This window comes from Rattus norvegicus, chromosome 20 (genome assembly GCF_036323735.1).
Source record: "Rattus norvegicus strain BN/NHsdMcwi chromosome 20, GRCr8, whole genome shotgun sequence".
Taxonomy (NCBI): Eukaryota; Metazoa; Chordata; class Mammalia; order Rodentia; family Muridae; genus Rattus; species Rattus norvegicus.
This window is the reverse complement of record NC_086038.1, coordinates 17,880,455-18,430,676: the sequence shown is the minus strand read 5'-3', so window position 1 is coordinate 18,430,676 and position 550,222 is coordinate 17,880,455. Positions and strand designations below refer to the sequence as shown.

General features: G+C 44.9%; 4 protein-coding genes, 11 long non-coding RNA genes and 1 pseudogene across 68 annotated transcripts; 8 read left to right on the top strand and 8 right to left on the bottom strand.

The window, feature by feature from the left end:
- The first annotated feature begins 7,802 nt into the window (after positions 1-7,802).
- Mrln (myoregulin) lies at positions 7,803-24,819 on the top strand. 3 transcript variants are annotated; one of them, XM_017601528.3, is made up of 4 exons: positions 7,807-7,934; positions 9,730-9,880; positions 22,118-22,233; positions 24,584-24,814. In XM_017601528.3, exon 4 carries the CDS (start codon positions 24,603-24,605, stop codon positions 24,741-24,743), a length of 141 nt encoding a protein of 46 aa, XP_017457017.1. In that variant the 5' UTR covers positions 7,807-7,934; positions 9,730-9,880; positions 22,118-22,233; positions 24,584-24,602; the 3' UTR covers positions 24,744-24,814. The 3 variants fall into 3 exon arrangements, with proteins under 3 accessions (XP_017457018.1, XP_017457017.1, NP_001291670.1); XM_017601529.3 differs by lacking the exon at positions 22,118-22,233 and having other exon boundaries at positions 7,803-7,934; NM_001304741.1 differs by lacking the exon at positions 7,807-7,934 and having other exon boundaries at positions 9,799-9,880; positions 24,584-24,819.
- Positions 24,820-25,533: 714 nt separating this feature from the next.
- Positions 25,534-32,135, bottom strand: LOC102553246 (uncharacterized). 2 transcript variants are annotated; one of them, XR_005497768.2, is made up of 3 exons: positions 31,925-32,135; positions 31,553-31,705; positions 25,534-26,593 (listed from the first exon to the last, which is right to left on the bottom strand). It is a non-coding gene; the product is annotated as an uncharacterized LOC102553246 (long non-coding RNA). The 2 variants fall into 2 exon arrangements; XR_362151.5 differs by having other exon boundaries at positions 31,445-31,705; positions 31,925-32,132.
- A 22,346-nt stretch (positions 32,136-54,481) lies between these two features.
- On the top strand, positions 54,482-95,731 carry Slc16a9 (solute carrier family 16, member 9). 3 transcript variants are annotated; one of them, NM_001421109.1, is made up of 6 exons: positions 54,482-54,753; positions 65,466-65,698; positions 76,702-76,845; positions 83,843-83,938; positions 91,850-92,758; positions 93,467-95,731. In NM_001421109.1, exons 2-6 carry the CDS (start codon positions 65,503-65,505, stop codon positions 93,646-93,648), a joined length of 1,527 nt encoding a protein of 508 aa, NP_001408038.1. In that variant the 5' UTR covers positions 54,482-54,753; positions 65,466-65,502; the 3' UTR covers positions 93,649-95,731. The 3 variants fall into 3 exon arrangements, with proteins under 3 accessions (NP_001408038.1, XP_038955087.1, XP_038955086.1); XM_039099159.2 differs by lacking the exons at positions 54,482-54,753; positions 65,466-65,698; positions 76,702-76,845; positions 83,843-83,938 and adding an exon at positions 87,811-87,948 and having other exon boundaries at positions 93,467-95,720; XM_039099158.2 differs by lacking the exons at positions 54,482-54,753; positions 65,466-65,698; positions 76,702-76,845; positions 83,843-83,938 and adding an exon at positions 91,516-91,755 and having other exon boundaries at positions 93,467-95,720.
- LOC120098837 (uncharacterized) lies at positions 79,032-87,547 on the bottom strand. The gene is made up of 3 exons (XR_005497443.2): positions 85,378-87,547; positions 84,708-84,857; positions 79,032-82,924 (listed from the first exon to the last, which is right to left on the bottom strand). It is a non-coding gene; the product is annotated as an uncharacterized LOC120098837 (long non-coding RNA).
- A 13,778-nt stretch (positions 95,732-109,509) lies between the features above and the next one.
- LOC102552716 (uncharacterized) lies at positions 109,510-129,444 on the bottom strand. Of its 19 annotated transcripts, none has more exons than XR_005497591.2 (8): positions 128,894-129,444; positions 127,872-127,960; positions 126,826-126,922; positions 119,102-119,243; positions 118,270-118,396; positions 117,353-117,482; positions 112,631-112,946; positions 109,510-110,921 (listed from the first exon to the last, which is right to left on the bottom strand). It is a non-coding gene; the product is annotated as an uncharacterized LOC102552716 (long non-coding RNA). The 19 variants fall into 19 exon arrangements; XR_005497594.2 differs by lacking the exons at positions 109,510-110,921; positions 112,631-112,946 and adding exons at positions 116,529-116,922; positions 124,140-124,229 and having other exon boundaries at positions 127,863-127,960; XR_597374.4 differs by lacking the exons at positions 109,510-110,921; positions 112,631-112,946 and adding exons at positions 116,529-116,922; positions 124,140-124,229.
- A 4,425-nt stretch (positions 129,445-133,869) lies between these two features.
- Positions 133,870-137,774, top strand: LOC134483898 (uncharacterized). The gene is made up of 2 exons (XR_010061086.1): positions 133,870-135,029; positions 136,688-137,774. It is a non-coding gene; the product is annotated as an uncharacterized LOC134483898 (long non-coding RNA).
- LOC102549211 (uncharacterized) lies at positions 136,745-138,631 on the bottom strand. Its single transcript, XR_597371.4, has 2 exons — positions 138,495-138,631; positions 136,745-136,976 (listed from the first exon to the last, which is right to left on the bottom strand). It is a non-coding gene; the product is annotated as an uncharacterized LOC102549211 (long non-coding RNA).
- A 2-nt stretch (positions 138,632-138,633) lies between these two features.
- Positions 138,634-187,207, top strand: LOC120098867 (uncharacterized). Of its 7 annotated transcripts, XR_005497529.2 has the most exons (5): positions 139,143-144,108; positions 150,779-150,868; positions 155,110-155,273; positions 176,349-176,564; positions 183,064-187,207. It is a non-coding gene; the product is annotated as an uncharacterized LOC120098867 (long non-coding RNA). The 7 variants fall into 7 exon arrangements; XR_010061083.1 differs by lacking the exons at positions 139,143-144,108; positions 150,779-150,868 and adding an exon at positions 138,634-138,726; XR_005497531.2 differs by lacking the exon at positions 150,779-150,868.
- A 54,332-nt stretch (positions 187,208-241,539) lies between these two features.
- On the bottom strand, positions 241,540-249,743 carry LOC120098902 (uncharacterized). 3 transcript variants are annotated; one of them, XR_005497649.2, is made up of 3 exons: positions 249,590-249,736; positions 242,646-243,024; positions 241,540-242,310 (listed from the first exon to the last, which is right to left on the bottom strand). It is a non-coding gene; the product is annotated as an uncharacterized LOC120098902 (long non-coding RNA). The 3 variants fall into 3 exon arrangements; XR_010061076.1 differs by having other exon boundaries at positions 241,540-243,024; positions 249,590-249,743; XR_010061077.1 differs by lacking the exon at positions 249,590-249,736 and adding an exon at positions 243,156-243,294 and having other exon boundaries at positions 241,540-243,024.
- On the top strand, positions 243,789-365,971 carry Fam13c (family with sequence similarity 13, member C). Of its 11 annotated transcripts, none has more exons than NM_001399503.1 (15): positions 243,789-244,031; positions 244,170-244,208; positions 252,104-252,160; positions 253,812-254,013; positions 282,523-282,641; positions 310,526-310,589; positions 325,838-325,985; positions 341,322-341,532; positions 342,841-342,979; positions 348,842-348,923; positions 350,842-351,044; positions 358,725-358,820; positions 360,271-360,464; positions 361,768-361,869; positions 364,484-365,971. In NM_001399503.1, the coding sequence occupies exons 4-15, from the start codon at positions 253,939-253,941 to the stop codon at positions 364,605-364,607; spliced, it is 1,557 nt and encodes a 518-aa protein (NP_001386432.1). In that variant the 5' UTR covers positions 243,789-244,031; positions 244,170-244,208; positions 252,104-252,160; positions 253,812-253,938; the 3' UTR covers positions 364,608-365,971. The 11 variants fall into 11 exon arrangements, with proteins under 11 accessions (NP_001386432.1, XP_038955168.1, XP_038955166.1 ...); XM_039099240.1 differs by having other exon boundaries at positions 243,928-244,031; positions 360,268-360,464; XM_039099242.2 differs by lacking the exons at positions 243,789-244,031; positions 244,170-244,208 and adding exons at positions 249,784-249,848; positions 251,006-251,179 and having other exon boundaries at positions 360,268-360,464.
- On the bottom strand, positions 256,088-261,764 carry LOC120098904 (uncharacterized). Of its 2 annotated transcripts, none has more exons than XR_005497653.2 (3): positions 261,402-261,764; positions 260,005-260,098; positions 256,088-259,437 (listed from the first exon to the last, which is right to left on the bottom strand). It is a non-coding gene; the product is annotated as an uncharacterized LOC120098904 (long non-coding RNA). The 2 variants fall into 2 exon arrangements; XR_010061078.1 differs by having other exon boundaries at positions 259,702-260,098; positions 261,402-261,739.
- On the bottom strand, positions 365,774-406,846 carry Phyhipl (phytanoyl-CoA 2-hydroxylase interacting protein-like). Of its 3 annotated transcripts, none has more exons than NM_001398984.1 (5): positions 406,554-406,846; positions 377,933-378,129; positions 375,988-376,162; positions 372,243-372,360; positions 365,774-367,003 (listed from the first exon to the last, which is right to left on the bottom strand). In NM_001398984.1, exons 1-5 carry the CDS (start codon positions 406,654-406,656, stop codon positions 366,469-366,471), a joined length of 1,128 nt encoding a protein of 375 aa, NP_001385913.1. In that variant the 5' UTR covers positions 406,657-406,846; the 3' UTR covers positions 365,774-366,468. The 3 variants fall into 3 exon arrangements, with proteins under 3 accessions (NP_001385913.1, NP_001012076.1, XP_063135256.1); NM_001012076.2 differs by lacking the exon at positions 406,554-406,846 and adding an exon at positions 399,644-399,795; XM_063279186.1 differs by lacking the exon at positions 406,554-406,846 and adding an exon at positions 396,801-396,923 and having other exon boundaries at positions 366,115-367,003.
- A 721-nt stretch (positions 406,847-407,567) lies between these two features.
- LOC120098901 (uncharacterized) lies at positions 407,568-515,832 on the top strand. Of its 7 annotated transcripts, none has more exons than XR_005497646.2 (4): positions 407,568-407,707; positions 430,599-430,677; positions 487,538-487,621; positions 515,410-515,832. It is a non-coding gene; the product is annotated as an uncharacterized LOC120098901 (long non-coding RNA). The 7 variants fall into 7 exon arrangements; XR_005497643.2 differs by lacking the exon at positions 515,410-515,832 and adding an exon at positions 487,795-488,364; XR_005497642.2 differs by lacking the exon at positions 487,538-487,621.
- On the bottom strand, positions 444,628-496,029 carry LOC120098903 (uncharacterized). 4 transcript variants are annotated; one of them, XR_005497650.2, is made up of 3 exons: positions 495,953-496,023; positions 494,620-494,723; positions 444,628-444,820 (listed from the first exon to the last, which is right to left on the bottom strand). It is a non-coding gene; the product is annotated as an uncharacterized LOC120098903 (long non-coding RNA). The 4 variants fall into 4 exon arrangements; XR_005497652.2 differs by having other exon boundaries at positions 495,828-495,975; XR_010061075.1 differs by lacking the exon at positions 495,953-496,023 and adding an exon at positions 495,228-495,446.
- Positions 495,510-497,684, top strand: LOC134483897 (uncharacterized). The gene is made up of 2 exons (XR_010061079.1): positions 495,510-496,816; positions 497,362-497,684. It is a non-coding gene; the product is annotated as an uncharacterized LOC134483897 (long non-coding RNA).
- Positions 504,954-515,832, top strand: LOC134483896 (small ribosomal subunit protein eS19-like; annotated as a pseudogene).
- Positions 515,833-550,222: the final 34,390 nt, after the last annotated feature.

The window sequence follows — 550,222 nt, the reverse complement described above, 5'->3', positions numbered from 1 at the left end:
GGTATGGATCAGCCTCTGACATCAACCCAGTGTTAAACATCATCCCATCATTCATACGTAGTAATCGATGATTTCTTAATGTATTCCTACTTATTAAAAAGCTTACTCTTGGGACAGTAAGATTGCCCAGTTCATAAATGTATCCGCTACAGGCCTGACAACCTGAGTTTGAACCCTCAGACCCATGTGAGGATGGGAGAGAGCCAAATCCTGCAGGTGACCTCAGAGCCCCACAGCCCGTCAGTACACATGTGCACAGAATTAATGAAAGATAATAACAATAAGACAGCTTGTATGATCACAGCAGCTACATGGGTACAACTTGTGCCTTATGCATTGCTTCAGCGAGTCAGGAAAACAAATCTGGCGTGATCTGTGTAGGGATGTCTGAGGTCGGCGTCCATGTATTGGATGTGTGCCTTGTCGTCTGCATTTTTATAAGGCCGGGGTCAGCAGTACACAATAGTAGAATCCTCTAAGGAATGTAGTCATACAGAATTCTTGATAGCCATTTCATTGGGTCAGGTCACTTAGATCTACCCCTACCATCCCGACACCTGCCCATTTATTAAATATTAAATATATGCCTTGGTTCAGAGAAGACTTCTTAAGGAATTGACTTTTAGGCAGAGTTTAGAATGGGTGGGTGGAGCTTCCATCCCAATTTCACGAGTTGGGGGTGATTTCAGGAAGTGGGTGTTCAGTGGCAGAAAGGAAGTTGGCACAGGGTGAGCCAATCGGCTGCTTATGTGGCTGCCGCCCAGTGGGAAGCCCCAATATGGCTGCCGCCCAGTGGGAAGCCCCAATATGGCTGCCGCCCAGTGGGAAGCCCCAATATGGCTGCCGCCCAGTGGGAAGCCCCAATATGGCTGCCGCCCAGTGGGAAGCCCCAATATGGCTGCCGCCCAGTGGGAAGCCCCAATATGGCTGCCGCCCAGTGGGAAGCCCCAATATGGCTGCCGCCCAGTGGGAAGCCCCAATATGGCTGCCGCCCAGTGGGAAGCCCCAATATGGCTGCCGCCCAGTGGGAAGCCCCAAGGGAGACCTCCATCAAAGTTTCAGGACTGTCCTACGTGCAAATGAGGCTGCAGAGCCACCTGGTCCTTTGACCCATTGGATAAAAGCAACTCTGAGAAGAAGGTTTCTCCTTCCACCTCCAGGTTCTCTGCAATGTGTTTCCAGAGTCCCGTGAGATGGCAGAGCTGTGAATGTCTACCTCATGCTTTTCGAGAGATTCCGGCACGTCAGGATAGTAAAGTCAGATAGTTGGGGTGGCGGCTAACAATCTCACCATCGCTTGACTTAGCCTGAAGCATGGATGGAGAATTAGAACGCATCTTTAAATGAGGCGTTTTTAATTCAAATAAGACCTAAAAGGCCCTGGGTTCGGTCCCCAGCTCCGAAAAAAAGAGAGAAAAAAAAAATAAGACCTAAAACAGATTACTGATTTCTTTCGAAAAAGTTACTGGCTGGAAGGCTGCAGTCAGCCCGGGCTGAGGGCTCGAGGATGTGCCTGATCCTCTTCTGAAGGCCTCTGTCCAACATTGTAGTTACCAAAGTGTGACCCCTGCAAGCTTTCTGAGTTGGTGACCTACTTGGAGAGGGCATGTGGCGAATACAGGAAGTCAAGCACGGCTAGTTCTTGTGTTTGTTCACAGGAAAGAGGAACAGAAATTAAAGCCTGGTTTGGAGAGAGGTATCCACCAGAAGTTCCTGAACTTGTACAGATAATAGGAAAAGTAAATGTACCCCGGGGACCTTGGTTCCAAAGTAGGAGTGGGGTCCTGAGTTCTCTAGCTCTTGTATCATCTGATGTGGTGGGTCTCAGCCTGTGGGCTCCAGTCCCTTTGGAGGTTGAACAACCTTTCACAGGGGTCACCTAAAACCATCAGAAAACATATTTATATTACATTTCATAGCAGTTACAGTCACGAAGTAGCAAGAAAAATAACTATGGTTGGGGGTTGGGGGAATCACCCCAACATGAACTGTATTTAAGGGTCTTAGGATTAGGAAGGTTGAAAACCACTGATCTAATGTGTTCGTAAGATGGGTCTCTTAGTACGTGTTGAGAAGGCTGAACTGAGACGGGTCTAGCTTCACAGAGAAATCCCAAAACCAGCTTGTTTTATAAAAGTCCAGGTTCTCCGGTGTGCACACCTTTAATCCCAGCACTAGAGGGAGACAGTGGCAAAAGGATTCTCTGTGAGTTCCAGGCCAGTCAGGGCTGTGCAGTGACACACACACACACACACACACACACACACACACACACACACACACACCCCTATCTCAGTCCTACATCTGTAAGAACGGCCCTGATTTTGTATTGCCTGCCAATTTCTTCGGTGTGAAATATTCTATTCACCAGTGACTTCAAGCTGTAAGGTTCCATTGTTTTATTTGCAGTGTGACTGTGTAAGCTATAAATAAAACCTGGTGAACATGAGAAAAGACAGAAGCTGGGGACGTAGTTTAGTGGTAGAGCACTTGTCTAGCTTGCACACAGCCCTGGGTTCTCCTCCCCCATTACCCCACCCCCCACCCCGCCCCAAACCGGAAGTGGTGGTCGAGCCTACAGTTCCAGCACTAGAAGGAGGGACGCAAGTGGGTTAGGACTTCAAGGTCATCTTCAGTACATAATTCCTGTAAGGCCAACCTGGAATAGATGAGACACTGTCTCGGTCTCTGTCTCATAGGTGATTTTTATCCTATAATTTAATTGGAAAGGGTCTATGTGCTACAGCCGGATCACTGTGTTTCTCGATGTTAATAGTTGACTCTTAGGAGCTTTGCCCCAGCACGTCTGGGCTCGAGGTTAGTAGAGGCTCCACTGTCCAGCAAGCATGTCCATCTCTTGGTCCACGGGCCACATGTGACCACGTGTGACTGAGAATGACAGTGAATGCAGCCCGACAGAAAAATCTTAAAACTTCTTTAAACATGATTTTTGCATTTGGGTAAGTAGCTGGTTGGTTTGTGTCTTCACTGCACTGCACTCAAGCGTAGACGTCATAGATGACAGAGGGACAGCATAGTGTTACAAAGTCTGGGCCTGTGGTAACGTGTGGTACTTGGCGACTCCCTCAGTGGACACTGCCGGGCCAGGGCAGTAATTTATGTGGGAAGTTCACTCAGCCCAAGCACAGCTGCTGGCCTGGAGGTGGACGTGGCAGAGGACACTCAGTGACTGAGACTCCCTTGGGAATCTCAGGACCCTGAGACAGCCAACATGTGGAAAATGTCTCAGGTACAAGTATGGTTTTCACATTTGATTTTCCACACTGCCTGCCTTTTCCTTTCCTTCCTATCACCCTGTGCTTCTGCCAGGGCAAGAGGCCAGAAGTTGTAGAAGCAGGAACGTTAATTAACAGGCAGTCAGAGGAGCTCAGGACTCTGGACGTTCTGGATGGGGTTGGCCTGGTCTCTGCCTTGCATCTCACAGACCTCAAATGATGTGCTTGGGATCCTTTGGCCAAGCCACACAATTCCAGAAACATGATCTTAGCCATTTAATGAGCAAAATAAGCCTACCCATACACACACACACACACACACACACACACACACACACACACACACACACACACACCAGTCTAGGTGAGATGCAGGGTGAGGGGTCCACCCTCTGATGATGTGGCCCCTGCTGGCCACATCAGATAGATACTTGGTAGCATCTTTCACCCTCTTGTCAGTATCCCTAGGGCAGTACTTCAGAATAATATGGAAACCTTTGCTAACTGGTCACATTATATCGGCTCCTTTAAATCAACCCTATCCCCTTGTGTATAGAGGCCCAGGAACACAAAGAACAACTATGTTGAGCCTCCCCCTTCTGTCTCCTTTGAAACAAGGTCTCATTGGTTTCCCCCAACAATTTCTATCCCAGCTAGCTGTCTTGTGAGCGCTCACAGATCTCTCCCTACCTCCTATCTTTCCAGAGGATTATTGGAGTCTGTGTGTTTTGGGGGGGAATCCAAGCTCCTTAACACTGTTCCCGACAGACTACTTCCCCAGCTCTGGGCAACACAACTTTGACAACCTGAGCGCCTGTTCTGTGTGGATCAAGTGGCCTTACATCTTGGTCCTTGATGGCTTAGCAAACTGGAAGCAGAGAACCCTGAGACACAGAGACCACCACCCCATCTCCCCGTCCCTCCACCAGGTCTCTGCCGTTCTCACTGTCCACAGGGGCAGAATGTGTTAGGCCTTGGGTTTGACGCCTGACACATCAGAGGGACGATTTCTTTGGGTTCTGAACGTACCCCTCCGAACTCTTAGCTGGTGTTCTCTGCCTCACAATCTGAAGAAAAGTCCTTGGTTTTCCTTGCCTTTAGAACCTTGCTCCACCCAGCACCTCATTACGGTTTTAATGGGAAGGCAAGTCAAACAGCCCAAGCCGGAAGAAGGAGCAGATGCGCTTGTAAAACAATTAAAAGGTGAAACAATGTTTTTATGCTAGACTGTGTGTGCTTTAGGGAAAAAAACAAAACAAAACAAAACAAAACAAAAAAAACCGACTGCTTTAATTGGCAATCAGGTTCCCAGTGGATGAACAAGTTTCATTGCCATTCGGGGAAAGCAAAGGTTATGTATATTATGAGGTCACTTTACACACAGAGACCCCTCCCACCGTACCCCACCCTCACGGGAGCAAGGGAGGGATCTCAGACTTGACCTAGAATGGGTAGGAGCCTGTGCCCGAGGTACATTTTGTTTGTTTTTGGAGGATCCATGGAGTTCTCATCAAGTTTGGATTGGCCTAACCGTGTCTCTAAAGGAAAGTGTCTTCCGTTCACGCCAAGAACCGGGTTAGTTTTGTGAGACTTGGATTTCAGTAGGAGCTGGGTCCTCAGTTATAAGAACCTCGGGAGGGGTTGGGGATTTAGCTTAGCGGTAGAGCACTTGCCTAGCAAGCGCAAGGCCCTGGGTTCGGTCCCCAGCTCCGAAAAAAAAAAAAAAAAAAGAACCTCGGGAATACACAGTTCATGTGGCTCCATCCCTTCCTGCCATCCTTTCCCCCTTTTGTCTTATCACCAAGATGCATGCTTTTGCCACCGACACATGTATTTTGAGATGCTGGGCTTCAGAACGTGGTCTTGGGACCAGAATGTCTTCCTCCAGAGCTGCTAGGTTATTTCTCTGCCAGTGAAATGAGCCAATGGGAGCCAAATTAGATTATATTAAAGGCAGGTTTATTGGGAAGCTGCTCTCAAGAGAGCACCCTTTCACTGCACTGGTCCCAAGGATTGAGGCCAAGGGGAGTCGCCATGGGGGAAGAGGATAAGAGAGAGAAAGAGAAAAAGGACTTGAAGAGAAGGGGAGAGAGAAAGAGGAAGAGTCCAAAATATCTGGATTATGTAGGGAACAGCCTTTGGGGGAAGGGCAGCCCAGCCCCTGAGTTTGAAAGTTTGGGGTTGGGGGCAGGGTATGCCAGGTAGGGTGTGAGGAATTCTGGGAGAATCTAGAGGGCCAGGTCTGCTTTGATATGGTAAGTATGTACCTCAGTCTCTGGTCTGGCAAAACCAAAGGAGGATGTGACCTCTGACCCTGTGTCTCTGGATGAGTGGTGTAGCCACTCCGATTCGGTTGTCTTCCCCACCTGGCTGCACAAGGATATGTGTGACACCCCGAGTGACACTCTGCCAAGCTGGAGCTGAGGACTGTGTCTACACACGTGTGCTTACTGGTTTTCCAGACCCAAGATAGCGGCTTGAATCTCTTGTTTTTGGTTTTAATGAGGCTTCAAATAAACAAATAGTTGTATTCTTCAACAGATTGCCCTGGCACTGACCTAGGAATATTGCAGACGAGATTAACAATAGCACTTTATAGATTTTCCCTGTCTTTTTCTACTGGGCGCAATGGCGCACACCTGCAACCTCAACGCCTGGAAACTGTTGCTGTTGGTAGGGATTTAGGATTGCCATGGAAACAGGCTTCTGGGTGTGTCCGTAAGGGCGATTCCTGAAGGGTTTGACTGAGGAGGGAAGACCTGTCTTAAATAAAGGTGGCAGAGCTCTGTGGGCTGAGGGCCTGAACTGAACTAAAAAAGAGGAAGTGAAATGCTTGCTGACATCTGTCCCTGCTTCTTGACTGTGGGCATAGTGTGACCAGCCACCACACATGCCGGTGCCCATGACATAACCTCCATGATGAGACTTTACCGGCTTTTCGAATAAGAGCCCAGAAAGCTCCCTTCTTTTGAAAGACGTTATTGGTAAAGCAGTCAGAATATTGATCCACAGAGGCAGAGGGATGGTGGGCTACAGGTTGGCATGCCTGTACACACAAAGAAAATACTTTTCGTTTTGGGCTGTGCATGGGGGTACACACCTGTAATCCTCATCCTCCCAGGCTGAGGCAGGAGGATGGAGAGTTTGAGGTCAGCCTCAGCTGCAGAGTAACACTCTACCACATGAAAGAAAAAAGGCAGAAAAGAAGATAACCTGCTGTTTCTCATCTTGAATCATCTGTGGAATGATTTGACTTGTCAAGATTAACTTGCCAAGCCCCCACTATACAGACAAGATGGCCACCATTCAAGATGGCTGACCAGAACACTTCATCTCTAAGGCCCATGTTTCCATCAGTCACAGATGATCCCCGACATGGGCACAGACATCATAGCAGGGCCAAGACAGAGGGGAGAAGGGGGAGCCTTCCGTTGGAGTTCTTCCTTTTTCTTTTTTAAGGTTTATTTATTTAATGTATGTGAGTACACTGTAGCCGTCTTCAGACACACCTGAAGACATCATCAGATCCCATGACAGATGGTTGTGAGCCTCCATGTGGTTGCTGGGATTTGAACTCAGGACTTCTGGAAGAGCAGTGCGTGCTCTTAACCTCTGAGCCATCTCTCCAGCCCCCAGAGTTCTTCCTTAGTTCCTCTCCGTACCCAACATCCTGAAGACGATCCTATCTCTATAAAATGTATATATATGATCAGGTCGATTAAGGGCAGGAAGTTGGTTTCCTGGTAAATATTATTGTGGAAGGCATTCATTTCTATATTTTGCTAATCATCTTCCTGCAATAGGCCTGTCTCTTCCTGCAGTGGAGGCTTCTGCACAGGCGCATGAGAGTTCGGCTAAGGAGACCTCCAGGGGACAGCCACGGGAGCTTTCTCTCTGCCAGTTTGAGGTTCCTGAGAAGAGGAAGGAGTGGCTTGGACCTCGAATTTTCCTGAGGATTTGCTAGGGTGGTTCCCTGACTCATTGGACACTCACCAGGCTTATTATTGTATAATTATCTTCTTTAAACAATGAGGGAGAAATCATTGAAAATGACTTTCATCCTTACCTGCACATAATTCTCAGTATTCCTGATACTCCTTCGGGTGGGGGTGGGGGGTGGGGTTAAGGAAAAAATGAGAACTCTGTCCCTGGCAACAGCAGTGAGTGCTAGAGGCAAAATATGGAAATTTGCTGAGAAATTTAGAGGCTATGTGGAGTGACTGGTCTATCCCAGTTAGGATTGCTAAGTGCCGTCTCTGCCATGTATGCTGGCCACAGAATCACCTGATGATGTGTCTCACCTTTTCTGAACACGCAGCTGTATGTACATAACATCCAATGGATGCTCATAAATGTTAAATTGACCACAGGGTGAAAACTTGAAGTCTCAGAGCCTGTAAGGGTCTACCCGACAGCGTCAAGGAGTTGTTTGTAGTAAAGTATCCACCTGTCCCGGACATAGTATCTAGTTGATCCGAAAGGCTTTGTCTGGAAAAAGAGGAGTCTACAAAAGCAATTTCAGGAAAGCTCTGATCTGCTTCGTTTCTCTCAGAGGGTAGGAAGTCATGGCAACAGGGGCATGAAATGATTGGTCACAATGAACAATGGGTACGCCATTATGAAGCGGAGAGCTGAAGGCTGGTTGGTGATTAGCCTGCTCTCTTCCCTTGATCTCCAGTCCAGTGTGCCCTGTCCTCGGTATGGTATCCCTCACTTTAAGTAAGGCTAGTTCCACCTTAGTTTAACCTCTCTAGAGACTCCCTGACAGCCATGCCATGTATGTTTTCTAGGTGTCTCTAAGTGCAGTCAAATTGATAACAGAAGAGTCCAAGTTGTGGGGTCTGAGCTAGGATAAACGACAACTGGAACCTTAAAAATCAGGCAGCCAATGAGCACCGCCCCAAAGATGGGTGCGGTGCAGTAACTTACTCCAGTAACTGTTAGGTAAATAAATGCAATTCTCCTTAGCATTCAAGACAGCTGTCTTCAATAGAACTGGGTTCTTAAGTTGCTCTGCTGCTGCCCAGGACGATCTGATGTCTACTGGGAGTGAGAGGCTTAGGGGACCATCTGGGCATTTTTGAAATAGAGATTTTTCAGAAGAAGAAAATCTCTCAAGGCAGAAGCCACACCCTGTCTGTTTCCATCTGACCACAGCGGTTCTGCAGGTTGCTCTGCGGATGTAGTGTCGACCTCCTCCCCTCCCCCCAAGATCCAATTCCCTCACCCCTAGACAACAATAATACATTTTTTTTGATTGCTTAAGAATCCTGATGAGAGAGTAAACAAACCCCAGGACATCCAGAACAGAGCTGGGGAGGCGGCCGAGCCAGTGGCTGGCTTGCTTGCAATTCGAGCATGGGCACCTGATCTTCAATCTCTAGAGTGCACACGAGAAAGCCAGCGCGGATAGCAGTGTGTGTGTTCCCAGCCCTGAGGAGGCAGAGACTCGCTCAGACTCCACAGACCGCCTGGTCTCAAAAGCAGTAATTCTCAACCTTCCTAATGCTCCACCCCTCTGATACAATGTCTCATGTCGTTCTGACCTCCAACCATAAAATTATTTTATTGCTCCTTTGCAACTGTAATTTTGCTACTGTTATGAATTGTAATGTAAATAGCTGATCTGCAGGATATCTGAAGCATGCCCCCCCCCACGAGGGGTCATGACCCATACGTTCAGAAACAATACTCTAAAGGAAAGAAACCCATACTTTAACTCGTACCCCCAACATCCAACCACACGTAGACGCCTACACAGGTTCAACAATAGACTTTTTTTTGTTTTTTTGAAACTTTTTTTTAAAGATTTATTCATTTATCATATGTAAGTACACTGTCACTGTCTTCAGACACACCAGAAGAGGAGGGCATCAGATCTCATTACAGATGGTTATGAGCCACCATGTGGTCTCTGGGATTTGAACTCAGGACCTCTGGAAGAGCAGTCAGTGCTCTTAACCGCTGAGCCATCTCTCCAGCCCAATGATAGATGTTTTAAAGGCTACTTGCTGGTGTATTTTGGAAGTGGGAGAATCAAAGTAGACTAGGTTGAATTTATGAGCATGAAAAGATACTCAGGTATCAGAAAGTGGGCTGGAAAGGTGACTCAGTGGTTAATACCACATAATGCTCTCACCAGAGGACCTGGGTCAGGTTTCGCAAGCGGTCACCCTCCTGTAACTATAGCTCCAGCTGGCCTGACATTCTTTATTGCCCTCCTTAAACACCCACATACACGTGACATCACACACTACACACACACACACACACACACACACACACACACACCCGCACACACACACGCACTCGTCCTTAAATAAAACTAAAACAATTTTTTTGTCGCTTGCTAATGTTTTAAAACAGCTATCATGGGGAACCTATCGGTTGTGAAGAAAGGCTTCCCAGCCTAGTGGCTTACTTAAGTCTTAGTATATTTTTGATCGACTCCATCCCACCTGTGTCTGTCAGTTTCTCTTGCCTCCTCCCCCAGGAGTTCCGGCTCAAGTTTCTGCCTACCACTCGAAGCCAGTTACTAATAACAGCCCAGTGAGCTTTGCATGCACGGAGAGCAGATGGTGTTTTTGAAAGGAAGAGTGACCATTCCTGTGACTTTGGACTTGGCTCCGTCGAACCCCTGAACGGTAAGTGCTGGGTTTATATTTTTAAGCAGTGTTGACACAGGGAGAGGTTAGCGAAACTCTCGTTCACTTCTCGTAGGAAATGAGGAAGGGTTAAAAGTTGCTGACTCTTAGAGCCCGCAGTGCCTGCATTTCAACATCTCTCTGAGTTTTACGAGGCTGATGATGAGGGAGATTAGTGGATCAGAATCCTACTCCTTTCAGTTCGGTTTTGGCTCACGGCGGGAGGAGCAGGTGACTAACAACGCTGGATATGAATTGCTTGGCCAACCTGTGGGGACTGCAGCTTGACACATCTTCCTGTGTTTCCTTCTCCAGATAGAATCCCAGTGTGTTTTCAAAGGGAGTTTTTTACATATAGGAGAGCTGGGGGAGACATGGGGCCCTGCTGTCATCCCCCTGTTCTGGGTTTGAGTCAGAGAGGCCCGTCTCATTGCTTACTATCTCCAGAACCAAAGGCTGTGTCTTTGCAACCTCTTTGTGATGGTCACTTCTCAGAGCCCCGAGAAGTAGGTCACTGTGTTTTCTGTCTGGCAAGGGAGGACCCTGGAATTCAGAGAGCTAGACTCCTTGCCCAGAACTGACACCTGCTATTTCAGTTCTTCTTCAAGGCCATATACTAGCATAGCTCTCTGCTTGGGTTGTGTGAGTCTCATTGCCTGGTGTGCGTACACTTCTAGATAGAATCTTTTTTTGTTTTTGTTTTTGTTTTCCCTGTGTAGCCCTGGAACTCTGACTGTAGACCAGGCTGGCCTCAAACTCACAGTGATCCACCTGCCTCTGCCTCCCAAGTGCTGGGAGGGACTACAACTGTGCGCCATCACCGCCCAGCGTAGGTGTGATCTTAACAGAGGCATTAAAGCGAATCCCAGTGGCACAGAAGTAGGCTAGGTAAGGTTGGTTGTAAGACTGTACACAGGGGGCTGGAGAGATGGCTCAGTAGTTAAGAGCACTGACTGCTCTTCCAGAGACCCTGAGTTCAGTTCCCGGCAGCCACATGGCTTACAACCATGTGTCATGGAATCTGATGCCCTCCTCTGGGACATCTAAAGACAGCAACAGTGTACCCATATACAATCAATCAATAAATAAATGAATGAATGAATAAATGAATAAATTAAAAAATCAAATTTTAAAATAAAAAGATTATACACAGGGACTTAGCCCCTCTGAGCCTCAGGTTCCTCACTTATGAAATGAATTACTGCCTGCCTTGCAGGGGTTCAGGTATCTGGCAAGAGTGTATATAAGTGACTGTGAGTACCGACAGCTATTTTAATGCTTTCTATCAAACCCCCCATTCAAGGGATTTAATCTCCAGAGTCATCCACCGTTTTCAATTCAATCGCAAAACTTGCAAGCACTATGCCTGATGGGAAATATCAGTCTGTTGAACTGTCCCACATTAAAGTCTTTAACGCCTTCCTTTTCAGAACGGTCGGTGCACGCCACCACTCTGGGTGAATAGGAAGGTGCTATCCTGTTCACCACCTATAAGGGTACCAGCTAGAATCTGTGATGATGGGGTAGTCCCACCCCTAAGCCTCCCGCTCTGGTACAACCAGCACCCCGCTGTATCCCTTTGTTGTGCCCTTCTGTGGATCTCTCTGCTTACCCAGAATAGAAAGGAAGGTTTCAGAGAACACCTGCTTTCGGCAGTGTGACTCTGGGACTCCAGAGGCAGGGTGGGATGGATCTGTGTTTTCCTCTACAAGCCTATGCTGTGCAACGCCCATAAGCCGGTCACATGACAGGAGAAAAATGGTTATTTTATGAGTAACTCCTATAAGAGAGTGGGCTTCTTTATGATTCTGAACTTGTGGGCCCAACCTGAGTATCACCCTCTTCATAATGACTTAATGAGCTAAGAAAAATGACTTAAAGACGAACCTTGTTGGGTTAGGGCAATGGTTAGTGCTTGGTTCACATGCATGAGGTTCTGCGTTGAGATCTCCAGCATCCATAGAAGACCTGAGTATGGGGGCCAAAGAGATGGCTGGGTGCATAAGATCGTGTGCTGCTCTCCCGGAAGAACCAGGCTCACTTCCTGGCACCCATCTGGTGGCTCACAACTGTCTATAATTTCAGTCCCAGGAATCCAGTGCCCTTTTCTGGTCTCTATGGATACTAAGCAGGCACTTGGCACACAGACATACATGTAGACAGAACACCCATATACATTAATTTATTAAAGCTGCATGGTAGTGCATGCCTGTAACCATGGTGATGTGGGAGCCTGTAGTGAAAAGCAGATCCCGGAGTTCACAGACCAGCCAGATCAGCCAATCAGTGAGTTCCCGGCTCAGAGAGACTTTATTTGCAAAATAAATCAGAGTGGAGAGTGATAGAGGAAGACGAGAGACCTGATGTCAACATCTGGCCTCCATACATACATGCACACATGCATGCACTCATGCACACATTTGTATGCATATATGCACACACATGTGGATGCACACATGTATACACATATACATTCACTCATGCATACACACATGCATGCACACACAAATCCATGGATGCACACATACATGCATACATGCAAACATATGTATGCACATTGGTACATGTGCACATACAAGCACACAAAGATATACCTCACCATCCCTTTAGCCACCAAAATAATTGTTGCCAGTCCTGGGCCTTCTCTGAAGGAAACCATGGTCTCATTTAAACTTGAACTGGTCTTCTTCAACCAGGCCTTCTGCATTCTTAACTAAACTTGCCTCCAGAGAACACCCAGAGGTGCTCAGAGATTACACATACACTGAAAAGTGTTTTACAACAGCAATGGCGGCTCTCAGCCTTCCCAGTGCTGCAGCCCTTCAATATAGTTCCTCATGTTGTAGTGACCCCCAACCATTACTATTTCATAACTGCAATTTTGCTACTGTTATGAATCATAATGTAAACATCTGTGTTTTCCAATGGCCTCCGGTGAAAGGATCATTCAACCCTTAAAGGGGAGTCGAGACCCACAAGTTGAGTACCACTGATCTCCAGCTGTTACCAAATACTTCTGCGTGCTCAACTTCAAGGATTCTCCACTCTCCTCCCCTCATTCCCAACCCAGGGATGACACTCATTTGAGCACCTAAGTTCTGCATAGAACACCCCCACGGCCACGACCATCCAGTCCATTGAAATTCCCATTCCTCGGTCTTCAACTCATCTGAAGGTTAGCTGTTGGGAGCTATTGCATGTTGGGGGCTCTCTCGCCAAGCTCAATGCAGAGGGGAGGCAACCAAAGCTCTGACCATTTCACTAAGCCTTGCAGAGTGTGCACTGTGTCAACCATGAAGACATCTTGATTGGCGAATGCCCCTAATACTGCTGGCCCATATCTAGGTAATTTAAGGGTCACAGTACAGCTTATTTAGTGATGAGAATGTGCTAAAATCCCCAGCCTTCAGGACCCTCGGGAGTAGATGAGGAAGAGGATGCTTCTGTTCGTGAGAACACAAGAGGTTCGTTTTAGGGCCAGGATGCTGGCTTTAAAGCCTCTGAGGGGGGTTGGGGATTTAGCTCAGTGGTAGAGCGCTTGCCTAGCAAGCGCAAGGCCCTGGGTTCGGTCCCCAGCTCCGGGGGCGGGGGGGAAGCCTCTGAGGCATGAATAGCCATGGATGTGGGTGGAAGGCATACATGGCCATAGATGCATGGGACATGGAGGTGATGAGAGAAGAAACAGAGGTACGTGGAGTGGGGGAAGAAAATGGACAGAGATGGTTTGGAATGAGGAGCGTTCTTCTCCTGGTTGGGCACAGAGGAGGGCTGACTTCCTGATGACTCCATGATTCTGGTGCTTCATCTCAGTATTCATTGAGCACAAGGCAGCATGCTAGGCTCTTGACTTTTGTTATCAGTTCTGAGAAGCCACAAAGGTTAAGCCTGCAGCTTTGGTGTCAAACAGATTTCTTTCCAAGTCCCAAGTCACAGCTTGTTCAGCGGATGACCTTGGATGGACTATTGATCTTCTCTGGGCTTCGGTGGTCTCTCCGACTGAGAGAAGATGGTGTTAATTTCCAACTGCTGGTGTTTCGTGAGCCTCACATCAAAGGGAGGAGGGTCAGTTAACTCTAGCAATGAGTCAAGTCATTCAGGACGCCTGCCAGACAGATGTTATTGTCTCTCTTTGCCAGATAAAGTCATATCCCTCTTCCAAGGACTACAGAGCCAGCCAGAATCGAAACCAGTTCCATACAGCTCCAGATCCTACCCTCCTCCCTTCTCCTTGTTCACTGCCCAAATGTGGCCAAATGTGTCTTTGTTTTCAATTGAAGTTTGCCCTGTCAAGTTTGTCATGTAGCCCTGACCCGACAGATATTTTCCTGTGTCCGTTCATGTTTTATGTTACTCAGAACTTTCTGATTATATGTTGGCCTGAGTCGAAGATGCTGGGCAGGGACAGGGTGTGTGTGTGTGTGTGTGTGTGTGTGTGTGTGTGTGTGTGTGTGTGTAAGAGAGAGACAGAGACAGAGACAGAGAGACAGAAAGACAGAGAGACAGAGAGACAGAGACAGAGGCAGAGAGACAAAGACAGAGACAGAGACAGAGGGAGAGGGAGAGGGAGGGGGAAAGACAAATTGTTTACAAATAATGAACTCTGGTGAAACTATTTTAAATGTTCAAAAGGTGCTAAGTGCTTCCAAAGCCCCAGCTCTGAAAACAATGATCCCTGACCCCAACCAAGTCTGTACCTCTTGAAACCTCATGTGTCAAATGAGAGGATGGTAAAAGAAAAAAAAAAAAAGAGCTATCTTTCTAGCTCTGCATCTCTTAAATACTTTCCCTACTAATTATTTCTCTCTGCTAGGAGAGGTAAATCACCTTGAAATTATGTCTTAGTCGGTAAGCAGGTTACAGCAATCAGGACTGCGGGCATTTTAATGGCACAAGTTATTCCTTTATTTTATCCATGTTTTCTCCGATCCACGGTTCTCACTGATAACATCTTTAAGTTCCCTTCCTGATGAGATTCTGCTTTGGGCATCATTGAGCGGAGTCCAGAAACTAGAACTTGAGCTGACAGTTCAGAAGTTTATAGAGCATACAAATTCTATTTCCTATTGAAGGTGCACAGCCTTTCAGTTAATTCCCAAATCACTTCAATTCAGGCCCCTCGGTGGCTTCAAATATAAACAACTTCGGGCCCCGACGGTCCTGTGCCAAATGACTGTGACCTGGCAGCAACTTAATTCAGCTCCCCCATTACCAGCAAGCATTGAAAAAAAAAAAAAAGAGAGCAAAAACATCTCAACAGAACTCTCATAGAATTTGTCAAGTTCAAAAAGACAATGTTAATGAACAGAACCCTCTCTGGAACACGAAGCACTTTCCAAATGGAGACAAGTTGAAAACACTCTGCTTTGAGCTCTCCTTGTTTAGCTTCCTGAGAAAATTAGTCTATGTCTCTCTCATTGTGTTTCGGTTTGAACGAGACCATTGAGTCTTCTAAGAATGTGTCTGTTTGAAACATAATTACAAGTCAATGCTTGTCGAATACCAGTTAGTACCACAGACTTGTCTGGCTTGTCACCCAGGCTCAGTACATTGGCCCCCAACCTTTCAGGAACCTGTACCTGCTGCCCTTGGAGCCACACAGGTGACTGACAGATGGGGCCAGACAAGTGACAGGTGGAGCCAAGCAGGTGACTGACAGATAAGGCCATGCAGGTGACTGACAGATGGGGCCATTCAGGTGACAGGTGGGGACAGGCAGGTGGCGGCTTTGACATGGCATCATGACTTGTGATGTGTCCAGTAAATGCAAGAACGGTTCTGCCTGAGCTCAGGGCAGATCTCAGAAGAAGCAATGCTCAGTCTTGAGGTAGGTAAGAGGTTTTGTGCATTTAGATCCTGCAGGAGCCTGCAGGTGCCTGAAGGCTAGTCTGTAACTAATGTGCATTAAATGTTGACTTTCTAGACACAATGGCCATTGGATCCTCTCATCATCCTAAAAGGAAGATGCTCTCACCCTCTTAGGTTACAAATGTGTTAGCTGATGCCAGGGAGTCAGGGTGAATGGCTAAGGTCCCACAGTAACAGGCAAAACCGATGTTCAAATCTTGTCGGTCTGAATCCAGGTCTTTCTCTCAACCACCAGAGCCTACCATCATTCTTTTATGTCTAGCAAATGCTCAGGAGACGACCAACGAAGAAAACCAATCAGTTGTAAGGGACAATAGAAACAAGTTTATACATACTCCACTGGGAGGCGTACTCATGGGGTGCTACTGTTTGGGAGGTGTGGGAAGACTGTCACTTTGCGGCCATCCTGGGACACATTTTAAGTCCAAGACAAGTCTGGACTCCAACATGAAACCAAGCCAAACTAAACAACTAACTTTCAGCCAACCTCATTGTGAGACCGTGCTCTTGCTCCTGTGACCTGGGGAATGTTTTTTTTTTTACCAGCGGAAGGCAGATTTCCTGCAGTAAAACGATTTTCACTGCTATAAGAATATTCTGGAAAATTCAGGGTTGTCAGGATCCAAGTGCACACCGTCGTCCCATGAGCCAATCACATTTATGGAGAGGAACCTGTTCTGGCAAGGGAATGTGGCTATTAGTATCATCCGATGGGACCAGGTTGCCCTGCAATTACGACCCGTTCTGAAACAACGTCTCATCCAAAAGCATTACCCAGGCAGTCGACTTGGAAGTGTGACATCTGGAGGGGAGAGGCCTGGGTGTGTCTGGCGGGAGGCTCGAAGTTGTCCTGCAACCACCCAAAGTACCCAGAAGGGCCCACCTCCCCACAGACCCTCGGCGAGCAGTACTAAAAACTTACTGTAGCATAGTTTTCAATGGTCTCGCTCCAAACATGCATCTCCAGGGAACTAATGTGAATATTATCTTAACTATTAGATGTCGATGAAGTCATGGAAGAGGTTTAGAAAGCTCTGTCCAAAAAAAAAAAATTTTTTTTTTTTAAGCATGACTCTGGTGTTTAAGTCTCTTCACTGAATCCAAGGAAAACCGTTTTCTTTTGATTGTAAAAGAGAGTCAAAAAGCATGTTCTGTCCTTTGCCTGGACCAAAAAGAAAAAAAGAAAAAAATCCACACCTAAGGGAAGGGAAAGCGTAAGAGAAGCATGAACTAGAACTGCCGTTAGATAATAGATTTTTTTTTTGTTTGCTTGCTTTTTTTTTTTTTTTTTTTTTTTTTGCTGGAGGACCAGAGCAGTTAAAAAAATACACCATACTTGTGGTCCCGGGGAATCAGTATTTATTTCTATATTGCAGGGACTGTTTCCGTCTCCGCTCCCTGCCACTGGATCCCCTTCCCCTACGTGGACTTTCTGGTTGGACCTCAGTAGGAGAGCATGCGTATAGTCCCGCTGAGACCAGATGTCCCAGGGTGGGGTGGTACCCAAGGGGGCTTCCCATTCGCCCAGGAGAAGGGGAGAGGGGAAGGGGAGAGGGGTCAGTACCGGTGAGACTGGGAGGAGAGGGGGAGGGGCCTGTGATGGGGATGTAAAATAAACTTTAAAAAATTGTTGAAAATAAGAAAAAGGTATGCGTGGCTTAGACGCAAGGGCTTGCAAGCAGAGAGCAGCAGGGAGGAGAAGAAACAGCGGTGAAGCTAAGCTTGTGAACCAAGCCGTGCTATCCCTTCCTTCCATCTCCCTCAGTGGGTGAGGCGCCTTGTTGAGCTGCCCGGTCAACAGACAAGCCTGGTGATGAATGACACTCTTTGTAACAATATCTTGATGGAGTCAAAGGAAAACTTGGAAGTTTACAAGACTGAATGCAGATAGCTACTCCCCCCCCCCCCCGGAGCTGGGGACCGAACCCAGGGCCTTGCGCTTGCTAGGCAAGCGCTCTACCACTGAGCTAAATCCCCAACCCCTCTACTCTGTTTTTAATGGAACAGTCTATAAGATGCTCCACAGACTGCCCCTGGCCTCTGAAAATGGGGAAGAGACCAGCCGAAGCATCTGTGTGGGAGGAGGGGTTGTTTTTCCTGCTTCCACGTGAAATCAACTTGACCCCAACTAACCTAGAGTGTGCCACCGGAAATCAAAGGTCCTGTCTTGTGATTAAAAAAAAAAAAAAACAAAACAAAACATGCAGGGGTTGGGGATTTAGCTCAGTGGTAGAGCGCTTGCCTAGCAAGCGTAAGGCCCTGGGTTCTGTCGCCAGCTCCAAAAAAAACAAAAAACAAAAAACAAAACAAAAACAAAAACAAAAAAAAAACATGCAATTGTGATTAGAATGAGGTCTGGATAGGTTGATAAGACATGCGGCAAAAATACACACGCGTTTCACGTAAGTCAGCAAGTTAAAAAACTGCTAGAACTCACGGATTGAGAATGACAACTAAGAAATGCTTTTCCTGAAAATGGACGCTTCTGAATAGCTTGCCACCCACGAATACTCGTTATATCCCAAGGTAGAAAAAAAAAAATGATATCAAAGGAGCGTGATATCCAAATGTTTTAATCGACAGTAAAACCTATGTGTGTTTACACTGACACAGTGGCTACTGGGACAAAGTTGAGACCTGCTTCTACTGGGGATTCAGATCTAGAAATCAAGAGACAAACAGGACATGGCCAAGTTCCTGTTCGTCGTGGTGCTCTGAATGATGTGGGAACATATCTGCTTCTCCAAGCCTTATCAATGATATATCTGAATGGGAGCATTTTAAGGATAAATTTCATGGTTTTTTCCTGTATGTATTATAATGATAATTGTAACCAAACCCGTCACAATGGGTGACTTTTAATTTAGCCGAGCAGGAAGAAGACGACTGTCAACATCTTTACTTCTTCTGACTACGTAAGATTGTAAGCCTTCTGACTGACTGGTCCTTCCGCCCAACCATAGATGTGCTGACCACTGTCAGCACAAATATTTTTTCTTGCCTCTTTCCCCAGTCTCAAGACTTCAACAGGGGTTGGGGATTTAGCTCAGTGGTAGAGCGCTTGCCTAGCAAGCGCAAGGCCCTGGGTTCGGTCCCCAGCTTCGAAAAAAAAAGAAAAAAGAAAAAAAAAAGACTTCAACGACAAAGTCCATGATGAATACAGAAGGGCACACAAACCTCATATGCGCAGGGTTTCCTTATTTCTTTTGAGGGGATTGATTTTGTTTTGTTTCCATTTTGAGAAGAGGTCTAGCTAGCTATACAGGTCAGGCTGACCTGGAGCCTACTATGCAGTCCAAACTAGCTTCAAACTCATGATTTTTCTTCCTTGGCCTGCTGAGATTACAGGTCTATGCCACACAACATCCTGTGTACAGGTTAAGACATGGTTTGAAGGTAATTGTGGATGTATTGACAAGAAATGAAACCTGTCTGGAGGCTCCCTCCTGTTCCCCTTAGTCATCTCTGCCCTGTGATGAGTGATCTTGACTTTTAATAGGAGTGCATTTGGAACCACCCCGGGAACACACCTCTGGGGGGGGGGGGGAATACACACACACACACACACACACACACACACACACACACACACACACACATATTTGAAGGTGCTTTCAAAGAGGGTTAACTGAGGAGAGGAGACCCACCTTGAATAGGGATGGCCATATCCCATGGACTGAATGCAAAGGAGAAGTGAGTTGAAGACCAATATCCATCTCTCTTTGCTTCTTGCCCGCAGCTTCAGTGCGACCAGCCATTTCACGCTGCTGCTTCATCATGGAGGACTGTCTCCCTTCAAACCATGAGCTCAAATAAACCCTGCCCTCTCAAGTTGCTTCTTGTCACATACATTGTTACAAGGAGAATGTTAATTCAGTATCCACTCCCTTTTTCATCCATTGCCCTTTAACCCACATATTGTCCACATACACATTCAACTGGACACAGTGCCCCAACGTTCTACCTTATGTAAAGGTCTCCAAGTGGATGCTGCCTATTTGCTTTTGTGCCTCGCTTAGTGAGATTTGATTTTGTCTGTGTAAAGTCTGTCCTGGTTTTACCTATTGCTGCAGTTTAATTTCTATCATAGTATCCCATTATATCTAGGCCGACATTTTCCTCTGTCCTCCTGAGTTGTAGGGAGCACAGAGAGCCCTGAGTGGATATGTACTGTTGACATAAACGTGGTCATGTTAAAGACCCCAGTGCCTCAGACCTTTGAAGAAAATGGCAAAGACGTCTCCCCTGGGGTGAGGCTCAGAGGGTAACGGTGAATGGTCTGTGTATGGGTGGTGAGTGTGTGCAGAGACTGTCCACCACAGCTTTTCCTCCCTTGATGTTTATGACATGAAGACTGCTCCCCTACAGAGACTACACCTACTAAAATTTGCTAAGCCTGTCCCCTTGCTCCAGCTGTATTCCATAACCCTACCTCCTCATTTATCTGTATGCAGTAACCCCTTGTCCTTTTCTGTGTGTAATAATCTGTCTTTCTTTTCAACTTTATATAATAAGTACACGGAGCTTACAGAATGCTGTGGTTTCTCCAGCTAAGAGCCCAGACCAGCAGATCCTTGCTTGTCTATGTTTCTGTCCATATTTGTCATTTTTTTCATTTCCTTACAGCCCAGTCAGATCCAAGTCCCTAGAAGCCATACATGAACACAACACCTAGGCCATGGTTGTCTCCTAGTTGAAGATGTCATGATCATTTGAATACGTGGCTTTTCTGAAGGAAGCTGTGAGGTTCTTTCAAAGAGAAGGATTCCTAAGAGTATAAGGGACATTGTGACCATTTAAGCATATTTAAGCATTCTATGATTTCATATGTGCACTATCATTTTAATGAATATAATATGTTCTGTCTATGGCTGAGTAATGGTTTTTGATGGCCATTCCTTATCTTCTAATTGATTTAATGTAATAAAATAATTCAAAATTTACCTGTATGTATGTGCTTAGTAAAAATGTTAAGTATGTGATTTATTTCCCATAATCCTCACCTGTTTGCCTGATACAGAGTAGAAATGGAGACACCCCCCCAATCCCACGCTCTCTAACTACCTGTCAGACCCTACAATTGGAAGACTACAAGTTTGATTCTGACAGGCTGAGCTGCAGTAAAAGGGTATTTATGCTCAAAGCACTGTTCATAGGTACTATACATTGAAGCATGAATGAAATTTATGTTGAGACTCAGAGTCCTCACCCCACATATATCACATGCATATGAAGATTTAAAATCAAGAAAAAGAAATTTAAATATTTTACTGGTCCCAATGACTGTTGAAAAGAGACCATTACAACCTGCACAGAGAAATAGCTTATCAGAGAGCTAGGATATGGTGATTGAGGCAGAAAAAAAAAACCCATATTGAGTACGGTTGAGTACAATGTCAACTTTATATTTAAGACAAAAAATGCATGTCTTAGTTTGGGTTTCCATTGTTGGGAAGAGACACCATGACCAAGGCAACTCAAATAAGGGACAACATTTAATTGAAGCTGGCTTATAGGTGCAGCGGTTCAGTCCATTATCATCATGGCAGGAAGCATGGCAGTGTCTAGCCAAGAGGTCTACTTCTTGATTTGAAAGCAGTCAGAACACTGACTTTCAGGCAGGTAGGCAGAGGGTTTCTTCCATAATAAGTGGAGCCTGAGCATAGAAGACCTCCAAAAATCCCACCCCTACAGTGACACACTTCCTCCAACAAAGCCACGCCTCCTAACAGTACCACTCCCGATGGGCCAAGCATATTCAAACCACCACAGTACACAAAGGTTAATTCCATGGCAGAGGGATATGGCAGCCATATTTACTGCCTAGTTGTTGTTGCTGCTGCTATAAATCCACTCCCTTATTTTCTACTCTGTAAAGTTGATAATATTTAAACAACAAACCCTGTAGTCATGGGAGCTGTAGTCTCTTACATGGAGATGTATTTATGTTTTACAGTAAAGATATTGAAGCATTCGTTCAAATTCAATTTCAAGGGAATTGTTTCCTTAGAAAGTATAGTAGAGGGATTGGGGATTTAGCTCAGTGGTAGAGCGCCTGCCTAGCAAGAGCAAGGCCCTGGGTTCGGTCCCCAGCTCTGAAAAAAAGAAAAGAAAAAAAAAAAGAAAAAAGAAAGTGTAGTGGATGTTTACCCCACAAGGAAAATCCTTCAGTTTGGCCTAACATTTCTGTTAAGATTTCAGTTTTTAAGCCACCTAATTCTGTCTTAAATTGGAAATGTCCTGTTCTCCCATCTACAACAGCCTTCCCTGTGTTCTTTAAAGTCCTGTAGCGGTTCCCAGAGCAGGGCGATGTGCCTCTGTTCACCGGACCACTTTGGAGCCCAGTTAAACCTTCTGTATGCTTTGACGCAGGAACCCAGGTTGCTAGGAGAGCATCTGTGCCCCCAGCACTTTGGTCCAGCTAGAGCAGGAGAGGGGAGCTGGAGACTGGGAAAGCTGTGTTAGCTGCCACCTCCTGAGGCTCTCAGGTGAGAACTGGTCTCTCTTGCCATCCCTGTCTCTACCAGGTGTGTGTTACTTTCATTTTCCCGATTTTGGAGAGTGTCTTAGTTAGGGTTGCATTGTTGTGAGGAGATACCATGACCAAGGCAACTCTTACAAAGGACAACATTTCATTGGGGATGGCTTACAGGTTCTGAGGTTCAGTCTGTTATCATCAAGGTGGGAACATGGCAGTGTTCAGGCAGGCATGGTGCAGGAGGAGCTGAGAGTTCTACATCTTCATCCAAAGGAAGCCAGGTATAGACTGTCTCTTCCACACTGGGCGGAGCTTCAAAGCCCACACCCCCAGTGACACACTTCCTCCAACAAGGCCACACCTCCTAATAGTGCCACTCCTAGGTCAAGCATATTCAAACTACCATAGAAAGACTGGAAAGGACCCCAAGGGAGTCATAACTCAGGACACTGAGGCTGAAGGCTAAAGCTATGGGATGGAGGGAAGGTGGCTCACAAACCTGTGTGTCATTCCCGAGCTCCTCCTCCTCCCCCTCTCCCTTCCTCCCTCCTCTTTCCCCTCCCTCTTGGCTGAAACACAGGCAAAAGAAATTGTTGAGTGTAGAAAAGACTCTAGGAGCTTGCTTTGCAGCAGTTGTTGTGAGATTGAAGAACGGAGTCAGTTGTTATGGAAAACAATGAAGATTTCCTCAGAGTGGGAAGATGTCTGAGCACTGTGTTCCTCTGTCTCTCTTACCCCTCACCCTGCATTTTCTGGTTTGAGTGAAGAATGTCAGATGAAGTGTTTCACTGTGCAAACCTTGCCACCTTGTTAAGGCATCTGTGATCATTTGAGAGGATATATATATATATTTTTTCCTCAGTTTAAGTCTTGGAAAAGGATCCATTTGCCTGCTCATTTTCTGGAAAGGAAGTTAAGAAACCTGTTAAATCCCTACTAGACACTTCAGTTAAAAACTGGCTGGAGAGATGACTCAGATGTTAAGAGCACTGGCTGCTCTTCCAGAGGTCCAAAGTTCAATTCCCAGCAACCACATGGTGGCTCACAGCCATCTGTAATAGGATCCGATGTCCTCTTATGGTGTGTCTGAAGACAGCTACAGTGTACTCATATACATAAAATACTTTTTTAAAAATGTTCCTGCAGTGTGGAAAGCCAATCACAGATTAGGACTGTTTAAGATTCCAGCTGTTCAAAACAAAAGTTTCTCCAACCCAGAGACATGGAGGAAAGGATGCTTGATGGTGCTCTACTCAGGGCCCAGAGCATACAGGAGTGGTCCTGAGGAAAGTTAGAGAAGTCAGGAAGACCCTGTGCCACTCATCACTGAAGGATGCTGTCATGACTTGCTTCTCCTATGACTTCATATGCTTCTCTCATGGGAGCACTGGTTGACAAGGTAGACAGCTAAAAAGAGAATGCTCATTGTGGAAGTCTCTTGACCCATTCCTTGTAGAAGGAAAGGCAAGTTTGGCATATGGAAAAATAAATGCCTGGAGATGACTGTGGTGGTTTGTATATGCTTAGCCCAGGGAGTGACACCATTAGGAAGTGTGGTCTTGTTGGAGTGGGTGTGGCCTTGTTGAAGTGGGTGTGGCCTTGTTGGAGTGGGTGTGGCCTTGTTGGAGTGGGTGTGTCACTGTGGCCACGGACTTTAAGACTCTCATTCTAGTTGCTTGGAAGCTAGTCTTCTCCTAGCTGCCTTTGGAACAAAAATGGAACTCTCAGCTCCTCCAGTCCCATGTCTGCCTGGATGATGCCATGTTCCCACCTTGATAATAATGGACTGAACCTCTGAACCTGTAAACCAGCCCCAGTGAAATGGTGTCCTTTATAAGAGTTGCCTTGGTCATGGTGTCTGTTCACAGCAGTAAACTAAGACAATGACTTAGCGGTTAAGAGCAAATACTGCTATTCCAAAGGACCTGAGTTCAGTTCCCAGCACTGCAGGCAGTTCGCAACTGTCTGTAACCCCAGCTACAGGGGATCCAAATCCTTCTCTGACCTCCGAGGACACTGTACTCATGTGCCTATAACCAAACACACACATGCATAAATTAAAAAAAAAATGAAAAGGGGGTTGGAGATTTAGCTCAGTGGTAGAGCGCTTGCCTAGCAAACGCAAGGCCCTGGGTTCGGTCCCTAGCTCTGAAAAAAAGAAAAAGAAAAAAAAAAATGAAAAGAAGCCAAAAAGCTAATGACTATGACATCAAGTCACCAAAGTGGGTGAAAATCGTTTAGTTTACTGATTGGCTATAAGTAGATGGGACATTCCCTGGAAGGTTTGTCTCCATCCACAGAAATATAGAATCCACATGTGCTCACTGCAGGGCGCTTACCACCCCCTTTCTGTTTTCCAGGGAGCAGGAATATCTGACCATGAGCGGCAGAAACTGGATATTAATTTCTACTTCCTCACCCCAGAGCCTGGAAGATGAGATTCTGGGACGGCTTCTGAAAATCCTCTTTGTTTTGTTCGTTGACTTAATGTCCATTATGTACGTTGTCATAACGTCGTAAAGACCAGACTTCCTTTGCTCCGTGTGTGAATCTCAAGCTGAATTTCCAGTGAATAAAGGTCTACATTTTAAGATGGTGTGGGGCGTTCAGTTGGTGTCATCACCCATTCACGATAAATACGTTTCTTAGTTCTTTACCATTTACAAATAGACCCTGGGTGCTCACTCTTTGCTAGTCTGACTACTCAGGGAGTTGTCCAGGGTCATCTGGGCTTCACCTGCCAGTGTTGGGCTCACAGATGGGTCCACCCTGTGGGTCCTGGTATCTTAGATTCTCATGTTTCCACAGCAAGCCTGAGATAACCCATTGCACCTTCTTCCTGGGCCCTGTGTGATGGTTTGAATGAGAAATGGGCCCCACAGGCTTTGTTGGAACACTTGGTGCCCAGCTGGTGGCACTGGTTTCTGGGGTTCCCCAGGGGTCCGTTCTGAATATATATAGTGTCTCACATCTGCACAACTGCTCTCTGCTTCATGGTCTTACCTGAAGGTCTTAATGATCTTAATCTTTTCGCTTCTTTCTCCCATCATTTATACCTGCCTGCTGCCTGCCCGGCCTCCCCATTCATGATGGCTTAAGCCAAGTCAACCCTTCCTCCTCTAAGTTGTCTTGGTTATGATAGTATGCCCCATCCCGGTCTGTTGCTGTATTTTATCACACTGCACACTGGACAGCAGTATAAAAGTAACCACTTGGGGGTTGGGGATTTAGCTCAGTGGTAGAGCGCTTGCCTAGGAAGCGCAAGGCCCTGGGTTGGGTCCCCAGCTCCGGGAAAAAAAAAAGTAACCACTTGTCGTTAATTTTTTTAAGACAAGTTTAAGTAACATCCCCCAAAGCATCACTTTTCTGTGCAATACAACAGATTAAACCCATTAAAAAAAAGAGAGAGATAAACCCACGCACTCATATATGTTTAAGGACTTATAGGAAAATAGTTTCCTCTTAACACTGTGTAATTAGATAAGAAATATTTCCACCAACCTAGACGTAAGGGCTAGGTATAGAAATTCTCGAGAGAAGCAAGCTGGGAAGTGGTAACGCACGCACCCTTTTGATCCTAGAATTCGGGAGGCAGAGGCAGATCTCTGAGTCCGAGGCCAGACAGGGCTACGTAGTGAAACGCTGTCTGGACAAAACAAAAGGCAAAACCCAACCGAACAAAAGGGAAATGCTCGAGAGAGTCTGAGGAAAACAGAACTCCCAGAGAAAGGTGAACAGGCGGAAGTCCGTGCTAATCAGCTGCTGACTTGGTATTTACAGTCACCCAAGGAAACGGGCGTATGCCGCTCCTGTTTAACCAATGAAGAAAGCGAGTCTCGGGGGATGTGTTCCAGCTTGAGACCACAGCGAGGACGTGGCAAGGCAAAGCCTTGAGCCACAATATCATGCTCCCCCCAGTAGTAAATAAAAGTCGATTAATACGGTGAGCTTCTTTTTGTTGTTGTTGTTGTTGTTGTTTGAACCAGTCAGTCACCTTTTACTGGACACTAGCTCTTGGTCCGGGTAAGAAGGTTCAGCCAGTTGAATTCTTCCTAGATTGGAGCGGGCCAGGCGGTTGTGCTCAGCCATTCAGTGCCCTCCACGGTGACTCCTCTTCCGTGGTACTTGCGTCGCCGCTCAAGTTTAGTTCCTTGTAAGAAATGCTGCCATGTTAATCCTTGAGGTGCTGCCTTTCCGAATGTTGATGTACTAGTAGTAATACTGGTCATACCCTCTCTGAAAGGCTCCTGCAGTGCCACCGGGGGTGAAATCCCGCATCAATATCCAGCTCAGCAACTCTCCAAGTTTAACCTCCATGAGCTTCTTTCTCCTTCAATGGCACAAGGGACGCCATCTTGAAGTCCTGGTGTCTGCAGAAATTAAGATGAGCTTATTAGGGGTTGGGGATTTAGCTCAGTGGTAGAGCGCTTGCCTAGCAAGCGCAAGGCCCTGGGTTCGGTCCCCAGCTCCGAAAAAAAGAAAAAAGAAAAAAAAAAAAAAGATGAGCTTATTAAAACCCAGTCAGTGCTTCTCTGTCTCTCTCTGTCTCTCTCTGTCTCTCTCTGTCTCTCTCTGTCTCTCTGTCTCTCTCTCTGTCTCTCTCTGTCTCTCTCTCTCTCTCTCTCTCTCTCTCTCTCTCTCTCTCTCTCTCTACCATAATGCTCCACTCTGGTCTGTTGCTGTATTTATTACTGTCCTGATCTATTGTCCCGTTGCCCATTTGAAAATGCTTCATCAAGAAGAAAGAAAATTTTACCCCTACTCCATGCCCCACCTGACATAGAGTGTCTTTCCTGATTTTCTTAACTCCCACATTTTCTAACTGTTGGTATTAAATTATAACCTTTAAACTGCTTTTTAAAAGCTTATGAAAAGACAAAGGTCTGTCCCTTAGACCCAATGGGGGTGGGGTTTTGTTGTTGTTCTTGTCGTTAGACACCCATCCTTAAAAAAAAAAAAAAAAACAAAAACTGTGATTTCTTCCAAGGGCTGGCTGTCTTCACGGACTTGGTTCAGTCTTTAATTCAAAGTTTCGTAAGAGGCCTAGCGAAGTGTGAAAGGAATTGGACCTTTGAGACATTGTCCTCCGCTTCCCCAACTTACCTAACCTTTCTGAGATGATGGATATTTAACCCGGGGATACATGGGGTCAAACTGAGCATGCAGTGAAAACTAAAAAGGTCTGAGTCTTCCTCAAAACTGTATTTTCAGACTTCTTCAGGTTTCTTTTTGCTTATAAAAGCTACCTCTGGGGTTGGGGATTTAGCTCAGTGGTAGAGCGCTTGCCTAGCAAGCTCAAGGCCCTGGGTTCGGTCCCCAGCTCCAAAAAAAGAAAAGAAAAAAAAAGAAAAAGAAAAAAGCTACATCTGCATAGAAATGCCCTCCTGAATATGAGGACTGCTTTGGTCTCCTGCATATGAGGGCCCTCTCCTGTAAATGTTGTTTCCTCAACCCATCTAACTGGGGTTCCTCAGAGTCCGTATCAGGTCCCTGACAGCCAAGTAAAGCCATATCTATGTTCAAGCATGGCTTCCTGTCCCTTGGATCACCTCTGCATAGGCTAGGTCTCAGTTTGCTTCCTGAGGAATACGTGTCTAGGTCCCAAGATTGTGGCAAAAATGCTAAGACGGGCTGAGTGCTTTCTTAGCACAGGGTCTGGCCTAAGGCAAAATTGTTCAGGGGCGGTCATTACTCTCCCGTAGCACGGCAGTTCTCAACCATGCTTGTGACCCCTACAGAGGTCGCATATCCGATATCCTACCTGTTAGACATTTACACTGCGATTCGTAACAGTAGCAAAGTTATGGTTATGGAGTAGCAAGAAAATAATTCTATGGTTGGAGGGGTCACCACAGCATGAGGAACTGTACTGGGGGGTCGCAGCGTTAGGAAGGTTGAGAACCAGACTGTTCTAGAGGGAGAAGTGATTTGTGCTCCCACAAGGTTCAGTCACCTTGGCTGCTCTATCTTACCCGTATGTTCAGAGTGACTTCCTGTGTCTTAAGTGTAAAGCCCAACTAACTCCATTTTTGAAGCTCCACGGGCTAAATCTCAATTCCAGGAGGAAACCCACAAAGTCCCCTTGAGCTGACACCCTATGGCAATATCCACTCCCCTCAAAGTCCCCCACTAGCCTCACTAGCCAGTCAGGCTACAACAGCAGGGCCAAGGGACATAGAGATAACCTAAGCCGTGCTACAGATAATAGGTAGCCTAGCCATCCTGTCTGTCAGGTGGGTTTGCTCCCATGTTTGGTTCCTGCAGAGTACGCCAGAAATGCAGTTTTTTAAAATATTAACTTGCTGACCTGTATGGAAATTCCCCAAGCTGTAACCACAATAAATACCCTGCACCCCTAGGCTTAGGGCTCTCACTTCGGACCCGCTGCAACAGTGACCGTGAGAGACCTTGCTTGGAATAAAGACCCTTATGTGTTTACACCGGAATTGGCTCCTCGGTGGTCTTTGGGGTCCCTGCGACTTGGGCATTACCGTCGGTTGGTTCTAATATTTTTCTTTGTCTGCCAGCTCTGGACCTAGCAAGTAGGCGTCACGCTGTGCCTTTGGAGGGGAGAATATGCAAGACAAGCTTCCTTCGCCTTCCAACAGTCCCGCTCTTTCTGCTGGGCGTGGTGCTGGTGAGCTAGGTCAGTGTAGTGAAGAAGGCACACGCTTGTTCTCATGGGCTTCACGTCTAGAGGGGCGACAGGACGGAGACTCAGCAGAGCCTCGATCTGGGACTGTTAGGAAATGTACAGCCACGGTGTAAGGAAAACACTGTGGGGACTTCTCACAGACTCACTGGCAGGGCGGTGGCAGCGGTGGTGGCTGAAGCTTCTAGGAGCTTCCAGAGGGTTCTACACCTAACCCTAGAACCTCTGAAACCCTATGAATCCTGAATCTGGACTGTAAAGGGGTCCTCGGTGGTGTGTGTGTGTGTGTGTGTGTGTGTGTGTGTGTGTGTGTGTGTGTGTGTGTATGTGTGCGTGCGCATGCATGCATGTATCTGTCTGTCTCAGTGTGTGTCTCTCTCTGTGTGTGTCTCTGTCTCTCATCTCTCTGTAAGTGTGTCTGTCTCTCTGTGTCTGACTTTCTCTGTGTATTTGTCTGTCTCTCTGTGTGTGTCTCTGTGTGTTTGACTATCTCTGTGTATCTGTCTCTCTGTGTGTCTATCTCTGTGTGTGTCTCTGTATATGTGTCTGTCTGTCTCTCTGTGTGTGTGTGTACAAGCACACATAGATGTATCTGTCTCTCTGTCTCTGTGTGTGTCTGTCTGTCTTTCCATATGTGTCTCCTTCTGTGTGTCTGTCTTTTTCTGTGTATTTGTCTGTCTCTCTGTGTGCCTCTCTCTGTGTCTGACTTTCTCTGTGTATTTGTCTGTCTGTCTGTCTCTGTGTGTGTCTGTCTGTGTGTGTTTGACTGTCTCTGTGTATCTGTCTCTCTGTGTGTCTCTGTATGTGTGTGTGTCTGTCTCTGTCTGTCTCTGTCTCTCTGTCTCTCCCTCCCCTCCCCGTGTGTGTGTGTGTGTGTGTGTGTGTGTGTGTGTGTGTGTGTGTGTGTGTGTGTGTATAGCAAGTGGATTGAGTTGTGCCCACTACTGGGCAGCAGTACTACCCCTGGGCTTAACCACTCTGAGTCTCATGCTTCTCTTATGTTTGACAAAGAAGGAAGGGAGGGAAAAAGGGAGGAAGGAAGGGGGCAGAGGAAGGAAGAAGGGGAGGGAAAGAGGGAGGAAGAAAAGCCATTAATAACATCTGCTTTGTTTATAATATATGTACCATGGCTTCCAAATGTGTACAGTGTATATACCACGGCTATTAAATGCTATATCTCATGTATAAACCGTGGAGAGGAAATGCTGTATATCATGTACATGTCATGAAAGGCTGGAACTTACATAAAACTGAGCAACGTGATGTGGTGATGAGGAGCTGGAGAGATGGCTCAGTGGTTAAAGCACTTGCTATCCAAGCATCAGGACTGGACTTTAGACCCCTGGAGCCCACATAAATGTCAGGTGGGTATGGCTGCCCACCGTAATTCCAGCTTTGGAAATCAGATAGAGGCGATCCCAAGAGCAATATGGCTAGACAGACCAGCTGTATCCATGAGCTCTGGCTTTGACTGAGAGACCCTACCTCAATGAATAGGATGAAGAGGGGCTGAGGAAGATCACTGACATCAACCTCAGGCCACCACAGGCATGATAAAACATATACACATGCACACACTTACTTGAGGACATGCACACACACACACACACACATGTGCACACACGCATGCATGCACGCACGCACAGAAAACTATAAAAAAGCAAAAAGAATAGCTGTGTGAGGTCAGCACCTTCAGTTCCCATCAGTGGCACCGGGACAGGACTGCCTCCATGAATTACCCAAGTACCTGTGACAGAAACGTATGTGTGCAGTCTGGTTTGGGTAGCATGTTGTTTTCTGGTGTGGATTTCTACGGCTGTCCATAGAACTTGGCATCTACCCATGTGGTTGGAGTCAAGCCTGGGTTGAAGCAGACAGTGTTCTTTGACTTGCCACCAGTAAGTTTGAACTCCTGACTAAGCACAGCTATCAGGGTGCTGTTCATTGCGTAATCTCTTGGCACTGATCCAAAGGGCCTTGCGTTCCTTCCAGTTCTGTTTCCCTGGGAAGAAACTATCTTGAATCTGAGAAGTGTTCAGACGCGTGCCTGCAGAAACTTATTTTTATTTTTGAGACAGGATCCCACTGTGTAGTTCTGGATATCCTGGACCTCCCTATATAGAGCAGGTTGGCTTTGAATTCCCAGAAATCCACCTGCCTCTGCCTCTGCCTCCTAAGTTCTGGGATTAAAGGCAGGTGCCACCATGCCTAGCCTACAGTAGCTTTCTTACTTACCAGTGGCCGTGTCTACAACTGGAGTGCCCTGTGTTGTGTGTTTTTACGTACTTCGTGGAGTTTAATATGTACAGACCCGTCAATGAGGAATCCCCATTACACAAGTGAGAAAACACAGGTCCAAAGGGATCAAGCAAAAGGCTGAAGCTCCCACAGGATCTGTGATGGTGCAGCTAGAAGAAGACAAAACCAAGACCCAACTACAGACCACCTGCTCTAGAATCCTGCTCCTGACGGTTTACCAGGACCCTAGCTCCAGACTGCTTCCCCTGCGCCACACTTCTAACCACCATTACTCTGCCCCACATCCAGCCAGACAAGTTCATGAGCTCACCATCAGCTCCCCATTTAGAAGACAAGAGTTGGCCTGGTATGGAAATGAAGGGTCTTCACCCTGAACTCAAGGATCCAAAGAACGAAACCGCAGTCGCGTTGTGGATACCTGCAGCGCAGCGCACTGACCACCTGCTTCAGCCTCGTCTGAGGCTGAGGCTACAGGCCATGGCAAAGTGACGTGCATGTTCTCCAGCTGTCAAGCTCCGTTGCTCTGTGTCCGTCAGTGTGCGGTGAGGCCTTGAAGATAGATGCCTCGGTTCTGCATTGAATAAGTACAAGTAGCCATAAAATGATTTTTAAAAATATTTTTATCTTAGAAAATGTCATACATACATAGAACATACATACATACATACATACATACATACATACATATCATATCATATTCACCCCAGTCCTCCACCGAATTCTTCCCCAGATCCACCCCTCCTATTTTCTTGTCTTTTTAAGACCCCACTGGTTTCAATTTCTCTCTTACTGTTATCTTGGTGACTACAGAGCCGTCCACGGGAGGAGAGTTGGTTGACTTGCCAGGGAGCTCACAATTAAAGAGGATTGGCTTTCTGTTGGGTAGCAGCGTCCTCCAAATATAAACATTCTCTCCACGGGTTGGGGAAGTTCATGAGACGGGAGAGGAAAACAAACGGTCACATGTCCGGGAGAGCAGAAACTTGGAAGATCCTCAAAAACTCTCCTAGACTATAAAAGGATTTTGCTGGAAGAGGCCCTGGCTGCCTCAGCTGCAGAGCAGAGAGCTCTCAGACCGTGGAGCTGTAGGAAGATATGCGGACAGCCCGGGACGCAGCTTTTGAAAGTCGTTACTCACGTTAGGGTGGTGGTTTTGGTGATGCAGCTGGATACATTACTACACCTATCAAAATCTTTTAACCATATGCTTTTTAAAAAGAGAATTATTTATTTATTTTAATGTATCCGAGTATCCTGTAGCTGTCTTCAGACACATCAAATAGGGGCATCAGATCTCATTACAGATAGATAGTTGTGTCACCATGTGGTTACTGGGAATTGAACTCAGGACCTCTGGAAGAGCAGCCGGTGCTCTTAACCACCGAGCCATCTCTCCAACCCCTATTATTTATTTATTTTATGTATGTGAGTGCACTATAGCTGTCTTCAGACACACCAGTAGAGGGCATCAGATCCCATGGCAGATGGTTGTGAGCCACCAGGTGGTGGCTGGGAATTGAACTCAGGACCTCTGGAAGAGTGTTCAGTGCTCTTAACCACTGAGCCATCTCTCCAGCCCTCATGCGCTTGTTAATAACCCCAATAAAAAAATGTATTAATTCACCAAGTTAGACTTTGGTGCAGTTGTTACTTTAGCCTGTCACAGCCTTCCTTTCCGGAATGAGAAGACACACTGTGTGCATGCGTATGTTCATGCATGCTTGTGTGTGTGTGTGTGTGTGTGTGTGTGTGAGAGAGAGAGAGAGAGAGAGAGGGAGAGAGAGAGAGAGAGAGAGAGAAGTGGGAGAGTGAGGGAGAGAGAAGGAGAGAATAAGATAAGCAAGAGAGAGCAAGTGTGTGTGTGTGTGTGTGTGTGTGTGTGTGCGCGCGCGCGCGCTACATCTTTCTCTCTTCCTAAGAAGAGTGCATCACAAAATACTGTCCCCCTTCCAGAAGTCATAAACCATCTACAGCTCGTGAAGCTCTTCCTAGCCAGGTTAGAATGTTGACTGGCTTGATCCTGTATAAGCAACCACGGCTGAGTACAACAGTCTTCTCATGTCCATCAGACACTGTTTCCCTCTGTTACCCCCCCCCCAGATCTCTGACCTTTACAGTCTTTCTGTTCCCTTTCTTCTATAATGGGGGATTGGTATGATATAGATGTCCCATGTGTGTGCCATAGCACTCCTGTGACATGTGTTCTCTGTGTTCTTTGACCATTCATGAGTTTCTGTGTTACTGGCCATCCAGTGCAAAGAGGCTATTCTAACAAGGTCATGGAGCTGTGCTAAGCTATAGCTATAGAGAGATGAACCTAGGAACTATGTTCATTTAACAGAAGAACAGTAGTAGGGTCACCCCTGGGAGCCAGGAGCCCCCAATCATTGATTCTTGCCCAGATTTACAGTACCAACCCTGTGTTTCCTCCTGTGGAGCAATCCTTAAATCCAGTCAGAAAATGGTTGGTTGTCCCCGTAATGGTCATGCCACTACCACACCCATGGGCATAGCTTGCCACGCTGCACTCATGTTACTATTGTGTCCAGGGATATATCTTGCCAAACTGGTCATTATTTTAACTCGCAGGGTTCACAGATGGCTAAGACTGTGACACCTTCCCCCTTTTCCCCAGCAGCCTGCACAACGCCTTCCAGAACCATGAAAACTCACTAGTTTGGAGGAAGCTTCCCAACCAGTACCAACTTGATTTCTCCATGTCCTGGGGCCAAAGTTTTCATCAATGGGGTCTTTCCTTTAAGTTCTGGTATACAAGTCTTATTAGTCAGAGTTCTCTAAAGGAACAGAACTAGCGAAAAGTATACATTAAAGGGAACTTTATTTGACTAGCTTACAGGATATGGCCTGGTTAGTTCCACAGTGGCTGTCTTTCTCACACAGTTGAGTCTAAGAATCTGGCAGTTGCGTAGTCCTCAAGGCTGGATGTTTCAGAAGGATCAGTCTCATGCTGCAGACCTGGAGAATTCATGGAGAGCCGCTATTTTCAGTGTATGTTAGAACCCTGAAGAAGCTGGTTCTAATACCAACGAAGGAACATCCTACCAACAGGACGGATGAACTTGGCACAAAAAGCGAGGCCAAACATGCAACGACCAATATTTCCTTCTTCCCTAGTTATGTCCTTCATCTGGGCAGCTACCAGAAAGTGCCACGTGCCTTAAAGTGGGATGGGAGGTGGGGTGCTCCCATTTTAAATAATATGACCAAGAAAATCCCTCTGTGGGGATCTGCCCAACAGATGTACCACTGTTGCTCATCAGATGTTACCGTTCTTGTTGGCAGCATGAACCTGGGATATTGGACCCTAAAAATAAGGCTGACTAAAGTCTCAAGCAATAGATGATTTTATTCTGGGCATCGGACAGTTTATATTCTGAGGATTAGGCAGGGTCATAGGAGTTTTGGCTGTAATGCAGTCACAAGGGAGAGCCATGCTGAGGAGCAGTTTTTGGCTAATGAAAGCAAGCAGCAATGTCCAGAAGCAAAACACATTCCCATTTACTACTCACGGGAGGGGCGCAAAAGCACGTCCCAGGAACAAATTCATGTTATGGAGAAACAGGTGTAACAAGACTCTTGTCTTGGTTACTTGACGTTTTCTCACAAGCTCTCGGAAATCTCAGATAGCTTCATTCCTGGACCATGTCTGGACACCTCTGTAGAGGTGTCGTTTGAGTGAGAAATGTTCCTCACAGGCTTGAGTATTTGCACAATTGGTCCTCGGTTGGTGGTACTTTTTGAGGTATTTGAGGAGGTTTAAGAGGCGTGTCCTTGGGGTTGGGGATTTAGCTCAGTGGTAGAGTGCTTGCCTAGCAAGCGCGAAAGGCCCTGGGTTCGGTCCCCAGCTCCGGCGGGGGGGGGGGGGGAGGAGGCGTGTCCTTGCAGATTGGAACTACCTCACAGGGTGGGCTTTGAGAGTTTAAACCCTTATGCCACTTCTAGTCTACTCTCTGCTTGATGGTTCCCGTTGAGGACGTGCACTTAACTTTCTACTACGGCCGCCATGCCTCCCCAACATGGTCTCTGGAACCATGAGCCAAAATAGACTCTTTCTTCCATGAGTTACTTTGGGTGTTCTGTCACAGAAACAGAAAAGTAACTACCTGGTCCTCACTCACTGTATTTCATTTGCTTCTGGATACAGTGAAATTGACAACCGAGGTTAGTCACCACAGTCCCTGAGAGCAATCGCAGTGGCTTGTGTTGGTTTTGGGGGGCTTGGAGTCTTGGGAGACCCCTGACCGAAACAAAAGGGGAAGCATCGTCTTACGCTTGACTGGGGCTTTTTGTTTGGTAACCTATGGTTTCTTGCGCAACAGTATCTCCTGTGTAGGGTTACTCCATCTATACTCACACATATATGAAGTTTATCAACATAGGTTTCCACACAGCTGCTTCAAGCATCCTTAGTGTTAGATGTCCCTCCAATTCCTTTCCCCACCCCTTCCCCTACCTTCCCATGTCCTCTGCCCTCTCCTCCCAATCCCTCTCCCCACTCCCTCCTCTCCCCTCCCCCCATCACTTCCTCACTTAAACCTTCATCCCCATTATTTGTCCTCTTCCCTTTCTATCACCTGAGATCTTCTTTTGACCTCTCATATTTAATATAAACATGTTTGGGAGGCAGGGTGGAGAGTTGGTTCAGAGGTTGAGAGCACTTGGTGTTCTTGCAAAGACCACAAGGACGCACATGGAGATTCGTCAAGTCTTCAGGCGCTAAGCATGCATGTAGTACAAATGAAACATTCATTCATACACATGAAGTAAAAAGACAGACAGACACACAGACAGACAGGTAGACACACACACAGAGATTGATTAAGAGAGAGAGATTGAGAGAGAGAGAGAGAGAGAGAGAGAGAGAGAGAGAGAGAGAGAGAGGAACAAGATAAGACTTTGTTGGGCAGTGGCACAGAGGCAGGTGGTTCCAGCCTGGTCTACAGAGTGAGTTCCAGGACAGACAGGGCTACACAGAGAAAATTTGTCTCACCAAACAGAAACAAAAAAGAAAAAAAGATAAAGTATTTTTATATGAAAATGTAAGTACTTTCATATAAAGGTGTTTTTAATATGAAAATTAAATACTTCTCACTGAGAAGTCTCCAGTTTTGATCTGAACAGTTTGTTTCTGGAACCTATGCTGTTGCTTTGAGTTTAAGAATCCTTCTGGGTGACTGGCTCTATGAAGCACTCAGTAAGGTTGGTAGATGCTCTAATGTTTGAATGCCCTCTTAAAGTATCCCCGAGAGAGTCACAGAGCTGTCACAGGAGGTGTGCACAATCCCTAGTGACAGGGGAGGCGTGCTTGGGATAAACCACTTCTGTTGACGCTGGGGACCATGTTTGAGGAGAAGTCTGCATTGCGTGATGGCTGTGTGCTCGCTTGTACCCCAGTTACTGTTCTGGGATGTTGTTTGTATGGCTCCTACCAGGAGCTGTCCTACCTACTGAACAGACTTTGGGCAAGAGGCCATGTGGGCCAGTCCAAGACCAGCTGCAAGCACAGACTTATTTATAAACCACAGGACAGGCCCCAAGCATGCCCTGCTGTGTGACCTGGGACTGAGGTTAGGGGAGATTAACGTGATGTATGAGAAGTCCGTTGTAGCCAACTGGGTTTCCAGTGTAAAGTCATTCGTTCTTCCAGTCAGGAGGTGGCTACCATCGGACCTCCTGCGTGCCATGCCCCAGACGTGTAAGGATGTTGGGCTCTCAGGACACGCAGTTTCACTTTTCCAGCCATGTTTATGAAATTATCTTTCTATTTAGAGATTATTCTCTCAATACATACTGTCACGGTGTGGTGGATCCAGGCACAGATTGAAAAACAAAGCAAAAAGTGGCCCCGTCTCCATGGAGCTGTCTTTCTCATAAACTAACTAATAATGATAGATACTCTATCATAAAAAAACCAATAAGCACATGATGATCCCATGAGCTATAATAAATCAGAGCAATATAGAAAAACTAAAAACCAACAAACAAGCATGGAGAAGACTATTCTAGCTCAAAGAAGCCAAGAACCCTTCCCTGAGAAATGACATTGGAGTGGAGGTTTGGCTGATGACGGGCTACGTACACAGAGGTGTGGAAGAAGAATGGGGACCCAGAGAACAGCAGGTCCAAAGGCCCTGGGGTCTGCAGAATGCATTAAAGCATAGACAGCCTGAAAAGATGGGGAGCCGGGTTGAGAAACGCCAGCTTTGTCACTGCCAACCGCTCTACAGCCATGGTGGGAGATGTCTCCACAGCAGAGGACAGACCACGAGGCTGTGTAAGTGCTGGCCCATGTCCTTTCTGTCAGCTGGCCTCACACATGTGTGCCTTCCATGCAATTTGAAATGTACAGCCCGAGGATCACAGGCCAGCGCCACTCATTTGGGAATATCTTTATCACCCCAGTGAATCCCCTTTCTAGCTCTCACAGCAGCTAAGCCATCTTTCCCCGCATCAGCCGTGTTCTGGGCGTTTGATAGAAATGCAGTGATGTCAATTGTGGTCTTTTCCTACCTGGTTCTTTCTTAACAAAGTCCATCACGGAGTCACACACATCAGCATTTTCTCACGGCAGAAGAGCATTCATCGTACAGCTATCCCATGCTTTATTTACGTATCTACTCATCAGGGTGGACATTTAGATGGCTCAGCTTGCTGCCTGCTGTAAACAATGCTTCTATGAACATTTATATACAAGCCTTTTTTATAAATTTTCATTTTTCTTAGCCAAATCCTCCAGACTGCAATTAAAGTTTCATATGGAAACCCTACATATTTTTTTTTAAAGTGCAATCTGGACTAAATGAATGATCTTTCTTCACTTTTCTTTTTCTTTTTCTTTTTTTTCGGAGCTGGGGACCGAACCCAGGGCCTTGCGTTTGCTAGGCAAGCACTCTACCACTGAGCTAAATCCCCAACCCCCTTTCTTCACTTTTAAAAGGTTAAAAAACAGCTTTAAAACAGTTAAGTAATAACTAGTGTCCCGCTCTGAGTTTTGGAGATGTCAGAGTTAGTAGTGGTAACTATTAAAGGGATGTATTGAGGATGTAGTCACAAAACAGTGCACATGCAATCACTTGTCATAAGTATTCAACATATAAGAGTTTGTATTAAAACATACCAAAATCATAATTATTTTGGAGAAATTTAATTACAGCTTTTTTTCAGAATTCCTGCATACTTCTCATAAATTCTACATGGAAATGTTAAAGATATATGGATATATGTATGTATGCATGCATATGTGTATATATGCATACATGTATATATGTATATGTGCACATATGCATGTATACACACACTAATGTTGACTAAAATTTACCCTTTTATAAATGTTTTATTGTTTTGAAATATATACGTGCCGACATGTTTCTTTTTTTATTAATTTTTTTTATTAACTTGAGTATTTCTTATTTACATTTTGAGTGTTATTCCCTTTCCCGGTTTCCGGGCCAACATCCCCCTAACCCCTCCCCCTCCCCTTCTTTATGGGTGTTCCCTTCCCCATCCTCCCCCCATTGCCGCCCTCCCCCAACAATCACGTTCACTGGGGGTTCAGTCTTAGCAGGACCAAGGGCTTCCCCTTCCACTGGTGCACTTACTAGGATATTCATTGCTACCTATGAGGTCAGAGTCCAGGGTCAGTCCATGTATAGTCTTTGGGTAGTGGCTTAGTCCCTAGAAGCTCTGGTTGCTTGGCATTGTTGTTCATATGGGGTCTCTAGCCCCTTCAAGCTCTTTCAGTCCTTTCTAAGATTCCTTCAACGGGGGTCCTGTTCTCAGTTCAGTGGTTTAATGATGGCATCCGCCTATGTATTTGCTGTATTCTGGGTGTGTCTCTCAGGAGAGATCTACATCCGGCTCCTGTCGGTCTGCACTTCTTTGCTTCATCCATCTTGTCTAATTGGGTGGCTGTATATGTATGGGCCACATGTGGGGCAGGCTCTGAATGGGTGTTCCTTCAGTCTCTGTTTTAATCTTTGCCTCTCTATTCCCTGCCAAGGGTATTCTTTTTCCTCATTTAAAGAAGGAGTGAAGCATTCACATTTTGATCATCCGTCTTGAGTTTCGTTTGTTCTAGGCATCTAGGGTAATTCGAGCATTTGTGCTAATATCCACTTATCAATGAGTGCATGCCATATGTGTTTTTCTGTGATTGGGTTAGCTCACTCAGAACGATATTTTCCAGTTCCATCCGTTTGCCTATGAATTTCATAAAGTCATTGTTTTTGATAACTGAGTAATATTCCATTGTGTAGATGTACCACATTTTCTGTATCCATTCCTCTGTTGAAGGGCATCTGGGTTCTTTCCAGCTTCTGGCTATTATAAATAAGGCTGCGATGAACATAGTGGAGCACGTGTCTTTTTTATATGTTGGGGTATCTTTTGGGTATATGCCCAAGAGAGGTATAGCTGGGTCCTCAGGTAGTTCAATGTCCAATTTTCTGAGGAACCTCCAGACTGATTTCCAGAATGGTGTTACCAGTCTGCAATCCCACCAGCAATGGAGGAGTGTTCCTCTTTCTCCACATCCTCGCCAGCATCTGCTGTCACCTGAGTTTTTGATCTTAGCCATTCTCACTGGTGTGAGGTGATATCTCAGGGTTGTTTTGATTTGCATTTCCCTTATGACTAAAGATGTTGAACATTTCTTTAGGTGTTTCTCAGCCATTCGGCATTCCTCAGCTGTGAATTCTTTGTTTAGCTCTGAACCCCATTTTTTAATAGGATTATTTGTCTCCCTGCGGTCTAACTTCTTGAGTTCTTTGTATATTTTGGATATAAGGCCTCTATCTGTTGTAGGATTGGTAAAGATCTTTTCCCAATCTGTTGGTTGCCGTTTTGTCCTAAGAACAGTGTCCTTTGCCTTACAGAAGCTTTGCAGTTTTATGAGATCCCATTTGTCGATTCTTGATCTTAGAGCATAAGCCATTGGTGTTTTGTTCAGGAAATTTTTTCCAGTGCCCATGTGTTCCAGATGCTTCCCCACTTTTTCTTCTATTAGTTTGAGTATATCTGGTTTGATGTGGAGGTCCTTGATCCACTTGGACTTAAGCTTTGTACAGGGTGATAAGGATGGATCGATCTGCATTCTTCTACATGTTGCCCTCCAGTTGAACCAGCACCATTTGCTGAAAATGCTATCTTTTTTCCATTGGATGGTTTTGGCTCCTTTGTCAAAAATCAAGTGACCATAAGTGTGTGGGTTCATTTCTGGGTCTTCAATTCTATTCCATTGGTCTATCTGTCTGTCTCTGTACCAATACCATGCAGTTTTTATCACTATTGCTCTGTAATACTGCTTGAGTTCAGGGATAGTGATTCCCCCTGAAGTCCTTTTATTGTTGAGGATAGTTTTAGCTATCCTGGGTTTTGTTATTCCAGATGAATTTACAAATTGTTCTGGCAGACATGTTTCTTATGTTACCCACTTCCTGTGCTGCAAACCCTCCCAGACCTCCCTCCCACGTCGTGTCTTTTTTAAATAATTTGCTGAGTCTGCCTTTGAGCAGCTGAAGAGCTGTTAGACTTTTATAAATTTTTTTCTTAACCAGATCATCTGAAGTAGAATGACTCGTCTTAATTCGTGGCCTTGCCCTCTGGGGCAGCTCAGATAAAAAGACATCAAGGAAAGCAGTGGCTTTTTGCCTGCTCGCTCTCACTCTTGCTGGTGAGCTCATCTACTCTGTGGCTGTGGCCTTCCTTCCCTCATATTAGAACCAATTTCTTCGGGGTTCTGATGTTTAGTGACGAGCAGCAGCCCCTCAGGAATCCTCTCGGCCTTCAGTGCCGCAGTGGGACCTGTTGAGACACCCAGCCTTGTGGACTGAACAACTACTGGATGTTCAACCTCCCTACTGTGAGCTAGGCAGGGTTAGACTACCTGGACCACGTCCTGCAATACATATATACATATACATGTGTGTATACATACATGCATATAATATTATGTTATATATAATATATGAGATACACACATACACACACATATATACATATATATGTATACACATACATATGTGTGTGTGTGTGTAAGGGGTGGTGGTGGCACATGCCTTTAAGTCCTAGCACTTTCAAGACAGAGGCCAGTGAATCTCTGAGTTCAAGGCCAGCATGTTCTACAGAGTGAGTGAGTTCCAGGATAGCTAGGGCTATCCAGAAAAACCCTATCTCACAAAACAAACAAACAAACAAACAAAAACAACAACAAAAGTCAATATATATATGTGTGTATATATATATACACACATATGTATATATGTTAGGGTTAGGGTGTATACACACATATGTATGTATATATATGTATAAGTATATATGTGAATATATATGTATATATACAAATAGAGTTATATAATATTATCAGTCCTGTTTCTTTGGAGAACCCTAGCTAATACGTAGAAAGATCATTTTTTTCCACATGGAGAGGTTTAATGAGGGAAGAAGAGGAGAGGAGAGGAAAGGGGGCCGGCCATGGGTGTGTGGAGGGAAGGAGGGGATAGAGAGAAGGGACAGAGAAGGCGGCAAGAGCAGAGAAGAAGAACAAAGAGAGCAAGAGCAAGATTGTTTTTAAAATGGTGAAAATTAAACCCTTTATCTTCAACTTATTAATTTTCTTCGAAGTTTTAAAACTTTCATCAGTTTTCTTAGAATCTCTGTTTTCGTGCCATCCAGAAACCATAGGGGTTCGTTTGCGTTCTTACCCATTTCATGTTATGAGGTCCTAATAATTCCTTCACGTTGCCTTCAAGTACCTTGGGCCAGTCACCAGCTAAGGGCTCCTAAGATATATGTATTTTAATATATATTTTTATCAGTGATGATTTGATTCCAGTACTGAACTTGGAGCATAAGTAAGCACATGTATTATCTGTAAGTTGCACTTTAAGAAAGCAAAGGGGAACAATGAAATGTTCATGCCTACATTAACATGGTTTTGTATGTTTATATAAAATATAAATTAAAGTATGTTGAAGTATGAAATATAAGATAAAGCACATTGCTCAAGAACTTATACTATCCATGTATAATATGATTGCAGATTGCAGGTCTCTCCACGATAAACTGTGTATGAGTTCATAGATTGCCTATTGAAAGAGGCTCGTTGGATTAGTCGAAGGTTAGGAAATGTTGTTCCACTGGCTGACTCTTCATCAGCAGAACCTTCGAGCACCGAGGTTTAGCCTTTTGTTGTTCATCAGCTTTGAAGTTCTTCTCACACACGACAACTGTTGGGACTATGCTATGTCAAACGGATTATACATTATAGTTATCAGCAGCGTTGGGCATTTTTTTCTACCCCAGAGTAATGTTCCTTTCTTGATTTATTAAACAGCATAGTGTAGCCCTATTGGCTGAAGAGCCTGGTGCAGCATGATCGTGACGTGCCAAAGAAGAGCTGAACCAGTGGGCTCTCCAAGAACCACAGCTAAGTCAGAACCTGGCTCTCTAGACCATTTAGAAGACAGTTGACAGACGATATACAGAGCTGTAGGAGAGACTGCCAAGGTGGGGGCTGGAGGGATGGCTCAGTGGTTAAGAGCACTGACTGCTCTTCCAGAGGTCCTGAGTTCAATCCCAGCAACCACATGGTGGCTCACAACCATCTGTAATGGGATCTGATGCCCTCTTCTGGTGTGTCTGAAGCAGCGATGGTGTAGTCATATACATAACATAAATAAATAAGTCTTTTTAAAAAAGAAAGAAAAGAGATGTGGGACTAGGGCAATGCCCAAGCAGAGGTTCGGGTCCACTTAAATCACTAACCATGAGGCTGTTTTTGTTGTTGCTGCTGCTGATGTTATCGAAACAGGGTCTTACTATGTAGCTAGGGTTGGCTTCAAACTCAGAGATTCACCAGGGTCTGCTTCCTGATTGGAGGATTAAAAGGCACCATACCTATTTTTTTTAAATAATGTTTATTCATTTATTATATGAGTCCACTATAGCTGTCTTCAGCCACACCAGAAGAAGGCATCGGATCCCATTACAGATGGTTGTGAGCCACCATGTGAGTGCTGGGAGTTGAACTCAGGATCTCTGCAAGAACAGTCAGCACTCTTAACTGCTGAGCCATCCCTCGAGGCCACCATACCTGTTTTTTTTTTTTTTTTTTGGTTCTTTTTTTTCGGAGCTGGGGACTGAACCCAGGACCTTGCGCTTCCTAGGCAAGCGCTCTACCACTGAGCTAAATCCCCAACCCCTCATACCTAGTTTTTAAGGCCAGTTTTAAGACTCTATTGGTCTTTGGTCTTCGTTGATTATCTGAGCTGATTGCCATGGAGATTTGACAACACAGAGACAATTTGAATTTTGACAGCTGCTGTTCATGTTGTGCCTGGAAGGCTCTTAAGTACAGCATCTGTCCATGGCCGCTGCAGTAGGCACGCCCTCTATGGCATAGCAGAGGCAGGCCAGATTGGACGTCGTGATGGAGTTCTTTGGGGCACACATGACAGTAGGTACGTGCTGTACTTTCTAATGTTAGGCTGTCACATGTACCTTTTCCGGTACAATTCATCCTAGTCACAATGTGAGTTACGTGTTAGAAACGAAGGAACAGGACACTGAAGGTAGAAAACCCAACAGAGGTCATAAAGTTAAGAGGCAGCCATGTTTTTAGCATCCTGTCTTTTGTCCTCTGTGTCCTCTGCCTCTACACTCAACTCCTTGGGACTTCTGTCTCTTCACCTAAAATAGTTGGCAGGTAAAATTCTGTGTGGAGTTGAGGTACTGTGTGTGCGGATGGTGTGTGTCAGTCTCCAGGATGGCTTCTACTTCTAAGCTTCTGATTACACTCCATAATCCCAAATCAATAAATCCAGAAACCCACATAAAGCTAGGTGTGATGCCACATGCCTGCAATCTTAGGACTTGGGAAACTGGAGCTGCTGGATCCAGAGTGGCAGCGTGAGCTACAGAAAGAAGCCCTGGAGGGGATGGGGGGGGGGCGGTAGGGGGAGAAGAGAAAGTCAAGGAAAAATATACTAAGTATCAAACCAGCCAGAAGCAGCCTCCTCATTCTTCCTTTTCCTTCTTTTCTTTCTTTCTTTCTTTCTTTCTTTCTTTCTTTCTTTCTTTCTTTCTTTCCTTCCTTCCTTCCTTCCTTCTTTCTTTCTTTTTTTCTTTCTTTCTTTCTTTTTTTCTTTCTTTCTTTCTTTGTTTTTTTCAGAGCTGGGGACCGAACCCAGGGCCTTGCGCTTGCTAGGCAAGCGCTCTACCACTGAGCTAAATCCCCAACCCCCTCCTCGTTCTTCCAAGGATGCCTGGAGGGTCACATTCGATGGGAAGAAATGTCTCCAGTTATCATTGTACATGATGTTACTGGGTCTTACTTTGGTGAGTGGCTGACTTTGAGTGACAGACCCCAAGCATTTGTCCTCTGATGACGGCCCTCTGTCAAGCTGGAAGTGCAATGGTTTTAATCCAAATAAATAATGATGGATTTATTTGGAAATAAAGGGCGCTGGCGTGTTTCTCTCTGAGGGGGTTATATGTCTGGGTTTGATGGACAGCTGTTTGCTTATTATTGCCAAAGGCTGTCACCCCATTACTTCTTAAGTCTCCTTTCCCTGCTCATCGTCTCTTGATGAGGGAACCTGATTTCTCGGGGAAACTTCACCATCTGCCTTGACAGGTGTCTTAGTTCGGGTTTCCATTGCTGTGCCCAGACACCATGGCCAAGGCAACTCTTAAAAACGCAAACATTTCAGTGGGGTTGGCTCTCAGGTTCAGAGCTTCAGTCCATTATCAGCGTGGCAGTGTCTAGGCAGACGCAGCGTTGAAGAAGGAGCCAGGAGTTCGACATCCTGATCCGAAGACGGTCAGGAGAAGACTCTCTTCCAGGTAGCTAGCAGGAGGGTCTCAAAGACCACACCTACAGTGACACACTTCCTCCAACAAGGCCACGCCCACTCCAACAAGGCCACGCCCGCTCCAACAAGGCCACGCCCACTCTAACAAGGCCACGCCTCCTAGTATTACCACTCCCTGGGCCAAGCACGTGCAAAACACCACACGAACCATTCTCAATCTCCTAAGGTGGAGTAACTTTGCTGCTTTCTACTTTTGGTACATCTGCTGGCACTTCTGTGATCTCGTGTTGGAAACCACACAGACCAGGAAACTGAATCAGAGATGGGAATTGGCACTGTTCCCAGCTGCGAAGGCAATCTTGGAGTCTTTTGTTTTGTTTTCTTAACTCAGTCATGCTGAAGCTCGACAGGATGCTCTGTGAGCTGTGGGAACAATGGGATGGCGTGAGTTGGCCATCTTCTGAACTGGTTTGCAGTTATGAGATATACTTTCATGCTCCCAACAGTCCTCAGTGAACTCTTATCTCTAAAGCCCAAGTTGGTGAGTAAATGAGGTTTTTACTTACAAGAGAGTGGGTGAGGGGTTAGTTACAGGCACATGGATGATCCAAAGGCAGATGCATCATGAAAGTTCATGCCATCAAGGCGGCAGCTCTTGACTGGAACTCTGGAGTTCTGCCCAACTTACTAGTAGCTCTACAGGTTGGAAAGTCTTCTCTTCAGTACCTCTTACTGGCATCTGGGGACTCGGGAGTCGTTAGACTTCCTGAGTCTTCAAAGCCTTTCTCCAGGATGGAAAGCTTTCAATCCAATATCTGCCCTCCTCTGTCCCTGTGTTCCTGGGAGGTGGGCTCCTATGGGCAAAAGTTCCTTTACCCCATTTTACTCCCTTTGCTTGTGTTTGTCCACTGCTGGGCACTTTCAAAAGATTGAAGAACAGAGCCACATCCACCTTGGTACTTTGTCTAGCCATAAAATGGCATCCCTGATTTTGACTCTTAGTATTGGTCCTCTCTTTTAGTCAAGGTTCTCTAGAGGAACAGAACTTAAAGAATGATAGATAGAATACATAGAGAACATATAGAATATATGGAATTCATTAGGTTGGCTTACGGGCTGTGGTCCAGCTAATCCAAAAATGGCTGCCTATCCACAGAAGGTCCAAGAATCTAGTGTTTCAGTTCATGAGGCTCACCTGGTCTTCAGTATACACGGGAATCCTGAAGAAGTAGGCTCTAATGTCAGTGAAGAAGTAGAAGTAGGCAAAGAAAACAGGTTTCCCTCTTCCATGTCCTTCCCACCTCAAAAAATCTGGATTAAAGGAGTATCTTCCCACATGAGAGATCCAAATTAGAAGGTCTTCCCACTTTAAATGATTTAATTATGAAAAGAAATCCCTCCTAGGCGTGCCCAGTCATTTGAGTTTTAGTTAATTCCAAATGTGGTCAACTTGATAACCAAGAATAGCCATCACATTCTCCTTGCATGGGTTATTCCCTCAGGCACTGGGAACACTAAATCTGACCTCCACTTTAGACCCAGAGCGGTTTTATGGCTCTTGGCTGCCCTTTCGAACCATCTCAGACTTCTATAAGTAGGTTTCTCTGCTTCTTTCATTTGACTGTTTACAATACAGTTTGTTTCCTACCTGGATCCTGACTCTATGACCAGTAATTGGCTAATACTGAAAGCTATTGTTATAATATTTATCTTTAGTAGTGTTAGCATGACACTGGATTATTGGGATAGTTCTGGAAGTAGAACAAATAAGTATTAATAACAAATAATATGGCATGATACATATACATATTGAACTGAAGGTGGGTTGATCTTCCAAGGTCATCTGCATCTTCTTTAAAGGTCATCTGCATCTTCCAGGGGCATTTGCATCTTCTAGGGTCATCTGCATCTTTTTCCAGGGTCATCTGCAACTTCTTCCAGGTCATTAGCATCTTCCAGGATCATCTTCATTATCTTCCAAATAAGGCAGAGGCCACACCCTATATTCAGAAGGCTGTTTTACCTACAGTTTCAGTAACTTTCAAGTACAGTCCTGGCTTGTTGTATGTCAACTTGACACAAGCTAGACTTATTTTTGGAAGATGAAACCTCAATTAAGAAAACACCGTCACTAGACTGGCTTGTGGACCAGGCTGTATTCTATTTTCTTGATTGATAACTGATCGTGGAGGGCCCAGTTCACTGTGGCTAGTGCTACCCCTGGACTGGTGGTCAGAGGTGCTCTAAGAAGGTAGGTTGAGCAAACCATGAGAAGCAAGCCAGTGGGCAGCACTCCTTCATGGTTTCTGCATCAGTTCCTACCTCCAGGTTCCTCCAGGTTCCTAACCCTGCTTGAGTTCCATCCCTGGCTGTCTTAGATGATGGACTGTGATGAGGAACTGGAAATGAAATGAACCCTTTCCCCCTCATGTTGCTGTTGGTCATGGTGCTTCATTGCAGCAACAGAAACCCTGACTAAGCAAGAACTGTGATAGAAAAATGTAAGACCTTCTATAGCACAGGGATTAGGGTTTTAGCTCAGTGGTAGAGCACCTACCTAGAAAGAACAAGGTGCTAGGCTTGGCCCCCAGTACTGAGGGGGAAAAAAAATCACAAGGATTTCAACCATGTGGTGCATCATAGGGATAAAGGTGAGAAAATATTTTGATGCTTGTAGTAACGATAAAGATGAGAAAATATTTTGATGCTTGTAGTAACGGAAGGTGTGGTGGTTTGAATATTCTTGGCCCAGGTGGTTTGAATATTCTTGGTGGTTTGAATATACTTGGGGGTGTGGCCTTGTTGGAGTGGGTGTGGCCTTGTTGGGGTGGGTGTGGCCTTGCTGGAGTGGGTGTGGCCTTGTTGGAGTGGGTGTGGCCTTGTTGGAGGAAGTGTGTCACTGCGGGTGTGGGCTTTAAGACTTTAGTCCCAGCTGCCTGAAAGCCAGTCTTCTGTTTGCCTTTGGAATAAGATATTGTACTATCAGCTCCTTCTGTACTATGCCTGCTTGGACGCTGCCATGATCTTGCCTTGATGATACTGGACTGAACCCATGAACCTATAAGCCAGTCCCAAGGAAATGTTGTTCTCATAAGAGTTGCCTTGGTCACGTTCACATGATCAGTTGCTGTGTCTGTTCACAGCAGTAAAACCTTGACCAAGACAGACCTTTAGGTCTGGTCTATATTAATTCAGAGTCTGTTCACAGTTACAGTCCAGCTTAGCTTTCTCATAAGGTAATGGTCCCACCTCAGTTATACCCCAAAAGTTAAAATGGCTGCCATATAGCAGTTCCAAGACCTAGAGTCTTTGAAGTGACCACAAACAACATGGGTTTCTTGACTTTATGTATAGAGTACAGGTCATGTTCTTTCTAGCTCTCTCTCTCTCTCTCTCTCTCTCTCTCTCTCTCTCTCAAACTTGACACTTTGAACTGAGAAAGTACTTGGCAATTTTTCAGCATGTTATATAATGCATGGACGTCTGACCCTGAGGCAGAGGCTCATTTGAAGGAATTGGCACCGTTGAGGAGAAAGATCCGCTTCGCTGGTCTTATGTTTGTTTTAAAATAATATCCATTAATTCCACCTTTATTTTCCCAAGAAGAAAGCAGATCCTTTGGAACATTTGAACCCAGCAGCTTGTCTCTGGGAGGAGAGCCCTTTGCTCCGAGCGTATTATCTAACAAAACTGTACTTTGGGATTACGTCAACTGAATGTATGCGGTCCATGTGGAGAATGACCTTGAATCATCCTAGATACTTGGCTGGATTTTATGCTCCCATCTGAGAACCCATCGTGTGCCAAGGACCGGATCCTGGAGTGTCGCATTAACTTTTCTTGGAGGGCAAATGGACAAACTCTCACTTACCTCAGATAAGGCAACGATGACAGACCAAAGAGATGATTCTTCTCAAGCCTAGTGGCCCGGTGAGGATTGGCATTTACTTAGAGGTGCATGGCTAAGGGGTTACTTACAAGAGTATGCATAACCCTAGCTAGCACAACTGCATCATTAAGAAAGTCCGGTCCCAGTGTGGTGACCTCGTGACCTCTCATATTAGGCATCATCGGAGCTACCCATCCTTTCAGCTAACCCACCCCCCCGGGGACACTAGTGCTTCTGAAGACCTACAGGCAGCTGACACAGAACTACGAGCAGCAGGGAAGGAGAAGCTAGAATTACAGACAAGGAGTCTAAAGGCCCCTCATAGAAGAGGTAACATCAACAGGCTCAATCTCGAGGGTCGCTTGCCCATAATCACAGCTTCTCCAACTACATGGCTAAGACCATAATGGCTGTGTTTGTAGGGCAGCCTCTCAATACATGGGGTCAGCTGTGAATATGTGCACCCTGTGAACGTGGAGGTCGCATGCCATCCGTATCGCTGACTCTTTTCCTTTTTGTTTGGTTTGGGTTTTGTGACTGGTGGTACCTCCATACTCTGAGAAGTTCACTCAATTTTATGGTGACTTGTTTGACTGGTTATTTTTTTATATCTGTGCAACCAGAACGCCAACAGAAAGAATAGATCAGAGTTCCACAGAAATTTCAGTCCCTGGCTGCTGGAAGGCAGGGTGGATAGAGCAGCTTCTCCGGCAGTAGGGGTTTGTCCGTATAGTAGCAGACGGGAAGAGAAGGCAGTCTGGGCTGGTGTAACTTCAAAGGCTTCCCTCCTTGGGGCTGGAGAGATGGGTCAATGGCGAAGGAGAGGACCTAGTTCAGTTCCCAGCAGCCATACAGGATGACTCAAATCATCTGTAACTCCAACTCCAGGAGATTTGATAGCCTTTTCTGACCTGTGTGGCAGCTGCTCACACATGTATACACACACACACACACACACACACACACACACACACACGCATCATACACGCATAAAAATAAAATATATATTTTGCAGAAAGACCCATCCCTAGTGACTCCCTCCTGCTAACTGGGCTACACTTTCTAAAAGTTTCAAGGCTAAATAACAAAACTGGGGATTAAGGGCTCAACATTGGGCCTGTTGGGGTCATTCCAGATCCAAACCTCCACAGTCTCCCCTCTGTCGAAAATGAATAAAAGTTACAGAATTTGCTTTAGAGGATTAAATACTTAGAACAGAGCCTGGTGGAGCTCAGCCGCTAAGGAATTTCAATCACACGTTGCAACAAGACAGTTAACCAACTTTGACGGTTCATTCATTTACTGGATCCCGTGGTCGTCCGGGTTGTCCGGGTCATTCGATGATCTCTCAGCAGGTTTTGGCTCGGCTCCCGCCACTGTGCTGCTAGGAGCGGTGACAAGCAGGCTTCGGTGAGGAGCATCCCATTTTGCTGTGTAGAGACATGATCAGCACATTCCCAGGAAGAGTGACCGTGAGGTGAGCACCTCGAGTCCTGCTTGTGGACATGCACGATCGAGTGCTTCGAACTCAAGCCACTGAGGAGGGCGTTGCTCCAGTTGGCTCTAAAACCATTCATTGCAAGCCCAAGTGACCCGAGATGGAAAACACTCATTTCTGTGCACGAGAGCAATGTACAACTTGGCTCCTGATTTCAGCTCTTGTGACAATGGGGAGTCAACGTTCAGAAGTTCATTCTCTGTACCCAGACTACCCATAGGGAAACCCTAGTTCATCTCTCCCTTCCTGGGAGCAGGGCCAAGGGTTTAGACTTTCTTTATCTCATTTTCATTGTCAGCAAAACACACTTAAGCTTCCAAGGAAGCTGTAGAAGAAGTTTAAACATTGTTGGTCTCGCATGACAGGAGCTGTAGATCCTGGGGTGTTTATTTAACTCATGAGCATGAGTTTACTCCTGTGAGATATGGATTCTGGGTGTTTAAAACTGTTGATCTCAGATGAGTTGGGTCTCAGATGAACTGTGGGTCCTTGATGTGTAAATTCAGGGTTTGTTTCTCACGTCATTTTTTTTCTTGTTAGTGGAAGGACTATGGATCTGCTCCATCACAAACTCACAGAAGATTCAACCAGCCACAGCAACTCTGAACCCCCACATCCTCATCTGTAAGTAGAGACAAGAATGCTTAACCACGGGAGATGGCTCTGAGGATAACCAAGATGTCCGAGTTCTGGGGAATCAACTGACTTTCAGAGAATGGTATCTATTTCTCTTCCTTCACCCTTGAATCTTCAAAAGCATTTGTGCAGAGAGTATAAAAGATCAAAACATAAATCTGCAGAAATGAGTAAAACGTCATGTAATGAACTTTCAAAGGGTCTGGAGGGAGGGGATGACTCAGCAGTTAAGAGCACTGGCTCCTCTTCCAGGGAACTGGGCTTGACTCCCAGAAACTCAAAACTGTCAGTAACTCCAGTTCCTGAGGAGCCTATAGCCTCTTCTGACCTCCTCAGGCACATGGCATGTATGTGGTGTGCCTACATACATGCGGGCAAATCACCCATACACATGAAATAAAAATACATAAACCTAAAATATTTGACTTTAAACAAATACTGCATATGCCTAAGAGAAAATGTCTTACCCACTTTTGTCATTTTCTGTTGTTAATTAGCATGTGAGAAGGAAGTAGAACTCACTTAATGATCGACAGATCTCTCAGGACGCTGAACAAAACCCAAATTGTGTTTTCTTTACTTATTGTCGTTTCAACACGCAGGGTCTTTGCAACTACGCTGTCATTTATAAACACCGGATAAACGTGTCTAATGAAACCTGCCTTTTCTTCATAAGTCAGGAAGAGGAGCTGTGTTGGCAGGTTGAGTGGTGGAGCAGGGTGCTGGTCTCCCTGCTACGACTCCAGTGCCAGCCCGATCCATCCACTGATGCGTCCTCCCAACCCTCTGATGCCTTCCTGCCCTTTTGGTCTCTGCTGCTTCCCTGGGATGAGAACCAAGATGAAGCAATGTCAGGCTGATGTCTCCTCCATCGTAGTCTCTCAACGCTGGTACAGCATCTAGTCAGAACTGGGGCCCCTGAGAATATTTACAAAGCCCTTTCTAAAAGCTTTCGGGGGCGGTAGCAATATTAGGCAAAGCGCAAATCCATCAGTTTGCCTGGGTACCCTCATGAACATGCCTTTCATCACTTTGCTTCAAATTATTTTCTTTCCAGGGCTCCAGCTTCACCCCCATCCTGTCACGTTCTCTCCCTCTGTCAGGTTAAAAGTATATTGACCTCTGGGCCGAGAGCCCTAACTCCGTCTACAGTCCCTGGTTCTTCATGTCTCCGGGGACTGAAAACAGTAGGGACACGAGGAGATGGTTTTAGTTTCCCTTCCTCCAGTCTCTCTGTGCTTCCAGACCCAGTGTGGTGGGGGAGGGACTCCTCCGGCTTCTCTGGGTCCAGTTCTATTTGTAGATACAAGGGCAGGGCTGGCCTAGATCACTGGGTTTTCTTGCTTGTACCACCACAGCATAGCTAAACCGAGGACCTCAAGGGACAGGGGGCAACTTTCACATTGCATCCTGGTGGCATGCCCTTTACTCCCAGAGCTGGCCTCCAAGCACTAGAGCAACCTTCTAGCCACCTCACTCATGGAATGAGCCGGGCCTGGCTGTTGCTTGAGTCTAGCCCACAGGGTTCGGTTTCACTACAGAGCAGGGACGCCATCATTTCACAAGGGCACTCCTTCAGTTTACGTGGACCGGCATAGACTGGCCTGGGTAGACAGTCCTATTTACTGTTATAAGAGACATTGGGTGCAGGAGGGAACAGGCTGTGCCTACTTCACATGGCCAGGGATGCAGGTATGCAGTTTCCCAAACATAGTTTCTCAGACGGTCACCACACGGGAGGGCATCGGAGCGCACTCTGACGGCTGAGGTCTGTGCAGATCAACGAGAGCCTTCTAAAGCACTTTTATTGAAGCACGGATGGGGAAGCGTAGGTTCCAGTAGGTTTCCAGTCAGCTATAGCTACAGTGAGTGAACAGGAGCCAGCCCAAATGAGACCACCACAGGGAGTGAATACGAAGTCCTTTCTTCCTCACGAACACAGTTTTTTTTTTTTTTCCAGAGCTGGGGACCGAACCCAGGGCCTTGCGCTTGCTAGGCAAGCGCTTCTACCACTGAGCTAAATCCCCAACCCCACGAACACAGTTTTAGGATGCTGACAGCATCGTCTCTTTTCCTCCTACAAGGCTTTTGTTTGCTTGTTTTTATACTACCTACCTTCTGTGGATACTGTTTCGTTGTTGTTTTTAATTGATAGTGTTTCTTCTCAGATGAGGTCTTTGTAACCCAGGCTGGCCTAGAATTCATTATGTAGCCCAGGCTGGCCTAGAATTCATTATGTAGCCCAGGGTGGACCTGAACTCCCAGAGATTGGGTATGGGTGTGAGCCACCACAGTGGGCTACTGTTGCTGTTAGGTGTTTTTCTGATTTGTGTGTGTGTGTGTGTGTGTGTGTGTGTGTGTGTGTGTGTGTGTGTGTGTTTCTTGGCAGCAGTCCACATTGGTTTCAAATACAGGGTTCTAAGTGAGACCTGAGGCTTTCTTTTTTCTCTTTGGCGCCATGGTTATGACAGCAACCAGACTCACGCTTATTCATAATTGGGTGCTGGGGATGGCAAGCAAGCTCTCTCTAGGGTCAAGAATAATGTTTGAGGGGACTTCTCCATAACCTGAATAGAAAGGGGTGTGGGGGAGAAGAGCTAAAGTCATTTCTCAGGGTGGTGGGTATGGCCAGATTCTGTACCTTTTCTGAATTCTCAACTCTCCCACACTCCACGATGCAGGTGAGATTCTGAGAATCTCATAGATAAGGAACTAAGCGGAAAAGGGCTAGGAGGCTTAACAAACTTTGCTGGAGGTAATCCTCGCCGTCTAGGTTAGAATGCTGGCTTTGCCTGGTATGAAGGGAATTCTCAAGCTGTTAGATAGACGGAGTCCTCTTCAAGAATTCAACAGACAGAATGTGCACGGGGCTGAAAGTGAGCACACGCCGCAGGGCAGGCATATCCCTGGAGCGAATGGTGTTCGCACATTCGTTAGCCACTGGAACCGCCGGGGTTTTTTTCTGCAGTGGACTTCTGTGACAGAATGGAGGGCAGGGGATGGTAGGTAGCTATGGCGCGGTTGCCTTGTACTGCAGGCTAATGTTAACCTGGTTCTATTTACTTCAGGACACCTGACCATCTTCACACAGCGTCCCCCTCCCTCTTCGTCCTCCTGGATGCCCTCCTTTCCCGCGGAGTTGTCATAAAGAAAAGCCCTTGGCATCTTTACTCCCCACTGCCAAAGGGTACCAACTTCCCAAAGTTCTAGGGCGCTTTCCTCTGGGATCGCTGCCCACATCAGGCCAGGAGACTCCGAGTGACCCCGAGAAGCCAGAGAGACCATGCAACCCCTGTATTCATTTTCACACGGGTTCCTCGCAAATGCATGCGGTGCTCCGCGGGGGGCACGCGGGGGAGCCTCGGGGAACCAAGGGGACTCAGGTCCGGCCCTCCCTCCTCCTAGCGGGGACTGAAGCCACCGGTGTAGAAGCAGCGCCCCTACCGCCGGCTTTTCCACCACCTCCATCTCCTCCTCCTCCACCTCCTCTTCCTTCCCCCAGCGGGCGTGCAGTCTCAGCCGGTTCAGACTGGCCAGGGTGCCCCTGCAGACGAGATCGAGGAGTGGGACCACCCCGGGAGTGACTTCCCGGGGTGGGGGTGGGGAAGGTGGAGCCGGCCGGGCGGGCTGCACTCCATGTGTCCCGGGGGCAGAGGGCGGCGGCTGTATATTGCGCGCAGCGGGACCGGTCGCCCAGCGCAGGGCCGGGATCAGCAGCCGGGGCCGGAGCTGCTCCAGCGGCCCCAGCCGAGTCCGTCACTCAGGTAAAAACCCCCAGGAGCTGAGAAGGTCCCCGCGGGAGCTGTCCTGTCACCTTGCAAACTGCACCGAAAGGAGGAGGCGCTGTCACCCGCGAGCGCGCGGCTACCGGCCGGCTTCTGGTCTGGGCGTCTGCCCGGGCTGAGAGCGCTCTGCACCCCCTTCTAGAAAGAGAGATTGACTCTGCAAAAAAAATACTTCCAGGGCTGCGTTTTGCATGGAGTATGGGGAGAGCAAGGGAGATGAGATCTCGGAAGTAGGGGGGTGCCGCCGGATGAGTCTCCCGGGGTATCTTCTGCGGGTGCTGGTGGCAGATCAGAAAGAGGTGAGTGACCCAAGTGGGTCCTCACTTCCCAGAAGGCCGCTCCAGAGGAGGTGGGCTTAGGTGCTCGGGAGAATCCAGGTTGGGGCGCATAGGTTTGATAAACTGCTCACGGTGCGGGCAGGTCCTGCCGGGTTCAGGGCAGGGCAGCACCCGGGCTGCGCTCCAAAGTGTAGGAGCTCAACTGCCAGGAGGCTTCTCCGCCACCTGAACACTCAGGAACAAAACTTAGAAGGATTTTTGGTGCGCATGCCTCAGCTCTGGTTGGCCCAGGGAACCTACTTTGGTTTTAGCAATTCACAGAGGCTTTAGGGAAAGCAGCAAGCCGTTGAGCCTGACCATCAATCAGGTCAGGATCTGTTTTACCTCGTTCTTGGAATGTCAGGTCTATGCAGCACAAAGGATCCGGAAAGTTTAGGCAGCGTTTACACTACAGATATTATTTACATATTATTATTTATGTTGATATCTTACTAGCCTCATTGGGCCCATCTGATGGGCTACAGCTCAGTGGTAATATTTAGACATCTTGAATTGCCTGGAGTGTCATGTTCACCTAGAACAGGACAGAAACCACTTAGGTACTCTTAGGCAACAGACGGAGCGAGCAAAGGTAGAGAAAGAGAGGGTGTGCCTATTGGTTACAGCCTCCGTTAAACCCTTTGTGAGCGCAGAGACTACTGTTGGTACCCATAACCTCCCTCGACAGGCAAATCGAAATTAGACAATAAAATCATTTCGCCTGCCAACTGGCAACAACTTGTATATTCCGCACCGCCGATGCCCTGAGAGCAGGCTTCTTGTTTCCCACTGTGATTGGATAAGTGGAGAATCCTACTGTCTCTGATGAAGGGACGTGGTAAGGTGAAGAGGGTGAAGAAGGTGAAGAGGGACATTAGGAACTCTGGATGGGCTTTTTAGTATTTTCTTTGCTTGGCTCTGCAATACTGGCTATGACAGTGGGGAGTGGCTGGTGTCTGAATGTCCCGGCGGGTCCTGGGCTTCAGGTAGACTCTAGATCAGGGGTCCTCAACCTTCCTAATGCTGAGACCCTTTAATACAATTCCTCATGTTGTGGTGACCCTCCACCCCAACCATAAAATTATTTTCATTGCTACTTCATAACTGTAATTTTGCTACTGTTAGGGATTGTAAGGTAAATAAAGGATATGTAGGATATCTGATATATGACCCCTGGGAAAGGGTCGTTGGACCCCAAAGGGTTGTGACCCACATGCTGGGAACCATTGAACTAGACCAAGAGGCTAGTGCCTAGACAGATGCTGTGAGATCTATCGTCTTTATTTCCTTCCCTCTTTTGTTTGTTTCTGGTTTTTGGAGCTGAGGACCGAACCCAGGCCCTTGCGCTTGCTAGGCAAGCGCTCTACCACTGAGCTCAATCCCCAACCCCCCTTCCCTCTTTTGAACCCTCCATTTTTTTTGTGTGTATGTGGTCCTTTTCTACATTAAATCTTCCCCCAAATTATACTGATAGACTACTATTGTGTGAAGAAGTTGAGAGGGGGTTAAGGAGACAGGAATCACTGTCTTTCTTGAGGGACCGCAGCTCTCTGGAAAAGAATCATCTGGGGGCTGGGGATTTAGCTCAGTGGTAGAGCGCTTACCTAGGAAGCGCAAGGCCCTGGGTTCGGTCCCCAGCTCCGGAAAAAAAAAAACCAAAAAAAAAAAAAAAAAAAAAAAAAAAAAAAGAATCATCTGGCGATAAGTATCATTCAGTTTCAATTAAAGATTGTCAAAAAGGGAAAGCAGGTGTTCTAAGCCTACAAGTGTCTATGTTTATGTTTTGTGGGTTTTCTTGTAGACACCAGATGATTCTCTATGGACAAAAAGGATAAACTATAATTTATTATTGAGTCCCCCCTCCCAAAAAAAAGGTGCGTCCTCTATTCAGTCTGGTAGGAAAGACAGCATGCTTCTGCGTATGTGTGATGTAAGATGTCGAAAAGGGAGAAGTCCAAAGGCAGCAAGACCAACATCGTACCATTATTAAATAACAAGAACCTAGAGGACTATGATGAGCAAGTGTTTTGTGCTGGGTGCGGGGTCTCAGGCAAGACTCGGATGGAGAGAGGAGTCTCCCTGATGGGAGGGGGTCCTGCTGAATAAGATCCCACCACAGGTGGGGTGAGTGGGCTGTGCTCAGAGGAAAAGCAGCTGCTGGGAGGAGCTGGACCTCGGAATTCACACTAGCCAAGGCTGGGAGATGAGGTGGTGCTAAATGGGGTATCCAATGCTAAGACCCGGAAGCGCATTTGAATATTGCCCTTGCGACGTGTCGTGACAATCTTGGTGTCCTTGACTAAGGTTTTGGCCTCTAGTTTGGTCTTCTGAGTTGCCTCTAAATTAAGGAAATGATTAAAATCTCCATGTTGGTTTCCCATCTGCATTGCTGGGAGGTGGGGGGGGGGGGCGACTACTACCATGTTGGATTCCAATAGCCTTTCACATCCGGTTGTGCTTTTTCTCTAGATCTTCCTGGGCCAGTAGGGTGACAACATGTTCTTATTTCAATCGTTGGTCCTTCTAGTAATCACTGGTGCTTGTCCAAAGGATAGTCATGAGAGCCACCCAACTTTGATTTTAGACTGAGAATTTTGATCACGCCACTGAAGGAAGTAGTCCATCTTGGGGCTAGAGGGATAGCCCAGTAGGTAAGAACAGGCAGAGGACCCAAGTTCAGATCCCAGCACCCACGTCAGGTGGCTGGCAACTGTCTGTCACACTAGCTCCAAGGTGATAGAAAGAAACCTCTGCCCTCCTGAGCACCAGCAGTACACACACACACACACACACACTCAATTAATAATAATTCTTTAAAAGGAAAAAGACAGGCGATCCAGCATTTGGACCTAAGCGTCCTGTCGTCAGAGCTATGGCTTTGTATCACTCGATGATTCCTGCATGGCATCCTCACATCCTCATCCCCATCAATCTGATTAATGACGTTTATTAGTTATTAATACGCACTGTTCTGGGGCATAGTTCAGTGTCTTTGTTCACTTTAAAACTGTTACGCAGAGGTAGGTGTGGTGGGGCAGGAGGATTACATTTTGGAGGCCAGCCCAGCTACACAGCGAAAATCTCCCTTAAGCAAACCAACACACCCTAGTACACGATGCCACGCTCAAAGAAAGTCTTCTTAAGCCTGAGCAGATGTGCGGTACGGAGTAAGGAAAATGTTAGCAAACTGGACAGCCTTAGATATGGAGATGAGAGCAGCCACAGTTTCTGAGGGACCCTTGACCTCCAGAGCTCTCTTTGTTTCCAAGTATCTCCCTTGTTTCTCTCCCATAAGTCACCCGTGTATTTGGCCGTTATGGTGGATACACTTTTGATTTGTTCAGTTACTCCATAAAATACAATGTTTACTTGGTGAAGATAGGGGAGAGTTTAAGTAGCTAGCACACAGGTTGAGCTTTTAAAAGTACTATATTCCAAGGAGAAAGAAAGCTGGGCAGTGGTGGTACATGTCTTCAATCTCAGCACTGCAGAGGCAGGGGCAGGGGCAGAGGCAGAGAAGTCTTAAGTCTCAAGTCTCAAGAGAGTTCAAGGCTAGTCTGCTCTACAAGGCAAGTTCCAGGTAGAGTGGTTTAGACAGAAATCCTGGAGAGAGAGAGAGAGAAAGAGAGAGAGAGAGAGAGAGAGAGAGAGAGAGAGAGGGGGGCAGAGGGGACAGAGAGAAGCAGAGAGTAGCAGAGGGAGACAGAGAGAAGCAGAGAGGCAGAGAAAGACACAGAGAGAGACAGAGAGAAAAAGACAGGGGGGGGGGAGAGACAAGACGAATTACATGTAACCTGGTTTGCACAGAGAAACCCTGTCTGTCTCAAGAGAGAGACAGAGAGACAGAGAGACAGAAAGACAAAGAGACAAAGAGAAGGGAAAGAGGAGAGGAGAGGAGAGGAGAGGAGAGGAGAGGAGAGGAGAGGAGAGGAGAGGAGAGGAGAGGAGAGGAGAGGCACCATACCTGGTAACCCTATGAGCCTATCCTTTGAGGCCTGTATGACTTTGGTTTTCTCATCCCTGTGATATTATTGGTGGACTTGGTGAAAGGGAGAATTCTTTTTTTTTTTTTTTTTTTTGGTTCTTTTTTTTTGGAGCTGGGGACCGAACCCAGGGCCTTGCGCTTCCTAGGCAAGTGCTCTACCACTGAGCTAAATCCCCAACCCCCAAAGGGAGAATTCTTTTCTTTCTTTTTTTTTTTTTTTTTTTTTTTTTTTTTTTTTTTTTTTTTCGGAGCTGGGGGCCGAACCCAGGGCCTTGAGCTTGCTAGGCAAGCGCTCTACCACTGAGCTAAATCCCCAACCCCGGGAGAATTCTTAATTCTGGTGCAAAATTTTGGGTCATATCAAATGGTGTATTCAGATGTCAGATTGGGTTCTAAACAATCACATGTAAGTTGTATAAGCATATGAAACAGAATTGAGGTCTCATAATGGATATCTTTGCCAGGACACTCCCTGGCCAAGCTCTAGGCTGGGCTACAGGAAACAAATGTAGCAAGATCTCGGCAGCACCAAGAACATGGTGAGGGCAGGACCCAGTGGAGGAATCTTGCCAAATGTGGGTAGAGCTGGGCGTGGTGGCTGAGCATTTGTATTCTGTTAAACCTTTTGAGTCCAGATAGCTCACACATCCTGTTCGATATCTTCTCTGAGGTTGGACAGGACTTAAGATAGGTGGTGGCTCCTTACTAGCTCAATGAGCAAAGTCTATGGTATCAGGTGAGACAGACCACAGGTAAATAAAGAAGACAGCAGGGGCAGGGTGGGGTGGGGGAGTGGGCGTGGGAGTGTCTGCCAGGGCATTAGGATAAGTAAGGTGGGACACTAAGCCACTAAGCACACTTAGCATTTCATCTAGGCACGGGAGGGAGGGGGAGGGGGCGGCAGCGGGGGAGGGGGAGGGGAGGGGGCACTTATTAGAGAGTAGAAGAAACCAAAGAGATGTTCATCCAACGGAGGCCAGAGTTACTCAGGTCCAGCTAATTATTCAGAATTTCTCGTCTCTTTTTTTTGGGGGGGGGTGGAGAACCCCGAGATTCGAATTTTGATGGGTAACCTTCCAGATTTTGAAGCATCGGCAATTCGTTCAAATCCACCCAAAACAAGCATAAAAGTTCCCTCGCTGAGCGGGTCAAGCAAAACCATCTTGGGGCCAGATTTGGCCTTAACCTCGACAATGTGTGATTCAGTGACCTTAGCCTGAGTCCGTTGACTCATAGCTGGCCTCTTCCTAGCTAGAATGTGTCACTGCCCCTTTGGTGGTGATTTCTGGCAAGTGCTAGGCTGCTGCCGCCCTGGTGTTGTCTCTGGTGTTGTGATTAAACACCCCCCAAAAGCAACTTAGGGAAGGAAATGACTTATTTAGCTCCCATTTCCAGGCTGCAGTACAGTTACTGAGGAAAGTCACGGCAGAACTCGAGCAGGGACTGAAGCAGACACAGTGCAGGGACACAGTTTGCTGGCCTGCTTGCAGGACTGTTCTAATCCAGCCCAGAACTACCTTCCCAGATAATAGTATCCTGGACCTTCCTACACCATAATTAATCAGGAAAATGCCCCCTAGGCATGTCTGCTGGCCACGTTGGTCTGGGTGATCTCTCTCTGCGAGTCCCCTCCCCAGTGATTCCCGACTGTATCAAACTGACAGGTCATCAGATTCAACTTCAGACAGCCACCAAGCTCGAAGGTCAAAGGGCATTCTCTGCCTATGACCCCTGCTGTGATCACATCAGGGACTTCAGCCGCTGATGACTCCTGTTAATTGCGCCTTCCAGTGATGGTATGGCTGAGTTCCAGGACCCAGAGGTGTTTCTCTGAACATTATCCTTGCTGCTGTTCTGGACTCCGTCCCAGCATGACGTAGTAAACTGGCTGCCTCTTGATCAAGGTGTATTCGGAGGTCAACTCAAGATGTTTGGAACCCTCTGTTGCCTTTGTCCTGCAAGATTTGCCCATACAACCCCCTCCCCTCCCATCTCTCCTCCCCTCACCCTCCCCCTTCCTTCACCTCCTTTTGAGATAGAACCTTACATCTAGCTGGCTCACCATGATCTGCCTACCCCTTCCTCCCAAGTGCTAGGAACAAAGGGACGACATCGTGGTGCCTGCCCCTCAGTAAACTTAGAACAATCTGGGATCTTCTTGAATTTCCACTAAACGAGTTAAAAGATTTTGCTCTTGTGACTTGAATCACAATAGCAGCTTAGATTGTTTTAGAGTGCATTTCTCTGAGTCCAAAGAGGGGAAGGAAAATACGATTGTGGATTTCCTTAATGATTCCAAGAGGAATTGTGCAATGAACTTCTTTAACTGAACTGCATTTTTTAAAAAATTTACTTTATCTATCTATCTATCTATCTATCTATCTATCTATCTATCTATCTATCTATATATCTATCACCTATATCTATCTATCTATCACCTATATCTATCTATCTATCTATCTATCTATCTATCTATCTATCACCTGTCTATCTTTTTTTTTTCTTTTTTTTTTCTGGAGCTGGGGATCAAACTCAGGGCCTTGTGCTTGCTAGGCAAGCGCTCTACCACTGAGCTAAATCCCCAACCCCTCACCTGTCTATCTATCACCTATCTATCTATAGCTATTTATTTGCTAAGACAGGGTCTCACTATGTAGCCTTGGCTAGACTCTCTATACACAAGGCTGTCTCCAAACCCATTGAGCTCCACCTAGCTCTCCCTCCCAAGTGCTGGGATTAGAGTCGCACACCACCCCCACCCAGCTGCAAATCGATTTCAGAAATGGATTCTGGGATTTGCCAGGCATGAGTGTTCTCCTCGGTTCGTGTCAACGAACTATTTTATAAACAAGTGGGCCTGGCTGTAGCTTGAACTTCAGGGCAGACATTGGGGAAGAGAAGAACCCATTTCAACAAACAAAAATGAGACCGGTGCATTCAGAGAGGCCGCAGACCTTATGTGCCTGAGCTGGTCTGGAGACGAGACACAGAGGGTTTGACATGACATACAAACCCACAGCTCTTCTTTATTCTGGGCCCGGATACTAATAAGTCAACCCGGACTAGCACTTTAATGACTCTTAGTTTTAACTGACGGAGTATTTGTACATAGTATTCTTTGTGGAGTATGATTCGATAGTTAAGTTCATGGGTGCACCGTGTAACAGTCAAAGGTCAGATCAGGGCCATTAACGACTTCTATTGCTTCAGATATTTATTTCTGTACGCCTGTTTCGGTCATCTTGACATACGTAATGGAATGTTCCTAAATGCAGTTACCCTACCGCACTAAACAACGTTAGGATGAAGCCTGCCTTAACTGGATCTTGGTAGCTATATTCTAGCCTGTCTCTGGTCTATGCTAGTTTCTGGCAGTGGGTTCTGCTGTGTGTTGAGCTTTTTAGCACCTCAGCAGGCAAGAGATCGCTAAGCCATGAAGGAAAGTGCCGAACGGCATTGTCCTCCATCTCCATCCCGTCGCTCCTGTTGACAGACAGGATGACAATCGTGTAAACTGGGGGATAATGGCGGATCAGCGATCAGGTGTCAGTCAACACCACGAAAACTTGTCTACCAAGCCACAGTTGTTAACCCAATAGGCACTTCCTTTTCTAAAGATTTGCTGTCCCGGACACTTACTGTGAGAGATTACCCTAGTCTTGTCCTGCGTGTTGAAATGTCACCCATGGCAAGGTGGAAGGGTAGTCACTGAAGAAAAGAGTTTCTTACGTTTTTAAGAGGGACACACACAGTCTTTACCTTCCTGAAAATCCAGTTTTCCCTCCTCTGGTCCTGCCTGTCAGCCTGCGCCTTCCCAAAGTGTTATAACTTGGGGATTTACAGGAAGTTGGTTCTCAGTTGGCATTTGTCTTACAGAGCCTGTCCATCCTATAAGATGTTTGCTTGCTCCTGCACTAGGTTTGGGGAAATTAAGACTGTATTTTCCTTAAATTGGATTCTGAGCAGGAATTGTCAGTACAGGCCCTTAGAGAGACTGGGGGGACAGAGGGGCAGACAGTAATGTGTTTGCCAGAGAAGCACAAAGACCTGAATTTGATTCCAGGACCTACATAAATATGGCCGGTTGGTGGATCATACCAGCGCTAAGGGTGGGGTGGGGGAAGACATGTGAATCTGTGGGGCTCACCAGCCAGCCAGTTTGACTTAAGTGATCAATTCTAGGCTGTGTCTCCAACAATGAATCAGGGGCTAGCAAGATGGCTCAGCAGGGAAAGGTGCTTGTCGCCAAGACTTATGACCCGAGTTCAACTCCCTGCACACACTGTGGAGGAAAAGAAATGGCTTCCACAGATCATCCCTCTGATGTCCACGCGTGTGCTGTAGGCATGGATACACGTACACATACAGAGACACACATGATAAAACCAATAAGATAAAATAACAGACATAAAAGAGATGGAATATCTAAGCTTTTATTTTCAATTTTGAACCATTGCACAGTTCTTTACTTTTTTCTAAAGATTTATTTATTTTTATATGAGTACACTGTAGCTGTCAGACACACCAGAAGAGGACACTGAATCCCAGATGGTTGTGAGCCACCATGTGGTCTCTGGGATTTGAACTCAGGACCTCTGGAAGAGCAGTCAGTGCTCTTAACTGTTGAGCCATCTCTCCAGCCCAGTTTTTTTAAAATCAGCACATAAATAGTGCAGGAGTAAGCAGAAAGCCACACAGGGAGCTGCTGTACTGATTTTAAAAGGGTCTAGAATCATGGGAAATTTCAGAGGTTACACATTACATGGAACAATAAAATGTCCAAATGGTGATTTTTGTCAAAAAAAAAAAAAAACAAAAAAACAAAAAAACAAAAAACCCCAAAAACCAAAAAAAAAACAAAACAAAAAAAAAAAAAAAAACCCAACAACTAAAATAAAGAATTTGTGCTTGGTTTTGCTTACTTGAATGTGAGCGTCTTAGTCAGGGTTTGTATTCCTGCACAGACATCATGGCCAAGAAGCAAGTTGGGGAAGAAAGGGTTTATTCAGCTTACACTTCCACACTTCTGTTCATCACCAAGGGAAGTCAGGACAGGAACTCACAGAGGGCAGGAACCTGGAGGCAGGAGCTGATGCAGAGGCCATGGAGGGATGCTGCTTACTGGCTTGCCCCCCCCTGGCTTGCTCAGCCTGCTTTCTTATAGAACCCAGGACCACCAGCCCAGGATGGCGCCGCCCACAATGGGCGGGTCCTTCCCATCCTTGATCACTAGTTGAGAAAATGCCTTACAGCTGCGTCTCATGGAGGCATTTCCTCAAAGGAGGTTCCTTTCTCCATGATAGCTCCTGCTTGTGTTAAGTTCACACACAATACCAGCCAGCACAGTGATGCAGCCCTCGGAGCGTGACTAGGCTTCCAAAGCTGGAGATGTCCCATGGGACTCCAGGAGCCAATGAACACATCCTTACCGATGCTGCAGGAATCGCAGTTGGAAAAAGGCCTTCAGCTGACAACCCTCAGGGACAGAGTGCCTCACCGCAGGTCACCACCACTTCCTATGGTCATCAGGAGTGGGCAGGACTGGTGCTGTAAGGGCCAGCCCCAAGGCGGGACTAAAAACATTTCCCACGTATCTAAGCTTCATCCTTTTCAAAAATTCCATTTTTACTTATGTCTTATGGGGCAGGCATGGGCATAGCACAGCGTGTGTGCGTGAAGGTCAAAGCTTGTCTTCCACCATGTGGGTTCCAGGGAAACTGACTACGTTTGAGGAGGTGGCTTAGCAGGGTAGGGTACCTGTCCCCAAGCCAGAAGACCCGATTCAACCCTCTTTGTTCTGACTGAAGAACACTTTCCTTCCTTATTAATCCATGGGAGGCTAAAATCAGTGGTTTCTTACGATTGGGAAGAGAGCCAGGTGAAGGAGACGAAGGTTGGGGAAGACATTTCACCATCTGCCTTTTTATAATTAGAAGACGTGCTCCCGGGGTTGTGTGACTTATGCAAATTATAAGTGAAGGTGTAAATCTGATAGGGCAGTCGTACTGTATATGTATCCACGCTGTGTGTTTAGAGAATTTTCTTTAAGTCAGGAAACCATAATTGATTTTTATTTATTTTTAAAGATTTATTCTAATTGCGTGCGTGCGTGCGTGCGGCGTGTGTGTGTGTGTGTGTGTGTGTGTGTGTGTGGGTGTGGGTGGGTGGGTGGGTGGGTGTGTGAGATGTGACTGCAGTGCCTGAGGAGTCCAGAAGAGGGCGATAGCTGTGAGCCACCCAACATGGGTCCTAGCAACAAAAGTGGGGTCTTCTGGAAGAACAACCAGTGCTCTTAACGGCTGGGCCATCTCTGCCTTCCAGGAAGAGGGATTTTAACCCCAAACTCTGTACCCACCACCCTCTAAAGACGTTTTTCTCTTGTTTTCTAGACCCGTCAGCGGCCCGCTGCACTGATCTCACCTCACGATGGGGTTTCAGAAGTCACCTGACGGAGGGTGGGGCTGGGTGATAGTGGTTGTCTCCTTCTTCACCCAGTTCCTCTGTTACGGATCCCCGTTAGCTGTCGGGGTCTTGTACGTGGAATGGTTGGATGCCTTTGGCGAAGGAAAAGGAAAAACAGCCTGGGTGGGATCCCTCGCAAGCGGAGTCGGCTTGCTTGCAAGTAAGTGGATCCGTTTTCTTACATTTTAATCATTTATTATGTTTGCCTCCTCATTAACATCGCGCAGGGCACGGAAGGGTTTTACACGGTTTAAGCATAATGAGTATTTTCCTGCTTGTCTTTGAGACTGCTCCAGGGCATGGGACACACTCTTCTGCCTTCTGTGGGCACCCGCATACACATGTGAACACACACACACACACACATACACACATACACACTCGCGTGCACGTGCGCGCGCGCACACACACACACGACTCACCATCTAATGAGGAACACACATATTCCCATCGATGTAAGTACAGAATGTCTACAGTGTGCTGGGATATCTGTGATCGCCGTGACTTCCAAGCTCTGGTTCCCTCTTAGACTCAGCAATAGGGTCAATTCACATGCCTGTCAATCACAGCCACCTCCTCAGAAAAATATCACACAGCAAGGCACTCATATCTCATGTGGTGACATTCTTTGGGCTTTTCCCAGGGGTTATATGAAGATCTATTTTGATAAACAGTTGTTTGTGGGGTGGTAGCAGTTGCTGTGCTTAAAGCAAACAGGAAAGGATTTTTTTTTTTCCTTATTAACCTCTTGACCATGAATATCATATACCACTTTAGTGTCTTGAGTCACGGTTTGAGTTCTGTCGTGATTATTAATGACTGTCACTCCGTCTTATCTGGCACTGTTGAAGCACCAAGTGGGCCAAGGCCAGCATGGGGGAGTACACATGGGGTTTCTTCCTGTGTGCTAAGACCGACATGGGTGGATGGGTTACACATGGAGTCTTCCTGTGTGCTATGAACGTCTCAGGATTCCGGGAGCAAAACCCGATCTCTATCCTGTGAGGAAACTCGGGACATGGGATGCGGTGATTCACAAGGTGTTTTTGAGTTTTAAAACGGGTTTATGAAAGTCTGCTTAAAATAGCCCCGCATTAGTCATCCCTTTTTAAAGATATGTCTGTTTCTCGGCTGTCAATATAGAGCAGTGGTGTCCAGGTGTTAAATCCAAAACAGGATGCATAGATGTGGGGGAAACCCAGCAGGCAGGCTCCTCTGACCTTCTTAGATAAGAAAACTAAGCATGACTAAACAGGTGGAGAAATCTCGGGCTGTTGCAGAGTCAAGAGAAACAGGAAGTTTGCCCGGGACTTGTTTGAAAGTTTTTAAACAACCATTGCTAGGGCTGGAGACATGGCTCACTGGTTAACAGGATTTGCTCTCCTTATAGAAGCTTCCTACCATTGGCAGGTGGCTCACAACTGCCTGTAACATCAGTTCCTGGGGATCCAGTGTCCTCCGGGCTCTGTGGGTACTTGCACACACGTAGTGCAATACACGCACACAGGCACACACCTACGTGTGTGATGGTAAAGTTAAAACTTGTAACATTGTCAAAGCCCAGGCGGCTAGTAAGGGATGCACTCATAAAGGGATCTGAAGTAAATTCATAAAGAGATTGGAGCACATGGCTTTCTGGAGGACAACCTGGTGTGGAGAGGAGATTTTTCGCGGTGAGGTCTTAGACTTCATCACTTCTATTAGCAAGTTCTTAAACAGAACAGTGATTAGTGGGACTCCCAGAAAAGGATCCAAGGGTAATTGCAATGATATGCCCCTTGGCACATGGTAGGAGAACAAGGCTTGTCCCAGAGTTAGTTCAGGAGGGAGGAGATGGTAGGTGGCATCTGGGATGTGGAGCATGGACACAGGTGTAGAAGCTGAAATTGTTGTCCCTTGAAAACTGACTCAGCCCCCCAATATCTCCATGTCTCTAGGTCAACATCTCCATGTCCTTAGGTCAATGTCACCATGTCTCTAACTCAACTTCAAAATGCCTCTAGGTCATCAGCTCCATGTTCTAGGTCAACATCTCCTTGTCCCTAGGTCAACATTTCCATGTCACTAAGTAAATGTCTCCCTCTCCCTAGGTCAACATCTCCATATCCCTAGGTCATCAACTCCATGTCCTAGGTCAACATCATCATGTCCCTAGGTCAATATCTCCATGTCCTAGGTCAATGTCTCCATGTCCCTAGGTCAACATCTCGATGTCCCTAGGTCAACCACATTTGTCTCAAAGGTGAGGATAAACCATCTTTATTTTAATAGGACTGTCTACATAGTTTATCCACCCCAGAGCAATATGATGTAAGAATCCTTGCTTAAGAAGTATTTCATGGGGTTGGGGATTTAGCTCAGTGGTAGAGCGCTTGCCTAGCAAGCTCAAGGCCCTGGGTTTGGTCCCCAGCTCAGAAAAAAAAAAAAAAAAAAAAAAGAAAGAAGTATTTCATGACAATGACAGAAGACCATGGCCCTAAAATCTGGGCCTTATCTAGTCTAAGAAACCAACCTGGCTGAGAAGAACTTGAGAGATGGATGTGAATGGAATTCTGAAAGAGGTTGGATTATAAAAGGGCAGTTGACAGAGTTGTTGCCCAGAGGCAACGTAGGAAATCCTTCTTTTTTTTTTTTTTTGGTTCTTTTTTTTTCAGAGCTAGGGACCAAACCCAGGGCCTTGCGCTTCCTAGGCAAGCGCTGTACCACTGAGCTAAATCCCCAACCTAGGAAATCCTTCTTAATGTTTTCCCCTTGGCCCTTGGAACCATGGGATTGCTTTGACACAGAAGCAAGTCTGACCTCTACTACTACCCACTCGTGCCCGACCTTAGTGGTCCTTCAGGTCTGGGCTTTTGTGATGTTGGAACTACCCTTCTAAGTCTCTTAAGATATTTAGGAATGCCAAGAATTCTGGATGTGCTTGAATGTAGCATTTTGATAATCTCTGTTCAAGAACAACACAGAGAAGAAAGACTCAAGATAAGCTGACTGGTCTTTGGAAAAGTTAAGCACCAACACTATTTGAATATTAGTTATCTGATCCAATTTTTTACTTTTCTTTCAAACGTTTGTACTTCCCAAGCATGAGGTCATTAAAAATTAAAACCACAAAAACTGTTATGAACTTCATTTCTGTATAAGGCAAATCTTTGGCTAGCAAGTACGTTATCTGAGCAGAACCAATTACATAGCACAGTGCTTCCAGGAAATCCTGAGTGGATCTGGAAGCCTCTTTGGCGGTGTCAACTCGTTTCCCACATGTCTCTCTAGCCTCCTTTGTTGTTCTCGAGAGCACCAATAATAAATGTTTAAGTATAACTCGAAGGGCTGTTACTGCACATTCTTCTGATGCCATAAAGTGGAAGGGATAATTAAAGTAAAAATGCATATGTATTCTAAATGAGGCAGTTCCAAATTTCGGTCTCTTTAGATCAATGAATGTCTCACTTCAGGCAAAGGAAGAAAAGAAACAGAAAAAGAGAAAAACTAAAATATATGGAATTTGAAACATTAACAAAATTAGGATGAAAACCTGTACACAAAAGCACTTGGGATAACCTGATTGGAACTTGTGTTGGCTCAACCACCTTTCAGTCAGGTGAGCCAGGGCAGGCTATTCACCTTCCTGGAGCCTGACACCAGCTACTAGAGGAGGAGGCATTTGAACCTGCAGCTCAGAGCTCTTGAGGATGAACACAGAAAAGAGACCAAGAGGAACTCCTTAAAAAGCAGTGGTGGAAGAGAAGGAGCAAACACTTCTGGAAGTCTGTGTGTGTGTGTGTGTGTGTGTGCACACGCGTGCACGCACGTGTGCAAGCAGTACTCGCTGCAGAACCACAGTGACCATCCTCATGACTGTCAGCCAGCATATCTTTTGTTGCTAGAGAGGGCTGGGGAGGTCTCAGATCTAGAGAAACTTAGATAGAGACCTCCTGTCTCCAGGTTTTTGTTAGCATCAAGAAAACATTCAGAGGGGGCTGGAGAGACGGCTCAGAGGTTAAGAGCCCTGGCTGCTCTTCCAGAGGTCCTGAGTTCAATTCCCAGCAACCACATGGTGGCTCACAATCATCTATAGTGAGATCTGGTGCCCTCTTCTGGTGTGTCTGAAGACAGCTGTAGTACTCACATAAAATAAATATTTTTTTAGAAAGTAAGCATTCAGAATAAGAAATTGGGAGATTACATATATGTATATATTACATATATAATATATATTATATTTATGGGAGAGAGAGAGAGAGAGAGAGAGAAATTGTAGCTCTTGTGTACAGGATTCACTGTGTAGACCAAGCTGTTCTTGAACTCACAGATAGCTGATCTATCTCCATAGTGCTGGGGTTAAAGGTTTGCACCATTCTACAATGGTCTGGAAGGTTTTGTTACAGAGTAGAAGTACACCCTCAAGAGGCAGGGTGGGCTTCTGAGCTAACCATAGCCTTCTCTCTTGCTAAATCTGGGGGCGGGGTGAAATATGACATTACTTGGGCTGTTTTTGACTAGCAAGGTTTGACAAGGGGCACAACGTGACATTTGCCATATCGTGGTGCAGAGTTGGAAGGTCAGGCATGGAGCCTGCAGTTGGAGCTCGCTGTCCTCCTATCCAAAGCCATTTCTGGATGTTTTAATTTCTCTTCTCCTGCTGTTTGCCTTGGTCTCCCTGCATCGCAACCAAGCCCTATGTAATGATCTCGGGACCAAGACAAGTACATTTCCTGCTGGTTGGTGACTTAGGGAGACAATTTGAATCATGAAAGCGTACAGTTGTTTAGCTGTTGACTCTTGGTATTCCAATTAAGTTGTCATTAGAGGAGGCCTAGACTCATGATTTTTTTGTTTTGTGTTTGTTCCTTTTCTTCGGTTTGAGGGGTTTAATCCTAGGTCATTGTGCATTGTGCCCAATGCCACACCTGCTACACACAGCCAATGGGTCGTTCCTCCTGAGGTCTCACAAGTGAGTTTAAATTGGGAACAACCACTTCTGTGAGACCTTTGGGTTTAGACTTTCTTTAATTTATTGATATTATTGTTGTTGTTTTGTTAGGCTTTTGTTTGTTTCTTGTCTATCTATCTGTCTGTCTATCTATCTATCTATCTATCTATCTACTTATTTATTATATGAGTACACTGAGCTGTCTTCAGACACACCAGAAGAGGGCATCAGATCTCATTACAGATGGCTGTGAGCCTCCATGTGGTTGCTGGGATTTGAACTCAGGACCTCTGGAAGAACAGTCAGTGCTCTTAACCTCTGAGCCGTCTCTCCAGTCCATGTTTGTTTGTTTCTTTTCTTTTCTTTTCTTTTTTTTTTTTTTTTTTTTTTTTTGGAGCTGAGGACTGAACCCAGGGCGTTGTGCTTGCTAGGCAAGCGCTCTACCACTGAGCTAAATCCTCAACCCCCCATGTTTGTTTCTTTAGCAAGGTTTCTCTATGTTACCCTGACTGTCTTGGAATTTAATGTGTACACTAGGCTGGCCTCTGATTCAGAGATCTTCCACTGACTCTGCCTTTGGAGTACTGGGAGCAAAGGCCTGCGCCACCATGCCCAGATCTATTTCCATTTTAATTTTGCACTCGTGGAGTAACCATGATGTGTAATTTGCTTGAGCATGTGTGTGTGTGTGTGTGTGTGTGTGTGTGTGTGTGTGTGTGTAAGTTCCTGCTTTGTCATGACTTTGCTTCTACCATTAGATCATGAGAAATAAATCATACGGCTCTGGTTCTGGTGTGGCTCTTGTGGTCAAAATTCTACCCAATAAATAGGCATTTTTGCATTCTTTGTATGTGTATGTGTGTATGTGTGTATGTATGTATATGTATAATATATGTATATACATACATACATCTTTTATATTCTTTTTTGGTAAAGATGAATTTATACATGTATGTATATTTTTTACATATATACATCTTTTGTTAAAAGATGGACAGCATAAATATTCATAGATAGTTTTTTTGAGACAGTATCTCTCAAACTACTTCTCCAACTTGCTTGAATTAATTGTCCACAATGAATTAATTCAGATGTTTCCAGATGGCTAGTGCGGGTCCTTCCTTCCTTGGTTATGTGCCACAAATGAACTCAGTACTGTGACACAACCATGGTGTCCTCTCTGTGCTGGTGATGCCGTGAGCACGCTCTACTGGAAACATAGATGAACGTGTCTATGTCTTTCCATAATGTCAGAAATTATTTTTTTTTTTTGGTTCTTTTTTTCGGAGCTGGGGACCGAACCCAGGGCCTTGCGCTTCCTAGGCAAGCGCTCTACCACTGAGCTAAATCCCCAACCCCAATGTCAGAAATTATTGAATGGCGAGTTCACAAACTGTGTTTTGCTGGCTTTAATTATCCATACACTACTGATTAGGCACTCCGTAGTCACTGCTTTGGGGAAGGATGGAGTCTTGCATTCTGGTCTTACCTATACTAATATTACCTCTTAGATGACACATTGCTTATCACACAATTGTCTTTGTCTGTCTGTCTGTCATTGTCTACTTTTCTACCTGCCAATATGACTGAAAAGAATTTCAAAAAGGAGCTGGAGAGCTGGCTCAGCGGTTAAGAGCACTGGCTGCTCTTCCAGAGGTCCTGAGTTCAATTCTCAGCACCCACATGGATCTGATGCCCTCTGCTGGTGTGTCTGAAGACAGGGACAGTGTACTCATATACATAAAATAAATAATTCTAAAGCGGGGGGGGGGGGCATGTCAAGAAGCTACAGAATTCCACAAGTGCTCGATGAAGCCGAGAGCCGACACACACGCAGAGAGTGCCAGCAGGCGGGTGGCTTTAACCTAGGAACCCCGCCACGGAGCAGTTCTGAGACTGCAGTTAGTTCAAGGCATCCAGCTGGAGCAAGACACAGAGCTGGGCCTGTCTGGGTAAATTCCAGTTCACGTGGGCTGCCTCAAGCAGGGGGATCACACTGAGGAGTTGAGGCTGTTGGGGGGGCCGCATTTGAGACTCCATCACCTGTTGATCTTACATGTCCGTGTGTGTTGCCATGCCCCCGGATCCGGTGTCCTTCACTTTTACATGACCCGAGTAAGAGGGCTCCATGTGATGGGGCAGATACACTTACAGGTATGGTTTGTCTGACCTAATCGTCATCCTCCCTGTTCCCGATTCAACCGGGTTAGCTAGTAAGTGAGTAGATGGTTTTTGTTGACCTGTACAAACAAGATGTAGAATCCATTCTCAGCATTTGCCCTGGAGATGGAGCAAAGTTCTGTTTTATAAGGAGTCACTTGGGGCCAAAGCAAAATGACTTAGGCAGGGTGGAGTGAAGTCATGTAGAGTAGGACACTGCCTACGCCCATGGGGATGTCAACAGAGTTTACAAATACTCGCCTACTATGGGCCTTGTAGTCTCAGGGAGTAGATCCAGGGAGAGAAAGCAAACTAGTGAGCTCACACCCCTTAAATACCAAGGTCATTAGCAGGAGTGGGACCATCTCTGCAGTGTCTTGGATAAAGCGAACCCAAGGTGAGACCCAAGAAGGCTGTATTTATTTGGAGACTGGAGGAGATTGTAATCCAGGCAGGCGATCTTAAAACAGCCTTACACATCTGCCCCGGGGTTTCCCAGAATGCAGCCTTATCCACAGCCAAGAGCTTAGAAGTTGCGTGACTTGTGAGTCAGGCGTTCTGATTAGGGCAGAGGGCAGTCAGGCTACCTAGAGAGAAAGGGAAAGTCTGGGAACTTTGTAGGGAGAATCCATTGTACTGAAGGCCAGCAGAGCTTAACAGTGTTTGGAAGGGTCCACTTGTAGCTAAAGTGGGTGTGTCTGGGCTCGTTCAAAAGTTCAGTTGTGTATGGGTGTTACCTGTAGAGTATGTGTGTGTGTGTGTGTGTGCGTGTGTGTGTGCATGTGTGTGTGCATGTGTGTGTATATGTGTGTATGTGTGTGCCTGTGTGTGTGTGTATGTATGTGTATGCATGTGTGTGTATGTGTGTGTGCATGTGTGTATGTGTGTGTATATGTATGTGTGCGCCTGTGTGTGTGTGCATGTGTGTGTATGTATGTGTATACATGTGTGTGTGTGTTCATGTGTGCATTAGTGCATGCGCATTCTGGGCACTCGTAGGTAGAGGTTAGACATCAACCTTGAGTCCTTCCTCAGGTGTCACACACCTCCAGCTCTCAGACTCAGCGAGGTTACCCAAGCAATGAGTCCCCGGAACTCCCCAGGGAACTTCCAGTCCCCCATCTCCCAGCAATGAATTCCAGCCTAGACTACCAAGCCCTTCTTGCTAGAAGGTTCTGGAGAGGAGCTCAGATCTTGGTGCAAAGCAAGTACTTTACCACTGGAGTGGTCTCCTCAGTTCTTGTCTAGTTTTATTGAGATCGTCTGAGGTGGGCTCCCAGGAGGGTGGGTTGTCTCGGGGTAGGGGAGGGGGGCACCAGAAGACCTTGAAGAATCTTTGGATGCTAAGACCTGGAGCAGGCCCTGTTCATGACACATTCCGGAGAGATGAATTTGACCGAAGAAGGCAGCTTATGCTGGGAAAGGAGACGGTTAGTTTTCTGTGTCCATTTGACTAAGCTGCATTCATTCTCTGGTTTCTTAAATCCTGAAGTTGGCATTGCTGGGTTTTTGGGTTGTTTTTTTTTAAGGCGTAAGTATGCAATCGGCTTTCAGAGAAAGAGCTTATCCTAGGTAATCTGGGTGGACTCCAGAGGAGAATGGAACTTCCCCAGAAAGAGCAGTTGTGCCTGCAGCCTGCAGCTTCAGCCTGTGCCTGAGAGTCCCAGCTTGCCTCTCCTGGTGGCTTGCCCTTCTGATCTTAGATTTGCTTACTTAGGCAAGCATTGCCTGGCCCTTCGCCCGCAGATCCCTTACAATAAATCTCTCCATGTGTGTGTGTTTCCTGTCGGTTTTGTTTCTGTGGTTGGTTGATCCAGACAAGCACAGAAGGGGTGGTAGGTCACTGAAGGGGATAATTGCCATACTCAGCACCAGTCTGAGATGTGCTTAAGCAGCTCCCCTCCCCTCCCAACTCCTCCTCCCCCATCCACATGTCATTCTCTAAGTACAAGGAGGGGAATACAGCTAACCCCGTTTGCTGACGCAATGGGGACTCTCTGGTCCTCTGGTTTGAGGCTCAAGGCAAACTTAGCAGCCCCTTCCAACCCCCCCCCCCCGCCCAGTTCGGGTTACCATTCTTCCAGCCTTCTACCTGCCAGTGAGTCAGTAGCCAACTAGGTCGATGCAGGCAAGGTCCCTTGGCTCAACGGGGTTTGAACGCTGCCAGAGCTGTGATGAGGGTGAGCCCTGTGCTGGGAAGTACCCTTTAATGCCTTCAAGGACCGATTTGCATCCTTCTGTGGGAGTCTGTAGCATAGGTGAGTCCCGTGTGCCAGGCCTTTCTGGGCTGGCAACTGAATGGGTTTTGGTTATTGCCTTGCCTGCCACTCACCCCCCTGTACAAATACCAGCAAAGTCAAGCAACACTCACGTGATCAAAGATTGTCTTTCTTAGCGTGAGTTTGAGATTCGTGATGTTAGCTGGTGCAAAGAGGGAGGAGCCAGCCACACTAGACGCCTAGCCACTGAGGAAGACTTAAGGCACTCACGAGACCTGGATCCTTCTGTTAGGAAATCCTTCTTGCACACGAGTCCACCCGTTTGCCGCTGTATTGTTTCTCAGTGTTTGCTAACTTATGGCTTTGTTGTAGCAGATCTCGCTGGCCTTGGATCTTGGGCCCTCAGAAACATTTTAGGAGAGGGAGATGTAACGACCACCGTTTTCCCCAAAGGGCATAATTTCTTTCTTTCTTTCTTTTTTTTTTTTTTGGAGCTGGGGACCGAACCCAGGGCCTTGCGCTTGCTAGGCAAGCACTCTACCACTGAGCTAAATCCCCAACCCCCATCATTTCTTTCTTAAAGCTATATCTTCTACTTGTTTCTTTGGTTTGGGTCTTAATTATTTTGAGATAGAGTCTCACGATGTAGCCTTGGCTGACCTGGAACTTGCTATGTAGCTCAGGCTAGCCTCAAACTCATGGTGATCTGCCTGCCTCACAGTGCTCTGCATTCAGAGTGCTGTGATTAAAACATGTTCATCACTGGGCTCTGCTTACCTACCGGGGTGGTTTGAATTTGAAAGGTCACAAGCTCCTGTCTTAAAGGATTAGTCTCCAGGTGGGAGGGTCTATTTCCTGGCACATGGGGAGATTTGAAGGGGGTCTTAGGAGGAGAAATTAGGTCAGGGTATCCTGTCCTTGCATACTCTCTCTCTCCTTCTCTTGCTCTCTCCTTTTCTGTTTTCTGGCCTCCCATGTCCTCATAGTCTTTGCGGCTATCTCTCTCTCTTTCTCTCCCACCCTCACACACTTAATAAACCACCTTTCCAGGTTTTAAAGGGAAGCCCCTCCTCCCCTTTAAGGCCCTATCACATTTAGATCTCCATTTACTGCAATGGTTTTCAACCTTCCTAATACTGCAACCCTCATGTTCCTCATGCTGTGGTGACCCCCACCACAACCATAAAATTATTTCAGTTGCTACTTCATAACTGTAATTTTGCCACTGTTATGAATCTTAAATGTGAATATCTGATAGCAAGATCCTTCCATGGTGAAATCAGTTTATCGGGCCAAGTAACCCAACAGCCTTCCGTTCCAATTTGCTGGGTGCTGTGATTCTGGGCACTTCTCCTGACATGTCGCCTCCAAGACACAATCTGTCTCAAGTTTTCATATCCACTGTTTTCTTAGGCTGAACGAATTCAGGCACCAATCACCGCGGCCTGCCCGTAAGTGAGCAGTGCTCAGAACTCCAAGAGGTGCCAAGTGTTTGATCTCAATTTTCAGATGAGGAAACTAAGCCTGAGATCCAACAACTCCGTAAGAGGGAAAGCCAAAACTGAGCCAAGCCTGGCTCCGACACTCACCTTTCCCCACAGTGGACTCACCGTTCTTTAATTTCTTAACAAGAAATGGAATAAGATAACTTCCCAGGGCTGCAGTAAGACTAAAGCAGAGCGTGGCTGTCACACGGAGCATCTCCTAGACGAGCTAGCGCACCGCGCATGCTCAGAACCGAAGCTCCTGCCTTTCGTTGTTGTGCTGGAATCTTCTCGAACTGACAGTGGGTAGATCGTGTGGTTATAAGAAAGGGGTCGCTGCTACATAAGTGAAGGTCTCAATTTCTTCCAGGTCCTGTGTGCAGTCTCTTCGTCTCATCTTTTGGAGCGAGACCCGTCACGATCTTTAGTGGCTTCCTGGTGGCTGGAGGCCTGATGCTGAGTAGCCTTGCCCCCAATATCTACTTCCTGTTTTTCTCCTACGGCATCGTTGTAGGTAAGGAGCCGGGTCCCCATGAGCCTTCTGATTCCAGGTCCATATCAGTTCACTGGTACCGTTTATTAAGTCAATCCGAGGAGTAAAAACGTTTCCTAATACCTTCCTTTCAACGACCACCTCCCTCAAAATTGTGGCTCTAGGACATGTGCAGCAGATCCAAGGGCTGCAAGAGATAGCTACATTCGTTTTTGTCGTGGTCCTTTTATGATTTTATGTACACTATTGTTTTGCCTGAGTGGATATCCGTGTACCATGCCTATGCCTGGTGCTCATGGAAGTCGGAAGATGCTAAAGGGCCATTTGGAACTGGGGTTGCAGTTATGAGCTGCCAGGTGGATGCTGGGAAATTGACCCAGGTCTTCTGGGAGAGCAGCCAGTGAGAGAGATGGCTCAGCGGTAAGATTCATCTCTGTAGCACAGGACGAGTGCATTTGGACAGTTCCCTTATGCCCTCTTCAAGGGCTCACGCACAGGAAGATATTTCAAGTTCTCCTCTCTGCCTAGCACCAGCAAGGAAAAGCGAGACCAGAGAACTTTAGCTCGGAGGTTCCTAATGTGGGTCACTTCTTTCTGTTTGTCACCGGGACTTCCGCAACAGTGGACAGGGTTTCAGTTTCTCGCTAGCTCCTCATCCAGCGGTTCGAGTCGATGCACAAAGTGGATTTTAAAAATAAGGCACGAGAGTAAGGAAGACAGCAGAGTGGGGATGCTCGACGAGCAAGGAGTAGAGTCTCAACCCTGAAAATTCCTGAGTCATGAATTGTATTTACACGTGTTTGGTGCTAAAAATCACTAGATAACAGAGTTCCTATCAGGTTCTGTTTACTTTAATTATGCAAATGAAATGATGGCTATTTCCTGTTACATTCACCTTAGAAAGAGTAGCATCATAAGCTTATCCTCAGCCCTCATTTAAATAGTTTTGATATCAAAGATGGTAACCCCCACCATCCCCACCACACACACACACACACACACACACACACACACACACACACACACACTTACTTTGAGACAGGCACTCACTTGCCTTGGGTACTCTGCATCCCGAGTGCTGGGATTAAAGGTATGTGTCACCAATTCCAGCCAAAGACAATTCTGAGTCTCACAAATGTACGGTTGTGCTAAGCAACTGTGATTTTTGGTGGGGTGTTTCAGTTTTGTTTTGTCTTGAAGGAGAATCTCGAGATAAGGCCCATCCTGGCTCTGAACTCTAGATCTTCCTGAATCGGCTTCCCTGGCTGCTTTGGAATTGTGTGTGTGTGTGCTTCAGTAATAAATAATGAAATGAGTTTTATTATGAGGTCGCATATACAATACATATACCATAGGCACAGATGAGAAATAAAAGCGAATACCAAGACCAGGGCTGTTTTCAGTACCGTGTTCTATGTATAGATCACGCATGCTTACATTTCAGTGTCTTTTAATCCTATGCGGTCATGCTAAAGGTCAGAAGTGAGAATCAGGGAGTCAAGTTGCTGGCCATTTAAAGAAGGACAGGCTGAGAAATGTGTAACTTGCCACACAGCAGAAGTGAGGCAGAGGGAAGCCAGTGCCCCGTGCTGGTGATGTATGTGTAGGTGTGCAGAGAGAGACAGGCTGGGGAATTGCAGTGTGACCTTAAAGCACAGGTGGGCTGTGGCTAGTGGATACAGACCGGAAGAGAAAGGAGGGTAGCGGAGGACACACGGAGCCAAACACTCAGAACGGAATACAGTGGATAAGAAACAGTAACTTTAAAAAAAAAAAAAAAAGACTGTGTATGTGTGCATGCGTGCATGTGTGTGTGCATACAGTGCTTGTGGAGGCCAGAAGAGGGCGTCATAGCCCCTGCATCAGGGGTTACAGGAGATTATAGGATGCTTGGGCACTGGTTCTAGGAACCAAATTCAGCCTCCTCAGGAGAGCAGCAAAGTGCTCCAGTCCCCCAGCAGTAGCCTTTTCCTAGATATTTTAAAAATAAGTACACGTCATCTGAGAATCTGCAGCTACGTCAAAGCATCCGACAGAAGCAGCCTGTTGGAAAGTGTTGCATCTTCTGTGGTTTCTATTGCAGAAACACGGAGCGATGCACACCGCAGCTTAGATAGGCAGGCAGTGTGCTGAAGATTCAGGGAGCTGTGAGGAAGTCAGAGTTCCCATGGCCACAGGAGGTCAGAGAGAAAGGCTGAGGTGAACTGGGAGCAGGAGGTGGATCCTTTGGGCAGTGGGCGTGATGAGGAGTTTAGTGTCTGGCCGTGTTACAGATCTCTCTGAAGAAGAGCCAGAGAGTCTTCAGAGGCCATCCATGTTTTCCGAGCCATCGAAGAGAGTAGCAGTGAGAATGCACACACCTTAGGGAATGATGGGTGTGTTTAAAGGCTGTGAAGGTGAGATAAAGAGAATTGTATAAGCTGGTTTGAAGGAGAAATCCTTGGCCACACTGATCTAATCTAAGGCGGCCTTGGTCCAAAATGAAACTAGCTGTAGAGGTCCTTGTTGGAAGTGTGTGCGTACACGCATGCATGCGTGCGTGCGTGAGTAGTGTGTGTGTGTGTGTGTGTGTGTGTGCGCGTGTGTGTTTGCAATGGCTTTTGTGCAGGTCATGGTTTGCAGAGTCATTTGTGAAGGGTTCTTGACAGTTCTCACTTTCAGGGACATATGCCTGAGGTCCTGGTCTTCATAGCTCCTAGCTGTGTGTGTGTATGTATGTATGCATGCATGCATGTATGTATATACATATATGTATGTGCATATAATTTTATGAATGTATATGTGTGAATGTATATATGTATGCATGTATATTTGTATGAATATATATGTATGTATGTATGTATGTATGCCTGCATGTATATTTGTGTGCATATATATGTATTTGTTTATATACTTGTATGTATGTGCATTCATATATGCATAGGTATATATGTACGTATGTATGTGTGTATATATAAATGCATGTATGTGTGTGTATTTTTGTTTTGTTTAATGGCTGGATGACAAGGACTCCATTTGGAGTACACTTTCACAGGGTGGGGTTATATTAAAAAGAAAGATTCTGGAGTTGGGTCTCATCCAGATGGAGATGCAAAAGCGTACAGTGGGTGGAAAGGACTCAGGGCCATTGGATTATATTTCCTGTTCACCCTGTGTTTAAACACAGAGCACAGTTACGTTTTGCTTGTGTCTTAAATACTCAGCAGTGCAGGCTTTAAAGAGTCCATTATGTCTGTTCATTGTCCATGGTACTATGCCACATGAGGTCAAATAAATATAAATATATATACACACATATATAAATATATTATGAATAATACATAATATAATAAAAATACAAATATATATATACACACATACGTACACTTTATACATTCAACCCCCTTTCCCTCCTCCTTCCCCTTTGCCTCCTACTAGTCCCCTAGACCCTCTAGAATCTAGGAGCCACAGTTGAGAGAAAACACAATGTTCCTGACAATGACCGAGTTTGCCTAAATGTGGTTATTCCGTGTCAAAATTATCATGCTTCTTAGACAATTTTCGCTGCTAGAATTTGACCAAAGCTTACCGACCACCAGAGAATGCTTTAAGACAATAGTTTGGAAACTATAATGTCTTAGGACTTTTGAATTTTCTTAGACCTCTAGGGAAGTTTAGATGTATGGACTATATATTTACTTCCTGTATCGTGTTTTAGTATATTACATATAAAATATAATACATTTAGGGCTGAGGAGACAGAGGCCTCGGCCATTAAGAGGACCCATATGTAGCTCCCAACACTCTCGGCAGGCAGAGCACGACTGCCTGTCTGCACCTCTGGGGGACTGGCTGCCCTCTTCCGCCTTCACAGACAACAGGGTTCAGGCAGTTATACTGACATGGCATACCTACGGTGTGCCAGCATACAGACCATGAGCACACAGGATACATATAAATTGAAAACAAAATAAATCTTAACAATTAATAAATACAAATGTAAAAGGTTAATTAATTTTTAAAGTTTTTTTTTAAAATTCATTTATCTTTTTTTTTTCCCTTCCAGACAGAGTCTCTCTATAGAGCCCCGGTTGTCCTAAAACTCACTCTGTAGACCAGGCTGTCCTTGAAATCACAGGGATCCGCCTGCTTCTGCCTCCCAAGTGCTGGGATGAAAGGTGTGCACTACCACACCCGGCTGTTAATTTGTCTTTATTTCGTGTGTGTGTGTGTGTGTGTGTGTGTGTGTGTGTGTGTGTGTGTGTGTATGTGATTGCATGAGCCTTGGCCTTATGTTCACAAACTGCTTTAGTTTATCACAGTTGTGACAAACGTCTGAGCATCACAGATGGCGAAGGATTCCCTTTGGCTCCCATTTTCAGAGGTGTCAGCCCATCATGGTTGAAAGACCAGAGAGCAGAGAGAGAATTCTCTGTCAGTGACTTTCTTAACTCTCCCTTTGGTCCATCCGAGCACCAGCTATGGATGTACCACCCACATTCAGGCTGCGTCTCCCCGCAGGAAAGGCCCACACAGACATAGCCAAGGTCTATGTTCCCTTGGGTGCTTCTTAATGCAATCAAATTGAGAGCCAGGATTCACCACTCGAGTCTGGCTTCCTGAAGACGTGTTCTCCTGTGTCTGTCTTTACTGCCTGCTGCAGGGAGTGCTGTTGAAGCATGCAAGGAAAATATGGACGAACAGACACATACACATACACATACACATACACATACACATACACAAACTACACACACACACACATACACACACACACACCACATACACATATACACACACACACCACACACACATACACACACACCACATATACATACCACACACACATACACACACACCACATACACACCAAACACACATACACACACCACACATACGTACCACACACACATACACACACACACACCACATACACACCAAACACACATACACACACCACACATACATACCACACACACACATACATACATACATACACACACCACACACATACCCCCCCACATACCACACATACACCACACACATACCACACACACATACTGCACACATACACACATACCACACACATACACACATCACACACATATACCATACACACATCACACACATACCACACACATCCCATACAATACATAGCACACACACATATAAATATACACATACACACAATCACACACACATACCACCCCCATACACACATATCACACCCACTTACCACACACAACACATACACACACACATACATCACACATACCACACACATACTACACATATACCACACACATACCACACACATACACACACACACATCACACATACCACACGCATACACACACACACAAGTGCGCACGCGCGCGCACACACACACACACACACACACACACACACACTCATAACTCTATGTGGTTTTTGTGCACATGAGTGGAGGTTCCCACAATGGCCAGCCAAGGGAGTCAGATCCTCTCAGCCTGGATTGGGCAGTTGTAGGCTGGGACCTGGGACCAGACTTGGGTGCGCTGCAAGTGTTGTCTTAACAGCTGAACCATCTTTCCAGCCTCACGAAAGCAGTTATTTGATTTTTCTTTGATATTGAAGCAAAACTTGGTAGGAGGTAGGTTCACCGTGATGCAGAGCCTGATCCCTCGGAGGTACACCTCCATCCGTGGTGATGTGGCGTCTGTTGGTTTATTCTGTGCTTGGAGAAGATCTGTATCCAAACCTGATCCAAACACCGCAAATTGCTTGTTTGAAAAATACTGGTTCTCCAAGAAATAAAAGAACCTTAAAATGCTAACACATTTTATGATAAAACGCCCAAAGTCATTTCTATTATTGTCACCAACTCAGTGGGCATGGCGGTGCATGTGGGCTGTGCCAGAACTCAGGAGGCTCCGGCAGGAGGATTGGAAGTCTGAGGCTGAGGGAGTTTGCAGGGTGTGGTTGAGCACTGAGTTCCCAAAACGCTTACTCTGCGTTTGTTAAAGCCACGTTGTCTATTTACTCGGAGTCTAGGTAGTTAAGCAGTGAAAATTACCTCAGCGCAGTCAATAAGTGGTTTATTTATGTGCTATTCCTCGAGTGGTCATCAAGACCAGATAACCTAGCAGAGAAAGATAAAATGTAAGTGCCGGGAAGCCAAACGAGAGACTAATGGGAAAAAGCAGAGTTTCTGGCCAGAGTTTCCCGGTAGTGATAGAAACTGAGCAATAAAAAGCCAACAAGCTAGAAACAACCAGGAGAAGTCAAAAGGTGGCTGCAAGGCTACTCTTAATTATGGAGATTTTCAAACTTACAGTGAATTGGAGAATATCAACGGATGGACTTAGAGATAAAAGCTTTGTGGGCAGAGCCTTTGTTTTGGTGACTGGGGTGTGAAACAGCAAGGGGAGGAGCTTAAAGGTGTTTAGGGGAGGGCTAAGGAGATGGCTCAGTGGTTAGGAGCACCAGGCTGCTCCTCCAGAGGACCTGGGTTCGATTCCCAGCGCCCACGTTGGGTAATTCACAACCGCCAGCAACTCCAGCTCCAGAGGAATCCAGTTCTCTCTTTTGGGCTCCAGCGGCACCTGCACACATGTGTGCAAACATGTGCATCCACATACATAAAAGAAAAATTTTTTTTTTAAAAAAATTGTTAAGAGGCCGCAGAGGAAGAACAGAGCCACCTCGAGGACTTAGATGAGACAGAGGGCTGGGATGTGGTCACAATTAAGTTTCGATATATGGTGGATGGCTTCATCATTTACTGTGTCTTCCTTGTGTCTCAGTCACACATAAAGTGTTCTCTTATACTTCAGAAATTAGGCCATTTGTTTAAAACTTGACCCTGATGTTAATGGGAGGTGGGGTGGAAAATGGTGTTTTACCCAAATGAATGTTTTCCCAACTATTCATTCAGTCTGTAGTACTGACAAGGAGGGGTTTTGGGACTCTGGAGTTTGTCAACCCGATCCAGAGCTTTCCCTTGTTTTACATTAAAACTGTGCGCCTATCTGAATTCCCACTGTCTTCTTGTGTTCAGGTCTCGGATGTGGCTTACTATACACGGCGACGGTGACCATCACATGCCAGTATTTTGACAGCCGCCGCGGCCTCGCCCTTGGCCTGATTTCAACAGGTACCTTTTCAAAATTAAGTTGAGTATTGTCACACGTTAATGTTCGAAACCAGGTGACTAGGTGTAAAACACGTGTGTGTAAACCAACCCCTACCCACCTGCCAACCAGAAAGCAAGATGGCTTTTTACAGTAAAATTGCTTTCTATAACACTACTAGAGGGTTAGTTTTGTTTTCTACGGTAACTATGGGAATAGCTCTCAAAAACCCCAAGATCCAAACCGGGATCTGGTAGCCCTAGGCTTAAATCCAAGGCAGAGGCAGGCAAATCTTTCTGAGTTTGAGGCCAGGCCAGCCTAGTGTACAGAGCAAGTTCTGGGACAGCCAGAGCCATAGAAACCCTGTCTTGAAAAACAACCCCACAACCTCTCTCTCTCTCTCTCTCCCTCTCTCTCTCTCTCTCTCTCTCTCTCTCTCTCACACACACACACACACACACACACACACACACACACACACATCCCTGCTGCTGAGATCTGTAAATGTCAAATCTGAGTACTATACTTCAGTGCGATGTATGTAGAAGAAGCTTCCAGGTCCAGGGTGCTGGCAGCCATATTCAGGAAGGGGTTTGGATGAAAAGCAGAGAATCCTAAAATCTGCTCTGAGAAGGAAGGAGGGGAAAGAAATGAAACAATTTATCCTCCAGCCACTGCCTGAGAGTCTGAGCTTAGCCTTTCCACAGAATGTAGAACTCACAGCTTGCCTAAGGGCTTGATCTCTGAGCAGGACCTTACTCACTGACTTATCTACACATCCAAACAACACACCCTCTTATCTAGCAGATGATCCCCGAAGGCATAACGTATAAACTTCAAGCCAGGCTCGGGTAGCTCACTTCTTCCAGTTCACACTTGGGTTTGGTGTGGCTGGATCGGATCGTGCCCCTGCAGCCAGTCTGGACTATAGGTAGAGAGGACCTGTCTCAAACAGAGAAAGACATATATAAGACTCGAATATAATTTCTGGGCTCCTCAAGATATTTCGAAGTGCTATTTCATGTGTTAGATGGATTAAAAAAAAAAAAGTTAAGGTAGTTTCAGTTTCTGTGACCAATATTTTATCAGCCTAATCAGGGCAGAGGTTTTCAATCTGTGGGTCGCGACACGACCCCTTTGGGGACTCAACCTACCCTTTTAAAGGGGTCTTATGTCAGAAATCCTGCATATCAGATATTTGCATTATGATTCCCAACAGTAGCAAAATCATAGTTAGGAAATGGCAATGAAAATAATGCTATGGTAGGGAGTCACCATAACTGGATTTATTAAAGGGTCGCAGTGTTAGGAAGGTTGAGAACCATTGGTTTAGGGGGTGAGCTGATAAGTTAGCAACAAGTTCAGTTAACCCAAGCTAGTTAGTTGGTTTTGGGGGGGCGTTGAGGGTAGGGAGGGGTCCCGAGAGGTCTAACTCACCAAGCTGCCACATCTCAACCGTTACCTGGCACTTAGATCTTCAGTAACGCCTTGTTCTTGAGGCTATCCAGGGCCACAAGGAGAAGAACCAACACTGTAGGTAGGAAATGGGAGCTGTGGTCCAGGACGAGAAGAGGCTGGGATCTGAGAAAACGGCTGAGACTAAAACCAGAGAAGGAACACAAAACAGATGGTTAGGATTCCAGAGCAGTGGGAAGGTAGTTTAGAACACTATCACCCAGAAATGTGAAGTAATTGTGGTCCAGAAACCCGAAGGATAAAATAAAGGGCGTGTGTGTGTGTGTGTGTGTGTGTGTGTGTGTGTGTGTGTGTGAAAGTGCTACTTAGTTGCGTGTATGTCTGTGTGTGCGTTTGTGCATGTGAGTGCAGGTACCCACAGATGCCAGTAGAGGGCGTCAGATCCCCTGGAGCTGGAACAACCAATATGTTCTCCACACACTTGAAAATGCAAGTCTTCTACAAGAGCAGGAAGAGTTTTATTCCAAATTAAAGATGGATTTTTTTTTTTTTGGTTCTTTTTTTCGGAGCTGGGGACCGAACCCAGGGCCTTGCGCTTCCTAGGCAAGCGCTCTACCACTGAGCTAAATCCCCAACCCCTGGATTTTTTTTTTAAACAGTATATTCTTGTTATGGGTCCTTCTTCCCTCAACTCCTCCTAGAGTCTCCCTACCTCCCCCACATTCTCATTAGAAAACAAACAGGCATCCAAGAAAATAAATAAATAATCATAAAAGAAGATAAAAATAAAAGCAAATAAACCTGAATATGACAAAACAAAAAAACCAAGAGCCAACGAAGAGCCCAAGAAACGCACATAGACACAGAAAAGCACACATGAGAATGCATAGAAATCACCTCAAAACACAAGCAGAAGATTTGTAGGACAAGAAAACACGGGGAAAAAAACCTGCCCAGAGAAAGCATTATGAAACAACAAACAAAGAACCAACAACAAAACACCTCCAAAAATACCATAGAGTTTCTTTTGTGTTGGCCAGTTGCTAGAGAAAACTTAACTTTTTCTTTTGCAAGTGGTTATCCATTGGAGCCAGCTTCTGGGCTAGGGGTAGGGGATACGGGTGTGACTTGTGCCCACTTCCTCTCTCATTGCTGTAGGAAGTGCTTTTAGCCGTGCTGTGAAACTAGACTTCTGTCATTCGCTGGCTGGTGGTGTTTTGCCTGCCATGTGTGTCTTTGCACCACATTCGTGCAGTGCCTGAGGCCACCAGTAGGGGGCGTTGGATTCCACCTGAAAGTGCAGTGACAGATGGTTGGGAGCCGTCCTGTGGGCGCTGGGAATTGAACCTGGGTCCTCTGCAAGAGCAGCCAGTACCCTTCCTTGCTGCATATCTCTGCTCTGTGCCTCCATTTTCTGAACTGTAAAATGGGAATAGTAAATATCAGACTTGACGCTTGATTGTGCGGACTGCAAAGGCACGCATCGACTGGGGGTGGGGGGCAGCGGTTGCAATTATGATCAAAATATCCCATCCTGTTCAAACTCACTGACGCCGGAGTTACTGAAGGTGTCCTGTTGTTGCGTGACTCTCGCTTTGCACTCTGTGCAGAGGGCAGGGCAGAGGGCCTGCACGGTAGCACAAGTCCAAAAGGCAACACCCGCGGGCAGTCGAGGATTGAAGGGGTTTTCGGTTTCAACCTACGGGAGGCAGGCGATTTGAAAGTGAGGCCAAGGCGCGCGATTCCCTGTTATCTATGGAGATCTCTGCAAAACAGTCACAGTACTCAGCAGGCTGAGGCAGGAGGAATGCGAGTTCAAGCTCTGCTCTGGGTACACTGTGGGGAGCCTGTATCAAAACAGCAGCGAAACCGGGAAGGTTGTGGGCTGTGATCTTCCGGAGCGGTGGGCAGAGGTTAGAGAACTGGCCTCTGGTCCAGTCTGCTTGACTGTCTGTTCTTGTGCATTGCGTAGGCTTGGATTTCTATTTTTAGCCTTATTTTAAAAAGTGAAAAGAACGTTTCACTGTCTGTATACATTCAGGGAAACCAAGTGTCCATAAATAGCTGGCTATCTGCTGTCTGGTGTCTCCGTGTTTCCGGGAGAGTTCAGTACTGAGAACAGACCGGCACTGGATGACTAATGTTGTCTTAAGTGTTTGTTCTCTGGTCTCTTACGGAAAAGCTTGAAACAATTGGTATTGATGAGCTAATTAACGCGCATGCGTGCGTGCGTGCCTCTTACCGTTGGAGGCTCCCTAAGCACCAATTATTTTTTTCCTGTCTGTAGCCGTGTGAGATCCAGACTCCGATGAAAGCGTAATTAGTGTGTTCTCTCACTCTGCTCTTTTACGCCGACTATTTTTTCAATTAAGATGTTCTTGGAGACGATTAAAAATTAGAGCTTTGCGTTTTCCAAAACTCCACGAGGAAACTCTGAGATTGGTTCCGGTCGCCTGGAAGAGTTCCCACATCTTCTCTAAGGCACCGCCATGTTCTCGTGGGATACAGGCTTAGATACCCAATTTGGCCTGCCCGGTCCCACCGGACATTGTAGCAGTTCAGTAGTATCGACTGAAGTGATTTGCTAGTTCAGGATATTGGCAGGCGGATTCTGTTGGTGAGCAATGGCAATTGCTTTTCGACTTAAGAGCAAAGCAGAACTTGGAATTTTAACTTGTATTTCTTTACTCCTCTCTGTCTCTCTCTCTCTGTCTTTCTCTCTGTCTCTCTCTCTGCCTTTCTCTCTGTCTCTCTATCTCTCTGTCTCTCTCTCTGCCTTTCTGTCTCTCTCTGTCTCTGTGTGTGTGTGTGTGTGTGTGTGTGTGCGTGTGCGAGCGTGCATACATGCGTGCATTCGTGGGTGAGTATAGGCACCTACTTGCCACACACAGCTCATTGTGGTCATAAGAAAGAAAACTTGCTGAAGATGGGAGTCACAGGGTTTGAACTCAGATCCTTAGGTGTGCCAGTCCATCTCTCTGCCCCCCAAACAGAACTCGAAAAACACCGAGAACATGCTTAAGGGGCTGGGGGGATGGCTCAGCAGTTAAGAACATAGCTACTTTTCTAGAGAACCCAGGTTCAGTTCCAAGCATCTACATATGGCAAAGCCATATGTAACTGCAGTTCCAGGGGGATCCAATGTCTTCTTTGGGCTCTCTTGTGGTGCACAGACAGGCACGTAAGCAAAACACTATACACAATAAATTTAAATCTTTTAAGAACACCTTTAGTGTGTAACGGTGTGGCATCTTGTTACAATCTGTAGACAGAAGTCACAAACTGTGTGAAGAAACAGAAGATCTGTCTTGAAGTTCTGCTTCATTCTTTGTTTTCTGAACAGCTCTTAGCTGCTGAAAAGTGCACCACTTTTCAAAGACAGAGAAGGGATTGAGTTTGTTTATTAATTATTTTTATTTTCTGTGCATGTGTGTCTTTGCTCCACATTCGTGCAGTGCCTGAGGCGACCAGTAGGGGGCGTTGGATTCCACCTGAACTGCACTTACAGATGGTTGGGAGCCGTGCTGTGGGCGCTGGGAATTGAACCTGGGTCTTCTGCAAGAGCAGCCAGTACCCTTCCTCGCTGCATATCTCTGCTCTATGTTATAGTTTTTGATGCGATGGGTTTTTAGAGCATGTGTACTGTGATCATGTAATGCAGACTTTTAAAATTTAACTTGTCTACATTTTCCTGCTGTTTCAAGACATTTCCTAGTGACATTTAAATTTTTTAAATGCTCATTTAAAAAAAAAAATTGAAATAAGAGCCCAACAAGAACAGCATAAATTAAACAGCACTGCGGTGTGCTTAGGAGATCGATGCTTGAGGAGACTTCTTGTCCCTGTACGATGTATTCTGTAAGTGAAATACTCCATCAATCTCCCCTCAGCCTTTTCTTATACATCTATTAATGCGTTAAGGATATAAATCACGGGTTCCGGTGAGTCTGCAAAGAATTTAAGTGATCAAACCAATATAAATATCCTAAAATTAACCCATCAGCAGTCAGCACGGAGCTCACTACATACATTTGCATTTAATGCAAAATGCAGCCAAAGAACATTTGCTAAGAACACGAGGACCAGCAAGATGACCCAGAGGGTAAAGACACTCCACGGAGTTCAAGTCCTGATACTCTCTTAATAGAAGGAGAGAACGGACTGCCAAAAGTTGTCACACACACACACATACATACACACACACACACACACAGACTTACATAGAAACAGACATAGACAGATACACACATGGACAGATAGACAACAGAGATAGACCAGGCACACAGAGCCAGACAGTCTCACATACACACACACACACACACACACACACACACACACACAATCAGACTTACATAGAAACAGACATAGACAGATACACACATGGACAGATAGACAACAGAGATAGACCAGGCACACAGAGCCAGACAGTCTCACACACACACACACACACACACACACACACACACACACACAATCAGACTTACATAGAAACAGACATAGACAGATACACACATGGACAGATAGACAACAGAGATAGACCAGGCACACAGAGCCAGACAGTCTCACACACACACACACACACACACACACACACACTCACACTAACACTCACATTAACACACTCAGAGACACAGACATACATAGAGACAAACAGACACACAAACACAAAGACACAGAGACAGACACATAGAGACAGACACACACATACACACACTAACACACACAGAAACATACACACACAGAAACATACACACACAAAGAGACAGACACAGACACACATAGAGACAGACAGACACATACTCACACATACAGACACACATAGAGACATACAAAAACACACACATAAATACACTAACACAGACACACAAAGAGACAGACACACACAGACACACTAACACACAGACACACAAACATGCACATATAGACAGAGACATAAATACAATAACACACACAAAGACACACTAACACACACAAGGAGACAGACACACACACAAAGAGACAGACACAGAGACACATACATACACACTAATACACACACAGACAGAGACATAAATACAATAATACACACACAAAGACACTAATACACACAAGGAGACAGACACAGAGACACATACACATAAACACACACACAGACACACATAGAAATAGATACAAAAACACATACACATAAATATACTAACATACAGACACACATAGAGACAGATACATAAATACACTAACACACACACAGAGACAGATACAGACATACATAGAGACAGACAGACACACACACACTCATACTCACACTCTGGAAAGTGCATGGCCATATAAAAATCCATACTCACAAACAAATGTAGTTTTAAAATTAAAAAATCAACTCCAGGGGTTTCTGGAGTTGGGCTGACTGAACAGAGTCCTGCTTATGTTATTTACAACTCTGAGATCTGTGGTAAAATTTTCAGATTCTCTCGCCCTTACTTGCTCTGTGGATTGGGGGGTATAGTAGGATGTTCTCAATAAGGCCATTGAAAATGATAAGGAAGACCGTGTATTCAGAGTATACAACAGGGAGCTGACTCAGGAGGTAAAAGCATCGATGACTTTCACAGAGGACCGAGTTCAGTTCCCAGCACCCGCATCAGGCAGTTCACAGCCGCCTGTAATTCCAGCCACTGGGATCTGATACCTTCATGTGGCCTTTGTAGGCACCCACTACACACACACACACACACACACACACACACACACACACACCATCATCATCACCATCACCACCATCATCATCATCACCATCTAAAAATTAGGCTAAACCCTGGGGCTGAAGAGATGGCTCAGTGGTTAAGAGCATTGGTTGGTCTTGTTGAGGTAGAAATCTCGGCTCACGTCTGGACAAACCATATCAAACCAATATGGTTCCACGTGGAAAGGTTTAATGAGAGAAGAAGAGTAGAAGAGGAGAGGGATAGAGGCTGGCCATGAGTGTGTGGAGGGAAGTGGGGAGGGAAATGAGGAGAGACAGGACAAAGGGGAAAAGGGGAAGAGCAGGGAGCAAGAGAAGAAAGAGCAAAAGAGAATGAAGTGGGGGGAAGCAGCCCCCTTTATAGTGCCAGGCACAGCTGACTGTTGCCAGGTAACTGTGGGGGTGGGGCTTAGACAGAATGCCAACAGGTCTTAAAAAGGATCCGACACTGGTTCCCAGCTCTCACATGGCAACTAACAACTGTCCCTGGAGTTCCAGGGGATCCAGTGCCTTCTACTGGCCTCCATGGGCACTGTGCATGCGTGGCACACATATAACCATGGAAGAAAAACAGGCACACGCATCCTTTAAAAATAAAATAAATCCTAAATGCAGATAGGGTCTTTGAACATTATGAAGATGGACGCCCTATCCATTCTGACGTACTGTCATCCAAGTGTACCTGTATGTTAAAACAAAGACCCCGTGAGTACCAGTGTAAATAATAGGCATAATCATAATGCCACCAATGTGTGTTCTAAAAAGTGATCAAGACTGAACCGGTCTCCCTCTCTTACAGGTTCGAGTGTGGGGCTATTCATCTACGCCGCTCTGCAGAGGATGCTGATTGAGTTCTATGGCTTGGATGGGTGCCTGCTCATCGTGGGAGCTTTAGCTTTAAACATTCTAGCCTGTGGTAGCCTCATGAGGCCCTTACAAACCTCCGACTGTCCTTTTCCTGAAAAGATAGCTCCGGAGAATGTTCCAGACAGATACTCCATATACAACGAGAAAGAGAAGAACCAAGAAGAAACTATGACCTTCCAAGACAAGGGCTACAGTAACGAAGATAAATGCTTGCCCAATGGTGACTGGGGAAGGGAGACTTCCCTTCCTAAAAACCCTACAGGCGCTGCGCACACCAAGGAGCCCGAGCCGTACAAAAAGAAGGTCGTGGAACAGACTAATTTTTGCAAGCAACTTGCCAAGAGGAAATGGCAGGTATATAGGAACTACTGCGGAGAGACCGCGTCTCTTTTTAAAAACAAAGTCTTCTCCGCGCTTTTCGTCGCCATCTTGCTATTTGACATCGGAGGGTTTCCACCGTCGCTGCTCATGGAGGACGTCGCGAGAAGTTACCACGTGCGGGAAGAAGATCTTACCATACCTCTCATCTCCATTTTCGGCATCATGACAGCCGTGGGCAAGCTTCTTTTAGGCATCCTGGCTGACTTCAAGTGGGTCAACACCTTGTATCTCTACGTAGCTACCCTGATCATCACTGGCCTGGCCTTGTGCGCAATCCCTCTTGCCAAGAGTTACGTCACGCTGGCAATCCTTTCTGGGATCTTGGGTTTCCTTACTGGTAATTGGTCCATCTTCCCGTATGTGACCACGAAGACTGTGGGGATTGACAAATTAGCCCACGCCTATGGAATACTCATGTTCTTTGCTGGACTTGGGAACAGCCTCGGGCCACCCATAGTTGGTAAGATGCTCAGTTCACCGTTCTTCCTATACTTCAAGTCAGAAACGTTCTTAGCAATAGCATAGATTTGCTGAAAGCAAAATGGACTATTTCACGGTAGTTAATTCAAGATTATTTTTTGACAGGGCTGGGGATGTAGCCCCACTCGTAGTGTTTGCCTAGCTTGCAGGAAGCCCGTGGTTTATTCTCCCGATCTGTCTAAAACCAGGGGTGGTAGCTCAAACCTGTAACCCTGGCACTTGGGAGGGTCTAAAGTGTGAAGTTCAAGCTCATATTTGGTAGATGGTGAGTTTTAGGTCAGCCTGGGCTACATGAGTCCCTAACTCAGTGTACACACACACACACACACACACACACACACACACACACACGTATTCATACATGCACTTGCACACACATTCACACATACATGTATACACGCGTGCATGTACAGATGCACAAACATGCATGCACACGCACACATGCACATGTATGCGCACACACATACATGCACGCACACTCACACGCACATGCCTGTAATAGAGTCGAATAAGCTGATATACCTCCTCTGACTTTGTTCTCATTCTTTAGTTGGAAGAAATGACAAACACTAGCCTCAAAGATGTAACAGACTCCTCTCTTAAAGCACAGGCAGCCATGTTGGAAGCAGGTGGGAGCATGCACACGGTTTCTATGAAACTTACGTTGTTCTAACCACTCTCTCCTCAGGTTGGTTCTATGACTGGACCCAGACCTATGACATCGCCTTTTATTTCAGTGGCTTCTGTGTCCTGCTGGGGGGCTTCATCCTGCTGTTAGCCATCTTGCCCTGTTGGGGTATGTGCAACCAAAGGCTCCCTAAGCCAGCAGCACCAACAACCTTTTTCTACAAAGTTGCCTCTAATGTTTAGAGGGATATTAAAAGGCCTTATTTTCTCTATTTTTCTACTTTATACCATACAGCAATATTTGTATGTATGTATGAATATATGTATGTAACAAATTGTTAAGCAGGTTCTCAAGAGTCATGATCTTATAGCAAAACGTCTCTGACTGACTCTGAGGGAGAACGTACTCTCGCACACCCTGTCTCTGTGTGCCGTGTGTATAACCTCGATCCCTTGTCTTCCCCTCGCCCCTGAGAAGCGGGACTGTTCCGTTTCACCATTGTTCGTGAGTTCAGGATCTAAGACCGTTGATTAGCTTCACGCACTTTTCTCTGGGTGAAGTTTAAAGTCTCTGCTCTCCCTCTGAGTTCTCCAAGGTGCTCAGTGGGTTCTGTCTTAAACCGTGCACTCCTCATGATTGGACTTGTGTGAAGGAGTAACGACTGTCTCCTCGACGTCAGACCTGCAAGTCCAGAGAAGTCCGTTTCATTTCCGGAAACGAAAGTGGTTGCAACATCACTAAGATGTCGAAGACCTCTTCAGGCAAGACACTTTAAATCACAGCTGTCTGACGTCCGTTTTCTCTTTTACTGTGCTTGATGAAGTACTGTGGGGCAATTTGGTGTCCACTGCCTTCCAACTTGCTCAATTCCTCCAGCAGCCCACCCGCATGGCTGGCTCCTAGGACCTCGCTCCCGGGTGTCGATCGGCATCCGCTCCGCTGAGGTCTCCTAAGAGCTGCTGGTTTGCCGGGTTCCAGCTTGGAAATACACCTTTGAACCATTCCATCTGGCAAATGGGAAGCGCCTGTTTGCTTTGAGTGCCCTGAGAAAGGGTTGCAAGGCTCTCGCATGTCTTCCAAATGAAGCTCGTGGTGGTTTCTCTTGGGCTTTTCCCACTATTGCATTTCTATCCGTGGATGGTGCTAAACCATGATGCTCTCAGTCCATAGATGTAGGAAAGGACAGAGCAAAGAGAAATTGCTACTCTCATCCAACCTTATCTAATCCAAAGAACAATGTTTGAGGGTGAAAATGTTTAATGAATGGGCATTTTTTTTCTCTATATAGAAATGGGTTTCAACTTTGGTATGCCTGAAACGTCTCCTGTAAAAACCTCAGTGCTTGGTACTACGCTGTTTTGTTTTGTTTCATTTTTTGAAACAGGGTTTCTCTACATAGCCTTAGCTATCCAGAACTTGCTTTATAGACCAGGCTGGCCTTGAACTCAGAGCCACCTGCCTCTGCCTCCCCAGGACCATGATTAAAGGCAGGAGCACCTTTCCTGGCTAGGTCTATGTTTTGGATTTTAATTCTGCATGTTGGTCCAAGCATCTGGACTTTAACGAACTCTGCAAGGATTCTGGTGACAGGGCCCGAGGACAGCTTTGGCAACAGTAAGCCTAGGCAGAAGCTCAGGGGAGCAGGGAGGGCAAGCATACCAGGCAGGAAGCCCGGAGTTCATATTCCCAGCACCACAGGGAAAAAGAAATAAATCAGATTGGCGGTAGACAACCATTTTTTTCCCTCTCTTGAGCGATAGGGGAAAATAAAAGATAAACCATGCAGTCAGGTATTAGAAAACAAACAGCCAAGGGTTCTTTAAGTAATGGCTCCCTTTCCGTTGTGCCAAAATTGTCCTCTCATTTTTTTTTTTAAATATGTGAAATTATTTTCTACGTCACCGCCTTCCTTTGCAGGCGCCTGAAGCACTTTATTACGCATCCCCAAGAGCACCACCCGGAAGGCAATAAGCAACTATGTCCAGTGTCATCAAATACAAAGATTTCATAGCATTGTCTTACAATAAATAATGGAGCTCAAAGCACATGGGACTTGTGTTCTGCACTCGGACTTCTGGAAAGTTCTTTGTACCTCATTCTCCAGTCTATCAAAGGCAGTAACTAGAACCTTACTCCAGCTCCAGGCGATCCGACAACTTCTTCTGTCTCTCATAGGCACCGGTATTTTGGTCACACACACACACACACACACACACACACACACACACACACAAATAAAAATAAAAAAGATATCTTTAAAATTTAGAGCTATGATTTTTTAAGCAAAATAAATAAAAAAGAAATAAGCCTTCTACTCTTTTGTATTTAAAGTCTTGTTTTAGTCAATATTGTGTTCATGATTCTGGGCAACCTGAGAGGTTTGATTTTGCTCACGTGTCCACGGTCATCAATGTTGACACTTGTCCTTTGTCATCGATATTACCCGTGTATGCATGAGCCATTGTGTAGGGAATGGGTTTTAAGTTATGATGAAATATTTTTGGCTGGTTTTTTTTTTTTTCTCTACTTACCGTTTTTCTTTCCCACTACGGTGACACGCCACGTGAATTTAAATATATAAATTCTCGGATAGAGTTTAGGTCTACACTGGACCAGAACAGACTCAAAAGTCAACGTCCTGAGCTACTTTGACCCCTGGGTTGGCAGAGCCAGTGTGTCAGAACCACAGGAACCTGGCCTTGAGGAAGAGGGAGACTCAGTAATGACGTCACCAGCCATACAGAACTTTTCCTTTTGAGTCGGGGTCTTGCCATCTTGGCTTAGGCTGGTGTGGGCTCTGAGGCTGGTCTCTACAGTAGTTGAGATGGTTGTCGTGCGGGTACTGACATATCCAGCTTTGTCGTTTGTAAAACCCTCAAAGCATTCTGAACTTAGACTGTTTCTCTCACAACACTGTGATGTGGTAATCAACCACGACTCTGATTTTAGAATGCAACATGAATGTGTCCTGATATAATCACTCTAACACAAAATCTAATATAAAAGCACAGGAAAGTAATTTCCAAGAGCAAAAAAAAAAAAAAAAAAAAAAAAAACAAAAAAAAACCGAGGTCTCTCTCTGAAGAGACCAAAGCCGTCCCTTTGATTCTAACCAGGGATTTGCAGCCAAACCAGACGTCTCAGGGGAGAAGTTATAAAAATAGGAATGCCAGGCAAGAATGAGCATTAAAAATTAACAAGTTTACACCGACCACAAAGAAGCAAGTCTTCTGTGACTGGAGAGATACTGGAAATACCAGGAGCCGAAGGTGGGAAGGGTGTGGACCAGGAGAATTTGTCTGCAATGCCCCATCCTGGTGGTGTTTTGCAAGTCTTCACCTTTCCTTTCTCTGAGGAGTCAGGAGCTGACATAATTCTCTCCAGGGAGTCCTGCTATCAGGAGGGAAGCTTCAGCCTCCAGTGTTTAAAGTCCCTTAGAAGCAACGCTGTGAGGTCATGGCCCAGTGTGTGTGTGTGTGTGTGTGTGTGTGTGTGTGTGTGTGTGTGTGTAAGACTCTCCTTACACTGGAGTCTCTGAGAATGAAATGAAGGAGAGATCCATTTTGGAGAATGCCTCCCTTAGGGAGCCATGTTCTGAGTGCCTGAAACACGCAGTTAACACCCGCAGTGCATTTTCTCCGATGTAATCACCGTCTTGGTATCTTTTGTCATCTAGTCATTGGGTCTGAAGGATGCCACCTCTGAGATCCCTCTCGGAGGCAGGCAGCCAATGAAAGGAAACAGAGATAACATTTGGGGGAGGGAGGGGTACCACTTACATCCTGGTCCTCAGCCATGACCAGATGGCGCATGCTCAGTCAAGCTCCGCCTCTGTGACCATGATCACATTATTGGGGCTACTTCCCACTTTTATAAATGACGCCACAGGGCAATCCTGAGACATAAGTAGAAAGCTATAGGTGCCCTTTAAGAGCTCACTAAGTGTTTTCTCTGTCTCTATTCTCAAGAGTGTGGTTTCTCCTGTGGGAGTCAGCCAGGGTCCAGGCCCAGGTAGGTAATGTTTACGCTGCAGATACAGAGCCTTCCCTAATCCCCTCCTTGTCGAACTACCTCAGCTCTCGCCCTCCCGCAAGCTTGCTCGGGTCAAAATCCTTCCCAGAAGGGAACTGTGACACAGCATATTTTCCTGGCTTTGCCATTCAGGAGCTCTGACAGGCATCAGAGCCACGGAAAGCAAACCGAAGGCCATTCCTCCCAGAATCGAACCGGACTCACCCTGTGAGCCGGATGGTTTCTATTTATTTCTCTTCGAAAGCCAGTTTCCCGGAAGGTGGGCCCAGAACTGGGGAGAGAGCAAAATGATCCGAAGTGTGTATGGAAAGCTAATTGCCATGGCTCTCTGTCCCTATTGATGGCATTCCTTCTAAGCTCCGCCCATTAGTTACCTGGCGACAGCTAGGTAGGCCTGGCTTACCATAAGAGGGTCTCTTAGGCTCTCTCTTGTTCCTGGCCTCCCCCGCCCCCTTCTCCTTCTCTCTCACTCCTCCCCTTCCCTCCTGCCCTCTTCTTAAGTAAACTTTGTTCTATACTATATGTGGGGAAGGGATACCTCAGCATGGGCCCACTGGGGCACCCCTCCCACCTCACCATACCTCACCTCTACAAAACATAGCCTGGCTTTCTTTTTATAAAACACAACACCTACACACACGCACGCACGCACGCACGCACGCACGCACGCACGCACGCACGCATGCACGCACTCACCCAGTCCTTTCCAGGACACCTTTGAGATTGACTGTTGAGGGAGTGAGTGCAGCTCTAGGCCAGAGCTTCTGGGATTCGTTTCTCTCTCGGCAGCCTGAGTTTGCTTCCTACCACATACATTGGCTGTCAGACTCATTTATCTTACATTTCCTCCTTTTAAGAAGAAAAAAGGGGGCTGGAGAGCTGGCTTGGCGGTTAGGAGCACGCGCTCTTCTTGAATGGGGTATGGACTTGGTTCCCAGCACAACTGCCTGTCAGTTCCCAGGGATCCAATACCCTTTCTGCTCTCTGCACCAACATGGTGTTCGTTAACGCACACCTCCACACCTCCAAACATACACACAAGACATTTAAAAGTAAATAAATCTGAGAAACATAATAGAAATAAAATCTTTTAAAACCCTTTATTTATTTATTTTGTTCTTTTCTAAGCGGTATTCCGAAAGCCTTACTAAGCAATCTATCTCGATGAAAGATAACCCCCGGCCTAGGGATAACCCCTCTAGGGTTATCCTAGAAGATAACCCTAGGCCTCTCTTCTTGTAGAATGTTCCTGATATAATAAGAGAAGTTATTTCCAAGACAGAGCTCAGAAAAACCCTGCCACCTGCAGCTTTAATGGGACGCTGTCCACAGGCGACTCCAGGATCCTAGCAGTAAGGGAGACAGGCGCTCAGATTTCCTGTGCGCAAGCTGGGTTTGATGGTTTTCTCACCAGAAGACCTCACCAAAGACGGGAATCCAGTAGTCTTGGATTCTTTCCCTAGTTCCTGATAAGTCAAGATATTTTAGGCTCATTTGTGTGTTTTCTCGGTCAGATAAGGAGTTAGTCATTCCTCCTAGAATCTCCTGGAGGTGTTTTTTGGACCATTAGCAGATGCTAAAGATACTCACTGGTAATCAGCTGGGGGATGCTTCTTTAGGCTAAGTGCTTTTTGTTTTTTTTTAAACAGAATCCACGATGAGTTAGTTCTTCCTGGCCATTTCTAACTGAAATAACTTACATTTGATATACTTGATTTTACACTAAAACTCTCTGTGACTTAAAGTCTTGCCTTGTCTAACAACTGATGTATTTGCTTGTCCTACTGTGTGTGTACTGTATCATTGGAAATGTAATATTACCATCATTTCTGGTGGCATGATCGCAAAAACACGTCTTTGTGGCACATTTGTCCTTAGCATGGCCTGACCAGATTTGGTTTGCATCCTTGAGAAGAGGCTGAGTGACAAAGCCACCCAATTCTTGCCACTTACTGTTTGTGTGTCGTGGTTTCTTATAGGACATTTCTTCTGTTACTGTTGAGCACTGAACATTTTTTTCTTGTATAGGGTTAGGGATAATTGAGTTGATCCCTGTGTGTTTGCATGTGAACATATGTGCATGTTATGTAGATGCCATGAAACAATTCTCTTCCTCCTCCGTGGGCTCTGGGGATTGAACTCAGGTTGCCCGGCTTGCATGGCAACAGCTTTTACTTACTGAAGCCTTTGATTCTTTTTTTTTTTTTAAATCTATCTTTCTATCTATGGTCTGTGTCTTCCTATGTGTCTACAGAAGCCAAAAGAGGGTGTCAAATCCCCCAGGACTGTGGTGATCTAGTTTCCCATCTGTTGCTGGGACAAACATTGCTATCAATGCAAATCGTGAAGGAAAGGATTTACTTGTTTATATTTTCAGGCCACAGTCTGTGACCAAAGGAAGTCAGGGCAAGAGCTCAAGCAGGATCACGGAGGTGAAGGCTGCTTGCTGGTCACTCACTGGCTGGGTTGCAGGCCTTCTTCTCCACCCCAGACCTAGGGAATTGTGCCACCCACAGTGGGCTGGCCATCTTACATCCATCAACAGTCAAGACTGTCTCTCCCAGAATGGCCACAGGCCAATTTGATCTCAGCAGTTCCTTAAGTTCCCTCTTCCCTAGTGAGGTGGCGTCATTGGCAATAAAATCTAACCGCACACTGGCCTCCTGGAAAGCACCCGAGGTTACCCAATAATCCTTTCCTGCCATCCCTTTTCCATGGGTGGTGCCACGATTCGAATCCTAAATGGGTGGTGCCATGATTCGAATCCTAAAGGGAGTCACTCTCCTCTAAACATGATGTGTTTGTAGGTCTGTTGTACAGGCTCCCACGGTCCGCTCCATCCCCCCCATCATGAGGTAAGGTGCTTGTGGAGAAGGCTTCTGCCTCTATGCAGAAGCTTACCTCCCTGCAGCACCAGCTCGCCAGTGCTCTACCTTTGTGCTGGTGCTTAGAAATGACTTAAAGTCGGGGTACAGTAGCAGGCAGAGGGGCCCACAGGCATGGTAGGTCAACAGGGTGACAAAGAGGACAGCAGTGCATTGAGGGAGGTAAAATGACACACACACACACACACACACACACACACACACACACCGTGAGAGTTAGCAAGCGGGAGCCCAGGGCCCTGGCTAGGCATCAGTGGGGTTACTGCTGCCTGACCCATTTCCCTCCCCAGTCCTGGTGGGTCAGGAGCAGGCTCCAACATCAGCTTCTGGTGACCAGGTACCCTAAGTACCTCGTCATACAGTTTCCTATGACAAGTCCTTTATCTTGAGACATATTGAGATTTAAATACTGGCTGATTTGCTTGTTTGACTTCTGGCCAAAAAATAAATAAATAAATAAAAATAAAAGAATTCCTGACTTTGACTACACATGGTACCCACCACTGGGGTTGGCCTAGGGGAGTGTAGACAGGTAGTTATAAATCATTTTCAGATAAGACAGACTGGTTGTGGGCAGGGGGGACAGGGGGAGAAGATGGGGAGACCCCTGGCCTTTTAATCCTATGGAAGCTGCCTTTAGGGCATGGAGTCAAATGGGCAGGGATTACAGTTGAACCTGTTTGGAGGCCTCTGAGTCAGTGAGGCCATAGAATAGCAACCCCTTGGATTCTGCAGCACTTTCTGGTCCAGGAAGCACTTTCTTATTCATTCTCTCACCTGGTCTCCATAGCAACCTTGACCGAGGCTATGCAGATGATGCTACCACCCTTCTTTCCAGGAGGAAACAGAAGAAAACTGAAGATTCCTGTGGCCAAGGGACTGCCTTCTAGTCTCCTGTCTCCTGCCCGGTTGTCCTTAGCTCCAGTGAGCAGTGGCTGGAACTGGCTTTGCTGAAGCAACTTTCTCAGAACAGGAAGGGAAAAGATGTTTGGCTCCCTCTGAGGTAGTCAACAGCCTAGGGGCTGCTTCACCCCGCCCAGTAGGGCAGTCATCTGCTCTAGTCTGAGCTCTCCCTCTCTCCCTCCCTTTTAATCTCTTCTGACTGTTTTCCACAGGTTACACCTCAGATTTGCCTAAGAATTAACTGTAACTCTTACCAGATGGTACTGGATCTGATCTAGGTCTATTAGAATCTCTTTAAAGTCAAGAGATCAAAGGGTTAGATGAAATGACAGAGCATTCCAACAGCTACAGTTTCACTTTGTGCTCCTTGTAGGTGTGAATGGAAATTCTTGAAAAAGAAGCTGTGTTTGGCTGTGAACAAACCAAACCAAACCAAACCAAACCAAACCAAACCAAACCAAACCAAACCAAACTAAACCAAACAAAACCAAACTAAACTAAACCAAATCAAGCCAAATCGAACCAAACTGAACCAAACCAAACAGAACCAAACTAAACCAAACCAAACCACACCAAACCAAACAGAACCAAACTAAACTAAACCAAACTAAACTGAACCAAACCAAACCAAACCAAACGAAATCAAACCAAACCACACAAAACCAAACCAAACCAAACAGAACCAAACTAAACTAAACCAAACTAAACTGAACCAAACCAAACCAAACCAAACGAAATCAAACCAAACCACACAAAACCAAACCAAACCAAACAGAACCAAACTAAACCAAACCAAACCAAACCACATAAACTAAACTAAACTAAACTAAACCAAACCAAACCAAACCAAACCAAACCAAACCAAACCAACACCACTCCCAAAATTCCTGGAAGGAGCATCTGTGTCAGCAGAGGGATTGCTGTGTGTACGAATTGGAGTTTTGTAGGTTCGGAGGCTCCTTTATCTTGGGTTAGTTCTGGGACAGCCATTCCTCCCCCACCCCTTTGTATCTGAACTAACACCTTGTGATAATAAAAACCTCTTAGAAGCTGTACAGTGGTAGCACACACCTTTACTCCCAGCACCCCAAAAGCAGAGGCAAGTGGAGTGGGTTCTTCAGGGATAGCCTAGTTTACAAGAGTGAGTTCCAGGACAGCCAAGGCTACACAGAGAAACTCTTATCTTGAAAGACCAAACCTGGAGTTGGGGATTTAGCTCAGCGGTAGAGCGCTTGCCTAACAAGCGCAAGGCCCTGGGTTCGGTCCCCAGCTCCGAAAAAAGGAAAAAAAAAAAAAAGACCAAACCAAACCAAAAGCAAACAAATAGACAGACAGACAGACAGACAAAACGCCAAAGAAACCTCTTAGAAGCTATTAACTTAGCAGAACACCGGTTCCCACCAACCCAAGACCCAAGAATGTCAGAGAGAAATGCCCAGGTGGTGGTATCACACCCCTTTAAATGTGTTGGCAAAGGACGCTCTGAACAGCCTGTGAGGAAAACAGAGAAATTGGGATGCGTTGAATACAGACTGTGCTTAAGATAGACTACAGGAAGTGTGTGTGCGTGTGTGTGTGTGTGTGTGTGTGTGTGTGTGTGTAGGGGGGTAGGGGTGTATATGAGAGTGCATGTGAGGGTGTATGTGTGAGTCAGAATCCTGTCTAGAAACAGAATTTACCCCTGCTCATTCAGAGGCTATGACGTCAATGGATGGGCCGTGAATACAGGGTGGGCAGGGCAGGTTACACACTCAGACAAGAGCATCAATGGGGAAGCCATTACACCTGCAGGACTGCTCTGCTGTGGCCTTCTTTTCAGTGCCTGGGAATACCCGTCATGCTGTCCCACTGTGCGAGCTCTCCCACTGTGAACTGCCTTGGGTTACCTCAGGGCCAGCACATTCAGGCTCAGACCCTTCCTCTAAGTTGGGACCATTAATGGACCCTGAAGTGCTACCAGGGAAGACCTCACTTCTCAGGTCAGCTTCTCCTGAGCAACCTGCCTTTCTACTAATCTTGCAGTCTGTCTCCCTTGCTTCCTGGAAATCTAAGGGCAGGCCTATGGTGCGGGAGCCAAGGGCCAGAAGGTGTAGGCGCTTGAAGGAAGAGACTGCACACAGAGCTTAGCTGGGAAAGTATCCAGCTCCCACAAGGACACCGGGCCAACGCTGAAAACTGCAAAGTCACCAAATCTCTCTCCCCTCTCCTGTCCCGGCCCCCCCCCCCCCACCCCGCGTCTGTGCCTTAAAACAGGCCAGCATGGCATTGTGGGTAATGAGGTGTTGGGGTGGGGAGCGACTCCTAGGAGGAAAAACGAAACAAAAAGGGCATGAATGAGGGGGAGGGGCAAAGGATGAAGTGCCTCAGTGTTTCCGGTTGACCGGAACAGGAAGGAGACAGAAATACAGACAGGCGCATGTTGTGGTATGGGAGCAGCCATCTTCAGGAATTTAGCTGGGTTTGCTGGGAAAAGATCACCTCGGCAGGGCTTGTTGACTCTCCGGTGTAGAAGGAGAGCCTCACCTGAGGAGTCAGCCCGGCCTCTCTGCCTGTTGTATCCAGTTCTGCCCTAATTACACGCGTCTTGGGAGAGGATGTGGAGAACAGAAGTCAAGGATGAGAGGAGGGGTTCTATCTGTGCAGCCTCAGGGAAGCCAACACCCCTGCTGGGTACAGGCGCTGCAGTATGGCTGCTTTCAGGTTATCTACGCTCAAGTCTGAAACCCCCTCACCCACTGCTCTGTGTGGTGCTTTGAAAGAAAATGGCCCCCATAGGCTTCTAGGGAATGGCGCTATTAGGAGGTGTGGCCTTGTGGGAAGTGTGTGTGTGTGTGTGTGTGTGTGTGTGTAGGACTTTGATATCTCAGATGCTCAAGCCAGGCCCAGCGTGTCTCTTTTCCTGCCACCCGCCAATTCAGAGGTAGAACTCTCAACTCTTTCTCCAGCACCATGTCTGCCTGCATGCCACCATGCTTCCTCCCATGACAGCAATGGACTGAACCTCTAAAACGGTAAACCAGTCCCGATTAAATGTTTTCCTTTATAAGAGTTGCCTTGGTCATGGTGTCTCCTCGCAGCCATAGAAACCCCAAGAAAGACACCTTGTAAGTACCATAAACTCATTTTTTCTCCTCAGCGAACTTTAATGAAATTGTACTGCAGTTTGTCATCAGGACCTTATGAGAAGGGGTAGTTGCTGTTTATGTCTCTTCCAGGGCAGATTGTGTGTGTGTGTGTGTGTGTGTGTGTGTGTGTGTGTATAATTTATGTATTTTGTTTTGGGTTTGATATAGAAGAAAACAGAAGGAACAAGAGTTCTCCTAGGAGAAATCTTACTCTTTATTTTCTTTATATTTTTAAAGATTTACTTATTTTATGTATGTGAGCACACTCTTGCTGTCTTCAGGCACACCAGAAGAAGGCATCATACCATTACAGATGGTTGTGAGCCATTGTGTGATTGCTGGGAATTGAACTCAGGACCTCTGGAAGAGGGGGTCTGTGCTTTTTTTTTTTTTTCGGAGCTGGGGACCAAACCCAGGGCCTTGTGCTTGCAAGGCAAGCGCTCTACCACTGAGCTAAATCCCCAACCCCGGGGGGTCAGTGCTCTTAACCGCTGAGCCGTCTCTCCAGCCCCCTTGAGTATTCTTCCCATGTGCATGCGCACTTCATATTCTGGTAGAAGAAAATGTTAAATGATGGTGTTACCTGTGTAGGCGGAGAGTGGGGGGGGGGACGCTGGAGTGGTTCTTGGTTTACAACATTACAACAGTATGTTAATGTTGCTTGCCAGATAAAATTTAGGATGCTCCATTATAATTTAATTGTCAGATTGAAAAGTTCGGGGTTTTGTGTGTGTGTGTGTGTGTGTGTGTGAAAGTGTGCTTCAGGACCCCTATTATCGTGTAGCCTGACCCGAAAGTGCTGCTGCTGGTGGGGAACCCGAGGACAGGACACTAATCTCAGTATTTCTTGGAGAAAGTCGCCATTCTGATTGGAAAGATGGGCAGAGCCCAGGAGGCCAAGGATGCCAGGCTAGCGTTGGAGGTTGGCATTGTGTGGAGTCCCAGAATGCAATGTGCACTCCCAGGGTACCCTGTGAAGTCTGAGAGTCTGTGCCAGGGCTGCTGGAACCGTTAGCCTATCAAATCTTTCCTCTCAGGAATCTCATCCTAGCAACGAAGAGCTGACCAATACCTATGCAGCAGCCATGACAGGTTAAGGAAGATGTCCCACACTAGAGCCTGACATTTGTCTCCAGGGGTCTGTTGCTACCAGCAAGAATGTCAACCTCTTTTGGGTCCAGGACATTGCCGGCGGCCTTGGAATGGGCACAGGGAACCAAAGGTTCCCCAACCTATCTGGGTAGGACGTCAGGCAGGCCGTTGGGACAGAGGAACCAGTGGGACTAAAGACTATATGTTTCCTCAGTGGACAAGAAGCATTTCAGTATTTCTCAAGCGCCACTGAATGACAGCATCTGAAGAAGAGACATGTACCAAATACACAGCAAAACAGAAGAAACAGGAGGAGTTAATTTTACCATTTCATTTTGCTCAAGATACAATCAATATATAACTAATTAATGAGATTAATGATTCACGAGAGACTTTGACTTTTTTAAAGACTACCTCAAAATCCAGAGAGCACAGAGGCCACATGTGGTGATTCCTCTCCCAGTCTTGTGGTCTTTCCCACACCCCTGTGGTCTCCCCCACACCCCACCCCTATCAGCTTTCTAGGATTTGGGAGCAGCAGCCACACTCTATTCTGGAAACTTCCTGTGGGATTTGCCTCACTCCCAACTCCTGTCCCGCCCCACTCACCTGTCAACCTTCCCAGCCCTTAACATGTGCAGGTTGTGCCAAAATCATATCAGCTGGCTCAGCTCTGGGTGCAATTATATTAGTTACCTGGTCAAGCTGAGCCTTACTAAAGCTTCATTGAGCTCCTGATCGCAGGCGCCTCTGGGTTCCTGAGGATAGGAAGAGGTGTGTGTGGGCTGAGGCCTTACCCGGGCGGCCCCTTTTCAAGCCATCTGAGATGAGGGAGGTCTTTTCCTTCAGTTTTCTCCAGGGAGGCGAGCCCTGCAAGCTAAAGAGCTATTCCCTGTGCTCTAGCGCCTCCCTGTGGTGCAGGAGAGAAATCTGAAAATGGCCTCCTGCGTCTCCGCCTCACTGAGCTTAATGAAAGGCCGGGAAGGACCAGCTGGCTTTTGTTATCTCCTTTAGTCTGAGAGGAAATGAGATTTGTTACTGAATGTCCAGCGTCTCCCGGGGGTCGAGCTGCCTGCTGAGAGTTCAGACGCTGTAGTGACTGCAGCGCGAACTGAGCGGAAGGAAGCATAAATCCAGGCTGCCCCTCTGTCTAAAGGACAGAATCCTGTCCACACCTCACAGGAGACTGAGCCCCAATGTGGTTTTAATGTTGTCTGTCGATCGGAGTTAGCTCTGGCCTCGACCAGTTAAAAACAAACAAAACAGACATCGAAAATAAATTAATAAACGAATAGATAAATAAACGTGATAAAGTCAGAGAAGGCTGGTGGCAGCCTTGTATGTTTGACTAGTGACTGGAAATCTCTGATATCAAGGAAGGTATGTGAGGGCTAGAGAGATGGCTCAGTCAGGCAAGCACTTGCCTTGCCTTGCATGGGGGAACCGGAGCTGGAACCGCGGACCCCACACTGGTGACGGGGACACTTCAGTAATCCCAACTCTGGGTTGGTTTAGACAAGCCAATTCCACTGGCTGGCCAGCCACTCTAGCTTACTTGGTGAGTTCCAGGCCAATGGGAGACTCTCTCTGAAGACAAGGTGGATGGATGGAGCTTCAGTAATGACACCCAAAGTTGTCCCTGGTTTCTGTGCATGGGCACACAGGTGAACACACAGACAGGCGTGTAAGGCAGGACGTTCTTTGGTTGTGTTCCAACGAGGGATAGGACAGTGGTTTTAACCAACAGAGACAAGCAACGAATGCCCTTCTCACCCCCCAAGTCATAAGCCACCTGCAACTTCAGACTGAGAATAAAATCAGCCCCCAAAATCCTGGCTTTGCAGCGTCTTGGAGGAGAAATGACCCCAGAAGTTGAGCCTGCGCCTTGCTTCAAGTTTTTGCCGAGGCTTACGGCTGCCAGGGAGTGTTTCCCCATGGCCACTGTGGCTTTGGGAGGGAGGGGCGTGGCCTTGCTAAATAAAGTACCTCAGATATAGAGAGTCCTCACCCGGTGACCCCAGCACTTAGAGTTCTTAAATGTATTTCTCATTTCCCTTAAGGCATCGATGGCTTTAAAAGTCCAATTTTGCTAGGAGAGCGATTTAAGCTTTTATTTGACATCCTAACAGCCTAAAAGTTCTCGTTGTGTGGGTTCTGTGGGAGATGTTCATCAATGGGAGCCAGCGACAGAACTTGGTCGTTTTTCTGGATGGGTACGTCAACGTCAGCGTCAGCGTCAACGTCAGCGTCAGCATCAGCGTCAGCATCAGCGTCAGCGTGAGGTACTTCAGGAGGTAGGATGTCTGTGCACCATCTGTAGCTTCGTGCATCTGTAATGTTTGCACACGTGTGTCTGAGGGACAGCGGTTAGAGGTCTAGGGACAGAAAGTATCATTGCACGAACCCCGTAAGGAAGACCCGGATGCTTGCCTAGCCTTGACACGTTCCTCAGCTTGAGCTTCCGAACGGTACCTAAGATCTTCTGTTAGTCCTGGCGTCGGGAGAGGAGTTGATAGCTGAGACGTCTAACTCAGGACATGCAAGTTCACATCCTGATGAAGGAGCAGGCTTGGTGACAGCATCGGCCAGTGAGTTACAGAACACAACACTGGAAAGTAAGGCTTCTTCGGGGAGGGAGCTGGAACGGGTGGAGATGGGACAGGGTGGATGGATATCTCAGCAGTTAGGAGGACCCAGGCTTGGTTCCCAGCACCCATGTGCCCATTCACAGCCATCTCCAGCTCAGGGTATCTAATATCAACTTTTGGCCTCTGAGGGCGCTGGTATGCACTTAGTGTAACATACAGTTAAATAGCCATTCATACATACATGTAAAATAAAAATCAATAAATCCCAAAAAGAAAGAAATGAAGGAAGAAAAGAAAGAAAAGACAGACAGAGGCGGATTGCTGACTGCCAGGGACATGTTTTGTAAGACCTGTGGTAGATAGCTCTTGACTCTTGTACTGGCTGGCCTTGTGTATCAACTTGACGTGAGCTACAGTCATCAGAGAGGAAGGAAGGAGCCTCCGTTGAGGAAATGCCTCCATGAGATCCAGCTATAGGGTGTTTTCTCAATTAGTGATCAATGGGGTGGGACCCAGCCCACTGTGGGTGGTGTCATCCCCTGGGCTGGTGGTTCAGGGTTCTATACAAAAGCAGGCTGAACAAAGGAGGAGCAAGCCAGTAAGCAGCATCCCTCCACGGCCTCTGCATTAGCTCCTGCCTCCAGGTTCCTGCCCTGTCCGAGTTCCTGCCCTGATTTCCTTTGATGATGACAGTGGTTTGGAGGCATGAGGTGGATAAAGCCTCTCCTCCCTGTGTTGCTTTTGGTTATTGTGTTTCCTCACAGCAATTGAGACCCTAACTAGGATAACTCTGAATACCTCACTTTCTTCCCTAGCATGGTCAGGATGTGTGGATGGTGCTTACTATTTCCTATGGCAGCGGGTAGGACTTGGGGCAGTTCCAAGGACGGCTGGTCACTGGTGCCATCAAATATTAAAAAATCTGTATCTACTGTACCCTTAAAATGCTGGTCTCTGCCCTTTAAAAGAGTCTAATAGTGAGAAGATGACTATGGGGTTTAGGGCACATATTCTCACAATGTCACATGAAGGAACAGGAGAGGAGAACGGAGAGAAGAAAGTCAGAAGTAGCATTAGAAAGTCAGGCATGGGGGCTGGGGATTTAGCTCAGTGGTAGAGTGCTTACCTAGGAAGCGCAAGGCCCTGGGTTCGGTCCCCAGCTCCGAAAAAAAAGAACCAAAAAAAAAAAAAAAAAAGAAAGTCAGGCATGGGGCAGGGTGGGGCAGGGGTGTTCTGGAGAGATGGCTCAGTGGTTAAGAGTGCTGACTGCTCTTCCAGAGGTCCTGAGTTCAAATCCCAGCAAACACATGGTGGCTCACAACCATCTGCAATGGGATCTGATGCCCTCTTCTGGTGTGTCTGAAGACAGTGACAGTGTACTCATATACATACAATAAATACATTAAAATACAGGCATTAATCTATATGAGGTGTCTTAGTTAGGGTCTTATTGCTGTGAACAGACACTGTGACCAATATAAGTCTTATAAGGACAACATTTAATTGGGGCTGGCTTACAGGTTCAGTTCATTATCATCAAGGCGGGAGCATGGCAGCATCCAGGCAGGCCTGGCGCAGGAGGAGCTGAGAGTTCTACATCTTCACCCGAAGGAAGCCAGGGACAGACTGAGCATCCTCAGGCAGCTAGGAGGAGGGTCTCCAAGCCCACCCGACAGTGACACACTTCCTCCAACAAGGCCACACCTTCTCTGGGCCAAGCATATGCAAACCATCGCATGAGGAAAGAGAATATCTCTGAATTCAGCCTCCGGGAGGCACCTCCAGTGGCCTGAGTGACATGTACCCTTGTGACAATCTAGAACGTAGGAACCATGCCAGAAAGCCTGGCATGAGTACTAACATCTCCATCCTCACTCAGGTTTCTCAGAACTGATTTCTGAAAGAATACCTGATGGGCAACCCAGGCTCCCTGGAAAATGGACCCTTTCTTCTGTTTCCCCCACAAATCAAGATCCATGAGTTTGATACCCCCAGTCACAGCCACAGAATCTTAGGATAGGAGGGTCACACGGGATGAAGAATTGGAGTAACTGATTGACCTAGACTGGGTGGTCTCTGTCGTACCGAACTGCAGGATGGGGTGAAGGTATGGCTGTGGCGAGGACAGGAAGTGTGTGTGTGTGTGTGTGTGTGTGTGTGTGTGTGTGTGTGCAGATCTGTTTTGAGTTGTATCCTCTTAAAATAGAAAGCACTTCCCCAAGACCTGTTTCATGATCCTACTTAGAAAGCTGTTCATCGATCTTCTGCTTCTTTATATGGGACCATTTCAAATAGTGTCATCATAAGACCCACAGACATGGAGCTGGCTGTTCATGGACAGGCGGCCACATCACGTTTCCTACATGCCTCACAGCGTGATGTGGAAGGCTGTGCAGTCTACATAGCCATCCTAGCCAGAGGGTTAAAGGAACGGAGTGACTACGGTCAGCTAGGAGGCTCAGGGGGGATGGAGAATTTTAAGAAAGAAATAGAAAAATGTGCCTTTGGGAATCATAAAAAACAGTGTCGGTCCAGTCCTTCCTGAGTCGGTTTTTGTGGTTAGTACCAGGATGTGGGCATGTCATCCATGGCGGCTAAACGCTGCCCCTCTGTTGACATGGTACAGCTTGAACCCACGAAGTATGGAGCTTGGCTTTGTCGTTTCCTTCAAGATAGGATTTTTCTAGGTTGTCTTCCAGGCTGGCCTTGGAATCTCAACCCCCTGCCTCAGCCTTCTGGGTACTGGGATTACAGGTGTGGATAGACTGAACATCTGCTGTACCCGATGAGTTAAAATGGTCTACCGCAGAGCAGCAAAGACAGTTCCAGCCATGGGCATTGTTCTCCAGGGTCACTAAGGCTGTCGTCCTCAAGCACCCTGGGGGCCGAACTAGATTTAAAAAGGAAGAGAAAATCGATATAAAGATAGCATCATTTTCTGTGGTGAGATGTTGGCTTCGAACAAACAGTCCAAGGACATTTTGAGGCCATGTGGGGGAAAACCACTTATTTGCATTTTACCGTTTTTTTTCCTATGGTGACTCTGCTCTGTTCCTAGGTTATCTGTTTGCTTTAAAATTAAAAACTGTTGAACCAAACACACAAAAGAGGGAGAGAGTGGGCCGGCTGTCAATTTTGCTGCAGTCTGGCTCAAAGGGCACAGCCCTGAAGGACAGCTGCATTGCTCCTCCCTCCCCTTTCATCGCAGGAGCAGTGGTGCCAGCTGCAGCCAAGCCGCAGTCTGTGTCCTCTGTGATGGTCACCCCAGTCTTCCTCTCTCTGGCCCCTGCCTCCCAGCAGTGGCATTTTCTGGTCAGGCTTCTTAGTTACTCTTCTACTGTTGTGACAAAACACCACAGCCAAGACAATTTGTTGCAGTAAGTTAAAATGGGTTTCTTTTACTCCACACCAGTTCCAGAACCGAGGGGCCTCGTGACATCTGTGAGACATTTTCATCTCAGTCATGTGACTCACCCGCTAAGCTCCATCCCATATCACACTGCCGATGGCTACTCTCTGAGCCCGGCAGCAATCTCTCTACCCATCTAGTTCCCAAGGCAGGTTGCCACCATGCCAAACACACATCCCAATTCCGTGGCAGCCCAGTGTGTCCAACCACCACACACTCTTGAACTCAATTAAATTGCCACATTAAAGAACACACACAATACAATAACCTCTGATCCAATTGATAAGATATGATTTGCTCATGTAGACATACAAAGCCCTAGACACATCCATCCCTTAAGAATATTCATAACAACCTGTAGATGTGCAGAGAGGAATCTTAACATCCACCTCCATGTTCTCTTAGCTGCTGCTTCTCTCCTTTCTAGTTTCCCCATCTCTAAAACTTTTCTCCTGCCCATCCTTCCTTCTCGTCCAATAACAGGCCTCGTTCTATCCTGTACCTGCCTTCACTTGTATAATGACATCAACCTACAACAACTTATAAAAGAAAGCATTTAGTTTGGGGTACACAGTTTCAGATAGTGAGTCCATGACCATCAAGATGGGGAGCGCATCAGCAGGCAGGCAGGCTGGCAGGCAGGGCTCTGAAGCAGTGGCTGAGAGTTCTATTTAATCCACAAACAGGAAGCAGTAAGAGAACTAACTAGGAATAGTGTTTGCTTCTGAAACCTCAAAGCCCGCCCCCAGTGACACACCTTCAACAAGGCCACACCTCCTAATCCTTCCCAAACCATTCCACCTAGTGAACAAGTGTTTAAACATATGCACCTCTGGGTGGGGGTGGGGAGGTGGGGGGGCTCTTCTCTTTCAAACCATCACAGCAGGGTTCCAGAATTGTGTGTTTGAAACCTGAGAACTTCTGGTCAAAGCACACAGGATGTGATTCTTGTTAGGAGTTGGAGAGAAGAACCCCCCTCATCTCTTCCCAAGAATATTGAAGCCAAGGGTGGTTTGTATTCAGGACAGAGAGTGAGGCAGTGGGCAAGGGACAAGGGCCTCTGGGTATTAGTTAACTAAGAACTGCCCGCATTCCAGAACCAGATGCCCCCCTATCCCACACCCTGCCCTTAATCATTAAAGTGACAGGTTTTTACCTTTTTGTATTTTCCCTATGTGAATGCTCCCTACCTCCTGGTCTCTCTCTCTCTCTTTCCATCCGTACTCAGAGGCAGCGTTTTGTATCTCCCCTCGCCAATAAATCTCTTGCATGAGTCTGTGGCAATGGGGTGACTTTTTTGTGGCATTCCTTGGCCAAGGTATTCTTTTGATGCAAAACCCTTTCCCTGGGTTCACAGTTGAGTGTTTTTCTTCTAATGAATTTATTGACTCTTGAATTCACGCCCTGTTTCATGATCATTCCCGATGCCAGGCAGGGGAAGGACGGTGAGGCCAGCCACTGTCTCTGCTTATGACACCTGCGCCTTTCTTGAAGTGTTTTGTTTCCCTGCAAAATATCATTTTCTGTATTCAAAAGACACGCATATTTTGGAACACTGGGCTAAAAGTCTAAAATGTGCTTTTGTGCGTTTTTATGGAATCTTGTTGGGTCAAAATCAAGTCCAGTCATAAGGGTAAACATAGCTCCTTCCCCTTTCTTGGGAATGGTGGTGATCTAAGGACTACCTAGGGGGAGTAATAGAGACACAAGGTCAGGGCTTCCGTCCAAACCATGGACACCTTAGGGAAATGCTCTTTTATTTGTTACTGTCATTATTTCAGACAGGGTCTCCCTCTGTAGACTGGCTTAGAACTCACCACATAGATCAGGCTGCCCTTGAACTCAGAGAGCCCCCCCTCCTGACCCCCGCCTCTGTCTTCAAATGCCAGGATTAATGGTGTGTGCCAACATTCACTGCCAAGATTTATTAGTTTCGAATGGTGTGTACATGTTTGTCTGTTTCTAAATCCTCTACCTGCCTATGTGTGTGTTAAACATGTAAAACACTACTCCCATGACAGCTTTCTATGTCACTCCATTTGACATAGTCCTGTGTGTGGGGGTGCCCCTTCTTTATACTTTGCAGAGAAAATGGAGAGGCAACATACAATTAGTAAAGTTTCATCCCGGAGTTTGAAATTGGGCCTCTGAACTCTCTATTCACCACGGAGAGGTAAAAGCTTTATAACTCTGTGTCTGTGATCCTAAGGTAACAAGAGGGATGGGGCCTTCCCTCTAGAACTACACAAAGCTATTTAAACCCAATCCTTCATTTCTGAGCAGACTAAACGAGACCATTGAACAAGCCCATTTTAACACATTTATTTTCCTTTCTGCAGCGAGCATGCTGTATATGTCATGAGAGTTAACTCCTTTGGATACGGTTTAATTTTCCATTACACGAATATCAGCAACCTTTTCCATGTCTCTGTGAGGTGGCATATAAGGGAGCCTTGTGAGGCAAGATAGTCCCAAGAGGGAAAGTTCCGGAATTGCAAATCAGCCGCTTGCAAAACGAATAAGAAGAATGAGTAAGAAAAATTCCTCCTCCCACCGGGAACCCCAAGTTCTGCGTGGTGTTTGTGAGAGCAGGTATGAGGCAGTTTTTGCTTCTTTTTTGTTCCTGCTTCCTTGCTAGAGGGCCTTCAACTTGATTTAGTGGGGAGCTTTGACATATGGTGTCTAACTCACCCCGTGAGATGAAAATTACAGTCATTCAGGGCTACGTCGGCCTTCACATGCCAGTCCCTTTGCAGTGTTTCAGATGGAAAGGCATATTTTCCAACATCGTACTTATATTACATATGTACGTATTGGGTAAAAGTCACTTCTCATTTTAAGGCAAAGATGGGTGGTAGAGAGGGAACCTGTCACCCTCTGTTTCCCAAGGAAGTGGATTATGGAGTGTGGACTTTCTAAGGTAATGGGAGGTAGCCATTGAAGTGAGGTAAAGAGAAATTGAACACAGCAGAGTATGGAGTGGTAACCAAGAGTCACAGCTGTCTCCCTGAACCTCACAGCATATCCTTACAGTGTTACTGTTTCTTCTTTTAAAATCAAGTTACGAGGATATTTAGATCTTACCCAACTCATGCCGATGTTATAGGAGCTGAGACCACAGACAGGAGAGACAGCAGACTCAAGGTCATTGCTTCGTTCTATCCTTAACTCATTCTTGAAGATCGCTTGTTTCTTTCTTTTGGTTCTTTTTTTTTTTTTTCGGAGCTGGGGACCGAACCCAGGGCCTTGCGCTTCCTAGGCAAGCGCTCTACCATTGAGCTAAATCCCCAACCCCGCTTGTTTCTTTTTTTCAATCGTTTTTTTTTTTTCCAGAGCTGGGGACCGAACCCAGGGCTTGCTTGTGCTTGTGCTTGCTAGGCAAGCGCTCTACCACTGAGCTAAATCCCCAACTCCTCTTTTTTTAATATTAACTGTATGTATATAAGCATTGTCTGCACGTATGGGTCCTGTGTATGCAGTACCTGTGGAGGCCAGAAGGGGGTGATAGAAACATTTTCCTTACAGTAAATCGAAATACATTTTTCTAGCTTCCAACCATTGACTCTTGGGCAGCCTTCAGACAGATACCTATAGACAATCTAATCTTTCTTTTACGTTAGACCCCCTGTATGCTTTGGCAGTCTTTCCCTAAGAGGACACAGAAGGGAGAGACCATGGCTACTTTATAATCTGTGTTCTAAAGTCACGTTCTGCATGCATACACACACCCATGTTATTATCAGCTTAGCAGAAACTATTAATGGTTTCTTTGTTCTGAGTTAACTAACCTTCTCCCCAGCCCAGACATCTCTGAAGGAATACCAAACTGTTAACAGGGGTAACTAACTGGTAACTAACTCGATTCAGTGTTTCAAATGCCTGAGCCTCAAACATCCACAGAATGAAGAGAAGACACAAAGGCTGATAACAAACACAATATCACAACTCTCGGAAGTGTGGCTGGGAGGTCGACAAGATGGCTCAGTGGGGCAGAGATGCTTGTGACCAAGCCCAACTATGGGAGTTCAGTTCCTGAAACCTACATGGTTGAATGTGAGAGCGGACTCCTGAAAGACCTCCTTTTGACCTTCACACTCACCTAAATGTATATATTTTGGTGCATACAATGTAGTCAGTCCCAAAGGTCTGTCATCTGCATTTGGGAAGGACACAGACACTCAGAGCTCCGTACCCCATGATTGTTCTAGAAGTCAGGGTACTTAACTTTGAGTCTCTTCTTTCCCTTCCCATCCCCACACAATCCTCCACTTATTTCTATGGTTTCTGCCTCCTCAGCGCCTCTTGAATTCACTGGCTACTCCACTTACCCGAGACCATCACTCTAGGCCAAGCTGCACTCCTCATCTGGACAGAGGTGGCAGTCCTGAGTGGTCACCCCAGTCCCCAGTAGCCTTCTTCTAGTCTGTCCTCCACCCTGAAGCTCGTGTGATGCGTTAGAACTGCAAACCTGACCCTGCTGCCCTCCAGACAGTCGGTTAGCAGCACCGAGTTATTCTGGAATGAAATGTCCCTTAGCGCAGGTCGGAGGTTCCTGGCAGAGTCTCCATCTTGAGTTGTTCTCTGTCACTCAAGGCAGAGTTCCATCTGTCCCTTGAACAGGGTGTTCCCTCTTTTGGCTCTGGACCTTCAACTATTTTCCTTCTAAATAAAATTCTCTCTCCCATCCTTTTCGCTAAACGTCATTTAGCCTTAGTGTGTCCCCAATCCAGGGTGGTCATATGACTTCCCTGCTCCAGGTTGGCTCCCCCTGTTGAGAGTTTTAGGGCACCCTGTACTTTTCCTTCTCAATGCTCTCCGCTGCTGCTGCTGTAACATCTTCATTTAAACTAAATTTCTATTAAAATTTTACTTAATAAAATTTTTATTTTTATTTAAGTTTACTGATAATGAAAATTTTAACTTTTATTAAAATGTATTTATTTCACGAAAATCCTAGTGTTATTAATGAACGAATGGTGTTTTTATTAAATCTTATCTAATACCACATTAATTTTTATCAAAATTTAATACAAACCCTACTTTTTATTAAATTTTGTTTACTTAATAAGTATTAACGGTTTTGTTGAATTTTATTTATTTGATAAGATTTTAATTTTTATTAAAATTTATTTACTTAAAAAATTTAAATCCAAATGAAGCTGTTATGACAGTAGCAGAGAATTTCAAGCTGAAGTTAAACAGAGGAAGGTGCCCTTCATCCTGTAGTCTCAGGAGTGAATTCATGACCCCCACTGCTGTTCTCTGTAGTTGGCTGGCCTGGTGCAGCTTATATTCTGATGCTAATATCAGGCCCCCAAGACCTGGTTGCCCGAAAAAATCTGCACGTAGACCCAAGTGACACTATGTGACCTTGCCCCCAAATTATTTTTGATTGATGAATAAAGATGCTGATAGCCAATGGCTGGGTAGAAGAGACGTAGGCAGGGTTTAACATTCCAGGTCTGGGAGTCAGAGGTGAACCCTGAGGGACAGAAGAATGTGGAGAAAGAAGGAGAAACTGCCATGAGTTTGGTGAACCATGAAAACGTCGTGGCCCTGAGGGCTGGCCAATTGGAGTTAAAAGAAACCCAGATGAAACATAGTAAGTAATAATTTGGGGTTATCAATAAAAAGTCGATGCTAACAGCATGGAGGGTAGATATCTATTTAGCTCCAATGCTAATTAAGGCTTATTGTAAACATTAACAGCTCTCTCCCCAGCTTCCTCAGACTATTTCGATGCAAAGCCCAGAAACCACATCATCTAACCCAAAAATTCAGTGTGCATTTCTGAAAAACAGAACTTGTTTAATTCTCCCTGGGGTGAGGACACCCTGAGGCTAAGTGACGCTCATGAAATGGATGGGCGAGAGGCAGAAGGCTGGAGAGTTTACTGAGAAGGAATAACCTACCAGCTAACAGCCCTAAGGTTGTGTTGTAAGCAGCCCAGTGACTGTTCTTCTAGGGCTGTGTTGGGTCTTCGCTAGACTGCTGTGGTCTTCGTCAGTCCAGGCAGCAGGAAGGGTTCCACAGAGGACGTGGCTGCAGCAAGGGGAAGGGTTTCTTTCTGAGCTGGAGGCTGAACATCTGAACTTAGGAAAGTCAGCATGGCCAGGTTATAGAGGCCTGCCTCTTAGTTATATGCTATCGTGTGGGGGAGGAGGGCAGGAGATGGCTCGTTCACAGATACAGACATATATGCGGACATAGACATAGACTCAGACATATACACAGAGACACATGCAGACAGCGACACATACACACAGATACAGACATATACAGATACAGACAGACACACAAGCAGACACAGATGCACACAGATACAAATGCTTACAGATATACAAAGACCCAGACATACAGATATATACACTCATAAACAGACAGACAGACTCACACACCCAGACACAGATACACAAACAGACACACATGCAGATACAGACACACACAGATACAAACAGACACAGACACATACACACAGACACACACACAGATACAAACACACAGACAGAAACAGACATACATACAGTCAGACACACACATACACACACCCATCCCCTACCTTTCCCTTCTCTTTCTTTTCTTAGATAAGGACTCATTATGTTCCCTTGGCTAACCTCTAACTCAATGTATAGACCAAGTTGTCCTGGAACTCACAGACGCCCACCTGCCTCTGCCTCCTGAGTGCAGGAGCCACCACATCCCACTCTGTTTTTAATTCCACCTTTAGGGCCCTCCCTCAGGGCAAACTGAGTCAAAGACGGATTAAGGGTAGAGACAAGATGAGGATCTGTCAAAATGTCTCTTCAAATGTAAGGGAAGCAGTACTCACTGTGCGGGCTACGTGGACCAGGGTTCAGATCCTGACTGGAATTAACCAGTCGTGTTTTGTGGTCCAGCTCTCTAAAGATCTGCTTCTTTGTAACGAAAGCTTAACGTCAGTTGTATCAGCACAGCACCTGAGGCACACCGGATGCTCAGTATTATAGCACTGATTTTCTGCTGCCCACCAGACAGTTGTAGGGACAGATCCATGGTCTGTGCTAATGTGTGTTGAGATGTACTCCCAAGCTGGGACAGTTCAGGGGACATCCTCCACTGGTGTAGCATGCTCTCCCTGCCTCAGCTGCCTCCCACTCGAGTCTCTATATCCATGTCTGGGATGGGATTGGAACTCTCACCTCCTTTATTGCTGTCTGAGTGCAGGCTAGACCCTACTCCCTTTCAGTCAGTCTGAGTTCACAGGATGCGCTCTCCAGGACCATTGCTTCAAATGGCTGGATTTTTTATTTTTATCCCCAAACACAAGGTGAAGAGTCATTTTCCTCATTACTTTAAGTAGTGAAGTGACATTCACTAGATGAGGGGGAACCAGCTCATTTCCTGTGCTACCTCCCAGGCGGCCACACTGCCAGTACCCTCTCAAGATGGCATTTAATATTCCTTAGTATTTCTCTTTGCTCATTTGAACTCCATGTATCTTAGCAGACACGCCATCACTCCTTTTTTTTTTTGTGAGGATGGGGTCTGTGATTATACGCTTCTACCCCTTCGGCAGATCTCTCTGCTTCCCCTTAAAACTCATTTAGAAGCGGCCAAGCTCCTGTTCACAATTTCCTTATCTATTGGTGATTTCAATTCCCCCTTGGCAATCTTTGCCTCACCTTTCCCAATAGCGTAGCAACAATGCTTACAGACAGAACAAATGGAAGCAAAATAGCAGCCGAATGAACACTGTATTTTTCTGGCGGTCCCTTGGCATTGCATCTCTGTCCCGGGAAGACGCAATACAATGGTTATTCTGACCTAGAACAAACAAGGAGCGAAAAAAGAAAATGTTATCTTTCCTTCCACCCACAAGCTCTCAATTTTTAAAATGTCATTTCACCGTGGGTCTTTTCTGGTCGGTGATTTACAGCCATTTATTTATTAATAAAAGCTGCCCCCAAGTAGTAATTTATTCTTTCTGTTTTATTGAAGAACACTGCACCATCTTTATTTTAAAACATTTTTTTCAAGGTCAGCCAGTAGCCCATTTATTTTGAATTATGATTGGTGAATTGAAATTGCACAATGATTATGACTTTGTCACTTTAAATATATGGGCTTTGGAATCTAAAGACTTTCTCTTCTGCGTTCAGGCACTTGGGTAACCTTCGCCAAGCAGATCAATGTCTTTGAGCTTTAGTGTGGTCATCCGTACATGGGTGTCAGGATCAACAAAACACCATGACAGAAAAGCTCTGAAGAGAGTCCCTGACAGGGAGAGTCTCTACAGAATCGCCTGTCTCTTCTTCTGAATGGATTCTGATAGGACTGAAACTGTTAATTTTGAGTTAATTCCCAGGAAGTTAATTTTTATGGATTTATCTGTAAAAATTGAGGCAACAAAAGGCAAATTTGTTAGTTGGGTTAGTATGTATTTTACATGTATGATGTGTGAGTCTGGATGTATGTATTTCCTAATATTCCTAGCAATGTTCATTTTCCAGTTGTTATAAATTTATTTTTTGTGTGTGTAAGGGGGAAGGGGGACACAGGGTTTCTCTGTGTAGCCCTGGCTGTCCTAGAACTCACTCCATAGACCAGGCTGAGCTTGAACTCAGAGATCCACCCGCCTCTGCCTCCTGAGTGCTGGGATTAAAGGTGTGCACCACTGCCCAGCCTTAAAAAAATAATTATTTTGTGTAGTTGAGTGTTTTGCCTGCATGTATATCTGTGTGCCACACGCATGCTTGATGCCTGAGGAAGTGGTGAGCCTCCATGTAGGGGCTGGGAATCAAACCCAGGCCCTTTGCAAGAACAAAAAAGTCCCCCAGTTATAATTTTTTAATTATATATTTATATGTATATACATATATATACACATATACACATATGTACATATATACATACATACTTATATACATGTACACACACATACACACACACACACACACATATATGTTTCCTGTGTAGAGGGCAGAGAGGGCATCAGATCCTCTGGGACTGGCATGAGAGATGGTTATGAGCCACCACATATGTACTGGGAAACAACCCAGTTTAAATTTTCAAATCTCAGTCCATCACCAGGGGAAGTCCAAGCAGGAACCTAAAGGTGACTCTGCTTGCTATCATCATCTGACCCGGGAACTCACTTCACAAACCCCCAAATACAGCAGGAATTCTCATGAATGAGGATGGCCTTCTGACTTCTAGGCTAGCTCATTCTCAGCTAGCTTTCAGGACTGCCTGCCTATGAATGGTGACGCCCACAGTGGGCAGCCCTCCTACCTCAATTAACACTCAAAACACTACCCCCACTGACTTGTCTACGGGTCAATCTGATCTAAGCAACTCCCCAGCTGAGCAGATTAACTAGGATGAAGAATATGATGGCGGGTCCATGGTAAGGACTTCGGGTTTCCTCCACTTTGAGGGACATGGCTCAACAGAGAGAGCTTTGGACAGAAGAGTTCCCAGTCCTGTGGAGAGTTAGAAGGTTCTCTGGTTTTTTGGTGGAAAAAGAGATGGGATGTGGTGGTTTGAATAGGTTCAGCCCCCCTAGACTCATGCGTTTGAATGCTTGGCCCCTAGGGAGTGGCACTATTAGGAGGTGTGGCCTTGTTATGGAAAGTCTGTCACTGTGGAGTTGGGCCTTTGAGGTCTTAAATGATTAAACTATCCCCAGTGTGAAACAAATCCAGTCTCCCCGTGGCTGCCTTTGGATCAGGATGTAGAACCCCTGGCTCATCCAACATCATGTTTACCACGTCTTCCCATCATGATAATGAACTCTGAATTTGCAAGCCCAGCCCCAATTAAACATTAGCCAAACAAGAGTTGTCTTGCTTATGACACAGCAATGGAAATCCTAATTGAGACATGGGAGGAACCAAGGATAACCTCGGGTGGTTGCAGAGAAGCTGGTTAGAGACATTTGTGCTCGTGAGAAGGGGTCAGGCTATGAGTGTGTTGCAAACAAACAAAGCCTGCTCTGGGCAGTGGTCAGTGCCCATGAGGCAGCGTCTGTGAGGTCCAAGCTCCAATGATAGGAACAGAAGAGGGTCACAGGAGACCAGGAGGCTTAGAATTCAGAGTCACAGGCACACGGGACATACTTAATTCACAGGGACAGAGGCCACTAAGCAGACAGATGTGGTGTTGTGCCAGGAAGTGTTTGTGAACCCCAAAAGACCACCAAGGAGCCGACTCATAATCATGTTAGGGTCTCTTCATTAAAATCTCCAGTTTGGGGTAACTCACCACCGGCCCACAGGGCACCCTCATTGGTACAGGATTTTATAAGAAATGAGAGCAAGTGAGCGGGGTGTTCAGCCCGGCAAGCATCTAATAGAATGACTATTGTAGGCTGACTGGTGGGTGCTCTGAAGTAAGACCATGAACAATCACAAATGGTCTGGAACAGTCAGACTAATCTTGGATTAACTGTTGCTAAGAAGTAACTCTGGGGTATGAGCCAAGGACAAGCCATGGGGGTCCTTCCTGGTATTTGGGTGTATCTTGAGTTCAGCTGGAGGTCAAGTTCTCAGGATTTTTTTTCCTTTTAAGACGGAGTTCTGTCCCAGGATGGAATAGGTTTGGCCTTTCAGTGGCAGGCATCAAGTCACATACAGGTCCGCACTGTAGCACAGGCAAACGCATGTGCTCCCCAGGGAATATTTGTAGAGAACCACACAAAAGTAGCACTCTACCAGGAATAGTGTGCACAGATTGCGTGTCTCTTTACTTCTGGGTTCCCTACACGTATGGTGTCAGCCATTTTCTCAGATGCCCAGAGGTAGCCATTCAGGTTACCCATTCAGGAGATCCATACCGGCTCCATGATGTCTAGAAACAGCCATGGTCTTCTGTTTTCTACATCTTTCTTCACAAAAACCCAAACACTTGAGTGATGTCTCTCACATTCCAAAGTTCCTTGAAGGAGGCATCTTGTTGAAATGAGAGTGTCCAAAGTTTCCAGATTCACCAACACGGGTGGACCAGCTGGCTTTGTGTGTTAACTTGACACAAGCTAGAGTCATCAGAGAGGTAGGAACCTCCATTGAGGAAATGCCTCCAGGACATCCAACTGTAAGGCATTTTCTCAATTAGTGATCAATGGTGGGGAGGGGGAAGAGCATTGTGGGTAATACCATTCCAGGGCTGGTGGTCTCGGGTTCTATAAGAAAGCCAGGGTTGCAAGCCAATAGGCAGCACCCCTCCATGGCTTCTTCATCAGCTCCTGCCTCCAGGTTCCTGCCCTGCTGGAGTTCCTGTCCTGACTTCCTCCAGTTGTGCTTTGGAAGGGTAACTGTTTTCCTCCTCAACTTGCTTTTTGGTCATGGTGTTTGATCGTAACAATGGACACCTTACTAAGACGGTGGTAAAAATGTAAAAAAAAAAAAAAAAAAAAAAAAAGTGAATGAACTCTCCAAGGTAGGAAATCAAAACAAAACAAGCAAACAGCAACAAAACAGAGGACAGTTGTTGAGGGGAGGAGTCAGGAGAGACAGGTGGGGTGCTCTCCTCTGGCCTGTCAGCGTATTGTCACAGGTAGAAAGAGAAGCATCAGATTGCCAAGAACTGGGGAGGCATGTGGGAAGTGTGGGTTTCTCGTTTATTTTGTTGTCTACAATGCCCCTGACTTCATAATCCCAAAGGCCACGTGTGGCATCTGTACCCCTGTAGAATCCCAGGGACTGTTTCTAAGGGAGTCTCTCTGTCTTCATGCTGTCCAGTCTTCTACTGCACATGCCCACGGAGGTCTTCCTAGATGTGTTCTGTGTTATGTCAACCCCTCACTCTAGAAACTTGGATGACACCCTAGTGCCAGCAGACAACAGCCCGCTAGCTTCCACTGCTGCAAACTGCCCCTCTTTCAGGATTGTATGGTCCTGCCTCTGGAGCCTTGTTCATTAGCATCGTGCTCTCTGGACAGTGGTCCCCATATTTGTCCCATGTTGTCCCCTCTTCCTGCCTTTCTCTTCTCTCTGGAGAGGGAAGACATGCCCAGACCTCTCGGCCGTGCCAGCATCTGGTGTCCTAGATGCCTTGCCAACATTTGTTGTTGACGAACGGGTGGGTTCTTAAAGTTCTTGTTCTGATTAGATTTTGAATTAATTTCAGGTTTATTACAGCAACAAAACAAAAATCGCTCCCTACCTTGGAAAGCAGAATTATGATCTGGATGAGTAATTCCCAAAGGAATCCTAAGAGGAATCCTTTCCTGGCTTCCTGAGGCTTTGAGTGAATAGATACTCAGTCTCAGAGGCCTGCTAACACCAAGCCACTCACCGCCCCATGCTTCCAGCAGATCACCGAGCACTAAATATATATATTTTAAGTTCTCTCATGGATTCTGGATTTCTCCTTTCCCTCAGCCACAGAGGACACAGGATTTAGTGTGCCCTTCTGCCCACCTCTACCCGATTTTTAAGGATAAACACTGGGAAGTTGCTGGCAGAAATTGCTTTCTATACCCATCGAAGGCATGTTATTAAAAGTTAATGGGTTTCCCTCACCAGGTTTGGGACTAATGTAGCAATAAATTGAATCAAGATGACTCAGGCGGTCTACATCACAAGAGACCGGTGGACAGGGAGCCAGAGGACTTCTGGGTTTTCTCAGGGGGAGAACGGGACCTCGGTAAGGCTGGGTGTCTGGTTTTAACCCATGAATCCAGGAGAAGTGAGGTTGCTTTCGGGATCAAGCCACACTGACCTAAAGTTGTCCGTTTGAAGTCTCTCATGGATGTTTTCTGGTTTGGGGCCAGCACCCTCTTGTGAAAGCTGAGATTCCTGGGTGTAGAGGCTAGAGAGAAAGCAAAGAGTTCCTGCAGCCTCAGCGGGGTGGGGGAGGGGACGGAGTCTTTGGGGAGGGTGGCAATGCCAGCCCATCACTTGCAGTCTTGGTTTCATTCTGGACCTACACTGTCTCAGGATCCTCTCTTGGGACCAATAGTGTCCCAATCACAGTTTAAGGACCACCTATATGGTACCCACTGAGTAGGTAAAAATGAATTAAAAACAGTCGGTGTGTCTTTCCTTTCCCTTTCTTTTTCTTTCTTTCTTTCTTTTTTTTTATTTGGAGCTGGGAACCGAACCCAGGGCCTTGCGCTTGCTAGGCAAGCATTCTACCACTGGGCCAAATCCTCAACCCCGTGTCTTTCCTTCCATCTGTTTCTCTCCCACTTTCTTCCCTGCGAGTTTTGGCTTCGACAGTGACAGGACATGGTGGAAACCTTTTCGTTGGGCGTGGATAATAAGTCAATGCTAATGATACTGTAGAGGGATGTTAGGGGATGAGGTAAAGTCCTATCGAGGAGACTTTGGAGGACACACACACACACACACACACACACACACACCAAAAACCATCATCATCATCATCATCATCACCACCACCACCACCACCATCAACAACAACAACAAAACAGACTTCCTCCAGCATCATCCTGTAAAATGACAAATTGGCAAAGACTGGCCCTGAGTATGGGACCTGTATCAGATTGGGTGTCCTGATGTCGTGCTGGGCTAGTGGATTTATCCCGTCTCAACAACTTCAGGGCACCCTGTGTTCTCAGCAGGGCTGGGAGGAAAGAGGACCACTTCTAGGATGTTTTCAAGTGAGGCTCCTGCTGGATCGGCAGAGGGACAGGTAACAGGGGTCACTCTGTGGGTCAGCTGGGCAGCTACCTGCTGCCTGCAATTCAAAGAGCCTCGGCTTCCTAGGATAGACCAAGGCAGGCTTGTCTTAGTCCTAGTTTGGGGCTGATGAGAAGGAAGTCGGGGGCATAAGTGATTCATATGTATGCAAGCTGTGCCTCTTGTGACAAGCATTTACATCCAATTTATAGCTGCTGATTGTGTGGTCCCAGACTTCAGGCCAGCGTGGCCTCCTTCATATCTACTGAGCGGTCCTAAAGGGGGTCGGATTGGCAGCTTCCCAGGAAGGCAAGCTCTTTAGACAGAGCAACTGTGGGCGTGTGTCTCTTTAAATCTTGTGGGATGGAGGAGAACCGCCCAGGCAGTTACCAGGGGCGTGGCTTGTTACCAGTGGCTTCAGCAGCCAGGGACCAAACTGGGTATGGGATGTGAAGGGTGCGAGACAGTATCTCCTGAAGGCGGCTCAGAAAGGCCAAGGTAGAGGAGCCCAGCCAGGAAGATCACCCTCCCTACTGCTCCCTAAGGACGCTGACAGTCCAAACAGGCACAGGATGTTCTCTGTGAGCCCTGGAAGCACACATCTTCAAGTTTTATGAGAACATTCTGGCACTTCCAATGATATTAAAAATTTACTGCCCACGCTTCACTCAGATGGGAATATTCTTTTAGAAATGGAACGAGATACCTCCTCATGCTTCCGGGGCACCTTTCTGTCTGGAGCCACGGTAGCCAACGCCCTCCCTCCAATCCTTCCTCCTCCTTTATAGCCCACAGGCTTTAAGACTTCTTGAGGCTCATAGGCCTCTTGAAGCTCATGATTCTTCTATCTGTAAGGAAGGAATTGGTTTTAAAAAATTTTTAAAAATTCTTTTAAAAAAGAATTCTTTTAGAAAAGAATTTTTAAATTTTAAAAAATTCTTGGGCTCGGGAGATGGCTCAGCATTTAAGAGCACTGCTCTTCCAGAGGTCCTGAGTTCAATTCCTAGCATCCACATGGTGGCTCACAACCATTTGTAATGGGATCTGATGCCCTCTTCTGTTGTGTTTGAGGACAGCGACAGTGTACTTATAATAAATAAATAAATAAATCTTTTAAAAAAAGTCTTATGTTGTATGTGTATGGTGTGTATGTGTGTGTGCATGTACCACATGTATGTCCTAGCTTTAGGATCTTTTCACACAGTGGAAGGTGAAAGTCAAGACGATGGGCCGTCTTCATTCTCAAACCATTTTGTAACGGTCTTGCGGGGGATAAAGAGATCGACCTTGTATAAGAAAAATTGGGATGGAGAACGAGGTGCTACAGGTTCCTGAGACCCCTCCAAGAGTCTTGATCTGCTGCTGTACATGGCATTGGATCTAAGATGGCTCCTGGATAGACAGCAAAAAAAGGAATGGAGGCCAGGGCGGTAGCTGCTTCCCTCATCTTCACGGATCTCCCACCCCCTCGCTCCTTCTGAGTTACCTCATCAGACAGGGTTTTCATTGGGGCATAGTGACCGTGTGGTGAGATTCGATTGGCTGAAGATTCAGGGGCTTGAAATTGGCTCGAACTCAGTGCATGAGTTTATTTGCTAGGGAATAAACTCAGATCTGCATCCTGATGCTGGTCTCCGGAGTCTAATTCCCGGATTCAGGTTTTGACACGTGAGGCCATCACCTCTCGCCACGCCCTCATCCTCTGTTCTGTTCCCACATGGTATTAATCCATCGACACTACAACCATCTCCCAAAGAACCCACCTTTTAACACTATTGCAGCCTTTGAATTTAGGGGAACACCGTTCTCACCCGGAAGCCTCTGCATAGGTCCCCAACCCAAATACTTCTCCAAGCCGATCTGTTCCAGAAATGAGAGAGGCACTCAGCAAAGGGCACTTTCCTCTGGATCCGCAGCTACATAGCCCATCATTTATTTCTAGGAACCATGCATGGTTGGCAAGCTATCTGATGTAAATGAATATTTTCAAGCGATTAAAAAATAACCCAAATAGAGACAAGAGAATATTTTAAGTAGGAATGTTGTTAACAGGCAAGATTATTCCAAGGGGGCCAGGTCAGAATTGGGGTTTCAAGATGATTGGAGAACTGGGAGAATGCAGGGTGAGGCATGGGGGCGGGGCTCAAAGGCTGGGACCTCTGCCCTTGTTGGGACTCTGCCTTCCTTTGTGCTCCCTGTGCCCGTGACTCGGTAACAGACTCAGTCTCCCTATCTGTCATCCTCTACTTGAACGCCTCAGTCTCGGAGGATAGGAATTCTGTGGTCCCCGCGGCAGGCATCCCCCAGTCTGCATTTCCCCAACTGCTGCTCCGAGTGTGAGCGGTCCTGCGGCTTGCTTGACTTTCCTCATCGCGGAGCTGAAAGGCCATCAGCCGCAACAGGAAGTGAACACAGTCAGGAGGCCAAGAGGCGACGGAGAGACACCTTGGGAAGACTTTGGGCCTTCAGGATTTCTCTTATGTCTTGGGAACGTGGTTCTTATCCACCTTTTCATGTCTAGTCACAAACCCTAAATCCTAAACCCAGAAATGAGTTTCAAAATTTCTGAGTGAGATCACAAAACTCTCTCTTTATAATATTTTGGTAAAAATGTTTAGGGCAGATGACTGCGCTCCCCCGCGTCCCCTCACAACCCCTAGACTTTTCAGATCACGTCCATCTAAGCTAAAAATGAGGAAACTCATTCACATGCATTGATCTTGCTTTGGTCCTGGGCAGAGGGCCTTGTGGGATACTGAGGTGAAGGCAGCCACCCGCCAGTTAGCTATCTCTAGTGTACCTGGCTCACCAAAGATGATGATGTCAATAGACTTCTTGATCTCCTCAGAGCCCTGCTGCTTTGTTCCTTCCTGTCATAGCCTGAGGCTCTCTCACCTCCTTGGGGAACACAGAAAGTAAAATTATATTTCCTGCCACTAGGGGTCAGTGTTGTGTTCCTGACTGCTGCTGTGATCTTGAAGAAATAGCGGTGTGGTGATTAAAATCAAAGGCTTGAGCTGAGTCTGCCTGCTTCCCTCTCCATTTGGTAGCTGCGAACCCACTTGGTATTGGACTTGCTGGCCAACCCATCATCACTCTCCCTTAAACCCGTTCTGGACATTTTCTTCCTCATAAATGCAATGGGGACTGGTACTGGTGATACCGGCACCCACACCTTAGAATCCACATAACTCAAACTGGGGCATTGCCATGAAGGAGATGGACAGTGTTTATCTCCAGCGATTTTTCCTCATCACAACCAGAAAAAAAATCACTGAAAGTTTAAATTACAATTAATTATTTTACATAGAAGGAGATTAAAAAAAAAAAAGAGGTTACTGTCCTTGGCTGCACATCAGAGTCTCCTGAGAAGACCGAATAAAATCTTGCAACTCAGGTCTCAGCAAGAAAAGAGATGAGAGGTGGGGGGCTTCAGATGTGAGCATTTCTTAAACTTACTGAGTTGAAGCCAGTTTCAAACACTAGTTGAGCCGCTGGTGTCAAACAAATGCTTTGAACTGTTGGGGTCTATAATACAGTATGATTCTAGGAGGGAGGGAGGGAGGGAGGGAGGGAGGAAGGAAGGAAGGAAGGAAGGAAGGAAGGAAGGAAGGTGAAAATGAGCCAAAATTTGTATTCTAGTTCCATCTATTCTGGTGATCAATGTTACATTGGACGAGGGATATCATGATTTAGGTGTTCTTTCCCTATTAATGCTAAAGGACAAAGGTCATGACATATAATACTTAACAATGAATGGTTATTATTAGATATACTTCCGTGACCACAGTACTAAATTTCATTGTATTTATGGATCTTGAGCACACTTACCTTAAAATTCACGCTATCTTACATGTTTGAGCACGCTGCCAGCATGTGTCTGTGAGCTGTGTGTATGCAGTACCAGTGGAGACCAGCAGAGGGCGCGGGATCCCTTGAAACTGGAGTTAAACGGTTCCGAGTCACCATGCGGATGCTGGGAATCCAACCTGGGTCTTTTGCAGAAGCAGCCAGTGTTTTTGACCACTTAGCCATCGCTCCGATCTAACAGCTTTTCCTTTTTTCTTTCTGGGTTTGACACCCGCTGTCAGTTAGGCTCTGTGCATCTTGAATAAGATGTCTCTCACAGTCTCAGGCATTTGAATGCTTGTTCTCCAGTTAGTTACACTGTTTTGGGGGGCCTTAGAGGGTGCGGCCTTGTCGGAGGGAGTATGCCGTTGGAAGTGGTGGCCTTTGAGAGTGTAAAGGACTCGTGCCATCTTGAACTTGCGATCTTTGCTTCATGCTTGTGATTCAAGCTGTGAGTCTTCACCGCTTTGGCCCCATGCCTTCCCTCCGCCATCACCTGCTAGAACCGTAAGCCCAAATAAACTCCTTCTATACAGTGCCTTTGTCGTAGTGTTTTATCACAGCGCTAGAGAATCATCTGATACCCCATGGATGCAGAATTACATAGAAGGGTGGAGGGTGGGCTCGGCTCAGCGTTTAAACAGTGGACCACAAGGTCTGTTGTTCAGGCATGGGGTGAGGGCATGCCTCTCACATTAATATTAAATGCATCCCAGGGCCTGGGCATCGTATATAAGAAGAACAGAGCAGTCTCTAAAGTGTGAGGTGAAGAAGATGGGGCTGTCAGGGGCTAACCCTTACACAAGGTCTGTGGGCAAGTCTGTGGGGACATTTTCTTGATTGATGGTTGATGTGTGAGAAATCAGCCCGTGGTGGGTAGTGCCACATCTGGCCAGGTGGTCCTGGGAGGTTTAAGAGAAGTAACCGCTTGTGAGGTTGGAGAGCAAGGCAGTAAACAATGTTCCTCTGTGTCCTCTGCTCCAGTTCCTGCCTCAGGTACCCTATTGAGTTCTTGCCCTGTCTTTTCTTCATGATAGACTTTAAGCTTAGGATGAAATAAACCTTTTCTTCTGTAAGTTACTGATGGTTGTGGCATCACAGGGATAAAAAGCATACTCAGACACTGGGATGTTGCCTTTCATCAAACGCCAATGTCTTCAGAAACAGACTACAGCGTGGCATGTCAGCCATTGCACTTACTGGACACCATGTGCTTAGCAATGAGGAACTTGTACAACTTCCCAAGGTGGACTCGAGTTTTTCAGGGTAGTTCCAAGGTGTGACTGAATCATACCAAAGGGCTCCTGAAGGGAGCTCAGGGGGTCTCACGCTGGAAACATCACAGTTTCCTCTATAATTATTGTCAGAAATCTCACCCTAAAATCACTACAGTTCACTCACCCCGATTATCATTATGTCGTCATAATTCAAAGTTGGAGGATTACACTTAAAAATCTTGTGGGGGCACGGTTACTTGCACCTTTAATTTCAGCTCTTAGAAAGCAGAGACAGATGGATCTAATTAAGTCTGAGGCCAGATTGGCTACATAGCAGAGTTCCCGGCCAGTCAAACTACATAATAAGACCGTGTCTCAAAAAAAAATTTTTTTTGGAAGTAGGGAGTGCAAAGAACAATGTAAACCATTAAGTGGTTAACAGTGTGTCTTAGGGTTTTGCTGCTGTGAGGAGACACCATGACTGTGATACTTTGTATATGCTTGGCTTTGTCTCCTGGGATTAAATCTAGCTGGGTGAGATCTTGCCCCAGAGTTCCACTCCCTTAATCTGTTAACTCCTAAAACATAGGATTCAGTTCCATTCTACTTCCTGGTGTGCCATTAATACTTGAACCATATATTTTGTATTTTTCTTTTCTCAGCTTGCTCCTTTTTATTAAAATGCTCTTCATAAGAGTGAACTTAAATAACCACAGAACAGAATTTACACCAGGCTGTTTTGAGACTTTCTTTTTCAAAGCAATTAATCTATATCTCTTCACCTTAACCTCAGGCAGACTCTTCGGACAAGGGCAAAAAGCAGCCATATTATTCACTAAAATACCACAAAAACAGTCTTTAGGCCACATACTGAAATTCTTCTCCACTGAACTCTCTTTGGCCAAGTCTACACAGTTCAAATCAATCTCAGCAACAAAGTCTTTCATATTCTTACTTGGGTAGCCCATTAAGCCCCATTTAAAGCATTCCATTGCTTTCCAAATCCAAAGTCCCCAAGCCACATTCTTCCAGATAAAAGCATAGTCAGGTCTATCACAGCAATACCCCACTCCTGGTACCAACTTCTGTCTTAGTTAGGGTTTTACTGCTGTGAACAGACACCATGACTAAGGCAAGTCTTATAAAGGACAATACTTAATTGGGGCTGGCTTACAGGTTCAGAGGTTCAGTCCAGTATCATCAAAGTGGGAACATGGCAGCATCCAGGCAGGCATGGGGCTGGAGGAACTGAGAGTCCTACATCTTCACCTGAAGGCTGCTTGCAGAAGACTCACTTCCAGGCAGCTAGGGTAAGGGTCTTAAGCCCATGTCCATGTTGACATACCTACCCCAACAAGGCTATGCCTCCTAACAGTGCCACTCCCTAGGCTAAGCATATACAAACTATCATGCAGTGTGAATCATATAGAGCCATCTGGAACATATCCTGAAGTTGTTAGGAAACTTTTAGGGACCCAGTTCCCGCAGAAACTTGTGAGCACAGAGCAACATGAGAATGTTGATCCGTATGATATTGTATGAGTGTCAGAAAAGGCAGGGGGATAGGAACTTGATGGGAAAGATTCACCATCCTTTGTGCACGGCAAGGAGAAAGGATAGAAAGCCAGGAGCAGAGGCTGAGCCAGAGGCTTACATCAGACTGTGACAAAGTTTATGGTCACTATCTCTCCAGCTAAAATACCGATGTGACAGACATCGTTCTGACCAGTGGAAACAAGGGGCTGGACTTCATCCACTGAACGTTATCTGGGTATAAATACAAGTCAGCCCAAAGCTGGTCCGTGCAGATCACCTTGGATGGTAGCCCCTGAGTAGGGTAGGCTGGGAAATGTGGCTTTGCAGAGCCCCTCTGTGCAGTGTAACAAGTATTTCCCAAGTAGAACTGTTGATCCTTTCTGGGATCATGCAGGTGGTGTGAACATGGTTCAGGATGCCTTGTCTCTAAAATGTTGGCTTTTGGGTTTTTTGTTTAGTTGTTGTTGTTGGTGGTGGTGTTGTTGTTGTTGGTGGTGGTGGTGGTAGTGGTGGTGGTGGGGGGTGTATATGTGTTCCCTGGAAGAAAAAGCATTTGTTCTTACATTGACCCACGTGTGCTTAGGTACCTGCAGAGGCCAGCAGAGGGAATTTGATTGATGTCCTCTTGCTGGAATTACAAGCCGTTATTTATAAAGGGCTGTATGTTGGATCTGGGCACCAAACTCAGTTCTTCTTAGAAGAACAGGGAGAGCCTTGACCTCAGAGCCATCTCACAGCCCCTAGCTTTTTGTTATAAGTATGATGCTACGAGTCTGGTCAATTTCTTTAGCTCCTTCTTTCCCTCAGGCTCTCGGGTACACAGAACTATGTGGTGCATGCAGGTGCGGGCTGCTGTTAGTGAACTCAGAGCCCCTGGGCTGACAGCTCAGAACAGATGGGCCATTGTAGACTTCACATAAGCTGGGAGTCCCAGCTGACCAGAAGCCGCTTGGCAAACGTGAGGCAAATTAAGAACTTGGCACATTGGCCAAGATAGGATAGATCCGGCTTTAAATTTGGAGTCAGCAAGTCAGCAGTCACCCGGCGATCAGGAAATCTAGTAGGGAAACCAGTTAAGAATGTTCCTGAATTCTGGAATAAAGAAAGAAAGGGTCTCGGTGCAGAGCAAGCCGTGGCTTCCTTCACCTCCTCCGTTTCAGCTGTGGTTTAGATATTGGTGATGCAGTCGAGGTTTTGGTGATTGCTAATGTCTCCTGGAATTCACTTCTGTTGTACAGTTAGCAACAGAAAACCCAGCTCTGACTACGGCTGCACTTTCCCTTATTGTCCCAATTGCAGCTTCTTGGCGCATGAGAAAACCCTCTTTAGCCTACATTGAGAAGGTTATCCACGGTGTCCACCCGTCAGTCTCAAAACTGTTCTTTCAGTCTCCCCAGAGAGGACTTGAGGCTCTCCGCTGACACACTGCGATATTGCCTATGTCAGAGAATTACCTTTAAACATCCCGGGGAAATGTATTTAAGTCTAGGAAAACAATCTGATTTATTCTCTCCTTTGCAGAATGGTTTAAAATGCAGCTGGCATTGCTTACTGTCGCTCAGAAGAGAAGGTAGACAGGAGATGTATTTATGGGCTCACCTAGCCTTCAAATCAACCCCTCCCTGCACTATTCCAGAGCCTTTGGGTTGCCATGGAAACCACATGGCCTCCAGCTGAGATTCCTCCTGAGACTTAATTGCATTTGGAATTTCATAAACTCTATTAACCTTTCCGTGGCAGGGATGGGTGCAAGGCAAAACGACTTAGATTAATAGCTTAAAGTGATGCGTGTACCCTGGTCCCGTGTGCCTAATGCTCTCTTTTCAGTCAATTAAGCATGTGCGTAAGTGATCATGAGAGTGTTATTGTTGACGTGTTTCCTCCTCATTGGGAATGCAGCCAGGTGCCCCCCCCCCAAAAAAAAAGGGAATCTAAAAGATGTGTCATTTCCAAGGGGGATTTGGAAGGAAAGCTAAATCTGTGTGTCTCTCTGTCTGTCTCCCTACCTCCCATGTTTGTAACGTGTCAGTATATTTTGACGTTTAATCTCGAGTGTCAACTTGACGGAATTCAAATCACCCTGGGAACAAGCCTCTGGGCAAGCCCATGAGGGAGTTTCCAGAGAGGTTTACCTAGAAGGGAAGAACAATTATAATAGGGGTTCAGTCCTCGGAACCCGTGCAAGATCAATGCTCGGACCTTTAACCACAGAGGCATCACTCTCCAGCCCTGGCTTTTCCCTTTGCAACATTCTGGGTTTTTATTTGCTAGTCTTCTTACATTTATCTAATCTTGTGTTTTGAGCCTCTCTCTATTTGGAATTCTTTTGTTTCCTCCCGGTTTCAACCTTGCGTCTCTCTTCCTCTTCGTTTCGCTCTTTCTCACCCCCCTCCCCCACCTCAATCCTCATCCCGTAATCTATCAGGTCATAAGACTGGAAGCCAAGAGCAAGGGGCGCTACAGAAGCTACACAGATGGGCAGAACGGAACAATGTGCTCCTGAGTGGCCCGTGGGTCACTGAAGAAACCATGGAGGACCTTAAAGGTTTCTAGAATCAAATGAAAAGGAATGTGTAAGGGACAAGACCTGTTAGGATTTGGGTAAGGCTGGTCTTAGAGTAGCAGTTCTCAACCTGTGGGTCTCGACCCCACTCAGGGGGTCACGAATCAGATACCCTGCACATCAGATATGTACGTTACGACTCGTAACAGTAGCCAAATGACAGTTATGACGCAGCAACGAAACTAGTTTCACGGTTGCAGGTCGCCACAACATGAGGACCTGTATTAAGGGCCGCCATGGCATCAGGGAGGCTGAGAATCCTTCCGCCATTTTAGAGGGAAGTGTATAGCTATGGATGCCAACGGAAAGAAATCAGAGAGATGTCGACCCCTGCTCTCTCTCATCCTGGTTTTATTAATTTTATTAATTATTGGCTTGAGGTTTCTCCATCATTAACCCTGAGCTTACCACGGTTCCAGTGGAAATGCAAGAACTCACTGGCCAGCAGTTTGACAGCTTACGCTCTCTAAACGGGGAAGTCTAGAGGAAATGAATACATTCTTAGACACACACGCCCTAGCAAAATCAGATCAAGAAGATATAATGGGTCTGTAGTTGGTCGAGTCTGTGGAAAGGAGAATAATTGGTTCTTGAGGGTGTTCCCGCTTGAACCTTTTCCATGATTCAATGGATGCCTCGAGCTGAAGTGCGCATGAACCTGTACTACAAGATGGGGTGCTCTGTCACTGTGATGGCTCCAATGAGAAATGTCCCCCACAGTCTCGGACATTTGAACATTCGGCTTCCAACCGATGGCGCTGTTTTGGACGTTTCAGAGGCGTGTCCTTGTTGGAGGAAGTAGGTCGCTGGAGGCGGGCTTTGATGGCTTATGGGCTCAAGCCATTTTGAGCTCCCTCTCTCTGCCTTGTGCTTGCGGTTCAGGAGGCGAGCTGTCAGTACCTGCTCTTGCCACCATGCCTGGCACTTCTCCACTGTGATGAAGGACTCCTATGCTTCAGGAAGCAAGCCCTCCTCCCCCAAAAAAACACTTTTCCTCTATAAGTTGCGTTGGTCATGGTGTTTTATCCCAGCCATTGGAGGAGTTAGAGAAAGGCTTGAAGGAGCTGAAGGGGCTTGCAATCCAATAAGAACAACAATACCAACCAACCAGAGCTCCCAGGGACTAAACCACTGCCCCAAAGACTACACATGGGTAGACCAGTGGCTCCAGCTGCACATGTAGCAGAGGATGACCTTGTTGGGCACCAATGGGAGAAGAAGCCCTTGGTCCTGCCAAGGCTAGACCCCCCTATATAGGGGAATGTCAGGGTGGGGAGGCAGGAAGGGGTGGGTAGATAGGTGGGGGAACACCCTCATAGAAGAAGGGGGTGGAGGGATGGGTTAGGGGATTTATGGATGGGGAAACCAGAAAAGAGAATAACATTTGAAATGTAAATTTAAAAAATCCAATAAAAAAGAAAAAAGAAAAGTAACTATTAAAATCAAATCTCCCAACTTTGTCTTCAGTGGGGGCACAGTGGTAGCCTGCAGTTGGGAAGAGATATGAGAGGTTATGCCATGACTTAGTATAGATTTAAGAGTTCTAACCCATCAGAGCAGCGCTGATCATGTCGAAATTGCAGTAAAACAGTGGTGACACTCAGTTCTATCACCTGTGCTTTAAAGGGACTCTCTGCATTTGCAGTTACATATTTATGTATTTATATATTTATATAGTAATTGGCTTACAGAATTAAAAAAAAAACACATTAGTTTCAGTCAAGAATTTGCAGCTTTTGTCCAAATCTGGTAGTGGGTTTGGTCTAATGCTGCTTGTATTCTAATGTTAATTTGGGTCCGCAAAACTTCCTACAGGAGTGTCAACATGGAAGACACTCAGGGACTCCGCCCCCAGTGGCTTCTGATTGGTAAATAAAAATGCCAACAGCTAGGGGTTGGGGAGTTAGCTCAGTGGTTAGAGCGCTTGCCTAGCATGCGCAAGGCCCTGAGTTCGGTCCCCAGCTCCGGAAAAAAAAAATGCCAACAGCCAAATGCTGGGAAGGACAGACAGAGGTGGGGTTTGGAATCTCTCTGGCTTGGGACCAGTAGAGAGGCGAAAGGGAGAAGGCAGGTCCACCATTCGGAAAGTGTGGAAGAGAGAGGAGACGCCTGAGAAAAGTGCAGGACAGAGAGGCATGGCCGCCATGTGCAGGAGCCGGGAGAGCACGGCCCAGGGAGCTGTCCAACTGGGTCCAGGGCAGCCAAGGTAGAATACAGAATTCAGTAAGTAATAACTTGGGATTATTGGCACGTGGTGGATTAACCACACGGAGGTTAGGAAGTAGCCCAGCTATTGTGCCATTTGAGGCGTATCAAAATATATCATGTGAGAACCGATTCCTTTAGGGAGACAGCCTTACGCGTAATCCTGTTCTGCAGGGCGACGAGAAGCTACTTTAGAACTACACTGAGATGGGAAAAATAAATGGCCTTTAGTGTTTGTATTTTGTTTGCAGGTAGAGTGAAGGCGTCTTTGGACAAAACCTAGGAACTTTCAGAATCATGTAAAAGATGGCGAACAAGAAAAACAATCCTTTATTAAACTGCTAAAGTCTTAACACATCAGCATCTTTACGAAATGGCACCACCAGGTGGAGAGCTTAGAACATTAAGCATCAATGTTAAACAGGTCGAAGACATCAGAAGACAGCAGGCAGGCTTGTGTGTCCTACCGTGGACATGGTAGGTGGGATGAGTGAAGCTGGGTCTAACATCTCATCGTGTTTCTGGTCTTGACGTTCTTGGGTCCCTACAAGGATCCGAGACCCAAGAGACAGAAACAGTAAAAGCACAAAGGAAGTCAGATTATACATGCTGACAGTAACACAGCTGTCCTGCAAACAAGGACTTTAAACCTGGTATATCCCTTCTTAGGTGCAGCACTGAGAACTGACGGGGTCTGGAATGGGTTGATGTAATTCAACAGTCAGCCTCTGTCTACTTAGGGGAATGTTCCAGGTCTAACAACCCTGTTTTTTTGTTGTTTTGCAGGTGGTTTTCTGAGACAGGGTCTCAGTATGTAACCCTGGCTGGCCTGGACCTTGCCATGTAGAACAGGCTAGCCTCAAAGTCATAAAGGTCTGTCTACCTTGGTCTCTGTGGTGCCACCTGGTCTATGGCCCTGTTTTATTCTCCTGTAGGTAGAGTAAAATTCTGAAAACCATTGCTAATCTTCCTCCTTCATTTTTTATCAGGTCTTCTTGTTGAAGCGGTACATAATTGATTAACTGCATAAGAACCCTAACTTTACTATGGAAACACTTATCGATTCTAAAGCTTCCAACACAGTGAAACCCAAAGTGTGGCCAGAACTCAGTGCTCTGCCCTGTTCTGGGATCATTTCCTTATGTCTACCTCAAAACTCAAGTGAAAGCCATGACCTTGTCAATTTCTGCTTCTTCAAACATTTCTTGACCACTGAGGATATGATGGGGCACAGAGTAATAGCTTATAAGACTGTGTAACAGAGCCCTAGACAATGAAGAGTGTATAATTCCACATATACCAAGCTATAGAATAAATAAAATTAACCTATGCTGGAAAAGAATCAAACAACTATCAAAGTGAATGGTTTTACAATTTTCGTCATGGTGATAATTATGCCAGGCTGGAGGGTGCTCCCTCAAGTTCACATCTTTCTTGGAAAGTCAGAATACAAATATAATACAAAATAAAAAAGGCCATGTTAGCTACAGTTGACTCGGAGATGGCATAGGAGCTGATCTTTCTTAATTCTAGGTGACTGTTGTCCTTTCCCATGAAAAAAGAAGAGACATAGGAGCAGGTGTTGTTGTAAAAATATAAAAAATTAAAAAAAAATCACTGTCTTTTATCTCCCACTAGGCTTACACTGCAGTGTCCCATGATATCTACTGGATATCTTGCCAGAAGCACACATTCCAATTCCTTGTCGGTCCAGACTAGCTGCCCCACACTCCATTACACTTAAATCTACACAAGAAAGAAAACACAATAACCTCAGATCCAATCGATAAGATATAATTTCGTACCTGAACATACAAAGCCCAGTACCATCCATCCCTTAAGAACATTAATAATGGGGCTGGAGAGATGGCTCAGCGGTTAAGAGCACCCGGCTGCTCTTCCAAAGGTCATGAGTTCAATTCCCAGCAACCACATGGTGGCTCACAACCATCTGTAACGAGATCTGATGCCCTATTCTGGTGTGTCTGAAGACAGCTACAGTGTACTTATATATAATAAATGAATAAATAAATCTTAAAAAAAAAAAAAGAACAATAACAACCTGTAAACACACAGAGCGGAATCTTAACATCACCAGCCACGGCTTCTCTCTCTCCGCCTCCCGTCTCTTCCTCCTTCCCGTTCCAGTCTCCTCCTCTTCCTTTAAACCTTTCTCCCGCCCATCCTTCCTTCTCGTCCAATGACAGGCCTCCTTCTATCTTGTACCTGCCTCACCTGTGACGTCATCCCACAAGCAGGAGGCCTGAGAAGATCATGCGAAGGAGGCGGCAGAGGTAGGAATACGGTACCCCAAACCCCAGAGCCCTGGGGTCCACTGGTTGTGTAGCTGTGTCAGGTGCTCTGATTTCAGGCTGCGGGCTCGAAACAGTGAGGAAATACGTTCTTCTTGACTCAAGCCTGCATACATCTGATCCTTGATCATCATACCTCCAGGAAGCGGATGGAATACTTCAGATAAATCTACCATCAATCCCCGGTGATGCTCTAGGTCCCAGACACTGTGTGTTAGTGCTGTTATCCCCAGAGGAGTAAGTTATAATCAGACATCCCTGACGAATTTCTCAGTGTCACCCCGGGCAGTCTGACTCCATTGGCTGACATCCTCACTGTGGTAGGAAGAGCAGACGCAGGCAGATGGACAGGTAAAGAGGGAGCGGGGATGGGGGAGGGTGGGGGTGGGGGTGGGGGGTGTTAGAGATTTAGCTCAGCGGTAGAGCGCTTGCCTAGCAAGCGCAAGGACCTGGGTTCGGTCCCCAGCTCCGAAAAAAAGAAAAAAAAAAAAAAAGAAAAAAGAAGAGGGAGCGGCCTTTCTGCCGAGTGCCCAGGGGAATGGAGAAATCGGCTGTGCAGTGTTTCCACAGAGAGTACCATGAAGCAACCCAAACGAATAGGGTATTAACCCACATAAGGTGCCAGGAAACTTCAGAGGTGCCATGATGGGGGAAAAGGAGCCAGGCCTATGAGAACACGCACCAGGCTGTACAGCAGGCACCACGGATCTAAGGAAAATCAGGCCAACCCGAAAAAAAAAAAAAAAAAAAAAAAGACCCAGATTTTTCCTGCAGTGTGGAGGAAGCTTTCCTGTGAGCTGGGCACAGAGTCAGGTCAGGGGAGGAACTGGTCTGCCTGTTGCCAAGCCTGGCTCAGTAAGTATTTACGAGACTGGAGAATCTGCTCACAAGCTGGGTATAATACCTACGTGTTTGCGTTCATGAGCTCTAAATTCCCGCCATTGGTACCACACGGTTCGGTGCCTGGTTATATGCCAGATGGTAATGTGTTCTAGTGGCCGCCATTTTTATCACCCCAGTCAGAGGCAGGAGCACACCAAGAGAGAGCGGGAGAGCGGATGGCTGTGAGACTTCGGAGTTTAGGGAATAAATTCATATTCCGCCCTGCAAGCTTTGCAGCTGTGGTTCTAGAACTGCAGGAGGTTAGCGATGATGCTCAAGACAAGCGCGCGAATGCGCCCGACACCGTGCTGGGCTCTGGGGCATGACACAGTAGGACAGGTCACATGGGTCGCCTTCATTTGAGGACACGTGTTCTGAGCAGCCTGATGATTGTGTGAAAGTATGGATAGTCTGACTCCTACACATGTGATATTTTTCTTTTCTTTTTTTTTTTTTTCTTTTTTTCGGAGCTGGGGACTGAACTCAGGACCTTGCGCTTGCTAGGCAAGCGCTCTACCACTGAGATAAATCCCAAACCCCGATACTTTTCTTTTCTATATATGCACCTAGGATAGTTTAATTCAGAAAGTGAGCATACTGGAGATTAATAATTAGCAATAGAATAAGACAATAATAATAATAATAATAATAATAATAAATATAGTCATAAAAGTTACATGGAAGTGGTCTCTCTATCAATGTAATACCACACTCACCTTTTTCAGTGAGACGATGAGAATTGTAAAGCCTGTGTTAGGAAAATGATCTGGTCCTGTGAATAACACCCAGGGACATGTGAGCAAACACTGTTCGCCCAGACAGGGTACCATCAACAGACCAACAAAATGATTGCACCCGAATCCAGCATAGTGAGGCTGTTGACTGGATTTAGTTATAGGGATATAGGTGGCAGACTGTCAGCTGCATCACTGAAAAATCTACCCCAGCTCAGATGAGGACTCACAAAAGCCACATAGTGCCAGAACAGGACTGCACCCCCAGCACTTCTATTTGTATCACCTTGTGGGAGGAGCCTTGTGAATCTCCTGTTTCAGGAGTTTCCTGAGACTTGTGTGTTGTGCTCAGTTTCTGAGCCTTGAAGAGTCTCCCTCCAGGAAGGAATGCTTCAATTAGGGGGAAATCACTACCAAGGATTATGTAATATCCTTCTTAGCATTAGATCTTCACAAGCACATTGGAGCTCCAGCACTTGATAATATCATCCACAGCAGTGGTTCACCAGTGGATTGCAACCCCTTTAGGGGGGGTCAAAGGACTCTTTCACAGGTGTCATCCTAAGACAATCAGAAAACACAGATATTGTGTTTCATTGTGATTCATAACAGTAGCAATGAAAATAATTTTAAGGTTGGAGGGGTCACCACAACATGAGGAACTGTATTAAAGGGTGGCAGCATTAGGAAGGTTGAGAACCCCTGATTCAGAGGATGACAGAGTGACTGTGCTCTAGATTTGACCTTGAACAAGTGTGACCTGAACGAAAGGATAATTTATGGTGATGAGGTTGTGGGTCACAGTGAGATGGATCAAGATAGTGTGAGATACCCTTAAGCTACTCAAACAATGCACAATTTAAAAGGGATGAATTGCTTATTTCTGAAAATTTTCCATTCAATATTGTCAGTCCATGCTTGTCCCAGGCAGCTGACACTGTTGATCAGGGACCACCCTGTCTGTGGGCTTTGTTCGGGCTGAAAGAGTTCATTGCCCCACTGGGAAGAAGACACAATGTAACCGCCCGGAGACTATACCAGATTATTTCTGCTTTGGCCCTGTTGTGGTGGGAAAGCCGAGTCTGAGGCATCCGGTGAAAGGTTTTATCAAACCAAAATTATACAGGTTTTAAAAAAGAATTTCTTCTGTGGGGCAGACTGGGCAAAATCTTAGAGAAAGATCTGACAGGGCAGGTCAGGGCAGAGGCTCCATTTTTTATTCTTGCTGAGGCTGTTTCTAGCTCAAGTAGAATTTGATCCCCTTCATGGGGAATCCCATTGGAAACTACCCAGCTCTGTTCTAGGAGCCGACGGTCAGGATGCTAATTTAACGTAGCCTTTGTTCAAACTGCTTGTGTGTGCAGGGTCTCCTCCATCTAACTGTTTATCTTAGCTTCCTGTTTGCCCAAAATCCCCTCCAGCTGGCTGACCCCTTATCTTAGCTTCCGTTAAAATGGTTTGCTTCAAAGTGCTTCCTTTGTGAAGCCCCACCACCAGCTGAAGCTGTAGAGAGAGATGTCTTGACAAGGTCTCTGCCCCCAAAATCCCCATGTTCTTTGTTTAGCTCTGCACCCCATTTTTAATAGGGTTATTCTTTGGATTCTTTGGAGTCTAACTTCTTGAGTTCTTTGTATATATTAGATATTAGCCCTCTATTACCCCACCTGGGGATCCATCCCATACGCAGCCACCAAACCCAGCTACTATTGCTGATGCCAAGAAGTGCTTGCTGACAGGAGCCAGATATAGGTGTCTCCTGAGAGGCTCTGCCAGAGCCCTACTACCACAGATGAGGATGCTTGCAGCTAACCATTGGACTGAATAAGGGGACCCCAATGGAGGAGTTAGAGAAAGGACTGAAAGAGCTGAAGGGGTTTACAAAAGGAAGAACAACAATATCAACCAACCAGACCCCACCAGAGCTCCCAGGGACTAAACCACCAACCAATGAATACACATGGAGAGACCCGTGGCTCTAGCCACATAAGTAGCAGAGGATGGCCTTGTCCAGCATCAATAGGAGGAGAAGCCCTTGGTCCTGTGAAGGCTCATTTCCCCAAGGTAGGAGAATGTCAGGGTGTTGAGGTAGGAGTAAGTGGGTGGGAGTGGGAGCACCCTCATAGAAGCAGGGGAGGTGGGGAGGGGGTATGGGAGATGGGGGCTAGGGGATAACATTTGAAATGTAAATACATAAAATATCCAAGAAAAATAAAATTAAAAAAAAAAGGAAAAAAAATCCCCATGTTCCGGACATGCAGGCCACACCCATGTCCTTTCTCCCATCCCCTCCTGCCACCCCCTTCTCCTACTCCCCTCCCCCTCTCCCCTCCCCACAACACTTGGGTGTGGTCCCAGCTGGCTGGAATAAAGACTTTCAAATGGCTATAAACTTCATCTGAACATTCATCTCTGGTGGGCTACCTGAGGCACGAGGAAAAGAATAGTATCCCTGAGAGGGAATGGGGTCCTTTGTGGCACCCAAGAAAAGTTACCTGGCCCTTCTACCCTGGGCCACTCAGGTGAGGTTTTGTTTGCAGAGGTCAAGAGTTCAGTATCTTGGGGTATCAAATCTCATGATATCCCATGTCTTCCCAGACACCAGCCATTGGTCTCTAGGCTCTAATTGCTTGTCAAAGGAATCCCCAGCCACCGGCTCAGACTCCAAGCATTTAGAATCTAACTGCTAGGGAATAGGTACTTTTGATTTTGGTTCAGGGCTTTCCCCTAGTTTCTGGTCTGTAGGTTGATGTCATTATGTAGGTGAAGGCAAACAAGTTAGGCCAAGGCCATGATTGGACAGTACAAAAGTAAGGCGGGGACAAAGCTTTTGTAAAAAGCAAGAGAGGAGGAGGAGAATCAAGATGGAGATGGGAAGGATGACCCAGATCCAGGTGGTCTTGAATGGCCAAGGTAGCAGGGATGGATTTCTGTGGGCAAATTTGTCTTATCGAGGTGGGCGGTTTATATCCTTATCAATTGGTTGTAAGTTCATTGTGTGGATGTACTGTGGATTGAGAATTTAACATATAAATCTGCTTGTTGGGATACAGTTTGTTGGTCTTGATTTTACTGGGTAGTTGGGAGTTTATACTTTAACTATCAGGGGGTGGTGGCTGAGAGTGTGGGCAGAGTCCGTGGCAGGGAGCCATGCTAGGCCAGCTGCTGCTGGACTTCTAGAGCCCTGATTTTACCGGGTAGCTGGAACCAGAGAGTTTGAGGCTAGCAGAGAGCCACCCAGGGAGATATTAACTTGAGGTAAATTAGCACTAGTTCCAATGGCCAGCTGGAGCCAGAACTAGCAAGGGAGCGAGACCGTCAGGGTATGTGCAGGAACTGTTCCGACTGATTTTTATTTTTACTGCAACGTTGGTCTTTGTGTGCTTCCTGTGCACAAGTCATGTATCACCAGTCTATTGTGGTGTCAGGACATCCTGGCACCACCCCCCTTTATGAAGTACCACAGAACTTAGGGTGTTGTTTAAATGGTCCTCCAGAGGGTATGATTCTAAGTCCCACATGCTTCTCAGAATGGAGGCTGTCTGAACAAGGCATTGTAAAGACTTAATCCCCCGTCTCTGTTCACCGGAGTTGACTAGTGGCGACAGCACCTTTGGTGCCTCATCTTGCGGAGTATGAGGGTGACTGTAAGGATTCACTTTGACTATGCATCCGAGGCTGCCACCTCCATGGTCTTCTATTGTATTTTGTGCAAGCCACTCCCTGCCCCCAAAGCCAAAAACCATCCCATGTAAGTGATGTCTTCTTCTCTTTCTTTTTTTTTTTAAAAAAGATGTATTCATTTATTATATATTAGTACACTGTAGCTGTCTTCAGACCCACCAGAAGAGGGCATTGGATCTCTTTACAGATGGTTGCGAGCCACCATGTGGTTGCTGGGAATTGAACTCACACTCCAGCCCTCTTTCTCTTTTTTAAAAAAAGATTTATTTTATTTATATGCATACACTGTGGCTGTCTTCAGTCACACCAGAAGAACATATTGGATCCCCCTACGGATGGTTGTGAGCTGCCATGTGGTTGGTGGGAATTGAACTCAGGACCTTTGGAAGACAGTGCTCTTAAGTGCTGGGCCATCTCTCTAGTCCAAGTGGTATCTCCTAGTCATGTTCTTCTCTCATGGACTTTCTCTTCTCCTTTCCCCTGCCATTGTGTCTTCTATACCTGATTTGGGATCTTGCCATGTCCTCTCATAAAACTTTCAGGATGGGGCAATTTCTGGCCAAGAAACAAAAGCAAAATTGTCTTATCCCTCAGGGGATTTAAGTGAAAACTGATCGCAAGGTCAGGTGCAACTCTAAGAGAAGACACTGGAGGAGAACGAATCCGGGTCTCTAAGGATCCACACAGTGGCAAGACTGAGGGTTCATACTAGATCATAGTCCTGCATCAATCCTACCTGATGGAGTTCAACATTTTTAACCTGGAGTCTTGCTCATGTCTAAATGGGGAGTATGGTCTGTCTAGTAATAAAATGCGGAACCTTTCAAACAAAACAAAGCAAAAAAAAAATAGTAACTCCCTCCCCCCAAAACCCCAACTCATCAATTCATTGTAATAAAGCTTCCCACAACTTCTTTCTAAATTGGGGCCCCCCACCCCAGAACAAGAGACCGATGAAGTCGGAGAACAGCCTGCCCTGTAAGGCCATACTGGTTCCATCAAATTTGCCAGGACCCAAGTGCAGGGGAACGTTTTTGAAAAGTGATCAAAGAATTCAAGGCTTGGCCAATGTAATTTCTTGGCCAGGAATCTCTGGGCTGCTTGATTCAAATTCTTTCTTTCTGCATTTTAGTAAGTGACTCTCAGATGCAAAAAGATAGATGGTGTTTTCTATGAATTCTGATTTTTTTTTTTTTGAAAAAAGTCTTCGGTGAGGAACGGCAGCCAGTTTCTTACCTGACAGTAATTTGTGTACCAGAGAGATACACATTCGATCAGGTCTCAGAAGCCTCAGTACCTGGATTAAACTCTTAATTTCAAGTCGCAGAGAGGATGGCATCCGTGCCTGTTAACGTATAGCAGGGTGAACACTCACTGTGGATCAATTACACACCCAACCTTTGTGCGTGTGCCTCTTCCCAGGTCTCTCTACCAGCATCTCCACCATTATTTACTCAAAAAAAAAAAAAATGCAGCGTGGGTATTCCAAGAACTAAGAACTGAAAACGATTAAATAATCCTACATGTACGGCACAAGCAGAGAGGTGAAGGCTCTCTTGAAACTTGAAGGCTTGAAGGCAGTTTGAAGCCTCTTCCGATGTCCCCAGAGGCTGTGGGTTTGGAAAAACATGATTTTTTTTTTTTTTTTTTTGTGATTTTTAAAGAGCGCGGGGAAACCTCGATTAAAGGAAGTAGGTAATGAGCTCAGAGGAAGTCTCTCTCAGAGTAAAGCAAGGTGCTGTAGGTGGAGTTTGAAATGTCCCCCACAGGATCGTGAATGTGGACACCCAGTCGCCAGCAGGTAGCACCGGTTTGGGGAGGTTGTGGAGCCTTTAAGAATTGGAGACTTGGGGGTTGGGGATTTAGCTCAGTGGTAGAGCGCTTGCCTAGCAAGCGCAAGGCCCTGGGCTCGGTCCTCAGCTCTAGGGGAAAAAAAAAAAAAAGAATTGGAGACTTGATGGAGGCAGTGGACCACTAGGAACAGGACTTCAGGTTTCGTAGCTCCGCCCCACATCCTGTCTATTTTCTACTTCCTAACGGTGAACACCACGTGACCAGCTGCTTCGTGCCCCTGATGTTATCTTCCCTCTGTGATGGCCGTATCCCTCAAACGGCGAGCTGAAATAAACCCTTCCTCTCTTAAGGTGTTTCTTAGGTATTTAGCAACAAGAGAAGTAACTAATTCCCATGGTTATGGCATGGAGCTCATATCAACAAGTCTAAGAAGTAAACCTTCCAAAGGCTTGCTGCAGTGGGGCGGTGTGAGGTGACCTCACTGGGCGTTCCTCAGTAGGGTGTGTCCCAGAGCCCCAGCACTGAACTGAGTTTCTCTGAGGCCAGCAGCCACAGTTCCTTCCTCCCCCATCACCTGGGAAGGACAGACAGTATGCGGTCAGGACACCCTCGTGAATCAGTCTGACATACAACATAATAATAATCTAGCTAATGCAGGGAAAAGAGCACTGGCAAATCCTACAGCTCCACTCTTGTTTGCATTCTTGTGAGAGAGATTGCTGCCTGAGCAATATTATACAACGTACGACGTGCTGTTTTTCACTGTCTAACGTTAAGGCTCGCACCAGAACAAGTCAAAAGCTCATACTGTTATCCATAACTCAGCGGGAAAGAAACTCAGGTCTGCTTCCACATAAGCCATGGATGTTGGCTGTTGACCGGAAACTAGAACCTTCTCCAGCTCGTTGGTATGATCCATTGACCAACGTCGGTTACCATATCCCCACCGAAAATGAGGTTCGTTTACACAATGGAGTCTTTGCCTGAGGCCCCTGACATTTCACAAAGAGGATCTGTCGTTGCCACGGGATACCGATTTCCAATGTGTTTTGAAAAGGTTAAAAGCTCTTGATGGATTGCTCTCTTGCTAACACAATTAGGATGCATTGGGAGGGACTTTGGGTCCTCAACATACTTGCCAGGCTTTATGCAGATCATTTCGTGGTGGCCCCAACGGCCCGACCTCCACAGACAGAGCCTCAGACAGAGACTGCTATTTTGTGCATTGAGTGATTCTTAATCTAAGACTACTAACCCGGTTTCATCAAGGATTAATTGAGGACCTCAAGTTCTTTGTTTATGTGGACACACGATTGGTTCTCAGTACTCTTATGGAGTTGCTCGTCAACATGATCAACACATCGATCAGCATCCCCTCACCTCCTCACTAGACCCTGCCCCAGGCAATCGCTAGCCTGAGTTCTGTCTTTGTGGATCTCCCTATTCTGAGCCCTTTGCATAAATGGGACCATGCAATGTGGCCCTTTGCGACTAAGTTCTATCCACGTAGCACAGAGGGGTTCTGGGATTTCTTCATGCCATGGTTGTTTTGAGAGCTGTATACTATCCCACGGTACAGGTGTGACACATTTTACACATCCTTTATGGATGCCAGGAACCATTCATGTACAAGGTTTTGTGTGGATACAGGCTTGTACCTCCAGGGACATTGGCTGAGTCCCAGGCATCGTGGAATGCTGTTGTCTGGGATATTGACATCTTATTCAGAGCAGCTGTGGTGACTCATGAGACCCTCAAATGATGGTGCTTGTTGATGTTCTTTCATAGAGGGAGGGACTGGTGGGTATCGTTAGATTTTCACTTGAGATAGAATGGCCCCTTTTCTCCTTTCCCTGCACCTCTGTCCCCAGCTATGTGTAACTCTGCCCAGCTTCCCCTGGTCTCAGATGGCGTTAGAGTATGTAAGAGGTGGAGGGTTAGCTGAGGAAGGACTCTGGGTATATAGCTGTGGAGAAGTCATCACCCACTGCCTTGTGTGGTGATTTGAATAAAAATGGCCTCCCATAGACTCATAGGGAGTGGCATTATTGGAGGTGTGGCCCTGTTGGAGTGGGCGTGTCACTGTGGGTGTGGGCTTTAAACCCTCCTCCTAGCTGCCCAGAATTCAGTACTCTGCTAGCAGCCCTCAGATGAAGATGTAGAACTCTCAGCTCCTCCTGCACCATGTCTGCCTGGATGCTGCCATGTTCCTGCCTTGATGATAATGGACTGAACCTCTGAACCTGTAAGCCAGCCCCAAATAAATGTTGTCCTTATAAGAGTTGCCTTGGTTATGGTGTCTGTTCACAGCAGTAAAACCCTAAGACTGCAGGGTTCCTCCATGGTCTCAGCTTTGGTTCCTGCTGCCAGGTCCCTGTCCCGTTCACACTGCCACCTTGACTTCCATCAGTGATGAACTGGGGTCAGGATATACAAACCAAATAAACTCTTTATCCCCCCCCCCCCCGCCCCCAACTTGGTTTTGGTTAGTGTTTTATTGAGGCAACAGAAATCTCACTAGGACATTGCAGAAGACTAGAGGATGGTATCATGGCTGAAGGAAAGTCACTGATGGTGAGGGGCACACATTGGGCTCAGTGTGTGCATTCTTCAGACACTGAGGGGTGGAATTAGGTCTGTGGGGTCTGGCTTTAAAGAAATGGTGGGGATAAAAGCTACCAGCCATCCCCACTGCAGGAGAGAGATAGCCTTCCTCACATTAACTGTATCAGTTTCTTTTTCTGTCGGCTGTGACCAAAAGCAACTTGAAGAAGAAAAAAATTAATTTTGGCTTAAGGTTCCAGAGAGCTGGCGTCGGTGGTGGCAGGGAAGCCGTGACAGGAGCTGGCAGGAGTCAAAACCTGGCCGACCTCCTTTATCCTTACACTAGGAAACAGAAGAACAGTGGGGCTAAGCTATAATCAAAGCCCACCCACCGCCAGTGACATGCTTCCTCCACAACCTCCTCAAACAGCGCCACCAACTGGGGATCCAGTGTTCAAACACGTGAGCCTGTGGTGGACACTTCTCGTTCAGAAGAACATGGTACCTACCCTGGACACTGCATTTTTCCAGTTTGTGAGGATTTAGCCCTTTGTGTTCTCTCTCTCTCTCTCTCTCTCTCTCTCTGTGTTGCAGAATGGGTGAGTCTATTGACATCCATCTGTCCATCTATCTACAAATGCATACACGCAGGCATCCATTGTCTTCCTTATCTGTCTGTCTATCCCCACTACTTCTCCTACAGTCTCTCCAGCTTTAAGACACGTTTTACCGATCTCTGCAGAGTTAGTCACACAGTGACTGTCTGAGGGCATAAACTACAATTTACTGAACAGTTCTCCCACTTTTAACTTTTATTTCCATTCTGCTTGGAAGGAATTACCACAAATGAACCTGTTTATTATCTCTGTCTCCCAAATGTGTAGCTGTTCATAGTCTTGAACATGGCACTGTGTTAATCAAGGGCATTATACACATGTGCATATTGGATGGTGAACGTATCCCTCCACCTCCCCCATACACCTTTTCCCTCTTCTCATCCCTCTGTTCTCCCATTGGTCCTCTCTGATCTTCTGTTTTCATAGAGCAAATAAAGCCAGTATTGGAAGGATAAATAGCACGCTTCTTTCATACGTGCCTCATAGGTTTTTAAATAGACAATAGAAGTCTTTTAGGTATTATGACATGAAAGTATAGGCCCAGGTTTACATGTAGTTATTGTGTGCATATGTGTATGTGTGCACACACACTCACATGCCATGATGTGGTGGGATGTGTGTGTAGTATGTGTGTGATTTGTGTGTGTGCGTGTGTGGTGTGTGTGGGATGTGTGTGTTATATGTATGGTATGTGTGTGGTGTGTGTGGTATGTGTGGTGTGTGTGTGTTATATGTGTGGTATGTATGTGGTGTGTGTATGTGTGTGTGTATGTGTGTGTGGTCTTTGTGTGTGTTATGTGGTGCGTGTGTGTCTGTGTGGTCTTTGTGTGTGGTATGTGGTTTGTGTGTGTGTGTGTGGTATGTGTGGTGTGTGTGTGTTATATGTGTGGTATGTATGTGGTGTGTGTATGTGTGTGTGTATGTGTGTGGTCTTTGTGTGTGTTATGTGGTGTGTGTGTGTCTGTGTGGTCTTTGTGTGTGGTATGTGGTTTGTGTGTGTGTGGTATGTGTGTGGCCTGTGGTGTGTGTGTGTGTTGTGTGGTATGTGTGGTGTGTGTGTGTGTGTGTGGTATGTGTGGTGTGTGTGTGTTATATGTGTGGTATGTATGTGGTGTGTGTGTGGGGGGGGTGGTGTGTGTATGTGTGTGTGGTCTTCGTGTGTGGTATGTGTGTGGTGTGTGTGTTATATGTGTGGTATCTATGTGGTGTGTATATGTGTGTGTATGTGTGTGTGGTCTTTGTGTGTGTTATGTGGTGTGTGTGTGTCTGTGTGGTCTTTGTGTGTGGTATGTGGTTTGTGTGTGTGTGGTATGTGGTTTGTATGTGTGTGGTGTGTGTGTTATATGTGTGGTATCTATGTGGTGTGTATATGTGTGTGTATGTGTGTGTGGTCTTTGTGTGTGTTATGTGGTGTGTGTGTGTCTGTGTGGTCTTTGTGTGTGGTATGTGGTTTGTGTGTGTGTGGTATGTGGTTTGTGTGTGTGTGGTGTGTGTGGTGTGTGTGTGTGTGGTATGTGTGTGTGTGTATGTGTGTGTGTGTGGTCTTTGTGTGTGGAATGTGGTGTGTGTGTGGTGTGTGGTGTGTGGTGTGTGTGTGGTGTGGTGTGTGTATGTGTGTGTGGTCTTTGTGTGTGTTATGTGGTATGTGTGTGTGTTATGTGGTGTGTGTATGTGTGTGTGGTCTTTGTGTGTGTTATGTGGTATGTGTGGGTGTTATGTGGTGTGTGTGTGTGTGTGTAGGCTGAGGACAGCTTTCGGCAGTGGATTCTTTTCTTCCACCAGGTGGGTTCTTGAGTAAGTGGTCTTTGGGACTGGCTGTTTGCTTCCTTGCTTGTCAAGTCATCTTGCTGACCCCAATCTGTATTTAAGAAGGTAAGGACCCTGAGTTCTCAGATCTGAGCTTTCCTCTGTAGCAAGTCTCAAAACCAAGCCCCTTCCCCGTGTAGGTTTCTCCCCGATTGTTGACTTTGCTTCTAGCAAACAGAAGGGGACGGAGCATTCTGTTCATTCGCCATATTGTCTCACACTCGAAGCAGGCTCTCTACTGGGTGCCAGAAGGAATCCTTTCCTCTTACCATTTGATTGATGGGAACTTGCCACATGGCCCCACTTGAGTGGGAGAGTCAGTAGCACCTGCAAAGAAACCCGCAGGGGACCATAATTTCTGGGTGGGTGGTAAATCATCTCATCTACTGTAGACTTTGTGCAGTAGAATCCTGGGTAATGTTGATGACAGTTGATTCTCCCTAACAGCCCCTCCATTGCAATAATTTCATTTGATTTATGGTCATAAAGGAAGATATATATTCAATCCTTGCCCGTCAACTTGTGTAATTCCTTTGAATGTGTCTTGTCTATTCGACACAGAACCTATGGGATTGCGACTAGAATTTTCTTTCTCTCGGGTGAGTTCTACCTGTGACGTTCTTGGTTTAACGCTCACTAGGACTCTGGCTTTGACTCTAATGGAGACTCCATCACCGATGGCTAGCAAAGTCGCAGGGCGAGTTTGTTCCGGTCGATTTTGTAAAGATTTTTTTTTTTTTTAAAAAGCAGCTGATAACTGAAGAAGTTGGTTTTCTTCCAGAGGAGCCGCAGAACTTCAAAAACATCACAGCTTAATCATAGAGTCTCATTCACAATAAAATACAGCTTAGCGTTATCTGGAAATATTTTCTTTTCATCCTTTTTTCCCCCTTAATTGGAGGCTTATTTTGTACATTTCTGTTGTTGTATTAAAGATAGTTACAATCAAGATGGCATTCTTTTGAAAATAATTTTGGAGCCTTTTTTTTTTAATGTTTCTGAGCTAAGCAAGCACTAGCTTAAAATACTTCCCTCCATCCTACCACCCAACCCTCCTCTCATCTCTGAGCAACGGCGACTGAAGAGCCCATGCAGATGTTTAAAACGTTAATGATACTGTCCTCTGGCTTTAAAGAAACAGGAAACTTCCTCAAGGGAAACGAACCTCAATTCCAGTTGACCTAACCTTTATTATTCCCCCCCCCCTCCCCCTGGGGAACTCAAATGAATAATACAGCTTGACAGGTAAGGAGAAATCTTGAGTCAACCACAGACACTTAATTGCAATATCCAGCAAGTGATAGGCTAGGATAAAGAGTAGCTGGCGAACACAGGAAAGGAGCCAGGGGCAAGCATTTGCTCACCCCCTCCACTTGACAGATGTTGACTCACCCACCCTGTGCTCAATGCTAGCCTGACTGGGGTCCAGTTGGTTGGATTCAGGGTCCATAAGCGTTTGTTTTGGGAGGCACCAAGGCTGTGCAAAGCTGCCTGCCTCTGTGAGACCAACATCGTAATGAACTGTGGCAGCGAGAATCGAGAATCGTGGGGAAGTCGCATCGGAATTTGAGATGCACTTAAGTATAAAGAGGCTGTTGTGAATGTGTCCTTACTTTATAACGACATCTCAGTGAATGAGAAGCTGAAATGTAAAAGAGGTGGTAAGGGTAGTCTTGGGGAGGGTTATCAACATCTTGATGGACAGGAAGGAGATAGACACAGATCTGAGAAGAGAAAGGGGTCAGTGCAAAAAGACGAGGCCGGGTGTATCCATGACCTTTGGAACAACAGGAAGTTGTAGTCCCAGGAGCGGATGTTATAGCTTTAATTGCAATGTCTCCAAGACTCAAGCGTTGAAAGCTGGTTCCTCCATTAGCAGTGCCGTTTTGTGAGCCTGTGGAACCCTGAGGGCCTGGGACCTGACTGGAGGGAGTTGGTCACCGTCTTAGTTGGGTTTGGTAGTGCTGAGATGAAACACCATGAGCAAAGCAACTCGGGGAGGAAAGTGTTTATTTGGCCTACACTTATCTCTTATTACTGTTTATCATTGTGATGGTTTGCATTTGTTCAGCCCAGGGAGCGGCACTATTAGAAGGTGTGGCCCTGTTGGAGTAGGTGTGGCCTTGTGGGTGTGGGTGTGGGTGTTAATACCCTTGTCCTAGCTGCCTGGAAGCCAGTATTCTAGCAGCCTTCAGAGGAAGGTGTAGAACTCTCAGCCCCTCCTGCACCATGCCTGCCTGGATGCGGCCATGTTCCCCCCTTGATGATAATGGACTGAACCTCTGAACCTGTAAGCCGGGCCCAGTTAAGTGTTCTCTTTTTATAAGACTTGCCTTGGTCATGGTGTCTGTTCACAGCAGTAAAATCCCTAACTGAAACAATCATCAAAGGAAGACAGGACAGGAACTCAAACAGGGCAGGAACCTGGAGGCAGGAGCTGATGCAGAGGCCATGGAGGAGTGCTGTTTACTGGCTTTGCTCAGCCTGCTATCTTGCAGAACCAAGGACCACCAGCCTGGGGATGGCACCACCCGAAATGGTCTGGGTCTTCCCCTTTCAATGACTAACTAAGAAAATGCCCCATAGGCTTGCCTACAACTCGTTCTTTTTTTTTTTTTTTTTTGCTGTGTTAACACATATTTAATAGCATGAATTTATGTTCGTCTGTTTTTTTTTCTTCTTTTTTATATATATATTTTTTTATTAACTTGAGTATTTCTTATATACATTTCAAGTGTTATTCCCTTTCCCGGTATCCGGGCAAACATCCCCCTCCCCCCTCCCCTTCCTTATGGTGACAACTCGTTCTTATAGAAGCACCTTCACCTTAAAGAAGAACCTTAATTGAGGTTGCCTCCTCTCAGATGACTTTAGCTTCAGTCAAATAGACATAAAACTAGCCAGCACAGCCACTTGTTGTAGAGCTTTGGGTATTTCGGCTGTGCATCTCTGGGATCTTGGGAGGATTTGTAACACAGCTCATTAAAACTTCAAGGATATATACCTTTAAGAACTTTGTCTTAGAACCGAAAGGATGGAGTTTCCATTACGGAGAGGGGAAGACTGCAGGAGAAGTGGGTTTCAGCACGAACATATGAAGAGTTCAGTTTGAAATGTCCACCATGTCCAGGTCAATGCTGAGCAGATTATCATAGTATAAGGATCTAATATCAGAGGGAGAGGCTCTGCAGGAGATGGAACTGGAGTGCCAGCAGGGAGGTACAGATCACTTCTGAGGCTGGAAGGCTGAACAGGAGCCTGGGCTAGAAATGAAGGGACCATAGTTCTTTCTTAGCAGGGGAAGCTTACTGCACTACACTTGAGAAAGGACGTGGGGAAAGAAATTGACTTCAACCACGATAGCTCACTCTTTGATTCTTTTCTCTAAGGTGGTGGTTCTCAACCTTCCTAATGCTATACCCCCTTAATACAGCTCCTCACATTGTGATAACCATCCCAACCATAAAACTATTTTTGTTGCTGCCTCATAACTGTAATTTTGTTACTGTTATGACAATATAAATATCTGATATACAGAATAGCTGATATGTGTGACCCCCGTAAAGGGGGTATTCAACCCCAAAGGGATTATTGTTGTGGTTTGCCCTGGAGTTATCTGTATTTTGATGCTAATTCCACTGTCTCAAGGATGGCTGCCTAGTCACATACTCATGACTCTGGTTACTTCACCAGAACCTTCTCCCCATTTAATTTGTAAAATATAGGTGAGGGCAGGTACAGGATAGAAGGAGGTCTGTCATTGGATGAGAAGGAAGGATGGGCGGGAGAAAAGTTTGAGGGAAGAGGAGGGGACTGGAATGGAAAAGAAGAGAGACAGGAGGGACAGAGAGGTTAGTCACGGCGGAGAGAAAATGGAAGCTGACGTTAAGATTCCACTCTGTGTGTTTACAGGTTGTTATTAATGTTCTTAAGGGATGGATGTGTACTGGGCTTTGTATGTTTAGGTGGGCAATTATATCTTATCAACTGGGCCAAAGGTTATTGTGTTGTGTGTTCTTTCTTGTGGCGATTTAAGTGTAAGAAAGTGTTTGACGGCTGGTCTGGGCCGCCACGGAGTTGGGATGTGTGTTTCTGGCATGGAAACCTGCCTTGGGAACTAGATAGTTAGAGAGATTGCTGCCAGGCTCAGAGAGAGGCCTTTGGCAGTGTGATATGGGATGGGGCAGAGTGGGTGAGAGGCTTTGATGACTGAGAATTAAGATATCCAACAGATATCTTGGGGTACTGTGGTGTAGACCTAGTGTGGATAAAAGACAGCATTTTTATTTTTTATATTTTTACAACAGGTTATGACCCACTGGTTGAGAAGCACTGCTCTAAGGAGAGACAAACGAAAAGTGAGTGGGTATTCCCGCCACTGTGAGAATCCCAGGGATGGAACTCAGGTTGTTAATGTGGCGGCAACAAGTGCCTTCATCCACTGGGCCATCTCAACGGCTCTGATTTTAGGGTAAGTTTAAAATTTCGAACCAATCCCACTTCAGTGCAGATAGACTCCCCTGTATTTGCTTCTCTACTTGGCTCATGTTAACATCCTCTTCGGCTTCACGGTGAGGATGTTATTAATAATTTGTCGCTACATTATAAATGTATTGTCTGCAAGGTCAGGTTTGATTGATGCTCCCTCTCAAGGTTAAGAGCCCGCCAGCTGGCTTTGTGCTAGAGCAAAGGAATGTGCATTCTGGGGAGCACCGCCATTTAAAATAGACTGCAACGCTCTGGCTTTGAGTTTAAAAGAGAGAGGGGAAACCGAAGTGCAAAAGTGTTTTTGAAAACAATCGATGAAAGATGACATCGTGGTCCAAACAGATTTAAAAGGTGTAATCTCAGTCGATGAAGGAAAGTTCAGGAAAAAAAAAGAAATGAAGACAGCGTGGTGGTTCGAACGAAAAAAATCTCTCATTTTCTCAGGCCTTTGAACACTTGGGCCGCTGTGGCTGGCATTGTTTGGGAAGGTTAAGGAGGTACATCTTTGCCGGGGGAAGTTCGTCACTAGGGGTGGGATTGGAGATTAAAACACCTCTGCCATTTCCCACTGCTCTCTCTGCTCTGTGATTGGAGTTTGGGATATGAGCTCTCAGCTTTCCGCTCTGGTTGCCATGCTTCCCCCACTGCGACGGACGCTCATCCCTCCAGAACTGTAAACCAACCCACAAACCCTCCCTTCTACAAGTTGCCTTGATCATGGCGTCCTATCATAACAGCAGAAATGCAGGCCTTTTTTCTGCTGATGCTATATCCCCTTTCTCATGCAGATGAAGTGGAGTTGTCTTTCTATAAACTGTCGACTGAACAAACCAGGTATTAAAAAGAGAAGGTGGGCTGGAGAGATGGCTCAGCGGTTAAGAGCACCCGACTGTTCTTCCAGAGGTCATGAGTTCAATTCCCAGCAACCACATGGTGGCTCACAACCATCTGTAAAGAGATCCGATGCCCTCTTCTGGTGTGTCTGAGGACAGCTACAGTGTACTTATATATAATAAATGAATAAATCTTAAAAAAAAAAAGAGAAGGTATTGCAGAGAGGGAGGTAGGTGGGGGTATTGTAGAGAGGGGGAAGGTGAGGGTATTATAAGAGAGGCAAAATGGGGGATATTTCAGAGAAGGGGAGGTGCAAGCCAAAGAGACCCAATTCTGGACACATGGGGTTTTCTTTCCAGTTACTTCTACACTCAGATGAAGTACGTAATGAGGACGGTATCTTCCATCATTCAGTGCCATAGAAGAGTATGAGAGACAAGACAGTTTATGAGGAAATGAATTTACTTCACATTGGTCTACAGTCTAACAGCAGAGTACAGGCAGATGGGATTGCAGCCCTTAGCTGCCCTTAAGGTCAGATGAGCTTATCCATTCAACCTAGAATTAGACCTCATACCACAGTAGGAGGGCATGATGGGAATGACCTACTCATACTACAAGCCAGTGACCAAAGATGAAGAGGCCAAGTCCCACAGTGCCCTTAAAACAAGCCCTTAATGACCTAAGGACTCCTACTAGGTCCCACCTTGTACAGTTCTTACTAACCTAGAGACAAAGTCCTTTACACATGCCCCTTTTGGGAACACTTAGTCAACTACAGTAATGGTCAAATTTGCTAGCTTGTGCATCTGTCTGTCTGTCTGTCTATCTATCTATCTATCTATCTATCTATCTATCTATCTATCTATCTGACAGGGTCTCACCCTGTAGCCCAGGCTGTCCTTGAACTCATAATAATCCTCCTGCCTCTGCCTCCGTCTTAATGCTGGGATTACAGACATGAGCTTGCTTTTATGAGAAATTCACTTTTGTGAAAATAAACCCAGCCCTGAGATACTAATATTAATCAATTATGAATGGAGTACCCTGGTGACCTGGTGACCTCTGAGAGTCCTGCCTCTCAGAAGTGGGATCAGGTGCCAACTTTTTTCAGTGTTCTCTCTGCTCACATGTGGCAGTACCATGGGGAAAAGCGTTTTCATTTCACTTGGAGAGGCTGAAATTTTAGTTCTTACACATGACGTGGTGGGAATTTTGCTACTCCACATTCCCTTGAGCCTTTCTTTTTATAGAAATGAGAATTTCTATAAAACAAGAATTTCTATAAAATGAGCAGTGTCTGCCTAAGCCCTACCGATGTGAGCAGTCCTTCACAGTGTCTCACAGCTCGGAAGGTTCATGATGGCTATGTTTGCTCTGTGCTGCACTTTTCAAGGTGTCCTAAGGTTGAAGGTGAAATGATGGAGTAGAGACCATGAGCTTCGTTATTCTCACTGGTGGGTTTGGGTAGGTGGGTGACTAATCATACTCGGGACACTCCTGTACATGGTTGAACAAGGGACCCTCACTAACTCGTCCCAGAAACCTCACACATTGTTCCCATCCCAAATTCCAGAGGCTTTGACCATCTGTAGGCCCTGGAGCCTTTTGGTTCCTGCCATTGAAATGCCTTGGGGTAAGCATCTATGGAAATTAGACTCTTTCCCTTAGCTGTCGAAGCATGGGACCCTCTTCCTATAGTTAAGCTCTTCGAGTGCCATAAAAGACAGCTGTTGCATCCAGGGGTGAGGGGAGGCAAAGTCAGTGCACATCATGATGACTCCATAGCTCTTGTTTGTGATCTCGTCTTAGGCAGCTAGTTTCTGAAGTAGATCATTTGGTCACATTAACTTGAAGGTGTGCTTGGCTATGTGAGCTGTAAAAATCCTCATTTGTCTTCAGCCACAATCCAATGAGAATTGGAGTTGCTTAAGTCATACCAAACCTAAGAAGGATTTTGTAGTAAGAGGGAAAGAGAGGTGGGAACGCAGGAAGGGAAGAGGGGACACGGAGGAAGAATAGAAAAGAAACAAAGCAGAAAGGAGAAAAAGATAAAATACCTCATCCCCTCAGAAACATTTCACAGTGTAAGGAAAATTCTATCCTAAAAGTCAAGGAGCCCTCAAACATGGCAGGTAGGACTGTAAGACAGCAACGATGCTGTGGAGAAATGGCTTGACAATTCATCAAGATTTAAACATAGTGAACACAAATCTACCTATGGATATATTCCCAAGGGAGCTAGAAATATGTATCCATTAAAAAAAGAAACACTGGTTTTGTGTGTCAACTTGACACAAGCTGGAGTCATCACAGAGAAAGGAGCCTCCCTTGAGGAAATGCCTCCATGAGATCCAGCTGTAAGGCATTTTCTCAATTACTGATCAAGTAGGGAGGGCCCATTGTGGGTGGTGGCATCCCTGGGCTGGTGGTCTTGGGTTCTATAAGAAAGCAAGCTGAGCAAGCCAGGGGAAGCAAGCCAGTAAGTAGCACCTCCCCTCCCCACCATGGGTTCTGCATTAACTCCTGCCTCCGAGTTTCTATGCTGCATGAATTCCAATCCTGACTGCCTTTGGTGATAAACAGCAATGTGGAAGTGTAAGCTGAATAAACTCTTCCCTCCCCAACTTGCTTCCTAGTCATGTTGCTTTGTGCAGGAATAGAAACCCTGACTAAGACACTTACAAATGGAAGTTGTGGTAGATAAAAGGAAATTTCCCATTGCGACAAATGGGGACCACTCCAGCCTCGGTGAACACAAAACAATCCTGTATCCCAAGGCTCAGGGAACATTGCAGAAGAGGGGGCGGAAAGAAGGCAAGAGCAGGGATTTTGCTGGGAGATTGTGTCTGCTAGTAATATCAGAAGCTACACTCATGAGGTCTCACCAGCATGACTGCCTAAGCAGGAGCTGAAGGAGGATGGCAGCAGTGAGCATGCCAAAGTGAATGGAGAACGTCCCCAAGGCCTCAGTGCTCTACAGAGAACTATAGGCAACTGTGTAATGTGCAGGGAGGAGAGGTGGCCCTCCTCAGGAAAGAACACACCAACGAGTTGTCTAGTGCTAAACTGTCAGCTCTGAAAACATACATACAAGAAACCTATGGGTCGAGCAGGTTATGTTTAAGAATAAATATGTATGTACATATTTATATAGGCACATATATGCATATATATTTATATGATGTATATGTATATGTTTGTTATGTATTGTACACGCACATGTATATGTGCATTCATGTGTATATGTTTGTGATGATATGATATATATGCATATGATATACTTGTATATATGTGCACATGTATAGATATATGTATATAAATATGCATACTTGTAAATGCACACATATACACACACAATAACAGTGAAAAAATAAGGCCATGCATTTGAAGGAGAGTGGAAAAGGGTGTACGGCAGAGTTTTGAGGGAGGAAAGGGAAGGGAGAAATATTGCAATTATATTACAATTTCAAAAATAGAAGAAAAAAGAAAGATGCAAATAGCCCTCACATATATCAACAAAGGAATGGGGCTGGGGATTTAGCTCAGTGGTAGAGCGCTTACCTAGGAAGCGCAAGGTCCTGGGTTCGGTCCCCAGCTCCGAAAAAAAAAAAAAAAACAAAACAAAGGAATGGATAAAGTAAATATGGCATGCCCATGCAATGGAATATTGCTAACCTATGAAAAAGGGAAAAGGTACTGGTTGATGCTACAATTTAGAGTAATCTTGGAAATATTATATGATAAATGAAAGGAACCAGGCTCAAAGGGTCATATGCTGTATAATTCTATTTGCATAAAATGTCCAGAAGGCTCAGATGGATAGAGACTGCCCCTGCCTGTGGGGAGGGGTAGCAGGGAAAAGTAAGGCAGGTTTCTGATTTCTTTCTCATGTATCAGATCAAAACAGTGATAGTTGCCAACCTTCTGAATACTGTATATTGACAAACATTGAATTGTGTCCTTTAAAATGGTCAATCTGTGGCATTATAACTCAATCTTGATTTTTTATTTAAAATTACACTTACATACCAGTTCACGTCGGGGTGAGGTATGCTTTCCATAGTGTATATGGAGATCAGAAGACAACTAGTGAGATTCTCTTCTTTTCTACCACGTCGGCTCAGAGATGTAACTCAGGTCAGCAGGCTTAGTGGCAAGCACCTTTATTGACTTAGCCGTTCTGCTGCCCTTGCCTCTTACTAATAATGCTCCATCACCAAAGAATCCAGCCACACCATGCCCAGACTTCTGACCTGCAGAGCTGTGAGATCGTAAATAGATACTAAGCTATGAAATTGGTAGCAACTTTTTATGTAGTAAATAAATGCAAGTGTATCTGAATATTGGTTGTTTAATTATAAGTAACTTGATATTACCATAATAATTGCAGTTAAAATATACCCAGGGGCTCTCTGAGTCCGTTAGAATCACTTACAATTGGACTTTTGGAAGCTGTGCATTACTTACCACAGAAGAGTGTTGTGTCAACGTTTCCTGGGAAGGTCGGAGTAAATGCCTATTTTCTCTCGCTGCAGACTCAAGACCGATCAAAGTATCATCCACTCCAGTCTCGTGAACTGGAGAGTTTTGGGGATTACCTACAAGACTATGGTTGAAGGGCTTGCTTACGTGGTGTGATGGTTTATATATGCTTGGGCCCAGGGAGTGGCACTATTTGGAGGTGTGGCCTTGGAGGGGGTGTGGCCTTGTTGGAGGAAGTGTGTCACTGTGGGTGTGGGCTTTGAGAGCCTCGTCCTAGCTTCCCGGAAGTCGGTATTCTGCTAGCAGCCTTCAGGTGAAGATTTAGAACTCTTAGCTCCTCCTGCATTATGCCTGCTTGGATGTTGCCATGTTTCTGCCTTGATGATAATGGACTGAACCTCTGAACCTGTAAGCCAGCCCCAATTAAATGTTGTCCTTTATAAGAGTTGCCTTGGTCATGGTGTCTGTTCACAGCAGTAAAACCCTAACTAAGACACATGGGTAGAGATGACTCGAGGGAATCGTATTGCTAAGAAGCTCATGTAAACGTGGGTGATGAACCACAAAACCTGTATCCCTGAAGGTCCCTGAAAAATGTACAGACAGTAAAACTTGTCATTGTATTTCCTCTCCTTTGCAGTTCTTATTTGTGTGACCTTGGAGAGGGGATTTTGTGAAACTTCTAAGTTTTATCTTTCTCCTTTTGGTTTCATTTTGCTTTTGAGTCTCTTGAGCTCCCCTCTTTCAGGAGGGGCATATTTCAATTTGGGAGAATCTTCTGAATGACAAAAACAACAGCAACAACAACAGCAACAACAGTAGAGGGGTTGTGCTTAAATCAGTTTTTACACTAGAATTGGAAAAACACTTCTCAGCTACCACTGACCAGAGAGAGAAAAAGCAGATACTTTTGTGGAGTTCTGGTCTACCTCCTCCAGAGGCTGGTACTTCTTTTTAAGTGGTGATCTGGCTGTTGGAATATCTTTCCTGCAGAGGGCGCTCTCCTGCACAGTGGATGCCAAGCTATTTCAGCTTTACTTGCTATGGCAATCTCTTCTAGAATTTGTCTTTTTAGTACTCTTGATTGGGCCTCAGCATGGCCTGGGACCACACAAGCGTTTCTAGGGGATGGCCAGTCAGTCTTTGTTCCTGTCTCCCATGGCTTAGTGCTGAACAGTTTCATATGGTGTCTTTATACAGTGGTTAGTTCCAGTCATCAGTCTGATGGACTACAACACCTAGAGCATTTATGAGGCACACCTTTGGGTGGGTCTGTGCAGGCATTTTCAGGGAGAATGAGCTGAACAAGACCCACTCTGAAGGTGAACGGCACCATAACACGCTGAATAGAAAGAAGGGTAAAAGGAGAAAGCCAGTTGCACTCTCATGTTCTCTTTCCTCTGCTTTCTGAGATGTGAGCAAGGAGCTTCACCCTCCACCCTCCACCCCCTGCCATGGACCCTTACCATAGCCACAACCTTTCTTACCACGATGAATTCAACAGTGAGGCACAATAAACCTTTCCTCCTATTAAGTACTTCTTGTCAGGTGTTTGCTCACAGCAATGGAAAAGTAACCGGTCCATCTAATCATCTCTCTGTATAAGTACCAGGATACCAGCAAGCTCACTTCCATGGAGTTTAGATATTGAATGTTAATTTGTTCAGAATCATTCTCCAGTAGAGAGACACATTCTTCAGGAGAGAGGGTGCCAAGCATCAGAGTAACATGACCACAGGATCTGTGAATTATTGATGTCTACCTTTTGTGCTATCAAGGCTGGGGTTTGTCTGAAGGTAAGAACACAGTGTTTCCACTCTAGTTGGCAGATGTTTTATAGTTATTTGATGGTTTGTTGCAGTAATTTCCAACTCCAGTAAGCCCGAATAAAGAATACATAATTCAGTTACTATATTTAACGTAGATGCCCTGGTCAGCTCACAGGCAGTCCCATTCCAGTGTCTCCTGTCCCTTCCTAGACTCAGGGAACCCAATACTGGTACTGCCCAAGTCCTAGCTCAGGCTGGGGTGCTGCCCTGCTCTGCCACTGTCTGCCTGGGCTTGGGGAGGGACCTTCTCAGCAGCTCTTTGTAGAACCCTCAGACCCAGTCAGCTTTTAGTCCACACATTACTGCAGCCTTAGATCAAAGCCTCAGTCATGTATTCTGGGATGGAGTGGTGGGGGTGCTAGTGGTGGTGGTGGTGGTGGAGGAGGAGGAGGAGGAGGAGGAGGAGGAGGAGGAGGAGGAGGAGGAGGAAGAGGAGGAAGAGGACTTTTATCAGGTTAGTTGGTTCTAATCCTCATGTGGACGCCAATTTATTGCAGTAATTTCCAACTCCAGTAAGCCCGTATAAAAACCACACAACCCAGTTATTATATTTATAAGCTATCTGCCTAGGTTGGGCAGATCTATCAATATCCTCCCTTACTCTTCATCTATGGGACCCTTTGCTACTTGCAGTTTTTTTTTCTGGCCACGTGGTTCTGCTCCATATTGGCTTCCACCTTTTCCTCCCCCATCCCCTCTCTCTCTCCTTCTCCTTCCTCCCCCCTCCGAGACCTCCAGTCCCACCCTGCCCGATGGTAGGGCTCTGGTTCCTAGGACTTTCCACAGTCATCTCCGGCCCAGCTAGGTGCGTGAGTTTGGGTGAGCGGGGAGAGAACTCAGATAGGGGTTGGGGGAACACCTTTCGCTGCCTCCTGCTGCTGGTGCTGCTCCTTTTTGCCGCTGCTGCCATTTTGGTTGCCTGGATCATGCTGAGCCAGGAGGGGACTGACTGGCAATGGGTGCAGGGGAGCTTCTGGCAGTGATATCAGGAGAGCAGATCTCTTCCCCAAGCAGCAGTGTTACAGCTCTTATGACAGAAACCCTCAGACAATGGAATGCTTCCTGCACACCTTTAATTCTGAACATGACTCTTTTTTTTTTTTTTGGTTCTTTTTTTCGGAGCTGGGGACCGAACCCAGGGCCTTGTGCTTCCTAGGTAAGCGCTCTACCACTGAGCTAAATCCCCAGCCCCCGAACATGACTCTTAAATACAGGTTTTTGGATGGGTCAGTGTCTGACAGCAGGCACTTCCTATTGCTTTGGCCTGAGAGCTTGGGAAGACCTCATCTACATATTCGGAGCGTGGTCCTGTTTCTATGACTGATCAGTCATGAGCCTACATGACCTGTGGTCACATCCTCACCTATGGAGGAGGGGCTTGGGCCATTGCCTTATATGACTGGTCTGTCTCAAACCTCCCTACAGGGGTCCTTTGGGGGGGGGTGCACAGATATCCTGATATCCTGAGGCCCTCATATCCTGGGAGATTGGAAATGAACCTGCCATTCCTTTTAGGGTCTCTTGGGGATTTGACCCCTCTCGATCAGGAATCAGGGTACCTTTCACAGCCCACCGCCCTACACCCAATTAGAGGTTCCAGCCTTTATTTAACCAGTTAGAATGGAGAGAAGGTTCAGCAAGATCACCTGGGTATGTGATCTACCCTGGGGTCAGTCTCTCTTGAGGAAGCAGAATTAAAACAAAATACAAACAGTACCAGGGAAACCAACAGAAACAGCTTACAGGGTGAGTTTGTGGCCAAAGACATGGCTTTTCATACCTTAGAATAGAGAAAATAGAGGCTTCCATAACCCAATTACTTTGCAGGTATTTAATTTTTTTAGAGTGATGCCCAGGTTAACATTGACTCATTCTGTAGGCATGGATGAGAAAACCTTGGACCCCTTGGTAGCCTCTCTCTCCTCAGTACTGTGATTATAAGAATGTGGCACCTTAACCAGTTTATACTGTGTTGAACCCAGGATTTTGTGCATGCTGGGCAGGTTCTAGAGAACTCACTCTTCCATGAGTTGGCCAGGTAAAATTGTTTTCTTTATTTTTTAACTTGACAGAAAATCCTGCATAGTTGCTGTATGGTATCTAATGCTTTAAAGCAGGTCTTTGATGTAGATTTGCTAAATCAAGCTAATTAGCACCTGTGTTAGCTCACATATTTATTTTGTAACGGGAACATTGAGAAGTAGAGTTTTATATTCTTTGACTAAAATCTCCTTTTCCTCCCCTCCTCTTTGTGCTCTCCTTCAGATTCTGGTAACTACTGTTCTAGTCTTTTTTTCCCTTAGGAGTTCAACCTTCCTAGATTCTGCATGTGATACAGGAAAGCATTTGCCCTTTTCTGTTCCGCTTATTAACAAAATATCTCCCATGCTCATCTGTATTGTTACAACGGACAAGATTTCCATTTTGAAGGCTGAAAGCTGTTTCATTGTGTATCACTGTGTATATGTGTTACCCCTCACCACCATCCCTAGCCCCAAACCCACCCCTACTCCTATCCCAGTCTTGAGGGTGGAATACAGGCCCTTGGGCCTGCTAAGCAATTTCTCTATCATTGAGCCACATCTAACTCAGATCTGCCCTATTTTTTTAAAATATTCATTTATTGATGGATACTTACCATCCAGGACTACTTTAAACTTTTCTTCCTCACAGATAGCAATGTCTGTTTTAAAAATTGAAATCTGTGTTGACTTGACTTTTAAAAAATGTATGATCTCTCTCTGTCATATGAGTCTAAACATAGATATGTCCGATCATTTCCTATTCAGGCATTAAAGTTGATTGTCTATGTCTGCTTCAGATCTTGTCTTCAGCTAAATGAAGCGTTTTGGGTTCAAGGGAGGACACTGAAGTGGATTGGTGTTTGAGTTTATTTGAAGAGTTATTAACCCTATAGGCAGACACCAGCATTTGGGAGTGGGGACTTCTGAGAAGAGTTTAGCCCCACATGGCCAAGTGGTGACCCCCCCCCCCCATGGTCTTTACAGGAAGGAATTTGGAAGGAGATTGAAAAGTTTCCCTCCTTGGCTAAAACTGGTCATCGTTACAGGTAACCTGTGAGTGGCCAGTTGAGGGATGGTAAGTAGCCATTATTGGAGATTCAGAGTAGGAAATCAAGAATCTGAGACCCTTTAATACAGTTTTTCATGTTGTGGTGATGCCCCCAACCATAAAATTATTTCTTTGCTACTTCATAATTGTAATTTTGCTACTATTATGAATCATAATGTAAATAAATTTCTGATGTGCAGGACATCTGCTTATACAACTTCCAAAAGGGGTTGTGTCCCACAGGTTGAGAACCACAGATCTAGAGGAATGGGTCACTTGACCTCTAGGAACCGAATTGCTGTGTTTTCAGCAATTGTTTGTTTATCCAAAACAGAGGCCCTTTTCCCATGTATGTTTTCACATGGTGTGGCCATAGCTAACATTATACATCTCTTTGCTTTTGTATTTGCTCAACAGAGTGAGAGGCATGGGAGGAGGGCGAGGGCTTATTTGCCTTGTCTCTTGCTGAACTCGAAAGGACTCTGGTCTTTCTCATCTAAGCCATTAAGGAGACAGAGACACACATCGAGTCTTCCCCCTTTCCGGTTTGCAGCCAAGAGCCAAGAAGAAATGCCAGATGCATGGTGCTCATGACTCATCACCCAACAGGAAGATGTCTTAATGGCAGTCATTTAATTTTCTTCCCACTCTCTGTGTGGGCCTTGGTTCTACATTACTTGACCCTGAGAGCCCATCAGAGGAATCCAATCATGCTCTATTCTCTGGTGCAAAACTTGAGCTGCCAAACTGCAAAAAAAGGAACAAAACTAAAGATGATTCAAAAGGACAATGACAGATTGCACTCCCTGCTCCAGTTCCTATGTCCCCAGCTTCCCTCAGAGGAAAACCCTTCATTCCCATGAATGTTTTCCTCAGACCTCTTTCTTCCTCATACATAGTGACTTTCAAGGCATTACACAAAGCATGTATTTCAATACACATCAACTTGTGCTCCCCCTATCCCCCATGCACATAACTGAGCCAGGGTAAAATCATCAAGTGCCCAAGACTACTTATTGTGCATACAGTTATAGGGACCCTGTAAATCCCCCAAACCACAGAAAGGTTAAGCAGCCCAGAATCCCGGCAAAGTCCATCCCTTTATCCATCCCCATTGGAGCTCCCTGTGCCTGTGGCTTATGATGAAGAATGGGAGGAGCCATCCTTCTGAGCCTGCGGGGACACAGAACCGTGAAGGATGCTGTAACTTCTGGCACATCAAAAAAAAAAACAAAACAAAACAAAACAAAACAAAACAAAAAAAACCCAAAAACAAAAACCAAAAAAACAAAAACAAAAAACAGAAAAACAAAAAAACAAAAACAAAAAAACAAAAAAAACTCTAAGATGAGACAGAAATGTGCGAATCTGTTGCTCCAGACCTTGTTGCAGGTTAGGGTTTCCACCAAATCAGGAAAAGGAAGAAAAAAAATTTTTTTAAAGCTTAGCTCAAAGGTAAAGGAAACCGTTGATGGGTAAAAGGGAGAAGCCATAATTGTTCTGGTGCAGTCAGAGGCCAATGGGTCTCCCACTGGTCAAGACTCTTTACACTGGGCTGAGTATGGTTTGCTTAGTTGGGCACCGGGCCACCTTAGCCTAGTGCCCTCAATTAATTATTTTAAATGCATCGTGCACTGGTAGACACCTAGAATGATAACACCGTGGTCATCTTTGAGACAGCTGTGCAGCACAGGAGGTTAAACAGTAATCCTGACTTTCTTCTCTGACAAGTTTCTGTTTCCCTGTCCCAAGCCCCTAGCCTCTTGTGTGGGGGAAGCTGGCTGGAGGGTACACAGGATTTTTACTGTTTTTGTAACTTCCTGTGGGTATTGTTGCAAAACAGAACATTTATCTTAAGGATAAAAAGGCAGGATGGCACTGGAGCATGCTAACACCCACAGATGTAATTTTCTCTCCCTTCGCTGCTTGCCCTCTGTGGGCAGATTAAATGGGAGGCCCATTTGTCAGGCAAAGAGGACTGTGAAACAGGTTTGTCTCTCTACTGTCCCCAGGTGGTTAAAAGGGAGAGAGGTCTAATAATAACTGGCAGCATTAGGCTTGGACATTCAGGGCTCTTGGGCATGCAAGCTCTCTCAGACCAACATTAGCTCCTTACTGACTTCCCTGTAAGTGAGGAAGAGGAGAGCTGGGCAGCTGTGTGCGCAGTGCATGATGGATGCTTGCTGTGATCAAGAGAATTAGCTGCAGCTCAGTTCATAAGTGCGCATGCGTGCATGTGCGCGTTACAGCCCTGTGTGCTAATAGGTCCCACGGCCCATTTCTTCCCCCTGTAGTCTTCAGCCTGGGTCTTTGGCATAGTAGAAAGTTTATAGAATACCTACAATGTGCTGGACATACAATAACATGAAAGAATACTGGTGGTCATCTAGAGGAAATGCTTTCCCTGGCGAGAACAAAAATTTGGGAGCCAAGAAAGCTAACAGCTAGCTTACTTCCTGGCTGGGAAGGCCTAGGGCTGTGAGTCTGCTAAATATTCTGTCTCCTATGTTTTATAGGGCTCCTGGCTCCAGCATTTTCCCGTATTGGTTCTGTTTAGAAATCCCAATCCGTGCCTTCCTTACCATTTTCCTCAAACTGCCTTCTGGGAACAAGAAGTCGTCTTCTTCATAAGAGCGAGGACGTTTTAACAGTATGCATTAATTCTTGTTTTCGCAGCCCGTGTCTTCTGAGGTTAGCTGGGGATTCGGTTTTCCTCCCCAACATCCACATCACTCTTGGAGTGATGAAGGTTTCGAAGAGGAATCGGTTCAGAGAACGAACTTCACATCACTTGCTCATTCTCTGAAAACAGAACCACAGTAACCCCATCAGACAGATCCACACCCATACAATCATTCCACGGGGTAGAAAAAAACCCAGTTGGCGTGGTTTGAATATGTTTGGCCCATGGGAACTGGCACTATTAGGAGGTGTGGCCTTGTTGGAGTGGGTGTGGCCTTGGTGTGGGTGTGGTCTTGTTAGAATGTGTGGCTTTGTTGGAGTGGGTGTGGCCTTGTTGGAGTGGGTGTGGCCTTGTTGGAGTGGGTGTGGTCTTGGAGTGGGTGTGGCCTTGTTGGAGGAGTGTGTCACCGTGTAGGCAGGCTTTGAGGACTCTTAATGCTCAAGCTCTGCCCAGGGCAGGAAAGAGTCTTCTAGCAGCCTGCAAAAGAGAACCTCTTCCTGATTGCCTTTGGATCAAGATGTAGAACCCTCAGCATCTTCTCCAGCACCAAGTTTGCCTTGAGGCTACCATGCTTCCTGCCATGATGATAATGGACGCTCAGAACCTGTAAGCTAGCCCCAATTAAATGCTTTCCTTTGTAAGAGTTGCCCTGGTCATGGTGTCTGTTCACAGCAATGGAAACCCTAACTAAGACACCAGTCAGTAGCATTTGGCAGCAGACTGGGGCCTGGAAGAAAGCGGCTGATCAGGTTTCAATATGTCTGACCCATGCTACTTACCACCTAAGGAAAGTGCCACAGCATCTCTTTAGCTTTGGATCCTTTCTAATTTGCACTTACCTCATGTTGGTTTCAAGGATTTGTTTGGACAAAACCACAGCTCAGGGTACTTGACAATCTAGAGTTGGGTATTAAGCACAAGAAACGCATGAGGTTTTCTTTTTGTTTTGTTTTGTTTTTTAATGTGTGTAGGTGCATGCTGTGCACCATATGCATGCAGTGCCCAAGGAGCCCAGAAGAGGGCGGCAGGTCCCCTGGGACTGGAGTTACGAATGGTTGTGAGCTGCCATGGGGTCCCCGGGGTCAGATCTCAGTCCTGCTGGGCCATCTTTCTGGGTCTGAGAAAAGCATTTTAATTGAAATTGAGTTATCAATAAATTATAAATCAAGGAGAAGAAATAAAGCATTTAAAAAGTGGCCGGAGAGATGATAAGGTTGCATTTCCTAGGCGCCCTGTGAGTGGACGCAGCCAAGTGCGATTTGGCCACATTTTGTAATGACCCGTAAAAACATGGAGAGACTCAGGACAAAATGAGCGCCCAGCAACTGCCAGCGTGGTGTAGACGGTCTGGAGATGAAGCTGTGTCATACACAGGTGCTACTCGGCACTCATCCTGAGAACGAGCCAACATCAGGACCAGTTTGGAGTGTAAGAACTCAAGGTCTAGGCGGATGGTTTCTGCTGAGCGGGCTTTTCACTCCCAATAAATGCAGGTCTCCTTGATCTGAAGAGTTGACCCCCAAGGGACGCAGAGAGAGCTGCCCTCAGAGAAGCAGCCTCTGTGCCTCCTAAGGACCTCTGGGACTGGAGGACAAGTGGAAAGATGGGCAAAGAAGAAATAGATTGGCGCTGGTGGGATTGCTCAGTGGGCAGAGCACTTGCCTTGAAATCAAGACAGACCAGAGTTGAATCCGCAGACTCCGTGTAAAAAAGAGCTGGATAAAAGTGGAGACAGGCGGGAGCCCTGTGGCTCTCAGGCCAACCATGCTAGCCAAACTGGAGAGTTCTGTGCCAGGAGAGGATCTGTCTGAAAAGTAAATAAATGCAGATGGTGCCTATGGAGTAGTATTCCAAGCTTTCCTTTGGACTCTGCGGATGCATGGGAGCGGTGTGCGCATGCGCTCTCTCTCTCTCTCTCTCTCTCTCTCTCTCTCTCTCACTGTCTCTGTCTCTGTCTTTCTCTCTCTCTCTCTCTCTCTTTCTCTCTCTCACACACACACTGTCACACGTGCACAAAAAAACAGATTTTTTTTTTAAGAAGAAAAATGACATTTCCATTTGATGAGCCTGCTGGGCCCTAAAGCAAGATTATGGTCTATTTATCAAACAGGTAATTCAAGAAATAATGAGTATTTAGTGTTGATATAAATTTACCAAGGAGGAAACGCGCACCATTAAAACTGAATCCCTTTCCTGATAAGCTTGCCAGAGCACTAGATTCAGATTTATGCGGCGTGTCTGGCTGTTCCTAAGGTGATGAATGATTTCCTTTCTGCTCCCAGAGATTAGAGGAATAAGCAGACTCTAACGATCTGAAAGCTGATACCGGGGCATCAAGAATGATGAAGCTGGACATAAATCCCCAGTAATTTACCATGGCTCCCGCCCTCACGCCTGCTTGCTTGATGTGTCGTTATATTAATGATTTAGCAAATTACATTAATGGAAAGCCAACCAAGTCTCAATGGGAGAAGAAACTTAGAAGAACGTTTCAAAGAGGCTGAGGGAGATGAGTGTCGAAAAGCTCTTGGCTGACTTGCATGACGAGACAAAATTGCAGAGAAATGAATGAGCTGCCTTATGCTCAGTGCGGCAAATCTAGCAGGGGGTGGGGGTGGGGGTTGGAGGCGGGGCGGGGACCGGAAGGCAGACTCATCACCTGCTGGCTCTGTGACGTCGTCGGACTGAGCTCTTTCGTGTCTTCCTTTCCGCACTTGGCGAATGGGTGATTATGAAGGAAAACAGTCGTTTGGATGTGCTATGAAGATAAAATGAGTTAATAATGTTTAGGTGGTGCGTACACTAACCTACTTTCTAATAAACTCTGGGCTGGACAGTTATTGTTTCCTTATTGTTCTAGTTTCTTTGTTGCTCTTGTAACAGACCCATTTCAGAGTTTCGCCTGTGCAACTTTCCAGTAGGCGACAGCTGCGCTGCAATGGAACTGGTAAAGTAAGCACTTGGCAAAGCTGTATTTTAAAGCGAGTACTGTGCTTTAGCCCACGCACGCACGCACGCACGCACGCACGCACGCACACGTAAGTCCATCTTATCAGGGCGGTAGATGTGAGGGGAGGGTGAAGTAAGCCTGCAAAGGAAGGTGAGTCCCCCATGAAGACGCCTCCTGAATCTCACCGCTCACAATTATCCCCAAGAGGACTCAATCATTGTCATCAAATAGCCCAATAAGCCACAGGCCGGTTCAAAATGGAGGGAGCATTAGAATTTGGATCTAATATACACCCCACGGGCTCATGTGTTTGAACATTGCTAGTTGGTGTTGCTGTTCGCTGTCGAGATGGCAGAACTCACGAGAGGTGAGATTTAGCCGGAAGAAGAAAGACTTGAGGTGTGCGTCCAATACTGATAGCCCGGTCCTAATTCTTGTCTTCTCTATCTGCTTCCTGGTCCTGTGAGCTGTGAGCAAGGAGACTTACTCTACCACTGCTATGGCCACCAGCCCCCCATGCTGCCATGACTTCCCCTCCCGGATGCCCTGTCCCTTTACACAGTGGCCAAGGCACGTCTTTCCTACTGGACCATGGATCTTGCCAGGCATCTGCTAATTATAAACCCGTAAAGGAAATCTAACTGTGAGCTGTGGTCACATGGTCAGATGCTTGCTATGGGAGTACAAGCCCTCCAGCTCCCAGTGCCAAGGTGTGTTGTAGAAAGGGGGTGGGGCAAGGCATATGGCTGGATCATAAGGAACAAGCAGTTGGCAGGGAATGCTTGTAGGGAATCTGGTCTGAGCTCCCTAAACATTGGAAATAGTAGCCTAGGGCTTTGGTGACAGTTGACCTAAGGAGGCTTGCAGGTGATTTCTTATTGCCTGTGCCCAGGACTACTCGAAGCCTAACCCTACCTGCCCTTGGGGGTTGGAGGTGAGGTGGCACAGGGTCAACGACACAGACTCCAGGAGCAGGTGAGAAATGTCACATCAAGCTCATCTGAACATTGTGAGCTCCCCCAAAACTCTCTCCCTGTACCCCACTGGTCCCTAGAAAGCATCTTCTCCAAACAGCAGTTCCTGATTGGCTGGCATTGTCTGCACCCTGGTCTCTCAGGCAGTCCTCAACTAGGTCCTCCTGCAGGAGATGCCCTTGTGGCTGGGTGATCCCCTGGCATTTACACAGAGGTGGCCCCACCATTCCTGCTACAATTCCTGTTTCATTAAGACAGTGGTTCTCAACTTTTCTAATGCCTTGAACCCTTAAATGCTGTTCCTCATGCTGTGGTGACCCCTCTCCCATAAAACCATTTTCATTGCTACTTCAGAACTGTGATTTTTTTTTTGGTACCGTTATGGGTCCTAATGTAAATGTCTGTGTTTTCTGATGGTCACAAGGCAACCCTTGTCAAAACATCATTTGGCCCCGAGAGGGGTTTCGAATTCATGGGTTGAGAACCACTGCACTAAGGCTGGCTCAATCCATACCAGAAAGTGGAGTCAGCATGGAAACTTGTCCGAAGAGAGACAGGGGCTGAAACTGTAATTGGCCCCGGGACAATTGGTTATAAGGGTCGAAATCTGTCATCTTTATCATGGAAGGATCCTGGAAGAAAAAGATTCTAAGTGGACCCGAGAATAGAACCTTTAGCAGCTGCTGGGTATTTTGACTAGTGTCCATAGGTGGAGGTTAAATTGCCAGCTGTCACCAGTAAAGAAAGGAATCGGAATGACACAAGTATATAACTTTGTTTTTCCTTTTTAGCTGTGGTGTCCACAATCTCTGGTCCAGCTCAGTTTCTCCTGTCTCAACGGTCACCAACCATCTTCTCTATTCGTACTCGTTTGTCTCCAGGAACCTACTCTTCTGACCCTGGTCCTGCCCTGCTCTTCTACCTCAGCCTCTGCGGGCTCTTTCTAATGTCTCCTGTCCCAAAAAATTCAAGGAGCAACTGACACTGAAGGGCACTGGGTCTTTTAAGGGGAGGGCATAAAAGAATAAATCATATTACACAGCTGGGTGTAGATGGGCAATTGGGGGCTGTAGTGACCACCGTTAGACGGCACATTTAGGAATGGGTGGGTTAGGTAAACCGTGGTGTCCTTCTGTTTCCCCAGTGCATGTTTCCTCCAGAGCTCACATAGACACAAAAGACAGAACCTAGCCAGAGAGACAGAGACAGAGACAGAGACAGAGAGACAGGTTCTGGTAGCAGCAGAGTCGGGGGAGTGAGGGCTGGAGGGGGGGTTTAGCAAATTTAACACTGCTAATGAGAGACCTCTATTCAGAAGGATGCAAGGGAGGCTTCTCGAGGCTAGAAATGTATAATAAGCCTGCTTGAAATAATTAGTAATTAGCCATAAGCTCGCGGTTTCAAAAATAGCAGGTTTTGAAGTACTTGGGTCAAGTCCAGCAATGCTTCGCTGATCTGATAACTCCAGCATCAGACATGCCAATGTGGTGTTCTCCTGACAATGACAGAAAAGTGTGACCTTGAAAGGGAAGATAATAATCGGTGTGCATTACGTGGAGGTTATTTAAATATATTGAAATATATATTAATGATAATGCGAATTAATGATATTGGTTCTTATTATCGAGATGTCTATTATGTGGGGACATCTGGCAGGCACTGGGTTATCCCTGAGGATGGGGTGCTTTTCTGTCCCCTCTCTGTGGGGAGTCAATGGACCAGCTCTCTTAAAGTCACCACCGTGCTCACGCCCCTTTCCCAGAGGTCTTCAAGTGTGTTTGCTTCGTGAGCACAAAATGGCCATCGATCCTCACAGGGTGGCTCTTGCCTTCTGTTTGAGGCAGAAAAAAGATCTTTCTACTCAACTCTACCAAATCCCTGAGCAAACTAAGGACTCACGTGGGCCTTTCCCTATCCAAGCTTTTAACTACTTCTCCAGGACACTCCAGGTCTTGATTCAGTCATTGAGGAAGAGAGTGGTAACCATTTGGGGGAGGGGAGTAAGACCTTGAATTCATTCATCTGAAAGTGGAGGATCTGTGGACCTAGGATCTTGTATCTATTTTTCCCTACAATATTTAAAAGTTATATTTTAGTGTGTGTGTGTGTGTGTGTGTGTGTGTGTGTGTGTGTGTGTGTGTGTGTGTGTATACTCTTGTGTAATCTTCGTGTCATGCCATGCACACGAGGGACTGAGAAGACAACTACTTTTGGGAGTCAGTTCTCTACTTCCCCGATGTGGGACTTGGGAATTGAACTCAGATCATCATGCTTGGCAGCAAGCACCAGTAACCACTGAGGCATCTTGCTGGTTCGTCTTCTGTGTATCTTAGCATAATGCAGCAGCAGCCCCCAAATTAACAAGCACAAAGAAAGCTAAGGGGCCAGAACATGCGTGCCGGGATACCAAGCTCTCGGGAGCCCACTCTATCTCCTGTTCCCTTGACCAGGAACGGATGAGGGTAAGAGAAAAATGGGTCTGGCAGCCTCGTTTTTGCCAAAGCCATTGCTGGATCAAGGAAGAAATTGGAAGAGGTGAACAGGAGCGGCCGTCTCCATAGCAGACCGGAGAGAGCATCATACACAGTAAACTTTCCTGCTGAGATTCTATGGGATTCTATGGCAACAACTGGATGCTCCCTTACTGTGGAAGGAGGGTGTTCTGGCTGTCTCAGACAAGCACCATGATCAGAACGGATGGAACGACCACCACTCTAAACATCCTTTTCTGGCTCTTTGCTGGACCACCCCCCCGGGGGGCAGCAAATATCCACAATCATTAGAAACAAGGTCTTGGGACTCCTAAGCAGATACTGTGTCAGCTTCCAGCTTCCCAGGGACTGCAAGGAATAAAACTAAAGAGCTAAAGACCAGATCATCTTGAAATTTTTTTTTAAAGTAGTTGATGTCTGCTTTTGTTGGTACAACGAGAATGAACAGAACCTGGACTTTGCTGGAACGCGTCTGGAGATTGGGGCGGAGTCACATTGTCACCTGCAAGACCATGTTTAATCTATGTATTTCAGTACAGACTAGTTCTGCACTCTGCTCTGTGGCTGAAGGGCAAATGCTGGCCCTTGGCCTTTTGTCCCAGGCAGCCATTTGGAAGATTCTAGTGCAAAGTTTTTACGCTTTTTCTCCAGGTTCTTTTCAGCTCCGGTAACTTCCGTTCAGCGAGGGTGAAATATAGAAGTGAATTCTTTTCTGCGCTGTGCTTTGCGTTTTCGAGGGTCTGAGAATGAGTCCGATTGTCATTACGTGTCTTCATCTCCCAGGGTGGCTGAGGTGGCTAGCCCTCCACTGAGGGAACCTTCTGGATCTGTGGTGTAGACCAGTGCTTCCCAGCCCTGTAGACTTGGCTGGTGTTTTTGAGCAGATGTGAAGCAGGTAGGGACACTTTCCCTGCCTTCCAACCTGGCTCCAAAAGCGAGTGGTTTTAAGGCCCTAACGCTAGGTGGCGCCACCGGGCAACGGGAGCCTGATTCCAGAATGGCTGCCTGCTCCACCCTGGCCCAGGACGGTAATAAACTTTTCCGTTGTCCCCTAAGACCTTTGTAGCATATTCCAGCGCAGACTAGTACCTTCTTGTCAACTGCATCCACGATTGTTCTGTGGGACAAACTAGTAGACGCTTGGCCCAAACTTTTGAACGAGTAGATTTTCTTTCAGGATTGTGTGTGTTTGGATTTATTTCCTGCTGGGGACTGAACAGCACACCTTGCTATCACCGAGCAAGCGTTCTGCCGCGGAGCTCTATCTCCGGCTCCATTTTTACGTTTTTTTGGTTTTTTAAATTTTGAGACAAGTAAGTTCCTTTGGTGGTCTTGAACTCACGATCCAGCTCACACGGTGATCCTCTGCCTCAACCTCGTAGCTTAGATGCCAAGCCTGTTGCTGGAGACCAGAAGCTTTCAAACCCAGTGCAGAGGAGGAGTGGCTAAGAACTCTTTGGCTGGCCCCATGGGGGTGCGCGCGCACGTGATGCCTGAAACAGCAGGGTGGTGGGGTCTGTAGTTCCTTTAGATGGTAGCTGTAGCACTAATACAGTCCTTCCAGGGAAGTCAGGGCCTCGCCCACACAGCCCGCGGTGCTAGCGAGCATGGCTGCAGAGTTTCCTTCTCACCTGTAAGGGCTTGGAGTTTCCGGGAAGCCTTTGGTCTCAGGTGACAGCCACCTCAGCCAGAAGACCCTTCTAATTCCTCCTCCCTCTTCCTCTTTTGTGTCCCCATAGCTCAGCTCTGACCTCCAGTTTGGGATCTGGCCCAACTGTTGAGCTTTCTGCTTGCCACTTGCCCCATCTGACAGGACCCCGTGACGTCACACACGGATCTGTGTTAAACTCACAGCCAGGGCGAGGCACAGGGCTAAACCGATCCAGGCCACTTCCAGTTGAATTTGGAGCAAACACGGCAACGTTTGAAAGGCACAACTCAACAGAACCTTTCGGGTTAGTTTAATGCACGGCGGCATTTGTTTCTGTACTTTAAATGGAAATACTTTGGAAGATTAAGCTGTATTTTTCATCTTGCTTGCTACTGTGTTGGTTTTCCAGTTCTCAGTGAGCTTTCGTTTTACAATAAGAGGAGGATTTGAACCGGCTTTCAGGTCACAGGAAAGTTGTGATAGCTCCTCCTGTTTTACTTGATTGACAGCTTGCTTTGGAACTGCTGTTTATTAACTAAACCCAAGTTTATTTGTAGATCTTAGTCTTTTTTTTTTAACCTAATGTTTTCTTTATGCACCACCCTCAAATTTGAGACAGGGTCTTGCAGTGCAACAAAGGTGCCCCTCAAACCTGACATCCTCCTGCCTCGGCATCCTCTTGCTGGGATTACAGGTGTGTACCACCCCCTCCCTGCTATCAATGTGTTACCATTTTGTTTTACAGGAGATAAGAATTTCCTTTTAAACCAGTCTTTAACCTACTATTGCAGGCGTGTCTAGCTACCAACAGTCTTTTTTTTTTTTAAATCCCAGTACCCCACGATACCTGCTGCCACTGGGTCTTCCTTCCTTTGGCTGTGACAATGTTTTCAGATTTTCCATTTGTTCTGGGGACCTAGACTGTTGGTATTTAGTCTAGGCTCCGCCCCACAGTTACCTGGCAACAGCCAGGTATGCCTGAATCACTATAAAAAGGGGCTTCTTGCCCCCTCCTCTCTCTTGGGCTCCTGCCCTTGCTCCTTTTCCCCCTCTCTCTCCCTGTTCTCCTCTCCCCTCCGTCTCACATGCTCATGGCTGGCCTCTACTCTTCTCTCCCTCCCTCCCTCCTTCCCTCCCTCCCTCTTCCTCCTCTTCTTCTTCCTCCTCCTCCTCCTCCTTCTTCTCTCTCTCTCTCTCTCTCTCTCTCTCTGCCTTTCTCTGTCTCTACTACTCCCTCCCCCGACTCCCCTCCCCATGTCCTAAATAAACTCTATTCTGTACTATATCATCGTGTGACTGGTCCCTCAGGGGTAAGGGATGCCTCAGCATGGGCCCACAGAGGCACCCCATTTCCCCAAACCATACTGTGCCTCCACCAAACACATACCTGGCTTCTCTCTTTTTTTTTTTTTAAAGATTTATTTATTTATTATTATATGAGTACACTGTCACTGTCCCCACACACACCAGAAGAGGGCATCGGATCTCATCACAGATGGTTGTGAGCCACCATGTGGTTGCCGGGACCTGAACTCAGGACTTCTGGAAGAGCAGCCGGCGCTCCCAACCACTGAGCCATCCCTCCAGCCCATGGCTTCTCTTATCTAAGACACAACAGACACTTGAGAGGTCAAGCATTCTGTGGAATGGTCTGTTGTCCCCTCTCTGACACTTGCTTGTGATCAGTCTAGTTTATGGAAAGGAAGCTCAGGAGGCACCGTTTCATCGTAGCTCATCAAAATACCCACAGTCACCAGGAGTCGTCAATGTGACATTAACTCTGGTCACAGGGCTGAGGCGCTGTTTGATTTTTCTGCTTCACGGGTCATCGGTCACTGTTTCCAGTCTGTGACTTGTACTTAAAGTAGGTTTAAAAAACTTCGAGGCTGAACGGAGTGGGGATGGGGGCATCTGCACCCTTAGGTTATCTCCGTTTTTCAGCAGCCCCCTCTACCCGTGGGCTATGAACCCCCTGGCTAGTTTGTTCTCATTGGCCCTTACACGAGACACAAACTCAAAACGGACTGGAGTCTGGCGGTGTCTCTTCCACTCAAGCTAAGCTAGGGTCTGGTGGAGTCCCTGTCACTGACGTGTTGGCTTTTGCTGTGGAAAGCATACTGAATATATTTCAAAGTGATTGCTTTCCGTCTTTCCACGGTGTGTATTGTTAGTGCGATTTTCTTGGTATCCATTACCTAATGAATGCGTTTCGTACGTGGTTGTTCCCTGACTTGACAGGGCATCTCTGAGATCAAAACCAACCCCCCACACTCCCCATCCCCTATTCTCAGAGCAGTGTGCATACAGCCTGGAGAACTTCATCCAGAAACCTGAACTGATAGCCCAGGTGGCGTCTGCCCGCTGAGCCACCCTGGGCTGTGTCTTCTGTCCCCAGTCTTTTCAAATTTCAGTGTAGGACTTCAGTTCCCCCCTGGTCTAAGAAATGTCGTTGATTTTTTTGTGGGTTCAGAATATTTTTTGTTGTTGTAAGGATGGGGTGACGGCATCTCATCCCTCAGCATTCACTTTTTGGTGTTTAAAACCTTCTTCAAGGGGCTGGGGATTTAGCTCAGTGGTAGAGCGCTTACCTAGGAAGCGCAAGGCCCTGGGTTCGGTCCCCAGCTCCGGGGGGGGGGGGGGGAAGAACCAAAAACCTTCTTCAAATGAAAGGCCTTGAATGGCAGATTCTATTGTTGGTGATCTTGACTCGATAAGACAGGGAAGGATGGGTTTCGCTCTCTGGCAGGCTATCAGAAGATGCATGTAGCTCACATGTGTGACGGTGAGTTAGGGCAGTGGGACCTTGATCACGATTCGATCATAGGTGCAGCCTCCCCTGGAAGTTTGGAGATGGAAATGCATTTAAAACCTTCCAGGTCTGTGTAAAATACCCAGAAAACCAAGTGGCACCAGGCCTGCTCCTGCCCTGGTCTCGAGGCATTTAGACTAATAGAAAACAACAGCTTTTCTGAAACTTGAGGAAGTGACTTCAAGTGTACTGGCTGGAAATTTACAAGCCAGTGCATGTAATCGTGGGCAGGAGGCAGAACCAGGGTCATTTGTTTCAGAGCCTATTTGCCAGCCTATCAGGAAGAGGGGAAGCATGCTAATCTGATTAGAGGATGTTCAAGCGGCTGTGGGGCAACTGTGAAATCTCAGCCTCTGAAGCACCCATGGGAAAAACACAGCCCTCATTCCTGTTAGATTTTATCGACAGCAGCCAGAGAACGACTCAGCAGTTAGAGATTTAAATGCCAGAGATGTTCTTTCTGAACAGAACTGAAGAACCAAGCCCCAGATGGCGTTTCTTATTCAGGGCACACAAATGCCTCCCACAAACCCCAGACAAAGATATAGAATAAGAATAAACATCTAGAATTCTGAAAAGCTGTCTGGGAAAAAAAAAAAAAACCCAAAAACCCAACAACCTGGATCCACTAATCGTAACAGATAGGAAAAGCTGGCAAAACCCAGGCAGGCAGATTTATTTATTAAGTAGCCATTTCCAATCCTAAACAGAGCCTGGATCCTTTTAGGAAGGATCTAAAAATAGTCTAAAAATAGTTCATGCCATGCACATGCACGCACACGCATGCACACGCAGTCACATACAAATGTGCACACACACACATTAGTGTATGTAATGCTAACCGTAGAACTTTGAGGCAGTGTTAACTCCTTCTCTGTCATGTTCCCTTCCAAATGACTGAGACATATCAGAAAGTTGATTTCTCGCCAAAGTTGATTCTGCCTGAGCCTTGGGTAATCAGAAAATCTTATTAAGAAGAAAATTCCATTATCGTTTAGGACTTGAGTTAATGACCTTCTTTTATCTCCTGTTCTTTGGCCTAGGGCACAGGGCTATTATTATATTAAAGGGTATTTTGGGTGTAACATCCAGGCACAAAATACAGTGGATTAATTTTTGCTTCGTCTTTAGCGGCAGAATAACTGTGAATGAGGCAATACTTGTGTGGTGTCATTCTATGGCTGCCACCTGATTCCCTGGGGATGTTTGTACATTCCAGAAGCAATTCTTCTGAACCACAAATCATTTTTGTATGTTGATGATAAATAATTCTACATGTCAAATTTTCCTAGAAACCTCCCCCCCCGTGTGTGTGTGTGTGTGTATATGTATGTATGTATGTATGTATGTATGTATGTATGTATGTATGTGTCTCAGTTTGGGTTTTACTGCTGTGAACAGACACCATGACCACAGCAACTCTTTTTTTTTTTCTTTTCTTTTTTTCGGAGCTGGGGACCGAACCCAGGGCCTTGTGCTTGCTAGGCAAGCACTCTACCACGGAGCTAAATCCCCAACCCCGACCATAGCAACTCTTCTAAAAGACAACATTTAATTGGGGCTGGCTTACAGGTTCAGAGAGGGTAGAGGAGCTTCGAGTTTTTGCCTCTTATTCTGAAGGCAGCTAGGAGAAGACTGACTTCCAGGGAGCTAGGATGAGGGTCTTAAAGGCCACGCCCACAGTGACAAACATCCTCCAGAAAGGCCACACCTCCTCCAACAAGGCCACACCTTCTAATAGTGCCACACTTCCTAATAGTGCCACTCCCTGGGTCAAGCATTCAAACCACCACAGTTTTGCGTGCGTGCGTGCGTGTGTGCGTGCGTGCGTGCGCGCGTGTGTGTGTGTTGTCTTGGAAACATTTGGAGACCTCCGCTGAGCTTCATCCTTTCCAGATGAAATGGAGCAGCAGGCCCTGCGTTCGAGAGTAGATTGGTTTGTGAAAAACCCGCTGTAAAGCTAGGGGCCTAGAAGCAGCGTTGCAGGTGCTGCCCCACTTACAGTCTAGGTTGCAGATGTAACACTGACTGGCCTTCCCTCAAATGAAGGCGCGTGTGCAGATGCTCTTGGCTATGCGTGCCAGAGCCCAACTTCCTGTGTCCTCCGTCACTTTATTTTTGAGACAGGGTCCCTTAGTGAGCTTGGAGCTTGCCATTTTGACTAGACTGCCTCCACAATCATCCCGGCTTCACACTACAGGGCTGGGGTCCCATGTGTATGCCACCACTCCCGGTCTTTACCTGAGTGCTGTGACTCTGAACCCAGGCCCTTGGCATAGCAAGCCCTTTACCTCCTCAGCCATCTCTCCAGTCCTCGGATGAAGTTTGCAACCATTCCAGAATCTATAATTAGCAAAAGAAAAAAAAAATAAATAAAAGGCTTTCATCGCTTCTGATTCATGTTAAGGAAGGTCAGTCAGTGGAAATAATAATTCTGAGGGCCTGAGATGTCACCAGTTAGTCATTTGGGAAAAGGTCAGCAGATTAAAAACAGCAGTGGTAGACACGGGTTCAAAGCCTGGTGAGACCTTCGTTAATGTAGTAAGCCAGCACACGGACTTTGGACAAGGGCATGCCTAGCTGGAAGCCACTTGGGAATCTTAACTTCTGGTGTTTTAAAGTGGCTGTTGCTTTAATAATTACCATGGTGGTGTCTGGCGTGTTTTGACAGATTTAAATCTTTCATTTAACACTTCTTATTTCACAAGCACAGGCAGCCCTGATTCTTCATTTCTGCTCTTTAATTCACCCTCTTTAACAGGCTCTCGCATCGTGTGCATGTGTGTGTGGTGTGTGCGCGCACACGTGCACATGTGCGAGTGTCTGAGGTAGAAGCACAATTGAAGAATGCACTAATGTTAATTAAGGGTGTGTCCTGTTCCTGTGCTGTGTGACATCTGGAACCTGTGCCCTTTCAGAGCAGAGACTATGTCTTATATAAATAATCACCTTTCAGCCTACCTTATGCAAATTAGTCTTAATAATCTCACAATGATGAAGAAACCATACGGGTACGTCCTGTTCACCAAGCAGGAGTATCTACTCTCCTTTCCCTCTGTGAGTTTGAGTGTCATGACCCAACAGGGCTGTTTCTTTCCCTTGATTTCAGCTGCTCAGAGATGTTGGAGGTCACCAGGCGAGAGCGTGGGCATTCAAGCCGCAATGCCTGGAGACAGGCACAGAGACACATGCTACAGTTAGGCAAGCTGGACTTTTAAAACGTGACAGAAACAAGAGCAGAAACCCCGAGCAAAGCAAGTTTTCACAAAATAAGAATTCGTAGCCAGATAATGAAAAACTTTATTACTTTTTATTCTGACTTATGAGAATAATAGACTTGTTGGGGAAAAAATTTAAACCACAGAATTATTTTTTTTAAAAAGTGTTGGGGTTGGGGATTTAGCTAAGTGGTAGAGCGCTTGCCTAGCAAGCGCAAGGCCCTGGGTTCGGTCCCCAGCTCCGAAAAAAAGAAAAAGTGTCTCATAGAGAAGATTTGAGTCCAGTTTCCAACACTCATGTCAGGGGCTGCAGCTTCAGGAAATGAGAACCTACGAGCTTTAAGGGCAGCTAGACACACACAGGCGCTCTCTCTCTCTCTCTCTCTCTCTCTCTCTCTCTCTCTCTCTCTTTCCCTCTCTCCTACTCTCTCTCCCACTCCCCTTTTTCCTTCTCTCCCTCTCCCCCTCTTCCCTCTCTCTTGCTCTCTCTCTGATACACATACAATTAAAGTTAAAATAAACTCTTAAAACCTTATCAGAGGGAAATAACCACTAATTTTTTGCTCAATAGACAGCCCCCCAAGGAATATTAATGTGTAGGGTTTTTTTTCCCCCCACAATGATGGAGTCAGACTAAAGCATAGTATTGGAGCAACCCTTTTTGCTCTCTGTGCCTCTGGCTTTCTATTAATATTAATAATCTAAGTATTCTTATATCAATCCCACTCCACAGACTGGGTCTGACGAGCATTTGTGCCATTTCTATATCTTTTTAGACTCCAGTAGAATGCAACTGAGGATTCGAGAGCACGGTCAGCTTCCTGGAATCTGCTGTGGGTCTTTGGAAGAGGCTGTCTACTGAACTCCAACAATCATAATCCCATGTGTGCTGCCCCCTGACACCACTTCGTCCAGCTGAGGGCTTTCTGAAGTCCCTGGCCGTTCTTCTTTCTCTACGTACCATGTCACTGTGTGGGCACGGATCAGTTCTCTCTGAGAAGCTGAAATTAGTTTTTCAGAAAGTGTGTGTCGTAATTCTCACCCCTTGGCTTCATAGCTTGGGTCCCCTGGAGGTTTTGCAAATGCTCTTTTTCTTCCCTTCCATTGTTTGTTTGTTTTTCAAGACATCATTTGTTTGTTTTTCTGTGTAGCCTCCCATGTCCCCGGAACTCACTCTGTGAACCAGGCTGGCCTTGAACTCACAGAGATCCAGCTGCCTCTGCCTGTTGAGGGCTGGGATTAAAGGCTAGAGCCACTACTACCTAGCCCAGCTAGCACTCTTAATCTTTACCTATGTACTTCTTTCTCATCCTACAGAAGCATACATCTACTTTCCATATATCCCAAATGAATATTTTCTGAAAGGCTGGGTCACATTGCATTCTTTTTTCTGCTAATAACAACTGTATGCTGGGTGTGATAGGACTGGGGGCTTCAAGCTTAGGAAGATTTGCTTCTGAGGGGCGCTCATCCTGCGTGCTTAGCTTACGGGTTGCTCTCCAGTGATCTTTTTTTGGCAGTAAATCCACTTGCTGGTTTAATTCTGAATTGCATTACTCTGATTTTGCTGCTGAAGCAGGAGGAAAAAAATAGTTTCTCTAAACGTCGTCAAAAATACAGAATTGCATTTTGCACCGTAGGCATGTTAGAATTCTGGAGCCCAAGGAAACCGAGGCTGTGGAATTGTGGGTTCTTAACCTTGGGTGAGCTTAAGAAGCCTGTTAACCCTATGCATTGCTGTGTGTGCGTATATGTGTCCATGTGCATGTACATGTGGGTGCACAAGTGTATCATGTGCATCCATGTTTGTGCCTATGTGCATAAATGCATGTGTGTTCATGTACATGTATATGTGTGCCTGTCCATGTGCATGGCTATGTGTGTCTGTGTATCCATATACATGTATGTGTGTGTATGAGTGTATCATGTGTATCCATGTTTGTGTCTATGAGCATAAACGTATATGTGTTCATGTGCAAGTATATGTGTGTCTGTGTGTGTCTGTCCATGTGCATGGCTATGTGTGTCTGTGTATCCGTGTACATGTATGTGTGTGTATGAGTGTATCGTGTGTATCCATGTTTGTGCCTATGTGCATAAATGTATGTTCATGTGCATGTATATGTGTGCCTGTGTATGTGTATGTGCGTGCCCCCATTATACTTGAAGACCACTTTCCATTAGATTTTCAAATGAACCCATGGTAGAAATAATGGTTCAAAATCATAAGGCAATCATTTTGGAAAGGAACAGGCTGAATCTAGAAACCCGGCCCAAGGTCAGTCTCTAACTATTCCGGGGCCTTAGCAACCAAATTAAACACAGTCTTGTTTCTAACTCATATCAACAGGACTTTTTAACCACCTCCCCCCAATTCCCGAAGATCTCTGAGGCTGAAATGAGCCATTCTGCACCGGCTCTGCCGTGAGCCCAGGTGTATCTCTGCATTTCCCTCCTTAGCTATAAAATAGGAATGAGAAATAATTTTTACAGTGGAATCGAGGTGGCTCAGTGGCTAGAGGCATTGCCATCAAACGGATAATTTGTGTTGTCCGCGTGGAACCACGTGGTATATGGGAAGTTGTCCTGTGATCCCTACATTTGCAATGTGGTACACAGTATGTGCATGACGACACACACACACACACACACACACACACACACACGCCCACACTACTTTTTTTTTTAAGATTTATTAATCATATATGAGTACACTGTAGCTGTCTTCAGACACACCAGAAGAGGGCATCAGATTCCATTGCAGATGGTTGTGAGCCACCATGTGGTTGCTGGGAATTGAACTCAGGACCTCTGGAAGAGCAGTCAGTGCTCTTAACCACTGAGCTGTCTCTCCAGCCCACGCACACACTACTTAAGGAAATGTAAAATATTTTAAAAATTCAGTTATATTGTTTTACTTACTCACTTTACATCCTCACTTTACATCCCTTCCACAATCCTTCCCCATCCTCCTCCCCCTTATTTAAGACAGTGGGGATCCCCCAGGTATTCCCCACTACCCTCTCAATCAAGTCTTTTTGAGGCTAGGCCCTTTCTCTCCCACTGAGGCCAGACAAGACAGCTCAGCTAGAACGACATATCCCACATACAAGCAACAGCTTTTTGGGACAGCCCCTGGTTCCAGTTGTACAGGACCCACACGAAGGCCAAGCTACGTACAAGTAGGAAGGCCTTTTAGGGAACCCTTTATAGAGGGTTTCGTAGGACTGTGGAAAGAGCATGCTAAGTGTTGTAAAGGCAGTCAATACAGGAGCACTGTTGGGCATGGTTATCAGCTGAGCCAAACCACCGCCATCTTTGGGAGTTCCGCTGTACCCGCTTGTAAAGACCACCCCGCTGGGGTTGTTGTCTGTTTGAATCCTCCAATAGTTCCAGGCACTCTCTACCACCTGCTGTGTGTAATTCCTCCCTTCTGCGCACAGCCTTGTGGCTTCAGACCGAGATTAGAGTATGTGAGATGGGGGAAGCCTAGAGGAAGGCGGACCATCTATATAGCTATGTGGAAAGCCATCATCCTATGGGGAAAGCCATGATCCGTGCTGCATAAAGACTTTTCTGTAAGACCTTTTGGAAGGGAACACCCACTCCAGGAAGTAGCCTGTCACCTCAGGAAGTCCGGCTAACTCATTGCTTTCCCAGAAGGAACTTTGGTGGAATTGAGCCTTAGTTTTTTGTTATAAGCATGAGGGAGTGGGAGGGAAGGGCATCAGCAATTTTATTTTAGCGACAGCCACATAACGTATCATTTAGCTTGTCTGACACATCCAAAAGACACATCTGTAAGAACAGAGAACCGATCAGGGATTTCTCGGATGGTTTTCGATTGAGCTTTGTAGACCATTAATAATTGAAATAAGGATTAATCGAACACAAGCACTGCCATACCACAATGCTCAATCAGATAACAGGGGCAGCTGGTAACTGATGAATGGATGGGTGGTGTATACAGGGTGGATACTCTGGCAGGGGGATGGTTTATGTCCCATAAAGAACAGAGAAGGACGGCACGAGATTTCATCAGATGGCGTGCAATTTAAAACTTACGGTTTATTTCCAGGACTTTCTATTTGATGTTTGCGGACCGTTGTCATCAACTGTGTGGCTAAAACTGGAAATCCCAAAGTGTTTTTCTCAGTTGTGCCCATCCTTAGAAAACCAGGGGTGAGTCTTGGTTTAACCCAAAGTGAAGCATGCTGTGTTCTTATGGTGGCGCGCGAGACGGATCGGAGCGGCACGCTATTTGCTGACCCCTTAGCTTTATCAAGCCTTTTACCAGTACAGCCTGGAGATCCATTGCTTGCTTTCTTCTGCCTGATTCTCCTCAACTGAGCCAGCAGCCATGTGACTGCTTTCACGAACTTAGTGACTCAGAAAGGTTGAATAGGGGGAGAGGCAGCTGACAGCTATAGAAACAAAGGCCCACATCACATGACAGACAGGAGGCAGGCCCTGGGTCAGCGCTAGAAGCAACCAGTGGGAGAGAGGAGACGGGCCCACTGTGAAAGGCACGGCTCACGATGACAACAGCAACGTGACTCTTTTAGAACAAAAGGCATCTTTATGTGAGCATGACTTTAACTCAAAATAAGAGGAAGGATGGCAGATGTACCCTGGACGTGGAACTTTGTCTCCTCTTGGTCCTCATGTGATTGGGGCACAATGAATGCCCAGGCTCCGGGGCAGAGAGACAGTGGTAGTCACTGGATCTTGCAGATGTACTCAGCTTAAATAAGCTTTCTGGTTTTGTTCTGGTTTGGGTCAAACTGGGGATAACAGTATTTCATTTCACTATTATTTGTGTTTTGCGAGCTCGTGTATACAAAGGTCCCTTGCATATTTTGAAAGATAAATAATACAAGTATTACAAGGAGCAAATAAAAGTCCGATATTATTGTTTAAGTAGTTGTAAAAATTATTATAACAATTTCTTCCCCATCATCTACACTTAGGCTACACTGGTAACTGGGTTGAGGAAAAGAACGGTCGTTTTCTAGTACTTCATAAATCTATGTTGGTTGATTTTTATCACTCTCTCCAAAGAACTGAGAAGAGCAACTTAGAGAGGAAATCTTTAATTAATTTACTGTTTTGGCCCATGGTCAACCAGCTTGCTTGCATCTGGGCTCAAGGCAAGGTTGAAACATCCTTTCAGAAGACACTGTCAGAGAAAATAAGACAGGGATGGAGAAAAAAGGAAAGGGAATTCTGGGTATGGAAAGGGGAGGGAAGAAAGAGGAGGATGTGGAAGGAGAAGAGGGGAGAGGAGATACCAAGGACAGGACCCACGCTTCAGAACCACATCCCTAGGTATCTCCTGGCAGAGGCCATCCCTTAATATCCCATTTGGTACAAACCCACCAGTAGGGCAACCCAATGGTGGGGTAAGGGTTACCATGATCCGTTTCATTTCAGCAGAACCACAATAGCAGTGTCTATACCACAGCCTATGGGGGGAGCACTTCATATTTAAACCATAGTGCCATTCCTAAAAGGACATTTCCAGAACAGAAACTTACACTTCCTTCCTTAAACAAAACAGAACCACAAAACCCTGTCCCTAAAACCGTGGTATCCCCTATGATATAATCCTGTACTTTTATCCCTGAATTCCAATGATCCAGCAGAAAGAATTTAGATGAAGGTATTCAGGGACCAGAGCGATGAGGGTCCCCTCTATGTTATCGTCTCAGGCCCAGTGGTGCCCGCACAGAAGTGGTTAGAACCTAGGAGAATACTTAAGAATTTAACCTTTAGAGCTGGTGTCCAAGAACACCACCAAAGGCCATGATTTACTATCTGACCATGTTTATAACCTGTTTGCAACTATTTTTTTAACAAAACCATCAAGCCATGACGATGAAATACTACTTTAAAGTTTACAAGTAGCCAGTGTCTATAGGTACATCAGTTTGTCGCTATGCGATAGTCTTACAGTTGGGGCAGAACTCCAAAGACACAACTCTCCACTAGTACTTCGAAACTCCATTTTTAAGTCTTTAGAAAATCGAAGGCCCATTATGTGTAACTCGAAATGCTGTCATCTCAGCTTGCCACAGTATAGAGCACTGTTGTCTCGTCCACTGCTTTTCTTTAGCGACTTATTGCAAAAATCCTTCGGAGGAGAATTTTAATCTAAGATAAAGCCTGAATTTCTAGTCACAGGGTAATTAATTCCATGCTGCTTATGTCCCAGAGGAATTAAAATTGACTTAACGATCAGTAGCAACTCTGGAAAGCAGAGTCTGCATGGTATTGATGAGATCTGTGCAAGGGAGACATCTGTGAGGGACATTGATCTCTTCTCTCTTCTCGTCTCTTTTGGAAACCAGAGGCTGACACAGGAAACTATCTTACAATAACATAAACTGCCATTTTTCTCAGACTCGGCGTTTATTTCTAGAGCTTCAGAGAGGCAACTGTCTTCAGAAAATAGTCTTTAGCTGCCCAGACAGAGAGGATAGAGGTTGGCAGGGGTTGGGAGGATGAGTGAATTTGGGAGCAGTGTCTTACAGTTATCATTGCTGAGGTGAAGCACCAGGACTCACACAGGGCAGGAATCTGGAGGCAGGAGCTGATGCAGAGGCCATGGATGGATGCTGCTTACTGGCTTGCTCCTCATGGCTTGCTCAGCCTGCTTTCTTATAGAACCCAGGACCACCAGCCCAGGGGATGACACCGCCCACAATAGGCTGGATCCCTCACCCATCAATCACTAATTAAGCAGATGCCTTACAAGCTTGCCTACAGCCCAAACTTAAGGAAGCATTTCCTCAATTGAGGTTCCCTCCTCTCAGATGACTCTCGTTTGTGTCAAGTTGACCCAGAACCGTCCGGCACAGACAGGAAATGCACAGGAGGTAAGGGAGTTTCTAAAAATGATTGGAAAGCTTGAATAGCCAGGACCTCATAGTATAAAAATCAAAGAGTATGAATCAGCTCACATTTATATGTATTTAAAACCAAGCACTTCAAAAATCATTCCTCTTATTTTCCCCCCTCCATTAAAAGAAAGTCTATCCAAGCTTCACAACTGGCCATCTGGGTGAACTGTAATTGTGTTCAGCGGCGGGAAAATAGGGGTCGCACTAGCTGGAAAATAGAAACACCAGGGCTCAAGTCAGAATGGCTGGCCGCTGTCGTCATCTGTGTGAATTTGGTGACTGTCAGGCTATTATTTTAACATTCTGAACCATTAAATTTGAAGCGTTGTCTGTAACAAGGTCACGGTCATCGAAGTGTTGGTTATGTGGTGGTGCTGAGGAGAAACAGACATTGGCATGTTTAAGAGAGTGTCTAGAAACCAAGAACTTGGGGGCAGAAAAGGAAAATGTTCAATAAAATCCTAAAAGAAGAAGACAGGGCCACCACCACTCCCTAACAACTCAAGAATGTCTGCTGAAGTTGGACAGTAAAGCAAGCCTAGGGTACTGTCGTGGTGGGGAGAGGTTCTCCCTGCTGACATCATGAAAAAGCTGATGTAGCTAAAGAGAGCAAATGGGTAGAGATGGGCGGTACACAGGAGCACGGGCATCCAGAGTGGGAGTAGACAAGAGGACTGAACTGTCCACAGGTACCAGGGATCGTGTTGGAGAGGTCGTAACGATGGGATCATAAAGATGGTTCATTCAGCAAAGGGCAAATTCCGTAAAACCCACAGAGGTGTTTCCATGGTGACCATAAATCCCATCGAGCGGACATTGAAGATGAACCATCAAACAGGGCTGAGAAATGCATTGCTGTGGTTGGCGGTTGTATGCTAAAGGCTAATGAGAATGGAGGGGATGGCGTAGGGCAGGGCAGAACCTCCCCACTGAGGGCCTGAACATCTCTGGGTTTTCAGACCGGAACGAACATGTACATACTAAAACATTTGTTTTCTTTAAATTTTTTATTGAAAAAATTTGTTTTATGTGCATGCATAAAATTTTACTTGTTTTTATGTGCGTGTATGTGTGTGTGGGTGGGTGGGCATGCATACTATGGCATGCATGTGGAGGTCAGAGGACAACTTCTAGGAGTCGATTCTCTGCTTCTACCATGTGGGTTCCAGGGATTGATCTCAGGTCATCGGAGTTTGTGGCAAGTGCTTTTCTTTGTCCCCCACTCCTGTCCCCGGCAAGAGAATGTTAATAAGAGATTAGTTTGGAAAATGCTTTATTACTTTAAGATTTATCTTATTTAAAATTTGTGGGGGTGTGTGTATATATGTCTGTGAATTTCTGGGTGGGTGCATGCATATGAGTGCAGATGCCCAAGGAAACCAGAAGAGGGATTGGATCCCCTGGAACCACTTTTATAGGAGCCTGTGGTTTGCCCAGTGTGGATGCTGGGGATCAAAGTTGGTGTGGTGGTGTGAATGAGAATGTCCCACATGGGTTCCTATATTTGAATGCTTCATCCCAGCTAGTGGAACTCTTTGAGAAGGATGAGGGGGTGTGGTCTAGTTGGAGTGGGTGTGGCCTGGTTGGAGTGGGCGTGGTCTAGTTGGAGTAGGTGTGGCCTTGTGGTAGAGGTGTCCCTGGGATTGCTCTTTGAGGTTTGAAAAGCCCATGACAGGTTCAGTGTCTGTCTGCTCTCTGCCTGTTGCCTGTGGATCAGGATGTTAAAGTTCTTTCAGCCCCTGCTCCAGCACCATGTCTGTCTGCTTCCCACCATGATGATCATGGACTAACCTTCTAAAACTGTAAACAGGCCCTCAACGGTTCTGTTATAAGAGTTGCCTTGGTCATGGTGTCTCCTCAAGAACAATAGAAGAGTGGCTAAGACACTTGGATCCTCTGCAAGAGCAACAAAAGAGCTTAACCGCAGAGGTGTCATCTGGCACTTTACCTCAGGTGATTTCTCAAAAATCGGCTTTTGTTGTTGTTTTTGAGACAGTCTCTGTATGTTGCCTTGGCTGTCCTGGAACTTGCTATGTTGACCAGACTGGCTTTAAACTCACAGAGATCTGCCCACTTCTACCTTCTGCGTGTTGGGGTTAAAGGTGTGTGCCACACCAATCCTGGCTTGATTGCCTTCATTTTATATCTAAATATAGTCGACTATGTTTGTACTATAAGAATTATTTCTTTTTTTCTTTTTTTTCATTAATTCATTTGTTTATTCACTCCACATCTCAATATCAGCCCCCTCTCCTCCTGTTCCCCTCGAGCCCCTCCCCCTTTAAAATGTTTTCCTATACAAAATATTTAGATCATAGTCTTTCCCTCTCTAAACTCCTAGATCCTCCCACCCCACTGGTCACCTTACTTTGTTCTTTCTCTATCATGCACGTGCACGCACACACACACACACACACACACACACACACACACACCACCACTACCACCACCACCAAAACAGACCAGAAGTAAATAGAAAGTCCAATATCATTGAATAAAAGCTGTTAATTTCTCCTGTAACAGGAATCATGAAGAGAGGGGCTTGAATCCACACACAGCAACATTTCCTGTGACTCAGGTGGACATGCCAGGCCAATCAGGGTCAGGTCAATGAATTGTCCTGAAATAAAGAAGACAGAAGCCCCAAAGAAAGAGATTGATTTTTCCTTTCCAAAAGGGAAGAAGCTGGCAGAAGGCTTTTCTTAGAAAATTTCCAGAGTTTCTCAGCATTAAATGAAGCTTCTCCAGGTGCCTTCCACATTTTTCTTCTTTTTTTTTTCTTTCTTTTCTTTTCCTTTTTTTTTTTTTTGGAGCTGGGGACCGAACCCAGGGCCGTGAGCTTGTTAGGCAAGCGCCCTACCACTGAGCTAAATCCCCAACCCCAGCCTTCCACATTTTGAGTGGCCCCAACAGAGATGAAATCATCTAGTCTGCTCCTACAGGAGCCTCTTGGCCTCAGACCACCCCGAGTCCCGCAGTTAGGATGGGGAGGGGGAGGCCAGGATGTGTTTTCTGTAATGGCTATTTAGTGCCTGTTAATGTCACATTTTTGGTCAGTGACCATTATCTGCTTTTCTTGCTTCTATCTTAAGAGAGAGTGAGGTCATCTTTGGTGGCCACAAACAGGGCAGGAAGTAAAGTTAAAAAAAAGCTCTTTTAAGAGTTCATCCTTTGTGGAGGCACAGAGCCAGCTGAAAACCTTTAATCTTCTTAGGTCTTAGTAGAGCAGAAATGACATTGCAAACAGGACGGACAGCCACGTGCATCAGGAGGGAGCGAGCTGATTTAATGTTGTCATTCAACTCTCCTAAACTGATTAAATTGCTCACAAAATTGGTAAATTTCGACAAAAGCACCTTCGAGATATTCCAGCCTTGACACTTAGCATTAAATGTCAGTTCCATTTTTCCTTATAACTTTTAAAAGGGCTTCCCATTTATATCGGTTAGTTTTCGGTTTCTATGATAAAATACCATGATACTTACCTTTACTCTTTAAGACAAGGAATAAAGAATGTATTTTGGGGCACGTTTCCAGAGGGATAGAGTCCATCATGGTGGGGATGGGATGACACGGCAGCCACAGCAGGAGCGAGCTGATTGAATTCAAACAGGAAGCAGAGAGGACAAAACTGGGACATGGGAGGAGGCTATAACCCCTCAAACGCCACCCCCAGTGATGTATTTCCTCCACCAAGGCTCCGCCTGCCACAGGTTCTACAATCTTCCCAAACAGCGCCACCTACTGGGGATCACGTGTTCCAACACATGAGCCAATGGGGGACAATCTCATTAAAGCCACCACAGCATGCTAGTTGCCTCACGGGAAGCTTTCCCCCCTGCCTGATGTGCCCTTCAATCATTGTAGCTTTTATAGTAGGAAGGTTTGGGTCACTACCGAGCTTTAAAATGATGGCGACTATTGTATCAACCAGTAACAAAAAGAAACAGGAGTATCAGGGGTGTGGGTCCACCTTTGGTTTTCTAGGATTCTCCCTGGGTCCAATATGTGCTTTTCCCCCCCAGGTAGTAGCGGTTTTCTCTTTTCTTTCTTTTTTTCAGACTTAGCTTATTTTTAAAACTTAATTTTTTTCTTAATTATTTTGTGTTCATGAACTTTCTGACCTGCAGGTATGACCGTGTACCACATGCTTGCCCCGTGCCTGTAGAGGTCAGAAGAAGTTATTGAATCCACCAGAACTAGAGTTACAGATGATTGTGAGCCAACATGTGGATGCCAGGAATTGAACCTTGGTTGTCTGCGTGGACCACTACTGAGTTATCTCTCCAGCCCCAAAGACTTATTTTATCTCTAGACATATGCCTGAGTATTGGTTTATGCACATGACCACTGGTGCCCATGAACCTAGAGGTGTCAGATCCTTGGAGCTGGAGTTACAGGCACATGTGAGTGGCTTAGGTAGGTGCTGAGAATTGAACTTGGGTTCTCTGCAAGAACTGCATATGCTCTAAAGCACTGAGCCACTCCCCAGCCCACGCTGCTGCCTTCTCATCTCACAGAAGATTGTTGGCTACCTCGCCTAACTAATTAATTTTTTTTAGAGATACAATCTCACCATGAATGCCCTAGACTCACTGTATAGACCAGACTGGTCTTGAACTCAGAGCGATCCACCTGCCTCTGCCTCCTGTATGTTGAACCTAGCTATAGTTATAAAGGGTTAAGTTGCTTTGGCTCCTGGCGAAGCCACATACACACCCGCTTAGGAGCATCTGGATCCGCGAATGAAAGACACACACACACACACACACACACACACGCCCCAGTTCATTTTAATGTGCCTTGACTAGCTCAAAGGCTCGCCAGTTCTAATCCTTCCCACTGCTAGCACCCGGTACTTCTGAGTTACCATCTTTTAAAATCTTTATTTTTAGCTCTGCTACCCCAAACACAATTGGGGAAGTGACCCGTGTGACAGCTTTCTCTGATTTTCACATATCTGCAGGACTTTGGGTCTGGTCTTTCTTCCCGGTCATGGTAATCTTTCTCTTCTACTCGCCCTAGGTTCTTTGCCCTTGCAAATCCGTAGGTCCCACCTCAGTCTACCTGTCTAGCCATTGGTTGCACGGCAATTCTTTATTGCCAATAAAATCCAGCTGGGGGCGGAGACCTTCAGCTTCTGGGAACAAGGCCTCTGGAAGCCGAATTTAATTGAGACTGCACTAGAACTGAACACTAACACTAGCTCTATTGTGATCACCTTTTTTTTTTTTTTTCTTTTCTTTTTTTCGGAGCTGGGGACCGAACCCAGGGCCTTGTGCTTGCTAGGCAAGCGCTCTACCACTGAGCTAACTCCCCAACCCCCTCGTGATCACCTTTTACAGGCTACCTCTCACTCTTTCATCTGCCCCTTCCAGCTGTGACCTCTGAGAATTGAAGGATGTTGCTCCCCACCCCACCCCCACCCCTATTTGAGGGTCCCGGACATACTCAGCAAACAGGTTCCATGCGCCTCTGAGAGAGTTCTAGACCGAGCCACTGATGGCTAGAACTGGTTCAATTATTTACACCCTCTATTTCTGCCTGTGGATGCTGGCTCCTGGGACACTTCAGGTTCCGTTGTGCTAACCGGCCGAGCCATTTGGAGAGACACATGACCACACAGACTACAGGTGGATGTGCAAGAACCGCCGGGCAGCTATGTTACCCTAGAGCGCTAAAGAAGCTTTTCCAAAGGTCTCTAGTAAAGTTTGTTCCTGCCGCTTTGGAATAACAAAAGAGTTCAAACAATCCAAATGCCTTTCAGAGGTGAACCGTTCTGCAGTCATGGAGAATCTCCCAAACCTCCTGTTCACCAGCTGGAGATGCTATGCTCTTCTTCCTGAGTGTGACGTGGTGTTTCAACATGCACACAAGGAACTGGGCTGAAGAAAAGCAGAGATTACCAGCAAAGGAATGAGCATCCGTCACCTGCAGCGAGACCAGGAAGCAGAACGTGATGAGAAGCAGAAGAGATTCCACTGTGATAGCATTTTTAGATTACATCATTCCACACACATTCACTAAATCATTCTATTTACTTTTTCATAGGCTCGAAATATTTTATTCTTAAAAACCTAAAACCATGAGACGTTGGGCATTGTGTGTGAGTTATTTGTAAAAGTGGAGATTTAAAAATCTTTTTAAAAAAATTACTAATGTATTTTATGTTGGAGGTAAGCCATGCAGTGAATGGAGAGTTCAGAAGACAGCTAGCTGTCTCGTGTTTTTTTGTTTTTTTCTTTTTTTCGGAGCTGGGGACCGAACCCAGAGCCTTGCGCTTGCTAGGCAAGCGCTCTACCACTGAGCTAAATCCCCAACCCCTAGCTGTCTTGTGTTATCAGGGAACAAATAGCTCTAAGTGGACACCTGAAACTCATTGTTTTCTTGTGGTTTTTTTTTTTTTCTTCTCTGTTTACCTAAACCCAGCATGCTCAGAGCCAGGCAGATGCCTGTCTTCTTACCCTCTGTGAAGCAGTGTCTGCTGAGGTGTCTGGCCCAGGGCAAGCATCATGTTTGCTTTGATCAAATGAATCAACTCACAGACTCCTGCAGGACCAGATTCTGATTGGTGCACATTTTAGAGGCGTCCGTTCTGTCTTCTTTATTTTTATTTATTTATTTATTTTTTCGGAGCTGGGGACCGAACCCAGGGCCTTGCGCTTGCTAGGCAAGCGCTCTACTACTGAGCTAAATCCCCAGCCCCCGTCCTGTCTTATTACAATAGTAAAACGTTGATAAATCTTGCCCACTGTTGTTTCGGAGAATAACCTAAAGTTATTTTTCTGTGAGTAAAATCACGGGGGCCAATGGGTGTTAGCATCTAATGGTTAAGGGAATGTCTTTCTAATCCCTCTCCAAAACGACTTTAGCGGTGTCTGTGGCTACTAGCCATATGGGAGGGATCGCCTTACCCTAGCATTATCCGTGGTCCAGAAGTATTTTCCGTTGTTCGGATTTGCTGTTTAATAGATGGATAATTATAGTAGATGGATAATTATAGTTTGATAGGGAAATTAGTAATTGTATTAGCTGCAGTTGCCTCGTGTCTCTTCTTAGTTCCTGTTGTTTTCATGGTGGACTCATTAGTTTCTGTGGATAACTCAGCTTTTCCAGCTACATCATTCACTCTTCTTACTCAGTTTAACCCAGCCCTCGCTCCCCCAGCTCCGGGTGCAATTTACTTTTGGAATCCATCTTTCTGACTCATGAACACTCACTAAGATTCTTTGTATTCCATTTTTCCATCTAGAAAACGGAAGTAAAAATAAGTAACAATATGTATGCCTAATATAATGTCAATGTATAAAATATCACAGGCAAAGGGAGGTGCCCAGTCTGTAATGATCCCCTAGGTGAGTTCATTTCCTGGTTTGGGGGGAATAAGGGGTATTTTAAATGAATTATGCTTTTGTTTTGTTTTGTTTTTTGGTAACTGCTAGCATTAGTTAAGGTGATGTTTTATGTGTCCCCCAAAGGTCATGACTAGAGACTTAGTGTCTTGCAGGTGACACTATTGGGATGACACTATTTTGTAGCTTGCTTTTCTGTTGCTGTGATTAAAAACCATGACCAAAACAGCATGAGGGAGGAGAAAGTTTATTTCACCTGGTAACAGCCTGTCACCGATGAAATCAGGGTAGGAGCTGGAAGGCAGGAAGTTAAGCAGAGACCATGGAGGAGATGGAGGGGTGCTGCTAACTTGCTTGCTCCTTTGGGCTTGCTCAGTCTATTTTCTTATAACACCCAGGACCCCCGGCCCAGGGTGGTCCCATGCTCCATGGGCTGGACTCTTCCCATCAATCGCTAATTAAGAAAATGTTCCATAGGCCAGTCAGATGGTCCCCAAACTGAGACGCCCTCAGACAATTCTGGACTGTTAAGCTGACAGCCGAGGCTGTCTAGGACAGGGGATAAGAGAGACTTGTGGAGGCAGAGCCTTGTGGAAGGTTCTTTAGATGACTATGATGTGTCCCTTTAGGAGGCAGTGAGGCCTGGATGTCCTCATTATTGTTCCCCCCCTGTTCTCTGAGAGTCTATCATCTGGCCCATGTCCTCCATGCATTGGACACCACGAGGCGATGCAGCCAGGGGTTAGCTCTTGTCAGGACTTGCTGTGCTGTTTGGACTTTGGACCTCTGAAACTGAAAACTAAGGGGGAAAAGAGCCTTTCTCTTTATAAGTTAATTGCTTCATGCATCTCATTGTAGTACTATGAAGCTAAATAATATGGTAGTCCTTCTCTGAAGCAGACGTGGGCAGTATCCAGAGAGGTGGAAAAAGAAGGGACAGAAAAGAGCTCAGATTCAGCTGGGCTTCCACACCACTGGCATTCTCAACCCTGATGTTTCCGGAACATTCTGGAGCTCGAATCCCTGGCTCACCCAGTGCTTAACCACCATGTTATTTTTCCATAAAGATATTTTTCTCACTTATCTGTCAAAGTCCCCATGTCTTACGGGCTACGGTTCCTCTAGATAGTCCCTCAGGTCCTGCTGCCAATGTTTCGGGAGGAAATTTTTACCCATCCTGTCATGGTCACTTCTATTTTTCTATATGAGGAAAGAAGTTCAGTTAGATAAAATTCCTTACCTAAGACTTCCCCCCAAACAATAATATGCAAAATCCAAGCCAGGGCGAAAATTTAATTCTCCTCTCCAATCCTGTGTCATTGCCATTATTGCTGGGGATGGGATACGGACATAAGAGTCGGGATCTTACAGAGAAGGGCAACCATTTTACTTGACTCCGATTGCACGAATTTGTCACGCACAGGACCCTCAGCCTCCTCAGAGATCCCCTCCACGATGTTGTCGTCACCATTAAGTTCAATGGGTTGCAGATAAATGAGTCGTTTGACCGAATAGGGATTTCAAATCGAGTGATGGTACTATCGGGGTTTGCGTCACTTTTAAATCATGTGACTGATGTTATAAAGACTCTGTGGCTCCTCGGTGATTTTTCTCACCCACCCAGATCATTGGGAAGTAATGCCTAAGCAGCACAATCACATGCAGTATGAGAGCTACAATTCAGTGTCCCACCGCCTTTCAAGAAGAGGTTGGTTTAGGGGCGTTGAAGGAGATGAACTTCAGCTTCCTAATTCTCACGGTGGATTGCCTTTTTTTTTTTTTCTTTTCTTTTTTTTCGGAGCTGGGGACTGAACCCAGGGCCTTGCGCTTCCTAGGCAAGCGCTCTACCACTGAGCTAAATCCCCAACCCCGGATTGCCTTTTCTTATTTAGTACAATAAACAATATCAGAATAGTATAGAGATCATGCTTAGTGTTTTGAATTGCTGTGAGAAATTCTCCAAAAATAAAAACAAAATCCCTTTTGCATGTGTGAGTACGGGCGTGTGTGTGCTGTGGCTCATTTGTGGAGGTCATTGGACAACCTCGAGTGATTAGTCATCCACCTTGTCTGAGACTGGCTCTCCTGCCCTCCACTCTGCGTCGAGATGTCTGGTCTGCAGATTTACTGGGGATGCCGTCTCTTCCTCCTACCTCAACCGGAGGAGCTTTGGGGTTACGGCGTTGTTCTTTGATGCCTAGCTGCACACATGCTGTGGGGATTTGAACTCAGGTCTTCACACACTTGTGCGGGGAATGCTTTACCCACTGAGCCATCTCACCAGCCCACGGGAAACCATGTTAATATAAGTAGTAAGTGCACCCTTAGTGTGAACACGTTGAGATGAGGATGACTCACAAACGCAGTTGCTTCCTGACTTGGACCACTGGGAAAACGACAAGGCTCCAAGGGAATGAAGGCTTTTATTCAATACCAGTCACTTGTTTTAGCTACGTCCATCCCTTCCCCCTCCAGCAAACAAACAACCGCTAATCACAGTGCTATAGGGAGTCAGACAGAGTGATTAAGAATGACCATGAAGGGGCTGGTGAGATGGCTCAGTGGTTAAGAGCAGTGACTGCCCTTCCAGAGGTCCTGAGTTCAATTCCCAGCAACCACATAGTGGCTCACAACCATCTGTAATGGAATCTGATGTTCTCTTCTGGTGTGTCTTAAGACAGTGACAGTATATAAATCAATCAATCAAAAAAAAAAAAAAAAAAAGAATGACCAGAAATACCTGGAGAGATGGTCCAGTGGTTAGGGAACACTGACACTGGCTGCTCTTCTAGACAAGGGCCTGGGATCAGTTCCTAGCAACCATGTATGCTGCTCACAACTCTCAAGTTTGAGGGGCTAGGACACCTTCTTCTGATCTTGTGGGCACCAGGCATGCACACAGTACCTAGAAATACATTTGGGCAAAGCACTCACCTTCATTAAAAGACAATTACCACCCTGAGAGTCTTCATCCCCTAAATTATACAGCAGTAGACCATTCTTCGTTGTGTTCACAACACAAGAAAACTTGACAAAAAAATTTATTTCTGTAAAGAATAGTCACAGACAGAAGGCTTTAAAAAGAAGATCGGAGGGCTCACTGTAAGAGATCACCAATCCTCATGCCGTGACTCAGTCTTAACCCACGTACCGTTCAGAACCAGAAGTGTATTTTAAAGATTAGCTTGTCATAACACAAGTGGAGTGGGCATATTAAAGCATCAGGATCCTTTCCAACTGAGACTCACGAGAAGATGGGCTGAGTAATGAAATGTGCAGAGAACATTCTCTTCAGATGCTAATTCTCCAACAGCACCAAGAGAAGGAAAAACAGACTGCCGAGCCATGACATCTGCTCTTGGCTTCCCGAGTAGGAGACTGCTTGAAGGGCTCCTGGTAGCTGGAGCATCTCCTCTCATCTTTTTAATTTATTTAGCACCATTCTCAACTTCCTATCAATGCAGGATTGAAAAAAAAAAAAAAGGTAACCGTGTCTGTCAGGTCAGTCACAAGTAATAATAATAATAAAAAAAAAAAGTCAGATGACCAAGATGACAAAGTAATTAAGATTTATGTAACTGGGACTTTCAAGGGAAAACAGACCCAGTTTGGTCTTAGTTGGGGTTTTACTGCTGTGAAGAGACACCATGACTATGGCAACTCTTATAAAAGAAAGAACTTAATTGGGGCTGGCTTATAGTTCAGAGGTTTAGTCCGTTTTCAGGATAGAGGGAAACATGGTTGCACACAGGCAGGCACAGGGCCAGAGAAGGAGACGACAGTTCTACATCTGGATCAGTAGGCAGCAGGAAGAGAGAGAGGTACACACTGGGCCTGGCGTGAGCATCTGAAACCTCAAAGCCCACCCCACCCAGTGACACGCTTCCTCCAACTAGGCCACGCCTACTCCAGCAAGGCCACGCCTCCTAATAGCACCACTCCCTGTGAGCTTATGGGAGCCATTTTTCATTCAAACCACCGTAGTTTGGTGTAGGGATACAGAGAATACAGTGCGTTATATAAGTAGGGGTGACAGTCATTTGGGTCTTATTTTCTTCCACGTTGGTCTCATTCTGAGGCAGGCTTTCTACGAAAGTAAGGACATTGCCTACACTTAGATTCCCACCCAGCATGTTCACGTTCGAGAGTCAATGAGGAAGATCCCACTGGATCTTTCAAAACACATCCCAAGAAGCACTGTAGCGCCTGTGCAATGGCTTGGGTTGCATCCGCAAACTCGTTGACCTACGGAGGCTGGATTTTGGGAACAGCAGGGCACAGGGTGTCAACCAGAGTTGATGTGAGCAGGCCACGTCGGCCCCTCTGCGTGTGGCCCAAAAGCAGGGGAGGAGAGCCATGTTTGAGATCACCGGAAGAGGAGGGGCCAGGCAAAGGCCGTTGATGGTTATTGCAAAGCGCACCCCTCCTGCCCACAACTGACAGTTCTTTCTTATGGCTTTGCTTACGGGGACAAAAGGGATCATGGGGGCCTCTGTCTCCTCGTAGAAATCTCTGTCCTGTTTCCAGTTTGATCAAGGCATGGCCTCCCTTGCTTGTCCCCGGCTGGTTTCATCACAGCTCATTCAGTCTACAAAGAAACCATTTTCTCTAACCTGCCTGGGGTTCACCCCATTCAATGTGAGAGGAAAGAATCTTAGCATCCAGTAAAGCAGGAAGAAAAAAGAAAGACCCTTACTGCCAACACATAATGGGATTTCAGATTCCATTCCCTTAGCTCAGAAAGTCTAACTCCGTCATCTGAAGCATGTGGAGCAGACCGTGTCAGAATCCCAATAGTGTTCACTTCTATTTACAGTCTGGGGCTGCCAGGGGGTGGCCTAATAGGTGTGGAACCACATCTTAGATGTGAAAGAATTGTGCTATTTTAAGGAACACCAGCGCCCCGATACAAATCAGACCATTGGAAGAGAGAGTATCAAGGAAGACTCAGCTAGACTGTCACTCCTGAGGAAGTTCCAGGGACATTCTGGAGTCTGGAAACTGAAAACCCAGTAGTACCCGCTTAGCACCTAGCCTAGTGTTTTCAATACAAACCAGAAGGGAGCTCGAGGTTCAGTCGCACGTCTGTTGAGTGCCCTGCTGGTTTAAATGCTGGGAACGGGGCCGAGTTCACGACGAAGGAGGTAAGGCATCTCGCTCCTTTTGGAAACCGAACAGAAAAACCTCACAGATCGCAATGCTTAGCTTATTTTCGACACAGCCTCCAAGATTGTCACGTTCTAGGCTCGCAGATGTCAAGTTCCGTCTCCCAGAGTGAAGGGCGAAGTAAATTGGCAGGGGCTGGCACAGTGCGCTGAAAACCCTTTTTTTTTTTTTTTTTTGAGCTGAGCAAGGCCCAATCACTGGCTTAACACCCGAGATGTGATTGGACCGATGGCAGACTTTTAACAACTGACTCACCGGGTGAGTCATCCTGCTGCTGAGCTGTGCGGGGTGGGGGGTGGGGGGGTGGGGGGTGGGGGAGGGGGTGGTGGTGGTAGGGGTGGGAGTGGGGGTGGGGGTAAGGTGGTAGGGGGGTGGGGGTGGGTGGCCGTGTATGGGGGGTTTCCTGATCCATAAGGAATCTGTATGAAAATCCTCTTCCCTGATGCAAATGGGAACGTCTGGCAGATTAACTCTGTACCTAGTTTATACGCTAAACGGAGGTTCCACTTCACCTGGGGAGCGTGCCAGGATCCCAAAATAAGGAGACAAGCAGAGACCGACTCTCAGCGGTTCTCCACCTCCTTCGTCCTTCATGACCTGCCCCCATCCCAATCACAGTTTAAGATCCTCCAAGCACATAGTGGTCCCGCCATCAGGTAACATCCCAATCACGGTTTAAGATGGGACATAGCGACACTGCCTTCGGGCAACACCATCTGCTTTTAAAACATTCTTGACGCCCTTTCTCCCTTTTGCATAGCAAGCCAGTCAGTTCTCCAAATCTTTCCCCACCGAGCCTTCATAATTGGTAGATATTATTTGTATAAAGGTGGAATAAAAATGTCTTTGGACGATAGGCCTCGTAGTTAACTGGGAGACACACAGCATCAGTGGATGAATTTAAGGAAGCCAGCTGGATCTCTGTGCTTAGGACCTCGGGAACTGCTATTTGAAAAGGCATCAGAAAGTAGGGCGCACTAGCTTGGAATTACATTGTGTTCTCTGTTTTTTCAGTTATCTTTCTTGAAATATTATCCCCAAAGTAGGAAGAGCTAATGCATGTCTTTGTACGAGACCATCTGTTAAAGTTTCCCAAAATTCATTTGTTTTTGTTTTACGTATATGGATGTTTTGCCTGCATCTATGTATGTGTGCCACGTGTTTGCAGGTCCTACAGAGCCTGGAAGAGGGTGTCAGGTCCCCTGCAACTGGAGTTGGGGACCGCTGAGAGCTGGGATCCCCAGGTGGATGCTGGGAACCAAACACAGGTCCTCTGGAAGAGTGGTTCCTGCTCTTGACCTAGCAAGTCTCTCCAGCCCCTGTTTTTGTTATTTGTTTTTTTGTTTGTTTTTATGCTGAGCTATCTCTCTGCTTTCCCCAGACATCACTCCCTACACTCAGTATATGAACTTTGCTTGACGGTAACCAAGACCACGCTTGGTCCACAACACAGTCAGCTGTGGGATCTTTGCTAAAACTAGAAAAAGGGGAAAGATCTCATGACTGGGCACAGAAATGGGGAAAATCCTGAATTTTCATGAGGTGGGGAAATCTGTAGGCTACGTCATGACTGTTCAAAAACAACACCAGAGCAAGGATGAAGGTTGCAGCTTCTTCAGGATTGCCTATGCGCCACAAAAAAGATCCAAGTTATTTCTGAGTAGGTCACGATCCCCAACTTGAATCAGTTAGGGTTGCTACCAGATTTGCTCATAAAACCTACCATAAAGGTTGAAAGCTTGTCAGTTGGGAGCAGGGGGAGCCAGTGACTTAAATCTTTATAAAACTGTTAAAGATTTCTGTGAAGTAGCACATTCCTTCTCCATGGGACGCTTTCTGTCCTGTTCAGTTAAGAGACCCAGACACACACGCACATGCACACACACGTGCACACACACACAATCACACAGAAACAGACACATACATGGACAGACATACAGACAGACAGAATAGGCAGACAGAGGGACCAACAGATTCACCAGACAGCTTCCAAGAAGGAACAAATTGAGACTCATAGAACTGATAGGTAGAAGACCAATGACCCTTGGGACATGACGTCAATAATTCAAATTGGGACTCACTCTGGGTTAAACAAGCCTGAGGGGAGGTGATTTTATTCCTTTCCTTAATGGGACACCCATGTATTATTGGCAACTTAGAGTCAATGACTAATCCTGTAATCCACACAGTCGGGTAGTAAATATTTCAGAATTTATGGGCTAGCGTGTCTGTTACAATTACTAAGTGATATCTCTGTAGGAAAAAAAAGCCCCCTCAACAATAGTTAGACCAACATGTGTAGCTACAGGTATGTAGAGAAAATGGTATTCATGGAGTGCCTAAGTTTCGGTTCAAGTTCCTGTAAGTTCTCTTATGCCCTATATTTTAAGTATTTGAAATGAATGAGATGGTATAAAAGGAAAGGGCTTCCTTATTTGCTCATGTTCCTCAGGAAGAGGTGATAACAAGGATCTTACCATTGCCTTCTGGAGGGAAAACGTTCCATTAAGAAACCAAAGGCAAAGGAAAATCTCTAAACCAGTCATTTTTATTTCAGCTATATTTTCCCCTGTTGTGTGTTTCAGCCTTCGTCACGGCTACTATCTCTGTTCAGTTGGTAGGATTGACGGAGGAATGAATTCGGTTTGCATATTAAATGGCCTCCCATTAGGTTTTTGTATGGTGGCTGCCTCATGTTTTCTCCTCAGGGATGTTTTAAACTATAGCAAATTGACGAGACCCACAGTGAGAACATTGATTAATATGGCCAATGAGAAGTAAAGACTCACTATTGAGAATACATCAGATAGAACTTATCCAGAGGGAGGGATGGGCTGTGATTGATGGCCATGATCTAAGTACCAAAGGCTGCATCTAAAGAGAAAGATAAAATATGGCAGGATCTCAAAACACCACTTATCAGACAAATTGATGTCAAACCCTCGTTGACATCTTTGGGAATGTTCTCTTATGTTAACGGCTGTCTGTTTACTCTTGTCTGTGTATCTACCAACCTGTGTGTCTAGTGTTGTCTGTTTGATTTACCTATGGATGTCTTTGAATGGATGTCTTTGAAATGGATGTAGACCTAAATATCTACAGAGACACAAGTAATGATGGGCAGACATCCTAGCCATGCATTAGCAATCATTCTCTCTCCTCTTAGAGACCGATGCAGAAGCTATATGAAAGGTGTATGAACTTTTGCATGAGAATTCCATCCTTAGTAAAGGAAGCTATAAGCATTGAGATTCTCCATGAGCTAGTACAGGGACCAAAAATGTACACTAAATATTTCTGATAATCCAGTGTGCTATTCTGAAGTCAAACATACATGAAGTGGCACTGCCACATTAGCTATTCATTCAGATAGTGAGGGAGTGACTTGAAAGTATTTAAGTAGACTTTTACACTTACTTTTTTGAGTATTTCATATATATATACATATATATATGTATGTAGATAGATAGATAGATAGATAGATAGATAGATAGATACCATTCACCACCTCTTATTCCAATCCCCCAGAACACCCTACCTTGACTTTGTTCATTGGTCAGGTTTATGTTCTCTGTCTCTGTCTTAGTCTCTGTCTCTTAGTCTCTGTCTGTCTGTCTGTCTGTATCTCTGTCTCTGTCTCTCTGTGTCTATCTCTCTCTCTGTCTCTCTCTCCTCTCTCTCTCTGCTACCTGTATGCATGTGCATAGAGGGCCATCCCAAGTGATTAAAGACACCATATTTATAAAGCATTGCCCACAAACAGTTATTGCTTGTAGATCACCAAATTGGTCTAAGAGAACATAATTGAAAGGCACGCCCAGGAAATGATACACAAGTCCCCTTCAAGTTCCAACCGTGATATCTTCCGTCTCTGGAGTTGCGTTCTTTAGTTGAAATCTGTCTTTACAATGCCTTCATGTGTGGACCATAAGAAGTCCAAGTGCTCAGAAGTCCGAATGAGAAGCTTTTTCGCCAAAAAACAAAAAGTAAATCCCCTTGATCTTCCTGACATGCTTGGGATTTACCGAGGTCCAGGCATTGTGTCAGCTACTCCAGTTTAATCCCTGTAAAGAAGAACAAGATCCTCTACGTTCTTTTGTTGCTGACTCGAAGAACTTGCTGTTTCATTTTCCTTCCGATTTGATTTGTCTGGCTGCAGTTGGTTAGCTCTGCCTGTGAGCCCAGATAACTCTGGAGAAAAGGCCCCAAGAACAGGAAGCTGACCAGGACCATCTGCGTTAAGCTATGGCGCCTCCAAGTGAAGATGACTCGAAGTTGAAGAGGCGCTTACCCATCTAATAAGAAGAGCCGCATTCTTCCCTAGCGGACAGAACGGTAACCACAATGCACCACGGTTTACGTCATTTCCGTTCTTTCTGGACTGACGTGCCAAAACTGCTTTGCCTCAGGCTTTGCGGCCTTATCCCTTCTCCTACTTCATGCCTTCACGCAACTTGTTGCTTCCTTCCAGTTACAGAACTCAGAGACTCTCAAAGGCTAAAGGGCACTGAGAGATCAGATACCCAGCACAAGGCACATGTCTCTCCGTAGATACCTCCAACTGTCTTTCCCAACTCCTGGCACCCATCAGTGCGACCTAACTAGGCAGGCCACGCCCCCCTCAATCTCGTGGTTTCTGATTTATGCCCCTCTTCAAACCATTTCCTCACATTTAGTACACTGAAGCTTTAATCACCCTTTAAGTGAAGTTGCCTTGTTCAGGAAACATACTCTGAGCCTTAGACAAGGTTCTCACATCTCCTGCTCCCTGCCCTGAGCTGTACTGGATACTGAAATCAGGGCAAGGCAAGGCCAGGGAAGCACTCTGCTTCTGAACTTCTCATCCAGCCACACCTTCTTCAGCGGATTTCGCTCTCTGAGGCAAGGTCTTGCTAAGGTGTCTAGGGGGTCTTGAACTTGCTTTGTAGCTCAGGCAAGCCTTAAACTTCTGATCCTATTGCTTCGGCGTACTGAGCAGCGGAGATCACGGCCTGGGTCACCATGCCTAGCCCACGGAATTTCTCAAAGATCCCATTTGCGTCTGCATTAGATTGGACTCCACTCCGACGTTATACATGCCATCTCCCTTTGAGGTGACAAAGGTATCTAACAATAGCTACATAGTTTCTCTCTTTTAGTCCTGTAAGTTTGCCTTAAAAATATAAAGTCAGCACCCAGCATGCCTTCTACATTGAGAACAAGCCAAAGGTCTTCTATTTCTTTGGTTTGCCCACTTTTTCCCAGAGTCCTTCTCTCCTTCATCATTATGAGGCTGCTCAGTTTCTGTTCCTCCCGACTTGCTGGGGTGGGACTCCAGTCCTCACATCTGCTAGGCAAACACTCTACAGATGAACACTGCTAGGGGTTGAGGTCTATGTAGCAGGAGTCCTAGAAGCAATGACATGTTTTCTGTTGTTTCTGATAGGCAGGCCCAGGAAACCTCTTTAAGGCAGTGAAAGATCTCACGTTTTGGGGTAAGCTTTGAGGTTTATAGCCTGTTCCCACTTCCTTCTCCCTCTCCCTCTCCCTCTCCCTCTCCCTCTCCCTCTCCCTCTCCCTCTCCCTCTCCCTCTCCCTACTCCCCCACCCTCCATCTCCCCTCCTCCGCCACCCCACTTCCCACCTCTCCCCCTCTGCTTCCTGTGTGCAGATAAAATGTGACCTCTCTGTCTGTTGACTGCCCCATTGGCCACACACTTGCGCTGCGTGACACCCCGCCACGGTGGATTCTATCAACCCAGAACAGTAAGCCAAAATAAATTCTGTCTTCTGTAAGTTGGATTTGTTCCGAATAGTTTATCATAGCGACGAAAGGAAAAGAATACACCAGAGAGAAGACTCCTCCCTCCCTCTTTGGAGAGCCAAATTAGGGGAGCCTGCTATAAACACTCAAAACCCTGGCTGACCTCATTTTATCTGCTGCTCACCAACCTTGTGGATATTCTTGCCAGTTTCTCCCACAACTGATGTCTGTTGTAGAGGTATATGAGCACGAGCACGCGCGCGTGCGCGCGCGCACACACACGTGCATAAATCATCTTAAAAATTAGTTTTAGTGCCTTTAACTAGAAGTACACTCATCATATTTATCTGTAATAGAAGACACTATGCTCGTGACTTCCCCTGAGATTCTTAGGGTGACAGTGACAGTAGAAAAGGCTGCTTCAGATCCTAAGTGGTCATTAGGACATTGGTATGACTTTGTGCAAATGGTTCTGTAGGACAAGTGGACCATGCACGTAGCAGGTGATGTGCGTGTTCCATCAAATATTTCTGAGCCTTGAGTTGTGTCAAGCTTGGAAGTCAGTCCTGCCTGTATTAAACAGCACTAGACTCTGTGAGTGACAGAGACCCAGCTTTAGCCACACAACCTGGAAGAAATGGATCAAGTCGGCATGAATTGCTACAAGGAGGTGGCCTACCAGACTCTCCGGCTTTCTCCTGCCCTGTGTGTTTGCTGCATTTGCCAACTGAAGATTATTTTCTTTACATCATGTGTCTACATCTAGTAACTCTCAAAATGGCAGCATCAGCTTCCTGTCTCGTTAAGCTTTCAATGTTGAGTCCCCCACCTCAAATTCAAATACCAAAATCGTAATCTCTGGTGTGTCTGTAGCTGGGGGGCTGTAAGGAAGGGGTGTGGGTTAAATGGCGTCTGACAGGATCAACAGCTTTCTAAGAGGAGACTCCAGAGAGTCTTCTCTGTCTCTGAGGAGTACACACTAAGGATAGACCTGTGAGGACGTGATATGAACAAGTGACTGTCTGCAAGCTACAAAAAGAACCGTCCCAGGAAACAGAATGGGTACTCCTAACTTTGTTTCAACTTGTAAACCTCAAATTACTCTGCTTGGCTCAGTGTAAGCCGTGGCCACACTTTTGAGAAGGAAAGAGGGGATTTGTATAAGGCAGGGTCCACTAGAAACCCTACTTATCCTCAGGGGTCTGTGTAGGATATTTTTGGGCTACTTTATCGGGTTCTTTTACCTTCTACCCTTCTCTACCCCAATCCCTTCCAGTGCCCCAACACTAAGTAGGAGAGAAAGAAAATTAGGGGGGAAAAGGGTGTCGACTTCTTTGACTACTTCCTGCTTATTAGTGGGGGACGAAAGATCCGGAAGACTCAACATTTGATTGCACCAAGATAGGGCAGCTCTTTTCTTTCTTTCTTATTTTAGAATTATATTTTATGTGCACTGGTATGGGGGTGTCTGATCCCCCGGAACTGGAGTTTCAAACAGTTGTGAGTGGCCACGTGGTACTGAGAATTGAACCCAGGTGCTCTAGAGGACTAGACAGTGCTCTTAACCACTGAGCCGTCTCTCCAGTTCCATGGGCAGAAATTCTCTATAAAGATGGTTGTTACATTGATCAGGGACGTGGTACATGAGAGAAAAGCAATAGGGTGAGTACCCATTGTTAGCATCTGATGGGATGGGCAGGGCAGCATACATCTGTAGCCCCAGCTCCCTGGAGATAGCAGTTGGAAAGTCATGAGTTCAAGGCCAGCTGGGACTACATAGTGAGTTTAAGAGCTATCCTGGGCTACATAATGAAAGCCTGTTTCAAAAATATCTTTTATAACAAGGGCATGGATTGTGCCTAAGCTTCTAGTCAAATGTGCAGCTGTGTACTTGAACAGCTAACAGAGACAAAGCCGGGCTCCCATTCTTTATAAGATGTGAGAATAAGAGCTACGCCCCTCCATAGCGCTGAGCAGGGAGGCTCGCCCCTACCCGCTGTTCTGCAACAGGTGTCTCCTGTCTTATGTAGCGCACACGAGTCAAGGTTGCTGAGGCCTGCGTTTCAAAGAGCAGATTACAGCACTGATAGAACAAAGAATGTGGTAAATTGGGTGTGTAAGAGGCGGGTGTGTTTGGGAACGCTGTAACCGTATGCTGGTCTATCTAAGTCGCTTAAACGAACCAGGTGCAAAATATAAGTCCATGTAATTGACAGCGCTAACTCTTACCATAAAGAAGTGTTGGCTAGACCACAGTTAAATGTTAGGACAGACTCTTCGTCTGCTACATCTTTGATCCTGCAATGTCTGGCCCGAATCCTTTCCTTTCTCCAGTAATACTTGTGCTGGCTTAGTTACCCATCAAAAAAATTCTTGGTTCACGATACCAGAATTATAACATTTGCATATCAAAAATGTCTTTCTATACTCTGTGAAAGAGAGGCAGCATCACTGTCTTATCCCAAAGTAGTTCCAGATCAGGAAGCTTTGGATTAAAAGAAAAATGGACAGACAGGACACACTTTTGAGACGAACACTGCTACGGCTTAGTGCATAAGAACTCCAGCTAGATCAGCACCACCCCGAGTTTAGACCTCAAGCAGTCATGGAGTACAGTGGGTGTGGCCACACATTTCTATAATCCCCATTGTGTAGGGCAACCATGCGGGTAAGTGGGTGGAAACAGGAGAGTGGCTGTGGCTTATTGACCAGCCAGCCTAGCTGAAAAATTAGAAGCTCCTGGTTTAATGAAAGACTCCATCTCAGGGTTGTAAGGCAGAGTGACAGAGTCGAGTACCTGACATCCTCCTCTGGCCTCTGCACACACAGGTGTGACCACAGCCACCCTGCCCCGTACTCACAAACACAAATTAATTTTTTTTTTCGGAGCTGGGGACCGAACCCAGGGCCTTGCGCTTGCTAGGCAAGCGCTCTACCACTGAGCTAAATCCCCAACCCCCACAAATTATTTTTTTATAAAAGAATATAACAACCAGCCCTGACACTTAAAGTCATATTGAATATGTAGATGTCTCAAAAATAAAGGATTTGTTTTAAGATTCTCACCTCGGCATGTAAGAGAAAACTGCTGACCATCCCAGGCTGGGGGGAAATGAGTAAAAACACCGAATATGCTTTAGCAAGTCCTCAAACTCTCTCCAGGAGAAGAGTAAAGCAGTCTTTGTTCTTTGATGAGAATCCTGGCCCCCAAAGCCCAGACTTGCAGTCATGATAGAAACATGTGCAGAATATAATAAAGTAAATGAATAATAAGTATTTTGGATTTGCAGGATAAAGATTTTTTTCCTAAACATTACAAACTGTGGCCATGCACACCTGTAATTCTGGGCCAGTTTAGGACTCACGGTGAGTCTCTGTCTTAAGAAGTTATAATAACGGATATTTTGACAAAGCAAAGCGATTTATTGAGTGTGAGCTATTCACCACCCCACTCTCCACCATGCTTCTAGTGGTTAACATTTATCTTGTAAACCATTAAGGCTCTTGCTGCTCACCCCACACGATCCTTGTATGGAAGCGAAGGCAGTTCTAGAGAGGGTGTGTGGGGTGTGTGTGGGAGGAGAGGGTGGGGTCACCTCTGTGTGTGAGGGCGTGTGTGAATAGCAGTGGGTGTCAGAGCATGAAGCTGTGTGAGTATGCGAGTCTGAGTGTGTGCTTGTGTGTTTGTGAGAGTGCTTTACTTGTATGTGAGAGTGTGTTTGTGTCTGTAAAAGTATGTGTGAGTGTGCATTTTGGGTGTGAGTATGCATGTGCAGGTGAGTGTGGATGTGTGTGTGTGTGTGAGAATGGGGGAAAGTATGTATGAATGGAAGTGTGTATGTGTGTGTGTGAATGGGGGAGAGAGAGAGGGAGGGGCGATGGGAAAGTGTGTGTATGTGTGTGAATGGGACAAATTGTATGTGTGAATCGAAGTGTGTGTGTATGTGTGTATGGGAGAGTGTATGTGTGATTGGGAGAGTGCATGTGTATGTGCATGGGAAAGAGAGTATGTGTGTGTATGTGTGAATGGGAGAGAGAGAGAGTGTGTGTGTGTGTGTGTGTGTGTGTATGGGAGAGTGTATGTGTGATTGGGAGAGTGTGTGTATGTGAATGGGAAAGAGTATGTGTGTGTGTGAGGGTGTGTGTTTGTGTGTTTGCATGCACACATACACATTTTTTTAGCACAGCTTCTTTTACTAAGTCTCCAAACATTTTCACCGCTCCCGATTCTCTTTCCCCCTCTTTCCTCTCCATAGACATGAAACGGCTTGGATCCCCATCAGTCTTCAAATACCTTTATCAAGACAACATTTCTCTGTGTAGCCCAGGCTGGTCTCGAACTCAGATCCACCTGCCTCTGCCTCCCGAGTGCTGGGGATTAAAGGCGTGTGATACAGCTTGACACATTTTCTGTCTTTTTTTTTTTTTCCTGAGCTGGGGACCGAACCCAGGGCCTTGTGCTTGCTAGGCAGGCGCTCTACCACTGAGCTAAATCCCCAACCCCAGCCTGACACATTTTCAAATATGTTTAAACATTTTCATTATTGGCAGTTGGTCTACCATTCCTTTCAAAAAGTCTGATTCTATCACCCCTTGATATAAATTCTTAAGTCAAGGTCCTGACACAGAGATATTTAAATACTCCTAAAATTCTGCATGTCCCCCTGTGTTCTCGAGTGTCACCCAGATGAAATAGAGAAGGCCAATGCAGGACTTGAATGGCAATGGAAATTCTCACAAACCATGAATCGGCCTTGTAGGGCATGTTTCTGGTCATAATTGGGAAAACATTGTCATGGCGTCTGCATCGGGTCATGTGGAGCCCTGCCATCCCATTGATGAAGCCCAGCCACGCCATCCTGTGACATTTTGTGTACACTGTTGAGATCCTGTGTTTGTTCACTTGGTGGGGGTCACTGAGCATGGATGCTGTTGACTGACCGGTAGATTCAGAGTATCAGTGTTTATGATGGTGAGTTCGATTTCTAAGAGGAAAAAGCCTCCACCCGCAAGGAGACAGGCGCCTTAGCGTCTCAGTCTTGCACACTCAGAGTTTGCTTCTCACCTGTCTGCAGCTGCCCTTCACACACCGCCTCTTTGATGGCCAACTGTCTTCCCTAAGTATATCAACTCAAATCTCTCCACACTGACTTTTCAATCTGAAGGGTTTTATGTTCCAAGCAGTGAGACGTGTAAATGTGATTTAAAGGAAAGGCTAGGTCCTTTTCCCTTTTAAATTAGCAAAGGCCTATTTTGAAACAGGTCCTTGGATAAGTCCCACATTCGTTGCGACACAATGAAAGGGCCTTATTTTAAGCTTGAATCACTGGTGCAAGAGAAAGGGATAAACTGTCTTTGGAGATGGGAGGGGCAGATTTTAAGCAGGCTTTGGAGAGTGACAGGGGAGTGATATTGAAGGCTTTCAGCCCCAGTTCACCTCAATCTCAGCTCCCCAAGCTCCACCTGAGGATGAAATGGGCCAGGGGACATCGGGACAACAGAGTAAGATGTGTTTTTGCTTCATTGAAAAACGGATCTACCCAGACTGCACATAAATAGAAAAGTGAAATTGATTTAAAAAAATGGCGCTGATTAATATCAAAGATTGAAAACCCAGGAGGCCCAGCCTGTGTGGTGAGTCAGGCTGCAGGGCTCTGCAGTGCAAGGGGGTGTGAGAAAGAGACGCTCTGGAATGTTTTCTGAGCAGCCACATGCATACACACAGCCTCCTCTCGGTTCAGTTCATAGGTATTTTATACGACAGTTTCCATTTGATGAACAGTTCATAGCTCGTTGGTTTTCTTATATCTCTTGAGTTTGGGTGGAGTATAACCATGGCTAACCCCAGAGACGTCTGCAAGGTCAGATAACTAACTTTACTCTGGAACACGCACGTCTTTAGGGTTTCATTGCTGTGAAGAGACACCATGACCAAGGCAACTCTTATAAAGGAAAACATTTAATTGAGGATGGCTTACAGGTTCAGAGGTTCAGTCCATTGTCATCAGGGTGGGAAGTGTGACAGACGTACAGGCAGACACGGTGCTGGAGGAGCCGAGAGTTCTTCATCTGAAGGCTGCTAGTGGGAGACTCTCATTCCACACTGGGCGGTGCCTGAGCCTAGGAGCCTCAAAGCCCACCCCACTGTGAAACACTTCCTCCAACAAGGCCACGCCTACTCTGGCAAGGCCACGCCTCCTAATAGTTCTACTCCCTGGGCCAACCATAATCAAACCACCACAGTGTATAAATACAAATTAGTCTTCCAAAACTATACAAAAGATCAGTGGTGCTGTGGGAAGATGAACAGAAGGCAACAGAGTGAGGTCAGGAAGGGCAGAGAGGAGAAAGCATCCACTTCAAAACAAAAACTCAGTCTGGGAGCTGTTCTGAGTTACCTGCCCAGCCACGCTCAAGTTTTACCTTCTTTCTTCTGGAAGGTGTCTGAAGTTTGATTTCTTCTTTCCAGACCTTAAAACCTAACGTTTTAATCCCCCGATTCCTAGCTAGGTTTCCTCTGTGGCTCCTACCCTTACGATCAGATCTCTTGCTAGCATCACCACCACCACCTTCATCATCACCATCACCAACAAACAAAAACAACTTAGGAAAAAATAAGAGACAAGAAAGATAGGAGAACATACAAACCAATGAAGGCAAGAGATTACCAGTTAACTATTAATGAAAATACACATTTTGGATAAAGCAGTAAATCCTAGGGGTCAATGAGATTAAAGACTAAAGTTCTAAGAGCCAAAGAGATAAAGGATTAAAAAAAAAATCCACGAGATAATATTTTAGACAAAAACCCATGTTCACACAGGATTAAGAGCCGGAACACGGGGATAAAGGTGGAATTGAAAAGTGTTCAGAAAGAGGCAGCTGTAGGCAGCCGCTCTAGGCTGAGCTCACCACAGGCCCCTTGTTAGGGGCTGGCCTTTCAGGTGTCATGGGGCAGGCCCTAAGGGGGCCTTTGACTTTCCCAAAATCACCCAACAAAACCCTTCACCAGTTGGCTTTTCAGTACTTGTAGGCCCACACCCACAAGGAGGGTAGACTTACCTGTTTCAAAAGACAGAGTCCGAAGGAGGAATGATCATGTCTATTAAATGGGAAGCCCCAGAGAGAGGAGGGTGTGACTCCAAATTATGTTCTGAGCCAAATCTCCCATGTCTCCGAGGACACAGTTGAGCATCAAACATGCAGGTCAGGGATGGGACACAGATAACGCTTGGCACAGATTTCAGTCGAAAGGGCTTGAAGGATGTGCTCAGTATGGGGGGAAAGAAGCCACGAGCATGTCTGGGTTGTAAATCCACTTATGCCATCACACAGGTGACGTGCTCGTGATGTCTGTTGGTTTGCCTCGTGGTTGACGCAGGGTCATTCTCTTCAACCAGGTTGGTCTGGAACTCCTTGTGTAGCGTAGGCTGCTCTCGGAAGGGCAGTGAGCTGCCTGCCTCTCTCTTCTTCCCATGAGCTGGGATGAAGAGACAGGATAGTCAGATGTGTGTGTGTGTGTGTGTGTGTGTGTGTGTGTGTGTGTGTGTATGTGCATGTGTGTATATGTATATATATGTGTATATATGTGTGTATGTACGTGTATTATATATGTATATATGTGTGCATGTATGTGTGTATGTGTATATATGTGCATGTGTGTATATGTATATGTGTGTATGTATGTATATGTATGTGTGTATATATATGTGTGTATGTATGTGTATGTGTATTATATAAGTGTGTGTATATATGTGTGTGTATATATATGTATGTGTGTATATGTATATGTGGTATATGTATATGTGTATGGGTTGATACATGTATATATGAATATTGATATATATATCTCCCCAAACCATATATGTATGTATACACACACATATACATATATGTGTGTATATATATATGTATATATATACATATACTCACTCAAAACACACATACAATAAAGACACACACATACAATAAATATTTTTAAAATGTTTAAAAATAACATTGTATAATAGAGGGTTTTTTTTCATTTAGTTGCACATAAAATAATGTTCTTAGAATTGATGTTGACATTTCTAATCAAGTGTAGTCTTGTATACCTGATTTTCAGTTACTTGTTATTAAAATTGATGGGTCATAAATTCCTCAAATATGAGCTAGGTTTTTATTTTATGTTAATATCTTGGGGGGGCACTGACTCCTTGACTCCTTACTTGTGTTTTGTTTTGTTTTTGTTTGTTTGTTTGTTTTTGCCTCAAATGAAAGCCAAGTTCTTTTTCTCAGGAAAAAGAAAGCTGTTTGAGCTGAATTAGCCATTCACATGCAGACGGTTTGGATTGGGCCTTCAAGTCTGTATCTTTAAACGAGAAGGGGGATTTTTATGAGGAGATGATTATAATACAATTAGCGACTAATTGCCATAAAGCACTTAAAATAGCGGTAGCTCACCTTAGAGAGCACCGATAAATGGCTACACAAACGTTAACCAGTATCATCCACACGGATGCTGTGAGGCCACCAATATTTGTGTTTCGGGCATGCAGGAGTGAAATTGTAGTCACGAAGTTTGAGTAGCAAGCCTGGGAGCATATGGGTGGTAAGCATGTAGCACAGCTGGTGTGCTCACACGTGGGTGGAGTCCACGGCTCTTGCTCAAACCCTAGTGCATCTTGCAACCAAATTAAAAAAAAAAAAAAACAGGGGCTGGGGATTTAGCTCAGTGGTAGAGCGCTTACCTAGGAAGCGCAAGGTCCTGGGTTTGGTCCCCAGCTCCGAAAAAAAGAACCAAAAAAAAACCAAAAAACAAAAAACAAAAATACATTGCCAAGCCTGTTTGAAAGTCCAATTGTATCTTGGAGAAGAAACCTTTAAGTTATTTTTTAAAAGGAGGATTAGAGAATCATTGGAAGCCAGGTAACCTGAATTCTCCATTCAAGATGTCACTTGTCTCGTGACCAAGACAGCAGCTGAATCTCCAGGATCCTCTTAGGGGAGCAGACACTGCCCCTACTCCAAGTCTCAACCCTGTCAGGAAACGTCAATGACTCTCAGGAGCTGTGTCAATTAGTTCAAGCTTCCTGTCAGTATTTGCATGTGTGTTTAGTGTTAGGGTGAGTGTTACAGTGGATACCGATGACCCAGGCCTGAAGACCTCGAGGTCTAGACTTGGTAGTTGAAATATGTATCATTAGTGAGGGAATATAAAGCCAGGGAGGCTTCAGTAAGGCAGTCTCGGGTCAGCATACAGGAAGTAGGAATTGAGAATTGGCAGCCCCTAGCCAATCACTGCCATCTGAAAAAGCAAATAGATTTCCAGGTCTCCACGTGTCTCCTTTCTTTCTTTCTTTTTTTTTTTTTTAAGTGAAAAGAATTAGAGATTTGCAATGCCAAAGTTATAATTAATATAATAATAGGTAATATTATTGTAATATAATGTGAGCTCGAGTCATACAAAACCACTAGGTAACGTAATATAACCCACAAGAGAACAAGGTTAATAATAAGTATGATGTTTATTGGACTTCTCTTTTGTGCCAGGTCTCCCGAGTACTGTTATATAATTGTTTATATTCTCAAAGAGAGTTTGTTCTTAGCAAAACAGATTTCATGAGAACACACTCTTCATTTCACAGTGGAAATATGATACACTCGAGAGCCTGAGGCAGCCGAGTGCCAAGCAAAAGAGCCCAGTTGTCAATGTCCCTTATGGTGGGTGTGCCTCGGCCATCCGAAAACTCTTCCTTCCAGTGTCTGAAAGCGACAGGGAAGAAAAGGTGCCCTCGAGATGAATCGAGAAGCTTTTGCCAAGCATCCCTTTCTCTCCTCTTCTATAGCCACAGATTGCATTCTCCCAGCCAAAGACCCAGTTTGCCTGATGGAAATATGCCACGGCCGGTGCTTCTAAGGTGTCATCCAAAATAATTCTTTATGAGTCCTGACTCACATGGTAGGGTCCCCTGTGAAACCCTGTCCCCGCCATGATGATATTCAGAGAGAGGGTGTTTGTGGGAGTCTCCAGGTGCCCACCTACATGTGCGAGTAGTGCCTCATGACAGAATAGAGAGAAATGATCTAGGCCAGCGGTCCCCAACCTTCCTTTTTTTTTTTTTTTTTTGTTCTTTTTTTCGGAGCTGGGGACCGAACCCAGGGCCTTGCGCTTCCTAGGTAAGCACTCTACCACTGAGCTAAATCCCCAACCCCGGTCCCCAACCTTCCTAAAGCTGCAACCTTTTAATACAGTTCCTCATGGTGTTGGTGACCAGCAATCGTAAACTTATCTCATTGCTATGTCATAACTGTAATTTTGCTACTGTTATGACTCCGAAGGTAAGTATCTGCTACACAGGATATATATTGTGTGATCTAAGGGGGGTCGCGACCCACAAGTTGAGAACCTCTGGCGTAGGCTATTGTTACTGTCTTGCCAAATGAGACCATGCCATTGGGTGGCGCCATCTTGAAAACAGACCTAGCCTTCAAGAGACGCTACATTTAACTGACACCTTGATTTCGGATTTACCCTTCCCCACAACTCTGACAAACAAAGTTTGATGAGCTGTAAACTGTCCAGTCGCAAGTGATTTGTTATAACAACACAAATGGGCTGTGCATTTTAAAATGGTATCTTCTGAAGCTTGTCACCCAAACACACACACACACACACACACACACGCCATAAAGTCACATTCACACTTCTTATTACACGGAGGTTTCAGTACAGAAGGCTCAGGATCCTGAAGCTGCCCGCTCTGTTGTTAACTTTGTCAAATATCAAGTAGCCGTACATGGAATTATTTATATGCAAGACCCAATTTTATTTCAATTGTCTATATATTGATCTATAAGTAACCTCAGCGAATGCATCTTTGTACTAAAGTTCTAAGTGAAGAAATGTAAGTTACCTACGGTCACTCTTCATTAAGCTGTTTCTGGCTATTAAGTCCTCTGCATTTCGGTATGAATTATGAAATCATGCCAAACATAATACCCCATCAAGGACGATTTTAATGAGACTGTAAGATTGCTATGGGCATATTGCTCTCCTTCCTTCCTTCCTTCCTTCCTTCCTTCCTTCCTTCCTTCTTTCTTTCTTTCTTTCTTTCTTCCTACTTATTTATTTTATATGTGAGATTACACTGTTGCTGTCTTCAGACACACCAGAGTAGGGCATCAGATCTCTTTACAGATGGTTGTGAGCCACCATGTGGTTGCTGGGATTTGAACTCAGGTCCTCTGGAAGAGCAGTCGGTGCTCTTTACCGTGGAGCCATCTCTCTAGGCCCCGAGTGTTGCTATCTTGACGATAGTCAATTATCCAAGTGCCTGGACTTTCTACTTGGTTAAATCCTTAATTCCAAGCCTGGAGAGATAGCTCAGTGGGCAAAGTGCTTGCCGTGCAAGTATGAGGCCCTGAACTCAGACTCCCCAACACCTATGTAAAAGTTTGTGATGGCAGCACACATCTGTACCCCCAACACTAGTGGGGAGCAGCCTTAGTTATGTAGACAGATCCTGGAAGATCACTAGCCAGCCAGCCTAGTTTAATGGTTAACTCCGGGATCAATATAAATATCTTGTCTCGAAAAAATAAAATGACAACTGATTGCAGTGGAAAAACGCACGCACGCACGCACCCACGCACGACATACGCACCCACGCACGCACCCACCCACCCACGCACCCACCCACGCACGCACCCACCCACGCACCCACCCACGCACGCACCCACGCACGCACCCACGCACGCACCCACGCACGCACCCACACACGCACGCACACTTTCTTTATCTCTTTCGACATTTTCTCGTTTTCAGCATAAAAATATTTTAGTTCTCCTATTAACTTACGTTTATGCATTTTATTCATTTTGATGCTGTTGCTAAAGGGATTTGTCCCGTGGTGCATTTTCGGACCTTGCGATGTTAACCTAGAGACACGGAGTTGATTTTATACATTGATCTAGGTGGATGGCTCAGTGGATAAGGAGCTTGTTGCTCAGACATGAGGACCTGCGTTCAGATCTTCCACACCCACATAAAATACAACCGTGTACGGCATGTGTCCATAGCCCCAAAGGATGATGGGATACTGGAGGGGTTAGGTGGAGACAGGAGGATTCTGGGGCTTTCTAATCAGCCAGCCTAGCTGAAAGGGTGGGTTCTAAGGTCAGTGAAAGTTTTGCCTTAAAAATTAAGAGTTCAATAGAAAGAGATGCCTCTGTACACACATATACTGATAAATTATTAATCCATTAGTCACAGACGATATGGCTTCTGATCTCATGTGTGTAAGTGTCCTTTTACGGGGTGGAGGTTTAAGGGGTGAGATCGCTCTTCCTAGAATTCAAGGTAAGTCAAGGTTAAGGGCAATGACGTTCCACGGTGGCTTCAGTCAAAGCGCAGACACAAACTGGAGGTGGAGGTCCAGCTTTGCTTTCTGCATCTTGGGGGCCCAAACAAGAAGTCAGTGGTTTGAAGCAAAAAGCGCTTCTGAGGGCCTGTTTTAGTCGAGGCTGGGAAACAAATGCACATTTGACAGCATATGTGAGACACTGACTTACACAATACGGGAAGGAAGCGTAGAGTAGAACATTCGATCCTGCACAACGAAGTCCTCAAGGAACTTAAACCAGGCTGTCACAACTAGCTCACGTATTTTCTTTCGGTGTCAACTATTTGAACGATTTCGGTTAGAATAATTCCACTCCTAAAATAGCTGTGTTCTGGAAGGGGCGATCGCTGGTTTTTCTTGGCTTTACCTACTTTACTTGTCGGCAGTAGGTAGCTTGTTAGTGGTTAGTCAGCAATGTACCCCAGAATGGGGAGCCTATGGACCTCTAGCAAATAATTCAGACTAGATTATGTAGGATGACGTCATTGCGCAGGCGAAGGCGGGTACAAGATAAGATGAGGCTTGTCATTGGACGAGAAGGAAGGATGGGCAGGAGCAAAGTTTTAGAGAGGAGGAGGAGACTGGAGCGAGGGGAAGCCGCGGAGAGAACATGGAGGTGGATGTTAAGATTCCTCTCTGGGGCTGGAGAGATGGCTCAGTGGTTAAGAGCACTGACTGCTCTTCCAGAGGTCCTGAGTTTAATTCCCAGCACCACATGGTGGCTCACAACCATCTGTAAAGAGATCCGATGCCCTCTTCTGGTGTGTCTGAAGACAGCTACAGTGTACTTATATATAATAAATGAATAAATCTTTAAAAAAAGATGATGCCTCTCTGCACATTTACAGGTTGTTATGAATGTTCTAAAGGGATGGACGTGTACAGGACTCTGTATGTCTAGGTGGGCAATCAATTGGATCAGAGGTTATTGTGTTGTGTGTCCTCTCCTGTGGTGGTTTAATTGAATTCAAGAGAGTTTGTGGAGACTTTGGGCTGCCAGGGAGTTGGGATGTGTATGTCTGGCATGGTGGCAATCTGCCTTGGGAACTAGATGAGGAGAGAGAGTGTTGCCAGGCTCAGAGATCAGCCATCGGCAGTGTGATATGGGACAGAGCAAAGCGGGTGAGAAGCTTCGCCGACTGAGATGAAGATGTCTAACAGAAGTCATGGGGCACTGGGGTGCCAGATCTAGTGCGGGATAAAAGACAGCATTTTTTTCAAATATAATTTTACATCAACAAGATTATCTTCTAGCCCATAAACTCTGGTTCTAGTAATTTTAAAATATGGAACTTCCTAGATTTGGGGAGCTTTTCAGTGGCTCGATGCCATCCTTGTAGCAAACAAGGCTGAGTAATACTTTTGGGGGGTACCTGATTAGCTTTCTGTAAACAATGACTTATAAAGCCAAGCCCCATCTACGGTGGCTTAAATGAGGAGGTCTCTATCTTACTTAGGGCTTCCACTGCTGAGAAGAGACACCATGACCAAAGCAACTCTTCAAAGGATGACATTTGATTAGGGTTGGCTTACAGGTTCAGAGGTTCAGTCCGTTATCACGGTGTGAAACATGGCAGCATGCAGGCAGGCGTGGTCCTGGTGGAGCTGAGAGCTCTACCTCTTGTTCCGAAGGCAGCGAGGGGAAGACTGGCTCCCATGTGGTTAGGAGGAGGGTCTCATTGCCCACCCCCAACAGTGACACACTTCCTCCAACAAGGGCACAGTTACTCCAACAAGGTCACGCCTCCTGCTAGTGCCACTCCCCCAGCCAAGCACATTCAAACCACCACAGTCTCCCATAGGCTCTGGCTATGAGCATTATTAGATGGCACCATCTGGAGAAACTTTAATAGGAAGTATGTCCTGGGGAAGGCTTCGGAATTTCAAAGCCTTGAACTGTTCTCAGTACAAATATTCTCTCTCTCTCTCTCTCTCTCTCTCTCTCTCTCTCTCTCTCTCTCTCTCTCTCTCTCTCTCTCCCCTTCCCATTTGTGTTTGGGGTAGAGATGTGAGCCCTCAGCTCCCAGCTTCCATTTCTAGCCACCACGTCTGCCACCTGATACCATGCTACCTCCACTGCTATGGACTCCCTCTTATCCACTTGGAACTGTAAGCCCAAATAAACTCTTTCCTTCTATAGATTGCCTTGATCATGACATTTTATTACAGGAACAAAAAAGTGACTGAAGTATCGTAGCACAAAGGCAGCAGTGTGTGTGTGTGTGTGTGTGTGTGTGTGTGTGTGTGTGTGTGTGTGTGAGAGAGAGAGAGAGAGAGAGAGAGAGAGAGAGAGAGAGAGAGATCTATCTTCTTACTGGAAGGATTCTAGGTACTCAGAAGAGATGGGTAGTCCCATTGACTTAGCATGAGGAGTCAGCCCATACTAAGCCCTCAATGCTTGCTTTGCGTGAGTACTGAGGGCTGAAGTCATTGTTTTGCCACGGTTATTAATCTTAAGGTTTCTCAACATGTACCAGAAGTGAAAATATAAACAGCATAGGTCTTTTTCTACTTGGGTTGAAGGTAGGATTTAGTTCAAAAAGAACCTTTCCTAACAATGTCGGAGTTGAAGTCAGTATGAAAGACTGACTAGGCATCTCACCCAGCAGTTACACAATAGAAACGTTTTAGCTGGGAGAGCTGTGAAGGCAGAGGGAGAAACACATCACAGGTACCAAAAAAATTTTTTTCTTTTTTTTTTTTTTTTTTTTGGTGAGGGATTCGGATGGGGAAAAGTGATTGTTTCTGCACGCGCATCGTGCTGGTCTGTTAAAAAATGGGGCATTCTGGCGTTGGGGATTTAGCTCAGTGGTAGAACGCTTGCCTAGCAAGCACAAGGCCCTGGGTTCGGTCCCCAGCTCCGAAAAAAAAGAAAAAAAAAATGGGGCATTCTAGCCTAACACACACACAGATGAAATCAGCCCGTCCCAGCTGTCTGAAGCATCAGAAACGATTGCAGCTGGCTAATCTCCAATTATAGAAGTCTTCCTGGTTGGTGTGTGAGTGAGCAAATGCGTGCTTGGCTTCTGTGAGCCCCGGCTTTGGGGAAAGCTGTGACTTTTAGATAAATTTTCTCCCTTGTGCGTAACACACTAAACAAATTTGAATGAACTCTTGGGGCAAATACAATTAGGGAGCTGCAGATGGTTCTTTTGTCCCTTTGGCTGACCAGAATATGCCCAAACTGTGTCTCTGGATGGAGCAATTAAGTCCTGTTTCCATAGGACCCAGTCCTAAGGTATTTGGAAAGCGCGCATTAGTGATTCTGAGGCTCACAGGAAGTTCATTTCTTTAGTGGCTTGCTTAGAGAGGATTTCGAACATGGTGAGTGCACTTCAATATTTCTGCGAACCCTTCCTGGGTGATCTGCCTTTCTTGTTCTTTTCTACTTCTGCTTTTACAGGTTCGTTTAAAGAGAAAAACATGTCCATCTTGGATCTGGGGGGATTACCGACACCAACATATTCACCCTCAAAATCTGCCATACCCAAAGGTCTCAACCCAAACACTGTACTTGTATTTGACCCAGTTATGATGGGCTGGGAACAGAATGACCTTCTGGTGAGGGCCATCTTCCTGGTTTGCAGACAGCCGGTTTCTTATGTGCTCTCAGGGTAGAGAGTGAGTTAGCATTCTGATAATCTCGTATTTCACTCATTCATCACCTATACAGACCCCAAATACCCTCCACTCTGGGGATGGGCACTTTCACAGATGAATTCTGAGGAGGAATCCAAGCCTGAAGTCCCTTACAGGAAAGCCTTAGGTCTTTGGGATGTTTTAGACTTATAACCCTAAAGTTGTCACTTTAAGAGGAGACAGATGACAGATTTGTTTGTTTAGAGGGATCTCGGGCAGCTCAAGGTCACCCACTCGTAATGTTTCTGTGCTTGGAATTATGTGATCATGACTAATGCTTGGAATATTGCTCAAAACACTGAGCGGTTTTTAGGCACCAAAGAGGCAGCATGAAGTATACTCTCTGTGCTAATCTGGAGGTCCAGGCTCAAAGTTTTTAATTTGTTTTGAAGCATAAGGGTTATTATTACCAGAGAGCCAAGAATTTTATCTAATTACTCTTGTATATTCTCTAAATATTTTTGCAAGGTGTTACTTAACTACTATTATATAACTTACAGTTTTAAGGAGAGAGAGAGAGAATATGTGTGTGTGTGTGTGTGTGTGTGTGTGTGTGTGTGTGTGTGTGTGTGTGTAAGTGTAAGTGTAGATACTCACAGAGTAAAAAAGAGGGCGTCAGATCCCTTGGAAGTTAGAGTGTCAGGTTTTGAGAGCCTGATATGGGTGTTGGGAACAAGACTTGGGTCTTTTACAAAAGCAGCGAACACTCTTAACTGCCGAGTTCTTTCTCCGGTCCTCATTTTGGTTTGTTTAATAGTCAGTTGTTGGGTGAATTTAACAATTCGTTAACTCCCGAGTCACACTGCTACCCACAAATCACCAGACTATCTCAGAAGACATACACGTTCTAACTCTACTCTCCTCAGAAAGCGAGCCTTATGGGAAAAGTAAATGTTACAACTTGATTTAGGAAGTATTAGCCGGTGGTGGGGAGGGTGAGGGAGGAGAAGCGAATCAAAGATGGAGATAACAGGATGTGAATCAGTGACACTAGGTGTGTTCTGATGAAGGACAGAAAAATGTCCCATCATTCAGAAGTCACACCCCCACCAAGGAGGACACAGAGAAGAGAGCAGATATATGTGTCTGGTCCCTTCCTGGCCCATTTTCTCCTATGATGGGGTTAGTCTTGAGCGCTGTGTATTCAGAGGCTGAGTTCTGTGTCTCTGTCCCGACTGTAACCTGATATTGGGGCACTATATTGATCAATATGCTGTAAAGATTGTTCCTCATTAATTCCTAATTGGTCAATAAATGGCTGGGACTTATGACTGGGTAGGAAAGATAGGAAGGCAGGCCTGGAATCGAGGAGGGAGGTCTCAGAGAGAGACCACAGAGAGGAAAAACATGGTGATGCAGAGAGGAGGCAGTCATCAGAGGAAATGGGCTGTGAGCATGTGACCGAGAGACGTGCATCCCGAGGACAGGCTGATGAAGCAGAAACAGTGTGGGTAAAACTCAACCAGCAAGTCAACGAAAGGGGCTGGATATAGGCTAGAATAGCATAGAACGTGCCTGATCTGGGCTTGTAAATAAAATACCAGGGTTTTGTGCAGGCTAGCTAGGATAAATAATTTGTTTCCATCCCATTGGTCAATCCTCGATATTCAGGAATCTGCACTTCCCTCACTACGCACTTCTGCACGGTATTGCCAGACCCTTTGCACCATCTGAAGCCAGTTTGTCTTTCCGTTTCTGAGACAGAGGCTCATGTGATGGAGGCTCGGGATGCCCAACAGTTTAAGACACACATGAGCGAGACCCCTGTGAAGGCTGACAGTGATGGAGTGGTCCAGAAAGGCGGTCGGCAATCCTACGGATGACATCATTCGACTTGTCAGACAAGGTTCAGTCTCATCTAAAGTCTGTAACTTTGTGGTATGAAAATGGAGAAGGAGAAGAAGGAAAGGGGACCCTAACGGGCACGCCAATGGGTATGAAGCAGGAAAATTAGGCTGATACAGAGACGTTGTTGAAAAGAATGACTCGATTGTCACGGTTTACAGGAAAATGCATGCATTCATTACAAGGCATCGAGTCCCATAGCCACATAGGCTGGTGAGTATAAAATTCACAGAGCAGGCCAGGAGATCTTGGAATTCATAGACTTTGGTGTCACAGGTCACCAGGCAGGAAGAGAGGCTGTTGCAGACAAAGAGGGAGGGGATATATTGGAAAACCTTTCTACTTGTTGAAGGATCTGCCTTTCTGTTGTATTCAGTCTGATTGGAAGAAGCCTACCACATGATAGCAGGCATAACTGCCTCCCCATTGATTCCGACGTTAATCTAATCTCAGGCCAAATCCAGGTTCAGCCTGATAACCCCCTCCCTCATGGGACACAGAAAAGTAACTCTCACAAAAACCCTACTGGTCTTACCAGAAATGTCAGCACGTGATGGGAAGACATTGTGGCAAAGGAGATATGACTCCAAATCTAGGAAACCAGGCAGGTTGTTATCCTTCAACCCTGGCCAAGTTCATTTGTGTCTCTGAGCCTGGGGGGAATCCATGTTTATAAAATGTGAGATGCTCCATGTCCAAAGACTTTATAGGCCTAAAATTCACTATTGGTGCAAGTTTGAACTCATCTACTGAAAATATGTTAAAGAATGATGAGAGATGGCCCTCTACCTACAGCTAACGCTGAATGCAAGAAACTCATTTAAGGACTGAGACCTGGAAAGCAGAAGAAGATCCTGGCTTGTTGCAGGGGAAAAATGGTTGGTGGGGCAAGGCCTGGAGAACAGCATAAACTATGATTTTTGATTACACAGGATTTTTGCTTAAAGTGGGCCTGCTGTTTAGAGCATATAATTCCAGATATCGTTTTGATTTCAGAAGAATAATTACATGACGTCTGTATTTCATATTGAAATGGGAAGTGATGTTTGACATTTTAAATACCAAATGCATAAATATAAATGCTTAATCAGAAAAATGAAGTTCTACACACACACACACACACACACACACACACACACACACGAAGACTTTATGAAAACTTCAGCATCTCAGAGGATGTGAGACTCAAAAGAGGTCACTTATTAGAACATTAGCGTAATATAATTTGCCCATGAACATACTATTAGTTCTATATAGTTAACAACATTTCTTTCAAACCCAAAGATTTTAATTTTTAAAGACAGTCTCATGTATCCACGACTGGTTTCAATCTCGCTATGGGGTCAAACCCCTGCCTCTACTTCTTAAGAACTAGGATTGCAGGTGACTATCATTACTCCCCATTTTGGGCATGCTAGAAATGAAACCTAGGGCGTGAGCACCCTGGGCAAGCATTCTGACACCTGCTATATCCACAGCCCTCTAGTTCTTTCTTTTTAACAAAGCATAAAATATATCAATCCTCATCCACATCTCATATGGCAGTAGTGGACTAACCCTGAAACAGGTATATAAGCAGGAATTTTGCTACTTTGTATTTAGCAAGCATTTTGTTACTTTGTGTGTAGTAGGCATTTTGCTACTTTGTGGGTTCTTCTTTCTTCCACCCTTCTCCACCCCTTTCCCACCCTTTCAGCCTCTGACACTATATAGGAGAGAGATAAGGATAGAGGGGAAAGAACACTTCCTGTTGATTAGGAGTATTGAATTCCTTGGGGCAAATTTAATTTTTGCCATGAGGATATCTAATTTTTTCTCGTTGTTTCTTCTTTGTGCACAACTACTTAACAAACTTCAACAACCAATCAATAGCGACCAATCAACAACACACCCTAACCAACAACCAACCACTCCTCACTTAGGGGCCCTAGCATTTATACACTCTCTGAATAGTCCCCTGGATTTCCAAATTCACACAATCACAGAAACTATCTATATGCAGCTGGCAAAATCCCGCCTCTGCTAGAGCACGAGGCAAATCATAGTCAGCTGCTGTGGACAGTCTGAAGAAGTCCCAAATCCCATACCTGGTATTAAAATGAAAACATATTCTTATAACACTTCTGTGTTTTTTAAAGAAACCAAGACTCCAATATTGTCACTACAGGAGTGGCCCCTTCAGATACAGCATGAGCAAGAACCCCCAACTTAGCCCCATCAACTTCTGTTGCTTTTATTGTCTGCTTGGCCTCTCTGGGGGTTTTGAATGAAAGACTCTTCTGGGGCCTTTAAAAATATATGCAAACGGATTAGTATCTTTTAAATATTTATTATCTTCTATTTATTTATCAATTCATTGGTATCAGTGACTAATAGCAATTAGTGAATAAAGGTACTTCTGAAAACAGGCCTGTCCCTAACATGTGAGTGCCTTGAGGTAAAAACTTAAAGGTTATAAAGTGAGTCAACCAACTATGAAGTCTGTTTTGTCCTCCTCCTGTGGCAAATACATTGTCACAATAAAAGAAGGTTTTTGTGTGTGTGTGTGTGTGTGTGTATGTGTGTGTGTGTGTGTGTGTGTATTGGTTATACATGTATGTGCTATTGCATGTGCAAGTATGTATGTTCATGTGGATGTCAGAGATTAACCTCAAGTATCATTCCTTAGAGCTGTCCATGTTTTTCTTCTGGTTGAGACAGTGTTTCTCATTAAATCTGAAACTTTCCAATTAGGCAAGCCTGACTGACCAATGAGCTCCAGGAAATCTCTTGCTTCTCCCTCCTCAGTACTAAGATTAAAAAGTATCATAACAATTCATCCATATTTCTTAAAGTTTTCAAATGCATCTTGTTTTGGGAATAAACTCAGGTCCTCCTGCTTGCTCGGCAAGCCCTTTATCCACTAAGCTCTCTCTCCTCTGTCCAAGAATGTCCTTTAAGGTTTAGTTTGAATCTAAATCTGGCAAGATGTCAAAGATAGTTATTTCCGCACACATGTGGTTGTGTTTTGAACGAGGTACTGATGCCTGCACAAGTCAGAACACAAAGACTTCAATAATTTATGAAGCGCTTTCTATTTATTGCAGGAAAAGTTGTTTGTTTTTCTTCTAGCCAGAGGAATAATTTGTGTTGCTACAATCAGGATCTTCAAATAATTGGTTGCCTAGTGTCCCAATGCCATCCTTTGTGAGTTATCCTAGTTTGGGAAATTTTTTTTTGGTGATTATTAATTTTATCTTTGAAAAGTCTCATCTACCTGAAACAATAGGAACCAGGAATCAGGATCCCAGTAATGAATTCATTCTTCCTTCCTTCCTTCCTTCCTTCCTTCCTTTCTTTCTTTCTTTCTTTCTTTCTTTCTTTCTTTCTTTCTTTCTTTCTTTTTCCGGAGCTGAGGACTGAACCCAGGGCCTTGCGCTTGCTAGGCAAGTGCTCTACCACTGAGCTAAATCCCCAACCACCCAGTAATGAATTCTTACAGTAATATTTTGATTTCCATCCCAAAATGATCACGAATCTCTTGTCCCATTAAGGTCATAGTTTTTATATCATCAAACAAAGTGGCAGAATGGAACTTGGTAAAAAAAAATTACAGGAAATATTACAAAATAATTTTTATCATAAAAACCTATGACACATGCCCCTCAATTCATACCAGCTTTTGAAACAGTTTTATATCCACACATGAATATGACGTACTGCGGCTGATCTCTGTGTACTACCTATTTTGGGTGTTCTCCCCACCAAGTTCCCGCCCCCCTCGCCCCAGTGTGTGTGTGTGTGTGTGTGTGTGTGTGTGTGTGTGTGTGTGTGTGTACCCTGCAGCTGACTTACTAAACCAAGCCAGCATGCTGCAGTTCAACTGCAAAGTGTTCCAGAGTGGTGTGAACCATGGAAATTGTGAGGAACTCCTCAGCCGCCAATACCCCCTCATTTGTGAATGTGTACAGTTCCCCTTGGAACAAAGACAGGCAAAGTGGATTCCCAGCATTCCTGGGAAACTCTTCATTACACAAGTCTTCTGCATCCCTGCTCTGAGAGGGAGGATGACAAGTTCATTTGTCTTTTCTCTGACTCAAGGTTTTCTCTCAGCACTCTGGGGCAGAGGTAATGCAGAAACCGTCTGTTTAGATAGGATTGCTTTGCGCTTCTGGAATATAAGCCAAGCCACGGAGGGGAGGATGCCCTAGAGACCTAGGCAGTGGTAGCTCAGGAGTGTTGAGTCACACAGACAGCTGGAAGATCACCAGGGTCACTGGGAACTTGATGAGGTTCATTACAACCCCAGACATTTGCTGGGTGTTGGCTTAATGCTGTAACCCCACCACTTGGGAGTGGGAGGTAGGAGGATCAGGAATTCAAGGCCCGCCTGGGCTACATAGAGAGTCTGAGGACAGCCTTGGCAACAGGAGACTCTGAGGTTTCAAGAACCATAAACAGGCAGACACACAAATGACCAATCAATAATAATGAAACCTAGGTCCAGCACAGACTTGTTTTTGTTCAGACAGTTGTCAAATTATACTTCTGGCTCTAAGCATTCTGGGACCCTGCTCAAAATTGTCATCATGGGGCTGAGGACATGGCTTAGTAGGTGAAGACCCTTACTACAAAGACAAAGGATCAGAGTTCAAATCCCTAGAACTCATGTGAAGAGCAGCGCACAGTTCCTTGTATAGCGTACCTGGAGCTGGAAGGCTGTGAGGGTCAGAGAAGGCGGAACGGTTTGCTGAATGCAAGTCTAGCTCCAAGTTCAGTGAAAGACCGTGCCATGAGGGCATACGGGGGAGATCAGGAGCATGACATCCAGTGTGCACAGTCATATACCTCTGCACATAGCGTGTGTATGTCACACACAAACACACATTTTTAAAGATTATTTTTAATTGTATGTGTGTGCCGACATGTGTCCATGGTTGTGTGTGTTCGTTTGTATGTGTGTGTGTGTGTTCAAGTAAGTTCAGGTATCACAGGAGACACAGGTGTCACAGAGATATGAATCCTTCTAGAGCTGGAGTTATAGGTGATTTTGAGCCACCTTTCATGGGTGTTGGGAAATGAACTCCAGTCCCCTAAAATAAAAAAAAAGCAATATATATATATATATATTCATTATCATTATCTCATAGTCCCTGGCAGCCCCACAGAGCCTGCCATCCTCTACTTCTGCTCTCTGACTTAACCCCTTCCTCTCAGGCAGACATTGTGTTGAAACACTGGTAGGTTCCCGATGACAGGCTCTGTATGTGGGCACCCTCCCGCTGTTCCCAAAAGCTTGCAAGATTGCAGACAGTAGGTTTTGAAGCAGTGATGTCAAGAAACTGAACACTGGTGGGACTCGGCAGTTAGGAGCACGTACTGCTCTTGTAGAGGATGGGAGTTGCATTTCCATGACCTGTGTCAGGCAGTTCACAACTCTCTGTAACTCCAGCTCTGGTGGATCCAACACCTCCAGTGTAGGCACCAGCATTCACATGCACATTCCCACACATACACACATATTAAAAATAATAAAAGTAAAACCTTAAAAATCATGCATGGCTAATACTAATATTTGTGGCTCTTCTTCTTCTTCTTCTTCTTCTTCTTCTTCTTCTTCTTCTTCTTCTTCTTCTTCTTCTTCTCCTCCTCCTCCTCCTCCTCCTCCTCCTCCCTCTCCTCCTCCCCTCCTCCTCTTCCTCCCCTCCTTCTCTCCCTCCCCCTCCTCCTCTCCCTCCCTCTCCTCCTCTCCCTCCCCTTCCTCCTCTTCCTCCCCTTCCTCCTCCCCCTCCCCTTCCTCCTCCTCCTCCTCCTCCCTCTCCTCCTCCTCCTCCCCCTCCTCCTCTTCCTCCCCTCCTTCTCTCCCTCCCCCTCCTCCTCTCCCTCCCTCTCATCCTCTCCCTCCCCTTCCTCCTCTCCCTCCCCTTCCTCCTCTCCCTCCCCTTCCTCCTCCCCCTCCCCTTCCTCCTCCCCCTTCTCTTCCTCCTCCCCCTCCTCTTCCTCCTCCTCCCCCCTCCTCCCCCTCCTCCTCTTACTCTTCCTCCTCTTCTTCCTCCCCCTCCTCCCCTTCTTCCTCCTCCTCTTCTTCCTCCCCCTCCTCCCCTTCTTCCTCCTCCTCCTCTTCCTCCCCTCTTCCCCCTCCTCCTCTTCCTCCCCTTCCTCCTCTTCTTCCCCCTCCTCCTCTCCCTCCTCCTTCTCCTCCTCTTCCTCCTCCCCTCCTCCTCCCCCTCCTCCTCCCCATCCTCCTCTCCCTTCTCCTCTCCCTCTTCCTCCTCCCCCTCCTCCTCCCTTTTCTCCTTCTCCTTCCTCTTCTTTTCTTTTCTTTTTTTTTTTTTTTACCAGAACCTTGAAGGAGCTGACAGCAAAAGCTATGTTGTCCAAAGTTTGCTTTCTTTAGGGTCACCTTTTTTTTTTGCCTCCAGAAGAAGGGTATAATTTACTAAAATGGAGCTGAGTGCCCCTGGCTCACTCTCCACAAAGCCCACACTGAGCTGATGTTTGCCAGTTCTCTCAGCTCCTGGTGGAGTGGCTCAGTCTGGCTGTTTGCCTAATAAGGAGATGGCTTCTGCTCCGAGCTTTCTGAGACTATGAACGGTCTTCAGCAGGTTTTTTTTTTTTTTTTTTTTTTTTTTTTTTTATGCCAGAGTAGAACAGCAAATTTTTAGCCCAGAGCTCTTTCTTTGGCATCCCAGATGAAGCTAAGAATAGAACTGGAGAAGCGAGTGTCTGAAGGTTCTGGTTATTGCAGATTTTACATAATTACCGTGAGCTAGACAGCACTGGATATCTGAAGGAAATAAGCAATCCTCTTCGATACTGTAGCAAAGAACAACAAGAGACAGGGCCTGGGAGACCCCGAGGAAGCAAACCATGACACCAACAGAACTGAGGTGTGTATGGAACAGACTTCACTCTTCAGCTGCCTTGATACTCTCACCCCATCAGTCCGATTGCATCATACCAGGGCACTCTTGTCTGGGAAGACAAGTGTTGACAACAAATGTGTCTCCCCCACCCCAAGAATCTTCCCATAAAAGCATCACATGTCTACCAAATGACTCAACTTAATAGAGAGCACAGATCCAGGGCTGATTCTAAGAAGTCACATCATTCTATCGGGCCTCCTCCCATTGGTAGACGATGTACCTTGAATGAGACCTCAAAGCTCATACATATCCTAAGTATGGCATTTTTACATCAACGGGGCATCAAACCTCAGCCAAGGACTGGAGAGATGGCTCAGCGGTTAAGAGCACTGACTGCTCTTCCAGAGATCCTGAGTTCAAATCCCAGCAGCCACATGGTGGCTCACAACCATCTGTAATGAGATCTGATGCCCTCCTCTGGTGTGTCTGAAGACAACTACAACTACATAATAAATAAATAAATCTTAAAAGAACAAACAAACAAACAAACAAACAAACAAACAAAAAACCAACTCGGCCAAGACAGAGTCCCTTCCTTACCAGAAGGGGATCAGTTCAGTTTTATCAATTGATTGCTTTGATGGTAAATGGGAATCTGTTTGTCCTTCTAGTCATTGAAAATTTTGCGTACATTGGAAATGTTTTTTTTTTTTAATTTTTTTTTTAAAAGGACACCTGGGTGTGGTCTAAAAGGTTTAAAATTCAAGCACTTCAGAGGTAGAAGCAGAAAAAAAATCAAGGTCATCCTTGGATACACAATGTAGTCAAAGACAAGCTGGACTACGCAGGTGTATTAATCCTTTTCTATTGCTGTGGGAAAACATCGTGGCCAAGACAGCTTATAGGAGGAAGAGGTTGGTGGAGGCTTATCAGTCCGGAGGGTTAAGAAAGAGTCCATCAATGTAGGGAATCATGGCCGCGGGGGGCAGGATCACCAGAGAGCTCTGATCAGCAAACAGGAAGCAGACAGAGCCAACTCAAAAACCGGCACAAAGCGTTTGAAACTTCAAAGCCCGCCTCCACTGACGTACTTCCTTTAGCAAGGCCACACCTCCTAAGCTTCCCAAACAGCGGCAGACTGGGGACCGGATATTCAAGTGTCCGAACAATGGGGACCATCCCATTCAGATTGCCATTCTGAGACTCAGTCTTTTAAGAAAAAAAAAGTCTAAAATCCTTTGGATTTAAACTTTGCTGGCCTAGAAGAAGAGTGGGGCAGAGTTGGGGGTGAGAGCCACAGACAACATGACAAGGAGACCAGAGGCAGCCCCTGTAGCAGCTTCCTCTGGTCCCCGTTAGTTGCTATAGCGTGAACCTAAATCTCCCAATTGAACGTTTGACCGTATACTGCACAACAGGAAGTGCCTGGTCAACTTCATGAGAACCCCAAGGAAGGCCCCCAACTATACCACCGTTCTCATAAGCACGCGGCATCAGGGACCACATTCGCTCTGCACCCTGGAGAGTGTGAGAGGATTCCTTCACCATGGGGCTACTTCTCATAATGTTAGAAAGAGGATTGATCAGAAATGAGTAACACCAGGGAAATCCCAGACCTTGACTGGAAATGTGAGCGTTCCCCTTGTCTCCAACCGCCCACACCCCTTCATCCCACCAGACCTTTGACGCTTCTCATCCTTGGCGGTCCCCTCAGCCTTTTCCTTTACCTCAGAAGCCCCCAAGCTTCAGCTACTGCTCCTACTCCTTCTCTTCCTCTCCCTTCTCCTCTCCGTCCTCCTCTCCCCTCCTCCCTCCTCCTTATAATAGAGGGGAGATGATCTTCTTCACCCTGTGAGCTTCTCTCACAGAACCAACTCTATAAGCAGCAAAGTCATAGGTAGCCAGGCTAGACCACTAAACACAGTTGTGGAAACTCAAGCTGCATTTCTATGTTCCCTAGAAAACAGAAGGAAACGGTAAGGAGCAGCCCGGTTCCATTCAAAACAGAGAAAGCAATTTCTTCCTTAGGTGCTTGAGATTGCGCAGAAGAGCCCGGAAACCCACATCTCAGGAGAGAGCCACTGTTTAACAATGTTTCAATAGCATTGATTCAAGTTTCTAACTACTAGCCGATCTTCACCGGTTTTATTTAGTCTTTTTTTCCCCCCTTCTGTTAACGTAAAACCTATAATTTTAACTTTAAAGTTCCACCTATTTAATTTTCTTCTTTTTTTCTTTTTTTGTTTATCCTTTTCCCTGTTTCCTTCCTTCTCTCCTTCAGTACCCTTTCTGTCTCATCTTCCCTCCCCTCCCCCTTTCTTCTCCTCCCCTCCCCTCCCCTCCCCTCCCTTCCCCTCTCCTCCCCTCCCCTCTCCTCTCCTCTCTTCCCCCCTCCCCTCCTCTCCTCTCTTCTCCTTGTCTCTCCTCCCTTTCAAAAATGAGATATACAAGTTTAATTTTACATTTACTCACAAATCATAGGCTTCAAGTGGACCAAACCACTAAAAACTGTGAGATCTAACTGACCATATCTTGGGCGCACTGGATTCCAGAAAAGGTTAGCTCCAATGTTAGTTACTTCCTTGTTGCCGGGACAAAATACTTCACCAGAAGAATCTTAAAGGAGGAAAGGTTGAGGCTGGCTCACGACTTCTAAAAGATTTCTGTCCATCCTGGATCCCAGTGGCTACGTCCTTGGTGACAGCAACACAGTCAAATCAGTGTTGGGTATAGCTTTCAAATACATGTCACAAGGTGAGCTGGAGCCACCAGCCAAGAAAGCAGGGGGAGCTGGGGTGGGGAGGGGCGGCGGTGGGGGTGGGGAGAGACGGGGGTTGGGGGGATAGCCCAGGAAGCAAAGGGTGGGACCTAAAACTGGTTGGGCTCTCCATCACCTATGCCTCTTGGTGATTTCAAAGACTTCAGATGAGTGCCACAAACTGGAGACTTCCTTATTGTGGTAACGACAGGGAGAGGGGAGGGGAAGGCTTGGTGGTAAGCGCCTTTCTCTGTTGAGCTGTCTTCCTGGCTCCTTTCAATGATTTCTTGAGGCAACTAAGAGGTCTGTCATCATCATCGGTACCAAGTCAACCCTGGTGCCAACAAGGCCAGCAGTGACATGAGCTAAACCTTGCATTGAGGGACTCAAGCAGAATACAGGAGGTCGGCTCTGTGCTCCAGAGCCTCGGGGAATGCTACTATCTGTGGGTATGTGCGCACCAGTCACAGGTGATGAGCAGATTGTGTCGGAAGGTCTGCAGAGGGAGAACAGAGGCGATATGCGCATATTTTATGTTTAAACACTCTTATTGGGGCTGGGGAGATGGCTCAGCAGTTAAGAGCACTGATTGCTCTTCTCGAGGTCCTGAGTTCAATTCCGGGCAACCAGATGGTGGCTCAGGACCCCTTATCATGAGATCCGATATGGTCTTCTGGTGTGTCTGAAGACAGCTATGCTGTGCTCGTTTATTAAAGAGTAGCAATTGTGGAGTAAGACAGAGGCTTCCAGAGCTAGGCATCGATTTGTTGTATTTGAAATGTTGGCGAACACCGTTCCTGCCATAGTTTGACGGAGACGTACCACTGAGTTGTTTTCCCAGGAAAATTGGTAGCGGCTACATTTTTCTATGTCTCGTTATGGCGGTGTATAGACTCTCAGGGGGAAAGGCCGGAGGAAGGAGAGAGAAAAGCAGAAGGCAGGACCGACCATGGTTCACTAGTGCTAACCAATTGCAAAGAATTTCAGAATTTTTCCGTAATTGGATTTTGCCCAGCTGTTCTCCAGGTAGTTACTGCTGCTTGGGCAGCAAGAGGCTCTAAGCTACACATTTTAAATCCTTTTGTTTGTTCTCCTCCAAGATATAGAGGATGGATGATGGTCGAGGTGGAAGTTTTGCCGTTAGTGTGCCCTGGCGGTGAGCCATTTCCTGCCAAAAAGCGGCAACGGAGTCTACCCCTTCGTCTTCGCTGATGAATGGAGTTACACATGTATGCATACCAGATGGAGACTATGCAGGGAACGACTTGGACCTGTTCTAATTTATTATTTAGGAGTTAAATTATTCACAATTGTCAATATTTGACAAACGACTTAACAAGTTGTAATATACCTTACAGTTCCTGGCACGACTGGCTGTTGAAAAGCAACCGTCAATGACTATTGCTTGTAGTAGCCGCTTTAATGAGGCAGACAGACCACCTGTGGTGTGAATATGCTTGGCCCAGGGAGGGGCTCTATTAGGAGGTGTGGCCTTGTAGGAGTAGGCGTGGCCTTGTTGGAGTGGGTGTGTCATTGTGGGCGTGGGCTTTAAGATCCTCCTCTTAGCTTCCTGGAAGCCAGTCTTCTGTCTGCAGATGACGATGTAGAACTCTCCGCTCCTCCTACACCAGGCCTGCCTGGATGCTGCCATGCTTCCCAACTTGACGATAATAGACCGAACATCTGAACCTGTAAGCCGGCCCCAATTAAATGTTGTCCTTTGTAAGAGCTGCCTTGGTCATGGTGTCTCTTCACAGTAGTAAAACCCTTACCAAGACACCTGCCTTTAATCTAATCTAATCTGGCGCGAATTGGGTCATTTCACTGGTGGGGAAATAGCCTCTCACCAGGAGAAGTTGGAGCAGCATCGAGACACCAGAATTATGAAGTGAAACCTGGAGAGAAGGTCAAAGAACACTGAACTATTTACTGTGAGAGTGAAGACACCATTTTGAAAGATGGCCTCCAGCCACATATCCCCCCCAACCCCCACCCTCAGCCCCTCCACCCCACACACATACAGAACTACATGGGTCAGCCACTAGAAGTCCAGGAGCACTTTCCTATAACCCCCGACCCTCAAAATTGGAACAAAATGACACGGTTGCCTTAGGCTATTGAAGACTATAGAGAATAATAGGTATGGCTTGAAAATTTTAAAGAGATACGGGGCAAATTGTGTGGAAATCCGACAGGGGCACTTATGTAAGGACTTTTCAGGTGAGGTGTGGGTAGCCTCGCCTGGTCCACTGTCACAGAGTACACATGAAGACAGAGACTTCCAACAAAGGAGTCGTCAATGGCAACCGTGGGAGGAGAAAGCTGTTTCTCTTCCTAAAAGTACCTCCAATATTAGGCACGAGATCTTTTTCTCATTTCTTTCATTTTTTCCTACACAAAACTTGTAAAGAAAGTAGCTTCACATAATCAAAATTCTGATGTTTGAAGTGACTACTGTGTTACTTTCCCTAATTTATGTGAGCCAGGCAACATGAATTGAATGAACCCATATTTAGTAAATATGACATCTCTTTGCAAGAGTTATATCCACAGCCCACTGAGTCTGTGAAGCTGGGGGGGGGGCTGATAATATTATCTTTGCTAAACCGTGTGGCAACAATGGATCTGAAAGGTTGGGTTTAGGAGTACGACGAAATGCCAAGTCTAACAATTCTATGAAATACATGTAAAATTGGCTCTGGCATTCAGTGATGCCAATGAGCTAACTCCTCTCCTGGATGGGACGAGTGAGGTTCTGGAGCGTTGTTTAACCTTGAGAACTGGAGGTAAGACACAACTGGGAGAGCCCCAGGGATCCTGGGCCACAGACAAGAGCTCACTGTCAAGTGAAGGAGGTGGAAAGCTTGTTCCCCTCTTGTCAGTAGACCACAACCAGACTCCCAGGTGCAGGGAAGAGGCTGCTCCTACATTTTAGTCTAAGTATGTCATATGGGGATCTAAAGAAGAAACTGGCAACATTTGGCTACACAATAGAAGATGGAATAGGTTACTTCTGAGGGTTACTCCAGCCCTGGGTGGAAGTAACAGGGACAGAGGATGTAACTTGTCATATTTTTTTGTTGGTGTGTGTATATGTGTTTTGTTTTTGTTTGTTTGTTTGTTTGTTTGTTTGTTTGTTTTTGTTTTTGAAAGAACTGGAACAGCCAGAAAGGTAGATTTATGGAATATGAATGTTTGGACATCAAATATTTAAAGACTAGAGACAGAGGGTCCTGGAAGTTTGGGTGGTGAAGAGCAAGAATCAGACAGGGTAACTACCAAAGTCAAGATCATGATGATATTGGCTCTCCGAAATTCAATTCAAGCGCAAGGGCTGAAAGTGAAATATGTTTTGTTCTAAAACAGTCTTCAATTCCACGGGTTCCATGTTGACACCTCCACTGCTCCCCTCCCCTGTCTGACCATACCCTAATTCCATCTCCATTGCAAACATTACTGAGAACCCAACTTCTACCTCTCCTTGTTGGACTGGGACCCACTGGGTTTGTCAGAACAGCATGGGATCTGTTTGTTGTCCCTGCTAAGCAAAGGAAGGAGGAGTGTCTGGTAGAGGATAGCCTCGTTGCCTAAAAATAACTCGTCTCGAGGAAAATCTTATTTAAAATGAATTTAAGTAAGAACTAGAGATGTTCAAACTAAATGGGGAAAGAAGAGGGAAACTATGGTAAATCAAGCATTGTCTTGAAAACTGAAGCTAAACATCCACTCACTGATTCCCTTCCACAAAAACGTATTCATTAGTTAGCTTGCTCGAGCGATTTTAGCCCCGGAGTTTCAGTGGTGAATAAGAACTTGGGTTCCGCTGTTCAGAAACAGTCACACGCTAACTGGATGAAGGTACAGCAAATGCCAAATGCAAAACAGTACAGAGTTGATGATGCAAATAAAGGGGAGAAGGGTGGGAGGTGACTCCAGGCTTTGGAGGGTTTCAGGGAAGATGTCCTTAACTCCAAAATTCATGGTAGAACGTCTCAGCTAAAGAATGACATTCCCATGGGCCCTAGGGTAGGGTGACATCACCTGTTGTCACACCATGGGAGGCCCATGTGGTTAGATAGTTCAGTTCCCCCCCCCCCCCAGGGCAGAAGAGACATGATCTGATAAAAGTGTATTAAGATTCTTAGCTTTTATTCTAGATGTAAGCAGTAGAGCAACCTAATTCTTACAAGCATGAGAAATTATATTTTTTCCATTAGAAGGATTACATATTAGTTTCCCCTCAAGATTACTTATTTAGTGTGTGTGTGTGTGTGTGTGTGTGTGTGTGTGTGTGAGAGAGAGAGAGAGAGAGAGAGAGAGAGAGAGAGAGAGAGAGTATGCAGACTTTGCACAAGGGTGCCATGGCATGTTCATGGAGGTCAGAAGACAGCCCACAGCCTGTAGGAGCTGGTTCACTCCTCCTACCTCGAAGATCTCTAGGCTCAAACCTTGCATTAGTGGAAGAGTGTTAATTCACCAAGCTATCTTGATGACCCCTGAAAATATTTTAATAGTTCAAATTGATAATCTTTGCCTCACATTCATTTATATTATAATTATAAAAACACAGCATTCACCCAATCGATTTTATAAATCTTTTCAGGTGTTTTAGTGAAGCCATAACCAAGGCAACTCTTCTAAGGGCAAGCATTTAACTGGGGCTGGCTTACAGTTTCAGAGGTTCAGTCCATGATCATCACGGTGGGAAGCCTGGTAGCATGCAGGCAGACATGGTGCTGGAGGAGCCCAGAGTTCTACATTTGATCGGAAGGCAGCCAGGAGAAGATTACTGCAGGCAGTCAGGAGGGTCTCTTCTGCACTGGGTGGAGCTTGAGCGCTAGGAGTCCTCAAAGCCCGCCCCCACAGTGACGTACTTCCTTCAAGAAGGCCACACCTCCTAATAGTGCCACTCTCTGTGGGTCAAGTATATTCAAACCACCCCACCAGGTATCTATCTCGGCTTGCTTTTATTTGATGTTATCCCTACATTTTGATTCCTTGTACATCTTATTTAAGATCTTTCCCACACCACTTCCACTGTCCTCACGAAATCCAGAATCCTCTATAAGATTTAACGTTTCATTTTTCCCACCTACCTGCGCTGAACATACCCTTTACGTTAGGTGGAACAGAGAGATATCGTGAGGCAAAATGGAGGTGACCCGAAAGAGAATGTCACCTGTGTCTGTTGGGGACTCAGTAGCTCAGACAATAACCACTCAGAGCAATGAGGCCCCTTTTGCTAAAGTGTCAAAGACTAGGGCAAGAAAGCAAAGGATTAAAGGAGACAGATATAAGGAGAGGGAATCTTTTTAGTGGAAAATTATGTCTGTGGAGAGGCAAGAGGCCTGGCTGTCCCCTGGAGGACTGGCAGGAAGCAGCAGGTCACTGTGTCCAGGCCAAAGGAGCAAGCCTCTGTTGACTTTCCTGTCATTGTAAAGAGTCTGGCCCGATGCCCCAGCGTCCCCCAGAAAGTGTTTTCTCAGAATTGTCTGGTCCTCCAGGGATGTGCAAGCACTTTTAATTGAGTTACAAAGCGAATCCACAAACATTGTCCATGGAGCGCATTCCACCTAGAGCAACCCACCCCATCTGCGTCTGGTCAAACGTGATGACTTTCAGAGACGTGAAGAAGCCACGGAACAGCGTGGAAGCCTGGGGGTAGAAAGTCAGTGTTGTCTATAAACCTGTTATCCATTCACAGCTAGTTTTTTCCTTCCAAGCTCCATGTTTATGTCTTTCCTTTTATAACTATGAGAACAAGGATAAAACGAGCAACTTATTAACCGTTTAAATTTTTTCTTTTTTTTTCTTTTCTCTTTTTTTTTTCTTTTTTCTTTTATCTTTTTTTTTTTTTTTTTTGGAGCTGGGGACCGAACTCAGGGCCTTGCGCTTGCTAGGCAAGTGCTCTACCACTGAGCTAAATCTCCAACCCCTCAAAATTTTTTTTAATTTCTCGGTACCAAGAATGTCATTTAATCTTTGGAAGAACCACTGGAACAGATTTTTATCTCTATCTAAGAATGAGGAAAGAAAGTCATAAGGTGATTTTTTTTTTTCAAAAAAGTTTAAACTACTGGTAAGTGGTTGGTCTTGAACTTGACTCATAGATTCCTTTCACACGCTCTCCCTGATTTCTTTGTTTTTGACACAGCAGAGTAGGAATGTTGGAATGAAAACACTATGACCGAGAAGCTATTGGCATGCGTGTGGCTGGAGAGATGGCTCAGCAGTTAAGAGCACTGACTGCTCTTCCAGAGATCCTGAGTTCAATTCCCAGGACCCACCTGGGAACTCACAACCGTTCTGTCACTCCAGTTCCAGGGGATCTGACACCCTCACACAGATATACACACAGGCAAAACACCAATGCACATAAAATAAAAATAAATTAAAAAGAAAACCCTGAAGAAATAAAGATATTAGATATTAGATATTAGATTTAAGTGAGAAATTCAGAAAAACGGAAGCTTTTAGCATGTCGGTGAGCTAATCCCATTGAACCTATCTGTCCCCAGTGAGTCTATCTATTGAACTGTACACCGCACATCCTGTCCATTCTGCACACACATGCATGTGAAGAGCAAAGGCTTCAGGTTAACAGGGACTGCATCTGACGTAGTGTTAAATATGCTTTTATTAGTTCTTCCAAGGAAGCCAGGTAGGCATGACAGTAATCGGTCTGCTTAGTCTAAGTGTTCTCTTGGACTTTAAGGCGTTTGAGAAGCACATCGATCGAGTGCATTTGTCGTCCCCTTCTGTTCTCACCCTGCCCACAACATTTTGCTTACCTAAGTCCCATCTCAGAGTCAAAAAGACAAAATAGTTTTCTTTGCTGTCTTTGAACTTATAATATCTCCCCTTTTGAAAACCCGTCTTGGCCGTGTTATGTCAAACCACAGAGAAGTCTGGACGCCAGTCGCTGTCCTGGGAAACACTCATGCTTCCTTAACAGATTCTAGAGATAATTTTCCTCTTCTCCCTTTGAACTTTCCCTGAATTGTTGTTCAGATAAGCCGAGGGCTCCAAAAGAACCTTTTGTGATAGCGATCAGTATTGTTCATTCCAAGGTGAACAGGACATCTCATTTAAAAAAAAAGGTACTTGAAAGCCACTTACCAAAAAAAAAAAAAAAAAAAAAAAATCAGATGTAAGCTTCGAACAACATAAGACGTTTAGCAACCCAAGTGCTTTACGGCAGGCTTTTATTCTAGAGTGTTCTTAACTTTTAGCCATAATATACCGAACGACTGTCTTTCTTCCATGTATACAGTTCTCGTCTGGATCCTTTCTGTTTGTGGTTTGTTGAGAACTAGACTTTTCCTCCCTCTGCGTGTTGTTATTGAATCTCTGGATTTCTGAAGCACATCTCTCATTTCATTTCCTTTTCCTTTTTAAAATTTTTAAAATATTTATTTATTTACTATTCCATAACCCTTTTTTTACAGTCCAGTCTTCATTCCCCCTTTCGGTCTCCTCTTCACCCCTCCCCCACCGCTCCCCATCCCATCCCATCCCCCCTCCTCCCGCCCTGCTCCCCTTCTCCAAGAGGATGTCCCCACCCCACCAGGCCTCCCTACTCCCTGAGGCCTCAAGTGAATTGAGGGTTAGGTATATTTTCTCTCACTTAAGTCAGACCAGGCAGTCGTCTGCTGTATATGTGTGTGGGGGTGTGGGGATGTGGGGGTGTGGGAGGGTGTGAGGGTGTGGGGGGGTGCGTCTCACATCAGCTAGTGTATGCTGCCTGGTTGGTGACTCCGTGTCTGAGAGATCTCAGGGGTCAAGGTCAGTTGAAACTTCTGGTCTTTCACGGGGCCTTCCTTCCCCCCGGCTTCTCTCCATTGGTTGGGTGCTAGTATCTGCTTCTGACTCTTTCAGATGCTTGCCGGGTCTCTCGGAGGGTGGAGGGTTCCTTTTATTTTCAATAGGCCCACAGTATCCACCGCAGTTTCTCAGTTGAAAGCGATCTTCCTTCCCATCCCAGATGAATCACTGGAGATGTTTACACAACAAAACAGCTGGTCTTTCTCCACACTGGACTACCCAGAATGAGCACCACAGCCCCTGAGGGCAGGGGCATTTGGGAACTTGACCGTCTTCAGATCTGTGGACAGGAAGATAGCCTGCAATTAGACTTCACGTTGCCACAAACATGGTGAGGTGTCTGCCATCCACAACCTAGTTCCATGGGACAGTAGGAGTAAGAACACATGCACAGTATGGTCCAATACGTACGTGTTGTACTATCATGCGATCGTATTTCAAAAATTCAGAGACAGGTCTTTCAGAGACGTCTGTTTATTCCAAGTCAAGGGCAACACGTCAGGAAACATGGACAATGAGAACAGAGCAGGATAAACATCCCCAAGCAAGAATAAAGCGGGGCGGGGGTGGGGCTGACCGGCCCTCCCTTTCCCCAACAGAGCAGACTCCATTGAAGGGAACGTGTATGAGTTGTCACTCCATCCTTTGTGAAGGTGCCGTGCTGCTGTGGGTGTAGGGTTCTATCTCCCTAGTGTCCTAGGCACCGGCTAGGGCCTGTAAAGCATTCTACACTTGCCCTGCTTAGATTCATTCACAGCTCCGTGGTCCCGAGCTGGGCGCTTCCTCCCGCGGAATAAAATAACAAGAGCACAGACCGACCTGTCAGGATACAGCCTGCCTTTGGGAGCCTCTTTTGTTCTAGGCAGTAAAAACCAACACACAGTGAAAATAAGTCAAATATCCTTTCCCCCTTTTCGATCCTTCCTTGCTTTCAGGAAAAGCGATAGAAGCATCTTTTCACGTTTGCATCCCCCGGGTGGTGTGGGGGCTGGGGAGGTAACAAGCCATGGGAGGCGGGCATTGCATCCACTGGGGGGGATATCCGTATTGCCAGCTGAGGCTGAGGTGGCAGGCTCAAGCAATTAGGACTCCCTATAGCTCCTAGCTGGCTACCAGGGTTGTGAGGAGCAGCTCCAGGTTCCTGGGGCAGAAGCCCTGGGTCGCGCGCCGCCGCGCCCCGCCCCATCGTCCCCGCAGCCTCGCAGACTGCTGGGCTTTGTGGTTCGCCGGTGCCGCGGGGCCCCTGCTGGGGGTGTCGTCAGGAGCATGTGCAGACAGCAGCCCAAGGTAGAGCGAGCGAGCCGGGCGAGCCCTAAGACTTGCCTGGCAATGCCATGTTTGTGTGCATGCTCTAACTCGGGGAGAGCAATTAGGGAGACGGCTCCCCCGCCGGACTTGGCTCATGTTTTCTTGTTTCTGTTTCAGCCTTCAGGATAATTCCTTCGGCAGCGCCGCTGTAACTGAGTAAGTGCTTCTTGCCATTACAATCGACTTGCATTCCTGTCTCCGAAGCAACTGGGGTGAAGGTATCCCCCTCCCGCTGCCACCCCATCCCACTCCACCCAGTTCCCAGCCCCTCTTCCCAGGCGATGCATTGTCTCCTGGAACCTAGGGCTGCGAGACTGGAGGGACCCACAAACCTCACACAGGTTGCAACCAGTATTTTAGCAACCGGGGGTGGGGGAAATGGGGGTTGGGGGAGTAATAAACCTAGCTTGTTTGCTGCGGGAGGCTCTGTGCCCCCAAATATGCAATCTTGAAGCTTAGCTTAAAAAAAAATCTATGTGACATGTCAGAAAGGAAGCTGGGTTGTATTTTGCCAACATGAGTGTCAGTTTTCATGGCGTGCAGGCTGTGTACATTTGCCCCAAATAGACTGATGTGAGAGAGCTGGAGTTTAATTCCAGCATATTTAAACAGGGTAAACTCATCTCCCTCCTCCGTGTGTACTAATTTTTTTTTTTTAAGACAGCGCGGTAAACTTTTCTAGATGCCTTCTTGTAATTTTTCTCATCTGGCCACGCTAATGTGACTATAGAGAAACGCCTCGCCTGACTAACAACAGTTCAGAGTGGAGGGAGGGAAATAATGGTTTACTCCAGGCCAGCCCATATGTGTGTGTGTGTGTGTGTGTGTGTGTGTTGACGATTATAGTGCCTCGTTTTTATTCTGGTCATTTCTTCCTTAGTATTTTCTTAATAATAAAATCTATATATTGGAAGCAAATATGTAGATTTTGCTGGCACTGTATGTGATTTACATATAGCTGGGATGTATAGTATGTATTGTGTTTTATCATAGGGAAATAAGTGTTTACTTCTGGGAACTTTTGGTAAAAGCTACTCGGAAAAGCTTTGCAGCAGGGTGTGTGTGTGTGTGTGTGTGTGTGTGTGTGTGTGCACGCGCGCGTGCGCGAGTGCAGAGTTGTGTATCCCACTACTTAAGAGAAACGTGAGTTTCACACAGAGGCCACAAGTGGCTTGGGAGTTGTTTGCTAAAGATAAAGCATCTTTTGGCTTTCAGATTCTGCCACTGTTCCAGACTTGGAGAGGGAGGTCTGAGGGTCCTCTGTGTTTCCTGAGGCCTCTTCCCCATGCACCTTTGCTTATCCTGCTTGGTTTGCTACTGACTTAGTACCCTGCTTTGAGCTCACCTAAGTGGCGTCTCTTTAAAATAAAGACCAGGTTGACTTTTGAAGATGCACTGTCTGGAACCCTGGTTATGGTAGGGACATTGCCTTGCCAGAGAGAGAGAGAGAGAGAGAGAGAGAGAGAGAGAGAGAGAGAGAGAGAGAGAGAGAGAGATCTGAGGCCAAGGATGAGGCCTGAATTTCCTGCTAAGTGGTCAGGTAATGCCTTTCTTTTCCTCTGCTGGGCTTTCTGGGCCTGATTCTTAGGAACGCTGTGTGGCTGAATTCCTAGAGTCAGCCACAGTCACAGGCCCAGGGGTTTCAAGATGGAGACTTTTAGTTCTAGCTTTCATATGGTGTGTGTGTGTGTGTGTGTGTGTGTGTGTGTGTGTGTGTGTCTGTTGTGGTTAAATGCTGGGGAGACTATAGTGTCTTGTCCTTGGATACTCCCCGAGGAATTCTGATTGCATAAGATCACGTTACCCTCAGAGAAGTGACAGAGGTTCCTTCTCAAAGGCTGTGAGTAGTGTCTGGGAAGCCATCTGGCTAATGTAAGAATCTAAGGAACTTACAACATACCCAAAGCGCCACAGGTGAGACGCAGCTCAGACAGGGGGGGCATCCTAAACCAGTGGTTATCAAACAGAATGCTTTTTGTCTTTTCCTCTTAATAATATGAGCCTGCTCATGGATCTGTGGGCACATTCCCTTACCCTGCAGGACCAGAGGGTGCTATCTTGAGACACAGACATACCAGGTGTCTTGGAAGTGTCTGGATGAGATCGTAGTCTGTCCTGAGGTGACCCTTTCCTCTTCAGGGTTTTGGAGAGGTGACGGTCCTCTGGCTCCTGTCCCCACCCATGTCCAGTGTCACTTCCCCAGACTACTGAAGTTCCACTAGGAGAAGCTGTTCCTTTGATTCAGGCGTCTGGTATTGATCCTTATTAAAATGGAAATTAAAAACTCTGCCCTGGAAGGCACATCCAAGCATAAGTCCTATGCACTATTTTGTTAGATAGTCCAATCTGAAAGGACACTGCTTGGCCAGTTATGATTATTGTATGTGTGTGCGAGTGTATTCGTTTGCGCGCCAAGCGCGCTCAAACACTGTGTGCGTGAGGGTGCCTTTGGAGGTCAGAGGTTAACCTCCTATGTCTCCTTTGATCTCATTCAGTCTCATCTCTTACTGAACTTGGAGTTTATGGATGGGCTAAGACTGGCTAATGAGCTCTGGGGAGCCTTCTGTCTCCATCCATCCCCAGTCTGAGGGCTTTCTATATGTACCGTGGCTATGATGAGCCGGCTTTAAAGTGTCTGCTGGGGATTCACATTCTGGTCCTCACTCCTGAGTCTAAGAGAATGTCCAGTTGAGCCAGGTCCAGCTGGAGGTCCTGGGAAGAGTCAAAGGAAGAGTGGGACTAGGTATGAAGGGCAGAATCCTCTTGGCTTTTCTCAGGCCTCGGCAATGCCTGTGAAAATCTGGGCGAATTTAACTCATTCTCTATACAGTTTCTCCCCCAACCCCTAACATCAGAGTGGCCTTAGCCTGTCCTCACTTCTGCAGCATTTTTTCAAGATGTGTTGCTTTAAAAGTCCGTTACTGGGTCACTGTATTTAGATTCGTGCCTCCGTTGCCAACGTTCTCTAAGGGCTGGTTTACAAAAATGAACTGATAACCACCACCAGGAAAAGAGATTGGCTCCTGTAAAAGCTACTGATACTCAGGCTAAGGGAGGACCTAGAAAGGGTATTTGGATTGGAGTCAGGTCCGGGGTAGCTTGGGTTCTAGAAACAGTTAGATGATGACATTTTTAGAGGCCTATTAGTTAAGCGGCTGGGCGGTGCTGCTTAAAAGTTTACAATCCAAGAAGAAGCTGGAGAGATGGCCCAGTGCTTTAGGAGCACCAGCTGCTTTTCCAGAGGACCAGGGTTCAATTCCCAACACTCACGTAACATCTCATAACTGTCTGTATCTCTAGTATCAGGGAGTCTGATACGTTCACACAGACATACATGTGGGTAAAGGCCAATGCTCATAAAATAAAAGTTAAAAAAAAAAGTGTGGGGTTGGGGATTTGGCTCAGTGGTAGAAAAGAAAAAAAAAGTGTACACTACAGGGCTGGGGGTGCGGCTTAGCATGCATGAAACCCTGGGCTTGATTCTGTTTTTTTTTTTTTTTTTTCTTTTTTTTTTTTTTTTCCGGAGCTGGGGACCGAACCCAGGGCCTTGCGCTTCCTAGGCAAGCGCTCTACCACTGAGCTAAATCCCCAACCACCTGGGCTTGATTCTGAGCACCAAAATAAAACGGGATGGTGGTGGCAGCGATTACTATAATCTCCAGTACTCCTTGGTAGAGGCAAGAGGATTGGACTAGAGTTCAAGGTCATCTTTGGTTATACATAGCACAGTTTTTGAGACTAGGGTAGACTACTAGAGACAGTTCAAGAAAACAGAACCCAACCCAGAGTTTCACATTCTACCCTCAGAGCTGTTTGGGGCTAAGGTAGGGTCAGGCTGCAGCCTGCTCATCTCAGTCAGGTGATCCAGAGAGCACTGGCGCAGGTGGTTCTGGGTAATTCCCCAAGAGGTTGTGTCTCGGCAACTTCCGCCATCAGTAGGATGTTGCAGGGAAAGAGAAACCATTTCTCCTCCGTCCAGGCGAGCTGGGGCTTCTCTTCCTATTTAACTCCTCATGGGCACACCTTTATTCCCGTTATTCCAAGAAGTCTGGTTTTCCTGTCTCCCGAGCCTCTGAGGATATAGCCTGGAATGTCATGTGACTTCTGCCCGTGATCTTCGAGGTGTGGAGCAGGAACTAGAGAGGTTCCCTGGAGTGGTGAGGTTCCCTGGAGTGACGTCTTGGGATCTTGGGCATTAACTTGCCCCTCACCCCCATCCCCGAGGGCGGTATTCCTAATGTCAGGCTGGACTGAGAAGGTATGGACTGTCATGTGAGCTGTGACCTGTGCACCCCTTTCTTTTGTTTGTGCTCGGCAGAGCCAGCAAAATGTAAAAGAGAGAGAAAAGACACAGGTTGGAGTTGGGGCAGCCAGATCCAGACACTCGCAAGTGAAGGGCTCTCTGATTTCGTCTGCTGAGGAGAGCTACCGAGGAATCGCTTGCTGGAAGTGTCTTTAACGTGTTTTGTTTTTGTTTTGTTTTGTTTTTTTCCTTTTCACCATGGCCAACCATAAGAAAACCATTCTCCATCACAGTCTGGTTCCCACACAGACAAGAGATTTCAGTGACATCCAGGAATCAGCCGTTAACTCTGCCTTGCTGACATTTTCTGTCCTGCCTAAGCACAGTGGCTATATAAATGTTGGCAGCTAGGCACTTTGTGGAGACCCGCTGGGGTAGCGCTCAATCCGAAGAGCATCCCCACATGCCTCTTTATTGTGAGACTTGTGAAATTTCCTTTCCTCAAATTCATAATCGATTACAAATATTTATACAACATGCTCTGCTTCCAAACAGCTACTTCTGCACACATCTCTATGATGGTTTTTTTTAAAGTTTAAGTCAGTATTTAATTAACAGGTTTGCTTGTAATGTTTTCATGCACCCTTAGTTTCAGTCAGCCGTCCTCCTCCACCCCTCCCCCATCTCTCTGCGCCTGCCTTTCCTTGTCCGCATATCATAACTTCTATTCTTTTCCCTCTTGTGGACCTTCTCTAGGTTCCCAACCTCTACCCCTGCCCACTCCTACCCAAATACACACATATAAAAGTGTCTGCTTTTGTGAGCCCCGGTTACCTCACCTAATAGAGTATTTTTCAGTTTTGAGGACCTATGAGGGAAATCAGCTCCCATTCGTCACTATGGGATTATAAGAGAACACCAGGCTCGGTCAGGTAGGCTCTTAGTCTGAGTCGATGAAGGCCTTGGGGACATGGAGAGCCAGGCTCCTAGCTTTCTGTGGCAGAATCCAGTTTCATAAGTGGGCTGGCATTGTCCTTTTGTAAGGCCCTCCTGGCCGAGGACAAAAATGAGATGCTGATCGAGTGGGGGTCAGTGGTGCCCTAGGAAAGCAACTGAGAATTTTCTACCCCACACAAAGAGCAGGGATGGGCCCTGAGGCCTGGGAGGACATCCATTTCCACTGCTGGGCCAAGGGTTTTGAGCTTGTGTCTCCTGAGTGGCAATTGGCCATTGTATAGGAGATGTCTCTCCTCTACTGATCTGGTCCAGCCTTCATGGCCCACAAAGCACCTACCCTCTGTAGGTTCTGGTGCTGACCTTCCATTTTCAAGCCGGCATGCTTGGAGGAGAAAACAGTGACTCCCAGAGGGGAACACATCACTACCAAGTCCCCAGGTAGCATTGCTGAACTCTGGGCTGGGACTGTGGGTTGAATCGGAATCCTTAGAACTGAGGATTCTAGATTTCTATATCCAGTGACGTCTTCTGTTTCTCTCGGAAAACATTGTCGTTGACATCCCAGGGCCTACAGGATGAGCTGTGTGAGAATACTGGTGAGGAGGAAGAGAGGAAAACTTGGGACCTCAATTGCTCTTTTCATGAGCTAAGTAGAATGGAGTTGTTGGTAGCTGAACACTTGAGAGGGCAAAGAAGTTTAGATGATTCAGTCAAGATGGGCATTTTGTTAACTCGGCCAACTTCGTTTTATTGCCAGAGGGAACGGAATATTCTGTTAGAATAAAGAGGGTTCAAGTCTGTAGGTGGCCTTTGTATAATTCACCACAAAAGCCATAATTTAAAAAGAGGCTGTAAGGGAACGGAACAGGAGCTCTCTTGAGTTAATTTTGTGGGCTAATTATATAGCATCTCCAGGGATGAATATTTAAATATGCTATTGAATGTAGCATAAGCACCGTATGTGTTTGTTTGTTTTATTTCCGCTTACTCTCTACACTGAATTTCTCAGAAGAGGATCCAGATCTTTCTAAAATCGTGTATTCTTTAGAAGTAACGTTACTTCGAACCTATGTCTAACTTAAGTGTAGATACATCTAACTCGAGTATAGCTGTGTCTAACTTGTCCGAATCAAGAATAGAAAGAAGGGAAGAGGGCATCCACACTTAATATCTTTAATAGGAATTTGATATTGCTGTGAAGCATTTACCTCGGTGGATTGGACATTCAAGTAAAACATGCAGGTTGGTCCTTAACCCTAGACACATTGGTTCAACCTTTCGCCTTGCCGTGGCGAGACAAACTGACAAAAACAACTTAGGGAAGGGTTTATTTTGGCTCACGGTCTGAGGGGGACTGTCCGTCACGGTGGGAAAAGCAGGAGCTTGAGGAGACTGACCACATTGCATCTAGTCAGGAAGCAAAGAAGACGAGCCTCTGGCAGTCAGGCGCTGCCCACATTCAGGCCAGGTCTTTCCACATCAATTAACATGATCTAGAAACTCCGGTTAAGTTGACAATCACTATCAACCGTCACAAAAGGCGAACTGAGCTCCTGGGAGGCAGCCAAACCCTTAATAAACGGTCCTCTTTTCAGTTGTTTAAACTGCTCAGTTATTCTGCCTAGGGAGCAGAGTCATCCTAAAACCAAGGCTCTTTGAGCATCCTCTGAAAGCAATGCTGTGTGCTCGGGAGCCACGGCGGTGCTCTAGAAAAAGAATTGTAGTGATTTTCTAAGTACCGTTGTGTCCACAGATGCTTCACGAAGTAAGAAACCAACTCAAAACATCTCGGAGGCAGAACCTAAGGATGAAGAGTCATCATTTGTATATTAAAACGAACACCGTTACAGGCGTGCGTGCGTGCGTGCGTTCGTGCGAGCCAGCGAGCGAATGTGAATCTGCCTCAGAAGGCTCCTGTTCAGAGCTGGTACCTCCTGGCTTTGGCTAGTGAAGGGTGAACAGGAATGGGAGATGGGAAAATGTTCCAGGGTGTGGCTGGGCGGGGCAGGGTGAATGGCTGGAAAGAGGAACAAAGACTCCCTCCTACTTATGGAGAACAACACTCTTACTCTAGGTTTCCCCCAGGGGGTTGGAGACACCAGGGATTTTTTTTTTTTCCCAACTTGGAAGAGCCAAACCTTTTTCATCAGGCTAATTAAGGAGTCTTATAGAAAAGAAAGATTGCCAAGGTTGCCGTTGTGATATGGGGAACGGGACAGAGTGCCGGATACAGGTTTAAGCGGTCTCTTTTGAGAGCACTCCTCGGGGTGCCCGGTATCCCCACGCTGGGAGCATCTTGGCGTCAGTGAGAGCATGTGAGCGTAGACCAAGAGGTTCTCAACCTGTGGGTCGAGACCCCTTCGGGAGTTGACTGCCGCTTTCCCAGGGGTCCCACATCAGCCTGTATATCAGATCTTTGAAGCTTGATTCATAACAGTAGCCAAATTACAGTTACGAAGAAGCAACAAAATAAGTTTATGGTTGGGGGTCAGCACAACACGAAGAACCGTATGAGAGGGAAGGTTGTGAGCTGAAGTCTTAGATGACAGACTACAAAGCTTGAGGTGAAAAGGCTCGGCCGGTTCGATGTTTTTGGCTTCGGCGCTTTGGCGTGCATGACGGTATTGTATGGTTGCTCGACTGACATTGGCAATCAGTGACATTGGCAATCGGAGCCGAGCGTTGTTCTGTTTTTCTCTGGAGAGACAGTGGTGAGGATCATTGAGTTTTATCATTTTCCCACATTAGCCTTGACACAATTCTAGTTTTTTTTTTTTTTTTTTTTTTTTTTTTTCTGCTTGTACTGCAGCAGGCATTTGTATCTGACAAGCCACCTTCCCTTTTGCCTCAGGTGTGACGAAGATACAGACTCTTTACATGAAGACAAAGACGACTGCTCTGGGCTCAGGTACGTCTCAACCTTGGTTCTGATTTGGGAGGAAAAAAAAAAGAGATCGTCTGGATCTGGCATCTCGTTTTTTTTTTTTTTTTTTTTTTTTAATTTTTTTAATCCAAACATCTCTCTGAGATTCTCATCTCAGCTTTGAGATCCCCAGGGGAGAGCCTTGTACTGGGAACTTCTCCGTTAAATTTGACAACGTGCCCTTCGTTATTCACCAAACACATTGAACGTCTCAGACTTGGTCATCGAGGGGTTCAGATTCCTACTTGAATGAGAAACAAATGTTTCTGTAAAAGATGCTGTTCTTTTCTTTCTCTGGAAAGAACATGAGGAGCTCCAGACCACCAATCCCGGTGTTGCCCCGCCCCCTTGCCTCCCCTCCCCTACCCGCAGCTTCGTGAGTTCCATCTGTCTGTCTTCACCTCTTGTGTTAGGGACTTGCTGCTTCTTATTCCACTTTACCAGAGCGTTGTCTTGGGTGCTTAGGGTGGGAAGTAGCTGCTCTCAGCGAATCGCCATTGTTATCCGATATCGATTATCTAAGGCAACGAGTTCGATTTTTATACCCTCATTTAGTTATGGCTGCCGTTGCTAGGAATACGGAAAGCAAACGGCGTAGAGATTTAAGTGGGGGCAAATGATTTCAGAAGAGAACATTACCCTTTGGGTATATATTATATGGAGCTTGATGGCTGAGGGAAGACCACTAGAGTGATCTCTACCAGAACCAAGTAGGATGTATGCATCTGAGACTGGGAATTGAACCTGGGATTCTTCCACTAAGTCATATCCCTAGCCCCCGTCTTTTTGTTTTGAGATGGTGCTAAGTCTCCCAGGCTGGCCTTGAGCTTTTGATCTTCCTACCTCAGCTTCTAAAATAGCGGGGATTAGCAGACCCGTGTCTCTCAGTAACTCAGCCTTGAGGGAGACCACACACTGGTATCTTCTATGTTGTGTTCAAGCCATTGTTCAAATGCCTGGTTAGGGGCAACTTATCATGTGACTTAAAAATTGCCCGAATGACTTGCCTCCTCTCCAAACAGATCCATGTGGCAAACTTACCTTTGCCAATGGCTAGGATTCAGCCTACGAGACTGAGACCTGTTAGATCGTTCCAGGAGTTGGTCTGCCTGCCGCTCCAGTGCTGTTTAAACACAGCGCTTTGGGATCTCAAGACAGAACCGGAAGGTCTCACCCTGAGATCGTGGGAGGGAAATAGGATACTCATGGGAGCAAAGCGTTTTCAAGCAAAGACCAGGAAGAAAGAGTGATAGGAAGAACGGAATTCCTGGGGCTGTGCTCAGTTCGCCTGAGGCCCTGGGTTCAAGTCTCCGGACATAAACAGTCATGGTGGTCAACGTGCCTGAAATCCAAGCAGTTGGTGGGTGCGGGAGGAAAGACAGGGACTGAAGCACAATGTCACCTTTGAGTAATGTGACCTCCAGGCGAGTCTGGGATAGAAGAGACGCTGACTATAAAAATTAAACAAAAATGACATTTCCGTTTTTCGGGTTTTAAGTCTATCTATATATTGCCCGTGCCTGGGCTCCCTTTGAAAACAGCTTGGTGAATTCCAGCAGCTCGTTTCAAAGCAGGTTTATTCTGTTTTGGGTGCGTTCTAAATTGGGTCTTTTTTTTTTTTCTTTTTTCTTTGCAGAGATGAAGACAATAAAGAGAACTACCCACAGGTGGCAGCTCAAATAGACGAACTCGTCCCACCCTCCCACGAGGCCCCGCAACATGTAGAACAGGCCCCGCTAGTGGATGGAGTGCTGAGAACCAGTATGGGCAACTTCAAGTCCCGAAAGCCCAAATCCATCCTCAGAGCCGAGAGTGGCCGGAACCACGGAGAAAGCCAGGTACAGCTCCACTGTCAGGTCTCTGCCGGGGAGAGGCCTCCCTGGTGCAAGGGCGCCGCATGCATAGTGGGATCGGTGCTGCGAGGATAACGTGTATGTGGTCTGAGATGTAGCAGTACCTTCTTTAAGGACTGGCTGTTCCGAGAAAGCTAATATTCAGGCGCCCTTCCAAACTGGCACCTTCCCCCTCTCTCTCATCTCCCCTCCACCCCCACCGCCCTCTCCCTCTCTCTCCTCCCTGGTTTTATTAGGTAGGGTCTTACATAGGTGGGATGTGACACCCCCCCCCCTCGTTCCAAACTGGAGATTTCGATCGGAAGTGGCACTGTGTTCTTTGGAGAGGGCTTGGCGCTCATGCAGAATGACGTAGCCTTTGTGCAGAGTTGGGGATTCCACTCAGTGAATTAGGAGCTTCGCTTTGGTCTCAAGCCATTTTCCTTAGGCTAAAGAAGAGCGACTTTGCATGATCAGTTATGCACGTATGTTTGTCTTGTTGTATTTGTATGCAGTGTTTGGTTTTCTGAAGTCAACTAATATTAAAATGGATGGCGACTAAAGCATCTTACCTAGTACGTTGCTAATAAGTTTTATACATAGAAATGTGTATTTATTTATTAGATAGGAGTTTCCCATGTAACTCAGGCTGGCCTTAAACTTGCTAGCCTCCTGCCTCAGCCCCAGAGGACAGTGCTGGATGACACTACACTAGGCTGATAATGTGTAAGTTTAGAAATTTTCTAGTTGTCTAGAAACGCAGCAAAGAAAATGATATTTTAGTCGAACGGTCCCTGATAGTTTATGTTCTTAGAAGATAATTAATAAACAGGACCAATGACAGTCACGCTAGGACTTTGTAATGTACCAAGCATCACCTTTGGGATGTGGCTGTTTCGTGAATGTTAAGGTTTGATGTGCTAACACTTAGGCACCTAAAAAAATAATGCAGGGTTCCCAAGGAGAGATAGGTTAATGACCCTCGGGGAGTCAAATGACTCCTTCACAGGGGCCGCCCATGGCTATCGGAAAACACAGATATTTACATTACGGTTCATAACAGCAAAATTACAGTTATGAAGTAGAAGCAAAAGTAATTGTATGGTTGGGGTCACCACACATGTGGTTAATTTGCGTATTACTGTTAAGTGTGGTCCAATTTGCAAACTGACACCAGGTGATCTTCCGGTCAGAACAGCCTTGGCTGGTGGGTTCTTTGACTTGATTTTTATGTGTCTTTGTGGTTTTATGGATTTGGCATTTTGACCTCTTGGTTAGGCCTTTCGTGTTTTTCAGTGACAAGTACATACTGGTCGCTTTGCGAAGGGGAGAGGTAATTATCTTAAGCTTCCGCTTTATTGTGGAGAGAGGCAGGCACGTGAAGTATCCCCTGGTTTCCAAGGAGCTTGAGCCTCTAAATCCACGTAGCATCCCTGCAGAGGAGCGTTCTGGTCGGGGTGCAGATTCCAAATGGATTGGTCCCGGGGTGGGGATCTGATCTGATCGAGCCCTAGGCGACCACCTGTGACACTTCAGGGCGGCTAGCCGCTCCTCCTCAGAATGCCTTTCTTCTCGCTGTTCTCTAGTGTGACCTCAAAGAGACGACAGTCACTTGTAATACGGGCGGGCGGGTGGCAATGGGGCGTGGAGTTCCCAGCCAGTTCCTGAAGCTTACAGGAGCAAAGCGAGTTGGCTGAGCTCTTGCTGTAACGCCACACTGCGGTAGAAGCTAAGCGGCCTGTGAGCTTCATTCTCGGATGCAAACAAGGCAAAGCAGATTTACCCACTTCTATACCCTGGTTCAAAGGAAGACTGTTTATGATTGGAGATCTACAAATAGCCCCATGGCTGTGTAAACATGGTGAGAGCAAGACGGATATGGATGGGGGTGGGCACGGACGTGGGGTAGCGGGGCCGAGGTCTTAGTTCACGTATGCACCTTGCACTAAATTGTTGGGGGTTACCAATACATAAAAATGACAGATAAAGCCAATGCTCTCAGAAAATAGAGCGGTTTGCTAAATCGGAGGTTCTCAACTTGTGGGTCACGACCCCCGGGAAGTCAAACGACTCCTTCACAGGGGTCGCCCACGGCTATCGGAAAACACAGATATTTACATTACGGTTCATAACAGCAAAATTACAGTTATGAAGTAGAAGCAAAAGTAATTGTACGGTTGGGGTCACCACACATGTGGAACTATATTAAAGGGTTGCAGCCTTAGGAAGGGTAAGAAGCACTGTGTTAAAGGAGTAACCGTAATGAAATCTTCCTGATTGGTCCATTGGGTCTTTAACCCTTGTTGCTCCTAGTTTTTGGTTGACTCTAGGGAAGCCATGACTTTTTCATTAAAGCTTTAAAAAAAATCCTGCCCCACTCCACTGGTATCATCAGGGTATGCCCTAGATTTATACCTTGGGTTTTCTTTGCCATGTTAAGGGCTTAATGTATCTTGTTCTCCACGATGAACCTGCTTGAGGTTGTTCTTGGTCAAAGACCCAAACCAGCCCTAACACTAGGTACAATCTCAAGCCAACTCTGGAAGACCAGCAGCTGTCTGCAGGTGACAGAAACGGAAGGGGCTGTGACAGATCAACTCCCAGTCATTTTGAGATCTAAAAGGTCTGAGCATCCGTCATACCAGCCATGCAAACAGATAATAAAGTCAATTTCTCTGAATTTTAGAAAAAGTACCTTTGAAGGATGGTCACTGAGGCTGTTCTCAAAGGAGCTAAGGCAGTCCAGGTTCTGATTTTTATAAAAATGGATGGGTTAAGGGCTAGAGAGATGGCTCAGCGGTTAAGAGCACTGACTGCTCTTCCAGAGGTCCTGAGTTCAAATCCCAGCAACCACATGGTGGCTCACAACCATCTGTAATGGGATCTGATGCCCTCTTCTGGTGTGTCTGAAGACAGCTACAGTGTACTTATATATAATAAATAAATAAATCTTAAAAAAAAATGGATGGGTTATAGTTCTTACCCAGGAAACAATACCTTAATCTACAGCCTGATCCTAGAAGACAGTTCTAAGAATATCAGTAAAACAGCATACTAAGTGGGGGACTAGCTAGGTCTGTATTTTTATTAAGCTCTTTAGACCATCTGCCCTGCTTTTAGCTAGAACATAATTGGGAAAGATTCTCTTATGCAACCAGCATTTTGTCTGCATTGTTATATTCGAGAATGAAGTTTGTTTTATCAGAACAGACTACTTAGTCCCACCGGGAGCGTGACCTCTAATGCAGCGCTAGCTACAGCATACCTCCCCAACTAAAAACCAGTGACTTTGGTCACTTAGATTCAAGGGACCAAGGCTACTGACAGGTTTACGCAATAGCTATGATCATCCCTCACACTTGGCATTGACTAGCAGTGTGTAAAGCCCCACCGTGACTTGGATAAACATAGACCGAGCTGTTCCATAAGGGTTTGTTTTGCGAGGTAAACGCGGCATGTACGAGGTTTATCTCACAGTGTGGTAGAGAGCTCTCCGTGTAATGCTAACGGATGATTCTCTGGAAGGGAGCGGGCGCTGAGCCTCCTTTGCAGCTGTGAATTCTGCCTGATGCTTCCTGCTCAGTTAAGCCCCTCAGTTCCAGCTGCTGTCACAAGGTTTCCCCAAAACATCCGTGAAAACCCGCAAACATCAGCTTCTTCAGTTTAAAAGCATTGTCTTGGAAGCCGTGGGACACTCCCGTAGGGCTGCGGTTGCAGCCAGTTTTGAGTTTTTCTGTTCATAAAGTTAGAATGCACAGCTCTAAAGGTGCCTTTCATTTTCATCCTAATCAGAGTGCTGCTCTTAAGGGAAGGAGGCCCCCTTCAGTTGTGGACAGCGTGGCTTCCTCCCCTACTTTTCTTGCTCTCTCTTAATAAACTCCATATTCAGAAATAGCGGCTCCCATCTGATGGGTCAGCTTCAGCCGCCATGCTTCCCTCTTGACCTTGGCCACAACCATGAGAAGGGAAGTACGGTGAGAGACTCTGGAGGTTGTCTTTGTGTTTGAAGGTTCCAGGTTTGCATCCATTTAAGTGATTTAAAGAGGGAGGGACTTAGGCATATTTACTGACAGAAGACCAGAAACACCTGAGAGAATGCAAGACTCCATTCTGTGACGCTCAAGTGTTTGAGATTCGAGTGTTTATCTGAGCCACGGTTTTCCTTTATGCTTGCTTATCGTACCGGCTGGTTCTGGGTGTCAACTTGACACAAGCTGGAGCTGTCACAAAGAAAGGAGCCTCCCTTGAGGAAATGCCTCCATGAGATCCAGCTGTAAGGCATTTTCTCAATTAGTGATCAAAGGTGGGAAAGGCCTATTGTGAGTGATAACCATCCCTGGGCTGGTAGTCCTGGGTTCTATAAAAAAGCAAGCTGAGGGGCTGGGGATTTAGCTCAGTGGTAGAGCGCTTACCTAGGAAGCGCAAGGCCCTGGGTTCGGTCCCCAGCTCCGAAAAAAAGAACCAAAAAAAAAAAAAAAAAAGCAAGCTGAGCAAGCCAGGGGAAGCAATCCAGAAAGCAGCATTCCTCCATGGCTTCTGCATCAGCTCCTGCCTCCAGGTTCTTGCCCTGTGAGAGCTCCTGTCCTGACTTCCTTTGGTAATGAACAGCAATGTGGACGTGTAAGCTGAATAAATCTTTTCCTCCCCAACTTGCTTCTTGGGCATGGTGTTTTGTGCAGCAACAGGACCCTGATTAAGACAGATATCCTTTTCCCTCTTAGACAATAAGCCATGTGGGAAAACATGACTTGGATAAGGACCCTTATTGAGCGGTCCCCTGAAAAGCCAGGGTAACTGTTAGTAAAATTCCTTGATACGGTAGAAGTCAGAGCAAGATGTGCTCTTCCTAAAGCCTGGTCCGGCTGGAACCCAGGAACAGACTGTTCCCCACTTAAGAGTGTCTAATTCAATAAGCAAACCCTCTTCCCAAGAAGGAGAACTGACTCCAGGCATGGATCATCCCTCCCAGTGTTTTGTTTAAGATTAAAAGCACTTGTGTTTTGAGTGCCGCAGAAGTCAGAACATCCGTCCCCCACAACCTGAAGTGGGAAGCTGAGGTTTGGATGGTGAGAAGCCACTTCCTGTGTTGGTACTCCAAGCTGCCCAGAGGGCATCCATTTTTAGTGTCGGGAGATGGGAGTCTTGTCTTGCTCACCCCACACCATCTGGTACCAGGCTGCACCCCATCCATATGTCCTCCCCTCTGGTGGCTATTTTAACAGAATACAAAAAGTAGCAGGCTCAAAGGAGAGCTTTTCCCACAGTGAGCTGTGGACCGCCAGCCTCTCGCTAGCCCACTTCCTTGGGGAGACCAGCTGTTTGGTCTGGCATATATAAGCATCGGGTTTCTTCCATTTGGCTGCAGTAGGTATGTTAAGAGGCTGGCACACCATTCAGGTCTGTTTGTGAATTTTTTTCGTTTTCGTCCTTCTGCAGAAAGAAAAAAAAAACTCTTTAAATACTTTGAGGCAAAATAACCTATTAAATATTTACTGTATATCTCTTTTTAGAAGAGGTAGTTCTTACTGGGATCAACTCTAAATTGAAAGAAAGATAGTTTTCATTCGGTGCCGCTGTCCCCTGCCATCACAAACAACTAAGATGGTGTCTTAGTTAGGGTTTTACTGCTGAGAACAGGCACCATGACCAAGGCAACTCTTATAAAAGAACAACTTTTCATTGGGGCTGGCTTACAAGTTCAGTCAGTCCATTATCATCATCAAGGCGGGAGCATGGCGGCATTCTGGCAGGCATGGTGCAGGAGGAGCTGAGAGTTCTACATCTTTCTCTGAAGGCTGCTAGCAGAATCCCCGCTTCTAGGCAGCTAGGATGAGGGTCTTAAAGCCCACACCCACAGTGACACACTTCCTCCGACAAGGCCACGCCCACTCCAACAAGGCCACGCCCACCCAACAAGGCCACACCTCCAAATAGTGCCACTTCCTGGGCTGAGCATAGCCAAACCATCACTGATGTTCTTCCGGGTTATGAGTCTACCTTGAATGCTGTTCTTTCTCTTCCTTCCTGAGTTGATTGAGAACATGAATACACCGTGGTTCCCTCATGTGCCTTTATTTCTCATAAGATCTTCCTGGGTCAAAAAGAAAAGTGGACCATTGATTTGTTAGTTGGTTGTTTTGTTTTGTTTTTTCCTGAGAAGGGTAAAGTAGAGTGGCGATTCAGCAGAGTGGAGTCCTGGCGAGTTGAGGGTTCTTGGAAGTGAGGTCAGCAGGCTTGGCATTTGACTTCTCTGGTATCCTACCATGGTGCCTCAGGTTCCTAAGTTTATCTTATGATTAGCAGTCTCCTAAGTGATGAATGAAGCTGTTGAAATACATGTTTAGAAAGGAATCTGGGATATCTGTAAAGTAACCTTATCGCATTGGCTTTTATTTTATTTTAATTTAATTTTTTAGCTATTTTATTGGGTTCTTACACCTCTACCTCTCTTCCAGCCTTTATTTCACCCTGATGCCTTACAACCTAGGTAGGAGAGAGAGAAGGTTAGAGGGAAAAGGGGCGGAGATCTCGTTCAGCCAAAAAAAAAAAAAAAAAAACAACAACAAAAAAAACAAACCAGGAGCAGCAGCCGCCACAAGCTCTCTTGGGGCTCTCCCGTTTATACTGTCTCCAGAGTCCCCAGAATTAAAGTATCTAGCTGGCAGTGACCACGTTCCTGCTAGTGCACGAGGTGCTGTGAAGCAGCCTCTTATCCCACATCTGGAATTAAAACAAAAATATATTCCCATTAACATAGCTAGGTTTTTGAAGACTTCTAACTACATCGCTTTTTCAGAATAGCCAAACACATTCTTCCGAATGGCATGAAGAAATCTTAGAAGAGATAGGCTTCATTTGTTGTTTATGCATTCACCCTGAAAACTGTTTAAAGAAAAAAAAAAAGATACTCAAATGGATTTTGTTTGAGCTTAAGGTCTTAAGTTTGCAAGCAAAAAGAAACGGCATCGTGGTGTTGGGAGCCAAATCAGCTGGTTGATGCAGTGTAAATTTCGGAATTTCTTTTAAAAGATGAAAAAGAGTAACCGGGGCTGTGGAACAGTGGTAGAGAGAGGATAGTTAAGCAGGTGAGAGGCCCTGATCACCATCCCTAGCCTCTGTCTCTCTGTCTCCCTCTGTCTCTCTGTCTCTGTCTCTGTCTCTGTCTCTCTCTCTCTCTCTCACACACACACACACCGACTGCACACTCACAGAACAGAGCAGGCAAGTATTGATGGTACTGGCTGAGTGTAACCATGGAGAAGAGTGAGGACTTACATCCGTGTACACACTTCCGGGAAAATTTAACGCAGACACAGATTCCTCCCATAAAGAACAGCTGTTCAAGTTTCTCCCTTTGCCCTGTATGCATCTTGTGTAAATAAAGGCTAACTTACGCAATTTCTGATCTCTATTTAGTTACGAAGACAGTTCTATATTGCAGTAACCATATAAATTCAGCCCATCGTCAAGAATGATCAGCACTTGAAAGAAGTGGGTCCTCTGTGCGGCTGCTCCACTGCGCCTGCATCCATCCGTTGGGTTTCAAGACTTTATGTTTCCACTCAAAGTTTCCTTCAATAAACCCCAGAGATGAACATTTGGGTAACAGTATATTATTGATGGAGTAAACTGTAGGTACACTGAAGGTTAATATTGGTTGTCAAGTTGACAGGATCTAGACTCTCAAAGGAAACAGCCTTTGGGCAAGCCTGTGAGGCATATCTAGATTAAAGTGAAGCGACCCACCCTGAATGCCATCCCATTGGTTAATAAGGCAGAGACCCGCCCTAAATGCTATCTCATTGGTTGGTAAGGTGGAGATATCCGCCCTGAATGCCATCCCATTGGTTGTTAAGGAGGAGATAGCCACACTCAATGCCAACCCATTGGTTGTTAATTGAATGAAAAGGAGAAAATTGGCTGTGACCCAGTACTCACCTTGTTCTGCTCACCTTTCACCTACTGGCCTTACAATACAACGTGAGCACCCATCTCACCCTCCTGTTTCAATAACCTCTCCACCATGATTGTCTGAACCGTCAAACTGTGTCAAAGAAGCTCTTCCTTCTTGTGGCTTCTATCCCGTGTTTTGTCGCAACGGTAATATCACCTGACCAAAGAAGGAATGGATCCAGGAGCGCATGGATGTGAGCTCACACGCCCTCCTTAGTTAGTCATTTGGCTTTCTGTGACATAGGGAATCAAAGCCTATGTCACGCCTTCTCTATTTTCGTAAGATGAAGACGATCAAATTTCTCTTAAGAGGTTTTTGTGGATTAGAAGGTATAATGAGAGACAAGATCAAGAGCTTGAGTTCTTGTCTAGTACCCAGAAAGTTCTGGGGTCCACCCCTACAAGTTAAAAATAAAACAAGTAACGATAGGAACTTATGTGGTCAGCAACTTTTAGGGGTGGGGTACAAGTGGTTTATAGGTTGCTTTATTATTTCCATTTGGCTGGGTATATATTAAACCTAGGTAAACAGATACCTTGAATTAACCTAGGCTGCTCACCCAACCAACAACCTGAAGCTTCAGTGATGTAAACCCACCAAGACGCACTTCTCCCTCGTGCCTTGTAGCCTTGGTTGACCGATGGGAGAGCCCTGTTCACTGAAGTTTTAGTGGATAAGCCGTTTTTGAAAAAGTGAGCATGTCTGGTTGTGAGTCTCAGAGAAAAAGGATCTGGAGGTTACTGTGGCAACTACTCCAAGTCTCAGGGCTACAGGACTACACGGAACTTGTGTTCTCTCATAATTAATTATCCAGAGCTGCTCACATGCTACCCTGCTAATTACAACCCCGTAATGCACTGGACCAGGAAGAAACGCTCCACACAGTGCCTCGGGGGACAGGGAATGAGTGATGGTCAGTGGCACAAATGACTTTCACGTTGTTTATTCAAGAGGAACGTCTAACCCAAGGAACCTATAATAATTAGCCCTTTCCCCCGTCTTCTGGTCCTTCAAAATATAGACGTATTAGGGATGTTAATGGCAAAGCTTAGAAGAGAAAGGAACACTAATTAGCTTAATTGTTGTGTTATATTATTGAAGCGGGCGCCCAGGTTTTCTGCAGCAGTCCGTCAGTTAAAGTGCTCCCTTCATTATTATCTTGAGGAACATGAGAAGAAAGTCTAGTTTTTCTTTTTTTTTTTTTTTTTTTTTTCTTTTTTTCGGAGCTGGGGACCGAACCCAGGGCCTTCTGCTTGCTAGGCAAGCACTCTACCACTGAGCTAAATCCCCAACCCCAGAAAGTCTAGTTTTAAATACGCTCGATAGCCAAGTGAAACTTTAGAGCCCACGAATTTTGCCGTTTTATTTCAAGGGCAAAATGTGGTCTCACATACTTGGGGCCAATTGACCTTTGGATTAGGGACAGCTGTGGGGTATGTCCCAGCTTGGAAGCATTTTAAAATTTAATACAAAAAGGCTTGTAAGAGGATGATTTGGCCATCTGTATATTTGTGTGCCATGAGAGCTGGGTGCCTACTATGGACACGTGACAATCCGCACCTTCCCGAGCTTAGTGACATTGTCAAGAACAGATCACCATTCTTTTGACAAGATAGAAGATAGCTGAGTAGTCGCTGACACAGCCTGTTCTGCAGCTAGGGGAAAAAAAAAGATGTTTATAAAGTCTGGACAGCAGAAAAAGAATGAGCTGACATTTTGGGTAACTAAGAGTGGCCAATCTAAACGCTGTCAACCGTGGTTAGCTCTGATGGTGAGATTATGTCCATTGCAAGCCTGCGGTTTGGGGCTCTGCTTTCTGGAAAGGTATAGTTGCCAGATTAAATACAGACTGGCCTACTAAATTTAAATTTCAGATAAGTAATATTTTTAGAATAAATGTGGTCTAAATATTGTATGTTATGTACTTAAACTACTTAACACAAACGCAAGGTTTATTGAAACTTACATTCCTGTGTTTTATTTGCTAACTCTGTGAGCCTATCAGGAGCGAGCAGTGTGGTATTTGACCAAGCTACCTCTTCCTAGGGTATGTATGTACAATGGTACCCTCTGTCACTCCAGACCTGCCAGAAATTAGACTTTTCTAATGACTCCATGGTTAAGAGCACTTGTGTTGCTCTTGTAAAGGACGGGACATCAGATCCCAGCCCCTACACTGGGTAGCTCACAGATACCTGGAACTCCAGCTTCAGTAGAGTACTGCCCTCTTCTGGCCTCTGGCGGTGCTGCGCTCACATGCACGTGCACATCCAATTAAAACTTTAAACGGGTTTTGTACATCTTTTGAGGATTAAGGTGATCTAAAACGGGATTGTGTTTGTTAGGGTTTCACTGCTGTGAGCAGACACCATGACCAAGGCAACTCTTGTAAAGACAAACACTTAATTGGGGCTGGCTGACAGGTTCTGAGGTTCAGTCTGTTATCATGGAGGGAAGCATGGCAGCATCCAGGCAGGCATGATGCAGGAGGAGCTGAGAGTTCTACGTGTTGGACTGAAGGCAAACAGGAGAAGACTGGCTTCCAAAGGCAGCTAGGGAGAGGCTCCCCACAGTGAATGGAGCCTGAGAATAGGAGCCTCAAAGCCCATCCCCAACAGTGACACACTTCCTCCAACAGGGCCACAACCCCTGCAATAATGCCACATATCTATCTATCCATCTATCATCTATCTATCCATCCATCTATCTATATATCTATCATCTATCTGTGTATCTGTCTATCTATCATCTGTGTATCTATAGTCGATCTATCATGTATCTACCATCTGCTATCCATCTATTTTATGTTAAGAAGGCTGACTTCAATGAGCTACCTCTGTATCAAAATAATAAAAAGTGACACACTTTCTGCCACAGAACGATAGTACCTTGTTCTGTGCACCAATCCCATTGAAGATACGCAGCCAACCAGAACTTGCTGGTTTTGAAAACTGCAGCTTATCACTGAGGCTTGTGTTGCATGCTCGCACGTGAGGACCACTGAACTCTTTGAAGTACCGGTCCCATCACTGCCCGGCTATCTAATTGGTCCTCTGTGATCGTGGTTAGCCTTGGCTTTCTCCTCCAACAAATCTTGACTTTGTTGCAATGAACGTTCTTGTCATCCCCGGCCCTCCCAGCTTCAGTACTTGGTAAGCTGTAGTCACTAGAAACGGAGCACGGGACCTGAGGCTTGCTCCACACAGCACCGAGTCACATTGTTAGACTTGCCGACTAGGTAATAGCATGAGCCAGGAAGAGCTTCCTTAGCGTAAGTTCATTCAGGCAGCTGATTGGTGGGATGTTTGGCTGCAACTAACATTAAAACACCAACAGGAAACTACTAACGGTTAGAGTTAAGTCAATCAACCAGCATGGCCTGAGGGTTATAGTGGACCATGTTAACTTGTTTTAATTTGGAAGAACCTGACCACCCTTAAGTATGACAGTATTACACTAAAGCCTGAATTAGCTGAGTTCCACGTACCAAACAGGCAAAGGCTAAAGATCTGAGGTTCTTTCCTTGTTAAATTTTCACTACTACAGTTACTCATGAATGTCCAGTGAGTGAGACTCACCGTGGCATCTCCACGCATGCACAGCCATTGCATTAATGGCATCCCCTCTCCCCCGTCCTGTCCTGTTGGCCCTCTGCTGTCTTGCTTTTGTTTTGCACGTACATTTATTAGGAAGAAAATGTGACGGGTATCCCTCTGTGCGGCTTATTTCATTTAACATGGTATCTTTCGGCTTCGTCCACTTTCCCCGCAAGCGACGTGAGTTTGTTTCCTGTGTATTTGTTGTTCTTATTTCCTTTACCCATTCACTGTGCTCATGGGTAAAGGCTCACTCCATCTCCTGGCCGTGATGAAGTAAGCATGGGAAGTACCTTCCTTTTAGTTTCTTTTAATTTTATTAAATTTGATTTAATTTTGTTTTATCCGTTATGTACAGGACTCTGACAGCTCTGATGACCTTTTCGACCCATGAAGAAAATTAAAAGACAGCACCTCTCTCCACCAAAAAACCCACAAAAACAAAACAAAACAAAACAACCCCCCCCAAAAAAAAACCCTGTGTTGTTTCCTAAAGGTCCCACCCTTATGCTAAACAAACAAACAAACAAACAAACAAACACCCCAAATCTAAAAGTCCAACATCATGGGGAATTAGGAACCATTTCTGGTGGGAGAAGTGTCTGTCGGGACAAGGATTGGTGGTTAGAGGAGTTAGGCCATGTGCTGGGCAGGAGTCATGTTCCCTCAAGCCACTTGCTAGTAGTCAGCTGTGTGCAGATCTGAGTGGTGCGGTGGTTAGCGCTGATCGGTTGACTACATCGAGAAGGGATTACGTGGGACAGAGCACACACCCTTCATGTGTGCGTGGTTTGGCAGGCAGCCGCTCCCACAGGCTGGAGGCTGGTGCGGAGTAAAAGACAAAGGTGAAGAAAGGCGCTGGCATGGGAAGTCAGTATGGGGGACGTCAGTGTCTGCTCTCTGGCCAACACCGTGGGAGCTGTCTTCTCTACTGGGTTGCCCCTGCCATGAGTGGAAACCCTCCCTCCTTAGAAGCTGTTTGCCTGGAATGGCCTCACAGTGACGAAATGTCTGACTTGCATTGGTGGACTCAAGGTAGACTCGGGGCTGGCAGTCAGCATGATGACTTCTCAGGCTCATGATGGATTAGTCAAAGGCTCTCATCTCTGGGCAGTGGGCAGGAATTCTAACTCCAAATGTCATGAAGGTCTTGTGGACTCCATTTTTAAAAAACTGTTTTTCGAGCTGGAGGGGTGGCTCAGTGGTTAAGAGCACTGGCTGTTCTTCCAGAGGTCCAGAGTTCAGTTCCCAGCAACCACATGGTGGCTCACAACCATGTGTAATGGGATCTGGCGCCCTCTTCTGGTGTGTCTGAAGACAGCTACAGTGTACTCATATAAGTAAAATAAATAAATCTTAAAAAAAAAAAAAAACCAAAACCCTAAAACCCCCTTGTTTTTCAAAACTCAAAACTGGTAGCTACAATAATCTTCAACTTCATTCTACTTTCCAAGAATTGAACTCTCCGTGTTTGGTTCCAGTCTTAGAAATGACACAACCCGAGCTTCCGATGGCATCTGCTGATGGGATGCTCTGCCTCTGAATACGTTTTGCTGACTAATTGCTTTTGGAGTTGGTCTACCTCAACGTCTCTTCCTGGAGTCAAGGAAGAGCAACTGTGATTTCTGATGCTGCTCGCGTCTCTGCGCCTGCCCCATCTTAACCTTGGTTGGCGGTGGCTTCTACACCGGGTGTCTACGCGCGGCCTTGTCTCGAGTGTCAGAAGCAATAACTCGTTTTAGTCTCAGGACTACCCCTGGAGGTCCATTGGCTCTCACAGTCCCTTTTTGCTGTGGAAGAAATGGAAGACACAGAGAATTCATTTGCTCCAGGCAGAGAAGGGGGAGCACTGGACGGTGGTGTCTTTTCATCTTGGTGACTGTATTAAAAGTCGGCAGGCTGATGATTGATTTGGAGGGTACATTAAACACACAAGAGGTTATCAGTACTCACAGTAAGTGGTCTCTACTGAGTTTGCACGGGGCTCGAACCTTGGGAGAATAAAGCCAGCCTGGACTCAGGAGAAGGGAAATCTCCCATTTCTAGAAGACTGGGTCTAATAAGTAATGCATTATTTATGTATACAGATGTTTTAGCTGCATGCATGTCTGTGCACGACATACATACCTGGAACCTACAGAGGCCAGAAGAATGGGTCACATCCCCTGGAACGGACTTGCAGTCGTGAGCCAGCACGTGGGCGCTAGGAATCAAACCCTGGTCCTCTGGGATTGTAGCCAGTGCTTTTAACTGCTAAGCCATCTTTCTAGTTCCAAGGCCTAAATCTTTATGTGAAAAAGATTTTTTTTCTTTCTCCAGCTTACAGTTATAGACACTCATTGTGAGGAAGACAAAGCAGGGACTTTAAACAGCTCATCACATCACACGTACGACAAAGAGCTTAGAGAAATGAATGCTAACATGCCCCGCTTGCATACCAAGGCCTAATTTTTAACGGAGAGATCCATTGTAGGTGGACTTCCTCAAACCTCCTTGTGTTTGTTGAGGAGAGATGGGGCGGGAAATAGATACTCCGGTGTCATCAAAGAGACTTAATAGTATGCAAATACTATGATTTGTCACTTTTTATAGGACAGTTCTGAGGCATCACGGGGGTACCTGTGTCTCAGGTACTATATTAGTTTGGGTTTTACCGCTGTGCACAGACACCATGACCCAGGCAACTCTTATAAGGACAACATTTCATTGGGGCTGGCTTACAGGTTCAGAGGTTCAGTCCATTACCATCAAGGTGGGAACATGGCAGCATCCAGGCAGGCATGGTGCAGGAGGAGCTGAGAGTTCTACATCTCCATCTGACGGTTGCTAGGAGAAGACTGGTTCCCACATGGTTATGAGGAGGGTCTTTAAACCCTCGCCCACAGTGACACACTTCCTCCAACAAGGCCACACCCACTCCAACAAGGCCACACCCACTCCAACAAGGCCACACCCACTTCAACAAGGCCACACCCACTTCAACAAGGCCACACCCACCCCAACAAGGCCACACCCACTCCAACAAGGCCACACCCACTCCAACAAGGCCACACCCACTCCAACAGGCCACACCCACTCCAACAAGGCCACACCTCCAAAAAGTGCCACTTCCTGGGCCAAGCTTATTCCAACCACCACAGGTAGTGACCAGGGCAGTTCTATTTAAGCGTGACGAAGGAGCAGAAAGTAGCAAGGTAAGTTTCTGCCTATTTTAGACTGTGGTAATTCTGTCTGTCTGTATGCTTCTGGGTGCTGCCGTCTGGAGAAGCTGACACAGGCCGATAATAGGTTGCCTGAGTTTAAGCAGTTTTGTGGAGAATGAAGAATTCTGAAGTAATTGGTGACCAGGAAGACTATGTGACCTTTAAGGTCTGGCTTTCTTAAGATTACGGATGTAGGTGATACACTGCTCTGAGTATTAATTTACCTTCAACTTGGGCCTTCGTGGGATGGCAAGCTGTAAAGTCCACAGATAAATAAACTAGGTTTTACCTTGAAACACTCTTGTCGCCATGATGTAAAGAGATGAGACTTGTGCTTGTGGCTGGGATGGGTGTATAATCCACTCAGGAGGAGACAGTGACATCCATAACTATGGCCTTCCCGTCATGTTTGGTGGAAGCCAAGTTTGTCATTTTGCTTGCATTTGGATCCCAGTGTGGCACCTCTGGTGACCTGTCTGTCAGATGAGGGATGACGTTCTTGTAAGTCCTTGTGGAGATTAAGTGAGGTGATCTTTTAAAGCACTCACCACAAAGGGTGGCACTTGGGAAGAGATCAATAGGTATTAGAACGTTAGCTAGGTACCATGGCTATCACATCTCAGTATGTTGTCACTGCAGTGAGAATAGAAATGAAGATGCCTTTTCCTCTCAGGCAAATGCTGGTGCTCTGTGGCCATGGTGACAAGGGACCATTAGAGTCATTGGTTTGGGCAGGGTTTGTGTTTTTTTTTTTTAGTCAGTGTGCACGCCAGTGGACCTGGTTGTAAAGCAAGAGAAGAGCTTAACCCTTTCTTGCATTTGCATTTCTTTGACTTAACGGTCAGCCATACTCCAACTTTGCTCCTTAAGCAAAAGGCAGCCAGGTATCCAATGGTTTCACTTGTGACTGTAAGAGTCTCAACCTGGTGGTGTAAGATCATGAAGCTGTCTGCCCTGCCCAGGAAGTCTTTGTCCCTTAAAGTATGGCTTCCCCTTGGCTTAGCTTGCAGTGAACTGTGCTTTCTGTTCAGCTACTGAGCTGGGACTTCTTCCTCCAAATGTAGAGATCTGTATGAATGATAGAGGGTCATGGATCTGGGGCCACATGGACAGGTTTACCAGGGTTTATGCAGTAGGAGTTTCTTAATGGAAAACCTGATAGGGAAGGAGGTTTCCAAAGGCAAGGAAATACATGGTGCAGGGGTTCTCCTCACCGGTCACTTGTCACATCTGGACCGTCATACATGAAGGAGAGGTATGCATGCAACTGGCCTGTAAGACCCTGTAGAAGCTGCATCATAAGGGGCGTGGATTCCACCTCTCCTGCTTAGTTAGCTTCCAGCTACCAGCTTGACAAAGCCAATATTTATTGGGCAGAGCATCAGCTGGGGGATGGAATCCATCAGAGTTGCTTGTGGGCGTTTCCTTGACTCTTTTTTTTTTTTTTTTTTTTTGGTTCTTTTTTTCGGAGCTGGGGACCGAACCCAGGGCCTTGCGCTTCCTAGGCAAGTGCTCTACCACTGAGCTAAATCCCCAACCCCTTCCTTGACTCTTGATTGATGTGAGAGGGCTCAGCTCTCTGTGCCATCTCTGGTCAGGTGGTCCGGGGTTGTATATGTGAGCACGGGCCACAGGGAGCCAGGCGGTAGGCAGCATCCTTCATGGTTCCTGCCTTTGTTCCTACCTGAGTTCCTGATCTGATTCCCCAAGGTGATGGATTGTGACCAGGGATAAACCCACGTAAACCCCCTCCACAGTTGCTTTTGGCCGTGACATTTAGCCCAGCAACAGGAGAGTGAAATAGGTCGCCATCCGAGAGTGATTCCTTGTCCAGGATCTTTTCAGACATTTCCCAGGTTTGAGCCTTATCGTAAGAGGAGGTGTCTTTGGAAACCCTCCATAGAGAGCATGGCTCTCCTATTTTGGCCACCATGCTTCAGATTTATGCATAGAGAATTTCTCATAGGGGGAAAACAAAACCAGAACCTCCTCTCCACTATACACAGAAGAAGAAAAGGTCAATATTGGCTTTCCCGTCCTCCGTATCAGGACATGGGGTACCTTAGATTTGGTCACCTGCCCCCTTCTTGGCTATAGAATGTATAGCTTATAGAAGGGACTTCTGGGGGTGGAGCCTGTGCAGTAGCAAGGGAGCTCTGAGTGGACACCGTGGTTGTAGTATGTAGTGTAAGCACTGTACAGTGGTGAATTAGCTAGTTATCATGTGGTCTCATTTTAAAAAAGGTTTGAGTTCAAATATATGTATATAAATACACACACACATATACATACACACATATACATATGCACACACACAGGCAGGCTTAGAGATGGTCTCCTTTGCAATTTTGATGCCTGTCAAGTTGCTAGTCAGTGTTAACCATGAGCAACTCGTGTCTTTTTAAAAGTCAGGGTCTGTTTATTAATATTTTTAATTTTTTGAGATTTAATTTTTTAATTTATTTTATATGTATAGGTGTTTAGCCTGAGTGCATTCTGCACATCAAATGTACGCACTGCCTGTAGAGGCGATAAAAATTAATATTAGAGTTGCAGAATGTTGAGAGAGTTTTAAACTACTGTATAGGTTCCGGGAATCGAGCCCAGACTTCTCGAAGAGCAGTCGCTGATCTTAATCACCAAGCTATCATCTCTCTGAACCGTATTCATGAATTTTAACCAAAAGAAAAGAAATTACCGTTAAAAATGTGCCCTCCCACATTACTCGTGTTAAGAATTCATCGACAAATAGTTACTGGGAATCTGTTGCAGATCTGATGGAGAAGAAGTCCATCAGAGAGGAACCCTTGGGAGGCTTCCATTTCCTACACGTGGCTGTTGGTAGGCAGTGGCAAACCCCCAGTGTGGAGAGTGAAACATCAGCACAAGGCCATAGCGACCCTAACAAGGCCAACAAGGATGGGCAAGATTGAAAGTTTCTCTAGCACAGATTTGCTTCTGTTAACCCTTGATGTCACTGGCCTGGTGTGGTTCTGTCCCCTTTAACCATCCCCCCCAGCTCTAACCCCTATAGAGATTAGTTTGAAACATAGCCTGCACATTAGAAATACTGGTCACCTTCATCCCAGCTGCGGGAGCTGAGTCTGAGTTCTCTGCGTGGCGTTCTCTTTTTTTCTTGCATTTTAGCTGCTGGGTTTCTGAGTTAAAGTCTTCTTGGAGTAATAGGCAGTCCAATTAATATTTAGATCTCATAGCTTTTCTTAGGCGTTCCTCCAACCCCCATCATCGGCCCCTTCTGGGCAGGGGAGATGGCTCAGTCAGTAAAATGTTTCCTGTGCAAGCATGTAGACATGACTTTGGATTCCCAGCATTCTTGTAGAAAGCCACGTATGGTAGTGGGCCTGCAACCCCAGCTCTTCAGAGGCAGAGACAGGCAGATCCTGGAGGCGCGAGGGCCAGCCGGCCTTGCCTAAGGGTAAATCTGTGAGAGAACCAAAGTCAACAATTAAGGTGGAGATAAATTGAGGAATACTTGGTATCAACCTCTTGTCTCTAGTCTCTACATGTGGTTTGTATACGCTTGGCCAAGGGAGTGGCACTATTAGGAGGTGTGGCCTTGGGATGGGTGTGGCCTTGGAGTGGGTGTGGCCTTGGAGTGGGTGTGGCCTTGTTGCAGTAATGTGTCACTGTGGGCATGGGTTATAAGTCTCTTATCCTAGCTGCCTGGAAGCCAGTCTTCTCCTAGCAACCTTCAAATGAAGACGTAGAACTCTCAGCTCCTTCTGTACCATGCCTGCCTGGATGCTGCTATGCTCCCACCTTGATGATAATGGACTGAACCTCTGAACCCGCAAGCCAGCCCCAGTTAAATGTTGTCCTTATAAGAGTTGCCTTGATCATGGTGTCTGTTCAAGCAGTGGAAACCCAAGTAAGACAACATGCATCCTCCCAAAGGCTTGGGGACTTTTACCTACATCTTGTTCATGCAGCACACAGCTCTTGCATAGAAGACCCTTAACGGGAATAGTTCAGTCCAACATGTCTTCTCGTCCTTGGAAACAAACGCTCTGTATGTTCTGCTTGTGTCTGAGAAGTGCATCAGCCAGCTTTGGGTCATTCTAGCAAAAGACCAGACACAAGCTTTTTAAAAGGTAAATAGAGGGGACTCAGGTCTCAGCTTTTGACATTTACAGTCTAGGATTGGGCCATGGTGGTGGCTCTTGACTCGGCTGATTGAAGTGGGGATTGGTACATGGCAGCTGGAATTTATGCAGGGCCACATGGTCCCCTGGCAAAGTGGAGCAGAGAGCAAGAACAGGCAGCATGACACAATCCTCTCAAGGGCACACACCTCATGTCTTAGCTAGGGTTTTACTGCTATGAACAGACACCAAGATCAAGGCAACTCTTGTAAGGACAACATTTCATTGGGGCTGGCTTACAAGTTCAGAGGTTCAGTCCATTATCATCAAGGTGGGAACATGGCAGCATCCAGGCAGGCATGGTGCAGGAGGAGCTGAGAGTTCTACATCTTCGTCTGCAAGCAGTAGAAAGAGACTGTGTGCCATGCTGTGTTGGTGGATCTTTTCTTTTCTTGACTATTTTATTGGGTTCTTACCTCTCTCGCCCTTCCAACCTTTATTCCCCCCCAATCCTTTCCACGCCCCATCTCTCCCCACCCCCATCTATGTGGTAGAGAAAGAAGGTTAAACGGGAAAGGGGCTATCGCTCTCCTTAGGCTTCTTCTTGCTGATTCTTGTTGTTGGGATCCTTGGAGCAAGTCCAGTCTTCATAGTCAGGTTATCTCCAACTTCTCTCTTTGCTTATGGCCACTTGACAACCCGGAACAGTAGCAGCCAGGGGCAGCAGGGGAAGAAGCAGCCAGCTCTTCTTTCAGAGCACCTCCAGGCCCTCTTGGAGCTCTGTCATTTATTCCCTCTCCAGAGTCCCCAGAATTCCAATCAGGAACTGTCTGCCGTAGGCAAAAGTCACGCCCCTCAAACAGAAACAGCTCCCTATCCCGCACCTTGGATTAAAACAACAACTTACTCACATCATGTAATTTTGGGTTTTAAAGAAACCAAAAATTTCACAACACTGACCAGAGCTTGAGCAAGAGAGACCTCAAAACCTGGCCCCACAATGACACACTTCCTCCAACAAGGCCACACTTCTCATAGTACCACTCCTTACGGGGCAAACATTCAAAAGCATGGGTCTATGGGGGTCATACCTATTCAAAGCACCACCTAATGATTCTGGAACTTCCTGCAGGCCCCACCTCTTACAGGACCAAAGCTCCTCCCAGGACTGTCCATGGTGATCAAGCTTCCCACAGCAGAAGCTGCTAGAAGATTCCACTGGGAAACCAGAGGCAGCAGCCACTACATGTGGGGTCCTGCTTTGTGCTATGTTGTAGACAGTAGACTTTTAAGAAACTTGTCCCCAAAGCCTCACATCTTGAAGTATTGTTCCCTTGACATTAAGGACAGGGCATCTCAAAAAAGGTTGTGAAGTCCTAATAGCAGGTAAAGTTTGCTATTCTAGGATTACCGCCGTTTTCAATGTCGGTTTTCTTGAGACATCATAGTGCCATTTCCCGGTCAGTATCTACTATCTTATGATCAGTTTGTTTAGTTTGTGAGTCCAGTGCACACTGTCTCATTTCTGCTGTCATTTCTTCTCATCACACCTGTGGTCCCTGAAGTAATGGGATTCTCCAGTCTAAGATCTCCATCCAAAGAAAGAAGTGTGTGTGTGTGTGTGTGTGTGTGTGTGTGTGTGTGTGTGAGAGAGAGAGAGAGAGAGAGACAGAGACAGAGACAGAGACAGTGTGAGACACAGAGATACACACAGAGAGACATAGAGAAACAGAGACACAGAGAGACAGAGACAGAGAAAGACAGACCAAAAGACAGACACACAGAGAAGAGACAGCCAGAGACACTGAGAGATATACAGAAAGTGATACTCAGAGAGACAGAGACAAAGTCAGAGAGACAAAGAGAGACAGACAGATAGACACAGACATAGAGACCCATTGCTAAGCCTGGAGAGAACTGAAAGCATCCTTAAAGGGGCAGCTTGGACCGGCTTGCTAGATGGTCACGCTTCTCTTCAAATCCACAAGGACTGGGGCCATGGAAAGGTAGACTCATGGCTCTCTTGTTTAGCACCCAGTGTCCAAGGCTGTGAACCCTTGCTTGATGTCTTGTTTTGTTCGACTCTTGGAGAGAGCTTAATGTTCTGCAAGCAAATCGAAGGCCAGAAGGCCAGCACATTAAAATATGCTTAGAAATGTCTAAGAAAATGCCTGGTTTGAGACCATCATCCCTGAATCTTATTTTATCTTATTATTATTTTTTTTGGAATGATGATAAGGGAGAAAGAAAAAAACACTGAAAATACATACATGCCAAACACCCAAGTGCCCTCATCTAAAACCACCCTTGAGAAGTCACGCTAATGCAGGGATGCTGCTTAATGAGTCTGCATTTTGCCAGTGCTAATGGCTATGCTTGGTAGTTTATTTTTTCAGTAGAACAAGCTGTTCAAGGCCTTGCCCAAGGCCAGGTTTTCCCAGCCTCAGTCCAGCTGCAGCACACGAGACGGTGTGGGCGAAGAGAGATGTCCACTGAAGAGGTCTGTTGCCTCGATGCACGCTTTGCAAAATTCTGGCACACTCTCCCGGAAGTGGAAGTTCGATCGGACGCTCCGCTCTGCTTTCCTGGACTGTCGTGGGACGCTGTTGTGGACAGCTGTCTCCTCGGCACGCATGGCATGGCCATTGCCCTCTGGAACTATTAGCAGATGTGGTTAATAGCCAGAGGCCCTCATGAGGTCGGGCTCATTAGCTTTCCAGCAAGGGGGCTGGGACGAGGGGCTCACCAGGCTTTTGACCCTTTCCAGAAGATATAAGCAGTTAATGGTTGCTTGAGGGTAGAGGCTCATGAGACCCTGCTCTTCCATAAGGCACCGCCTACCATGGGCTGAGCCCTTCTGAATTGGTTATTAATTGAAAAAAAATGCCTTACAGCTGGATCTCATGGAGGCATTTTCTCAATGGAGGCTCTTTCCTCTCTGATGACTCTAGCTCATGTCAGGTTGACACACAAAAACCAATACAGCCCTCATATGCTTATATTTTTGAATGTTCAAGCCTCCATTTGTGGAACTATTTGAGAAGGATTGGGAAGTGTGACCTTGTTGGGAGGGGGTGTGTCACTGGGGAATGGGCTTTGAGGTTTGAAAAGCCCACGTCAGGCCTAGTCTGCTTACCACTCCCTTTGTTGCAACAGTTGATCAGATGTGAGCTTTTTCAGCCTCTGCTTCACTTCCTCCTGCCACCATCCTCTCTGCTATGATGATAATGGATTGTCTTGGTTAGGGTTTTACTGCTGTGAACAGACACCATGACCAAAGCAACTCTTATAAGGACAACATTTAACTGGGGCTGGCTTACAGGTTCAGAGGTTCAGTCCATTATCATCAAGGTGGGAGCACGGCAGCATCCAGGCAGGCCATGGTGCAGGAGGAGCTGAGGTTCTACATCTTCATCTGAAGGCTGCTAGTGGAAGACTGGCTTCCAGGGTCTTAAAGCCCACATCCATAGTGACTCCAACAAGGCCACACCTCCTAATAGTTCCACTCCCTGGGCTGTGCATATGTAAACCATCACATGGGTTAACTCTCCAAAAACTGTATGCGAGTCCTCAATTAAATGCCTCTTTTTATAAGTTGTCCTGGTCACGGTGTATCTTCACAGCAACAGAACTGTAACTTTTATAAAGGAAAATATTTAATCGTGATTGGCTTACAGTTTTAGGGGTTCAGTCCATTATCATCATGGCGGGAAGCATGGCAGCGTACTGCAGGAGCAGAGGGTTCTACATCTTGATCAGGGGATGGCCAGAGGGAAATTGTCTTCTGCAGGCAGCAAGGAGGAGACTTGATTCTACATTGGGTAGAGCCTGAGCACAGAAGACCCCAAAGTTCCATCTACACAGTGATTCACTTCCTCCAACAAGGCCACACCTCCTCCAATAAGGCCACACCTCCTCCAACAAGGCCACACCTCCTCCAACAAGGCCACACCTCCTCCAACAAGGCCACACCTCCTCCAACAAGGCCACACCTCCTCCAACAAGGCCACACCTCCTCCAATAAGGCCACACCTCCTCCAATAAGGCCACACCTCCTCCAATAAGGCCACACCTCCTCCAACAGGGCCACACCTCCTCCAATAAGGCCACACCTCCTCCAATAAGGCCATACTTCCTAATAGCGACATTACCCATGGCCAAGCATTCAAACACATAAATCTATGGGGCCAAGCCCATTCAAACAGATAGCCACCCTGTATTTGACAGAGAGAACCCTTCACGAAAGGAACACTTTATTATGGATCATGGTTTTATTAGCATTTTTCCACCCACTGTCTCTCAGTCCCATGAACTTAGGACATAGTGGCAGCGGGACCTTAACAGCAGTGAAAGCTAAAGGTAGAGGCTGGTCTGCATTTCTTAGCAGACAGGCGCACAGGAGACGTAACCAGGTAGTGGTCAGGAATAATACACTCTCAGGACTCCCACTGACTTATCTCTGTCAGCTAAATTCAACCCCCCATGTCGCCCACAACAGGGCCACCGGCTGGACATCGAGTGCTCAACGCAGAGAGTCCATGAGGAACATTTCATACCCGCTCTGTAATACAGCGAGAAATGATGTTCCAAGAACCTGTGAGGGCAAGAGGCAGGAAGCTGTGCGTTCCTGGAAAGAGGCAGTTAGACTGGGAGTAGTTCTTTGTCAAAATACCCAAGGGAGCTCATTCTTGCCACCCACTCCATTTCCTCTCAGATGTTCACTGAAGACATTTTCTTACAATTCTCTCCCCACTTCAGAGCCCTCTGTGCCCTTCCATCGTGTATGGGACAGAGACAGAAAACAGCTATGGAATCCTCATACAATCCATCCGTCTTATCCTTGACTACCGCCGGGCCAGCTGTTAGTGTCGTGAAGTGTAGCTGCGCTCACAGGGGCTGCGCGTGATCATTGAAAGGGGGCGGCGCCAACCCCAGATCTGGGCTGGGGAGATTAGGTCTGAAGTATGGGCTCCATAGCTTGGCCAAGTAACACGGCACGGTCCCGTTTCATTTCGAATTAAGCACTGAATTGACATTATGGTCTCCATTAATGAAAACGACTTTAAGTAATACAGTTTTCCTCAACTTAATAAGAAACTATATGGCTTCAGTGATGTGAGGCCTGTTAAGTTACAAGCTGTGTTTGTTACTCGTTTAGTAGGTGAGCGAACATGTCTACTGTCGTGGGAACAGTCTTAAAAATGTATAAATGCCAGTTTGTATATTTCAAAGTCTTAAAAATGTATAAATGCCAGTTTGTATATTTCAAAGTCTTTTCGAATTCGCCTTTTGCATAAATGGCCATCTTCCTAGCTTAGGTAGGTCTCTCCCCTCCCCTCCCCTCCCCTCCCCTCCCCTCCCCTCCCTTCCCCTCCCCTCCCTTCCCCCCCTCTCATTTTTCTCACATCAGAGAATGGAGAAATTAAAGCCCATTCTTAGATTTTAAATGACGTAACGTAGGTACTAAGAGGTGCCCTGTTGGGGCTGGGGATTTAGCTCAGTGGTAGAGCGCTTGCCTAGGAAGCGCAAGGCCCTGGGTTTGGTCCTCAGCTCCGAAAAAAAAGAACCAAAAAAAAAAAAAAAAAAAAAAGAGGTGCCCTGTTTACTTGAGGAAGTTAGTAAATGACATTCACACTGGATTTAGAAAATAAGTATGTAGCCGGGCAGTGGGGTGCACACCTTTAATACCACACCAGGGAGGCAGAGGCAGACAGATCTCTGAGTTCAAGGCCAGCCTGGTTTACAGAGTGAGTTCCAGTACGGCCAGGGCTATATAGTGAAACCTTGTCTCAAACAGACAGGCAGACAGATAGACAGACAAAAAGAAAGTAGGTATGCACACATCCCCTATATATTTGTCTTCCCCTAGAAATTTATTTCGTAAATGGACAAGAGCTAGAGGCCATTTACACAGAAAAGGAGCCTACCTCACCGTTGTGTATACCATGACAATGAGGAACAGCGAGGGAACAACGAGGGAATCAGTTATTTTAAAGATATGACTAAAGAATTTATTCTCTAAGCTATTTTAAAAAAAGAATCAGCTCTTTTTTTTTAATAGCAAAGTCACATTTTCATCATCTTTCTTCCTGTGTGTGTGCATAAGTGCTGGGTTTGAGGTGTCATGTGTGTGAGGTCAGAGGTCAACCTCAGTTGTCCGTCTTCGCCTTCCTCCTTGTTTGAGGTAGGGTCTCTTGTTTTGTGTACACCAGGCTAGCAACCCCCATGCTTCCTGGGATGTTCCTGTGTCTGCCTCCCATCTTGTCATAGGTACCCTAGATTAAAGACACATGTCACCGTGCTGGCTTTCTGTGGGGTCTCTAGGGATGCAAAGCCATGTTCTCAGGCTTCGGCCCATCACACCAGTGAGGCTAGACTCGAGGCACACAAGGAGTGAAATGAAAGGCTAATGAAGATCTAAGATATAAGATCTCCACCTGACTGGATGTCAGGAAGACAGACAGGAGAGAGAGCAGTTGGAGGGCTGAGACAGGTTCGGGCCAGCCTAGCAGGCTCTACATAGCAAGACTGGATCTCAGAACCACAACAACAAAGCAAAAAGGTATCTATAATATCGTATATATTCTGATGCTCACATAGAAATGTGAAACAAGTGCTGTACAAAATAATTTCTTTTTTGTTGGAATCTCTCAGCACCAGTTTCAAATCGCCGAGGGCCTTTTTATCAAACATCTTCACTGAGCGTTTTCTCCTGTTGTTACCTCTAGTTGTTTGAAAGGCACTGAGAGATTCTAGTCACATCTTAATACCCTTGTGAGGTTGCAGAGCCGATCACCGTGTTACTGACGAGGGAACTGAGGCCTAGGTAGTTCATGGTCTAAGGTCACATGCTTAGCTAGTAGCAAGCAGTGCTCTTTTTGCTTGAGAAGCACCGTGTTTGAGAAACTTTTGCCAATATTCTGAGTATCCATAGACCTTTCTGGAAGCAGTTACTGAGTCTAGAGAGCCTGGAAAACAAATAAAACTTTTCCAAGTTGAGGGTCTTCTTGGCCTGAATCTGCCGCCTTGGAAGGGTAAAGACAGTGTCTTGATTCTCTTTGTTTATCCCTGTCCCTTAGCCTTCTCCCTCTCTGTCCTACATTTTTTTTCCCTTTTTTTTCTTTATTAGCTTGAGTATTTCTTATTTACATTTCGAATGTTATTTCCTTTCCCGGTTTCCGGGGCAACATCCCCCTAACCCCTCCCTCCCCTTTTATATGGGTGTTCCCCTCCCCATCCTCCCCCCATTATCGCTCTCCGCTGAACAATCACACTCACTGGGGGTTCAGTCTTAGCAGGACCCAGGGCTTCCCCTTCCACTGGTGCTCTTACTAGGATATTCAATGCTACCTATGAGGTCAGAGCCCAGGGTCAGTCCATGTATAGTCTTTAGGTAGTGGCTTAGTCCCTGGAAGCTCTGGTTGCTTGGCATTGTTGTTCATCCGTCCTACATTTTTAAAATTTAATTTAATTTTTATTCACTTTATATCCTGCTCATTGCCCCATCCCGGTCACCCCCTCTAACAATTCTTTCCCCATCTCCCCTCTTCTTTTTCCCTGAGCATTCGCTCCCTCTCCCCTCCCACCCGGCAACCTCAAGTCTCTGCGAAGCCAGACAAGGCAGCCCAGCTAGAAGAACATATCCCACAGACAGGCAACAGCTTTTGGGGCAGCCCCTGCTCCAGTTGTTTTGGACCACATGAAGGCCAAGCTACATGTGTGCTACATAGCCTGCTTATGCTCTTTGGGTGGTGGTTCAGACTCTGAGTGCCCCAAGGGTCCAGGTTAGTTGACTCTGTTGGTCTTCCTGTGGAGGTCCCATCCCCTTTGGGGCTCTCAGTCCTTCCTCCTATTCTCCCATAAGAGTCCCCAAGCTCCATCCACCGTTTGGCTGTGGGTGTCTGCATCCGTCTGAGTCAATTGCTATGTGGAGCCTCCTAGAAGTCTCTCCTACCTCTTGTAGGATGACATTCATACAGTTTTCCTGCTAGAAGACTCTGGTGACTATGTGGCCATCCTAGGTTATTCTAATATTTTGGAAAAATGACTTGGCCTAGATGGCTCTAACCCATCCCCCTGGAAGAGTCTGGGTCTCACTTGCCAATGATATACACCACAGAGACAGACGCAGCATCACCCCCACACCCCAGATAATTTAACTCTATTTATTGGTCATTTGGATTCACCAAATCGCTCGTGGATTCTCGTCTTAGTATCTCATTCGGTGGGTGCGGAGGGACCGTTTCATTCTGAGAGGAATTTGCCGTAGGCTTGTCACAGCTTAAAAGATTACAGGAGTTCAATTGTAGGTCTTGTATCTTCCGTTCCTGTCCCCCATTCATTCCCTCTCTCTCTCTCCCCCCTCCCTCTCCCTGTCCCTATCTCCTTCTCTCCCTCTCCCCCTCTCCCTCTCTCCCTCTCCCCCTCCTGTCCCCCCCCCCCGTGTGTGTGTGTGTGTGTGTGTGTGTGTGTGTGTGTATTGAAGCAGGGTTAGTTGTAGTATGAATGTGTTTGTGCTGTCCAGTGCAGCTCAGCCCTCAGGAGGGTTTTTATATCAGTGGTGACAGCATTGTGGGCACTTGGGAGTTGGGGTCTGTGTGAATTCTGGGTAAGCTGGCGGCCATAGTTACATAGGCGGCAGTGGCGAGAGATCAGGCAGACGTGGGACAAATATGCCTTAGGGTTCAGATTAGCTTCAAGTTATTCCTTCATATGGAAAGGACATCTCTGACACAGGAAACTTGAGGAATCCATATGGACCCCCAAATGTAGCAAAAATGACATCTTCACAGATAATTACTACTGAGATTTTATTGAGCTCCTCCCCACTGTTTATGTCTGTGAGTACGCATACATGTGTTTTCCATGAGAATGAATATCTTTTAAATGTGGCTATATTAAATATATAGCTATATTTATGAGGTATTCTATAATGTCCTTTCAAAAAACTCTTTTATTGGGCTTAAAGAGAGCTCAGCAGTTAAGAGCACTTGTTGCTTTTTCAGAGGCTCTGGGCTTGGTTCCTAGCATACACACGGCAAGTCACAACCATCTGTACATCTAGTCCTGGGCCTCCAATACCTCTTCTGGCCTCTCTCTGGGTACCCAGCATGCACAGGATGCACATATATGTAGGCAAAGACTCAAAAAATGCAGGAATCTCTAAAAAGCACGTTTTAGCTTTTTAATACTCCATGCCTCTGCGTAAGTGCACACACTGGAGTGCAGCTGCCTATGGAACCTAGAATGATAGGATCCCTCCAGGCCTGGAGTTACAGACAGTTGTGAGCTGCCAGCATGAGTGCTGGGAACTGAGTTCATGGCCTCTTCAAGAAGAGTACACACTCTTAACTGTTGAGTTATCTCTCTAGTCCCCACTATATAATTTTTAATGCCTAAAAAAATTCTTACATTTTTGACTAACTTATATGTTTGGAAGTGACATCCTCCCTTTTCTATAATCTCAGACCATCAGTTATGTGGGAGAAAAATGCCTCTTAAATTTGGTCATTGAGCTGTCTCCTTTCCTACATGCAAGTCAGGAGAGTGAGTAGTACCTGTAGCTGTTTCTTGCCCTGAATGAGCCCAGCCAGACATAGTACTGTAGAAATGACCGCCTCGGACAGCTCATCTGTAGGATGACTCTCTTTGTCTTGTAGGAGACAGAGCATGTGGTACCCAGCCAGTCAGAGTGCCACGGTAGAGCGGGAACCCCGGCTCATGAGAGTCCACAGAGCAACATCTTCAGGTGCCAGGAAACAGTGCGACTTCAACCAAGGTGAGTGAGTCTGTTCAGAAACTACACTGCACCTCTGGTTTGCTTACTAGACGTGCTGATGCCACCTTCATGGGAGTCAAGGATTCCTGACCTGGTTGGCTTTCCTCACAGTCAAAGAAGCTACTTAAAGGGGCCTTGAATGGCAGCCCGTTGCATTAAAGAGAGACACACAGGGTCTTCCTCACCTTCTGTTTGAAGATCGCAAGTCCTGAGATTCAGGGAGGGGAGGGTGGTAGATCTGTCTGTGGAGGAGAATTTGTGTAGCCCTCTGTTTTATGGCCTTGAAAATTCAGTATTCATTTGTGGTCTCTGATGTGATCCTGACAAGCGATGGTGGTGTTCGAATCCACACCTTGCCAGTTGCTTTTACCTGAGATCTCATTAGGTCTCTATGGGCTCAGAAGGCATTGCTCATGAGGTCAATTGCATGGAGGACGCGAGCCCGAGAGACATTAAGTCCCCTTTGCCTAGTCCTGAACAAATAAAAAAAAAAGAGTTAAGCAGAGTGGGCACCTCCAGTGCGTGCTCTTGGCAGGACAGGGGCAGTGTCTGTGCTGACCTAAGTGTTGTTGAGTGACCTCAGTCCAGAAGCAGCCCAGGGCTGGCTTCAGCCCCACTAGACCTCCTTGGAGATAGCTCTGAATCTAGAGCCAGGATATGGGTAGAAGGCTGCCCACAGGAGGTTGGCATGGCCCTCTGACAGGAGCTTGGCATGGTAGCTGCCTATGGAAAAGTCTCTTCTGGAAATAAACAGAAGAAAGAATTCAATGGCTCGTTCTGTGAGCTGTCTTGTAGGACCCTGTACTTGGATAACTGGAGTCCTCACTCAGGGGACGGAGAATGCTCTGCTTCTGAGGGTGACCTTTAGAATTTTGTTTTTGACGGCAGTGCAGTCTGAGTCACAGAGAGAACACAGCCTGTGCTATGTAAGGGTGCTTCAGAATGCCCAACAGACTAAATTTGGGAGCATAAAACCCCAAAAGGGATGGTCCACTCTTCGAAGTGGAGTCACGGGCTGCCATTTGACTCTACTGTGGTTGCAATGGGAAATTTCTCCCAAAAGTTTATGTGTTTGAACCCTCGTTACCTCTAGGAAAATGGGTCACTAAGGGGAGGTCTCAAAACTTTAGAACCAGGGGTTGGGGATTTAGCTCAGTGGTAGAGCGCTTGCCTAGCAAGCGCAAGGCCCTGGGTTCGGTCCCCAGCTCTGAAAAAAAGAAAAAAGAAAAAAGAAAAACAAAACAAAACAAAAAACAAACAACAACAAAACTTTAGAGCCTGTACTCTACTCTCTGTCTTCTCTGTGCTTTCTCATTGTGGATGTAACATGACTGCCACTCTCAAGTTTTTGTCACCATGCCTTGCCCACCATGATGACCTTTGTCCCTCAAACAACAACCCAAAGTAAGTCTTCCTGCTCCACATTGCTTCTTGTGCCCTCCTTCCGGTCACTGCCTACTTTATGTTGTTGCTTGACCTCTAGAACTCACAGTTGGACGCCATGTTATTTCCTCACCGATGAGGAATCTGTCCCTCCTGTTTGAGGCCTTATTCCAACAGACCTCTTTTCATCTGGGCTTGACTTTGTCGTGCAGTGACTAGCTCGCCCGTCCTCCCGCCCCAACAGCCTGACGAAGGCTGTTCTCAGCCAGAATAAGGTCAGCCTGTTCCCATGCATATTTCAAAACAGCGTGAAGCAAACAAAACCAACCAATCTCAAAGCTAAATCACACATGCTTGCGTCTGGAAAGTGTGTGGTGTGGTCCTTCGGGTGTGGGCGTTTCGCAGAGGCTGATGGGAAAATGGTATCAGCCAGCTGAGCTCCTCCAGTTCAACAAACTGAAAACCGTTTTATGTCACGTGTATGGTTCGGACGCTAACTGGGAATTGTACTGTGGTCAGAAAAATGAGTGAGAGTCTGTGGTGATCTCGAGTGACCAGCTGAGAAAAAGTATGGACCTAGATGATTCCATGAGGAACTGTGTAGAACAGGAGACCTTAATTATTGGTGGTAGTGAGTTGTACTTTAATCTGACCCTCAAAGGTGATGGTTGACAAACCACGATATACCCCTATGTATATGTATATAAGACTTCGGAATCTTCCCAGACTATTAACTGAGGAAAACCAGGTGTCAAGTCACCAGTAAGCTCGCCTTACTCAGTGAGCCTGCTGCGGTCCTCAGCAGCTTCCGCTTCCTCTCCGTGTCACAACCCTCCCGAGATCCCTTTCATCCATTCTCCTAGCCTCTGTGCCTGACCTTCTCCTTTCCACAGGATCTAGCTTTCTGAGCTCATAGCATTCCAGAGTATTCTGTGTGCTGTTGCTGCTGTCCGCAATCACAGGATCTCGTGCTAAGTCGCAGGTCATGAATGATGTCATGCCAGTTAAGACTAGTCCTGTTGGGTTTCCTAGCTAGATTAGGCCGGCAACCTTCAATGATGGAGTCACTGACCGCAACTATGGTAGCATCACCCAGGGACAGTCGCCGGGAACTTTTAAAAACCTCAAAATATTAAGGGATCATGTAATCGGATGACCAGGTGAGATGAGATCTCTGGGTAAACATATCTTTGAGTCAGGCAGCTTACATTCCTCATAACAGTTCCTGTTGTGTCAGCCCAGCCCAGCCCATAGCTAGGCTCAGGCATTTGTGGGTCACCATCATCTTCTTCCTCTTCCTCTTCTTCTTCTTACTCTTCCTCCACCTCCTTCCTTCTCTTCTCCTCCCTCTTTCTCCTCCTCTCTCCTTCTTCCTCCTTCCCTCTCCTTCCTCCTCTTCTTCCTTCTTCTCTTTCTCCTCCTCCCTCCTTTCTCCTCCTCCCTCTTTCCTCCTTCTCCCTCTCCTCCTACTCTTCTTCCTCCTTTTCCTTCTCCTCCTCTTCTTCACCTTTAAAAGGCTATTTTTATTTTTAAAAGATTACCAACTTCTTGGTTAGTATACAGAAATAACTAAGCGGTTTTCATCGTGGCATTGTTACTCACACATACCACTGTAATGACTTGGTCACATTTTTCTCCTCTAAAGTCCACCTCAGCATGCCTTCCTCACCGTAACAGGCCTCCTCTGGTTTTGCGTGTATGTGTGTGTTGACATCTTGATCCCACATCAAGAGAAGATGTGATCACTTGTCTTCCTTCCTTCCGTGTCTTAGCACTCGAGGGAAAGGGGACCTCATCTGAGGAGCGGCTTCCATTGCCTACGAGCATGTCCGTGGGATGTTTTCTTCACTGCTAACTGATGCGCTAGGGCCCAGGCCACAGTGCGTAACTGAGTAAGCCAGCAAGCAGTGTCTCACCAAGGGCTCTGCTTCAGTTCCTGCCTTGACTTCCCTTGATGGCGGACTGCGATAGGAATGTGGAAGCCAAACAGATAAACACTTTCCACCCACGTCGCTTCAGGTCATGGCTTTAAGACAGTAGCAGAAAGCAACAGGGCGTCCAGTATCCTCTCTTGTACTTCCTTTAAGTCCCTTCTTTCCCCCCAATAGTCCCCTCTCCTTTGACGCCATATTACTTAGATGCTGTGTATATGTATATGTGTATGTGTTTGAATCTAGGCTCTATGTATGAGAGAAAACATGATGATTGCCTGAATCTGGCCTACCTCGTCTTACATGGTCTCCAGTTTCACGTGCTTTCCTGAAGGTGACATAATTTCACCCTTATGGCCCTATGAAATTAAAAGCGGTGTTTTCCTTGTCATTTATCTACTGATAGGCATTTAGTCCAGTCCTATTTCTTAGCTAATGAAAACAGTGCAGCAATCGTCACAGAAGTGCAAGGACATCTGTGGTGTGTTGTTTTTTTTTAGTCCTTTGGGCTTATTTCAGGAGTGGGTATAGCATTTTTTTTTTTTTTTTTTTTTTTTTTTTTTTTTTTTTTTTTGCGGTTTGTGAGGAACCGCTACTCTGATCTCCATAGCGGCTGCACTGCTCAATGTTATGACTACTCGTGTGTGAGAGCTTGTCTCCCCACATCTTCCTCAGCATTCGTTGTGACCTGTTTTACTTTTATATGTATGTTGTGTGTGAGTGCACATACATGTGTGTGCATGCATATGTGCATGAAGGTCCTGAAGAAGCCAGGAGCCAGAGCAGTGGGCCCTCTGGAGTTGGAATTAAAGACAGGTAGTTGTGAGCTGTCTCATAGGTACCGGTAGCCAAACTGGGGTCCTCTGCAAGTGTGAGCCAACACTGTTTACTGCCAGCCAAGTCTCCAGCCTGAATCATTTGTTTTCTTTTCTTTTTTTTTAAATTTTTTAAAATTTTTAATTTTTTTTTTTCCGGAGCTGGGGACTGAACCCAGGGCCTTGCACTTCCTAGGCAAGCGCTCTACCACTGAGCTAAATCCCCAACCCCAATCATTTGTTTTCTTGATCATGGTCATTCTGACTGGGGTGAGACAAATCTCAATGTAGTGGTCATTTGCATTTCATTGATGGCTGAGGGTTGTTGGGGATTGGTACCAATGCTTTGAATTAATCCAGTCCCCTAATTTGGGAATCTGAGCGTCCAAACTCTGGAGGTCCTTATCCCCAGTTGGTTTTTGATCGATCAATAAAGAGCCAATAGCCAGTGGCTGGGCAGGTAGATGGAGGTGGGACCTTTAGATTTGCATGGGCTAGGAACTGGGAGGAAGGAAGACCAGAATCGCTGTTAGTCGGAGTAGAAGAACGGGATGTAGGAACTGCAGGAGAGAAAGCCAACCAGTCATGTGAGAATCCAGGTATGTGGCCACTGGCCACTTCCCCAATTGGGCCTGGGGTAACAAGGGAAGATTTCAGAGTCTCAGGAGGACCAGAGGGGAGTGTTTGCAGGGGAAGGTTTAGGAGTGTCCGGCCTGTCACTGAGTCACGGCATGTCAAAAAGTTACTGACTGTGTATGTGTGTGTGTGTGTGTGTTCCATTTGAGAATCCAGATAGCTCCTGGGCAGATGAGAGTGTGTGACCTGCCAGGAGTCAAAGTGGTGTAGCTAAACTTGGAGCTGGAAAGGGTCTTGGACAGTTTCTCATGCGGTCATTGTGGTCATTGCAGTCATTGTGGTCATGTGGTCATCAGCCATCCGTGTTCTCTTAAGAACGGTCTATTCAACAGATTTCCCCATTTACTAATGATTTTGGTTTTTTTTGTATTTAATTTTTATCTCTTCATATATTCCAGATATTAATACTTCCTCAAACATGTAGTTCACAATGCTTATCTCTTATTCCGCAGGCTCTCTCTCTCTCTTTTTTTGTTGGTGATTGTTTCCTGTTGTTGTTAAAATATAAAAAATAAAATAAGTATTGGTGTCTTTTACCACACTAGGTCCTGCACCGCGGTGCCCCAAGATATCTGCTAGATATCTTGGCGGAAACACATCCCAACTCCTCGGTGGCCCAGTGTCTCCTGCTGCCGCACACTTTGCTACACTCAAATCGTCACATAAAAGAACACACAACACAATAATCTTTGACCCAATTGATAAGATATAATTGCCCACCTAAACATACAAAGCCCAGTACCATCTATCCCTTAGGAACATTAATAACAACCTGTAAATACACAGAGCGGAATCTTAAAGTCAGCCTCCATTGTCCTGCCACGACTTCTCCCTCTTTCTCCCTTCTCTCTTCCTTTCCGTTCCAGTTTCCTCCTCTTCCTTTAAACTTCTCTCCCACCCATCCTTCCTTCTCCTCCAATGACAGGCCTCCTTCTATCCTGTATCTACCACCCCCCCACCTGTATTTTACAAATTCTGTGGGGAGAAGTTTCTGGCAAAGTCATCTGATTCCTGAGTACTGACTAGGCAGCTGTCCTTGGGGCAGTGGAAATAGCATCAAAATACAGATAACTCCAGGGCAAACCACAACAATTTCCTTTGTTGGATGGAAGCTTAATATCTTGTGATTCCATAATTCGATCATAATAGCAAGTTATCAGAGTCCTTTTCAGAAAGTCCTCAGGTATCTTGAAACGTTTTCCTGGATAGTTTCAGAGTTGCAGGTCTTACGTTAAGGTCTTTAATTTTGATTTCCAGTCTGTCCAGCACCACCCACTGAAGAGGCAGTCTTTTCTCCAATGTATGTTCTGACAGTGTTCTTGAAAAGTAGGAAGACATAGATGAATAGATTTAGTTCTGCACCTTTTATTCTTGTCATCTGCGTGTCTGATTTGTTTTTCGTGCTAAGCCCTGTTTGTTGTGATTGTGAACAAGGGCTCTGCGGGGTACTCTAATTTGATCTTGGCTGTTGTGCTAGTAGGTAGAATTCTGACAGAGATGTATGTAGATATATATAGTAACAGGATATGCCGGACTCTGGTCTGGATCAAAAATGCCTGGAGAAGTCGGAATGGAAACTCAACAGGGGAAGCTGCGACTTTCTTGAGGGGGGAGGAGGTGAGAGAGCATTAAAGTAATAAATGTCAAAGATCATTCTGTGACAAGGGCCTCTAAGGGGCCGCTCATGTTTGGGGTAATTGTGAAGGGTAATTGTGAAGGGACTGCATCAGCCCTTGTGGATGTGGGAGTCCTGGAGACGCTAGAGACCACAGAGTGGAAGCTGGCTATACCTGCAGCATGGTGCTTGTATTTGAGGCTAAAATTTGGACATATCTTTTTGTCTTTCTGTCAGTGTGACAAGTGATCACCAACTGTGGCCTAAAATGACACTCTTAGGTTTCTTAGGTCAAGGTAGGAGAAGTATGGCGTCCTGCCTGAATGCACTCAATGGAGGGGCACGGTCGTATGGCGGGTACCGGCAAAGACATCTCGGTGGTTTATTCTGCCTGCTTTTATGTTTATCTTTTTGGGATAAACGTTCCTAAAACTTTTGTTAGGGGGAACTCAATTAAAAGTTTTGAAGCTGTTGTCTCGAGCTCTTCTTCTTGTCTCTCATGGCTATCTAGAATGTTCTCTTGGCTACTTCACTCCACTTGGCCCCTCTGTCTGTCTGTCCTTCCTGTCCCCCATCCTATACCCCTCAGCAGAACAGCAGGCCAAATACAGTGTGAGATCCTATATATGTGCCTGGTGAGGAGACACATTTGGCTCCCACAATGTTGTAAACAATTACGAGCCCGTATTGAAAATCTAGACTTTTCAGCTTTTGTTAGAAAACTTCCAAGAGTGGGGTTGCCGGGGCGTGCATAGATTTCTTTGCACCAGGATATAGTGAGCAGGCAGAGTTCCTTTTCCCCTCTCCCTTCCCATTTACTTTGGTTGGCTACCTGGCGTTTGATTAAGGATGCCTATCTCAATCCTTCTCTTCCTAGCAACTGCCCATCCTGGGAGCTCCAGCTAATGCCTAATATAGTACATACAGGCCAGCAGAGTTTTCGAAACTCTTTTCTAGTTCACAGTTTGCACGTTACCATGGTTTTCAGATGTTTGACTGCTGTGGATGTCTGGTACTTAACGAGATCTATGCAACTAGAGAATTGCCCCCCCCCCCCCCCAAACTGGAAACTACGAGTGGCTTACTACAACTCCTGTTTTCTATCTTGGAACCCAGAGAGTCTGTGGCTTCCTTGGTTTCTCATTCCCGTGGGTACCAGGGCTAAGACAAGAACTATAAATCAGTTTAGAGCAACTTCATGAATATGCATGAGTTCAACTGAGTTCTATTCCTAAAGCCTATGCTCGTTTTGTATGCCCTCAGCTATGAGAAAAAAGGGTTTTTTAGGAATGTCAGAGAATACCAATGAAGGCGGGTATTTCTCCCCTCAGCTCAGTAAATTTACTTTGGAGAGTGATTAACTCACTTGTATTTAAATTACCATATTAAAATTTATGACAGAATTAAGCCTCCAGTGTCCTTAAAGACCTCCTCTGTATCAACAGGAGCTGTTTCTCAGCAGAGTTGGTGTTAATTAGGCCGATGGCTACACTGGGAGCTCACTGGTTTCTTTATCTGCTGGTCTCCAGTTTTCAAGGGGGCTGAGGATCCTGAGCAGACATAATGGCCTTTGATGGCTTTCCCTGTTTCTCTGTTTGCAATCCTTCAGATGAAAGGAAAGGCTGAAGGCTTTGTTGTTTTATGGAGAGAGGAAGTTTTCTTGGCAGCTACTTTCCCTTGGGGGAATAAAGCCTTTTATCTTTTGTTTTGAGTGTGTGTGTGTGTGTGTGTGTGTGTGTGTGTGTGTGTGTGTGTGTAGCTAGTTGTTTTTTATTTTTTAGTTTTTTATTTTTAAAAATTAAATAGAAGTGAGCAGATTCCTAATGAGTTCCGCTTGAAGGAGAAAAGACGATTAAGGGGCTAGCGGACGGAGCTTTCTAGCAATACAAAGGATGCCATCCCCTCATGCATGAACTGTTCCAGGGGCTTTGCGCATTCCCATACGCTCTTCCTCATTACTGAGCTACTGAGGTTCTGTTCAGTGTTTCGTGAGAAGGGCAGGGATGAAGCAGAAATAGCAAATAGCTTACCTTGCTGGTATTGAGACCCCCTGGTACACGCTTGGGTTATGAGTGGGTTCTCTAGTGTGTGTTTTGAACAGCAAGCCCCCATCCCACTTCCTTCCTCCTGTATAGACACGGGGCCAATCTGTGAGGTGAAAAGAACATTTGAATTAAGAAACTCAGGGTCTTACAGGTGACCTTGCTCATGCCTTGAAATTCTTGGTCCTTTTCATTCTGTTTCTTGGTTGATTGATACAGAGTCTCAGTAACCACGAGTAAACCCAAATTTACTACGTGGCTGAAGATGCCCTTAAACTTGTGATCTCCTTGCTTCTGCCTCTCAGGTTCTCTTCTAACATAAAGAGTTTGTTCTAGGGGTTGGGGATTTAGCTCAGTGGTAGAGCGCTTACCTAGGAAGCGCAAGGCCCTGGGTTCGGTCCCCAGCTCCGAAAAAAAAGAACCAAAAAAAAAAAAAAAAAAAGAGTTTGTTCTAGCGATGGTGTAAGCTCTTTTGGCTCTCATATTGAAAATGTTCACTGCGTTGGCTGTGTAAAAGTGTAGACACAGATGGACATTAGTTTAAGAATGCAGGTTCTCGATGACACAGATTAAAATATTTCCCTCCTCTTGTTAGGGAGAACAAAGTCCCACACCCAGTCCTTGGACTGATTGAAGAAGACATCTTGATCAGTAGGGGGTGGAAACCTGTTGGCATCTTCTGCTTCTTCACGACTTCCTCCCCCTCCTCCTCCTTTAAGAGACCCACCCTCCGCCATTCCATACATAGTTAGCACTTTTGTCTGACATTGGTTTGTTACAAGGCAAAAGGACATTTATTAACATTCACATTGACAGTAATGGTAGTAATAATTAAAATAATAATGATAATAATAATAGAAATATTGGAAAATGCAGAAAAGTTACCTAAATGTCAGTCTTGTAATCTTTCCACTTATATAGAACTACTGTTGTAATGTTCACTGAGGCTTTAGGGCTACTGTTTCAATGTTGATGTGAAAGGTAATTGTGTGTGAAAGTTAATCCCTGCTGGATTGATACTTGATTCCAGTTCAAACCAGTCTCAGAGTAGACAGGACCACCAAATATACATCCAGAGCACAGAATACTTAAATGTATCCACATGTTTGTTCAAGGTGAGAGAGCACCAAGTAGGCCGGTAATTACCCGAAAGATGAGCTCACTTATATCTAAAACGAACAGCCTTAATTTCCCGAATTAAGCACGCGAACATCCAATTCCCGTAAGGAAGATGTTTGATAAGGTTAGGGATCATTGTCAGATGCACTTCCTGGAGAAAGAACGTGTTGTCCTTGATATCTGAATGTTTTAGAAACCTTGGTGGCTTACTACGGGATAGATTCAGGAACAAAAGAGACAGAGGCGTGTGTGAGCTGAATGTCAGCTAAGGACTCTGGACAACCTGTCAAGGGCTGTGGTCAGGGCCACTTGGAGACCGGGAAGATTACGTCTCAGCCTCTCAGTGAGACAATGGCTTCTCTTGTCATCAACGCTCTTTTCCAGATGCACACTAAATACGATGCTCGCACTATGCACAATACCACACAAAGATCCCTTTTATCTCCTCTCTGTAGTTTTTCCCCCTGTCCATAACCTGAAGGATTAGGTATGGTGCGTGTTTTTAAAATATGTCGGACGCACATTGCTGCGTGATTTGTCCGACTTAATTTTGTAGTTGCACATTTTATGGTAAACTCTGAACGACGTTTACTTTTAAAGATTTGTTTTTAAATGTGTGTGTGTGTGTGTGAGAGAGAGAGAGAGAGAGAGAGAGAGAGAGAGAGAGAGAGAGAGAGAGTGAGAGAGAGAGTGAGAGAGAGAGAGAGAGAGAGAGAGAGAGAGAGAGAGAGAAGACTGAGACTGTTTATGTCACATGTGTGGGTACCTGCAGAGGTCAGGGTGCTGGATTCCCTAGAACTGAAGTTACAGGAGCTTGACTTGGGTCATAGGAACCAAACTCAGCATTCTCAGTGAAAGACCCCCAGAGAGGACCTTTCCCTCAGGAGGAGTCCCAAGCGCCCAATGACCGAGCCGAGTCCACTCGGATGCAATCAGCAAGAGGGTTTATTGGAAAACACAGGTACCTGCGGGCACACAGTCTCTTCGGAGGACTTGCGCGCCCAGCAGCTCCAGCATGGGGCTTTTATAGGGATTGGGGAAGCAGAAGCGGGCGTACAGAAGCAGATGCATAGTTACGGGGATTGGTGGATTCAAACGAGGCACATAGACATGTTCACATATGATTGGCTATTTCACATGATGAGGTAATAAGGTATAGCTACACACATTGGCAGGTTTGGGGCGTCCTGGATGTCGGGGGCTGGGGGCTTATCTCTTCCTGCCAGGTGGCCTGTGAGTGGTACTCCTGGTCTGTTCTGTATTCCTTTCCTTTTATGGTCTGTTAGTTTTCACGGTGACTCGGCCCTAGGTATCTGGGCGTGCCTGGGCTCCTTCAAGCCTGTTGCAACTCTGAGTTAAGACTCATGGGGTGGGTCTTTCATTTTCCCCCATTTTCTTTTAGACTTGAGTAAAATCCTTTACTCAAATCGAATTCTAAGGAATCTCTTCCTGTTGTCTTACCCTCTGGTATTGTTGGGTGAGAACAAGTGTCTGAATGACTGAGAGTCTGTTCTTTATGAACTGCATCAATCTGTTTAGAATGCAGGGGCCAAAGAGGAAGATTAGGAGGAGGATGATTAAGGGTCCCATCAAGGTGGACACCAGGGTAGCAAACCAAGGGGATCGGTTAAACCACCCCTCGAACCAGCCTTGTTGGGAATCAAACAGCTTCTGTCTCTGGGCCAAGCGTTCTCGGAGCTTAGCCATGTTATCTCTCACTAATCCTGTATGGTCTGCATAGAAACAACATTCTTTCAGTGTAGCACACAGGTTCCTTCTTTAAGGAATATCAGGTCTAATCTTCTCCTATTCTGAAGGACTACCTCTGAGAGGGAGGTTAGGTATTCTTGGAGGTCAGCTAAAAAGTCTTTCACTCTTTTTATATCTGAGTCAATGGCAGTTCTGAATTCTCTATAAACCTTGCATTGCAGGGCAATGGCAGATGTCCTTGTGCTGCCCTTGCAGCACCTAGATAGCCTTAAGTAATTCTCAACTCTTTTTTTTTTTCTTACTAAGTCTCTAGCATCAGGATTCCAATCTGGACACTATCTAAACCTGCACACCAAGGTCATGACTAGCTTTTAGAACTTCTAAACTTGTACAGATTGTGATCCCTGAGGCACAGTCCCAAGAAGTGTTAGGAGTACTAACATATGCAATGTTACATCATTTGTAATAGAAATCAAGCCTATCCCCACACCTATCTTGATAAAACCCGGGGCAAACATGAAATTAAGTCTAGGGAGCTTTTTGAAGATCTGATTTTCCCTCTAGGTCCCAGCTCTCAGCCCCAACAGCTAGTACACGGCTGGTGAGGGCTGAGAGTTGATGGCTGTCAGGGTGGTCAGCAGCACCAGGTACGGTCCTTTCCAGTGAGTATCTGGGTTCGGTGCCATCGTATGTAGCCGAGTCTCTGACCTGGAACTGGTGAGATGTCTCAGGGGTCCCCAGGGCATAGGCTGCTGCCAGCTCTGAGCAGATTTCTTTCTGTATCACCTGTAGGTCTTTTAGCCTAGCACACAAATCATTATTACTATGGCACTATGACATGTTGGTTCAGTAACATCATCTAATACAGTCAGGGGGACTGAGGCCCCATTTAAGATCTCAAAGGGGGTAAGGCTGAATCTGGGAGGGTATTTCTTGCTCTGAAGAGAGCAAGAGGGAAGGAGTGTCACCCAGTCTGTGCCAGTCTCCATGGTTAATTTGGTCAGGGTCTCTTTTAGAGTTCTATTTATTTACCCTACCTGTCCTGAACTTTGAGGTCTGTAAATACAATGTAATTTCCAATCGACCTCTAAATACTTGGCCACACCCTGGCTTACCTTGGCAACGAAAGTAGGGCCGTTGTCTGACCAGATTACCTTGGGCATTCCAAATCGGAGGAAGATTTCTTCCAGTATCTTCTTGATGATTGCAGAGGCCGTCTCTTGTTTGGTGAGGAAAGCTTCTATCTATTCCTGAAAAAGTATCTACAAGTACTAGGAGATACTTGTGATTATATTTTTCTGGTTTTATCTCAGTGAAGTTCACTTCGACTTTTCACCAAACTCTCTAGGTCTCTTTGCCCTGTTTGCTTGTTAAGCATTCACTTATTGACATACCTTATACTTTCTACTGCCTCTCTGGCTAAAATCTTAAAGTCTATTACATACACTTAACTACTTGGACAAACTTTTTATCTCCTAAATGAGTCCATTTCTGTATTTGGCAAAGTGAGTCTTTTCTTTGTTCTCTGGGGGAGTATAGCTTCCCCCACAAGTGTGCCATTGTCCTTTATCTTTTAAGCAATTTGGGCCTTTTCTAAGTGAGGCCATCCCTTAGTCCGATCCTAGTTCTCAGTGGCTGTCTCTTGCAGGCCTGCAACCAGGATAGGCTCCTGCATAGCCATTTCCCGAGCCACTTTATCTGCTTTGTTACTGCCCAATGCCACTGAATCTCTTCCCTCCTGATATCCTGAGCAATGAATAGTACTCACAGTTGTTGGCTTCACCAGGGCATCCAAGAGATGGCAAAGGCATCTGCGGCACTGATGTACTGGGGGGGTAGAGGTTCAGCCATCCCAGATGACATTGTGTTGTCCACCATGGCAGCACCCACCTATCTCTGACCTTCATGAAGAGAACTGTTCCCGTCTGTGGACAAGGTAGCCTCGGCTTTCAGCAGGGGTCAATCAGCCAGTCGCAGAGGTCTTTCCTCCACCCATGGGCTTCTGCCAGTGCTTGACACTCGTGCTGTGGTGGCTCCAGGTCAGGATTGGGCAGCAAGGTGACCAGATTGCCCCCAACAGGTGGAGAATCTAGTCCATGGCAGCTGACCAGTGGTCCCATCTTTTGGGACACTCTATTCAAAGGCAAACATCAGCCACTCTATCACAGTTTAAGTCCTGGATTGGGTGATAATTGTTAGTGCCCGGCTGGCAGGAGTGATATGTTCCAAGTAGAACAGCGCTAAGCCATTCATCTCCCAGCATCAGGTACTGGTGCACTGAGACAGGTCTTAAGCTCCGCATACACAGTCTGTAGATATGCATACACATGGCCTCACCCAGCCATTTCAGCCCACGCAAGCCATTTTGGGGAGCAATTTTCTCATGAGCAAGGGATGGGGGCAGTCAGGGATGACTATGAACTAGTGGGTTACCCGGCCCACGCCAAGGTCCACTGTTCTTCGGGCAGTCCATAAGTATTGTTTGTTGCCAGTAGGCCCCTGTACCCAAGGTCTTTGGATACTGGCCCACTGGAGCATAGGAGCACAGAGCATTGGGTCCCTGTATCCATAAAACAACTGGGCAGGCTTCCCTCCTATCTCTGCACATAGCCAGCACTCCAGGACCGAGAGGCTCTCCAGTGTCCCCTCTTGTTCTTTCTGGGGCAGTCCCTGACCCAGTGTCTTTTTTTTCCTTTGCATTAGGCACACTGATCTTTAGCCAGGAATTCTCTTCTGTTGCCAGGTACTGTCTTCTTAGGTTCCCTAACTACTGTGGCCAGTATATGTTCCTCTCTTGTCTTTTATCTCTCTTTAGCTCTCTAGCTTCCTCTTCTTTTTGTCTCTTTTCTTCCCTAGCTTTCTGCTCTTTTTACCTTCTTTTCTCTTTCTCTTTGTTTAACCTTACTTTCTCTGTAACTTATACTAACTCTCAGCAACTTAGCTTAACCCTTCAAATTTCTGTAACTTTCTCTTCATACCCTTTCCTTATCTTAGCCAGATTGGTGGGGCATTTTCCAGCCCCTAGGAGACCCACCCTTGGAGCCTGGGGGCAGACCTGGCACTCCCTACCTTCAGGCATCTGAAGAGAGCAGGCACAAGTGAGGGCCTTCTAGCCATGTCTGGAACATTCTTTCATCCTCTAGTAGGATTCTGTCTTTCCTCGGTGGTAAAGAAGACCTGTAACAGTTACTAACAAGCATCTCATGTGGGATGGTGAGAAAACAAGAAGGGAATCTAGAGGAGAGAGGTCCACTGAAGAGGACAAATAGCATTTAGTCACACAGCTAAACCAGGAGGCCTTTTTTTTTGGACAAAAAGGCCACTGTAAATATAAGCACAAGCTTTGTCTATGAAACAGAAAGGCGAGCAGAGAGGCAGCCTAGCTGTTACCGGCTGTCTCTCTGGGCTTAGATTTTCCCTTAAGGAGTACCTACCTCCCTTCAGTGTCAGCTTGGTGGCTTTGCCTCTCAAGAGAACCAGCCTCCAAATGACACTAGGCTTCTAGTAACAACTAATAACAAAAGGATGGAGAGATGGTTAGAACCTGGGTGCTAAATACTAAGCAGCTGACAAAAGAATTATAACCAGTTCACCTGGGGCTTTCAGGACTTTAGTAACAGCCCTTTACCAAACTGTCTCAGTGGGCTATAGGCCCATGGAAAAGAAAACATTAATCCTGACTGGCAAAACAAAGTTCTTCACAGTTGTAGATTCTTTGAAACTATTTTAGGGGCTCTTTTTGTCCCCCAACCTGGGGCATTTTAACCATAGGGGCAGGAACTGGCTGCTGTGGGGATAGGACCAAAGGCACTCTCCATGTTAATGATGATCATCGAGAAAAGTAATTTAATGTTGGAGACTGACTCCTCCCTTGGAATAAGGACAGCAGATAAGGCAGGCTTCCTTAAAGAACTTCTCTAAATGAGCGCTCTCCTACTGTGAGCAAATGTCAGAAATTCCTTTCCTGTTCTTGTTTTCCTTATAGCCCCACTTAGCTCTCAGCCCTTTTAGATCATTCTTCCTGTAGCATTTCTAACACAGCCTGTCCCTTTTTTATAGCCTGTTAACAGCATTTCTGATCTTTTAGGCAGCTACGCACTAAGTGCCATACCGGCTGAAACTCCACCTTTAAGATTCCTTACTCCCAAGGAAAATTTAAATCTTTCCCAGTTCATCACAGCTGGCTGCGAGCATAAGCACAGATAAAACACTATATGTTTTTGTTTTGTTTTTCTTTCTTTTTTTCAGAGCTGGGGACCGAACCCAGGGCCTTGCGCTTGCTAGGCAAGAGCTCTACCACTGAGCTAAATCCCCAACCCCCAAAACACTATGTTTTAAAAATTAACTTTGGCTATCAACCAACACACTGCCACTAGAGCGGGGTCTACAAAATTAAGTTTCTTACTCACTAAGCGTTAAGGGGACCAAGTAAAACGAACAAAGCAAACAGTTTCATGATTTCAAACACAGTCGTCGGTCCAAGATTTTAAACACAGTCATCAGTCCAAATTCAAACACGAAACAAAAGTCAAAAAGACACTAACAGACACAACTCGTCCAGAAAACCACAGTCAGGTCACAAAGAAGACAAACAATTCCAACAGTCAAACAAGTAACAAGCAGACGCGCCGCGCGGCTTCGGTACCAAACTGAAACCAAAAATTCAGACGGAGTCAGCGAGGGTCTTGGATCCTCTACTCCAATAAAATTCAGACGGAGTCATCAAGGGTGCGGATCCCTCCGAAAATGGACGGAGGTGCCACGGATCTGGATCTCCCTCTCCTCCAACCACCCTTGGAACGTCTTCCAGGGCTGCGGGGGAGAAGTCCGAGCTCGTCAGCTCCTTCTCTGGCCCGCCCAGATAGTCCCCAGATCTGAGCCTATTGATCGATCGTTCACAGGACAAGACACAACAGACAAGACAAACGCCGGCCGGCTTACCTCTCGGTGGGTGGTCAGTGGTCTCTGGGCAGAGGGTCTCCAAACCCCGGGCGAGCCCCCATAATGAAAGACCCCCAGAGAGGACCTTTCCCTCAGGAGGAGTCCCAAGCACCCAATGACCGAGCCGAGTCCACTCGGATGCAATCAGCAAGAGGGTTTATTGGAAAACACAGGTACCTGCGGGCACACAGTCTCTTCGGAGGACTTGCGCGCCCAGCAGCTCCAGCATGGGGCTTTTATAGGGATTGGGGAAGCAGAAGCGGGCGTACAGAAGCAGATGCATAGTTACGGGGATTGGTGGATTCAAACGAGGCACATAGACATGTTCACATATGATTGGCTATTTCACATGATGAGGTAATAAGGTATAGCTACACACATTGGCAGGTTTGGGGCGTCCTGGATGTCGGGGGCTGGGGGCTTATCTCTTCCTGCCAGGTGGCCTGTGAGTGGTACTCCTGGTCTGTTCTGCATTCCTTTCCTTTTATGGTCTGTTAGTTTTCACGGTGACTCGGCCCTAGGTATCTGGGCGTGCCTGGGCTCGTTCAAGCCTGTTGCAACTCTGAGTTAAGACTCATGGGGTGGGTCTTTCACTCAGCACATACTTTTAACCAGAGAGCTATCTCTTCAACCCTCTAGGATAGAATAGAAGGCATGCATGCATGCATGCATGCATGCATGCATGCATGCATGAATGAATGAATTTTAGTTTTTCAGTGTTAGCCCTCGCTGTCCTGGAACTAACTGTGGACCAGACTGGGCTCAAAGTCACTGAGATCCATCTGCCTCTGTCCGAGTGCTGGGATCAAGTGTGTGCCACCACTGCCCTGCTTAGGATGGAATGTTTGGTAGTCCTGGTATCCTTATGATTTAGCTCAGTTGGGAATAGAAATATTAAAGATGGCTTTGCTATGGGGTCAGTCTGTGGCCCGGTCACCTGTTTCTCTAAGTGGTTTATTTTTGTGGGTAGTTTTTTTTTTTTTTCCCCTCTCTCATGCTGAACAAAACTGCATGTCTGGGGAAGTCTAATAGCACAGAGTTACGACCAAGCACCCAGTCCCCTGCAGGTGCCAGGAACAAAGGAAATTCAAGGACCTTTCACATGGATGGGGTGTGGAGGAGAACGGCAGAGAAGCAGAATCAGGAGTAAGGTAAATGCCGGAGGCTTCTTAGACTGTGCCTTGGAGTCTGACGACAAACTTGCTCACACCCAGCTCATTGAATAAACCCCGAACCATGGCAAGGAGCCCTCTGGGAAAGATCTAGGATATGTGTCTAAGGCCTTGAGCTGGGAAAGGAATGGCCTGGGCAGTGTAAGAGCCCTGAGTGGTGATTCTAGCTCTGTGTCCTTCTTGGATGGATTTCTTAACAAGGGAATGACGAGGTCTATGGCCCAGGGTTCCTGTTGTTCAGGATTAGACAAGGGATGTCACAGAGGGCTCTGCACAGGTGCTGGTTTGAGGCAGGTACTGGTGATCGTGTCCTCACCACCTTCACCCATCATCACCCTTCTCCCTGCTCCACCAGACTTGATCTACCTTCTTCTCACACTCCCTCTTCTCACTAACGCTTCTCTTCTCCCCCCCCCCCGTTTAATTCCACCCCAACCTCAGACCCTAGTTCTTCACTCCCAACTTTCCATGCAGTTTTTCCTCTTATTTTGAACATAAATTTCCACATTTAGAAAATGTTCTGTTGAGCCAGCCACCCGGTTGACCTCAAAAGTTCTTTGGTTTGTCACTTCAAATAGCACAGAAGCTGTTAAGCCCACTGGTTGAGAATAAGATCACTACTGAAATTTCAAGACAAATTTGAAGCAAATTTAATTAAATACTAGGCAGGTCGATGGGCTCGCTGGTCATGTCCATTTTTGGGTTTTTAGAGAATGGCTCCGAGTCATGTTTTGCATGGGCTTAAAAATGCAAAACCAACGATTCACAGTATTTCCCATCATATCCAATCAGGGGCAAGCATACATCTTGACCTACTTCCTGTTCACATACCTCCCGCCCAAATGTGGTCAAGCACATCTGGTGTGGATCGATTGGACAAACCTGTTTAGAGGAGTGAAAACATACAGCTTGTAATCGCCCACAAATAATAGCTGGCAGCTTTCAAGAAGTATTTGTCCTTGGGCAAGGGGCTTATAGGTTCCACGGATCTCTTCGGGACAGTAATTAAGACTTAAAACCTAACTTTAACTCTTACAAAGCTGACTTTCATTCTTTGGAGTGAGTGGCTCTCTTTGTATTCATGAGATGCTCACCATGATGCTGACCTTGAACTCTAGATCGCCCTCCATGGTCCCAAGACTCCCTTCGCCACATGTATTATCATCATAGGGTCTGGGTTGCGGGATCCTGCCTTGTTTTCTCCTCCATCCCTTGCAGAGACCAGATCAGGGCTCCACTCTTTCTGTAAATCTTTAAGCTAGACTTTAACTTCTCCTTGGCTCCTTGAAACTGGCTGAATTCCTTGATTTGCTAGTTGAGGCTCCAGTGATTTGGACCCTTCTTTGCACAACTTAAATGTGAGGTTATGATGTTTCAAAGACATTTTCCTGGACTGTACATGGCAAAGATAACCCTTGGTGGCCATAGTGGTTGGAGAATCAATGTCAAAGAGTGTGGTCCTTCGATGTGTAGTTTCTGCCTGTCTTGATGATCTTGTTAGTGTCCAGCCAAAGATCCCCAGGGTGTCAATGTCCAAATGGTTGTTTCTTGGTAACTTTAGCATCTGTGGGAGGAAGATGAATTGATGTGCAGTGGTGGTCTTTGCTGGCTGGTTTTAACTGTCAAGTTGATAAAACCTGGAATCACTTGTGTATTAGTAAGGGTCCTCTGGAGTCACAGAACTTGTGCAGTGTCTCTATATAGTAAAGGAATGTATTGGAATGACTTATAGTCTGTAGTTCACCTAACCCAACAATGGTCAGGCGTGGATAGGATGTCTAAGAGTCTAGCAGTGGCTCAGTTCCAGGAAGCTAGTTGTTCCAGCTGGTCTTCTGTAGAAGTAGGTTTCAACAGATGTGCTGGCAAGGAAGTGCAAGCAGGTGAAGAAGAGTGAGTCTTCCTTCTTCCAATGTCCTTATGTAGGCCTCCAGTAGAAGGAGTGGCCCAGATTAAAGGTGTGTGCCACCGAGCCTAGGTCTGGGACTTAGGGTTAGGGACTTAGGGTTGCCCCAGGCTGACCTTGAACTCAGAGATCTCCTTGCCTCAGTCTCCTGGGATTAAAAGTGTGTCCTACCTTGCCTAGGCCTAAGCTTTTCATGGCCACTGTGCCTCAAGATCTCCATGCCAAGGTCAGAAACCTGTGTCTTCCAGCCTCAAGACTTGGATCACAGGTGAACTCTCCAATTCCGAATTCCAGATATAGTCAAGTTGACAACCAGGAATGGCCATTACAACTGGCAAAGAGAGCTTCCCTAGATTAAGTTGGCTCATGAGAATGTTGATGGGGATTGTCTTGATTGGCAGAGAGGCCCAGCCTGTTCACGAATGGGCCCATTTCATGGGCTGGGCACTGCACTGTGTAAGCATACAGAAAGCTAGCTGAGCATAAGCAAGCAGGCAGCGTGGGTGCATTTAGAAATTGTAAACCCAATAAACTCTCCTTTTTTCTACCATAGGTTGCTTCTGGGCAGAGTATTTTTTATCACACTAACAGAAATGAATCTCGAAACAGGATCTGATGGAAGATTATGAGACTAGCTTCCTGAATTGAACTAGGGACAAATGGTCTGGCTCTGGGACTAGAAAGGGATCAGTCTTGGTTCATGGAGTTCTGGCTTCTCAGGGATAGGGGATTGACCCCTGCGGAGTCCCATTTGGAGATCTGTGCTAAGGATTTTTTATTGGTGCTTGTATTACTATAAAAGTACCAGTGACTTTTCTATTGCTGTGATAAGATATCATGACCAAGCCAACTTATAAAAGAAATAGTTTATTATGGGCTTCTGTCCATAATAAGAGGCTTGAGTCCATGATGGTGGAGTGTAGGTAGCAGGCGTCAGGCACCTGGAGCAGTTGCTAAAAGTTCACATCTCGAACTGAAGAAGGAGGCAGAGAACACACTGAGACTAGGTCTTTTGAAACGTCAAAGACTTCTCAAACAGTTCAGAACCTAGGGAACATTTGAACACGAGTACTGCTTAAAATTAACTTCCAGAGAGAAATAACTGATGGATCCCAACAAGACCACATGTCACAGAAAAGGAGATTGGTTTCAGAAAATGTGGGTGCTAGGGATGGAACGTAGTGGGTATCCGGGGTCAATATAGTATTGGGTGGCTTCAGTCAGGAGAATCAGGAGCCTGGAGAAAGAAGAGAATTAAGCACTAGTTTTGTGATGACTTCAAACAAGAGTCTGCTGTGCCTTGTCAGATTCTACAGTAATATATTCCCTGGGAGGCCAGCCCAGAGAGAGAGTCTACACTGGTCACTTCCCAAGCTATTGCCTAGGGGCTTTTAGGATAAAATTTCCAATTAGGAATCCCCCAAATTGTTTGGTTATTACTCTATCTCTCTTAATATTTTGATTTAGGAGGTCTGAACTGAGTCATATCTATCTCTGTTTGATTACTGTTGTTTGCTCGCTGTTGTTATTGGAGACAGGGTTTTTCCATGTGGCCTTAACTGTCCTGGAATTCATTCTGTAGACCAGGCTGGCCTTAATTCATAGGGATCCACCTTATTCTGCCTCCTAAGTACTGGGATTAAAGTTGTGTACTACCCCAGCCTGGTCTATTTCTGCTTTTAATAATAGAAATAGACTCTAATCTCCACAACTGTAAGGTAGGAGGTGGGGCCTGAGTCCTTAGTCATTGGCAGTATGTTATTGGAGATCAGCATCCTGGGTTGACCTATAACATCTTTGTCCTCTCAAGGGGAATTTGTTGACCTGAATAAGTGGATATATGCATTACTAGTCAGCTGAGAAGCATCTCTTGACTTCTAATTTTTCGATGTGTAAGTGACAGTCTGTGATAATTTCTAACTCAATGACTTTAAAGTTAAAACCTGTGCTCTTTGATGTTCATTATTTGGCTCAGAAGTTTATAAAGAACCAAAAAGAGGGCCTGGAGAAATGGCTCAGCAGTTAGGGGTGCTTGCTGCTCTTGTAGAAGATCCAAGTTGAGGTTCTGGTTCCCATGTTGGGCCGCTCACAACAGCTCCAGGAGACTTGATGCCTTCTGGAATAAATAAATATATTTATTTAAAAATAGATGTATTTAAAACAAAGAATCAGTAAGAGATTGTGTTTGGTATGTACTAGACACCATACAGAGAGGCCCTTTATAACGCTGGCGCCAAGGGTGGTGGTTGTCTCTAAAACGATACTCCTGGAGTTTACTGGCATCTCGTCTGTGTCTGCATGTAGAGGTATTGTGTGATGTGAAGAACATTTTGCTCAGGGTTGCCCTCTTGGGATGTACCTTTTGTTTTCAAAAAGAGTTTCAGGAAATGACAGTGATACCACCAGCCAGTAGCCGTCCGGCTGTACATCCCTGTGTCCCAAGTGCTGTGTCCTAATATCGAGGCTTGCTTTATTCACAGAATATTGTAAATCTCTTGAGATTTGTGGTCAGCTCTGTTTGGCCCTAAGGCTGTGAAGCATTCTGAACACGGTTAAGGTGCTTATCCTCTACTCTTTCTGACAAGGTTCTTTGGATTCCAGGGTAGCCGTCTAACTAGTCTTAGTTAGGCACTGACTTTTCTTAGCTCACCCTTCTCAAGGGAGAAATGTCCTTATGGAAGGGAGAGTCACTGCAGCCTGCAGGTGACTCAGAGGAGGCAGCATGGGCCATGCAGACTTGGTAATTTATCAGAATTGGCAGCTGTCCAGGGGTCTGAGATAAATACTTTATTATCAAATGTATACATATACACACACACACAAATATACATACAAATGTATGTGTACACACACACACACACACACACACACACACACACACACACCCCTATACATATATAAAACATTATTGGCTGTTGGGCTAGGGAGAGATAAACAGTTTAGAGGACTCTGGATTAGATTCTGCCAGCCACTGGCTAAAATGGATGCTTTTCATCGAAGCAAGACCGTTCCATTAACCAATTAAGTTATAGTTAAAATGTCGATATAAAAATAAAACCCGATATCCTGTGTTGGGATTGGCCATAAAGATAAATGTTGAGCAAAATTCATGATTCCTGTCCTACAGAGCTTGCCATCAAAAGTGACTGTTAAATAATTCTAAAGACATGGGATTACGAACTGAGTCGTTTCCTATGCAACAGGTCCCCAGAGAAAGAAGATGTAATTGGGACGTATGTGTTCGCCAAAGGAGAAATGAGTTAATTCAGAGATGAAGTGAACTAGGAGAGAACTAGGTAGGCACAAGGACATTGTGGTGGTTTGAATATGGTTGGCCCAGGGAGTGGCACTCTTAGAAGTTTCGGCCTCGTTGGAGGAAGTGTGTCATTGTGGGCGTGGGCTTTAAGACCCTCCTCCTAGCTGCCTGGAAGCCAGTCTTCTCCTAGTGGCCTTCTGAACAAGGCGTAGAACTCTTAGCTCCTCCTGCACCATGCCCGCCTGGACACTGCTGTGCTCCCACCTTGATGATCACGGACAGAACCTCTGAACCGGTAAGCCAGTCCCAATGAAATGTTGTTCTTGTAAGAGTTACCTTGGTCATGGTGCCTTCACAGCAGTAAAACCCTAAGACAGACATGAGCTAAAGGTATGAGCTTGGAAGGTGTGTACTTCGTGGGAGGCACTGGAGGGACGCCCTTTTAACTACAGCACAGATGGGCGTGGTATGAGCAGAGAATGAAGAGGTGGGCCAAGGCTAAATCCTTCAGACCTCATTAGACATTTTCAGAATTGCAGAGTGTCTCTCCGGGGACTTTTCTGAACACAGTTACACAGTGTCCTTCACTCGTCCTGCCCAGGTTGCCGAACTCATTCTAGAGCCGCTGGCGAATCCTTAGTAGATTTTTCTCAGAATTGTATCCTTTGAGTGCAGTGGGCAGAGGGTAGTTGAGGGGCCAGATCTTGTGCAGGGAATACTCTGGAAAGGGGAGTAAGGAGACCGGGAGCCCTTTACTATTCCAGCAAAAGATAACAATAGCTTTGCTCAAGATGGTGGTGAGGGGTGTGAAGAGGAGGGAACAGACAAGTCATTAGAGGTAAGAAATTGAAATACTGGTAACATATTGGCTGCTGGGCAAGGGAAGGATAAACAGTTTAGGGAACTCTGGGATAGCTTCTATCAGCCACTGGCTAGCTGGAAGCTTTTCATTGAAGCAGGCCTGTTCCATTAACTAATTCAATAACAGTTAAAATGTTGATATAAAAATAAAACCTTGAGCTAAAATACAGTGCTCCTCTCACAAATTATCACATCCCGTGGTCTGAAGTTGTTCTGGGGCCAAGGAAAATATTTGAATGCCTAGTTGGTTTTGTTGTTTTAGATTCCTGTACACCTCCCCAGAGAGGCCCGCTGCAGGATGACCCTGACGCCTGACTCTGCAAACACTTCAGGAATCCAGCAAAATGGGAACGCTGTTTTTTTTTTAAAGCTGCCTTTCGATGACCCGTCCACAAGCTCACAGGCATAGATCCTGGGGAGAAGCCGTTTTAATATCAGTACACAACTACCTTTGGTAGTTCTCTATTGAAGAGTATTCATTTAAAGCACCAGTATTTTTATTTACTGTATCGTGGTGATGAAGGTGGTTTTGGTACAGATGGTGGAGGTGTGACAGTGGTGACACTTTAGTGGTGTGACAGTGGTGGTATTTCTTGTGGTGATGTTGGAGGTGTTGTCTGTGGTGATGTTGGAGGTGTTCTCATGGTAATGGTGCTGGTGCTGCTGGTGATGGTGGAGGTATGGCTTGTGATGCTCTAAGTGATCATGGTATCTCTAATGTTAATGCTGCTGATGGTGGTGAGGATGCTAATGGTGGTGTTGGTGACAGCTGTTGGCAGTGGTGGCAGTGATTGTGGCAGCCATTGTTGCAACCGGAATGATGGGCTCTGTGGTGAACGAGGCATCAGTATTGAGGACCACCGTTGGGCTCTGAGGAGTACACACTGCATGTCTTTTTGCCTACTTAGGCCTTGGCTAGGAACCAGAGTTGTGATGGATTGGCAGTGTTCTGACTCGCTCATCTTTGCCTTCCAAACGTGGGTTTGATGGAGACAGGTAGCCGTTTGCCTGTTACTGTGGGAGGCGGGAAGGCAGTAGAACTGAAGGGAGAATTTCGGTGTGGTGCGAGTATCATGTATAAAATGATTTCTTGGCAGGATTGACCATGGTTGGAGCAGTGTCTTAAGGGTATGGGGGAGAAGGAATTGGACTCAGCTGCTTACTGATCTCCTCAGTCACTACTGAACTTTCCCAGCAAGACTTCTGTTTTGTTTTACACACACACACACACACACACACACACACACACACACACACACTCACTCACTATCTTCAGACACACCAGAAGAGGGCATCGGGTCTCATTACAGATGGCTGTGAGCCACCATGTGGTTGCTGGGATTTGAACTCAGGACCTCTGGAAGAGCAGTCAGTGCTCTTAAACTCTGAGCCATCTCTCCAGCCCTGACCTTTAACACTCGAACATCAGGCTGTCATTGTCCTTGTCTCTGAATGATTGGTGCTTTCTGACTGTGAGGGCTTGAGCAGTTTTCCTGCTAGTTCTGGTCTCTGTGCCTTGCTTTCCATTTCTCCATGATCCTGCCGTCCGGCGGGTTATCAGTTCTTGTTGACTTATTGGTTTTTTCATGGCTTCGTTCCTTTCATGAAAATACAGATCCTAGGGCTGGAGTGATGGCTTGGCAGTTGACAGCATTGGCCGCTCTTCTGGAAGACCCAGTTTGATTCCCAGCACCCACATGATGGTGACAACCATTTGTAACTCCAGTCCCTGAGGATCTGATGCCCTCTTCTGGCTTCTGTGGGCACCAGGCACGAATATGGTACAGAGACACATTTGCAGGCAAAATGTCCATACACATAAAAATAGAGACAAATCCTCAAAAGAATCACGACAGTGGTCTTTCTATGTACTGTCTTATCCCAGTACCTGATCTAGGTTAAGGAACGTAATTGATGCTAATAAATACTTGTTGAATGACTGATGAAATTGCTTAACTGCCCTCCCTCCTCCTTTTGGACCAACGGCCATAACAGTACTAATCTCATGTGCTTCTCTTGAGCATTAAATGAAGTAATTTGATTAAACCACCTGACAGGACCAGCTGGACGCATGAGGGCTGGCGAAGTCTTGGATTCCTCTTGATATTTTTCTTCCTTGAAACTGTTTTCTCTCTGGTAACTATAGAACAAATTCTGGTTGGCTTCTTGTCTTCGTATGCTGCTTCTCCATTTTCTTCATGACTGACTTTCTTTGCTCCTCTCCTCCCCTCCCCTCTCCTCCCCTCTCCTCTCCTCTTCCTTTCTCCTTCCTCCCTTCCCTCCCTCTCTCCCTCCCTCCCTCCCTTCTTTCTCCCTCCTTCCTTCCTTCCTTCCTTCCTTCCTTCCTTCCTTCCTTCCTTCCTTCCTTCCTTCCTTCCTTCATCAGGCCCAGGATCTAAGCCCAGGGCCTTTCACTTGCCAAGCAAGGTCTCTGCTAGTGACCTAAAGCCCAGCTCCCATGGCCTGTCTGTCTTTTGTCTTCTGGGTTAGTTCTAAAGAAGATCGTAATAGCTACCTCATGGGACACGAAAGGCTGTTCATAAACAATTCTTACTGTCACTGTCAGCTGTAGAAAACAATACAGGGAGTCTAGAGTCACATAATACACCACACTGGAATCATTATATAATTCTGGTGACTAATGGCATATTTTTAATAATAACCAAGTTTTGGTATGCTGCCAGATAAGCCAACATCCATGTCAGATGGTTCACAGCTGCCTGCAGCTGCAGCTCCCGAGGTTGCAACACTGTTTCTGCCCTCAATGCACCCTGCCCTCACATGCATATTCCCGAATACAGACACATGGGCCTATGATCTAAAATAAATCTTAAAAACACCACACTCCTGCTTTCTTATGGAAGTGTAGGTTGAGAACCACCCTAGATAACAAAGAATGTAAGACCCATTCAATGATTTGAAAAGAAGGGATGCTTAATCCCCGTTCCCTTGAGTCCTTTTGCTATCATGCCATGTTGGTGGCTCAGGGGACCAGGAGAGGTGGTGCAGCTGAACTGGAAAATCTTCCTCACTCTCTGCTCATTGTGGCTGTGCATGGCTGACCTGGTGACTGGGAGCCCCGGCCTTCTCCTGATGACTGCAGGAGGAAGATGCCAGTCTTGTGCAGCTGTGGACGACAGCCTCAGTATTGCCCTTTCATCGTCTTCGTGTTCTGCCATACTTTTATATGCTGTCATGTAAAAGCCAATTGTTTGCGAGGCGTGGTTGTTTGTAAGCCCGACTCGCTGCTACAGAGAAAAATCTCACTTATGTTGAAGGAGTTAGGCCTCTGGTGTTGCTCATTGAACCTTTCTGAACTGTATTACGCCACGATGCACTCATTAGCCATGGTAGCCGTTCAGCCAGGCAGCCGTTTGTCTTCAGTTGAAATCTAAACTGACTCAGTGTTCCAGCTATAAATGACTTTTTAAACGTCTTTTTAAAAGCTGGCAAACTTACGGACTAAGCATCCTACACTGTACTCATTAAGACAGCTGGCCTTTTAATAAGAACTGTAATTTGTTTATTACAGAGGAAAATAGGAGCTCCTGCAGACAAACTCGAATGGTGTCTAACATGCCACCGGGCATAGAATTTGACAAGTCTGGATTTGGACCTGAGCATCTACCGGGAGTTAGGGGTTCTTGTTTTCTTTTGATTTTTTTTTTTTTTTTCGGAGCTGGGGACCGAACCCAGGGCCTCGCACTTGCTAGGCAAGCACTCTACCGCTGAGCTAAATCTCCAACCCTCTTCTTTTGATTTTTAAACAAAGAAGGGACCCAATGTCATATGCGTTGTCTTGCTTTCAGGTCCTTTTCCTTCTATTTGGAGACATTTAGTTAGAAAACCCAGCTTTGCTATCTGACATGGCAACGGCTCTAGAATTTGTGAATTCAGTGACAGGACAAGACCTTTGTGAGTGTGTGTACATAGGGTGTGTGTGTGTGTGTGTGTGTGTGTGTGTGTGTGTGTGTATAGGTGCCAGGTGCACATGTGGAGGTCACGGGGCAACCATGGGAATGGGTCTGTCCGTTCCATTTATCACAGAGATCTCTTTATTGTTAGCCCCTGCGTATTCCGGGAAGAGGAGGGTAAGAAGGCCTCCTCAGAGAGGGGATATGTGAACCAAAGCTGATGGTTATTTGACAAGAGATGTGTGTAGATCTGGGTAAAACATCCCAGACCCAGAATGGCTGAAGGGATGGGGTTTGAAGTAGGATAGGGACTGTGGGCTTAAGAAACTGTGGTGGCGGGGAGTGGGGGTGGCCAGGGCGACTGGGGAAGAGGGCTAGAGAAGCAGAGGAGAGCAGCAGATCAGGGAGGTCACCGGTGCTCACATACTCTGTGTGTCCCAGGCCACCGAAGGAGGCTGAATGTTACCCTTTGATGGGTAGGGGACCACTTGGGACTTTCAACACGGATCTGTGGCCACCAGCTTCAAATGTGTGTTGTCGAAATGGTTCTTTCAAAATAGACATAATTTTCCTTTATATTTTGTAGAATAGACCAGAGGGCTACCATTTGGCCAAAGGATGCTTTTGGAACTCAGCAGGACTTACATGAGGTAGGTGGAAAAAATTACGGGTTATACCAACAGGAGCTAGCCAGTTTCAGAATTGCCTGTTCTCACAGCACCAGCAAAGACCATGTTTCCCCCCCCCAATTAAAACTTTTCAGTCTTTTCACTCCTAAGCGAACTTTTTAGTTCTGATAATAAAATGTTACTTCTCTAATGTTCTTCCTTGTGTTGGAGCAAAGAGCTTAAAATGGTATTTTCGAGACTGCTCACCATACCTTGGCCCTTGCCCAAGTCCAGCTGTCATTTCTTTGTCTACTTTCCAGCCTCACTTCGGGATTATATAACCAGGGCTGCGATAATTAACATTTGTAGAACTTTCCCTTAATTGAATTTTATCTGGATTTCCCCTTCTCTGTTTCCCACTGACTAGTGTTTGCAGCCTCAAACATAATTGGGCTGACTGTTCATTCGCTGAGCATAACTCAAGTCAATGTCTGCACCCTAGTTCTCCTCATATGCTTTGAGATATGGGGGCCCTGGTTTTCAGTCCAAATCGCATCCCATTACACTGGACAGTGCATTAGTTAGCTCGTTCTAGAGTTTCTTTGAAATATGTAATTGGATTGTAATGTCGGAAATCAGTATGATATAATCAGATCGCCTGCTGCTGCGAATGCCTTGGCTTGAGACGCTGGTTTGGAATACTCAGCTGGTTTCTCTCACCCTCATTAAGTTGGAGCAGCGGGTGGTATTCAGTGTCTCTGATTAGTATCATAGCCAAGAAGATAAATAGGCTTGATACTCAGATGCCCAGGAGAGAAAGGAGCAGCTTCAGGCAGATTGTTAATTTAGCATTTTGAAGATATGGTCCTCTTCTGTCCCTTAGTTCCCAGATCCCATAAAAGGCACTTAAATATGTGATTTATCTTTCTTAGATGATGGTGGTGGTGGTGGTGGTGGTGGTGGTGGTGGTGGTGGTGGTGGTGGTGGTGGTGGTGGTAGAATTGGTAGAATTTGACAGAGAAATTAAACCAGGTGTTTGGCTAAGCCAGGTTAAATGGCTAAATTCACCACAAATATCATTAATCTAACACACATGAGATTGTCGAAGGCTGTTAAATTTCTGTGTGTTCAGACACAGCCTTCGAGTAGCATGTGACTCACGGTGGAAAAGAGCGAGGAGCTTGAATCTGCACACGTGTCTGTCTTCCTTTCTGTCAGCGAGCAGAAAGCAATATGGGAATCCTCAGAGGACTGTTTTTGAAGCGCAATACTAGGGAGTGGGCGTGGCTTGGACGTAAGGGCGTGGCTTAGATGAGGGCGTGGCCTCGAAGAATCACTGTTTTTTTTTAAGCTCGGAGAGAAACTTTGAGTTTTGCGATTGGAAATGACGGGAATACTGAGATGGCTTGAGCAGTTTCTAAAAAGCTCTGTCTGTTCTCCTGTTCCTCCCTGTGTCGCGTCTGCAGATCGTATGGACTGTGCGTAGGCCTTGTGCTTCAGTGTGGAGACCTGGGTCACCTCCAGGCCAAGGTGGCTCCTCCAGACCGGGTGTGAGAACACAGAAAACATGTGTTCAGAGTAGTTCGGTTCCAGTTCACTGGGCAGGCTGAATGCGCAGGCCCACGACCTTGCAGGCAGTTCCAGCTGTGATGAAAATATGCGGCATGGAAAGAGAATGCAGAGAAGCTGGGAGAGAGGGGGCAGCAGAAGCGAGGTCAGCACTGTGGTGTGAGGGACGGTGTGGTCGCACTCAGAAACATCTCAGAGAGTGTAAATCTAAAACGTGTGTTAAACTTAACACTACATTCTTTTATGAAAAAAATCCACTAATATCTTCCTAAATGATGGTCCTATGGGGCATGCATATATATATAAAATGAATGTATGTAGAATATGCATACAGAAAAGTATTCCTAGGCAGTATATGACCAATATCACATTTCTCCATCAGTCTGGAGTATCTAGTTCTTGACTTTGGTTTTTTGATAGGATTTTGGTCTCCATTCTACCCTCTTCACATGTCTCTGGGGCTGTGAATCTGCTCTCAAACACCTGACTGTGCACCTGCCACTCATTCACCTGAGCTGTCTGGCTCCACACACCTGACTGTGCACCTGCCACTCATTCACCTGAGCTGTCTGGCTCCACACACCTGACTGTGCACCTGCCACTCATTCACCTGAGCTGTCTGGCTCCACACACCTGACTGTGCACCTGCCACTCATTCACCTGAGCTGTCTGGCTCCACACACCTGACTGTGCACCTGCCACTCATTCACCTGAGCTGCCTGGCTCCACACACCTGACTGTGCACCTGCCACTCATTCACCTGGGCTGCCTGGCTCCACACACCTGACTGTGCACCTGCCACTCATTCACCTGAGCTTTCTGGCTCCCCCTCTGTAAGATACCTAGACTTACAAATCAATCTGTTTCTCATCCATTTTCATCTTCAGGCCGGGCTGTTTTGCCTTGTCCATATTACTAATAGATCACTTTAAAGCACTTTAAAGCTAGAATAAGGGGAAACAACGGTATTGACCCACTGTAGCTCATAAATGTTATTTCTCATTTAAATCCCCACGAAGAAGCTAACAGGATGGTAAAGAAACTGAATGGGCATCTTTCCCACCAAGCAGTGATGCCACGTTAGAGCCCCAGAGATTGTTAGCTGGTTCTAACAGGAGAGCACAGCTACTCAGGTCGCATTGAGAGAAGAATGGCTCTTCTCCATGGGAGAAGGTTATCTTCCTTGATTAAGCATAAAGCCTCTGGAGAGATACACAGAGAGGTGGGGAAGAGAAGGAAAGAACCAGGTAGCCCTACCTAGATCTGCTGAATCAACCCTGGTGATCAACTGGGTGGCAGATGTCATAGCTGTTACTCAAACCCTAGACTGCTTATCACAGGATGTCAACTAATTTGAATCTCGGATCTTTCAGACTGGAGAGAGGTTTTGAATTTAGTTGGCTCTTTTCAGTCCTTTTAAAAAAAATATTTATTTATTTATTTAATGTATGAGTATGCTGTAGCTGTCTTCAGACACACCAGAAGGGGGCGCCAGATCTCATTACAGTTGCAAGCCACCATGTGGTTGCTGGGACTTGAACTCAGGACCTTCGGAAGAGCAGTCAATGCTCTTAACTGCTGTGATATCTCTCCAGCCCAAGGCTTTTCCCTCTTAACAGGGTGATTCTACACTGTTTTGATTATTCTCATCGCTTATAGTATTTAGTTGAGGGTCCTGTCATATTCTGGGTTGAGACTTCCTCATGATCAACCTTCTAAGTCCAGATGGGTGTCTTAGGGTTTCCATTGTTGTGAAGAGATACCCGGACCAAGGCAACTCTTAGAAAGGCAAACATTTAATTGGGGCTGGCTTGCAGGTTTAGTCCTACTATCATAACAGGAAGCATGGTGGCATACATGCAGACATGGTGCTGGAAAAGGAGCTGAGAATTCTGCGTCTTGATTGGAAGGCAACCAGGAGAGACGGGCATCCTCAGGCAGCTAGGAGGAAGCTGTCTTTCTGCAATAGGTGGCGCCTGAGCATAGCAGGAGACCTCCAAAGCCCACCCCCGCAGTGACTCACTTCCTCAGACAAGGCCACACCTAACAGTGCTACTCCCTGTGGGCCAAGCCTATTCAAACCACCACAATGGGGAAACCATGTTATATGAATGACATAGATGCTGATCACTGTTTTTTACTGGTCTCATTGGTGGTCACCAAGTTATAAGAGGAGGGTAGGGAGTGGCCGAAGATCTGAAATGTCCATTTGTTGAAAGCTGCCATTTTATTTGTTAATTGTACGGTCATTTATATAACTGTCCTCTAAAGTGGTGGTCTGAGACCCTTTGGAAACCAACCGACCCTTTCACAGGGGTCACCAAATACCACCAGAAAATATATATACATCACAATTCATAATAGTAGCAAAACAAAATAGCAATGAAAATAATTTTATGATTGTGGTCACCAAAACATGAGGAACTGTATTAAAGGGTTACACTGTTAGGTTGAAAACCACCACTCTAGAGGAAAATGGTCACTTAAAAATTGTTCACGACATATGTCTCGGATTCTCTGCTGATCTTTTCCCTCAGAGATGCCATGAAGATGTCCTGTGTTTAATAGTGAGGTGTCAGATAGGCTTGCTTCTGGGTCTGCCTTTATCTAGTATGTCAAAACACCAGCCAGGCGGTCAGCCACGAGATGAAAAGCTCTTAAGAAAGCTATGTTTTAGATCCTCCTTAAGTTTCTAGCCAACAATCTACTTAGTTTGGGTCTTAGTTGACCCCATCAGTCACCCTAGCGATGTGTTTATACTTCTAGGGTTGCTTTTAAGTTGGTTTGACTTCATGAAAGTAGGGAGATTTCTGGGGTTGGGGATTTAGCTCAGTGGTAGAGCGCTTGCCTAGCAAGTGCAAGGTCCTGGGTCCCCAGCTCCGAAAAAAAGAAAAGAAAAAAAAGAAAGAAAGAAAGTAGGGAGATTTCTATATTTATGTGTAGGGTCCACTTTCATGTTCAACAAACAACCGTAGAGAAGATGCTTAAAGTAATACTGGATTTAGTCCCGAGTTGTGTGGTACTTTGACTGGAGTTCTACCTACCAGGACCAATGTCTTCATTACTTTTCTATTGCTGTTAATAATACTCTGACAAAGCACCTTAAGTGAGAAAGGGCTTATTTTGGATCCCTGTACCGCAAGTGTACACAGTGGGGAAGACATAGTCGCAGGGACAGGAAGTCAACTGGTTACATGCACCACACAGAGGACAGAGTGGACAGGAAGTGAGGCCACCTTGTGGTTCCTACCTAGTGACTCGTTTCCTCCAGTAAGCTCCACTCTTCCAGGTTCCATAACTTGTTCCAACAGTGCCACCCGTTGGAGATCGAATGCTCTAACACCTTTATCTGTTGAGGTAAAGTCCAAACAACAGAATACCATGTAATTTTCAGAACTGGTGTAGGTGATAAGGTATAGGTGACAAACTGAGCATGAAACTAGTACTCAATGATCTGATATCAATAGAAAGCTTCATCGAGTCTTAGTGACTACTGTACAAAGGTGATGATGATTTTAAGTGTCTACAGAACATCAAAGCAAAGGGTTAGCCCTTCCTTCACATAGTACAATTGTAGAATGTTGGTTGTGTTATGTTTGCCCTAGTAATTCAACATCACCCTCAGTGTCTCTCCAGTGTAAAGATACATGGATACTTAAAATTTGTTAAAAGTGGAACAGTCAAACATTTGAGTGCTGTCTTTGGTCTCAGTGTGTGTCTACATACACGTGTCTACATACTGTGTCTCTGGGAGGAGGGCATATGTCCTTATCAGCATGTAGAATGTATGACAGAGATATTTTGGCATCAGACCATAAAGACCTCAAGAAGGTAAGAGTTACCTCTTGGTATTGTTTGGTGATTAGCTCCAAGAGCCCCCCCCCACCCCAACAGTTATAAAATCCATGGATTATTAACCCCTTATGTAAAATGGTGTGGTATTCATAAGCAATCTGATCACACCTTCCTGCATACTTTAGCTCTTCTCTAGATAGCTTAATACCAATTTAAGATACAGTCCAAGTAACTATTACACTGTATTGCTAAAGAATGCATATTCTGTGTACATCAAATACAGACAATTTAACAGTAATTTTTGACCTGTGGTGGGTTGAATTGATGGATGCAGAAATTCACGAATTTGGAGGACTGGCTTTACTGTTTGAGATGTCTTCTTCAAAATTACTTTAATAATTTTGCCTGTGAAAATAAATAAAATGAAATAGCCCATGAAAGGCTTCCATGACGCTCCAGTGTTGGCCGAGAAGTGTTTTTTCCTGTTAGGAAAGACTGCTGCATCTTTCTATTTAAGTTAAAACCCAGCCTATAGAGTTAGACCCGAGTTCAGGTTCTACTGAAGACTATTTTGAAGCATCTGACATCTTCTTGAGACAGGGTTTCTCTGTGTATCTCTGACTGTCCTGGAATTCATTCTGTAGACTGGGCTGGCCACAGACTCAGAGACCTGCCTGTCTCTGCCTCCCGAGTGCTGGGATTCAAAGGCGTGCGCCACCACGCTCAGCTGAGTTTTCTATTACTATTATGGTATAACAGGTCACCAAGACCTTAATGGCTTCAAACATCCATTTCTTAGCCCATGGTTGTATAGAGCAGCAGGAGTCTCTCCGCTCAGCTTTGTGTGAAAGAGACATTAAGGCATCAGCCAGAGTTTTATCTGGAGGAGGGGCCATGGGAAAATTCCTTCAGGTTGTTGCTTTAACTCAGGGTCTTGTCACAAGACTGTCATGTCTGCCCCCTTGCAGCTTGGCAGCTGGGTATAGCGTTCAACTTCTGAGTCTGCCACACTCTGCTCATGTGACTGGCTGGCTCTCCCTCAAGCCAGCTATATTGCTCGCAATCTGCCTCTGTTTCTAATTCCTCTGATGAAGCCTTCTGGCACCAGCTGGAAGAGGCTCTGCTTTTAAAGATTTTACTTGATTTGGCTAGGCACACCCAAATAATGGCTGTATCTTTTGCCAGCTGAGTTAGAACTCAACTACCTCTTGGTGGGGGTCGGGGGGGAGCCCTTCAAGCCAGCGCATAGATTAGTATTTGAATAACCAAGGTATGAAAACCCTGGGGGCCACCTTTAGGGTCTGGCCTGCCTTCTAATAGAATTACAGTCTTCCAAAACTAGAGAGTTCTGCAAAGCCTTACCCTGAGTCTCAATCATGAGGTGGGGCATTTATCCTTGAACTATTTGCCATGACCTTGGAGCTTGGAAGGAGCTGGCTGGCTACTAGAAGCCCGAATTTCCCCCTTCCACGCTGGGAATGCGGTTTGTAGAGGATGGATAATTGGATGTCTGGAAGCATCAACTCCAAGGTAATTTTCCTCTTGGCTAGATCACGGCAGGATGTCGCTGGACTTTTTTTTTTTTTTTTTTTTTTTTTTTTTTGGTTTGGTTTTGAGTCGGAATAAAGTGACCTTGCTCCCCTACCAAGGGTTCTTCTTCCCCAGCTGGAGCAGTGTCCTGTGAGTCATTTAATTTTAGCCACCCTTTGTTGTCAGTGTCAGCTGGGACCTCTCGTGGCCACCGTTGTCATGGTATGAGTCCTAATTCTCATTCCCAGGTGAGTGAGGCAGACAGCCAAGGAGCTGGACTGCTTTTAGAGCTGGTCGATTCTCCCCCTTTCCTTCAGAAGCCACTCTCCAGCCAGGCTGCTTATTTCTAGGAGAACCAGGTCTGGAATCCTAAACGGCTGCTGTAAGTAAAGGAAGAGGCCACGCCAATCCCAGCAGGTAACCACATTAGCTTGGAGAAGCAGCTGACTCATCCTCGTTTGCTTCCTCCTTATCAGCTGTCCCCATGGTTCCCCAATTCTTTGCTTTGGTGCCACATCTCCATTCTTTTCCTTTTTATTCCCTTAATTCCCGCCCCATCCCACTTCCGGCTACTAGTTCCCGCCCCCTCATCCCACTTCCGGTTACTAATCTCTCGCGCCCCCCCCCACGCCCACCTCTATTTTGATGAGAACCCGAAGAGTTCCATAACTGTTAGGGGTCAGCCCATGCCGCAGTGTTTGCTGCTTTCTGACAAAAGGATAAATGCAGAAACCACGTGGCTCAGGTGCTTTCCAGGAAGGTAACGTCCATGAATAGCTCTTCCATTTTTATGTGAATGTGCATACATGCCTATGGGTCTTAAGGCCACATTTTGTCTGGGTGCTATGACTTTTGCGTTTCCCTCCCTCCCTCCCGCAAGGAAATGATTATGCATTTCAGTACTATTTGTTGAGAAGCAAATGGATACCCAGACCCAGGACTGTTTTGGAGAGTGGAGAGGGGGCTGGATAGACGAGTGAGCACTGTCAACGCAACATCCAAGAAGTTCGCAGGGACACATACCAGGGTCCTAGAGCTTAGCTGTCCTTGCATGGATGCATTGCCTGTCTCTTTGCATGTTAGACAATTACAGCGCTTCTTGGGGCCATAAAGCACAAGCCTCAGGGCAGGAAGATAGAAAGTTTTCAGATTTCCTGACACAGTATTAGCATTTGGGGAAATAGCTATGTTTTCCAGTACGATCCGTCATCCTTACGAGACAAGAGCTTCGCTTAGGACTTCCAGCAGGAAAGTTACTGGTTTCCAATATTCAGCAATATCCAGAAAGTGAGTTAAAGTAGTGCCTTCAGAAATGAGAATGGGCTTGGGGGCTGGCAGGGAGGGGTCGATGGTTTGCCCAGTGACGCAGAATGGACAAAGTAAGGGATCAGTGGGTTTTCTGTAGCGTTCATTTCCTACCGAGTTTAGTTAGTTTAGTTTAGTTTTTGTTATGAAAATGGATGTCTGCCTTGTGAGTGCAATACCTCTTGAGGCCAGAGGGGGCCTCCCTAGAGCTCTCTAGAGCTGGAGATTTAGCTCTGGTCTGGCGTTGAGAACCGTAACTGGGTCCTCTGCCAGTGTGCTTACCACTGAGCCATCTCTCCAGCTCACTGACATTAGTTTTGAGTTTTTTTTTTTTTTTTTTTTTTTTAAAGACTGATATAAAGTGCTGTAGGAATGGCTACAAGAGGAATACTGTGATCAATACTATAGAGCCCAACAACTGAGGACAAGACAAAATGGTATGGCTTTCTCATAGCGCTTTGCTTCTTAGCAATTCCCCCCGGGAAATGCACTCTGTAAGCGATACGTGTTTTGTTTATGGAGGAAAAAGCCGTACCTAGAAAACCTCTGACTCAGAATATGAGATTATGAAGGTCTGTTTCCTGTCCTGTGATTTGCTTGTTAGTTTAGTGAGGTAAGGACAAGAAGAGTCTCACCATAAGCTGTGATAATCAGAGCTCCCCACCTCCAGGCTGAAATCCTTTGGCTGAAAGGAAGAGCTGTTCTATTACTGTGTGCTGCAGCTGTGCCATTTCTCGTCTTTTTTAAAAAAAAAATGTACGGACAGGATGCAATCAAGATCTGGATACTTTGGTCAGCACTCTGGCTCCCTGGTAGGAGTAGCTGCCTCTTAGTTCTGTTAGCAAGAAAGTGAGGGAAGCTTGTTAGCATCCTGCACAGAGGGGAGCTGGACTGTGTGAATGGAGGTGTGGCCTGACGCAAAGCATGCTGGGTTATAGGCATACAGTCCCCGGGGAGACTAACTACAGCTTAGCGCCTCTACAGGGAGAGAGAATCTGGGCTTCTCAAAGCAGCAATTCCCTTTCACGGGGGACACCTATCACCACTGGAAAACACGGAGTTACACATTGTGGTTAATAACAGCAGTAAAGTTACAGTTACAAAGTAGCGAACGAAAATAATTTTTTTGGTTGAGGAACTGTATTAAGGGGTTGCAGGGTTAGGAAGGTAAGAACCGCTGTCTTAGAGACATCAACATTGGAAGAAGCCCCATTTTGTTTGGTGAGAACATTGAGAGTCTCTGAGTAGCCCTTTGGGAGGTGACCTGTTGATCTCGCGTACCTCATATTTTATAATTCCAAGTGTGTGTGGGTCTAGATCCCAAGGGAAGGTCAAGGCTAGAAGACAGTGGGTGTGGCACCAGTGCAGGGAAAAGTACTTGTCCCTGGGCTGCGGTATTAATCAGGCAACCAAGATACTGTTCAGGGTGGGTCAGGGTCTCAGAAGATAGGGCACTTTTTCTCAAGGTCTTTATAGACCTTGGGGACTTTTATTAAAGTTTTCTTGCTCCAGACCTCATAAATCGGAACAAAGATGATATGATTTGGGGAATGTATGTATTTTGTAAACTCTCAGTGGGTTGTTTGTTTGTTTGTTTGTTTTTTAAATAACCTTGGAGTTTATTAACCAGAACATCGGAGGGTCTTCAGATTCAACACTCAGAGTCCCATCCTTCCAAAACTAAAACTGACAGGTAAAGACAGTCTTTTTACTGATAGACCCTACTGTTGTCCCAGCCCCCAAACAAGTAGATCACTGTAGTGATGTCAGATTACCAGACACAGACAAGTTCAAAGAGGAAGCGCCCTCCATCCAGCCCTCCTCATACATACACACATGACTGGCTCATGGTTTCAGAAGATGCAGTCCATCATGGTAGAGAAGCTCTGTTTACATCGTTCCAAGTAGGAAGAAGAGGGAGGGGACCTCTCATTCTCAGTTTGCTTGCTTCCCTGTCCCCTTCAGTGGGCCCTTCATAGGAGGATGCCAAAGAGGATCTGGGGGGGCTCTGGGGATGTCGGAGCAGGGAGCAGGCGAGTGCATGTAAGCTAAGGAACGGTCTTGTGTGTTCATCGAGAGCGTACGTGGGCTTGGGAGCTTATGCCCATGATTATGCAAACTGAGGGAACTATAGTAGTAAGTAGATGTCTAGGGACTGACCCGCATCCCAGGTTTTCAGCAAGGTTCCTGTTCAGTGTGCTTCACATCAGAGCGAGAACTACGTGCGCTTCCTAGAAACATCAAGGGATGGGAAGGTGCCGCCAAACCCCTTCCTAGAAACCAGACATGAATGGCTCCTGCTCTCTAATTGCACGCTCGCAGATGAAGGCTCCTCAGAATAGTTCTCCTGCAACCCACCCATGTGGGTGTTCTCTCTCTCAGCCCCGCTAAAGTGGGGCCCGAGTAATTGCAGAGACGGGAAAATGAGTATTTTCTAAAAGGAGATGCGTGCGCTCTATTGTGTGAAAAAGAAAAGTTAACTTTAGAAAACCGTTACCTAGGCTGTGCAGTCTTCTCCCCGGTCCTCTCATAGGGCGTGCTGGGCAGCCAGGAGTGATTATCATTCCTGATGGGAGGGTTCTTTGCAGTGTTATCTCCCTCTTGACTTTAGGTGCCCTACTATGGTGACTTTGTGGGTAAGCTCGGGAAAGCATCAGCAGGCTAACCAGAGTCTGGAGACACCATGGTCTTGCAGAAATCATGTAGGAGAAGGGCTGGACAGCAGGGTAGCTTCCAGACTGCACCTTTGTTTCTCTGTAGAGGGGAAAGTATGTCTTTGTGCGAAAGGTCACCAAGTCCGATGTGATTGGTTCGGGAAATGGCTGGGTTGTCAATTTCTCCTTCCGAAGCTTCCCAGCTTCCCAGCGTGGATGTAGGGAAATAAAGCTTTGCTGCTTGTTGACTGATTAACTGCTTCCTTGTTGGACTGGAAGCTCCAGGAGGAAGAACCTGACTGATGTCAGTCTCTCAGTCTTCATGCAAGCCTTGAGAACGCAAGCATCACGTGGCTAGCACATCTGCACAGACCCTGCCAGTGCAGGGAGGTATCCTCGGGGCTCTTTGGGTTAGCTCTACGGTGCCTCCTCCTGACTGGATAGGCTAGGTATCTCCCATCATTCTCTGGGCAGACATAGGGATGATGGCGGCATTGGCTTACAGTTCAGTCTCTGCACTGTTACCCTGGGATCCGTGCAGACCCATCCTACAGGGTGTCCATGTGAGGAGGACTCTACTGAGGAGGGCTGTGGGACCCAGCAACAGGGAATGGGGTGGCACGTGGTGGGGACAGAAGGGCTTCTGAGATCCTTCTGTTCTACTGTCTTGTCTTTGTTCCCCAGCAGTTATCTTCCCTTCTGCTTAGAGGTTTCCCTGGATTGCTGACGTCCGTCCCTTCTGCCTTGATCTTATTTCCTGGTCCTCCTCCTCCTCCTCCTCCTCCTCCTCTTCCTCCTCCTCCTCCCCATTCCTTTATGCTTGGTTCTCTCCACTGTCTCAGAGAGGACCAACCCAGCCATGGGAGTAGATGTCCTGCGTTACTCACTGTTGTTCCAGTGAGCATGCATGAGGGAGAAGGTATCGTAGTGACAGCCGCTGGATATTCCCAGCTGTTTTCCAGGTTATGGCATCCGAACGCACTCCCACTTAGGGCCCAGAACCTTCAGAGTCTGATGTACCCCTGTGTCCCAACATCCCTTGCTGCTCCTCTAACTTGGTCGCTGGTTCTGCTCCAGTCTTGGTACCCACGTGCGCCAGCTTCTGCACCTCCGTCCTCGGTGTACGCACAGGCTTGGTTTTCCATTCAATAGAAGGGGACTCCAAAGTCATTTAGAATGAGGTTCCTGGTAGGTAAATGCAGAAGTAAAACCCTGGGAGGTAGATCGATGAGTCATGAACAGTAGGCACCTTGTGCCTCTCCACATGGCCAGACCTCTTCCCTACAGCTGGCCCTCCTAGCAGGGGCTCTAACCCATTACTGTTATGTCAGCTTCTTTTTACAGATGATGAAAAATAAGATTTAGAATAGCCATTATGCTTGCCCACAGTCGGGCAGGATACAGACCACAGAGGGCATCCCCTGTGGTTCTGTGGGAACCTGAAAGCCATCTTTTGAGTTGCAAATTACGAAAGAACACATAGGATCCTGAGCCAGGTTGCTGGCACCACATTTAAAAAAAAAAAAAAAAAAAAGACTGGGAACGAATCTCTTCGCTAGAATGCTTGCCTAATGTGCAGGAAGCCTTGGGTTCTTCCTCTCCACTGCCTAAAACCAGGTATAGTGAAACACATCCATAATCCCACAACTCAGGGGGATAGAGTCATGGGGATCAGAAATTCAAGATCATTCAGAACTCTAGGCTAGCCTGGGCTACATGTGACCCTGCCACTAAATAGAGCATTGGAAATGCCCACCTCCTTTTACACAAGATTCCTTTAAAAAAGTCAGTGTGAAATACGTTTACTATGAAAACATTTGTCCTAAGCCCCCGTAAATATACCACTCAGTCATACCAAGTTAATACGCCTTTCTTCGAATCCTTCACACCTGAATCTTTCTTCATCCCAGAGACCTGAAATTCTGAACCTATGAGACAACTCTCGCCCTTCCCCGACCGGCCCCCATCAGTGCTCTGCTTCCTGGTTTTATGGGTTTTCTACTCTCTCGTCTAAGTGGAATTACACAGGATTGATCTTTCTCCGGCTGGTTCGCTTCATTCTGTGGTAGCCTCTGTCAGTCACTGTCTTTCACTTGAATTTTGAGGGATGTTCTCTGTAAGGTCATCCATGTTCTGAGTGTCCATTCATCTGCCTGTGGACCCTTGGGCTCTGTCACCTGGGATTAGTCTCTGGGGGGTGCCATCGCAAAGCACCACAGACTGGGTAGCTTAAACAGCAAAAAAGTATTTTCTCACAGCCTTAAATTTGAAAGTTCAACATCAAAGTGCCCGCTTCTTAGTTTCTGATTGATTGGTGTCCACCAACTGATCGATACCCACCGACTGATTGATTGGTTCCCACCAACTGATTGGTTACCACCAACTGATTGATTGGTCTTCACCAACTGATTGATTGGTCTTCACCAACTGATTGATTGACGTCCACCAACTAACTGGTGTCCACCAACTGATTGATTGGTGTCCCCCAACTGATTGATGGTCACTAATTGATTGATTGGTTAGTACCAACTGATTGATTGATACCCACCAACTGATTGATTGGTATTCACCAACTGATGGTTACCTCCACCTTATTGGTTACTTCCAACTGATCGGTGTCATCCAACTGATTGGTGACTAATGGCTAGATTCTTCTAGAAACTTGGTGCCCTTGCTCTATCTGCTTCTCCTCTCAGCAGTCTTGAGCTCTCAGCTGCTGGAGACATGTCCCAGCAGGGAGAAGAGGGTCACGGAAGTCATCCACTCTCAGGTCAGGCTGCTTTGTCTGAGCCTTGGCTAATAGGAATCACCTCTGAGGGCGGACAGCGTGCATGTCATTTCCTGAACATATCTGTGCCTGGTGGAGGAGGGACCTGAGTTGCTGAGGTGCCCACTGCCTTCAGAACACCTGAGAATGTTTCAAACATCCCTCGGGGAGCATCGTGTAAAAAACACTGCTGTGGTGTCAGCTCAGTGGGTAAAAGCAGTGGGGAGAGCTGGTAGGGGGAGAGAGTGATGCTGGAGGAAATGCTCTGGTAAGTAGGCATACGGGAGCATTTAGAAAGCCGAGTGTTGTGAATTAGAGGCACGATGTGAAGGAATGGGGGTTGATATGATGATATTGGACATGCATGAAAAAGAATGTGGGGGCAGTCAGAAGTAAGGGTATGTGTGAAAGACGAAGAGTTGGAGGGTCATGTTAGTATGAGGGTGGTAGGTAGAGTAAGGGATGTGCTTGCAGAATAGGGTGTGGAAGTGGGGGGGTTGAGGTTAGCATGAAAATATATATAGTACCAGCATTTGGGGGTTAAGGTATGTTATAGTATATGTATTTGTGAGCGGCTTTGGAAGCAAGGTGCATGTGGGAGGTGTGTGTGTAGGTGTGTGGGGCAGGCAGGGGTGGAACCTAGAGTGGGGTGCCTCCAGTGTGTGCCTGTGTGTCATATGTGAGGGGGCGAATAGTGTAAGAGTGCCTGTGTTGGCAGGTTTGGGTATAGGGAAAGAACCAATGGCTTTGCTTCCCATGGCAGCCCTTGTAGCAGCTGGAGGCAGGCGGGTGGAATCGCTCCTGTAACCTGCTGAGCTGTCCCACTGTGGCCTCGAAAGTGCCCAGCCTGGACTCAGGCATGATTCATATTCACCTGCCAGGGGAATCAGTTTGCCCGGGGCTGCTGCATCATGTGTGCGTCAGTCTGCATGACTTGTTCTTACTAAGAACCTGGAAGAAATTAAAAATGCGACACGAGGGGGTAGGCGGGAGAATGGTACGGTAGGCTGCAAAAGATCAATTGCTCTCCACCAAGCAGCTGAGTTAGGCTAAAGGGACCAGGGCCGTCTCCCTAGACTCCGGTCCCCAGAGGAGGCAGCTGCAGCATTTCCCCCACACCCCCTGCAAAAGAAGTAACTTTAGAAGGCGTGCAAAGCTGGGTGAAGGAGCCCAGAAGCCCCTCCTAGGTGCCAGGCAGCCTCTGCAGCTGTAACTCTTTGTGTGCCGCGGTCTGCCGCAGTCTGTGTCTTGGAGGGACGGCGGCTTTTATGAATGGTAGCCTGGGAGTGGCCTAAGGTCTGGCTCCTGATGTCAGCACAGTGAATGAACAGTTGCGCGGAGGAGCGGTAAAGCCTCAGCACTTGCGAAGCGGACACCTTCTGAGATTGGCTCTCCAGATGCAGTGTCTCTTGCTGACGAAAGCCCAGGTCCCATGTGTCACAGATAAACCGTATATACGTTAGGACTCGAACGAGCCAGACATTGAAGCCGCATGAGGACCAATGCGCATCTGACTCGGGGACCAGCAGCTCCTTTCCCCCCGAAGCAGCAGCATTTAGCCGAGACCCCTTTCCTGCCAGGCACCGGTCGAAGGTGCCGGAGAGCTGCAGCCGCGGAGCTGTGTGTTAGGCACCCGCTTAGCTGGCTTCATGTTCTGCTTTTGTTGGCAGAATTCCTTGCTGAAGCTCCAAGCCCTCGAATCGGGTCTCTGCTCCGCGTTTCTGACCACCCAGGAAGAAGATGGCCAAGTGCACGGAGCGAAGGACCCGGCCCCAGCTTCCACGCAGAGCGTGCCTGCGGACAGCGTGGATCCTGCAGGTAAGAGGCAGAGTCTGGGGACGTCCCGTGTGGTACTCAGGAGACAGCCCAGCCTCCCTCCGCCGGGACTCCTGGCTCAAATGATGCAACATCAAAGCCCGAGCCCAGGAGCTGCTGAGAGGAAACGGGAGGATTTAGGATTAGCTCTCGAGGAGGCAGACTTTATTTAAATGGGAGTCAGCTGAAAGCGTCAGTCACAACTTCTTGTCATTTGCTCTGTAAAGAGGAGTAGTGTGCTCTACTTGGCTTAGACGGTCCTGTCTTAAAACTTAGCAGCTTTTGAGATACTGAGGACCAGGGGAGTTTCTCTGTGTATAACTGATCTTACGCTGATCATTAAGCACAGTAGGCAGGGGCGAGCGTCCAGCTCTTGGCTCATTCCCCTCGTCATGTATTCCCTTGTTCTTGGCTTCTTCTGAATTCTCCTTTCAAAAAGTCTCAAAATGGGTCTGAATTTTTTTTTTTCCTTCGCTTTTTTCTACTTTCAATCCTAGGGACAGCTGATTGGCTAGCCAACAGAAGGCAAATTAATGCTCTCAGGAAGAATTTGAGAGGAAGGAAATAGCGATTTACCTGAGGAGGGAGCTTCTCCTTCTCTGTACAAATCCGCCAGAGGCTCGCTGCCAGCTCCCTGGATTGGGGGCGGGCCTCAAAGGGCTTAGGGGAGCTCGCTCTAGAAGAGGCCTTTAAATCTCCAGGGGTTAGAGGAAGAGATTGAAAATGGCAATTCAGTTCAGCAGCACGGACAGCAGTTCTTAACACACTTCTGTTTAAGAATATCTCACGTGGTCTAAGCAGGTCGAGTGATCATCTGCAGCGTGGGAGTTTGTTTCAATTAACAGTGTTCATAGGAGCTGCTAAGGGTAGCTATTCCCCTTACTTACATTCCTATGAAACTGTGAAGGAACTGTTTATGCATTTGGTGATAGTCACTTTCTGAAGTGAACCGTGAAATAATACTTGTTGGCACGAGGACCCGAGGCCTAGGGGGACATAGTAAGTGGCAAAAGACTTCCCTGTGGCCACATGCCATTGACAATTGATGGCCTTCTTGGGTGATAGGTAAGCACCCCTCCTGTACTGGCCACTGTGTTTGGGTCAAATACTGGTAGAATACTGATTGGGTCAGGGGCCTAATCAGTGTTTTAAGTCAGATTGTCAGACATGTGGTCCCTCTTCTTCAACCCTGTATTTTTGCTTATTTATTTATTTATTTATTTATTTATTTATTTTATTTATTTATTTAATATCTGGATCATAGTCCCCCACCCTTAGTCAGCCTCTCCCTCTCCCAATCTCCCCAACATATCCTTTCTTTCCTTCCCTTCTCCTCTGATAAGAGAGAGGCTCTCCCTGGGTACCAACCCACCCTGGCACATCAAGTCACTGTAGGACTAGGCACATCCCCTCCCACTGAGGCCAGACAAGGCAGCCCAGTTAGAGGAACAGGATTCACAGGCAGGCACCAGAGTCAGGGACAGCCACCTGTCCACCCCAGTTGTTGGGGGACCAACATGAAGACCAAGCTGCACATCTGCTACATATGTGGGAGGAGCCTAGGTGCAGCCCATGAATGCTTTTAGCCAACCCTGGATTTTGTCTCTTCTAAAAAATAGCATATGCAACACATACAGAAGTCTAACGCAAAATTATAAATTAACCTTTGAACTGTCTGGTGTTTGAATTAGCTGCCCAAGTATCTAGCCTGGAGAGTTTAGTATTTGTTATTATGTTAGGGATAGATGCTTTTGGGGGGTGTGTTTTAATGATTTTTAATTTTTGAATATCAAGATGATTTTATGCTTTTTTTTTATTATGGGTAGATTGGGCTTTGAACAAACTTTAAAACCCTCTCGTGAGATGTAAATAAATTGTGAATTTATCTAGGGTCGTTCACAGAACTGGGCAAGCAAGACCTTCTGCGTTCAGTGAGTGACAAGTTGAAGGGACCGGGCAAAAGGCTCCTTTGAGACGGGGCTCTTGGGTTGGATACTGGATTTTTTAAAAAATTTTAGATTTATTTTTATTATTTTATGCACCACATGTGTTGTGCTTGAGGAAGGGGCAAACCTCCATGTAGGTACTGGGAGAGGAACCTGGGTCCTTTGCAACACTAACGAGTGCCCTTAACCCTCACGCCAACTCTCCAGCCCGTAGACTGAATTTTAAATGCAGAAAACTTGAAAGTACTGAGACCTCTGCCCAGGTTATAGACTCTGGAGAAACAGAGAAGGAAGGGTTTTCGTGGGCCCCCAAGAGTTTCTTCATCCAGCTGAGGAATTGTCAAGTTGAATTTGTAAAATGGTTCCATGGGATGAGGTTTGGTCTCACGGCACTCCCAAGTCACACTTTCACATGAGGAATTGTCAAGTTGAATTTGTAAAATGGTTCCATGGGATGAGGTTTGGTCTCACGGCACTCCCAAGTCACACTTTCACAGGAAGCCCGGGCGTTTTTTTAACTCACGCTGGTTACAGTTGGGAACAGCAGTTTGGCTTTTGCTAGTCAGAATGTAATCACAGCATTTGTTTCCATATTTTTCCATTTCCCAGCTCTTCCTACCGCGTCGTTAAATTCCTGGCCTCCTCATTTTTGCTATTTTCTTTCTCTCACCTTCCTCCACTCTCTCACTCACTCACTCACTCTCTCACTCACTCACCCACTCAGTCACTCAGTCACTTTCTCACACACTCACGCATGCACGCGTGTCTTGCTTGTATCTTATTTCAGGGCCGACTACTGGGTATTGGATAACCAGTCAGGGGGCTGCTCCCTGGGGAAGACCTACTTCTCTTACCCTCAACAGTTGCCTGAAGTCCTTTGTCTAGGGGTGGGCCCTGTGGGATGTCCAAACCTTCCGTGGTCACAGATCGATCAGCAGTTTTTAATCGATAGGAAGTGTATATGGATTTCTGGGGTTATTTTATCATCATCATCATCATCATCATCATCATCATTGCTATTTTGGAATTGTGAGTTTGTGTGTGTGTGTGTGTGTGTGTGTGTAATACCTGTGCATGAGTACATGTGTGTGCATGCACATGCACTTAAATCCCCGTCAAAAAGAGGACTGTATAAGATTATCCCAAATGTGTGTATGCCTGACTGTGTGCATAGCAGAATACATTTGTGTGTATGCCTGACTGTGTGCACAACATAGTACATCTCTGTGTAAGCCTGACTATGTGCACAAGGTAATGCATCTGTCTGTGTGCACCTGTGTACTCAATGTAATAATACATTTCTCTGTGTTTGTATGCCTGACTGTGTGCATAATGTAATACATGTGTGTGTGCAACTGACTGTTTGCACAACACAATACATCTGTGTGCATGCCTGACTATGCGCACAATGTAATACATCTGTGTGTGTATACCTGACTGTGTGCTCACTGTAATAATACATCTGTGTGTGCACAATGTAATACATCTGTGTGTGTGCACAACATAATGCATCTGTGTGTATGCCTGAATATGCTCACAATGTAATACATCTGTGTGTATGCCTGACTATGCTCACAATGTAATACATCTGTGTGTGTATGCCTGACTATATGTTCAACGTAATAATACATCTGTCTGTGTGTACCTGACTGTGTGCACAATGTAATACATCTGTGTGTATGCACCTGACTGTGGGCACTACATAATACCTCCCAACTCTTGGTAAAGGAATTCCCTGCCTGTGTCACAGGGTTTCTCAAAACCATAATAAAATAGTGAAGCAGGTGAAGTTAAAAAAAAAAAAAAGATTATCCCAAATGACCACAAGTCCATAGAAGATTATATTAAAAATGTAATCGCCATGTTAACAGTAGATTTAATAATTAGTATAAGCAGGGATAAAACCCACCCAATGATTTTTATAGGAATTCCTGGATATGATTTGCCAGCGATGACTACTAATGGTAAGATTCCCAAATAGAAGTCGACGTCACTATAAAAAGGTTTGGATTCAATTTAGACTTAATTAGTACATGACTTGAGTTACTTAAAATCTCGAAGTACAGGTGTGAACTGATAGAAGGGCAGCATCTTGTCTGGTGGTTCAAACCTTGGTCTCTAAGTCAATTCATGGGTTTCGAAGTTTCTACTCACTCGGTAAGATGCCTGGCATGGCATCTTGTACTATGAAGCCAGTTTCAAACCGTGCCTGCCACAAGATTGGATCTCCCGGTGCCCTGTAGGCACGGTCTGGTCAACAACATTCTAGAGACTTCTTACACTCCCCCATCGTCATCAGGAAGATTTACCCACATGGAGGCTTTCACTCTTTACCTTAAACAGTTTTGGGTACCAGTCCCAGAGTCTGCATATTTTATAAACACCCTGAGCAACAGGACCCGAGAGTCAAGAGGATAATTTCTCGCAGAGAGGATTTCAAGGCTTCAGACTTTGCTTTACCGTTGTTATCAACGGACCACAGGACACTTAAGACTCAGAGTCCAGGGTCAGACCAGTCAACTAGGTCATATCAATCAATCTAGGTCATATCAATCAACTAGGTCATGTCAATCAACCCAGGTCATATCAACCTTCACACATTAACATTGAGATTGGAAAGGTACTCATGCACCAAAGTCACAGGCAGGGGAGATGGCTTATGGACAAGGACTGGGGGGTAGATACATCTTAAGAATACAGGGGTCTTTGGAGCAAAGTGATAGGTAATTTGAGAGCATTGGGAGGTCCATGAACTGTTTTTGCTTGTGGAGAATTGTGGTTTGGGGCTAAAATGTCTCTCACATACTTGAGGAGTCCTCGGACCCAAATATGATCTCGCATAGGTCATCCTACCTGTAACTTGTCAAACACATCATGTAAGATAGAAAGTGATAGTGTGTGGGTCTTTGTGTCGCCTTCTGGTTGACCCTGCTGCCCTTATGAATGGGGCGACTCCTGTCAGAAGAGTCTAGAAATCTAGCTGACTGGCTTTCTACTGTTTTAGGGTAGAATAAGAGTCAGTTAATCATAGCCCGGAAGAGGGCCCTCTCAATGGCTTTAGACATGGCGGTGCCTTGAACTCTGACTCCCTACCTACAGAACTGTGAGAAAGGAACTTTCCATCTTTACTAGCCCCTTAGCGTCTGGCAGTTTGTCATAGTAGCGCAGACTGACTAAGACAGAAATCCATTTGGTAGTATCAAAACTCAATGTAGTTGGATCTGCATTTAGGGCTCAAGTGAATATTTTCCTTCTGGTCTCAGTGAATGCCTATGCTGGTGTCACTGGGTGGAAAGTGGCCTGAGGGTTGTCTCTATGATGGCTTTCCACTTTGCAGTCTGCACAGAGACAGTTTGGCATTTCTTACGGCCGAGTGTAGCCCTCGTTCTGTTTCTCCAAGGATGACTGTTAGAACGGAAGTTACGGTCAGCACTGTCCTTAAAGGTAGCTGAACACCCACGGCTCCAAACCTTCATTTAGGAGCGCACAGTTCTTCTTCTAAGATCTTGATTTGAGTAAGACAGTGATGTAGACCATCTGTTTTCTCTTAGAGGTTTCCCTGAGAATGATAGATCTTGTCTTAGTCTCTGTCAAAGTGGGCGCTGTCTTCTTATCCTTACCTCAAGACACCACACTTGACCAGAGTTGCGGATTACTTGGAAATAAATGCTAGTGAATCTCTAGAGGTCGTGGTTGCACAGAGTGCAAAGTTAAAAGGTAGGGATGAAGCTAGATGCTGGACAAGCTTCCCTGAACTCAGCACCATGTCAGAGTATCATGAAATATGTTCTTGTTGTAGCTATAGCTTACAGTTGGATATAGAGAACAGGGTAGTATCCTAGGTGTACCAATAAGTGGATATCATCATTCATATAACTGGATCCTTTATTTACCTGTGGGCTAGCCTCAGATAGGCTATAAAGGTTTTGTTGTATATCATTTCAACCTTGGAAGCTCACAGAGTCCCCAAATACCTCTTACATGCTTCGTTACTTATGGGGCTGTGTACAACGGCATGGGTTTTGTGTCTATATGTTTGCAAACCCTTCTTGAACCCTCTATCTATTATTGTTACATATAAAATAAGTATATTTTTATGTTCTAAATAAGTATATTCTTTATGTTAGTGGTCTACACCAAATGCTATATCTCCCTGGCCTCCAGCCAGTAGTACATGCATACATTTTGCCTGTATGTATGTATGTATGTATGTATGTATGTATGTATGTATATATATATGTATGTATGAGTACCATGTGTGCATGGATCCTCTGGAACTGGAGTTACACAAGGTTGTGGGCTGCCCCATGGGTTCTGGGAACTGAACTCCGATCTTCTGTAAGGACCACGAGGCCTCCTAACCACTGAAACGCATCACCAGGCCCTTGCTAGAACTTTTTGATCTTCTCAGAACACACCACCTGCTGCTTGAAGCACAAAACGGCTACTGATGTGCAAAGTAGCCCGACAGTAATTGCCCTCAGTCGACTTCAGCTGGGCTCCATTTTGTGTCCCTTCTGTTGGGCGCATTTGGTGATATTGGATATGGATTTAATAGTCACAACTAGGGTAGGTGTGTGCACTACTGGCTGGAGGCCAGGGATTCCTGCTAATCATTTTCTATAATGCACTGAAGCTGTGCCCTCCCTGACCCAAGGCCTCCAGCTCCCAGTGCCAGTAACACTTGGGCTTGGAAGTGTACAATGTAGCATTTGGTGCAGAACACTGACATAAACATACCTGATCTCTTGGCTTGCTTCCAATGGTTGAACGGATATTTCTGTCTTATCGTAGTAAAGTCAGGCTGGTTTCATCACAACCCCTAGATTAAAGAGGAGAAAATAACTCTGGAGAAGTCAGTGAAACTTGTTGAAGGTGTCACAGGCAGGGGTGGGCGGTGATTGGGAACAAAGAAGATGGTTTGGGATGGGGACTTCTCCAGTTCTTTCCCACTAAGTGCAGCTTAACTTAGTCTTCTTATTTAAAATCTTTCAGATTTTGAAATGAAGTTGGCAGCTTGTGTGCACTTCCTATAACTGCTTTGTTTTGAAAATGACTGTTTGAATCTATGCTTTTTTAAAAAAATGATTTATTATTTATTTTATATGTGTGCACTGTCACTGTCTTCAGACACACCAGAAGAGGGCATCGGATCCTGTTACAGATGGTTGGGGGCCACTGTGTGGTTGCTGGGTATGAACTCAGGATCTCTGGAAGAGCAGTCAGTGCTCTAACCACTGACCCACCTCTCTAGCCCTTGAATCTGTTCTTACACTGAAGTTCTACACCCCAGATTTGTGGTTAATTTGTCTGTTTTAGCTCATTGTCCCCACAGTCATTTTAGTTTCTCTGGTTCTTGTGACTTTCTGGTGTATGCCATTTGATTAGTACTGGATTGAATTAAAATATTATTCATGAATATGGGGAGAGATAGTTTAGTTGTCATCAAATATTTTCATTCACAGGCATGGGGCAGGGCAAAATGATCAGGGGGACCCCTGTTCATCAAATCTCGTACCACCATGGGAATCCATAATTGTATCAGTTCAAAAAATAATTTAACGCCTTTCAAGCTATGGGCATAAAGCTTTCCTTTTTATTTTAACAAAATAACAATGGCTTTATGATTATCTCCCAGGCTACCCCTGCTGTGAATCTTTTGTATCAACTTTCTCGTTATATCCCTGTGTTCTGAAGAACTCAAAGGCTGTTGCCTGTCGAGCTAATAACTCCATGCTTGTTACATACTGAGAGCAGATGGGGCAGGTCCTTCTGGCTTCATCAACACTGGTCCACATTGCCAGTCATCTGCCCTCATGGTGCCTCCCACAGTTTGAGACCTTGACCTTAGGCTGTTTGGTCCAGCTGGGGCTGGAGAGATGGATCATTGGCTGCGCTTCCACAGATCCCTGGTTCGATTCCCGGCACCTCCATGGTGACTCATGACTGCCTGTAGTTCCAGTTCTAGGGGATCCCATAGACTCTAGACTTCCTGGGCATTAGGTACGCAGGCAGTGCATAGCAGGTAAGACACCCACACATATTAAAAAAAACTACAAACCAACACTTATCATTTTAGAACTGTAAACAAAGATTAATATAGGATCTGTTTGCAAGCATTGGGACTGACATGTCTGTCAAAAAGATATTAATTCAGCTTTGCCCTTTGCTACATATATCAAGAGAGTTTGCATTGATCACAAAACATGGCCCAGTTATTTGGTTTTATTTTTAAATGACCTTGGTATGAAATGTGGACCATAATCCTCTTCAAAGGCTAAATATGTTATATTCAACACTCAGCTTTGTTCTGAAATAATAACCCCGCGCATGCTTTCATGAGCCAACTTGGTGACTTTGTATCGGCCATTTAATCTTCCCTACCTCAGCTTTCTTTTCTCTAAATAGCAGCAAGGCCGCTAAGCACTGTTGGTTTTGTTGTAAAACTGCACAGAATAAGATTTGTGAAACATGGCCCATGTCAATCCTGGTGTTTGTTCAAGAAATGCGAGCTGTTATTATCTTTAAGTTTTAATTTAGGTTATTTTAATTTGTGTGTGTGTGTGTGTGTGTGTGGTTTGCATTTGTGTGTTTGCATATGGATACACATACATATCTTTATGAACCAGTGGAGGTCAGAGGGCAACCTTTCGGGTGTCGAGTCTCTTCGTCAATGCTCTTCCTGAAGATTGGATGCAGACTTGGGGGCAAGTTCCCGTGCTCTCCACATCATCTCCATAGCCCACCTCTCAACAGGTGGTCAGTCTTGCCCAGTTCAGAGTGTATATCCCATTAGTTCCAGCTTACGATGATTGCATATGGCTTTCGATACCGACTGTCTCATAATGTCTAATGTTTTCAGGGGGTGGGGACAACATTCGCAGATGGTTTTGCAGATCTCTGTTGCAGTCTCCAATGTGATTGACACGGTTCTAGCTTCCTTAGGCGGAGGGTATCTACAAAGACAATAATCTGTAGAGCAGGTTATTATTATTATTATTATTATTATTATTATTATTATTATTAATCGCCACTCTCAGAGCTCAAACTGCATTTGCTGTAATAGACGTAGCGTGCGCTCTGCCTATGAGTCCAGTTAATTTTTCTCCCGTGCTTTGAGAATGACCTCCGCAGTGTTGGGGGTATGTACTATTACACTGACACCTTTTTTAACCAAAGGAAGCATTTCAAAACGCATAGATGGCCATGTCCTCATCTGAGGTCATTTCTATAGCTTCCTTTTCGAAAGGAAGTATGACTCCTATAACTGTTAACTGCCAGATAGTTATGTAAGCTGCTAGTGCAACCCAGAATCCCTTGCATTTGCCCTGATGCTCATGGCCACCTTGGCCTGGTGATACTATCCTCCACCCTGATTGACCTCTTATCCAAGCCGGTCCGTCTGCTTCCCCAGCAGCCACTACATCGCCATGACTCTAGGTTGACCTCATGCTCTTTCCTGCCTTCTTGCGGACCTGTTAGCTCCTTCAGAAGCTTAAATATTACACCCTGGTTTGGAGAGATGGCTCAGCGGTTAAGAGCACTGACTCTTCCAGAGGTCCTGAGTTCAAATCCCAGCAAACACATGGTGGCTCACAGCCATCTGTAATGAGATCTGATGCCCTCTTCTGGTGTATCTGAAGACAGCGACAGTGTACTCACATACATGAAATAAATAGATAAATCTTTAAAAAAAAATTACATCCTTACAACCCAACAGAACCCACCAGATATTTTTGGTTGCTGTCCTAGTTTGCTTTCTGGCGCTGTGATAAAATGAGGAAGCCAGGGCAGGAACCTGGGGAGGAAGCAGAGGCGTGTGGAGGAGGAGCCTAGCTCTCAGGTACACTTCTCTGACTTTATTTCCATGCATCACACACAGCTACTCTTTTCTTTTTTCTTTCTTTCTTTCTTTTTTTTTTTTTTTTTTTTTTTTTTTTTGGAGCTGGGGACCGAACCCAGGGCCTTGCGCTTTCTAGGCAAGCGCTCTACCACTGAGCTAAATCCCCAACCCCCACACACAGCTACTCTTACAGAGGCCCACCATACCCATCTAGGGATGGTGGATGCAGTCCTCCGCCACCTATTAGCAATGAAGAAAATGACTCAAAGGTGGAGGAGCCATAGGTCATTTTCATCTCCTCTTCACAGGTGACTCTAGGTTCACGGCAAGTTGACAGATGAAGCCCACCGTGACATTTGAGCTTGTTTCCATAGCCTTCCCTTTGGGTGCGTACCACCCTTCATGCTGTCTGCTCTGAGGCCACCAGGGCCAGAATGTTGAGGCTTGAAACTTGCTAAGATCACGGGCATGCTTTGGACTCATTTCACGCCCCAAACCACCAAGGTTCCCGTAGCCATTGGGATATATCTGAAAGTTGCCTACGGGCCCATCACAATGGCAAACCCCAGAGTACAAACAAGGAGTCTGCAAGCCTCTGGTTTACACAGCCGAGCCCTCTCCAGCTCTTGCAGAGGTTTATTGAAAGTTTGAGCTGCTTTTGAAAAATCCGCATTAGGAAGATCCATTTTTAAATCTGACTGAGTCACTGTAGTGTAACATCTGCTTCTGCCTGGGGTTGCAGCCAGATCAGAAGTGGTCTCTTGGCCTCCACATACTGGAGGTAATTATTTCTCAGCTTTGCGTCCTCTACTGTTCTTCCCTCCCACACCGCCACCAGAATGGGTCAGCCTAGCTCTACATCTTCCTGACAGGACAGAAAGGCAGCTTCACATGACCATGATGCAAAGCTCTCAGAGCAAGTGTCAGGACACTGTGAGTCACTCCACAAATGCCCGCTGATACTCTCTGGAAAGAAGCACTAACGGAGAGGTCCAAAACGTTGAGGCATACATCGACTGACAGCCCTCATGGTGTACCCTGTAGGTGCACCTAGGAGGTTCTTGGAATATTACTTATCTTCCTCATTTTGTGATTGTTACTAAAATGATAGTTCTCAAGGGGAGCGCCGATCATACCTTTATATGCCTTATCCTAGTGTCTCACCAAGGATTAGCAGGCAAACTTTGTCTTCCTTTTAGAGATTTTTAAAGATTGTGTTCCTGGCCTCCCGCTTGCTTTGTACAAGTGTGCAGCCCCCGAACTCATCCCCAGCCCAACCCTGGGAAGTTTAAGATGAATTTAGTCTAACGCTGATTAGTTTAATAGGTGTGGGTAGCCAATCAGATGAGCATCTTACACGTAATTCTCTTGATTAGACTGAAAATTTCAAAAACTACGCTGCAATCACGTCTAGATAAACGCATATAATACGAAAAATGATTGGCACGGATATGCTGCGAGGGTGTGAGGATGTGGCTTTATTTAAGGTCACCCTTGCTTAGCCTTGTGAGGGAGGTTTCATTTTTCTCATTCAAGCCGTGAAAAAAAGAATGAGTTTTTAAAAGTTTCATTTTGTGGCCAGTGGGGGAAAAGTTGCCAAGCTTGACCGAGTAAGTTTGACCCCCAGTACTCATATTTTAGGAGATGAGAGAACCAACTCAGTAAAGTTATCTTCCGGGCCTCACATGGTATACATGTGTGTGTACATACACGCCAGCACACATCACACACACACACACACACACACACACACACACACACACACACACACACACATACACCATTAAAACTTCATTTTGGTTCATACCCCTTAGCCAGTGGAAGACCTGCCCTTAATGTGACCTCTCTAAAGGCCGAGGGACCTGGAAAAATGGAGCCCATCAATGAGGCGGACTAAAGTCTCTTGCAACAGCCAACTTTATTCACAGCCTCAGACAGTTTACACTCCGAGGGTTAAGAGAGGTCACGGGAGTGAAGTTCTCATGAGTTCAAGTTGTACACAGTCATGAGGTCTGTGGCAAAACCATATCTTTCCATGGAGGCATATAAAGGATAGTTTAAGCATTTAATTAACTAACAGCAGCCAATGGTAACGAGCGATCTGAAGTGAACTCACTCCTACCTGCTACACCTAGGACGAGCACAAAAATATGTCCCAAGAACTAGTCTCCGATTTGAAGAAACCGAGGTCACTAGACTCCCGTTTTGCCCTTTGGAGGGTTCTCGCAAGCACTTAGAATTCTCCCACCACTTCATTCCCGGACCGGGTTCTGACAGGTTAAGATATCTTCCATTTCGCCTTTCAAGAACCCCAGCTGCAGGCTGGAGAGATGGCTCAGCGGTTAAGAGCACTGACTGCTCTTCCAGAGGTCCTGAGTTCAATTCCCAGTGACCACATGGTGGCTCACAACCATCTGTAATGGGATCCAATGCCCTCCTCTGGTGTGTCTGAAGGCAGCAACAGTGTACTTATATATAATAAATCTTAAAAAAAAAAACCAAAAAAACAGCCTCAAATTTTATATTACTGTGGGTTTTCTTTTTCTATGATTTATGATACATATGTTACCGAGATTTTTGGAAGTTATAAATAAGAATGTCGGGGTTGGGGATTTAGCTCAGTGGTAGAGCGCTTGCCTAGGAAGCGCAAGGCCCTGGGTTCGGTCCCCAGCTCCGGGAAAAAAAGAACCAAAAAAAAAAAAAAATAAGAATGTCTTTTGTGCTTGCCTGAGTACTCCATTTGTAAGTGGAGTACTGTGTTGCTTGTCCGTAGAGCAGATCTCCTCTTGTGTCTTTTCACAGCCCTGTGTGTTTTATACAAGGAAACAGAAGGAAGCCAGCAAACTGGCTGAATCCGCCCCTACCCACCCAGCATACAGTTACCAGGCTCTTGGCTCCCATCCCCTTCCCCGTAACGTATCATGCCGTGGACCCTGGCAAGCTGCCCCTTACTTCGGAAGAAACAAAGATCATGTCCTTAGGATTCTGGAGAAGCCACCAAGCTCTAGGTGGCCACACGCTTCTCCCTCTGCTGCAGTTGGTTGGAAAGGGGCTGCAAACTCTGTTCCCAGATGGCAGCACTGGCTTCGAGTCCTGCCTTGGCCTCTTTTGAACAGAGAGCCTGGTGAATCTGTCTACACAAGTATATACACAAATACACTTGCCAACTGATTTAATTAAACTTCTTCTCAATTCAAATGGTATGTTTGGACAAGAAATTACCAGTTGTAGTCATCCTCTAGAGGAACAGAACCTATAGATTAGTGTACATTCTCTCTCTCTCTCTCTCTCTCTATATATATATATATATATATACATATATAATATATAGTATATGACATATTTAATACATAATACTATAATGCTATAATTTAATATATAATTCTATATACATATATACATACGCATATACACTAAACATATGTATACATATACGCATCTACACATACATATACATATATGTATACTATATTATATATGTATATCATACATTTATGCATGTGTGTATATGTTTATATATACACATATATACACATATGTATATACATATTTTATATGTATATGTATATATGCACAGTATATAATATACACAATTACATATTATATTATACAATGTACATGTATTATATAATATGCATAGATGTATATTGTATATTTATATTTTATATATGTTCATATATAAACATAAATGTATATGTATATGCACATATATTTATATATACATACACACACATATATAAACGAGATTTATTAAGACAGTTTACAGGTTATCTATATTCCAACAAAGGCTTGTCTACAAATTGAAGGTCTACGAATTCAATAGTTCTTTCAGTCCACAAGGCTGGATGTCTCAGCTGGTTTTCACTGTGCTCCACAATCCTGAAGAAATAGACTGTAACGGCAGTGAAAGGGTGAACTTGCCAGCAAGATTGAGAGCCAGAAGCCAGAGAGCAAGCTTCCTTCTCCCATGTCCCCTAGATAAGGCTGTCAGCAGGAGGCGTGCCCCAGATTAGAAGTGTGTCTTCCCACCTCCAAGGATCTGGATTAAAGCCGTGTATCTGCATCTCAAATGATTTAAATCTGGGCCGGGTGTAGTGGCACACATTTTTAGTCCCGGAATTTGAGAGGCAAAGGGGGGTGGTAGATCTGTGAGCTCGAGACTAGACTCAAGTGTTTCAGGGATCCTCTGGGAGCATGCCTACCTTTCATCTCCCCCTTAGCACAGGGGAATCTGGACTGGCCCTAATGGGCACTAAGGACCTAAATTAGGAGGGACGGGGAGGAGGTCACACCGAGAATCAGGCTCAGAGCTGGCCTGCGGGGGTGGGGTGGGGTGGGGGGGACCCTGCAGCAGGCTTTGCTTTCATTTTGATTTTGTCCAAAGCACAGTTATGTAATATTTTAGAAAGCAGAACAGCCATTCCTAACTCTGTATATTGGAGTTACTGTGTAATCTCTTTGGTTTCTCCTATGAATGTATGCATGCATGCATGTATGTATGCATGCATGCATGTATGTGTGTACATACGTACACATGTATGCATCTATCTATCTATCTATCTATCTATCTATCTATCTATCTATCTATCCATCCATCTCTCCCTCCTTTCTTTTTTCTTCTCTTTTCTTCCTTTTTGTTTTAGGGTTTTATTACATATACTTGTATGTATGTGTGCTTGCACGCATGATGTCAGGACACATGTGAGAATGACTTTGATTTGGATTTGGTTTCCTTCTCCAGCCATGTGGGTGCCAGCGGTTGAACTCAGCTCCCTCAGCCTTGACCTTTGCCCACCGATGCAGCCATCTTCTCCCTGGCCTGGAGTATCACTCCCGTGCTGTGAACTTTGTGCTTTCTGCCGGGCACGCTCTGCGCACTGTGCATGCTGAAATGGCCTCGAGTTGGAGACTGACTCCTCCTCCCTCTTCTTCCTCTCTTCCTACCTGGCAGATAGTTCTGTTAACCCCCTTTTTCCTCACAGCCTGTATCTGGTACCCAAACTCTGATTCACCCTTAGCTTCTCTCCGCGTACCCTCCGACTCACTCAGATAACATCCAGTGAGATCCTTGTGCTGTGCTGGCCGGGACAACTCCTTCTGGAATTGTCTTCCAACACCTTTGTCGGTGGCTCTGTAATATTTTCCATCCAGGTTTTGCGCGAACAAACATGACAGTGTTTTGAAAGCTTTTCGTCTCTCCAGAAGGGAGACGCGACAGAAACAAGCCACTGACGTTATGATCCACGACAGAAACAAGCCGTTACCACTGACACTACAATCTTTTTTTTTTTTTTAAATTTTATTTTATTGTATATGAGTACACTGTAGCTGCCTTCAGACACACCAGAAGAGGGCATCAGATCCCATTACAGATGGTTGTGAGCCACCATGTGGTTGCTGGGATTTGAACTCAGGACCTCAGGAAGAGCAGCCGGTGCTCTAACCACTGAGCCACCTCTCCAGCCCGACACTACGATCTTATTTAGGAACACGGCAGCCTCGAGCTCTCTGGTCACTTCTAAGCCTGGATCTCTCATCTCGTCTCCCCAGACCCCGTGCCAGCTCATAAGGATGCACAGGGCGACGCCGACGGTACGCCGGATGACCTCCAGTCTGCAGGGACCAGCCGGCTGCTCCATCACATCACAGATGGCGACAATCCGTTGCTCTCGCCACGATGCTCCATCTTTAGCCAAAGTCAGAGGTTCAACCTGGACCCCGAGTCAGCTCCATCCCCACCCAGCAGCCAGCAGTTTATGATGTAAGGAGGCCTACGTCTTCGCTTCCTGCAGTTTCCCCCAAAGACCTTCATAGCACTACAGTGAAATTCAGCTCTGAAATAGGGCAGACGTGCCCGTGGGTTACTCCGTCAGACCGTGATAAAGCAAGGCTTCTCTCTCACTCCCGTTGGCAATACCGTTCTTTTACCGAGGTGTGGGGGGTCCCAGAGAGAGACGGTCACAAGGATCAAAAGACACGTTGGGTGCTTCGGAAAGAGTGAAGAAGCGTGTGTCTTTGCACACTTCTTTTTTTTTTTTTTTTTTTTTTTGGTTCTTTTTTTTCGGAGCTGGGGACCGAACCCAGGGCCTTGCGCTTCCTAGGCAAGCGCTCTACCGCTGAGCTAAATCCCCAGCCCTTGCACACTTCTAAAGTGTCATTCTTAGTTAGCTCAGTGTGTTTCCCAGGCCCAACAGTAGAGGGAAATATACATTGGCAAGTTTCCCCTTCAGCAGCTTGTTAGGTTCCAGAAAAGTAGTATCCCGAAATAACCACGGTCCTCCCCAGAGTCAACGGGCAGCTAGCATAGCAGTCTCCCTCTGTCCGTGCCAGACGTGACCTCCGCATCGGTCATTGAGCAGCATCCCCCTGTGTGCCCAGAAGTGTTCCCCTGCCCCCGTCTGCTTGGGGTCAGTTCTGGGATCTGTGTTGTGGTCCACTCTAGCTTTGCGCAAATACTTTTGACGCGTAGTAAAAAGGAAGACGCCCCTGGCCGAAGCCTGCTCTCTTTCCATGCCCCTAGCGCCTCTCCCGCGGCTTAACTGCCGTTGTTGAGTTTATCCAGGGATCATGGATGATGAACAGGGCGGGCAGAGTGAGTCACCGCAGTCGCATGGAAATTTGCGGGTCATGTTGAGACTGTGGAAATATTGTCTGGAGAGAGAGCCACTCCTTCTGACATATTTGAAAGGGTTTCCCTATGTCAGAATAGTTAACTACCCATTTAAGGCTTGCTTTGAAAACGCCATTAGGTGCAGCTTGCACAACCTGTTGAAGGGCGCACCTCAGCAGGGCCTCTCTTCTGAGTCCCAGGTCGGCCTCACTCTGCTTTGAAATATGCATCTCTTGTGCTGATATTTTGACGTTTGTATACAAAAGAGTCCCCAACAAGATCATCAGCCCATATTGCATGTCACAAGGTCAGAGGTCAACCCAAGGGATGACTTGGTACACTAGCCGCGTAAGGAGCTGCCGCCTGGAATTCTGTGATCTCCCAGGGTTCAGAGGTCAGGCAGCCATGCTCACTGAGACCCTTTCTGAAACTCTTTGTCCGTCTGTATAACCATGGCAGGCCACGAAGCTCTTCCCGATGCGGTGGTGGGGATGGCAAGGAGCCCCAGACCATTACGCAGCTCACTAAGCACATCCAAAGCCTCAAGAGGAAGATTCGGAAGTTTGAAGAGAAATTTGAACAAGAAAAGAAATACCGCGTAAGTACCCCAGGGTTTAACGGGAAGGCCCAGATTGTGTCTGGGAAGCATGCCGGTTTTTCTTGGGTCTCCATCCCTTGGTTGTGGCTGCTCCCTTCCTTGCTGGAGGACAGCTCTGTATCCACTGGTCACCCATACCCCACACCAAGAGCTGAGCTTAATTGAATCCGATGGCGAGTCTGTCCTGCTCTCACCTGTAGGCAGCTAACCTCTGTTAGGAGACTTCCCACTCGCTATAGCTCTTATTTCCCTGGTCTTTCTGAGCATCCTTATTGACACTATGTTTTCTTTAATTAATTAATTAGTTAGTTAATTAATTGACTTTACATGCCAATACCCCCCTCACATAGATCCTTTCCCCATTCCTCCCTTCTTTGAGAAGTGGAGCTCCCATCTGGGTATCACCCATTCACTACTCTCCCCACTTAGACCCCACCCCCTGCCCCCGGCACATCAAGTCACTGCAGGACTAGGCACATCCTCTCCCACTGAGGCCAGATGAGGCAGCCCAGTTAGGGGGACAGGATCCACAGGCAGGCAACAGATTCCAAAGGACATGCAGGACAGGAGCTTATCATAACTGCCCTCTGAGATGCTCTACCAAGCAGCCAATGGAAAGCGATGCAGAGACCCCACAGTAGATGGGATCTTGTGGAAGAGTTGGGGGGAGGATTAAGGGACCCCACGAGGACAGGGATTCCGAAGGAAGACCAACAGAGTCAACTAACTAGGTTTTCTAGATCGAAAATTTGGAGAGCTTCCTGTTGCACTTCCTTCACCCCTGTGCTGATAAGAACTTTGGGACCCAAAACATGTTCTTCCTCGTAACTGAAGAATATAGTGATGGAGAATTTTGGGTTCTGTATGTTGGTTTTTTGTTTTTTTTTTGTTGTTGTTGTTTTGTTTTTGTTTTTGTTTTTGTTTGTTTGTTTTTGCCATGAAGGGACTTCACGGTGGGTGAGTGGTGACTTCTCAGGTGCTACCTGCCGAGGCCACTCACTAAAACCAAACAGAACCATCTTTCTCCAGCAGACCCCAGTCCTTCTGTGGGGCCAGCAGGGTTACCAGCATGGCTTTGTCTTCCCTCACACACGAAACCGCAGAATCACAGAGAAGTGTCTGTTTGACCAAAGGAGCCTATGTTTGCTTTCTTGGTGACCAAAGAGTAGAAAAAAAATTCAAGTTCACAGGGAGTTGCATAAAGACAGTGTGGGTCTCTGGCAGACAGCCCAGAACAGCTTGTTATTAGAATAAAACAGAGCAGGGAGCAATCTCTCAAACATCTTGAAATATTGAAAGGCTCCCTAAGCACTCGGTACAGAGGCAATCGGAAGGTGTCTGTGAGCGCGTGGTAAGTTTTGCAGCAGAGCGATGAGTGGGTAGTGGTCTGTTCCTCCCTTCCTGTCCTGCGTGGCTATGGCTTTGAAGAGAGAGTTTAGGGAGGGGCATCTAGTTTTATAGGAAGGGCGCCATCAGACTGACTTTTACGGCTGTCTGAACCAGGATGCTGCATGGTTTCCACTGAGCAGTCATGACTACTCTCTGTTCACGCAACAGGGTTGCCTCTGCCTACCGTCTCGGTCTTTATCCCGCAGATAAATAAGCCCCGATCCACTGAAGACTTCTAACTAGCTGTGAGCTATCTTTTGAGGCTTGGAGCAGTAAGTTAACAGAGAACAGACCTGAGTGGTGGTGTCGTAGGGTTCTTAGTGTCTATCTTGGGTAGCCCAGTGTTCTGGTAGGAGCTGGTTTCACCTTTGGTCTACTAGAGTTTACCAGACCACCATGATGGACAGCTCTGAGTGACAATGGGGAGTGACAATGGGGGTTCTATTTCGAGCTCGTTAACACCTCTGCCTTTCCTGAGTCTGACTGTTTTAGATTGTAATCCAACACAAAGCCCTGGCAGCCTCCTGTGTCTGCACACGCTACTTCCTATTCTGAGTCATACAGCAGTAACTGAAATTTGAGGACACTCTTGAAGGAACCAGTGTGACCCTTACAACCCTGCAGTGTTGGCTATGAAGGGAGCAAAAGGTCCTAGGTATCACCAACCTTTTAATCTGTCTGAGCAATACAAGCAGGCCACATGATGGGCTCTGTCTTGGGAGGAAAGGAAGGGGACCTGTGCACGTTAAATATGTACTGGGTCCCCACCTGTGCTGTGCACATGCATTATTTTTTTCTAAATCTTATGGCCACTGATGGTTGTCTGTCTTACTTAGGGAATTTCTCTTGGCATCTTTTACCCTGCCTTGAGAAGCTTCAAAGGCAATGAAAAGACAATCGGTCCCGTCACTCCCTGCCTCCTAAACGCATCCACACATGTACCCGCCCCCACACACATGCACCTACATGCACCTGCCCACATGCCCACATACACACGCATGCACGCACCTATCCATGCATACACGCATGCACACAGGCATGCACGAACAGAGGACAGGTATAGATGCTAGAGCAGTAGGCAGGGAGGGTTGATAATTCACTACATTAGTGTTTACCTTCCCCCCCCCACTTCAGTCAGCACCTTATATATCCTAGGAAATGGCATCTGGTTGTGCCTCTTGTCAGGTGCCAAGCTGTGGTCAGAAGCCTGGCAAGCCACCTGCCTGCTTTCCTTCTCATCCGTCGGACAGTGGTGTTACCAGCCTGCTGGTTGTTTCTGAACCTTAGCTCCTGCTGGGCATCTCGGCTTTTGGGATGTCTACATAAACACGTCTTTCTGTCTCTGCCAAATGTAGCCCTGGTTAGAAAGGGCAGTTCATCCAGATGTTCACTATGTTCTCTCTCTCTCTCTGTCTCTCTCTGTCTCTCTCTGTCTGTCTGTCTGTCTGTCTCTCTCTCTCTCTCTCTCTCTCTCTGTCTCTGTCTCTGTCTCTCTCTCTCTCTGTCTCTCTCTCTCTCTGTCTCTCTCTCTCTCTGTCTCTGTCTCTCACTTGGTTTTTCAAGACAGGATTTCTCTGTGTAGCCCTGGCTGTCCTAGAACTTGATTTGTAGAGCTGGCTAGCCTTGAACTCACAGAGATCCACCTGCCTCTGCCTCCTGAGGGGCTCAGATGTTCACTATTAATAGAACACCTTCGGGGTTGGGGATTTAGCTCAGTGGTAGAGCGCTTGCCTGGGAAGCGCAAGGCCCTGGGTTCGGTCCCCAGCTCCGAGAAAAAAAAAAAAAAAAAAAAGAACATGTTTAAACTGGGCAGAGCCAGCCAGACTTTTTCTTACCCAGTGACTGAAGAAACAGGCCCAGAGAGGTGACATGAATTTAAAGAGTCACACAGCCAAGAACCTAGTTAGGACAACTCAGGTCTTTTCATGGTCGACCAGAAGTCTTTCTAAAGTGTCTTATGAATGACCTTTCTTTGTAGGAATCTCCCACAACAGTATCTGCAACAGTAACCTGGTGGCCTCACTTTAATCACCCCTAACAAAGCCTGTAGTTGTGAGTTTGGGTGTCTGACCATAGATAGACATTTCCATTCAGGCACAAAGAGGCCTAAAAAAGCCGTTATGAATGTGTGGAAACTTCGGCGGCTTGGGCGCCATCTTCTACGCAACCTGAAGTTAACCTTAAGAGAGCTTCCCCAAGGGCAGAACCATCAAAAGAAAATTCATTTCTGCAACTGATTTCGGGCTTTCAAGTACTTTGCCATAAAATCCAGCTTCCGAGTCCTCCTCCACCCTGCGGATAGCAAAACACTTACTACCCTGTTGGTCACTGGCTTGAGCTCCTAGTGTGTTTTGTGTGTTTGGTGTATTCCTTTGGTGGTGTGTCGGGTAGATCCAGTGAGCTTCCCTTTTACCTGCGTACACACGTCCTTAGTCTGGAGAATCCTCTGAGGGTTCTAGAGTCCAAATGTAAAACTCGGGCTGTCAATATGTCTAGACAGCTAAGCCCAAAGAATTAGGCTTACACACCAGGGTTCTAAGCATAAGGCTTCCTTCCGGAGACCCTAAGTGGGATTCCATTAAGCAATGTCGTGTCCCATGTCGTCCCCCTCCTTCACTCCCCATGACCAAAGCTTTGGGCAGCCCGTGTCTCTGTCCATGGTTCTGGCAGTCTCGGGCTCCATCACGGGAGGGGCAGTGACTTTTCCTTCAGTCTTCCTTTCCACCTTGTTTTTCGATGTATGTTTCTGTGTCACCCCATAACTGACGGGATCATTCGCGGTGAACACAAACTCTTGTGTATCAGATGATGTCATGCAAAGCTTTTGTGTGTGCCTTTGTTAAGTACCCTGAATGTGCTCTGCCATCATCCTGCGTCTCTCACTGAAGACATCGCTCTGGTCGCACATCTTATGGGGGGAAGTGGGTCTTCACGGAGTGGCTATTAACAGTGCAGGCACAGGTACCTCTGTGAAAGAGGCCTCCCAGCCCTCCCAGCCAAGTTCCTAGGGTCGTCTCAGGTGGGGGTAACTCTCTTGAGCCTGCTTTTAAGTTAGCATGGTAGCTTTGGATGGAGATTTACATTATGATCTGTGGCATAGAGGGAAAGGGTATGTTGCCATATTTATTCATTCATTCATTCTTCATTCACTTTACATCCCACTCACTGCCCCCTTCCTGGTCACCCCTTCCCATAATCCTCTCCCCAACCCTCCCCTTCTCCTCTGAGAGGGTGGACCCTCGTAGGTATCCCTCCACCCTGGCGCATCCTCTCCCACTGAGGCCAGACAAAGCAGCCCGACTAGGAGAACATATCCCATGGATAGGCAACAGCTTTTGGGACAGCCCCTGCTACAGTTGTTTGGGACCCACATGAAGACCAAGCTGCACATCTGCTACATATGTCCAGCCCATGTATGCTTTTGGTTCATGGTTCAGTCTCTGAGAGCACCAAGGGCTAGGCTCACAACCAAAAATATTTTGCCAGTTTTAATTGACTGATTTCTCTTTTCTGGGGACAGTTCACTTTTGTGCTGAGAAGGAATTTGGAAGTGAATGATCTGACTGGCAGAGTCACACATCTCCCTCCATGTGTGTGAGTGTCAGTGAAGACACATGCAGAATTCCTTTGAGGGTTTGGCGGGAATATTCCTGTTACCACCTGTGCTGCTAGTGAGGATAAGCCGGTAACAGTAACATTTACCGTCTGACCTATCACTTCTGCATTGTTCAGCATGCACCCAGAGCTGCTTTCAGTGTTTCATAGATATTAATCCACCACAGGAACTCTGTGAGGGAGACACTGTAATCCTCGCATGTTTAATATGTGAGACGGCAGAGCGTGGAAAAGCTCAATCATCTGCCCAAGGTCAGATGTGTAAATTTCAGTTTCACGCCAGCTCAGTACCTTGGTACCAATAGTGATTAGAAATAGGGCTGTTCCCTCCCAGAGCAGCTATTGGACAATTATCAGGTTTCAGAGACCGTGGGGGCTGCTTTCTTGAGCTCTAAGGACATGACTGGTGGGTACCCAGCCTCCCAATTGGTTAGTGTTTCCCTGCAGGGCCCAGTCCTAAGCCACATATAAAGCATTCGTCTTTTGTATTGTCATCACGCTCGTCTCTATTGGCAGAGTATGACCTGGCAGTGGTATGGGTGGTGGATGGTTTATGACTGAGGGTAGATGGCGGGGTGCACTGGGATGGGTGGAAATGTGCTGGGTGCCTTGGCATGCTTTGGAATAACGCCGGTGGAGGAACAAAGGTGCAGAGCAATTCCACTCACGGGAACTTTGCCCCAGTGTCCAGGTCGACGTGTCTCTGAATTCCCTGCGTGGCTCCGCTGTTTAACATTTTCGCTCTTCTTTTTTCCCTCGTTTCCCTCTCCTTTCCTCTCCCCTCCTCATCTTTCTTCCTCCCTTCCCCCCTCCCCCCTCCGCGCTCCCATCCACTCGGACTTTCCCCTCCCTCTGTAGCCGTCACACGGGGACAAGACTTCGAATCCTGAAGTTCTGAAATGGATGAACGATTTGGCTAAAGGGCGCAAACAGCTCAAAGGCAAGTGTCTCTTCTCTCAGAGAGCACCGGCTATAACAGTGTAATGTTCAGGGCAGTTGCAGTCCGTTTCCACCCGAGCCTTCCTGAGCGCTGGGTTCCTGCCTGCACTGAAGCTCCATTTGAGGTGACCCTACACATCATTCAGGCGCCTTTAATAAACCTCCTTACGAGAGAGACCTGGGACCTCCAGCCGACCTGTGGAGTTCTAACTCCCCTGGTTACTAGACTGTTAGAAACAAAAACACCCCAATCCACTTCCCAGACCACACAGGTGAGTGTGCTAAGCAAGGCAGGCAAGGCATGTGGCTTAGAGGTGTTGAGCCGTGCAGATGACTTGGCTCCCGGACTCTGGGTCCAATCCTTTTTTTCCCCTGTCCCTTCTGGGGTGTCACTGTATTATCAATGCTGTAGGCTCAGAACGTTATTTTCTTCCTCCCTTTGTTCTGTAACTCAATACTTTAAGGTAAAGGGGGAGTTGGTTCGAGTTTCTGGAAGTTCCAGGATCAAGAACCAGAGGGGACTGGTAATTAGATGGTAATGGTGTAGCACGCTTGTGAAACATGCAGCCTTTAAACCTCAAGCTTGGCGTGGTGGCTTATAATCTCAGTGTTTGGAAAGCCGAGGCAGGAGAATTGATAGACTGGGCTATACAGTCGGTTTCAGGCAAGCATGCCCTGCAGCTAGATGCTGAGTCAGCAACATTAAAACAAACAAACAAACAAACAAACAAACAAACCAACCATAAAGCCAGAGCACAAAGCTAGATGAAGAAAGGGAGCCATAGTATATAATTGAAAAAAATTTATATAATTGAAAAATCAGCGTAAATGGTCTTACTCAAACTCAACTTCTTGCTGTGGCATATTCTGAAATGCAATTCCCTGGTAAGCCCTAGGCAGGTTTTTTTATTTTTAATGTCTACAGTTGCATAAAGCCACATTGTTAGAATGGTGGACTCTGGATTTTGAAAATTAACGAGGCGGAGAGAAGTCTCAGGGTTTAAGAGTGCTTCTCTCTCTCTCTCTCTCTCTCTCTCTCTCTCTCTCTCTCTCTCTCTCCTAGAGGACCCAAGTTTAGTTCTCAGAACCCTCACTGCTGGGCGGCTCACAGATAGCCACTTGTAACTACATGCACATACACAAACAGAGAGAGAGAGAGAGAGAGAGAGAGAGAGAGAAAGAGGAGGAGGGGAAGGAGGGAGGGAGGGGAGAGGGGGAGAATGTGTTAGTTAAATCTTTGAGGGGAGAGAGCATTAGATAAAAATGAGAAGTGTGACAAGTGTGTGAGCTGGAATTTCCAAAACCCCTCTCTTCTCTTCTTGTTCCTGAGTTTTGCATATGGGATGCATGGACCCCTGCATTTCCAGAGGCCTTACCTTTTTTTTTTTTTTTCAAAGATTTATTTATTTATTATATATACTGTAGCTGTCTTCAGAAACACCAGAAGAGGGCATGGGATCTCTTTACAGATGGTTGTGAGCCACCATGTGGTTGCTGGGAATTGAACTCATGACCTCTGGAAGAGCAGTTGGGTGCTCTTAACCACTGAGCCATCTCTCCAGCCCGAGGCCTTACCTTATATACAGCTTTTACCATGCACACCCACAAACTGCTCCGTAGAGAATTTCAACTGCTACACTAGGCAACAGTGGAAAGCTGGGGGCAGGGGAGAGCAGGTCTTCCTCCAGAAGTCTGTTGCCATCCAAATCTGAATTCTTGTCTCATATGGTTCTCCCCACGAGGGCCGGGTCTCTGGGGCTCTGTCTGCATGGCTGTTGGAGCGCTTATGATATTGGTCATGGTTAAGGCTGACGTTACAAGCATTGCTCATACCTAGGGAATCCATGAGAAGAAGCCATGTTTTAATTTGGGCCAGCGAGTCCTTTCCTGCTCATGGTGACTCCGGGCATTTCTCTTAGAACTAAAACTGAAGCTGTCGGAAGAACAAGGGAGCACTCCCAAAGGCCCTCGGAGAAACCTGTCCTGTGAACAACCTCCAGGCCCCAGAGAAAATGGCAAGTCGGAAGCTGTGGGACCCGAGCCAGGCTCCTCTGGTGAGGAGACTTCAGATGCAGTGATGCTGGAGAAGAGAGAGCAGATCCCGCCCCAGGATGATGTGAAGGTACCTCACTGCCTTAGCACGGGGTGGCAAGGACGACATGCTTTTGGTCTCCTGTCAGTGCACTTCGCCACCAGAGTCCTGTCTGTTTGACCTGCTCAATTCCTGGTGGGTTAATGGCTGTGACTTAGGACTGTTGCTATGTGATCCTAAAATGTACCACTTGTGGAGGAGAGGTGTGTTGGTGGACGATGGTGAGGATGGGAGTCTCTGCTCCACCAAGTTAGGACATAGACCCAGGCAATAATTGGCAAAGAAACACTCCAGTCAGGCCCCTCCCCAAATGGTAAAGTGTCATAAAGAGGAGAGAGTCATCCAGTAAGAGTTTCATGCCCTAAGAATAGAGCCGTGATTTCTAGGGAGTGATAGGTAGGGATCAAAGATTCCAGCTATAGATATCCGAGGTTTGAAATCTGAGACAGCTGGGCTAATGTTGTCAGTGAGGTATTAGGACCCATAAGCCTAGGGCTTAGCAAGAAAAGATTATATTTTATAAAGGAAAGCAACACTTACCTGGGTAATCCCTTCTTGTGATGCTGTCTGCCAGGCTAAGGCCAGGGGAGCTTTCTTGAGGTCCCTCCTGTATCAAAGCTGAGGCTGATGTGGTTGACCTTTTATTTCCTATATAATAGCAGGAGTCACCTTGTCACCTCTCTAATACCCTCCATTGCCCCACACCCATCATGTCACTTGCACAGAAAGACTATTGCCTGTTCAGAGTGTCACGGTGTCTACACATAATAGGGACTGGGTATGCATTTGCTTGACAGAATTGGACAAGTGAATGATATTCAACTCCGAATGAAGTCCTGTGGAGAAGTGTGATCGCTTTTCCTATTCTGCCATGAACGATCTGGTCATACAGGGACAGGATCATATATACCAGATCTTAGAAGGCTTCTATGTTCTGCTTTAGTTTTTTTCCCTGAGTCTTGTGTACTGCAGTACACATGGGACCACAGTCACTGCCATCTTCCTTTTTTCCTTTTATGTTTGAGAAAGAACCAATGTGTCCTGAGTAATAAAGGGAGATCAGTAATGGTTTGCTCACAGGCTGGTATGTTGTCTTTAAACACATGACTAGCCTATCCCCCAATCCCAATGTTCTAGACTTTAATGATGGCCAATGGGTAATGTACACATAGGCACATCTCGGATTTCCTATTGATTAGTATTTCCAAGGGGCTTTCTTGTATCTTAGAGTTAACTTGTCCATATCTGTCTAAACATCTTAGTCAGTATTGATGTCCTCATGATTGATTGGTCAACATCCTCTGACAAGGCTCCAACTCCCAGGGGTCTCCTCAGCTCTTAATTAGTCCGTGGGTTTAATCCATTGATGATGTCAGTAGCCTCTGTCACCTTTCAGTAGAGCTACCAGCTGGAGAACCAAGACATAGCACATGAGATTTTGGGTGGGGGACACTTCATATCCAAACCATAATAGTTGCCGATTGATGCAGACAGTTATACATTTCCAAAAGGATTCAAGGGCTTGTCATGTAAGTTCAGATAAATCAAGACAGAGAAGTCACATCAGGACTGCTGTCCTGGACTGCCTTTCTGCTGAGAGTTGGGACACAAGAACTGGCTTAAATAGACAAGGATTTTTGGTAAGCACTGTGCAAGGAATGAAGGAGACACACGTCAGAAGGCAAGAGGAACAGTCCTTCTTGAACAGGGTTGACATTTAATCAAGAAAGTGGGCCAGCCAAGAGAGCAGCAAAGAAGATTCCAGATAGAACTCCCCAGTATTAAGGCTGTGTCAAGGGAAGAGCTTTGCGTATACCGAAGAATCTCAGGGGTGGGGGCTGAGATATGGGGCAGCATGAGATGCGGTCAGAGTAGCTGTGGCCAGTGGAATGACGCTGGCCCTCTCGGGCTGTGAAGTGGAGTTAAGGGGTGGCCAAGTGGGAACAGAAAACCGGTACGAGATGATAACCATTTAAAAGATCTGATTATTGTGTGAACAAACCACCCAGCATGCCTTGGTCATTGTAGCGACATCGGCCGAAAGACAGCATCCTCAAAGCCTATTTTAACTGGAACAAAAGCACATGCCGAAGATTTACACTGGGGGTTCTCAAGACCTTCTTAATACTGCGACCCATTAATGTTCCTCATGTTGTGGTGACCCCCAGCCATAAAACCGTCTTCGTTACCACTTCCAAACTGTAATCTTGCTACTGTTATAAATTCATGACGTAAATATCTGATATAGGGTATCTGATAAATAAACTCCCAAAGGGGATCTCGACCCACAGGTTGAGAACCAGTGCCTTAGCGGGAAGAAAGATGAGGTAGGATCCATGGAGACCAGTCCGGTTACCGACATACCAGGACTATGAGAGGTGGCAGATTTTGGTGTAGCGATGAAAATGTTAACAAGTGACATATGCTGGGGCGCCTCAAATTTAAGATCTCCGAGGGACTGGGTAACCAACCCCTCCTTGTTTGCATGGGGCTTTTGTTGCTTGAGCACTGAAAGTCCTCGGTGGTCCTGAGCAGGCCGGGATGGTCGGTTGGCCTCCTGTGACAACTGAGTGAAACGAGTCTCCAGACGGGAACCTGAATGCTTAGAAACCACCCCTGTACAAATGGCAGAAACTCCAGCACCAACCAAATAGTATTGAGTGGCTTCATGAGAGTCAGAGTAGGTCTTCCAACAGCCCCGGGAGCTTTGCAGTAGAGCTGAGCCTTTTTTTTTTTTTTTTCTTTTTTCAATGTATTTACTTTTATTCTTTTTTTAAAATTATTATTATTTTTTTTTATTAACTTGAGTATTTCTTATATACATTTCAAGTGTTATTCCCTTTCCCGGTTTCCGGGCAAACATCCCCCTCCCCCCTCCCCTTCCTTATGGGTGTCCCCCTCCCAACCCTCCCCCCATTGCCGCCCTCCCCCGAGCTGAGCCTTTTAGACAGAGGTTTCTGCCGTGGAACATGCGGGCTTTGATTGCACATTTCAGTACCACTCCAGAGACGTATAACACGGAACCCTAGGGGGCCATCGGGAGGAGACATAATTATAACATCTAGCTTGTTCCCTGCCTCGGTAACTGTGGCATGCCAGTTCATCTCCGGAAGTCCAGTTTCTTAAACCTTGAGTGGAAAGATGACGTTCATCTAGCCTTCTTGCCATATATCTAAATCAAATTAAAAATGGCCATGGTGAGTGATTTTTTTTTCTCTCAGCCCCAGACGTTTCGGGAACGTCTTGCATTGGTGTTTAGTCAGAACTCACACTGAAGCCAGTAAACACTATGGTACCAGTTCTCAACCTGTGGGTCTCAACCCCCTTGGGGGTTACATGTCAGGTATTCTGCATATCGGATATTTATTTACACTATGATTTATAGCAGTAGCAAAGTTATAGTTATGAAGGAGCAACAAAATAATTTTATGGTTGTGTGTGGGGGAAGGGGGGTCACCACAACATGAGGAACTGTATTTTTTTTTTTTTGGTTCTTTTTTTCGGCGCTGGGGACCGAACCCAGGGCCTTGCGCTTCCTAGGCAAGTGCTCTACCACTGAGCTAAATCCCCAGCCCCATGAGGAACTGTATTAAATCAGAGCAGGATTCTGAAGGTTGAGGACCACTGACATACAGCATGACCTTGTTCAGATATTGTGACTCAGCCTTTCCCTGCAAATCCCCCTCTGTGGGATGATGTCACGGGTGAGGCAGGTGCAAGATAGAATGAGGCCTGTCATTGGACGAGAAGGACGGATGGGCGGGAGAAAAGTTTGAAGGAAGAGGAGGAGACAGGAACGGAAGAGGGGAGGAGACAGCAGAGTAGGGAGGGGGAGGGGGGACCCAACGTGGAGGCTGAAGTTAAGATTCCACGCTGTACCTTTACAGGTTGTTATGAATGTTCTTAAGGGATGGATGTGTACAGGGCTTTGTATGTCTAGGTGGGCAATTATATCTTATCAGTTGGGTCAAAGGTTATTGTGTTGTGTGTTCTTTTTTTTTTTTGGTTCTTTTTTTCGGAGCTGGGGACCGAACCCAGGGCCTTGCGCTTCCTAGGTAAGCGCTCTGCCACTGAGCTAAATCCCCAGCCCCGTGTTGTGTGTTCTTTTTATGTAGCGATTTAAGTGTAAGAGAGTGTACGGTGGCTAGTTTGGGCCACCAAGGAGTTGGGATGTGTGTTTCTGGCATGGAAACCTGCCTTGGGAACTAGATGGGTAGAGCGATTGCTGCCAGGCTCAGATGTGATATGAAATGGAGCAGAGCGGGTGAGACGCTTTGCTGACTGAGATTAAGATATCTAGCAGATATTTTGAGGCACTGCAGTACCAGACCTAGAGCGGGTAAAAAGACAGCGCTATATTTTTATAATTTTACACCATCACCCTCCTTTACTTAGGGATTTTGTGTTTTGAAAAAGAGATAATCATTAGAAAAATCATTGGAAACAAATCTATTTTCTTTTTCTACTCCTGTATGTTGCTGGCCATCTGCACTACAAAAAAAATGTTTTCTCTTTTTAATTCGTGAAGGGAATCACACTGAGTAAGATATGGCTCACTAATAACTATCTACACTGTCCACATAAACTAGCCAGAGAGCTATCCAGGGTGATGGGTGTCATTTTCTAGGTCACTATGAACAGATAAACCCCAATGATACCAGTCAGCCCTCCCCTCTTCTGCTGTGGAATGCGGCATAAATGGAAGGGGAGGTTAAGGGAGAGAGAGCTCTCCCAAAACGCCATTGGGTAATATCTGTCGGCAGCTCGCTCACTCTGCCATGCTGACAATTCTTCACTTCCCAGGCCGCTCGCCTTCTTAGGCCTGGCATTGCAACCGGGAGGGAAGATAGCATTCCAAACTGCCACAAAGTTGCTAGCCCAGATGTTTTCTTTCTGGCGCTGGTCAGGAGGTTACTTAGGACAAATCTGCTGGAGCTAAAGCAGATTTAACCTTGCGTTTGTTTTCCTTTTAAATATACTCATTCCTCCACTCATACTTCTAAATGTGCTTTTGCTCAGGGAGCTCGATAAAACGGACATTTTCCTCCTCTGGATAGGAAACTAGTGTTGTTATTTTGTTGTTGTTCTTTTAGGACTTGGTTGATATTTCTTTGTGTCTGAGGCCCACAGGAGGGCTGGCTTCACATGATTGTTTTTACTTGGAGATTAGTCAGTGACAACCCCAGGAGTAAAATCATTAGCATGCAGAGGACATGTGTGTATTGTATGCGTATCTCAGTCTTTATCTACTATCCAGGGATACTAGAGCCTCCTTGTTCTCATACATGTGTGTGTGTGTATACACATATATGTATATATGTATATGTACATATATGTGTATGTATATATATATGCTTTTTAAAGCTTCTTTGTACTTGCGTATTTTTAATTTTTTATTTTCTTTTAAATTAAAATACATTTTCATCACATAATTTCTCTCATTCCTAATTCCTCCTATGCTGTCGAGTTCCTGTCTCTGTCCTGCACCCTCTAAAACTCATGGCCTCTCTTTAATTAACATGTGTGCACGCACAGACACACATGCACGTATGCACGCAAGCAGGTGTGTGCACACAAATGCATCAATACAGTGTGCCAAGTCCATTTAGTGTTGCTTATGTGCATGTTTTTAGGGCCGACCACTTGACCAATTAGGGGGCTCATCCCTAGGGATGACTAATTCTCCCTCTATATTTGTTAGTTTCCTGTAGCTCTGTCCTGGGGTGGAGCCCTGTAAGATTCCCCTACCCATGTTGTCTATAAACTGGTGTGTCCGTTGTTCAGGCCTTGTTTAGCCTGCCATAGGGTTGAGATTACATGGGTGCAGTTTTCAGGTCATACCTAGAAGACATAATCTTGCAGCAGATGTCATGATCTCCCTCCCCCCCCTTTTGGTTTATCCTAGAAACTGGGGTGGGGGCATATAGGTAGAAAAACCACAGTCGAATTTCAGAAGAGACCAATGCTCCAGGTACATTGTTGTGCTTTCTAGAGAATGTAAGTCCCAGGGAGGTACTGAAAAGAAAAACTGTTTTTTGAGCTTACATTTATATTTTCCCTCTTAAAATGTATTAAAATCCTATGGACTTCATATTGACTGAATGTGGTGTGTGTGTGTGTGTGTGTGTGTAAAGATGTTAAGAAAATGTTGAAAGAGTGAATTTGGCTAGAAAATTAAAGGCGCTTAAGGGTGTGAACCAAAACTAAAAGACTTCTACAGTAAATTCTCTTTCTCCTGAGAATACAGAGTCTTAGGTTACAGCCTGGTGTGTGTGTGTGTGTGTGTGTGTGTGTGTGTGTGTGTATGCTCATAGAAGATCATATGTAGCCAGGTCAATGGTGGTCTTTAATTCCAGCACTCAGGAGACAGGTAGATCTCTAAGTTCAAGGCAATTATATATATATATATATTTTTTTTTTACATACACACACATATATATATATATTGTATACACACACGCATACACACATATGGAGATTACTAAAACTTAGAATTCTTTGTACCTATGAACTTCTTAGTAATCAGGACAGGGATACGGTAGATAGTGGTAAGAAGCCAAATAATATGGCGGCATCTCGGGCCCCAGTGAACCTTTCTTTGGGCAGGTAAGACTGAAACAGAAAAGTTCAGGTCCCAATATTGAAATAGGGAGGTTCACAGAGCAGGGAGATCAACATGGACCAGGGTGGCTTGTAGCTCTGATGGGTGACATCCTAAATGTCACCGGGGAGCTATGTTCTTTTGTCTCACGTCTCTGGGAAGACAGATTGGGAAGGCAGAGTTTTAACATTCTGTAGTAGGTGCGTCCATAAAAGACCATGCGGGTGACTATGTGGTGACTTTGTTTCCTCCCATACCCCACCCTGAAGAACCATTGGTTGAGAATGGAGGGAAGGCCGTGTGTAATGAGCATACAGTAAGTTAGTGCATGAGACAGCATGTGGATATGTGGGGGACAAGGGAAAAGAGGGGCTTGGCCACTTTGGATAGATACGTGGATAAGCAGACAAGAGAGACATTGACTTTTTATATGGAACCTGACCTGGTACAATGGTGTGTAGGGATGTGTCATGTGTGACGGGCACAGAACACATCGGTATACTAAGAGGCAGGGAATTGCTTTAGTTGGAACTTGAGCGAGTCAACTGGAAAACCTGCCTGCCTCTGGAGAAGCCTGGAAGCAGCTCTGAACCTCTAACCCCTTTGTTTGAATTAGTAAGGCCGTGTGCATTCTATGTGTGTAATAGTGGGCGGATATCTGTACCCAGTTTGTGTTCATAAATATAATCACCAAAGTCCAAACAATATAATTGTTCAGAAGAAAAAGTGATAGGTCTTGATTGGTCACTTAAAGGTAAATTCGAGGTTTAACACTACTCGTGTTTTGCAGACTAGTCCACAAAGCCTTAGGGTCCAATTTCTGTGCTCGCCCCCTACCCCTTATGGGATTTTTTTCCTAGGAGAAATGATGTGCAGCAGACACCCTCTTTTTACTTCCTTCCCATTAATCACTGCTGTGTTCAAGTGCTCTGATCTCTGCGGCTTCCAAACATGACCCGTTGTTGTTTGGCCTTAGGGAATGGACCATATCTCTGTCCATACCGCTTGTCAAGCTTGTATGGGTTCTGGGATGGCTCCCCATCTCGTGGTGGGCACAGGGAGAATATTGTCTGAGGGAAAAAAATCAGAATGCATTTTCTATTTTTCAGGCAACTAAGCAAGACAAGAACCCCGTAAAGCCTCTTTATGACCGATGCAGAGGTCTCAAGCAAATCCTGTCGACACCATCCCTTATCCCAACGATTGTAAGTAAAGATGGTCGCACTCTCTGGAAACCTTGAGTAGCACCTCAAATCGATGTTATTTAGTGCCATGGCATAGACCGCACCATCAATGTTAACAAGTGGCCTTCCTAGCTGTGTATAGTATGATCTCACCAGCTCCTATGGTCCTCACTAGCCCAGTGCTTAACAGTGATGGCTACCACAAACTGCTGTGAAACAGAACATACCAAACTAGCAGATTGGACCACTCTTAATATTCGTTTTTTTTTTTTTAAACCCTTCTTTTGGGCAAGGAAAAGACACAATGGCTCTCACTGTGGACCTGTCTAATTTTTTAAAAAGAGTTATTTATTATATATAAGTACTCTGTAGCTGTCTTCAGACACACCAGAAGAGGGCATCGGATCCCATTACAGATGGTTGTGAGCCACCATGTGGTTGCTGGGATTTGAACTCAGGACCTCTGGAAGAGCAGTCAGTGCTCTTAACCACTGAGCCTTCTCCCCAGCCCCAGCACTATCTAATTTTTAACACAGTAAGAAGAGACAGCATCTCTCCATTCCCTGTATGGTGGCTAATAAATTGGTAATGTATTATTTGAAATATTGGAACATTGTTTTGGCTCCATCTGATCATACTAGACTAGATGTAAAATAAATTTATCTTCAATTAAAAAAAATACCAAAATAGAACTAGGCTAATTTCTGAAAACAAATTTATAGGCAGACAGAACTAGGGAAGCACCACGCATCCTGCTCCATCAATTTCAAAACAGCCACTCAAAGCATCAGTGGAGAAAGCAGCAAATGTTAACAACTCTGAATTTAAATCTACTGGAGTACACTTACGACTCTGTGTTTTAAAGAACGTTAGAGTGACGCGTTCTGTCTGAAATCTTCCCTGTGAGGAAGAGGAATAGCTTGAAGAGAAGTAGGCCTTTCAAGTTTGAAGAAAACCCTTAGGCTGTCATACTTCCTGAAAGATTGAGGAATAACTGCTGCTTCTTTGGCCTTCTAAGGGCCCTTCTGACATTGTCACCTACACAGCCTCGGTCTTGACCGTGGCCTGCTCTGGGTTTGAGTGTTGCAATTTCTGACTAAGGTGTCTGTAAAGCATTTTGCCCTAACCCATATCACTGCCCTGATGTTGGAGCACAGAAGGCCTGGGGGAAGGGAGGGCCCACTTGGCTTAACGGTACAAACTCAGCCAGGTCCCAGATGCCCATCTTCCTTGGCCCAGTGAATACAGATAAAGTTGGGAAGCCCCGTAGCCCAGCACGGATGCTTCTTCTCTCATTGACTTCTGTAGGTTTTTAACGGAAACGAGAAAGGGCTCTTGGTAGTTTCCAGTCCAGGTCTCAGCAGCCATGCGGGCCGGGTGTCTACTGGCTTTTAGGATCTGGCAAGTCCTCTTGTGTGCTCAAGGGACATGTAGCGCTCTGTGACAATTTGGCTTTGCTCGTGACAAGCAGGAGGAAGAGGACTCTGATGAAGACTGTCCACAGGGAAGTCAACCACCTTCTTTACCAGACCCAGTGTCCCGCCTACCCGTCAGTGATCACCTCATCCACTCGGAGATGGAGCCCATGAGGACCCTGCTACCAGATGACAAGAAAGAAGGGAAGCATCCTGCTCTCTCCATGTCCAACTTGCACGAGGCCACCATGTGCGTGAGCAGCCTGGGTGTGGGCTCTCAAGTCTCTAGGCTGGGGTAGCTTACCCATACATGAAAAGTCCAACCTTTGTTCAGGGCCTAAAACGTACTATCCAGCAGAGAACAGACCTAAAAAAACGCACCATCCAGTTGGCTTAAGTGGGAAATACAGAAGACAGAGCTTGTGACGAGCTCAGGAGAATCGTAATATGTCAGAAGTATTGATGTGCGATTTACTCTGATCCTGCTTCTCAGTTGTGTGCTGCTACTTGTCACCCTTTGGAACCCTGAGCCATCTCAAAGGAGAGCAGGTCTTTGATACTTTGAACCCAAAGGAATAAGATCCTTAGAGGGGCAACAATGGCCAGAGTGTTTCCTTTCTTTTCTTCCTCTATCCATGCAGATGGCGTTCCAGATAGGTTCCATGCAGATGGTGTTCCAGATAGGTAACCACACTGGCCACCAGTCAACGAGTGGGTCTTTGTCTCTGAATGACTCCCCAGTTCAGAACTGTCTGGACTTTGACGTCTACTCACTCTGTGATTGGTACCCCTTGGTCATGTGGGCTTTGGGTTTGCACATGACAACCCACATGCTAAGGTCATCTTTAACATGCATTATATAGTCTGCTTAGGGCGTGTCCCACATGGAGACGAGGCAAAACGAGGGATAGCATATAATATTTAGCTTGCTGTAAAAAACAACATATTTTCTTCCTTCTCCCATTCTCCCCAACCTTTGGATTGTATCTGTTTCTTTGTTTTTTTAAAGTCATTCCTCAACTTGGGTAGGTGGGGGCATTTTTGAGATCGATAGACTTGGTTTATAGAAAATGCTCAGAGAAAACGTTAGTATTCAGTCTCTGGAAGCATAATAGATAAATTCTACCATGAAGTAGACGGCAGTGGAATGTCAGCCCTCCCCTGGTTCAGTTTCATTCCCAACGGCTTTGCCCTTCTCCCCACACTCCAAGGCCATAATATTTTTCCTCTTGTGTTTATCTATTTCAACAAACACTTAGATGCCTACCCCCGCCCCCATCACCTTGTTATAGCATCATAACCATCACCATTTCTGACAGCAGTACACCACCCTTTTCCTTTGCCCACGACACTGTTAATGTTAGGGAATAGGAGACTCACGTGCTGTTCCAACACTGAGGCACACATTATAAATTCACTCCCTTACTCAGAATTCCCTCCCATAATCACTTTTCCGTGATAACGGGCCCATGGTGCTGCTCTGATATAACACAGGCATGATCATTTAGTCAGGCTAGCGCTTAATAACAGCAAATGCTTTTCACTTGATTCAGGCCTGTCCTTCTCGACCATCTCCGAGAAACTAGGGCTGACAAGAAGAGGCTACGGAAAACCCTGCGAGAATTTGAAGAACAATTTTTTAAACAGACGGGAAGGTAAGTGTGAGTGGAGAGGTTTTTTGTTGTTTTAAATGCTAACATTTCCTAAAGAACTATAATTCCAAATAAACTCTGCTTTTGTAGGACAGTAGTTGAGAGGTAAATCCTTGCTGGGGACTGTGCTTTCTCCAATGTGATACCCTGATGGTAACAGTGTTAGGGATGCTTTGTGGAATATTGTTAATGGCTGTTAGGTATTAACTTCAGTCTTTACAAAAAGGAAATTTAACTCTGAAAGTGTTTTGCATGAGTTTCACCCCAACTACTGATTATCTTAAGCCTTTTGAAAATTTACTTTTCCGCCCTTGTTCTCAGGTTCTACGAGGTATTCTCTGCCTGTTCCACGAATGTTTTCCTTTAAATATCTGTTCTAAACACCACCATCCATTCCTGTTTGTTTTATTCCAAGCTTTAGTCAAAAAGTTCATAGCTATTTTTCGCTCCCTTAAATATTTAGTTGGCCCACCTGTCTTCCTATATTTTTCTATCCCAACCCAGCTGTTGGAATACACCCATTAATTCCTAGTAATTTGTTTTATTGCGTTACCAACAAAGTTCCATATAGAATCAGGTAATGAATGTTAGTGTCTTTTGGAGAAGAGACAAATTACTTAGCTGCCCTCAGTCTCTGACCTCAATAAGCTGCAACACTTTGTCTCCTGGGATAAGTTTGAAAGCTAGGACTATGACAGGACATTAGTCTCAACGCCCTGGCCATCAGCGTTTCTAACTTGTCACAACTCCCAGAGGACGGCAGTGCAAATGGCCTAACAAAACCCAATACAATGACATTTATTTAAAAAATTTTAAAAAGCGAGGTTGTGTGTTTTCCAGCCTGAACTTGGGAGACAACAACACTGGGCAAAAATGTCAAAAGATTGGACATTCTCGCAAGCATGTGACTTTGCCAAAGTCACAATCTAAATGGCAGATGACTACGAGGTTCTAAGCATCTACTGCCTTTCTTGCCTGCCTTGCTGTCCTTTCCTCTCAGCTGTAAGGGAGCGGGACTGTACTAAAGCATCGTGAGACGTCCACCTAGAGGGCTTGCTTCACAGTCCTTGGGAGCTTTTCTCTTTTGCTATCCATCAGCAGTAGGCTTCCCAGGCGAGAAACCTGTGGCTCGGCAAGGCAAAGCGACAGGCTTACTAGGTGCTCTAAGCACACATCTGATTTGCATTTAAGTTCCTCTTTAAAGTTATTCAGCGGGAGGGTCTTCATTCAGCCAAACATCTGCTGTGGGTTCAGGATTTTGAGTTTAAATAGTCATTGCATGAAAAATGAGTTAATTAGGTTTAAGCCACACACATAGTCTTTTCTTTACTTTGAGGTCCCTGAAGAAATTTACACATGGACCCGTTCGAACACAGTGTGCAATGGATTCTGGGAGGTTTCAGTGTGACGAGTCTGCCTGTGGATCTCTCAGTATTATTTCACATGACTTTTGGCAACAATGGTGGTTTAATCGTTCTCCCTGTTCTTAGTAGTAGTCATTGACTGTGGCTCTGTGTAAGTCCATGCATCAGGTTATATCTAAGAAAGGGTATGCAGAAAACCAGGACTGCTGCTCATCCATGCCCTACTGCAGTGAGGGAACACTTCATTTCATTGTACTTACACTGCCTAAACCTACTTAACATACATCCACGCTTGATCTACGTGAAACTGTATGTCCTCTTGTGGTGATAACATGTCATCTCAATGAGAAAACGCTCATTTATTAACACTAAACTGTGTTACATGGCAAGACAATAGCGTTATCTTGTTTCTTTAAGACGATTTACCACTAAGATTTAATCCATTTATGAAGCTAAAACGACCATGAGAATTGTTTTTCTATACATGTAGCGACACTGTAAGTATGGTAATAGGACAAGCGCACTCCAACTGTGTGTGGACCAAGCAAGGTCTATGCATTGAAACATGCCCAGCCTTTGAATTAGTGTGCAGAAAGAGAGCCATTGCAATTGAAACTATGGATGTGTTCACATGAACGGAGACCAGAGAACAACTTGGGGGGTCAGTTCTTTCTTCCACCAAGTGGTCATAAGGCCATCAGGTTTGGTAGCAGTCACCGTCACTACCCACTGAGCCATGGCACTGGTCTCAATTCAAATGATTTGGACTCATGATTACTTCCGTCAAAGGGACAGGAGTTCCCATCAGCAGAAACAGGTCTAACCACAAGGAAACTTGGAAACATTCCCAGCGTACAAGGCAGCCCCTGGGAAGGTCTTGCCACTATGAACTTATGGGTTACTCGTATAATTGAATCCCTGCAGTGTTTTCAGGACGATTATGGAACTACCGGAAGTAAGAGGACGAGAGGAAAGGCCATATTGGAGGCTCTAGCCATTGCCTTTTCTTCAAGTCTTTGTACCTGCACCATTGTTCTGTGCTCAGGCATGGGGTCTCGTATTGGCAAAGACACGTGGCCAACGTTTGCTGCTGCTTAGAGAAATGGAGCAGGGGTGGGATGAGACCAAAGGGACGTCAAGAAGGCACCATTAAAAGAGAGCCACCTGGAAGCCACGGGCCCATCAGTTATAAGAGGATCTTTTTAAGACCTGGCTCGAGTATTGACTAATAGATTGTGTCTTCTTTCCTGCAGAAGCCCACAGAAGGAAGACAGGATGCCAATGGCAGACGAGTACTGTGCATACAAGCACATAAAAGCCAAACTGAGGCTGTTGGAGGTCCTCATCAGCAAGCAGGATGTGGCCAAAACAATTTGAGGTTCGGCTCTGATCACTTCCTCTAAAGATAGAAGTCAAATTTATTTTCCTCTACCGTTCTTGCTCAGTAGTTCTGATGTCCTGAAAGCGGAAGCACTTTAGAGATAGTATTAGCTGTTTTGATGAAGGGAGAGCTAGCGTAATTCTACCCAAGAAGGCGTCTCAATAGGGAAATGATAGGTAATATTGGAATGGGCAAAAGCCTCCATGACAAACTGAAGTCCAGAGTCAAATGTAATTGTTTCAAAAGACGTCTAATACCTTGTTAAACCAAAATTAACACGTAGGCAGTCTACCTGCTTAGGAAAGGTTTAGAGGTGTCCCCAAGTTGATTTTATTGATGTATGTGAAGAACACGGTTTAAATACATTGGTGAGGCAAAGAAAACTTGTGCTCTACATTCAGGGAGGAAAGCAGCCAGACAGAAGGGAATTTAAGTGAGATGACATCCACTACCTTGTCCTCTAAGTCTGTAGACGGTCAACACTGTAAAGTGACTCAGCTGTGTCACTGCTAACCTCTTATTTCTATGGAAGTAGTGCATCACTCTATCTGTTATTTGAAAATTTACATTTCCAGTTACCAAAGTTCACTTGGATGGCATGTACTTTGTGAATTATCTTTGTCTATAACTGAAAAATGTTTATATTAAAGTAAACTATTAAAATAGGTATTTTGGATAGATGTGTCTGCAGTAATAAGCTACTGTGCCCATAGTACTATTGCTGATTTTCTTGTTTCCTATACTAAGATCCTATAACTATTTTTCCATTGGGAATATGCATCTTTGTTAATGTTCCAAGGTCTGTACTTTATAAAGTGAAATACCTTTTTCGTGAGCTGCATTCCTTCTGCACAGGGTAAGAAGCTTGGAAGTCACCAAGAGACCTTCTCTTTGCTTTAGTCAGTGTATCTTGCTTTTTCTCCACTCACCAACGTCTCGGTTTGGTTTTTGTGAAATCAAGTAACAGATAGACATTTTCTCATTATCAGCACTGTTCATATTTCTGTTTTCTGTAATGTTTAAGCATGGTGTTGAAGAAACTCAAGATTTTCATATTGCTTGGGCGGAGAAAAGAAAACAGATTCTAGACACGGACTATGTCAGAGCGTGTTGTTCTCTCTGTATTCACCTGACGTTTTCAACCTTTTATGAATCAGAGTAATGGCCTTCATAAATTTGTTTAATTGAAGTCATCTACTTGTAACAGGACAGATACACAACTATTTGAGGTTTACAAATTACATCTTTGATAAGGGAAATGGTTTCGTGAGATGTATACAATTGCTATTAAAATGTAACTATATTCTATATGATTGTAAATATTTTATACAACATCCAAATAAAATATTTTTCTATTATATTTATTATGTTGAAAGCACAGTAACTGTTTCCTGTTAGCTAATATAAATAACATAAACAACACTGTCAAACAACAAGGCGGATGTGCGGACGACTCTAGGCTTTTAGGGTTAACTCATGCTACAATTACACTCTTCCATGCGGTTTGGAGTCATCCCAATATTTATTCAGTAGATTAAAATGGATGCACATTTAAACACCATTTATAAGCCATTATTTTGTACTTCGCTAAAGCGGCCTCTATAACTGTCTTGTTATGTTTGGCATAAAGGAAACAAAAGCATTGCAGCATCTAGGCAAACAAAGTGTCAGGACAACTTGGGGACATGGTTGGAAGTGGACAAGGGTGGGCAAGAGGAGACATGGAAAGGCTCTGAGTGACAGTCTGCTTTTGGTGACAGCGGCATATGCATGCTTCAGTGGGGACATCTGATGGCGGATGTACAACAGAGGGAAATGCGCCTATGGGAAGACAGGGTGGGGGGTACGAAAGTGGCGTTAGCGTCCGACACTGATGTTACAGGTTTTGCAGCTGGGGTCTTTCTTTGCGTTTGCAGTAGACAAACTCATGAGCTGATGACCAGTGATTTCTGCCACGGTGCCCAGGGAAAGAGCCACAGGGTCAGTGTAAATGACTTCTAAAATGACATCCTGGGCGTGGTGGTACAGCAGCCTCCCATCTTCTTCTGTACAGGTCAAAAACTTATTATCCTTGGAATTTAGTTGAGGAAGGCGCTGCTTACAAAATTCATCTCCTGGCGATCCCACAGGGGCAATGACAAGAATCACATAATGATAAGCGGTGTACATACAGTAGAAGTCCCCAAAGTATAAGTTAGTGTTGGGGTTGAACAGTTTTTCTGCTGCGATCTCAAACCTGTATCTTCCGTACGGTGAATCCTGGGGTGGCTTCCCTGTATTGAACTCGGTGCTGCAGCTGAAGAAGATGCCTTCCAATTTCCCACTGATGGGAGAGCCGTGGCTACCACTGTTGTCCTTGATGGAAGGCTGCATGGCGTTCCCATAGTGATCTCTGCCAGAGAAAGGAAATGGCCGCTGCTCAGTGCAATCGTGGTTATTTGACTGATTTACAGATCTGAACAGCGCAAAAATCACCACCCACCGTTAAAGGTTTGAAAGAGCAGGCTATAACCAAACCAAGGGGACGCTATTTATCATGGCCTTGGACCCAAAATAAAGAGGACCCACAACCCTTGGGGATCTTGAACAGTCAATTTCCTGGACTGAAGAACTGATTTGCAATTAGAGTCTCATAGGTAAAACTGGCTCCATCTGTACCTAAAGGGTTTCACAAGTGACCTTTCTAAAAAGGATACTCCTGAAAAAATTGAATATGCGAACACTGCTAAGGTTTAAACGTGTGCTGTCTACTCAAAGAAGATCCATCCTGTCTGATGGCTCCAGAACTGAGCTGCTGCACAGTTCAGACACCTCCTGTCCTCGTCCCCACAACCTCCTTCACATTCTGTGCTCTGAAGACAGAGGCTGCAGTCACACACCTGTTGGAGTCTCCTGTGCTTACCCTGAGGCACCCTGCAACTGTCCCCAAGTTCTAGTAGCATCAATGCTAGAGTGGAGTCTGGGAACATTGTCTGTCATACAGTGAGTCAGTCGCCTTGGCTACGATACCAGGGACATCATCATTGCAAGACAAACCACAGAGACTACACTTTTCAGTTTATGATCAAACTCAAAAGCAGCCAAGCTGACTAAAATTCAGCGTGCCATCTGAATCGCATGTCAATGCATGAAGACATGTTCCTACAGTAGATGTATACAATTACAGCCAGACACACAGACCAAGGCAAAGGAAACAGAACTCCAAAGGAAAACAATCTACAGTCAGTGAAATGTTTGAAAGATAAGTCAAAACAAGGATTTCAAAGAAACTTGTGAGAATTCAGAGTATATAAATATAAGGCAATGAAGAAACAATTTTAAGACATAAAAGATAGCATTTTCAAGGATATTAAAAAATCATAAAATAGAACTCTCTTAGGGTTTTACTGCTGTGAACAGATACCATGACCAAGGCAACTCTTATAAGGACAACATTTAATTGGGGCTGGATTATAGTTCAGAGGTTCAATCCATTATCATCAAGGCAGGAGCATGGCAACATCCAGGCAGGCATGGTGCAGGGGGAGCTGAGATTTCTACATTTTCATCTGAAGGCTGCTAGGAAAAGACTGACTTCTAGGCAGCTAGGATGAGGGTCTTAAAGCCCAAACCCACAGTGACACACCCACTCCAACAAGGCCACACCTTCTAATAGTGCCACTCCCTGGGTTGAGCATATACAAACCATCACAAGAACCAATCAGAAACCTTGATGCAAAATACTTAATCAATGAACTAAATACAATTGCAAACTACTAAGACACGTGAGGATAGATAGAATTTCTGAAACTAGCTGATCTTTTAGCCAACAAAAGTACAGAATGCACAAAGAAAGCCTGTAAGATTTAGGATATAGTTAAGCAAATATTCACAGCACTTTCTGAGTGAATAGGATTTTTTTTTTTTTAAAGAAGTAGACTTTTTAAAGACAACGTCTCACTTTGAAGCTCCAGGTGGTTTCAAATTCAGAATTTCTCAACTCAATGTCCCAAGGGCTGGTATGATACCACACCTGGCTGAGGACAAAATTTCTATTGCCCTGGTTATTATCACAGCGTGTATGTTAATTATCACAACATAAAGATGTCCATTATACACTGCTGGTCACAGAAGACCCATAGGTCAAGGATTATACCATCATACTACAGAAGACAGGCAGATAGACTGACAGTTAGCCTGTTAGGTTGTGTATCTTCTTTTTTCTTAAAAACTTATTTTATTTATATCAGTATAATGTAGCTGTCTTCATGCACACCAGAGGAGGGCATTGGATCTCATTACAGATGGTTGTGAGCCCCATGTGGGATTTGAACTCAGGACCTCTGTAAGAGTAGTCAGTGCTCATAACTGCTGAGCCATCTCTCCAGTCCCTGGTGTGTATTTTCAAAGTAAATTTGGAAAACCATACTTATTTATTAATGTGAAAAGAGACCCTAACCCTGACTGCACAGCTAAACCGTGGAAGGAATCCCAAGATATTTTCAAATTAAGAGAAAGAGAGTGGAAGAGAAAGAGAGTGGAGGAGAGAGTAGAGGAGAGACACAATAGACAGGCTTTCATGCTTCACCTGCTTCTGCCTCGAGAGCCTATACAGTTGAATGTGGTATTTGAAAAGAAAGAAATTGTGTCACCCACTTAGATCAGCTTGAAGTGGTTTCCTCCTTATGTTTTGGCCATTTTAAGACCAGACACAGCCCTTCGGTCAGGTTACCTCTGGCTGTTTGTTTGACCAAAATTCTTCTCATTTGCTCCCAACCACACTGTCTACCTCTCTTGCCTTCTATGTGGACCAAGCCTCTCTTGTCCAGTCCCTTGACTCTCCCCTCACTGTGGAATCCCACCAGTGGGAAGCAGCAGTGGTCTCTAGTAGAGAAGCCTTGGGTGTCTTCCTGACTTCCTTATGTGTCAAGATGTTGTGGCTCTATGAAGGCTGGATTCTGCCCACTGCTGCTGCTGCTGCCTGACTCTGGACTCCCTTCTGTTGCCAAGGAGAGTAAGACCACACTTGATATCTGCTGGTTGCTTTGGTGTCTTATTGGCAGCTCAGCTATGCTTACACTTCAGTGAATGGAGGTTCTCTGTAGAATTCCCCAACTAGTCTTTCTCTCAATGGGTGCCTATTAGCATATTTAAGAATGCAAAGTCCAGACTAGTACTCTGATTGTTGTTGTTGTTTTTTACTCTCACTCGGCTTCTCAGAGTCTGTGAGACAGCAAGGTATGCTGGGGACCTGAACAGCTACAGGCCCTCAATTCCATCGCCTGACAACTATCCAGCGGAGCTGGATAAAGAACTAGATTAGAGGCTGCATCAGGCCATAGGGAGGCCAGGTGGGAAACGCAGTCCATGAGCAAAGTCTGTATCTTCTCCAACTTGCTTTCTCACTGCCTGAAATGTCTCCCCCCCCCCCCCATTTTCTTCAGTTTTCAGGAGTTTCTGATGTGCCTTGTCATACATTTTGTCAGAACCTTAAACCATTTGAGGGTTTCTCAACCAAAACTCATAGGCATATGCTGCTTGCTAAACGTGGAAATATTCCAGCTCTGTCTCAGCCCCACCCTCCTGTCCTTTGTGGGTCTCTGACAACCGGGCAGAGGAAGAAGAAAGGAAGTGTAATCAGGTAGTGAATAGGAACAAGACAGGGGTGCAGAAGGCGTTTTCGTTGGAGGGTAGGGCATGCTCATTTTAGAGTTTATTTTTAGAAGAGACAAAAATTAGTTCAGCCCTACAGACTGAAGCAGATATGTCCACAACTTCTTCAGTTATAATAATTTGTAAAGACTACCAGGTCATTGTAAGAGTCCCTTATCAAGCATTCTGAAGAGAACATTTTAAAGGGATTCTATCCGCACAAGGGTTTACTAATTAAAATGCAAATCAAGATTCGGGACATAAACAGCCTTACTGTTCATTGCATAGAAAAGTATTGTTGGTGTTATTGGTGGCCTTGGGGCTTGAACCTTGACCACTGCATGCCAGGCAAGCATTCTCCTAGAGCCCTGCCTCCACCAAAGGGAGGGCTTTTTTCTTTGTCTTTTTTAAAATAAAGCTTCTAAAAATGTTGAAGAATTCTACCTATGCCCTAGTAACAGTATTTGTATTTAAAGCTTCAAGATACAAGTTACACGGGTTTTACTACTGTTAGTTTTGAAATTAAAACAAAAGTAAATTTCGTTGTCGTTGGTACAAACATCTTTCATGCGGATAAACTGGAATTAAACCATGTAATGTGTACGATTACTTCATCCATTTCCAGATACTCTGTTTTTAACTGTTTTGAATTTTTGGAAACATTTATGAGAACAAATTAAGCAAATATTATAGGCCAGGAACGCCTCTTCCCATGGAAGAGTCAGACTATCTTAGAGAAATACTGACCTCCAGTGGCCGCACTGAACAGTAATTGGCAGGACCCCTGAATAGACAGCCAAAGTCCAACAATGTGTTTCTTAATGGAGGCAGTAGCAATAGTGGACATTTTTTGGTTTCCAAATTTGATGTTTAAAAACATAAAAAATTTTCGTGCTGAACATACTAGCTATTTTCAATGAACGGCTGACCAGCACAATAATTGTCATTCAGTTTAAATTAGGTGAATGATATCCACTCAAAAATATATAGACTCTAGGCCACTTAGAACAACAGACTGAAATCTGTATTTATAAGATAGTCAGACAACAAACAGACATGTTTCCTGTCATCAAAATACAATAAAAATATACAGCACAACAGTACTTTGGTTTTGTTATAAAATGTCCCTTCAGGCCTGTGCATTTGAATACTTGGCCTCCAGCTGGTGGTGGGTGGTCCCTTGCTGGGGGGAGGAGTACCTGGCGTGGGCCCTTAGGGTTTAGCCTAGCATATCAGGTCACACTTTCCCAGGGTCTGGTGCTCTCAGGAGCACTGAGCTGCCTGCTACCATGCCTTCCTGGACAGACTCTGCCCCAAAACGTTCTTCCCACAGACGGCCTCTCATGACCTCAGTGGTGACAAGTGACTGAGGTCTACTTCTACAGCACACGCTGAACACATTTCTTCCTCTACGATTCCTTGCATTTCTACAGCTTGATGCTCATTTCAAAACATGACTTTGATTTAAGAGAAATTAGAAAAGTATGCAAAAAAATTTAAAAAATCCATCAAAACTACTACATACATAGTTACATAGTTGTGTCAAGACAAAACTCCTTTATAACTATAAAGGGATTAGGGTTATTTATTTCGATTGTTTTTGTTTTGACCCAGGTCTCTTGGCAGCACCCTACCCTGACCTAGAATTCATGGTGACCCTCTGGCCTCATCCTCTCAAATGATGGTAGTGTAAACTTGAGCCACCACACGCAGGCTAAGGCTTCAAAACAAAGGTGATTATGTGGATTGTGTACAGAAATCGAGAACCACTGTAATGTGTCCTTTTCAAAGCCTTTGTCTGCCGGGGCTGGAAAGATGGTTCAGCCGATTACAACACTTACTGCAATCCCAGAGAATCTTGTTTTGGTTTCCCAGTTCACGCCCATATGCAACTCCAGTTCCAGGTGACTCAATGCCCCCCTCTGGCCTCTGCAAGAACGTGCTGTACAGACATATATGAAATCAAGATTCCTAAACACATAGATACTGGTGATTCTTACCTAACATAGTCAAAATACTCTTTGTGCTGGTTCCGATAGAATACAGAGAACTTAAGCATGCGTCCTGCAATCACGTCAGCCTTCTCCAGCAGCTGGGTCAGATGAACTTTTGAGTAATCTGAAAAATTTCAAAGTGTTCCAGTAAGCAATATAGTGTGACACCAGAAGTGTCAGCCACACACCGGTAAATCAGAGATTATTAAAATACATCTTTAGGGAATTCAACTTTGTAAAATAGGAACTTATAAAAAATTCCTTGGCTTATTTTTATTTCTACATAAATATTTTTGTTATGGTTCAGGGCTATTTCTTAAAATATTCATGTGCTTGTTTTACTCTTTCAAGTTAAAGACCCTGAAGTAACGGTGTTCAACAGGGCTTCATAAGTTGGCAGCACTCCTCACCACTGTACCCATCAGCTGATACAAGGAGTCAAGGCCCCTCCCACTCTGTGCATGGCGAGAAACCAGAGCTAGGCACTGCCTGAGGTAGACAAGATCAGGGCAGCCATTTTCTTGGTGCAGAGACTGCAACTGGCCAAAGTACAATGATTCTCACAGCTGTCAACTTCAAGACTAGGCCTCTGGATCCTACTTGATGGTTTCCTGCTACACAGCAGACTTAGATAGTTTTGATTAGCTTTTGTTTTTAAAATTGAGAATTACCGTCAAGCTCCTCCATCAAAAAGTAAGGAAAACTTTTGATAAATAAAACAGAGTCAAAAGCCCAACCTGGTTAAACTGATGCAAGTCACTGATTTATTTTAGAGCCTGCAGTGCACCAAACACATGCACAATTAGATATCGAGGCTAAAAGACAACCATATGATCTCCCTGGAAGGACTCACAGTCTAAAGGAAGACAAATATAAACAAGAACAACTTTTTTTTTAATGGTATTGGGTTGTTATAGACTAGAAACAGGTTAGTCAGTAAGGATATAGTTTATTCTATTTCCAATACCTCGCACAGTGTCTAAGTCACAGTATTAAAGACAATTATTCAAACAGCTTTGTCAAAATTCAGACTCAAGGGCACTATGAAATGGCCCTCAGTTGATAAGCCTGAGCGTCAAGTTCCCATTCGCTTTTAACTATGAAAATAGAGCAAATACTGGAGACCAGTTAAAAGCTGGCAGTCGTCATTTATCTCCTAACTCCTCAAAAAGTTATGGGGTGTAAGAAAAACAAGAAAGTAATACAGAGATCACACTGAAAAGATGGGCTTTGTTTTTTTTATTTATTTCCAGAAGTAAAAACAATGTATCATATGACAGCTTATGCATCAGTGTGTGTGTGTTTGTGCGTGTGCGTGTGCGTGCGTGTGTGTGTGTGTGTGTGTGTGTGTGTTAGAACTGCCAAACATTCATTTTCTTTAAGCTAAAGAAGTCATAGTATCTCAGACCTTTCTTTAGCCCGAAGTAGGTTCTGGCAGATAAATTATATAGCTTCTTTGAGTTGGAAAATACCAGGATACTATTTGTGTATTTTCCTAGAAAAATTAATGTAGACTGGGTGGGGTTCCATTTACCAAGAATGCTTGAGACCAGAAGTGTTTCAGATTTTCAATTTGGGGAGTTTGGAATATTTGTAAATACTTTAATAGTTTTACATTCTCTTTCCAAAAATCAAAACTGCTCCAAAGTTCAAAATCGTCTGGGCACTTTTATCAGAGCTCAGAAAGTTTTAAGTTTCAGGGGCCGAAGCGATGGTAGAGTAGTTAAGCACTGGCTGCTCTTTCAGAGAATCTGGTTTAATTCCCAGCACCCACTTGGTTACAGGGCACCCAATAGTCGCCACCCTCACGGGCTAATACCAGGCATGCACGCTGGAGCTCAGACGCCTATGCAGGCACTCAGACAGACACATTTTTAAAACTTTCAGATTTTAGAGCCTTCCAATTTATATTTTTGGATTGTGGCTATAGAACCAACAATACGATATGCAAAGACAATGTATGACTGACTTACATTAAATGTCCCTTGCTGGGTACTACAAAAATAAATAAAAAGGGATTCAGGAAGGGACTATGGTGAGGTAGATTCCAGAGAGGCAAAGGAATTCCAACATGCCACAGCAAACATAGCAAAGCTACTGGTAGGGGAGAGCCCTTCTGCCTGCTGTTAATTCAATGCAGCCATCTTTAGCTATTTCATTGCTGATTAGTGAAGCAGCATAATTCTGCTTAATCTATCCTAAAATTTCTATTCACATTTTAACATCTCTGATAGTGTCTAACCATCTTTAGTTGGCATTTCTTCCTAATGGTACATTAAAATGGCAGATCTTATAATCCACAAACTAAAGAGAAATATAAAAATATGGTATGTGTAAGAAATATTTTCACCTTGTTCTCAAACACTGAAATCTTTAGCAGTCAAGAGTGTTAAACAATTCTTATCAGCTTCTTTGTAGAGTAAACAAAGAGGCATGCAGATTAAACCAAAATGAGACAGGATTTCAGCCCTAGAGCATGCCCTTAGAGGTTTACACTGGGTTTGATACCAGGGTAAGTCGTGGGCATTCCTGGGTAGCATCTAAAGGAATGCAGGTGCGAGGCCACTCGAGAAGGGTCTGGGTTGGGTGGAAGATTCCCACAGATGGGGAAGTTGCTAAGCAACCTGGAAACAAACCAGCCCATTGTTTTCTAGATTTTTTTTTCCTACAAGCTCTTTTATGTTCAACAGCCTCTCTCTCTCTTGTTTTTTGCTGTGTGTATCTGGGTGCATGTATGTGCACAGTTTGGAGGTCAGAGGTCACTTCGAGTGCCACCCACCTTATTTTTTGAGGCAGGGTCTTTCGGTGACCTAATGCTTTCCAAGAAGCTAGGCCGCATGGCTACCAAGTGCCTGGGAACTGCCTGCCTTTGCTATTCTGGAGCTGGGGCTACTGGCACGCCTGGCTCTTTAAAATGGCTTTTGGGATCCAAGTCAGGTCTCTCTGGTTGTATGGCAAGTAGTTTAGTATATGAGCTGTCTCCCCAGCCTTCTCTGCATTTTTTTAAATAGGAAAAAGTCACCCAAGTGAAGAGGAAGGAGTGAAACCCCCATTCTGATCCACAAAAGGAGGATGACAAAAGGGCTCAAGGACACCAATAAACATGTGTCCTATGACTATGTAAACATGAGCAGGAGGAAGGACGATCAGCATTCCTGACAGAACACTGAACCATTCAAACGAATATGAGAGATTCTGTCAGAGCTCAGGCTCTCCACGGAGGGTTTCTCCAGACCAAATGACTATGTAGTGAGTTTAATGGAGCAAAAGTACGCAAACATGACAAGAGTTAGTGGAGAGCTTTTTCTAGCCCTTCTGGCACGAAGGTAAAAACAGCAGAAACAGTTTTGCTGTGCGGTTACTGAGGTCTGTCTGTAACCTAAATGCTGTTTCTGCTTTCTTCCCTTCAGTAGCTATGACAATGAACGAACAGCCTCTTTACAGTCAGAGGCTCTGAGAACGTGGAGTTGATTCAGAAATTACATCAGCTTTTATTTGTAGAGCTTTCACTTTGAGGAAACTTACACATGCAGCAAAAAGGCAGTCTGAGTCCACCCCTCAAGTTGTTTGCCCCAGGACCTTAGTTCCTTCGAACCAATATGAATTCGCTGCACCTGTTATGCAATGAGGCCAACAGCACCACGTGTCCGATGCAATACTCACTCACCTTGCAGGGACACAGAGTCCACAGAGTCCATCTGACGACTACCCTCCCAAGAACATTAATTGATATAATCCACAGCTCCCTTACCTGCTGTACAGAATTCTATAATCTCACTCCATTCCGACACGACGTAATCACCATCGACTTGTTTTGAGGCCGTCTGCACCGCTACTGTATACTCAGTCCTTGGGCTCAAAAACCAGTGTCCACGAACAGTCATTGGCAAGGGAACAGCTTTGGCCACCAGTTTTGTTGGAACATCCTAGGAAGAAAGAAAAGGAAGGAAGAAGAGGGGGATAAAGGGGGAAACAAATAGGGCAGGAAGAGATAGGGAGACGGAAGGCTATTAAAGCGGGACTTTCATAAACTGTGAACGACAGAGAGGGACCTAAACTGGCTAAGAGCAGGGCTCCTGTGTAAGAACTCCCAACAATTATCATATTTAAGTTTTATTCTGTGTATGCAGAAATTAAAATGGGAAGACCAAGAGATAGGCTTAACGTCCTACAGTTCAAAACCAGGAAAGAACTCGTATTCCAGTCGCCTTTGTTTATGATATACAGTTTCCCTTTGTGCCTGCTAACTTCCTCAAAGCAGATTAAAAAAAAGACATAAAAGAAGCAAGATTTATTGATTTAACGCCTATTAAATTAAAAATATATATGCTTGATTTTTATGGCTTGATTTTGCTAGAGAGGCTCATTGCTAAATATTTTATATGTAAAGGAGAGAATGCTTTTAAAGTAAGTATTACGAGAGACAGATCCATTTCACATGTAGATTAGGGAACTTGCCTACAAGTGTGGTGTCTATGTGTCTGAGAAAAGGTTAGGTCTTTTTTAAACAACGATGAATAAGCTAACCTGCGGGCTGAACACGCACTGCATTTCCAAGGCTATGGAATGGGTGCAGTGGAGCCAAGCCTTAAGTGATCATCGTTTAATGGCAGGCATATCAAAGACGCTTCGAGAAGGCAAATGCCAGCAAAGAGAATACCCAGGATGAGAACTGAAATTTGATAATAATGCCTGACATTCTTTCGTGCTCTTGCTTTCACACTTTTCTGCACTATGTAAAAGCCTCCCTTACATTTAGTTTGTGTATGCAACCATACAGTAAAAGGCAACGACTTTGGGAAACGAAGATGCATAGAATCTTCCCAAGGTAAAATTGAGTCTTTCCTGAAGACCGGGGTTTTTGTCTGTTTCCATGATCAGAAAAAGCAATGAAGCAGAGGAGAAACACTGGGCCTAGGAAAGGGTTCTTGCTGAGGGCCACATCTGGAGGAAGAGCTCCATGTATCACAAAGGGTAAACAACGGCAGACACAGCAGGAACATTTACCACATGTGAAGCTTAGTAAACAACCTCCCCACTTTAAAACAAAATGGACTCTTTAGGGCATATTTTCAGGCCACAAGTGATTATACAATTCCACAAAGTTTCTAAGCCAATCAGTTTGACTCAGGGAAGGATGTGTGTGCTTCCGTAGAAAACTATAGAGCTTGTCTGCTTCTGCTTCTGCAGAAGGATTTTTACGGCTTCGTAAACACTTCAGCTATTCTCCACACTGGATTGCGAGCTGCGGGCAGCCTTCCTTTCTGTCCACACTCCACTGCCCTCTCCAAGCCAGTTTCAACTTCACCCGCATAGCTTTTAATATAAGTGACTCATAAGTGGATTATCTCTCGAACTATCCTCACAGCACTAGATCAGTGTCCTCTAATGAGCTTACTGCTGATTTTCATCTTTGCACATAGTCATGATTTACCCTTTAACATGGCATTTCATTTTCCTCGAGAACTCATTATGGGGAGAATGTTTTAAATGACATAGACTTCTGATTCTTCTTCACGGAAACTACTCTTTCTTTTTTTTTTTTTTTTTTTGGTTCTTTTTTTCGGTGCTGGGGACCGAACCCAGGGCCTTGTGCTTCCTAGGTAAGCGCTCTACCACTGAGCTAAATCCCCAACCTCTACTCTTTCTTTTAAAATGTCTTCCGGATGAAATGGCCTAAGTCTGCCCAGGTTTACCTTGTGTTTAAACTTGTTAGAGTTCTTGTTCTCTTTCTTGTTGAGGTCAATGAAGTAGTGTGTGATGCGGTCCTTCGACTTGGAGTCCATGTCCCATGAGATCTTGAAGGAGTCACATGTGATGTTATTTATTTTGATGTTGTGTGGGACGGGGAGCTCTTCCATCTCTGCTATGCCACTGTCTTGTGATTTGTTACCTGCCAGAAAACAGTGCATGGAAAATTAGTTGCTGATGAATGGGTTTTTCCAGTTTTCGAAATCTTTCTTTCTTTTCCTTTCTTTCTTTCTTTCTTTCTTTCTTTCTTTCTTTCTTTCTTTCTTTCTCTTTCTTTCCTTCCTTCCTTCCTTCTTTCTTTCTTTCCTTCTTTCTTTCTTCCTTTCTTTCTATCCATCCATCCTATCTATCTATCCATCCATCCTATCTATCTATCTATCTATCTATCTATCTATCTATCTATCCATTCTATCTATCTATCCATCCTATCTATCTATCCATCCTATCTATCTATCTATCTATCTATCTATCTATCTATCTATCTATCCATCTATCTATCTATCCATTCTATCTATCTATCTATCTATCTATCCATCCATCCATCCATCCATCCTATCTATCTATCTATCTATCTATCTATCTATCTATCTATCTATCTATCTATCTATCTATCCATCCATCCTATCTATCTATCTATCTATCTATCTATCTATCTATCTATCTATCCATCCATCCATCTATCTAATCTGAAGTCAATTACCTAAGTACTAAGTACTAAATCTAAAATTCCATTTTGCTCATGAAGTCATTCAAATGCTAATAAAAGATATTTCTGACGCCATAGTGGTTAAAAAAAGATGGTTCAATCCTATGATTGCCCTATTTCCATTTCCCAAATTTTGAATTATAGAAACACTTTGATGATCCATCTTGGCTATAAAACATCAGCTTTGCCTGGCTAGGTTCTCTCTGAAAAGCCTCAAAAGATCATTTTTCCTGTCTGACCAGTCAACATGAGCCTAAGCTACACAGGTCAGACCCAGATGGTGCCACGGAAATTCTGATAAGGAAGTGGCCCAGTCAAAGGAAGGAGATGCTTCTGTAAAGTGAGAGGTAGCAGTGGGCGGCGACAGAGACTTGCTCCTCCTATTCTACTCTGGACACACTGTATAGAACAACGGTGTACAAAGGCGCTGCTGTACGTTCAAATAACACCATCGTCTACTCACTTACTCTGCCAAGGGTGTCTGTGGCAATCATTTCTCTATGATGCCTTGATGAATTGAATTTTGAGTGCTGAAATAATAAGAACGCTAAAGACAAAAGCTGCGAGCCATGCCGACTGATCTCGTTAGAACTTCGAGGGATCATCCCTACACTTTCACTGAAGAAAGCATTACCACCTTTCTAGCAGCACAACAGAACAGCTGAAGGACAAAAGGGAGAAAACATAGACGTATTTGCCATTTACACTTTGGCCATTTATCTTACTCAGCTAAATGTGATGAATAATTGATACATACCCTCACGAAAAGCTTTTTTTATTGTTGTTAAAATGTGAGAAAAATGAATTAAAATGTGGAGTTCTGTGATTAAATCCTATTTTCCCCCTAAGGACATTACAAAGCTTTTATTGTGTCAAAAATCTCTGTTTCAAAGCTATTCCTCATAGCCCCAGTTCTAGACAGACTAACCTCCTGTATGCAGTTTTCTTACTTGCTTAGGAAAAGTTAAGAATTAGGCAACTTTCTCCCTCCTCATACGTCATGATCACTTTCTGAGATTCTGAGCTAAGTGATAGAAAAAGAGAGATTTTGCCTATAAAACCTGACAGAACGAGAGTGGTTACTCCATCATGCAGTAACCACCCAGTCACTCTTGGCTCTCTGTCAAGTGTGCGTCCCCAGTCAGCTCTCCGTCCTCAGTAAGACGGGACTTTGAGAGGAATTCCGAGGGCTGGAGTGATGGCACTGTGGTTAAGAGTACACGCCGCTCTTGCAGAGAGCCTAGCATGCACATCTGCACTCCACAACCATCCGCACTCCAATTCCAGGGGACCTGCTTCCAGCCTCCATAAGCACCAGGCATTCATGCAAACAATGCATTATATGCACAAAATACAATGCTGGCCATAACGCTTTAATGTTAGATGATTCTAACATGCATTGCTACTGTGCTAATTAGAAACTGTCCACAGAGCAAATATGTAGTTTCATACATTTTGTCCGTCCAAACATGAATCCTACTTTAAAACAATATTTCACAAGCAGTTCCTAACAGCAGCATTTACTGATGTGCAGGATAAAAACATTGGCAGAGTATGCCTAGGAATATTTGCATATGGCTTACTCGCTGAGCTTAAAGTGCCTTATATATTTGTGCATCGCTGCCCAAATCAAGCACAGATCATTTATTTAGCCCCTGGGGTGGGGAAACCCACTCAAATTATCATCCTGTCCTTACCCACATACACCCATGCTCCATTCCCGCAGCACTGGAGAATCAGGACTCTACCACATGTTTTTGTAGATGATCTGTTCTGTACAACACGGTCCTCCATGATCGCCTTCTTTCAAGCAACACCATGCTTGCCTATGTTGCACTGTGCTACCCCCCTTCATTTATGCCTTGAGCAGACACTGATGCTGTACACAGCCATGTATGAGTTTTGGTGCACACACACATTGAATTCTGTTGTGTGTATCCCTGGGAGTGGGATTAGAAGATCAGAGACTAACTCTCACTTGTTGAGGAACCAGAAGACTATTTTTTCCAAAGAAGTGACACCATTTCACAGCCTCTCCAGCAGTGCATGTGGACTCTTACCAAAGCCTTTACAGTCTCATTTTTCCTAGTTAGCCTTCGCACCTTCTGCGGAGTTAGATTACAGCCTGTGTACCTTTGGAAGGGTGCAACAACCAGGGACCATCTTAAAGAAGAAAGACGCTCTAACAGACCTTGAACCTGGCCCCTTGATTGTACACTCTATCCCCTTACACTATGAGCAATGCATTTCTATCATACAAAATACTCAGCTTCAGGAACTTGGTTAGAGCAGCAGAAGTGGATTAAGACCATCTGTTACTATCACTGTTTATTTCCTTACTCAACTTGCCTTCCACGTACCCAAGGCAGGGCCCGAAACTTCTTCGTGGCAAGCTCCCAACTAACTACCTAATCAAGTGTTTTCCTGCTTCTATCAACAAGGTCTATGTCCTACATTTCCATGGAAGTACTGAAATCAATCACTTCTCTAAGAGCTGTGTTCAGAGGTTGGCAGGCAGAGATGAAAAACCCAAGTTGTAGTTTTGATTAGCTCTGTTAAATGGTCCTGTTTCTAGGGCCTCTGAACGGTTAGGAGAGCCAGAAACCCATGCATATGATCAGTAATATCTACATACATGTAATCACACATGACAACATCAGTGTGTATCCTCACATGCCAATTCTTAGCCAACAGCACACAACAATACTCCTTCGAACCTCTATCATGTCAACTGCCAGAAAATTGCTTTAATTATTCATAATGTGTTTATTTGTTCACCATAGAATACATACAAGGAACTTCTGAACTGCAGTTCGTTTCATTAAAGGAAAAGCAAATGTACCGCTACTTCAACACTGATAATAGTTTTTATCTGTAGTCAAAGCTAAATAGTCAAAATATTACTTTGTAAATCTGAACCAAGCTAACTCAATAAAACATATTAGGAAATCACATGCATGCTTAAGGACAGCTCTACACTGAATCAGTGTGTGTCATGCTAAGGAACAGGGCTGGTCGTGTACCTCGGCTTTCGGTATGCTTGGATATTTAAAACTGCATTAAAAATAAAGTATACTAGCAAAATTTCCATTTCTTTAAAAAATGATTAAACTTAGTTTTTCTTTGCTTTTTGTTGAAGACACACTATGGTTTCGGATGACTCTGTGAGGAGCAATCCTCAGGGGAGGTCCCACCTTTATGTTCCTGGGTAAAGCTAAGCCCCTGGGGAGAGCGGGTATCACATTTGAAATGAGACGCTCAAATCTGCCTTACAAAGGCCGGAAATACTGCATGGAAAATTTACTACTGATCGACAGGAAGAAGGCAAGGCATACGTCACACATGGGAAAGATCCAGACATCAAGGCAACTCAATTCTCAGTCCTTTCTCTTCCCCCTTCCTATTGCCAAGTGCCTTTTCCTCTCCTAGTAGAAATGGCTCTGTCCCATCAACGTACACACTGCAGGTCTACTTACGATAAGACTAGGTCTGTCTTGATAAAGTATTTAATAAATAAGGACTCTTCACTCACATCTTGGTGGTGAATACTAGTGTATTTATAAGTAAGTCTATTTCATCAAATGGTATGTTTGCAGCTGGATTTAGCCATTTCCGCTCCTCTCCCCCAAATCCCTGAGAGGAGTCTCCATGCTACAGGTCCACCCCGTTAGCCATGAACCAATCACATTCTCAATCTGGGTTCTGCCGTTATTTTGTTTAGTTTTTAGCAAAACTAAGCACCCGTGCACATATTTTCTTTTCCTTGTCCAGTATCCATCTAACCAATGCTCTTTAAAGTATTTGAAGTATGCAAGGTTGGCTCATGTTTTGAAAGTGCCTTGAAATTTAAGTGTGTATTTGTCCTGTCTACTACTTGGACATTTGTCTTCTTTTCAGCGAGCATTTTTTACTAGTTTTGAAAAAATGGGCTCTGAACATTGTTGCACTGATGAGGCTTAGTTCTCTCTCTCTTTTTCATTTTTGCCTTTATCTTTACTGTTTCCCATCTGCCTTCTATTTTTGCAATCCAATAGTCCCGTCTCAGGATGAACACTGAATTCATTTTCTTTGCTTCCGCTGTCTCCCTCTTCTGTTCCTGAGCTGTGTATACTGATTATCTCTCCTTGGCCAGTACTTTACGGATACCCTGTACGTTTTGATGAATGGTCTTTTCACTGTATTTTCAGAGAAATTCTATAATTTTTTCTTCCTTTTACACCCACGCATGACTAACAGAAGTTGCTGCTTTCTCCCAAAGGTGAAAGCATATTTTTCAATCTTAATCTCTAGTTCTGTTTCCTGCGTGTGACTGGTGCTGTGTGTGATGCCTTAGTCGGCGCTGTCTATTTCTGTGACTGGTGCCCAAGAGCTCGTTCTCTGTTAGGGAGGCACACTTCTCTATTAGTTATGAGTTGGGCTTTTAACATTTATAACTGTCCTTTGTCCTTCCAGCTTGGATTATTATCTAGTTGACAGGAGAGCAACACCTACTCTCTTATTTCTTATCTTTCTGTGCATTTTTTCTGCCATTTATTTTTAGACTGCTAAAAGACTGTTTTAATGATCTGTCTACCACATTCTCAGAGCCGGAAGTGATTTGGGAGTTCCTAGGTGAGCCGGGCACACTCAGCACCGGGGGATTCAGTTTACTCACTTGTGCACATATCTGTCACGGACTTTGTGTGTGCATGCTGTAGTGTATCTTCTGCTGTTTTGTGTTTCTTCCTGTTTGCTCATTTGCTTGCTTGCTTTACATTTCTTTGAATATTTAGGGAATAGTACATTTGTTTACTCCTGGTTACCACCGTGTTTGTTCTCAAAATGGGCTTAATCTCCTTTTTTTTCCTTAGCCCTGTGTCAAGCCTTTCTGTTAAGAATGGCAACTGTTGCTCTCACACACTGTCTGTAACCATCAAGAATCTTGATTTGCATTCATTTTATATTTTCAGTTATGTAATTCCTACCTTGCCAGAATATACACACACACACACACACACACACACACACACACACACACACACACGCAATCTATGTATCTGTCTATGTATGTATCTATGCATCTATGTATCTATGTATCTATCTATGCATCTATGTATCTATGTATCTATCTATGTATCTATGTATCTATCTATGTATCTATGTATCTATCTATGCATCTATGTATCTATGTATCTATCTATGTATCTATGTATCTATCTATGTATCTATGTATCTATGTATCTATCTATCTATCTATCTATCTATCTATCTATCTATCTATCTATCTATCTATCTATCCATCCTTTTTAACTCTATTTTACCTTTTATAAAAAAAAAGCAGGCAGCGGCAAGAGAAAACACGTCGTTCTGTAAGAGACAGGCAATGAGTTTCAGGACTGATGGAAAAGTAGAGGTGAAGCAGGACAAAGTTCAAGGCAGAGGCTAAGGGGACACATGCGCAGACCTCACAAACAAGGCAAAGGACAATGTGGCCTTTAACATTTCACTTTCAGTTGGGTATTTGTTTTGATACTTCTATCAATCATCACAGATTACGTAGTTCCGTTATGCTAATGCCTAAGCTATTTTCCTGTGCCGACTGCTGAATCTCACTTGCAGAAGGGCCCGATATTACTTACAGAATGGTTAAACGCGTGCCTACAGGTCACACGGTCTTAGAGATGTGTGACCTCGAGCAAGTGTAAAAAGAGGTAATAAACCACATATGAAAAACTAAGTTCTGGGCCTGAATTAGACAATCAATGTTAGCTTACACGCACACAAAAGGAAATGATTAAAACTACTCTCTCCCTTGGTCTAATTAATATATAACTCTGCTGTCAATACCCCTGGTAATCTTCAATGATTTATTTCTTTGGAAATTCTATTTTGTTGACATTTATTAGTGGCAATATATCTATATCTATATCTATCTATATCTATCTATCTATCTATCTATCTATCTATCTATCTATCTATCTATCTATTCTAGTAAGTCCATGTTAAAAGAGACTTCAATTCCTTAGTTTTTGATGTAATATTTATGTGTGGATTTAAAAATAATTTCATGCTTCTCTCTCAAATACACCCCCCCCTTTTATTTTCTGCTAAGGGAATCCCACTGCAGAGCATTGTCTTTAAGATTCCGTTTTGGCTCAGAGTTGATGGTGCTGCTTGGTAATACAGAAGAAGGAAGGCTTGAGCTTCATTTGCATATGATGTCATATTTTATTGTTCCTTTCTATACACTCAACATTTAGGCCATTCTTCACAAAACAGTTTTCTTTTTATCTAGGCTTGCAATGCCTCTCATTATTTTTGCTTCTAACACCCAAATAAGTAATTTTTTTTGAGGAGCATGTACACAGTAGTTACAAATTTTATCCCCATTTTCATTCTTAAAACCATAAATCATAAAAACCCAGCACTGGGTCTTAGCCACTATTCCTGTTGGATTAGGATGACCAAGAAGCAGCATTGGAAAGAAGTTGAGTGTAGTTAGTATGTTCTACTCCTTGGTTTTAGAGTGTTAAGCTTTTATAAACCACCCACCCCCCCAAAAAAACCAAAAACCAAAGACAAAAACAAAACCCTGTTTCTCCTGAAGGGCTGATCCTTCACATACAACCCTGGATTTTCCAGTTCATAGAAGTTAACATAAATTTCTGGTTTCATTAAACATGAAGTGGTACAAAATTACTACTTCACAGTCCTCCTCATAACCTCATTTCTAAAAGCAGTATCTGGTGTCAGGGTCTAAGTTACATTATCTAATGAGTTTTAAAGCAGATGTGGGTCAATGTCCCTAAAGACAAACTGAGGAATAGTAAACATGCAACAAGTGAAAATACATGCATGCACCCACTTGCACACAAATTGGGATAACTAATAATATATGTATATATGGGCAAAAGGAATAAGATTTTTGTTAACTTCCCTTATAAAAGCAAAACCACAAACAACAGAAGATCCCATTATTAAGTATGTTTTTAAGATGAAGTGATTTCCTTTCACTTGGTGCCATAGCTAAAAAGTATTAAAAACCATCCAGTGTGTAGACCCGGAAAGCCTCCGACCGATGCTAACATCAAACAGGAACCGTTTTTCCAAAGTTCAGCAGCTCTTTGTAATAAAAGGGATCATTTGATATGATTATAAAAAAGCACAGCTGGTGATTCTATCTAAGGCTCTCCCACTATCTAGGCAAACTAACTAAGATACAAATAAAGTCCCAGTTGACCACTATAGATAAGATTAGATAGCATCAGACCAGAACTTTTAATGATGGAAAAATCTATTAGCACTTACACTAGCAAGACAGTATTTTAAATCCTTAGCATATATTTTCTTTCTTTCTTTCTTTCTTTCTTTCTTTCTTTCTTTCTTTCTTTCTTTCTTTCTTTCTTCCTTCCTTCCTTTCTTTCTTTTTTCCTTCCTTCCTTCCTTCCTTCCTTCCTTCCTTCCTTCCTTTTTCAGTGTGTATCTGTGGAAGTGTATGTCACACATGATCATGTACCCGCCAAGGCCAGATAAGGCCATTAATCTCCTAGAGTTGAATTATATGTAGTCATAAACTACCTGTTGTGAGTGTTGGGAAAAGAAGTCAGGTCCTCTGTAAGAATAGCAAGTGCTCTTAACCACTGAGCCATCTCTCCAGCCCTGTCCTCAATTCTTGGGGAAGTTTATGACGAGTATCAGTATCATCTCCATTCTACCAAATGAGGGAATAGGGTACATCCAAAGATGCTTCATAACGTGTACGACGCCTAACAACTGGTAGGAAAGCCATGATTTCAAACCAAGTGCTGGGCCATTCAATTGCAGGCTTAGAACCATCAAAGCACCCCCAAGATGGTTTGCCCTACCTGCTCTAGAACTATTTGAATTCCGGGGAAAAATCCTATACAATTCACTCTCCTTACTATACCATTCACTCTCCTTAATCTATAGACTAGAAATGGTTTGCATGAGAATCTAACGTCACTTCTAGCTCTGATATATATGAATCATTAGTTACCATATTTTGTCAAGCTTCATTTTCTTGAACTTAAAAACAATTGTCTGTATGTCTGTGCATATATGTGGTGCCCACGGAGGCCAGAACAAAGTAACAGATCCCCTGGAATTGGAGTTTTAATGATTGTGGGCTGAGCGATGTGGGTGCTGGGAACTGAACCTGGGTCTCCTGGAAGAGCAGCCAGTGCTCATAACTGCTGAGCCTTCCCCTGAGTGTTCTTGGACTTTTAAAGTTTATTTGTTGGACGAATTTTCTACTGCCTCATGATTAAATATCCTTGTATTCGGTATTCTTTTGTCATTGTTTCCTTGCAAAAGTTCAGTTCATTGAGTATCAACCATATAGTCTTTCACTGGAATGCTATGTAGGCTTGGCTGAATCATCTCACACACTTTAAAACGTAGATTGCCCAACACTCCCAGTCTTCTTAATAATCCTATTTTGTTTATTTTTCATATGGTATGCTTGTGTGTTCATGTGTGTGTGTGTGTTTGTGCTCATGTGCTTGTGGAGGCCAGAAGTTGATGTCAAGTGTCTTCCTCACCATTTTCTACTTTACACACCGGGGCAGGGTCTCTCACTTGGCCCCAGAGCCTGTTGACTGGGCTAGTCTTATTCCAGCCTGTCCCAGGGGTCCTCTCCTCTGTCTCCTGAGGCTGACCTTACAGGCTGACCTCTGCACCTATCTGGTACTTATGTGTCTTCCTCTGAGATTCACAGTGACATTGGGTATTGGGAACCCAAACTCCAGTCCTCATCCTTGTGAAGTAAAAGTACTTTGCCCAACCTGCCATCCCCTCAGCTCTTTGCTGTTCTTGACTGTTCATTAAAACTGGTCATATGACCTGCGTGCCTCATAATTACCAGGACTCCAGAAAGCTTGTCCCTCAACTCCTCTGGCATTGACAGTACCTATCTACACACAGACAGGCCAGAGCCTTCAATTCTGTCCAACTCTCCAATACTGAATTGCTTTGGGAATCAGAGATTGAGGTCAGGTATCTCCGTTACCTTTAGTTCTATGATTGGGGATTACTTAGATTGTTTGTGTTCAAATGATTTACCTTAAAACTGAAGAGAAGTATTTTCACTACACCAGGACAGGTAAATTGACCAGGAAGCCAATGAAGTTTACATTTTTTAAGAGGCCCTCGTCTATTATTTCTTATATTCAAAATATTATACTGCTTTTCTCAAGGCACTCAAAATTGCAAAACCTTGATACTCCCTAAAATCTGGATCCATTGCTGCCTAGAATAATAGCATAAATATGCAATCCCAACACAGTAAGTGACCAGCGAGTTAACCAATAGTCCTTAGCCAAGGGATCTGGATGACACAGACTACTGGTATGTACACAAATGAGATTAATTTCAAGGAGACATAAGTTAATGCTAGAACTTTGTTGTTATTTATTTATTTATTTATTCATTCATTTATTTATTTTTTGGTTTGTCAGCTGCAAAGTAACAAAGACTGAACAGAATGTAAGTTTTCTCTTAGTTGAAAGTTGACATTGGCAACATACCTGGGTTCCTGGATATAAGGGACTAAGGGTTAAAAAGAACCAATTTTAAAATGAGGCAGGCATGATGCAATGCTATTATATTTATCCGGGAAAACCTGACTTATATTCCCTCTTTTTGACTTTCTCATTATGAATCATTATGGGTATATTTAAGAATATTTTTAATTAAATGATCTTAAAAGATAATTCATATACCCCATTTTGGGTATTGTTTTCCATATTTACCCTCCCATCTTGAGACAATTATATATAAAGTGTTTTTAAATGCAGTGTACAACAGCAGCATACTAACCACAGAGGCCAGAATGCACAGAAGCACCTGAGACCCTCCAAGGGGAGGAGCTTCTTCATGTAAGAACCACACTGTCTACTACAGAGAAAATGAAGATGGACATCTTTATACCCTAGAAAACAATTAAACTTGCACCTTAAAACATTTAAGTGCTGATATTGAAAAATTACTTAGTTATTTTATATTTTTCCAATTTTCGCCATGCAAGCTTATAAACAAGACAATCTACTGCACTCTGATGTGTTTTCCCTTAAAAAATGATGCTGTGCTCAGAGAGCTGTCATGAAGTTGATAAGCTTAACGGCATCTACCTCCCCCAACAGGAACAGATGGTTCATTTCCCCTATCATTTCAAATTCCCTTCATACTTGACGGTTAAAAGGTGTCTCGGTTTCAAAACAAATACCAGCGAGAATGTGTTTTTGAAGAAGGCGTCACAGCGTACTATCGCCTGCCAACTACAGGCTCCAGAAGGCAAAGGTAGTTCTTGCTTGGTCACTCTGTGCGTTATGTTTCTATTCACTATGACTAAACACCTAACATGCATCTCAGAGATGAAGGACGAGGACTTATTTTTGGCTCACGGTTTGAGGGGATACAGTCTAACATGCTGGGAAAGGCACGGCGGCGGGAGCATGAGGCATGGCTCCCACTCTGCCCACCCACAGTCAGAAAGCAGCCAGTGCTGGTGCTGATGCTGTTGGTGATGCTCAACGAGGCTTTCTCTTTTCTCCCTCCTATTCAGTCACAGGTTCCAGACCCTCGTGTGAGCCACCCGCATTTAGCACTAGCTTCCCCTCCTCAGCTAAACCTCTCTGAAGAAGTCCTCACAGATTGTCAATATAATATCCAAACACATCACTTTATAGCTATAACAGTAAATATATACATTTTTGAAGATAGTCTCACCCTCAGACTAGATAAAAAAAATCAAACCATTTATGCTGACAGAAAGTTGTGACTTATATTCAACAGATATGCACATTCGTTGGCTGTCCATCAGTACAAGAGGATTAGAGATGAGATTATGAGACACTGTGGTCCATGCTTTCAAAGTTGTGTATTACAGTCTAGAAACATGCACATGTGTCTATATGCAAAATTTAAACCCTTAGTGCTACACATTTTTCCCAGGTAAGTTATTTGATTCCCTTTATAATCCAATTTCTCAGGACATTTGCTTTTTTTTCTTTAAATCATACTAACTCTTAAGCTTGGTCAAATTGACTTCCAGTCTCTAGGACTCCAGCAAATATCCTCCTGTCTTGAGATGGCAGCGACAGCTCCCTCTCAGTCCTCCTCTGACTTCTCTGAGGGGTTTAGGATATGCCACTTCACGCATACTTGCACTGGAGGGAACGTCTGAGGTAGCCCACTTCTACCAGCATGAAAAATTCTGACACTCTTCCAAAGCAGGTCTCTAAGACCCATTCCTGAAGTTTCTTCCCTGTACCCAGAAGGGAAGAATGTCATTATCTCTGAAGACCCAGAGAAGACTCTAACAACCAGACCTCACCGTGGCTCACCTCTTTGTACAATCCTCTCAACAGTGATTTATTTCTTCATCACACAGAGCATAAAATACACACAGCTCTCTTTGATTTTTTTTTATGCCCTTGTTTCTAAAAGTCCTTTGTCACACTAAATACTTATTCAATATTGTGTATCTCTTGGTAGCCTCCTTGGCCGCATGGGTCTCGAGGCCCTGATTGTTTTAGAATTAGGTAAGTGACACACTAGAGTTTCTTCCTCTGGCACCTACTCCTTCCCACGCTTGAGAACTTTGTCACACCAAAGCTTCGTGTTTCTCAGGGGTCTGCTGACGACTCTTTCCTGATAAATGCTACCTTTCAGAGTGAACCACAAACCTTCCGCCATGATAGAACTGCAGTGTGCTACACTTCATGATGTGCTTCCAAGCCACCTCAAATCCAAAAGAACCCGAAGCATAGCACTCAATTGTTCTTCTTCAAACCCAGTATTCTGTCCTACAGCAAATGGCTCTATCTACTGAGCTGCACCATCCGTAAAATGTATACTTCAACAACTAAGCCAGTTAATAATCGTTCATTATTTTTCTACAATCTCATTTTTCTCTACATGAAGGCTGTGTTCTGTAACTTACAATGCTTTACTTTCAATGTTCTTAAAAAAAACTATTTCTTCTCAAAATTAATTAGTTTTCTAACATAAAAAATCATCTGCCGATTCGTTCATTCATTGGTATATAGGATCTCACTATGAGGCTTTATGTGGCTTGGGCTGGCCTGGGACTTGCCAGTGAGCCCACGATGGCCTTAACTTCAGCATCCTTTTACCTAAACCTAATGAGTCCTGAGATTACAAGTGTGTACAACCATGATTCAAAACTATCTTTTTAAAAAAAATTTTTTTTATATTTTTGTATGTGCATTTGTGTATCTGTGTGTGCACATGATTGCAGCTGCTCAGCAAAGCCAGAAGAGGGTGTTATGTCCCCCGTAGCTGAACTTACATGTAGTTAAGGCATGCCCAATGGAGGTGTTGTGATCCGAACTCGGGGCCTCTGAAGGAGCAGCAAGCACTTTTAACCTGTGAGCCACACTGCAGCCCTGCCCCCCAAACAATCTTTTGAAGAAGAGTTTTCTATAAGTATTCCCAAACTTGCAAAGATGACATTGGACTATTAAAGGAAATGCAAAAAAAATTGGTTTAAAAAATTAAAAAGAACAGTAAGAAATAGGGCTGGGGTAGGAGGCAGGGGCCAAATCCCATAGAGTTCCTCTCTTTAATACTAGAGAATGAGTAACTAACACCAGGTGTTAGCAACTAGCTGGCATCCCATGTCAATGCCATTTTGTATTCCTGACAAATTCTTCAGAAGCATGCGGAGAAAACACAATTTTAGGGAAAATAACTGTTCCATCACTAATATTTTTTTATAAGTTTATGTTTCAGATATATGATCTTAAAGTATGAAGGTACATCTGCATTTTAAAGTACAATGAAAGTAAGACACCAACAATCTGTGTGAACAGCATGGCTATACACCTAGAAACACGCGGACTATTGCTACTAAAACATTACATGGTAACAAGTCTTAAGAGGTCTTTGCACGCTGGACAATTAAGACTGGAAAGGATTAAACCACAGGCAAAGAAGGGTCGGGAAAAGAGTCTTTAGCCTATGAAGGGGAGGTCTGAGGAAAGGTTTACCAGCTGATCCAGATGGAATATTTACCAAGTGTTTGTGAAGCCACAACGGGGGAGCAGAGAGGTGAAACACACATCTACACCCCGTACAAAGCATGGTCTGCTGCTAGAACTGTCTGCACTGTATCTGATGATTTATTTACCATTATTTCGAGTTCAAATCTTATTGCTGTAAATTGTGTCATTAGAATTTCATGAGCAAAGCTTTTAGCAAAGCAAGTGGTTTAAATATTAGTTTCCAAAATCAATAGTTTCTGCTCAATTGAACTTCCTTTTTTTTTGTAATCACTAAAAATAACTTTGAAAGGTCTATTAAAATTTAAGTCCCAGAAAAGGTAAACTGCACCAGAAGACAATGCATAACAACAGATCCAAATGCCCAATCATGACATACAAAATATAATGCAAAGTGAAGCTTATTAAATAAAATGACTTATTTTAAAATAATCTGTAAGAACAAACTCTAAGTGTAAAAAGACACTAGCACTAAACAAATAACCCACTGAACACTAAAATTGAGACTTCTAGGTCAAAAGTACATGTTAGAAATATATATTGAAGGGAGCTGGGGGGATGGCTCAGTGGTTAAGAGCACTGACTGCTTTTCCAGAGGCCCTGAGTTCAAATCCCAGCAACCATGTGGCAGTTCACAGCTGTTTACGTTGAGTTGGGGGGGGGTGTGTGATGCCCTCACACAGACATGCAAGCAAAACATGAATGTACATTTTTTATTTTTATTTTTATTTATTTATTTATTTTTGGTTCTTTTTTTCGGAGCTGGGCATCGAACCCAGGGCCTTGCGCTTCCTAGGCAAGCGCTCTACCACTGAGCTAAACCCCCAACCCCGAATGTACATTTTTTAAAAAAAGAAATATATGTTCAAATAGAAACTACAAAAATAGCTTTGACAAATATTTTAGTTTTCCTTTAGCTTCCAGTCCCATTATTTTTCTTCCAATCTAAGGTCAAACGTTTTAATTGTTTTACGAATTACTATTTGCTTCAGCATACTATACTGCTAAGAGAGAAAAACAATCTCGTGTCTTCCAGAGTAAACATGAAAAAAGTTACCATTTAAAAGGAGGGAAAGCTCTGTGTTACAAAGGCTTTTTTTCCATGTTAACTGCTCGATAGCAGTATCTTTTCTAAAAAGGACTCTATCAAAAGCTTTTAGATGACAAGCCAACCAACCAACTAGGCACCAGCTTCCTATCCCATCACTTCCATGAGAATTATCAAAACTGACTGAAGGACAGCAAGGAATGCTTGATGAGGAGACAGAGGCCACCTCAGCAGCTTGCGACAGACCACCAAGTTTTCCTTGTCCTCAAACTCTCTTCCCATGAGAATCTGATGGCTATTTCTTTTTTTTTTTAAGATTTATTTGTTTATTTATTATCTATAAGTACACCATTGCTGTCTTCAGACACACCAGAAGAGGGCATCAGATCCCATTACAGATGGCTGTGAGCCACCATGTGGTTGCTGGGATTTGAACTCAGGACCTCTAGAAGAGCAGCCAGTTCCCCTAATCACTGAGCCTTCCCTCTACCCCCTAATTTATGTTTCTATTATTGAAACCAAGCACATACAACACCTCAAATAGATTGTTTGACTGAGTGTACTACTACTACTAAGGGTGAGCTAAGTGGGTTTTTTTGTTTGTTTGTTTGTTTGTTTGTTTTTTAATGTATGTGAGTACACTGTTGCTGTCTTCAGACACACCAGAAGAGGGCATCAGATCCCATTACAGATGGTTGTGAGCCACCATGTGGTTGTTAGGTTGAACTCAGGATCTCTGGAAGAGCAGTCAGTGCTCTTTTTTTTTTTTAAGATTAATTTATTTTATGTATGAATACAGTGGCACTGTCTTCAGACACACCAGAAGAGGCCATCGGATCCACATTACAGATGGTTGTCAGCCACCATGTGGTTGCTGGGATTTGAACTCAGGACCTCTGGAAGAGCAGTCAGTGCTCTTAACCACTGAGCCATCTCTCCAGCTCCTGATGGCTATTTCTAATATCCTTTCTTCCAGATAATAATAATAATAATAATAATAATAATAATAATAATAATAATAATAATAATAATAACTATTATTATTATTATTATTATTATTATTATTATCTTATTTGCTAGCTCCATCACAGATATTTCAAATCCAGGTTGTTCAGATGACTTCGGTCACTTACTACTAAGTTTAATCTTTCAGATTCCCTTCACTTAACCAGCCCAATCTGACTTACTTGTATCAAAAGACAGTCAACCCCCAATCTAGCACATTAAGCCATCGTTGACTTTTATTTCACATAAATAGCATCCTGTTAGTAAAATCACAAAGCTCACAGATGTGTGCCGCAAATGTTAGCACTCCCTCTGGCACTGGTACTCCCTTGGGGCAATGGACCATGGGTTAACATAGTTCGCCAGCCTAAGAAAGCATTTGGTCATGCTTCTCAGAGCACTGCTTCTCCAGGTGTGCACCCTGGATTACTAAGAGTAGCTCATCTGGAAGCTGCTTAGAAAAACAAATTCTTGGGCTCCACCCCAGATCTAATCAATCACAAACTCAGGGAATGAGGCCTAAGGGCTGTGTTCAGACAGGCCCTCCAGGGGATACAATTTGAGACTATATTTTGAGAATCGGACCCACTGACAAGAGATTTAAACTTTTTTCTATTTTTTTTTTTTTTTTTTTTTTTTTTTTTTTTTTTTTTTTGGAGCTGGGGACCGAACCCAGGGCCTTGCGCACTGAGCCAAATCCCCAACCCTTAAACTTTTTTAGTACAGGGATGATTAAAGGATTACCTAGCATCGTTTAGCTTTGTGATTATTTTAAGCTATTTTAAAAACCAGGACACAAATAGCATATATCGAATTGGGCTGCAGTACCTGATTTGCAGTAAATATCAAATACAAAGACTTTGCCTATTACACGGCACCTGAAAAGATGGGGTTCTATTCCCCTATTTTTTATATTCAAGCACGTACAAATACATCCTCGAGTGAATTTCTAAAATACTTTGGGCATTTGCATGAAGCATTTTGTTCTTTTTAGTCTAGGTTCATGTGTCTCTGTTTGGTCCGTCCTCTCAGCAAAAAATTTAACATGCTAAGACAGCAGAATGAGTTTTGTGTCCTCTGTTGCTTTTAACAAAACCGCAAACATTTGACTTGAGAACCAGATGCTGGAGGGAAAGCCTGCTACCTCCGAGAGGCAGAGAAAGCACCCAGCTAGCCTTCCTCTTCAGCTGATGTCCCAAAAGGAAGTGATCCTTTTCCATGCTTCTCAAAACCTCTCACACTGAATGTCCCTCCCTTCTACTTCCTGTATGTCTGTCTCTCTATCCATCCTCCTGACATATTACTCTATGTTTTTCCCCCTATGTTCACTCCCTGTCAACTGGTTACTTGCCCCGCCTTTTGACCTATGGGATGACTTTACTTAATCCTGTTTTTTTTTTTTTTTTTTTTTCCGGAGCTGGGGACCGAACCCAGGGCCTTGCGCTTCCTAGGTAAGCGCTCTACCACTGAGCTAAATCCCCAGCCCCTACTTAATCCTGTTTACAACAAACAGAAAGCTCTTGGATTAAAGGTGTGTGCTAGGGCTGAGCTACACCACAACGAGGAACAGGAGCTTTTCTTCTTGTTGTTGTTGTTCTTGTTTGTTTTATTTTTTACAGTAAATAACACAATCTGGGGGTTCACAGTGTGCTGAAATATCCTTTAACAGTCTTCTGCAGTTATATAAGTAATGAAGCCTGGGGTATAGCTATCTTTTAAATTACTATATGAAGCATGGGGAATTATAAAAATTAAAATGCATTCTAGATAAAAAAGAACTATTTACCAAGTTTACTTATATGGAGACCATTTTAGTTTAAAATGTCAAAATTGTTTGTTACTTTGTATAGCTAATCTTTCAGTTGTCACTGACCACACTGACCGCTATCTTAAAAATGAGACAGAGCTATAAGCTTTCAGAAATTGTTACTAAAACTAAATAAAGATAGTCCTTTTTTTGGTCAGGACTTAGACTGTAATGATGAAATTGACAAGTTTCCCTTGGATTTTTATATGGAAATACTTTGCAAAACAATTAGATGATCTCTGACAGTTCCAGAGTTTTGCAGCAAAATAGTGGCTGAAGTTATTATAAATCAGATAATTAAAATGTATTAAAAACGAAGTCATCATACTACATAAGAGTTATGCATGGATTTAAAAAATATTAAATTTGCATTTCTAGTATTGCAAATATATGTTAAATAAATCAGCTCTTATTTAAAAAGTTAAACAGATCATTGATACCTGTCTTCAAGTGCAGAGAATACAGAAGGTATTCAGTAGGGTCCTGTCACACTCAAATGCTGAGTTTAACTAACATCTTTACCAGCTTAGTGGAATGAGAGAGAGCAAGGATTAAGTGGCAGGGTTCAATGTGTGGATTCAAAACACTTCGAAATGGTAAAGCCACACACAACGGAGAAAGAATGAATGTCAAAGTCAATTTTTAATGCCCCATCAATGAGATACTAAGAAATGTTGAGACAGCTATATCAAGGGGAGAAGATGAAACTAGAAACACCAGGAGAGGGCATCTCTTATAAATCTGCCGTCGGATCTCATAAAGTAGTAGTTGCCACTGGTAATGATTAGGCATTAAGGTATTCGAAAAGTGTTGGATAATCACATATAAATTGTTCTTTCATATTGCAGATGATTTTCCCACAAACTATAATATTATAGACAGAAAATATCAAAAATCATTAGCTCAGCACTGTGAAATGAAATATAAATGTTTCAGAGGAAGTAAAAATTTTATCAACTAAAATTTTTGATAACTATCTCAAATATAAATAACTTGGTAAACAAATTTATCTAAACCTTTTAGAAAGCTGAACTAAACCTCAACCTGAAAATATGTCCACAATATTTCCATGTTTATAAAATACAGCAGTAAACTGCATATTAAGGCTGAGATTCAACATGCAAGGAATACAAATTGGGTCTGAAATTTTAATAAAGAAAAGCATAAAAGAACGTGCATTTCAAATATGATCAATAAGTATGTGGCTTTCATAAAATAGTTTTACCTTGACAATGAGCTAAACTGACACACTGCCACCTCCCTTCAGATGAAACACTTCGCCCTTCACAGTTCAAGTGTGGGAGACTTTTACTATTTCTCAGTGAGTCCAGATTAGCAAGCCTAGGGGATACACTGAGAAAGAAAAGAAGGCTAAAAGTATCAGTTTGCTATTCCTTCTCATCTGAATCAGAAGTTTAGACCTATAAAGCAGTAAAAAACAAAAGAGAAAAAAGGTCCTCTACCAATTAGAAAGTTTGAGAGCAGCTATTTACTAACAAGAAAACTTATACTTGGAACCTAACCATTAGGTTATAGCATGATTACAAGTTATATATGATATATATATATGTATATGTATATATGTGTAATATATATTTACAATATACATATACAATGTACAATATATGTATTACACATTACATATACATATATGTATATTATGTATATGTAATTATGCATTACAAGTTACTTGTTAGCAGCTCTAACATGGCTTTTAGCATACTCTCCTATCCCAGACACACTTCCTTTCCCCAGCAACACCACACCCAATGTACCCTGAGAGCGTGAGCACGAGTAAACACGCATGCGCCCATCTTGCTCTCATCTCTATCAGAAATGCTGGTCTTTTACTTCTCCCCCTGTGATATTTTACTTTTAACATCCAGTTGCTTCCCAAACTGATGACAGAGTCAACACTCTTTCTCCGCATTCTTCAACTTCCTCTGAATGCAGGATCCAAGTAATTATGTATCCTGGGAGCCTTCCTTCTACCCCTGCCTATTCTGAATAGAGACCCTTAAGGGTAGAACACATATACAAATAAATAGCATAAAAAACAGCATGTAAAAGAACAATGGGAAAGAAAGTAGGGCTCTTTTAGGTTTTATCTTTATTTTATGTGTAAGGGTGTTTTGTGTCAGAGCATGTTGCAGTGTCTGAAGGGGCAGAAGCAGGTTTTGGATTCCCTGAAACTGGAGTTATAAAGGTTGTGAGCCACCATGAGTGCTGGGAAACAAGCCTGGGTCCTCTGGAAGGCAGCGCTGTAATGCTGGGCCATCTCTCCTGCCCCAAAGCAGACCTCATATTAATTACTTAAGATCAGTGCCTGTAAATGAATCCCCAGAGAACAAAATGGCACTGATATTAGACAGTTGCTTCAGCCATTAAGGATGGTGTGTGAACTGTCAATCTCTCAGCCACTCATTTAGAAACTTAAAAAAATATATATCAGTTGATTTTGTATGTTGATACCTTTGTCATTTTTTTTTCATTTTCACTTTTAGTACCTTAAATTTATTTATCAGGCAATGGCAGGTAGGAAATTTGCTCTCAAAATGTCTTTTACTACAGACGGATAGATTATGGACAAGAAAATGATAAGATGTTGACTCTTGGGCTGGAGAGATGGCTCAGTGGTTAAGAGCATTGATTGCTCTTCCAGAGGCCCTGAGTTTAATTCCCAGCAACCACATGGTGGCTCACAACCATCTGTAATGGGATCTGATGCCCTCTTCTAGTGTGTCTGAAGGTGTCTTCAGTGTACTTATATATAATAAACGAATAAATCTTTTAAAAAAATGTTGACTCTTTTTGAGAGTCAATCTCATATAGCTCAGGCTGACCTGAAATTTCTGATCTTTTTGCCTCTATTTCTCAAGTTCTACAATAACTCTACAATGAATACATGTTTCACCATGCATGGCTCAACTCCTTTTTAATAGCATGGTTTAGAATAAAGAATATAATACATATATACACTTAAGTAATATTTATTAGTCTAGATCAACATGCCTTCAGAGTTGATACCCCCTCTGGCATTTGAAAACATATTAGTACTAGAATTCAAAGTCCACCTATATGTGTCTGCACATAGAAACATTCCTTCCTAAACTCAAACTGGAGGACCTAGAGGGTCATCCATCTTGAGTAACCCTACCCAGGACTAAGCTACTGTATTATTTAAGTTCCTCTGGATCTCTGCACAATGTACACAATCTCAAAACGTTGGTAATATGCAAAAGTAAATCAGCCTCCAACTTTCTTTCACAAACTTCAACATTATCCTGTCAAGAGGGGTTAGCTCCCAGCCAGTCTTAGAGTAGGTGTGAGTGTATGCCTTAGCTAATGGTCACAAAGGAACTTTTTTAAAGGGTTTGTGGGTTTATAGATTATGTGGTCTCTGTCACAGCCTGTTACCTCTTTTCTAAGAACATAGATAATGTGTAATCAATAGAAAAATAAATTTATAAATATACATTTATTATATTTATGGAGAACAGGCATGTCTGTGTTCCAGTGTGGTTTTACATATCAACAGGTGGCAGGCTTGGGGATCTGGCTCAAGGACTGTGATAACTAACTTCTGGTTTACATCATAGACATAAAATACTACCACTAGGAACTGGCCACACAACAAACATGCAAGATTATCTTGGTTCTTGTTGGCCTCAGTCAGTAGCTTTTAAAGTTTTAAAAACCGAGAAGTTCATCAACTTCTGACTCCTGGAAGACAAGTTTTCATTAAACCCAAAGTATACAGTAAAGTTGTGTGTCCCTCATCTTTAATGGCACATGAGTAGTGAACGAAGCTATAAACCATCTGTACTATGGACAGGTAGGAAAGCCCTGCATGCTGTAGAAAACAAAACCAAACAGAAGGACGTAGTCATACAAGTTGCCACTCCCCCTTAGCCAGAGGGAATTCCCAGAGTAAATGGACCACAACCACGGTTCAAATGGTCATAAAATGGCGAACTAGCTGCAAATGCAGTTGAGGTGCTATTGGTTCCATCATAGCTACGGTGCGCCTCTAAAGTGCCAGCCTCTTGCTAGCATTGTGTGACCAACCTGGATTGCAGACTTAGTTCATCTTTTGGATTCGACTTCGGCCTTCCCCAGACTGGGTTCACTCTTCGTCTGGGAGGGAGATACTACGAAGCTCCTTAAAGACCACTCTAAAGCTGATGGAAAATCCAAACCTCTTTCTTCCCCATACGTTCTAATCTCCCTAGTGACCTGGGTATTTGCCATGACTAATTGTTCTCCCTGTTCTAGAACTCCTCTTTAGAGAACACAACTGAAGAACGCATGCTATGCTTCCGAGTAGCTTCCTAAAGTTGGATTTAAAATGCCTTAGCTCAATGCTTTCTGTCTTTATAGTTATCCACCTAAAATGCCTCCCAAGATTCCAACACCATCTTTATGTAGATGAGTAATAATTCTAAAACATCTATCACTAGACTATAAAATAAGTATTCTGCATTTCTGTTGCAAACCTTGTAAACTATTTTTCTCCTCAAAGATATGTGTATATATCCTTCTTGGTAAGGCAATTTAATTAAAAAGTCTGAACTATCTTGAGAAGTATAAAAGACAAAAAATATGGCCCTAGAAAGAATATGGCATTCCCTCTGAAACAATGGCAAAGCAGTACACAGTGTTTTAGCCATACAGTGGCTAGGAAGCAGAGGAGCGCTTTTTTTTTTTAAATGAGACTTTTTTTTAGTGGATATTTTTTATTTACATTTCAAATGTTATCCCCTTTCCCAGTTTCCCATCCATAAGCCCCCATCCCACTCCCCTCCCCCTTCTTCTATGAGGGTGTTTCCCCTCCCCAACCACCCACACCTTCCCGCCTCCCCATGCTGATATTACACTGGGGGTGAGGGTCCAGCCTTGGCAGAACCAAGGGCTTCTCCTCCCATTGGTGCCCAACAAGGCCATCCTCTGCTACATATGCAGCTGGAGCCATGGGTCTGTCCATGTGTAGTCTTTGGATGGTGGTTTAGTCCCTGGGAGTTCTGGTTGGTTGGTATTGTTGGGTTTTGTTTGTTTGTTTGTTTTGTTTTGTTTGGTATTGTTGTTCTTATGGGGTTGCAAGCCCCTTCAGCTCCTTCCAACATTTCTCTAACTCCTCTAATGGGGACCCCGTTCTCAGTTCAATGGTTGGCTGTGAGCATCCACCTCTGTTTCTGTCATGCTCTGGCAGAGCCTCTTGGGAGACAGTCATATCAGGCCCAGAGGAGCTCTTCTTGAAAAGCATGTAGGACATACCCAGATATACACTGAGACCTGACATCTGAAGTTTAAGACACGAATGCTATCAAGATGCCTTCAAACATTTGTTTTGCCTCATTTTTCCTCATCGCTAATTCTGATTTCTAACTTTCCAGACTTACAGTTCTAACTATTCATGATCATATTCCGCACTGCCTGGAATTCTGTCCTGGAATCTGTACTTGTGCATCCTTGCCCTGCCAACGCCCTGCATCCTGACCCCAGGGGCCAGAGCATGCTAAAGCCCTCTGCACATTAAACCCAGATGGTGCTGCTTCGCAACGTATTTCCGCTCCCCGTCTCTGCAAATGCTGACTTTTTCCCTTAAATGTATATGTACAAACATAGTCTACTCTGTGAGACATTATGGTAATTACAGTCTGACAGTAGTAAAATATTTCAAATAGTTAAAATATTAGCTATCTATTTTAACATAGTAAGAAAGATCATTGAAGAGATCAAGAGAAAACGAATCAAGAGATTCTTGGGAAGAACTTTAAGATAAATTGAAAATAAACCCAAGAGAGAGATAAATTCAACGAGGTGAAACTTAAATTTTGAAACTTTTACTGAGGGCAGTGAAATGAACATAGAAAAGAGTGTGGTGCTTACAGTGACTGAATCAATTGTTGTGATTGCTGAAGCTGATTTACGAATAAAAGCAAGCAGGAGAATTCTCACTTGAGTTAGGGGAAAAGCAAGGTGGGCCAAAATGAGCAGGAACTCTTAGTGAAGACAAAACCAAGCGGCCTGTGTGTGTCTACCCAACCCTCTGCCTAGAGTGAGGCTCTGAGAGGCCTGGGCAGCCAGTCAAGTGCCAGTTACTGCTTGGGCCCCACACATTCTGCCACTGGAGGGAGTCTGTTCACGTTGCCTTTGATGGGACTTTCCCTCTAAAACTTCTTGGTCTTCTATGGAAATGAGACAGAGCTCCTACCAAGAGTAAGAATCGGTTTAACACAGATGATGGTTTTCTTGCGCTTGTGTGATTCTTTTAGCTTTTATTCATTCATTTGGGTCCTTTGCTCCCTAAGGCAAATGGACCTCCCCCTCGCAGTGCTTATCTGAGGCAAAGAAATGAATACAGAGACATATGACGCGGAGCAGGGCAGCTGTTAGGAAGGAGCATGAAGGAGAATATTGTCAAGCCAGGGCAGAGGGGAGCCGAGGCAGACACTGGTTGAAAGAGTGTGCTCAGGTCATAAGGCACAGGGAAGGCAGCAGCAGATGTGAACTGGAAGCTTCTAGAACTAGGAGTGACAACAGTGTTACTGTTGGAGTACTACCAAGCCAAGGGTCTCAATACCACCACTGAAATGGTTTTCAATTTGCCCTTAAAATTCAGAATTTATGGTTGCCAATAATTTCTCATGAAATGCTTTCCTCAACAGCACACAACTGAATTGTTAACAGGGATACAAATGCTGGCTGGGGAGATGGGGGAAGGAGGGAGGGGCAGGGGAGGGAGGGAGGGGGGAGGGAGGGAGAGAGAGAGGAGAGAGAGAGAGAACTGCAGTCAACTCAAGAGAGTATGTGGAAGATAACATTCCACTCCCAATTTTTTTTGTTTCTATTTTGCAACAAGAGTTGTGGTCTATGCTACACAATTCTCCATTTTACATTTCAAAATTCTGTACGGCATTATTATGCCTGTTTTGCACCAGAGTGCCTCTGGCTAAGAGAGGTTAAGTAACTGGCCCATGGTTACAGGGCCAATAATGTAACGTGGCCATGTGATCTGAAAAGGTATGCTGCTCGTCAGTGGGACTGAGTCATGACTGCTTCACATTCTTGTGATAAGGGCATTCAAGGGACACATTCCAGGTGTTCTTCCAAGGTGTTGGCTTGTTTTAGAGATGTCATTACAGGCCACCTAAGGCGAACTGAGCCATTACATATATTTGGGCTATTATACTGCCAAAGTTAAACTGTGTTCAGTTCATATATCAAAGGCATAAAAGGAGGTTTCAGCTCCTGTAATTTAAGTAAACAAGGTTCCTTAAAGAAATCTATGTTTGGAATATATAAAAGAGAAAAACTTTCCTTTCCCTTTCTCCACCGAAGGACGGTTACAAATAAACAGTAGTTTACTTAAGCTGTATTCATTTGCTAAGTAGTGTCATAAACCTCATAACTAGAGGTGATGACACCATATCCAGTCAGTCATAAAATGACCTACTCAGAGGGATAATGACTGTTAAGAAGAGAAAGCCAGGACGTGGGGGGGTTAATACTATAAAAAAAAACAACTAGTCTTTTCTACCTCTATAACAACAATATGGTTAGTTTGAAGAAACACATAGAGATCTATCTATCATCTCTATCTATTGGTCTGTCCATCTGTCTGTCTGTCTGTCTGTCTGTCTGTCTGTATCTATCTATCTATCTATCTATCTATCTATCTACCTATCTATGGCAACATGTGAATAAACCCTTTTCAGAAAGGATCAGAAGCACGTGTGTGTGTGTGTGTGTGTGTGTGTGTGTGTGTGTGTGTGTGTGTGTGTAATAGAAACATGATGAGAATCAGAACGGATATGGAACTTTGTATACGGGCAGTGAGCTTTTGTTTTTCTCTGTTCTTTGCCTTTTTCTTTCTTGTGACAGGTTAGCAAGTGCCCCGTGCTATTATGGGAAGGAACAAACTAAAAATGGATTCCCATATTCCTGATATTTTCAGAGATAAGACTGGATATTTTCCTCCTGTTAAAAAACCATTACGAAGGGTTGGGGATTTAGCTCAGTGGCAGAGCGCTTGCCTAGCAAGCGCAAGGCCCTGGGTTCGGTCCCCAGCTACGAAAAACAAAACAAAACAAAAAAACCATTATGAAGCTACACGGTGCATTCAATATAAGTACACCAGAGCACTCTAGAGCTTAGGAAAGGAGTACTTGCCTAGTTAGAAAATGGACTAACAGATGCCCCATAGCTACTGTCCATATTCCAACCGTTTCCTAACACAGTCCTATCTAGAATCCTCATTTTGAACTAGGGTGACTAGCACAAAGGCAGGGACCATGTACCAGCAACAACGACACAACTAGGAAATGAGGATATACGGATGCGCACTTACAGGAATCCTCTTGCTTTATTAAAAAATCAAAAGCATGACTATTTGAACTCAGATAGTCTCCCAAGATTACTAAATACTTGGAAACAATAAAAACAATGAAAAGAAATGCTGCGGAGGGGTTGCTAGTAACACACACTACAATTTAGAGGACAAATCAGCTACAGACCAAGCGTAAAAGAGGAGAGCCAAAGAAGTGAGAGACAGTTATGTTCTACCAAGAGCTATAGCTTGTGACTCATGAGACACACAGAGCAGGATACAATTCAAAACGTCTGCAAGTCGAAAGGAATGGACATAAACAATCATCTCATATTTTGCCCCAATCCACTTTATTTCATTTCCAAGGAATTTGTCTTGTCAATTACCAAATTAGCAAGAGTAAAATGGAAGGGTAAAACGTAAGCCACAAACAAAACTACGTAGTCCCATCTTCATAAAATAAAATAAAACTATAGATCTGTAGACCTAAAACACACACAGACAAAATATACGTAATCTTGCCTTTCCGCTCCGTACATCGATAGAAGTGAGACTTGAGAGGGAGGAAAGTGAGCGAAAGGCAGGGAGCAGACACCATGCATCTGGAAAGATCTCAATAGGAAATGGTACTAAGGAAAGTCTTAATACAGATTGAATGCAGCACACTACAAACCCTTTTATAAAAACCTGTGTTGTTCCCTCTAAAGGACTGTCACAAAGCCAACTTACTGATTAGAAATTGCCATATATTGGAACAGGGTCAGGGGGAGGGAGGACCATAAGCATGTGACAGCCTTTCAGTGGAATGTCTCTATCCCCCCCCCCCCATTTTTAAAGACATGGCTCTTTGTAACTCTTTGGTTCAAACTACTTTACAAAATGAAACCCGACTAGTCTAGAGGACTATAAATAATAATTGTTATAGCTATGGCTTGCTCCCAACACCCCCCTCAATTAAAGGTTACATAATTTGCTCATTCTGCAGGATTCATTCAGTCAACTGAAACAACTAAAAATGGATCCAAAGAGCTACTATTCCAGATGATCAGACTATAGTAAAAGCAGAACTAACTCCCACACCCTATATTAGTACTCTGAACTTCATTAAAACAAATATTTCCCTGACACCCGTGAAAAACACGGAGAATGCGATTTTAAAAACTGAAATTACTAAGGTCTGAGGAACAGCTTAGGTTATCTAGTTCCACTTACTATTTGAACGAGCATTTGCTAAGCTGCTGAATCAAATCCAAATCCAATCTACTTCTGTTAGAATCTTGGTTGTCTCTGAAACCAGTCTGAGACAATAAAAATAGCTGCAATTTACAGAGGTGATCTACTGACAAAGGAAGTAAGCAGCCTTTACAAGAATACTTATTTATTCTGGCTACCTCTCTTTCATGAGTTAAGGTTTGTTCTGTTCAAAGAGCTTGAATTTTCATTTCGAGATTATTAAAAATAAATTCATGCTAACAATTAAAAATTATTAGTAAGCAGGACTTCGGTGCTCAGTCGACTTAAATGTTTAAGCTAGCAAGGCATAAAACAGTTATTACCGTTTCGATGCCTTTAAAAACAAGATCTTTGTTTCCTCTGTGCGTTAAGCTGCTAAATTTTGTGACCTTACCAAGCACCAATTAATATCTCTCATGACTTTTCTTTAAAATGCTTTATAGCCATGACTCACATACAGTTAAACATTTTCACTGAAAACCAAGTGTTTCCATGTCAACTGGTTTTCCCGTGTTGTATGCAGAATTTAACAATTATTTGGCCAATCAGCAGTCAGACGTCTTCTTTACAAATGAAGTTTTATTGCAAATCCCCGAAACAACACATATCCACCAACTAGTCCAACACACCGTTCTGTGCCCAACACTGATCCTGTAAGTAGCCAACACACAGCGCTGTGCCCACACTGCAGAGTGCCAACACTTTAACAGTGGGACCTGTGATCAGTCATTTTCTTTTTTTCATAGACTGCCAACTTTAACAATAGAGTACGGACACATCAACACACAATGGTGTGTGCTGCACATACACACACACACACCGAATCACAGCAGGCATAAAGGACCAATTCCTGCTAGGATTTTTGACAGTCTCACAATCCCTGCCCAGAGCCAAGAGCCTAGTGTCTGTCCTTGGTGCTGAAACGCAGCTTTTCTGCCCCCGACTAAAACACTAAGAGGCTCACCCCAGTTAGACACTTCTGGAGGTTCAGAGCTTTGCAGGGGAATGGATAAGTTTCTGGTCAAGCCTATCTAGCCTTCGCGGTGGCGGGTAAGTCGCCGGTCGGGAAACCCTGGACCTGCCTGCTGCAGATTAGGCTGCGCCGGGCCGCGGACCCGAGAGGCGCCCTCTCCACAGCGGAGCATTCTCCGGTGGATCCGAACGGTTCCTTCTTCCCAGTGAAGTCCTTTCCCATGGACCCATCGGATCCCTCTCCCCCCCACTGCCTTCTCCCGCGGACCCGAGCGGCGCCCTCTCCCACAACCAGAGAGGCGCCCTCTTCCCCTAGCAGCCTTCTCCCGCGGACCCGAGAGGCGCCCTCTCCCTCCAGTAGCCTTCTCCCGCGGACCCGAGAGGCGCCCTCTCCCATGGACCGGACACCTCCTTTTGTCTCCCGTCGGTGCCCCCGTGCCTCACCATCACGGTCACACAGCTGGATGGCCTCCAGGCTGAGGTTCTTGATCTCCTCACACGGGCTGCTGGGGCTGCTGAGGGCATGGTCCAGGCGCGGCACCTCCATCTTCGAGACCCCGCGTCAAAGCCAGGCGCCAGCGGCCGGCGGGGCGAAGGGCGGGAAAGGTCTGAGATGGCTGAGGACGAGGGCAGCCTCCGGTCGGGAGTCGCGGCCGAGGCGGCGGCGGCGGCGGCGGCGGCGGCGGCGGCGGCGGCGGCGGCGGCAGAAGCTCCCTCGAGTGCGCGGCTCGTAGACTGAACGCCGGCCGGCGCGAGCGCGGGGGGGGGGGGAGCGCGCTCTCGGCTGAAGGGAGGGCCGCGCACGCTCACGGGGGAGGGGCTGGCAGTGGACGCGCCTACCTGCCTACACACGGGCCCCGCCCCTTTCCTACCGCGCGCAGACCCCGCCCCCTGCTTGCCGCGCGCACGCGCACGCGCACGGAGGCCCGGGTGTCCGTGGACCCGCCAACCTGTCTGCACACGGGCCCCGCCCCTTTTCTACCTCTCGCGGACCCCGCCCCCCCTGCGCGCGCACACGCTCAGGACGAGGACGCGCCCTCCGCTCTTCTCATGAGGGCTCTGTGCCCAGCCAATGGCGCGCGCGCGCTCTGACTCGCGGGCGCGCTGCCTCCGTCGCAGCCCTCGCCGGGTGGCGCGCACCCGCAACCCACCTGCGGGCGCGTAGACCCTACCCTGGCTTCTCCCGCGCGCCGCGCGCGGCCCACACTGCCTCCCTAACCCCGCCTGCCGCGCGCACGCGCTCTCGGCTCTCCCTGGCGCCGCAGCCTGCGCGCCTTCTCACGCTGGAAGCGAAGAAGGTTGGAGCGCGCCAGAAGCGCGGGCTGTGGCAAGCTGCTCCGCGCGTCCGCTCGCCCGGCGATGGCGGATAGGCTCTATTCACAATGCCAGGCAGAGCTAGGACTGCCATCCCGGGCTGCGACGAGACAAGCGCGCGCTGATTGATTGCTTGTTGACCACACATTGGGAAACTGAGGCCCGAACCGCCTAAGATTCTCTTTCCCGGCTCTGCGAGCCCAGCCGACGTTCCTTACAAGGTCCCGGCAGTGAGGAATGAGCGGCCACCTGAGGACTGCACCGGGCAGGGAGCAAGAACTCAGGTCGGTGCTGTGGGACAGGTGAGGCAGCAGGAAGCTGGTGGCTGGCTGCTGAGGAGGCAGCTTCCGGGTGACAGCCACTTGTCAGCTTGCCTTCTCACCCAACAAACAAGTCTTCAGTGCTCTCCCTGGGCCCGGCATTGTTCTGACTGAAAATGCAGGCTGAAGCACATCACCTGTTCTTTGTTACCCTAGAAAATGAAAGGGGGACCTGTGGTCTTCCAGTTATGCCATATTTGCACGCCCCATTGCTTTTGGTAGCACCTAAGATATTTCAGTGCACTATGATGGCACAAAGGTTTTACAAATAAAGTCGATATAGGTGACAGCCTGTTGGCCTCTGTTGCCATTTGCTGATTCGGAATGTTATTGTTTTGTTTTTCTTGATATCACGGGACCAAAAGAGGCCCCTCTCCCCTTGTATTATTTATGGTTATTGGTAATAATTTATGTTCCTTGTTTTACTGATTTGCCAATTTCAAGCATAGATATTCACCAATAAAAACAATTTACATATAGATTGCTATATGCTACCTTTTCAAGTCACATCCGTTTAGCCATAAACAACTAAATCTAGTTGATTGAAGTCTCATAAAATGGAAAGACCCACTTAGATAAAATAAACCCGTGAGAAAATTTGGCACAATCAAAGGTTGATAAAAATCCGTGTAAGGTAATTTTTTGGTATCATTAAGTGAAATGTCTTCGTTATGAACTTGGGGATTAATGAGATGAACCTTTTGTTTTGAGCTGGAAAGAAAAACATTTCAGTATTAAAGCAGGAGATACCCCAAGGAGAGAGTAAATTACTTACTGTTTGACAAGAGAAATGACAAGACAGTAGTTACTGGTGAATTTCTTATATTCAAAAGCCTAGATCAGTAGAACTGGGTATTGACAGCCAAAGCACAGTGGGTTCATCTTTCTGAGAATTCTCAGGTTTATAAATCACAACAGGAACTGTAAACTACAAAATATAGTTTACCCACAATTGAAAAATATAATATGCATACATTAGAACTTTAACTCATATAAATATTATTACAAGTATATCAGGGCAATATACCCGGTACTGAGAATATATATCCCAGTCGGGGACCTCACTCAGTCAACTGAGCAGGACATCATAGGCAAAGAGAATGTATTAATTACTTCCCGTTACTATTACCAAACTGCTACCATAGCTGAGAAGAGGAAAGGTTCATTTTGCTTTGGTTTTGGTACAGTCAGCCTACCGTAATAGGGAAGCCATATTCACTAATGGCAGATGAGAAAGCATGTTGAGTGGCAGGAAGCAGCCAAGGATAATACATCTCCAAGGACCTGTCCCACTTCTTCATCCAGGTGTCCATTTTCCAGGTCTCCACAGTCTTCCCAATAGCATCAACCAGACCGAGAACCCGAGGGGGAGATTTCAGATTCAACCCATAACATAGAAGGCAGGAGTTCCTGTTCCTGCTAAACGTTCCTCAGTACTCATATTGTAGCTGGGTTGATAGCCAAGAGAATGGCCAGGAACCATCACATTAAGAGCAAGGTGCCTTTAGCAAGCACTATGATATTTTCTTTCTGGCTGAAAATATCCAAACTACCAAAGACATGCTACTCATCACTCAGAAAAAGCCATCAGACTGAACTGAAAAAAAAAGCAAACAAAAACAAATACACAGGCATAAGTTGTGGTCACCATCTTAAAGCAAACTACTAGAAACGACTAGAGGAAAGGAATGTCACACACGCAAGAGGAAGTAGAAATCTCCATTCTATTCCAATAACTGTTGGCATGATTTTCAAGTTCATGGAACCTTTTTCTTTTAAAAATTAGTGTATTTACCTATCCACTTTATATTCCATTATCAGTCCCCCTCTCTTCGAAGTCCTCCCTCACAGCTTCTCTCCTTACTCCCCCTCCCCTTCTCCTGTAAGAAGGGGTCGCCCCACCACCACCATGCATGCAGTCACTGCAGGACTAGGTACAACCTGTCTCACTGATGCCAGACATAGTAGACCAGTTAAGGAGACAGAATCCACAGGCAGGCAACAGCTTCAGGGATTGCCCCTGCTCTAATTATTGGGGAACCCAAATGAAGACCATGTTGAACATCTGCTATATACAGGAGGGTGTTGGGTTGGGGGAGTGGGAGTGTGGAGTTAGGTCCAGTCCATGCTCACTCTTTGGTTGGTGGTTCAGTCTCTGGGAGACCCCAAGGGTCCAGGCTAGTTGACTCTGTTCATCTTCCTGTGGAGTCCCTGTCTTCTTTCCGTCCCTCAATCCTTCCCCCAACTCTTCCACAAGACTCCCCAAGCTCCATCTAAATGTGGGGCTGTCGGTCTCTATATCTGTTTCAGTCAACTGTTGGATGGAGATTCTCAGAGGACGGTTATGCTAAGCTCCTGTCTACACGCATAACAGAGTATCATTAATAGTGTTAGGGATTGGTCTTGCTCATGGGATGGGTTTTAAGTTGGGCCAGTCATTGGGTGGCCATTTCTTCTGTCTCTGTTCTGTATTTGTCCCTGCACAGTTTGTAGGGAGGACACATTTTGGGTAGAAAATTTTGTGGGTGGGTTGCTGTCCTTATCCCTCCAGTGGGAGGCCTGCCTAACTAAAGGAGATGTCTACTTCAGGATTCATCTCCCCCACTGCTAGGAGTTTCAGCTACAGTCATCCCACAGACACCTTGGGGCCTACCCAGTCCCAAGTCTCTGGCATGACCTAGAGATTCCACCCACGCCAATTTCCAATTTCCGTCCTCTTTCCCCTGCTCTTCCTACACCTGACACACACATCCCATCCTGATTCCCTCCCTGTCCCCTCTCTCACTCTGTTCCCTCCCTCCACCCACCTCTGATGTCTCTTTTATTTCTGATTCTGAGAAAGATTCAGCCATCCTCTCTTGGGCCCTTCTTGTAATTTGGGTTCTTTGGGTCTGTGGATTTGTAACGTGGTTATCTTGTACTTTATAGTTAATATCCACTTATAAGTGAGTACATAACCATGCATGTCCTTTTGGGTCTGGGTTACCTCACTCAGGATGATATTTTCTAGTTCCATTTATTTGTCTGCAAAATTCATGATGTCCTTGTTTTTAATAGCTGAGTAGTATTCCATTGTGTACATGAACCACATTTTTCTTTATCCATTCTTCAGTTGAGGGACATCTAGGTTGTTTCCAGTTTCTGTCTAGTATCAAAAAAAGCTGCTATGTACACAGTGTCCTTATGGGATGGTTCAACATACTTTGGGCATATTCCCAGGAGTTTTATACTTGGGTCTTGAGGTATAACTATTCCTAATTTTCTGAGAAGCTGCCAAACTGATTTCCAGAGTGGTTTTACAAGTTTTCATTCCCATCGGCCGTGACGTGTTCCCCTTGCTCCCCATCCTCACCAGCATGTGCTGTCCCTTGAGTTTTTGATCTTAGCCATTCTGATGAGTGTGAAGTGGGATCTCAGAGTTGTTTTGATTTGCATTTCCCTGATGACTAAGGGCATTGAACACTTCTTTTAATGTTACTCAGCCATTAGAGATTCCTCTGTGGAGATTTCTGTTAAGCTCTGCACCTCAGTTTTCAGTTGGGTTATTTGAGTTGCTGGTGTCTAACTCCTTGAATTCTTTATATTTTGGGGGTATTAGCCCTCTGTAGATGTAGAGTTGGTGAAGAGCTTTTCCCCATCAGTAGGCTGTTGTTTTTTCCTTTGCCTTACAGAAGCTTTTCAGTTTCATGAGGTCCCATTTATTAATGGATGATCTTAATGCTGGAGCCATTGGTGTTCTGTTCATGAAGTTGTCTCTTATATCAGCGAGTTCAAAGCTATTCCTCACTTTCTCTTCTATTAGATTCACTGTATGTGGTTTTACGTTGAGGTCTTTGATCCACTTGGACTTGAGTTTTGGACAGGGCAACAACTGTGGATCCATTTGTGTTCTTCTACATGCAGACATCCAGTTAGACCAACACCATTTTGTTGAAAATACTCTCCCTTTCCCGTTGTGTGAGTTTGGCTTCTTTGTCAAAAATCAAGTGTCCCTAGTCATGTGGGCTTATTTCTGGGTCTTTGATCCTATTCTACTGATCAGTCTGACTGTTTCTATACCAATACCATGTAGTTTTTATTCCTGTTGCTCTGTAGTACAGATTAAGGTTGGGATTGGTGATACCTCAGAAGTTCTCTTCCTGTGCAGGATTGTTTTAGCTTCCGTATGAAGTTGAGAATTGTTCTTTCAAGGTCTGTAAAGAATGGTGTTGGAATTTTGATGGGAATTGCATTGAATCTGTAGATTGCTGTTGGCAAGATGGCCATTTTTACTATGTTAATCTTACCCATCCATGAGCATGGGAGATCTTTCCACCTTCTGAGATCTTCCTCAATTTCTTTCTTCAAAGAGTTGAAGTTCTCATCATATAGATCTTTCACTGGCTTGGTTAGAGTTACACCAAGATATTTTCCATAATTTGTGGCTATTGTGAAGGGTGTCTTCTCCCTAGCTTCTTTCTTAGCTCGTTATCATTTGTACAAAGGAGGGCTACTGATTCCTTTGAGCCACTTTGCTGAAGGTGTTTATCACTGTAGGAGTTATCTGGTAGAATTTTTGGGGTGTGTGTGTGTGTGTGTGTGTGTGTGTGTGTGTGTGTGTGTGTGTGTGTGTATGTATTCTCATATCACCTGTCAATAGTGATACTTGGTCTTTTTTCCTTGCCAATTCCTTTCCCTTAATCTCTTTTAGTTGTTGTATTGTACTAGCAAGGACTTCAAGTACTATATTGAAGAGATAGGGAGAAGCTAGACCTTCAAGCACTGTACTGAAGACATGAGGAGAGTAGACAGCCTGTCTTGTCCCTGGTTTTAGTGGAATTGCTTTAAGTTTTTCTGAATTTAGTTTGATGTTGGCTATTGTCTTGTTGTATATTACCTTTATTGTGTTTAGGTATGCACTTTGTATCCATGATCTCTCCAAGACTTTTGACATGAAGGAGTGTTGGCTTTTGACAAAGGCTTTTTCAGCATTTAATGAAAGCATTAAGTTTTTTTTTTTCAGTTTCTTTATATGGTATATTACGTTGATGGGTTTTTGTAATGAACCACCCCTGCATCCCTGGGATGAAGCCTTATTGATCGTGGTGGATGATTTATTTCATGTGTTCTTGGATTTGGTTTGTGAGTATTTTATTAAGTATTTTTGTAAAGATTTATTTATTGTATTATGCGAATACACTGTCACTGTCTTCAGACACACCAGAAGAAGGCATCAGATCCCATTACAGATGGTGTGAGTCACCATGTAGTTGCTGAGAATTGAACTCAGGACCTCTGGAAGAGCAGTCGGTGCTCTTAACCACTGAGCCATCTCTCCAGCCCCTTATTAAGTATTTTTACATAAATGCTCATAAGGGAAATTAGTCTGAAATTCTCTTTTTTTGTTGAGTATTTATGGGGTTTAGTTATAGGGGTGACTATGACCTCATAGAATGAATTTGGCAATATTCTTTTTTTTTTTTTAATTAACTTGAGTATTTCTTATATACATTTCGAGTGTTATTCCCTTTCCCGGTATCCGGGCAAACATCCCCCTCCCCCCTCCCCTTCCTTATGGGTGTTCCCCTCCCAACCCTCCCCCCATTGCCGCCCTCCCCCCACCAGTCTAGTTCACTGGGGGTTCAGTCTTAGCAGGACCCAGGGCTTCCCCTTCCACTGGTGCTCTTACTAGGATATTCATTACTACCTATGAGGTCAGAGTCCAGGGTCAGTCCATGTATAGTCTTTAGGTAGTGGCTTAGTCCCTGGAAGCTCTGGTTGCTTGGCGTTGTTGTACATATGGGGTCTCGAGCCCCTTCAAGCTCTTCCAGTTCTTTCTCTGATTCCTTCAACGGGGGTCATATTCTCAGTTCAGTGGTTTGCTGCTGGCATTCGCCTCTGTATTTGCTGTATTCTGGCTGTGTCTCTCAGGAGCGATCTACATCCGGCTCCTGTCGGTCTGCACTTCTTTGCTTCATCCATCTTGTCTAATTGGGTGGCTGTATATGTATGGGCCACATGTGGGGCAGGCTCTGAATGGGTGTTCCTTCAGTCTCTGTTTTAATCTTTGCCTCTCCCTTCCCTGCCAAGGGTATTCTTTTTCCTCATTTAAAGAAGGAGTGAAGCATTCACATTTTGATCATCTGTCTTGAGTTTCGTTTGTTCTAGGGATCTAGGGTAATTCAAGCATTTGGGCTAATAGCCACTTATCAATGAGTGCATACCATGTATGTCTTTCTGTGATTGGGTTACCTCACTCAGGATGATATTTTCCAGTTCCAACCATTTGCTTACGAATTTCATAAAGTCGTTGTTTTTGATAGCTGAGTAATATTCCACTGTGTATATGTACCACATTTCCTGTATCCATTCCTCTGTTGAAGGGCATCTGGGTTCTTTCCAGCTTCTGGCTATTATAAATAAGGCTGCAATGAGCATAGTGGAGCACGTGTCTTTTTTATATGTTGGGGCATCTTTTGGGTATATGCCCAAGAGAGGTATAGCTGGATCCTCAGGCAGTTCAATGTCCAATTTTCTGAGGATCCTCCAGACTGATTTCCAGAATGGTTGTACCAGTATGCAATCCCACCAACAATGGAGGAGTGTTCCTCTTTCTCCACATCCTCGCCAGCATCTGCTGTCCCCTGAGTTTTTGATCTTAGCCATTCTCACTGGTGTGAGGTGAAATCTCAGGGTTGTTTTGATTTGCATTTCCCTTATGACTAAAGATGTTGAACATTTCTTTAGGTGTTTCTCAGCCATTCGGCATTCCTCAGCTGTGAATTCTTTGTTTAGCTCTGAGCCCCATTTTTTAATAGGGTTATTTGTTTCCCTGCGGTCTAACTTCTTGAGTTCTTTGTATATTTTGGATATAAGGCCTCTATCTGTTGTAGGATTGGTAAAGATCTTTTCCCAATCTGTTGGTTGCCGTTTTGTCCTAACCACAGTGTCCTTTTCCTTACAGAAGCTTTGCAGTTTTATGAGATCCCATTTGTCGATTCTTGATCTTAGAGCGTAAGCCATTGGTGTTTTGTTTAGGAAATTTTTTCCAGTGCCCATGTGTTCCAGATGCTTCCCTAGTTTTTCTTCTATTAGTTTGAGTGTGTCTGGTTTGATGTAGAGGTCCTTGATCCACTTGGACTTAAGCTTTGTACAGGGTGATAAGCATGGATCGATCTGCATTCTTCTACATGTTGACCTCCAGTTGAACCAGCACCATTTGCTGAAAATGCTATCTTTTTTCCATTTGATGGTTTTGGCTCCTTTGTCAAAAATCAAGTGACCATAGGTGTGTGGGTTCATTTCTGGGTCTTCAATTCTATTCCATTGGTCTATCTGTCTGTCGCTGTACCAATACCATGCAGTTTTTATCACTATTGCTCTGTAATACTGCTTGAGTTCAGGGATAGTGATTCCCCCTGAAGTCCTTTTATTGTTGAGGATAGCTTTAGCTATCCTGGGTTTTTTGTTATTCCAGATGAATTTGCAAATTGTTCTGTCTAACTCTTTGAAAAATTGGATTGGTATTTTGATGGGGATTGCATTGAATCTGTAGATTGCTTTTGGTAAAATGGCCATTTTTACTATATTAATCCTGCCAATCCATGAGCATGGGAGATCTTTCCATCTTCTGAGGTCTTCTTCAATTTCCTTCTTCAGTGTCTTAAAGTTCTTCTTGTCCAGATCTTTTACTTGCTTTGTTAAAGTCACACCGAGGTACTTTATATTATTTGGGTCTATTATGAAGGGTGTCGTTTCCCTAATTTCTTTCTCGGCTTGTTTCTCTTTTGTATAGAGGAAGGCAACTGATTTATTTGAGTTAATTTTATACCCAGCCGCTTTGCTGAAGTTGTTTATCAGCTTTAGTAGTTCTCTGGTGGAACTTTTGGGATCACTTAAATATACTATCATATCATCTGCAAATAGTGATATTTTGACTTCTTCTTTTCCGATCTGTATCCCCTTGACCTCCTTTTGTTGTCTGATTGCTCTGGCTAGAACTTCAAGAACTATATTGAATAAGTAGGGAGAGAGTGGGCAGCCTTGTCTAGTCCCTGATTTTAGTGGGATTGCTTCAAGTTTCTCTCCATTTAGTTTAATGTTAGCAACTGGTTTGCTGTATATGGCTTTTACTATGTTCAGGTATGGGCCTTGAATTCCTATTCTTTCCAGGACTTTTATCATGAAGGGGTGTTGAATTTTGTCAAATGCTTTCTCAGCATCTAATGAAATGATCATGTGGTTTTGTTCTTTCAGTTTGTTTATATAATGGATCACGTTGATGGTTTTCCGTATATTAAACCATCCCTGCATGCCTGGGATGAAGCCTACTTGGTCATGGTGGATGATTGTTTTGATGTGCTCTTGGATTAGGTTTGCCAGAATTTTGTTGAGTATTTTTGCGTCGATATTCATAAGGGAAATTGGTCTGAAGTTCTCTTTCTTTGTTGTGTCTTTGTGTGGTTTAGGTATAAGAGTAATTGTGGCTTCGTAGAAGGTATTCGGTAGTGATCCATCTGTTTCAATTTTGTGGAATAGTTTGGATAATATTGGTATGAGGTCTTCTATGAAGGTTTGATAGAATTCTGCACTAAACCCATCTGGACCTGGGCTCTTTTTGGTTGGGAGACCTTTAATGACTGCTTCTATTTCCTTAGGAGTTATGGGGTTGTTTAACTGGTTTATCTGTTCCTGATTTAACTTCGGTACCTGGTATCTGTCTAGGAAATTGTCCATTTCCTGAAGATTTTCAAGTTTTGTTGAATATAGGTTTTTATAGTAAGATCTGATGATTTTTTGAATTTCCTCTGAATCTATAGTTATGTCTCCCTTTTCATTTCTGATTTTGTTAATTTGGACGCACTCTCTGTGTCCTCTCGTTAGTCTGGCTAAGGGTTTATCTATCTTGTTGATTTTCTCAAAGAACCAACTTTTGGTTCTGTTGATTCTTTCTATGGTCCTTTTTGTTTCTACTTGGTTGATTTCCGCTCTGAGTTTGATTATTTCCTGCCTTCCACTCCTCCTGGGTGTATTTGCTTCTTTTTGTTCTAGAGCTTTTAGATGTGCTGTCAAGCTGCTGACATATGCTCTTTCCTGTTTCTTTCTGCAGGCACTCAGCGCTATGAGTTTTCCTCTTAGCACAGCTTTCATTGTGTCCCATAAGTTTGGGTATGTTGTACCTTCATTTTCATTAAATTCTAAAAAGTTTTTAATTTCTTTCTTTATTTCTTCCTTGACCAGGTTATCATTGAGTAGAGCATTGTTCAATTTCCAAGTATATGTGGGCATTCTTCCTTGATTGTTATTGAAGACCAGTTTTAGGCCGTGGTGGTCCGATAGCACGCGTGGGATTATTTCTATCTTTCTGTACCTGTTGAGGCCCGTTTTTTGACCAATTATATGGTCAATTTTGGAGAAAGTACCATGAGGAGCTGAGAAGAAGGTATATCCTTTTGCTTTAGGATAGAATGTTCTATAAATATCCGTTAAGTCCATTTGGCTCATGACTTCTCTTTGTCTACATCTCTGTTCAATTTCTGTTTCCATGATCTGTCTATTGATGAGAGTGGGGTGTTGAAATCTCCCACTATTATTGTGTGAGGTGCAATGTGTGTTTTGAGCTTTAGTAAGGTTTCTTTTACGTATGTAGGTGCCCTTGTATTTGGGGTATAGATATTTTGGATTGAGAGTTCATCTTGGTGGATTTTTCCTTTGATGAATATGAAGTGTCCTTCCTTATCTTTTTTGATGACTTTTAGTTGAAAATTGATTTTATTTGATATTAGAATGGCTACTCCAGCTTGCTTCTTCTGACCATTTGCTTGGAAAATTGTTTTCCAGCCTTTCACTCTGAGGTAATGTCTGTCTTTGTCTCTGAGGTGTGTTTCCTGTAGGCAGCAGAATGCAGGGTCCTCGTTGCGTATCCAGTTTGTTAATCTATGTCTTTTTATTGGGGAGTTGAGGCCATTGATGTTGAGAGATATTAAGGAATAGTGATTATTGCTTCCCGTTATATTTATATTTGGATGTGAGGTTATGTTTGTGTGCTTTCATTCTCTTTGTTTTGTTGCCAAGACGATTCGTTTCTTGCTTCTTCTAGGGTATAGCTTGCCTCCTTATGTTGGGCTTTACCATTTATTATCCTTTGTAGTGCTGGATTTGTAGAAAGATATTGTGTAAATTTGGTTTTGTCATGGAATATCTTGGTTTCTCCATCTATGTTAATTGAGAGTTTTGCAGGATACAGTAACCTGGGCTGGCATTTGTGTTCTCTTAGGGTCTGTATGACATCAGTCCAGGATCTTCTGGCCTTCATAGTTTCTGGCGAGAAGTCTGGTGTGATTCTGATAGGTCTGCCTTTATATGTTACTTGACCTTTTTCCCTTACTGCTTTTAATATTCTTTCTTTATTTTGTGCGTTTGGTGTTTTGACTATTATGTGACGGGAGGTGTTTCTTTTCTGGTCCAATCTATTTGGAGTTCTGTAGGCATCTTGTATGCCTATGGGTATCTCTTTTTTTAGGTTAGGGAAGTTTTCTTCTATGATTTTGTTGAAGATATTTACTGGTCCTTTGAGCTGGGAGTCTTCACTCTCTTCTATACCTATTATCCTTAGGTTTGATCTTCTCATTGAGTCCTGGATTTCCTGTATGTTTTGGACCAGTAGCTTTTTCCGCTTTACATTATCTTTGACAGTTGAGTCAATGATTTCTATGGAATCTTCTGCTCCCGAGATTCTCTCTTCCATCTCTTGTATTCTGTTGGTGAAGCTTGTATCTACAGCTCCTTGTCTCTTCTTTTGGTTTTCTTTTTTTATATATATATTTTATTTATTTATTATATATTATGATTACACTGTCGCTATCTTAAGACACACCAGAAGAGGGCATCAGACTCATTTCAGATGGTTGTGAGCCACCATGTGGTTGCTGGGATTTGAACTCAGGACCTTGGGAAGAGCAGTCAGTGCTCTTAACCACTGAGCCATCTCTCCAGCCCTTCTTTTGGTTTTCTATATCCAGGGTTGTTTCCATGTGTTCTTTCTTGATTGCTTCTATTTCCATTTTTGATTCCTTCAACTGTTTGATTGTGTTTTCCTGGAATTCTTTCAGGGATTTTTGTGACTCCTCTCTATGGGCTTCTACTTGTTTATTTATGATTTCCTGATATTCTTTCAGGGATTTTTGTGTCTCCTCTCTATGGGCTTCTACTTGTTTATTTATGTTTTCCTGGAATTCTTTCAGGCATTTTTGCGATTCCTCTCTGTAGGCTTCTACTTGTTTATTAATGTTTTCCTGTGTTTCTCTAAGGGAGTTCTTCACGTCTTTCTTGAAGTCCTCCAGCATCATGATCAAATATGATTTTGAAACTAGATCTTGCTTTTCTGGTGTGTTTGGACATTCCATGTTTGTTTTGGTGGGAGAATTGGGCTCCGATGGTGCCATGTAGTCTTGGTTTCTGTTGCTTGGGTTCCTGCGCTTGCCTCTCGCCATCAGATTATCTCTAGTGTTACTTTGTTCTGCTATTTCTGACAGTGGCTAGACTGTCCTATAAGCCTGTGTGTCAGGAGTGCTGTAGACCTGTTTTACTGTTTTCTTTCAGCCAGTTATGGGGACAGAGTGTTCTGCTTTCGTGCGTGTAGTTTTTCCTCTGTACAGGTCTTCAGCTGTTCCTGTGGGCCTGTGTCTTGAGTTCACCAGGCAGGTCACTTGCAGCAGAAAAGTTGGTCTTACCTGTGGTCCCGAGGCTCAAGTTCGCTTGTGGGGTGCTGCCCACGGGCTCTCTGCAGCGGCAGCAACCAGGAAGATATGCGCCGCCCCTTCCGGGAGCTTCAGTGCACCAGGGTTCCAGATGGCCTTTGGTATTTTCCTCTGGCATCCGAGATGTGTGTGCAGAGAGCAGTCTCTTCTGGTTTCCCAGGCTTGTCTGCCTCTCTGAAGGTTTAGCTCTCCCTCCCACGGGATTTGGGTGCAGAGAACTGTTTATCCGGTCTGTTTCCTTCAGGTTCCGGCGGTCGAATTTGGCAATATTCCTTCTGTTTCTGTTTTGTGGAATAGTTTGAGAAATATTGGTATTAACTCTTCTTTGGTATTAAAAGACTTTCTTTGAAAGTCTGGTAGAATTCTGCACTAAAACTACCTGGCCATGGGCTTTTCTTTTTGGTTTGGAGATTGTTAATAACTGCTTCTATCTCCTTGGGGGTTAAAGGACTACTTAGATAGTTTATCTGATCTTGATTTAACTTTGGTAATTGGTATCTGTCTAGAAAAGTAATCTATTTCATTTAGATTTTCCAATTTTGTGGAGTACAGACTTTTGAAGTAAGATTTAATGATTCATTGAATTTCCTCTGTGTCTGTTGTTATGTCTCCCTTTTCAGTTCTAATTTTGTTAATTTAGATGCTGTCTCTCTGCCTCTTAGATAGTTTGGCTAAGGGTTTGTCTATCTTGTTGATTTTCTCAAAGAACCATCTCTTGCTTTCATTGATTCTTTGTGTTGTTCTCTGGGTTTCTAATTGATTAATTTCGGCCCTGATTTTGATTACTTTCTACAATCTACTCCTCTTGGGTGTGCTTACGTCTTTATTTTCTAGAGTTTCTGAAGTGGAAACGTAGTTTTTTTTTGAAAGTTAGTTATGCCAAATGATGGTGTGTTGGGGCACACAGGTGAAGGATGTCTTGCTAAAGCAGACATATGAAAGAGTGTTTTCCTGAAGCAGACACAGGTGAAAGGATGCTTGGATGTAGCAGATACATGGAAGGGTGCTTGATGAAGGAGTGTAAATATGATCCCACAGACGGTGGCAGGAAAGCACTGAGCATTGGTTTGGTTTGCTCTGCCTCGCTATTCTTTGATAATTACACATATGTATTGCTTCACCTTACATACCATTGTTGAGCTCATCTTGTGATAACTCCAACATTGAGAGAAACGTGTGCAAGAACTGCTTGGCATGTTTCTGAGGCAGTTTGCTGCTTCCACAGCCTTGCCTCAGGCCCATTAGTGAGTCTAGCAATTTCTTCAGAATTGAACTACTGGTACTGGTTCCTGTGTAGTATCAGCCTACCTAGAGGACTAGTCTGCAGCTGCTGAGTCATATTTGGTATTTACTACGGGACTAAACTTCTGCCAAAGAAGATCGAGCTCGCTCCCAAAGAACTATTGCTGAACAGGTCCACTTTCCCCAGATCCTAATAACTTTTTTCTTCTACTACCTCTGCTGGGTGGTGGCCTAGAGGAGAGGTTGAAACCTTATTAAAAGTAGGTTGCAAAAAATTTATACCGCTGTACTTTTAAATTGCTGATATAAGAACTTTATAATTTCTTTTTGGAGGCACTTAGTGCTATGAACTTTTATCTTAGAACTGCTTAGTGTCTCATAAGTTTGGGTATGTTGTGCCCTTGTTTTCAATGAATTCTAGAAAGTCTTTAATTTCTTTATTTCTTTTTTTAACCCAGTGGTTATTGAGTAGAGAGTTGTTAATTCCCATGAGTATGTAGGCTTTCTATTGTTGTCCAAGTCTAACCTTGATTCATGGTGGTCTAGTAGGATACAAGGAGCTATTTCAGGTTATTTTTTTTGTATCTATTAAGGCTTGCTTTGTGACTGAGTTTATGTGTTCAATTTTGGAGAAGGTTCCATGAAGTGCTGAGAAGAAGGTACAATCTTTTGTGTTTGGGCGAAATGTTCTATAGATATCTGTTAGGTCCATTTGATTCATAACCTTTATTCATTTCATTATTTCTCTGTTTAGTTTCTGTCTCATTGACCTGTCAATTGGTAAGAGTGGGGTGTTGAAGTCTCCCACTATAATATGTGGGGTTCTTTGTATGATTTAATGCTATGTATGTAATGTTTATTTTAAGAATGCAGATGCCTTTGCATTTGGCAAAGATGTTAAGAATTGAGATGTCATCTTGGTGGACTTTTCCTTCAAGTATGAAGTGTCTTTCTGGATCTCTTTTGATTACAAGTGTATTTTATTAGATAGATATTAGAATGGCTACTCCAGCTTGTTTTGGGGCTTCATTTGCTTAGAAAACCTTTTCCAGCCCTTTACTCTGAGATAATGTCTATTTTTGTTGCTGAGGTATGTTTCTTGTATGCAGCAGAATGATGGATTCTGTTAACCTGAGTCTTTCTTATTGGAGAATTGAGACAATTGGTGTTGAAAGATATTAATGACCAATGATTGTTAGTTCTTGTTATTTTGATTTTGATGGTGGACCTGTGTGTGTGTGTGTGTGTGTGTGTGTGTGTGTGTGTGTGTGTCTGTCTGTCTGTCTGTGATTCTCTTTTCTTGGATTTGCTGGTTGGAATTATCTATATCTTGTGTTTTCTTGGGTGTAGTTACATACCTTGTGTTAGAGTTTTCCTTTTAAGTATTCTCTGTTAGGGCTGGGTTAAATGAAAAAAAATGTTTAACTTTGGTTTTGTCATAGAATATCTTGTTTTTTCTGTCTATGGTGATTGAAAATTTCACTGGGTCTAGAAGTCTAGGCTGGCATCTGTGATCTCTTAGAGACTGTAGGACATCTGCCCAGGCCCTTCTGGCCTTTAAAGTCTCTGTTGAGAAGTCTTGTGTAGACTAATAGGTCTGCCTTTATATGTTAGTTGGCCATTACCCTTTCATATACTTTCTTTGTTCTGTACATTTAATGTTTTTATTATTGTGGCAGGATTTCTTTTCTTGTCCACTCTGTTTGGTATTCTACAAGCATCTTATATGTTTATAGGCATTTCTTTCTTTAGGTTAGGGAAATATTTTTGTCTATGATTTTGTTGAGATTATTTTCTGGGCCTTTGAGTTGGGAGTCTTCTATTCCCAAATATCCTTCTATTCCTGTTATTCTTAGATTTGGTCTTTACACAGTGTCCCAGATTTCCTGACTATTTTGTGTCAGGAACTTTTTAGATTTAAAATTTTCTTTGAACAATGTATCAGTTTCTTCTATGGTATCTTCTATGCCTGAGATTTTCTTTCCATCTCCTGTATTCTGTTGGTGATGATTGCATCACTTGTTCCTGTTTTCTTCCCTAGGTTTTCCATCTCTAGCATTCCCTCAGTTTGTGTTTTCATTATTGCTTCTATTTCCACTTCCAGGTCTTGAATGGTTTCATTCATTTCTTTCACTTGCTTGATCGTATTTTCTTGTATTTCTCTTACGAGATTTATTCATTTTCTCTTTAAAGGCTTCTATCATATTCATGAGATTTAAGGTTACTGTTGTCTCTGGAATTACAGGTAAAGCCAGTTGCCCCTGAAGGTAGCAGGCTCCCAGGGATGCAGTTATAATGGTAGACCCTTGTAGCTTTAGGCTGCTAGTTGTTCTCAGTCGGTCGGGGCAGGCCTCCAGGGTTGCAAGTAGAGCTGGTTTAACCCTGATGGTTGCAAGCCTCTGTTAGTCTGGTGTTGTGGCCCCAGAAAGGAGTGCGGAAGGGGCAGGGTAGAACTCACTGCTGTTGGGTTTGTCCAGAGGAGCCTCTTCCTCAGACAAGGGGTCGTTGGGTGTAAGGGTCTCATATGGTGGTTGTTGATGGCTACAGGTGTCTGGGGTTGCGGTTAGAGGTGTGGAACCGGAAGATGGAGCACAATGAGGTCAGGCCAGACTTCAAAGCCGCTGGGCTTGCTGAGTACCCAGCAGGCAGGAATTTGGGGCTTGGGGAACTAACTCACCTGGTTGGCCCTAGCAGTCAGTCAGCAGCCTCTAGGCTGTGGCTAGGGAAATGGAGTGCAGAGGGGGCAGAACCTCTTTATGTCTCCAGGAATCATTTTAAAATACGACAAATCACTTATCTGCTTGAGCCGTTTGCTGTCACAGTGAAACCCTGTACCGTTCGTTTTAAGCTGGTCCATGTAATTACATTCAGTTCTTCTAGCACCTTTCTTGTTATATTTTTACAATTGTTTCTTATAGTTCCCTTATGAAGACAACCACATTATGATTTGTAAGTGTACATCAAGAATTGAATCAAATTTGAGAAACCCCTCAATCATATCCTAACCAGCACCCTACCTAACATTGGAGCCCTTGACAAGAAGCTATCTTCTTGTACAGATAAAGTCCTCATGGACTCATCTAAACTGTATTTATTTTGAACACAAACATGCCACCAACAAGGTCCTTAATTTTTGCTTAAAATATTTATTTATTTATGCATGTGGGTACTTTTGTCTGTATGTACATCTGCATGATAGAAGGGGCATTGGTATTCATGAGACTTCAGTTATAGACAGTTGCAAGTACCATGTGGTTGCTGGGAATTGAACTCAGGACCTCTGGAAGAACAGCCAGTATTCTTAACCGCTGAGCCATCTTTCCAGCCCCAATTTTTCCTCCTTTTATATTTGTTGTATGACAAAACTTTTTCAGGGGAGATGCAATACATACTCATGTCTACTTACTCAGATGAGAGTCCTCAACAGACAAAAGTATGGATTCCACCAAAGTCCAACCTGGTAAACCAGTGAAATTTATTGGAGTTACTTATAGAAGTATGGCTGAGGGTTACTTACAGGAGTGGATGTGGGGTTCCTTACAGGAGCAGAAATGACTCAAAGACAGTTGCATCACCAAGGCCCATGCCAGTATGAATGGCAGTTCACAAAAGACCAGAACTTGGACCAGATAGCACAACCCATAGGCAATAAGTTAGAGTATCCTTTCCAAGTGATTGGTCCAAACCTCTTCTAGGCAGCTTGGCTGATTTCTGCATCTCCCATGCAGCTGGTGTGGTCTGAGTCTTCTTTGCAGCTTTTCATTTTCTGTAAGTCTTCTTTGTGGCTCAGCTTCCTTTGGTCTGAGGGATGATTCATCATTTATTGTTTACTCTGGCAGGGAGGGCCTAGTGAATCTGGTAAGTTTCAGGAACTTCCTGAAGCTGCTGTTTAAATGTTTACCTTCTGGTTTAAGGGGGTTTTCTGCAGAAGGGAATGTTTCAATCTCAGAGGAAAGTGTTCTGTAACATAATAATACATAATACATAACACAATAATACATAGTAATAATTCTTCTCCTGTTGTGTACATTCAAAGCTTTAGCTCAACAGTCCCACTTCCTTTGAAACTTTCTTCATTTGAGCTTAGAAGAAAGACAGAACTAATTATTTCAAATGTTGCCAATACACATTGTTTCCAGTTCCTCTATCACTATTGACACCTTTGGGATTGATATTTGAAAAATTGATAAATCTATATACAAACTCATTAAGTTTAGGATTTAGTAAAATATAAAGGAAAGCACAGTAGTCTATCATGCTCTCTCTTTGTTCCTTGTCAAACATTTCATGGTGCAACACAAGATTAACCTTTCTGTCAGACATCGTTAGTTGCCCAGACCACCTGACCTTGTAAGGACAGAAGAACTGATACTTCCTTCCAAACCTTTTTTGTTTTATTTCCCTCGTGGTATTTGTTTTAGGTACATATTTATTAGAGTCCGCCAAGGACGATACTCCGTACAACGTGCGGAGTCATTGAATTGAATGGCAGAACTTTGTGCTTATCCATCTTCCTCCGGACTGCCTAGGGTTTTTATCAAGGCCAAAGGAAAGCAGGCAACAGAACTTGGGTAGGATTCTAAACCCCTAGTTCCCCATGCCTCGGTGAAAAACAGAAAGGAAGCCAAACAACCATAGAAACCATAGAAACAATTATAAAACACGTAATAAACGAAGGCAGTGTTTTTTTTTTTTTTTGACATTTCCTCTCATAACATTGCTATAACCTTCCCTAAGCCTTTATTATGAACAGTGGGACAAAAGAAAATTCAGGATTGATAGGAGGTTGAGAGCAACTAAAATATCTTAAATTAATTTGCTGCGACCCAAATTGTGTCCCGACTTACAAAGATCAAATGAGAACTGTGTATAACAGGATTATATGAACTATAAATACAAAGTTAGACTATTCTTGTTTGTGGAGACTTAGAATCTCATATTTAAAAATGTAAACGTTTTCGTAGTACAGAGTTCTTGAACTAGTTCAGTAATCATTTTAAAACACCAAGAACATCTGTATATTTGGATTGGATTTATGATTATAGTACTGAGAATTTTAAGACAAGATCATGGTTCAACATATGCAAACCAATTAATACACTAATATTGACATAATAAAAATAAGAAGAGGAGGCTCATCAATACATACAAGAAAAATATTTATCAATATTCAACATCCTCTCATGTTAAAAAAAAGACCTTCAAAATTTTAGTTGTATAAGGAATATACCTTGAGAAAATACAGGCCAGATATTACAAATTCACATGTAATATCAAAAGGCTCTTTAGGTCTAAATCAGGACTAAGGCAGAAATGCTCACTAATGCTATTTCCACTCAACTATGCAATTGTACTGAAGGCTTTTGCCAAAATAATTAGGTGGAAGCCAAGACAGTCAAATGGGAAAGAAACAGCTAAGTTGTTTCTTTACAGCTAACTAAATCCTGGATCTATGAAAACACTCCCAAATTGCCACCAAAAAAAAATCAGAATAAATTCAAGAAAGTTGCAAGATAAAAAGCTAACATGTAAAAGTTAGTTGTGTTTGTGTAGACTGCTGAGGAATTAGAGAGAAAACAAGTAAACAATCTCATTTTTCGTAGCGTCCAAAGAATGAAAGTGGGTCTGGAAAGGCGACCGAGCCATCAAGAGCTCAGTCTGCTCTTACATGAGATTGGAGTTCAGGCCTCAGTGTATGTGCTTGGCAGCTTAGTACCAACTGTAAGAAGCCAACATCTTTTTCTGGCCTATGCAGGTACTTAAAACTCAGGCACATACCCTCACACATGTACACATACACATAATTAAATGTAAAGTAACTTATAAAAACTAAAATGTTTAAGGGATAAAATTAACCAACGATGTAGAGATCACTAAAATTAGTGTCAAACATTTAACAAATGACCTTTAAATGGCAAATAAATGTAAGTTATCGATTTACCTCATCTGAAAATGTAATATAAAAATGTTCACAGTAACCAACATAGTATACAGATCTGATGTAATTTCTAACAAATCTCTGCTGACATTTTCCACAGAAACACAAAAAATCCCCTCTAATGTCATGAAGCTATAAAATGTTTCAAAGAGCTAAAGCGAGCTTGAGTAGAAAGTACAGAACTGGAGGCACCACACATTCTGTTTTTTAATCTATATTCAAAAGCTTTTGTGCTCAAAACATTGGATTACTAACATAAAAACAGACATGTTGACTAATGGAACTGAGTAGAAGACTAAGCATTAAACTCACACGTGTGTAGTCAGTTTCCCACAGAACTATACACAAGAATATACACTAGAGAAAGAGAGGGATCAGACTTAACCTTATATAAAAATAATGAAATTGGAACCTCTCCTATACACAAAAATTGAGTCAAAATGGATTAAAGACTTAAATGTAAAGGGCTGAAACCATAAAACAATAAGAAAGCACAGAGTAAACATTTAGCATGGATCTGAAAGTGGATTTTCTGATTTGACATCAAATCTACAGTCATTGAAACCAAAAATAGACAACAGAAAGTGTATCAAATTGGAAGGTATCTGCACAGCAAGATAACGCAGAGAAGCATCCTAAGTAATATATAAAAATCTAGGACCTATGGCTATAAGCATCACACTAAACGTGTAAGAATCTCAATAGCAAAATATAAGTAACCCAATGGGAAAAAATGGACAAAGGATCTCAATAGACATTTTTTTCCAAAGAAGAAATACAAAATTTAGATATAAGAAAATATTTAAGATGCTCAACAGCAATAATCATAGAAGTAAAACTCCACAATAATAACTAACGTAGTCATCAGAAAGTCAAAAGAGAGCAAGTTTTGGAAAGAATATGGGACAGAGGAAAACTTGTGGGAATGTAGGGCGGTATAAGCACTAAGGGAAAACCAGTATGGCGCTGTATCAAAGTCATAGTGGAAGAGTTACCGTATGACCCAACAATTCCAACACTGGACAGTTACCTAAAAGTAAGAGTGCTTTACAGATAGATTAGCACTCCTATGTTTGACATCATGCAAGGTCGAGGTACTGAGAGAGCTTGAACATCCACTGACTGGTGAAGACGTAATGGAATATTATTTAACTTTGACAAAGGAGATTCTATTATTTGTATCAACATGGATGGGCATTGAGGACACTACACTAAGCTGAACATGGTACAATGAACACTGTGTTATCTCACTGGTATGTGAAATCTAAAACAAAGCAAAACGAAAGTTAGGAATAGAGTGGTTATTTGTGATTGGTAGAGAGAAGGGGGCGTCTATTGTTCAAAGAGTTCAAATCTCAGCTGTGAGGTAGCTGAGTATTGAAGACCTATGTGCAGATTGGTGGCTATAGATAACAGAAATGTGTGCTGAAGTTGGGATTTGCTCTAACAGTAGATCAAATATGTCCCTACCAAACACACACACACACACACACACACACACACACACACATACACACACCCACATACACACACACATACACACACAGACACATACACACACAGACACACATACATGAACACACACACATACGCACACACACATGAACACACATACACACACACAACTGAAGTGACATGATAATTAGTTTGATCATTTATACAAATATATATATATACACACACACATACACACACATGAACACACACATACACACTCATACACACATACACACACATACAAGCACACATGAACACACACATGAACACACACATACACACACACATGAACACACACATACACACACAGCTGAAGTGACATGATAATTAGTTTGATTGTGCTGATCATTTATACAAATGTATATATACACACACATCAAAACAACATTTTAAATGTATGAATTTTTATATGTCAATCATAGCTCAATAGAGGTAGAAAGTTTTTAAATTTATAAATGTAAATAATGATCCTGAGGGCCAGGAATAAAGATTGAAGGGTTAGCTCTTTGCTCTCATCATTGACTCAATGGGTCTTGGTAAAACTTGCTTCTCTCCCCCACCCCATCATCCATGCTCCCATCAGATGTTTGTAATTATCTTGCGTTCCCCAACTCCAGCCTCTTCAGTCTTTCCCATCCCCTGATTCTACTAATGTCTCTGCCCACCCTCAAATCTCCTTAATTAGAAAAAAAAAATGCCTTTACTTGGACAGATCGCTATTCAGTTTGTGAATGCTTGTTCCAATATTACAAGAAACTCATCACAAGCTGGGAAGTGCTGTCAAAGTTATTCACCACCTCCATTCACTACTAACCCTCATAGAATGGATCGCCAATCTATAGCCTTCTGATTCTTAGCCTTCGAAAGTCAGTTCAATTTGGTGAGGTTTTTCGAATCACTAAATATCAAGGCCTCCTTTCATCTGCAGTCTCTTTGATAGTTCAGCGTTTTCTTTCTACTGAATCTCTGTAGTGCTGACCTCTCCTAGATCTCTCTCTGCCTGGGAACTTAATGCTTCTCAACTCTAACTCCTACCCTGTCCTCTCGAGGGCAGATAGTCTTTAAAGTTCAACCTTTGGCATCATGTTCATTCCTGTTTAAAGCTATTTCCTTGGAGAATTCATGTATTCTCATGAATTTTAATCTCTTCTCGATGCTTCAACTCCTACCTTTATTATCAAATTCCCATTCCTCGCCCCCAAGTCTAAACAAGCCTGTTTCCAATTGTCTAATGAGCATATTTAATATTCTTGTCATCGTTTCTAATTTATCAATTTCTCCATGACAGTCATTGACACCATCCTTTTTATGTCCCCTGTTTAATCTGAACCACTACTAGGACCAGTGCATGAGAACAGTTAATCAGTACTTGCTCCATAAATTACAAGGCTGCTGTTTTCTAGGATTAATGCGAAAATATCATTAGACAGACATAAAACTGCAAAGCAGTGCTGTGAGGTTAGTCTGTTTCACTGGATGAACAGAATGGAGGGAGATTAGAGAGACTGGGGGATAATTACAATGTAGGCAAAAATTTGAGTTATTACAGATTAGGAATTGTTATAATTAAGGTTGGAAAAAGGAATAGTGGATATGATAGTGATGTACTATATCTCCAAAATTGTCCAAAAATATTAAAATCATATGATAAAGTTTATTTATTTTATAATAATATTTATATACTATAAATAATAATGCCATAAGGAACAATGACTGTATATTTTCCCACTATTTAAAACCCACTAGCTGTTTTCCAATGATATAGAATGGAGAGCTCTTGATGCCACCTCAAGGGTATTGGCAAAAATATTTACATTGGGCTAGGACAAGGAAGTAGACTCGGGCAAGAATTTGACATTGGGCTAGGACAAGGCTCAAGATGAATACAGCTGAGGAACGTGTTCTTTGTATCTTGATTGTGTCGTTAAGTCCCTGAATATAGTAACCATGTGACCTTTGTTTATGCCCGGTTTGTTCCTTAACTACTCTGTTCATGTTCTTCGACTACTTTGCCTTTGATCTAGAACTGGCCCTATTCTTTGCGTGAACCTAGAATTGTATAAAAGCAGACTGGAAAAATTAAAGCTGCTTTAGCACTTGCTGTGCTGACGTTATAGTGTTGTCTAATTGCCTTTTCTTCCTTTAATCCTCCCTCCCTCCCTGGAGACCCTGTTGACTGACTGAGCTGGCTTGGTCAATGTATCAGTAGATTATTAAAAGCTAAAGCAAAATCTCTAGATGCTGCCATTCTAAGCTTGTAAATAAATAAAGCTAACAGAAATGGCCCATAGATCAGGCTGCCTTGAACTGTCCTCTGCTGTCACTAGTCACGATTTAAAGAAATTCGTGTTGACGGAAGGAGTCTTGACATGAGTGGAGTGGGGAAAAGAAGGGTCTTCTTTAGGGAGGAAGGTACTCAGTGTTTTTCTCTTCTCCTCAGTGGCCCTGCCCTTTCTTTTCATCATCTGCTGCAGAACAGCATCATATTCAAGAATGAGGACATGATGAGCAGGGGGTGGGTGAGTATGTGGTCATCATAAGTCATAATATGGCCGTTTCTGTCACAAGTTATTTTGCTTGCCTTCACACATACAGTTTTATAGGTTATGCTTTTCCATAGGCTACAGGTGAAGTAATTTTGTTTCAGGGGATGAAAGATGGTAGGCTGGGGTCTTGATTTGACCTCACTATGTAACACAGGCTACCGATTAAGTGCAGGGATAATGGGTGTATACCATCACCCCCAGCATCCTCTTGTTCTTTACTGACAAATAAGACTTTGGGATAGTTCCCTCTAACGTAGTTCTTCTGAAACACTGTTTCTGTGTCTCTTTAAATATGGCACAGAGATGTCCTGGCAACATTTCGTCTTAACAGAAATACAGCAGCAGCTCTGATAATGATGAGCAGGTCTTAGTTTCCGAGAGCTTTTTCCCTAAGCTGAAACGTAGGCCCATAGAAACCTAAACGCCTTCCTATTTTTGCAAACATCCTGCAGATCCCTCTTTGGCTGCACTGTTGCACCTGTGCATTATGTGCTGCAGACTCATTACTAGAAGAATAGCTAACTTAACAGTCACATGTCGCCCAGAGATTTCTCTATGATATTTATATCTGCAGAACTATCACACAGCTCTCAAGTATGCTTCATTTTCTAAACCCTGTCTACACTAGCCTCCTCGAAGGGCCATAATGAGAAATTTTTAGGTAGGTAGACTCAACACATAACACACACACACACACACACACACACACACACTCACACACTCACACACACACTCGCGGAGAAGGGGAGAAATAAACACATCTTATTGACTGTTAGGGTTATTTTTTTGTGAGGATACAAAGATATTTTCCTACCAGGATTTCCTACTGCAAGTTATCACTCTTATAGTGGTGATAAGTGGGTAGACACTTAGAATGCACTTGTATCAAAGATACTTAGCAAGAGGAGATGCCAATAGCTATTCACAGGAGGACCTTAAGATGATGGAAATACTGAAGGGCACATAGACAGGTAATTGTCAGCTTTTGCTAGCCAGGACACTCTATTTTGGGAACATGTGAATGAGATGTTAATGTTCTAGTCTGTTTTCATGTATATCGTGCAACCTTCATAAAGGTGTTGAATTTTCATAGGATTTCTCATTTCTTTTACTACCAATATATGGCTTATCTATAATAGCTAGAACAAGTTGTATGTGGGCATTTCTAATATTAGGAAAACTGTATTACTTTTGAAGGGTGGTTTACCTAAGGAGCAAGATATAACCTTGTTAAATATATCAAGGACTCAGCTTCTTGGACTTCTCTTGGAGGCACTTAACTATTCTTCATAAGTCTCTGTCTCTTTGTTTCTTTTCTTCTTTCCCTCCCTCATTATCTCCCTCCCTCCTCTGCTCTGTGTTTCAAAATATCTCTTCTGATTCTTTCCTCTAGACAAAACCTTTGCAAATACTGCAGCCTGTCTCAAGATTGTGTTTCTGTTGCTCTCTGAATGAGTTCTAAAGTTTCCTGTTAAGGACACAGCACCTAGGTCTACGTGGTGATGGTCCACTGCCTGAAGGAGCAGCTTGCAGCCATCCGAACTGTTAGATTAGGATTGCTTCTCACCCACTTACCAGCTTTGTTCATATTCAGAAATTCTCTTTCCTATTCATCAGTGTGTGACTGTTCATATCCCTAGTTGATCAAACCTGGCTTTAGCATTCCACGTAACAGCTGTCTTGAAGGCTTGTGTTCTAAGCTGGAAAAAAAAATACCAACTGGTCTCATTCTTCTAAATCATAGGTGATATTGAAACCAATTATGTCCAACATATTAAAAAGGACATAACGGTTATAGTATAGTTACATTTTATACAGTGTCTTGGCTATTCTGTGATATCCAAGATTTTTAAATCGGGACATGTCAAGAGACCTGATTAAGTCATGGTGTTAAGAGTTTCTTTTGGGGTTGGGGATTTAGCTCAGTGGTAGAGCGCTTGCCTAGGAAGCGCAAGGCCCTGGGTTCGGTCCCCAGCTCCGAAAAAAAAAAAGAACCAAAAAAAAAAAAAGAGTTTCTTTTTAGGATAAATGTCATATACCCGCAAAGCATTATTGGCTTTTTTGGGGGGCAGATTCTGAGCTAATCTTCCAGACTGTGGAGGTCTTGAGCGCCCATGAGATAAGGAAGGGGTCTTATTTTCAATATCCATGAAGAGGTTCTCACAGACTTCTGTGGATTTGGCTAATGCCATAGTTGTGATAGAAAGCTCATTGGTCTCTCATATGATGGTCCTCTTATCATCCAGTCGCACAGAGAGTTTCATTTCCCTTCACAAAAATGCGGTAGGACTTAGGTTGTGATTTATCTGCCTCCTAAAACTGGGTTCTCAGAAGTCGCACTCATTCCCTAAGACTGCAGAAGGACTGGGGACTGAGTTCAGCCTTAGTCTAGCTCAGTGGCTCTCAACCTTCCAAATGCTGCAACCCTTTAATACGGTTCCTCATGTGATACCCCCCAACCATAAAATTATTTTCATCCTTACTTCATAACTGTTACTTTTGCTACTTTTATGAATCATAATATAAATTTATGCTTTCTGATGGTTTTAGGCGACCCCTGTGAAAGGGTCCTTTGGCCCCCAACAGGGTCACAGCCCACAGGTTGAAAACCACCAGTCTAGCTGCTTGCCAAGTTGAGCCCCTGAACGGACTGAGCACAGCTGACTCACTCCTGCCAAGCAGTGCATTGCTAATCCTGTTGTCCTGGTTGCTATTGTATATCATTTCTTCCTTTTATGGATCAGTGATTGTCTACAGATAATCTTTAATTTTTGTTTGTTTTTTTTTGTTAGTACCCAGCTAGGTGTATGGAGACAGGAAAAGAGAAAAAAGCTAAACAGATGGGTTCTCATTGGTCTGCTGTAGTTCTCAGGAGTTTCTCTATCCTGCCTCTCTCTCTTCAGGCTGTCTTTAACCATGTGAACGTGAGTTAGTGGTATCAAAGATCTGCGTCAGTGTGTGTCGATCGGACAGGTCTGCCTGGTGTCACATGAACAGAACAAATCAAGCATTTAACTTCTTATGTTAGTGTGATAGTTTTTCAGCATCTGGTGAGACCTGGGGCTTTGGGCAGTGCAGCATGCGATGGCTTTGCTTCTCACCTTCATGTGCTGTAATCAATGGCACAGATGACACTTATTAGTCTCACCTTATGGATGAACAGCCATGTCTATGCCGGCCACTTTCTTCCCTGACACTTCAGGTAGTTAATTTGAATATGTCACATTTGTTTCAGAGCTTCTGTTTTTGTTTTTGTTTTGTTCATCACTCTTTAGGCTCATGTGTCTTTGTAATAACAATGGCTTCTAAAGAGGGAGAGGAGAAATTTATGGAAAATTTTGTGTGTCCAATTTTAAGGTGACTTAGAACTTACCCTAGAGTTCTACTCTGGAGGTTTTGCACACGCCTGTTTGCTATCCCTCAGCTCACAAACCTCGGAACTGTGTCCTCTCTCTCTCCTCTTTATCTCTCTCATGGTTGGTAGGTACTGGGGAGGTAGTTAACAACATGGTGGCTTTGGTTTACACACTAGAACCAGCAAACGTGGTCTCCATTGGCTTGATTTACAAACCTGAACAAATGCTTTTAGCTCTGTAGTGCTGACACACTGGTAAGGGAAAACAACTTTATTCTGAGAATGAATGTACCTGTGAGAGGGCTATTACCTTCATGAAGATAACCCACTTCTCAGAATTTGGTACGTACTAAAAAGATTGGTTTTGTTTGTTTGTTTTGTTTTAAAGAAAGACATTGGCAGCTTTCTGGGAGACTGTCATCTGAAGGAAAATGTATAAAACAAGGCACCACGTCTTTAATTCACTTTAAAATTTTTTCCATGGTCCTGGTTTGTTTTATGATGGTAATTGACCTTGGCATTCTATGTAGTAATCATGTACACTGGGGGTACTGATTAAGAAAATTGGAAATAAGTAGGATGAAAGATATAGAACATCAAAGATATCCCCAAGCTCTCTGTAAATACATATTTTCCCACAAACAGTAGAACTTAACAATCAGACACAAAGTAGCAAGTGCCGTGGTAGAGAGAGTAACCATTGTTGTGCAGGGTATAAAAATGTCAGACTAGTTTCAGGAGGGGAAGTCTATGAATAACTCATTTCAAAGCACCGAAAGGACAGAGGTCTCCTATCTGCACACTGCTGTAGAATCAAACACTGTTCTCAACCTGTGGGTCCTGTTCCCCACAGGGACCACAGATCAGATATCCTGCATACCAGATTAAGTTATAGCAGGATCCATAGTGGTAGCAACATTATAGTCCTGAAGTGGCAATAAAATAGTCCTATGGTTGGGGGGGGTGTCACCACAGCATGACGAGTCAGCATTAGAGAGGTTGAGAGCCACTGCTATACTCTTTCCTGCTGAAGTATCATTCTTTTAATGGAAAGCATGAGTTCTCTATATGCAGTAGCCTTTTTTTTTTAAACAAAGAATATGAGACGAGGCACATTGACAATGTGCCTTTTTGTGTAAGGAAAGACTTTGTGAGTCTTATAATACACCTTCATACTATTTCTCAGATTAATTCTTTGTTCTGCTATCTTGTCTAACTATAAACCTACTGAAGTTGGTGTAACAATGCTGTTATTTGAAAAATATGTGCTTCTGAATAGTGCTTCAACCCTGGTTGATTCTGAACACACAACTATCATATAATTATTGTATTTTTTCTTTACCTATCGGCACCTGTGAAAACATTTTTATATTAACTTCTCTACTTTTAGTTTTTACATTAATAGGTGTTTTTCATTGAGACGTGCATGCACTTGCCAAGGAGATTTCCAATTACTTGTTCTATGCAAGCTCTGTGCTTACAAAATATAGAACAGTCTATATATCTTTTTAGCACACTATGAGATTATGGCATTATTTTCCAGATAATTCACATGTCCTTCCAAAACCAGTCACTCTCCTGGACTTTGCTAGGCGTATTCTACCAACTCGTCACTTACATCTCATCTCTCGCTCTAGGATGACGTTACGGTTCTTTTTTTTTTTTTTTTTTTTTTTGTTCTTTTTTTCAGAGCTGGGGACTGAACCCAGGGCCTTGCGCTTCCTAGGTAAGCGCTCTACCACTGAGCTAAATCCCCAGCCCGACGTTACGGTTCTTTAAAGATTAAAAAATGTCAGTAAATATTCATAACATGGTGATTTTTATCGTTAAAAATACCTGAACATGGGTAATTTTTTCCCAGGTCAAGGAACTGGATCTAGGGCCTCATAGGTGCCAGACAATTACTCTACCACTGGTCTGTTCTAAACGTTTTTGAAGACAGGATTTCCCTAAGGTGCTCATGGTGGCCTTAAGTTTACTCTGTAGGCCAGGCAGTCCTTGAACTTGTGATTTTTCTACCTCAGCCTACAAACACACTCTCTCTCTCTCTCTCTCTCTCTCTCTCTCTCTCTCTCTCTCTCTCTCTCCATATCTAAGTAAATATATACATATATATTCATACATACTTATATATTTCCAGTAGCATAAGTATCATATATATATATGAGAAAAAAGACAAAATGGTATGTATTTGTGCATTTATTATTTTTCTTCAATAGGAAACAATATGAGTATACTTCCACAACCAACTATTACAGCTAAAAGAAAGTACATTTTCATTACCCATTCACCTGTTGCGTGACATCTAGGCTCGTTCCCTGTGTTTCTCCTGTCAGAGGAATGCCGATAGACATGGACTCGCTAGTGTATCTGTAGTGCGGAAAGTGTGGACTGGGGCCAAGGGGCGGCGGCAGGGGAGAGAAATCAACTGAAGTGGAATATGCATGCAAACCCCAAGGAAACAGTATGCCGAGAGTTTGTTTAAGAATGAAAAACTCAAACTAACAAAAAGGGAATGATTGCCTTGCCTCTAAGGGAAAACACCAAGACCTGTCCGTTTTCAGTTCTTCAAATTCCGTGTGGTCCCTTGAACTGTGACCTGGTCATGCCCCAGCCCCAACAATAACGGTGATATGAAATGGAATTGGAGAGTGGCCTCGAAATTGACAAGACCTGAGTTTCCTGCATCCCCAGTACCATCAGTATTGGGGTTTATGACACATCTTTCCTTCTATGTGAGACAGAATGAGTTTCCATTTTTATTTATAATACAAGGGGGGGATACCTATGTTCAAATTCTTTGAGTAGCAAAAAGGAATCTCATGTCAGCCTAACTTAACAGCTTCAACTCTCCATGGAGCAATAAATAAATAAATAAATAATAAATAAGCAAACAAGCACTGCTGTAAACTGATGCTGACCCTGGGGTTAGCTAAAGTAAATTTGTAGCCAGAGTACAGAATTAATGAGAATTAAAATACTCTTAAAATAGCAAATTAGAAGTTTTAAACTCAGTAATTTCCTTGATGATATTTACCTAATTACCATTTTATAGTACCTGTTGAAGGAGCGATGAGCCATCTATCTTTAGAACAATTAATTTCGGCTCTTTGCATGTGTAATGGGTAGCTAAGAAAAAGAGAACCCGGGACCGCGTAATCACGCCTGTGCTATTTTCTCCGATGCGGAGTGGGACGGTAACCTGATCGCATAATGACTTATACCCAGGAGAACCATCGGATGAGTTCTTTTGCAGTGAGCTCAGTGGCATTAGTAAGTTGCCTCTACACAGACCGGGCTTTGCAGCAGTCACAGGCTTTTGCATGACAAATACTTCCTACAGACCGATTTAACAACTAGCCCTCATCTTGAAAAAAAAATCTTGAAAATTGTTAATCAGCGCTTTTAGCACATCCAATACATGATTCGGTGACTTAGTTACTTCTTCCCGACCACGATAAGTGAAGTAGGTTAATTGCACCAGTGACTCCAATTCTTGATCCCTCATATACATAGCCTGTGCCATGCTGCCTTGCGATGTCTTCCTACTGATTTTCTGGGTCCATCCGGGAAACTTGCTTTGGCCAAGGAGATGTACGTAGTTATGATATAGTCGGAAGGTCGAAACAATTAATAGTTTTACTCTTTCCCTTGAAAGACGCTGTCACCCTGCAGGATAAGCTGAAGGCATTGGGAGAGTACCTTGTTCCTACCCTGGCTTACGTGTCATGATAAAGGGCTGCTTAGATGATAGTGAAAGATCATAAATATAAAAGCAAAAAATGTAAAAGCAACTTGGGAAATAGAGTCAATTAAAAAAAAAAGCAACCAAAACCAATGCCAAAGGCTGACGTGGAGCAGAACTCACTACAAAGAAGAAAGACGAGTTCAGATTGAATATAGTCAACTGTGAACATGTCTTCCTTCACAGACTGAGAGGGTGCAGGAGGGCCTCGTCTCAAACACGGAGGTCCGCAGTCAATTATCGCTTACGCGTACTATCTATGATCGATTACTTTACACGTGTGTTCATTTCTTAGCCCTAAGACCTGCAGCCATCCAGACATCGGTGACCTTAGAGTCTACTCCGGCTTGCTGTTTGACTCTTGACAATCCAAACGTCAAAATTTCAGGAATTTTGCAAGCCGGTTGTTAGACACAGTGGTTCCTAGAAACTACATAGTACAAAACTAAGTGATATGCAATTAAGCTTATAAGTAACTGCGTCATCTTTTAAGTGTTTTCTGTGTCCTTGAGGTGACTTAGATCTATTTTATCTGTACTGAGGAGGTATTGTATAACAGAGAGCAGCCACCCATCTCTCCCAAGCTCTGTACAATGTTTGGTTGTTAGCTTAAAGTAGCCACGGAAGGAAACTGGCTGGCTAGCTCAATAAATCAGAGATCCCCTGTCCTGGGCCAGTTGTTAGGCCCTTACCAGCATATCACTGAAGAGATGAGAGACCGTAGCTTTCTTACGGCAAATCCTGAGTCCCACCACTGTGCTAGTTATAGGAAGCAGAAATGCATTCAGAACATGGCTTCCCAATATTTGGTGTTATTGGAGAGCCACACTGCTGTCTGAGGTGTCTCAAGAGTCCTAGAAAAATAATTAAATAGACCATTTTATTTATGTCCCATTCAGAGAGACACTGTTTCCTTCAGCTTAGACAGATTAATCACTGGACATTTCTGTTTCTGACTTGCTTAAACTTTTGCCATTCCTACTTACAGAAATTTCAGTTTTTACCAGCTCTTCATAAAAGTCATTTTTAGGGCTGAGGAGATGGCTTGGCGGGTAAAATGCTTATTTGTGAGTACCTGAGGTTGGATTCCCCAGGACCCACCAAACCAAAGTAAAACAAAACTGATTTGTTGGCGCTGGAGAAGAGCTAGCTGAGCCTGGAGGATTCTTGGAGCTTGAACCCAGACAAAAACCGTAGCAAGTTCCATATTCACCTAGAGACCATGCAGGAAGGGAATAATATGGATTGCGGTATAACAGGGCATTCAGTGTTCTCCTCTGTCTTCTGCATATTTACATACAAGTGCAATCTCACATACACACATACATATAACACATACACATACAAACACACACATATACACACATGTACACGCATATATACACATATACACATGCGTACATATATACATGTATATACACATACATACATACATACATGCATACACACATCACACACATACATATGGGCATACACACATCATACACATATACACACATGCATACGTACACACATGTACACACACATCCGCACATGCATCATACATACATGCATCACACACATACACACATACACACCCATACACACACACACATTACACACACACACATGCACACACACGACACAAAAATAAATAGAAAAAGAATATCTGAAGTAATTCATACACATAATATACTGAAAAAATATCAAACATTGGGGCTAGAATGTGCCAGAATATTATTCCTCAAATTCTATGTACATATTGCATGAACTAGTATAGTTGAAAATTATACCGACATGATGTAACAGTAAAAGTCATTTAACTGTGCTACGTACAGATGGCTCATTCAGTGACCTACGTGTATCAGTAGGAAGGAAAGCTAGAGGTGCCCTGTGAGAGCAGGTGCCCACTAGCCATACGGAGACAGTCTTTAGGATGTTCTTAGGATAAAAAAGCCGCTGGGGCAAGTTTGGCTTATTAAACACCATAGTAATAATACCTTTAAATGTGAATAAAGAATTGTGAATACTCACTTAATAGTTAGGATCCCAGTAGAGATGGCCCTAATTTTTTAAAAATTTCCAGTTATTTAATGACTGAGAAGTAATTATGAGTGAGGTTGCTTTGATCTGAGCTTTGGAGCAAGAAAAAAACATGTCAAGCATAGAAAACTTTAGTGGCATTTAACAAAATACTAACCAAAAAAAATATCAGTGCATTAGTCACTTTTATCCTAGACTGTTAAGAAACTTATTGGCTACCACTTTAATCTGTTTATAGTCTCTTCCCCTTTATAGATTATAATTAGTATGCACTAGATGTCTATAGCTTTTTGTCAATGATGAGAGTCTGTGTGTGTGTGTGTGTGTGTGTGTGTGTGTGCGCGCGCGCGCGCGCGCGCTCGTGTGTGTAGTCTGCATAAATGCACCCTACAGACAAAATTATGGCTTTGCTCGTTGAATTCTGTTACTTGTGAATCTTACTTGTTATTCCAGTTACATTAATATAATTACATTACATTAATGCTAGACGATAAAATTTAGATATGAAAATACTAGGCCAATTCATTATCATTGCTGGTTTAGGATGGCAATACCTCTCTCTCTCTCTCTCTCTCTCTCTCTTTCTCTCTGTATGCATATATGTTGTCTCCATAAATGTATGTGTGAAAGTGCACATGGTTTTGCATGTGTGTGTGTGCGCATGTGTGTACACGTGTGTGTGTGTGTGTGTGTGTGTGTGTGTGTGTGTGTTTGTAGGGCAGGGATTGACATCAGGATGTCATCCTCAGTTGATTCTCCACCTCATTTTTGATACAAGTTGTCTTGCTGGACCCAGAGCTTGCTACTTTGTCTAGACTGGCTGGCCACAAGTTCCCGAGATCCATCTGTCTTCAATGTCTAGTCCTGAGGTTGCAGATATACAAAACCATGCCTGGCTTTCATGTGGAGTCTATGGATCCAAACCCAGGGCCTTGTACTCAACACCATTTACCTGCTGAGCTGACTGTTGACCTGCTGAGCTGTTTCCACAGCCCAGTGTTAGGGGTTTTCTTTATGACACAAACGCAAGTTTTATGCTAACGTGCAAAATTACCTCAGATGATGAAAAACATGGACAAGAAGGAACACATTTAACCAGCTTGGACAAGGCTCTGTAAATATGGACGAATGACGCATCTGGGTAATGTGAAGAGGAATCAGCTGTGTCATTGACAATGACTCTCTTTTCTTATGCCAGACATTTAGTGGACAGAAATCTAAATTACCTAATTTACTTCACCTATTGGATGTTCTTTTTTTTTTTTTTCTTCTTCTTATCCTCAATCAAGTATTCATTTGGGTGAAGGAGGAAAACATCTTTTATGAATGAACAAGTTACAAGAGTGTCAGGGGATAATAACCTAAAAAGCCAGGCTTGTCTGTCAGTTCTGTGTTGTTAGAATGAGGTTCTCTTTGGCCATCAAACAGATTTCTTGAAAGCCAAAACTAAACATTGTCTCTTGAAATTCAGTCCTTTATGTGCATACTCTTGTGTGCATTCTAGGGATGCATTAGGTGTTATGCCCTAAGAGCTTTTTATTACCTTCTAAAAGGTTGACTAAAAGCGCTGTGTCACACTTAGGATTTCTGTAACTGTGGTAAAACACCACAATCAAAAGCAACATATGGAGCAAAGAGTTTATTTCTTCCCACCACTCTCTGGTATGTTCACTGAGGAAAGTCGGGAGAAGGAACTCAAGGCAGGAACCTGGATCCATGGAGGAGTGTTGCATACTGGCTTGCTCCTCCTGGTTTGCTCAGCCTGCTTTATTATATAACTCAGAGCCACCTGCCCAAGGTTGCCACTACCCACAGTGAGCTGGGCCTTCTTCCCACATCACTCCTTAATTAGAAAATGTCCTACAGGCTTTGTTATAAGACCAATCATTTTCTCAATTGAGAGTCTTTCTTTCCACATGGCTCTTGCTTGTTTAGGGTTGATGAAACAAACAAAAACAAAACAAAACAAAACAACAACAACAAAACCAACCCAGACAGTCAGAGATAGCCAATGGACTGACACCTAGTTGAGAAGCTATTTTAATCTACACATGGATCAGAGACCTCAACAGAAACATGAAAAACTCTGAAACTTGCAGAAGAGCAGGTGGGAAGTTGTCACAACATCCAAATATAGGCAAAGATTACCTAACAGGACTCTGGTCACTCAGGAAAGAACGTGAGCAGCTAACAAATGGGACCTCAGGAAATGGAACAGTTTCCACAGAGCAAAGGAAACAGTCCATGAAGAGACAGCCTATGAAATGAGAGGAAACCTTTGCCGTCTGTACACATGACTGAGGATTAATCGCCAGAAAACACCAAGAGCTCAAAAACCAAAACAAACAACATAATAAAAGTGGGCTGTAGAAACAGAGAATTCTCAGAAAAAGATGCAAAGGGCTTGTAACCTCTTATGCAGCATCCTCAGTCACCAAGGGAATGCAGATTAACAGCACTTTGAGCTTCTATCAGAATGGCTATCAGGGAATAATCAAATAACAATGACATCAAGAAGCGGGGGAGGGAACCCATCTTCTCTATTGATGGGAGTGCACACTGATTCAGCTACTGTGGAAATCAGTGTGAAGAAGGGTTTTCCAAAAGCGAGAAACAGAACTGCCAGGTGGGGGCATCTTCCTTAAAGACTCCATATCCTACTAGAGAGATCTTTGCTCGTCCATATCCATAACCTCAGCGCCCTATTCACTATAGCTGGGGCTGAAGGTGACTCCGTGCTACATACACACAATGGAGTTTCGTTCAGCTGTAAAGGGAAATCGAATCCTGACACTCGTGGGTAAGCACATGTTACTGTGGAAACGTTATACTGATTGAGGCATAGGAAAACAGGAAAACAAATACCACATGTTCTCCCTCCTACCTTGTTCCTAGCTTTGAATCTCTAGTGCATGTTTGATTCGGAGTTCCTCTAGAAGCCAGGAAAGTAGGAAGAGGCCATTTGGAGGGAGACGCCTTAAGGGATGGGTGAGATTAGAATCCAGGTCATAGGGAAGTAGAGGGGAGAAACACCAGGAGTAGAGAGGTTCCAGAAGAGAGGGGTGTCTAAAGGGAAATACCCAGCATGGCTAGAAAGTCTGTTCTCAGAAACTTTTATCAAACCTCCAGTAGTTAGGTGTGGGGTGATAAGCTATTGATCAGAGGGACCCCAAAGCCTCCAAATAACACAGGATCTCACCATTCCTCTTGTTTGACTACCAGAACTGGTTGATAAGACCATTCCAAAGACCCCCCACAAATGTTCATTGTATGTTATGGAGAAGGCCAGAGGAACTGATCTGGAAGCTTCTTTGCTGGTTCTCTTTCATAGTGTCAAAGGTGCTATTCAGCTGCTGAGGGAAAAGGGAATCAATGGTCTTATCTAGCTGTGAACCCCAGGGTCCGTGACATTAACCTGATAGGCATGATGTGCCCATGTGTGCCATCGTGGCATGACAGTTGTGGGACTTGCCAGCCACTCTCTAATTGGGCCTGCTCTGCAGAGAGTTACTACATCTTTGTAACTGCAAACCCAGTCAGAAACCCCAGGGTGGAGGTCAGCAAAGGCTCAGTGGGTGAAGGCATTTGCTGAACAAGCCTAGAAGCCAGAGTTTGAGCCCCAGAGCCTATGTAAAGGTGGGAGGAGAGAACCAGTTCTACAAAGTTGTCCCCTGACATCCACACGTGTGCTACGGCATGAGTACTTCCATACGCAGATGCTACACAAACACTAATCAATTTTTAAAACATGTTTAGGAGAACCAGTGATAGAGCACCTTTGATTTCTCCCATGTATAATTAAAAATAGAGATTAAATAAGGATTCTGAAAAGTCTTATTACTATAATGTCTTATTTCATAAAAATTTATGTTTTCTGGTACTAAAAAAGAAATGTGGGACACAGAGTAACTAGCAAAGGAAGGTGATTTAAGAATCATGGAGCTACTGTCATCTTGACTGTACAGTATTACAGGAAATAAAATAAAATATTATTTTTAAATTGCTAAGCTTAAGTTTACACTTCAGTGCTTGAAAAATTTACAAGCATGGTGCAGTCTCTGGACTACTGAATAAACTGAACCTGGCAAACAGAATTTGAGACAAACGGCTCTGGGTTGCACTCCTCTAACCTGGATTCAGTCACTGAGCACAGAAACCCATGGCTATAATTAGGAACTCAGTCTAGAGAAATTAATTTTACTTTATTATAAGAGCTTTAAGTCCCAATGGAGGAAGCTAAGTGAGTATTTACCTCTAACTAATAAGAGGAAGCTGGGCAGAAGCCCAGCTGCCTGACGCTTCCCTGCAGTCAAGGTTTTCCTTCTGAAACTCCTCAGTCCTGTTGAGACTCTCAAGTTTTATGTTACAATATATGAAAGAAAGGAAGAAAAACCAGTCGCTAAATGCACACTTAAAAGTTTCCCTCAGGGGGTTAGGGATTTAGCTCAGTGGTAGAGCGCTTGCCTAGGAAGCACAAGGCCCTGGGTTTGGTCCCCAGCTCCGAAAAAAAGAACCAAAAAAAAAAAAAGTTTCCCTCAGTGATTTGCCAAGGCACCTTAGCGTGTGTATCCTGATAATGGGCCACTTCTGTTGAGTAGGCAGTAGTCATAATATACAGCCTAGAGATACATAGATCTGTAGCCAGAGATAGCTCAGTTAAGTTACCAAACTCGGGGTTGGGGATTTAGCTCAGTGGTAGAGCGCTTGCCTAGCAAGCGTAAGGCCCTGGGTTTGGTCCCCAGCTCCGGAAAAAAAAAAAAAAAAGGAAAAAAGAAATTTAATCCTCACAAGATTGACAAAGTATGTGTGACCCATTTTTTTCTTTACTTGAGAGAGAAGTACCTGGGACAGACAAGATAAGCCACTTGCTTTGGAACATGTTGCTTCTGAATCACACAGCTATGAGTCTAACCAAACCTTTGACATTCAGCTACAGGCTCGCCTACATGGTTCTCTGTTTCCTCCGTTGTGGCTGGAGTTCTCCGACAGTTTGTCTTGATGAAGAGGGAATGTACAAAATGAGAAAAAAAATTATCAAATCTATTTTTGATCTGTAGACAGAGAGTTAGAATCACATTCACACTCTGAGTTGAAGCAGTTGCAAAGTGCAGGAGGGACTTTGGGGGGGTCCTTTGTTACTTTTGAGGTAACCCCTTTCCTTGGTATGTTGACGTACCAAGAAAAATAAAAGATAGAAAAACATCTCTCTTAAGGTTCATGTTTTACATTTTATGTGTGTGAGTGTTTGCCTGCATGTATGGACATGTATGTGTTTCTCGTCCCTCAGAAGCCAGACAAGGGCATTAAATCTCCTGGAACTGGAGTCTACAGATGGTTGTGAGCTGCCATGTAGGGGCTAAGAGCTGACCCAGGTCCTCTGTAAGAGCAGCTCTTAGCCACTGAGTCACCTCTCCTGCCCTTTTCCCCCGCATTATTACATGGTTTAATACATATAAAGTTCTTAGCACTATATATGACATTATCACATGGCAAAACATTATTAGGAAGGAGCTGGATCTTAGTAAGCAGCATGTTTTACTGAAGCCATACCAGAGGAAAATGAAAATCAATGCCGTATAGAAGCAACTTAAGGGGACAGGGGTTTACTCTTTACTGGATTTACTCCCAATTGGAAGGGGTGCGTTTATTACAGCAGCAAGGTATGGCAGAGTTCATGGTGGTGGGATTGTGGGTGGGGCACTTTCACATGCTTATGGCCCCAGAAGCAAAGAGAGCAAAGCACAGTGACACTCAACTGGCTTTTCCCTTTTCCTCTTTTTATTCAGTCAGGACCCAGTCACCAGGTTATGGGACAGTGGCACCCACATCTGGAAATGCATCAGGCATCCCCAAAATGTACCTCATGAATACCCTAGGCAATTCTGCAACCAAACTGTCAATCAAAATTCGCCACCACCGCAGACATACTTAGAATGGAAACAACCAACATGTCCATCAATTTATGAAGAGGAAAATAAAATGTAATACATATTATATATAACTATATTAGGATATTGCACGTCAACATAAAGCATGGGGCTCTGGTACACACTGCAGCATCAATGAAGCATCAATACTTCACAATGAGGGAAGGAAGCCAGTCATAAAGTCCATGTATCACATAGTCCCGTTTATATTCATTGTCCAGAGTGGACACTCCATAGACATGAACCATAGACTAATCATTTCCTAGAGCTTGCAGATATGGAGGTACTAGAGAATAGTCAAGTTACTGCTCATAAAAATGGACTTTCTAAAAGTGAAAGCAAGTCATCTAAATTTACATTGGGTAATGGCTGGACAATTGTATTAATATTTAACAGTACTTTATTATATTATAACATATATACTGTGTACAATACATACTATATCATATATTACATACTATATTACATTATATATTATACATTATACACTATACTATATATTATAGTATATAATATAGTATACAATATACTACACATAGTATACAATATAGTATACCATATACTATACATTATAGTACATAATATAGTATACCATATACCATACATTATAGTATATACTATACTATACAATATATACTATATTATATATAACATATATATACAACTTTGTGACCTATACCTCTATAAATCTTTTTAAAACGACAACCATACAAGGAACCTGACCAAACAAACAAACAAACCAAAAAAAAAAATCAAAAACAAAAAAACCCAATGAATTCCTCAGTAAAACAAAACCCAATGAAACAAGCGAGAGCATCTGTGCATTATTTGATGACTTCATTGCCCAGAGAAATCCTTCAAAGAATTTCAAAAGTCAGTTATTCGAGTTGGTTGTTAAATAGATCTTAAGCATGCGGGTGTATGTCCTGCGAAGCTGTCACCTGCGGTAGACCTTCAGTAAGGTTTAAGAAAGAGCGGCTAGAGAAGCGGCCTTGGATGCTCATCTGAGATGCCACCCTCTCGTCCCACCCTCTCGGCTCCCTGTAATTCTACTGCAGCTGCGCGCGGTTTCTGGTAGAGCCAGAGTAAGTAGAACGTGGAAAGCTAGATGAAAGAGGAAGTCGTGATTTGTTCTGGGGTGAAACGCTTCCGTGGTGTAGCTGTACAGGAGTCGTACTCCTGTAAAATGGCCCTCACGCATGCTCCCATGAGGAAGCTCAACAAGCCCATTGGTTCACCGAGGAAGACTTGAGTGGATTAATTATCTTGTCTGCCGCCGGTGCCCTGTCTGGGGTGATTACTTCACAATTCTCAAGGGGAAGTTAATATTGCCACTATTTTATGGTCAATGTAGATACGTGTTATGTTCTCATAGAGGCCATTAACTTGTTTACTTAGTTTACCCATAAATAATTATGTCAACATCTTTAGGAGATCTTGTTTTCAAATGTGTGGAATGGAATGCAAGTATCATCAAATGAGTTAAAGGAAAAAAAAACAAGTCCTCATTTAAAACTTGAATTGTGGGCTGGAGAATTGGCTCAGTGGTTAAGAGTGCTGACTATTTGTCCAGAGGTCCTGAGTTCAATTCCCAGCAACCACATGGTGGCTCACAACCATCTGTAAAGGGATCTGATGCCCTCTTCTGGTGTGTCTGAAGACAATGACAGTGTTCTCCTATACGTTAATATTAATTAATTAATTAATTAATTAATTAAAAAAACAGAAAAAACTTGAATTGTTTAGACCAGTATAAACTCATGATTATTTTTACTTAAAAAAAATTACGTCTTAGTTTCACTCACTAAAAATTCCTGGAAATAATTTCAACAGAGTAAACATTATCCATGACCAACCTTTGAAAGTACCTTTTTGAACTAAAAGTAACCAGAGATCCTCAGAGAAATGCTGGTGCCTCCTCTTGGGAAGAAATGCATAGCATTTGCCTACAACGGTTTAAGATGCTAGGGAGGAAAGTGTCCAAAGACCCTTTGTCCTTTTCGGGAAGACTCAAGATACCGCAGTGTCAGCACCACTCTAGAAAGAACAGTCTATGAGTCAACAAAACAATGATTCCGACGGACTGAAGCAAGCTCATTAAGACTTAGGAGTTCAACAAAACATTTTGAGAGAGCTAGAAAGAGGGCTCCCTGGTTAAGGCTTCATCCCGCTCTTTCAGAAGACCCAAGAGTGAGTCAGCTTCTCACAACTGCCTTTGATTCCAGACCCAGGAGGAATCTACATCTCCAGTCAACAAAGGGCATCTGCATTCACCTGCTCATGTACACACCATTTAAGATAATAAAAATAAGTCTTTTAAAATCTAATTTCCGGGGAGCAAGATGACTTGGTGGATAGAGGTGCTTGTTACGAAAACTAATGACTGGAGTCCAGCTACCACAACCTGGGCAAAATGTCATGAGGTAACAAACTCCCAGAGTTGTCCTCTGACCTTCATATGTAAGCCGTGGCATGTGTGTTCTCATGCACACATAGAATACATACATACATACATACATACATACATACATACATACATACGGACATACGGACATACATGCATACATACAAAATGCATAGTGTATTGGTCACTTTCCAAGATTACTAGGCACCATATCAGTATTCTGAGAACTAGCAAACAAGAGGAAATAAAAATAAAGTCTTAAGTTTACCTGGCTACAATCTGTGGAGTCAAAGAATCAAAAGCTCTTAGAAGAATTCCACCTTACAAACTTAAAAGGACATATGCAAGAAACAGGTCACGACATCTAATGAGAGGATTCACTTGGACTGTGAGAAGACTTAAGAGGGAGCTATCTAGAGAAAGCTTCACTGGAGAGATTAGACAGACGGTATCTAAGCCCACGGAAGCATTTCAAGTAACAAGAGACAACCAGATGTTCTGTGCCTTCCTGATAGAACGTAGTCAAGAGTATTCAATATCGCCTGCAAAACATGCAGGCTAGCAAAATGAACTCTGACCTTAGGAATGAATTGTTGTTCTTGGAAACACCAAGAAGAGGAACATTTTTAAGATTCAATGAGCTATGTACAGAGAGGAAAATTCCAATGTGCTTTAGCAAGTGAACGGCAAGGAACAAAGAAGGGAGAATTATTTCTGTTACTGAAAGGATCTGGTATTACTTTCAATTCAATGCAAGGATAGTTTTTATTTAAATAATGATTACGGAAGCCACAGGAAAATCGTATGACCCACAAACATGTCACAGCGTGTGTCTGGGCACCGAGAGGCCATTAGACTACAGGATGTTCTATGGTATGTTGACGCTTGGTTGAGATGTTAGGTTAGTAAGATCTATGGTTCTTTTCTTCTTTTTTTTTTTTTTTTGGTTCTTTTTTTCGGAGCTGGGGACCGAACCCAGGGCCTTGCGCTTCCTAGGTAAGCGCTCTACCACTGAGCTAAATCCCCAGCCCCTGGTTCTTTTCTTCTTAATGATGTTTATGCGCATGTGCAAAACTGGCTGGAACAGACACAAAACAGCAGTTAATGGTCAAAAGTTCATGATCACACAAAAAAGTAGTCCTGAACTTATGCCTAAAATTCGCTTTAATGAAAGGAGGGTTTTCAGAGCAACAACAATGGGGAGAAAAAAAAAAACCAAACCCATGTTACATTTTATAAAAAAAAAATCAATGAAAAATAAACCACTAGGTTGCTCTAACACATAAAGATGCCGGTTTCAAATGTACTCAAACTACACAATAGGTAATAGGCCAAGTATGGTAGGTTTTGTTTTTTAAAGATAGCCACACCCACATCTTACTTTCCATGTGACCCTTTTAAAGGAGGTTTTTGAAAACTGTCCAAGAAGTTATTTTCCCCCCTATGTGAACTACTTGAATCTTGTTTGTCCCTTGGACTAGCCTTGATTAACAGAACGGTGAACAAAGGACGCCATCCTAATGAGCATGCTGGCTATGATGAGAGCTCCTGTTTGCCATTACCACATACTAGAGTCTGGCGAAGAGATCCAGCTTCCTGGCTACAGAAACCACACAGAGAAGGATGCCCGTCCAGCCTCTGCCTGCCCAGTCATTACTGCCAAGTTGCCAGACTTGACAACAGAGCCTTCTAGGCATCTGGACCTAACTCCATCACAGCTAAATGTGAGCCCAGAACCCATGGATCTGGCACTTGTATACAGTCACACGAATGACCACAACCGATGCCACATGGGGAAGAAAGGCCATTCAGCTGCAGTCTATGAATTCCTCAGCAAATAATGTCACTTCAGTTTGTGGTTCAGCAACAATGACAACATACGTAAGGGGTCAACTCAAATGCCATCCTGGCCTCTGAAGACTTTACACGTAAGCTTGTTTTAAAAAAATAGCAAAACCAAACAAACAAAAACCCCCATAAACAGAGTTTATGTGCTAGAATGATGAACTTGACTTACAATTCCATATATTATGTGCAAATTGAAGGGAAAACTATAAGCCCTGGCCAAAGTCAGTCCTCAAAGACTTAGGGTTGGGTTTGACAGGGTGAGGCTGACACATAGATGGGTAAACTCCAGATCCAGCATAGAATGGAGGCATCGCAAGGCTGTAGATCGCCTTGTGTTGAAATGCTGAGTGGGACAGCATCCTCGCTAGCTATTTTTTTAGAGAGAAGGATAAGGATCTTAAATCATATGACAAAAATGGAGAGAAACTACCAAGAATAAAAGTTATGGCTCCACAGATTTGGGGAGCGCTGACTACGCACACTTTGCTCTCTCACCCTTGTTATCCGAGCGGCATGCTGCACAAGCCTGTGTCCCCCAACGTAGTGGCTTCATCAACACTACCAGCACCTCCACTACCCTTCCTGGAAGAAGGGCTGAGGGAAAAGCAATGACCTGAAGGGGAAGAGAGGGAGAGAGGAGACAGGGGGGTGGGGGGGGGGGAAGAGAAACAGACAGAGAGAGAGAGACAGAGAGAGACAGAGAGAGAGAGAGACAGAGAGAGACAGAGAGAGACAGAGAGAGAGAGACAGAGAGAGACAGAGAGAGAGACAGAGAGAGACAGAGAGACAAAGACAGACAGAGAGACAGACAGAGACAGACAGAGAGAGACAGAGAGAGACAGAGAGACAGAGACAGAGAGACAGGGACACAGAGAGACAGAGAGAAATACAGAGACACACAGAGAGAGGAGAGACAGAGAGAGGAACAGGGCAAAGGAAGAAGCAAGGAAGAGGAGAAAGGGATGGACAAAAGCTCCTGGTAAAGACCATGAGCAGTGAGGGAGGATGAAGAGAGTAAGCAGTAACATGGTGACATATGACTTGAGAAACAAGCTTCTTAAGGAACTTTATTTGTCCTATGTAATCTAGGCTTTTACAACATTTAGTAACGATGTTTTCTTGATAGTCTATGGGTGAGGCAATAGAGATGGACTGAAAAAGCACAACTTGGTTATTGTTATTTCTTCTGCTAGGTTATCTACTGAAGGTTAGCTCTCTTCACGTCTGAGCGATTCAGCATATCTGAGAGGTTAAAATACTGTCACAAAGCAATCATGGTATCTTTCTCTCTAACGTACAGTCTACTAGGGCCCTTTGTTATTCCAAAACACAATAGTTCAAATTTAATATAGTGCCATCAAAACAGAAGACGTCAGATTATTCAAGCCATAGGCTTTTTCGAGAAACACATTTATTAAGTTGCCATGTTTGAATCTGTTTTAGGAACAGATTTTATCCAAATACAATTTTACATCGAGAAACTGAGAAGCATTTTAAAGTTGGTTTTGTTAATTTAATACATTGAATCGGTTTTAAGGTAAAGTTAACAGCTTTTTCTTCCTTTGGGGAGATAAGTGCCCTCCTCTTCAGTGACCCAATTATTGAATGAGACTTCTATGCTCTGTAAGTTTTAGTCAAGAATTGGCTAACAAGGTCACTTGGGGTGGGAGTGCAGAGGAATGCACTACACACATTTAATGAGTTCTACAAGAATTCCACCATCTTGGAAATTGTCACTCAGACTGTCAGCCAGGGGTGATTAAAGTCTGGCCTCTGGTCCCCAGGCCTTCCTTCCCAGAGACTTCTCAGAGAAAATGGTAGCTTTACTCATCACCAGATAGAAGAGACCCCGATCATTCAAAACCTGTAGTCATCTGCTTCATTCTGCTTCTGAGAAAGCACACTGGCCATCCATCAGTACCGCTGCTCTAAGGGAATAAAGCCTCTATTATCATCTTCACAAGTTATAAGCGGCTTCAGATTGCTAATTCATTAACACTTCCAAGAGCCCATGGCCAAGGTTGATACGAATAAACAGAAGCATTAAGATGCAGAGAATTGAGTCGGCATGTTCTGGATGTGCTGAGTCCAACAGGAAAAGAGCTGTGAAGAACCTTTCCTCAGTATAGATGCTACAAGAACTTGTGAATGAATGGAGAATTGTTTACCTTTCCTGGAAGTGTGGACGATTTTCACCTTACGTGCTAATTAACTTATTTAATAGTTTGTCTCTCCACCTTTGCTTTTTTATCTGGAAATGCTCACACTCAAGTTTTCCTTTATAACTTTTCATTGTTGCCCAGAGCTTGACATTTGGACATTTCATAATAATTCTTTTGTTTTATATTACTTGGATGAATAGTTTCTGACCAGTAATATTTAGGCATGAATTGTAGCACACTGTCTTTTCAATATGTCCAGTAAGTTTGTCTGTATATTCTGGTCTGCAACAAAATATCAGATGTGTTAGTTACTGATTTTTTTTTTATTCACTTCTGTTGTGGCTAAAAAATAATACTTTGTGTGACTTTGGTGACTTTACCATGTGCACTTGAAAGTTATGTGTATTTTGTAGTTAGGGATATAGTTTACTCACGTACACTATTATTGATTTTGCCTAAGTTCTTGTCATTTTCCTCAAACCCTAAGCTTCCCTCTTGTGATGATTGGAATATACTTGACCCAGGGAGTGGCACTATTTAGAGGTGTGACCTTCTTGGAGTAGCTGTGGCCTTGTTGGAGTAGGTGTGGTCTTGTTGGAGTAGGTGTGGTCTTGTTGGAGTAGGTGTGGTCTTGTTGGAGTAGGTGTGGTCTTGTTGGAGTGGGCGTGTCACTGTGGGTGTGCTTTAATACCCTAGTCCTCGCTGCCTGGAAGTGAGTATTCTGCTAGCAGCCTTCAGATGAAGATGTAGAACTCTCAGCTCTGCCTGCACCATGCCTGTCTGGATGCTGCCATGTTCCTGCCTTGATAATAGACTGACCCTCTGAACCTGTAAGCCAGCCCCAATTAAGTGTTGTTCCTTATAAGAGTTGCCTTGGTCATGGTGTCTGTTCATAGCAGTAAAACCCTAACTAAGACATCTCTGGTATTTCCTACTGTTTCTAAAGAACCATGATTAGAATCTTGGTTTCCAATGTTTATAGGCCCGTTCCCCTGGCTGCCCCAATATTTTCTGGGTTCCTCTTTTCTGAAGTAATGTACTCACACTTGTACTTAGAATTGCTGTGTTTCCCCCTCGTTCTGACTGCCAATTTCTTCATGTGGGAAACCATGAATTTTCTCTTGATGTTTTAATCATTCCAGAAAGCTTTTGTCCTTATGTTTCCAGATGGTTCCCACACCTTGGGGTATCCCATTTGTTCTTCTGGTGGGCAGAAGGAACAAAGGCTTTTAGGAGACTAAGGCATCCAAGTTTGTCTGAGAGTTGTCCTAAATTCCAATAACGGAGGAAGAGGAGGAGGAGGAAGAGGAGGAGGAGGAAGAGGAGGAGGAGGAGGAAGAAGAGGAGGAGGAGGAAAAGGAGGAGGAAGAGGAGGAGGAGGAGAAGGGGAGGAGGAAGAGGAGGAAGATGAGGAGGAAGAGGAGGAGAAGAGGAGGAGGAGGAAGAGGAGGAGGAGAAGAGGAAGAGGAGGAAGAGGAGGAGGAGAAGGGGAAGAGGAAGAAGAGGAGGAGGAGGAGAAGGGGAAGAGGAAGAGGAGGAAGAGGAGGAAGAGGAGGAGGAAGAAGAGGAGGAGGAGGAAAAGGAGGAGGAGGAAGAGGAGGAGGAGGAGGAGAAGGGGAAGAGGAAGAGGAAGAAGAGGAGGAGGAGGAGAAGGGGAAGAGGAAGAGGAGGAAGAGGAGGAAGAGGAGGAGGAAGAAGAGGAGGAGGAGGAGAAGGGGAAGAGGAAGAGGAGGAAGAGGAGGAAGAGGAGGAGGAAGAAGAGGAGGAGGAGGAAAAGGAGGAGGAGGAAGAGGAGGAGGAGGAGGAGAAGGGGAGGAGGAAGAGGAGGAAGATGAGGAGGAAGAGGAGGAGGAGAAGAGGAGGAGGAGGAAGAGGAGGAGGAGAAGAGGAGGAGGAGGAAGAGGAGGAGGAGGAAAAGGAGGAGGAGGAAGAGGAGGAGGAGGAGAAGGGGAGGAGGAAGAGGAGGAAGATGAGGAGGAAGAGGAGGAGGAGAAGAGGAGGAGGAAGAGGAGGAGGAGGAGAGGAAGAGGAGGAAGAGGAGGAGGAGGAAGAGGAGGAGGAGGAGAGGAAGAGGAGGAAGAGGAGGAGGAGAAGAGGAAGAGGAGGAAGAGGAGGAGGAGAAGGGGAAGAGGAAGAGGAAGAAGAGGAGGAGGAGGAGAAGGGGAAGAGGAAGAGGAGGAAGAGGAGGAAGAGGAGGAGGAAGAAGAGGAGGAGAAGAGGAAGAGGAGGAAGAGGAGGAGGAGAAGGGGAAGAGGAAGAGGAAGAAGAGGAGGAGGAGGAGAAGGGGAAGAGGAAGAGGAGGAAGAGGAGGAGGAAGAGGAGGAGGAGAAGAGGAGGAGGAGGAAGAGGAGGAGGAGGAAGAGGAAGAGGAGGAAGAGGAGGAGGAGAAGAGGAAGAGGAGGAAGAGGAGGAGGAGAAGGGGAAGAGGAAGAGGAGGAAGAGGAGGAAGAGGAGGAGGAAGAGGAGGAGGAAGAGGAAAAGGAGGAGGAGGAAGAGGAGGAAGAGGAGGAAGAGGAGGAGGAAGAGGAGGAGGAAGAGGAAAAGGAGGAGGAGGAAGAGGAGGAAGAAGAAGAGGAGGAAGAGGAAGAAGAAAGAGGAGGATGACGAGAAGGAAAAGAGAGGATGTGGGCAGGGTTTTTAGCTCTCATCCTTGGCTTGTTCTTCATGTCTGAGAAGTACTCTATAGTATTCCAACATGAAAATTCGCCTATTCATCCTTCTACAAAGATGAAGTCTGACCATCCTGTAGTCACAGTTCATCACCAGCTCGTTGGATTACTAGGCTAAACTCTTTAGCTTATGACATTAATGCTCTCCTTAGTCATCTCCAGAGGATGCTATGCTGGAATTCAGTAAATAACTGACTTAAACACTGCCATCACTCTGCAAAGCTTTTCAAATAACGGGCCCGATATGTATATTATGAAACAAAGTATTCAAAACAATAGGCAAAAATCAGAATTATATTGATTTGATATTTTAAAGTGTGATGTAAATGGTACAATAAAACAAAAAAGTCAATGTCCTGATAGTTGCAGTAAACAGAGTAGCAAGCCAAAGCATAGACTCACTGTAAGTTATACACATTCACATCTGCATTTAATTCATTAGAATAAAATTTAGATGTTTATGCTATTGGGATTAAACATTTGTCTTTTACAGCCTGATTGCCTTTTCTTTACTTGCTAAGCTGTAGAGCAGAATTTCCTAGTCACAGGAGCAGCACCCTGCTCTGTCAAGGGAAACACAAGACTACCCAATGACCTGGTCTTACGTAATCTGATATTGCATAAGCACAATTAAGGATGTGTAGCATTTGCACAGTGCAGTAGAAGCACAAAACAAGCAAAAAACCAAACCAAACCAAAACGGTCCCCTGAGTTTTCTTCTTTCTCGACTCGTTTTGGTTCTTGTCGTTTCCATGAACCAGTCACCACAGGAGTGAATATTAATAAAGCAACCCTTCCCTTTCAATCAAACGCTTCCATGCACGTTCCCTTCACGTCTAAGAATTAGGTAGCACAAACGTCTCTCAGCTTTGTTTCAGCAATGAAAAAATGAAGTGTTTTTTTTCCCTACAAATGAAACCAAGTAATCCAGTTTTAGACGAGGGATCCTTTGGGATAGATAGATAGATAGATAGATAGATAGATAGATAGATAGATAGATAGCTAACAAATAAAAATGAAGTCTATTTCCCTTTAGCACTATTCTCTGACCCTAAGACCCTAAAGAAGCAAACCTCTCTGATTTCAGCTGCCCAGGTAATGTAAGGAGGAAAGCAGCTGTCTTCCCTGAAAGGCTTGGCAAGAAGGGCTGTTAGAAGTTTGGAATGTAGGGATATTGAACACGACGTGGCTGTTCTCCATACATCCAACAGACAACTAATGAGAACGTATGCGAATCCACAATCCTACGGCCTCAGTAGAAATGGCAAACCCTAGCTCAAGTTGTGGCAATCCCTAGCTCTTACATCCCTTCCCACCACTATATTAAACCCTTGAGATAATAAACGTATAAAGAGAAGAATATAGAGAAAAATCGGGTTCATTCTGGTCCAGGCTTCTATGTTTTCAGAACATTACCAACACTCCCTGCCCCCCCCCCCCCCCCGTTTTAGGCAATGGCCTGAAGCCTCCATGACCCTGAAGCAGGATTAACCTTTCCTTTCTATAAGTTGCATATCTTGGATATTTATTCTCCTGATGAGCATTACTCTGGTTGTGAAATTGCTATCATTAGCGCTCTTATTTGGATCAGTGCTCATGCAAGCAAGACTTGATGCCCCATTGACCTAAATGAAGTAAAGAAATTATTCTGGAGTCAACCATAGTATCCTGTAACTGGCTGTGTAAAGTAACCATTTGCTATCTCTCCGGGCCAGCAAGCCACCTGGAGGATATCAAATATAGTCCGCTTCCTCCGTAATGTTGACCTGTTGCTACATCTTCAAGTCAAAATAAAATGGGAGTGGGGGTGAACTCTGTGCAGTGTCAAAGAAAATGTCATCGTCCGTTTCACAGTGCACGGAAGTGGTAGACATTGGGAGGAGCAGGAGGAAGTCTTCAGTTCCCACCTCCTCTGTAAGGAGAGACCCTGCAGGAATCCTGACTCCCTGACATCACCCTGGAGTTCAATGCAGGCATACAGCAAGCATTCGATAGATAGTCGTGAATGAAGATGATTGTCTGAGAATTGGTTTTCTCGTTTTCCGTGTCAAAGGGGCACACTGTCAGATAGGTAGCTTAGAGCAGTCCTAGTCCTGTGAAGAAGCTGGCTCTGAGTACCGAAGCATTGTATTTGATGCCCCATCTTACTCCAGTAAGTCCTAGCTGTCAGTGCGGTTCTACGTAAACATTGGAGGCACTAAATCTTTCCACGCATCCAAACAGAAATGTGGAAGCACTTACGTACCCATCCTCAAATTTCTTCTTAATGTGGGTTTTTACACTCCTCTGAGGTGTTACTCGGAAAGTCACCAGTGTGTTGTAATGAATGAGTGCAGAAACCTACTAGGTCTCCGAGTGTTTACGCCCTCATCTGGACAGCTTTGCTCACCAAACGTCACCACCTCTGCGTCCACCCATTCCCTAGCCCCTGCCCACCCACCGTGTCATCCCCTTTCCTGTGTTGTAATGGTTTTCCAGAACATTCTCTTTGATTTGACAGTTGTGAGGGTGTGCCGAAGGCACTCATAGATCCAGGTGCTGCTGAGGCTAGCCCTGACTCTAGATGTGGGTCCAAGAACTCGCTTTATGGTTTTTTTCCCCCTCCGGATGTTACACATCACCACCAGACTGGGACGGATTTGTTCCCATTGAGAAAACCCTATGATATTTGTTATGGAAGTCTGATCTGATTGATACAAGCGGTTCCGAGCGTTGAAGTATTCTATTCCATGATCTCAGTAAGAGAAGCCACAGCATGAACGGCCTTTCTTTCTCTCCCCCTCTTTGTTTCCTTCCTTTCTTTCTGTATAAACATGGCTGGCTCTTGCCCGCCTTCAGCCCTCTGCTTGGCACAGTTGGTGCCATTAATGTGTTGAGAAACCCAGATGCTGTTTCCTGGTATTCAGGCGTAGCTGAGCCTCCACTGTCTTTCTCCTTCTCCTCTCCCGCTAAATCGATGGCTCGTGATTGCTTTCTTGTTGTTCTGCTCACGTTTATTTTCTCGGCCTGCACTTTTAGTTCATTAGGCAAGCACAGAGCACATGATAAATAGCCGCTGGGAAAAGAACATGTTAGGGAAAAGTACAACAAAGTGTTCACAGGAATGGTTGTCACAGAGCCATTTGTTCCGAGGCGAACAATTTAAGGGTCCTTTGTGCTATGGAAAAAAAGCATCTGTTGCAGGGAGAGCCTCAGGAAAGCACCATTCCTACCTGATATGGAGATGTTAACAGCAAGCAGAAAGAACGGATCCACTGTACGCTTGGCCAGAGTCCTGTCGTCCTCCTATACAATCCTGTAATGCCCCAAATGTGCTTCTCAGAGTGGCACTGGGTACAAGGTCCCTTTGCCTGAGGAATCCTCTTTGAAATAGGGGACGTCTAGCTTTGCCTGCCTATCACGTGGTTCATAACTTTCAGTGCACATTTGCTGTACTGAATTATGTAAGAAATGTGAATCTTTTTTTCTTTTTAAATCAAGCTAGTCAACGTGTTTCCTTAAACACTGGAGAAGCTGTCTTTTGACTCCCTCTCCCTCCCGCTTACATACTGAGATGGTCCACTTAATAATATGTTTCTCCCAGTTAAAGCGGGTTGTGCATGGGATTCTCAGAGAAACAGAGGCTCTCGAAACAAGGCCGCGAGGAACAGAAATGACTGATTTCTGGACTTCACTGCCAAAATGATTAAAGACACATCCTTGGGCTTCAGGAGACAGAAGCGCTAAGTCAGGAATACAAAAGGCTAAAGCGTGCACAAACGGGCATTTGCCTCTCATGGTGAGTGAAGCAAGGCATGGCGGAAGGGATTGTGTTAGATGTAAGACAGATTGTGACCATGGATCAAGGCCAGGAAGCAGGAACCCGGGGGAACCTTCCCAAATAGGATGGCGGCCACTTAGCTTTCTAGAATCATACTTGATTATTTGATTGGTTTCCCCCTCCCCTGCCAAGATCCATTTTAGTACCCCTGTCCATGATAATTTTTAAAAATAATCTTCTACTTTAAAATAAGTTTAGATTTACAAAAGTGATATTAATCTAACCCAAAATATCCTTTACTTCCTTCCCCAAGTTCCCCAGCAACGTCTTATGCAGCCATGATACATATGTTAAAATGGAAACTCACACTGACCCATTATTATTCACTGACCCATAGAATTCTTTCAAGCTTCTCCAGTTTCTTTCTCTTTCTTTCTCTCTCTCTCTCTCTCTCTCTCTCTCTCTCTCTCTCTCTCTTTCTTTCTTTCTTTTTTTCCTCTTTCCATTGAAATGGTTTCTATTCCAAAGTTTAGTCTAGCAATTTGTGGGCCTTTATATTTTGGTCTAGACTGCAGTATGGTGCAGTGCAGAGTCCTTCTTGCAAACCAGACTTAAGTTCAGTGCTGCGCAGAGTCCGTCCTGCAAACTGGAGTGTGTTCGGTTGTTTCCTGGCTTGCCCTGTCCGTGTTCCAGCTGTTGATGATTATTTCCACGCACGGAGCCAGTTCCAATTTTCAAGGTTGAAATCTCCAGTCCACACGGCTTGTCTCTAACACCTCCCCACCCACATCCCTGGGCTCTGTTTCTCCTGGTTCTCCGTGCCCTGTACTCTGAAGACCCCTTGCCTCGGACCAGATGAGCACTTTACATGGACAAGATCAATTGAAACGTTCACTTTTTACTCTTCCTGGGAACATGTAAGCGGCCCCTGTTGAGTCGGCCTGGCAGCCCTGTTAACGTTGGGTTTAATTTGTACCAGAGCATAAACAAAGCAGAAATGCTAATAATTTCCCAGAGTTTGAGATTAAGGAAAAAAAATTCTGTTTCTTCCAGTGCTTACCTTCTGAGGCCCTCACAATCCACTGGCCAAAAGGATCATTCTGAACAACGATTTGTACCTGACTCATCAGGTAAACTCTGTTTCAGTCTTTTCAGAGAATATTGGAATCCCACAAATAAAGGCCAGATGCATGGGATATTCCACAGAGGTTGGTCTCCTTAACTCTTTCCCTAGTTCTTTAAGATTTAAGAAATAACGTGATTCAAAAACCTGAAAAACCGTATCCCTAGGGCTAGAAACACGAGGATGTCGATACCATTAAACAGATTAACATCCAGGTTTTACTGAAAAAAATATTTTTAGTATTAAAATAAGCCTCAAATGTCTTACATTCGAAAAGTTCGGATAATAGTTCAGGAGCTCAAAACTCCCAGGGATCTGGTTTTGTAAGAACTGTTTTGTTTACGTCTCTCTGTCCCTTTGTGGATAAAAACCTTGTTTTCCCCCCATTTACTCCCAGCATTCTTTTCGGCATCCTTCTCCTACCTTTGTCTCTGCTTTTCAAACCATTCTTTCTTGCATCATTCTGAACCCATGTCTTTTCCCACCGAAACTGCTGGCTAGGCATTTTTCCTGCTGCCCCATCTACTCTGTTTCTTCACCAACGCCTGCTCGAAGGAAGTGCCGGGGCTAACGGGGCGGGGCATGTAACCATAGGGACCATCCAAGCCACCTGCATACCAAAACAACAAGCATGGAAAATGCATTGGCCTGATCCTTTCCATCCTTTCGCCAGCCTTCTCAACAGAAAGCAGACTGTGTCCCCACTCGGAGTCGGCGATTGATAGCGCGGGAACTCTGCCCTCTTCCTGTTTGTGCGCACCGGAAGGAGAAAAGTGGCGACTAGGCAGGGAAGGAAGGAAAGCATTTCTCGCCATTCCTCTTCAGGCAAAACGTTCCCATGCTGGTTGCCATCGTGTGGGACAACCTTGTCCTTTTAAAACTCTGCCGCACATTCTTCCATAGTTGGGAGATAAAGGAAGCGCCTCCTCAGATCTTGGAGCGTCTTCCATTCGTCTGGAGGTTGTTGGTCCTTAGGTGTACCGATTCCTGACATTGATCCGAATAATAGAGGATGCTTATGGGGGGGCATTCCCATTTCGACTTTTTAATTTTTATTCAGTCTTTCTATCTGAACTGTTACATACACTCCTTCATGTGCTAGAGTTTGGGGTTCAGGATCTGAAGCCATTTTAGGAACGGCTGGCTTTTAGATTGTAGGGTTGTGATGTAGAGTACTCAGACTGGAGATCCGTGAGGGTTATTGGACTGTAGACAGAGATTTTCTTTTTTTTAATGGAAAAAGCAGCCTGAATGGCTCAGTAGATAAAAAACTGATGTTTCCAAACCCGACAGGTTGTGTTCAGTCCCAGAGGACACATGGTGCACAGAGAGAACTGACTCCTATGACTTGTCTTCCAATCGCCACGTGTACACCATGGCATGTGCATGCCTCCCTACACACACACACACACACACACACACACACACACACACACACACACACATTAATCAACGAATTAATTAATTAAATGTTTAAAAAAGGTTTAAGGAAAAACTGGATCCTCCTATCAGCAGGAGAGATTAGAGAACTAATATTTAGTAAAAACCAAGTAAACGAGGATTGACTTATTTTACTGACGATTAAATTCCATGAATCTATCCCAATTTACACCTCTAGTCAAACTTGCCTGTGCCAGTAGCCTTTTTGTGCTGTTACGCTTCAGAAATGTCTGTCAGCCAAATTACGCTGACTTTTTAGTATCATCGAAAATGAGAAAGATAGACCTACCTTAAAGATCTGGAGTTGGGGACGAAGGAGATAGCTTAGCTGGTAAAGTGTTTGTTGTACAAACTCGAGGACCCCGACGTCTGTCTGGCAAAGACCAGATTTGATAGTGTGGCCCCTGCAGTCCAAGCGCTAGGGAGGCAGAGCCAAGCAGATTCCTAGAACTACCTGGCTGGCCAGCCAGTCCAGCTGAACCAGTGAGTTCCAGGTTCCATGAGAGACTCTGACTCCGAAAGTGAGGAGGAGGGTGATTGAAAAGGTGAACGGTTTACCCCTGACCTTGGCCTCTGGCCTCCACAAGCTCACAGGAAGACACGCAGCCACCCACATCATACACATGAATATAAACATGGAAAAGACCCGTAATCGCTCGCACGCACCGAATAGTAATTGTTCTCTGTGCTGACAAGATAAGCCGAGGGGAATTGATCAGTCACTCCCGAGTAACTTGGAATACCAGTTGAAATGGATTTTGACATTAGTTTCATGCTCCAATCATATTTTGGATGTTTATTTAGAAAGTTGCTTTTTCTCCTATGCCCTCAGCAGTGCGCTAAGCACAGTATGACACCATACCTGCTCTGACTGGACTTAGGCTCTAAGCAAGGCAGGTGTTAGGTCATTGGTTCATCAGTCACACGGTTGCAGAGTGGTCAGAGGAGAAAGATCCTTAAGTTCCTGGGACCTTGTGGGCCCCAGGCTAGGTTAACCTAAGCTTGTAGTGTTGTGGAATTGTTAAACTGGGGTTAAAGCTTTTTCTTCATTCTGTGCATATTTTCACACAGTCATCTAGACAATATTTCTCTAAGTTTGCACAAGTTATCCTCCTTACAAAGGACTGAGCTCAACATCCCCAATGGAGGAGTTAGGGGAAAGACTGAAGAAGTTGAAGGGGATTGCAATCCCACAGGAAGAACAGTATCAACTAACCGGACCCCCACCCCCCCCAGAGTGCCCCAGGACTAAACCACCAACCAGTGAGTATACAAGGATGGACCCCTGGCTCCAGCTGCCTATGTAACAGAGGATAGCCTTGTCCCGCATCAGTGGGAGGAGAGGCCCTTGGTCCTGTGGAAGCTTGGTGCCCCATCGTAGGGGGATGCTACGGTGGGGAGGCAGGAGTAGGTGGGTGGGTGGGGGAGCATCCTCACAGAAGCAAGAGGAGGGGGATGGGATAGGGGGTTTGAGGAGGGGAAACTGGGAAGGGGGATACCATTTGAAATGTAAAGAAATAAAATAACCAATAAAAAGAAATTAACTACGAAGGCTGTGTAAAGGTATCCAAGGCAGATATCTCCCTAGTTCCCCGTGCAGATTTTGCACAGCGGAGGAGCTCCAGGGCTTACTCTGTGTTGGGAAACAGATCCCACAACGACTCCTCCCTCTTCTGAAACCCAAGAGATGACGCTTCTCATGGTAACAAGAAGCAAGCTTCTCCAAGCTCCTGCCATGGGTCCACAACAGAACAGTTACACAAATCACCCCGTGCCTGTACCCCAAGCTTTTATCGTACCTACTCTCAGGTCATTCTTCCTCCTGGGAGAGTGTTATTTCTTATTTTCAGAATGAATAGAGGAAAATGATTGGCTGCAAAGGACTTCCCTGAGGCAGCATACCATAGAACAACCTTGTAAGAAGCTTGTGGAAACCAGCATTCTTGGGCGCTAATCATTCACCAAACAGTGAAGCACTCAGTTTAGTATTGGGCTTAAATGGCTTGAAATAACGAATCCACCACGAGGATCAGTGCAAGAAGAAATGTGATGGAAACGTACTACAGTCAAGTGGAAAAAAACAGCTCAACCAAAACTCAGACGTGTGCTATGAAGTTCAGCCGACAGCGCTTCTCAACCTCAAAGGAGAGAAATTTGCTTTTAGGCTGACACATGAGGAAAAAAGGCTTGGGGGGAAATCGGAGGTACAATGAGACCCTAAGAGCAGAAACAGCTTGGGTCTCGTGCATCCTTCAGAAATAAAGGGAAGGAGGGAGCCCACACTTCCAGGCAACCGAAAGGAACTAGAGAAGGGAATGGAGACATCGTGAACTCTCTGGAAGGACAACTTGTTGGGGGTGCTTGCATTTGACAGGGTGGTAATTCTGCGACCATAATTACCCTTCACATTTCAGGCACTTATACAAACCACTGAAGTGTCTCTCTCGATTTTATGGAGACCTATTGTGAGCCCGATGCCCCATAATTCACTTTACCTCCACTTATCTGCTCATAATACGCTGCTTCCTGTAGGGAAGGGACTATTGAATTTTCAAATAGCACAGAAAAAAATTACACATTTCAGCTGAAAACATTTTTTTTAACCAACTGTCAAAAATCCATTATTGGGAAATCAATTCTTCCCCTGATTTCTTACAACAGATTAGAGAGACTTAGCAAGTGGCTTTCGGGGAGTGGGCAGGTACGAGGTGTTTTCTTATTTTTAGACTGGGCCTTCCTCCAGCGTCTTTATTGTGCCTCCTTTTGACTTCTCAGAACACAGGCTTCATCTAGCTTAGATCAGCTCTTCCTACATCTCCACAATTGTATGTTCCCAGAAAAAACAAATGTTTTTATCTTTTTAGCATAAAACATGGCACCTTGGTTATCCAATACTAAGTTGTCAACACTGACACAGCAATGCTAACTGGAACCAGAGGGTTGTATAGTTATATGGTGTGTGTGTGTGTGTGTGTGTGTGTGTGTGTGTGTGTGTGTGTGTGTGTTGTAATGTGTATGCAATATGTGTGTGTGTGTATGTGGTATATATGGTATGTGGTATATGTGTGTGTGATGTGTAATGTGTGTGCATGTGGTGTGTGTGTGTGGTGTAATGTATATGTGATATGTGTGTATGTGTGTGGTGTAATGTGTATGTGATATGTGTGTGTGGTGTAATGTGTATGTGATATGTGTGTGTGTATGTGGTATATATGGTATGTGGTATATGTGTGTGTGATGTGTAATGTGTGTGTATGTGGTATATCTGTGTGTGTGTGTTGTAATGTATATGTGATATGTGTGTGTGTGGTGTAATGTGTATGTGATATGTGTGTGTGGTGTAATGTATATGTGATATGTGTGTGTGGTGTAATGTATATGTGACATGTGTGTGTGGTGTAATGTGTATGTGATATGTGTGTGTGTGGTGTAATGTATATGTGATGTGTGTGTGTGGTGTAATGTATATGTGATGTGTGTGTGGCGTAATGTGTATGTGATATGTGTGTGTGTGGTGTAATGTGTATGTGATATGTGTGTGTGTGTGTGTGTGGTGTAATGTGTATGTGATATGTGTGTGTGTGATGTGTATGTGCTGTGTGTGTGTGTATGGTATATATGGAATGTGGTATATGTGTGTGTGATGTGTAATGTGTGTGTATGTGGTGTGTATGTGTGTGTGATGTATATGTGATATATGTGTGTGTGTGATATGTGTGTGTATATGTGTGGTGTGTGTGTGATGTGTATGTAATGTGTATGTGATGTGTGTGTTTGTATGTGTGATATGTGTGTGTGGTATGTGTGTGTGGTATGCGTGTATGATATGTGTGTGATATGTGTGTGGTATATGTTGTATATGTGTGTGTGTGTGTGGTATTTGTGGTATATGTGGTGTGTGTGTGTGTGTGTATACAATAAAGACTAAGAGGCCATAGATTTAAGAGGGAATAAAGAGCAGACATTGGAAGGGTTGGAGGAGGAAAATGGAGTGGAGAGATGATGTAATTGTATTTTAAACGAAAACATAACAGGTATCACATTCTTAGGCTTCAAAAAGTTTGTCTTCCCAGTGATCAATATGTTCGGCATCTTTTGGCAAGTTTATGTGCTGTTCATAGTACGATACACCCATCACAGAGTGAGTAATTAAAAAAATAACCCTTCACCCCAAAACTAGGAACAGCAAGTTTTGACAGTGTGGAAGCCCCGGGGTTTTCACATGTTTCTTGTAGAGACGTTTAATGTCATAGTCAAGCAGGAAAGGGTTTGACATTTCCTTAGGAAGGTGTGTCTATACCCTGCATGACCCAACAGTACTTTCTAAGTAGCTTTCTTTAGAGACGAGGAAAACTTGTATTTACATTTAAAAACTGTCTATAATATTTAAGTAGCATATTAATAGTTGCCTCAAACTGAAGACACACCAGTTTTTTGGCAGCGAGTGAATGAAACGGTTCAGCCAGCTACCGTTAATCCAAATGCTGGAATATTACTCAGTAGGAAATAAGAACAGACTCCATGGAGGAATACCCAGTGCATTCTGGGTAAGCGACATAAGCCAATCTAAAAATGTGGCCCCTGGCTTCAGAGTTTACACAGCAGTTTTTAAAAGAAAGAACGGTCCCGACAAAAGTCAAGTCAGTGGTTTTGGGAATAGATGGATGTCACAGACAAGACAAGAGTATGGTCACCAGAAACAGCACAAAAGGAATCACCTAAATTACCGGTTACTTATAAAGCAAAGAGAGTAGAAAACTATATCCCATGAGCCCTGTGTGCACGCTGAGGTGCTGCCGGAAAAAACACCTAGCAGTTACCACCGCATATAACGCATGTTTGTCTCGTAGATATTAATTTTCATCCTAGGTCAGCTATTTTGGGTAATAGAGAAGGTTTCTAAGGGATGGGTTGAGCTGAGTTAAAAATAGGATGTTGCCTAGATCTAGTCAAGGGATTAGGGATTATTTGGGGTTTAAAATTCCATCTCACCAGAAAGACCTGGTAGAGCTCACTAAATTCTCACCTTTAGGGTTGCCGTTGACATGGGCTGCCCTAGACTTATTTTTAGCACCCATCCTTTTTTATGCGCTTTTTTTTTGTTTCCTTTATCACAATTTTTCCCCCCAGTGTAATCCATCGAGATTTGCACACGGTTTGGCAATGGTTTCTTCTCCCTAGGGCAATTTGTTTTCCCGTGTATTCAGTATGTACGGACAGGTCATACGTACCGAAGCAGCTACAGGTGTCAGGAACCGAGAAAACGAGTTCTCATATGTTGCAAACTTCTAATGAATTGGAAATATGTATCCACCTCCTCTGGTTGAATGTAGAGTCGGATGAGCAAAAATCAGAAAGTGAAAAAAAGGGGAGGGAGGTCACTGTCTTAGTTTGGGTTTTACTGCTGTGAACAGACACCATGACCAATGTGAGTTTTATAAAGGACAACGTTTAATTGGGGCTGGCTTACAGGTTCAGAGGTTCAGTCCATTATCATCAAGGCAGGCATGGGGCTGGAGGAGCTGAGAGTTCTACATCTTCATCTGGAGGCTGTTAGCATCGTCACACTGGCTTCCAGAGAGCTAGGATAAGGGTCTTAATGCCCATGCCCACAGTACACCTATTCCAACATGGCCACGCCCACTCCTATAAGGCCACGCCCACTCCTACAAGGGCATACCTTCTAATAGTGCCACTCCCTGGGTTGAACATATAGAAACCATCCCAGGCTCTGTATCCCGAATCCCTCAAGAGACTTGAGACCCCAATGGAGTGGGGAGTCCTGGTGGGGCGGGGTGAGAGAGGATGGGGACATCATCTTGGAGACCAGGGTCAGGGGTGGCGTGGGGGGCTGAGGGGTGACATGAGGAACTGTCAGAGGGTAGACAAGGTGGGGGATAACAACTGGACTGTAAAAAGAAAAGATTAAAGATAATAATAATTGTTGTGGTTTGTCCTGAAGTTATCTGTATTTTGATGCTAATTCCACTGCCCCAAGGACAGCTGCCTAGTCAGTACTCAGGAATCAGGTGCAACTTCTCCCCCATTGAATCTGTAAAATACAGGTGAGGGGCAGATACAGGATAGAAGGAGGCCTGTCATTGGAGGAGAAGGAAGGATAGGAGGGAGAGAAGTTTGAAGGAAGAGGAGGAGACTGGAATAGAGAGGAGAAGAGACAGGAAGGAGAGAGAGAGAGAAGCCGTGGCAGGACAATGGAGGCTGACGTTAAGATTCTGTTCTGCGTATTTACAGGTTGTTATTAATGTTCTTAAGGGATGGATGGTACTGGGCTTTGTATGTTTAGGTGGGCAATTATATCCTATCAATTGGGTCAAAGATTACTGTGTTGTGTGTTCTTTTATGTGAGGGTTTGAGTGTAGGAAAGTGTGCAGCAGCAGGAGACACTGGGCCGCCGTGGAGTTGGGATGTGTTTCCGCAGAAATATCTAGCAGATACCTTGGGGCACCACAGTGCGGACCCAGCAAGGTAAAAGACAACAATACATTTTTTTTCATTTTTATATTTTTACAACAACAAATAATAATAAAATACAAGTTTAAAAAAGTGTTATTCTCGTGAATAGCATTGATAACCCTAATGAGGAAACCAAGCTCCTCTCATGTTTCCTCTCACCTGGGGATTCCGGATTGTATGTAGGTCATCTGTGTGCTTAGGGCATGGCGCGAAGGAAATATTTAGGGAAGAAAGAGGTCTGATGGGATGGGGATCCAAATGGGAGGGGAGGCTCAATGTGTGCTGTGGACTTACTCGAAGAATAATTTAAAGGAAAGAAGGTATGTATTTCTTCTTTCGGTTTAAAAAAAAAAACCTTTTCATACTTAAACCCAGTCTGGCTACAAGGACAGATTAAAAGACACTGCCTTCTTTCCCTGCCGGCTCTATTTGCCTGTCTCACACAAATATATTTGCCCCAGGACTGCGGGAACACTCTGGAAGGACTCTGCTCAGACAGACGCCTGGTCCCATTACTATTGCTGCGGCCGACTGGAAGCCTCAGTTCCCAGATCTATAAAATTCAGAGAGTGACTATGTTCTTATTAACTATGTTCTTTTTAAATCCTCGATTATTAGAGACAAACCCAGGCTTGGCGCGCGGTAGCCAAGTACTGTGCCACCAAGCAGTCTGCCCAGCCTTTTCTCCAAAAGTTTCTTTAAAAAAACAAAAAGATGAAGTGTTTCCAAGTTGTCAGGTACTCCTCAAAGTTGCAATCCTCCTGCCTCAGTCTCCCGAATAGCTGAGATTACAAGTGTCTGCTATCATGTCCAGCTAGGACATCTTTTGAAAAAAATTTTTCATATATGTTGATGAAAATTCCTCCCAACTTCTTCCCTATCCACTCATCTTCAAGTTCCTCTCCAGGAAAACACACACACACACACACACACACACACACACACACACACACACACACACACACCAAAGAAACACCCCACAAAAACAAAAATCAAAATAAACAAAGGACCAATAAGAGAAAACCAAAACAAAGCAAAAAACAAACAAACAAACAAACAAACAAACAACAAACAAAACACCTCCACCAAAAAAATCCCATTGGGTTTGTTCTGTGTTAGCCACTAGCCCTGGTTATGGGACCCGCCCTGGAGTATGGTTGGTGTACCTGGTGATAAGCCACTGGGGAGAAACTGATTTTTCCCTTTACCAGAGGGTGTCGACCTTAGTTAACTTCTTAGGTAGGGGTGGCACCTCATGTCCACGTTCTCTTTTCAGTGCTTCGACCCTGTCTGGCTTGAACCTGTGCCCGTGTCACCACAAGACTCTGAGTTTGTGTGTCCATCAGCCTTGTTGTGTCTGGAACATACTGGTTCCTTATAGTCATCCATCACCTCTGGCTTTTACTCTCTTTCTGCCTCTTCTTCCACATAGATTCTTGAGCCTTGCTCAGGGTTGGGAAGGCAGTGGTTGACGAAGACATCCTATTTAGGACCGAGACCTGCTAGAATTTTATAGTCTTCCTTGGAGTGATTATCACTGACTGCCTGGGGTCCTGGATCTGAGATAGCTCAATCTCTCTGTGTTAGGAGAATGCTTCCTGATAAGTTACCCCTAAGCACAAGGTACAAGAATGGGGTCCCTTATGCCTGATGCTCGTCTCCTCTGGACTAGGCAAACTCTAGGGTCTTTCTAGTCTTAGCATCCCACCAGACTAGGATGGATTGTCTTCTTGCTGTAGATGGGAGGCCTTTGCCCTCAAAGTAGGTCAGCCATTACAGCAGGTAGATTGCTGTTTACATGTACTGAGCGGCTGTTTGAAGCACCCTAAGAAACTTAAACATCACAGATTCTCCGTAGGACGGACAAAAATCAGGAAAGCATTTCGCGAAGGGGAAGGGAAAATAATAGAGAATGAAATCCGACTAAAAACTCAAGAGCTGATATTAACGTGGCATTATGTTCTATCGTCCGGGTCGGTCTTTCCACTCCATACCCCCAGATCCTTTCAAGCAGTCAAGGAGTCACAGTGACCGACCTGCTGACACCGGCGTGAAACCCCGGCGTTTAAAATGAAAAATTCCTCCTGAAAACATCTGGTGGAATCCTGAGATTTCTGCTTAGGCTTCCGTGAAGAGGGAGATGCTTTTGCAGGCTCCCTGAGTCAGACTTTAGCAGGGCAATCAAAATGATTGTTCTATTTAAAATTCACAGCAGAAGCGATCACTTGAAGGAGCCACAAAAGACATGACTCCTCTCACAGAAAGGCATTCAGAGTCTGGATGCCACCCACAGTCTTCTCAGATGGAAATTACTGGAAGCAGGGTAAACAGATCAGCACAGCTAAATTAGGGCAAAGGGAACGCTCACGGGGTCTAAAACTAAACCTAGTTTCAGGGCTGGAATGGTATTTTGGCTTTTATATTTTACATGGAGATTATGTAAAAGTACTGATGGCTGTGAAGAAATTTATAAGGCATGCTTATAAATAATATATTTCTGGAAGCTGTTTTCGAGCTCTTCTGCGAGTCGGATTTAAAAACCCGTGCTATAATAATGTTTATTCTATTTGCATATTCAAAAATTCATCCATTCAAACTCATCAGGGCTATTTCTACCGCCCAAATACTTTGAAACGTTCACCCCAATGATTTCTGTCTTCCTACTCTCTTTTCTTAAATATAGTTACTCTTCAAAAAAAAAAAACTTTTTATTTTTTTTTTACAGACTTAAGAGTTTTAACAAGGAGAAATTAAACCAGAATTAAATGTAACCTCTTGCCTGAACAGCTAAACTATCAAAGTAAAGACACTTGTTCATTTAGATACAGAAACAAGTTTAGATGTAGTAAATAAACAAGCTTGGCCATTGCCTCAAGAGAGTTTCCAGGCCAGTGGACAGGAAAGAGAAACCTTAAAGGCAGAAACAGGGAAACCCTTGCGTTGTGGGGCTGGGCAGAGTTCTAGAAAGGAGAGGTTCAAAGATTGACCCGGAGGTCAGCAGGGAAGCCTCCTCATTGAGCAGAGTAGTGACCAGGATGTGTGTGGGCAGAGACTGTCTTGGGCTGGGACGAAATGCTCAAAGACATAGAAGCAAGGCTCAGATATGACAAGTGGCTAGAAAAATGCTGTTTTCTCTCAGAGAAGAAAATTCCCCTGAAGCATCGGAGTACACAGAAAGAGACTTGCCTCAGTAGTGGAGAAGAGGTAGGCCTGGAGACCAACACTGCTTGCCTAGACGGTCTTAAAAACCAATAGTAAATAGGATAAAACTGATTCCAAATCACTTAACCGGGCCCCAGAACAAAGGCTCGGAGTAGCCAAATAGCTAGCTAGTCTTGGTATTATAATACAAACATCCATACGCAGCACCCGGTCGGACAAAATGGACAATGTCTGGGATCCGCTCTGAAGCATTCAGTATAGGCTAACACCAGTGCGAGGAGAAAATCCTGTGAAGCCAAAGTAACCCACAGCTAAAAGATGGATGAGAACAGACTAACAGGGCAGGAGATCGTTGCAGTTCTGTGGCCTATGTTCAAAGCTGGACGAAATGTCGAACATGTGACTAGAAACGCAACAAACAAAAAAAGACCCGGTCAGACATCAGAGGTAAAAATTAAATGAAATATCACAGAGAAAAAACATATGTATATATGATACATATGACATATACATAAATATATAACATTTAATTTATATAAGATATAGATTTTATATATTTCTAAACATATATAATATGCTTATATAATGTTTTATGTAGCAGAATTGATAGCACATTAAGTGTTTCAGAAGGTCAGTGAACTTGGAGGCATAACCGATGTCTAAAATGAGACAAAGGGTAAGAGGCCAGACAGTAAGAAGAACAGGGCAACCAGCATGGCATCTTGGAACGACCTCGTCTGTGCTAGAGTACATGGAGGAAAATGGAGGCTGCAAAACTTATAGTCGGGGAATAATAGACAAAGGCTTTCCCACTCAAGAAAACTTTAACCCATCGAGAAAGTCAAGAACCCCGGGGTTGGACCACTTGCTCCATCGTGTCAGAAGCTCCGGGTTCTACTCCCAGCAACGAAAGCAAAACGCTGATTCCCGTGAACGGCTCCCATTACACCGGGCTGTAACCTAGCGGGATGGGAGCTGAGAAGGGAGGGTCACACTTGTAGGACTAACTTGGGCTTCATTCATAACAAGACACTGTCTGGCAAACAGCAAACAAACAACAGCCAAGAAACCGCTACGGCCCTCAGAACCAGGAATGTGAAGAACACTGCACCGACACCTGACACAGACAGTAAACATCAGTGATCATGAGAGAACTTTCACAAGTAAAAGGAAAACAAGCACTAAATGCCAAGGAACAGGGACAGGGATGATATCCGATATCTTGTCCAAAACAACACCACTGGAAACAAAACAAAGCAACCTTTTAAAGGACCCACTGGCAGCAATCCACCATCTGTCTAGAATTCTGTACCCAATGAAGGCATCTTTCAACAAAATGCAACATGAAGCCTTGTCCAACATTGATAGGTGGGAGGGGTTTAAAACAGGTCATCTTGCATTTGTAGAAGGAGTCGCAGGAGTCCCTCAGGCACACACGAAGAACACCGCTTGGAATCTGCTTCTACACAAAGGCAAGAAGTCCCGCTGTCAGACTCAAACATCTCCCGGGAATTTTACTATATAAAAAGCACAGAGGTAGGATACAGAGTTGTAAGGTATGTGGAAGCAGACTGAGTAAGAACTGAGTAAAAACCAAGGGAGGAGAAATGAAAATCAAGGACGACGAGGTTCTTATGCTGCGTGAGAAACGGTACAAATAGCTCTTAAGTTAGTTTCCTCTGAGTTAAAGAGGAATATTATAAACCCCAGGGAGTTTACTAAAACGAGAAAACAAGTTTATCCAAAAGAAGTCAGAAAAAGAAAAGGACAGACAAAAAGGACACACAATAAAAAAGAAAACAATGAGATATTTAAAGTTTGCTGTAATAATAATAGTCGCATGGTGTGCAAATGATCTAAACAAGTCAAACTAAAGGCAGAGTTATTATTTTGAATAGAAAGACATAGATAAGAGACCTATCAAATTGAAAGGCACAAGTAAATCAGAGAGGAAAATGATAGGCATGGTCTGTCACAATCACACTAAGTAGATTTCAGAGCTAAGGATCTTATTCAAAGATAAATAAATTGTAGCAACAACCCCAAACGTGTTGCTGGTGTTATCTAAACGAAGCAGCCTATCCAGAACACAGTTTGGAAGTTCTTTCTGCAGTTGCTGAGTGAGCCAGTCTTCTCTCCTCTTGACATCTATTCATGGGAAGTGTGTGTGTGTGTGTCCACAGAAAGGCTTACATAGAAAGATTCCTAAAAGGTGAATCTGTAACAGCCCCAAACCCGAATCCACCCTCGTGTTCACGAGTCACTGAGCAAACGGTGTCAGACGCATCCGATAGAATACTAGTTGGCAATAAATGAAATAAACTTGACGCATGTCGTTCCGTGAGTGACTGAGAACAGTCAATCGGTTTAAATAAACGGCAGAACGAGATGCACTCTTATAATCCTATTTGCATACAAGCCTCGGAAATGGAAATGAGTGCGCGGTGACAAAGAGCAAACCACTGGTTGCCTGGTAACCAGTAGCAACAGGGGAGGCAGGAAAGGAGGGGGTGATGACCAAGAACCCCAGTTTAACTTAGGGGAGTACTGTGCAGACCATCATCTTGACTGGGTAATGGATTCCTGGTCACACAGAGCCTACGCACAGACAGCGTAGACCATGACATAAAACTATTTACTTTAGAGCACGAAGTTCCCCATGTATCAATTGAAACTCAGTAAACCTGTCAATGCATGGGAAACAGTAGAGTGCAGATAAGGTATCTTCTTGGGGTAATTAGGATGCGGATAAGCCAGGTTCTCTCTGCCTTGCAAATTGAGCATCCCCATCTCATTCTATCAGCAGAACAGCCAACTTGATAACTGTCTCAGACACAAAGCACATGCTACCTAAGGCTCTCACCGGCTTTGTGTTTCCTGGCTGTAGTAGTCAAAAAATACTGTTGGGCCAGCTTTCAGGATCTCTCTGTACGATTTTAATCTTTTTCAAAATTGAAATTGACAACCTCGCCCAAATTTCCTAAACCACCCAAGTGGTTTTTTTTTTTTTTATGGCACGTTTGCAAATGTCCACAGTTTGTAAGACCCTCAGGCATATCTATCTGGCTTGCTGTTTTTTTTTTCTCTGTACAGATGCAGGGGTGGTGGAGAAGAGGGACCTGCTTTGGGGTGATGCAAGAAGCAGGACTCGAACTCGCGTCTGATGGCACCAAGAGTGAACAGTTCAGCCTTTCAGAATCTGTGGGGCTTCAGGGTCGAGGCCAATTAATCAGTATTTGCTAAGTTCAGACTTGATGGCACAGATATTCTGATGTGGTTTTCTGTTTTAATATCCATTGATTTATGGTCATCAAAATGAATACTCTGGTAGCATTCTGATTACCTCTGCTTCTTATATGAGCGAGCTTTTTGTTTTGTTTTGTTTTAATGGAAAGAGGCACAGAAGGAATGAGAAGGTCATCTGCCCTGTGTCTTCTGGTTCCGCCATTTCTGCTCTTGTATCTAGGAGGACATGGCCCATTTACTTCCATTGAAGAAAACACGAACAAGGACGAACTCTTCTGTTCTTATCTGTTTTCCCTCTCTTCTGGATTTCTCATCTCACTGGTTCTTTATCCGTCACCATGCATGTGTTTACTACATAACCGGCAACAGCTTTTCTCGGGTTCCTGGGAATATTCACATCTTCTTAAAGGGACTTGACACATAAGCCATGCATGAAGGCTAAAGGGAGAGAGAGAATTCGTGTAAAGTTGAAAGGAGGGGAGATGGGCACACAGATCAGTCAGAACGGATAGGGACATCATGACCCCTATAGCCAATAAAAGGATATGAGTCTTGTTATGATTGCACACACAGGATAACCAAGTCTTCTCAACCCAACGCTTCCAATTCCTGTCCAACATGAAACCGCACGACACATTTCTTTGAAAGAAGGGTCCCATTCTGTAGCTCAGATTAGCTTCAGTTCAAGGAAATCCTCCTGCCCCAGTTCCCCTAGGGTTGTGCTTATAGATGTGTGCCACTCTGCACAGGCCTTACGTGCTCTTCGTGTAGGCTTTGCAGAACTTCTCGTGATCAGTATGAGCTGCACTGGAAGGAAAGGCCGGTCAGGCGAGGACATCACAGAATCTGCAGTCACTGGAGCATCGTGTGAGAGGTGGACCTCCAGTTCAGAGTCGAAAGAACTACGGGTCTTATTGGAACAGGGTGAGGCCCACCACTTCCATTTCCCCCCAAATTCATGGGTGACATTCCTGTCTGTGGACTTTTGTAGGCAAAACTTGGTCAGACAAACGCTTATTTTGTTGCTAACAAAACCCCCAAATTCTAGATCTTCTCTTTATTAACTAGGAGTCCTGGGTAGAGCCCATTGGTCTCTTCAGATCTCATATAAAATAAGAATAATAGTACATGGTTTTTTTTTTTTTTTTTTTGGTCTTTTTTTCGGAGCTGGGGACCGAACCCAGGGCCTTGTGCTTCCTAGGCAAGCGCTCTACCACTGAGCTAAATCCCCAGCCCCCAGTACATGGTTTTTTATGAACTAATAAAATAGCACACACAAAGTGATAGGTACAGAATAGATGATTAACTAATATTAGTTTATTTTCCCAAACACACATTTCTTCTTAATCTGAGCCTGAACTAGAATGTGCCACTCACTTAATTCCTAATCCGAATATCAACAACTGTACATATTCAAGTTTGTAAACAAATATGTCACATGCCTCACTCTGGGACCAGCTGCCAGTCCCAGAAGGCTTTTTGCCATCTGACGGTTGAGGCATGAGTGAACACTGACATAGTTAGTCATGAGACAAGACCTGTACATGGAAGACTTTGAAACCTGGAGTCAAACTGTGGCTCGGAGCCCACGCCTGCCACCAACGTTGTATCCCGTCTGCTAAAGTAAAAACATCTCTTTAGAAATGAACCAGGAGCCGCAGACCATCTCTGCTTCTAGGCAAGCATTTAGGGTAAACCCCAACCCATTTAAAAACCTATCTAGCCTTAGTCCTGAGCCTCTTACTTCTATATTTACCCAAAGGACATGTCCTGCAAGCTGTCCCGACAGTGTAGGATTTAAGCACTAGTCCTGCACACTTAGGCAATGCAAAAGGACGTCTCTTCACAACAAGAACCACAAGCAGCAATACTGAGGTGCAGCCCAGCTGCTCAGATGCACGCTCACAGCTCAGCCCTAGGAGCCTTGTGAAAATCCGTCTTCTTCTTCACCACAGTCCAAAGCCAAAGAGGCTATGCGCACACTCCAACCAGGCCCCTTCCAGACAGAAGGGCGTCCTACGGTTGTTACACACATACCCCAAACCTGCCGTTGCATCATAATCCACGTGCCGGGGAAAGGTCTCACCAGCCCTTAGCATGACACCACAAAGCACGAGGGGAGGCGCACCAAGCGTGATCACGTGTCAAAAGAAGTACAAAGGCACAGCATTAAATTATTAGTTAATTATTTTTAATCAAAATCGCACACGTTTTTAGAAGGCTGGAGTGCTCACTGCCCTACGGTAAGACTGGAGAGCTTGCAGGGACAGCGGCCTCTTCCATCAAAGGCAGCCTCCTTCAAATCTCTCCTCTGCTGCCATCCTAAAGAACCTTCGGCTCGATTTTACCAGCGTAAGGATGAATCACTGCTGATCCAAGTCACACGTTATAATCCTATCTTATTCTCTGAATTATTTTGTTCCTAAATTATCACGTCGTTTTTGGAGAACGCAGTTTACTTATAGTCTACATTTACCCCTAAGATTATTATACATCCGCTAACAGCCAGCATTTCCAGCGTCACCTGTCCATATTACCTGTCACGTGACTGTGCTCGTCATTATGCCCCTGGAGCCCTTCCCCTAGGTGCTGCTCGGGCCATCAAGTTAACTGGTTCAAGTTGGACACACACTCATCTGGATCTGGCCCGTGTTTTGTCTTACTATACTTTTTTTGAGTGGTGGTTAACTCGTTTTTAATGGCAAAATAAGATAAATTACAAAGGGCCTGTGTGTGTGTGTGTGTGTGTGTGTGTGTGTGTGTGTTTACCAATGATTTCATTTACGATTTAGAAACATCCAGAAATAGAAGATTAACAGATTTAGAACCATCCAGAAATAGAAGATTAACAACTTATACATTCGTGGTAATGGCAGTAACTGATCATTCTCACAAATGGCAAAGTATAAACAGCCTGATCAAACAGTCTAAAAATGGTACTCTGAGGATGAAAGACCAAGAGGCTGGGAGAAGCTTTAAAACTTTCCACTCCCCACCCCCGCCCCCTTGAGCTCCATAGCGTCTCTGATGGCCGATTGTCATCTGATTTTAGAAATTCACTATAATTGAATACTACATATAATTAGCAAGGAAAATCAATTCAATGACCATGGAAAACGAAATGAGCTATACACTCTCGGGGAACATTTATAAAGCCCTCTCTGCTGGGTTTAGTTACTGCTTTCTGTTCGAAACAGCAGCACAGAAGCATTTAAAACCGCCTGTAATTGGGGTCAGTGTTTGGTCAGACACCCCACCCCCAGAATGATCTTAAGCCCAACAGCATATGTCGGGCCGTACTCTTCTGTTAAAATAAAACTTTGGCTTCAACAGGCGTGCCTCTAACTTTCCCATTAAATAAAGTTAATGAGTTTCTTTTTGCTGAAGTGCGATAAAGGTGTGAGTCCCAGAAATGGAAGTCTCGCTATATCAAAGTCTGTGTCTAAAAGCGATGCTCTTGGAAGGAGACAACGGGTATGTTAATTCCAATGCCCCTTTTGAAAGCAAAAATAAAAAGTTCACCAGGGAAAGGCAAGAGATGAAGCTCGAGTTTCTCACCTAGAGACGTGCATTAAAAAAAATATTCAGTCACAAAATCAATGTCGCAGTCAAGACATAGGGATAGGGTGCTAGAAATTTGCCCAGCTTGCTCTGGAGAACCTTGTGCTTGTTGTGTGACCTGGGAAGAGACAGAAAGGGAACGCTGGCTTTTCTGAAAGATGCTGACAGATCTCCTGAATGTCAGCCCTCAGAGGTTGCCTGCTCGTGCCCCCGAGTCCAGTGTGTACTGGCAGACCCACCTTCAAAGGTGCCACTTGGTCCTCCTCAGTGTCAGTATCTAAAACTGCAAATAATAGCGTTACCTCCAAGAGCTGTTCTGAGAATGAAACTTCACAGACACATTGTATCCACAGAGCTCGCACAGGGCCTTGAAGATTCAGGCCGCCAGCGCCCGCCCGAGCATCTCAGAAGTGTCCTCCATGCCCGAAAAGTCCCCAGATCAGTGTGGAAAAGCCAGGGCAAGATTTCTTTCCATCTTATCCTTTCAGTCTACAGACACTCTTCTGCCTGGCAACTCCGAGGCCCTTTAGCCATTGGTGACTTCTCATTTCAAAATGTCAGCGGGTGTCTGGGTTCCGATCCCTTTAAACAAGCACATCTTGAAGCCTTTCGGCTTCTAGTCTCTCTCTAAGGGGAAATCTTCTCTAACAGTCGGCTGACAAGCTCTTAAGAAAAGCCGTAAGGGGCTGGAGAGATGGCTCAGCCGTTAAAGGCTAGGCTCACAACCAAAAATATAAGAAAAGCCGTAAGGGACTAGAGAGATAGCCCAGCAGTTAACGAGCCACCTGCTCTTGCCAAGGAGCAGAGCTTGGTTCCCCTCCCCCACACGAGGCACCTATAGCTCCGTCTATAACTGCATCTCCAAGGGAGCCAATGTCCTCCGTGGATGCCTAAGTGCACACGCACACGCAAGCAGAAAAATAAACTGCCTGCAAGTTACATTCAATTTGAGGGGACAGGGCTGATATCCTGATGTTTGACTCCGTGTCCAGCGACTCTAAGATGATTGGTCTTGGGGAAGATATGACAAACTGTACAATCTGAACATTCCTGTAATTTAACATTGTTCCCTGTTCTCTGTTAAGACAAGGACTTCTATAAAATTGAGTTGAGAGAGCAACATGGCTGGCCTCGGAGGAACCTGGGCTATTCAGTCTCTTCTCAGATGCTAATTATCTGGCAAACTTACTGAGCTGACTCAGGCAATCCAGGCCTTCAGGGGCACAGATTTTGCACAGCCACAGCCCAAGTCTCTGATGGTGAGCGCGTTTCTCTTGGCAAGGGGGATTCAGACATTAGCAGGGAATCCCTGTTTCGAGTCCACATCGATTTAAAAACCTGATAAGTCTGCACATGTCGATGCTAGCCATCAAGGCATCCAGGGTTAGAAGGCAATCCTAGACCAAATGGGTTCCAGGCTTTGGTAAAAACAGATGACATCGTAAAAACAGCGACGTGCGATGTAAAATATCAATGCATGAATAGCAGTGTACGAGCATCAGGGTAGAAACCTTCAAGAGCAGTTCTGAGAATGAAACTTCACAAAAATAAATTGTATTCACACAGCTCCTGTAGGGCCTTGAAGATTCAGGCCTTGAAGATTCAGGTGATCTCCGAATATACAATGTATCAATGTGTCAGTGTAGAATACATTTCTACACTGAGAACAATATGCTCTGTTCTTAGTGACTTTATACTGTAAGAATTATGGTAGGAAGCCTAGCAAACAAGATAAAGATATTGCAACCCTCAAAAGCCAAACGTACCAATGGCTCCTTTTTGATGTTATTTGGTAATCTCACTATGTCAAAGCATGGTGTCCACACGCTTTACTGCCACTGTCCCCTTAGTCCTCTCAACTCTGTGAGACAAGGGCCTAAAGGCATTGTATTCATTTCGTGCATTAGGGAACTAAGACGTGGAAAGGTCCGTTTTTTTAGATTGAACACATAAAGGGAGTGGTAACTCAGCTGAGCTTGGTGTCAATATGGATAGTAGATGGATTCAGAGAGATGGTGTGATTTCTGTGGGTCCTGGGCTGCTGGATTTGGGGTGTTCATCACATGAATATCAACAGTTCAGGAGCCTTTCAAAGATGGCTACAGAAAACACTCAAGGTCATGTGTAAGAGTAACCCTTAGTCCCGGAGAACGGCAAGGATCGTGTTCTGCCTCCGGGCATCGTGATAACATCTGAGTAACTTAATCCAGAGCGAATCCACTGCAGGGATTAAACCCATCATCAAATGAAAACATTGACTACCTACCACTCCTCATGCTAGGATTGTGTGGGAAAAAAAAATGCTTCCCCAAGACAGTTCCCATGAAATGCTATTGTTATGTGGCCATTCATCCTTCCTTGTATTTGGGAGCCATTTTTGTTGAGTGTTTACCACATAACTAGCAATGGTGAGCATAAGCCTGTGTCTGTCCAGTACAGTTTTGGAACACGAATTGCCTGGGGCCCTTTCACTAAATTTGTCAATATTCTGACACCCGTGGGGCTGGGGGAAGAGAGTCGAGTACACGAATTGAGATCCACTCTGGTTCTAATAGGAAAATAGCATTTACCTAGGCTCTGTGGTAGCAGGTACAAGTCAATGCAAGAAGACAGAGATGGACTCTAACCTTAGTCCTGAGCCTCTTACTTCTATATTTACCCAAAGGACATGTCCTGCAAGCTGTCCCGACAGTGTAGGATTTAAGCACTAGTCCTGCACACTGAGGCAACGCAAAAGGACGTCTCTTCACAACAAGAACCACAAGCAGCAATACTGAGGTGCAGCCCAGCTGCTCAGATGCACGCTCACAGCTCAGCCCTAGGAGCCTTGTGAAAATCCGTCTTCTTCTTCACCACAGTCCAAAGCCAAAGAGGCTATGCGCACACTCCGACCAGGCCCCTTCCAGACTGAAGGGCGTCCTACGGTTGTTACACACATACCCCAAGCCTGCCGTTGCATCATAATCCACGTGCCGGGGAAAGGTCTCACCAGCCCTTAGCATGACACCGCAAAGCACGAGGGGAGGCGCACCAAGCCTTATCATGTGTCAAAAGAAGTAGAGAGGGCGCAGCATTAAATAGTTAATTATTAATTGGAAGGAGCATCATTTGAGAGGGGCCCTGGGATCGAGTAAAAACTGGATTTAAGAAGTGAATAGGTTTCTTCACTGTGATGGTTCATATATGCTCCGCCCAGGAAGTGGCACTATTAAAAGGTGTGGCCTGGTTGGGTGGGCGTGGCCTGGTTGGAGTGGGCGTGGCCTTGTCGGAGGAAGTGTGTCACTGTGGGTGTAGGCTTTAAGACCCTCATCCTAGCTGCCTGGAAGACGGTATCCCGTTTACAGCCTCCAGATGACCTACATACAACCCGGAATCCCCAGGTGAGAGGAAACATGAGATGTCTTTCTGAGAGGAGCTTGGTTTACTCCTTAGGATTATCAATGCTATTCACGAGAATAACACTTTTTAAACTTGTAGTTTATTATTATTATTATTATTATTATTATTATTATTATTATCTTTAATCTTTTCTTTTTACAGTCCAGTTGTTATCCCCCACCTTGTCTGCCCTCTGACAGTTCCTCATGCCACCCCTCAGCCCCCCACGTCACCCCTGACCCAGGTCTCCAAGAGGATGTCCCCAACCTCTCTCACCCCATCCCACCAGGACTCCCCGCTCCATGGGGTCTTAAGTCTCATGAGGGATTCGGGATACAGAGCCTGTGATGGTTTCTATATGTTCAACCCAGGGAGTGGCACTATTGGAAGGTATGTCCTTGTAGGAGTAGGCGTGGCCTTATAGGAGTAGGCGTGGCCATGTTGGAACAGGTGTACTGTGGGCATGGCCATTAAGACCCTCATCCTAGCTCTCTGGAAGCCAGTGTGACGATGCCAATAGCCTCCAGATGAAGATGTAGAACTCTCAGCTCCTCCCGCACCATGCCTGCCTGGAGGCTGCCATGTTCCTGCCTTGATGATAATGGACTGAACCTCTGAACTGTAAGCCAGCCCCAATTAAATGTTGTCCTTATGAGAGTTGCCTTGGCCATGGAGTCTCTTGAAAGCAGTAAAACTCTAAGATATTTATTACAAATATTTCCAGTATCTTCAGTGATCTCAATGACCTGTCAAGAGCTACTCTATGTACTCACCTGCAGTTACACTACAGGGCATGTTGAGACCCTAGGACCTCATCTAAAGGAGTCCTACTTCCACATGGGTAAATACAGAATGGGAGGAGAATGTAGAAAGGGGTGGGTGGAATAATTTGGTTCCTGAACTTAAGAAGATTGATAATAAATAAATCTTCCAAGGGATCGTCTTAATCGTAATCTCTAAAGGATCTTAAAAGGAATTTTAAATCAGAATAAAGAGCTGTTCACAGATAGCACAAAATCCACTAATATGTTCAATTTTGTCAATTGACTCTTAATTACTTTTTGAAAAGCCTTTAATTATTTATTCTAATTTCCCCCCCAAAACGGGGCTTGTTTCAACATTTCTAAATGTAAAAAGGAAAGTCTGAATGCTGAAGGAATTAATTATATTTGTGATTTCAGCTTGAATTAAGGCTGAGAATTACTAATCTTTTGAGTACAGCCCGCATTCTTAATCTACTGCAGGAAGACTGGCAGTGTGCACTAAATGAGAATCGCATTGGGGAAGAACGCCATGAGACCTCGTTTTGATGGGAAATAGCTGAGATTGAGTATTATGGATGTTTTCTGAACAAACACGATTGCCAAGATTACTCGCTGATTAACCTTTGCACATTAAATACGCCTGGCTGGAATTTGAAAGTCATGAGTCTATTATAGCTTTGAAAAACACCTTTGACCTATTTAGGGGGACACAGTAAAGACGAGAACTTTAGCCACAAATATAGAAGCCTTTTATCGCCCGGGCCATTCCTGAATGGCTCTACTCTGCCATGCATCGGTGTTATTGATTTTTCAATCAAATGAAACAAACAACGAACACAGAAGCCTTATTGAGTTCTTCTAAAAATCAAAAGAAATAGCTTGCTCCACGTCCCAGCTTTCCAAATGTTTGCCACGAGACATGGATGGCCAGCTAGGCATGGCAAAGCATGACTGCAGTCTCAGTATGTAGAAGGTGAGCTGGGGGAATCATGAGCTTGAGACTAGTTTGAGTTATATAGCAAGACTACATGAAGGAGGAGGAGGGAGAAGATGAGGAGAGGGAGGGAGGGAGGGAGGGAGGGAGGGAGGGAGGGAGGGAGGGACAAAGCAGGTATTCTAGTTTGCTTCTGGGCTTGCCAACTTGAGGGCAGGAAGGATTTATGGCATCCTTGCCTGTGCATCACAGTCCATCAACTGAGGAAAGCCATGACAGAAACCTGGAGGCAGGAAATAAAGCAGAGGCCATAGTGGCACGGGGCTTGCTTTCAGACTCCTGCTCCGTTCCCTTTCTGAGAGATCCCACGACCACCTGCCCAGGTGTGGCGTTGGCCACAGTGGGTAGTCCCTCTCTCATCATTCAGCAATTGGGAAAGTGCCCTAGTGGCTGGCCAAGCTGATGATGGCATTTTCTCAGCTGAGATTACTTCTCCTCACACACATCTAGGTTACAGTTAGAGTGGGTTGGCCTAACACTACTTGTATTCTAATGCTAATTTGGGGTCCCCAAGACTGTTGGTGCCCCAGAGATGGGAGAGTCCACACATAAGACACTGAGGGACCCTGTCCCCAGCTAATGGTGATTGTTGACTAAAGATACCGGCAGCCAATAGCTGGCCAGAAGAGACATAGGGAAGGCTGAGGTTTCAGGGGCTTGGAAAGAGAGGACCATGAGGACAGAAAGGAGAAAGAGGAGGAGGAGGAGGGGGAGGAGGAAGAGGAGAAAGAGGAGGAGGGGGAGGAGGGGGAGGAGGAAGAGGAGAAAGAGGAGGAAGAGGGGGAGGAGGGGGAGGAGGGGGAGGAGGAGGAGGGGGAGGAGGGGGAGGAGGAGGAGGGGGAGGAGGGGGAGGAGGGGGAGGAGGAGGAGAAAGAGGAGGAAGAGAAGAAAGAAGAGGATGAGGATGAGGAGGAGGCTGCCATCATAGAATGAAGTATAGGCAGGAAAGGAGAAAGGAAAAACCACCATGGGTTAGGTGAGCCATAAAAGCATAGCCGGCTGCCCAATGGGAGTTAAGAGCAGCCCCAATGGAACATAGAAAACAGTAAGTAATAACTTAGGGAAATAGGATTCTATCATCATGGATGGTGGGCAGCTGCCCAGCTATTGTACTTGATAAAGCTTATTAAAAATACAAAGGCTGTGTGATTTTAATCCGGAAATCAATAACCAAAGATGGGGTAGATGTCCTGGGCTGGGACTTTTAATATTTTTCACTACAAGGTCACCAACATTTTTAAAAGTATAAGCTTCTGTGGAGTCACTGTATAGTTCCATATTGGGGCCAGAATCAGGAACCATGTGCTGCTGTGGTTTAACTTCTGGAGGTTTCCCCTCTTCAAGCTGGTTTTCCACCGCTCACGGCCACTTAGCTAATCACACACTCTCTGTACATCCTCTCCCTCCTGTTTGAACCGTGGTAGGATTCTCAGTCCCGAGTGAAATCAGTACATTTTAGTCTTCTGGAAAAGCACTAAAGAATGGAGCAGAAGTGTTTGAGCTTTTAAACTTGAGAAAAAGGCAAACGCTAACATTGTGACAAAGGCCGAGCAAAGTCTCTCTCTCTCTCTCTCTCTCTCTCTCTCTCTCTCTCTCTCTCTCACACACACACACACACACACACACACACACACAGAGGCTTCTCATGTCTTGGTCCTCATCTTTGGTCCAATCAAGTCCTCACAAGTGAGAAATAGGGTTAGTTATTACAGAACTGAAAAGAAAACACGTGGCGTTTATAAATGTAGTACCAGGTGCTACAACCATAGCGATAAGATGCGAGCTTTGTACACTGCAGTGTCGTGCTTTTGAGACTCTTTCAAACTTCTTATGTGATCTCCGAAGGAAAGCCCAGTGAGGAAGCAGGGATCCTCCTGCTTCGTTTGTTTGTTTGTTTGTTTGTTTGTTTTTGATACAGAGGGGAGTGACAGAGACCAGGGAGAAGCTAGAATTCTACAAGTTGAGTCCAAATCTAGCTTTCTTTCCAGAGTCTCATTCCTGCAGAGGAATGCTCTCGTCAGCAAACCCAGTGTGAAACAGCATGCTGTCCTTAAATCCAGAGGGTTTGTCCATCTTCAGCTCCATCTAGGTTAGTGTAGAGGAGAACCAAGAGAATTGGTTTCCCTCCTTGGGTGTTTTACGGGAAAGTGGTAAGGTTGATTATCAAAGGAACTCTTTCTTTGCTACAAAGGCCACTCCTCTCAATAAACACACTAGCGTTCCTAACACACCAGTAGCCTTCCACAGCTGCCCCAGCTCAATCGTTTCGAAAAGGATGTGTCTAATTCAAGGAAGCGAACCGACCCCAACCCAAAACACAATGCTGTTGGGTGTGGTTCCCTGTGGAGTGTCAAGGATGCAAAAGGACTCTTCTCGCCTGTGTTTATGTAACAGCTGACCCACGCAGTTTCCTCAGCTGGGCAGCAAGCTTCAGGATTTAGGTAACCAATGTATGGACGAGATTCAAGATACGGCCATTACTCTCTGGTCACGGGACATGGAGGCTCAAATACTGGTGTTTCCCCGAGTGCAAAGATGAGGCTAAACATACCTTCACAGGCTCTGGTATTAAATGGCATACGGTCTACTTTCATGCTGTACATAACGCATGGTATATTTAGTGTTTCCAGGACTATTAGCTTCTGTGCTTTCCTAAGCCACATGGCCCATGAATCGATCCCCTTCTTACATTAGAAGAAAGAAAGCGGGCTGGAGAGATGGCTCAGCCGTTAAAGGCTAGACTCACAACCAAAAATATAAGAAGAAAGAAAGCGAAACCTGAAGCCTGGTAGTCTTCGCTTTGTGTCAGCTGCAGGGGGGTGTGGGCATCATGTCATCCATTGGGATCAAGAGCACACTGCATTTAGGAGAGACAAAACAAACCGTCACTGGCCAAGGCCAACTATAGGACACAAATCATCAGATACTATACATCTTATCCAGGTCTGTTGTCAAGTTAGAAGAACTCACTCTGTCTCTCAAAACCATGACCCATGAAACTCTATAATGTCTGCAGACATATTTTTTTTTTATGTGAGGTCTCTCTGTGGTTAAGGTATGACGGTGTCTCGTGGTTGTTATGGTTTGAATCTCACATGACCTGCCCCATCCACTCATGATTTTGGTGCCTGGCTCTGGCTCATGGTTATTTGAAGGCTGTGAGGAAGAGCTCAGCTGAATCCAGTAGCTCCCTAGAGCGGGTACTTTACAGACCATCCTGCCCCGGGACATTCCCTGCTTCCTGGTCTGTCAGTGTATAGACACCCATGCCTGTCTCCCTCAGCACCACTGGGCCCTGAGCTGATGGATCTCCTCTGGAACGACACAATACGCTAAAACCATAGGAACCTTGATCTAGGATATATGTTTCCTCCACTAGAATGTCTGCCCGTTATTCTGATGCAGTGACACTCAGTGCATTAATTTGATATAAAATATGCTAGATCATTTGCGCAAGGACTGAGTACTGTCGCCGGCATTCAATTGCCCAATTTTACATTTGAAAGTTTGTCTGCGTTCCTGTGAGGTCAGCTTAAGGTGCTGGTACACACGCTTACCAGTTAAGGCTAACAAATAAATGAGAACTGTTTGGGATGCAAACTGAGGCCAGAAGACCGTCCGCGTTGAAATAGAAAAAGAAAAGAGAAAAGTGTTATGGCATGGAGAAGGATACCGCTTGGGGTGGTCGTCTCAGAACCATTACAGTGGGTCTTATGGTCATAGTAAAGTAAAGGAATGTTGTTCGTCCATTTTGGAATTTCTGTCCATGTTTAATTTGCAAATGTAGTTCGGCCTCATTATTATATAAATGCCGTAAGCTAATGCTTTGAATACACATTCTATGGGCTTTGTAAACTGAGCCCTTAAATACCATAGTTTTTAAAAATCCTTTATCTCTTTCTACTTAGATAAAGATGAGTCCTGAAAATCATTTTATTTTTTCCATTTCATCCTAAATACCTTTATTGCTTTTTCTTGCCATATTACGTTGGCCAGGACATACGGTACAATATTGCATGATAGTGACAGACTTCGTTTTGAGGAGACAGAACTTTTGATCTTTATGTAGACCTGACTTGGCTCGACTTGCTTGTATGCCCCGGGTCAGCATGACCATCATCTAAATTACAAGAGCGTTCAATCCACTGATCAGATAATATCGCACAGCTCAGGAGATCTTCTTTGAAGAGCTGTCGGCCTCTGACAACGGGATCTGCTCACCTTCCCTCACGGTGAAAGGGAAGGGCGAAGGGAACATGGAGGTGCTGGTTACGGTGCTACTTCAGAAGTAAATTCCCGATAAAGATACTAAAGATTCTCCAAGAATTCAGTTCACAGTCTTAATGACTATTGTGTAGCTCTGTGTCCAAAGTGTGTGAAAAAAATCATAGGAGTCCAAGAGTCAAGGAATACAAATAGGACCACCCTTGGCTGTTTGCACAGCTCTGGGTTCTGTGAGTGCAATGGCAAGAGTCCCATTGACCTTTCTCCAGAGAGGAAATGCGTTATGGTGATGTTGATCTATATCCATATATATATGGAATACTGTCTCTCAATATGGGGTATAATCTTTGAAAACTATTTATTTTTATCTTATGTGTTTGTATGTTTTGCCTACATGTATGCCTGGTGCCACATGTGTACCTGGTGGCCACAGATGCCAGTAGAGAGCATAAGATCCCCCGGAACTGGATTTACAGGTGGTTGTGGGTCTCCATATGGGTGCTGGGACCAAGAGCAGCAAGCACTCTTAACCGCTGAGCCATTTCTCCAGCCCTTACGTTCTTCTTAAATTACAGTTTTCACGACAGGATGCTTCCCGAGCAAGATAAAAGGGTCCAGGAGACACGGGGCCATTCATCTACACATTCTGGAGGCGGAAGGTAGGAAGAAAGAATAGCAGAGGTTTCCTGACTTGGACTACCAAGCTCGCACAAAAAGCAAAATTCTTGAGTGCTTTCCTCATCTCTCCCCATCTTCCCCTTCCTCACCCCTGTCCCATCATGTAGCTCCCTGTGTTCCTGAGCTGATTGGCTTCTCCTCTCATGCCCTATAGTCAGACATGATTTTCTGGACTCACAGACAACCCAGGAGCAATAAGAGAAAACATCACATTTGTCTTTCGGAGACTGACCTAAGACGACTCCTATGATTCTCTTCAGCAGCATCCATGCTTCTGTGAACAGTGTGACTTCTTTTGTGGGTACTGAGAAATCCATCATGTGTATTTCACATCCTGGTTATCCATTGCTCTTTTGATGGATGCTGTACTGGCTGGTTCTGTGTGTCCACTTGACACAAGCTGGGGTTATCCCAGAGAAAGGAGCCTCCCTTGAGGAGATGCCGCCATGAGACCCAGCTGTAAGGCATTTTCTCAATTAGTGATCAAGGGGAGAAGGTCCAGCCCAATGTGGGCGGTGCCATCCCGGGGCTGGTGGTCCTGGGTTCTATAAGAAAGCAGGCTGAGCAAGCCAGGGGGAGCAAACACAGTAAGCAACATCCCTCCATGGCCTCTGCATCAGCTCCTACTTCCAGATTCCTGCCCTGTGTAAGCGCCTGTCCTGACTTGCTTTGGTGATGAACAGCAATGTAGAAGTATAAGCTGAATAAACCCTTTCCTCCCCAACTTGCTTCTTGGTCATGCTGTTTTGTGCAGCAGCAGAAACCCTGACTAAGACAGATGCCTAGCGTGTTTCTATATCTTAGCTATTGTGAAAACTGATCCAACAAACATGGACGTACACATATGCCTGAGATATGTTGATTTAGGGATACCCAGGACTGAAGTAGCTGTATTGTACAGTAGGTGTCATTTTGGGGTTTGGGAAGAACTGCCCACCTGATTTGAACAGTGGATAAACTACTTGACATTCTGAGGTACCTTCTGTCCACACTCTTGCTAGCATCAGGAGTTACTAAATTCTTTAGGACTGCTGTTCTGACTGTGGTAAGATGGAGTCCTAATGTAGATTTAATTTACATCTCTCTGATGACTCGTGGTGGTGTTCATTTTTCATATACCTATTTGCTATGTATCCTTCCTCTTTGAATACCTTTTAATTAGCCCATTGTTTTTTTTAAAATAATTTATCTTCACATTGTGTGGAGGCCAGAGGTTTCAGATCTCCGTGAACCTGGAGTTGCAAGAGCCGCTCTGTGCGTTTGAGATCTCAGTTCGGGACCCTCTGAAGGAGCAGCAAGCGCTCCTAATGGCGGCACCATCTCTTCATCCCCAATCCGTCCTAATTCATTATTAATTCATCCTAATTCATTAGATTGGATCGCTTCTCTATATTCCCACCCTCCTCTGTTTCTTTAATTGAGAATCTCATACATTCCTATACCATGTCTTGATCAAATCAAGGCATGCATAAGACTCTCCTCAGTTCTGATCCACCTCCATTGGTCTGTAAGAACTCTCTTCCTCTAAAGTATTAAGCTTTCTCCTCTTCCTTTTATTTTGTTTTTTTCCTTTGTTAGTCTCTCCCACAACATGAAGATGGATATTTTTGTATCCACTCTACACCCTGCTCACTGTCCCTCACTCCCATAATCTTTTCCCAGACCCTCTTCTCGGAATATTCCCATCGCCACCCTGACACATCAAGTCTCTGCAAGGCTAGGCACATCCTCTCCCACTGAGGCCAGACAAGGCAGCCCAGATAGAAGAACATGTCCCAGGTATAAGCAACAGCTTTTGGGACAGCCCCTGCTCCAGTTGTTCAGGAACTACATGAAGACCAAACTGCACATCTGCTACATGTGTGCTGGGGAGGCCTGGGTCCAGCCTGTGTGTGATCTCTGGTTGGTGGATCAGCCTCTGAGAGTCCCAAGTGTCTAGGTTACTTGACTCTGTTGGAGTCCCTTCCCCTCCGGTGCCTGCAGTCCTTCCCCAAACTCTTCCATGAGAGTCCCCAAACTCCAGAAGATGGAAATTTTTTTCAGAACTGCATTCACTGGTTAATCCCCAGTGCAGTGCCCAGCACACAGAGGTTTACTATCCTGTGGGCAGTTGGTTTTTCCAGTGTTATTAATTTAAATATACTGAGTTCACTAAACACTACTTGTGATATATTTTGAAAAGTCTGAGCAAGATTAGAATATAACAACAAAATGCTGGCTGTACCCAGAACATAGGAATGAATATAACTGAGTATTCTTCCCCAATAACTATATTTATATATTCTGTGTTTTCTTTCCAAGCGTCATAAATAGCTTTTAAAATGAGAAGAGAGTTTTAATAACAATGACGATAACAAATGTATTAAATAAACTAATAAATTAACTTATTAATTTATTAGGTAATAAATAAATTATTGTCCATGCAGTAAACCAAAATCCTTGTCTATAGATGAATATGCAGCATATAATCTTTAACTCTGGAGTTGTGGTTCTGATGGCAGGTGGATTTTAATTTTAGGGAGCTCATGGTAATAATACCTGGTGACAGTTTAGTCTGCTGTGGCTTTGGATGGGGAAGTTGTGGCCAACACGTTGTTGGTAATGGCCAGAGACACTGAGAGGCACCCTACACGGCACAGTGAAACTCCACAACCACCAGGTTAGTTCAGAGTTAGTAGTGAATCCGGGAGACACAGAGAGGAAGGCTGCTGGATGGTGAGCTGCAGGATTCCATCCTCAGGGCCCCAAGGGAAATGTGTTTAGTAAGTAAGCAAGTCATCCTTCACTCTGGTTAGTGGTAGGTCTTGGAAGCTAGTCAGGGTGGCTTACTCTGTAACCCACAGGGCAGGAGGCTAAGACAAGAAGCCTACTGAGTTTGAGGTCAGTCTGGTTTACCTAGGCAGTTTCTAGACCAGTCTGGATCATAGTACGAGGGCTGTCCTCAAACAAGAGCGTGGACGCGTGTATGTGTTCATTACAAAAGAAGGAGAGGTTTAATAAAAGAAACAACTAGATGAGAACAGTGCAAAATCGGCTGCTTTCATTAGGTGATTCAGAGGCATGTAAACCATTGAGAAAACCGTGATCTCTCCAGAGCCCACTGACTGCTCACCAACCAAAGCTCAGGCTTCCAAGCCAGGGTGACCCCAGGTTTCCTTAAGGGTATGCTCTCAATCTGCCTGCCTACAAAATAAAATAAAATAAAATAAAATAAAATAAATAAATAAATAAATAAATAAATAAATAAAATAATCTTAAAAACGTACTAGGGAAAACAAATCAAAACAACCCTGAGATTTCACCTCACACCAGTGAGAATGGCTAAGATCAAAAACTCAGGTGACAACAGATGCTGGGGAGGATGTGGAGAAAGAGGAACACTCCTGTAGGATGATGTCACAGGTGAGGCAGGTACAGGATAGAAGGAGGCCTGTCATTGGAGGAGAAGGAAGGATGGGCGGGAGAGAAGTTTGAAGGAAGAGGAGGAGACTAGGGGAGAGAGGAGGAGACAGGGTGGAGAGGGGCTGAGAAGCCATGGCAGGACAAGATGGCAGGTGATGTTAAGATTCTGCTCTGTGTATTTACAGGTTGTTATTAATGTTCTCAAGGGATGGATAGTACCGGGCATTGTATGTTTAAGTGGGCAATTATATCTTACCAATTGGATCTAAAATTATTGTGTTGTGTGTTCTTTTATGTGAGGGTTTGAGTGTAGGAAACTGTGCGGCTAGGATGTGTTTCTGCCAAGATATCTAGCAGATATCTTGGGGCACCGAGGTGCGGACCTAGAGGGGTAAAAGACACCAAGATCTGTTTTATTTTTATATTTTTACAACAACACACTCCTCCATTGTTGGTGGGATTACAGACTGGTACAACCATTCTGGAAATCAGTCTGGAAGTTCCTCAGAAAATTGGACATTGAACTACCTGAGGACCCAGCTATACCTCTCTTGGGCATATACCCAAAAGATGCCCCAACATATAACAAAGACACGTGCTCCACTATGTTCATAGCAGCCTTATTTCTAATAGCCAGAAGCTGGAAAGAACCCAGATGCCCTTCCACAGAGGAATGGATACAGAAAATGTGGTACATCTACACAATGGAATATTACTCAGCTATCAAAAACAATGACTTTATGAAATTCGTAGGCAAATGGATGGAACTGGAAAATATCGTCCTGAGTGAGCTAACCCAATCACAGAAAGACATACATGGTATGCACTCATTGATAAGTGGCTATTAGCCCAAATGCTCGAATTACCCTAGATGCACAGAACACATGAAACTCAAGAAGGATGACCAAAATGTGAATGCTTCATTCCTTCTTCAAAAGGGGAACAAGAATACCCTTGGGAGGGGATAGGGAAGCAAAGTTTAGAACAGAGGCAGAAGGAACACCCATTCAGAGCCTGCCCCACATATGGCCCGTACATATACAGCCACCCAATTAGACAAGATGGATGAAGCAAAGAAGTGCAGGCCGACAGGAACCAGATGTAGATCGCTCCTGAGAGACACAGCCAGAATACAGCAAATACATAGGCGAATGCCAGCAGCAAACCACTGAATTGAGAATAGGACCCCCGTTGAAGGAATCAGAGAAAGGACTGGAAGAGCTTGAAGGGGCTCGAGACCCCATATGAACAACAATGCCAAGCAACCAGAGCTTCCAGGGACTAAGCCACTACCCAAAGACTATGCATGGACTGACCCTGGGCTCCAACCTCACAGGTAGCTATGAATAGCCTAGTAAGAGCACCAGTGGAAGGGGAAGCCCTTGGTCCTGCCAAGACTGAACCCCCAGTGAACGTGATTGTTGGGGGGAGGGCGATAATGGGGGGAGGATGGGGAGGGGAAGGGGAAGCCCATACAGAAGGGGAGAGTGAGGGGTTAGGGGGATGTTGGCCTGGAAACCGGGAAGGGGAATAACAATCGAAATGTAAATAAGAAACACTCAAGTTAATAAAGATAAAAAAAATTTTAAAAAGAGGAAATTACTATACACAAAGTATATTTAAATAGACTAATTCGATGAAGATAAGAATCAAGATTTTCCAAGTGAACAGTTTGAGACATGGACAATTGATGGAGCATAGTATAAGATAAAAAAGCTAATAATTTATAATAATGTAATTTTAAAAAGATAACTACATAGAAATTGTCGAAGCTCATTTGCTATCCCTGGATTCTATAATTATTTACATGCTGCTATCAAAATAAATTAATTTAAGTAAAAAAAAGAAATGCTTTTAAAATATTAAAAAAAATACAAACAAGTTTGAGAGATTTAACACGTAGTAATGTGACTACAGTTAGTATGATATACTTGTCACTTCCTGAGAGCAAATCTAATGCCATTTTTAGCAGAGAGAGAGAGAGAGAGACTATACATCCTTGATAGAGACCATCTGGCCGTTCTAGCCAGTACTTACTTCTAATGGATTGGTGTCCCAATAAAATCATGCATTTAAAGTTTCTGTTAGAAGTGACACTTTTTAAAAGTACTGTGTGTGCAAGCAAACTCCAGCTTTTATGCTTTAATTTTAGGTTTAGTTCAGTTAAGTAGAATCTATTGCTCTGTAAGTATTTGAAGGATGCAAGAATTTTCCTCTAAAGCACTGTTTCTTAACCTTCATTGGGGGTCAAAGGATCCTTCCACAGGGGTCATATATCTGATATCCTGCATATTGATACTTGCATTATGATTCATAATGGCAAAATTACAGTTATGAAGTAGCAACAAAATAATTTTATAATTTTATAATCACAGGATGATTAACTGTATTAAATGGTTGCAGAATTAGAAAGGTTGAGAACCACCCCGATTCCATTTTAAAATGTTTAATTATCTCTTAGTGCCAATTAGACATTTTTCTTTTTAAAACTTATAAAGCAACATGACATTGTAAGTCCGGTCATATATGAAGAGAGAATGGACTGGTTTTATGAACTGTGTCCCCATTACTAACGCTAGCCTGTACTTAGAGAGTTTTATGACTAAGGTGATGGTGGGATAGCAAGTGCCCTGAAGAATGTCTACATCCTGGAGCCCATTATTGACCTAGACATGAGAATAGTGCAGACCCTTCTGAGTCCTCTCACATGGGACTCCTGTAGCTAACTCTCATGGCTAATGAATGTATGTTTGTAATTTAATCATGTTTTAGTCTTATTAAGCTCAGCGCCCCAATGTCATAAAAAACTAGCTGTGATTATAGAAATATGTGAAAAGATGAGATAGAATTATAAAGTATATAAATAAGTTTAAAAACTGAAAGTCATTGTAGCTGTCAACATGTGTATATGTGTATTTATTAATCCTCTGGTGCTTTTTTAAGGATCGTGCATTGTCTTCTGGGTGTGAATAACTATAGTTAATGGTAAAATGGTAAATAATTTACATCATCACTGAGCATATTATTGTCCTATCTTTAGTCCTTAAAACAACTTCAAGAAGAAGAATAAACACCATTATTTCCATTTAAAAAAATGGAAGTTTAGAAATGTGAGTGACTTTCCTTAGATCATAAAGTAGACAGTATTCAAAGCCTGCACTTTACTCACTGCACTATAGTAAAAGGTGTACACAAACAGAACAAAACTTCCAGATGAGAATTTTACATTCAATACATGAAAATTATATACATTGTGCATGCGTGTGCTTTGTATGTGTAATGTGTAATTTGTATATATTTGGCTATTATGGACAATAGCAATTAAACATTGTTGTATGGGGAAAAATGTACTAGGTAGAGTTCAAGTATTATCTTTATTAATTTATTGATAAATCATTATTAAGGGGACAAGGACACGTTTGCGTATATATCATTGTTTAACTGAATAAGCTGATCGTATAATATGCCTTTTTAAGAAACAACAGTAATGTTCGTGATAAAATGTTTCCTAGAGATTCATGTTCTCTTCCCACCACCATATAATTTCCCTCATAGTTAACGGCAAAAGCAGCCTTACCTGCCTCTCTCTACGTCATAATGTCGATGTTGCTCATAAATCCGAAGTAATCTCTGAGTATTAGCTCCAGCGACCGAGGGGCGGAGGGCAGAAAGAAACGCCATCTGTAAAGCACCGCCAGCTTTAAATACGTAGATGTTAAATTAAAAACTTAAAACAATGTTTATGCTCTTGGAGCAATGCCTTTCATAACCCCATACGTGTTCAGCCTCAAAACTTTAAGCTTGCATAATACTTGCATATCTTGTTTGAAATCCTAGCCCCAAAACCCTGCCTGCTTAGGTCCTCAGCGAGACCGGCAGCCATGGGGTGGGCTTTGTCTCCTCTGTGGACTATCTTCCCGTCCACACCTCTAACCATAATCCCAGACACCTGTAGCCATCAGCGAACAAGACAGGTTCCTAGCATGACTGTCCTCTGAGAAGCTCCATCCCCAGACCAAACCAATGGAGATGGATGCCGAGACCTACAGCCAAATACTAGAGCTCAGGGTGTCTTGTGGAGGAGTTGGGGGAGGGACTGGGGAATCCGGGGGGAATAGGGGCTTCTTGGGAAGACCAACTGAGTTGGCTAGCCTGGACCCTTGGGGCTCCCGGAGACTGACTCACCAACCAGGGAGCAAATGTGGGCTGGGCCCTGCCCCTCTCCCCCACATGGGTCAGGAGCTTGGTCTTCCTGTAGGTGCCACAGAGGCTTGAGCAGGGAATGTTCCTGAGTCTGTTGCCTGCCTTTGGATCCTGTTCTCCCAGCTGGGCTGCCTTTCTCTAGTCTCAGTGGGAGGGGATGTATCGGGTCCTGCATGTGCATCCTGATGTGTCCTTCTCAGAGGACAGTGGGGAATGGGGACAGGAGCTGGGGGGGCGGGGGTCGCTGGGGGGAGGAGAGGCTGATATTGGGGTGTAAGGTGAATAAATTAATTAATGAAGAAAAAAGGAAATCCTAGAAAGAAGGTTCAAGTTCAGACCCCTTTCTCCCCCCTACTCCCCACACCTGCCATGGTGTTATTTTATCCTTTCCAAAATAATTGTATTAATTATCTGGGTGTTTAATATCTATTCTGAGCGTATTCACTTCCTACTCCTTCCCCTAACTCCTAAACCTGCCCTCCTACTCCCTTCAATGTCATGTCATCTTTAATTTTCTTTAATAACCACCAAGTCCAGTTTTGTGTCGCCCCATCAGACACCACACCCTTAAAGAAAACTCACTCTTGGAGCTGGGGATTTAGCTCAGTGGTAGAGCGCTTGCCTAGGAAGCGCAAGGCCCTGGGTTCGGTCCCCAGCTCCGGAAAAAAAGAACCAAAAAAAAAAAAAAAAAAAAAAAGAAAACTCACTCTTTCCCCTGCAAACATCAACTGTCTGTGTCTCGTCAGTTACGGATGGAATCTCACACTCTCTGCCACTCTATGAACTTCATGCTAGAATGCTGGCTGTCCTGATCTTGTGTGGGGAGTCAAAGCTGCCTACAACGTTGTGCAGTGTCACTGTCTAGCCCAGAAGACACTGTTTTGTTCCCCTGTCAACGTCTTCTTTTCCCATGAATAAACTTTACATGACCCCGGGTATGTAAGTATGTGAAATAGTTATGCAAGAAAACGTGTGCTGATGGTAAATAATAAGTATTTCTTTTAAAAACAATTCCTTGTTATGTATATGTGGTGGTTTGAATAGGCTTGGCCGGTGGGAAGTAACACTACTAGGAGGTGTGGCCTTGTGGGAGGAAGTTTGTCACTGTGGGGGTGGGCTTTGAGGTCCTGTGCTCAAGCTCCACCCAGTGGAGAAGAGAGCCTGCTCCTGGCTGCCTACAGAGGACAGTCTCTTCCTGGTTGCCCTCAGATGAACATGTAGAACTCTCAGCTCCTCCTGCATCATGCTTTACTAGATGCTGCTATGCTCCCACCTTGATGATAATGGACTGAGTCTCTGAACCTGTAAGCCAGCCCCAATTAAATGTTGTCCTTTATAAGAGTTGCCTTGGTCATGGTGTCTAGTTCACAGCAATGAAACCCAACTAAGAAAACATACAATAATAATAATAATAATAATAATAATAATAATAATAATAATAATATTGTCCTTTTTTAAAGGACAAAATCAAATCTGTTCACAGATGTTGTGGTTTGCCCTGAAGTTGCTGTATTTTGATGATAATTTCACTGCCCCAAGGACAGCTGCCTAGTCGCATACTCAGGACTCAGGTGACTTCACCAGAACCTTCTGCCCATTGAATTTGTAAAGTACCGGTGAGGGGCAGGTACAGGATAGAAGGAGCCCTGCCATTGGATGAGAAGGAAGGATGGGTGGGAGAAAAGTTTAAGGGAAGAGGAAGAGAGAGGAGAGAAGGCAGAGAAGCCGAGGCAGGACAAAATGGAGGCTGATGTTAAGATTCCTCTCTGCACATTTACAGGTTGCTGTGAATGTTCTTAAGGGATGGATGTGTGCAGGGCTTTGTATGTTTAGGTGGGCAATGAGATCTTATCAATTGGATCAGAGGTTATTGGGGTGTGTGTTCGTTCTTGTGGCGATTTGACTTTGGGAGAGAGTGTGGCGGCAGAGACACTGAGCCATCATGGGTTGGAACGTGTGCTTCTGGCAAGATATGTAGCAAATATCTTGGGACACTGCAGTGTGGACCTAGTGGGAGATAAAAGACAACATTTTACAACAACACACAGATGTTGTGGATGTGCCCATTTATATTTACGTAAAGAATTAAATCCTGGTTGAATGTTTGCTCTTACAGGCCACAGAGCATCTTTCGTGTTCCTCAAAGCTGCTCAGTACTTTGATGTCTGGCGCATAATTGTCAACGCTAGGAACGCAACTTCACTTAAATGCATAAAACAAAATGCCAAGATTATGTTTATGGCCATTTCAGAAGTTGTTGTCGAGTACCAATCTCAGGCAAAGCTTCATCTGTTGATTTCTGAAACTCGAGGGAGAACTCAGCGGCTTCCAAACCTCAAGCATTCTGATACGGTGTAACCTGAAGGTCTATTAAATTGATATCCACTGAAGAATAGAGTAGAAATATATCAACAGTCTGTTTTCTGTAATAAAACCATTGTGGGAATTTTTGTGTGAACGGCAAAACCAGCAACTCACAACACGCAACCACCTCAGACCTGAGCAAAGGGGTCTCAGTGTTCTTTAGCAGAGTGTGGCCTGACCGCATGCACAGAACAGAGAGTTCACACCCAAGGCAGAAGTGAAGTCACGTGACACAACTCAGGCAACCACGGCCAGAAATACCTGCCTCTCTTCTGTGCTTGGTTTTGAATCAAGTTCTCACCACTGACGGTTCGGAAGCAGTTTATGAGTGGCAAGTGTGTTTGTGTGTTTGTTTGTGATCCCAAGATAAAACTTAAGGTAAAAAAGAAACTCAGGTTCTGGCTAATGGGAGCCTGAAAAGTATTTAGGCTTTTTTTAAAAAAATAATTTCTAGTTTGGGAGAAGAAAATTCCTATTTGAATTCCTGCAAACCAGCCCACTGTGACCTGGTACAGACACGACTCTGCGAAGTTGTCTGGTCTCCGCACACGGTGATGGCTTCCTTTGCAATCACTTCTAGAAACAATGAAAATCTGACAGCATTGTCTGAGACAATAACCCGCCGTAACATCCTGTTGTCTATTGACTTTCTCGTTCCTATCTCACTCCGACTCTAAAAATAGCCACTGTTGACCCTGTTTCCGGATGAGGAATATTTAGAGAAATTGTGGTTTGTTTGGGTCACACACCTTTCAGTTACGTGAGATGGATTCTTGGACCTGAATTCAACCTCAGGCTTCTCTGATTTGTCTGCAAACTGCTTCTTAGCAACAAGGTAGGAAGGAGAGTAGATCTGTTGTTCAATCTGTTTTATCCGCCTGAGATTTCCTGTGGGTACCTGAGAGGAGTTTGTTGTCTTTACAGCTTGGGCCAGAGAGGGGTCTTGGCTTTCCTCAAGATCGCCAAGTCCCTCCTGGGGATGGGCAAAGAGACACCTCTGTGTTGTGGGTGGTGTTCTTGTACGAGTCAGGGACAGAGCAGATTGCGGTCCTTTCTTCTTTCTAGCGTGGTGCCTGGCTTGGTGGCCCAAGCTGTCTTCTGTTTAGGACTCATAAAATCAAATAAAAATCAAATCCAGGCAGCGAGGCCCATGAGGAGGAAAACAAACAGACCTGCATTCCACCATGTCACCGCCATGATGTGGGGAAAGATGCCCATAGACCTGCCCTTGACACTCAGAGCCTTGCCTACCACCACCCTCGGCAGTGAGGAAGGAGAAGACAGAGACCGAAGTCATGCCACCTACGGACCTGCCCTGCAGTGCATGAAACAGACGGGCCATCGATACCCTCTTGCCACCATGCCATGCAGCTTGGACAGAGGATGTTACCCAGCGGCCAAGCTGCGGGAACAGCCATATGTGAAGTATGTGGTGGAAGGAGGGGAGAGAAAGGAGGTGGAGCAGCTTGAGCATTATGGAGGAGACGCAAGGGTAGAGAGTGAGTGAGCCCTGCCCTGGGGACCACGATGTTGTGGTGAGTTTAGCTAAACTGCTTTGTGCTGCTCACGGGTTGCAAGCACGCACCTGCCCAAGAGGATTCACACACACACACACACACACACACACACACGCACGCACGCACGCACACACACACACACCAGCACACCAGTTGGTATGCCCCGACTAGCTCAATGGCTGGGCGTTTCCAATCCTTGCCACTGCTAGCAAACCCTCCCCTCTGGTACTCCTGAGTTAAGATCTTTTAAAATCTATATTTCGTCTCTGCTACCCCAAACGCAATCAGGGAAGTGGCCCATGTGACCACATTCCCTGATTCTCACATGTTGGTGGACCTTTAGGTCTGGTATTTCTTCGTCCCTGTTATGGCAATCTCTCCCTTCCTCCTCTCTTGCTGTTCCTAGCCCATGCAAATCTCTCTCTCTCTGCCCAGCCATTGACCGTTGGCTCTTTATTGATTGATCAAAAGCCAATTGGGAACAAGGACCTTCAGCATTTGGACACGCAGATTCCGGATTAATTCAAAGCATTAGAGCCAATTCCCAACACCATGGTGAGGTCCCAGCCTGAGTTGCCACTGCAAGCCAGGTCAGGGTCCCCGGCTACTTAGCAACAGGGAGTGATATCAATGTTCTTGGCTCATATCACCACTAGAGATTGTGAGGATGCCTCTGGTCTGGGTAGCCACCAGGGACCATGTGGATGTCCAAGGGCTGCGCTAAACTGGATCCACCCCTCACTGGCTGCTGAGCTAGCCCTAGGGAGAGCAGGCCCTGTGCTACACCCAGGCACACAGCGGAGCTGACCCTGGTGGTAGCGCTATGGGTGAACAGGACCCTAGGGTGTGAATGAGGAAGCGCTGGCTTTGCCCCTCCAATGCCGTGAGGTGGCCTGAGCAGGGGGCGATGTCCTCTGCCCCCTTGACCCTTGCCACAGGAAGCAGTCAGGAGGGTTGACCCCAGGGTCATTAGAGTGGGTGAACTGGCCCAGCCCCTGGCAGGTTGTGGCACTTGGGAACGTAGCCCCTGAGCTTTGACTGGGCAGCAGAGTAGAGTTGGCTTTGGAGGCCTGGGTGTGGGTGAGCCAGCCTAGGCGGCATGAGAGCAGGAAGGCTGACCTCCTGGCGATGGCATCATTGGGCAGCCTAGCCGGAACAGTGCCTGAGAGCTTGGCTTTGTGGTGCAGGTAAGGTGTGCGGACCATCTCAGCTACCACCCAGGCCCAGATCCAGGGCTCCGCATTGGCCCACCCCCAATTCCTTATCCTCTGTGAACTGTTGGGGCTTGTGAAAGTGTCAGTCCTGCTGACTCAAAACTGTAGGATCTTCATGACATGGGGAAACAACAGGAAAATGGGGAGGAGTCCCGGTGAGGATCCGATATTGATGGTGTCACAGAAGCCAGAGATCTTGGACCAGACCAATGACATATTGCAACGAACATTCGCGAATGAAGGTGCATGGACAGAGGGATATACTGTGGGACACACTGTGACACACTACAGCTTCCAGGATGAGATGCTTTTCTATGCATGGTTCGTGTGTGTGTGTGTGTGTGTGTGTGTGTGTGTGTGTGTGCGTGTGTATGTATGTGTGTGTATGTGTGTGTATGTGTGTGTATGTGTTTGTGTGTGTATGTATGTATGTGTGTGTATGTGTGTGTATGTATGTGTGTGTATGTATGTATGTGTGTGTGTGTATGTGTGTGTATGTGTTTGTGTGTGTTTGTATGTGTGTGTGTGTTTGTGTGTTTGTATGTGTGTGTGTATGTGTGTGTTTTCATTTTGGGTGTGGGGTTGGGGAGATGAGTGAGCCTAGGATGCATGATGTAAAACTCACCAAGAACTGATAAAAAGTAAAAATAAATAAATAAAAGAACTCAAAAGGATTGGCTGATTTAATGAACACTCTCTAATTATGATAAAATTTCATTTGCTTCATTCTTAAAGTTGGAGTATAGATTTTTGCGTAAGTTTTTTGCTAGTGATTTCTTCCCAAATGCTAGTGTAATTTTACATCAATCCAAGAAAGATGGAGATCATTCAAAAGATACAGGCTGTAGCTTAGGTATAGAAATATAAACTCTAAAGACATTTATTTAAATTCTATGACCCAACCCTCAAGAATCTGCTAATGCTAGAGCGTGTTCTCTCTCTCTCTCTCTCTCTCTCTCTCTCTCTCTCTCTCACACACACACACACACACACACACACACACACACACACACATCTCTCCACTTCTCTATGGTTTCTGTCTTTCTACAACAGAAGACCATAGCTTTGGAAGGGAGTTACCATAACAATATGATTGCTGGAATAAACAGTATATACAGTATAATACAATATACAAGAATATACAACAAACCGCATGGGGCTAAAAAAACCTCCAGCGCCATAGTTAAAACAGCATTAGACTAAGCTAAGTGTATCAACATTCTATGAAGAAACCGCCATGGGTTCAATCCCTAGCAGAGAGAAGAGGGAGAGAGGGAGGCAGGGAGGGAGTGGGAGGGAGGAAGGGAGAGGGACGGAGACGTATGCAGACACACAGAGAGAAAATACTGCACTGTCACTCTCCTCCATTGTCACGAGAATCGTCCCCCATCTGCTTATGCAGCTAGTCAAGACCATCCATCCGTCCCTGCTGTTCATTCTCTATTATAACTGAAGTCTGCTTGAATAGTCATGGTTCTGTGCTCAGCTTTGTACTTAGACGAAGGGATGAAAATAACTTCTACTTGAGCCCAATTTTCTTGGCACAAAAATAACTCTGTGAGCTCGCTGATGTAATAAATTATAGAAAACCCAAGGTAGGACTAGGTCTAAAAATGGAGTCCAGCTTGAGGCTGATGCCTCTAAGAGACATTGGAACCGTCGTCTACATTGCTCCATCGTTGTGGGTACCGAGCTGTTGGTTCTGTGAATCTGGAGAGTTTTAGCTGATGACCTGGAACCAGTGTTGGTTTGTATATGCTTGGCCCAGGAAGTGGCACCACTAGGAGGTGTGGCCTTGTTGGAGTGGGTGTGGCTTTGCCGGCATGGGCGTGGTCTTGTTGGAGTAGGTGTGTCACTATGGTTGTAAGCATTAAGACCCTCATCCTAGCTGTCTTGAAGTCAGTCTTGTACTAGTGGCCTTTAGATGACGATGTAGAACTCTCAGCTCTGCCTGCATCATGCCTGACTAGATGCTGCCATGCTCCCACCTTGATGATAACGGACTGAACCTCTGAACCTGTAAGTCAGCCCCAATTAAATGTTGTTCTTATATGAGTTGCTTTAGTCACTGCATCTGTTCACAGCGGTAAAACCCTAAGTCAGACATCAAATCTTACACACCAACTCAAGTCCAGCACTTACCCTGGACCTGAAATAGATTGTTTACAGAGCAGGGGATGGGAATCAAATATCAAAGCTTTCTTCAGGCCTGCTGTTTCCATCTCTTCTTACCTTAAAGTATCATATTCACATATAGAGCACACCGAGTAACAGTGGGCCTTGGAATTTGAATCCTGTGCCTTTAAAAGCCTCATTCTCTTTATTCATCATTATTGTTAGAGTGTGCTATACAACATTCTTGATAATATGTATCTTCTCTCCCACAACTCTCCCCAGATCTACCCTTCTTCTATACCCACCCACACTTGTAACTTTTTTTTTAAACCTTTAATATCAAATTGTGCTGCCCAAATATTCTTGGATGTGCGGTGTTCCACTGGAGACTAGGCATCCTACCAGGGGCTGTACTTTCAGAGGAAACTGTTTCTCCCTCTCCCAGCATCTAACAGTGGCCAGTAGCTCCTTGGCCAAGGGTAAGATTATTCCCTGCCTCACTCTGGGATTTCATGTGGCTTGTGATCATGCTGTTAGAACCCTGGCATCCAGGGGGCTAGTCTTTGTTTTTGCTGTAATCAATCAAACAAACAACAAAATAAATAAATAATACCTTCTCTTAAATGTGCAGAAAAACTCGCATTGTTTAAGAGTGTGTCAGGAGAGGCGATTTTTTTCTTCAACTCACTGTCATATGGTACTAAAATTAGTGTCTGGGCTTACACTACTAAACACTGTAACTTGATGTAACTCACAAATTCAATTCAGGATGACAGGCTGAAATTCCTAGTGGGTCAATTAAGTCTTCTAAACAAACGGAGCTGGTTGGGATCCTGGTAAAAGAGACAAGCCTGCCAGAGAGTCCAACTAGAATATCTGATGTCATTCACATACACACAACTGTAAAACACGGAGGAGTATGGAAGCCCCCAAGGGCTGGGACACCATCCCTAAAAGTGCCTGGGAAGAGGGGAGTGACCCAGACAGGCAGGATGCTTTTATTCTCTAAACCCCCCTCTGTGTAGCAGAGACATCAGGGCTCCTGGGCTGGCCCCTCATTAGGAAAGTGTAAAGAACTGGGCCAGCCCCTTGCTGAAGCACAAAAGCCCTTTGCCTCTTTTGTTGTCTCAGAAGCTTCAATGGGCTTCAGACTTTCAAAGGTTCCTTTCCAACCAGGCTAGGATGGATCAGTGCCCAGGGTACTGTGTAGGAAACAGTGTTTCTGCCCACTCCGTAACCCCAAGCTGGCGAGATCCCCCTCTGAAGGTTAGAACACAGTGTTTTGTGACTCAAGCCATAGGGAAAAAGCAGAGAGCTGGGTGCTGAAATTCCACTTTACCCTTCACTTTCAAATCACTATTTATTACCTGGCAACCTTTGCAAGAACATAAACAACTGTTCTTAAAGACTTACCGGACACCGCCCTCCCCCGTCCATCCCCGCTCTTAAACATCACACATTCAGGGCAGACAGCATCCTTTGAAAAGCTAAAATAGAGCCAGGCCATCTTAGCTGGTAGTTAAAGGAGGCGGTGATGGACAGATACATAAAAGCCAAGTTAAGTGAAAGGAAAAGGAGCCATTAGGAGTGGGCACGGCAACTCAGAAGCAAAGTCACAGAAGGACTGGCAAGAGTGAGGACCAGTGTTATTCTCCTCAGCTAGAGCCCAGTGACGGGAAGAGGTAGATGACCGGCATACTGAAAACCCTTGCTACCCTCCATTACAGCAGAGAGAGAGAGAGATAAACCTAAGTCTCCTCTTTGATACCAAACAGATTCCAAAGAGGCGACTTTGTGTCAGCTGTAACTCATTCACACCCCTCGCTTTGCTCCCATTACCCAGCCCTCAGTCACAGAAATCAATCCGTCACGTTTTATTAATTACGTTAACTCCACAAATATCTGCTAGCTCTTTCATCTATGATCAAGCCACTGATAAGACCCAGGTGTTGGGAAAATGGCCAGCATGCACTCGGGTAGATAGCAGGTCACTGAGGTCGTGAAGCTGAAGTGTTACACAGCCATCTGGAAACAGCCCGGCCTTCAGACTCGACAAAGTTGGATTTGAACCCCTTACTAGCCACCTTGCACCAGTCAGCTCTCTGGGGGTAGAAACATACTTATTAACTTAGCTCTGCTTGTAGCAGCCTGGTTTTCACCAACCCACATCTCCGGACCCTCACGAACTCCTCCTGCAAAACAATTCTGATGTCCTCTGAGCCTTACTGTCAGGCAGAGCAGCAGTAGTGACTCCACTTCTCGGTACAATTCTCTGTTAGTTACTTAGCTTCGTGTGGCTGTGATAAAGCCACGCGGAAGAAACGCCTGGAAAAGGAGAGGATATTTTCGGGCGGCTTGTGGCTTGAGAGGTTTTAATCTATGATTGGCTAACCCCATTGCTTTTGGAACTGCGTCATGGCACAGGACACATCACGCATGACAGAGCAAAACCACGGAACTCGTGGCAGAGGGAGGGAGGGAGGGAGAGAGGGAGAGAGCACACAGGGGACACAGGAAAGACAGAGACTCAAGAAACGGGGAGAGACACAGAGAAGCAGACATATAATGATGGAGAGACAGACAGACACACAGACAGACAGAGGGGAGCACACCCAACACAATTACAAGCGATTGGAGGTCATTCTGCTCCCAGTTCTGGGGTTGCTGAGGGCAATGGCCTTCATGCCGCATCATACTTGAGGCAGAGACACAGCCGTTCCCACAGCGAGAGCCCTTGGGATCTAGATACCTCTAAAATTGCACCTTCCAGTAACGTGAGGGTACAGTCAGGTTTCAACATAGGCTCTGAAAAGGATTTCCAATCCACAGCAGACACCCTTATTTAGAAAGCGTTCAGGAAGTCAGTAACTCCCGGCTGAGGCAGACCATTTCAACAACCACATGCCTTGTGGTGGGTAGCCGGGGAATCCATGGAGAGGGAGGGGGATGTGTGGGTAGCACAGGACCTTTACACACGAGGATCTTGGATGTATCTTCATAGGGCAAGACTAGATTGTGTCTCATGTTGTAGGACAGCGATGGATGTATCTATCTCAGCCACCAAGGACTCAATGTGGCCACTCGGCCCTAAGCTCTCTTCCCCTTGCTCCTCCTTTTCATTTTCCTATACACTCCCATTTTGGACAGAAGTGTGCCCGTGGCCTGTATCATTCAGATCACACTGAGTACCTGTAACTGTAAGACACAGCGGCTGCACTAAGAGTGTGTGTGCAGAGAGCCTGGTACCATTTGACTAAATCAACTCCGAGAAACTGACTCTGTGTCAGACCATAGGAAACACCGTCCACAAATAAAATCAGTGGCGGTGGCTTTCCTGTGTTAGCAATCCTCCAGTCTCTGTTTAAGATCCTCCGTGTTGTGGACTGTCATGGCTGCACCCAGGCCCATCACGGTCTTTGCTCCTAGCATTTGCAAAGTAGTCAGAGAAGGGAGATTGCAGTAAGATGAGATATTCTAGCTCGATTTTGGAGTTGGTAAACAGCTGGGTAGAAATGAGACACATCTGTTCAAGAGACAGCTGCTGCTTCCCTAACATGTGGGCTTTACATCTGGATTCAGGGCAGTTGAATTCTTTGTTTCAAGCTCTGGTGAGGGAGGCATCGGCCCACTTGGGGCTTCTCCTGCCCAGTCTACCCACGTGTGGAGCCCTGCTCTCTGGGAACTTGCCTTCCCACTAGGGGAGAGCCTGGTTGGGGCCTCCGGAGGTCCCAGTCTCAGACCTTCCCGGGGGCAGTGAGCACTGAGCACGTGACCACGCTGATGAACTTCCTCTGCCCAGTTAAATTCTCTATTTCCCTATAAGAGTAAGAGTCACAGAGGCTGTTGCCTGACTGTCTGTCTTTCACTTGGCAAGCTTCCTAGGGCATTCTCCTGAGCAGGCTCGCTTATACTCGGAGCCTTCTTGTGCAGAGAAACATTGTTTCTACCTTTTAAAAGGATTTAAGATCTGCCTTTGGGAATCTGATCTTCCTCTAGGCCAGTGTTGCTGGAAACAACTGACTGAATGAAGTAGAGAGCAGGACGTTCTCAGGGAACGGCCACGTTCTGTAACGCGGTTAACATCTATTGCATTGCAACCCACCCAGTGGTCCCGTCCTCTGCCCCTCTTACTTATGAATCTCCTTTGTGTGTGATTTCATAATACAGAACAGATGTTACAGAAGAATGTCCTAGGAGAATGCCCCACAAGAAAATGATGCTTTCTACCCAGATGCTAAGAAATACATCAGGGACTCCATTTTCTGTTACACTCCCCTTTTAAAAGTAGTCGGTAGCTTTAGCTCTCATCAGAGAGTGCCACCTTACATCTTGATATTTGCAATCTCCACAGTGATAACTAGTAGGAACATTGTGTCATAAGTCATAAGATCCCCAAGTTTTAACTAATGATCTGTCTACAATCCAGTTGTAAGAAAAAAGGCAATTATGTAGGAAGGATGCTTCAATGTCTCTAGAGCAATGGTTCTCAAACTTCTTAACACTGCAAGCCTTTAGCACAGCTCTTCCCATTGGGGTGATTGTTGGTATTCTGTCTAAGCTCCGCCCCCACAGTTACCTGGCAACAGCCAAGTATGCCTGACTCACTATAAAAGGGACTGCTTGTCCCTTCCTCATTCTCTTTTCTCTTCTCTTTTCCTCTCCTCTCCCCTCCCCTCCCCTCCCTTCCCCTTTCCTTCTCTTCTCTTCTCTCTTCTCTCTTCTCTCTTCTCTCGCCGTCTTGCCCTCTTCCCCTTTGTCCCTTCTTTCCCCATTCCCCTCCCCCATTCCCTCCACATGCTCATGGCCGGCCTCTATTCCTCTCCTCTTCTCCTCTTCTCCTCTCACTAAACCTTTCCACGTGGAACCATATTGATTTGGTGTGGTTTGTCTGGACGCAAGCCGAGGTTTCTACCCCAACAGTGACACCCCCTCGCCCCCAAACCATAAAGCTATTTCCACTGCTACTTCATAACTGTGATTCTGTTACTGATATGTGACCCCTATGAAAGGTCTGGGGTCGCAACCCACAGGTTGGGAACCAGTGCTCTAGAGGGATAAACCTGGGCATGTTGTCATTTTGTACCTTTATGGAGAAACCCACTTTATCCTGCTCTCTGTCCACAGTGTTGTATGTGCCATGTGATGGGTAGCCAGGCATTCAGGAGACAAAGTAAGCTGTCACACTGATATATATATATATATATATATATATATATATATATATATATATATATATATGGAAATTCTGTGAGGAGTGACGGGTATCCAAGCACCCAAGGGGAAAGGTACACTGATCTGCAAGTTTCCACACAATCTGTCCACTGGGGACACACAGAGAAGCAATGTGGAGTTTGCAGGAGGCTCTTAGGTGTGGCTCTTAGGACCCACCTCCGAAGTCAAATCAAGGGCAGGAGTTCATACTGTTTCGTTTTCTCTATTCGGAAACAGAAGACACGGGAGCAACTAGCTCTACACGTCATAGACAGTGGTGACCAGTGAGCAGCCACAGGAACGTGCTTTCTTAATGAGAGACAAATCCTACCTTCAACTACAGCTTGAAGGCGGTTCGGGTGCTGATTGGCCGCGCTCGACAAACATCTGCTTAACAGGAGTAGTGTAGCCAACAGAGGACGGGCTGCTTGAGGGCTGGGCACACGGATGCTCTCTTACGCCCCATTCACAGCTTTTGAAGGCGAGCCCTCGAGGTTATCAGTTGGCTCGCCCATTCTCACCGTGTGATAGGGCGCTGCCATCCTGACTGCTTCACGGGCTGAGAGCAGCTGTGACTATACCAGGAAAGTGCACCTGTATGTGGAACCTTCTACTGCGTGTCTGCATTCACCCACAAGTGAGCACTGCATTTTAATTGTTTATTTATGATGACAAATGTCCATACGGAAGCACCTTATGCAGACTGTTATTGAAGATACTGCCCGTGTTTTGGTTTCAGTACATTGAGTCTGATGAGAAACATAAACGCTAGAAGGAAACTTAATCTTTTTGAAAGATGAAGCTTTTTTCCCTGTTGTTAGGATGAGCGTTCTATCTAATTTTATTTACCTCCTCCTCCTTTCTTTGGGTTGCTATCAGGAACTTGTCACTTAGTCACTGTCACTGACTCACCTTGCTTTATCTCCCTATTTCTTCATGTCCCTGCTAACATCCTAAACAAAGAAAAGGTCCTCTGTGGAGAGAGTTACTTCATCGATCCTAGTCTCAGAAGTGGTAGCGTGTTTCAGAAGGTCATCTAAAGGCAAGTGGAGAAGCGTGACCCTCTAGGGGGAGTCATTGGAGACCCCAAGGCCTGCCTCTTTCCTCTATGTGATGGTCAAACTCATTCCCCCTGTTGACTTTAATCTCCATATCGGAAGAAATTGGCTTTTATTTCAAGACACTTAAAACTACTTTCGGAAGAAGAGAACATTATAAACTATAAAAGGTCATGAATTATAAATATTTGGCCTCAAGGCTTCAGCAACCACACCATCTCCCTAGGACACGCATTAGAGCCATCACCAAACCAAAGTGGCTAGGGAGGAGTGCCAACCTGCAGACAGTGCTGTAGCTCTTCAGAAACAAATCATTTATACTTCAGAGGGACCAGTGACCTGAAGAAGCCCAGGGAGCAAGCCGAGAAACTGTAATTGTTTTTAACTTTCTCCTCTGTAGAGAAAGCAGAAGCTGGGGATGAGTTTCCTCCAAATTGAGCAAATGCAGACATCTTCTGCAGAACATGGGCCACTGTTAAATTGTACCCCAGCCCTCCCAGTTCTTCTGCAGACGATTCTGAGCACTGTCAACTCCTGCAACCAGACTGAACGGCCCCAGCATCCCCATGTCTAGAAAGCCTCTTTCCCTGGTTGGTCTCAGATTCCTTGGGGCTGAGCCAGAGTGGTTCAAGACTATGGCATTGTGGGAAGGAGAAAGCCGTTGCTAGAGAGGGAGCGGGGCAGATAAGGAGCCAGAGAAGAAAATTGTTTAAACTGAAAGTGTCCAAGAGAAGCAGAGAGGGCTGGTGTTTCCTGGAAGATGAAGAGGAGAATGGTAGATAATAGAACTTCGGGGAAGGTTTTTCAAATGCCTGCATGTGCAGGCTGGGAGGAACTATCACAGATCAGAAGCTCAGCACTGCGTCTAGAAAGATCTGTGGTAGTATCTGGTATGGAGTAACGGCTGTAAGGAGAACACCAAGTACTGAAAGCAAGGAGCTTTTATAAAAGTCAAGCGAGACACAGGGTGAGGTGTAAAGTCATGATGGTTGTTCACGTTTGGGGGGGGGGACTGGGGTTTATTGAGCACCTACTTTGTGCTCAGCCTTAACATGTCCATGATCAGTTTGACATTATGCAGGACTGTAGATAAACTGAGAGACATTACTTTCGAAAATTCCCTCAGCGACAACAGGCAGAGAGGATCTTAATTCGGTACCTTCAGCCCCAAACCATGATCTTTCTATCTGAACTTTAGCTCTTCTGAGGACCAAACGACAAGCACTGGGGTTTGTTTCTAAAGCTGACACCTTTTCACAATGAAAAAGACAACTTCTGGAGACCAGACTTTTTACACTCAACGTAAGAAACAAAATAGTGTCAGAGAGAAATGAAAACGACCCGGGAAAGCCTGTGGGGTTACAGACAACTTAGCTTTCACTGGGACTTGAAGCTTTCTATAAGCACTTGGCTTTCACTATCACGGTGAACATTTTATCTGATAAACGGGATTAGCTGTGGTCCTCATTCAGCAGAGGCTTATAAAGAAATGAAGAAACTTCTGAACTAGACCCCAAGCAGGGGACTCCGTGCACACTGCACTGCTCTGGGAGGACCATGCACACACAATGGGGCACCATTGTGGTGAATCCAGACACGCAGGTACAGTGTTTCGGTCACCCCATCCCCACTCCCACCTAACCCACTCCCTGCTCATTCCCCACTGTCAGGGATAAGGTCAAGAAGTGACTGAGGAACAGAGATTGGGAGCCAGCAAGAGTCAGGGAGGGCGGCAGAGAAAGCCAGTACCAACTGTGTAAGCGATCTGATCGCTGAGTGTCTCAAAGGCCTGCAGGAAAAGGGACGTCGTAAGGTGCTATTTAATAACTGGTGTCTGTCGCCAGGGGTCAAAGGTTCCTGGTAGTTGGCTAACTTTTCAGCAGAAGGTTTCCACATACACCAGAACGTTGAACAGATTCCTATGTGTCTCACATGGCAATGACAGCAAGAGACACGTGCAGCCAGGGAAAGGTCAGGAGGGTTGCACAGTTGTGGCTGGAGGGAGAATAGGAAACTCGGATGACTCCGAGAGCACAGATGGTATCAACAGCAGCTACAGACAGAGTTTGAACCTGGGTGGTTTGACCGTCCCAGGGAGGGCTCTTGGGACAGCTCACCCAGCCTTTCTCAGTGAGGATGGCAAGGCTGCTCTGGGGACCAGGTTTTGAGAATTGTTCATGTTGCCAGGGGTTTCTGTCTGCAAAGGAAACAGCTGTCCCTGTGAAGGAACTCCGCAAGAGAAAATAGGCTGAGTTTAGGAGGCTCTACGTGGAAAAGAGAAATGGCGTGGGCTATTCGTGTATCTCAGCAAACAGTTGTGAGATGGAAGACACAAAAGTCTTAAGGGATTTGGATGGCGATGGGGCTCGACTTCAGAGTGAGGGAGCACCACGAGGATGCTATCACAGGAGCTGTGATATCCCAGCTCAATCTTCCTGTCAGGAGTCCTCTGGGCGAGCTCTAGCTTCTTTGCTGGCATTTTGTTTGTTTTTGTGGTTGTTACTGCTGATCGTTTGGAGGTCTTTATTTTCCTACAGTTGATGAATACCTGGTTAAAAAAAAAAAGGAACAAGACAGAGAAGAGTACTTTCCAACATCCAGAGAGATCACAGTCTGATGAGGATGAGAAACAAGAACGCGACTGAATGTAAAACCATCTGGTAAACGTTTAGAGAAAACAAGATTGAAATAACGTAGGAGAAAAAGCAAAGCTTTGCCTCAGAAAACCGACAAAGACTTCCATAAAGAGGTGCAATTAAATGGACACGAAGGATAGAGGCTAGGCCAAGCAAAGAAGAAAGAATGCCCTAGGCAGAGGGAACTCCATGTACGACATCGCAAAGGGGATAGAAATTTTGGAGGACATTGCCCCCAATCTCCTTGGAGGATACCATTCTTGCTCTAGGCATCCAATGAATTAGTCTGTCAAGGAGACTCGACGCCCGACTTGTGTGCCTGGGAAACCCCGTCGTTCCCTTTGCCCTGGCTGGCAGCGCAGAGGCTGCACCATGCCTGGAGTTACTGTAAAAGACGTTAACGAGCAGGAGTTCGTCAGAGCTCTGGCAGCCTTCCTCAAGAAATCTGGGAACCTGAAAGTCCCCGAATAGGTGGACACAGTCAAGCTGACCAGACATAAAGAGCTTGCCCCATCCGATGAGAACTGGTAAACACACGAGCTGCTTCCACCACACGGCACCTGTACCTCCGTGAGGGTAGGTGCAGGGGGTTGGTTCCATGACCAAAATCTACGGAGGACGACAGAGAAATGGTGTCAGGCCCAGCCACTTCAGCAGAGGCTCTAAGGTTGTGGCCCACCAGGTCTTCCAAGCCCTGAGGGAGAGTGAGGCCCGAAAATGGTGGAAAAGGACCAAGATGGCGGCCGCAAGCTAACACCTCAGGGGCAGAGAGATCTGGACAGGATTGCTGGACAGGGGCAGCTGCCAACAAGAAGCATTAGATCGAAGGATGCTGGGTTAATAAATAACCTCATTTATTTAAAACAAGAAGAATTAGTTTGTCAAGTTTCCATGTGTCAGTTAAAGGTAGGGCTTTATCTTATAAACGATGAAGAGATGGGGACAGTTAGGACAAACTTTGGCACAGGTAGGTTTAGTTTTGAAGATTTGAGGTTTAGGGAAACTTCTAGATGAAACTCTAAAAGGCTGGTTGAGAAAATAAAGTATTAATGAATTGTGAATGGAAACTGAAACAGGAGAAACACAACAAGACACTCTTCCTGCCGAGTAGGGCAGACTAAGACTTGTAGGTTTGAATGGAGCCAGGAGTGGTGGTAATGCCCGATATCCCAGACACTGAAGCAGGAAAGTTGGAGGTTCAAGGATAACCTGGGCAGCTCAGTGAGCCTTCATCTCAAAATTAAAAGAAAGGATCAAGAATTAGCTTACTGGTGGAACACTTGCCTAGCAGAAGGTCCTGAGGGAGGAGAAAATCAGAATCTGAAACCAACAGTCCAAGTGGTGGAACAGAGGAGTTACTTTACTTGAAACTCCTTCTCTTGAATGTGTGAGTCCCTTGTCTGGCTGTCTGGGCAATAATGCACTCTAGTCTTCCCATGATGCTTAGAGTCTGTTTGCTTTGTTACTTAGTATCACTCCATATATTGACATCTCAAGGAGCAGAAGGTAAAGTTCCTCCAAGTGTTCTTTATGCCGGTGTAGAGAGAATAACAACTCTCTCAAGTACATGTAAGCTGTAAGTTCTTCTAAATGGACAGGCTACACATGCACTTGGGTCCCCCATGTCTTCCGTGCCTCCGGCTGCCTAGTCATGAAATCTCTTTCTCACAGACTGTCTCTTAGAATTTGTGTTCCCTTATGCAGACCCTGGAGTTGCCCATTTAGGGGACACCCCCTTTGACAGCATATAATTTAATGGATACGAAAAGGTGGGAAAGCCTCGCTCTTCCTACAAGGAGGTCATGAGGAAGAGTGGACCGGCATGGCCTCCGAGGTGGTCAGATCCGTACCCTCCTTCTGTATCCAACCTGCTCATAATTTGTGGAAATTAGGTCAGCACTGGATTCAGTGTGCTCATCTGTGAATACGAAATCACGATGCCTCCTTTGCAGGCCTGTCGAGGAATCCCAGGAAAAATACAGACTATGTCAGCTGCTACGTCCACACTGGGAGGCTCCACACTTCAATCTGTATCAGTGCTACTCCTTCTGATGTTTGGTTCAAGCTGGACGCTGGTGCTGCTGTATTTTCTCATCGGTTGCTTCACAGGCTTCACATTGTGTTACCTACCTTTGCTGGTCATCGGCACTGGCTGCTGTGTGCTTTCACGTTGGCTTTCTGTATGGAATGGTCATCTTACTGGAAGAAGGCCAAATGGTGGATGGTGTGGGCCTAGACCCAGTGGTTTTTCACAGTCAGGGATTATTGTAACCAGAGAGTATTTTTTGTTTGTTTGTTTGTTTTCACAGCTCAAATCATAGCTAGAACCTAGGGGGTTCTGAACTATTCCATATAATCCTGTGGCTCCAGATCTAATTTCTGTTTTGCTCAACAGGGTGACACGTAAGGCTAAGCCTCTCAGGAAAAGACAGTTGTTAGGACCTCTTCGGGCTGTGGTTGAAGTGATTAACCGGCGATTAGGGTGTGTCCTCTGGCAAGAAGGAGGTCACGTGTATAATACAGAACTCGGCTAGGTGTATTCTGTCCTCAGTTACAAAAATCGAAATGAGGGGCCCCAGAGGTGGCTCAGCAGTTAAGAGCACTTGCTGTTTTTATCAAGAACTGAGTCCGGCTCCCAATATTCATGTGAAGGCTCACAGCTGCCTGTAATTCCAGTTCCAGAAAACCCCATACTCTCCTGATTTCTGTAGGCTCCTGCACACACACAGGCACAAACCAACACATAAATACTTCTCAAAGAAAATAAGTAAGTAATGAAAGCCAGGGAGCTTTTATTGAAGCATCAAATAATATCAATATTTAATATCTTCCAGTCAAGTAGCAATAGGCTCCTCTTTCCTGTTTCATTTTGTTTTGGTTTTTTTGGTTGTGACTTTTTTTTCCCAGACAGCCCTTATTTTGTAACCCAAACTAACCTAGAACTTGTAATAATACTCCTGTGTGCACACAGATTACAGACCTAAGTCACCGTGCCTGGCCCTCAGATGTCACCATCTAATATCAGCTTTTATTCAAATTTCTGACAACCCAAAATAATGTGGATTTTTTTTTTAGTGGGACAACATTACCCTTAGTTATCAAAATGAACACATCTGAAGCACGCGCTTTTTCATTTTCCCCCGATTAAAAACTTGCACGGCGAACACTGGTTGTTGAATTCACAGCATTCTGCTTACTGTGCTACAGAAGGCGCCATGGTGTGAAGGAGTGCTGAGTTCTGCTTTAGAACAGGGCTTTTTAAACGTTAACACACACACACACACACGGATGACCCAGCACCCTTGTTAAAGTGTGGCTCTTACTCAGCGGGGCTGGGGTCATGCAAGGTCAGGGTAAGCTTTTCGGCAACCAGGAAGCAGAGATGAGCTTTAAGCATTAAACTCTAGAGCGGTAGAAACAGGTCTGAGAAGGGCTTCAGGGGGAAACAGAGCATGTGACGTGTTACCCTAGAGACATGGCAATTTCTGTCCAAATGCAACATTCAGTCGGACAAACCAGGGGTGGGGGAAGCAGCTAAAGGATTTCATTGGTTCTTACGATTTCCTTCTTCACGTGCACGTCTATTTTGCACGTGTCCTGAGTTTTTGGGACCAAGAGTCCAACCCTGTTCTCTACAGTGTCTGAAAGGGGCAGTGTGGGCTGTGGCTTCCCCACACTTTATGGAAAGAGGTCTTTATTTCTGTTTTGAAATTGTCCTGATAGTAAGGAAGAGACTGGCCATGAGTTCCAAAGTCTAGTAAAAGATTCCTAGGTACATGACTCTTGGGGCAAGATTCCAGAATCCTAATGTGACTCAAAGCTGGAGACAAGGTGAGTAGCGGGGTCAGGTCCCTGCAGGTGTTATCCGGTTTGATTCATACTGCCTCAGCTCAGAGGCACTGAGTCTGCTCCATGGAACGGATGTCACACAACACAACACTAAAACCTTCCTCAGGTTGTTAGTTTTAACCAGATCTTTATATAGATAGACACCATAGCCGTGTTTGTGGTTTATTATCCAGTGCTGACTGTTTACCTCCTCTTGGTAGTTTTGAAGAGCGTGAAGCTCAGACTGCAGAAGACTCCAGGCCCAGACTGGAGGTGATTTGAAGCATTAAGGATCCATTTGAAGCATCCTGATTTGGTGTTTAGAGAGCAACCCGTTCTGAAATGCTGGAGTCCCGGGCACTATGGGTCCACCTCGGTTTTACTCAGCTCCTTAGCTGAGTGGTTTTCTTTTGAATCAAGTCATGACTTGAAGATACAATGGCACACGGCAAGTTCGAGAACCTCCCTCCCTTTGGCTTCTACACAGCTGCCCCTCCAGGCTGAAACACAGTCGCCAGTTTGTCTTCCTTGCTGGCTACCATGAAGGTAAAACATTAACAGGTGTGCGTTAAACTGTTACTTGCTTACTTGTTCTTTTAATGTAAGTCAAAAGTTAATAAAAACATAGCCTGTTTTCTCACCAAGTGCTTTAGTTGTAATATTTAACGTCCAATTTACTTCTGGGGCCAGGCCCATGAGGAAACTTACCCCATCCCATGACATTTAATAACCACGACTGCTTTAGGTGCTGGCCTCCACCATCGTGATTGTAAATGAAATGCGGTGTAGAATATTTATAAAAGTCTAGATCTTCAGCAACTTACTGCATCCTTGATTAGTGGGCATTCAGGGTGTGCATGAGAGGGAACAGCCAACCAATGACTGGCCCAACTTGAGACCCATCCATCCCATGAGAGAGAGCCAACTCCTGTCACCATTAATGACACTCTGCTGTGCTTGCAGACAGGAGCCTAGCATAGCTGTCTCCTGAGAGGCTTCTCCTAGCAGCGGACAGAAACAGATGCAGAGACCCACAGCCAAACATTAGGCGGGGCTCAGGGAATCTTGTGGAAGAGGGGAAGGAGGGACTAAGGAGCCAGAGAAGAAGTCAAGAACGCCACATGAAAACCTATAGAATCTACTAACCTGGGCCTATACCTGCACACAGGGGAACCAGAGAACATGTAGGGGAAGTTTTGACTGGGATGTAAAGTTAATTGATTAATTAACTAATTAATTAATGGGAAAAGTCCCAAACTATATGCTTAGACTTATTAAGTGCCCTTGAAATCCAATACCTCTGAGTCTCTGCTATTATCGAAAGCCAGAGGGGCTTCCTTACACAGTGACATTTCAGGACTCCCGTCAAGACAAATGAGAAGTCAACCGATAAGGTGGGTGATCTGCCTAGTTCCATGATAGGATTCAATCCCAGTCTGGAGAGGCCACCATTCTAAGAACTCAGCCAGCAGCCCTGACGGTCTGTCTGAGGGAGGAGGCTAGAAAACCACTGAGGTCTCAACCCACAGTTGTAGCATCTTATTTCTGCTGCTGACCACGTGTTCTAACATTGAGCCAGCCCTCCGATTCCATCATGTAAATGCCTGGATTTTGTAGCTAGGGAGTTGACCATGAGGCAGACAATACAGAAGAGGACTCAGGTACACTGTCCTTTTGGCATGGTCACTAGATGGCCAATGACTGAAGGTGGATAAAAAGGAACTACATCTGAGTAGGTCCAACATTATAGGGAAGGAAGTCAGGAAGGTCAGCCCCACACCTCACTAGACTGAGTTACGTACTCACCTTGTCCCCTTTCCAGTCCCTCAGAAGTGAATGCTGACAACTTCCTGTCTGGGTTGGCAATACCCCTTTGCCCATTCTAGGTATAGCTGACACATAGGCAGGTCAGGTGGCTCCAAGTCACTTGTCAGGCTCTGGCACTTTCCCCTAGATTTGGCAGAGGTTAATCTTTGTGGGGAGAGAGAGGCTTAAATTCACACTTTAGTAACAAATATCTAATCTCTTTGCTGGGTGAATTTTCCAGCATATTACTAGATAATGGCTGTTCAATAGTTTTTCTTTGGCTGGTGATGCTTTGATTTTTAGCTTACCAGCTCTTTACTTCCAGATAATGATGGTCCTTGTTAACTTTCTGGCAAAAGCTGCAACATATCGAATATTTCTTGCAATCCCATGCTCGGTCCTAGAAATATTGCACCCCTTTTACCTGCTGATTGGGGAGAATGGTGAAGTAAGTACACTGGATTAGGCCTGATCTCGGAGAACTTGCTCCTTTTAAAGCACGGGCTCCGTGTCATGCTGAGACCGTCTTACTGAGGCAGCTGTCTTGGCCACGCAGCTCCTTCTCAATCAAAACATTCAAGCTCCAGACACGCTTTCAAACTGCCGAGAGGACACACAGGGATGTCTGTGTGTCTCAAATACCCTTTATTTAGTCAGGAGACTCTGACATCTCTGTTTGTTGCGATGACTTTATTAGTCAGTCACTAACCAGTCACGTCTCAACACCTTCTGAGCGTCTCCATCGTGCACTCTGCGTCGACAGGGTCAGGATCTCCTTGGGTCATAAACATTTCACGCCCCCCCCCAAAGGCGTTAGTACACCGACCGTTTATTTCCTGCTGGTATAGAGTCTGTGCTATCCAGCCGGTTGTGTTGTCTCTAAGATCGTCCCACATGGAAAGAGTTCTTAGGAGGATTTGAGGATATAGTTGACTAATACTAACTTTTAGCCATAACTCACCAAAAAGAACCCCGTTTTCAACCTTAATGCTGAACGTCTGGGAAGCAGGAGGATGTGGTCGGAGACCCACAGAAGTCTCTAGACACTGACAGTGAAAAAGGACACAAAGCTTGAGAGGAACTCTTGGCCTCACGGAGACTCGAACCTATTAGGTTGATGGGAAGAAAGACAACTGGGAATCACCAAACACCTCTTGAATCCATTTTTGTGAGGTGTGAGTTTATGACTCACCCTGCAAGTATTAGACAGCTACTGTTTCCTAAGGTCTGACCCACTTGCTGTGTGTCAAACACATCTAACTCTCAATGTCACTTCTGGCGAAGACGGGAGAAGCCACCTTGCTGTTTCCAGCACGGCAATGAGCACCAAGTAGACACATTAGCTTCCTAGATTTGCTGTGACAAAGTTTCTAGCCAGGGTGGCTTCAAGCAGCAAAGTTATCCTGTCACCGTTCTAGAGGTCAGAAGTCTGAAAGCATTAGCAGGACCACATTCCCTTTAGGCACTCTTTCCTTGCCTTGGTCACAGTTCCGGGGTAGCCATCCAGCCTTAGCTGGAACTTATAAACTCCCCCAAGCAGATCATCTTCAATCCAGTGTGCCTCACTGATCTTTTTCTCTTATGAAGATAATTCATACTGGATTAGGGCCTGCTATTGCGACCTCATCTTAGTCTGATGACATTTGCAATGAACCTCTTTCCAAAGAAGCCATCACACTGGCAGGTACTGTGGATTAGGACCTCAAAGTCTGTTAGCAACATACAACTGCGCCCATAAAAGAAGTGATTTCAGAACGTTTGGAAACCTCACAGGAACAATGTTCACAGGAAGCCCAGCCCTCCTATACCTGCAGTGAACACAGGAAGTGAAAACCCAGAGACAGGCATTCCAGATGGCCACCAGCAGGTGCAAGGGCCAGTGCGCATGCGTGCGGTTCAGTATGACGGAAGATGACGTTCTAGGGAGGTGTGACGGCTAGATTGGGTGTCAGCTTGAATGACCAGGCTAGCAGATCAAACGTTGCCTCTGAGTATGTCTATGAGGGTGTTTTCAAAAGGGACTGGATTTTAACAGTGCACAGTGAGAAGAAACCTCGCCCCGAGCATGAACTTAGAAGAGGAGGCGCTGTCCAATCGCTTACGAGTCCAAGCAGAACAGGTTTTCTTTGTCCTCCATCGGAGACGCCTATCTGCTTCTGCACCCAGACCCTGGGGCTCCTAGCTGTTGGCTTTTAGATCTTACGCAGCTCAGGTGACATCCCTCAACCCCTGCCAGTCCTCAGGACTGTACCCAAGTTCTCAGGCCCTTCATATTTTACTGAATCCACTGACTTCTCTGACCTTGGAACTGGACCTCAGTGAGCCGCCAGCTTGCTTCGTTCTCACGCTGGAAGATGGCATTCTGGAGAAATGTTTAGCCTCTGCAATTTCTAGAGCTGGTTCATATAATAAAACATTTTAAAAATCTATTATATGTCTATTATCTACCTACCTACTATCTGTGTCTGTCTGTCTCTATCTACCTATCTATATATTGGTCTGTCAGTCAGTTTGTCCCTCTCTATCTACCTATCATCTATTGGTCTGTCTATCAGTCAGTCTGTCTGTCTCTATCTACCTATGTATCTATTGTTCTGTCTGTCTCTCTGTATCTGTTTCTCTGTTTGTATCATCTGTCTATCTATCAATCTATCTATCTATCTATCTTACTTGCTTTCTTTCTCTAAAAGAAAGTCAACTAATCCAGTGGGTAGACAGAAAGAGCTGAGGCTGGCAGGCTGGATCTGGCCGTAATCACGAAAGTCATCTAAGTGGGCAGGACCTTCATTCTGAGAGCTAAAAGGTTTACACAGGGAGGAAGAAGACCAGGAGAAAGTGCAGTGAGGTTGTAAGGAAGGTCATCCTGGTTGGAGAATGGAGCGAGCATGGAAGGAAGTAAGTTATGGACACAAGCTCAGCAGGAGGGACGAAGTCCTGGAGACGCTTGGTAGAGGGTTGGAAATGGGACCAAATTCTGGGGATGCTTAGGAGACAGAACCCATACTCCCTGATTATTCTGAATAAATGTGTTTATTATGAGGGAGATATGGTGTGAGGAAGAGGACTCTGATTCTGTTCAAATGGTGGAACATAATTTAATAAGAAGGTGTTATGCTTTGAATCCAAAATGCTCCTTGTGTTTTGAATAACACTTTTGAATAGATGCCCATGTTGTTTGGGGGAAGTTGTGGAAGCCTCACTGGAGGAAGTCAGTCACTAGGTGTCTTAGTCGGGGTTTCTACTCCTGCACTAACACCATGACCAAGAAGCAAGTTGGGGAGGAAAGGGTTTATTCAGCTCACACTTCCACATTGCTGTTCATCACCAAAGGAAGTCAGGACTGGAACTCAAGCAGGTCGGGAAGCAGGAGCTGATGCAGAGGCCATGGAGGGATGTTACTTACTGGCTTCTTTCCCCTGGCTTGCTCAACCTGCTTTCTTATAGAATCCAATACCACCAGCCCAGGGATGGCACCACCCAAAATGGGCTGGGCCCTCTCACCCTTGATCACTAATTGAGAAAACGCCTTACAGCTGGGTCTTATGGAGGAATCTCCTCAAGGGAGGTTCCTTTCTATGTGAAGACTCCAGTTTGTGTCAAGCTGACACACAAAACCAGCCAGTACACTAGGCAAGAGACTTTGAAGGCAATAGCCAGGCCCCTGTTTCCGACCCTGTCCTCTATTTCCTGGTCTAGCATTGTATAAGCATCCATGTATTCCCGGCCACCATCTCTTCCCAGGAAGATAGACTGAAATCCTCCCAACCCATTAGATTTTCCTTAGGTGGTTTCTTTCAGGCATTGCCACTGGGAACAAAGGAAGAGGCTTTGATGGGGCAGAGTGGGGAAAGTCGGAGCATCCTGAGGGTAGAACTGTTCTGAGCTGAAGTGCATCATGGGAAGTAAAATTGCTACAGAGAAAAAAAATCTGTGGCAATGACAATCACATTGTATCCTCTATTGACATATCACAGGCAGACTACAAATGAGGACCAAAAGCATCTCTATGGGGATTCAAGGTGACAGGAGCTACTGTAGGGAGGCCTATTGTGATCTAAGGAGAGGTAGAAATCTTGAATACAGGGGTGAACTCTTGAATGAAATCTCACTGGAAGAAGTCAAAGAATCAGGGAGGTGTTTATTAGGGGGTTTGGGGGCGCATAGGAAGAGTGGAGGGGAGACTGAGCTTGCCCTGTGTGGAAATACAGCTCAAGCCTGGAATCAGTGGGAGAGATGGGATGGGGCCATGAAGGCAGAAGGCGGCTTTAGGAGCTAAACTACCAAGTCTCTTCAGTGTTTCCAAAATGGCGCTACTACCTAAAGGGGTTCCTCTTCAGATTAGGAACGAGGAGCTGATCCATCCATACAGTGCTCCCTCAGTGAGTGGCTGTTGAGCCCTCTCTGGGGATGAGGGTGACATCAGTCCGGGGAGTGCTTCCTGAGTGAGTGGGTGAGTGTGTGTGTGTACTGAGGTCATCAGATAATTAAGGTTTCCTTTTGGTCAGTGAGTCAGCATCCTTCTTTTCAGGCTTATATTTTAGTTTATTTTTAATTCTCATGAAAAAAAATGAGGCACCTTTTAAATAAAAGGAAGATCATTCTAACTCTGTAACAGTGAGGACTCGCTGTCATCTTAATAGGAGGGCAGAACCAAGTCTTGACCAGAGAGAGGAGTCTGCATCCCTGGCCCATTATCTTGGTTGGTTTTATGTCAATGTGTCACAAGCCAGAGTCATCTGAAAGGAGGGACCGCCAGCTGAGAAAATGCCTTCATAAGATCCAGCATATTCTTAATTAGTGATTGATCAGGGAGGGGCCAGCCTTGTGTAGGCGGTGCCACCGCTGGGCTGGTGGTCCTGGGTTCTATAAGAAAGCAGGACTGCAAGCCATGAGGAGCAAGCCAGTAAGCCACGCCCCTCCATGGCCTCTGCATCAGCTCCCGCTCCTCTTCTTGACCTGCTTTATTTCCAACTGTGACTTCCTTTAGTCATGGACTAACGGGTAAGCCAAATGGAAGTGTAAGCCAAATAAACCCTTTCCTCCCCAGCTTGCTTTTGGTCATGGTGTTTCACTACAACAATAGTAACCCTAATTAGGACCGAAGTTGCTAAAAGAATAGTGGGCCGTTGCTGTGGACAGCCCAGATCTCATTGTTTAGGGGAGGACGCGAAAGGACTTTGGAACTTGGAGCTGGAAGTCATTGAGCATTGAGAGTTGGGTGATCTTTTCTGAGGGTGCTTGAAAGAGAAGACTATTGAGGTCCGTGCAGACGATGGAGACCTGGCTGGTGAAGTTTTGGAGGGAAACAAAGACTCTACAGGGCCTTTTGTTTGAAGAATCTGTGATTCTGCTCAACTGGAGCTGAGGAGTCAGCTTTGATTAACCAGAGACAAGAACCACTAAAGGAAAAGCTTTGTTTTGCTGAGAAAAATGGATGCTGGTCCGCTGGGGCTGAAGAATCAGCCCTGAGTAAGAGACCAGCATCATTGAGGTGAATCTTCTGGGATGTGGTTCCAGACTTTGCACCTGCAAACTGTGTTCCAGAGGTGGCCCAAGTTGTGTCTTGTGCTGGCAGCTCGACTTAGTGATGTAAGGATCACCCGGGAAGTGCTGGTTTTGAAGCTGTGAAGAGGTCATGGAGACCAGCTGAGGCCTGGCACTGTGTGGTAGGGCTGGAGCTCCCAAAGAGAGCCCAGGAGAAGCTATTGGTGAAATTGCACTCTCGTTGCACCTAAGTTGCAGCAAGAGACCCCAGTATTTTAGAAATGCTAGTATCGTAGACTGACCAGCAAGAACAGCACCAGTGGTGGAGTGGGGCCAGCCTGAGCCTAGAATATAACTAAATAGGAAGGAGCCAAGAAGTGATCCAAGCACCTCAGAGGAGCCCATAAGATCATGAGTGAATCTTCGATAATTGGGAATGGAGTTATTTCTGCTGTTGGAGTTAGGTCTTGCTTTGTTCAGATTGTTACTGTGCCCTGGTACTTAGGCCTCTTGAAATGAGAAAGTATTTGACTTATCTTGGGTTTCTAGGATCTCGTAGTTGAGAGACTGAATTTTAAAAGAGAATTCAGGTTTTAAAAAAGATTTTTTTTGGATCTTTTAAAAAGACCGAATTTCAAAGTGTTTGAGTCTGTAAAGTCCGTTACTATTGCTATGATGAAACGCCATGATCAAAAGCAAGCTGTGGGGGAAAGGGTATATTTGGCTTACACTTCCCTATTTCAGTTCATCACGGAAGGGGGGATGAAGAAGAAAGGAAAGGTTTCGGTTTTAAAATGATATGTTTGCGTGTCAATTTGACAAGGGGTCAATCGTCCTGGCTAGTTGTATGTCAACTTGACACGAGCTAGAGTCATCTGAAAAGAGGGGACCTCGGTTAAGATGCCCTCCATAGGATCCTGCTGTAGGACATTTTCTTAATTACTGATTGATGGAGGAGGGCCCAGCCCACTGTGGGCGGAGCTATCCCTAGGCTGATGGTCCTCGACTCTTAAGAAAGCAGGCTGAATGAGCCAGTAAACAGCACCTCTCCATGACTCTGCCTCAGCTCCTGCACCCAGGTTCCTCCCCTGTTTGACTTCCTGTCCTGACTTCCTTCCGTGATGAACTGTAATAGGGAAGTGTAAGCCAAATATACCCTTTCCCCCACAGCTTGCTTTTGATCATGGCATTTCATCATAGCAATAGTAACCCTAACTAGGTGTGACAGTGGCCACTGGTCTTCACCAAGCCTTGGTTTCCAAGGTTAAACAGCATGCCACAGGAGGCTTTCTTTAATGAGACTTTCAGCTCTGTTGTTCTGAAATAGTCTTTTCCGAATGTGTAATTACTGTTACCCCAGGGGTACTCAATTCCAGTAATGCAGACTCCCCGAAAAGCCCTGAACTGTGACGCTGCTTATGTGGTTCTGAAATGACTTGGCGATCTTTTAATTCAATCAATCAAACATTCAGAGGCTTTTCAGAGCCTCTGTGAACAGAAGTACAACTAAACTTAGCTGCTAATTCTTTATGCCTTTTAAAATTAATCCTTTGGTCCCTATTGGAGGTACTTGGTTCGATTATCTCATAAGACCGGAAACTTTAGAGGGTCTTCATAAAAAATTTTTTTGGTACAGAGTTTTTTCTATATAGTCAGACGCACTAGCCACAAGTTCATAACCCTCTTGACTCAGTAGCTGCAGGCTGGGATTACAGGTGTGTGTAACCATGCTCCACCAGATTCTTCGGCTTTAATGTACTTCAAGTTATTTGAATAAACAAGAGGAAAGGCAAATTCCTGGACTTTTCACCTTAGGGAGTTTACTGAAGGCTGATGGTCTCTGCACTTCACAAAATTAAAGTAAAACCTGTTAACCATTCTGTGAAGAAGAAAAAAAAAACATTAGTTGGAAAGACACTGTCAATGCCATGAATGGTTTGTGGTTTCTCAAGCATGAGGTAAATGCAGGGGTTCGTATGTATTTATATTGGAATGGCGGGGAGTTACTACATACATGCTCTGAAGGGAGCGGCATCAATCTCCAGGCAGGATGGGACTGGGCGGAGCTCACTGGCTTCTCACACTCTGCTCTGTCATGGCGTCAGGATCCTCGGCATCCTATGAGAAGACTCCCTGTTTACTTGAAATCTATATTAAATAGACTCCTGTTTACAGAGGTTCAACCATTCACAAACAGATTGTCATTTACAATGAGCACAGTTTGACTGAATCACCTGGACCCCAATAGATCCATCAGTCTGATGGTTTACAAGCACATACGCACATCATCTTGGAGTTCCGAATGGACTGTCTGACCTTCCCTAAGGCTCCCCTGATTCTCCAGACCAGAGAGCCCTCACCCTCTCTGTAGGGTACTCAGCACACTCTCCGTAGGATGCGGGACTGGGGTGGACAGACAGCTAAAATGCAATTTCCTGCTGCGGAAATTAAAGGAACACCCTAAATCATTGGTTCTCAACCTGTGGGTCGGGACCCTTTCACAGATACCTGCCTGTCAGATATTTACATTATGGTTCATAACTGTAGTAAAATCACAGTTATGTAGCATCAACGACAGAAGTTTTATGGTTGGGAGGGGGTCACCGCAAGAGGAGCCGTTGTAGAACACGTACTCGGATTCCAGCAGTAGGAAGGTTGAGAGCCACTGCTCTAGACGGTGGGGATGCTAATGAACACTGGGTGAAATGTTAGTTACCTTCCTCACCCTTCGTGGAGACGTGGTTATGGCCGAACCATAGACATTCGTGTCTGGAGACCTTCATTCCGCCGAAATGTCCACCCCAATCCCAATCCGAGCAGAAGGATGGAAATTTCAGTTTACCCTTCTCTCGTCTGGCACACTTTAGACTCTGTTCTCCACACTGCTCAGCTTCTGCCGGTGTTCCTGCTGTGTCTTCTAAGTCACTCATCATAATAACATACAGATAGTTATTTACAGCGCTGTTTTTCTAGTGTGAGCTCATGGAAGGCAGAGCACTGACATCTCTGTTCCCTTGGTGACCAGCAGTACATCTGGCATGGTAGGCATACACTGCTCTCTCTCTCTCTCTCTCTCTCTCTCTCTCTCTATATATATATATATATATATATATATATATATATATATATATATATATATATATAATGCATATGCATATATATGCATTAATTCTATGAAACCAGGAAAGACACAGCCGCAGGTAAGTGACACTTGAGCACAAGCATGATTTTCTTCTTCAGATGTTCTAAATATAAGTTAGATGGTCAGCCTTCTCCTAAGACTGTAGGAATTCACCAGAGACCAAACCTTAACGTCTTTATCAGGAGGCCCTGATAGACAGACGGTTCGTGTGTAATGATTGCCCCTACTTCAGTAACATTTGTCAGGATTTTATTACAGAATCAGTATTTCCTCCGTTGCACTATGAGAGGGTCACTGCCAGGGTACACGATAGGGAAAAACAAGAGGCCACCGGGGGACATTTTAGAGGCAGGGGCCAGGACCCGACTCTACATTGGGTGGCTTTCCATCGCCAAGTAAGGAGGCCAGGTTTTGCCTTGTTTTCTGTTTGCCTTAAGCCATCTGAGAAGCGACAGCACCAAGGGAACAGCGATGGCTGGGGTACAGCAGGCATTTAAGTATCTATTACAGGGAGATGAAAGGAATATTAGATGTGGCGTAAGAGAAAAGGGTGTGGCGGATGACGTTCAGATGGGGGTGGGACATCTAGCTGGTGGGCGTAACCTGTGGTAGGTGGGCGTAACCTATGGTTGGTGGGCGTAACCCATGACTGGTGGGCATAACCTGTGGCTGGTGGGGGATATGGTTGTCATGGACTGCACCTCAGATTCAATTACGAGGGGACCCACGACCATCCCTCCTTTACTCCAGTGGGCTGCAGTGATCTCAGAGAATCCAGCAGAAGAGTTTTGAGAATTTGGAAGCAAACGTGGCTCTTAAAAAATAATCCAGCTTAGTTTGTGGTCAGCGTAAACCCCTCTGCCTGAAATCCACCTTGGTTTAGACCCCAACGAACTGCCTCCAAGTCTGTCCTTCAAGGAATAATTCATAAAGATGGTTGCTTTGTTCCATCCCCTTTCCTCTGCCATGCTGACACACAGGTCTGCGTGTGGAGAGCTGTACGCCCACTGTTTCCTCTCCTAGACAAAAAGTACAAGGAACTGGAAACGTGGTGTCTAATTCAGCTGTTTCTACATAGCTGATGTAAGGAGAGGCGTTGACAGCAGATCTGAGGACAGGAAGTTCCAAAGGGGGAGCCTTTAATCCAGAGGTAATGGTAATGTCCGGGATGAGAAGGTTGCTGTGTAACTCGTCCTCACTAGTGGCAGCCTTTGCTAGAAAGCACCTATCGGCACAACACAGCAAGCACAGGCCATGTTTCCTACAGGTTTCAGGGATTGAAGTTATTCCATGTTGGGCAGAAATGTTAGGGGTTTTTTTGTTTGTTTTGTTTTGTTTTGAAAAAGCACCATTTATCGTCCATCTCCAGCTACCGTGCTGAGAACGAGGCCAGCATTTTCCTCTGAACCTCTGGTGCTGACTCTTCGGCATCAGTGAACCCAAGGCCAGCCTTCTGGAAGGAATCAGCTCAACTGCCAGCTTCAGACCACACAGGGCCTGGATGATGATGGAAATCCATAAGTTCCAGAAACGACTTTTAAAGAAGTCAGCACAAGGGCTGGGGAGGAGGCAGTTGCCACACATTGAGAGTCAGAGTTCAGGTTCCCAGAAACCTATATAAACACCGAGGGAGCAAGTGCATGCACCCGGACACATGCAAACACACCAGACACAAACGTGCATGCACCACAAACAGGTGGAAATGGGTGCAAAACAAAACAAACTGGTACGCACTCATACGTTCCTGTATTGGACCAGGCCCGGCCGTGTCGTTTGTGCATCTGGATGGGCGTGTAAGTGTCATGAAGTATAAGGTAGCAGGCAGTGGAAGAACCATCAACCTGCTCTGTGTGTGTACAGATGCCATCTTGTCACTGAAATCTTTCACCTAATAAAATGTTTTTCAAGTTTATCAATATTACAGGGGGTATCAGTTGTTTTTTCCCCTTTATATTGTTAATTAGTTTTCTGCTATATAATATACGCTGTGTCCACCCATCTACCCCTTGGTAGACCTTCAGTTATTTCCTACTTGGGTCTATTATGAACAGTATAAAACACTGATATTCAAGTATTTCAGTGGCTACATATTTTCTTTTTAATTTCTCTCGAGTATATACCTAGAAGCAGAATTGTTTGTCTTTGTTCTTCCTTCTTTTCTTTCTTTCTTTCTTTCTTCCTTTCTTTCTTCCTTCCTTCCTTTCTTTCTTTCTTTCTTTCTTTCTTTATTTATTTTTTCATATGTGGTTCTGTCAGGATGGCTATTGGGTCTCTGAGTATGTCATCTGACTCTCCCTCTGGAAAGCCTAGAAGTCATTCAGATAGCAAGAGGTATTTCGTTGGAGAGTCCCTCCAAGGTGACAGAAAAAACAACTGTCTGTTGGGAACCCAGAACAGGGAATGGTTAAATTGGAGACAGCATATCAAGTAGCAGCAGCAGAAGAAGAATTGACATTCTTGGCTGTCTGCGTCCTCCTGTCCTCTAGTCTCATGCCAGTGCGTTCTTTTAAGCAAATCTAGTCAGAAATCAGTTGGCAAATCTATCCAGAAAACTCGAGAGGGTGGGACAAGGGCAAATGCCACGTTTAGCTCCTTGCTGGGACTCTGCCCAGTCCGTCCATATTCAAGCAGGAGTCTCAACCCCTGGGGTCTCTGAGAATTACGCAAAGAAATTTAAATACTGCGAAGATACCCTCCTGTTGCAGCTATACGATGTCCTGGGTCAAGACCCAGTGACACTTTGTATTACAGAGTAATTTGGGCTTTTAGGTATAGACCTCAGAGCAACGCAATAACCACCAAGGCCCCTTGATCAAGAGCAAACTGTTACAGTTGTCAGTCAGCCTACATCTGTGTATCTCTTTGCCCCTTAGGGTTCACTGAAGCACCCCAGACCCTTAGGTAGCAGTTGACAAAGGATCCTAATGCTTGCTCCAAGCCACACAACACAGACCGAACCCAAACTTTAGAGACCTGTGCCCCCAGGACTCATGGTCTTTCTCTTCTCTGCAGGAAATTTTCTTCACCAGCAGTATGCCTGTCGTTTCCTAAAAAATTGTCTACTCCGAAACTGAAATGATTTCAAAGCACTGCTGTTTGGACCTCCCATTCTGGGAAGCATGCTGCCTTTTTGGCCTCACAAAGGTTTTGGGCCACCATGCTCCTCCTCTTCAGCTCCAGTGATGGCTGGGGGCTTTCTCTGACCTTCTCAGTATACTTGAATTTGGTTTCCCTCCCATTTTTTAATCACGGGGAAGTCAGAAATGAGAGAAAGACCCTGTCCTGTTTATTTTGGGGGAACTCTGTAACCAGCTTCTTTTAAGCTCAGTTTTCCGGAAGTCTTAGCATTTTTTCAGTGTTTGTTGGACAGAGTTCCCAGTTTCCCAATTTCTAGATCTCCAGTCGTTGTCTCTCCTGGTCTTAACCCATGGCCACAGAGCCTTTGTAGAAGCATGGGTTTCTCTACTTCTCTGTGTGTGCTTGGCATTGGGAAGAAGGATACAGTTGTATGGGAGTGTGAACTCACACGTGCGAGTGGGTATGAAGGGCAGAGGAAGGCTTTGGGACTCATTCTTTAGGTGCCAGCTAATTATGTTGTTGTTGGGATAGCATCTCCTGCTGGCATGCTGCTGGGCTGACTGGCTAATGAGACTTGTGGATCCATTTTCTCCACCTCCCAGCCCTGGAGTTAAAGGTGCTTACCCGACGTTTAAACAGTCTTTTACAGGGGTGTCAAACTAGGCCCTGTTCTCACAAGACAAGTGCTCTGTTTATCAACTGAGTGTCTCCCCAGCCTTACTTCTCTTAAGGGAATCTTTTACATGAAGTTAACGGGTCTTAGGCAAAAAAAATAGTGAGGTGGGTTTTTTTGGATATGTATGTATTTTATTGATCCAAGTTCACGTGTGTGCAGGCACACAAGTGAGCACACAGCCGTGGAGGCCAGAGGCTGGTGTTGAGCGTCTTCTTTACTTCCTATTTACCTGACAAATCGATGCAGGGTCTCTGTTGAATCCAGAGCTCACTCATACGGTAAATCTAGCTAGCCAACTTGTTCTGTGGACCCCCTGTATCAGCCTTCCAAGTGTCGGATGACAGATGGGCAACCACCATGCCTGGTCACGTTTATGTGGGAGCTGGGGATTTGAACTCCCGTCTTCACACTTGTGTGGCGGGTGCTCTCCCACTGAGCAATCGCCTGCCCCTCACAGTAAGTTTACTGTCCCGTTTGGCAAAGTCAGTTTTCGTGATTAGGTGTTGAAGATGGGAACTCTCCTAATTGAAAGAAGGGTTTAAGGCAAAACACAAAATGATAGCAATAAGAATCTCCAATTATGGGGCTGGGGATTTAGCTCAGTGGTAGAGCACTTGCCTAGCAAGCACAAGGCCCTGGGTTCAGTCCCCAGCTCCGAAAAAAAGAAAAGAAAAAAAAAACCAAAAGAATCTCCAATTATCTGAACATCCTGCACAATGAAGATAATTATAAGTATATAATATGGTGGATATTGGCAGTCCTCGATCTATATCCTAGGTCATGAACTGAGTATAAGTCCCCAGCATAGTACTGTGCTCGGCAAATGTCTGAGAAACATTTAAAGTGCCCTTCCCATCCTAGGACTCTTGTTTCTGCAGTCCCCAGGCAGGTCCAAGGACCAGCATTTCCCAGACAACTGTGGTTCTGTTAAACGAGCACCTTTTCCTGAGAAACTCCTTCCCAAGCCCAGACTTCTAAATCTGAGCTGATTTTGGAAGCTTTTCTTCAAAAGCCTTCACACGGTTTTCACTTCAGAGCTATTTTGGGCCAGAATCTAAAGAGGAAGGAAGGCAGGAGAACAGTGGATCAGCACAGCAGCTATAGGAGTTCATTTATGTAGCCCGGCCTGGTGCTTCTCATTCTCAACCTGGGCTTGGGACCTCTTTGGGAGGTCGCAGATCAGATCTCCTGCACATTAGATATTTACATTACAACCTATAACCATAGCAAAGTTACACTCATGAAGTTAGTAGCAATGAGAGCAATTTTATGGTTGGGGTCAGCACAGCATGAGGGACTGTATTCAAGGGTTGCAGCATTGGGAAGGGATGAGAAGCCCTGGCCTAGCATTGTTAGCCAAAAGTTTAGTTTTTTGTTTTGGTTTTTTTTTTTTTTTGTTCTTCTTCTTTTTAAAATTAAAAGTTATTGTCGACGTTTGAAAATTATGCATGTGGTTTGACGTCTTGGGTCTCCATACGTGTGAAAAGAGGAGAAAGCTCTCTGGGTGCACGCGTGCGCGTGTGTGTACATGACACTAAGTACTGTAGTAACCTGCGATATCCTGGTGTCTCATCTTCACATGGTAATTCTGGGTATTTAATAACTTCTTCGTTGGCTTCACTTTGTCTTTTCTCGTGATTATTCTAAGCACACGGGTTCAGGTCAGTAGAAGACCTTGTGGCTCCGTTTGGTGGCCCGTGCGTTTTCTTTTCCTGACTCTCTTTTTGGTTAGCCACTAGACAGATTAATTTTATCTATCATTACCCTGTCTCTCCATATCAGACACCGGAATAGGAATCTAGTAACACTAGTGGGCTTAAGATGACAGAATGTTTCAAATCAGCCCTTCCTGGAAAATGCAAAACACATGCTTTTCTGCCCGAAATCCTGCGATTTTTCTTATCCTTGGTGATATCATTCAGCTGTTCTAAGCGCCCTCCTGGTACACCAGCTGTTGGGTGTAGCTTAATTAATTTAAATACAATGTCGAGGTTTGCTCCCAACTGCTGCCCTCCCTCAGATTTACAAAGATGTTTCCAACACACCCTTCTTTGCTGACACTGTCTTTGGAATGAAAGAAGCTGGTAAAGTCGTTTCTAAAGTACATGCAAGCACGGGTAGGATTTAAATGGCTTTTCTCCCTCCCTGCCTTTCACGCCTAATAGTTACTTGCTCATTCCACACACATCTACGAAGGGGCAGGGGCTGTGTTGCACCCTGGGTGGGAAAGTGAAGACGGCCTGACCCAAGCGAATCTCAAGAGTCTAGAGGAGGAGAGGCGGCTGATTGTGGAAACATTATTTCCGCCGCACCAGTTTGAAATGGGGATACGAACTACATCAAGTTGAGTGTCTTGGTTAGGGTTTCACTGCTGTGGACAGACACCAGGACCAAGGCAAGTCGTAAAAAGAACAGCATGTCATTGGGGCTGACTTAGAGGTGCAGAGGTTCAGTCCATTATCATCGCAGTGGGAGCATGGCAGCATCTAAGTAGGCATGGTACAGAAGGAGTGAGAGTTTTATATCTTCGTCTGAAGGCTGCTAGCAGGACAACTGGCAGGCAGCTAGGAGAAGGGTCTTCAAGCTCATGCCCACAGTGCCATGTGTACTCCAACAGGGCCACGCCTACTCCAACAGGGCCACGCCTCCTAATGGTGCCACTCCCTGGGCCAAGTGTATACAAACCACCACATTGAGCAAGAAGTTGTAGAGAAGTAAAGGAGGGAGAAAATGCCGGAGAAGGATGAGGAAGGCCTCCTCAAGGATGGGATACATTGATCATTAAGCAGGACTCAACCATATGGCTGGGTCAGGAACAGACAGAAGGGAACAAGCAATGTGGCTAGGAAATCCAGATTCACTTGGAATATAAAGCAAAAGGTGGGAGCACCAAGGAGGGCTCAGGTCATCCATGGGCCTCCGAGGACCATCCTATGAAGTAAAAGAGCCACTGCCATTCTGCAAGAGAGACAACTCTGGTCAACACCATTCACGTAGCTGTGAAGAACCGACCAGAAGAAGACCAATCAGAGGACGCGGCTCCCTCACGTGGTGTAGTACCTACCCCCGATAGGAAGGCTCGTGTTTCCTCAAGACCCCACTGGCAGAAAAATCGCTTCCGGCTAGACGCGAATGGTGTAAACTCTTCATAGCTATAGGTCGCATGTCACGTGTGGCTTCAACACATAGGATTCTGTCAAATATGGATCAAAATATTCAGAAAATAAATAGTGTGCCTGAACACGGTCGCAGTCCCCTAAACAAAATAGCTTATACGCAGCATCTCTGTGGCCCTGAGTATCGGATATGATCTGGAGATGATTTGAAGTATGGTTGAAGTATGCAGAAGTATGCATATGGGCTGGACACAAGACTATAGATACCGTTATATCTAAGGGGTTAGGGCATCCTCAGATTATTAGCTACTGGAAGCCTCGGAGCCAACTCATACCATGGGTGAAGGCCCGCTTTAGACCTTCATTAACAGGCATGTGAAACCCAGAGAGGGCAAGCATGAGCCACTGAAAAAGAATAATAAGTAACTCTCAACGCTCTTTCTGGACGCTGAGTCCTCCAAAGACCCTCTGGTTCTTCTCCCCTCTGACCCGTGGTTCCCAATAGCCTTCTCATTGCCGGAGTTATTTTGTGTCAGGTTTTTGCCACAAGCACCCAAGCAGGCCAATGAGACCCACATTCACCTCTCCTCTACCGGAAATGCCCATAGGAACCCCTAAATATGGGAAAATAGATCTTAATCATTACGGGGAAACAATATCTTAATAAATCCATAGGCAAAGCACAAAGAGCAAAAAAGAGCTTTTACTTAGATTAAAGATAAAACTCTGTCCTTGGAAGAGACCACTAACAGGAATGTGTTCCTACGGGAAGGACACCTCAGACCGTTTGCTTGAACCGTGAGCCAGACTCACAAAATGACAAATAAGACAACTGTTCTCACTTACAAACACAGAGAAGATGGGAACTCCGAGACCCTGCTATCTGTGAAGCCCTTCCTTTTGGTCCGTTTGGCTAAGAGAAGACAGGCAATTTAGGAGGTGAAATCTGTGGCTTTAATTTTCACCACAGAAACAACACAGTCAAAACTGTGTTTTAATATCTTTTTTTTTCCGGTCCTATGCCTGAAGAACCCTGTATTGCAGTGATCCAGAGTCGGCAGAAAGTGAATGAGTCCGGTGTGGTCAGAACCCGGACTGTGCTTGCTTCCCCCCAAAACCAGAAAGGCTAAATTTAGCAAGTAATCTAGTTCTTTAAGCCTATGGCCAACTGGGGAAAAAAGAAAGACCAGCGCTAATGCAGTTTTCTACTCACTCAAAGAAATAGGTAGTCTGTGTGAACATTCGGGGACAGGTTGCAAGGTCTTTGTAAGCACCAGTATCTGGCTGGGCTGGCTGGAGCCAGGCTGCAGTCTGACTGGCTCCAACTTGCCCAGATAACGTAACCTTGAGCACCAGCCAGCCTTGGCTCCCCGAGGTGTTTAGGGCAAACCCCCGAAGTGTCTGCATTGCGGTCATCTGGCCTGAGTGAGTCCTCAGCACGGAGAGAAATCAAACTCTGTCTTGCCAAATCCCTTCTGAAAAAAATCCCCACCCCACTGGCAGCAGTCTCTTCTCCTAAGGATTCTGGGAGGGGATCCAGACAGAAGAACTTTGTGTGGGACAAACCAACCCTTCAGCATCCCGTTTCCTCTCCTGGCAGACGGGCGTGCTTCTTTTTGTATTGCAGAAACTAGAACTGGATGGTGTGCTCGGAGGACCAATAAGATGGAAATCAGCAACTTGGGGGGGAGGAATGCAAGGGCTACCGGATGAGGCCAGGGGGCGGACAGGGGCGGGTGGGGGCGGGGCCGGGCCAGGCAGGGGCGGGGGCGGAGGGATAGGGGAAGGCAAAGAAAAGCAACTGGGTCAAAGCACAGAAAATGCAGTCAGGCTGGACCACAGGGAGGCTGAGGTAGGGTCAGCCTGTTCCAGGGACTTCTGCTGGGGAATTTCAGCACCATCTGTCAAGTTTAGAGCCCGTGATCTTCATTCTTTTTTAAATGAATGAATGAATGAATTAATTAATTTTCCATTTTTTTAAATTGGGTATTTCTTACTTACATTTCAAATGTTATTCCCTTTCCTGGTTTCCTTTCCATCAGCCCCCAGCCCCTCCCCTCCCCTTCTAGAAGGGTGTTCCCCTCCCCATCCACCCCCCATTACCGCCCCCACCAGCAATCCCCTACAGGATAAAATGGTTACCTTTCCTGTGTGTGCCATTTGTGAGAGAGGGAGGGGAGAGGGGAAAGGAGAGAGAGGAGAGAGGAAAGAGAGGACAGGAAAGAGAAGAGAGGAGAGAGGAGAGAGAGAGAGCGAGAAAGAGAGAGAGAGAGAGAGAGAGAGAGAGAGAGAGAGAGAGAGAGAGAGGACAGGAGAGAGAAGACAAGACAGGAGAGAGAAGACAGGAGAGAGAGGACAGGAGAGAGAGGACAGGAGAGAGAGAAGAAAGAAGGGGGAGAGAGAGAGAGAGAGAGAGAGAGAGAGAGAGAGAGAGAGAGAGAGAACCAAATAGCAAATGAAACTCAAATCTATTCTTGCTCTCGTTCCGTGTCAAGACCTTCTCTCCTCAGCCTCAGGCCACTCTGTAATAACACGGAGCTTTCTTCGAAGCTTTCATTTATCAACGTACTTTACACATACATTAAATGATAATCAACATACAGAGAAAACACAAAAATGACCCCAAACGGATCAAATACTACTTATATGTTGGCCCCCCATACATTTTCCATTTCTTCCCATTTCCACTCTTTGCTGGACCTTTCCCCCCACCAGATATTTATTGAATATTGAATCTGCCACATGGCAGATATGATACAGATTCAAATAGACGAGGGAGAACAGCGTCACCGTCTCCTGGGCCAGAATCTGTGGCCTCTGAGATGAAGACCGGCTGCATATTTTAAAAGATACACCATGTTCAAAATTGTGTCCAGTCAACTCTACACCATAAAAGTTTTTTTTTTAATTTTTTTCGGGGCTGGGGAATCGAACCCAGGACCTTGCGCTTCCTAGGCAAGCGCTCTACCACTGAGCCAAATCCCCAACCCCCATAAAACTTTTAAAATCAGAATATGTGTCCGGAGAATTGATTCATTCAGCAGTTAAAAGTGTGTTTAGTTCTCACTGAGAACCCAAGTTTGGTTCCCAACATAATGGCTCCCAGTTATCTATAATTGTAATCCCAGGGGATCTGGCATCCTCTTCTGGCCTCCTCTAGCACCCACAGACATGGCACAAACACACATGCACACATGCACACAAGTACGCACATGCACATACACATACACATACATAACACACACATGTGTGCACACAAATGCATTTAAAAAATATGTTTTTTTTAAAAAGAATGTACTGTACTCCTTTCAAGAATGTCATAAACAATGTTGCCATATGTCATCCTTCAGTGGTTCTACGTTTTGGCACAAGTGCCACTTTGTTCTCAACAAGGTTATATTCATTTCAGCGGCATTAACAATCTCTAGAAACTCGGTGCCTGGGTCTAGTTCACTTTGTTTTCTACCCTTATTTATCCTGACATTAAAAATTGTTTAATTACTCTATGAAATTAAATTATTCACACTTTCTTTCATAATTCCTCCTTTTATACAGTGTACACAGGCTTTTACCTACCCTAAAATTATTTTCAAAAGATACTTTCTTCTAAAAACCTTTGATCCACCTGCTCTTTAATTTAATGTGAGGCTTTACACAAGTATACGAACTTTTTTTCTTCCCTAAATATTTTCAGGAGCTGCAACTTTAAGGGCAGGTTTCGTGCATTGAATAATGCTTTATGATGTAAATTTGTTTTTTTCCTGTATTTTAATGCTAGAAATTCTACTATTCCAAAAATTGTTATTTACTCTCTATTAAAATAAAAAAACATTCCAAGGGGTGAAATATCTCACAGCTTGGCAGTCACTTATGTTATCTGAGAATGATGCTAGGTGTGTAAAGTGGATTTTGGAGTTAGAAGGTAGATGATCCAGGCTTTCTGGAGGGAAAGGAACACTGGATTGATGATCAGGTACTGATGGAGTGTGAAGCCAGGGGCAGACAATGCTGAGCACAGGTGAGGTCCTATGTGACCTTTCAGAGGCTCTGACATTCTCTAGTCATGTGATGGACTAGAGCATCATGGGAATGTTGAACATGGCAGAAGCCTGCAGATCTATGAGGTTAGGGATGTGTTGGATCTCTATCTGGGGACAAAAGGAAAAGAATCTACGTGTGACCAACTGAGGAATAACAGTGAGGCCCTGTCAGTCAGGGTTTGTATTCTTGCACAAACATCACAACCAAGAAGCAAGTTGGGGAGGAAAGGGTTTATTCAGCTCACACTTCCACATTGCTGTTCATCACCAAAGGAAGTCAGGACTGGAACTCAAGCAGGTCAGGAAGCAGGAGCTGATGCAGAGGACATGGAGGGATGTAACTCACTGGCTTGCCTCCCCTGGCTTGCTCAGCTTGCTGTCTTATAGAACCGAGGACCACCATCCCAGGGATGGCACCGCCCACAATGGGCTAGGTCCTCCCCCTTGATCACTAATTGAGAAAATGCCTCATAGCTGGGTCTTATGAAGGCATTTCCTCAACTGAGGCTTCTTTTTCTGTGCTAGCTCCAGTTTGTGTCAAGTTGACACCCAAAACCAGCCAGTCCAGGCCCTGCATAGAGATTTGAAGATCATCAAAAGAGATCTGAGAAACACTTATGGAAAGGCCGTGGAATAAGAGGGTACCTTGGATGTCTAGCTTGTGGTGAGTAATGGATGGTGCCATTCTACTGAGATGGGAAAATACAATGATAATTAGTGAATACCCTTCCCAGGAAATATAAAGTAACTCACGCAGGCCACAGAATGACTAAAATAGAGCTTATGACACCATGTGTTGGCAAAGGTGAGGAGATGGGAAACATCATCCCTTGCTGTTGGGAGTGTAAGTTGACAAAACCCTTCGTAAGAGTGTCTAGGCATATATGCAAAGGGCGACTCTGACACTCCCACTGCTAGACAAGAAACTAGCAGAAATGTGTCCTCGTGGTCTTCAAAATGATGTGTGCAAGAACAACGAATGGAGTCTGTTACCTTCGTGTTTAAAACAGCCAAAAAAAAAATCCATCAGCAATAGGTCAGAGAATCAAAACACGGTTTATTAGCGTAAGTGTTCGTGTAAAAACATGTCACAGATTTATAAGAACTAACATGCTACGGCTATGGAAAACATGAATGGATCCTGTAAATATATTGTGCTAAAGAGGCAAACACAGAAAGCACACACTATCTGGTTCCGTATCTATAAAATTTAAAGCAATACAAATTGATCTGTGGTATGAGGGGTCTAGACCGTGTCACATCTTGAATGGTATGATAGTGGTTGGGAAACAGTGCAGGAAGGGTAGCAATTTTTATCCTGTTTCTTATGCAGGTTCTACACAGGTGCAGATATCTTTCTGGAAATTCACCAAAATGTTTCCTTAAGACCTGGGCTTTTTCCACTATGTCCGTGGTGAACTAAAAATAAATAAATAAATAAAAAATAATAAATAAATAAATAAATAAATAAATAAATAAATAAATAAATAAATAAAAGCTTAGCAAATTCCTATGGGTAGAAGGGCACACAGAGACTAGTTCAGCTCAGGTATGCTGGGAATCGAAATAGACAAGAATCCAGCGATCACTGAGAAGACACACCTGGGTCTCAGGACAGAAGAACCAGCCAGCAGGAATGGAAATGTAGCTACACTGATGGAGGACAGTGAGTGACAGCAGTGGGCATTGGACATAATCCTGGAGGACGGCAGCACTGTGAGGCTAAGCAGGAAATACATCCAGAAGAAGACTCGGAAAGAAAGAGTCGAAATATAAAACAAAGAGCGGGAAGTTCTGCAGGAATCGAGGGAGTTAAATCCCCAGGAAAAATCTCCTTAGCAAAATCAGAAGCAAAGAGGGTTCCAAAGATGAGACTGCCTCTTGGCGTTGATGATGGAGGCAGGTCATGGCTTATGTCAGCCAGAGTGGTCTCTACAGCACGGACATAGCCTGGGTGGCTTTCAGCTGATTTCAGTGTCGACATCCACCACGGCGAATCTCTAAAATGCAGGTTTCCAAGAACCGCCTTAGGGCACTGTGAGTCAATCTTGCTAGGGTTTCTGATGAGTTTCAAGTTTATAGTCCCAACCACATCTCAAGAAACTCTCCGTTAGGATGCAGCGTGTGCCTCCTGATTCTAGCTTCTCAGATTGCATAAGTCAGCCTGGGTCTGCAATCCAGTTTACGTGGTTCATTAAAGCGAATAGTGCATCAACACCCGTCTGGTATGATTAAATGTGCGAGCATAGAACAATGCAAACCTGTTGCTATGGTTTCCCTCCACCTGGTCTAGGTGTGGAGTCCACGACAGGCTTGCACAGGAAGACAAATGCAAAATTAAAGGGACGGGACCCGGAAATGGTGCGCGATGCCTGAAGATACTTCTGGGCCTTGAAAAACTTGTAATTTTTATACCGATACTGACTAAAACAATATTTATTATGCCCCAAGAAAATGTCAAATATCTGATGAGGAGTCTCAGAGATCGCCTGGAATCGCATACTTCCATGAAGCAAAATGTATGGTATTTCTAGGATAAAGAACCAAGTAATGTGCTGATAAACCAGATGGGTTATATTTAGAAACTGGCATAAAGGCAGTGTTAGAGGTGGCCAGTTATATTTTCATAACTCCTACAGGAACAAAGGAAGCCACAAGCACCATGAAAGATGACGTAGGCCTTAAAAAGGCATGGTTTAAAGTCCATAAAGCATTTCCTTAGTAAATAAAGATACTACCACAAAACAATGCTACAGCGAAGGAAGGGCTGCCATGCAAGATCCCATTATGAAGCCGCATGACCCAGTTATGACGGCCAGAGCGTCTGGTGTGCCAGCATTGACTGGTGCCTGGTGCTTACAGAAAGTTAAGGGTGGAGAAGACAGTAAGAGTCAGAGAGTTAGAAGGAGTTACAGCCATGTTTGTATCTATTGATCCATCGCCTCTGCAAAGGTGATTCTGTTCTCACAGGAAGAAGATAGAGCTGGGACTAAACTGGGAAGGTAACTGTGTTGGCACAAGGCTAGCTTGATGCACCAAGCCAAAGGCATGGAAAAAATCACCACGTGGTACCGTGTGGCACCATGGGACACAGGCTGGCAAGGCATCTATTTGATCTGTTTTCTCTCACGCTTGGCAATATTGCCCCACGGCATTCTAAGGCTCCTAACAGCGAGGTTTGGTTACAGGATTTGATTGTGGCCAAATGAAGATGAGTGGATACAATCTGTGACTCTCCTTTTCTTGGCTCGGGGATAAAGAGATGGAAGGCAATTGTTTCAAGTCAGTGCTCAGAGGAGGGATGTCCTGGTATTTAGGAATGCCTGTTTGGGTTCTGACCAGAGTGAAACATACAGAAAACACACACACACACACACACACACACATTCAGACATATACGTTCACACAGATAGTCACACACAGTCACACACATTCACATTCACACACATATCCACAAGCCCACACTCACATTCACACACACACACACACACACACACACACACACAATTTCTTTTTTATTCAATGCCTGAGATTTAAAGATGCATCAGTCTGTTTTCTACCCTATGGCAAACTGTTTAAGGCTGAGTAGCCTGAGGCGGGGTAGGAATTACTCGGTTCACATTTTGAAGGCTACAGGTCAAGGTTACGCAGCCCATCAGTTCAGCCCTCACTGAGGGCTTCATAGCCTTCATAGCCATCACCACGCCTATATGGAAGAGATCACGTGGCCAGACAGGAAGCCAAAGAAATTTAAGGACCAGGCTTCCTCTCTCATCAGAACTAAGCATCCTTCTTGTGAATATAAGATCGCTCCCTCCCAAGGTCAACAGCTTCATGACCTCAGGATAGCATCATAGGCCTCCCTTGTAAAGATACCACCATCTGCAACACAGTCACAGGGGCCAGCTTCTAAGCTCCCAGTACTTGACACTTGTGGAGAATGCGCTCAACTGCAGAGGGTGTTTACCTGGTACAGCCATCAGGGAACCTTGAGAGGCTTCAGTGCTGTCACACCAAGCGGCTCTGGGATTAATATCCACAGCCGTTAATTAAGAGGACAGCCAGGTCAAGTTGATGAGAGCTAATGTTAACAGGCAGGATAGAGATCACCCTTAACTATGTCTGAGAAGTCCTTCCGGCAAAGTGGAGCATGAGGACCGTGATGAGGAAATGCAAGTGGAAGTGAACAGGCAGGCTCAACAAATGAAGAAAGTCGACCTGATAACCTTGTTTCTGCAAAAGATGTCTTCCCATCAAAATGGGATACTGACTAGACTCGAAGAAGCAGTGATACTGATAGCTTAACTAATTATTAGTGAAAACGTATAACACTCTATGTAAAATATGGGAAGGTTAAAGCTACATTGGTAAAGGAATTTGGGGGATGGGTAAATTCTAGCCAGGCAATTGCTTAAATAAAAGATTAGTACTGACATCACACGTGAACTTGCATACATGCAGGAACACACATGTGTGCACACATATGCATGTGTACACACATACATACATACATACACACACACACACACATACGCACACTACACAAATTAGGCAGGACAACATTAGGTTTTTAGTGTAATGGATAATCCTTTGGCTTTTGTCTCTTTGGGGGATTGGTTACAAATGGAGTGACTACGGGACCTGCACTGCTGAGGGCAGGGTCTATTTATGACTTCCGTCTCTGTCCACTCATTAATGGTGTCCCCTTTCTTCCTCCAGAGTGCTCTAGTTTAAGTGATAAATTACACCCTCTGGCCAGGATCTCAGGGCAAACAAACCCTCCACTCCCAACACCCGACACTCACATCACTCACTGATACCTCTAATGATGCCCAGAAATTTGGCTGGTGAGGCAGAGAATGCTTTCCTGCCCTTTAGCGCTATCTGACATTTATTCTGTTACAATTTCATGTGAGTTTCCTGCAGAGCCCTCTGCCCCCAGGCTCTGGAGCTGTAAAGGAATAGAAGCCAGTTTCTCTTGCAAGTGGGTGGCCTGCCCTATTGCTACAAACACAGACTAGACCTAATGACCAGCACCATGTTCACAATATGCAATTATTCCCACAAATCAGGAAGACAAATGAATAACTTTAAAGTAAAAACTATTATTTTAAGTACTTACCTCCAGTTTTTCTTTAAGAGTGGGGTGTGTAATTCTGCATGATACATACTGCAAGTGAATTAGGGAAGCGGGCATTTTACAAGCAGCATGTGTTGGAGGGCGCACGCAACAGCATATCCTTTCAGTGTGCGATCTCTCGTGCTGTTTTACCAAGCAGATTTGAAGATGTTTCCATAAATGTGTGAGAATGGGGTGATGATAAAAGTCATTTGATTTTTTTTTCTCATGCTGACATTTCCTGATGACTGTGGCCGTGGTTCTCAAACCAGCCTTCCTATAACCCTTAGGAACTTGAACAGAATATAGTATACCATTTCAGAGATTCAGACTAACTTGCTGTCTGTAAGTCCAAGTTTTTGCGTTTGAGTGAACATAGCTCATTAAGCAGCACGTGAGACGCAAGTGAGTGTGTAAGACAAAAGAATCCTTCTGGTTTCTGGAGGGACATGTTGTGATTCTCCCTGTGACTTCTAAATTCAAGGGTGCAAAATTGGAAAAGTTGTTGTTCTCTGTAGAACACATGGGGGGGTTCATCACAAGTCTGTCATGTTCACTGTCATGTTCACTGTCATGATCTCCAGCTTCGTGAGCTGGAAAAGAGCTGTGTTAAGAGGCCCAGCCATGCACTGACCCCAAAAATCTCACATAAAAAAATGGAGGTAGACTCAAACTAATAGAAGAAAAGGTGGGGAAGCATCTCGAACACATGGGTACTGGAGAAAATTTCCTGAACAAAACACCAATGGCTTATGCTCTAAGATCAAGAATCGACAAATGGGATCTCATAAAGCTGCAAAGCTTCTGTAAGGCAAAGGACACTGTTGTTAGGACAAAACAACAACCAACAGATTGGGAAAAGATCTTTACCAATCCTACAACAGATAGAGGCCAAAATATCCAAATATCCAAAATATACAAAGAACTCAAGAAGTTAGACCGCAGGGAGACAAATAACCCTATTAAAAATGGGGTTCAGAGCTAAACAAAGAATTCACAGCTGAGGAATGCCGAATGGCTGAGAAACACCTAAAGAAATGTTCAACATCTTTAGTCATAAGGAAAATGCAAATCAAAACAACCCTGAGATTTCACCTCACACCAGTGAGAATGGCTAAGATCAAAAACTCAGGTGACAGCAAATGCTGGCGAGGATGTGGAGAAAGAGGAACACTCCTCCATTGTTGGTGGGATTGCAGACTGGTACAACCATTCTGGAAATCAGTCTGGAGGTTCCTCAGAAAATTGGACATTGAACTGCCTGAGGATCCAGCTATACCTCTCTTGGGCATATACCCAAAAGATGCCCCAACATATAAAAAAGACACGTGCTCCACTATGTTCATCGAAGCCTTATTTCTAATAGCCAGAAGCTGGAAAGAACCCAGATGCCCTTCAACAGAGGAATGGATACAGAAAATGTGGTACATCTACACAATGGAATATTACTCAGCTATCAAAAACAATGACTTTATGAAATTCATAGGCAAATGGATGGAACTGGAAAATATCATCCTGAGTGAGGTAACCCAATCACAGAAAACACACATGGTATGCACTCATTGATAAGTGGCTATTAGCCCAAATGCTCGAATTACCCTAGATGCACAGAACACATGAAACTCAAGAAGGATGACCAAAATGTGAATGCTTCACTCCTTCTTTAAAAGGGGAACAAGAATACCCTTGGGAGGGGATAGGCAGGCAAAGATTAGAACAGAGGCAGAAGGAACACCCATTCAGAGCCTGCCCTACATGTGGCCCATACATATACAGACACCAAACTAGATAAGATGGATGAAACAAAGAAGTTCAGGCCGACAGGAACCGGATGTAGATCTCTCCTGAGAGACACAGCCAGAATACAGCAAATACATAGACGAATGCCATCATTAAACCACTGAACTGAGAACAGGACCCTCATTGAAGGAATCTTAGAAAGGACTGGAAGAGCTTGAAGGGACTTGAGACCCCATATGAACAACAATGCCAACCAAGCAGAGCTTCCAGGGACTAAGCTACTACCCAAAGACTATACATGGACTGACCCTGGGCTCCAACCCCATAGGTAGCAATGAATAGCCTAGTAAGAGCACCAGTGGAAGGGGAAGCCCTTGGTCCTGCCAAGACTGGACCCCCAGTGAACGTGATTGTTGGGGGGAGGGCGGTAACAGGGGGAGGATGGGGAGGGGAACACCCATAAAGAAGGGGAGGGGGAGGGGCTAGGGGGATGTTGGCCCGGAAACCGGGAAGGGGAATAACAATTGAAATGTAAATAAGAAATATTCAAGTTAATAAAGATGGAAAAAATCAATTAAAAAAATGGAGGTAGTATCAGTTAAATTGTCTTATTTTGAGTATGAAAGGGTGCGCTGTTAGGATTGCCTTCCAGATACTTGGCTCATAGCAAGCACTTCCGATTACATATCATCATTATTTCCTTAACTGGGACATTGCAATCACATGGTCTGTGGATTTTGTGCTAAAAGAGACATGGAGACACTTCTAGTGATCCTGGGGGAGTAAAGTAACATCAAAACCTGGAATGCAACTGTGGTGGTTTGAATATGCCAGGGAGTGGCACCGTTGGGAGGTGTGACCTTGTTGGAGGAAATGTGTCACTGTAGGTGTGAGCTTTAAGACCTTCATCCTAGCTGCCTGGAAGCCAGTCTTCTCCTAGCAGCCATCAGATGAAGATGTAGAACTCTCAGCTCCTCCTGCACCAGGCCTGCCTGGATGCTGCTGTGCTCCCACCTTGATGATAATGGACTGAACCTCTGAACCTGTGAGCCAGCCTCAATGAAATATTGTTCTTATAAGAGTTGCCTTGGTCACGGTGTCTGTTCACAGCAGTAAAACCCTGACTAAGACAGCTATACTGGAAGATGACAGCACTGGGGGTTTTAGCTTGAGGAAAACAATGCAAAATTTGACAATAGCATTAAAATCTAAGAATTATGAAGAGCATGCATCCAGGTCGCCTTCTACTTCTCCATGGATGGACACGGGTGAACGTCACAGCAAGACACTTTTGCGTGATACACAAAGGAGGGACATGCCGGGGAGGGTGTGGATACGGAAGCCTATTGCCTCCGAGGACAACTTAGCTAATTTAGGCAAAGAGCTTTGTCCTAGCTGACATTCTAAAACCCAGTCCCAGCTACACTTTTAAACAAGCTTAGGAATACATCTTTTATCAACTTACATATCAACTTACATAAGATACATGAACCCAGCCACATGGACATGTTTCTAAAAATTAATGTGATGTGTAGTTTGGAGAATAGTCTTCTGTTACTAGTGAGGCTAGCAATGGTAGTGACAATAGATAACGTTTACCGAGTTTGAGAGATGGCTTAGCATTGACACAGCCCGGGCTGCTCTTCAGCAGACTTGGGTTGGGTACCCAGCACTCACATTTTGGTTTTACGATGTCCTGTAATTCCAGTTCCAGAGGATCCAGTGGCCTCTTCTGGCTTCCAAGGGCACCAGCCAGGCTAATGGCGCATGTAGACATACATGTGGGCCAAGCACCCATATGCCTAAAAACAAAAGTACCCGTAGGTATTTATCAAGTAATGCTTCGAAGAAGACTGGAGTCTGCATGATACGAATCTCTTGGTCACTCCTCTGCACTTGATTACATAAATTGAGTCAGGGCATGCCTTCGACCTTTGACTTTAAATCTACATATGAGCAAGTGATCTAGAACATTCTACCCTACCACACGCTATACAGCCTTGCACGCCCAGCCCTGGTTCCTCCTAGAAGGGTCGCCCAGCTCTTCATAGGTTTTGCTTTTCCTCTGACGGAGCAACAGTTATGCATGGCACTATGTCTACAAGACTGAATGAGATCAATACTGCGAAGTCTTCGACGGGGAGTTCCCTTTTCTATACCCTGCAGTCCTCTGACATTTTTCAAGGAACTAACTGTGACTGACGTTTATGTGTTGGTTTCCTTGGCTGCTTGCTCTCCCCTTCCCTGCATTGTTAACAGCAATCACTCTACTTTGGGCAAATAATCCTCTTCCCATTGTGCCCAGTCTTAATGGAGCCATCTATGGAGACACGATACCTTTCTCTTCCTTACTAGACATGTGGGGCTTGAGCTAGGCATTTTCTTCCCAGGGCTTTGAACCAGAACAGAATATAAAAACAAAGGGATCGTACTCGATTTATTCTGGTGTCAGTGACAAGAGAAACTTGTCTGTTCTCTCTTGTTTTGGATATTAAGTCTACATGTTTTCCTCTGGCCCTAGCTGCTCACTCTAGGCTTTCTTTGAACTACCTGACAGCATTGCCAGAAGATTTGCAGACACCTTAGCTGAAGCGCGCTAACTGTTACAGGGGTAAAAGTTCTCTCTTGGTGTGGTCTGCTCTGCAAAGCACAGAACTTCGTTCACTGCAGTTGCTTAGGTAGGGGATGATTATCCAATAGATAATTGATTGTTATAGATAGAAATATGATCAGTGGAGGCATTTTATAAGCAGATAGGTGTATCAGAATTCTAGTAAAGCCATAGAAATGCTAATTTGTGGATATTAATAGTTGCGTGTTGACATAAGCATTTGTGTGTGTATTTGTGCATGTGTGTGAATATAGATATGTGCATATGTGTGTATGTGGGTATGTGTGCATGTATATACTCAACAATTATAGTAATTATTACTATATTAACAATTAACATTGTTAATTTTACATATATATATATTACCATGTTAACATAACATGTTACCGTGGCCTGGCTACATTTTCCTTCGGTCTTTGAGAGGAGCAACGAATCCCACCGAAATGCCACACAGAGGCTAACTGAACCATTCTCACTTCTAGGAGTCCCATCAGTTCCTGACCAAGAAGGCCATCCTAAGGGGAGTTAAACCCAGCTTTGAGCCAGGATAAAGAGTCACACAGGAAGTCAGTCCTGTTTTTACATGTGAAATGTTTTAGTACAGTTGCGCAAATAAGCGTGTACTTGCCAGGGCTGGAAAGGAATGAGGCCAGGGCTCCATGAAGTCAGGAAGCGGGTCAGCCAGGACATAGAATTACCCATGCCAGCCCCACCCCTACCCAAGTTAGCAGCATGAATCCTCATGTCAGGGAGGGAACTGGACCCCACTGACCTTTTAAAGCTTTCTATGCTGCTGCCGTGATCGGTTATTCTAGTTAAAAGTCTCAAAAACAGTTCCTCTAAGAGGCAATGCAAGTGTAGAAATGGCGTCTAAACAGTCTGCTCAGAACAAAACAAAACAAGACCTACCCCATTTAGTCTACAAAAGGAATCAGTGAGCATTCCGTGACAGCCTGATAGGTGTGTACAAATGATTATGCTAGGTGCCCAGAAAGATGAGCAGACATGCAGAGAAAGGCCAGTCTGCAGGAACCTTTAAGTAGCTTGTTACTGGTGAGGAGGATGTTGGTCCACACTGCACTATGGCTAACTTAATAACTAGGAAGGATGCTCGGCCACACTGTACTGTGGCTAACTTGGTGAGACGCCTCGAGTCATTAAAAAAGTCAGTAACAAATGCCAATATTCAGAGAGCACTTAGTCCTTTAGTCATTCAGCAGTGGCACTGGCTAAGCTCTCGGCCAGCTTGTACGAGACGCCTGGGACTTGACCATGATTAGCAAGGTCTGTGAGGCTCAGAGGACACTTGGAGATGACTTAAACCTCCTACTTAGTTTTATCAGGTCAGATCTGCAAACATAGATCTCCTGTAGTCACAGTACCATTCTGAAAAAACAAATATAAGGGGACACACACATACACATATATACACATATGTACATGGGAATATGCACACACATACACATAAACACAAATACACACATATACATGCAGGCACACATATATACATGTACATATGCATATATACACATTATATACACACATATATGCAAACACACACATATGTACATATATGTGTATGTATACACATGGACACATACACACATATGCATACACATATACATATATGCACACATATATGCACATACATATGCACACATGTACATGCATAAACAGATATATACATGCAAATATGTACATACACATATGTACATGTATGCATATGCACACACATGAACACACACACACACACTGCCTTTACACAATCCTCTGCCCCACGGGGTCCTCTTCTTCATAACTAACTCAATTTGGGAGCATCTCTAAGTAGCAGGATGCAGTCTCACATAATCTAAAGCAACCTAGACACATTGTAGTTTATATAAATAAGCAGTCTGATCTACCACAGGTACCACACAAGTACTTAGTATTTCTATCCACCAACTACCCAAGTGGGGAGATTGTATGAAGATCTGGCATTGTAGCCTGTGGAGAAATAGAGAAACCGCAGTGCAGAAATCCAGGCTGAATGTTTACCTCTAATTGTTCCAAGGCAAGCACTGTCACTCCAGTGAAATAGATGTGTAGGCAGCTACAGAGCCTAGCACGGGAGGAAACACAGCATCCTGAAAAGGTAACACCCATGAAGACTTTAACTGCATTGTCCCATCTCCGAAGCACTCTCTGGACCACATTCAAGATGCTCTTAGCCCTCGTTAGGCTGAAGATTGGGAGCTATTGTGACCTTTGTCTAAGGGAGATTCTTTACCAAAAATGTTCTTCCAAGGGTCTGCAACCTCTGCCGTCATACAATTCCCTAAGGAATTTTAATCCGATAAAGGTTAAGGACAAAGACAAACAAACCCTACGGGCATAATCCAGATATAAAATTCCAATTCGCCTTGTCAGTAAGAGGCAAACCAAGTACTCAGGTCACGGAAACATGAGCTTACTTAATAATGGAAAACTGGGAATGTATTTGTTTCTCGGGGTTATTTTATGGGTAAAATGAAGTAAGGTTTGAAAGGCACTTAATTACAGTGCTTAAAAATTTGATAGGTAGGGAAAATTATTTCTTTAAAAACATTGTATTCACTTTCTCTGAAGTCCAGGGGACTGAACCTGGGTCGGATGAGGCCTCTAGCACTGAGCTGGGTCCCAGGCCTGCTGATGACTGTCTTGGATGTTGTTGTTTCCCTGATTCTCACTGACGTGCTTCCTTGTGTCATTTGCATGTAGAATAACATGACTATGTCTCCCCCAGTGGGCACTCTTTTAGATCTCAAGGATGTCTATACAAAGCACAGGCACAATGAATAGTCAAAAAGAATGTGGAGGAAACTTCTCCTGGTAACTTGCCACACAGAGAGATAAGGGGAAAGCCCTATATCCTAATGATAGGACTTTATAAGATTATCCTTTGCCTGGCTTTTGACTAAGGCCCAAAGAAGAGATGGCCTTGAATGGAAGATTCCACTAGCTTGTATACACCTTGGACTCATGCATTTTGTATATACTCTCATCCTTAAATCTCTTTAGGTCCCGGCCTCAGGTTACACTTTGGACAATTTAAACAGACAAGCAACTACCATCACAGGCAGATGAGAGATGTCTGCAGTGAAGATATTGCCAAAATTATGTCTTAAGTCCGATCTTTCTTACCCAGGATCACCTTGGCCACACAGCCTGATGGCAGACTGGACTTAATGATGGTTGGCACGCTATGCCACCCACCTTGCGCTGCCCTTACAGCCTTAGAGCCGGGTCCTTTGTTATGAGAATTGGCCCTAATGGATGGGTTTAAGTCAGCTGTTCCTTTGTTTTCGGAGAGGACCCTAATGTCTTGTCAATCCTAGTGAGCAAACGTTTGTCACCTGGCACCCTAATTTTTGCTTATCTCAAACGGACCCGGTTAGCAAACTACTTATTCATCTTTGGGGTATTGGGTGGGCAGCACTCCCTTAGCTAAATTCCACTCAGTGTGATCTAATGTCTCTCAAGCAAATCTATTACTAAATCCTTGATAATATCAGTTCTATTGCTTTTTCTTCGACATCAAGCTGAGGGATGACCAGCAGCAACACTGACACATTACCTGCGATTGTGGGGCTCCCCAAATCAACAGTTAGCTTGTATCTGTGGAGCATCTCCCTAGTATACCTAACTTGAGAAGATACAGGAGAGGTATAAAACACAGCCTTTACCATTGAATTATTATCATTCTAGAACAAATTAAATGGATTACTCCGCACATTGCAGATGTCTCTCCCCTCACTGATTTTATGTGAGTTTTTTTTTTTTTTAATGTGCTTTCTGCATGTTCCCATCTTCGGCTACGGCTAGAAGACTCAGGAAATGAAACCACACAGACAAACTCCTACCAGGCAATTTACCGCTGATTATTGCTGTGTGGCGAGCTTCATGATTAGGGTCAGGTAGACATCCATTTACCTGACGCGGGGAGCTCAATTAGATTCCCAATGATCCTATTTTATAGACGAAATTAAAACAGCACCGAGGGTGTGAATCACTCGCCCAACTCTGCCTCAGACTCCAAAGCCTGTGTTCCCGCCACACAGACTCCCATAAACTCTTTTAACTTTATTATTAATCCCTTACAGCAAAATAAATAAAAGGGGACAATACGGAAGTAGGATGCATATAAATTGCTTAATTAGTGGGGATTTATTCCACAAATATTTGTTGGGCACAGATTATTTGCCAA

What these genes read in the sequence shown, in the direction of transcription:
- Slc16a9 (NM_001421109.1), top strand. Translation starts at nt 65,503, where the DNA reads ATGGGGTTTCAGAAGTCACCTGACGGAGGGTGGGGCTGGGTGATAGTG. An exon ending in CGGAGTCGGCTTGCTTGCAA is followed by an intron (nt 65,699 to 76,701) that starts GTAAGTGGATCC and finishes AATTTCTTCCAG; the next exon opens with GTCCTGTGTGCAGTCTCTTC. An exon ending in CTCCTACGGCATCGTTGTAG is followed by an intron (nt 76,846 to 83,842) that starts GTAAGGAGCCGG and finishes TCTTGTGTTCAG; the next exon opens with GTCTCGGATGTGGCTTACTA.
- Mrln (NM_001304741.1), top strand. Translation starts at nt 24,603, where the DNA reads ATGAGCGGCAGAAACTGGATATTAATTTCTACTTCCTCACCCCAGAGC.
- Fam13c (XM_039099235.2), top strand. Translation starts at nt 249,828, where the DNA reads ATGAGCTGTGTGAGAATACTG. An exon ending in AACAAGAAAAGAAATACCGC is followed by an intron (nt 342,980 to 348,841) that starts GTAAGTACCCCA and finishes CTCCCTCTGTAG; the next exon opens with CCGTCACACGGGGACAAGAC. An exon ending in CGCCCCAGGATGATGTGAAG is followed by an intron (nt 351,045 to 358,724) that starts GTACCTCACTGC and finishes TCTATTTTTCAG; the next exon opens with GCAACTAAGCAAGACAAGAA.
- Phyhipl (NM_001398984.1), bottom strand. Translation starts at nt 406,656, where the DNA reads ATGGAGGTGCCGCGCCTGGACCATGCCCTCAGCAGCCCCAGCAGCCCG. An exon ending in CTAACAAGTTTAAACACAAG is followed by an intron (nt 376,163 to 377,932) that starts GTAAACCTGGGC and finishes CTTTCTTCCTAG; the next exon opens with GATGTTCCAACAAAACTGGT. An exon ending in GAGTATTTTGACTATGTTAG is followed by an intron (nt 367,004 to 372,242) that starts GTAAGAATCACC and finishes TTTCTCTGGCAG; the next exon opens with AGATCACTATGGGAACGCCA.